At 59.7% G+C, this 521,441-nt stretch overlaps 170 protein-coding genes, 2 non-coding genes and 1 pseudogene across 173 annotated transcripts; 88 read left to right on the top strand and 85 right to left on the bottom strand.

The window, feature by feature from the left end:
• Positions 1-467: 467 nt before the first annotated feature.
• On the top strand, positions 468-1,683 carry BXZ73DRAFT_45114 (uncharacterized protein; the record flags this gene model as incomplete). The annotated part of the gene is made up of 4 exons (XM_048019450.1): positions 468-640; positions 694-1,041; positions 1,112-1,301; positions 1,369-1,683. The coding sequence occupies 4 exons, from the start codon at positions 468-470 to the stop codon at positions 1,681-1,683; spliced, it is 1,026 nt and encodes a 341-aa protein (XP_047879184.1).
• Positions 1,684-1,961: 278 nt separating this feature from the next.
• On the top strand, positions 1,962-2,392 carry BXZ73DRAFT_45024 (B18 subunit of NADH:ubiquinone oxidoreductase; the record flags this gene model as incomplete). Its single annotated transcript, XM_048019435.1, has 4 exons — positions 1,962-2,041; positions 2,129-2,212; positions 2,272-2,286; positions 2,338-2,392. 4 exons carry the CDS (start codon positions 1,962-1,964, stop codon positions 2,390-2,392), a joined length of 234 nt encoding a protein of 77 aa, XP_047879183.1.
• A 232-nt stretch (positions 2,393-2,624) lies between these two features.
• On the bottom strand, positions 2,625-3,692 carry BXZ73DRAFT_89341 (SCO1 protein; the record flags this gene model as incomplete). The annotated part of the gene is made up of 4 exons (XM_048025239.1): positions 2,625-2,980; positions 3,053-3,247; positions 3,313-3,409; positions 3,468-3,692. 4 exons carry the CDS (start codon positions 3,690-3,692, stop codon positions 2,625-2,627), a joined length of 873 nt encoding a protein of 290 aa, XP_047879182.1.
• A 545-nt stretch (positions 3,693-4,237) lies between these two features.
• On the bottom strand, positions 4,238-6,221 carry BXZ73DRAFT_45047 (CGI-121-domain-containing protein; the record flags this gene model as incomplete). Its single annotated transcript, XM_048019442.1, has 5 exons — positions 4,238-4,360; positions 4,417-4,593; positions 4,648-4,676; positions 5,868-5,979; positions 6,039-6,221. 5 exons carry the CDS (start codon positions 6,219-6,221, stop codon positions 4,238-4,240), a joined length of 624 nt encoding a protein of 207 aa, XP_047879181.1.
• A 233-nt stretch (positions 6,222-6,454) lies between these two features.
• On the top strand, positions 6,455-8,708 carry BXZ73DRAFT_45038 (thioredoxin-domain-containing protein; the record flags this gene model as incomplete). Its single annotated transcript, XM_048019440.1, has 9 exons — positions 6,455-6,600; positions 6,657-6,793; positions 6,855-7,188; positions 7,247-7,483; positions 7,536-7,635; positions 7,686-7,895; positions 7,969-8,265; positions 8,336-8,476; positions 8,535-8,708. The coding sequence occupies 9 exons, from the start codon at positions 6,455-6,457 to the stop codon at positions 8,706-8,708; spliced, it is 1,776 nt and encodes a 591-aa protein (XP_047879180.1).
• Positions 8,709-9,045: 337 nt separating this feature from the next.
• Positions 9,046-12,883, bottom strand: BXZ73DRAFT_45087 (uncharacterized protein; the record flags this gene model as incomplete). The annotated part of the gene is made up of 4 exons (XM_048019448.1): positions 9,046-9,231; positions 9,290-9,808; positions 9,859-12,540; positions 12,659-12,883. The coding sequence occupies 4 exons, from the start codon at positions 12,881-12,883 to the stop codon at positions 9,046-9,048; spliced, it is 3,612 nt and encodes a 1,203-aa protein (XP_047879179.1).
• Positions 12,884-13,411: 528 nt separating this feature from the next.
• On the bottom strand, positions 13,412-14,448 carry BXZ73DRAFT_100298 (uncharacterized protein; the record flags this gene model as incomplete). Its single annotated transcript, XM_048014542.1, has 7 exons — positions 13,412-13,438; positions 13,506-13,649; positions 13,698-13,853; positions 13,947-14,004; positions 14,063-14,180; positions 14,237-14,311; positions 14,370-14,448. 7 exons carry the CDS (start codon positions 14,446-14,448, stop codon positions 13,412-13,414), a joined length of 657 nt encoding a protein of 218 aa, XP_047879178.1.
• A 563-nt stretch (positions 14,449-15,011) lies between these two features.
• BXZ73DRAFT_76671 (uncharacterized protein) lies at positions 15,012-15,912 on the bottom strand (the record flags this gene model as incomplete). Its single annotated transcript, XM_048022493.1, has 3 exons — positions 15,012-15,109; positions 15,326-15,612; positions 15,662-15,912. The coding sequence occupies 3 exons, from the start codon at positions 15,910-15,912 to the stop codon at positions 15,012-15,014; spliced, it is 636 nt and encodes a 211-aa protein (XP_047879177.1).
• A 1,192-nt stretch (positions 15,913-17,104) lies between these two features.
• Positions 17,105-19,714, top strand: BXZ73DRAFT_100296 (DNase I-like protein; the record flags this gene model as incomplete). The annotated part of the gene is made up of 4 exons (XM_048014541.1): positions 17,105-18,359; positions 18,420-18,907; positions 18,956-19,171; positions 19,232-19,714. 4 exons carry the CDS (start codon positions 17,105-17,107, stop codon positions 19,712-19,714), a joined length of 2,442 nt encoding a protein of 813 aa, XP_047879176.1.
• An 850-nt stretch (positions 19,715-20,564) lies between these two features.
• Positions 20,565-23,258, top strand: BXZ73DRAFT_44946 (HD-domain/PDEase-like protein; the record flags this gene model as incomplete). The annotated part of the gene is made up of 11 exons (XM_048019420.1): positions 20,565-20,709; positions 20,779-20,815; positions 20,890-20,984; positions 21,162-21,330; positions 21,388-21,534; positions 21,595-21,660; positions 21,709-21,771; positions 21,824-22,145; positions 22,206-22,524; positions 22,578-22,668; positions 22,724-23,258. The coding sequence occupies 11 exons, from the start codon at positions 20,565-20,567 to the stop codon at positions 23,256-23,258; spliced, it is 1,989 nt and encodes a 662-aa protein (XP_047879175.1).
• Positions 23,259-24,165: 907 nt separating this feature from the next.
• BXZ73DRAFT_76669 (uncharacterized protein) lies at positions 24,166-25,352 on the top strand (the record flags this gene model as incomplete). Its single annotated transcript, XM_048022492.1, has 7 exons — positions 24,166-24,337; positions 24,389-24,459; positions 24,520-24,641; positions 24,703-24,790; positions 24,856-25,011; positions 25,067-25,210; positions 25,272-25,352. The coding sequence occupies 7 exons, from the start codon at positions 24,166-24,168 to the stop codon at positions 25,350-25,352; spliced, it is 834 nt and encodes a 277-aa protein (XP_047879174.1).
• A 570-nt stretch (positions 25,353-25,922) lies between these two features.
• BXZ73DRAFT_76668 (uncharacterized protein) lies at positions 25,923-28,639 on the bottom strand (the record flags this gene model as incomplete). Its single annotated transcript, XM_048022491.1, has 5 exons — positions 25,923-26,525; positions 27,309-27,749; positions 27,788-27,813; positions 27,931-28,027; positions 28,151-28,639. The coding sequence occupies 5 exons, from the start codon at positions 28,637-28,639 to the stop codon at positions 25,923-25,925; spliced, it is 1,656 nt and encodes a 551-aa protein (XP_047879173.1).
• Positions 28,640-31,808: 3,169 nt separating this feature from the next.
• Positions 31,809-32,192, top strand: BXZ73DRAFT_100292 (uncharacterized protein; the record flags this gene model as incomplete). Its single annotated transcript, XM_048014540.1, has 3 exons — positions 31,809-31,895; positions 31,949-32,092; positions 32,154-32,192. The coding sequence occupies 3 exons, from the start codon at positions 31,809-31,811 to the stop codon at positions 32,190-32,192; spliced, it is 270 nt and encodes an 89-aa protein (XP_047879172.1).
• Positions 32,193-32,463: 271 nt separating this feature from the next.
• BXZ73DRAFT_100291 (uncharacterized protein) lies at positions 32,464-34,989 on the bottom strand (the record flags this gene model as incomplete). Its single annotated transcript, XM_048014539.1, has 2 exons — positions 32,464-33,376; positions 34,643-34,989. The coding sequence occupies 2 exons, from the start codon at positions 34,987-34,989 to the stop codon at positions 32,464-32,466; spliced, it is 1,260 nt and encodes a 419-aa protein (XP_047879171.1).
• A 2,285-nt stretch (positions 34,990-37,274) lies between these two features.
• Positions 37,275-39,009, top strand: BXZ73DRAFT_100290 (uncharacterized protein; the record flags this gene model as incomplete). Its single annotated transcript, XM_048014538.1, has 16 exons — positions 37,275-37,336; positions 37,396-37,474; positions 37,525-37,538; positions 37,593-37,691; positions 37,750-37,759; positions 37,814-37,857; positions 37,909-37,934; positions 37,984-38,018; positions 38,069-38,121; positions 38,174-38,222; positions 38,277-38,377; positions 38,433-38,495; positions 38,550-38,577; positions 38,629-38,686; positions 38,740-38,940; positions 38,996-39,009. The coding sequence occupies 16 exons, from the start codon at positions 37,275-37,277 to the stop codon at positions 39,007-39,009; spliced, it is 936 nt and encodes a 311-aa protein (XP_047879170.1).
• Positions 39,010-39,655: 646 nt separating this feature from the next.
• Positions 39,656-41,824, top strand: BXZ73DRAFT_100289 (uncharacterized protein; the record flags this gene model as incomplete). The annotated part of the gene is made up of 21 exons (XM_048014537.1): positions 39,656-39,795; positions 39,866-39,944; positions 40,007-40,020; positions 40,070-40,111; positions 40,167-40,223; positions 40,278-40,287; positions 40,335-40,352; positions 40,409-40,434; positions 40,491-40,516; positions 40,570-40,604; positions 40,655-40,679; positions 40,735-40,746; positions 40,806-40,821; positions 40,877-40,916; positions 40,970-41,079; positions 41,133-41,182; positions 41,234-41,246; positions 41,304-41,331; positions 41,390-41,447; positions 41,507-41,531; positions 41,611-41,824. The coding sequence occupies 21 exons, from the start codon at positions 39,656-39,658 to the stop codon at positions 41,822-41,824; spliced, it is 1,038 nt and encodes a 345-aa protein (XP_047879169.1).
• A 2,957-nt stretch (positions 41,825-44,781) lies between these two features.
• BXZ73DRAFT_100288 (uncharacterized protein) lies at positions 44,782-45,625 on the top strand (the record flags this gene model as incomplete). The annotated part of the gene is made up of 4 exons (XM_048014536.1): positions 44,782-44,841; positions 44,897-45,146; positions 45,202-45,274; positions 45,340-45,625. 4 exons carry the CDS (start codon positions 44,782-44,784, stop codon positions 45,623-45,625), a joined length of 669 nt encoding a protein of 222 aa, XP_047879168.1.
• Positions 45,626-47,155: 1,530 nt separating this feature from the next.
• Positions 47,156-49,451, bottom strand: BXZ73DRAFT_45109 (cytochrome P450; the record flags this gene model as incomplete). Its single annotated transcript, XM_048019449.1, has 11 exons — positions 47,156-47,311; positions 47,366-47,698; positions 47,779-47,967; positions 48,029-48,039; positions 48,098-48,130; positions 48,190-48,252; positions 48,315-48,622; positions 48,678-48,757; positions 48,818-48,899; positions 48,971-49,014; positions 49,083-49,451. 11 exons carry the CDS (start codon positions 49,449-49,451, stop codon positions 47,156-47,158), a joined length of 1,668 nt encoding a protein of 555 aa, XP_047879167.1.
• Positions 49,452-50,120: 669 nt separating this feature from the next.
• BXZ73DRAFT_100286 (uncharacterized protein) lies at positions 50,121-50,890 on the bottom strand (the record flags this gene model as incomplete). Its single annotated transcript, XM_048014535.1, has 2 exons — positions 50,121-50,591; positions 50,651-50,890. 2 exons carry the CDS (start codon positions 50,888-50,890, stop codon positions 50,121-50,123), a joined length of 711 nt encoding a protein of 236 aa, XP_047879166.1.
• A 562-nt stretch (positions 50,891-51,452) lies between these two features.
• Positions 51,453-53,919, top strand: BXZ73DRAFT_45032 (uncharacterized protein; the record flags this gene model as incomplete). The annotated part of the gene is made up of 2 exons (XM_048019437.1): positions 51,453-51,743; positions 52,309-53,919. 2 exons carry the CDS (start codon positions 51,453-51,455, stop codon positions 53,917-53,919), a joined length of 1,902 nt encoding a protein of 633 aa, XP_047879165.1.
• A 535-nt stretch (positions 53,920-54,454) lies between these two features.
• On the top strand, positions 54,455-55,159 carry BXZ73DRAFT_100283 (uncharacterized protein; the record flags this gene model as incomplete). The annotated part of the gene is made up of 1 exon (XM_048014534.1): positions 54,455-55,159. One exon carries the CDS (start codon positions 54,455-54,457, stop codon positions 55,157-55,159), a length of 705 nt encoding a protein of 234 aa, XP_047879164.1.
• Positions 55,160-55,692: 533 nt separating this feature from the next.
• Positions 55,693-57,825, top strand: BXZ73DRAFT_76661 (uncharacterized protein; the record flags this gene model as incomplete). Its single annotated transcript, XM_048022490.1, has 3 exons — positions 55,693-56,873; positions 57,344-57,416; positions 57,466-57,825. The coding sequence occupies 3 exons, from the start codon at positions 55,693-55,695 to the stop codon at positions 57,823-57,825; spliced, it is 1,614 nt and encodes a 537-aa protein (XP_047879163.1).
• Positions 57,826-59,284: 1,459 nt separating this feature from the next.
• On the bottom strand, positions 59,285-60,181 carry BXZ73DRAFT_76660 (uncharacterized protein; the record flags this gene model as incomplete). Its single annotated transcript, XM_048022489.1, has 2 exons — positions 59,285-59,627; positions 59,826-60,181. 2 exons carry the CDS (start codon positions 60,179-60,181, stop codon positions 59,285-59,287), a joined length of 699 nt encoding a protein of 232 aa, XP_047879162.1.
• A 3,659-nt stretch (positions 60,182-63,840) lies between these two features.
• Positions 63,841-65,249, bottom strand: BXZ73DRAFT_45004 (Clavaminate synthase-like protein; the record flags this gene model as incomplete). Its single annotated transcript, XM_048019433.1, has 7 exons — positions 63,841-63,909; positions 63,964-64,177; positions 64,233-64,321; positions 64,379-64,450; positions 64,504-64,864; positions 64,923-65,045; positions 65,104-65,249. 7 exons carry the CDS (start codon positions 65,247-65,249, stop codon positions 63,841-63,843), a joined length of 1,074 nt encoding a protein of 357 aa, XP_047879161.1.
• Positions 65,250-65,665: 416 nt separating this feature from the next.
• BXZ73DRAFT_100280 (uncharacterized protein) lies at positions 65,666-70,237 on the top strand (the record flags this gene model as incomplete). The annotated part of the gene is made up of 7 exons (XM_048014533.1): positions 65,666-65,710; positions 66,607-66,700; positions 66,862-66,935; positions 66,984-67,097; positions 67,148-67,172; positions 67,609-68,065; positions 69,571-70,237. The coding sequence occupies 7 exons, from the start codon at positions 65,666-65,668 to the stop codon at positions 70,235-70,237; spliced, it is 1,476 nt and encodes a 491-aa protein (XP_047879160.1).
• A 631-nt stretch (positions 70,238-70,868) lies between these two features.
• BXZ73DRAFT_100279 (ribosomal protein S5 domain 2-like protein) lies at positions 70,869-71,393 on the bottom strand (the record flags this gene model as incomplete). The annotated part of the gene is made up of 1 exon (XM_048014532.1): positions 70,869-71,393. The coding sequence occupies one exon, from the start codon at positions 71,391-71,393 to the stop codon at positions 70,869-70,871; it is 525 nt and encodes a 174-aa protein (XP_047879159.1).
• Positions 71,394-71,752: 359 nt separating this feature from the next.
• Positions 71,753-72,980, top strand: BXZ73DRAFT_100278 (uncharacterized protein; the record flags this gene model as incomplete). Its single annotated transcript, XM_048014531.1, has 3 exons — positions 71,753-71,822; positions 71,876-72,055; positions 72,130-72,980. The coding sequence occupies 3 exons, from the start codon at positions 71,753-71,755 to the stop codon at positions 72,978-72,980; spliced, it is 1,101 nt and encodes a 366-aa protein (XP_047879158.1).
• A 377-nt stretch (positions 72,981-73,357) lies between these two features.
• On the top strand, positions 73,358-80,212 carry BXZ73DRAFT_89332 (ribosome 60S biogenesis N-terminal-domain-containing protein; the record flags this gene model as incomplete). The annotated part of the gene is made up of 15 exons (XM_048025238.1): positions 73,358-73,490; positions 73,540-73,688; positions 73,743-74,009; positions 74,062-74,134; positions 74,183-75,505; positions 75,555-76,256; positions 76,319-76,541; positions 76,594-76,916; positions 76,965-77,092; positions 77,141-78,077; positions 78,129-78,265; positions 78,322-78,954; positions 79,007-79,426; positions 79,482-79,719; positions 79,779-80,212. 15 exons carry the CDS (start codon positions 73,358-73,360, stop codon positions 80,210-80,212), a joined length of 6,120 nt encoding a protein of 2,039 aa, XP_047879157.1.
• A 472-nt stretch (positions 80,213-80,684) lies between these two features.
• Positions 80,685-82,508, bottom strand: BXZ73DRAFT_44959 (uncharacterized protein; the record flags this gene model as incomplete). The annotated part of the gene is made up of 2 exons (XM_048019423.1): positions 80,685-80,974; positions 81,083-82,508. The coding sequence occupies 2 exons, from the start codon at positions 82,506-82,508 to the stop codon at positions 80,685-80,687; spliced, it is 1,716 nt and encodes a 571-aa protein (XP_047879156.1).
• Positions 82,509-83,133: 625 nt separating this feature from the next.
• On the bottom strand, positions 83,134-84,354 carry BXZ73DRAFT_44901 (uncharacterized protein; the record flags this gene model as incomplete). Its single annotated transcript, XM_048019413.1, has 4 exons — positions 83,134-83,715; positions 83,790-84,041; positions 84,103-84,263; positions 84,318-84,354. The coding sequence occupies 4 exons, from the start codon at positions 84,352-84,354 to the stop codon at positions 83,134-83,136; spliced, it is 1,032 nt and encodes a 343-aa protein (XP_047879155.1).
• Positions 84,355-84,585: 231 nt separating this feature from the next.
• On the bottom strand, positions 84,586-85,181 carry BXZ73DRAFT_44877 (uncharacterized protein; the record flags this gene model as incomplete). Its single annotated transcript, XM_048019409.1, has 2 exons — positions 84,586-85,094; positions 85,151-85,181. The coding sequence occupies 2 exons, from the start codon at positions 85,179-85,181 to the stop codon at positions 84,586-84,588; spliced, it is 540 nt and encodes a 179-aa protein (XP_047879154.1).
• A 356-nt stretch (positions 85,182-85,537) lies between these two features.
• Positions 85,538-86,456, top strand: BXZ73DRAFT_89330 (SNO glutamine amidotransferase; the record flags this gene model as incomplete). The annotated part of the gene is made up of 4 exons (XM_048025237.1): positions 85,538-85,583; positions 85,641-85,772; positions 85,837-86,120; positions 86,181-86,456. 4 exons carry the CDS (start codon positions 85,538-85,540, stop codon positions 86,454-86,456), a joined length of 738 nt encoding a protein of 245 aa, XP_047879153.1.
• Positions 86,457-86,610: 154 nt separating this feature from the next.
• On the bottom strand, positions 86,611-89,244 carry BXZ73DRAFT_89329 (glycosyl hydrolase family 85-domain-containing protein; the record flags this gene model as incomplete). The annotated part of the gene is made up of 7 exons (XM_048025236.1): positions 86,611-88,146; positions 88,195-88,300; positions 88,355-88,651; positions 88,705-88,788; positions 88,848-88,921; positions 88,974-88,991; positions 89,065-89,244. The coding sequence occupies 7 exons, from the start codon at positions 89,242-89,244 to the stop codon at positions 86,611-86,613; spliced, it is 2,295 nt and encodes a 764-aa protein (XP_047879152.1).
• Positions 89,245-89,522: 278 nt separating this feature from the next.
• On the bottom strand, positions 89,523-92,777 carry BXZ73DRAFT_44991 (Suf-domain-containing protein; the record flags this gene model as incomplete). Its single annotated transcript, XM_048019429.1, has 12 exons — positions 89,523-89,593; positions 89,651-89,758; positions 89,814-90,311; positions 90,367-90,519; positions 90,579-90,719; positions 90,775-91,187; positions 91,236-91,325; positions 91,382-91,698; positions 91,760-91,900; positions 92,228-92,360; positions 92,412-92,551; positions 92,604-92,777. The coding sequence occupies 12 exons, from the start codon at positions 92,775-92,777 to the stop codon at positions 89,523-89,525; spliced, it is 2,379 nt and encodes a 792-aa protein (XP_047879151.1).
• Positions 92,778-93,220: 443 nt separating this feature from the next.
• Positions 93,221-93,818, top strand: BXZ73DRAFT_44898 (uncharacterized protein; the record flags this gene model as incomplete). Its single annotated transcript, XM_048019411.1, has 3 exons — positions 93,221-93,346; positions 93,401-93,625; positions 93,675-93,818. The coding sequence occupies 3 exons, from the start codon at positions 93,221-93,223 to the stop codon at positions 93,816-93,818; spliced, it is 495 nt and encodes a 164-aa protein (XP_047879150.1).
• Positions 93,819-93,880: 62 nt separating this feature from the next.
• Positions 93,881-98,412, top strand: BXZ73DRAFT_76654 (uncharacterized protein; the record flags this gene model as incomplete). Its single annotated transcript, XM_048022488.1, has 14 exons — positions 93,881-93,980; positions 94,096-94,273; positions 94,328-94,436; positions 94,491-94,715; positions 94,764-94,880; positions 94,930-94,951; positions 94,999-95,823; positions 95,874-96,853; positions 96,902-97,030; positions 97,111-97,341; positions 97,396-97,771; positions 97,825-97,979; positions 98,042-98,157; positions 98,217-98,412. 14 exons carry the CDS (start codon positions 93,881-93,883, stop codon positions 98,410-98,412), a joined length of 3,759 nt encoding a protein of 1,252 aa, XP_047879149.1.
• A 224-nt stretch (positions 98,413-98,636) lies between these two features.
• BXZ73DRAFT_45066 (uncharacterized protein) lies at positions 98,637-100,387 on the bottom strand (the record flags this gene model as incomplete). The annotated part of the gene is made up of 5 exons (XM_048019444.1): positions 98,637-98,992; positions 99,105-99,297; positions 99,433-99,805; positions 99,869-100,039; positions 100,098-100,387. 5 exons carry the CDS (start codon positions 100,385-100,387, stop codon positions 98,637-98,639), a joined length of 1,383 nt encoding a protein of 460 aa, XP_047879148.1.
• Positions 100,388-100,906: 519 nt separating this feature from the next.
• Positions 100,907-101,963, bottom strand: BXZ73DRAFT_100271 (uncharacterized protein; the record flags this gene model as incomplete). Its single annotated transcript, XM_048014530.1, has 2 exons — positions 100,907-101,690; positions 101,746-101,963. The coding sequence occupies 2 exons, from the start codon at positions 101,961-101,963 to the stop codon at positions 100,907-100,909; spliced, it is 1,002 nt and encodes a 333-aa protein (XP_047879147.1).
• Positions 101,964-102,735: 772 nt separating this feature from the next.
• BXZ73DRAFT_100270 (uncharacterized protein) lies at positions 102,736-103,543 on the bottom strand (the record flags this gene model as incomplete). Its single annotated transcript, XM_048014529.1, has 4 exons — positions 102,736-102,874; positions 102,932-103,078; positions 103,137-103,343; positions 103,431-103,543. The coding sequence occupies 4 exons, from the start codon at positions 103,541-103,543 to the stop codon at positions 102,736-102,738; spliced, it is 606 nt and encodes a 201-aa protein (XP_047879146.1).
• A 994-nt stretch (positions 103,544-104,537) lies between these two features.
• BXZ73DRAFT_100269 (uncharacterized protein) lies at positions 104,538-107,346 on the bottom strand (the record flags this gene model as incomplete). The annotated part of the gene is made up of 6 exons (XM_048014528.1): positions 104,538-106,290; positions 106,346-106,528; positions 106,605-106,742; positions 106,814-106,948; positions 107,019-107,135; positions 107,204-107,346. 6 exons carry the CDS (start codon positions 107,344-107,346, stop codon positions 104,538-104,540), a joined length of 2,469 nt encoding a protein of 822 aa, XP_047879145.1.
• A 1,765-nt stretch (positions 107,347-109,111) lies between these two features.
• Positions 109,112-110,909, bottom strand: BXZ73DRAFT_100268 (uncharacterized protein; the record flags this gene model as incomplete). Its single annotated transcript, XM_048014527.1, has 5 exons — positions 109,112-110,174; positions 110,234-110,308; positions 110,370-110,609; positions 110,670-110,813; positions 110,878-110,909. 5 exons carry the CDS (start codon positions 110,907-110,909, stop codon positions 109,112-109,114), a joined length of 1,554 nt encoding a protein of 517 aa, XP_047879144.1.
• Positions 110,910-111,808: 899 nt separating this feature from the next.
• Positions 111,809-114,344, bottom strand: BXZ73DRAFT_44981 (alpha/beta-hydrolase; the record flags this gene model as incomplete). Its single annotated transcript, XM_048019427.1, has 14 exons — positions 111,809-111,859; positions 111,930-111,951; positions 112,034-112,163; positions 112,235-112,526; positions 112,579-112,789; positions 112,843-112,924; positions 112,980-113,051; positions 113,105-113,126; positions 113,183-113,284; positions 113,346-113,474; positions 113,689-113,743; positions 113,826-113,884; positions 113,968-114,071; positions 114,134-114,344. 14 exons carry the CDS (start codon positions 114,342-114,344, stop codon positions 111,809-111,811), a joined length of 1,542 nt encoding a protein of 513 aa, XP_047879143.1.
• Positions 114,345-115,306: 962 nt separating this feature from the next.
• On the top strand, positions 115,307-115,962 carry BXZ73DRAFT_100266 (uncharacterized protein; the record flags this gene model as incomplete). The annotated part of the gene is made up of 2 exons (XM_048014526.1): positions 115,307-115,875; positions 115,941-115,962. 2 exons carry the CDS (start codon positions 115,307-115,309, stop codon positions 115,960-115,962), a joined length of 591 nt encoding a protein of 196 aa, XP_047879142.1.
• Positions 115,963-116,861: 899 nt separating this feature from the next.
• On the top strand, positions 116,862-117,885 carry BXZ73DRAFT_100265 (uncharacterized protein; the record flags this gene model as incomplete). Its single annotated transcript, XM_048014525.1, has 3 exons — positions 116,862-116,924; positions 116,997-117,049; positions 117,111-117,885. The coding sequence occupies 3 exons, from the start codon at positions 116,862-116,864 to the stop codon at positions 117,883-117,885; spliced, it is 891 nt and encodes a 296-aa protein (XP_047879141.1).
• Positions 117,886-118,682: 797 nt separating this feature from the next.
• BXZ73DRAFT_45131 (cytochrome P450) lies at positions 118,683-120,588 on the top strand (the record flags this gene model as incomplete). Its single annotated transcript, XM_048019453.1, has 8 exons — positions 118,683-118,877; positions 118,923-119,047; positions 119,107-119,224; positions 119,447-119,695; positions 119,762-119,789; positions 119,854-120,097; positions 120,157-120,330; positions 120,384-120,588. 8 exons carry the CDS (start codon positions 118,683-118,685, stop codon positions 120,586-120,588), a joined length of 1,338 nt encoding a protein of 445 aa, XP_047879140.1.
• A 79-nt stretch (positions 120,589-120,667) lies between these two features.
• On the bottom strand, positions 120,668-120,756 carry BXZ73DRAFT_t83. The gene has a single exon. It is a non-coding gene; the product is annotated as a tRNA-Arg (tRNA).
• A 498-nt stretch (positions 120,757-121,254) lies between these two features.
• BXZ73DRAFT_89325 (C-type lectin protein) lies at positions 121,255-122,795 on the bottom strand (the record flags this gene model as incomplete). The annotated part of the gene is made up of 2 exons (XM_048025235.1): positions 121,255-122,124; positions 122,181-122,795. 2 exons carry the CDS (start codon positions 122,793-122,795, stop codon positions 121,255-121,257), a joined length of 1,485 nt encoding a protein of 494 aa, XP_047879139.1.
• A 1,778-nt stretch (positions 122,796-124,573) lies between these two features.
• Positions 124,574-127,276, bottom strand: BXZ73DRAFT_89322 (MFS general substrate transporter; the record flags this gene model as incomplete). The annotated part of the gene is made up of 8 exons (XM_048025234.1): positions 124,574-125,004; positions 125,101-125,310; positions 125,379-125,519; positions 125,572-125,592; positions 125,655-126,291; positions 126,350-126,618; positions 126,669-126,743; positions 127,165-127,276. The coding sequence occupies 8 exons, from the start codon at positions 127,274-127,276 to the stop codon at positions 124,574-124,576; spliced, it is 1,896 nt and encodes a 631-aa protein (XP_047879138.1).
• Positions 127,277-128,003: 727 nt separating this feature from the next.
• Positions 128,004-128,561, bottom strand: BXZ73DRAFT_100261 (uncharacterized protein; the record flags this gene model as incomplete). The annotated part of the gene is made up of 3 exons (XM_048014524.1): positions 128,004-128,123; positions 128,178-128,449; positions 128,501-128,561. 3 exons carry the CDS (start codon positions 128,559-128,561, stop codon positions 128,004-128,006), a joined length of 453 nt encoding a protein of 150 aa, XP_047879137.1.
• A 6,370-nt stretch (positions 128,562-134,931) lies between these two features.
• BXZ73DRAFT_76645 (acyl-CoA N-acyltransferase) lies at positions 134,932-135,537 on the top strand (the record flags this gene model as incomplete). Its single annotated transcript, XM_048022487.1, has 1 exon — positions 134,932-135,537. The coding sequence occupies one exon, from the start codon at positions 134,932-134,934 to the stop codon at positions 135,535-135,537; it is 606 nt and encodes a 201-aa protein (XP_047879136.1).
• A 733-nt stretch (positions 135,538-136,270) lies between these two features.
• Positions 136,271-139,076, bottom strand: BXZ73DRAFT_44998 (transcriptional repressor TCF25-domain-containing protein; the record flags this gene model as incomplete). Its single annotated transcript, XM_048019430.1, has 8 exons — positions 136,271-136,390; positions 136,440-137,351; positions 137,401-137,689; positions 137,740-137,893; positions 137,949-138,038; positions 138,094-138,681; positions 138,775-138,883; positions 138,939-139,076. The coding sequence occupies 8 exons, from the start codon at positions 139,074-139,076 to the stop codon at positions 136,271-136,273; spliced, it is 2,400 nt and encodes a 799-aa protein (XP_047879135.1).
• Positions 139,077-140,801: 1,725 nt separating this feature from the next.
• BXZ73DRAFT_89320 (phosphoribosylaminoimidazole carboxylase) lies at positions 140,802-142,778 on the bottom strand (the record flags this gene model as incomplete). The annotated part of the gene is made up of 5 exons (XM_048025233.1): positions 140,802-141,008; positions 141,064-141,432; positions 141,457-141,821; positions 141,874-142,644; positions 142,754-142,778. The coding sequence occupies 5 exons, from the start codon at positions 142,776-142,778 to the stop codon at positions 140,802-140,804; spliced, it is 1,737 nt and encodes a 578-aa protein (XP_047879134.1).
• A 174-nt stretch (positions 142,779-142,952) lies between these two features.
• BXZ73DRAFT_76643 (uncharacterized protein) lies at positions 142,953-143,638 on the top strand (the record flags this gene model as incomplete). The annotated part of the gene is made up of 2 exons (XM_048022486.1): positions 142,953-143,447; positions 143,504-143,638. 2 exons carry the CDS (start codon positions 142,953-142,955, stop codon positions 143,636-143,638), a joined length of 630 nt encoding a protein of 209 aa, XP_047879133.1.
• Positions 143,639-144,305: 667 nt separating this feature from the next.
• BXZ73DRAFT_45140 (peptidase S28) lies at positions 144,306-146,272 on the top strand (the record flags this gene model as incomplete). Its single annotated transcript, XM_048019457.1, has 9 exons — positions 144,306-144,492; positions 144,551-144,595; positions 144,651-144,945; positions 145,002-145,058; positions 145,109-145,293; positions 145,349-145,520; positions 145,645-145,731; positions 145,791-146,014; positions 146,070-146,272. 9 exons carry the CDS (start codon positions 144,306-144,308, stop codon positions 146,270-146,272), a joined length of 1,455 nt encoding a protein of 484 aa, XP_047879132.1.
• A 564-nt stretch (positions 146,273-146,836) lies between these two features.
• BXZ73DRAFT_44903 (HET-domain-containing protein) lies at positions 146,837-148,741 on the top strand (the record flags this gene model as incomplete). Its single annotated transcript, XM_048019415.1, has 1 exon — positions 146,837-148,741. The coding sequence occupies one exon, from the start codon at positions 146,837-146,839 to the stop codon at positions 148,739-148,741; it is 1,905 nt and encodes a 634-aa protein (XP_047879131.1).
• Positions 148,742-149,331: 590 nt separating this feature from the next.
• On the top strand, positions 149,332-151,446 carry BXZ73DRAFT_45117 (peptidase S28; the record flags this gene model as incomplete). The annotated part of the gene is made up of 7 exons (XM_048019452.1): positions 149,332-149,945; positions 150,005-150,061; positions 150,121-150,305; positions 150,371-150,561; positions 150,676-150,764; positions 150,825-150,912; positions 150,970-151,446. The coding sequence occupies 7 exons, from the start codon at positions 149,332-149,334 to the stop codon at positions 151,444-151,446; spliced, it is 1,701 nt and encodes a 566-aa protein (XP_047879130.1).
• Positions 151,447-152,832: 1,386 nt separating this feature from the next.
• Positions 152,833-154,844, bottom strand: BXZ73DRAFT_45070 (peptidase S28; the record flags this gene model as incomplete). The annotated part of the gene is made up of 7 exons (XM_048019445.1): positions 152,833-153,195; positions 153,228-153,345; positions 153,403-153,513; positions 153,631-153,799; positions 153,854-154,038; positions 154,099-154,155; positions 154,219-154,844. The coding sequence occupies 7 exons, from the start codon at positions 154,842-154,844 to the stop codon at positions 152,833-152,835; spliced, it is 1,629 nt and encodes a 542-aa protein (XP_047879129.1).
• A 2,148-nt stretch (positions 154,845-156,992) lies between these two features.
• BXZ73DRAFT_76639 (alcohol oxidase) lies at positions 156,993-159,624 on the bottom strand (the record flags this gene model as incomplete). Its single annotated transcript, XM_048022485.1, has 13 exons — positions 156,993-157,075; positions 157,130-157,208; positions 157,268-157,632; positions 157,699-157,828; positions 157,888-158,231; positions 158,290-158,619; positions 158,672-158,764; positions 158,821-159,015; positions 159,071-159,216; positions 159,266-159,304; positions 159,354-159,390; positions 159,447-159,523; positions 159,587-159,624. The coding sequence occupies 13 exons, from the start codon at positions 159,622-159,624 to the stop codon at positions 156,993-156,995; spliced, it is 1,956 nt and encodes a 651-aa protein (XP_047879128.1).
• A 2,202-nt stretch (positions 159,625-161,826) lies between these two features.
• BXZ73DRAFT_44875 (RdRP-domain-containing protein) lies at positions 161,827-164,577 on the top strand (the record flags this gene model as incomplete). Its single annotated transcript, XM_048019408.1, has 10 exons — positions 161,827-162,050; positions 162,112-162,307; positions 162,360-162,498; positions 162,638-163,027; positions 163,078-163,335; positions 163,383-163,780; positions 163,834-164,126; positions 164,155-164,288; positions 164,341-164,389; positions 164,448-164,577. 10 exons carry the CDS (start codon positions 161,827-161,829, stop codon positions 164,575-164,577), a joined length of 2,211 nt encoding a protein of 736 aa, XP_047879127.1.
• A 161-nt stretch (positions 164,578-164,738) lies between these two features.
• BXZ73DRAFT_45000 (uncharacterized protein) lies at positions 164,739-165,728 on the top strand (the record flags this gene model as incomplete). The annotated part of the gene is made up of 1 exon (XM_048019431.1): positions 164,739-165,728. The coding sequence occupies one exon, from the start codon at positions 164,739-164,741 to the stop codon at positions 165,726-165,728; it is 990 nt and encodes a 329-aa protein (XP_047879126.1).
• A 1,981-nt stretch (positions 165,729-167,709) lies between these two features.
• On the top strand, positions 167,710-168,659 carry BXZ73DRAFT_44908 (uncharacterized protein; the record flags this gene model as incomplete). Its single annotated transcript, XM_048019416.1, has 3 exons — positions 167,710-168,216; positions 168,285-168,467; positions 168,525-168,659. 3 exons carry the CDS (start codon positions 167,710-167,712, stop codon positions 168,657-168,659), a joined length of 825 nt encoding a protein of 274 aa, XP_047879125.1.
• A 107-nt stretch (positions 168,660-168,766) lies between these two features.
• BXZ73DRAFT_100250 (replication factor RFC1 C terminal domain-containing protein) lies at positions 168,767-171,541 on the bottom strand (the record flags this gene model as incomplete). Its single annotated transcript, XM_048014523.1, has 7 exons — positions 168,767-169,180; positions 169,253-169,340; positions 170,450-170,506; positions 170,563-170,932; positions 170,988-171,072; positions 171,125-171,266; positions 171,327-171,541. The coding sequence occupies 7 exons, from the start codon at positions 171,539-171,541 to the stop codon at positions 168,767-168,769; spliced, it is 1,371 nt and encodes a 456-aa protein (XP_047879124.1).
• Positions 171,542-171,962: 421 nt separating this feature from the next.
• On the top strand, positions 171,963-173,290 carry BXZ73DRAFT_45139 (kinase-like protein; the record flags this gene model as incomplete). Its single annotated transcript, XM_048019456.1, has 5 exons — positions 171,963-172,217; positions 172,264-172,539; positions 172,589-172,626; positions 172,680-172,992; positions 173,045-173,290. The coding sequence occupies 5 exons, from the start codon at positions 171,963-171,965 to the stop codon at positions 173,288-173,290; spliced, it is 1,128 nt and encodes a 375-aa protein (XP_047879123.1).
• A 2,658-nt stretch (positions 173,291-175,948) lies between these two features.
• Positions 175,949-176,767, top strand: BXZ73DRAFT_44954 (uncharacterized protein; the record flags this gene model as incomplete). Its single annotated transcript, XM_048019422.1, has 3 exons — positions 175,949-176,314; positions 176,388-176,570; positions 176,633-176,767. Coding segments are annotated over 3 exons (684 nt in total), but the record flags the coding sequence as incomplete, so codon positions are not given.
• Positions 176,768-176,874: 107 nt separating this feature from the next.
• BXZ73DRAFT_100247 (DNA replication factor C large subunit) lies at positions 176,875-180,550 on the bottom strand (the record flags this gene model as incomplete). The annotated part of the gene is made up of 12 exons (XM_048014522.1): positions 176,875-177,288; positions 177,364-177,526; positions 177,592-177,711; positions 177,766-178,457; positions 178,507-178,864; positions 178,927-179,373; positions 179,426-180,015; positions 180,070-180,139; positions 180,205-180,228; positions 180,281-180,299; positions 180,357-180,393; positions 180,446-180,550. The coding sequence occupies 12 exons, from the start codon at positions 180,548-180,550 to the stop codon at positions 176,875-176,877; spliced, it is 3,039 nt and encodes a 1,012-aa protein (XP_047879121.1).
• Positions 180,551-180,837: 287 nt separating this feature from the next.
• BXZ73DRAFT_89313 (uncharacterized protein) lies at positions 180,838-183,444 on the top strand (the record flags this gene model as incomplete). Its single annotated transcript, XM_048025232.1, has 5 exons — positions 180,838-180,857; positions 180,920-181,327; positions 181,574-181,830; positions 181,882-182,893; positions 182,946-183,444. 5 exons carry the CDS (start codon positions 180,838-180,840, stop codon positions 183,442-183,444), a joined length of 2,196 nt encoding a protein of 731 aa, XP_047879120.1.
• Positions 183,445-184,326: 882 nt separating this feature from the next.
• Positions 184,327-186,869, bottom strand: BXZ73DRAFT_100245 (uncharacterized protein; the record flags this gene model as incomplete). The annotated part of the gene is made up of 22 exons (XM_048014521.1): positions 184,327-184,371; positions 184,426-184,488; positions 184,543-184,605; positions 184,659-184,721; positions 184,772-184,834; positions 184,887-184,949; positions 185,003-185,065; positions 185,118-185,180; positions 185,234-185,296; positions 185,351-185,413; positions 185,472-185,534; positions 185,589-185,651; positions 185,708-185,767; positions 185,823-185,882; positions 185,939-185,998; positions 186,054-186,113; positions 186,176-186,235; positions 186,292-186,351; positions 186,404-186,463; positions 186,524-186,583; positions 186,643-186,744; positions 186,801-186,869. 22 exons carry the CDS (start codon positions 186,867-186,869, stop codon positions 184,327-184,329), a joined length of 1,389 nt encoding a protein of 462 aa, XP_047879119.1.
• Positions 186,870-189,212: 2,343 nt separating this feature from the next.
• Positions 189,213-190,692, bottom strand: BXZ73DRAFT_89312 (uncharacterized protein; the record flags this gene model as incomplete). Its single annotated transcript, XM_048025231.1, has 4 exons — positions 189,213-189,803; positions 189,857-190,025; positions 190,077-190,486; positions 190,534-190,692. 4 exons carry the CDS (start codon positions 190,690-190,692, stop codon positions 189,213-189,215), a joined length of 1,329 nt encoding a protein of 442 aa, XP_047879118.1.
• Positions 190,693-192,285: 1,593 nt separating this feature from the next.
• On the top strand, positions 192,286-192,687 carry BXZ73DRAFT_14376 (uncharacterized protein; the record flags this gene model as incomplete). Its single annotated transcript, XM_048017495.1, has 3 exons — positions 192,286-192,412; positions 192,466-192,599; positions 192,658-192,687. Coding segments are annotated over 3 exons (291 nt in total), but the record flags the coding sequence as incomplete, so codon positions are not given.
• Positions 192,688-193,886: 1,199 nt separating this feature from the next.
• On the top strand, positions 193,887-195,970 carry BXZ73DRAFT_45031 (uncharacterized protein; the record flags this gene model as incomplete). Its single annotated transcript, XM_048019436.1, has 5 exons — positions 193,887-194,079; positions 194,371-194,803; positions 194,855-195,470; positions 195,530-195,645; positions 195,703-195,970. 5 exons carry the CDS (start codon positions 193,887-193,889, stop codon positions 195,968-195,970), a joined length of 1,626 nt encoding a protein of 541 aa, XP_047879116.1.
• A 3,809-nt stretch (positions 195,971-199,779) lies between these two features.
• Positions 199,780-202,863, bottom strand: BXZ73DRAFT_45033 (uncharacterized protein; the record flags this gene model as incomplete). Its single annotated transcript, XM_048019438.1, has 2 exons — positions 199,780-200,325; positions 200,380-202,863. The coding sequence occupies 2 exons, from the start codon at positions 202,861-202,863 to the stop codon at positions 199,780-199,782; spliced, it is 3,030 nt and encodes a 1,009-aa protein (XP_047879115.1).
• Positions 202,864-205,813: 2,950 nt separating this feature from the next.
• Positions 205,814-207,588, bottom strand: BXZ73DRAFT_45002 (glycoside hydrolase family 79 protein; the record flags this gene model as incomplete). Its single annotated transcript, XM_048019432.1, has 4 exons — positions 205,814-206,296; positions 206,362-206,512; positions 206,575-206,727; positions 206,804-207,588. The coding sequence occupies 4 exons, from the start codon at positions 207,586-207,588 to the stop codon at positions 205,814-205,816; spliced, it is 1,572 nt and encodes a 523-aa protein (XP_047879114.1).
• Positions 207,589-208,767: 1,179 nt separating this feature from the next.
• On the top strand, positions 208,768-209,071 carry BXZ73DRAFT_100239 (uncharacterized protein; the record flags this gene model as incomplete). Its single annotated transcript, XM_048014520.1, has 3 exons — positions 208,768-208,790; positions 208,851-208,957; positions 209,016-209,071. The coding sequence occupies 3 exons, from the start codon at positions 208,768-208,770 to the stop codon at positions 209,069-209,071; spliced, it is 186 nt and encodes a 61-aa protein (XP_047879113.1).
• Positions 209,072-209,993: 922 nt separating this feature from the next.
• On the bottom strand, positions 209,994-211,496 carry BXZ73DRAFT_100238 (uncharacterized protein; the record flags this gene model as incomplete). Its single annotated transcript, XM_048014519.1, has 4 exons — positions 209,994-210,653; positions 210,710-211,167; positions 211,226-211,409; positions 211,464-211,496. The coding sequence occupies 4 exons, from the start codon at positions 211,494-211,496 to the stop codon at positions 209,994-209,996; spliced, it is 1,335 nt and encodes a 444-aa protein (XP_047879112.1).
• Positions 211,497-212,667: 1,171 nt separating this feature from the next.
• On the top strand, positions 212,668-214,031 carry BXZ73DRAFT_76625 (Metalloprotease; the record flags this gene model as incomplete). The annotated part of the gene is made up of 6 exons (XM_048022484.1): positions 212,668-212,764; positions 212,818-213,072; positions 213,132-213,460; positions 213,513-213,652; positions 213,724-213,934; positions 213,993-214,031. 6 exons carry the CDS (start codon positions 212,668-212,670, stop codon positions 214,029-214,031), a joined length of 1,071 nt encoding a protein of 356 aa, XP_047879111.1.
• Positions 214,032-214,877: 846 nt separating this feature from the next.
• On the top strand, positions 214,878-216,224 carry BXZ73DRAFT_76624 (Metalloprotease; the record flags this gene model as incomplete). Its single annotated transcript, XM_048022483.1, has 6 exons — positions 214,878-214,977; positions 215,038-215,292; positions 215,343-215,674; positions 215,737-215,876; positions 215,932-216,133; positions 216,186-216,224. The coding sequence occupies 6 exons, from the start codon at positions 214,878-214,880 to the stop codon at positions 216,222-216,224; spliced, it is 1,068 nt and encodes a 355-aa protein (XP_047879110.1).
• Positions 216,225-216,835: 611 nt separating this feature from the next.
• On the bottom strand, positions 216,836-217,159 carry BXZ73DRAFT_45037 (uncharacterized protein; the record flags this gene model as incomplete). Its single annotated transcript, XM_048019439.1, has 1 exon — positions 216,836-217,159. A coding segment is annotated over one exon (324 nt), but the record flags the coding sequence as incomplete, so codon positions are not given.
• A 1,449-nt stretch (positions 217,160-218,608) lies between these two features.
• BXZ73DRAFT_45135 (immunomodulatory protein FIP-Fve) lies at positions 218,609-218,941 on the top strand (the record flags this gene model as incomplete). Its single annotated transcript, XM_048019455.1, has 1 exon — positions 218,609-218,941. The coding sequence occupies one exon, from the start codon at positions 218,609-218,611 to the stop codon at positions 218,939-218,941; it is 333 nt and encodes a 110-aa protein (XP_047879108.1).
• A 1,496-nt stretch (positions 218,942-220,437) lies between these two features.
• BXZ73DRAFT_76621 (uncharacterized protein) lies at positions 220,438-221,570 on the bottom strand (the record flags this gene model as incomplete). The annotated part of the gene is made up of 4 exons (XM_048022482.1): positions 220,438-220,490; positions 220,546-220,915; positions 220,977-221,335; positions 221,405-221,570. 4 exons carry the CDS (start codon positions 221,568-221,570, stop codon positions 220,438-220,440), a joined length of 948 nt encoding a protein of 315 aa, XP_047879107.1.
• Positions 221,571-222,162: 592 nt separating this feature from the next.
• On the top strand, positions 222,163-223,401 carry BXZ73DRAFT_76620 (Methylthioadenosine phosphorylase; the record flags this gene model as incomplete). Its single annotated transcript, XM_048022481.1, has 4 exons — positions 222,163-222,187; positions 222,320-222,387; positions 222,501-223,060; positions 223,119-223,401. 4 exons carry the CDS (start codon positions 222,163-222,165, stop codon positions 223,399-223,401), a joined length of 936 nt encoding a protein of 311 aa, XP_047879106.1.
• A 620-nt stretch (positions 223,402-224,021) lies between these two features.
• BXZ73DRAFT_9588 (uncharacterized protein) lies at positions 224,022-224,665 on the top strand (the record flags this gene model as incomplete). The annotated part of the gene is made up of 2 exons (XM_048026929.1): positions 224,022-224,333; positions 224,393-224,665. Coding segments are annotated over 2 exons (585 nt in total), but the record flags the coding sequence as incomplete, so codon positions are not given.
• Positions 224,666-225,207: 542 nt separating this feature from the next.
• Positions 225,208-226,533, bottom strand: BXZ73DRAFT_76619 (uncharacterized protein; the record flags this gene model as incomplete). Its single annotated transcript, XM_048022480.1, has 1 exon — positions 225,208-226,533. The coding sequence occupies one exon, from the start codon at positions 226,531-226,533 to the stop codon at positions 225,208-225,210; it is 1,326 nt and encodes a 441-aa protein (XP_047879104.1).
• Positions 226,534-227,218: 685 nt separating this feature from the next.
• BXZ73DRAFT_44900 (glycoside hydrolase superfamily) lies at positions 227,219-228,730 on the bottom strand (the record flags this gene model as incomplete). Its single annotated transcript, XM_048019412.1, has 6 exons — positions 227,219-227,311; positions 227,380-227,486; positions 227,542-227,997; positions 228,064-228,466; positions 228,589-228,593; positions 228,652-228,730. 6 exons carry the CDS (start codon positions 228,728-228,730, stop codon positions 227,219-227,221), a joined length of 1,143 nt encoding a protein of 380 aa, XP_047879103.1.
• A 700-nt stretch (positions 228,731-229,430) lies between these two features.
• Positions 229,431-231,454, bottom strand: BXZ73DRAFT_89304 (IMP dehydrogenase; the record flags this gene model as incomplete). The annotated part of the gene is made up of 5 exons (XM_048025230.1): positions 229,431-229,455; positions 229,537-229,889; positions 229,949-230,751; positions 230,924-231,110; positions 231,173-231,454. The coding sequence occupies 5 exons, from the start codon at positions 231,452-231,454 to the stop codon at positions 229,431-229,433; spliced, it is 1,650 nt and encodes a 549-aa protein (XP_047879102.1).
• A 2,531-nt stretch (positions 231,455-233,985) lies between these two features.
• Positions 233,986-236,001, top strand: BXZ73DRAFT_100228 (uncharacterized protein; the record flags this gene model as incomplete). The annotated part of the gene is made up of 4 exons (XM_048014518.1): positions 233,986-234,940; positions 234,995-235,050; positions 235,107-235,856; positions 235,921-236,001. 4 exons carry the CDS (start codon positions 233,986-233,988, stop codon positions 235,999-236,001), a joined length of 1,842 nt encoding a protein of 613 aa, XP_047879101.1.
• Positions 236,002-236,375: 374 nt separating this feature from the next.
• On the top strand, positions 236,376-236,728 carry BXZ73DRAFT_8004 (uncharacterized protein; the record flags this gene model as incomplete). Its single annotated transcript, XM_048023206.1, has 2 exons — positions 236,376-236,500; positions 236,554-236,728. Coding segments are annotated over 2 exons (300 nt in total), but the record flags the coding sequence as incomplete, so codon positions are not given.
• Positions 236,729-238,215: 1,487 nt separating this feature from the next.
• Positions 238,216-242,013, top strand: BXZ73DRAFT_76616 (uncharacterized protein; the record flags this gene model as incomplete). The annotated part of the gene is made up of 37 exons (XM_048022479.1): positions 238,216-238,251; positions 238,298-238,325; positions 238,374-238,404; positions 238,460-238,490; positions 238,541-238,559; positions 238,706-238,736; positions 238,801-238,808; positions 238,854-238,878; positions 238,926-238,980; positions 239,038-239,066; positions 239,118-239,132; positions 239,288-239,315; positions 239,367-239,381; positions 239,428-239,459; positions 239,518-239,553; positions 239,608-239,620; positions 239,675-239,680; positions 239,751-239,786; positions 239,923-239,937; positions 240,013-240,021; positions 240,085-240,115; positions 240,175-240,187; positions 240,253-240,264; positions 240,290-240,313; positions 240,349-240,372; positions 240,424-240,436; positions 240,523-240,526; positions 240,600-240,616; positions 240,671-240,707; positions 240,764-240,775; positions 240,831-240,890; positions 240,912-240,933; positions 241,001-241,038; positions 241,106-241,115; positions 241,140-241,196; positions 241,676-241,747; positions 241,803-242,013. The coding sequence occupies 37 exons, from the start codon at positions 238,216-238,218 to the stop codon at positions 242,011-242,013; spliced, it is 1,155 nt and encodes a 384-aa protein (XP_047879099.1).
• A 1,421-nt stretch (positions 242,014-243,434) lies between these two features.
• Positions 243,435-244,237, top strand: BXZ73DRAFT_89303 (uncharacterized protein; the record flags this gene model as incomplete). Its single annotated transcript, XM_048025229.1, has 3 exons — positions 243,435-243,690; positions 243,743-243,939; positions 243,995-244,237. The coding sequence occupies 3 exons, from the start codon at positions 243,435-243,437 to the stop codon at positions 244,235-244,237; spliced, it is 696 nt and encodes a 231-aa protein (XP_047879098.1).
• Positions 244,238-246,308: 2,071 nt separating this feature from the next.
• Positions 246,309-249,201, top strand: BXZ73DRAFT_76614 (OPT oligopeptide transporter; the record flags this gene model as incomplete). The annotated part of the gene is made up of 11 exons (XM_048022478.1): positions 246,309-246,515; positions 246,572-246,657; positions 246,709-246,860; positions 246,918-247,001; positions 247,071-247,205; positions 247,281-247,397; positions 247,460-247,743; positions 247,799-247,879; positions 247,940-248,525; positions 248,590-248,980; positions 249,039-249,201. 11 exons carry the CDS (start codon positions 246,309-246,311, stop codon positions 249,199-249,201), a joined length of 2,286 nt encoding a protein of 761 aa, XP_047879097.1.
• A 965-nt stretch (positions 249,202-250,166) lies between these two features.
• BXZ73DRAFT_76613 (uncharacterized protein) lies at positions 250,167-250,658 on the bottom strand (the record flags this gene model as incomplete). The annotated part of the gene is made up of 3 exons (XM_048022477.1): positions 250,167-250,424; positions 250,501-250,577; positions 250,640-250,658. The coding sequence occupies 3 exons, from the start codon at positions 250,656-250,658 to the stop codon at positions 250,167-250,169; spliced, it is 354 nt and encodes a 117-aa protein (XP_047879096.1).
• A 1,430-nt stretch (positions 250,659-252,088) lies between these two features.
• On the bottom strand, positions 252,089-252,598 carry BXZ73DRAFT_100223 (uncharacterized protein; the record flags this gene model as incomplete). Its single annotated transcript, XM_048014517.1, has 2 exons — positions 252,089-252,454; positions 252,527-252,598. The coding sequence occupies 2 exons, from the start codon at positions 252,596-252,598 to the stop codon at positions 252,089-252,091; spliced, it is 438 nt and encodes a 145-aa protein (XP_047879095.1).
• Positions 252,599-253,844: 1,246 nt separating this feature from the next.
• Positions 253,845-254,627, top strand: BXZ73DRAFT_100222 (uncharacterized protein; the record flags this gene model as incomplete). The annotated part of the gene is made up of 3 exons (XM_048014516.1): positions 253,845-254,252; positions 254,309-254,429; positions 254,485-254,627. The coding sequence occupies 3 exons, from the start codon at positions 253,845-253,847 to the stop codon at positions 254,625-254,627; spliced, it is 672 nt and encodes a 223-aa protein (XP_047879094.1).
• Positions 254,628-255,222: 595 nt separating this feature from the next.
• Positions 255,223-256,193, top strand: BXZ73DRAFT_100221 (uncharacterized protein; the record flags this gene model as incomplete). Its single annotated transcript, XM_048014515.1, has 3 exons — positions 255,223-255,711; positions 255,774-255,836; positions 255,894-256,193. The coding sequence occupies 3 exons, from the start codon at positions 255,223-255,225 to the stop codon at positions 256,191-256,193; spliced, it is 852 nt and encodes a 283-aa protein (XP_047879093.1).
• A 1,453-nt stretch (positions 256,194-257,646) lies between these two features.
• BXZ73DRAFT_45142 (heterokaryon incompatibility protein-domain-containing protein) lies at positions 257,647-259,125 on the bottom strand (the record flags this gene model as incomplete). The annotated part of the gene is made up of 2 exons (XM_048019458.1): positions 257,647-258,528; positions 258,985-259,125. 2 exons carry the CDS (start codon positions 259,123-259,125, stop codon positions 257,647-257,649), a joined length of 1,023 nt encoding a protein of 340 aa, XP_047879092.1.
• A 2,617-nt stretch (positions 259,126-261,742) lies between these two features.
• Positions 261,743-263,473, top strand: BXZ73DRAFT_100219 (uncharacterized protein; the record flags this gene model as incomplete). Its single annotated transcript, XM_048014514.1, has 4 exons — positions 261,743-261,751; positions 261,808-262,071; positions 262,163-263,020; positions 263,081-263,473. 4 exons carry the CDS (start codon positions 261,743-261,745, stop codon positions 263,471-263,473), a joined length of 1,524 nt encoding a protein of 507 aa, XP_047879091.1.
• A 530-nt stretch (positions 263,474-264,003) lies between these two features.
• On the bottom strand, positions 264,004-264,336 carry BXZ73DRAFT_44902 (immunomodulatory protein FIP-Fve; the record flags this gene model as incomplete). Its single annotated transcript, XM_048019414.1, has 1 exon — positions 264,004-264,336. One exon carries the CDS (start codon positions 264,334-264,336, stop codon positions 264,004-264,006), a length of 333 nt encoding a protein of 110 aa, XP_047879090.1.
• A 1,214-nt stretch (positions 264,337-265,550) lies between these two features.
• On the top strand, positions 265,551-266,094 carry BXZ73DRAFT_76609 (uncharacterized protein; the record flags this gene model as incomplete). Its single annotated transcript, XM_048022475.1, has 2 exons — positions 265,551-265,566; positions 265,631-266,094. The coding sequence occupies 2 exons, from the start codon at positions 265,551-265,553 to the stop codon at positions 266,092-266,094; spliced, it is 480 nt and encodes a 159-aa protein (XP_047879089.1).
• A 1,236-nt stretch (positions 266,095-267,330) lies between these two features.
• BXZ73DRAFT_100216 (uncharacterized protein) lies at positions 267,331-268,914 on the bottom strand (the record flags this gene model as incomplete). Its single annotated transcript, XM_048014513.1, has 5 exons — positions 267,331-267,797; positions 267,829-267,878; positions 268,525-268,688; positions 268,767-268,850; positions 268,906-268,914. 5 exons carry the CDS (start codon positions 268,912-268,914, stop codon positions 267,331-267,333), a joined length of 774 nt encoding a protein of 257 aa, XP_047879088.1.
• A 1,425-nt stretch (positions 268,915-270,339) lies between these two features.
• BXZ73DRAFT_45116 (HET-domain-containing protein) lies at positions 270,340-271,903 on the top strand (the record flags this gene model as incomplete). The annotated part of the gene is made up of 2 exons (XM_048019451.1): positions 270,340-270,474; positions 271,064-271,903. The coding sequence occupies 2 exons, from the start codon at positions 270,340-270,342 to the stop codon at positions 271,901-271,903; spliced, it is 975 nt and encodes a 324-aa protein (XP_047879087.1).
• A 3,889-nt stretch (positions 271,904-275,792) lies between these two features.
• On the bottom strand, positions 275,793-276,962 carry BXZ73DRAFT_100214 (uncharacterized protein; the record flags this gene model as incomplete). The annotated part of the gene is made up of 5 exons (XM_048014512.1): positions 275,793-275,804; positions 275,868-275,993; positions 276,050-276,310; positions 276,364-276,786; positions 276,861-276,962. The coding sequence occupies 5 exons, from the start codon at positions 276,960-276,962 to the stop codon at positions 275,793-275,795; spliced, it is 924 nt and encodes a 307-aa protein (XP_047879086.1).
• Positions 276,963-277,124: 162 nt separating this feature from the next.
• On the bottom strand, positions 277,125-279,369 carry BXZ73DRAFT_100213 (uncharacterized protein; the record flags this gene model as incomplete). Its single annotated transcript, XM_048014511.1, has 5 exons — positions 277,125-277,145; positions 277,209-278,030; positions 278,902-279,052; positions 279,224-279,254; positions 279,318-279,369. The coding sequence occupies 5 exons, from the start codon at positions 279,367-279,369 to the stop codon at positions 277,125-277,127; spliced, it is 1,077 nt and encodes a 358-aa protein (XP_047879085.1).
• An 864-nt stretch (positions 279,370-280,233) lies between these two features.
• On the top strand, positions 280,234-280,518 carry BXZ73DRAFT_100212 (uncharacterized protein; the record flags this gene model as incomplete). Its single annotated transcript, XM_048014510.1, has 2 exons — positions 280,234-280,239; positions 280,309-280,518. 2 exons carry the CDS (start codon positions 280,234-280,236, stop codon positions 280,516-280,518), a joined length of 216 nt encoding a protein of 71 aa, XP_047879084.1.
• A 699-nt stretch (positions 280,519-281,217) lies between these two features.
• Positions 281,218-283,696, bottom strand: BXZ73DRAFT_100211 (uncharacterized protein; the record flags this gene model as incomplete). The annotated part of the gene is made up of 4 exons (XM_048014509.1): positions 281,218-281,318; positions 281,390-281,747; positions 283,343-283,617; positions 283,678-283,696. 4 exons carry the CDS (start codon positions 283,694-283,696, stop codon positions 281,218-281,220), a joined length of 753 nt encoding a protein of 250 aa, XP_047879083.1.
• A 246-nt stretch (positions 283,697-283,942) lies between these two features.
• Positions 283,943-284,248, bottom strand: BXZ73DRAFT_8925 (uncharacterized protein; the record flags this gene model as incomplete). The annotated part of the gene is made up of 1 exon (XM_048025210.1): positions 283,943-284,248. A coding segment is annotated over one exon (306 nt), but the record flags the coding sequence as incomplete, so codon positions are not given.
• Positions 284,249-285,643: 1,395 nt separating this feature from the next.
• Positions 285,644-285,976, top strand: BXZ73DRAFT_44923 (immunomodulatory protein; the record flags this gene model as incomplete). The annotated part of the gene is made up of 1 exon (XM_048019418.1): positions 285,644-285,976. One exon carries the CDS (start codon positions 285,644-285,646, stop codon positions 285,974-285,976), a length of 333 nt encoding a protein of 110 aa, XP_047879081.1.
• Positions 285,977-286,455: 479 nt separating this feature from the next.
• BXZ73DRAFT_100208 (uncharacterized protein) lies at positions 286,456-289,114 on the bottom strand (the record flags this gene model as incomplete). Its single annotated transcript, XM_048014508.1, has 7 exons — positions 286,456-286,833; positions 286,894-288,105; positions 288,162-288,209; positions 288,562-288,594; positions 288,646-288,780; positions 288,851-288,872; positions 288,930-289,114. The coding sequence occupies 7 exons, from the start codon at positions 289,112-289,114 to the stop codon at positions 286,456-286,458; spliced, it is 2,013 nt and encodes a 670-aa protein (XP_047879080.1).
• A 1,567-nt stretch (positions 289,115-290,681) lies between these two features.
• Positions 290,682-292,038, top strand: BXZ73DRAFT_9349 (heterokaryon incompatibility protein-domain-containing protein; the record flags this gene model as incomplete). Its single annotated transcript, XM_048026673.1, has 2 exons — positions 290,682-290,801; positions 291,403-292,038. Coding segments are annotated over 2 exons (756 nt in total), but the record flags the coding sequence as incomplete, so codon positions are not given.
• A 2,739-nt stretch (positions 292,039-294,777) lies between these two features.
• Positions 294,778-295,324, top strand: BXZ73DRAFT_76600 (uncharacterized protein; the record flags this gene model as incomplete). Its single annotated transcript, XM_048022474.1, has 2 exons — positions 294,778-294,896; positions 294,949-295,324. 2 exons carry the CDS (start codon positions 294,778-294,780, stop codon positions 295,322-295,324), a joined length of 495 nt encoding a protein of 164 aa, XP_047879078.1.
• A 366-nt stretch (positions 295,325-295,690) lies between these two features.
• On the bottom strand, positions 295,691-297,399 carry BXZ73DRAFT_100206 (uncharacterized protein; the record flags this gene model as incomplete). The annotated part of the gene is made up of 3 exons (XM_048014507.1): positions 295,691-296,041; positions 296,098-297,327; positions 297,391-297,399. 3 exons carry the CDS (start codon positions 297,397-297,399, stop codon positions 295,691-295,693), a joined length of 1,590 nt encoding a protein of 529 aa, XP_047879077.1.
• Positions 297,400-297,821: 422 nt separating this feature from the next.
• On the bottom strand, positions 297,822-302,630 carry BXZ73DRAFT_100205 (uncharacterized protein; the record flags this gene model as incomplete). The annotated part of the gene is made up of 6 exons (XM_048014506.1): positions 297,822-298,154; positions 298,214-299,359; positions 300,735-301,358; positions 301,414-301,564; positions 301,615-301,767; positions 301,819-302,630. 6 exons carry the CDS (start codon positions 302,628-302,630, stop codon positions 297,822-297,824), a joined length of 3,219 nt encoding a protein of 1,072 aa, XP_047879076.1.
• A 934-nt stretch (positions 302,631-303,564) lies between these two features.
• On the bottom strand, positions 303,565-305,314 carry BXZ73DRAFT_44980 (glycoside hydrolase family 79 protein; the record flags this gene model as incomplete). The annotated part of the gene is made up of 4 exons (XM_048019426.1): positions 303,565-304,080; positions 304,134-304,284; positions 304,346-304,498; positions 304,551-305,314. 4 exons carry the CDS (start codon positions 305,312-305,314, stop codon positions 303,565-303,567), a joined length of 1,584 nt encoding a protein of 527 aa, XP_047879075.1.
• Positions 305,315-305,740: 426 nt separating this feature from the next.
• On the top strand, positions 305,741-305,825 carry BXZ73DRAFT_t84. Its single transcript has one exon. It is a non-coding gene; the product is annotated as a tRNA-Tyr (tRNA).
• Positions 305,826-307,105: 1,280 nt separating this feature from the next.
• On the top strand, positions 307,106-308,375 carry BXZ73DRAFT_44934 (endo-1,4-beta-xylanase; the record flags this gene model as incomplete). Its single annotated transcript, XM_048019419.1, has 5 exons — positions 307,106-307,360; positions 307,438-307,534; positions 307,590-307,857; positions 307,924-308,029; positions 308,097-308,375. The coding sequence occupies 5 exons, from the start codon at positions 307,106-307,108 to the stop codon at positions 308,373-308,375; spliced, it is 1,005 nt and encodes a 334-aa protein (XP_047879074.1).
• A 1,922-nt stretch (positions 308,376-310,297) lies between these two features.
• Positions 310,298-311,384, bottom strand: BXZ73DRAFT_14300 (heterokaryon incompatibility protein-domain-containing protein; the record flags this gene model as incomplete). Its single annotated transcript, XM_048017494.1, has 2 exons — positions 310,298-310,924; positions 311,250-311,384. Coding segments are annotated over 2 exons (762 nt in total), but the record flags the coding sequence as incomplete, so codon positions are not given.
• Positions 311,385-326,021: 14,637 nt separating this feature from the next.
• BXZ73DRAFT_100199 (uncharacterized protein) lies at positions 326,022-327,846 on the top strand (the record flags this gene model as incomplete). The annotated part of the gene is made up of 4 exons (XM_048014505.1): positions 326,022-326,051; positions 326,108-326,170; positions 326,227-327,438; positions 327,496-327,846. 4 exons carry the CDS (start codon positions 326,022-326,024, stop codon positions 327,844-327,846), a joined length of 1,656 nt encoding a protein of 551 aa, XP_047879072.1.
• A 591-nt stretch (positions 327,847-328,437) lies between these two features.
• On the bottom strand, positions 328,438-329,298 carry BXZ73DRAFT_100198 (histone-fold-containing protein; the record flags this gene model as incomplete). Its single annotated transcript, XM_048014504.1, has 6 exons — positions 328,438-328,491; positions 328,545-328,640; positions 328,698-328,915; positions 328,970-328,999; positions 329,048-329,063; positions 329,122-329,298. The coding sequence occupies 6 exons, from the start codon at positions 329,296-329,298 to the stop codon at positions 328,438-328,440; spliced, it is 591 nt and encodes a 196-aa protein (XP_047879071.1).
• A 255-nt stretch (positions 329,299-329,553) lies between these two features.
• BXZ73DRAFT_89297 (RuvB-like helicase 1) lies at positions 329,554-331,348 on the top strand (the record flags this gene model as incomplete). Its single annotated transcript, XM_048025228.1, has 7 exons — positions 329,554-329,748; positions 329,829-330,048; positions 330,114-330,355; positions 330,408-330,713; positions 330,764-330,924; positions 330,974-331,114; positions 331,174-331,348. The coding sequence occupies 7 exons, from the start codon at positions 329,554-329,556 to the stop codon at positions 331,346-331,348; spliced, it is 1,440 nt and encodes a 479-aa protein (XP_047879070.1).
• A 1,946-nt stretch (positions 331,349-333,294) lies between these two features.
• On the top strand, positions 333,295-334,063 carry BXZ73DRAFT_89296 (uncharacterized protein; the record flags this gene model as incomplete). Its single annotated transcript, XM_048025227.1, has 4 exons — positions 333,295-333,617; positions 333,669-333,750; positions 333,813-333,933; positions 334,011-334,063. 4 exons carry the CDS (start codon positions 333,295-333,297, stop codon positions 334,061-334,063), a joined length of 579 nt encoding a protein of 192 aa, XP_047879069.1.
• A 730-nt stretch (positions 334,064-334,793) lies between these two features.
• BXZ73DRAFT_89295 (alcohol acetyltransferase-domain-containing protein) lies at positions 334,794-336,233 on the top strand (the record flags this gene model as incomplete). Its single annotated transcript, XM_048025226.1, has 2 exons — positions 334,794-334,815; positions 334,873-336,233. 2 exons carry the CDS (start codon positions 334,794-334,796, stop codon positions 336,231-336,233), a joined length of 1,383 nt encoding a protein of 460 aa, XP_047879068.1.
• A 1,697-nt stretch (positions 336,234-337,930) lies between these two features.
• BXZ73DRAFT_100194 (glycoside hydrolase family 61 protein) lies at positions 337,931-339,087 on the top strand (the record flags this gene model as incomplete). Its single annotated transcript, XM_048014503.1, has 8 exons — positions 337,931-338,062; positions 338,119-338,161; positions 338,227-338,300; positions 338,361-338,443; positions 338,508-338,695; positions 338,753-338,887; positions 338,955-339,005; positions 339,065-339,087. 8 exons carry the CDS (start codon positions 337,931-337,933, stop codon positions 339,085-339,087), a joined length of 729 nt encoding a protein of 242 aa, XP_047879067.1.
• A 759-nt stretch (positions 339,088-339,846) lies between these two features.
• BXZ73DRAFT_100193 (uncharacterized protein) lies at positions 339,847-340,229 on the bottom strand (the record flags this gene model as incomplete). The annotated part of the gene is made up of 3 exons (XM_048014502.1): positions 339,847-339,935; positions 340,002-340,110; positions 340,173-340,229. 3 exons carry the CDS (start codon positions 340,227-340,229, stop codon positions 339,847-339,849), a joined length of 255 nt encoding a protein of 84 aa, XP_047879066.1.
• Positions 340,230-343,186: 2,957 nt separating this feature from the next.
• BXZ73DRAFT_44983 (laccase) lies at positions 343,187-344,933 on the top strand (the record flags this gene model as incomplete). The annotated part of the gene is made up of 4 exons (XM_048019428.1): positions 343,187-343,375; positions 343,440-343,508; positions 343,565-343,863; positions 343,922-344,933. 4 exons carry the CDS (start codon positions 343,187-343,189, stop codon positions 344,931-344,933), a joined length of 1,569 nt encoding a protein of 522 aa, XP_047879065.1.
• A 1,450-nt stretch (positions 344,934-346,383) lies between these two features.
• Positions 346,384-347,999, bottom strand: BXZ73DRAFT_100191 (uncharacterized protein; the record flags this gene model as incomplete). Its single annotated transcript, XM_048014501.1, has 3 exons — positions 346,384-346,417; positions 347,628-347,725; positions 347,802-347,999. 3 exons carry the CDS (start codon positions 347,997-347,999, stop codon positions 346,384-346,386), a joined length of 330 nt encoding a protein of 109 aa, XP_047879064.1.
• Positions 348,000-349,207: 1,208 nt separating this feature from the next.
• BXZ73DRAFT_100190 (laccase) lies at positions 349,208-350,951 on the top strand (the record flags this gene model as incomplete). Its single annotated transcript, XM_048014500.1, has 4 exons — positions 349,208-349,396; positions 349,458-349,526; positions 349,583-349,881; positions 349,940-350,951. 4 exons carry the CDS (start codon positions 349,208-349,210, stop codon positions 350,949-350,951), a joined length of 1,569 nt encoding a protein of 522 aa, XP_047879063.1.
• A 1,503-nt stretch (positions 350,952-352,454) lies between these two features.
• BXZ73DRAFT_45012 (uncharacterized protein) lies at positions 352,455-354,129 on the top strand (the record flags this gene model as incomplete). The annotated part of the gene is made up of 2 exons (XM_048019434.1): positions 352,455-353,759; positions 353,824-354,129. The coding sequence occupies 2 exons, from the start codon at positions 352,455-352,457 to the stop codon at positions 354,127-354,129; spliced, it is 1,611 nt and encodes a 536-aa protein (XP_047879062.1).
• Positions 354,130-354,587: 458 nt separating this feature from the next.
• BXZ73DRAFT_100188 (Clavaminate synthase-like protein) lies at positions 354,588-355,680 on the bottom strand (the record flags this gene model as incomplete). Its single annotated transcript, XM_048014499.1, has 6 exons — positions 354,588-354,656; positions 354,711-354,903; positions 354,968-355,071; positions 355,114-355,185; positions 355,239-355,551; positions 355,610-355,680. 6 exons carry the CDS (start codon positions 355,678-355,680, stop codon positions 354,588-354,590), a joined length of 822 nt encoding a protein of 273 aa, XP_047879061.1.
• A 1,667-nt stretch (positions 355,681-357,347) lies between these two features.
• Positions 357,348-357,894, top strand: BXZ73DRAFT_100187 (uncharacterized protein; the record flags this gene model as incomplete). The annotated part of the gene is made up of 2 exons (XM_048014498.1): positions 357,348-357,486; positions 357,593-357,894. 2 exons carry the CDS (start codon positions 357,348-357,350, stop codon positions 357,892-357,894), a joined length of 441 nt encoding a protein of 146 aa, XP_047879060.1.
• A 1,243-nt stretch (positions 357,895-359,137) lies between these two features.
• On the bottom strand, positions 359,138-360,278 carry BXZ73DRAFT_29621 (heterokaryon incompatibility protein-domain-containing protein; the record flags this gene model as incomplete). The annotated part of the gene is made up of 2 exons (XM_048017782.1): positions 359,138-359,770; positions 360,159-360,278. Coding segments are annotated over 2 exons (753 nt in total), but the record flags the coding sequence as incomplete, so codon positions are not given.
• Positions 360,279-362,265: 1,987 nt separating this feature from the next.
• BXZ73DRAFT_100185 (uncharacterized protein) lies at positions 362,266-363,756 on the top strand (the record flags this gene model as incomplete). Its single annotated transcript, XM_048014497.1, has 5 exons — positions 362,266-362,373; positions 362,436-362,517; positions 362,912-362,952; positions 363,435-363,479; positions 363,535-363,756. 5 exons carry the CDS (start codon positions 362,266-362,268, stop codon positions 363,754-363,756), a joined length of 498 nt encoding a protein of 165 aa, XP_047879058.1.
• Positions 363,757-363,844: 88 nt separating this feature from the next.
• On the top strand, positions 363,845-365,453 carry BXZ73DRAFT_100184 (uncharacterized protein; the record flags this gene model as incomplete). The annotated part of the gene is made up of 7 exons (XM_048014496.1): positions 363,845-363,970; positions 364,045-364,152; positions 364,219-364,589; positions 364,668-364,795; positions 364,854-364,933; positions 364,998-365,299; positions 365,354-365,453. 7 exons carry the CDS (start codon positions 363,845-363,847, stop codon positions 365,451-365,453), a joined length of 1,215 nt encoding a protein of 404 aa, XP_047879057.1.
• A 295-nt stretch (positions 365,454-365,748) lies between these two features.
• Positions 365,749-367,103, bottom strand: BXZ73DRAFT_100183 (Clavaminate synthase-like protein; the record flags this gene model as incomplete). The annotated part of the gene is made up of 7 exons (XM_048014495.1): positions 365,749-365,810; positions 365,872-366,062; positions 366,132-366,220; positions 366,282-366,353; positions 366,407-366,443; positions 366,474-366,899; positions 366,958-367,103. 7 exons carry the CDS (start codon positions 367,101-367,103, stop codon positions 365,749-365,751), a joined length of 1,023 nt encoding a protein of 340 aa, XP_047879056.1.
• A 2,115-nt stretch (positions 367,104-369,218) lies between these two features.
• Positions 369,219-370,984, top strand: BXZ73DRAFT_76582 (uncharacterized protein; the record flags this gene model as incomplete). Its single annotated transcript, XM_048022473.1, has 5 exons — positions 369,219-369,235; positions 369,370-369,467; positions 369,648-369,813; positions 370,250-370,367; positions 370,604-370,984. 5 exons carry the CDS (start codon positions 369,219-369,221, stop codon positions 370,982-370,984), a joined length of 780 nt encoding a protein of 259 aa, XP_047879055.1.
• A 1,724-nt stretch (positions 370,985-372,708) lies between these two features.
• On the bottom strand, positions 372,709-373,676 carry BXZ73DRAFT_89292 (heterokaryon incompatibility protein-domain-containing protein; the record flags this gene model as incomplete). The annotated part of the gene is made up of 2 exons (XM_048025225.1): positions 372,709-372,746; positions 372,767-373,676. 2 exons carry the CDS (start codon positions 373,674-373,676, stop codon positions 372,709-372,711), a joined length of 948 nt encoding a protein of 315 aa, XP_047879054.1.
• A 3,922-nt stretch (positions 373,677-377,598) lies between these two features.
• On the top strand, positions 377,599-381,534 carry BXZ73DRAFT_76580 (uncharacterized protein; the record flags this gene model as incomplete). The annotated part of the gene is made up of 14 exons (XM_048022472.1): positions 377,599-377,745; positions 378,080-379,048; positions 379,234-379,463; positions 379,564-379,893; positions 380,176-380,202; positions 380,466-380,489; positions 380,564-380,585; positions 380,637-380,717; positions 380,778-380,864; positions 380,921-381,034; positions 381,056-381,098; positions 381,208-381,265; positions 381,309-381,406; positions 381,512-381,534. The coding sequence occupies 14 exons, from the start codon at positions 377,599-377,601 to the stop codon at positions 381,532-381,534; spliced, it is 2,253 nt and encodes a 750-aa protein (XP_047879053.1).
• Positions 381,535-386,122: 4,588 nt separating this feature from the next.
• BXZ73DRAFT_100179 (uncharacterized protein) lies at positions 386,123-387,667 on the top strand (the record flags this gene model as incomplete). Its single annotated transcript, XM_048014494.1, has 5 exons — positions 386,123-386,529; positions 386,971-387,166; positions 387,231-387,281; positions 387,335-387,540; positions 387,595-387,667. The coding sequence occupies 5 exons, from the start codon at positions 386,123-386,125 to the stop codon at positions 387,665-387,667; spliced, it is 933 nt and encodes a 310-aa protein (XP_047879052.1).
• Positions 387,668-388,195: 528 nt separating this feature from the next.
• Positions 388,196-389,127, bottom strand: BXZ73DRAFT_100178 (uncharacterized protein; the record flags this gene model as incomplete). The annotated part of the gene is made up of 5 exons (XM_048014493.1): positions 388,196-388,352; positions 388,403-388,491; positions 388,549-388,620; positions 388,674-388,941; positions 389,018-389,127. 5 exons carry the CDS (start codon positions 389,125-389,127, stop codon positions 388,196-388,198), a joined length of 696 nt encoding a protein of 231 aa, XP_047879051.1.
• Positions 389,128-391,552: 2,425 nt separating this feature from the next.
• BXZ73DRAFT_100177 (uncharacterized protein) lies at positions 391,553-392,201 on the top strand (the record flags this gene model as incomplete). Its single annotated transcript, XM_048014492.1, has 3 exons — positions 391,553-391,569; positions 391,857-392,067; positions 392,121-392,201. The coding sequence occupies 3 exons, from the start codon at positions 391,553-391,555 to the stop codon at positions 392,199-392,201; spliced, it is 309 nt and encodes a 102-aa protein (XP_047879050.1).
• A 2,427-nt stretch (positions 392,202-394,628) lies between these two features.
• On the bottom strand, positions 394,629-395,955 carry BXZ73DRAFT_36734 (heterokaryon incompatibility protein-domain-containing protein; the record flags this gene model as incomplete). Its single annotated transcript, XM_048017891.1, has 2 exons — positions 394,629-395,264; positions 395,836-395,955. Coding segments are annotated over 2 exons (756 nt in total), but the record flags the coding sequence as incomplete, so codon positions are not given.
• Positions 395,956-398,377: 2,422 nt separating this feature from the next.
• Positions 398,378-399,725, top strand: BXZ73DRAFT_100175 (uncharacterized protein; the record flags this gene model as incomplete). The annotated part of the gene is made up of 4 exons (XM_048014491.1): positions 398,378-398,695; positions 399,023-399,379; positions 399,430-399,551; positions 399,644-399,725. The coding sequence occupies 4 exons, from the start codon at positions 398,378-398,380 to the stop codon at positions 399,723-399,725; spliced, it is 879 nt and encodes a 292-aa protein (XP_047879048.1).
• A 354-nt stretch (positions 399,726-400,079) lies between these two features.
• BXZ73DRAFT_89290 (Clavaminate synthase-like protein) lies at positions 400,080-401,490 on the bottom strand (the record flags this gene model as incomplete). Its single annotated transcript, XM_048025224.1, has 8 exons — positions 400,080-400,148; positions 400,203-400,271; positions 400,347-400,416; positions 400,474-400,691; positions 400,745-401,098; positions 401,160-401,286; positions 401,345-401,370; positions 401,431-401,490. The coding sequence occupies 8 exons, from the start codon at positions 401,488-401,490 to the stop codon at positions 400,080-400,082; spliced, it is 993 nt and encodes a 330-aa protein (XP_047879047.1).
• A 2,100-nt stretch (positions 401,491-403,590) lies between these two features.
• On the top strand, positions 403,591-404,397 carry BXZ73DRAFT_35679 (uncharacterized protein; the record flags this gene model as incomplete). Its single annotated transcript, XM_048017869.1, has 1 exon — positions 403,591-404,397. A coding segment is annotated over one exon (807 nt), but the record flags the coding sequence as incomplete, so codon positions are not given.
• A 1,469-nt stretch (positions 404,398-405,866) lies between these two features.
• Positions 405,867-407,072, bottom strand: BXZ73DRAFT_76573 (uncharacterized protein; the record flags this gene model as incomplete). Its single annotated transcript, XM_048022471.1, has 5 exons — positions 405,867-406,257; positions 406,448-406,591; positions 406,645-406,787; positions 406,850-406,935; positions 406,991-407,072. 5 exons carry the CDS (start codon positions 407,070-407,072, stop codon positions 405,867-405,869), a joined length of 846 nt encoding a protein of 281 aa, XP_047879045.1.
• An 886-nt stretch (positions 407,073-407,958) lies between these two features.
• On the top strand, positions 407,959-409,966 carry BXZ73DRAFT_100170 (uncharacterized protein; the record flags this gene model as incomplete). The annotated part of the gene is made up of 7 exons (XM_048014490.1): positions 407,959-408,098; positions 408,559-408,840; positions 408,881-409,037; positions 409,101-409,220; positions 409,281-409,412; positions 409,526-409,827; positions 409,882-409,966. 7 exons carry the CDS (start codon positions 407,959-407,961, stop codon positions 409,964-409,966), a joined length of 1,218 nt encoding a protein of 405 aa, XP_047879044.1.
• Positions 409,967-410,263: 297 nt separating this feature from the next.
• BXZ73DRAFT_76571 (Clavaminate synthase-like protein) lies at positions 410,264-411,604 on the bottom strand (the record flags this gene model as incomplete). The annotated part of the gene is given in 7 exon segments (XM_048022470.1): positions 410,264-410,332; positions 410,387-410,600; positions 410,666-410,826; positions 410,908-410,965; positions 410,985-411,227; positions 411,286-411,430; positions 411,451-411,604. 7 exon segments carry the CDS (start codon positions 411,602-411,604, stop codon positions 410,264-410,266), a joined length of 1,044 nt encoding a protein of 347 aa, XP_047879043.1.
• Positions 411,605-416,736: 5,132 nt separating this feature from the next.
• BXZ73DRAFT_28912 (heterokaryon incompatibility protein-domain-containing protein) lies at positions 416,737-417,949 on the bottom strand (the record flags this gene model as incomplete). Its single annotated transcript, XM_048017768.1, has 2 exons — positions 416,737-417,369; positions 417,830-417,949. Coding segments are annotated over 2 exons (753 nt in total), but the record flags the coding sequence as incomplete, so codon positions are not given.
• Positions 417,950-424,387: 6,438 nt separating this feature from the next.
• Positions 424,388-427,808, top strand: BXZ73DRAFT_100166 (uncharacterized protein; the record flags this gene model as incomplete). The annotated part of the gene is made up of 6 exons (XM_048014489.1): positions 424,388-424,507; positions 425,205-425,333; positions 425,815-425,936; positions 425,993-426,381; positions 426,434-426,617; positions 427,739-427,808. The coding sequence occupies 6 exons, from the start codon at positions 424,388-424,390 to the stop codon at positions 427,806-427,808; spliced, it is 1,014 nt and encodes a 337-aa protein (XP_047879041.1).
• A 446-nt stretch (positions 427,809-428,254) lies between these two features.
• Positions 428,255-428,475, bottom strand: BXZ73DRAFT_100165 (uncharacterized protein; the record flags this gene model as incomplete). Its single annotated transcript, XM_048014488.1, has 2 exons — positions 428,255-428,293; positions 428,356-428,475. 2 exons carry the CDS (start codon positions 428,473-428,475, stop codon positions 428,255-428,257), a joined length of 159 nt encoding a protein of 52 aa, XP_047879040.1.
• A 1,196-nt stretch (positions 428,476-429,671) lies between these two features.
• On the top strand, positions 429,672-431,266 carry BXZ73DRAFT_76568 (uncharacterized protein; the record flags this gene model as incomplete). The annotated part of the gene is made up of 7 exons (XM_048022469.1): positions 429,672-429,717; positions 429,842-429,956; positions 430,021-430,336; positions 430,435-430,502; positions 430,630-430,812; positions 431,101-431,139; positions 431,194-431,266. The coding sequence occupies 7 exons, from the start codon at positions 429,672-429,674 to the stop codon at positions 431,264-431,266; spliced, it is 840 nt and encodes a 279-aa protein (XP_047879039.1).
• Positions 431,267-432,786: 1,520 nt separating this feature from the next.
• On the bottom strand, positions 432,787-434,431 carry BXZ73DRAFT_44964 (heterokaryon incompatibility protein-domain-containing protein; the record flags this gene model as incomplete). The annotated part of the gene is made up of 2 exons (XM_048019424.1): positions 432,787-433,911; positions 434,312-434,431. The coding sequence occupies 2 exons, from the start codon at positions 434,429-434,431 to the stop codon at positions 432,787-432,789; spliced, it is 1,245 nt and encodes a 414-aa protein (XP_047879038.1).
• Positions 434,432-437,465: 3,034 nt separating this feature from the next.
• On the top strand, positions 437,466-438,023 carry BXZ73DRAFT_100162 (uncharacterized protein; the record flags this gene model as incomplete). Its single annotated transcript, XM_048014487.1, has 3 exons — positions 437,466-437,507; positions 437,702-437,746; positions 437,802-438,023. 3 exons carry the CDS (start codon positions 437,466-437,468, stop codon positions 438,021-438,023), a joined length of 309 nt encoding a protein of 102 aa, XP_047879037.1.
• A 569-nt stretch (positions 438,024-438,592) lies between these two features.
• BXZ73DRAFT_100161 (uncharacterized protein) lies at positions 438,593-439,743 on the top strand (the record flags this gene model as incomplete). Its single annotated transcript, XM_048014486.1, has 4 exons — positions 438,593-438,934; positions 439,146-439,223; positions 439,288-439,589; positions 439,644-439,743. 4 exons carry the CDS (start codon positions 438,593-438,595, stop codon positions 439,741-439,743), a joined length of 822 nt encoding a protein of 273 aa, XP_047879036.1.
• A 336-nt stretch (positions 439,744-440,079) lies between these two features.
• Positions 440,080-441,457, bottom strand: BXZ73DRAFT_100160 (Clavaminate synthase-like protein; the record flags this gene model as incomplete). The annotated part of the gene is made up of 7 exons (XM_048014485.1): positions 440,080-440,148; positions 440,203-440,395; positions 440,463-440,551; positions 440,609-440,680; positions 440,733-441,072; positions 441,131-441,253; positions 441,312-441,457. The coding sequence occupies 7 exons, from the start codon at positions 441,455-441,457 to the stop codon at positions 440,080-440,082; spliced, it is 1,032 nt and encodes a 343-aa protein (XP_047879035.1).
• Positions 441,458-442,590: 1,133 nt separating this feature from the next.
• On the top strand, positions 442,591-442,950 carry BXZ73DRAFT_44947 (uncharacterized protein; the record flags this gene model as incomplete). The annotated part of the gene is made up of 1 exon (XM_048019421.1): positions 442,591-442,950. A coding segment is annotated over one exon (360 nt), but the record flags the coding sequence as incomplete, so codon positions are not given.
• Positions 442,951-444,244: 1,294 nt separating this feature from the next.
• BXZ73DRAFT_45046 (uncharacterized protein) lies at positions 444,245-445,278 on the top strand (the record flags this gene model as incomplete). The annotated part of the gene is made up of 3 exons (XM_048019441.1): positions 444,245-444,463; positions 444,522-444,747; positions 444,791-445,278. The coding sequence occupies 3 exons, from the start codon at positions 444,245-444,247 to the stop codon at positions 445,276-445,278; spliced, it is 933 nt and encodes a 310-aa protein (XP_047879033.1).
• Positions 445,279-447,906: 2,628 nt separating this feature from the next.
• On the top strand, positions 447,907-448,968 carry BXZ73DRAFT_44897 (Clavaminate synthase-like protein; the record flags this gene model as incomplete). The annotated part of the gene is made up of 5 exons (XM_048019410.1): positions 447,907-448,026; positions 448,088-448,417; positions 448,471-448,542; positions 448,594-448,682; positions 448,737-448,968. Coding segments are annotated over 5 exons (843 nt in total), but the record flags the coding sequence as incomplete, so codon positions are not given.
• A 2,144-nt stretch (positions 448,969-451,112) lies between these two features.
• BXZ73DRAFT_76563 (uncharacterized protein) lies at positions 451,113-452,718 on the bottom strand (the record flags this gene model as incomplete). Its single annotated transcript, XM_048022468.1, is given in 6 exon segments — positions 451,113-451,417; positions 451,572-451,971; positions 452,023-452,298; positions 452,318-452,394; positions 452,508-452,587; positions 452,639-452,718. 6 exon segments carry the CDS (start codon positions 452,716-452,718, stop codon positions 451,113-451,115), a joined length of 1,218 nt encoding a protein of 405 aa, XP_047879031.1.
• Positions 452,719-453,517: 799 nt separating this feature from the next.
• Positions 453,518-454,335, bottom strand: BXZ73DRAFT_100157 (uncharacterized protein; the record flags this gene model as incomplete). Its single annotated transcript, XM_048014484.1, has 3 exons — positions 453,518-453,570; positions 453,625-453,646; positions 454,216-454,335. 3 exons carry the CDS (start codon positions 454,333-454,335, stop codon positions 453,518-453,520), a joined length of 195 nt encoding a protein of 64 aa, XP_047879030.1.
• A 234-nt stretch (positions 454,336-454,569) lies between these two features.
• BXZ73DRAFT_100156 (uncharacterized protein) lies at positions 454,570-455,645 on the bottom strand (the record flags this gene model as incomplete). Its single annotated transcript, XM_048014483.1, has 2 exons — positions 454,570-454,749; positions 455,529-455,645. The coding sequence occupies 2 exons, from the start codon at positions 455,643-455,645 to the stop codon at positions 454,570-454,572; spliced, it is 297 nt and encodes a 98-aa protein (XP_047879029.1).
• A 2,455-nt stretch (positions 455,646-458,100) lies between these two features.
• Positions 458,101-459,061, top strand: BXZ73DRAFT_89288 (HET-domain-containing protein; the record flags this gene model as incomplete). The annotated part of the gene is made up of 3 exons (XM_048025223.1): positions 458,101-458,220; positions 458,302-458,939; positions 458,974-459,061. The coding sequence occupies 3 exons, from the start codon at positions 458,101-458,103 to the stop codon at positions 459,059-459,061; spliced, it is 846 nt and encodes a 281-aa protein (XP_047879028.1).
• A 2,228-nt stretch (positions 459,062-461,289) lies between these two features.
• BXZ73DRAFT_76561 (uncharacterized protein) lies at positions 461,290-462,186 on the bottom strand (the record flags this gene model as incomplete). Its single annotated transcript, XM_048022467.1, has 6 exons — positions 461,290-461,410; positions 461,459-461,521; positions 461,726-461,888; positions 461,941-462,035; positions 462,060-462,113; positions 462,170-462,186. The coding sequence occupies 6 exons, from the start codon at positions 462,184-462,186 to the stop codon at positions 461,290-461,292; spliced, it is 513 nt and encodes a 170-aa protein (XP_047879027.1).
• Positions 462,187-463,473: 1,287 nt separating this feature from the next.
• On the bottom strand, positions 463,474-463,543 carry BXZ73DRAFT_t82 (annotated as a pseudogene). Its single transcript has one exon. The product of its transcript is annotated as a tRNA-OTHER (tRNA).
• A 3,519-nt stretch (positions 463,544-467,062) lies between these two features.
• On the bottom strand, positions 467,063-468,096 carry BXZ73DRAFT_45074 (ribonuclease H-like domain-containing protein; the record flags this gene model as incomplete). Its single annotated transcript, XM_048019446.1, has 3 exons — positions 467,063-467,475; positions 467,594-467,819; positions 467,878-468,096. 3 exons carry the CDS (start codon positions 468,094-468,096, stop codon positions 467,063-467,065), a joined length of 858 nt encoding a protein of 285 aa, XP_047879026.1.
• Positions 468,097-469,390: 1,294 nt separating this feature from the next.
• On the bottom strand, positions 469,391-469,750 carry BXZ73DRAFT_44918 (uncharacterized protein; the record flags this gene model as incomplete). Its single annotated transcript, XM_048019417.1, has 1 exon — positions 469,391-469,750. A coding segment is annotated over one exon (360 nt), but the record flags the coding sequence as incomplete, so codon positions are not given.
• Positions 469,751-471,412: 1,662 nt separating this feature from the next.
• Positions 471,413-473,571, top strand: BXZ73DRAFT_76559 (uncharacterized protein; the record flags this gene model as incomplete). The annotated part of the gene is made up of 5 exons (XM_048022466.1): positions 471,413-472,298; positions 472,333-472,391; positions 472,837-472,911; positions 473,226-473,338; positions 473,391-473,571. The coding sequence occupies 5 exons, from the start codon at positions 471,413-471,415 to the stop codon at positions 473,569-473,571; spliced, it is 1,314 nt and encodes a 437-aa protein (XP_047879024.1).
• A 2,448-nt stretch (positions 473,572-476,019) lies between these two features.
• On the bottom strand, positions 476,020-477,655 carry BXZ73DRAFT_45056 (heterokaryon incompatibility protein-domain-containing protein; the record flags this gene model as incomplete). Its single annotated transcript, XM_048019443.1, has 3 exons — positions 476,020-476,991; positions 477,280-477,313; positions 477,555-477,655. 3 exons carry the CDS (start codon positions 477,653-477,655, stop codon positions 476,020-476,022), a joined length of 1,107 nt encoding a protein of 368 aa, XP_047879023.1.
• Positions 477,656-481,866: 4,211 nt separating this feature from the next.
• On the top strand, positions 481,867-483,728 carry BXZ73DRAFT_76557 (uncharacterized protein; the record flags this gene model as incomplete). The annotated part of the gene is made up of 4 exons (XM_048022465.1): positions 481,867-482,013; positions 482,348-482,973; positions 483,120-483,279; positions 483,465-483,728. The coding sequence occupies 4 exons, from the start codon at positions 481,867-481,869 to the stop codon at positions 483,726-483,728; spliced, it is 1,197 nt and encodes a 398-aa protein (XP_047879022.1).
• Positions 483,729-490,007: 6,279 nt separating this feature from the next.
• Positions 490,008-491,253, top strand: BXZ73DRAFT_100148 (uncharacterized protein; the record flags this gene model as incomplete). Its single annotated transcript, XM_048014482.1, has 3 exons — positions 490,008-490,151; positions 490,203-490,508; positions 490,555-491,253. The coding sequence occupies 3 exons, from the start codon at positions 490,008-490,010 to the stop codon at positions 491,251-491,253; spliced, it is 1,149 nt and encodes a 382-aa protein (XP_047879021.1).
• Positions 491,254-491,515: 262 nt separating this feature from the next.
• On the bottom strand, positions 491,516-492,906 carry BXZ73DRAFT_76554 (uncharacterized protein; the record flags this gene model as incomplete). The annotated part of the gene is made up of 7 exons (XM_048022464.1): positions 491,516-491,558; positions 491,880-492,085; positions 492,138-492,231; positions 492,285-492,373; positions 492,446-492,547; positions 492,600-492,659; positions 492,721-492,906. 7 exons carry the CDS (start codon positions 492,904-492,906, stop codon positions 491,516-491,518), a joined length of 780 nt encoding a protein of 259 aa, XP_047879020.1.
• A 5,557-nt stretch (positions 492,907-498,463) lies between these two features.
• BXZ73DRAFT_76553 (uncharacterized protein) lies at positions 498,464-500,239 on the bottom strand (the record flags this gene model as incomplete). The annotated part of the gene is made up of 8 exons (XM_048022463.1): positions 498,464-498,696; positions 498,761-498,886; positions 498,943-499,105; positions 499,180-499,422; positions 499,656-499,694; positions 499,850-499,928; positions 499,970-500,149; positions 500,184-500,239. The coding sequence occupies 8 exons, from the start codon at positions 500,237-500,239 to the stop codon at positions 498,464-498,466; spliced, it is 1,119 nt and encodes a 372-aa protein (XP_047879019.1).
• A 1,223-nt stretch (positions 500,240-501,462) lies between these two features.
• BXZ73DRAFT_76552 (uncharacterized protein) lies at positions 501,463-504,348 on the bottom strand (the record flags this gene model as incomplete). Its single annotated transcript, XM_048022462.1, has 10 exons — positions 501,463-501,477; positions 501,519-501,554; positions 501,602-501,919; positions 501,975-502,319; positions 502,365-502,424; positions 502,891-503,121; positions 503,169-503,510; positions 503,559-503,654; positions 503,702-503,989; positions 504,040-504,348. The coding sequence occupies 10 exons, from the start codon at positions 504,346-504,348 to the stop codon at positions 501,463-501,465; spliced, it is 2,040 nt and encodes a 679-aa protein (XP_047879018.1).
• Positions 504,349-507,844: 3,496 nt separating this feature from the next.
• BXZ73DRAFT_89287 (uncharacterized protein) lies at positions 507,845-512,612 on the bottom strand (the record flags this gene model as incomplete). Its single annotated transcript, XM_048025222.1, has 5 exons — positions 507,845-508,603; positions 508,664-508,974; positions 510,849-510,898; positions 511,822-512,399; positions 512,430-512,612. 5 exons carry the CDS (start codon positions 512,610-512,612, stop codon positions 507,845-507,847), a joined length of 1,881 nt encoding a protein of 626 aa, XP_047879017.1.
• Positions 512,613-514,303: 1,691 nt separating this feature from the next.
• On the top strand, positions 514,304-518,312 carry BXZ73DRAFT_76549 (uncharacterized protein; the record flags this gene model as incomplete). The annotated part of the gene is made up of 12 exons (XM_048022461.1): positions 514,304-514,741; positions 514,793-515,422; positions 515,480-515,661; positions 515,709-515,874; positions 515,933-516,066; positions 516,152-516,573; positions 516,594-516,821; positions 516,874-516,994; positions 517,045-517,862; positions 517,914-518,085; positions 518,150-518,216; positions 518,259-518,312. 12 exons carry the CDS (start codon positions 514,304-514,306, stop codon positions 518,310-518,312), a joined length of 3,432 nt encoding a protein of 1,143 aa, XP_047879016.1.
• A 1,498-nt stretch (positions 518,313-519,810) lies between these two features.
• On the top strand, positions 519,811-521,159 carry BXZ73DRAFT_76548 (uncharacterized protein; the record flags this gene model as incomplete). The annotated part of the gene is made up of 6 exons (XM_048022460.1): positions 519,811-520,056; positions 520,109-520,231; positions 520,283-520,362; positions 520,416-520,509; positions 520,592-520,752; positions 520,823-521,159. 6 exons carry the CDS (start codon positions 519,811-519,813, stop codon positions 521,157-521,159), a joined length of 1,041 nt encoding a protein of 346 aa, XP_047879015.1.
• Between the last annotated feature and the right edge of the window lie 282 nt (positions 521,160-521,441).

Here is a 521,441-nt window from a genome sequence, read left to right as displayed (position 1 = left end):
ACTCATTCTCGGAGCAATGCCCGATCCCTCTGTGCCAATGTCATCCTGCTTTCGCTGTCATGCGCTCTGCCGTCGTTCCTCTATCAAATGTGCATTACCTTATTATGCCGGGCCGCTCTGTATCTTACATGTATCATTGCTTACTGTAGGCTGTTCCATCCTGTGCCCAAGTGAATGCCGCTGAATGCCATACGCTATAAATTCTTCCACACGGTAAGCAGCGCTGCGGTTCTCTTACTGTCACACATATCGAAGGCGTCCCCCCTACCATCGCTGCCCAGACTGAGCGCAGATTCAGTGCAGATCCGGCCAGTCAGGTTTTAACCACTACACCATCCAGGCCAAGCCCAAAGCATGTGACTGCGCGGGAGGCGCCCGAGCGAGACGCGTCTGCGGCGCTTGCGCTGACGCGTCGCGCACCGCGCTCTCCGCCTCCTCCTCCGTCCGACCTCCCGCCTCCGCCCGCCATGCCTCTCGAAGCCACCGTCATCGTTGTCGACAACTCCGAATACATGCGCAATGGCGACTACCACCCAGATCGCTATCACGCACAAGCCGATGCCGTTACCACCCTCTTCCAGACCAAGGTCGACTCCAATCCCGAGAACACTGTCGGCTTCATGACCATGGCTGGTAAAGGGTGTGCCATCATACGTTCTTGCAAATATGTGTGCCGCTCATCTCTCTGCGCAGACCAGAAGTTCTCCAAACAAATACGAAAGAGTTGGGCTCCATCCTCGCCGCCATCCACACAGCCGAGTCCAAGCTCGGCGGCCTCTCCAACGTCCCGAATGCCATCGAGAAGGCGCTCCTCGCCCTCAAGCACCGCTCGAACAAGAACCTCCGCCAGCGGATAGTCGTCTTCCTCGGCTCCCCGCTCGAGGGCCAGGCCGCGGACGAGAAGTTCATGGTCCGGCTCGCGAAGCGCCTCAAGAAGAACAACGTCGCGGTCGACATCATCGCCTTTGGCGACGGCATCGAGGAGGGTGAGGCGACCATCATGAAGACGTTCGTCGACAGCGTCACCAGCGGCGACAACTGGTGAGTCCCCCGCGACCTGCGCACGCATGCGTCCTCTGCCCCCATTCAACTGACGGGGCGTGTGCGCCAGCCATTACCTCTCCGTGCCCCCCGGCGCGCACCTCCTCTCCGACATGGTCCTCACCTCGCCCGTCCTCGCCTCCGACCGCGGCGTCGTCGAAGAGAACATGGGCGTTGGCGCCCCCGGCCCAGCAGCCGGCGGGAGCGGCGGCGGGTTCGAGTTCGGCGTCGACCCCAGCCTCGACCCGGAACTCGCGATGGTCAGTCTTCACCCCGTACCCCGAAAGCCCACCCCGCATCTGAAACTCACGGCTTCTCGTCGCGCAGGCCCTGCGCATGTCGATGGAAGAGGAGCAAGCCCGCCAAGCCGCAGTCGCGCAAACGTCCTCTGCGTCTGCTCCTGCCCCTCCGGCCGCACCTGTGGCGTCAACACCAACGCCCGCAGTGCGCGCCGCACCTGTGCCAGCAGCGGCTGCGCCGGCGGCGGACGACGATGAAGAGGACGAGGACGCGATGCTTGCGCGCGCGCTCGCGATGTCCCAGGGCGGGGACGTGGAGATGGCGGAGGGAGACGAGGAGAACGAGGAAGACGAGATCCAGAAGGCGATCCAGCAAAGTTTGCAGGACCAGCAACGGAAATGAGCGGAATGGCGAGGTGGACGAGACCAAGTGTGGCGTGTGGTAGGAGGTCGGACTGGCGGACTGTAGTGTGACGCTGTGTTTCCATCATCTCTCATCCTCAATATAATGTACATCATGGCATCCGAAGCACAAGGTGCCGCCTCTCCTCCATGCGAGAATAACATGAAGCTTTTTGTGAATCATTATGGGGGATCCCAACCTTAACCCCGGAAACAACAGAGCGCCCAGCTGGAAAGGCGGCAGCGAGGCCGGTGAAGACGACCACCACGCCCACCACCATGACTTCCCCGACGACGGCCTCGCAGGCAGAGCTCAAGGCCGCCAAGGTCCCCCTTGGATGGAGGGATCAGTGCTCCGCGTATGTCACTCTTGAGCTGTGTCTCACCTTGTCCGCTCACCCTGGTTCACCCGAACGCTCCCCTCAACGACCACCTCTCCATGACAGACTCCTCATCCCCCTCAACGTCTGCCGGAAGGAAAAGTACTACCTCCCATGGGAGTGCGAGAACGAGAGGCACGTGTACGAGAAGTGAGTAACCCTCCAGCCCTCGCGTGTGCGTGTGCGCTGAGACGTGTCTCTCTGCGAAGGTGCCAATACGATGAGTGAGTCTTCCTTCTGTCGCGCGAGGCGAGGCGTTTGCTGACCGTTCGAAGCTACATGCGCCGTATGAAGGAGCTTTCGAAACGCAAGCTCGAGGCGGAGGAGTGATGCATGTACTAGACATTCCGCCGGTTACGTGGTTGCTTTCCTTGCGCTTTCAGACCCCCACCCCCAGTGCCGTCCTCCGACCGATGAACACATCTCCAGCGCGTGCGGCAAACGGCTACAGGAACAGCATGGTAGCGTGCCTCGTAGAGCGGAGTGTCCATTACAGCAGGGAGCCTTACTCCCCGGATGAGTCGTACAATAAATGCGCAAGTGCTCTAAAACCGCCCCCCATCTACGCCTTCTTCCCCGTCTCGGCCTCCCACCGCGCAATCTCCTTCTTCACGCGTTCGACGACCTCCGCCTCCGTCGTTGCCTTCCCAAACGCGTCGACGAACTTGCCATCGGGGCCCATGAAGTAGAAGAAGATGGAGTGGTCGACGAGGTAGTCGTCCGTCGCCTTCGCGTCCGGGGGCGTCGAGAAGTAGACCCGGTACGCCTTGCACGTCGCCTTGAGCGTCTGGTAGTCGCCCGTGAGGCCGACGAGCCGCGGGTGGAACTCGGCGACGTAGCGCGCGACCTGCGGCACGCTGTCGCGCGCGGGGTCGACGGAGATGAAGATGGGCTGGGTGATCGGGCCGTACTCTGCGTCTGTGGGGCGTGATGGGGAGAGGAATGTATGAGGACGTGCACAAGAGAGAAAAGGACGGGAAGCGGACGCACCAAGCTTGGTGACCGCTGCGCTCATCTTGTCGAGCTCCTCGGGGCAGATGTCGGGACAGTTCGTGAAGCCAAAGTAGATGAGGCTCCATTTGCCCAAGAGATCCTTCTCGGTGAACGTCTCGCCCTTGTGCGTGGTCAGCGTGAAGGGACCGCCGACGTTCGGTCTACCGACCGCCTGGTCTTCGCGCTCCTTTCCTACAGCGACACCAGAGGAGTTGACGTGGGCCTGGAAGGACGCGAAACGGGCGGAAGAGACGTACTGCGTTGCTCCTGCAGCAGCTCCTTTTCGTATTGGAAGTAGAAGTAGAGCCCGACGCCGGTGGCGACAAACAGCGCTGCGGTGAGCGGAGTGAAGACCTGCAGTCCGAACATCAGTAAGCCCATAAGGGCACAATTCGGGTATGAAGCGACATACCCCGAGAGCGGCCTTGTCCCGGCCCCCCAGCGAGGTCTGGTGGGTGGGATTCGGACTTTGCTTCGGGTCTTGAGAGTAGTGACGTCGCGAAAGCGTTCGGGAGGCTACCGCTCGCGAATATGCGCTAGCGCACGGTCTTAAGAGTGCATGGCTAGTGGAAAGCGTGCGCCGGGAGGAGGAGGCGACAGCCCTGGAGAACGCGGGCGAGAGTGAGGAAGCAGACATTGGACACCTAACCCTATCCCGCTTCGCATATGTCCGGTGCACCGTAAAGAAGGCTCGACGGCGCTCGAGGCTTGGCCTGGCAGGTGCGCCGGAAGTGCCTCTGAGTTCGCTCGTTCGCCAGCCCTCTGTTCAACCATTCGCGATCTCCGACTACCTCATCACTTTCACGGCCAGTGCGGCCAATATTCGCAGCACCTCATCAGACCCAAATCCGTCACAAGTAGTTTCCGCTGCATCTGTTGGATTTCATGATCATAACCACCGAGGGTGGGCAGTGATAGATGAGTCTCAGAGGATTTAGTCAAAGAGGGAGGAAGGATGGGAATGACTGAGTCCAAGGAGTTCACTGTTAGACATGCACGTACGCGGCGATGGTGGGTCGCGACGAAGAGCGCAAGAAACTGGTGCACATAGAGTGTTGTTGATTAGATTAGATGAGATTCCTCCATATGTCAGCGACTGGCAACTGTGATGCTTGATGTGGCACAGGGTACAGTACAACATCTTCTCTGGCGTCTTACAACGTCTGTCATATACCGCATCCTTCATTGTGCCGCAACACTCTTCATCGCAACAGAACTTGTCACGATCTCGGAGATGACTTCACGCTCTTGAGGCGAGTTTTGTGGCACGTATTTGAACGCCTGTTCTCCGTTGAGCTTGTAGTACTGTAAAGCACCCCGGTCAGTGTGCATGTACTATGCATAAAGACTGCATCACCAACCTTCTTGATACTCGACCAGTCGGTGATGTCTGCAAGTTTGTCTAGAAGCACAAGATCGCCTTCCACAACGGCACCCATGAGGCCTTGCACATCCGCGGGCTCCGGAGAGCATATCCGGACGACAATGAGGGAAGAGGTGGCATCGGTGATACCGTAACGTCGGATGGCGTCGGATATCTGGATGCTGGGGGTAAGTGTAAGATGCAGTTACGGCATCCTGTGGTCCGTTACGTTGTTCGTCGGGTTCAGAGCCCATAGGACTAGTGCTCACCCGTGGCGTTGCCACGGCGCGTGCGGGCCTTTGGCCCTCTTATATAACGTGATATCGGCCAGGTATTTCAGAATTTTATACCCTGTCGGGATAGTGGGGTGTTATGTGACCCGGGCGTAACCCGAGCCAGCGCCAAACCGCTGTTTCTGGGGGTGCGCCAGTATTGGATCCTTGCGCAATTTTTCCCTACTCGTCCGCTCTTCGTGAAATTTGGTACATAGGAGGGCATGTGGATTCGGCACCCATGTGCAGAGTAGGAAGGCAAACGGGGGAGAGGGGGGAGATATATTTGCGGAACGGCGGTACCCCCGCCGCTTCTGGGGGAGGCATAGTATGTAGTCAGTTCCGCAGGGCATGTGCCCACCCCATTCAGTTACACTCTAATGCATGCCCACGCGCCGTGTGGTAGGAGTGCAATGTAGCGCCGGCTGGTGCGCGCCCCCGTGCGAGAAGGGAAGCGTCGCGGGGGGTCGGCCTCGTATAGCTGGTCCAATATCGATTATAAGCCAGTTTCGCGCACTGGCAGGAGCGCGAGCGGGTGACAGTGATTAGCGCCCTCGTGCACCACCGCGCGACGTGCAGCGCGAGTCCGAACACACCGCCGCGAGCACCGCACGCGTGTGGTGACATCTCTGTATGCACCGCAGAACACCCGTGTGCATTTTGCGTGCGCGCGAGGACTCATGTCCAAACAGGACCTTGCACCGGGTGCAGTGGCCATTCCACGATACGATGCCGTGCTATTGCCGTACCTCGCGAGGCTCGCGCGCGGGGAGTCTGCAGTGCACGCAGAGATATCGTCACGCGCGCGCGGTGCTCGTGGCGGTGCGCTCGGACTCACACTGTACTTTGCACGGTGATGCGCGAGGGCGCTACGCACTGTGGCCCACTCCGAAATTGAACACGGCCCCACTTGCGCTCGTGCACGAAAATCGAGCCAGCTGTAAAAAAAAAATGGTATCATCGCCTCGCGCATCGACCTCGTAAACTCGGCCGAAAGACAGTCCCGACCTGGGGCGGCCTCGCAAGCTCGGCCACACAAAGGCGCCAGCCTCGCAGGCTCGGCCGGCCGGCGCACGTGGAAGCCACATGGCAAAACCTCGGTTAGAGTCGCTTATTTCGGCAACTTCGCTAAATTCGCGTATCGCTGCAAGCGACGTACGCGGCTTACTAACACCACCGCTCCCTTCTTTATAGATCTCCGAGTGCACAGTCTTGGTTCGCAGTGATCCTTGGGTGTGGGCAAGGACTGCCTGGTAGATCGCCGTCTGGAGGTGCAATAGACTGCAGATCTGCGAATGACAGGTTTTTTGTCAGAGACGCAGGACGGGAGTGTGTTATTCGCACTGACGAGACGAGGATCTACGAATGCGAAACTGACAGCCTCGCGCTCGGCGTCGCCTTCGGGGCCATCCATCTGGCTGGCGCGGACGATGCGTGAGCGCAGCGCGGCCGAATTCCGAACATTGGTAAAGAGCGCGACGTGGGCCGCGGCGCAGTGTGTCGGAAAGTGGGGAGAGATGAAGGATTGCATCGTTGGAGAGTGCGAGCAGACCTGGCGTCGAAGGAGCTTGGCGGCCGAGGCGTTGCTGGGCGGGCCGCCGCGGACATCTCTGACCGCCACCGCCTCAGCAAGGCTTCAGCTTCATCAGCCCGACCACCACCACCCGCCCTCCGCTTTCTCTTCTTTCTGCGTTCATTTGGATTTCTCTCTCTGGCTCTCGCAGCCTATTTAATATTGGTTGCACGTCCGCCTCGTCTCCCACCATGCTCGCCTTCGCCAGGCTCCCCTTCTCTTTCCTCGTCTCCTCTCTCGTCCTCGCCTGCACCGCGCTTCCCGTCCAGTCTTCCGAGCATGACCTCCTCGTGCTCACTCCCGAAAACTTCGAGTCCACCGTAGCCGAGGGTGTCTGGTACGTCCGCTTCTCTCTCGTTGTAGCACCGACGCAAACCCCTCACGATCCTTCAGGTTCATCGAGCACTTCTCCCCCTACTGCCACCATTGCCGCGACTTCATGCCTCTATGGACGCAGATAGCCCGGGAGTTTGAAGCCAAGCCCGACCCCGGCATCCGCCTCGCCCAGGTCAACTGCGCCGTAAACGGCGGTGCGTCTCTATCCCCACTCCCTCCCCTGCCGCTCATCACGCTGACCGGACTGCCCTGCAGACCTCTGCGCACAACACAAGGTGGACGGCTACCCTCAGATGAACCTCTACCGCAACGGCGAGTTCGTCGAGACCTTCCGCAAGTCCCGCAACCACGACATCCTTACCAACTACCTCACCTCCCATGCCGAGCCCCGCAACCCACACGCCGCCGAGACTGCTCAGCCGAGCAGCACCACTGTGGAGGCGGCGGAGCCCGAGAACGACGAGCTGGTCCAGGAGTTCGCCTCGCACAAGGACGCGAACCCGGGGGGCATCGTACTCTCGCTGGACGAGAGCAACTACCAGAACACGATCGACGAGGGCCACGTCTTTGTCAAGTTCTTCGCCCCTTGGTACGTCCATACGCATACGCCCCGCTTGTGGTACTGGGTCTGAAGACGCTGAATGCAGGTGCGGCCACTGTAAGAAGCTTGCCCCCATCTGGAACCAGCTCGGTGCCGCGATGCAGCACAGACTCACCATCGCTGAGGTCAACTGCGAAGCGCATAGCGCGATTTGCAAGAAGGCGAGCGTCACCGGCTACCCCATGCTCATCTACTTTGGCGGCAAGGGCTCTGGAAACACTGAATACACTGGTGGCCGCAAGTTCGACCAGCTGAAGGCATTCTCAGACAAGGTTTCTGGCCCGTAAGTCGTCCCTCGCTCCACCACGGATGCCGATTCCTCACTGTCGCCGCAGTGGTGCACAAGAACTCAAGTTCGCAGATCTGGAGAAGACCGTTGCGGACAGCCCTGTGTTCTACCTTTTCCTCCACACCTCGGCGCAGAAAACCATCTTCGTGCGCGTCTCCTTCGCCTCCTCCCGGCTACGTGCTCACCCTTCTTGCAGTCGCAAGTCATGGACGCCTCCAACGTCCTCTTCGGCTCCCCCGCGTTCTACACCTCTACCTCGAGCGCCTTCTACGACCACTTCAACATCCCCAAGGGCACCGCCGCCATCCTCGCGCTCAAGGACCACGACTCCGCCGTCCCCGCCGCGGTCCACACCATCCCAGCCCTCATCACCACCACATCCGAGCGCCAAGAGCTCGTCGACTGGGTCCGTTCCCTTCCCCGCTCCCGTTCCTGCCCTCGTCATCGCACCCCCATCTGACCAGCGTCCGCGCCCGCAGCTCGTCCGCAACCGCCTCCCGACCGCGCTCGAGCTCGAGCAGGACAACTTCCAGGACATCATGAACGCCCAGCACAAGCCGCTCGTCGTCATCGCCCCCGCCGCCAAGGACTCCAAGGCCGCGACGGCGAAAGCCGTCACCGACCTCGCCCGCCAGTGGCGCGACGCGAAGGAGACCGCCCCCGTCGTCTTCGCCTGGATGGACGCCGACCGCTGGGGCGCGTGGCTCAAGAGCATGTACGGCCTCCGCGCCGGCGCCGGCGCCGGCGCGCCCGCCGTCGTCGTCGCGAACCACGCGGTGAGTGCCCGCTTGCCCACTTCACGGCGCAGTGCGGCGAGGGAGAGTTGCTGAACGCGCGCGACGGCAGCGCCTCGTCTACTGGGACACGGACCCCTTCGGCGAGAAGCTGCAGCTCTCGCAGTCGAGCCTCTTCCCGACGATCAACAGCGCCGCGCACGGCACGCTCGCCTACAAGCACTCCGAGAACGTCGTCGAGCGCCTCGCGAGGGTGAGTCCGCTCTCCGTCTCCTCGCCACACAGCGACCTGGGTCTGACTTCCGCCGCAGTTCCTCAACGGCAAGCTCATCAGCCTCGAGACCTACGTGAGCACCAACCCATGGCACACCGCCTTCTTTGCCGTCGCCGTCCTCGTCGCGCTCGGTCTCGGGGTCCGTCGGCTTCTGGCAGACGATGATGCGAGGGAGGGGGGATACTATCGCAAGGGCGACCGCCTCGACTAGGACGGCCGCGGGGGGTAGCAGTACGTACATTTTAGTTACGGGAACGTCAGATGCATGCGTTGCAGGCGTTCGTGGGCAGGTCGTAAGCATCGGGACGGCGGGAATACTCTATGTCTATCGTGTGAGGGGGATTAGGTATGCAAAACGGGGATGGATACAGTATGCCGGTGAGGAGCACGGGCGGGCGGTGGGTCAGTTGGAGCGTGGATCCTCAGTGCGCTATAATACAGTGCGGGGTAAGGTGCGAGCGAGCAGAGCGTGCAGGGTCCGTCATCAAAGCAAGCAAGAGCGGGTGCGGGGGCCGGCCGGCACGTCCTAAAACCAAGATACCGAGCGATCAAGCCATCGACCCCTCGGCGGACGCACCCCAAGGCGCGACCAGGTCGTCGAGCATGATCCCGCTGATGCGTTGGTAGACCGCGGGCGGGAACATGCGCGCCTGGAGGCGCTGGAGGAGCGCGACGGCGCGGTCGCGTTCGCCGTTGCCGAGCTCGGCGCGGACGATCGCTTCCCATGTCGAAGGCTGTTGAAAGAGTGAGCGATTTGTAACAAGAAATGAGCCACTGAACGATAGCACGTACCTCACGGTACACGGGCGCGTTGGCGGGGACGGCGGTGGCAGATGGCTGCTTGTTCTGGTGCGGGACGTGGTTGTGCGGCGCGGCGACACCCTCCTGCGGGTCCTGGAGGCTCTCGAAGACGGCGCGGGACTGCTCGATGTCGCCCGTAGCGGCGTAGCCCTTGATGAGCAGGTTCGCGATGTACGCCGTCATGTGCACACCAGAGTCGCGGAGGCGCTCGAGGTACTTGGGCGCGAGGTCCATCTGGCGGAGAGTGACGAGCGCGTTGATCAGCGACTCGTACACAACGGCATCGGGGAGCGCGGTCCTGGACGCGGCCGTGGACGGGTGGGCAGCGATGGCCTCAAAGGTGGCGAGCGCCTTGTCGAGGTCCTTCTGCACGCAGCCGTACGCGTTGATGAGCGCGGCCCAGTGGGTGCCCTGTACGGCGACGGCGGGGTCGGCCGTGAGGTCGGCGAACACCTTCTCCATGGCGGGGAGGTCGATGGGCTCGATGCAGCCGTAGGCGTCCATGAGAAGCTGTAGGGACGTTAGAGAATGCTAGGCACCCATTTTACGGAGAACCATACCTTGTAGGTGTGCGCAGTGGGCTGGACGCCGACCGAAAGCATCTGGTTGTGGTAGTCAAGAACCCGCGCACGGTCCGGCTTGGTGTGCGTGTAGAGCTGCATCATGGTGTTGTACGGCGGCACGCGAGGCTTAAACGAGGGTTCGGCGACCATCTCCTGGAAGAGAAGCTCCGCAGACGCAGCGTCGCCGACACGGCAGCACGCCGCGATGACGGCACCGTAAGTGACCGACGACGGTTGAATACCGCGCGCGCGCATCTCCTGGAACAGTTGGATCGCGGCGTCGGCCTTGCGCGCCTTTGCGAGCTTCGAGATGACCGTGTTGTACATGAAGATGTTGGGCGTAACACTGAGGGCTTGTGACTCCTGGAAGAGGGCCATAGCGTTCGAGGTGTCGTCCGTAGTGTCCTTCACGTTCAGGATCAACGCGCCATAAGCGTCTGCGGAGGGAACACCGCCCTGCTGGAGGATGCGAGTGCGGTGCACGTGCGCGCCGTCGATGTCGCCCGCGTGTGCGAGGCCAACGACCATGTGGTCCTCGAGGAGGAACCAGCCGGTCGTCTGCCACGACTTCTGCGACTCCATCGAGGCAAGCACGGCCTGCGAGACGTCGTACACCTCAGCCATGCGGTCGAGCTCGCCGAGACGACCCAGGGCACTGATAAGGCGAGCCAGGACGATGGGACGGGGGTAGATGCCTTTCTGCGCGCCGGAGCGGAGACGGTCGCATGCCTTGAGAACCAATCCTTTGTTTGCCGTGGGGAAGAACTCGCCAACAGCCTCGGTCTGCTTTGCGTCGATACGGCCGGGAGTAAACGTGGACTGGAGGAGCGGGGTAACGTCGTCGGGAGTCTGCACCTCGAAGGAGCCGGATGAGATGGACGGGGAGGCGGACCGGGCGTTCTGGAGCTCAGCGAAGCGCGTCGCATATGGCTCACCAAGCTGCGCGAGGAGCTGTGCCGAGTTGAGGTCGTCGGAGGACAGCGTACGGGCAAGGAGGTTCTGCGCGTGGTCGGAGAAAGCGGTGATGTCCACAGAATGCTGCAGGAGGTCGTCCACCAGAGTGTTAACACTCGCGGCCGGATCCGCCTCGCTCGCAATCACGATGTCCAAGAGCGCCTCCCAGTCCTTCGCGGAGAGCGCAAGGTCGGGGCTTGCACGCTGGAGCGCATAGGCGTTCAGGCAAGATTCCGAAAGCGACTGGGGAACGAGAGAGCCGGCGTCGGTAAGGACGGCAGAGAGCTGAAGGAGGTGCGAAAGCGGGATGCTTGCTCCTGAGCGCTCCAGGATCTCCGTAGTGAGGTCGTTCGCGAAACGACGAGTGCCCTCGACACGACGTTGGGACTGTGTCGAATCGAAGATGCGCTTCGTTTGGCCGTTGTGGATGGTCTCCTGCTGGCGCGCGATGATGCGGGATGCAAGCGCAAGCGCCTCGTCGCGATGCCCGCGGGTCCAGTACTGCATGACGAGCCTCTGGCAGAGCGCGCGAGAGGTGTCCCGGTAGAAGGTGAAGTGGCCGGTTTCGGTCTCCCATGGAAGCACGTGCTCGGTGAGGAAGTCGAGAAGCTCATGCGCCTTCGCCTGCTCGAGGTCTCCGCGGATGTCCATGAACTTGAGGTTCGCGGCGAGGACCGAGTCGCGATGGTCACTCCAGATCGGGACATTGTCCTGGGCGGCAAGGTCGAGCCAGCGGACGAAGATGCGATTCGCCTCGGCGACCATACCTTCATCAGCGAGGGCGTCGAACATTGTTGTCCATGTCTTCGAGTCCGGCCGGTGGGGTACGCGAGTCGTCTCGTGGAGATCACCCGAGGGCATCTCCTGCTGGATCATGCGCTCGAACCAGGAGAGGGCTGTGTTCACGTCGCCGGCCTGGCAGAAGCCGCTGACGGTACGCGCAAAGGTGGAGGCTGAGGGAAGAGGCACCTCAGAGGCACCAAATACATCTCCCGCCAACGAGTCCATCATCTGCTCCATGAGACCAAGGGCCTCGGACGGCTGTCCACACCGGATGTACGCAGCCAGCATCTCATTCCAGATTGCTGTTTGGGACGCGCGCTGAGCAGCATCGCTCAGTTCCGCGTCGGACTCCGCGGCATCCAAAGACCAGAGGAGAGCGTCGGTCTTGGTTGTGGCCTTGAACGTCTTCTCCGCACCGCGAAGGTCCTTGCCGGCAGCGTAGGTCTCGATGAGCGAAACGTACGTTTGGGCATTCGGGAGGATGTCAGGGCAGTTCTCGAGGTGGGAGAATACAGTATTGGCGGCCTCGACATTGGCGTGGATGGCGCACGAGCGAAGAAGCTTGTTGTAGACCACGAGGGGGAACTTGGCGCTGGGGTTTACGGCAACTGAGTTGAAGAGGGCAAGGGCGGATTGGAAATTTGAGTCGCCGCGGAGACCGGCAATACGGAGTTCCTCGTCTTCTGCGTTGTCAGCGAGAGCGGCGCGACGACGGCGACGAAGACGGGCCTCTGCGCGACGAACGGCCTCGTAGTTCTCGAAGTCGCGGTCGGTGAGGGTGTTGATGAGGGTCGCGTATGTGCCGAAGCCGTTCGCGGCGAGCTGGGCAGCGTCGGAAGAATCGGAGGAAAAGGCAACAGAACGCTGCTGGGAGGAAGGGACGCGGAAGGCGGAGAGTTTGTCGACGCGTTCCCGGACCTGTGTGGAGGAAACGGGGGACGCCTAGGAGAGGTGTCAGACAGGGTCGCGTTTAGACGGTGGAATGAGCAGCAATGCGAGCGAAACGGCCGTTACATGAGGAGGATGGGAGCATGTAGACGATATGGATGATAGGACTTACGGACTGGGTGGAAGGAAGACGCGGCCCAGCATGGAACTTGGAAGGACCTGGGCCGTGCTGACCAGAACCGCTGGAGACAGAAGAGCCCCAGCCAGTCACGGCGGAAGAAGGGCCGGTGGACTGAACCTGGAGCGCATTGCGGAGGGCGTGGCCAGTCTGGTTCTGGACGGCGAGGACGGCCCTGTGGGTGTGGTGGAAGAGCGAGTTGGCGACCTTGGGGAGCATGGCAGGCGAGGGGGCATGCAAGCCAGCTGCTGCCTACTACACTCGAAGAAGTCTCCTTGGAACCGGAGACGAGGATGGGGGTTGGGGTGGGCGGAGGAGAGTTGCGCAGGCGACGGTTGGCGCGTGCGGGGCAGATTTACGGCTCGATCGCCTGCCTGCGCGTCCCCTCGGCTGCGTCCCGTCCCGCTTCCGATCCCTTCCGACCCCGCCCCCGCCCCCACGATCTGAGCTTTGTCTCGGCCCCGCGTTGGTGCCACTCCCAGCCTTTCTCGTGCTCCCAGTATTGCGCCCACCGCTTGTATAGCTACACACAGCTGCAGCAGGCATTCTTTCACTTCGGTGCTAGACATTTCCAACATTCCAGCTGCCAACTGACTCATCCTTCAGCTCCTAAGTTCGGATCGGCCCATCGGACTCGATACACCCGTCCTTGTCCGACAGCGACTCACTCCACTCTCAAAGGCTGTGTCATTGCTGTTACCAGCACCAAGTACTAACCACCCTCGCTCGTTGATCGCCCCCTCTCGGTTATGCCTTGGGCGGCTCGCGGATCATCTGCCTCCATCGGTGAGTATCATGATGTGGGACGACATTCGCGAATCGCCAAACAAAGACCACTCACGATCCGCACGGGAATCGGGCCTCCGTCCCATTCCGGGTTTTCCTGCCCGATCCAGCCCTCCGCGGCGAGTTTGTAGCCAAACAGAGCATAGAACCCCATTGCGTCCGTCGTCGCCAGCCAGATCGCCAGGCCGTTCTCATCGGCCTGGATTCTCGTCAGTACGTCGATCGCCGGAATATGCTCTCGCCTCACAATCTCGTGCAGAGCATGCATGAGCGCACTGGCATATCCCCTCCCTTGCTTCTCCGGGGCGGTGGCCAGCCCTGTCAGCTCGATCATCTCTTCCGCACGCTCCCCGACAGCCTCTTGGCGCAGCTTCACGACCATGCCGCCGAAATCCCGTACCCTCTGCAAGAATTTTCGCGCGTCAGAGCACGGTGTGCATCCACCGATGCCCGCGAAGCCACACCTCCAGTCGCTTCTTCGGCTGCGCATACCGACACAACATCGAGACTTGGGGGGACCGCCATCCCCTGGCTGGCTTTCGCCGGGGAGAGTGCTGTCGCAAGTGGACTGATCAGCGTTGGTATCATAGTGATGGGCATTCTGTTGCTCACTACTGCAAGGCCGACGCTCCGTGGTCAACCGTCAAGCACCGCTCGGCTTGGGCGCATTGGTAGAACGTGTAGGCGAGAACGGCCCTCTCTCGTGCCGGCCCAAGCCATTTGTAGTCGACTGCCTGGAGCAAGAAGGGTTCATGTGAGATGGAGTGGGCAACTTCGCCGGAGCACTCATCTGGAAGTACTTCCCTTCGGGGTTGGTCTTGATCGCGTTCCAAGCGTCCTTTGCGGTACCCCAAGCCTCCGCTTTAGCCACACAGTTTGGACTTAGCATGAAGGGAAGCAGAACTTAGGGAAAACTCACAAGAGCGCAACAGCTTCACCTCGACCACGGCTTGTTTCTCGAGCTTGTCGAGCAGGGGCCACTTCTCGTCCAGAGCCATGGTGCTGCAAAGATGGAGAAAGTCAAAGAGCAAGGAGGGAGACGTTGATCGAGCCCGGCCACTGGGGTGGTGAGACCGTAAATCCATCTGATGTCGGTCTTGTAAGTATGTATATATACTGCTGTGCTTCCATCATATGCACCAAGTTCGCACGCACGTATTTACCCTTCTTCATTGGATTCGTCAAACCACCTACCCTTAAATACCATTCCAGCCTGAGCCTCTCGCATGGGTTCAAACCGTGGTCCCCTTGAAGTTGGTTCCCGTTAATCAAGGTCATTTCGCCCAGCGTGGCAGTCACAGCGTCTGATGGGATCCCGCGCACTGTGATTAGGCATGGTGTGACGTCCTCTAGAGTACTTGTACAAGGCCTCTCATGCAATCAAGACCATTCACACCATGTGCATGATTGACGGTACTCGATGATGCTTGAGTTGACATGCCGCCGGTTCGTCCGCATATTTCCAGCTTCTGAACGCTCAAGCGCTCAAGTCTTCAGGCTTGGGTCCTCTTCAACGGTCGCGTTTTGGTCTTGTATTGTTCGTGCTCTGCAGGTATCATGTCTAGTATGTCCCAGACAATTTGACTAAAGTGGAAGTGGCCCCAACTTCCAAGTAGTGCGAGTGCGGAGGGTGCCAGGTGACGCCCGCGGCCGAAACAACTAGTGGAAATTGTACGGTTTGCCATAGAGTCACAGAGTGACGAGCAAAGTGACAGTGACGCAGCGGCTGGACTGGGCCGCTGGGGTTGCACAACGCTCATCTACGCTCGACGCTCGTCCCCTCTCTCTCCCCTCCCTTCTTCTCTCGCCCACCTCTGCGCTCCCACTCACTTCTTCAGGGTTGATCTGGTGCATCAGAATCTGAAGGCCACCCACCCAGCCTTTCTCGGTTCTTCGCCATGTCTTCCGGAGACCCCGTGGATGGAATCGAGACCGCCGCGCCTCCAGCCGTAAGCAGCCTTCGTTCCCGGTTCGAAAGGCTCGCCGCGGACTCGTCCTCACCCTCTTCCTCCACTCTCAAACCCTCCCCGGGCGGACCACATCGCGCCGCCAGTCCCATCCCGCCCAGCCCCCGCCTCTCACCCTCCCCCGCACCAGAACACTCCCGTCTCGCCTCCGACTCGTCCCAGTTCTCCCTCCACTCCTCTTCATCCGCATCGGACCTCCGAGCCGCTGCGAAACGTCCACCCCCACCCCCGCCCTTCCGCTCACCTTCCCCTGCGAATGTCCGGAGGAGTCCAGCTCTCCGCCCCGTCCCCGATCCGTCCCCGGCTGAGAGCGACCACGAGCTTCTGGCAGAACCAACCCTCGTCCCTCCCAAGGTCCTCGCGACAAGAAGACCTCCGCCACCTCCCCCTGCTGGCGGATTGGGACTGGAGCCCCCGACCCCGCGCGCGTCCGGCGGTGTGTCCGGCCTGATCAAGCAGTTCGGGTGAGTGCGACCTGTCCTTCGTCTTCTGCATTCTCGGTGTCTCGCCACGATGCGCGCGGAGTGCTCTCTCGCCGCTGGTGCTCTACGCCTGCACACTTTGTTGGCTCCTGCGTAACGGAGGATTGTGTGGGCTATTTATATCGTGTCTTGGCGGGGTGGAAGGTACGCGCATAGGCGCTCGTCTTCTGGCTTCTTTTCCTGTGCACGTCTCGAGAGGAGACGAGGAGACACGCATATATCTAGGCCAGATGGAATATTGGTGCACGATGGTGTCAGGCATGCGCTCTTGGACAATTATGAGCTCAGGCCTGTGCTGCGCTCATCTGTTCCTGACTGTTACAACTGGCATGGGGTACTTTCACCCAGTAAAAGGCAAAGTGCCAGGTTTATGCCCTTCGCTTTTTCCTCCAGAGACGGGTGGGAGATGGGCGATAGGAAAGCTTGCCTATCCCGTGGCGTGAATGGCACGGTTTGGGGGCGGATAGGCCGGGCCGGCGCGAGACCTGTCTTGAGACAAGTTCACTTCAGAGTGCGATGGTCGGCCTTTTCCTGTCGCGCGTGCTTACGCTCCGCCACTGCCCACGCACCTGCTTCTCTGTTCCACGGCTTGAGCGATTGTTAATAGAACGTGATTTTCCAGGAACGCTCAAACTCTTCCTGTGGTTTCTTCTCCCAAGCATCCCCCACCCCCGCCATCCCCCAGACCCCCGTCCCATGGCGTCCATTCAACCCTCCAGCCCCCTGAACCTCCGTACGCCCGTCGACCACGCCAGTCTTTCCCGCCGGAAAGCGCGCCATCCAGCTATGACCCTTTCGACGAGGCACATTCGGACACCGAGACGTCGCACTCCACAGTTCCTCCCCCGCTCCCTCGTCGCACGGGCTCGGTCCTCCACACGCCAGATTCGTCTTCGGAAAGCGCTTCATCTTCGCGTGGCTCCAGCTCTAGTCGTACCTCTAGCGAACAAGAGGTCGGGGGCAAGTCCGCTCTGACATCAGTGCAGCCTCCTCCTCCATCCCCTCGCCCAGGTCTGGTTCCTCCTCCTCCCCGGCCACCTCCTCGTCGAACCACTGTGCATACCACCCATCTTGCTTCGCCAATCGTCTCCAATGGAGCTGTGCTGGCTCCCCCTCCCCTGCCCGCGCGTAAAGGAGGCAGCTCGCCAACGGACGAATGCCCGATAGCTCCACCGCTGCCGCAACGCCACCAGAGCATCTCCGAAATGGAAACTGAACCGCAGAGCCCGGCGCTTCTTGAGCGCAAGCAATTCGGAAACCACCTGCCTCCGCCTACTCGCACCATCGCTCCCGGGGACAAGCTCCCACCTCCACGTCGCGTCTCTTCTGGGTCCGATTCGTCAGACGAATCAGACGAAGAGGAAGATTTGAAGCTGAAGATCGACCTTTTACCAGACGCCAGCAGAGCTTCCCGGAGGTTGCCGCTCATCGACTGCCACAACTACTCGGAGTTCAACATCCACGTTCCAGCGTACTCGGCTGCATGTGCGGTCTCTGCGCATATGGTGGCAGTCGTCACTGGTCACCAGCTCCGCGTGTACGACCTGTCGTTGTCCGAATCGCCCGTGATGAACCTGGACTCTAAACGAGGTGATTTCGGCCCGAAGTTCAAGGACCTCAAGCTCACCTGTGTCGAGTTCCGGCCCACTGTGGACGATGCCGATCACGGCGCGCTTCTCTGGGTTGGCACCAAGGAGGGACACCTGCTCGAGGTCAACCTCCGCCCGGGCACTGTGACGGCGATCCGGCCTGTCATCCACGCGCACTCGGTCGTCCACATGTTCCGTTACGGCCAGTCGATGATCTCTATGGACGACACGGGCAAGACGCTGGTGTTCACCGCTCCTCCGGGCGCCGACCTGGACCTTGCAACGCAAGTGCCCCGTGTCACCCGCGTCTCAGAAAAGCAAGACTTTGCGCGCATGCTCGGCGGGCGGCTGTGGACGTCCTCACGCGACTCATCGAAGGACCTCTCGGCGGGCTCGCGCGGGCCGTACATCCGCGTGTACGACGTGTTCACGCCGGGCAGCGTCGGACGCTCGCTGCTGCCAACACAGCACCTCGGCGCGGTCTCGGCGGGGACGATGCTCGCGTCGGACCTGGGGCGCGTCTACCTCGGCCACGAAGGTGGGCACATCTCCGTGTGGGAGACCGGCGACGGGGACACACCGCCCCAGTGCGTCGAGGTCGTCAAGATCTCGTCGTCGGATGTCCTCAGCCTCGAGGGCGTCAACGACCGGCTCTGGGCGGGAACGCGGAAGGGCACGATCTCAGCGTACGACATCACGTCAAAGCCGTGGACCGTCACGAACTGCTGGATGGCACACCAAAACCTTCCTGTGCTTAGACTCATGGTGGACACTTGGAGCATGGAGAAGCTTGATCGACTTGTCGTCTACAGCGTCGGCCGGGACGAGCGGTTGCGGTTCTGGGACGGATTGCTAGGCATCGACTGGATCGGTAGGCGTTGTCACTCGCTCTCTCCTTTGCAGCCGAGCTGACCATTGGCGACGATCATAGAGCAAGAGCTACTCAAGCGCGAAACCGAGTTCTGCACATACCGTAACGTGACGGCGCTTATCGTTTCGTGGAACCTCGACTCGGCCAAGCCTGACGCACTCAACGGCGCCGCGGAGAACATCAACTTCCTCCAGGACGTGCTTCGCTCGATGGACCGTCCGGATATAATCGTGTTCGGCTTCCAGGAGATGATCGACCTCGAGTCGCGCAAGATGGCTGCAAAGACGGTGCTGCTCGGGGGCAAGAACAAGAGCTCAGACGGGTCGCTTAGCCAGAAGGTGACGACGGCATACAAGAAGTGGTACGATCGCTTGACCCATACAGTCCGGCTCGCGATGCCCGTGGACGAGCCGTACACGGTCATCCACACCGAGAGTCTCGTCGGCCTGTTCTCGTGCGTGTTCGTGAAGAACACGGAGCGGATCAAACTTGACCACGCCTCGCTCACCACCGTCAAGCGTGGTATGGGCGGGCGATACGGGAACAAGGTGCGTCGCTGAGTTTGTCACCGAGGTTGACTCTAATGTGTTCAGTAGGGTGCGATCATCTCGCGGTTCGTCATCGACGACACCTCAGCTTGCTTCATCAACTGCCATCTTGCCGCGGGTCAACGGCATGTCCGTCAGCGGAACGCTGATGCGGCGGCGATCGTGGAGGATGACTCGCTCCCGGCCGAGGGGGTGGGTGAGGGCGCTGCTGGGTACATCAACGGAGGCGACGGCTCCATGGTCCTTGACCACGAGATTGTTTTCGTGAGTAGACGCATTCAGGCTGTCACCCCGAAGGCCTCGATCTGACGTTGTCAACTTTAGTTGCAAGGGGACATGAACTACCGCATCGATCAACGACGCGAAGCCGTCATCGCCTCGATCAGGGCCGGAGAGCTCCCCTCGCTCGTGGTGCACGACCAGCTTCGGAAAGAGATGAAGTTCAACCGAAGCTTCAGGCTCCGCGAGTTCCTCGAGGGTCCGCTCGACTTCATCCCGACATACAAGTACGACCGGCGCTCGGACGAATTCGACAGCTCGGAGAAGGCGCGCGCGCCGGCGTGGTGCGACCGCGTGCTCTGGCGGTCGCAGGTGCCCGCGCGGGTCGAACAGGTGCACTACCGTCGCTGGGAGGCGAACGTGAGCGACCACCGCCCGATCTCGGCGGGCTTCCGGATCAGCGTGAAGAGCATCCACCGGGACTCGCGCGAGCGGGTCAAGGTGGAGGTCAAGGCGCGCTGGCAGGCAGTCGAGCAGAGCTTGCTGGGCGCGGCGAGACAGTACTATATCGACCAGCAGCTTATCTGAGGAGGGGACCGAGGGGGGACATACCCCTGTTATGTTTCGGAAGCGCGCTGGTCCACGCCTGCATTCACTTTCTGCCGTCCACGGACTTATTCACTCGCACTACATTACCCATCATGCCCACATGCACACCCAACTGCGCTCGCCCATACGCACATAGCTAGCCCACGGACACTCTACTCGGCATGTAATCCGCCACCGACCGGACGCGCTCGGTTTGTATCGTTCTATACCATGTAGCGTACACGACACCCACGACCGTAATTCTCCACCCGCGCGCAGGCGTCGGAGTGGCACTTTGCACACATCTTCCTTCTAGACTTGCGCGACTTCAATTATGGTACACAGCCAGGACCGCTTCGTACTCCGCGGCGGCCATGTGTCGTGCAGACGCCTCTCGCTTCCGCCGCCGAGGGCGCGTGTTGTGCATCTTGCATTCGTTGTGCACGCACCACCACCCATGCAGCCCGGACGATGGCCGGACTCGCCCCGTCGCCTCGCACGTCTGCCACCAAGTATGCAATCCGCCCGTGGAGGCAGTCCCGGTACACGGCCCGGCGACCCGCCCTGCCACCTCCTGCCACCCGCTTCGACGTACGCACACTGTGACCCTCCTTCTCTTTCCACGACATCCGTATAAGACTCCTCTACCCCCCTGGCTACTTGCCTCGCGGCTTGCCCGTGTCCATCGCCCACCCTTGCCTCGCCTTTACCTCAGATCCCCCAGGCCCCAGACCCCCTGAAAATCCCCTCGCTCGAGAAGGACCCCAACGCCACCGGGAACCCTGTCGACGCCCACAGGAGAAGCTCCTCGACGCGCCTTCCACGCGCACACACTCACAGAACACCCACAATGGCACTCTCTCCGCCCGCGACGACCCCGGAGGCGCCCCCGCGCCGGAACCTACTCTCGCTCGACGAGGACGCGGCGCTCGCCGACGCCGAGGTCGACGGCCTCACGACCCTGCGGCGGTTCAAGGACTCGATCCACGACCTCAGTGCGTCTCTCCTTCCCGCCCGCGTTTCCGTTCCCGTTCGCGCGTCTGACCTGGTGCATCTGCATGCAGTGCCCTTTGGGCCGGCTGTATGCGCGGTCATCGACACGTACGTCGCGTCCATTCGTTTCTTTTCTTGCGTGCGGGACGGAAGGGACCCGGTTGACGCGTCGGGGCGCGTAGCCCGCAATTCCAGAGGCTGAGGCACATCAAGCAGCTGGGGACTTCGTACTACGTCTGGCCGGGCGCGTCGCACAACCGATTCGAACACTGTCTTGGTGAGCCTCCCTCCTCTTTTCACGCGGAAGGCATTCGGGAGGGGAGGGCGCGGTGAGATTGCCGTGCGGACGCGTCGTGGGCGTGTGCGACCGTCGACACTCGACGGACGCGTGCGGATGACGATTGCTGAGCCCACGTGCCCCGGTACTTAGCGTTATGCTGACCCGCATCCGCAGGCGTCGCATATCTGTCCCAGATCTTCGCCGAGCACCTCAAGGCGCGACAACCGTCCCTTGGTATCACCACCCGCGACGTGCAGTGCGTGACGATTGCGGGGCTGTGTCATGACCTCGGACATGGACCGTGGAGCCATGTGTGGGACAGCATGTTCATCCCAGCTATCCTGTGAGCCGCCCTCAGGTTTCTCCTCTCCAATTGCTGACGGGTACCTCTTCGCTGAAGTCCGGACAAGAAGTGGTGCCACGAAGATGCGTCGAACATGATGTTTGACGACCTCATCAAATTCCTCGCGGAAAAGGGGCTTGACTTCGACCCCGACGATGCGCGGTTCGTCAAAGCGCTCATCATGGGTGACAGGAGCTTGTGCAGGTATGTTTCCGAAATTCGAGGCGCCGGTGTACTCCGCTGATGCGCACCGTTGTGACTTAGCGAGAACGAAAAGCCGTTCATCTTCCAGATCGTCGCGAACAAGACGAATGGGATTGATGTGGACAAGTGAGAGATGCTCCCGCTGTGTCCTTGACTCGCGCTGATGGGCTGCAGATTCGACTATATCGGTCGCGACTCTCATGCCATTGACCAAACGAGTAACCTGGCTCTGAAAAGGTGCGTGCGATAGTTCTCAGGGCGGCAGAATCTAAATCTCGACGGGCCTCAGACTTATGTACTCCGCGCGCGTTATTGACAACGAGCTGTGTTACGATATCAAGGACGCGCATCAGATCTTCGAGCTCTGCCACACCCGGATGTCCCTTCACAAGCGCATCTACACACACAAGACGGGTAAGTGGGACTTCGCTGATAAAGAACGCGACACTCACGTTCTGAAATCCCTAGCCAAAGCCATCGAGTTCATGATAGTCGATGCTCTAAAGCTCGCCGAGCCCGTCATGAACATCGCGCGTCGCCTCGAGGACCCCAAGAAGTATTTGCATCTTACCGACGAGATCATGGGCACTATTGAGAGCTCGGACGACCCTGTTAGTGGAGTCCCTTTGTTCGCGCCCCTCGACAACTTTCTGATACGTTTCGTTACCCAGCGGCTTACCGAGGCACAAGCCATCCTGCAACGGATCTGTGTCCGAGACTTGTACAGGCCCGCGGATTCCAAAGTGTTTCGCTGGGACCAGAAGCAAAAGCTGAAGGCGACATTCACACCCCACTCGGTTGTCCAGAGTGTCAAGGATCTGTACGAGAATCGTGCGTTCGACGCCTCAGCATTAGACGGAGTGAGGCCAGAAGACGTTGCTGAGCTCTCGCAAGACCACGTCATCGTCGACTTCACGGCAAGGCATCACGGCATGCAGGATGAGAACCCGTTGGACTACATCAAGTTCTATTCGAAGCGAAACCCGAACGGTGAGCAGTCACTGCTGCAGTTCTAACGGGCCGCTCGCTGACATCTCTCGCAGTGGGCATGCACGCAGAGATGGACGACATCTCCGTGACGCTCCCCTTGATGTTCGGCGAGGTCCTCGTCAGGGTGTACACGAGGGATTCGAGGTGCGTCCGTCCTCCCCTGCGCTCCTCTCATCCCAGGGCTCACTTCGTTCCTCAGGTTCCTCGGGCTCGTCCAGCTCGGGTTCCGGCAAGTGCTGAAGGATTTCACCCGACACGAAGAGGCGGCATCTCTGCGGCACTCCACCAACTTGGAGATAGAGGTTGACCTCGACCTCGACGAGCGCCCGGCCAGCCGCACGATGGCGACGCCCCCCGCCGAGCCCCAGCCCTCACCGTCCCGTCAGCCGGCCCGCACGCTCACACGACGCGGCAGCCGCGTGCTCGCACGGCACCCGAGCGGCGTGGTGGTCGAGACGCACCCGATGAAGGAGAACCCGTTCATGACTCTCCCGGCGAGCTACCCGAACCAGAGCCCGAAGAAGGGGAAGAAGCGCGAGCGCGAGCGGACCGCAGCCGTAGACAGCAGTGGGGAGAGGGCCGATGCTGCAGCGGTGGCGGCGCCGGCAGCAGAGGGAGGGGGCGGCGACACGGACTCGGAGAGCTTGGACCTCAATTTGATGGACGTCCCGGCGATGGCGGGGGTGGGGGCCGCTCCAGAGTCGCCGCCGCCGAAGAAGAAGAGCAAATCATGAGCGCGGCGCCCGGAGGTGAGACTATCATCGATTGCGGGCGGAGATGTCGACTCATCCGGCGGCAAGACCGTTTGCGCAGCGGAACTGCGAAGACGGAGCGGCCTTCAGAAATGGAAGATTGCTAGACCATCAACCGCGATGTTACATCCTGCGCACTTGGTACCAACACATCCAGCCACCGACTTCCATCACTCGATCGCTGGCACTTGTTATCGTACTTCGTGCCCGCTCATTCAATATAGTGTGTATGTATCTGTTTTTCGGAGTATGATCACTGCGCACTGTGCACTCTTTGTCTCCATCAGGCGAGCATCAAGAGCTGGATCATCCTCCTCGCTCCCGCCGACGCTGCGGACCCGGGCCACTCAAACCCGCAGCGGGCGCGTCAGTTAATAGACGCCCGTATCACGCAGCTGGTATCGGGATATCGCTCACCACGAGTGGTGCGCAGCACCCTTTCTCGAAACGGGTCGGATATGCACGCGGAGGACCGTCGTTCTTCCTCGGATGCTTAGCAGAGCGGTCGTGCAGGGAACGGCCGCCGACTCCATCTGGCCGGGGACCATTGGCGAAAACGAGAGCCCGTCGCGCGCCCAGCAGTTGGCTGCGGACGTCCAGCGGTCGACGGAACTCGGAACTGGGGCACATGGACAGCGTCTCCCGACAGCGGTGGTATAAACGCTGCGGGACACTATCACTGCGGTGCAAAGTCGTCTGCGTGCCCCCGCGTCGCGTCTGCGCTGCCGGTCCACCTCCCTCCTGCGCCTTGACTCGTCGTTCCTCGTGCTGCGTAGCAGCCACAACCTGTCGGTATAATAGCGCCGCGAGCCAGACCCACCGCCGTTCTCTGTTCTCCTTTCCGCGCTCTCCGGTCTTCTCCTTTCGATCCCATCGACACTCGCCCGACATGGCGATTGGCATCCGTCCCGCCTCTTTCGCGTCCGAGACTACCCCGCTTGCTCCCGATCGGCGTGCATCGTACGCGACAACCTCATCCTCGACGACCTCGATATCCACCGCCTCGACCTCCACCGCCGGGTCCTGCCGACGCGGGTTCCGCATCAAACCTCTAAAGTACTGTACGTACCGCCCGCGCCTGTCTCGTACCGTCGCCGATCTCCCGCGCGCAGGCCACGCACGACGCGCAGCGAAAGCCGCCTACTCCGCCCTCCGCCACGACACCGCGTCGCACTACTTCAAGGTGCGCACCGCCCGCTCTCTGCGCGCACGCCACGCTGACGCGCGCGCGGTGTGGACGCAGGCGGCCGACGATCCCTTGGTATACGAGCTGCGAGAGATCTCCGGGCTAACGCTCAACTTCGCCGACGCGGTCTACCGGCGGAAGGCGCTTACCATCGGGCGCGGGGACGCGGTCATCATCTAGTGCGTGCGACGCCGGGCCACGTACACTCGAGGCTGACCGACCCGTGAATGGCGATCGCAGTGGTGTTCCCGGGACGAGCAACTCGGGACCGCTCCTCCCCAAGTTTTCGCCGCTGCTGAGGATGACGTTCTCGGACGAGCTCGCGGAGGTGCGTCCCCCCGTCGATGTCGGTTTCCTAATATCTCGCGCTCACCGGCACCCGCGACCGTACAGCGGAAACGCGAGTTTTTCGACATGCTCCGCCCAATGCTCGAGTCCGCGCTCGGCCCGCGCGTGCACCAGATGCTCGAGATCCAGTCGCTCTCGACCGCGCCCTCGAAGCAGGGGCGCGGGTACGGCACCGCGCTCGTGCAGGTCGTCAACGACCTCGTGAGTTCCGCGTCTCCCGTCCCGTTCCCGCGCACGAGGCTGACCTTGCCCGCAGGCGGACTCCCTCGGGCGCGCGGTTTACGTGGTCACGACGGACGCGTACCGCTTCTACGAGAAGTGCGGCTACACGCTCGTCGGCGAGGTCTTCATCGGGGACGGGAACCCCGCGTGGCACGGGCCTCCCGCGCCGATCAGGCTGGTGCGTGTCCCCGTGCGCGCGTTTCACGCCGAGAGGGAATTGACTTCGTTCCTCGTCGCAGATGCTCCGAGAACCGAAGGCGGTCGCTCCGCGCGCCGCGCCGGAGTCCGGGTCGCGAAAACCCTGCGGGACACGCCGATAACCTCAGTCGCGCCGCCTCCTTCACTATCTTTCCTCCCTCGGACGTTCTCGGGAAAATGTACCATCTGTACCTATATTGCATACATAGGCGTCTTCCTTCGATTCCACGGCATACCGCGCATTCGCATTTTAGAATAATCACATCTGTTTCCACGCCTTCAACACAAAGCGCGCTTCCACTGTCAGCCATGTTTCAGTGTCCATGTTCAACGTGTTTGCAGGGGTTGCGGTATATCAAGGGGAAACAACGAACACGTTTGGTGCACCTTTTGTCAACCAGAGTCGTAGTGTCTTCCACCGTCATCGCTCGCCGTTATGAGGCTGTCGGTGCCGCTCGACCGCCAAGGCCCGACTACTTCTTTTCAGTCTGCCGCGCGGAGGGCACGGACGACGCACCCCATCATGAACTGGCTGTTGATGGGGAAGGAACGTCTGCGCGCCATACTAAGACGTCACGGCGCTTTCCCCTGATCGTTTCTCCCGTTATGTAGTCTACGTAGCTGCACACATCCGATGCATGCGAGAGGAGCCCAACGCTCGAGAACCAAGTGCTTTGGCACAAGTTATTACATCACAGAAAATGGGTCGGACAGAGGTCCCCTACATTCCGGAAAAACACCTCTCCTTTTTCGGTCGCGAATCCAGCCACACGACCATCCTGGGACAGCGCACACTCCCACACAGCCGGTCCGTCCTCGCAGCTGAGCACCTGGTGCAGCGTCCCGTCCTCGACCTTCCAGAGCCACCACTCCGGCTCAGGCAGCGCAATCCACCGCTGCAACCGCACGTTCTGTATCATCGCCACCCGTCCGTCGCCGGAGAGCTCCGCGCTCTCGGGGACGCCTCTGAAGAGGGTGTCGTAGCGACCGCTGTCGATGCCGGCGATTGTCGCGCCGGTGAGGGTGTCTAAGACGAGGCAAAACACACTGCCAACGACCAGCACGCGCGCCCCGCCGGAGGAGAAGGACGCGCCGCGGATGGGTGGGAGCTTACCCGCCGGGAGCCCCGCAGGTCGGATGGTGGTAACCACGTCGGGAAAGCCGACCGCGGCGGTGAGCAGAGTGCCGTCTCTGCATATTGCGACGACGTGCGGAGGGTGGTCTTCGCGTTCTGGACTTGAGTGCTGGCGGAGAGCGGTCGCGTAGACCCCCGAGTAGGTCCTGGGGACGAGCAGCTGCTAATCGCCGGGAGCATCCGTTGCGACAGCCTTTCGGCAGGGTGCGGATGCATCCGGTGATCCGTGATTCGCGCCCGTGGAGACGCGCCTCGGTGGGCGGCAAGGACGCGTGGCGCGCATCGTCGCGTGGCTGTAATGCACGCCACGCGGCGTCCCTCCCCTTCGCCGTCCGTCCTCTCCTCCTCCTCCTCCTCCTCCTCCTCCTCCTCCTCCTCCCCGCTCTGCCCAGGCAGACAATAGCGACCATACGGTCGACTGTTGTCTGCTATTGGACTCCGGTGTCACCAGGTGACACCGACCTTCTCTCCTCCTAACTCCCTCGACCTCGATCCCGCCCTATACCCACCTTTCCGACTGCATTCACAACAAACCCACCGCATGAGGACGTTCTCAGTATGGAGACTGGAATAGGGGGCCGCAGCGATTTGGTGAGTCCTCCGCTCCATCCTGCACTCCCGATGCCCACCCATGTCCATACCCCCTGCCTACGACAGCCCGAAGACGTCCCCCCTGACGTCCTCCTCCACGCCGCTCTCCTCCGCGCGCTCTCCTCCGCCTGCGTCGCCCGCCCGCGCCATCCGCCTCTGTGTCGCCCTCCTCCTCCTCCTCCTCGCCCTGCGCCGCCCACCCACGCAGCTCGCCCACGCCGCGCTCCTCCTCCTCGCCCTTCTCCACCCGTGCCTGCCGCCTCCTTCGCGCCGTGCTCCTCTACCTGTGTCACCCACCTCCTCCACATCACCGCGTCACCGCGCTCCTCTGTGCCGCGCTCCTCCGCATCACCTTCCTCCGCCTCCGCGCTGCCTTCTCTGCCTCGCCCTCCTGCACCCTCGTCCCTCCTCCACACAGCCCTCCTCCGCCCGCGCGCTGCCCTCTTCCGCCCGCGCGCTGCCCTCTTCCGCCCGCGCGCTGCCCTCCACCTGCGTCGCTCGTCACGCGCCTCCGCCTCCGGACGTCGCCCTCCTCTTCCTCGCCCTGCGCAGCCCGCCCACGCAGCTCGCCCACGCCGCCCTGCTCCGCCCGCGCCTGCCGCCTCCTTCGCGCAACCTGCCCGCCCCGCCTCCTCCACACCGCTCTCCACGTCGCCTGCGTCCGCCCGCGTCGCCCTCCTCCCCCTCCTCGTCCACTTCCCCGCGCATCGCCCGCGTCTACCCGCGTCACCCTCCTCGACGTGTCGCCCTCCACATCGCCCTCCTCCGCCTCGGCCTCCGCGTTGTCGCAGGGCTATAGCACTACTTGCTAGCCCTACTATAGTAGCTTACTATCACATATATTTTAATCGCAAATTCTATACAAAAAGTGCGGTCTGAAACAAAGGGGGAGGTGAGCTCACTGTCGGAGACAGTGAGCTCGAGTGGGAGCACCAGAGGCGCCGGTGATCAGACATGTCGGGGCAGCGTCGCACCCGTGGCGGCGCGTGAGCGCGCCTGGGGAAGCGGCAGCGGCGTAGATTGCAACCGGGCCGGCGGGAGTGACGGATGCATCCACACCTTGCCGAGAGGCTATGGTAATGGATGCACCAGTCCAATAGCTACTGTAGTGGGGACTGCGTTGTCGTAGTATCGGAGAAAGTGGAGTTCGCATGAAGCAGTGGCGAGTGCCCAGACGCAAATAGAGCTGCGCACGGTGGCGGAAGAGGGGGGGTCTGGGGCCAGCGCGACGTCGGAGAGGAGATATCGTTCGTCCTCCGACAGCGCCAAAGTGCTCTCAGGCCGACCCACGTCGAAAGGTGGCATGTGGATGGGCGGAAGAGAGAGGGTGAGGAGGTGCGTGAATGTCAGAGCGTCGTAGATGTGAAAATTCGCTTTGGAATCTTGAACGAATATCTGGCTGCCGTCCCTAGACCACACGAGTCTCGTGACCATGCCATGGAGGGGCTGAAGGTCGATGCGCCCGACAGGTTGAGGGTGTTCTGTAGGACTTGTCCAGGGAGTTTCGACCGGAAGTGGGAAGACGGTTATGTCGTGGCGCGATGCGAGGGCCCACTGCTTCTCAGTCGGACAGAACGCGAAAGAAGATGGTAAATTTGGGTGGGAGGACGAATCTGCGAGGCGGTACCATTGGGAAGGGTGGGATGTCCCGGTCTGACTGTCCCACACGATGCATTCCGACATGCCTGGCGCAGAAAACCGGAAGGGATCCCACAGGGTGCTTGCTGCCCATCTCCCACTAGGAGAACACACGAATCGATCCGGCCGTCCAGCATGCCCGTACTCCGAGACGTGCTTCTCCCCGGCTAGTTTGAGCGACACAGACAGGAATCAGTTCGCATGCGCATTTCCTCAGGGGCACCTCTTTCTAACAACGGCGAGAACAGTCGTTCTAGCAAGGTTGTCCTGCAAGGCATCTGGTTCCGTTTTGGTCCCGCCATGACGCATGTGAGACCTTTCGATTGGAGGCTGGGGTGTTGCGATATAACTTGAGCTAACTGCTGTACGATGGCCATCTGTTCTTGCGTCAAACGAGCGCTGTCCCAGTATACTTCAAAACCGCGGAATATCAATGACAAGGAAAGAAGTGAATTCGGAAGGTTGAGACAGGCTTTGTAAAGATGGAAGTCGGGCTCTGGAGTGGCACTTTGCAGAATAGATATATTCTTCACTTCTGTGAAAAGGGGAAATTCGAAACCTGAGTAAACGTTAGCCGAGTACAATTCGAATGAGCGGAAAGGACCTGCCAGACTCCGCGAGGGTGTCGCTGTCCAGTGTTATATCCAACAGTGACTCCTTGTTGAAATTTAACAGCGCGGTACTCTCCAGACGAGATCCAGGAAACTCAAAACCTCAGAATCAATCACGAGGTTTGGTTCGGGCTGGAAAGCGCGCACCTTTTCCAGATGTAGCGTTTGTATGTTCCGTTGCCGCGTGTAGCGCGTGAGGAGGGATATATTTGAGATCCGTTCCCGAAGAGACAGGCCTTCCACCCGGACGTCCTGAAGTACAGAAAAGGCATTGATAAAACGATGGAGCTGCAAAGCAGTCTGGAAGGCAAAATCCCGCAGGACGAGTTTCCTCACAACACTGTATTGTCCCAAGCAGGCTAGAATCACCGGGGACGTCGGAAAAAGCATGGGGGCGAAAGGAAGGAACCGTCCGTGGAACTCCCATGCGGTAATGTGGCCCAAGTGGGGAAGGAGGACTACGATGGCGGCGATCGGGAGAGGTGTTGGCGTGGAGCCTGGTGTAGCCTGCAGCCGGACGATCTGGACCGTCGAGCGCAGAGAGGTGTCGCGTGCGAGAGTGTTGCAGATCGCGGGTAGCTGGTCGCCTCTAGAAATGATGAGCCTGTGCCAGAGGCGGTAGCGGCTTCGGGGAAGCCATGACTTGCACACCCGGATGCAGCGCGCGAGTGTGGTGTGATCACTGTGAGCGCCGAGGATGTCAATGATTTCCTCAACAACGTCTATGGGGAAGTGGGGAGAGCTCATGGGGAGATGTGACTGGGCCTGGAGAGCGCGATGGTCGACAGCCGTCCGCGAAAGCAAAAGTATGGAGGCAAGAAGAAGGCGACCCTAATGCGACTTCACTTGCGGGCGTTGCACGATAAGGTTAGGCGATGCGAACAGAGTTCAATCAAACGATATTGCTAGCCAAAACGTATTGCACATGGGTTGCAGTTGACTGGGCAAATTGTCACCATGAGAAGCTTGGTCAGGTCGCAGACTCAAGAGATGGAACAGTGTGACATACCCAGCTACTACACCCCTGGGCCGACTGGAGCATACTAAGTTCGACCTCCACTTATTCCCACCTCTCGTTAGTTCCTATTTTTGGGCTGCACGGGGACATGGAAGAGATGGTCGTGCGTGAGGGTGTGGCTGCGATGGAGGCAAGAGAGAGGCGCACCTCAAAACTTCAAGGGCTCACTGCACCAGCCGAGCACGTGCCACTGGTGCTCGCGCGCTAATAACCGGCGCCTGGCAAGCGTCCGACACATCTTGTCGAGGATGTTTGCTTGACCATGTAAGTATTTACACCTCCTTCCCCCCGCAGTACTCCGCAGGAAAGTAGCGTTTGATGCAGTACAGCTAGTACCACAGGACCGCCTGGAGGAGTGGAGAGCTTTTGATCCAGTACTCGATCGGTCTGAGTTCCGCTCGAACCGGCCCATCGCTCCAAAGGCGGGCCAAGAGCAACAGCTGCAATCAGGCCTCGCGGAGTGCCTGTTGATGGTTTCTAGAGAGCTGCTCAAGAGTCAATTGTCAGCCGCGAAGTGACCTAGCACTCGGCTCGTGTTTGTCAAGACTCGGTCCTGGGTTAGGGTCATTACTACATGCACTCCGAGTCTCCGGCATACGCTACGCTAGTCTTACTACCACCATCATCGCTACCCCTCGTGGTGTATCCCCGCTATAGACGTGGATCCAACGCAGTTGCGACGGCCTCAAGACTCACCCGAGGAACACCACCCCCGGATCCTTACAGTGTTCGCCTTCGAAACGTGGCCGTCGCCCATACGCTGACGCGGTGCTGCGCCCGGGTCTGCGCCTGCAGCCCCACAAGTGCCCACTGTGAGTCCGAATCAAGCTGCATCGTGTCTTAAGCGGCTTAAATACCTTTTGAATTTCCACAGGCCCATCACCAATGCTTCTCGCCGAGCACCCAGGAGTTCTAGGTCTTACTGAACCATGAACGAACCTAACTTAGCACCGGTCGCCCTTAGTAGGCCAACCATCTGCATCGGTGTTGGGCGTCATGCCCTTTGGATACTGCAAATCATGGGCCTGGATATCACACACTTTCGTTCACCGATTGAACCACCACCTCTGGCGCGCCGTAGAAGGAACCTGGCGCGCGTTCTCGACCAACACCGAGTAGCGCTACTTCGACGTATTTCTTCTCTCGCCCTCTCCATGATTGACTCGCACTCATTGCCAGTCTTTCCTGCAGGGCACAGACCATATCCCATGGTTCAGCGCGTTGCACGGCAAGCTTGTCTTCGTCCTGCTCTTCATTCCCTTCGTCACCGCGCCCAGCGTGCGCCGACGATTGGCAGTGAGAGCTCGTTGATGCGTTCGACTGGAAGTTCTCGAAACCTTTCTCTCCTGCTCATAATCCACCAATCGGATAGCCCGCGTCCCAACGAGCCGCCCTCGCTGGCGTAGCCCGACCCACTCGTGCGTAAACTCATGCCGATAGCTGCTGCTAAGGTGGGCTCGACCATCACCCCTGGCGTGCGCCCCGAACACGACTGACGCTCTGCCTCTCGTCCGCGACAGCGCCGGCCAGAGTTCGAAGAAGCGATGCAGAAGCTGGAAGAGGAGGCGTTCGCGGCGCGTGGGGGATGTTCGTCCTCACCGGCCTCGTCACCGCGCCCGAGGCGCAGGGACTGGGCCACACCGGCGCGCTCCTCGAGGTGCTTCTCGCGACGGTGCGTCCACGATCTGGAGCGCGGGTCTCGGAGAAGACTGATCGCGCGCGCAGGCGGACGCGGAGGGGCGCGCGGTGCGCACCTCGACGACGGACGCGGCCGGGTCCTACGCGCGGCACGGGTTCGAGCTGCTTGGCGAGGCGTGGGTCGCGACGAACGATCCGGACTATAACAGACCCCCGGCGCCCGTTCGCGCGGTGCGTGCTCCTACTTCTGGTGTATGTGGGGGTGAACTGACAAAGGCGTGCGGGACGGCAGATATCAGGGAGCCTCAGCCACCTCAAAGTAGGCTTGTAGACAAGCCATAAGGTTGCAATGTAAAGCAAATATGCCTCGTACAGTATCTGACCGGAGTGCCAATGACGTTATGGACGAGATGGTATGGCGCCAACTACTAGTTTCACACTCGATGAATAGCGTGCACCTTGTCTTTCCTCGGAGTGTGACAAAATCACGTCCTCGATATGCCCCATCGGAAAGTGGCATAGTCGAGAGGGGCCTGAGGCTCGATCGCACGCAGCAGGTTTCAAGCCTCTTGAGAACCAACGTGCTTTGCCAGTACAAGTTGTCACATCACAGAAACTGAGTCGGACAGATCTAGGTCCCCTACATTCCGGAAAAATACCTCTCCTTCTTCAGTCGCGAATCCAGCCACACAACCGTCCCGGGACAGCGCACACTTCCACACAGCCGGTCCGTCCTCGCAGCTGAGCACCTGGTGTAGCGTCCCGTCCTCGACCTTCCGGAGCCACCACTCCGGCTGCAGCCCAAACCACCGCTGCGACCGCTCGTTCTGTATCATCGCCACCCGTCCGTCGCCGGAGAGCTTCGCGCTCGTGGGGATGCCTCTGAAGAGGGTGTCGTAGCGGCCACTGTCGATGCCGGCGATCGTCGCGCCGGTGAGTGTGTCTAAGACGAGGCAGAACACGCCGCCCACGACCAGCACGCGCGTCCCCTCGGAGGAGAAGGACGCGCCGTGGATGGGTCGGAGGTCACCTGGAGGTCGGATGGTGGTAACCGCATCGGGTAAGCCGACCGCGGCGGTGAGCAGAGTGCCGTTTTCGCATATCGCGACGACGTGGGGACGGTCCGGGTCTTCGCATTGTGGACTTGAGTGCTGGCGGAGAGTGGTCGCGTAGATCTTCGAGTCGATCCCTGGGACTGCGTTGTCGTAGTATCGGAGGAAGTGGAGTTCGCAAGAACCGGTGGCGAGTGTCCAAACGCAGATCGAACTGTGTTTGATGGAGGAGGAGGTGAAGGGGGCCAGCGCGACATCAGAGAGGAGATATTGTTCGTCCTCCGACAGCGCCAAAGTGCTCGCACGCCGAACCTGCACGCCGAAGGTTTCCGTGTAGATGGGTGGAGGAGAGAGGGTACGGAGGTGCGTGAATGTCAGAGCGTCGTAGATGTGGACTTTCGCCGTTGAATCTTGAACAAATATCTGGCTGCCGTCCCGAGACCACACGAGTCTTGTAACCAGGCTATCGAGAGGCTGAAGGTCGATGCACCCGACAGGTTGAGGGTGTTCTGTGAAACTTGTCGGGGATGTTTCAACCGGAAGTGGGAAGACGGTTACGTCGTGGCGCGATGCGAGGGCCCAGTGCTTCTCAGTCGGACAGAACGCGAAAGAAGATGGTAAACTTGGGTAGAAGGGTAAATCTGCAAGGCGGCACCATTGGGAGGGGTGGGATGTTCCGGTCCGACTGTCCCACATGATGCATTCCGACATGCTCGGTGCACACCCCTCGGGGTCACGACTCCACACGGTGCTTGCTGCCCATCTTCCACTAGGAGAAAACACGAATTGATCCGGTGGTCGGCCATGCCCGTACTCTGAGATGTTCTTCTCGCAGGCTACTTTGAGGTCGGACACAGATAGATTAGTCCGCGTGCACATTTTTTCAGAGGAAGAATACGTACTCGAGTAGTCTGGGGGAGCGATATGCAGCAAACCTCTTTCTAACAACGGCGAGAACAGGCGTTCTAGCAAGGCTGTCCAGCGAGGCACCTGGTTCCGTTTTGGCCTTTCTATGACGCATGTAAGGCCGTTCGATCGGAGGCCGGTGTGTTGCAATGTCACCTGAGTCAACTGCCGAACGATGGCCATTTGTTCTTGCGCCAAACGAGCGCTGTCCCAGTACACCCCGACACATCGGAATATCAGGGAAAAAGAAATTAAAGAATTCGGAAGTTCGAGACAGGTTTTGTAAAGTTCGAAGTCGGGAACTAAAGTTGGGCCTTGCCGAATCGATAGATGCTTCAATTGTGCGAAAAGGGGTATTTCGAAACCTGAGCAAACGTTAGCCGAGTACAACTCGAATAAGCGGAAAGGACCTACCAGGCTCCGCGAGGGTGTCGCTGTCCAGTGTTATATCCAACAGTGACCCCTTGTTGAAATTTAATAGCGTGGTACTCTCCAGCCGAGGTTGAACCTCAAAACCTCGGGATCAATCACGAGCTCGGGGTCAGGCTAGGAAGCGCGCACCTCATCCAGATGTAACGTTTGTATGCCCTGTCGATGCGTGTGGGGTGTGAGGAGGGATATATTTGAAATTTGAGTCCGACAAAACAAACGCTCCATCCGGACATCCTGAAGCGCAGGAAAGGCATTGATAAGACGATGGAGCTGCAGAGCAGTCTTGAAAGAGCAGTCCCGCAGGACGAGCCTCCTCACAGCACGGTATTGTCGCAGACAAGCTAGAATCACCGGGGGCATCAGGAAAAAAAAGGGAGAGGAAGACGCGAACCACCCGTAGAACTCCCATGCGATAATGTGACCTAGATAGGGAAGAAGGACTGTGATGGCGGCGATCGGGGGAGTTCCTGGCGCGTCGACATCCGAGCCCGGTGCAACCTCCAGCCGGACGATCTGAACCGTCGAGCGCAGAAAGGTGTCGTGTTTGAGGGTGTTGCAGATCGCGGGCAGCTGGTCGCCCCTAGAAATGATGAGCCTGTGCCAGAGGCGGTAGCGGCTTCGGGGAAGCCATGACTTGCACACCCAGATGCAGCGTGCGAGTGCGGTGTGATCACTGTGAGCGGCGAGGACGTCAATGATGTCTTCCACAACGTCTATGGGGAAGTGGAGCGAGCTCATGGGGAGATATGACTGGGTTTGGAAAGCGTGATGGTCTACACCCGTCCGCAGAGATGAGAGTATGGAGGTGGCAAGGAGAAGGCGAACCTGATTGAAATAGCTCCGACTTCGCTTGTGAACGTTGTGGCATGATAAGGTTGGGTGATGCGAACAGAGCTCAACTTTCAAACTATATTCATAGCCCAAGAACTGCCGCGGTGGAAAGCCTCTGCAGTTGACTGGGCAAATGGCCACAGTTGAATGTATGGTCAGGTCGTAGACTGTCTATAGAGATGGAACAGCGTCACATACTAAGGCACACCCCTCTTCGAGCATAAATCTGATGTTGGTGTTTTGGCTGGACTGGCCTTGTTACGAGAGGCTCGCCGCCGTCGCGACCTGTTTCCGCCTGGCACCCGCCACCAGTATTACCCTCATACACCGTTCCCGCATGCACGTATTCGCTACGGGATTACCTACCGGTTCCTCCCCGTCGCCCCTTCTACCCGTCTCTCCGCTACCGCGAGCCTCTACGAGGTCAAGCGCGTTCTTCAATCCGACTCGCCCGACCCCCGCGCTCCGGTGCTCCGCAGCCGCAGTACTGACCCCCACTTATTCCTGACATCTGTCGTTGAAGCTGTCATTCTGAGTCTTTGAAATGCTTACTTATGGGGGATAGGCAAGGGACTCGCCTGTGATAGATCGGATGAAAGATGTCGCGTGCGAGGCGTTTGCACGACACTGAGGTAGCATACACGTGATTGCGTCTGAGTCACAAGACCCCCAGCGGCCCGTTCTCAATGCTCATCATCTCTCTCCCCCGCATCCACTCAATCCCGTATTCATCCTCTACAAAATGTACTTCTGTGTCACAGTCGCAAACACACGCAAGTACACTCCTCCGACTTGCCGCAAAGCTTGTTCATGTGTTACAACTTCCAACTGCTGTCGGTATTAAAGTATCCTGCGGGCGAGGATATATGCGCATGGGTATGGTATACAGTCGTCGTGAGTTCCTTGCCATGGTCTCCCCTTCCGCGATCTCATTCGTCCGCAGCAGCAATGAGGGAAGCTCCGCACGTGCAGGGACAGCACAAGTAGCCGGCCGCAATTCCCAACTTTTTGTTGATTTTGCTCGCGCCGGCGATTGCGCCTGCAGAACGGCACAAGACATTTGGTACGAAGTTCTCGTGAGTTTCTTTACAACTTGCCTGCGACGACAGTGAGGTATCCCTTTCCAATGCTGTTTAAGACGCTGTGAGATTCCCTGTCAGTCACTGGAGGATTCTCTTTGATGCCCGGAATCGCTCACCTCATTATTATCTCCGTCAGATCAGAAGCGTAGTATATGGATGTCGAAGAGAATTGACAGCGTGCAGCGGAGAGAGAACGGTTGCGAAGAACGCCATCCAAGACACCTTATGACTTAGGCAGGTTCACAGCCTCCATCATCGACCGACTAATATCTGCATCACCGCCGAAGCGTCACTCTACACGAGAGACCGCTCGAGCCCGCGGCTATGAATAGCACAGACTGTTGGTGGACCTGACGATGTTGAAGGAGTCACTCGTCCCAACAAATGATTCGTGACGGGGAAAGGCCCTCACTGGAGTAAAGAGGACGCCGGAAAATGATGCTCCTTGTCTTCCCCGCATGATGATGTACGTTTTCGACGGCACAGGCATTTATCGCTTGCTTCGCTAATCTAGCCAACAGTGGCGGATCCGCATCGTCGGACTATGGTATCATCGCGTTTCTGGAGCGTTGTGAATGCATGTCGTCCACTTCCTCTATTCCACGTCAAGCTCGGTGCATTGAGGCGGAGATACCGAGCCTCGGTAGCCTACCACTACCACCCTGCCAACTCTTGATGTCCGCGTGCAGCCTGCCACATGGTCTCAAGGTCATAGGCCCGGACGCAACTTGCTCAAAAGGTATCTGCTGTCCCTTTCTTGTCCGAAGAGACTCCCCACATAGTGCTGATCAGACAGAAGGTTGAGGCGCGACTGCATCACAACGTCTGCTCGGTTTGCGGCACGTCGCATTTCCCCAATCGTACCAAATCTCCACCCGCTCGAGGGCTGACCGGTTGCCCGCCCCACATCCTTCCACGCGGTACAGAGATCTTTACTTGGTATATTCGACTACGTAGCTCTGGCAGTACGTGCTCTACGACTGACAGTGACGTCGCTCCGGCAGTCGGATGATTGGGAGACCGTATTAGAACCCGGCACGCAGAGCGTTCGGCCCTCAGAGCCCCGCGATACTTATCCCGCACCGCCCGCAGCGACACCACCTCTCGAGTATGTCCAACCCCGCAGAAGGATTCTTTGGCGGGCTTCTTCTCCAGGTCTTCATAGCCTGCATGTACGTCTCATCACCCTCCATCTTCGCCCTCGCAGAAGTTGATTCCCTTCAATACACAGGCTGTACGGCGTCACAACTTTACAGACATTCATCTACTTCCAGCGCTACCCCGCAGATGCGGCGTTTGTCAAGACTATTGTCAGTCAAGTTCTCGAGTCCCCTGTCACCTCTACTCACGATATTCACAGGTTGCGATTGTCTGGTACGTAATCGAGCAGCAAGCTGGTGTTCGAGTTTGACCTCATAGCGCTATCAGGGTGGTAGAGACCATCCACACGGCCTTCTGCATGCGATTCTCTTTCGCATACCTGATCGATAACTTTGGAAATGTCGAGTACTTCCTGCACCTCAATTGGTGCGTGTCACGCCCGACTTCCGATATACTGTCCACTGACATGTGCATGGTTGTCTAGGGGAGTCGGAGTGCGCAGAGTTACCGTCGGTGACTTGGAGGTCGTCTAACGATTTGCTGCTCAGATATCAGTGATAGCGGAAGTCATCGTCTCGACCGTCGTGCAAATGTGCGTTCTGACGTTTGTCGCTCCATCATCCCGCACTCATCACGCCGACAGCTTCTACGTGCGTCGCGTGTGGATCAGTGAGCAGTCTGCCCTTCCTATATAAAAACTTCTGATGAAGCTTCACAGTCAGCGAACACAGGAAGTTCCTCACTGGAGTGATCGTATGTCATGAGCGATTGATAGTCGTCATGCCTGCTGATGAACTCCTTAGGCGCTATTCACACTACTCAGACTCGTTTTTGGTGCCGGATCTGCATACTTGTGGTACGCACCCGGATCCGAAACAAAGCTACAGAGCTGACATTACAGCGCTCAGTTACAGATACCCCGAGTGGATCCCTTTCAGGAATCAGCCCGTGTCGTTAGTGAGTAAACCAACCCAGTCTGTACTTCTCGTATCCAACTCTTCATCTTTCCAGATCACGGTCACCGGCGGTCTTGGCTGCGCCGCCGCCGCGGACCTCCTTGTTGCGCTGACTTTGTCATACTATCTCCTGCGCGGACGCACAAACTGGGACACGTACGCCCATCCTGCTTTTTTTTTCCCGTCGGGTCTGATCCGGTCCCTTTCCCAGCGCAGAGAGAAGCAAGATCAGAATGATAGTTCTATACGTTGTGAACACGGGAGCGATTACAGGGTGCGTTGTCGCCTAGGATGTGCCCTTCCAGCCGTTGACTCGCCCGCCGATCAGCGCGGCATCGGTGCTGGCGGTCGTTCTAGTGAATAACCTTGCATACGCCTCCTACGCATGTCGTTGACACGCGACCTAGTTCTCCACACAGACCGCCAACCTCGTCTTCCTGGGAATCGTCGAGATCCAGGGGAAGCGTGAGTCGCCTTTCGATTCCCCACCTACTGGGATGCTGATCGTGTTGCCGCAGTCTACGCAAACTCCTTCCTTGGGAGGTATGCTAGTCTCCTTGCCTCGTGTCTAACTTCTCGTCTGAAGAACCGGGCGTTGTGGTACAGCCTCAATGCGCGTGAGCACATCCGGGAGAGTCAGCCACCCTCGCGGCGTCTTGTGGACGAATCGTTCGGCAACATCAGGCTCAGGTCTCTTCCATCTTCCCCGTCCACGGTCGGTATTCATCGTGCACGCATACCTGTGGACTCTTGCTCATTATTTTTAATCCGCAGCCGAATGGGGATGATATTCTCCGCACGTCCTCTTCTCGGTGCCGAGAGATGTACAATCGACATGAGGTGACTTCCATCGCCGTCTGGATGTTCCAATGTCCCCGGCTGATAGAACGACCAGATACTTGTGACCAAAGGTCACTCGTTTGCGTAAAGTCATAGCCCAACTGCCCACCATTGAACACTCAATCCGAAGGCTTGTGTACGATATTCCTGTGTACGATTTTGGATCGGACGTATTTTACCGAGGCTTGTTTTTGCGCGGGACTCGATCACGTGTTCATTCGCACATAGCGTCGACGTCATCGCGCACGATGACCTCGCCCGTACGTCTCCTTTTCCGGTCGTGTCCAGCTTTGCCAGCAATCGATACCTGGGCGAGGCTGAACGCGCTGCGTCATCGGTTCTCCAGCAGTTCACCGTCTGCCTCTGGTCACCCGACCCGCATGGCTGTGAGAGTTCTTCCCGAGCACGCTGGCATCCTCTCTCTCACCCCTCTGTCTTCCTCCTCTTCTCTCACCTTCCTCCCACATCTCTCTGGCCCCGAGGGTGTCCGCGCGTGTACCGCTGATCCCGCCTAGATTGACCAAGCGCATATAGTCCTCCTCCACGCCCGCCCACGCCTCGGTCTCCTTTGCGCACCCCCCCTCCACTCCCGTCATGTCCGGCCTCGGGAACGTGACGACGACCTCCAGCGGTCTCGCGAGCATTCCGCCTGAGCTCGTGCCCCTGCTCGCGGCGTGGATGCCGTTCGACAAGACTCTAGGAGCGTACCTCCTTGGCGCATTCGCGGGCCTTATGTGCGTCTTTTCACTTCTTCCGCTGCACTGGCTGATGAGCGCAAGGACCGGCTGACGACGTCCGCGACAGGTTGTACGGCCTGGGCGTGCACCAACTATACCGGTACTACACCCTCTTTCCGACCGACGATCTTTACATCCGCGTCATGGTCAGTACCGTTCACTGCGCCTCCGCCGCCAAGTTGACCAATGACCGACGCCGGCGTCCCAGGTTGCAGTCGTCATGTGAGCCATTGACCACCTCCGGAGACGCGGCAGCTCAACCCAGGTTCAGGCTGCTAGAAACCGCGCATGCTGTCCTTACGATGCATACATGGTGAGCGCCGCGTCTTTCTCTCTGCAAGCGTTTGACGGTGAAATGGCGGGCACAGTTATTTCTATCTAGTCACCAACTACTTCAACTTTCTTGCATTGCTCGAAGGCGTTTGGTGCGTTTTTTCTTGTCTCTGCATCCTCTTGCGGTTCTGAAAGGTCTGGTCCAGGTCATTATACGTGAGTGAATGTTCCGCTCACGCGCAGTCCGCTGAATTTTCTATCAGGCGTTGCCCGTCCTCCTGGTGAGTGTCCTGTCCGAGCCATTCCACAGGGACCACGCTGATCAGCGACGGCGAAGAGCGGTATCATGATAACTTCTCAGGTGTACGTTATCCTGCATTTCGACTGATCGGAAGAAGGTTGATGATTGTCGGATTCAGGTTCTTCGCCAGACGCGTGTTCCTCAGTACGCCATTTGTCCTCGACGCATTTCGCTTCCTTTCGGCTCACGTCGCGCAGTTGGGACTCGATACCGCATCATCGTCGGGATTGCTGTGAGCACCTCGCGCGGCCCGGTTGTCGATTTCGCTCATCGACCCCGTAGATGCTCTGCTTTGTTGGAGAGATATGTGAGTTCTGCTCTCAGCGATACGATTATACCGATGAGCTCACGGATCAATATAGGCTTCACAATCGGTGTGCCGTATATCAACCATTACTGTTATCGCCTTCTAATGTCATTGTATGCACTAAAGCAACTACTGTCCTGACGTACGGCGACCATTCTCATACTCGTCCACCATTTCCTGACTTCATGTATTCGCAGATTCCGCTCGCCACTCCTTGGAACGGCGCCGTCCACGGTCGTACGTACCTTCTCTCGCGGTCATTAGAGCAAATATAACTCTTTCCCCATCAGTGGCTCGTGCCATCGACCTTCGCCGCCGCATTCCTTGCGGATACCCTCTTTACTGTAACACTCATTGTAGTCTTACGTCGAAGCCGTTCGGGTCATACCGGGTTGAAGCGGTAGGCCTGCCAACAGAACTGTCGTACTTGATCGACTCTCATGGGAATCGCAGGCCCAATGAGACGCTCTTCGACAAGTTTATGTTGTACGCTGTCAGCACTGGTACGTTTCGACGGTCTCCCCAGATGTTCTTCCGCTCACCACGTGAGACAGGTCTCCTACACTGGTATATTCGTCCCTGCATCTCGTTTTCGGGATATCCGCCGATTATCTTCTCTCCCAGTATCTTCAACTTCATCTCTCTCATCCTGGTGCGTACCTCGTCTCGTTCAGCTGCGCAAGCGCTCATGTCCGACGCCATGCGGTCAGACGACGACGACGTTCCACACCTTCATCTACATCTTCTTCAGCATCATCTCCGCGCGCCGTGAGAGCTTCCTGTTTCTCTCGCGTCCTTCTTCCTCGCTCATCTCCTCATTCATATAGTATACGCGAACTCCCTGCTGGCAGTGTAAGCGTCTCCACGCCCCCACACCTCCCCCGCGTCCGTTTCCGCGCGCTAACCCCGCATCACCCCCCGTGTGGCACAGGCTGAACTCGCGCGCGCCCATCGCCGGCCGCGGCCTCGAGGTCTTCGACGCCGGCACCTACGACCTGCACCTGCTCGCGCGCGTGCAGCAGCGAGCGGCGAAGGTGACGTGGAACGTGCCTCAGGCGCCCGAGCGCGCGCAGGCGTCGATCGCGATCAAGGTGACGACGGAGAGCGAGGGCTGGGACAGCAAGGCGTCGGGGCTGTCGGTGTGAGGCTCTCTTGCGCCAGACGTTGGGATTGGGTGTGCGAGCAGGTGCGCTTCTATTGGCTCGCCCGGGCGCTGGTTGTGTGTTTTAATGTGGGGTTTGTGGCTCTGAACCGTCTATGTAGTCTACCGAGATACCCCACTCCTTGCGCTTCCTCTTCGAGTTCCATGGGGTGCTTGTGATGGATCAAGAACTTGCGTATCTACCCGGAGGACGGCAGGCCAACAAGCACGGAGAGATACAAGCGTTGAGCAAACACAGCCTCGCGCGATGCTTTGACGGTGGAGAAGCAGAAGCTCCCGAGGGACATTTGCACCAGGTGCGCACTCGCTACCGACACGCCGCACCCGCGCGTTGGCGACAGACAGCGAGATGAACGGACATCTTCATGTCACGCCGCGTCGGGCCCGTCGCGTCTTCGACCGCTGACAAGCCCCACGCGCCCATTTTGTGCAACCTCACGCGCGCGGGGCAGAGTCACGTCTGCGCACACACAATAGCCCGTGTGCAGACCGACCGTCACGGCGGTACGTATTTCCGGGCTTGTCTACGCGCCAGACAACCCCCTCACCGTCGATCGCGAGCGCTTATACATACATAGCGCACGAACGCGGTCTCCTCGTCCGTCGCGACTCGCCACATCGAGCGGGGCCCGCACGGGCGCGCCGCCGTCGCCGAGGACCGAGGCACCGCGCGCGCAAGACGTGCGGAAACGAGCCTAAAGGAGCTTTGACGGGGGAGCCTCGGCGACGGCGAGCGCGAGAGTCGCGAGCTCTCGATCGCGACCCGGCGGGCGGGGGACAGATTGGACGGGGGCGCGTGCGCCTTTGAGTCCGCACGGAGGTCGCGAGTTTTGGAGGAGGAAAGTTGTGGCCCGAGAGGTAGAGAATGTCGGAGGCCGTATGGAGGACCGTCGAGAGGAAGAGACGGGAGGGTCCGCGGACTCCTGGACGGGTAGAAGAGCGGAGATGATGCATGATGGTGTGTGCGGACGCGTGATGGGGCACGAGTCGCCGGTGAACCAGGTAGGGCGCCGCGGCGAGGAGGCAATGAGGTGGAAGCAGTGGTCGCCATCGCTGTCACGTCCGAGGCTGAAGGCAAGTTGACGTCGTCGAACGTTGAATATTGAATATTGAGTTTCGAACCCACCCACCTGCGCGTCGCGGCGCGCGCGAATTGTGCGGCACAGCCGTCCAATGACATCTCATTCCAGATTCTGTCCATCTCTGTCGGCTGTGGCGGCGAAGATGGCTGATTGCGGCGGCTGCAAGCTGATCATGCGACGATTGCGCACTGGCGATATCGGAGCCCCGCTTCTACTTTTCCATCGGTCGAACCACATCATCGCTAGCGAATCACGTGCGAGACGCGCAAACGCAGATACAACGCCCCGGCCGCGCATGTCGCCTGCGCGAAGATGGCGTACGGACGGCAGTACGTATACCTGTACAGAGCTTCTTCGCGATCCAGGCACTTCGGCTTCCTCGGACGGCGGGGGCACTAACGCGAACGTTAACTCGCCGCCCACAGGGGGGCGCGCGCGCGCACCCTTGAGCCTCAAAGCTTCACCGCCCGGACGAGCACGCGCAATTGCTCGGGACGCGAGTGTGGGTGTCGTGCGCGGGTCGGGGAGCGCCGGGCGTGATAGCACCGGGGTGGCGAGAGCGAGAGCGAGGGGGGAATCATCGCCGGGCTGGACGCGCTCGGGCTGGGCGCACGCACACCGACGTATCGAGATCCAGCCTTCCGTGGCGGGGTCCGGGGAGCGTCGAGAGAAAAGCGTTCGCTGCGCAGCCGCGCCGAGAGCACGGACGCAGGGAAGGAGGGGCGTCGAGGACGCGCGCACGGCCGAGCCAAGGCAGGGCGCGGTGTCGCAGTGGGCAGTTTGCGCGTCCCCTCGACGTGCGCCCCCGCGCGCGCAGCCTGGTGCCCCGACGCGTCTCGTCCAATGCGCCCCGCTGGGTTGGGGCGGATGTTCTCAGGAGGGCGGACGTCGTTCTCGCGCCGCGCGCGAGCTTTGTCACCGCGCCGCACGGACTCACACACGGGACGGTGGGGCGCTGGACGAAGACGGGGGGGGCAAGGGGAGGGCGTCACCCGCGACACGCGTCCGAGCGCTGCTGTCGAGCAGGACCCGATTTGCGGGAGAGAGAGCTGTCGAGGACTCAGGCCAGGCACGTCGAATCTCTTTATTCTGTCACAGCGAACTGGACACCCGGCCGAGATGACCGCGAACAGCGCCTTGAACGCGCACCGAACACGCATCCGGGCCCCGTTCAAGACAAGCCCGTCCCCGACGGACTGCTGACTGGGGAGGGTGTCGCGCGTATGTTTGAACACAGGCGCGCCGACCCGGAACACAAGACGCCCGTGATCGAAAATGGAGACACGGCCACGTGTCTGTTCGAACCCGCACTCAACGTTCAAACGTTCAACATTCGCGACGTCCCCGGACGTTCCAGATGGGATCCAACAAGCCCGTCCATCTCCGCGGTGTCCTCAACCGCGGACAAGGTGCGGACGCTGCTGCTGCCTTGCACCTCCCACTCACCAACCGGCATGCACACCTCCAGCGTTCGCAGTTCTCCGTTCCGTCCACAACTTGATCGCAGCCCCGGGTTACCTCACAGGCTTCACCGCCCGCATGCCCTGCGGCCGTGCACGACGGCGACGCCCAATTCCGAATTGACGGCGCACCTCGTGGGAGGATGCGGCAGGGCTTGTCTGCGCCCTTACGCCTCCGCCACGCCCGATTGGCCAGCCCAACTCCCTCACTCGTCTCCACCCCCACCCGCCTTCTCTCGCATCCCAGACAGACAGTGACAGTGACGAGGGCCGCGCGACGGTATAAGAACGCTCGGCCGCTCATTCTCGTCCTCACCTCCCTCCGTCCTTCGACCCCGGTCTTCCTCCTTCCTACCTCCCTTTTTAGCCTCTTCCTTCGCCCTTTCGCCTCTTCCAAGATGCTCGCTGCTGCCTTTGCCGCCTTCGCGCTCGCCGCCTCCGCCATGGCTGACCAGACCGTACGTGCCTTCCCCAGCCGTCCTCCGTCCCTCCCTCACCTGCTCTTCCCCCCAGATCCTCGTCGGTCAGACCGGCGGCAAGATGGCCCTCGCCTTCTCGCCCAACAACATCAACGCGACCAAGGGCGAGGTCATCACCTTCCTCTTCAACGGCATGCCCGGCAACCACACCGTCGCCCAGTCCTCCTTCGCCACCCCCTGCGAGCCCCTCGCGAGCGGCTTCGACTCCGGCTACGTCCTCGTCAAGAACGGCACCTCCGGGCCCTTCCCCACCTTCAACCTGACCATCACCGACGAGACCACCCGTGCGTCCCTCTCTCTCACTTCGCGCTTCCCTGCTCACCCACCGTCCCCGCACAGCGATCTGGTTCTACTGCGCGCAGGTCCTCGGCCCCAACGGCCCCCTCGCCCACTGCCCCGCCGGCATGGTCGGGTACGCGCCCTCTCCCCCCTCTCCCCTCTGTCTCCCCTCCGCTCACGCCCTCCCCCCTCCTTCAGCGCGATCAACGCCCCCGGGACGGGCGACCACGTCTTCGCCTCCTTCTCCGCCGCGGCGACGCAGACCCCGACCACGCAGCCCACGCCCGCGCTCCTCGGCATCGGCGCGTCCGCGTCCGCGTCCGTCTCGCCCACCGCCGCCACGAACGTCGCCTCGAACGCGACCTCGACCGGCTCCTCCTCGACCGGCTCCGCGACGAGCAGCGGAAAGTCGAGCGCCGGCACCGTCGTCGTCAACGGCGCGCTCGCGCTCGTCGCCGCCGCCTTCGGCGTCGTCCTCGCCTGAGCGCGGTGGATGTAGGGGCCCGCTGTGCTTCGCAAGGTCGCGCGAAGCGGAAAAGGGGCGGGTTCTCGGTGGCTTGGATGCGGACTCGGACGGATACCATACGGCTCTCGCACTTAGACGCATTGTGGGTCGCTCTCTAGGCCAGAGGGAAGGGGTAACGATACTGTTGAGACTCTTAATACGACGCGCTCGCGCACGCACTCTTACGCACGTAGTGACACGGAGGCTCCGTCGCCGAATGGACGTGCGGTCGCCCACAGAACCCCCGTGCGTGCGTCAGTAGTGAGGCATTTGCGCGCCCGCGAAAACGCCGCGCGACGTGCGTGTGCATTGTGTGGATTCCGGCGAGCGCGCGCTGATCCACCTTCGTGCCTACGCCCACGCCCACGCCGAGCGGGCGGAACCTCCTCGTCTTCCCTGGATGAGCTCGGGCCCTCCGGCTGATGGTTGCGCAGAGCCCAGCCCCGGCGCGGAGCGCTCTGTTCGAGTCTGTTCGCCGACTCGCCGACTCGGGGCGTTTGGTACGCATGACATCGTCCTTGCACAGTGCGCACTACTGCAAACTGCTGTGTAACCAAAACGTATGCAGACGGCAACGAGCCCCCTCGCGTCCTCCACGACGAAAGCGTGGACTGGGCGGAGGGACGACCACCACGCGGCTTGCGAAGCTTGTGGGAAGCAGCTGTCGACGGGAGGCGTCGCGGCTGGCAGATGGACGCGTCGGACTGCCGGCATCCCAATTCTCAGCGCTCAAGCGCTCGCTCATCATGCACATGACAGCCTCGGGCTTCTCGATGAAACTCGGGACGCAGCTTGCGATGTTTCTAGGTACGCAAATAGGTAGGCCAGGCAATTAATTAACGGCAGACCGCGGCCTGCCCGGATCACAATGCATTGGAGGCCGAGCGACAGATCCCGAAGCCCGAAGGCTGCAAAAACAGCGCACGGCCGCGCCTCGCGCGAGCCTTCTAGCGTTCGATCCGTCCGTCCACGCCCCACGCCCCGCCTTGCAACGTCCAAACGACATTCTAACCTCGTTCAGAACTTACGAAGCCGCGACCACGCCCGTCCCCCGCGCGCAGCCAAGAACCCGAAGACGCAAAAATAGCGACGCCCGCGCGCCCGGCCGTCTACCTCCACCTCCACGTTCCCGCCGCGGACGGCACCTCGCGCCTGTCGCCTGTCGGATGCACCCCAGCCTAGCGTGAGACTCGGAGGGCGTCGTGGGCCCCGGGCGCAGCAGGCCGCTCACACCGCTATGACGCGCGGACGCATGAGCTCGTCAGGATTGGAGCTGCGCGCGCGCGCGTGCTGACCGTGCGCGCGCGTCGTTTCCCGCGTCGAGTGGGGCTGCTCCCACGGCGCGGGACACGCCCGAGGGAGGCGGCGTCCGCAGCGCAGCGGACGGGGCGCGGGGACGGCTCGTGTGTGGAGTGTTGGGGCGACTCGAGTTTGTGAAAGACATGATGGAAAAAGGGACTATGACACGATGCCTCCAGAGCGTCCGCGCGTTCGACCTCTCGCGACCCCTCACGCGTCCACGCGCCGCACGCGCATCGGCACGCACGCGCCCACCTCGCCCTTCACCTGCGGCCGGGGCAGCACCCCGCGACAGTGCGCGATCTCCGTCTCCGGCCCGTCCCGGAGCTCGAACGTGTAGTTCTTGATGAGCACGCCCAACACCGCCTGGCCCCCGCGTCAGCCTTCCTGGCCTGCAGCCCCCACGTCCCCAGCACGCACCTTGAACTCGGCGAGCGCGAACCCGCGCCCGAGGCACATCCGCTGCCCGTCGACGAACGTGAGCAGGTGCCGGTGGCCCTGGATCTCCTGCGCGCGCCGCGGCAGCCCCGCGTGCTCCTGCTCCTTTTCCCCGCCCTTCGCGCCGTCGCCGGGGAGGAGCCAGCGCTCGGGCTTGAACTCGCGCGCGTCCGGGCCCCAGAGCGCGAGCGCGGTGTTCATGTACCCGATCGGGATCCCGACCTCCTGCCCGGCGCAGATCGCGATCGCGTCGACGAGCTCGCCGTGCTTCGTCCGGATCGGCTGCGAGAGCGGGATCACGTCGTCCTTCGCTGCCTGCGTGGGCCGTGAGCACGCGCGAGAGTGTTTGTGTGCGTGAGTGTGTGAGTGAAAGAGAGGGCGGAGACGGGACGCACCACCCGGTTCGTGACGGCGAGCGGCGCGTGCAGCCGCAGGATCTCGTGCACGACGGCGTCGAGGTAGTGCAGCCCCGCGCCGTTCATGAGCTGGTCCCAGCTCGGGTCCGAGTTCGGGAACTGCGCGCGGAGCTCGTCCCGCAGGCGCGCCTGCATCTCCGGCTTGCGGCAGAGCTCGATCAACGCCCACTGCGTTGTGCGTCAGCGTACGTGTGAGGGATGGAGACGCGGGCTGGACGCGGGTACGGACCGTGAGGCTGACTGTGGAGCGAGCGAGCTCAATCAGCGAGAGCGCAGATTCCCAAAAGGGAGGACGCACTGGAGGTGGTTTCGTAGCCGGCTAGGATGAGCACTTTCATCTGCAGGAGTACCGTCGTCAGCGCAGCGGCCGGGTTCTACAAGCCCGCAAACGTGCCTGCGCCATGATCTCTTCCTGCGACATGGGCAGGCTAGCCTCCTGGTCCTCCGCCTTGACTGCAAGCACGCGCAGAAGCCGTCAACGCCACTTCCACCGCAAGGGACACGCCGCGACGCACTGAGCAGCCCGATGATGCTCTTCTCCTCCTTGCCCGTCTCCCCGAGCCCGCGGAGCTCCCTGCGCGTGTTCTCGAGCAGGACGACCGCGATCTGCTCCATGCTCCGGTTCATCTTCCGCTGCAGGCGCCGCATCTCCGTCGGCAGCTTCCACAGCACCGGGAACACGTTCCCGAAGAAGATCACGAGCGCGGAGAGCACCGACGGCTTCACGCGGCCCATCGCGTCGAACACCTCCGCGATGTCCGACCGCTGCCCGTCGAGCGAGCGGAAGTCGTGCGAGAACCCGGCGATCCCGATCGAGTCCAGCCTGGGCGGGGTGAGAGCCGTGCGCTACGACGGAGAGCGGAGCGAAGGGGACGCACGAGACGTGGTTCATCCAGGCCTCGACGTCGATCACGGCCGCGTCCGCCCCGGCGAGCTGGTTGTCCCAGGCGGTCTTGAGCTGCGGGGGGTGATCAGCGGCAGGACGCGCGCGGCGTGGCGCGGCGGACGGCACCCCCACCTTGTACACCGAGTCGTAGAAGATGGCGGTCATGCGCTTGATGGCGACGTTGCTGAACGCAGGCGAGATCGCCTTGCGCTGCCTGCGACAGCCGACCGCGACGGGCTCAGCGACATCCCTTCAGTCGCCCAGCGCCGGATCTCGCGCACTCACCGCTTGTGCGACTCGCCCTCCGCCCAGAGCAGCCCCCGCCCGAACTGCGACCCGCCCGCCCGCCGTCAATCCCCCCACCCGCAGAGCACACGCACAGACGCAAAGCGCTCACCAAGCCCTCGATCGCGACGCGCGCGAGCTTCGTCTGCACGTACGTCCACGTCTCCGCCGCGTAAAAGTGCGCGACCGCCTTCGGGTCCGTGAGCACGACGCGCGTCGCGCCGAGCGGCGCCGGCGCGACGAACACCGCGCCGTACTCTTCGACCCACCCCTCGTAGATCGCGGGCGCGTCCGGGTTGTTGAGCACCTGCTTCGTGACGCCGAAGAGCCAGCTCGGGCGCAGCGGGCCCGCGAGCGGTGTCGCGCGCGCGCGCCGCCGCGCCGCGCCGTACCACGTCGTCGCCGCGTACGCGGCGCCGCCGAGGAGCGCGAGCTGCCAGAGCGGGGGCAGGGCGGGGAGCAGGTCCTGCGAGAGCGTCATGTCGTGCGGGAGTGGGGGGGAAGGGTGTGGGGGCGGCGCGTGGGCCGCGCCCGCTCTTTTTGTCGTGCGGCTGCTGTCCGCGGGGAGCTCGGAGTGGAACTGAGTGGATGCCCAGGCCTAACCGACATCTCCGTGCGACATGTCGCCCTGAGGGCGCGCGGTGGGATCTGCGAACATGGTGACGAAGGGGACATGTGAGCCTGGGAGTGCCCGGGCGCCGCGCCCGGGTTGTGGGAACTGTGTGTTGCGGCGATGTTTCCGCGGCGTTGAATCTGGCTAAGAGAGAGAGAGAGAGTCATGAACCGCCTACGTGCTATGCATCTCGCGGTGAACGACACTAAGCCGTTCAGGGCGTTGGCCAAGTGGGGGGAGCGACGAGATCGATCGGCCCCGGCCTCATCATTACGATGACCAGCCACGGTCCGAACGGCCCGCTCCAACCATACTTCCTCGCCCTGAACCAGTCCGAGTTTTCACACTAGACGCAGCGAAGCATTCGGCTCTCGGCCACCGCGACATGCGCGCCATCCTAGAGCGTTCCCATCCTATCGGGTGGAGAAGACAGGGGGGCAGGAACGAGGATGTACTGCTTCCGAGACATACGCATGCGAAATCGCGTGTGCAAGGTACATCGAAGGCATACAGAGCAAGAAAGCAAGGACGAAAGCATCACAGAACCCATGGGTCAAACAGCATCGGAACAGGTGCCGCCGGCGGCCAGACACAGCGAGACTGGGTCGTGTCTACGTCCGAGAAGTCGAGCAGGGCATCGTGCAGGTCGCGATTGAGCTCCGTCCACGTATCGACCGCCGGCAGCGTAAAGGAGGGATAGGTCGCGAGCGCGGGTGTGGGCTTGTGGGAAGCGTTCTGCCGCATCTCCTCCAACATCCTGTTCGCCTGCGCGAGACCAGCGTTCGCGCCGGGCCTTTTGACCGCGGGCGGGGGGTGACAGAGCGACAGGGAGGACGCTTGTGCGTTCAGACGACTAGCGGAGGATTGCAGGACGGCTGGGACGGTGGGCCGGAGGGAGGCCGGCTGGGGCTTCTTGTTCGGTACGCGGAACCGGTCCTTCATCGGGAGCTTGACTTGGTACGGGGAGGTCGTGCGCTTGCGCAGGATGAGCTTGCGCGACGTCTGAGGCTAACAGCGGACCGCGAGCGTGAGCGCAAAGCGCGCCGAGCCAAGACGTGTGGACGCACCTCTTCCCGAGACGGATCTGAGTCTGCTCTCGCAGAGCTGGGATGACACGGCGCAGGATCGAGCCCCACCAGGGGTCTGGCATAACTGACGCGTGGCAGGAGGATCGTGATCGCGGTGTGGCCAGGTTCGAGGACGGTTTGGGTGCAGAGGTCGACGCCGGGATCGTTTGGGGATGGGGCTGAGAGAACAGAAAGCTGGGATAGATAGCAGTGCGACGAAGCAAAAGAGAGCAGCAGCATAGCAAACACAGCAAGGACAGAGGTGCGGAAAGAGAGAAGTGGGAGCCAGTCCAGCGCTGCGACCTGTCAGGCGGAGGACGAGGCTGACGCTACGATCGAGAGGCTGAGTCGAACATACGCCAGACGTCATCCAAATTCACGAAACTTCCGCATCGCATGGTAGAGCAAGAGCCGCATTCGAGCAGCGTTCACGAAAAGCTGGAGAGGTGGTGGAAAGCAGGAAGGCGCGCACCCCGGGCGCTTTGTCAACGGCGGAGCTCATCTGCGCCGGGCGCGGTTTTTGTATCGACCATTCGTCGACCATCGACGGTTTCCTCCCTCGACACTTGTACCCACCGGCCCCCTTCTTCCCGCCCAACGTGTCCTGAACACAGATTCCGTTGCGAAGGGGGTCGGAAACATCCCCGACTTCGGCAAGGAGCCAGGAGACTGAACAAATCCATCGTCGTAAGTTTTCCTTGTCTTCCTCCCCATGCTGTCCCTCGCTTATCATCGACCTTGTAGGCTGCCCGGGAGCGCGTTGCTACTGTTCGCGTCCCGGAGACACGAAAAGGCCACCCCGATGCCTGCCTCGTCAAGCCACCCTCGCGCCATCGACAGATTCTGCCTCCCCCCAGGATCCCCCGCCGCATCTCCGTCGTCCATCTCCTTCTCGCCCTCGACCACGCTCAATTCGCCGCTCGGCCTCGACCCGACCCCATTGCGCAAGACGTCCTTCGCCGAAGGCTCCTATGATGGGCACAGCCCAGCGTCGGACAACGGCGCCCTCGTTCACGCCAGTCCGCGACAGGAGAGGCACAGGAAGAATGAGGACAAGTGGAAGAGGACGGTCACGATCGTGTTTTGGCATACAGTGAGTAGTTTTATCCTCGCTCGCGCTCGACGTCGGTTCGGTCTCTGCAAAAGGAATAGTTCAGGGGTTTCGCCGGGTCTGATGACCGCACCGGCATTCCTACTCCATCATCTCGCGAGGCCGTCCCCTACGGCATCGTCGGGGGCTACAGTGTCGAGGACGCCGTTATACTTCTGTCCGCGACTTAGCAGTCAGAAGCATTCGTTCCGCACATGATTGGAGAATTTCCTTCCATTCAGCTGTCGCGCCAGTCTGTCGGACGCACCAGCTGAGCTTGCAATATGCAAAAGTTCCAGTCATCGTGATAGGCCCGTTCTCGCGAAACCACACAGCAGCTGCTTCAGGCGGAGCCCGTGCCCGAACAGCCTTCAGTTGCGCCCCAGTGCACGCTGTATGCGTTGGAGCGACGGGAGCTCACTTCTATGCGGTGCTTGAAGTCCCTGCTGTGTGGTTTCTCGCAGGCACATATGCCATCCCTACCATTGCCATGATCGTTGTTCATTTTTGCGAAGCCTAGCGCATGATGTTTGAGACCGCGATGCTCACCATGTCTTCAACAACCCAGCCCAATGCAAATCCATGGATCTTCCGCACTCAAGTTGAAACATTTCCTCTACTATCCCTGGCCGACGTCGACCCCTTTCTTTCCACGTTTGAGATGACCGCTACCGATTACATCGACGCTTACAATTCAGCGGCGCAGACTTGGGAGATCGAGCAAGTGAGTGCCGTACGCACCGTCCAGAGTGAAGAGAGGAGGTTGTATCGTGTCCGGCGGAACATGCGCACCGGACTAGAAGACTCGGAATGCCCTACACTGGACAAAGAACTGGCGTCGCAAGAAGAGTTCAAGGATCAGGTCGCGCAACTGGCGATGCACCGTCCGAACATGCCTAAGAACCCGAAGAAGAGGTCGCTGGATTCGAGTGGAGGCCAACAGTCTCCCAAAGTCCGAAGACCTTCATCTTCCGTAGGCTTTGACTCTTCATTTGATCCCACTTCGCCCAAGTCATCGCAGTCGGGAGATGCCAACGACACCCCGTTATTCGTCGAGCTGGTTGACAATGTCAACGCGGTCTTCGGCTCCCCATGCGAATCTACGCCCGTGGCTTCGTCTCCTGGATTTCTTCACGCATCTCTTCTCGACAACCAGGATATCCCTCAGGCTCCATCGGAAGCACAATATACCCCCAGGACCCCCATCAACATGAATCCGTCTCATCATGGCTCTTTTCTCCTCCAGCCCCCTAGTATATCGGTCAGCGCACCGCCGCCACCGCCCGCGACATCTTCCGAACTCTCTCGCGCTTTTGCAGTCCCAGAATCCCCGGTCCCCGCCCAACAGAACCATCAGCTCACGAACAGTCCCTCACGTTTGAATTACCCACCCTTACTGCAACACTCGCCCCTCCCTGCGCACTCGCCCCTTCGGTCACCCCTGGAACCCCATCCCTCGACCTCTCAATGCCCCACACCCTTCACCCAGCCTCTCGAGATCCTACCACCTCCCACCGCCCCCGACTCGCCCTTATCCCCGCCATTCGCCGCCGACTCTCCCGACGAATCCTTGCAGAAGGGCAGCGTCGGCCCCAGCGCGTCATCGTCCACGCAGCCCTCGCGAGGCAAGCCGTGGCCGTACGGCAAGTCCCTGCACGAGGTCGACGCCGGCTTCGCGCAGATGCGGCAGCTCATGCAGCGCGAGCCCGGCCTGAAGCAGCCGCACGCCTTCTCCCGCGTCTTCGGCGTCGAGTACAAGAAGTCGACGGTGCACAACCACCACCGCGCCTGGCGCGAGCACCAGGCGCTCGTCATGGACTGGCGGCAGCGCTACCCCGGCCCGGAGCACCTGCCGTCGTGGTCCGACTTCATGCGCGCCGTCGCCGCGGTCGAGAAGGACCGCCGCGACTCGGGCTCGCAGGCCAAGGCGGCGGCGGCGGCGGGCCCGGACGGGTACGCGCAGGTGCGCGCGTTCGGGTCCCCGCAGGGCGGGGTGATGATGGCCGTCCAGCCCCCAGGGCTCGTGCGCCCGACGCCGCTGGGCGTCGTGCAGACGATGGTGCCCCCGCCGCCCGTGAGGCTACCTCAGCCCGGGCTGGCGCATATGAGGCGGCCGGACGACCCGCAGAACCCTTACCTCGGTGCGTCTGTTCCGCGCGGTGGCTGGTTTGGACGCTGACGGCGAGCGCAGAGATCGGATGAACGCTCGCCCGGGCGTGCGTCTCCTCCGACGCCGGAACGAACGTCGCGCACGGACTCGCGGTGCGGCTCATGGACGTCGGTTTGTAATGCCCCCCCCGTGTATCGTATCCCCCCTGTACTCCTCTCGCTTTGCTTGTGCTATGCTCTGCTTTCCCGGATGTGCTCCACTCTACGACCTTACATTACCCGCGCCTAGTTTTGTGTCTCCCTAGTCCCACATGTGCTGCAATGTTATACGACGTTATTCTTGCTCATATGCCGCAAGCCAGATCTCGGGCGATGCGAACGCAGTGAGCGAACACTGCTTAGGGGGGAGAAGTACTTGCTCACACGCGGTCGAGCACATGCCACGGGCGACCACCACTCTGTTCCGTTCGCATCACTCAGCGCTCAGTCTTATCGTGCAACACGGTACCCGGCCTTTCAATCCTCGCCTTCTCCCTGCCTTCATACTCCCACCCCCGCGGACGGCCGTCGACCATCGCGCTCTCCAAGCTCAGTCAAATCTCCCCATGAGCTCGCCCCACTTCCCCATAGACGTTATTGAGAAAATCATCGACGTCCTCGCCGCTCGCAGCGATCACACCGCACTCAGGCGCTGCATCCGGGTGTGCAAGTCATGGCATCCCCGAAGCCGCTACCACCTCTGGCACAGGCTCATCATCTCTAGACCCGACCAACTACCCGTGATCTGCAACACCTTCGCACTCGACACCTCTCTGAGCTCGGTAGTCCAGATCGTCCGGCTGCACGGCGCACCGGGCACGGACGTCGACGAGCCAGGAGGTTTCCCGATCGCCGCCATCGTAGTCCTTCTTCCCCACCTAGGTCACATAACCACATGGGAGTTCCATGGGCGGTCTGGCATCATTCCTAGATCCCCCGTTTATTTCACGACGTTCCCGTCGATTCTAGCTTGTTTGCCACAATATCGCGCCGTGAGGAAGCTCGTCCTGCGGGATTGCTATTTCCTGGGTGCTCTGCAGCTCCATCGTCTTGTCAATACCTTTCCTGCGCTTCAGGATGTCCGGATGGAGCGCGTGAATTGTCAGGAACCAACCTCAAGTATATCCCTCCCTACGCCCCACACGCATCGACAGGACATACGAAGGCTAGATTTGAAAGAGGTGCGCTTTTTCCAGCCTGAATCCGACCTCGTCATTAATCCCGAGGTCTTGAGTCCCCTGGAGCTCACCTGGAGAGTACCGCGCTGTTAAGTTTCAATAAGGAGTCACTGGTGGATATAACACTGGACAGCAACACCCTCGCGGATTCTGGCAAGTCCGTTCCGCTCATTCGAATTGTACTCGGCTAACGTTTACTCAGGTCTCGAATTTCCCCTTTTCAAAAACTTGAAGCATCTGTCTATTTGGCAAAAAACCGCTCTGGAGCCCGACTTCGAACTCTACAGAGCCTGTCTCAAACTTCCGAAGCCACTACTTTCTTTGTCATTGATATTCCGAAGTGTTGGAGTGTACGGCCGGGACAACACTCAATTGACGCAAGCACAGATGTCCATCGTACAGCAGTTAACTCAAGTGATATCGCAACACCCCGGCCTCCGATCGAAAGGCCTCACGTGCGTCATAGAGAGGCCGAAACGGAACCAGATGCCTCGCTGGACAACATTGCTAGAACGACTATTTTCGCCGTTGTCAGAAAGAGGTCTGTTGTGTATCGCCCCTCCAGACTACTCCAGTGCGTATTTATCCCCAGAGAGAACGCGCACACAGACTGATTCCTGTCTTCCATGTCGCTGAAACTCGGCTGTGAGGAGTGCATTTCAGAGTACGGGCATGATGGACGGCCGTATCAATTCGTGTTCTCTCCTAGCGGAAGATGGGCCGCAAGCACCGCGTGGAATCGCACCGGGAATCCAGGGATGTCGGAATGCATCATGTGGGACAGTAAGACCGGAACATCCCACCCTTCCCAATGGTACCACCTCGCAGATGCGCCCTCCTACCCAACTTTGCCAACTTCTTTCGCGTTCTGTTCGACTGAGAAGCAGTGGGCCCTCGCATCGCGCCACGACATATCCGTCTTCCCTCTTGAAACTCCCCCGACAAGTTCTACAGATCACTCTCAACCCGTCGGGCGCATCGACCTTCAGCCTCTCGATGGCCTGGTTGCGAGACTCTTGTGGTCTCGGGACGGCAGCCGGATATTCGCTCAGGATTCCAAAGCGAATGTCCACATCTACGATGCTCTGACATTCACCCACCTCCGTACCCTCTCTCCTCCGCCCGTCTACACGCAAGCTCTCGGCGTGGTTCAGCGTGTGAGCACTTTGGCGCTGTCGGAGGACGAACAGTATCTCCTCTCCGACGTCGCGCTGCCCAAAAACCTCTCCTCCACCATCATACGCAGTTCTATCTGCGTCTGGGCACTCGCCACCGGTTCTTGCGAACTCCACTTCCTCCACCACCACGACAACGCAACCACAGGGACCTACTCCGGGATCTACGCGACCGCTCTCCGCCAGCACTCAAGTCCAGGACGCGAAGACCACCGTCTACACGTCGTCGCGATATGCAACAACGGCACTGTGCTCACCGCGGCGGTCGGCTTGCCCGACGCGGTTACGGCCTTCCGACCTGCGGGGCTCCCGGCCAGTGTCCGAAACATCCCCGACCGCGCGTGTTTTTCCTCCGACGGGACGCGCGTGCTGGTCGCCGAATCCACGTGCTGCCTCGTCCTGGACACACTCACCGGCGCGACGATCGCCGGCATCGACAGCGGTCGCTTCGACGCCCTCTTCAGAGGCGTCCCAGATGGCGCGGAGCTCTCGGGCGACGGACGGGTGGCGATGATACGGGGCAAGCGGCCGCAGTGGTGGTTTGGGCTGCAGCCGGAGTGGTGGCTCTGGAGGGTCGAGGACGGGACGCTGCACCAGGTGCTCAACTTCAAGGACGGACCGGCTGCGGAGAAGTGTGCGCTATCCCAGGATGGTCGTGTGGCTGGATTCGCGACTGAAGGAGGATATGTGTTTTTCCGGAATGTAGGGGACCTCTGTCCGACCCGGATTCTGTGATGTGACCATAGCTTGTACCAAAGCACATTGGTCCTAACTTCTCAAGAGGCTCGAAGCCTGCTACGTGCGATCGAGCCTCGGGCCTCAGGCCCCTTTCGACCATGCCATTTTCTGGGCATATTGAGGACGTCATTCGGGCACACTCCGAGGAAAGACAAGGCGCACCCTATTCGTCGAGACGCGAATCGAGTCGGCGCCATACCATCTCGTCCATAACGTCACCGGCACTTCGGCCAGATATTGCAGGAAACATACTTAGTCGCTTCGCATTGCAACCCTACTTATGACTTGCCCACAAGCCTAAGTACTTCGAGGTGACTGCGGCTCCCTGATTGATCATCTGCCGTCCCGCGCACTCCGAACACAGGTTTGCGGGCCAGTTCGCCTCCCCGGACATACACCAAAAGTGTGAGCACGCATCGCACGAATGGGAGCCGGAGGTCCGTCGTAGTCCGGAATGTCCGTCCCGATCCACGCCTCCCGAAGCAGCTCGAGCCCGTGCGGCGCGTAGGACCCGGCCGCGTCCGTCGTCGAGGTGCGCACCACGCGCCCTCCGCGTCCGTCTGCACGCGCGTTATCAACCTTTTCCGGGTCCCGTTCTCCGGATCGTGGACGCACCATCGCAAGCAGCACATCGAGGAGCGCGCCGGTGTGGCCCAGTCCCTGCACCTCGGGCGCGGTGACGAGGTCGATGAGGACGAACATGTGCTCGTCCTCGCGCGCCAAGAACGCCTTCCCTTCCAGCTTCTGTATCGCTTCTTCGCACTCTGGCCCGTGCTGTCGCGGATGAGAGGTAGAGCGTCAGGCGTTTTCGGGGCGCGCGAGGGGTGGTGGTCGAGCCCACCTTAGCACAGTCGGCATGATCTTCCGCACGAGCGTGCCTATTCGGGCTGCACCTGCCAGTGCGGCTCGTCAGGGTGACGCCCGCGGTCCGATTGGTGGATGGTAAGCACGAATGGAGGGTCTCGAGGAGGCAGCCAAACCTGCACTAGCGCATCAACGAGCTCCTGTTGTCGATCGTCAGCGCACGCTGGGCACCTACAAGGGGAACGAAAAGAAGGACTAAGGCGAGCTCGTCGCGCAACGCGCTGAACCATGGGCTATAGCCAGGAAAGGCAAGACTGGCAATGAGTGCGAGTCGACCGCGGAGAGGACCGCAGAGAGGACCTCAGAGAGGACGAGAGAATAGATACGTCGAAGTAGCGCTGTCTGAGTCGGTGTTGGTCAAGAACGCGCGCCAGGTTCCATCGACAGCGCGCCAGAGGTCGACTGAAGGGCGGTCCGATCAGAGAATGAAAGTTTGTGATATCCAGGCGCGGCACTTATGGTTTCCCAAGGGCTTGATTTCCAACTTCCCCGTTGGTTGGCCTGAGAGCGACTGCCTTTCGTCCATTGTGAGGTTGGACCCAGAGCTCTCGGGTACTCAGCGAGAAGCAATGGCGATGGACCTGTGGAAATTAGAAAGGTATTTACATAAGCCGCTGAACGCACAACGCAGCTTGATTTGGACCCACAGTGGGCATTTGTGGGGCTGCAGGTGCAGACACGGGAGCAGCACCTCAGTGTATGAGAATTTTATGAGAGACGGCCGCGTGTGGAAGATGAACATTCGAAGCTTGAAGTTGGGGAGTGGATGGGCCGCCGGCTCGAACGGAACTCGCACCAGATCGGAAACTCTCCACTCTTCCAGGCACTCCCGTGGTACTAGCTGGATTTTATCAAGCCCTACTTTCCTGTAGATTACTGCGAGGAGGAGGAGGTGTACCTACTTATACGGTCGAGCAAACATCGAGAGCAACTTCGAAAAGACGTGTCGGGCGCTTCAAGGGATGTGCGTCGTCGGTTATTAGCGCGCGAGCAGCCGTGGCACGTGCTCGGCTCGACGAGCACAGGTGATTTCCCTGGTGCATCCGTTGCGATAGCCTATCGGCAGCTACGGATGCATCTGGACGGATCTGGCGATCCGTGATGCGCGCCCGTGGAGACGCGCCTCGGTGGGCGGCAAGGACGCGTGGCTGTGATGCACGCCACGCGTCCCTCCTGCCGTCCTTGCTCTCCTCCCCGCCTCCTCTTCCTCCTCCTGCTCCGCCTCCACCGTCCAGGCAGACGATAGCGACTATACAGTCGTCCTTCGTCTGCTATTGGACTCCGGTGTCACCTGGTGACACCATTCAACTCCCCTCATCCTCCTCCCTCGACCTCAACCTCAACCTCCATGCCGTCCTTCGCCCACTTTGCCGGCCGCGTCCACACAGGTCCACACCGCACGAGGACGTCCATCCGGACGTTCTCAGCATGGAGATTAGAATTAGGGGGCCGCGGCGATGTACCGCGGCCCTTGTTTTGGTGAGTCCCCCGCTCCACCCTCCTGCATTCCCAACGCCCACCTCTCCTCTCCGGCTTCGTACATCCGGCCTGCCGCCGGCCTTGACCTCGATCTCCGCATCCGCCTGGCCACCTCGCCGCTGCCCTCCTCCCCGTTGCCCACCTCCGCGCTGTTCTCTGCCCGCCTTCGCGCCGCCCGTCTGCACACCTCAGGTGCCCGCGCCCGCACACCCTCCTCCGCCTCCCTCACCCGCGGCCCACCTCCTCCACGCGCGTCGGCCACCTCCGCGTCATCACCCACCTCCATGTCGCCCGCGTCCGCGTACCTGCCGCCCGCATCCGCGCGCGTCGCTAGGCTCCCCCCCGCCTCTGCGTCCGCCCTCCTCCGTGTCCTCCTCCTCCGCGTTGCCCACCTCCTCCGGCCCGTCCGCCCCCACGTCGTCCACCCCGGCGCGCGCTGCCCACCTCATCGCCCGCCTCTGCCTGCCTCACTCGCCTCCTCGCACTCTTCCGCCCACTCTGACCTCCTCTGCCTCCGCCTCCTCCCGCGAGCCCTCCGCGTCACCCTCCTCCCGCGAGCCCTCCGCGTCACCCTCCTCCGCCCACCTCCTCCGCCCACGCGGCCCTCCTCAGTGTCGTCCCAGCCCACGTCATGTCCTCCACTGACGTCACCTCCCCCGCCCACGTCGTCCTTCCGCTCGCATCGCCCGCCCTCGCTGCTCTGCGCTTCCTCCCCCTTCGCATTGCCCGCGTTGCCCACCACCTGCTCCGCCTCGTCTTGGCCCTTCACCTCCCCCCGCGAGCCCTCCGCGTCGCCCTCCTCCGCCTCGCTTGCCTTTGCGTCGCCCGCCTCCGCGTCTCCCGCGTTCACGTCGCCCATGTCGCCCTCCTCCTCCTCTGCGTTGTCCCCGCCTCTACGTCTGCCTCCGCGTTGTCGCGGGGCGTGGTATTACTTACTAGTGCACCTATGTAGTAGTTTACTAATAAATATATTTTTATCACTAATCATATAAAAGATGTGGTGTGAAACAAATAGGGAGGCGAGCTCACTGTCGGAGACAGCGAGCTCAGGTGGCAGCGCCTGAGGCGCCGGTGTCCGGACATCTCGGGACAGTGTCGCACCCGGGGGTGCGCGAGCGCGCTTGGGGAAGGCGGTGTCGAGCGCGACTGGGCCGGCCGGCACCAGATGCATCCGCACCTGCTGATAGGCTGTCACAACAGATGCACCTGGCGAATCATCACTGTAGGCTCGACCAGCGACTCCGACGAGCAGTGAGCCTTTTCGGAAGCTCAAAGTTTGTATTTAGCTTGATCATGAGGTTGAGGTGCGCCTCTCTCATCCCTCCATCGGTGCTACAACCTCACGCACGACCACCTATTACCTGTCCCATGAAGCACAAAGAAAAGGAACCGCGGCATCAACGGAGGGGCCTACTAGCTGGGTATGTGATACTTTTCCGGCATCTATGAGTCTAGGACCTAACCAAGCTCTCATGGTAGCAATTCGCCAAGTCGGCCGCAGAAGCTTCCCACCGCAGTCCTTCATGTACGACACGATTTGGATAGCATCATCGTTTGATTGAACTCTGTTCGTATCACTCAACCTTATCGTACAACGCCCGCAAGTCAAGCCGCATTAGGTTCGCCTTCTCCTTCCCTCCATTTTAGCCTCTGCGGACGGCTGTCGACCATCGCGCTCTCCAAGGACAGTGATATGCCCCCATGAGCTCGCTACAACTCCCCATAGACGTTGTTGAGGAAATCATTGACGTCCTCGGCTCTCGCAGTGATCACACCACACTCGCGCGGTGCATCCGGGTGTGCAAGTCATGGTTTCCCCGAAGCCGCTACCGCCTCTGGCATAGGCTCATCATTTCTAGAAGCGATCAGCTACCCATGATCTGCAACACTCTCGCACGCGACACCTCTCTGCGTTCGACGGTCCAGATCGTCCGGCTGCAGGGTACACCAGGCTCGAATGTCGACTCCGTGCCAACACCTCTCCCGATCGCCGCCATCGTAGTCCTTCTTCCCCACCTCGGTCACATTACCACATGGGAGTTCGACGGACGATTCCTTCCTTTCTCCTCCATTCTTTTTCCGACGTCGCCGATTATTCTAGCTTGTTTGCGACAATATCGTGCTGTGAGGAAGCTCGTCCTGCAGGACTGCTCTTTCAAGACTGCTCTGCACCTCTATCGACTTGTCAATGCCTGTCCTGCCCTTCAGGATCTCCGGATGGAGCGTCTGTCTTGTCGGGATCAAATCTCACATATATCCCTCCTCACGCCCCATATGCACCGACTGGGCATTCAAACGCTACATCTGGATGAGGTGCGCGCTTTCTAGTCTGAACCCTAGCTCGTGATTGATCCCGAGGTCTTGAGACTCATGAAGCTCGGCTGGAGAGTACTACGCTGTTAAATTTCAGCAAGGAGTCATTGTTGGAAATAACACTGAGCAGCGACACCCTCGTGGGCTCTGGCAAGTCCTTTCTGCTTAATTGAGGCATACCCGGCTAACGTTTACTCTGCATTAGGTTTCACTGTTTCTCATTTCATAAACTTGAAGTGTTTATCTATTCTGCAAAAAGCCACTCTAGAGCCCGACTTTGAACTCTACAAGGCCTGCCTAAGCCTTCCAAATTCACTACTTTCTTTGTCATTGATATTCCGAAGTGTTGCGGTGTACCGTGACAATGCTCGTTTGACGCAAAAACGGACGGCCATCATACAGCAGTTGACTCAAGTGATATCGCAACACCCCGGCCTCCGATCGGAAGGCCTCAAGTGTATCATAGAGAAGCCAAAACGGCACCTTATGCCTGACTGGACAGCCTTGCTAGAACGACTGTTCTCACCATTGTACAAAAGAGGTCTCTTGCATGTCGCTCCCCCAGACTACTCGAGTGAGTATCTTCCTCTGAGAAAATGCCACACAAACTGATTCCCGTCTTCCTCTGTGTCGCTCAAACTAGGGGAGAAGCCCGTTTCAGAGTCTGGGTATGCTCAATCGCAGGATCAATTCGTGTTTTCTCCTAGTGGAAGATGGGCAGCAAGCACTGTGTGGGGTCGCGCTGGGGGTCTGAGCATATCGGAATGCATCGTGACGGACAGTCAGACCGGAATATCCCACCCCTCCCAATGGTACCACCTCACAGATCCGTCCTCCTACCCATCTTCTTTCGCGTTCTGTCCGACTGAGAGGCAGTGGGCCCTCGCATCGCGCCAGCACATAACCATTTTCCCTCTTCCGGTTGAAACCACCTCGACAAGTCCTACAGAACACCCTCCTGTCGGGCGCATCGACCTCCAGCCTCTCGATGGCGGGGTCACGAGACTCGTGTGGTCTAGGGACGGCAGCCAGATATTCGCTCAGGATTCCAAAGCGAAGGTCCACATCTACGACGCTCTGACATTCACGCACCTCCGTACACTCTCTCCGCTGCTCATCCACACGCGAAATTCCGTCGTGGTTCAGCATGCGAACACTTTGGCACTGTCGGAGGACGAACAGTATCTCCTCTCCGACGCCACGCTAGCCCCAGCCCTCTCACGCAGGTCCACCTGCGTCTGGGCACTCTCCGACGGTTCTTGCGAAATCCACTTCCTCCGATACAACCAGAAAAACCGAAGGGGCGACTTGGCGATCTACGCGACCGCTCTCCGCCGGCACACAAGTCCAGAGCGCGAAGGCCACCCTCCACGCGTCGTCGCGATATGCAGAAACGGCACTCTGCTCACCGCCGCGGTCGGCTTGCCCGACGCGGTTACCACCATCCGACCTGCGTGGCTCCAGGGGCGTGGCCGCCGATTCATCCATCGCGCGTCCTTCTCCTCCGATGGGACGCGTGTGCTAGTCATCGGTGACAGCCCCACCTCGTTCTGCCTTGCCCTAGACACACTCACCGGCGCGACGATCGCCGGCTTCGACGGCGGCCGCTACCAAGCCGTCTTCAATGGCGTGCCCAAGAGCGCGGAGCTTTCGGCCGACGGACACATGGCGATGATAGAGAACGAGGGGTCGCGGGCGCAGCCGGAGTGGTGGCTCTGGAGGGTCGAGGACGGTCGGACGCCGCACCTGGTGCTCAGGAGCGACTCGGACGTACCGATTGTGCGCAAGTGCGCGCTGTCCCGGGATGGTCGAGTGGCTGGATTTGCGACTGCAGGAGACGTATTTTTCCGGAATGTAGGCGACCTAGGTCTGTCCGACCCAGTCTCTGTGAGGTGATACTGGTAAAGCAAATTGGTTCTCAAGGGGCTTCACCCTGCTGTGTGTGATCGACCCTTGGGCCGTCCTCACGTGCATCGGATGTGAGTTGTACTGGTCGTCGTTCATGCCGAGTGTGCTCGGCAGGTATGCAACGACGTTGTAGATGAGGCCTAGGCTGTAAATGTCCAGAAACGGGTTGTAGATTATCGGCAGGATGTTATTCATGCATGAATCCCCGTCCGCAGACGGCGCAATCGGGGTGTTCGCAACGCATGTGTTCATTGAGAGCTACGACTGTACATACTAGATACACGGTATTCGAGCTGTTCAGATCTTCCCCTGGTTCGGGATTGCCGTGTCTTCGGTACCACGCCTATCCGTCCAGCTCTCCGGGCCCTACCAACTTCATCAGCCCTTCGCAACAGCGCACACCAGCGGCACAGGGCGCACCTTGTAGTTCGTCACCCGCTGCGACTTGACCCTCCTCACCAGCCACTCCATCGCCGTCACGCCAGGGGCGTACTTCCCCGGGGGCGCGTTGGCGACCGCTGCAGCGATGCGCTCGCTCTGCGCAGACAGCGCGCGCAGCTCGACGGCGTCGTTCGGGCGGGTGAAGAACACGACGGAGTGGCGTTCGTACTCGGCTTGCTCCCGCGGAGGCGGGCTGGGAAGGGGGTGAGCCGCGGAGTATTAGATGAAAACGCCGTGGACAAACTCACACGACGCGATGGATGTTGGAGCGCAGGATGCCGCCAGAGAAAATGTTGAGGGCGTCGCCGATGTTGCAGATCGCGTGTCCGGGCAGGGGCTGGGCGACGGAGGACTGCGTGAGCGCGAGCGCAAGGAATCTAGAGGGACCATTGACCTTGACGTAGAACCACTGATCAGACCCGGGCGGGAGCACCTGCAAGCCGCCGAGGCGGTTGTGCAGGAACGACTGGGGAGAGCGATGTCGATACAACGCGAGGGGGCATACGACAAACCACTCACCAACGACCCAAAGTCAGTGTGCGCCGTCAGGAACGTCTTTTCCTCTGATCCAGGATACGGCGGCGCTCTGATGAACCGCGCCGTGCATCCGCTGAACTCCTCGACCTTGTGGAGAGATGCGAGTGTGCCCGCAGGGAGCCCGAGCTTGTCGTTGAGGACGCCGATGAGGTGGTTGTTGATCGCGAGCGACTTCTTCACGAACGGCATGATGGTGGACTCCATCCGCGTGTTGACGGCGGAGGGGTACGTGCGGCGCGCGACGGCCGGCCAGGCAAGCGCGTCGTCCTTGGAGATGTTGACAAACTCGGTCACGTCGCGCGTGCCTTTGTCGTCGGTGAACTGCACACCGGCGGCCTTGTAGCTGTGCCGGTTCGGAGGTCGGCGGGGAGTGAGAATGCACGAGATTCGAGAGAACATACCCGAACGAAACGCCGTGGTCTCCCTGCTCAAAGAGGAGCTTCTCCTCGAGGGTAAGAGCGATTGTCTCCTCGCCCATCGTAAACATCGCTTCCGCTTCCTCATATACGCCGTGGTTCATGAGGCTTGCAACGGATGGCCGGTTAGTCGTAATGTTCACTCAAGCACAGTGCAGTTACTCACTACCAAAACCCCATCTCCGTCGCAGCCCTCCAGAGCCTCTCAATCTCATCTGCATCTCCGGCTTTAATAAGCTCATAGTCGACCACCAAGAGAGGACAGGTGGGGACGTCCTGAGGGAAAGGCGGGTAAGTTGTAAGACCAGGCATTGCGATTGAGACTCAGGGGGGTGGATGGCAGCGTACCTATGCCCCTTGAGTTCATGAGAAAGATGCGCTAAACTTGCAGCATGATCTCATGACTACAGAGAGAATGAAATAGGGACAAGGTTGAAGTGGCGAAGCAAAGGGAAGGCGCGTCTCGGTGAGAGTTCCAAAGGGCAAAACAGATGTGGGTGGTGAGAGGTTCAGTGCTGTGGAGGACGTCCGTGCGCGAGTCTCGGCGGGCAGACTCGACTCTCGAGAACGCAGCGCCAACGCGTATGAGAGCTAATGTAAGCGATCGGGTCTGTCGCCCACTGCCACTGGTGCAAGCCACTGGCATCTTTCAACTTGTTCATCATGTCAAGGTGCGCTTCCATGTCGACAGCAAACATGCATATACTAACATTCGTGCCGGTATTCTCATGACCAGCTTTCCGGACTTGTTGACGCCCCCCCTCCTCGCTCAGGTACGCCGCGTAAGTATTTCCAGAGACAAGCGCGGCCGCCCTCAGCGTCCCAACGGTGCCTCAGATGGGGCGGCCGCATACAGCGCGACACCTCCAACGCAGGTCATGACGAGACAACGATTCGAAATTGGCCGCACGCCTACTTCTAGCAGCCCAACGCAGGCCGCAGAACCACGCGAGTGGAAAAAAGTTGGCGCGCCGCACAAGCCACAACCCCCGACAGGCTGGCCGAACGGGCTGCTTGACTCGCAGGTGCACTGGACGAACCTCCCGGCCGTCCGGGGCGGCTGCCCTCTGAGCCCGTCACTCCGCGAAAACGTTCCACTGGGACCAGTCTGTGTGGGATTACGGCCGCAAATCCGCAATGCGACCCAGCTCCCACCTGTTGCCGTGACCTGTCGCGCCCCAACTGCTGGACTTCCTCTCCGCCACTCCCCGGCTCTCCTTCCTCCGGCTCCATCCACTTGATCTCTAACACACGGGAAAAGACGTTCCCCTCGACGCCCCTCCCAACCGTCATTGTCACGCACCGCCCCCAATGGCGCGCCGTGCTCGCCCTCTTCGACGCCCTCCGCCGCCCGCGCAACGTATATCGTATTCCACGAAGGCCAACTCGGTTTGGCGCCTGAATCGGATGCGAGGCTCTCATGCACGGTCACCATCTTCCGATCCCTCTCTCGCATACACCCTGGACGCCATTCTCTCTCCGATCTGTGCGCATCCCAAGCTGCACGAAACCTCGCGGGCGTCACGATCTTCTCGACGTCAACACAGCGACCTTCCTTAGCCTCGACACCCTCCTTGGCGCACTCCGACATGCTAGACCCCTTGCACAGCGCGTTATACATGCACATGTCCCGCGAAGGCTTCTTCACTCACCTTCCCCCCGCGCCCAGTTCGATGCGGCTGAGCTGGCCGCGAACAACCCAACGGAAAACCAGCTCTTCGCCGCGATCGAGCATTACTTCGCGGACAAGACCTTCGACGAGGGTGCGTTGCGCCGCTTGCTCCGGTTCTTCCACGAGGGCATGGCGGCCTCACTCTAGAAGTCGACCACCACCGCGCCTGGCAGCTTGCTCTGCAGTAGCGGCAACGCTCCGCCGGCGCGGAGCACCCACCGTCGTGGTCGGACTTCACGCGCGCCGTGACAGTGGTTGAGAAGGACCGCCGCGGCGGTTCGAACTCGCAGGCCAAGGCGGCGGCGAACCTGGACGGGTATGCGCAGGTGCGTGCGTTCGGGTCCCTGCAGGGCGGGGTGATGACGGCTGTCCAGCCGGGCCCGGAGCTGGTGCGCCTGGCACTGCTGAGCGTGGGGCTGACGATGGTGCCCCTGCCGCCTGGGCTGGCGAATTTGAGCGGCCGGACGACCAGCAGAACCCTTACCTCGGTGAGTCTGCTCCGCACCGTACTTGGTTTCGACGCTGACCGTGAGCGCAGAGATCGGATGAGAGCTCGCTCGGGCGTGCGTCTCCTACGACACCGGAAGGTCACGCATGGACTCGCGGCGTGGCCCATGGACATCCCATGTATCGTAGTCCCCCTGTACTCCTCACGCTTTGCTTGTGCTATACTCTGCTTTCCCGGATGTGCTCCACTCTACGACCTTACATTACTCGCGTCTAGTTTTGTGTCTCGCTAGTGCAATGTTATACGACGTTACTCTGGCTCATACCGCAAGCCAGATCCCGGGCGATGCGAACGCAGCGAGCAAACACCGCTTAGGGGAGCGAATGGGGGATCCGGATCCAGGAATGCCCACACGCGGTCGAGCACCGGGTGTGTTCACTGTTGACGTCACTGTCACTGAGCTTATCGAGCTCATCAGGTGCACGTGCCACGGGTGACCAGCACAGGAGTCAGCGCCCAGCCTCAGTATCGTGCAACGCCCGGCTTCTCAGATCTCAACGTTCTCAACCCTCGCCTTCCCCTTGCCTCCATACTCTCACCTCTGCGGATGGCTATCAAACATCGCGCTCTCCAAGCTCAGTGGAATCCCCCCATAAGCTCACTCCACTTCCCCATCGACGTTGTTGAAAACTTCATCGACGTCCTCGGCGATCGCGGTGATCACACCGCGCTCGCGCAGTGCATCCGGGTGTGCAAGTCATGGTTTCCCCGAAGCCGCTACCGCCTCTGGCACAGGCTCGTCATTTCTAGGGGCGACCAACTACCCGCGATCTGCAGCGCCTTCGCACGCGACACCTCTCTGCGCTCGTTAGTTCAGATCGTCCGGCTGCATGGTACACCGGGCTCAGATGTCGACAAGCCAGGACCTCTCCCGATCGCCGCCATCGTAGTCCTTCTTCCTCACCTGGGTCACATTACCGCATGGGAGTTCTACGGGCGGATCTCTCCGTATACTTGTCATTTCATTTCAACCCCACCAGTGATTTTAGCTTGTTTACGACAATATCATGCCGTAAGGAAGCTCGTCGTGCAGGACTGTTTATTCATGAATGCTCTGCACCTCTATCGTCTTGTGAATGCCTTTCCTGCGCTTCAGGACGTCCAGATGGGTCGTCTGACTTCTCCGCAACGAAGCTCAAACATATCCCTCCTCACCCCTCACACGCATCCACGGGGCATGCAAATGCTACATCTCGATAAGGTGCGTGCTTTCTAGCGTGAACCCGACCTCACAATGGATCCCAAAGTTTTAAGATCGAAGCTTCGCTGGAGAGTACCCCGCTGTTAACTTTCAACAAGGAGTCACTTTCCGATATAACACTGGACCGCGACATCCTCGTGGGGTCTGGCACGTCGTTTCTGCTTACTCGAGTTGTACTCGGCTAACTTTTACTCTGCCCTAGGTTTCGAAATTCCTCTTTTCACAAACTTGAGGCATCTATCTATTCTGCAAAGCTCCAATTCAGAGCCCGACTTCGCACTTTACAAAGCCTGTCTCAAACTTCCGAGTTCACTCCTCTCTTTGTCGTTGATATTCCGCGGTTTTGAAGCGTACTGGGACAGCGCTCATCTCACGCAAGAACAGATGGCCATCATACAGCAGTTGACTCAAATGATATTGCAACACCCCGGCCTCCGATCGAAAGGCCTCGCGTGCGTCATAGAGAGGCCAAAACGGAACCAGATGCCTCGATGGACAACCTTGCTAGAAGGACTGTTCTCGCCGTTGTTGGAAAGAGGTCTGTTGCATATCGTTCCCCCAGACTTCTCGAGTGCGTACTCTTCCTCTGGGAACATGCGCACGCGGACTAATCCACCTCTGTGTCGCTCAAACTAGCTTGCGAGAAGCGCATATCAGAGCACGGTCATGCTCGATACCCGAATCAATTTGTGTTTTCTCCTAGTGGAAGATGGGCAGCAAGCACCCTGTGGGATCCCGCCCTGGTGGATGCGCCAAGCATGTCGGAATGCATCATATGGGACAGTAAGACCGGAACATCCCACCCTTCCCAATGGTACCGCCTCGTGGCAGATCCCTACCCAGGTCTATCATCTTCTTTCGCGTTCTGTCCGACTGAGAAGCAGTGGGCCCTCGCATCACGCGACGAGATAACCGTATTCCCTCTTCCGGTTGAAACGTCCCCGACAAGTCCTACAGAACACCCTTAACCCGTTGGGCGCATCGACGTTCAGTCTCTCGACGGCCCGGTTACGAGACTCTTGTGGTCTCAGGATGGCAGCCGGATATTCGCTCAGGATACCAAAGCGAATGTCCACATCTACGACGCTCTGACATTCACTCACCTACGTACCCTCTCTCCTCCGCCCATCTATGCGCCAAGTTTCGGCTTGTTTCGGCGTGCGAGCACTTTGGCGTTGTCGGAGGACGAACAATATCTCTTCTCTGACGTCACGCTGACCCGAGACCCCACCTGCCGCGCCATTCTAAGCAGTTCTATCTGCGTTTGGACACTCGCCACCAGTTCTTGCGAACTCCACTTCCTCCGCCACCACGACAACACAATCACAAGGTTCGAGTCGAAGATCTACGCGACCGCTCTCCGCCAACACTCAAGTCCGGAACGCGAAGACCACCGTCCGCGCGTTGTCGCGATATGCAGGCACGGCACTCTGCTCACCGCGGCGGTCGGCTTGCCCGACGCGGTTACCACCATCCCACCTCCGGGTGACTTCCCAACCATCCATCGCGCGTCCTTCTCCTCCGATGGGACACGTTTGCTAGTCACCGGTGATAGCCCCACCCCGTTCCGCCTCGTCCTTGACACACTCACCGGCGCGACGATCGCCGGCTTCGACGGCGGCCGCTACCATGCCCTCTTCAGAGGCGTCCCCACAGCCGCGGAGCTCTCGGGCGACGGACAGGTGGCGGTGATAGAGAGCGAGGGGTCGGGGCGGGGGCCGTCGGAGTGGTGGCTCTGGAGGCTGGAGGACGGGACGCCACACCGGGTGCTCAACCGCGAGGACAGACAAGTTGTGCGGAAGTGCGCGCTGTCTCGGGACGGTCGAGTGGCTGGATTCGCGACTAAGGAAGGAGCGGCGTTTTTCCGGAATGTAGACGACCTAGATCTGGGATCCGACCCAGTTTCTGTGATATGGTAGCTTGTATATACTGGGAAAACAAATTGGTTCTCAAGGGGCTTGAAGCCTGCGTGCGATCGAGCCTCAGGCCTCTCTCACATACATCAGATGTGCAGCCATGTCGATTGCATAACGGCAGAAACAAGCAAATACAATGCATATCCGATATCGTGTTCCAGTGGCGAAGCTTTGAGATCCGGGCGCGGGTTTGGCTGTGAAGAACCGTCTACGACGAATCCCGTCGCATGCCGGGCGATTGCCCGCCTGTCTACTATATTCCAGCCAGTCTCTTACCTGCTCGTACATGAGGAGCTGGACGTTGTTGGAGTATCCTAGCCAGGACACAGCAAGCATCGAGCCAGCTATGGTGTCCCTCTCTTTGAAGGCTTTCCGTCGGTCGAGGAACTGAGCGGCGCTGAAGAGGTTCCGATACCGGGCTTATCCTCGCAGTGACCAACGTGAAATGTCAAGGAGGATCTCCGGAGCTCGCACCCCGGGGGATGGAGAAGACCTGTCCCAAATTACTGGGGTGCTGGGCGCGGAGCGGGGGGCGGTGGCTACTGTGTCTGCAGCACTGGCATAAGTACGCGAGCCCGTACTGCGCGAGGATAAACAGGGAGGTAATACGACACTCACCAGCCGCACTGCACGGCTACTTCCGCCGCTTGCCCTTCGGTGCTTGGTCGCCATCTTCTCCGCTCGGGCGGGACAGGAAGCCCCCACGGTCGAGAGCCTCCTTCGCCACCGAAGAGATGCACTTCCACCGGTCGGACCCAAGCTTCACTCCGCCATACCACCGGAAGACGACGAGAACGACGTCTTCACAGTGACCGAGCTCGAGCAGCCGCTCCAGACGCTCGCCCGCGCCCGCCTCGCCACCGTTGGAAGAGCCGACGAGAGGAGTGGGGGTCGAGCGGTCTGGACGCACCCTCCAGGCGTACATGGCGTGTGAAGCACGTCGCGTCCTGGGCTCCGCTGCGTGGAGGTCCTCAAGCAGCTTTGGGACGCATTCGGACTTCATGTGGGGGCTGAGGTTCGGATGGTCTGCGTCGCGTTTGTCCCACTTGATTGCGTACGCCTGGAAGATCGACTTGTGGAGGGTGAGAGTGTCGGAGGCGGCAGGAGCATGTCCGACAGCAGCGGAGGAGAGAAAACGAAGGGGGCTAAGAGTGAACATCGTCTTCGCTCGCCATGGCGGGCGAAGCATTAATCGGGGGGCGAGAGAAGAATGTGAGGTGTGGAAGTGAAAGGCAGTCGAGTAGGCGTCGGTCCCGCCCGCCTCGCCCTTCGAATGTGACGAGGACGCGGCTGTGACAGGAAGTCATCACACCGCGTTCGTGACATCGAGCTAAGCGCGTCATCATAGGCGCCCTCCGCAGAGTCCGCAGGGTCGGAGCGTCATGCACCCCAATCCAAACCTGCCTTCCTACCACCACCTTCTGCGAGTATATATTGCTCTCGACACCCCGTCTTGTTCTCTTCATCCCCCCTTGGTTTCCCCCCATCGCTGCGCTTCCCCATTCCCTTGCTCTCGAAATGCCCCGTCTTCAAGCCTCCCGACGCGCCTCACTCCTCGCTACCGAACAGCGACACGCGTTCATACATGGTAGGTTGCGTCTTTGGCTCTGCCTGCTCGTCACCGCTCACCCGACCCACCAGCCTTTCACCCCAGACTTGCCAGTCTCGTCGTCGACCGCTTCCTCTGTGACTCGGCAGACGCGCCAGGTCTCGGTGCCGTCGCCCGTCGAGTCCAGTCTGATCTGCGCGGACGCACCGGCCGATACTTCCCCATTCACCAAGTACTATCCACCATCCATGACGTTGGAACTCGCAAGAAAGGTGAGTTTTTCACTCAACTCCATGCGTTTTGAGTCGCGGACAGTCCATTGCTTCACGCTCATCGCCGGCCCCAGGTGTTGTAACTACTCCGACCGTGGCAACCCAGCCTCCTGCGCTCTCCGCCCTCCGCATCGTGATCACGCCCACGACGCCTATGCCCGCCGTTCCTCTGACAGCAAGCCCTCCATCCATGTCCCGTCGCCGTCTCCAGCGCAACATTCCCGCTCTGCAATGCCAACTCCCGGTTCCCCTTCCCGTCTTCTCTCCGTCCCTCTTTCCGGATCACACGACCCCCACGACCGCGACGCCTACTATGTCATTTGCTTCATACGCCTTCGCTCAATACGCTTCCACCATCAGTTGCTCATCCCCTATCACACCCGTCGAGCAGATCCTCCCCACTCCCCGATCCCCTCCAAAGATGCCGCGTGTGGCCCCCGCTCCCCCACGCATGTGGTCACGACTCAACGCTCAAGCCCGTCAGATGGATTCCTCCCCCCTCGGCTTACCCAAGCTGCCCTACTCCCCGGATATGCTTGGTTCAAGCTCCGGCAAGCCCCTGCTCGGCCGGCTCCACATTCCGGAGAGCGACCCCGACCCGTTTGGGTTCCTCATATCTCCCTCCATCCAGCCGCACGTTCCCTTCAACCTGATGAGGGCTCAAAGCCCTGTGGAGGCGATGTTGTCGCCCTCGATTGGACGGACTGGATCATCCAGCGCCCTCTCTCGCGCCGCCATGATGCGCTTCGTTCGCCCGAGCCTTCCACGCAGCTTCTCCATGACCACGAAGCTGGCCCCGGGCCAGGCAACGTCTCCCCTCTCGCCCTTCGGCAGCCACGCGTTGGGCTCCCCTCTGTCCATGGATCAACCTCTCGCGTCGCCGTTCGCCGCACGTCCCAAGCCGGTCGAGGGAAGCTACTTTTGAGCTACATGACCCTATTTATCCGCTATCCGCCGTCATCCGCTCTCGCTGTAGGCTCTCGCCTTCTCTGTTGCATACAAGATATTTCCAGCTGTCGTCGCATGTCTCCGCCCCGCTGTTCTACACATGTTGTAAACTCTCGTATCGCTAGCTCTCGCCATCCGTCGCTGTGGCATATCGTGTAGTGTAGACCTACCTGTAAACGCTTTCGAGCCAGGTTATTCCGAATATTAGTACTTCACCTCCATGTCAGGCTGAGGCTCATTGCTCGTCCGGCAAGTCCGGGCCGGCTCGCCAAAACTTCAGTCACTAGTGTCCACTCCGGCTGCAGCCACCGCTGCGGGGAAGATGGCGCTCTCCTCTGCCTGCTCTTCTCCTTCATGCCTGTTCGCGAACAGCACCCTCCTAAAAAGCGCAAGGTCGAGCAATCCTCCAAGCAGTCACACCGATATGCGTCCGCCTCGGAGGTCAGACGCGTCTTCAAAGCCCAGAGCGAGAGCGGGCTCATAGAAGGTGTGTCGAGTCGCGCTGCTAACGGTTTGGTGCTCATGGACTGTTGCAGGCCTCACTGCTCTGCGAAATCAACTCACTATCCGACCGGACGAGTCAATCGTCGCCGTCAACGACGAACGCCTAGTCCTTGCGAAGGAGTGGCTGGAAGAGGACCCGGGGGCGCAGGAGTTATTTGCGATATGGGAGAGCACTACTTCGGTGCGTCCTCCCGCCTTTCTTTTCGGGAATCTGCGCTTACGCGATCTACTGCAGAGACAAACTTCACTACTCGCAGTCGTTGTCGGGCTGCTCTCTGCCGTGGTCACCCTCCTGTCGACCCACTACTCCTACCATTCATACGCGCAACCTATCCTCCGGTCCCTTCTCTCGCAGCAATGGACGCAGCAGCTGAACATGTATGTCTCCGGGCAACACACCGAGCTCGTGTTGGTATCGCTCAAGCTTTACAACGCGTTGTCGAACTTCGCGGGAGGACGCGAACGGAAGGCGGTTTTAGATGCGTTTCCTTGGGAGATGAAGGTGAGCATATACGTCACTCTTTTGTAGTTCATGCTTGACTGGCTTTGTATAGTCCCTCCCAAAACTCCTCCATATGCGGCGCCGAACGAAGGAAGGACATGATGCGGATACGCTTGCACGACCTGGTACGTCATTTTACTGCTCCTTCATGCGTTTTACCGACATCTGCCAAGACATCAGGACTTTGTACATCCTCCTCGTTCTGTCGTTCATCGACACCACTACACCTTCATCTGTCAAGGCTGTCTTTCTTGAACAACACCGCGATGCATTCACGTCAATGTTCAAGAATGTCTGGCAAGACTCATACGCCGTGGTCAGACGCGTCCTGGAGATCTGCTGGTCGGGGCTTTGGTCGGACCACAAGCTCAAGCGGACGCTGAAGATCCAAGTGTTCAGCGAGGCCACGCTCTCCCAGCTCACCAAAATATACGACCGTAACGTGCCGGAGAATTCAGATGCCGAGTCTATCCCCGCCGATGTCGTACACCACTTCCTTCTCGCCCTCTGCAGCCGACCAGGTGTTGGACTCTGTTTCCAAGATCGCGGGTGGTACTCCCGGGAGACCGAGCCTGAAGTTAACGCTGCTGAGGGTTCGCAAGACGGCCCGTTGAAGGGCAGCAAGATCTACAACAAAATCCTCGCGAACGTCCTGAAAACCCTCAGAGTGAACGAAGACCCGCGGCAGCAGGAACTCGCGCTCAAGATCCTCGCGGCGTGCCCGGAACTCGTCGCAGGCTACTGGCCGAGCGCGGGGCTCGCGCTCGAGCCGCGCCTGTCGTCCAAATGGCTCGCCAACATCGCGCTCTTCGGCGCCGTCGTCTCCCTCCCCGTGCCCACCGCCTCGTTCTTCCTCGCGGAAAGCGGGAGCAGCAGCACGTCGCTGTACCAGCCGACCCCACCAGCGCTCGGGGCGATCGTCGACAACATTCTCCCCACGGCGAACATTAAGACGCACTTGTCGCGCGGGCTGCAGGCGGCGTCGCCCCTGGTGCAGCACGCGAGCGCGCTCGCGCTCGCGAAGTGCTTGCTCAAGTACGAGCGGGTCGTCCAGGCGTTCCAGGAGGTCGAGCGCGCGCTCGAGGAAGACGAGGAAGACGGACTTTGGGCGCGGCGGAGGCGGGAGGTCGAGCGCGAGGTCAGGAAGAGGGTTCCGGATTTCCAGGTCATCGTCGGCTTCTCTCAACGTCAAAACGATCACCAGCCCGCGACGGACAAGGAGGGTCTGGAGCAGCACAAAGCGACTCTCCCTAACCCGACGAGGACTGCTCTGCTCTCGGAGAGTGCGTACAGACTACTCTGGCTGTATCATCGGCTGCTCCCTTCGGTAGTGGCGGAGGCGCGGTTCGATGCAGGAAAGTTGCTTCAGGCCATCGAGGAGATGCTGTCGCAAAGCGCGGTTACAAGCGGGACTGGGGGCTTGGACACCCTTCGGCAACTACATGTGCTTCGACTCCTCAAGGAGAGTGAGCATTTCACCTGGTCTGGGAAATCTGGTGCGTGTCCCACCTACGCCGTCTGTCTCTTTCACTCATACGTTCGCAGGCTCAAAACACAGCAACTTCCACATCCTCCTCAAAGCCTACATAATCACCCCCACTCCCGCCGTCCGCGCGGTCATCGTTGCCCTCCTACGCCACATCCTCGCTCCTGGCGTCCTCTTCCAACACGACCCCGACGAGATCGCACTGTGGCTCGAGTGTCTCCCCCGCACTCGGCGTGCCCCCGGCGCACAATCCCCTGACGGCGTTCCCCTCACGGACGAAGGGGATGCCGTGATCGCGTTCCTGGACGACTGCGTGCAGCGCTGCGTCAAGACGCCGTACAAGTACGTCGAGGACCTCCAGCAGGCCGCAGGCGCGGGCTCCATCGGGCTCCGCCCGGACGCGGCGCCGAGCCCCCTGCTCGCGACGGTCGTTGAGCAGCTCGGCGCGAAGCTCGGGGTGCAGCGGCTCGCCCCGGCGGACGCGCTCGCGCTGTTTGCGTTCGCCAGGAAGCTCCTCGTCGCGCTCGCGAGCAAGTGCGCGGATCTGGGGGTGGTGAGGGCGTATGCGAGCCGGATGGCTGGGCTCGTCGAGGGGAAGGGGGTGTTTGCGGAGCACCCGAGCATCCAGAAGGCGGTTGAGCGTGAGGCGGAGTTGGCTGGGGCGTGGCCGGAACGGATTTGTTGCGCGGAGGAGTCTGAGGCGGCACCCGTCAGCCCGGCGGTGCAGGAGTTCTTGGTGAGGGTCGCGGAGTTGCCGCAACGTGAGTGGTGGTCCCCTGCTCTCCATCCTCTCTACCTTCATGTTGAATGCGTGGCTTTCCAGTCGATTCTGAGGACGGACGGAAGATCGCTGCATATGAGCTTGTGGACTGGCTGCGGCTCGTCAACCCGAAGTTGCATCCTTCTGAGCTCGCCCGGCTCGCCCTCGCGGTCGAAAAACTCCATCCTCCCGCATTGCAAGAGCTGTTCCAGTATGTCGACCCTCGGCAAGTGTCTATATGGGATGCGGCGGCCAACGTGGACGACTTCACGCGCATTGTTCGATGGTACGTCTACTTGCTGCTGTCATCAACTGCGTCGAGCTCACTTGGGCGTCAGTATCAACTTCAACGTACAAAGCGCCCACTGTACGGGCTCCCTCGCGGGGGACGACTCCGTCAGGGTATCGCTGACAGAAAGCATCTTTGGCGGGCGGCCTGACGACGTCAGCATAGCGCGCGCCACGCGTCTCGTATTGCACAAGCTGGCATATTGCGCAACTTCTGGCTCCTCGCGAAATTGGCTCCGTGTATTGGCCGACATCATGAAAGCTCTTATCGGCGCGCGTATTGCCGACGCTTGCCAAGCCATCGTATCCTGCTTGGAGTCAGAAGTCTTGAAGGGATTATGTTCGCGACCTCAAGACGCGGTCGTCAGAAAAGGTGAGCTTGTTTTGGTCGTCGGGTGAGGTCGATATTAACCTGTCCTAGGTCTCGATTATGTTCTAGAGGCATGTTTCAAGCCCGAGCATGAAGATGTCTCTCGACTCTTCTCCGAGGTCACTGGCCAATGGGTGCTTCTTGTTCGCAGTGGTATCGAGAATCTCTCTGAAGATGAGGTTTGTCCTTCAACTTGCGCCGAGAGCTTTGACTGACTCCTCGTGTAGCGAGAAACGGCACTGCTTTGGTTCAAATACCTCGGAGCGAAGGAAGCTTCAGCGTTGTTGGACTGTTTTGCAGATCGCGCTCAACACTCAAGCGCCTCGACCACTCTCGATTTCACAAGCGAGGTACTCCATGTTACCGCCGACAGCCTCTTACGGGAAGCGGATGTGATCACTGGCGCACTCCCTACTTTCTGTCGCCTGCAAGGCTTCCTGCCACAGTCAGAGGAACTGTGGACGCTAGTGGCCGCGGGATGTTCCAGCTCTCTCCCCCTCGCCTACGACGGGCACCTCCCTACTCCCTTCTCCGATGATCCCATCTCGTCGGTTGTACCAGGCGCCAGCAAGAGATGGTCCCTCCGCTTGCAGCCCATCCCTTCCCTCGACATCTCTGGCATCTTAGGAAGCGATCGCTTATCCGGGGTGGGCGTTGACATTGTCACCAACCTGCTCTATCGTCAAGCTGCCGCCCGCTCCGCCGTCTCCACATGGCTCGCCTCTCCAGCATCTTCATCCTGCAGCACTACCCACCTTGTGAGGATCATACATGCGTACTATGACTGCGCACACGAGAGGGCGGACGACGCTCTTCCATCCTCCCACTTATCTCGCGTCGTCAAGGTCGTTTCCGAAGCCCGACATCCACACGCCGTCCGTTCGATGGCTGCGGAATGCATCGCAGCGGCGGTTGTGATGTCTCCGTCGACTCGGGCCAAGTACCTCAAACTTCTCGGGAAGGAGCTGGCAACAGTGGACCCAGAGAAGCTTACGCAGTACAGCCTGTCGGTCGCTCAGAGATTGATGGAACAGCTCGGTACGGAGTGTGCTGGTCTCGCGGAGCAGATGATCGACCTCGGACTCAAATGGGCGGTTCGGACTTTGGGAGACAAAGAGTCTGCCTGCACAAACGGGTCGTCGTCCTCGATGCTATCGCTCTTGGGTACGTCGTGATCTTCTTATGGATCTATGAAATGACTGACTGGTGTTGCAGGCTCGCTGATTCAGACCAAAGTCGCTGTGAAGGACCATTTGGCAGAACCGGTGATCGCTGCCGTCATCCAAGATCGCTTCTCTCACCTAGAGGGACTTCGATTTTCTCGGCTTCTGGTTTTGTCCACTCATTTCAAGGCATGTCGTCATTCTCAGAAATAACCAGTCGACTTACAGGCTGACAATCTTCACAGCCAGCTACGGCGAACAAGTTCCTCCAGACGGTCATCCAGCACTCCAAGTTCTACGAAAACTGTGCAGCAACGACTCGTTCGGCCGTGCCTTCACCCCGCGACGACGTCATTCGCTTGCTTCATACACTTTTCCATCTGCATCCGTCAAATGCCTGCCAAACAAGTCATATTGAGCCCCTCAAGAGGGTGTATGGCGGTACACTTGGGGCGACAGATCTGCGCATCCTGTCCATTTTCCAACTCTTCGAAACCACTCGGAAGACGTCAACGGCCTCCTTGTTCGCAAAATGGTCTCCATCCGTGGACGGATCCTCGGAGAACGCTTTTGAGGCCATCCAAAACCTCGATCCCAGCCGGGTGCTGAAGACGTGTCTAGAGTTCCCAGACGCGCGGAAGATGACTGGAGACGATGAAGCCCCATTACCAATGAACGAAGCGTTGTATGACCCCGTCTTTGTTTTGTTGCTCTTCGCGCAGATGCTTTCGGATAGCGCCCCGTCATCCGCACTGCAATGGGTCCAGTTCTTCCGCACCAACGTCGCCAGTCTGTTGATGCGGGCCCTCTCCGCGAAGGACACCTTGATGCGGGACGTAGCATGGGCCCAAGTGGCTGCCCTCTATCGAGCACTTGAGGTACGTATCGAGTCCAAGTCACGTTGCTTTTTCGTCACTAAGACAATTCCAGAACGCGGACATGCAAGAGAAGCCACACGTTCTGCACATCCTCAATCTACTTAAGGATCTCACCTCATCGACCCCCTCGGCGGACGAAGCCCCCCGACTGCCCGCATACACCACCCTTCTCCTCGCCCATGCGTTCCGCGCACTCTTCTACCCCTCTAATTTCATCTACCCCCTCACCGCGCGTTTCCTCTTGCAGCGCCCAACCCTCGATCCGACCGACGTTCCGATGTTGTACGGCATGCTCTACAGCGCCTCTGACGACTGGAAGAAGGAGCGGGCGTGGATCGTGCGCTTCCTTAGCGATGGCATCGTCGGCACAGACGAGTGGCGGATTCTCAAGCGGAGACATACGTGGGACCTACTTGCGAGCTTGTTCCAGAGCGAGGAACGCGATCGGACGTTGAGGCGCGGAGTGCTCGAGGTGCGGACATTTTCATACTGCCTTTCGTCGCTCATCGTCCGACGCCCGCTCGTAGGTTCTCGCCAACGTGACGTCCCATGCGCGAGCGGCCGCGTCACTCGTCCTGCGGCATGCGCTGCTGGCTTGGATCGAAATGCAGTTGCAGACGCTGCGGAGCGAAGAGGCGATCGCGTGGGCGAGGATCCTCGAGAACGTCCTGGCTGTCGTGGACGCTGTGAAGATGGAGGCGGCGACCAGTGGCGAGTGGCGTGTCACTACTGGTCGCTGCCTCGAGATTATCCTCAACCATCAAGGTATTTGATCCAGTGTTGCTTGTGCTAGTATGCGCGATGCTGACCTCTCTACCCTCCAGGGTGTACACGAACGGTCTTTGTTGCAGCGGTTCCTGTGCTGCTGAGGCTCTCGCTCCTCCCCGGCCCTGCACTCTCTCGTCTGCCCTCCCTGCTGCGCGCGTCCGTGCGCCGGCTCTCGGAGATGGAAACCGACGTCTCAGTTCCGCCACCCGGACACATCTCGTCGAAATTCGACCCGACACCCGCGTCGACGTCCGTGCGCGTCCACCGCTCTCACCGCCTTTTCGAAGCCGACGACGCGCCGACGATCCAAGTCTGGGGCGAGTGCACGGAGGCGCTCTGGCGCGCGTCGATGGCCTGCGCGTCGAAGACGGGGGAGTGGGACGCGCTGTCGTCCCGGTTGTTGGTGTGGCGGGCGGTGGCAGGGCCGGGAGGGAGCGCGACGGGGGAGTGGGCGAGGCGAGAGGTGGTGGGGAGTCTGCATCTGGGTTGAGGGTGTCATATCGGGCATGTGTCAGGATCAATGCTCCCGTCATGTCGAAGATCTGTACTTCTCCTTGGGATGCTTGCCACTATCTCAGCACATCGTCTATAGATGGACTTCTTGAAGCTACACTGCACTGCACACATTTCATTGACCTCGCTGTAGAGTGGGAGCATCCAGGAGTATACACTGTGACACCACCGCGATAGGAGCTGGCTACTACGCGTCTCAAGGTTTTGACCGTGTCATTAAGCCATACCGTCAAGGTCGCCGTGCAGTAGTACTATGTACAGTCGACGAGGGCCGGAAAATGAACGAGTGCATTGAGTAGGTCCCTTATAGGGTCGAGTAAGCTATATGCGCAGGGGTCAGAGTGGTGTTACATGTTCTAACAGAAAGCAATATGGAAAACTATAGAGTAAGACAAGCAAACACGATGCCCACCGTCCGGGGCCCCACCACCCTACTGCCGTCCACTCCGCTATTCCACCAATACCGGTCCCTGCGAGGGGGGGTACATCCGCCCCTCGGCGACCTTGATCGCATGCGCGACGAGCCGGTCGTAGTCGCCTTCCATCTCCCGCAGCCTCCACGGCTCAAAGTCCGCCAGCGTCGCGCGCATCAGGATGCGCTCGAGGCCCTCGCGCGAGAATCCTTGGTCGGCGGGCACCGAGGTGCCGTCCACGCACTCGAGCGGGCTCGGCAGCCCGTACGGGTGGAACTCCTTCTCGTCGACGATCTCGTGGTAGTACGGATGGACCTGGAGCGACTCTGCCACCGGACGGAGCCGCGGGGTTTCGCCCTCGCCCTCGCCCTCGCCCTCAACCTCGAGCTCGGGCCCCGGTCCACTGCCGCCTCTGACACCGTATTCGCGTGCACGCTCGGCGCGGAGCTCGGCCTTGGCCTGCGCACGTTCGTGCGCGAGCGCGTCCGCGAACTCGGGTGCGTCGACGAACGCGAGCGACGGCGTCTTCTCGGTGCCCATCTTGAGGATGCGGTAGACGAGGGCCATGTCCTCGTCCATGTGCCGCCGGATCGCGCGCGGCGCCGCCTCCGCGAGGCCCAGGAAGCGGCACGCCCAGAAGTTCTGCGGCCGCGGCGAGAACACGGCGGCGAGGTACTGGCGCCGGATCCGGTGGAGGAGCGAGCCGACGACGAGCTGGTAGAGGTGCAGGTTCGGGAGCGGGCCCAGGCGCGCGTCCGCGGCGGGGACGAGGTCGAGCGTGCGCAGGGCGACGAGCATCCCGGCGTAGTCGTGCTGGTTGACGAGCGTGTGGAGCATGGCCGTGATCGTCTTCGCGCTGAACACGGGCGCGGGGCGCGGGCCGACTGGAGGGAGGGACTTGTACAGGCCCTGCTGGTCGGCGTGGCAGACCAGCATGTCCTGGAACACGGTCTCCACGGAGGGCATGTTGGGCGGGGGCCGGAAGTCGCGCTTGTTGCGTCGCTTGATGCCATGATAGCTGAGGTGCAGGTTGAGCGTCGCCCAGATGGTGCTGAAGATGTAGCCGTGGGGGACCATCGCCGGCGAACGCATGGAGAGAAGCCGTTCGTAGATATCGAACATGGCCTCGAACCGGTGGTTGAGGCGTTCGTGCTTCAGCAGCACGCTGAAGAAGTCCATGTCTGGCTGGAAGCTGGGGTCGTCTGCTTGGATGTTTTCGATGACCTTTTTGTAGGCCGAGTATTCCGGTTTCGCGTGCGCGAGGTCATTGAGTAGCGTCGTGTAGGGACCGATGAGGTGTGGAAGGTGGACTTGGGATGGCTCCGGCCGCTTGCGCTGCTCCGTCGCCCACCGGGATGCGCCATCCGTGTCTTTGCCGCGGACGTGGACCCGGACGAGGTAGCTGATCGTGTGCACCGAGAACTTGAGGCCCGGTCGCGTGTCGAGGTAGGCGTGCGCAACCCGGTTGATGAGGTAGAGCGAGGCCGCCATACCTTCATGAAAGAACTGGAGCAGGCGGCGCAACGCACCCTCGTCGAAGGTCTTGTCCGCGAGGTAATGCTCGATCGCGGCGAAGAGCTGGTTGTCCGTTGGGTTGTGGGCGGCCAGTTCAGCCGCATCGAACTGGGCGCGAAGGGAAGGGGATGGAATGAAGCCCTCGCGGGTCATGCGTAGCTGCAGCACAGAGGCCTTGGCGAACTCGCCGCGGCGGAGGAAGAAGGAGAGCGAGTATTCGCACAGGTCGAAGCGCGTCGCGTTGTCCATCGCCGCTGCCCCGTCTCTGCCGTCCAGGGCATCCGTCAAGGATGCAACCGCCGCGGCCGCACCCTCCTCTTCGAACTTGCGCTTGAGCCCGAGCATGACGGGGGACGGCTCGCGGATGCGACGAGCATCTTTGGGCAGAATTTGCGTGTGAGGAGAGAGTGCGGTGTTCTTGTACCGCGCTATCACGCGCTGTGCGAGGGGTCTAGCATGTCGGAGTGCTCCAGGGAGGGTGTGGAGGCCGAGGAAGGTCGCTATGTTGACGTCGAGGAGCCTGCGAGACTTCGTGCAGCTTGGAAGACGCACAGGTAGGAGAGAGAATAGCGTCCAGGGTGTGTGCGAGAGAGAGACAGAGAGAGGGATCGGAAGATGGTGACTGTGCAGGAGAGACTTGCATCCTATTTAGGCGCCGAACTGAGTTGGGTTTACTGTGCACCCAGCCTTCAGATCTTAAGACTGCTTGCCACTTATAAGCTGACATCTCATTGTCGCTCGGCGCCGAGCCACTGAATTGCCTCTTCGCGGACATAAGTAGACTTGGCTTCAAACGAGTAGTTTTGAGAATTAGTATGTGAGCGGACGCGCATTGCTGTAAGAGGTGGAGATACACAACGAAACCAACGCCAAAACGATCAACTAACGTACAGTACAAATATCACTAGTACTGGAACATCTGTCCGCGATGTCCACACCATACCACTCTAACCACTCTACAGAGCACCACTCACCGCGCGTACGGGTGGTAGCCGTGCCCGCTGCGGTTCCCCGTCCTCTGCGGGCCCACACCTCCACTAGGGCCCGTCGGCGGCGCGGCGTTGCGCGGGCCTTTGGGCACGTTCGGGCCCAGCGACCCCGGGCCCTGCATCCCTGCATGGCCGCCCATCCCACCGTGATGACCTCCACGGCCCATGCCCATGCCCATGCCACCGCGCATGCCCATCCCGCCGCCCATTCCTCCACCCATCCCGCCCATGCCTCCCATGCCCCCGCCCATGCCGCTCATCATCCCCGGGGCCATCCCGCCCATCATCGGGTTCATCCCACCGATCTGCGAGATCATGCGCGTGTACAGCTGCGCGAGCGCCTGGGGGTCGAACGGCGCCCTGCCGTTCCCGTTCGCGCCCCCGGCCGCGCCGCCCCCAGCGCCGTTGGCGTTCCCGCCCGCGAAGTTTTGTGCGCCGTACGCGCCGTTGCCGTTGGAGAAGTTGTTGCGCCCGCCCGCGCCGGCGTTGTTGGTGGCGGCGGCGGCGGCGCCCGTGCCGCCGTTCTCGTTGAAGGCCTCGCGCTGGGAGCGCGGCTGCGCGAGCTTCACGTCGATCTGCAGAGCGTGGAGGGTGGAGGGTGAGTGGTGAGCATGAGAGAGGGGCGGGTCAGACTTACCAGCTTGCCGTCAATCTGGAGGTTGCCGAAGCCGAGCATGGGCTCGACGTTGACGTTCTCGAACGAGACGAAGCCAAAGCCTTTGCTCCGGCCCGTCTCGCGGTCGAGCATGACGGTCGCGTCGACGACCTTGCCAAATTGGGAGAAGAACTCGCGCATGGACTCGGAGGTGACGCTGCCAGGCAAGCCACCGATGAAGAGCTTGGTCGCGCGCTGGTGCTCTTGCCGTGGGATCGCACGCTTGGGGTCAATCTGCGTACATGATAGCACCAGTCAGATGCGGTCAGGGACGCGCACATCACCAGAGACGTACAACTTTGCCATCTAGGAAATGTTCCCGCACCATCACGGCGTTCACCGACGCCGGATCTTCGAACGTGAGGAACGCAAAGCATCTTGAACGGCCAGCAGCATCCCGCATGATGGTGCACGCCTCGACCTTGCCGAACTGCGTGAAGTACTTCTTCAGAGACTCTGGGACGACAGTTCAGTACTACCATACAACACAGAAACATAGTCGTAATGTACCATCTGTTGTGTCCCAGTTCAAGCCACCGATGAACATTTTCCTGCACGGGGGTCACCGCCGTCGCCGATTGGAAGCACGCGAGACGAGACGCGACGAGGCGAATACAAGGGTGGTGTACATGGAAAGAAAGCGCTGGTATTAGCATCCTGTTACCTAGAACAAAGAGCGGTCATAACAAGGAGGAGAGAATGGACGACTCTACTGCTGTGTGCGACAGTGCTAGCCTAGACCTAGAAGAGTCGACGTGCTAGGGCATGCTAGTGCTAGCTAGATGGAGGCGACGTTGACTACTGCGGGCGTATTGACGACACCTCTCAACCACCGCATCCGCGTCGACACCCAACCCGTCGCGCCGAAAGGATTGCGACTGCGCGTGTCAGCAAGGAGAGAGAACAAAGCGACTAACCCTTCTTCCTTCATCTCCGACGGCCGAACAGGCCGGTCTGCCCCTGGGGCTCCCTGGTAGGTATCATGTCGGGGAGGGGCGGGTTCGCGGAAATCTGGTTGACGTTCTTGATATGTCGGAATTTGTTGGGTGGAGAGTGAGGTGTATGAGGGGATGGCACTTGTGCCTGAGGGGGCGGTCGAGGTAGGAGAAAGGGGATTTGAGTCGAATGTTGGTATTGACTTCGGAGGACTTGACATGCTTGACGGAATGGGCTCTGACTTCACGGGCGGTGGAGGGTCTGTCGATTCGTATTGCTCTACCTTTACAGGAGCGATTTCTGTAGAATCAGTCGGGACAACAAACTCGTTTTCATCGTTGCCGTAAAGGTCTGCAAAGATGATCAAGATGAGTGGATGGGCAGTTGCAGAGAGCAAAGGCACGCACCGCCGTACAAATCAGCGTCGAGGTCGGACATAGTGGACAGAGGGAAAGGAGACGGCAGCAGAGGTGGTGGTAGAGACGAGAGAAGTCAACCCGCGGAGCCGTGCAATGACTCCACATTAGAAATTGCTTTCGGAGTTTAAAATCGGGGCTGCTGCTTTATGCCTTGTATGACGTGGCAAAATCAAGATTTGATGGCCACCTTCTCCTGTTCAAACTCCGCTCCCCACCACAGTGTCCAACCACTCTCACCCAACCCACGAGGTAAAGTTCTGTTTCAGCTCTAGAGACTTCCTAACCGTGCTCCTGCATACAGGTCTCTGGGGAGGACCGTTTGGTTTGCGCCGTGCGGACGAGCGATCGAGTAATCTAGAGCAGGTCACGGGAGCGATGCAGCCTTCGCCCCCTCGCGATCATGTCACCGTCGGCATCCTTGGTGGGCTTGTTCTTGGCCTTGCCGTTGCTCAGAGCTAACCCCGCCCCTCGACCACAGCTCTGCAAGGCGCTTTCGCTGAGCATCAGGTGATGCTGCAAAAGCTGTCGCTGAAGCGGCGCGTCGTCGTCGTCCTCGTGCGTCAACAAGAGGATCTCGACAAGTGTGACTGCCTCATCATTCCCGGCGGAGGTAGATCTTATGTTTTTCGACTTCATCGTTACTTTCGGCTCACCGCTACTCTTTGTCCTCCCAGAATCGACCACTATCGCGCTCCTCGCACGTCTCGCCGGGCTCCTTGAGCCGATGCGCGAGTTCCTCAAGACCAAGCCCGTGTGGGGAACCTGCGCCGGCGCAATACTCCTTGCACGCTGGGTCGAGGGCGCAAAGAAGGGCGGCCAGGAGCTCCTCGGAGGTATCTCCATTACCATCGAGCGCAATGGCTTCGGCTCTCAAGTCGAATCCTTCGAGGCCCCGCTCGAGGTCGAGGGCCTCCGCGAATCCAATTGTGCCTTCCACGGCATCTTCATCCGGGCCCCGGTGCGTGCCTACCGCTTGCAGTATGCCCATATGTCTGGAACTGACCGGGTACGTATATAGGTGGTGATCGGTCTGAGCCCCTCCCCGACGGACCCACCCATTCAGATTCTGTCGCGCATCTCGGCCTCCCTCCTCCCAGCCTCGCAGACCGTTGTTCCCATAGACGAGGACGATACAGACCCCCGTGATCCACGAACGATTGTCGCGCTGCGCCAGGGCCTCCACCTCCTCACGACGTTCCATCCGGAGCTGACCAAGGACCACCGGTTCCACGAATACTTTGTGCAAGAATGCGTCCTTCCCACGCTCTCTATCAGCTCGCCCCCGCCAGAGTAGCCGGTCCATTCATGTGTCTGAAACGACAATGTAGACATTTGTTTGTAGCATCACTTCTGCCACCGTTCTGTATCACCTAATGTTGATCATACACAAACAATCTAGAACCATGTTCGTCGTGTAGGAGACCTTGAACCAATCCTACCGCCTGCCCTCAGTACAGCTTCGAATAGTCAGGAGTTGTCACAAAAACGCAGTCCTCCCAATCCAGCACCCTCCCTTTGTCCGTCACCCCCTGCACATAGTACCGCACCGCGTCCGCCTCGCGTAGGGCCTCCGGCAGGCATTGCGAGTCGGCATAGAACCACCCACCACGCCCGTCGAGCCCCGTCGTCCCAATGAACACTGCGTCCTCCGGCTGTGCTGCCACTCCCGCGCCGACGCCGTCCATCCCGAGCACGTATATGTTGCAGTACAAAAGGCCCGGGATCGCGTGGTCGAGAATCCACGACGGCTCTGGGTCCTCGGGTGAGCCCATCGTGAGCGCGGGCACGGGTCCCAGCGACACACCCGCGCCCCACCTGACAGTCCCATAGACGGAGCTCGGGTTTTGGAAAATGACGAAATGCTTCTCGGGGACGAAGTCCGCCCACAGGAGCTTCGGGCTGAGCGCCGTCAGCGTGGGCGAGACCGGGTTGGCGTACACGCTGATCGCGCCGACGAGCAGGGAGAACTCGACCGGCTCCGTGGGGTCCTCGCAGGCAAAGCCGACGACGAGCCCCACGGCGACGGGGACGTCGAGCGGGTGCTCCGACGTCACGACGAAGTCGACTACCAGCTCGTCCCACCCGTGGGGCAGCACCTCCGGCGCGGCGACGGGCGTCACGTCGAACGTCGCCTCGACCCCGTCCGCGAGAGGCTTGACCATCGCGCCCACGTCCGCGTCGACCGGGCCCTCGTGCACCTTGTAGACGGCGGACATACGGTACGACCTGCCCGGGGTGATCGCGAGCGACTGCACGGGCAGCCACACGCACCGGAAGAACGCGTCCTCCGCGTCCGAGCCCGGCGCCGCGATCGTCACCAGCAGCGAGCTCCCGCCCATCCACGCGTCGTCCATCGACAGCTCCGCGCGCGCCTCCGGGAGCGCGTCCGTCCGCCCCTCGTCGTCCCACGCGAGCCGCGGGCGCGGGAACGCGAGGTCGCCCACCGTCGTCGTCTTGTCCACGTCCGTCCAGCCCGTCTCGGAGCGGAACACGCGCGCGCCGCGCACGAACCAGCCCCAGCCGACCCCGGGCGAGAAGGACGTGAAGAAGGGCAGCGCGGCCGGGTTCGGCGGCGGTCGGCGCGGGAAGAAGTCCGCGATCGGTTGGAACGCGCCGTGCTTGCACGGCAGCTCGCCCTCGCGCGGCGGCGGCGGCTCGGGCACGGGCACGTCTTCGTCTGCCGTGGGCGGCCCGATCCAGAGCTTGCTCTCGTAGTCCCACCACTGCTTCCACGTCCATCCTGGCTTGTCTTGCTCGCTCTCCCACGTCCAGGCTTGTCCGAAGAGTGCGACGCTGAGCCCCATGGAAGCAGGGTCGATGTGGGTGATGGCTTTGTAGATGCCGAACCCGCCGCCGCCGTGTGAGCCGCGGCCCCAAACGTCGACGCCAATAAAGAGGTTCTGGAGCTCTTTGGGCTGGCGGTAGTGAGTCTGGTCAAGGCTGAGGAGGTACTGCGCAGTTCTCTTGGGGTGACCGGATGGCCACTGGAGGAAACATCAGTCTATATCAAGAAGACAACCGATAGTACGCACTGTGTAGTTCGAGAAGAAGCCCGTCGATGGGAGAAAGAAAGGGAGGTTTGTGCTGTTCAACCGATCTTGCCATCGGAGCTGGCCATCGACAATCACGCTGTCGTACCTAAACGAGGAGAATGAGATATGTCAGGCGCTACTGGAAGGTTTGAAGACCAACCAGATTACTTCGGCGTGTGGGCCGACCTTCATCTTCATCTCCTTCTCGAGCATCGCGATCCACATAGTTAGAGCACGAGTTTGCTCGACGCCTCCTTTCAGTGGAGCCTCGAAGTTGAGAAGGTACCCGTCGAAGCCACGGCGGAACGCCAACTCGGCTAGCGTGCGTGCATAGTGAGGCGACACCGGGAGTGCTGTGAATTGGGTCGGCTTCGCAGGCCCGGTTTCAGTAAAGGTGGGCAGGGGGCCGACCAAAAGCCGCAGGCAGTCGGCTTCGGATTTCGCATGCTCAAAGATCCTGGAATGATAACGATGAGCGACGAGGACCAAAGAGGGCGACGGGATGCCTACAGCGTCCCAAGCATCTTCACTCCCTGGCGATGAGCGGCGGTGGACCACCCAGAGGGTGGTATAGTGACTCTATGGTGGGAGAAGCTGAAAATGGAGGAGGGTTTAGTTGACTGTAGGTAAGCATAGACGAGGGATGGGCTGACTAGACGAAAGATTCACAGTAAGGCCAGTAGTTGAACGTATATGCTGGAGCTGTTGGCGACTCAGTGTATCCTCCCTGAAGATCACAGGTCATCATGCTGACGATTGTTGGCAAGGCAAAAACTTACCTTGTAATCATGGCAAACCTGTGAACGAGATCGACAGACTCTCGGTTAGTCATTCGAATACGAAAAGTGATCAAGGCGAAAAAAACCTCACAAGTAATTTGCCTGTTGTGGATGCCCGAGGAAAGCCATCGACATCAGTACGCGGTGTGTAAGGAAGGACACCCTCCAATTTCGAGACCAGCGGCGCCCGTTGATCGAGCTCTGTCAATGAGTCAAAGAAGGGATCCTGGTCAGAGACCGATGGCGAGTGATTTGTTCCTTCGATTGGCATAGTTAAGCGGTATATAGATGGATCGCACGAGCAGGGTAGTACAAGGGGGAAAAGACAGAGCGGGACAAGGTGGTGGTCCTAGAACAACACGAACGCCGGATCCGACAGTGGTGAATCGCAACTTCTCTCTCCCACCGTGCACGTTCTCCGCTGCTGCCACATTGGCGAAACAGGCGCCGGCGCTCGACGGTCTTTGACGCACGTATAGTAGAAAACAGACAACATAGCGAATGCATACGAAAGGGATGTCTACACTACGAGGTACGAAGTACGAGAGACTACCAGCGCCCACGACGCCCGCCACCTGGACCCTGATAGGGGCCGTAGTCCGGAGGGGGCCGTCCACCGCCTTCAACGACAGATCCAATCAGCCACGCCGATGATGGTACGATTCAAGGACGCTTACCAGCAGCGCGCTGAGCAGGGGGAGGAGAACGAGCTCGAGCGGATGTGCTTGATGGAATGACGGCATTGCGGAAGACAGACATTAGATCGTCGGTGCGGAAAATGGGACCTGCCAGCGTATGGTCAACATATGTTGCCACGGAGCCCGATTCGGGAGCACATACCATCGAACGAGCCTGAAACCGGGAGCGTGCCGATAAACCAGTTCAGTATGGTCGGGAGCTGCACTCCCTTGTCTTCTTCGCGCTCTTCCTTGACATGCCGTCTGGGGATATCACGTTCGCGTTCGCGTTCCCATGACGAATGACGGGGACGACCACCGCCTCCACCACTACCACTACCACCAGTCTCCCAGCGCTCGGATTCACGACGACGTGCTGGCGGGCTGTTCTGACGCACACGCTTCGAGGGATGGTCGCGGGTCTCTTCACGCCTTCTGTGCTCAGGGGACGATGCGCGCTTGGAAGTAGAGCTCTGGTTGGGTGTTGTCGTGCTCTTGGATGCTTCGGACATGATTGACTGTGCCGTGTCGTTGCGAGTGAGAGGGCCGCTACCGTTGCTGCGCCCGCCTCCTTTGTTGGGCACAAATCCGATATCACGCACTGCAATCGAGTCGATGTTGAGGTACTTGTGTCGCTCAGCGAAACGCTTGATCGGTGGGTCTGCAGGAGGTACTGGTTAGCGAGCTCGCCTACGTCTGAGAGGAGACTGGCAAACCATTGGTGTAGATCTCCGACATGCGCTTCTCGAGCTTGTGCGCTGTCGCAAGGTCGCCATACTGGTACTCGTAACGAGTCCACCGATCCCACAAGGGTTTGGCTTTTTCGGGCGTGAAAGTACCGATCACACGTTCAAACAATGCCCTTGCGTCTGGGCAGTGTTCGAAGTCCATGTCAGAACGAAGCCACATGGGGCGGATAGGGACTTACTGTTCTCGTCGTTGATGGAGATGAGGAATCCGAGGTAGCGCAGGACATACTCGGGCTCGTCGCCGAACAGTTCCATACCTTTCTCAAAGATACGGCTGGCGACTGTGAGGTCCTTATTTCCGCAATGATACTCCATCAATGCTAGACATAGGAAATTCTTTAGGAGAAGCGTCAATTGAGACAATTAAGGACACACCTTCAGCCTCGTGAACCTCCCACGGCGTCCAGCGGTCTCTGCGCGCTTTGCCGAATACGTTCCGCGCAGACTTGAGGCCCTCCGCACGCCGGGCAAAGCGGATGTACATTATCCACGCGATGCCGTAGTCAGTGCGTTTGTCAGTAAGCTCCTTGTTCTTCGGAGGCTTGTCGTCGGACGAAGAAGTACTGAACGACGCCGATGGGGGCGCATCAAATGGCAGGCCACTGCTTTGGCCTTGGCTGGGCTGCAAGCCTTGAGCGCCGTCGGTGCTGTTGGCGTTACCGAGCCTCGTCTCAAGTGCCTCTAGGTCCTTGCGGAGGACTTCGAGGAACTTCTCGAAGGTAGCGTGTACCTCAGTGAAATTGTTCTGGAGTTCAAGCGCCTCCGCGTAGGCAAAGTTGAGGACGAAGCTATACGGAAGTGAGCACGCTGCGCACGGTCCCATCACGGCTGCTCACCTCGCAGGGTTCGCGTCGATGCCCGCTTTGAGCAAAGCAAGAGCCTCGTCAGTCTTACCAATACTGTTTGTCCACGCGTATGCCATAAACCTACGGTCGGGCGGGCCATTAGTACCACATGGGTACGAGTCTGCTGTTTTACGCACCAGATCTCCGAGTAATACCTCATCCGTACGGTCGCCTTCTTGTACACGGCTTGAACACGCGTGAGCAGAATGCTTCGGTTGGCTTCCTCGATCTCAAGGGGGTTGTTCTCTTCCCATTTGAGATACTGGCGCCATCGTGCAATAACGGCCTTGTCGCCTTGGTTAAATGTGGGGGGACGGGGGAGCCAGATGTTTGAGCGACCATCCTTCTTGGCGAGCTGGGCAGGAATGAGGACGGAAAGGTTCTCCTGTAGCTGGTTGAGGACAGTGCGGGCTTGCATGTGGTTCTCTTGAAGGTCGGAGATAAACTTCTTCGCCTGGGCGGGAGAAGGGGATGTTGGAGAAGGAGGTGGGCGTATAGAGATAGGAAAGACGCACAGTGATCTTGTTCAAGCCATTCTCAAAATCCTGATAGTCCTCCCAGAGACGCTTCACGTTCTCCATGGGTATCTGCACGGCTTGTTGGTATGCTCGTCGAACAGCATCCATCTTCTGCTGTTCCTCCCAAGTGGTACTAGCCTATCACACGATCGCGTCAGTAGTGCACTCGTAATCACGCGGTCGCAACAAGCAGCACTCATCACACGGGACTGAACAGGCACGCGGAGGGTGAGGGAAGGAAAGGTATATTATATGGTACAACGGTAGCGACAACAAGGAAGAAGGTTGCTGTCCGGAATTCGCGGAAAGGATCGGCCACCAAACGAAGGACTCGAGGTCATTCGTCTGCGGCCGATACCCAGCCTCGACTTCGACGTTGGACATGCCCACAGCGACAAAACCGCGGGCTAGGGAAGAAGGGGGAGACGGGAAACGCAAAATAATGTCGGGTGAAGAACAACTCACCTCTCCAGCTTTGAGAAAGTTGATGTAATCTTGCCAAATTTCGTAACTGTCCTTGTCCTGGCTAGCGAAGGAGAGAGCGAAGTCGTAGCATTTCCGGATAACTTCTCGCGCATTGGAACCGGTAGTTATGCGGCTGGAGCAACCTATGTTGAGCAGATGGGCCGCGAACGATTGGCGAACATACCGAATGTACGTGAGGTAGAATTTCAGAAGCTCCACGGAAGGGGTTGTCCGCAAGAGGAACTTTTTGAAAAGAGCTTCAGCGTAGCCGAACTGCGAAGAGTCGTCGAGGAAGTGTTGAAGATACGCGATCTGTATGGAGGGCTGCACACGACTAGTCAGACAACTTCACCAAGAGTGGACGTGAAACCCTAACAGTATTAGGATAAGTTTCGAGCATGCCCTCGTAGGTCTCCTTGATCTTCTCAATGTCGCCAGATTCTTCAGCGAGATCAACTAGTTTCAACCATCCATCGGCGTCGACAGGCTTTTCACGCAGTTGTGCACGAAGCTGGTCCCACTCTGACTGAGGGGGTGGAGTGGGCTCCATTTTTGCTTCAGCATGGTCGGGCTGCATGGGCGCATCTTGAGCTGTTTCTTGCGTGACTTGACCGGTACTGGGCTGAGGAGTAGTAGCCGCTAGAGGTGAGCCTTGAAGTTGCCGAAGTGCGTTGAGAATGTCCAGGGATATCTGCGGCTGTCCGTTCTCTTGGGCGGAGCCGTTGGGGGGATCTTGAGACATTGGTCGAGCTTCGACCGGGTCTGGCTCAGACATGGACAAGGGGGACGAGGGTAAGGGTTAGGGATACGAGGAGAGCGTTGTCGAAGCGTGACCCTCGCCACTCGCAAGTTGTGTCTGTTTGTTCGTATTTTTGTAGGCGTCTGTTCGCCACAGACGCGTCGCGGGCCGTGCTGCCAGTGCCTCTCTTCGCCGTGACCGCGTCGCAGACTTCATCTTATCTTCGGACTCACTCTCCGGACATCGCTTTTGCTATGGACTCGGTCGACGACGCTCTGCACCACCTCAAGTCCTCTGTTGCGCAGAGCCAGCTCGAGGGGAGGGACAAGAAGCGTCTCGCAGATACCGCCGCTCAAATATCCACCCATCTCGTCCTACTGGTAGGTCTACTCTGAGATTCAATAACCACCACCCCTGTCTCATGTTTTGTTCAGAAGCTTTCCCCGATATCTGAGCAAATAGCAGAAAATCTGAGAAGCTTCCTTCGCGAATCCCTCCGTGTACTCTACGCTATCCTACCTACTCCCTCTTTGCGTTTGGCAGCCACCATATTCGAAGCTGTATATCATGAGCGTATCTTTTCGGCAATTACAAGCGGCCAACATGAACAAAAGAATAGATGGATGTCAGTGCTGTATGCGCTACTGTCTGGGGTTCTGGTATGTGTTCTATAAACGGTGTCGCTCGAGATTCTCATCCCCTTTCAAGGATTATCTGGATGAACACGCTTCTGCTGATGCCAAAGAAGCCATTGGGCAGACGCTGTTCCCCGTTCTCAGCGATATATGCGTCTCCTTATCAGCGCCCAGAACAGGGGTGGATCTCAGATACACCGTAAGACCCCATATCTAAGACGAAGGTGGAACACTAGCTGACTATATGCGCTACATTATAGGCATATAACATCTTATGCGATGCATCAGCCTCATATCCGGCGAACCAACGCCGACTGCGAGATACATCAGTACTTGGAGGACCGCGTTTGGGATCCTGCATATGGGGGACACGAGGCACGTAGTTCTTTGCAATCTTTGGAAACCCCGGCGTGACGTCTACCTAGACTACCTTCCTCTCGAATGCCTTTTGAACATCGTGGCTCGAGCTTTGCCCTCCACGAATGATTGCGCAGCCGGTCGTGCTCAAAGATCTTCGTTCATCAGCTCTGTATTCAAGTCTACATCCCCTTTGGACTATAAGGGTGCCGCTGAGCAAATATGCAATATCCTTGACAACGTTTCTACGAGCAAATGGGATGAAACTTCCGTACAGATTATCGACGTCCTCGCAGCTCAAAGCGATTTGTGTTTGTAAGCACATCTTCAGCATTGTGAACGATGTGCACTGAATCTGTGTTGTTGCAGCCCTCAGCCATTTTCAGTCGAAGAGACTCTAGTCTGCGGGGAAAAGTATACCACTGATCGGATTTACATGGACGAGAAGACCTTTCTGGTGAATGTGTTGCTTCCTGGAGTGAGTCGTCGTGTTCGTCAATGTTTGTGCGATCCTCATAACCCCTGCAAATAGGAAGATCAGTTCGACACGCTGGAGATCGGATATGATACCGTCGTCACGATTGATATTGGCAAAGTAGCAAGTGATGCTACCCGTGTATCGGTTGTTCTCAATGCGCCGCCACGGTTAGGAAAAGATCATCTGAAAATGACGCCTGCTACAGAGCATAAGGTGCTGTTCACCTTTCCAGCCCAGGAAGAGTCACGTTTCCGACAAACCATACGCTGCAGAACGCTGGTTTGTGATCTGATATACACGCTTGACGTTTCTAACATGATTTATTAGGAAAGTCTTGTACACATCCGGTCCCCTCGCCCTCAAAAACAGTCCCTAGCGACGCACGCTGCTTATCTTGAGGTCAATGGCGAAGGGAAGCTTGTGCAAAGGCTCAGCCAAACAGAAGTGAGACTCCTACTCCAGAGTAAGACCTATCTGCTAACTAGATGATCAGAGAATCGAGGACGTGCAGAAGTGTAAGTTTTCACACTGCTCTGGCGAACTACGACTCATGATGGCACAGTTTACGCAACCGACGTTCTCAGCGACGATATTCAATCGGCAAACGGCTTTGAACACACCACTGAAATACCCAAGCCCTTCGACCAGTCATCCTCGCCCATCGAAGACTTCGGCGATGATGAAGTCTCTCGCTCTATGGTTCAAGATCCGCACGATAAGGACGATATCGACATCGACGAGCCTCAACGCAACAACACTATGGACTCGGATTTGACTGATCTCTCTGAGCTGTCTAGTTCTCCTTCAGCAAGACCTCGGCCTTCACAACATCGAACCGCTTCACTGGTGCGCATACGCGGAAGATTGCCTATGGTTCCAAGCTTCACGACAAATGCTTCTGCTCGCCTAGCTCGCGGTGGCCTGGGAGCTGTAATCTTGGACTCTGACGACGATTCTCCACCAAAGCGAACCGGACGCACAGCGAAAATAGCCCTATCCACTCGATCTACTTTCGATGAACCTGAACCTGAAGGACCTGAACGCAACCCTCCCTCCATCGTTCCGGTTTCTCTAGTCTTGCAACCATTCCTCAACGAACTCGTCACTGCCAGTCCTCCAAACCGACAAAAACCCACCATCAAGAATGCACCGCTTCCTTCTTCTCGCAGGGAGATCCCTGCTCCAGATTTCAACGCCGCGGTCTCGTCTCCACCCGCTGCGCCTAATTCAACTCTCAAAAGATCTCTCTCTACACGCTCTGCCCTCCCGGACATCGAATGTCACGCTATTTCTGATCCGTTGTATAACCCCTCCGCCCCCATTGCTCTCGTCAGGCCTTCCATCTCCATAGCTGCTCTGCGGGCGAACCAAGTATTTGACGACTTAGGTCAGTACACAACGATTTGAAGATTTGGTCAGGGCTCATTCTTCCTCCAGCTCCTCCGTCCAGCTCTCCCAGTCCGGCGGTGCGAAGACCCGTCAAACAGGGACTTCGCAAGACTGGAGAAGCGTTAACTGTCATCCCAAAGCCCCTGAAGAGAGCAAGGTCATCCGAAACACAAGTTCCAGACGATATGATGCCACCACCTCAGCGAACAAAGCGAGCTCGAAGCTCCTCTATAAACGACTTACAAGCTCCCGCTGTGCTCGACGACGACAACACTATACTGCTGCTTGCTGCTTCGGACGCTGACAAACTGCTGAAACCCACTGTGCGCGCCGGGAAGAGATACCGTGCGAAGGGCAAAACGTCTTCCCCACACCCTGATGGCTCTGAGCTGGGACCGAAGTCTGATCTCTGGATCGACTATGACGAGCTTCCTGTCGCTTCTGTTGCTGCTCCAACCAAAGCTCCGACACAAGGCTCCCCTACTGCGTTAACGAAGAAGTACACAACTCGAGCCGGTGCGAAGAAAACCGTGAAGAAAGAAGGCCAGATGACGAAGGCGATGAAGGAAACGAAAACAACAGATGAGCACAAAGACGCGACACGGGACGACGATCCGCAAGGTACAAAACCTGCGATCACCGATGCGACGCAGAAATCGAGATCGAAGGTGGAAGCCGAAGCCGACAAGTGTGGAATTGTAGACGCGCCGGTGGATACGAACGCGGCGCCCAAGGCTCCCAAGAAAAGACCTCCAGTGCCAGCAAGAGGCTTCCGCGTTCCGCCTCGACCGCGCAAGACGCACAAAGGTCCACCCGACGAGCCCGCGGCGGATCCGGACCCCAAGAAGAGCGATAAGGAGACTAACTCGCCACCCGATGCAGATACAAAGAAACCGGCTGGATCGACGGCTAAACCAAGCGAAGTGGACGTCTCCGGTCCAACGCTGTGGGAATCCGATGACAGGGAACATGGTCACTTCAGGCTGGAGCTAAGCTCCGATCTGCTTGCGGAAAACACAGACATAACTGTTAGTAGGTTGTTGTTTCCCGCGTCCTATGCTTATGCCTTCGCACAGTTCGTGAACGAAGACAGCGCTCAGGCTGACCCCGATGAGTTCAATGAACCTCAACCGTCTATCGAAGAAGTTGGAGATTCTTCCGACGCCCCGCCGGTTGCCAAGAATGACGCTTGCCTTCCTCCTCCGGTACAATCTATCTTCGCGTTCAAGGGAGACGACTGATGTGTTTTCAGGTAATTGAACGGGATGCTCATTCATCGATGAAGTCAAAGTCTGGAAGTAAAACTCCATGGGACGCAGCAGCTGACCTCGGTCTCTCCTCACTGTCCGATCAGCACGGCGGGGAACCGCCAACTCTCACACAGCTAGAGACCGTTCCAAACGTCAAAGTCCCGCGGACTTCGCCTCCTGCTGGCGACACCGCCCTTTTCAGCGAGCAGCTAGACCGCTCCAATGATCCCCACACGACTTCGGACTTTCGCATACTAACTCCTCCGGTGAGTGGAGTTCTTACACGGTGCATATCGTCTCCTGACGTCAAGGCTACACAGACTCGCCAAGCTCCGCCCCCTCTACCAAAGCCCAAGAAGGCCATCATCATCGATCTTACTCTAGACCCGTCAAGTCCAGAGTCCATGAACCATAAATATACTATCCCTTCAAAGGAGAGGCTTTCTCCACTGCCACCCCCGCCTCCGCCGAAGGCCTCTCAGTCTCCGGTAGAACCCACCGTCAACGAAGTCCGCGCTGCTGACGGGAATCTGCAAGTAAACGTAGCCATCCCCCATAAGGAGCGGCCACCTCCCCGCGACACGCGCGGACCTCAGCGCCTGGTCAGATTCGCCTCAAAAGTGGACGAGAGACGTCCGGCGTCCCCACTGCGCATCGAGCCTATGCCAGGGAAACGGATCTCGCATGCATCGTCAAGTAAGCCTTCGAGTGCCTCATTTACCACTTCCAGCCACTGACCTCTGCGGCAGGCTCAACACCGTCAAAGATCCCCACGAGCATTCGCCGCAAGGCGACAGGCTTCACCCGCACAGATGACGAAGACTTCGAGGAGCCCGTCGCAGCCGAGACGCGTAGGAAAGACCCCATGGAGGAAATCATCGCCGTCCTCAAGAAGATCAACGAGGTGCGTGCGCCCTTGCCCGACCGCGTCGTATGCGCCCGCCTGACGCCCAGCCTCTGCCACAGGCCGTCATCGAGACCCTCGGTGGCAAGTTCGAAAGCGTGCGCGACGACGCCCAGGCCGGACGCATGGAGCTCCTCCAGGACGCCGCGGCCGACCTGGACGAGCTCCGGGAGGAGAGGTGCGCGCTTCTCCCTGTTTCTCCCTCACCGCTGGTGGCTGACGCGCGCGCGCGCGCAGCATCGAGCACTTCAACCGGCTCGTCGACCTCGAGGTGGAGTACGCGACGTACGGGCGGAGCATCATCCACGGGACGGAAGACCTCGCCCACCTCAGCCACGGGATATGCGGGGAGCTGCAGGCGGCGATTGAGAAGCACGACAGGGGGATGCTCTCCGGGAAGATGCCGCCGACGCTGGTGGACCTCGATTTGTGATTTGTGAACTGAGGATGTTCTCCCGCACTCGAAATTAACCTGCTGAACTGACGCTGAAGACTTCGATGCTGAATGTAATATATGTTGTTCTCGGACTGACGGTGCTAGATGATGAATATGAAGTGCACTCAAGGGTGGATTGCGAACAGTGTGGGGGGTGGCCTATGCTCTTGAATGCGCAGTGTTCGTCGTGGAGAGACCGAGCACCGCTCACCGACAGTGCCTCACCAGTCCGCAAACCCGACGATCTTGCCTTCCCATGCCCACCAGATCTCCTCGCCGTCCTCGTCCTCGTCTCCCACCTCTCGCTCCCCCTCCCGGACCCGCCCCTCCTCCGCTCTCCGCCTCGCAGCGAACGCGGACCCGCCCTGACACCCTATCCACGCGCCCTCCGTGCGCACGCCGCGGCCCGCCTTCGGCTTGCCCTTGCTCTTGCCGGCCGCGGACGGCACGGCGTGGACGTCTTCGAGGAATGCGGCGAGCGCGCCGTCGAGCGCGCGCGCGAGGTTCTGGCGCGCGCTCCACGCGGGGTGCGCGAAGCGGCGCGGGGCGCGGAGGAAGACGTGCGTTTGCGTCGGGGCTGGGGGGACGTGAGGGTCAGGACGGCGGACGGAGCGAGGGGACACACAGACACGCAGAGCGGGGGGACAGGGGGCGGGGACAGGGGAAGAAGAAGAGGAAGAGGAACGCACCGAGCTCGCTGGACATGTCCCCCTCGCCGTCGACCCACGCGTTCATGAGCGTGCGCGAGAGGAGCCGCTCGGCCGTGCGCAGCGCGCGCTGCTCCTCCGCGTACGAGAGCGCCGCCGTTGCAGGGGACGCCGGTGCGGACGGAGAGCGTGGCGGCGGAGAGGGGTCGTGCGAGGGGGGGCTCGGCAGCGCTTGCTGTATGCGGGACGCGGAGGTGGACGCGGTGGGGAGGGTGGTGGGCGGGATGATGGTGAACGAACTGGTGGCGTAGGGCGTCGTGGTGGTGGGCGGCGAGGGGAGGACCTCGGGGGACGGGGCTTGCGACCGGACGAGCGGGGAGGCGGGCGACGGGCTGCGTGAGGGAGGTGGGCCCGAGCCAGCGTCGGAGGACTCGATGTCGCTGGTCTCGTCGGTCGCTTCGTCGTCGTCGTCCTCTCCTTGCTCATCGTCGTCGTCTTCATCCGAGTCGTCTTCCGAGGCGTCTTCGTCTTCTGAGTCGTCCATGTCGCTCTCCTCCTCGCTCTCACCACCCTCTTCCCCGTCAGCCTCCTCCCGCGCGCCCCACACCCGCACCTGAATCCCGTCGATCGTCAGCACGATCCTCGCCCGCGCCGCATTCGCGCTAGGCCCCAGCACGAACACGAGATGCGCGTGCGTGAGCCCGCCTTCGTCCGCGCCCTGCGCCCCTGCCCCTGTCGCGACGCTCGCCTCCGGCCGCGCATTCTCGCTCTCGCTCTCGCCCTCGTTCCGCCCCGCGCCGACGGACGCCGCCCTGCCCTTCGCGAGCCGGCACCGGGCGTACGCCGTGGAGAGGGCGACGAAGGTGGTCTGGAGGTGGGACGCGAGGGTGTCGAGGCTCGCGACGAGCTCGTCGCGCTGCCTGGCGACCTTCGGGTTGGACCTCCCCACGGGCATGCGCGAGAGCTGCGCGACCGGGCTGCGGGCACGGGCGTCAAAACCCTCGCGCGCGCAGTACAGAGAGGCCACGGACTCACAAAGGCACCTGGTTCTTGAGGAAGAGCGTGTGCCCGAGGAGAGAGAGGGAGAGCGCGGCAGCCATGGTGGGCGGCACGGTCGGGGTGTCGAGGACCACCGTCGGCACTTTCAGGTCTCGAAAGAAGGCATCTTGGGGCTGTACGGCGCAGTTTGCAGAGGGGAGTTCGAGGGGCGGCTCCAGGTTCATGCCGCGACCCTGAGTGGACGATGCACCTGAGGTAGATGCGGAGGCCGCAGGCGGGTGGACAGAATAAAGGGGTGGGGGAGCAGTGGCGGGTGTGAGAATCATGGGTGTATGCGTGTTGATGTGTGTGCTTGCTTTTCGGCGTAAAGCTGGGGGCAACCGTGGAGCGGAGAAGGCGGATGAAGGAGAGGAGCAGATGAACGCAGTCCAACTGCAGGTGGCAGGCCTGGGCGCTCGTGTGTGGCGCGTCGCGCGCGCCAGTCACGTGATGGCGAGATTCTGAATCTTGGATATGCTTTTTCTTGGTCGTCCTTTTTTAACGAAGAGCCGTATGTTAGCGTGATCTACATGAATTACCACAAGGATTTAGGTTGTAGAGCGGAAGAAAAAGAGCGTCGTTGGAACAGATGCCCTGGAGGGCGGGAAATAGTACTATGGTCGGATGCTTGACTCGGATTGCACAGCTTCCTCCACTAGCTCACGACAACGCCGACATCAGATATTCGGAAAACACGGCTTGGCATATCTCTTGTATTATATTACACTGGAATTGAGATAACCTGTAAAGCTAGGAGCTCTTGGTTCCAGAAAGTCTACTAGTCAAACTTATATAAAATTTCACCTTCACGGCACCTCCACAAGCTCTCTAAACCGTCGAATGATCTCCGACGTCTTCAGATCGGTTTGACAGGGGGGCGAAATGTGAGCGCGGCCCGGCCAACGGTCCCAATCCCAATCCTTTGCCTCCTTCACCGCCCACTTGTTCCCATTGCGCCGCACGTACCCCACCACAGGCAGCTTCCACGGTTTCTTCGGCGGCCCCACCATAAGCCGATCCGGCCCGTCGTTCTTGTACCCAACGACGTGCGCGAAGAGGTGCAGGGCGTCTTCCATCACCAGCTTGTCCTCCTCCTCCAGCCTCCGCTCCCGCCCGCCCGCGTCCGGGCGGAGGCGGTAGACCGGGTACGTCCCCACGAGGATGTGCCGGAGCTCCGGGGACCAGATGACGACCGGGAAGCAGCTGAGGAGCGCGTGCGGGCGCATGTCCTGCGCGCGGCCCCAGACCTCCCCGTGGAGGCGCAGGCCGGCGTTTTGCGGGAGGACGACCTTGCTCCACGCGTGGGTGCGCACCGCGAAGCGCGCCGTCGGCGGGCGCGCGGGCCCTGGGGCCGGGGCCGGGGCGATCTCGAGGCAGAAGTAGTGGAAGGGGGTGAGGAGGCGGGCGACGGGCTCGCCCGTCTGCGCGCGCGTCGCGTGGACGACGGCGTCGCAGGCGAGCGTGATCGCGTACCGGAAGTGCTCCGCCCAGTCGCGCATCGCGGCCGCGGTCTGCACGGGGCAGCGGAAGCCGGCGGCGGCGTTGTCCGAGCAGAGCCCGCGGTGCTGCAGCCCCGCCACGCACACGGCTCTGCGCGAGGTGAGCCCGGGTGCTTGGTAGCGGCTGGGAGTGCGGGAAGACTGACTTGTGGGCGGCCCAGTCCGTCTTCTGGCATTCGTGGCTGCAGTACTTGGTGACGATGCGCCCGCCGCATTTCATGAGTGCGCTGACACCGGGCATGCACCCGCAGCGCATGCACCGGTCTCGGGGGGCAACGAAGCCTTTGACGGGCACGACGTCCCTGTTGTCGCTCGTGATTATCGCGGAGAGAAAAGGCTGTCCGCCGAGCGCCCAGGGGTCCATTGTGTTCGCCATATTGTCGCTGGAGCAGGGCGAGCGATGCCCACCGGGGCAGGAAGGAGGACGCTGTGCGAGACCGATGCCATCGAGCGATCCGATCCATCGTCTGCCCTTCGCACGGCCCATATCAGGCCAGTGCGAGGACAGCAACGAGCTGCGACCACGTACTGTCTTGGCGGACGGCGCTGGAGAGGAGGAGAGCGGCGACGTGGTGCTGCACGCCGGTCGTGGATCACTCGCCGCGGGCGCGGGGTACCCGAAGAAGTTCGGGAAGTCGCTGAAGTCCGGAAAGCTCGCAGAGGAACAGTGACGACGGCGGATTCTGGGCGACGGTGGACCTGTGAGGGGAGCTGGGGCTTGAGAGAGGTACACACGAGTGGGGACGTACTTGTGCATGTGGGGCCGGTTCTCCTTCTGGTGGAACCCCATTCCACTCCGCCTCGAGGAGTGCATAGGATGGGCGGTTGAGTCTGTTGCAGGAAAGGTTGTGCTGTGCAGCTCCCCTTTCGACACCTCATCAGCACGCATACAGATGTATCATAGTATGGGTCTATTGACGTGCGGGCAAACAATCCCTAAACGATACGATCTTACATGGAGTACAGGCGGCGCTCCGCATGAATAAGTGGCGCCGAGGACGCCCTGGAATTTCCGTTGTACGTGAAGGCGCCAAACATACTACCACGCAGACCCACATGACCCACAATCGAGGAAGTTTCCTGCGCGTGGCCCGGGGAAGAAACGGGCATAGCACTCAACGACAAAGCCCCAACACTCACTGGTTCCCGATCTGCCTGTCCGGCAAGGAGAGCATCCCCTTCGTACGGCGCCCGCGCCGCGCCGCGCACGCCACGCTCGAAGCAGGGGGGCTAGATTTCGCACTGGGGGTCGGAGAACTCGGCGCTTGCGCTTCGCTGCGGAAAAACTGAGTAATCGTGCTGTGGACGAAAGGGAGGGACGGCGTTACTCACCAAATGCTGGGGTGTTCGTCCCTTCGCTCGTCTACGGACGGGGACCGTGCTGTGTCGGGACCAGAGCGCACATCGGGTCCTCGGCCATCGAATACAAAGCCGACACGAGCCGCAACCACGGCCGGAGCCCCAGTGGGCGGCGCGCCGCTGCGAACATGTCAGACGGTCAAAATAACATATCTAAAGAGCGCAAGACCGCACGCACCGTTGGACGGACTCGTCCGTCGCAGCAGCAGCAACAGAGCGCACATGGTCAGGCTTCTCCGCCCACGCACCGGGGCCCGCGGCCCGGCTCCGGCTCCGGCTCCAGCTGGTCCGGCTCCTCGCGAGCGCGGCGGGTTTCGACTTCTTGGCCACCCCCGCGGGGAACTGGCTGCAGGTCGCGGACCGTTGCAGGGCGCGTCGAGGGTTCCTGCGAAGAGAGCGCGGGAGAGGTAGACGTCAGTGAGGCGCGCGGGCACTTCGGGTGGCGGTGGTGGTTGGTGGTCAGTGGACGTACTTTGACGACGGCGTCCCCAATGCCAATGAGGCCGCCTGCCCAGTCTTGCTCGCGAGCGATGGCCCGCGGTCCCCGTCGTCCTCGATTTCGACGGGCTGCGAATGCCAGGGCATGATAGTGAAGATGCGGATGTGGAAGTGGGTGGAAGAGGGTGGAAGAGGGAAGGATCGAAGCAGAGGAGAGCGCCGGCCGACCGTTCACCCAGGTCGCATATATACCGCCGCCCACCCACGACCAGCTCGGCGCCTTGCGTCCGCGCCGCTTGAACGGGCGTACTAGGGCTTCAAGCGTCGAGCTTCAGGGGCATTGGGGCCGGGGCCTGTTTGTTCTCGTCGAGGTCGACAATGGGTGTGGCGGGGCAATCGGTTGCCGAGCCCGAGCCGAGCGCAGCCGAGGTGTGGTGGGCACACCTTTTCCGAGCAACGGCCCAGTGGAGGCCGCAAAAGGGCTTGACGGGTTGCATCGTTGTTCTCCGCGTTGGAACGTTCGAGGTGCGGATCCTGGGGCTTGAAGAACCAACATAAAAGAGTCCCGCTCTTGGTCACCAAGCGCCCTCGCGCCCGTTCGAGAAGACAACGAGGGGCTCAAAGGAAGGAAGCAACGGACCTGTGGTACGAGCGCAAGCCCGAAGCCAACGCATACAGCCAGCCGCGGCGTTTCCGGTGGCGGAGTTCTGGACTCTGGAGGTATGGGTCGAGGAAGGAAAAGGTCAAGTAAGGGAGTCGAACCAGCGGAACGGTGTCGGAACGGCGCGGTTGACGTTTTTCCCGCGGCCGCCCGCCTGGACCGGTCTGGGTTCGCGGCGCGCGCCCCCAGACCAGATATGGGATCGCGCAGAGTTCGAACCCCGCGAGGTCCAGAAAACCACACGGGAGGTTATTTCCTGGCCGCCCCCAGTGCCGAGTGCCCCGGTCGGGGTGTTCGCAGAGATAGATAGATAAGGGGAGAGCATGTAGACAAGCGATATGTACAGCATGTGCACGAAAGCGTAGCGGACAGCAGTAGTATGCCCAGCGCGCGGAACCAAATTGTGCGTTGTAGCCTTCGTCGAGGGGTCCGTTTCGCCCCGTCCGTTCCAACCCACCGTCCTCCGTCGCCCGTCTCCGCCTACTCGTCCTCGGACTCGTACAGCTGGTCGTCCTCGAGCTCGTCCACCTCCTCCTCGAGCGCGTCCTCGTCCTCGTCCTCCATCTCCATCTCCATCTCCTCGCCCCCCTCGCCGTCCTCCGCCATCGGGTCGTCGTCCGCGAGCTCGTCCTCCTCCATCTCCGCCTCCGCCGGCTGCGGCCCCAGCTCGAGCGACACCACCATCTCGCCCATCGCGATCCCCATGTCCGGCACGAGCCGCGGCCGCGCCGCCTTCGCGACCGCCGCGGCCGCCGCCTCCGCCTCCTCGCGCTCGCGCTCCGGGCACCCGCGCTTGTGCGTCGCCTTCCGCCGGTTGTCCGCCCGCTTGCGCACCCCGCACTGCTGGCAGACGAGCTTCAGGCCGAGGTGCACCGTCTCCACGTGCCGCTTCAGCATCTTGTACTCCGGGCTGTCCGGGTCCGCCGGCTTGCACCCCACCCACGCGCACATCCCCGCGCTCTTGAGGTCGAACCGGCGCTTGAGGTGGTCGTACACCTCCCCGGTCGGCACCTCGTCCGGGATCGTGTGCTCGCCCCACATCCGCGGCCGCTCCTCCTCCCAGATCGGGATCCACCCCTGCGGCGGCCACTCCTCCCGCTTCTTCCGGTTGTACCGCTTCGCGCGCATCACCTTCCGCACGCCCTTGCCCCGCCCCAGCCCTGGCCCCAGTCCCAGCCCCGCCCCGCCCGGCACGCCGCCCTCGCCCCCCGCAGGCCCCGGCCCCGGCGCGTCGCCCGCCCCGCCAGGTGCCCCGGGCGCGGCGAGCCGCCCCGGGAAGCCGCGCGCGTACGGGTTCCCGACGGGCTCCATGTCCTCCACGCGCATCGCGGACGACGACGCCTGCGCGTTGCGGTTCGCGGGCCCTCGCGAGTACAGCAGCTGCCGGAGCGCCGCCGGCTGCCGCATCGTCGCCGGCAGGCGCGCGCCCACCGGCAGCGGCCCCGCGCCGCCGCCGTCCACCGTGCTCGTCACCCGCAGCGGCGGGACGGTGATCGTGCCCGGGCGCGGGACGGTGATCGCGCGCGAGGGCGGGAGGAGCGCGCCCATCGGGAGCGCGCCTGGGGGTGGTGGTTGCTGTTGTTGCTGTTGTTGTTGGCGCTGCAGGGGCTGGGTGGTCAACGGGCCGCGCCCGGGGAGGAGCGGGGGCGGGGCCATGGCCCGGTTGGCGGACGGGCTGGGGCCGGGATGCAGCAGCTGGTTCCCGCCAGCGTACCCGGCGGAGAGGTAGAGGGGCTTCATCGGGTAGTCGCTGGGCTCGTAGTTTGGGCCGTAGACGGAGGTCGGTATGTCGGGGTAGGACGCCGTGGGAGCGGGGGTAGCGCGGGGCACCGAAGCCGACGCCGACGCAGGCGCCGCGCGTGAACCGTTGGCGGGCGAAGAGTCGGGTCCAGAAGGCCCAGCCCCAGCGGATTGAGAGGAGTTGGGGAGGATGACGCCGGTCAAAGGCCGCACGGTGTGCGCCGTGGCCGTGGTCGCGGCGACGGTGAGCGGGGGTGGCGGGGGCGGGTACGCGCGCAGCATCGTTTCTGCGATCTTCTCCGCGAGAGCTTTGCGTATCTTGGCCTCTTCGAGGTACGCCTTGTTGTGTTGGTTGACGATCTCGGCGAGCTGCGCGGGGGTGAGGCCGGCGATGCGAGCGCACACTGCACAGGGCGGCCATGTGTGGCACGAGATGTGCTTCACCGCCTCCGTCAGTGCACGGGCTGCAGAGTTCTTCTCCTCGGTGCTCGTGCTGCTCCAGGCAGGAAAGTCAGACGAAGAACAGTCACAGATGTCAGCGCACAGACCTCTGATGGTCCACATCCATGTCGTTAGAACGCTGCTGGCGGCGGCCTGCTGGCGAGGACTTGGGTGTTCGAGTGGCGCTGCTCGCCGCTTTCGCGCTCCCGGTGGTGGATGTCGGTTTCGAAAGGGGCTGTCGAGCTCCGGTGTCGCCCCGCGCAGAGCCAGTGCTCTCCTTTTGTACCGCGCTGGAGGTGTGGTGCGGCCCGAGGAGTGGCGGAGGCAGGTCAGAACCGCCACGTCAGGTACATGCGAACCACACACCTCACGACAGTGTCTGTGTCCATGGCCGTCTCCTCTTGCGAGTGGCTCTCGAGGTCGGTTCGTGGTCCGTTGGAGGGACTGGACGGGGGCGTGCTCGCGGGGGGCGTGTCCAGACCGATGGGGGTGCGTGTGGACCGCCTGCTGATGGCGTGATGATAGACTCGTGGTCAGCGCCACGCGAGACCGACACGCTGCCGCGCCGCACGCACTTCAAGTCAACGTCCATCGGATCGTCCTGGCGAACCGAGCTCGGGGTCGACGAGGATCCTTTGCGCAGTGGGGAGATTTTCGTAGCGCCCAACGCACTTGCCGCGGGCTGCTTTGTCCCGGTGCTTTGACCGCGTCTGGACAGAAAAGAGAGAGCGCGACGTGTGAGTCACGGCCGCGTGCGTGCGGTCGTCGGGGCGTGTGTACCTCGCATTCAAAGGCTGGTCGTCGTCAGACATGTCGGAGTTGGAATCGTCGACGTTGATCGGCCGACGAGCGTCGCCCGCCAGCACGGTGCTGCGGCGGGGGCGTTCTGCTCGTGCTCTGTCGACGGAATGAAAGGTGTGGTGAGCAACGATCGATCCCGGAGCGTCATGTACCGGAGAACTGACCCCTTGGACGTGTCGTGCATGGGGTCGTCGTCGTCCGAATCCGACGAGTGGGGACCGGCGTGGGAAGCAGCCGAGGCGCATGAGGCATTCGGCGCCTGGTGGGCCTTCCGTTGAGCCGCTGTGATGGTCTGTTTAATGGGCATGGCGTCTGTGGTCGAGGTTAGGCTGGTGCGAAAAGCGAGCCGCCCTGGTGGTTAAAGCGACGTTCGGGACGGCGCGATACGAAGATGGACGCCCGTGCTGGCAGAAGATGAGGTGAGTGGCGAGTGGGGTGGCGTGAGGAAGCGAGGCAGAGGCGGAACGCGCGGTCCACGTTGCCAGCTCAAGGGACAAAGAGAACGCACCGCGATGGGCGTCTGCGGTGGTTATCGATTTGTCACCTAGTGACGGGCGCGTGGACGGCGCCTGTCGTGGCTGGGGCGGAACTGCTGGGCCCAGGCGAGACCGGCGGGGGTGCTGGAGGGGACGGGGCGGGGCGGGGGACGGGCGGGGAGGATGGTGTTGGTTTGTCGAGAAGAACAATGTGGGCACGCTGGGCCTCAAATACGTTGCCGGATTAGGTAAGAGTGGTAACGCCCTGCCCGGCGCAACGAGGCGTCGGCGATAAAACCGCCCGCGGCATCAAGAGATAACCCGTCATGTGCCCGGGGGTTAACCGCGATCTACTCTTCCTCCCCCTTCGGCGCCCCCCGCCCCCCACGCCCACCCGCGCTGCCACCGCGCCGACGACGGCGGGGCCTGCGCCCGCCCGTCGCCATCGCCGTCGCCATCGCCCCCGTCGCCGGCGCCCGCCGCGGCGAGCATGCCTTCCCATCCCCTCCCACGGACCGACGTCTTTGGCCACGTCCCGCCCTGCCGACGCTAGCCGACGCGCTACGTCAGGCGCCGCCCCTCGACACATCCCACGGCCCCCGCGCGCACGGGCCCAGCCCATCAATCCCACGCGCGGCCGACCCGGCTGCGTTCGCGCGGAAGCGCATTCCGCGCGGGCCCAGCACGTGCGCGTGGGCTGGCCACTTCAGTTAACCATCGTCGGTCACCGGGTCGCATCGCCGCGCCGCTCACCGCGCCTGTACGTGCGCTGGCACCGCAGACTACCGCTACGGGCGACGGGTGGTTCCGTCCTCCGCATCGAGCGAGTTCGGCGCTGCTCCCGCGACGCTGGGGGCGAGGGTGGGCCGGAGGACCCATGTTTTGTCTATGATTGGATCGAAGTGCAGGCGGCCGCGGTTCGCCGCCATACCGCATGTCGCGGAGAGTGGTTCATCAAACCTTACCATATCTTCGCTGCCGTCTACAACGTACGCCTGACGTGGTCCCTCCAGAGGGCGCGCCTGGCCTCGGCCTCTCGCGTCTGCCGACCGTCGACGGCGTTGCCACCTATGACACGACTGTGGCTAGTGCTCGCACATTTGCCTGCGCCGCCCGGAGCTCGCCGATGCGGACATTGGACACGACGCAGAGGGCAGCAGGATGGCCGTAGGGGAGGCGTTCTCCCACCGTCGGCCACTTGCACGCATCCGCACCCACGGATGATCCGAGCGGACGCTGGGGCGCGGGAGGACGCGGAAGTGGTCAACTGGGGGAGGTTACTCGACACGGCCCCCGGCCACTCCCAGGGCCCAGGCCGCGCACGTCCCCCGGCAGGAGCCGGGCGGAGGCACCGTTTCCTCGGCCCCGATCTGCCCCGATAGGCACTCTCGACAAACTCCGACAGGTGCCTTCGGCCTCGTGCCCGGGGTTCGCTCGTGCCACAGACGGTGAAGCAGCTCGTGGAATTATAGAGACAGGATATGTACAGTAAAAACAGAGGTAACGGCGTAAAGGAACGTAGGCTAAGCAAACCTCACAGATCAGAGTAAGTACACCATAATACAAGCAAGTCCATCTTCCCCAAGCGCAGCCCACTTACTGCTGCTGCTGCTGCTGCTGCTGCTGCTGCTGCTGCGCCGCGCCCGCCTCCGCCTCAGCCACCCGCCGCGCAAGCATCTCCTCCAGCTCGCCCGAGTTCCTCATCGTCACCCACAGCGGGTGCCGCTTGTGCCCGCCCCGCCTCCTCTGCCCCGCCGCCGCCCCAGCCCCCTCAACAGGCTGGCGACACACCGCCCCGTGCCGCGCCCGGAAGTTGTCCTCCCGCGCCGCGAACCCGCACTCGAGGCAGAGGATCTTCGCCCCCACGTGCTCCGGGCTCTGCAGGTGGTGCTTGAGCGTGCCCGCGCTCCGCACCGGCGTCCGGCAGTCGTCGAACGCGCACCGCGCCCGCCGTCCCCCTCCCGCGAGCGCGTAGGGCAGGTCCGCGGGGTGCACGCCCGCCGGCAGCGGCCGCCCGTCCCACAGGTGCGGCGGGCCGTGCGGGTCGAGCCGGTGCACCCACACCTGCGTCGCCGCGAGCGGCGCGCGCGCCGTCCACCCCGCCCGCCCGTCGTACTCGTCGAGGAACGCCTCCGCGGGCGCGCGCCGCGGCCCGCGGCGGTCCCGCGGGTGGTGCGGCGAGCGCGGGTCGAGCGGCGGGAGGGGCGCCGCGGCGTGGGCCCGCCGGGAGGTGGAGGAGGTGGTTTTGCCGGGGCCCCGCAGGCTGTGCTTCGCGTGCACGCCGAGGGCGGCCTTGGAGGTGCGGCGGGGCGAGTGCATGGGAGAGGGGGTGTACGAAGGGCCTGGGGTGGAGAAGGCGGGGGAGTCGGCCTCGGGCGAGCAGGAGGAGGACAGCTCCGAGAGGTCCGAGAGGTCCGAGAGCGGGGAGCAGTCGCGCTCGGCCACCGGGGGGAAGTGGAGGTCGAGCTCGGACCACTTGGGCACGGGCGCGAGGGCGTCGACGGTGGCGAAGGAGCCACCGAACATGCCGAGCTGCTGCTCCCCAGGGTAGTTGTCGATGTGCGCGGCGACGTTCGGGAACCGCGTGTCCCAGTACGCCGGCGGCGGGGGCGAGAAGGTGTTCCCCCGGATGGTCTCGGCCGGACTCATCGTCAGCAGGCTGTCCGAGCACGCCCGTCAGCGGCTGGAGAATCCCCGGACGGACGAAGAAGCACTCACCTCTCCGAGAGCCCGAAGTCTATGCCGTCCCAACCACCCCCGAGAGGTGCGTGCGGCAGCGGCGCCGGCTCCGGCCTGCAAGAATGGAGAGGTGGTCAGCCGTTGTGCTGGGAGAGACAAGAGGAGTGAGACATACTCGACGCCGTACGGAGCACGGGCCTCGCGCCACCCGCCCGTGGGGACCGCTTGTCCGGCGGCGGGGTTCCAGAGCGGGTTATTGACCGGGGTCCCGGGGAAGGAGGCCCACGCCTCCGAGAGGGGGCCCCACTGGGGCTGGGGCGCGAGCGTGCGGATGTACTGAGCGGGGGGTTGAAAAGCGGGCAGGGCGCCCATGGTGGCGCAGTGCGTAGGGTGCATGCCACTGAGGTATTCTGGCCTGTATCTTCGGTTTCGTTGTTGGCTGAACGAGACGCATGATAAAAGAGAATGTACGTACGGGAAGTTAGAGTGTGACTCAGGTATCTGTCCCTGCGTGAGGTACGTCTCGTCGGCCTCGTTAGGTCGTTCCGGCGACCAATTTACTACATCGGCGAAGACTTCGTTTGGTTGATTGTTCTCATGCTTTTCGGAAGGATAGAAGCTGCGCAAGAGACGGTCAGAAGATGAGCAAAACGCGAAGAGCAAACTGGTTAAAACCGACTCACCCAGGGAACCCGTCAAAGTTAAACGTAGCCATGTCTCGATGTGTGGTGTTGTGGTGTAGTAAGTTGTGTGGGTGATTAGGTTGTACGAGGCAATCGAGAGACGCAGGGGGGTATGCGATTAGCGGGTATTCGAGCGAGGAGCGGAGGAAGGGGAGAGCGCGAGCCGCCGACCAGGTAATCGAGGAGCGAGGATCGACGCCCCTCCTCCCCCCCACACCCCGCTTTATTTATCCCCCGCACCCCGCCCGCGGCGGGCAACGACACTCGTCTTGCGTTGCAGACCCAAGCAGCCGCCACAACTGCGACCAAGCGTCACCGCCCGTCAGACGTCCCGCCGGGAGCTACCAGCTGCCGCACTGGGTAGCTGGTGGGAGCGCTAGCCTTATGTTTTATTTTGCGCCCACGGACGCCACCGCGCGTCGCTTGGTCTTTCTGTGGCCGCGAGGACGACACTCCATTCAGGATGGAGGACAGCTGGGGCTTTTGCAACTCTTGACGTGCGTCTCGCCCCGCCTCGTCCCGACCCCCTCCTCCCCACGCGTAGGCCCGCCCTTCCTCCCTCCTGCGCACGTCCCCCGGCCTGCGCTCCTGTCGCGCGCCCACTCGCTCACGACGCCTGGGGTGCGCCGCCGCCCGCCGCGATGTCTCGGAAAGACAGCACGTCGGGCGACAGCGTTGTGTGGTACGCTTTTCTTAGGCGCCGATCGGACTCAGCTTCGGACTTTGTCCCAACTCTACCTGACGGCCCGGCGAGACAATAGCGCGATGCCGGGGCGTCGGCGACGGAACGGCGTGGACTCTACGGACACGGGACCACAAAACTTCGGGCACCGGGCGGCGAGCGGCACACGGCAAGGTCCGGAGACAGGGGCGGGGCATCGATTGTGTGTCTCGTACAAAGCGTCCCGACGCGCGGTCGCGACGGCCCCGTTTACGGGGTCTCCCTGAAGCCCATGAGGAAGGACATGATCTGGAATGCGGCCTGCGGGGGAGCGAACACGGCCGGCGTCAGCGACCTCGCTCGGTACGATGGGCGCGCGGACGTCACTCACCCGGGGGGAGAACTGCGGGACCCTGCGGAGCGCGCGCCGTACCACAGACGTCCACCACAGTGAGCGGGGGAGCGAGAAGGGGAGGACAGGTGGGGGCGACGCACATGTGTCCGCTCAGCGCGACCTCGAACAGCGTCAGCCCGCGCTCGGTGTGCGTCCGGCCGAGCGCGCCCATCCCGTCGACGACGAAGCTGTCGTTCTGGATCGGGGTCTGGAAGCCTTGCATCCCGTTCCCTGCGGTCGCGGTCGCGGTGTCGGCGTCAGCCTCCGGCCACCCCGCACGAGGCGATTGGAGGGGCACTCACAGGTCATGTTCTGGATGACGATCTCCGTGCCCTCGGCGATGAGGATGAAGTCCGCGAGCCCGTGGACGATGACCGCCCGCTTGCTCTTCTCGATCGCGTTCGGGAGCACGGTGAACGCGGGCGGGAGAGACGCGTCTCCGTGCGGGAAGACGCGGACGTTGGAGCACTCGCCCCAAGTGACGTTCACGGGTGCGTGGATCGCCTCCTTGACCTCTTTGCGGTTGAAGTAGATGGGGGACTGGCTTTGCATGAACGACCCAGGGAAGCCCAAGACATCCCACAAGATCGGCCACTACGAGGATGGAAGGTGAGATGGGTAGGTGTGGGGGAGGAAAAGGGCGCACGGTGTCGAAGATGCGGTAGATGTTGAACGCGGGGTTGATATCAACCGCGGCGTCGAAGATCATGTCCCAGACATCGCAGCCCCGGTCGTTTTCGGTGCTCTTCCCGGGTAGGGGGAGCAGACCCTTCGGTGGGTACGTGACATGCTCAGCCATGTAGTTGGCGTAATTGCATTTTTCTGCGACAGCGTCGAGCTCGGCCATGAAGGATTGGCTACGATGAATAGTAGTGAGTGGCGTGCAATGGATAACAGAAACTCAACATACTTGAAGGCGAAGACATTCTCATACTTGTGGACGAAGTTGACAGCTGGGATCTGCTCTTGAACGACGTCCCACCCCAGCACAGCTACAACGTGTCCATGTGAGTTGAGGAGACGAATACCAGGATATTTGACACGTACGATCAGCGATGAAGAACCCATTGAGCGAAAGGTTGAGTGCGCCGGGGTTCTCGTAGATGAAGTTGGCCAAGTCTGAGAGACGTCTGAGTAACTCATCCCGACGAGTATTCGAGATGTGGACTCACAGGGCACATACATCCCCGCATACTGCGCCGAATTACATCAATGTGAATCGAAGAACATCATCACGCGAAGATACTCACACTCTCGCCAGATACGTAGAAATTCTTGCCCTGAATCTCGGAGAACACGTCCAAAAATTGCTGCAAGAAGCCTACAATTTGTGCTGCGATGTCATTTTCGTTCTGTTCGCACCAAGGGCACGTCAGCATACAGTTTATGGAAGACGCCGTAAATACCACATACTGTTGCGTTGGGTTTGCCCTGCGAGAATCCGGTTCCGACGGGCTGCTCGAGGTAGATCATGCTCGACAAGTTCGTCCAGCTGAATTCGTTCTGCGTCGGGCGCGCCTGCCCATACGACCATTGGAAAGGCTATGCAAGAACCCGAATGAAGTCAGCGAGGTGCTTCTATGACATGCTGGTTACGAGACCACAGCGAGGCGAGGCGCATGATGCCGAATAATACAATACACCGCATCCCGCAGACACTGTTTGTGCGCATGACCCCCAACATTGCCCCATGGAACGACGATTGAAACTTGGGGAGCGCGAGAGCGCGGAAGACGCGTCATGAGATAACACTCACCCCGTTCTCCTGCAGGAGGCCCTCGAGGGAAGAGCAGCCGGGCCCACCGTTCGTCCTGCAAGTTCACACATCACGTCAGCATCTGCGCTCACACCCCACTTGCACCCCACGCGGTGCGATAGGCGACTGTGACTCACCAGAAGATGAGGTCGTCGAGGCTCCCCTCCGGGCCGGGGGGGAAGAACCAGAAGAAGAGCTGGAGAACGCGCGGGCACCGTGGGCGGTGAGCTTCCACACTCAGCACGGCCCGCATGGAGCGCGGAATGGGGGCGGGCGCACCTTGCGGGTCTCGTTGGGATCGGCACTGATAGGGAGCAGGCCGGACCAGCTGGGCCCGATGTCCCAGTCGACGTCCGGGATGGTCGTTCCGTCGACGTAGAACTCTGCCCGGGAACGCGCTCAGAGGGAAGGTGGAGGGGACGCGCGAGGGCACAAGGGGACTCACCGGAGGCGCGGGGGTTCGAGAACGTGATGTTCTTCACTCCGCTGCTCTTTGAGCCCTTCGAGGCGGACATGCTCGCGCGGATGCGGGACGCTGCGGCGGCCTGTTTCGCCTGGATCTCCGCGTGGGTGAGCATGCGCGCGGAGGCGTAGTCACCGAACGCGGTGACCGCGGCGAGAAGGGGGAGGAACGCGCGCGCGATGGGGCCGAGCATCTTGGTGGCCGAGGGCTTGACGTCGACGCGCGGGGAGCCTGAGTCGGCGGTCGCGGGGAGGACGGCGGGGAGGTACATGTTCCTTTATATCCCAAGTAGCAGAGCCGGCGCACCCGAGTTCCACGCGCTTCATGATCAGTGAATTGACGGGGGAGCATGCGCGATACGTTATGGGCGGAGTTGCCATGTGATGCACTGGGGATGCCGGGAGAGCGAGGCGGTCCGTATGGTGCAGGATATGCGCGTTATCGCGCTATTTCCGTGCGTTTTGTGGAAAACGCCTACAGCCTGTGAACGTCTCCGACTGCCTAATGGAAGCGCGCAGCAGCTCCGCATCGCTGACAGAGGCCAGGGGATGCGTTTAGTGCCAAAGCTCATGGTGGGGATGGGGAAGGAGGGATGTCGATGAGCACTGGCAACAGTGGAGAAACGCTCACACGGCGCCTAGGAGCCTCACGTGACCTGGACGTCCTGTTGGCAACAGGGCGCCCACCCTGCCACCAAGTGCCTGCTTTCATCCATCTGATTCCAGACATGAACAAAGCGGTCCTCTCCGACGATGGCCTCCCAGTCAGGCGAACCTGCGCAATGTGCGGAAAGACGCCGAGAAACTTGCGTACGCTAAAAACATGCGCCGGGTGTCTCTCCACCAAGTATTGCACTCGCGAATGCCAGAAGGCAGACTGGCCACATCACAGGTACCGCTTCGAGTTGTTGCGTTGTGAACGACGTCTAACAGCCCTTTCAGATCCCTCTGCCGTCCATCTCTGAACCGGCCCGACCCCCACCGTTCCGGCTTTTTGGAGCTCGGTTACCCGGCCTGCATAAGCTGCTTAGACGCCATCGGCGACTGGACAATCATCCACTGGTACGCACTACAGCTGCTCGTCACCGTTACCTGCCACCTCGAGCGGCGCCCGGACGAGACAATCGACGATTTCGTCGCGTGCGAAGGTCGAACCATGATCGTCGACCTCCTCTCGGCCACCGGCGACAGCAGTCCGCAGAACACAAGCCCCGCATGTCGGTTCCGCCCTCTGACCTGTAGCATCGTTACCGAGGCCATCGTCCAGCAGAGGTGCCCCGGCACCGCCTTTTGGGCACATCAGCTCAACCACCGTCGCTCGCTCGAAGCACGGGACCGCGGCCAGCCCCGGGCAGCCAACTCGGCCGGACGCTACGTGGCCGCGTTCGTCCTGCTGAACTCGGATCTCTCCATAGAACGCTCGTACGACATCTCCCGCCTCCGTCACCCCGCCTCCAACTCGGGGCCGCTGAGGGACGAAGACAGGACCATATTGGAGGACGCGAGTATGGCGCTCATGCAATTCGTCCGCGCGCTCGTCGTCCGCGCTCCCGAGCAGGGGGGCACCCTGCCCTTTGAGATTGGATCGGTTGGCCACAACAACAAGAAGTGGGTGTACTCCAAACTCCCGGAAGAACAGAGCGTACCAATCTTGTCTCGAACGTCGGTCGCTCTCAAGTCCCAGTTGTCTGTGACACAGGTGTTCTGGCGTTTGAGGGACTTGATGTACATGCCCTAGTGGACGAGAAGGTGGGCATTTCTGATTGCTATGTGGGCATTGGCACTGAAAGATTACGCTTCAACAGTGTCTGAGTCCGATGAGCAACTCTGGGTCTCTTGTTACGCACCAAGAAAGTACTGTGTGGTGCATCCTCTACTCTCTTTGGAGCATAGCTTCGGTACTGTTTAAGCCCGGAGCTTTCTACGCACGACAATACGCGCAGTCCATGCTATGCGTACATAATGAATTGGTAGAACAGATATGTATTGACGACGACGACGAGTACACGGGGGGACACAGATACATACATCTTCAAGCGTCGAGACTACGTACCAGTGCACCAACACACGAATATGTATGCTCTTCTTAGTGCTCAAACGGCCACGGGTGTCGACACGAAGTCCGAACGTTCAAGCGTGGAGAGAGCAGTCGATCTTCCACGTCACCAGTAAAGGAGACGAAGGCATTGAACGCCATGTCCCTAGGCATGAGCGAGTGGGGGGTATGAGGTCGAAAAGGAAACGATGCACGCGAAGATGAGGAGCAGTGTGTTTATTGTGGACAAGGAAAGGGAAAACTGAGGCCTGAGGACGAAGTGGGAAGTTGGGTGGAAAGCAGAGCACGCCGGCTTTTTTCTTGGCCACATGCTCAAGCCTGCCCTGAAGTCACCACGTGCGAGACGCGCCCACCTGAGAGCGCTTGAGCGCCTGCCTCCCAGCCTCTACATTGACCTCCAAAACCATACCTGTTTCATACCTCGTCATGTCAGCAGACACCATCCAGAGCATACACCACATCTCGGACGACGGCCTATCAGTCAGAAACTACTCATCGTGCGGCATCACCCCGGCGAACCCGCGGACGTTGGGGAAAAGTAAGTAGCGGACGTCTTGCTGTGAGATACCGTACTGAAGTGGGCTTTATGTAAGTTTGAACCGAGAAGCCGCCTCACGCCCCCTGTTGCGGTGCCCTCTCCTACGCTCTTCCCGTCATGAGCCTCCCCCCTAACATCGGTTCTAGGGAGTACTACTCGAGCGAAAACCTGACGATCAACGTGCGCAGGTGCTCAACATGCGGATCTCAACCCGCACGGTGGCGCATGTTGAAGACCTGCAGCGGATGTCAGGCTGCCAAGTACTGCTCCCGCGAGTGCCAGAAGATAGCCTGGCCCAATCACAGGTATGTGCACCTCTTGCTAACCGTGTATGTTATAACCATCGAACCTAACTCGCCACTTCAGGCTCGAATGCCGCCCGTCCCCAACCTGCCCCGACCCGCACCCAATCTATCAGAACCTGGGCTACCCAGCCCGCAAGACCGTCGTCGACGCCATCCGCGACTGGTCCACCCTCCACGAGTACGCGATCACCGTCATCGTCAGCATCTTCGTCCACCTCCTCGCCGCCGAGCTCGGGCGCACCGTCCACGACCTCGTCCACTCCGACGTCGCCATGGTCATCACCCTGAACCCCATCGGCCGCGAGCCCCTGCGCGAGTCCCCCGCGGACCGCTTCACCTGGCAGTCCTCCCTCCTCAAGGCGAAGCCCGACGCGCTCCACGACGAGTTCGGCTTCACGCGCGCCGCGTGGGACGCCGCGGAGGCGCGCCGCGACCGGTGGGCCGCGCACCGCCCCGCGGACGCGGCGAACGTCGTCGGGCTCTTCCTCACCACGACGTCCGTCGCCGGCTCGCGCGTGTCCGTCGCGCGCGAGTACCCCGTGTTCCGCGTGCGGAAGCCGCTCGGCGCGCGCGACGCGGACGTGCTGCACGACGTGCGCGAGGTGCTGAGCGGGCTCGCGTCCACGCGGCTGGTCGCGCGGCTGCCGAAGCAGTCGCGCTCGGTGTTTCCCGACGTCGGGCACGTGGTGAAGGAGGGGAGGGAGTGGGTGTTTGCCGTGGAACCCCGGTGGAACTGGTCGAACTCGGTGCCGCACTACGTCGTGCGCTCCTTCAAGTCGAGGCTCTCTGTGCCGGTTCTGTTCATGCGTTTTCGAGACATCTTTGACATGCCATGACGGGCGGGTGTCTTGTCTTGCACTCGACGTGTTGGACATTTGTTGGATATACCTTGGATACTTGCCGTTCAACTTCGAAATATGTTATCGGGTGTGTAGGCCACGTTCGACGACGACGAGCGTTATTTGGGATACATGCGCCAGCTCTGTTTCGTAACACAACGAATTTGAGGTGCGATCGATGCGTTCTTCAGCAGAAATTATTGTCGAGCACACAAGGCACGGCCGGATGACGGCAACTTCCTGTTTGGTCCTGCCAAAGTGAGACTGGACGGGCGCTACTTTCATGAACTCTACTCAATCGACAATGCTGTGATCGCGTGCGCAGGGCCCCCATTCCCAGGGGTCAACCGGTCACTTCACCACCGACCCAAAGCCTCAGCAGACACCCCCGTCTTCATCTCCAAGATGAGTTCCATCGCAGGATGGCCCTTGGATGTCGACCGGCTCCTAGCAGGGGACACGAGTCGTTACACACTGACATACGCGGTGGCCTCAGCTCTCGTAGGGGCTTCCTTGTACTATGTCACCCAAAGAAACGGGAGTGGAAAGGTGCCTCCGAGAGGTCCAGAGTCATTTGCAGAGGTCGTAGCCCAGGTCGGCCCGAAAGCCCCCCAATGGGTCATGTTCGACGCCTTGAAGGAGAAGTACGGTAAGTGAGCCTGTTGGTAACAAGAGGCGTCCACGAAGTACATGCGATCTCAACTTCACCTACATCTTAGGTGACGTCTTCTCCTTCATGAGAGGATCGACCCGGGTCGTAGGTGCGCTCTTTTATCCCACTTCACAGCAGGGGGATGGCGCTGATCCATGAAAAAGTGCTCAACAACCTCGACGACGCCACGTCCCTCTTGCAACGACGGGGCGCAAAGTACTCCTCGCGGCCGCGCCTCGTGATGGCCCAGGACATCCTGTCTCGGGGCATGCGCGGACTCACGATGCCCTATGGGGAACAGTGGCAAACTTGGCGCAAGGCAGGACTTCCTTGCGCTGTCTTTCCGTGTCCAGCCAACTGATGATACTCCGCTTCTGCTTAGATCCAATCCGCCGGCCTCAGCGGACGCGCAGCCTCGGGATACCGCGAGCATCAAACGCTGGAAGCCACCGTTCTCCTGCAGAAGATCCTGCGGGAGCCTGGGGACTACGCCTACCACCTGTCGCTGTACGTGGCGATCGACTCGCTCAAGGACTCGATACAACGACTTACCAGCCGAGTCTCAGCTTTGCCACGAACGTGGTCATGTCCATCTCGTACGGCTTTCGGGTCAGCGACCTTGAAGACGCTTGGGTCAAGTCGCATCTGCTGTGTATCAAGGGTATTTGTTTGGCCCTCGCGTGCGTATCTTGGCTTTGACTAACTTTGCCCACAGACTTCCAGAAGGCCAGGTATGATGTTCGCTCGTCGAGTGACCGCGAACTGATGATCGGCCCATCCACAGCGTTTCGAACAGCATCGTCGAGAAGGTGCGCGGCCCCGCGTAATGACTACGAAAGTATTCTGACGGGCGCACCCAGTATCCGGCACTCCTCTACCTTCCGGTACGCATTATGATTGCACCAGATGAGTCCTGGCTCACCGATGACACCACAGCGCTTCTTGCAGTGGTTCAGAGGCGACGCAGACGCAGCCTACGAGAGAGCGGCAACGCTGTACATGAAGCTTCTCATGGACGTCAAGGACAAGATGGAGAAGGGCGTCGCCAAGGACTGTCTCGCGGCCTACTGCCTCACCGAGCAGCAGTCCATCGGCTGGACGCACCTCCAGCTCGCCTTCGCCGTCAGCGCACCGTTCGGCGCCGGGATCGACACCGTACGTCCCCGCCCCCGCTCGTGCTCCCTCCAAAGTCTGAGTCCTGACCAAGCGCCGTCGACACAGACAGCCGGATCCCTCGAGGCCGGAATATGTGCGCCCCCCCTCCCCCATCCGCGCGCCCGAACGCGCACCACGCTCACCCCCCGCGCCCACAGGCGCGATCCTCCGCAACCCCGCCGCGACGCGCACGGCCCAGGCCGAGCTCGACCACGTCGTCGGCCGCGCGCGCCTCCCGACGTTCGCCGACGAGCCGCGGCTCCCGTACGTCGCCGCCTGGCTCCGCGAGCTCACGCGCTGGTTCTCCGTCGCCCCGCTCGGCGTCCCGCACGCGGTCACCGCGGACGACGACCACGGGGGCGCGCACGTCCCCAAGGGCTCGACGGTCGTCGCCAACTTGTAGTGAGCGCGCTCTTTCGTTCTCCGAGTGCCTCCCGAGAATCGCGCTCACTCGAGCGCAGCTCCATCCTCCGGGACCCGCGCAAGTTCCCAGAGCCGGAGACGTTCAGGCCGGAGCGCTTCTTGTCCGACGACGGGACCGCCGCAAAGGAGTTCACTCCCCCGTTCGGGTTCGGAAGGCGCCAATGCGTGGGCATGCCGCTCGCGCAGCAGTCCCTCTTCATCGTGCTCTCGAGGTGAGTGGGCGTACACGCACTCGGAGCATGGAGCCGACACCACCGATGCGCAGGTTCTTGTGGGCTTTCGACTTCATCCCTGCTGAAGATGAGACTGGAAAACCTTTGCTTCCGGATATGAACGGCGAACAGACGCTAGGTCTGACGCGCAAACCGGTCCAAGCCAAGTTCACAGTGCGTGTCCGGTTCCCCGAAGCAGCAGAGATCCTGGAGAAAGAGGTGGCTGCTGCCGAAGACTTGTTGCAAGGGTGGATGTAGCAGCGAGAACAACGCTTGTGTATTAGTACTTTCCCTCACGTACAAAATTCCATCCTGCCCGGGAACAAAACGCGACTATTACCCCCGGCGGGATTCGAACCCGCAACCTCCGGATTACGTAACGAACGTCGTAGAAGTCCGACGTCATAACCATTAGACAACGGGGGCTCTTAAGGCACATCGATTTTGACGTCTCTGTTTGTTTAAGCGACCACTTGGCTTGGTAGTTTCACTTGACTGCAGTGACACTCCCCAGGCTAGTACTCCGAGTCCAGGTTCGTCAAACTTTGCCGTCCCATATGCTCCCATATACACCCATATACATATACTCCTCGCGTCCGGTTACGCCGCCAGCGGTACCTTCAGGGTAACCTCGCCCCGCTTCATCCTCGCCTGGCAGTACATCCGAGCACTCCTCAAAGATGCACGCGCGCGTCGATGCTCCATGTCGGGTACACCACGTCGCGCCATGCAACCCAATACAGGCGATGCGAACGCGGACATCCGCCGGGACGACTCGGTCACTCGGATGTAGACGAGGGGTACCTGGAGTGTAAACCTTCTCATGCTCAGGAAAAGAGGAACAGAAATGATTAATAAATTCCAGCCGATGTCAACGTAGCGATAATTTACAAGTGCTACCAATCGTACACCCCCGCACCGCCCTCACAAGTCGTACGCGACCCGCGCCGCGACCCACGGGTACGGGTAGTTGTGCTGGTAGAAGTTCCGCACCGTGCGCCGGTCCCCGAGCCGTGGCACGGTCGCGTACGACGCCCCGAGCACCGTCATGTGCGCCCCGTCGAAGAAGTCGCTCGAGTACCCGGGGAAGATCGTCGTGCCCGCGAAGCCCTCGTGCGCCGCGAGCGGCGTCGCCGTCCACTCCCACACCCCGCCGTTCGACCCGCGCCCGTCCGCGCCCGCGGTCGCGGGGAGCGGGTGCCAGTGCCGGAAGCCCGTGTTCGCGCCCTCCGCGTACGACACCTGGTACGCGTCCAGGAAGAGCCGCAGCTCCGCCTCGCGCGGGATGCGCCCGCCCTTGTGCGCCGCGAACGCCGCGAGGTCGTCGTACGCGGTCAGGCATGGCCAATGCCGCGCGTAGCGCATCGGCACCGGCCCGTACAGCGTGCGCACGCGCGGGTCCGCCTCCCCCGCCCCGCACCCGTCCGTCGTCCAGCTCGCGGGCATGTCGACCTTGCCCGCGCCCGCGCCGCGCCAGAACGCGAGGAACTCCCCGTTCGTGACCGGCCGCCACTCCACGCGGAACTTGGGCACGTCGACCGCGCGCGCGGGCGACTCGTTGTCCCACCCGAACTCGTGCGCGGAGACGTCGCCCGCGAGCGCGGGGAGCTCGTCGTCCGGCTCCTGGTCGTCGTGCCCGAGCGTGATCGTCGCGGGCCCGAGCTCCACCGTCGCCGTGCGCGGCGCTGGGGTCGCGTCCCACTGCGCCGCGAGGGTCTCCCAGGGCGGGGGCGCGAAGCCGGGGGGCGGGAGCATGCCGGTGCCGGCGCGCTGGATGAGCATGTACAACAGCGTCTGGGGGGCGCCGTCAGCCACCGTGTGCAGCGAAGGACGGCGAGACGGAGACTCACCTCGATGTGGAAGCCGTCGTGCTCGAGGACCATCATGAGCGTGCGCGCGGCGCGGCGGGTGAGCGGCCGCTCGCCGCGCTCCATCTCGCCGATGAGCCGCTTGATCACGTTCTCGCGCACGTCGTCCCGGTACGCGAGCACGTCCTCGATCACCGGCCAGTCCTCGTCCCGCTCGGGCACCTCCGAGTGCGAGTGGCACTGGTCCGGGTCGTCCACGCTCGGGTCGATCCCGCGCTCGAAGATGGTGAGGTACGGGCGCGGGCCGACCGGCTTCGCCTGCAGGCAGCGCGAGAGGAGGATGTTCGCGAACGTGGGCAGGTGGCCGATGTAGAAGAGCGGCTTGTGCCGCAGGTCGATCGGCTTCGAGTGCAGGAGGTCTTTGGGGATCATGCCGAGGGTGACGAGGTCCCAGGTGGCCCAGCTGCGCTCGAACTCGGGCACGGACGGGATGCTGTACGGGTTCGCGGTCGGGTTGAGCGTCGTGGGCTCGGTGGCGGAGAGGAGGGGGTAGGTGAAGGGCGGGCGTTCGAGGACGTGGAGGGCGACGGTCGAGTCGGTGAAGGAGACGACGGCGCGGAGGTTGGACTCGGCGAAGAGGTTCAGCGAGTCCGCCATCGAAGGCTGGCGGAGGGCACGTGAGCGGGGACGATGAGGTCTCTGACGACAGTGCTTACGATAGAGGAGCTGCATTCAAGCGCACCCAAGACGACTGCAGACTTGCAGACGGTGGAGATGGCATTGTTGGTCTTGTGGTAGGTGCTGCCAGCGTGAACGGTTTCCCAGCGGGCGTCGTCGAGGAGGGTGGTGTCATCGAGGGCTTCAGCTGCTTGGGCGAGGAGGGTCTTGAAGGAGCCTTGGCCTTGGATGAAGAGGACACGGTCGCTGGTACCCTGCTTGACCGGGATGGTCTTCAAGACCTCCGCGTCGCAAACGAGGTAGTACGCGCCCGAGTGACCCGATGGGGGAGTGGACGGAGCAGTGGAGGGAGTAGAGAAGGAAGAGCTGGAGGACGAAGGGGAGTCGGAGCGGGTGGCCATGGTGGTGTTCAAATCGAGTGGGTTTGAGAGAGCAGGCTCCAGCAGTGTCGAGCAATGAGGGGAAAATTGAAGCTTTTATACGCGATGTAGCTAGAGACATGCAGGAACCCGGACACCGTGTCTACGAAACGTGCGCGACCCCACAGCGAAATGCAGGCGACAGCATAGGCACGCAAGCGAAGACACCTGCCGCTCACGACAAATGGTTGGCCACATGTTCTTCGGTCGCCAGCCCCGTGTCGCCAACCCAGACCACGCGTTGACACATGAGAGCCCGATACTCACGTTATCAGCCCGACTGGGCACCCTTCCGCGCCCTCGTTGCTGCGCCCGACGCTTCGTCGGATCCTCCGTTCAGGCGCGTGCGACGGAAGTGCGCACTTGAGACCGAGCTGATCGAATGGCAGGCCACGGATAACGTTCCCGGCCTATCGTCGCATCCGCCCAATCGGCCACGAGGGAGGGCACGAACGCCCAGCAGGGTGATAGCGACAAGGACCACCGCCGTCCGCTCATCCTCCTCGAATATATGCGCCTTGGGGTATTGAGATCTTGAGAGCTGGTCTTGGTGCCAGGGTCCAGTCAACATGCAACAGACCTTGAGCCGCGCTTGAGGCCTTGAGGACAAAATATTGGGGAGGGCTGGGCACTGGAGCCTATGCGAGATCGTACGATGTGCCGACGCCTTCATTCTTGTGATCGGCGACTTGGACGTGATTACCGCCGCACCGGGCGCGCACGAGGCAGCGCTGAGCGAGGACCCCAGAGAGCGCTACGAACGCGGAAAGGGGCCGTGCTCGCCGGGGATGGGCGCGGGAGCGTCGAGGGCAGAGGAGGGGGAGAGTCGTCGAGCAATGGGGTGCCAGCAATTGGGAGATCTAGAAGACGCGGACACCGCCGATTTGTATTTCAGGCCGTCGAGGGCGTCGAGAGTCGGCAGCAAGAGTGAGGAAAGCAAAAGAAACGGGGGAAGGGGCGGCGAAGAGGGCCAGGAGGAGAGCAGAGAGTGGGATGGTGGAAGAGCGAAAGCAAGAGAGCTGACGGCGTCGAGCGAGAGGGTGACCAGGCCGTATTCCATATTCTCGAGGATGGCGCAGGGATGGCGTGCTCAAGGTGCGATTCGGTCACGTGCGCGACGCGTCGGTAGCTGACAAAGTCCTTGCTGATCGTCCACACGTGAGTACTATATACGAGAAATGCTGTAGCATTCTCCCAGTCTCCTTCGTCACAACCGAAAATCACTTCGTGCCAAAGCAACCACTCTCGTACCCAACAGCCAATCCATTGGAGCACGACAGAAACTATAAACCACTGAACGCAACCCTTCCATCTTTTCCTCCCCACGTCCCAGCCCACCTAATCCTCCTCGCCGTCCCACACCACGACCGTCGGTCCCGCGCCAACCCCGCGCCACTGCGCCTGCAGCCGCTGCCGCCGCAAGTCCCGCCAGCTCGCGTACACGCCCAGCGCGAGCGCGACGCAGCACGCGCCGACCGTCATCCGCAGGCTGTCGACGTAGCACGCGCGCCCGTCGACGCAATGGTGCGCCGCGGGTGCGCCGCCCGCTCGCGCGCCCAGCTCCGCCGCCGCCGCCGCCGTAGAGGTCCCCGCCACCGCCGAGAGGTGCGAGGTGATCGCAGAGAGCGCGGAGGTGACGGACGTCGCGTTCGGCGCGGGGCCGGGGCCGTCCGCGTGCGCGTCGAGGTTGCGGCCGAAGGCGATCGAGAAGACGTTGCCGCCGATCATGGGCGAGAGGGAGACGAAGCCCCAGTTCTCGGAGAAGTGCGCTGCGCGGGCGTGTGAGCGTGGGCGGGCGCACCGGGAGGGAAGGAGGGCGAGGAGGGAGGGAGGGAGGGGAGGAGGAAACGGGCCGCGCGACGCACCGAGGCCGAACCACTCGATGACGAGGGTCGGGAAGAGGCCGAAGAGGCCGCCGTAGGAGAGCCCGAGGAGGAGGCTCGCCTTCCAGAGGTCCGCGACGTTGTCGATCGCGAGACAGGCCGCCTGGGAGACGATGAACATCGTCGCGACGACGACGATGCAGAACGTGCGCGGGAGGCGCAGGCGCGCCTTCACCGCGTCCGCGATGATGCCTGCACGGCGCGGCGCGGGGCGTTCAGAACCAGGTGCCGCGGACGGAGACGGGGACGGCGCTGCGTACCGATGAGGATGCGGCCGAGGCAGTTCGTGACGCTGACGGCGGAGACTTGCGCGGCCTGCCACTGCGACGCCTCGACCTCGTCGTAGTCCGGGTTGTTGTTCGCGAACAGGGCTTGCGAGATCGCGCCGACGTTGTTGATGTCTGCGCCCCTCGCGTCAGCCACGGAACAGAACAGAAAAGCGAGAACACGTACACATGATACCTGTCCCACTGACTGCAACCGCACACGCCGGGTCGTCTCGTCATCCCACTCAAGCAGGCAAAGGACACACTCACGCAGGGAACAGATCGCGAACAGCAGCCAAAAGTCGACCGTCATGAACAGCCGCTTCCCGTACACGTTCGGCATCCCGTCCACCGTCTTGTCCGTGCCCGGTCGCGCGCTCCGCCGGCTCGACGACCGCCGGTGCCGTGGCTGGCTCGCGGACCGCGTCGGGCTCAGCATGAGCGCGTCCGCCGTCGCGGGCACGACGTACTCCGACGCGCCCGGGCGGTGCGCCGGCGCGGGCAAGTCGTCCTCGTCGCCGCCCCCGAGCAGCCCGCTCTCCTCGTCCACGATGCCGTCGTCCTCGTCGTCCTCGCCCTCTTCGCGCGCGAGAAGGTGCGTCTGGCTGCTGTTCGCGGAGTCGAACGCGGTCGGGGTGCCCGCGACGAGCCCCTCGACGACGCCGTAGTCGGTCGTGTCCGCGAGCGTGCCGTGCTCGAGGGACGCGCGCGGGGGCCCGTCGTGCACGTGCGGCGGGGGGATGGGTCGCACGAAGAAGAAGCCGAGGATCATCGGGAGCGCGGTGCCGACGGCGAGCACGAGGAGGAACTCGGAGGTGTTGCCCGGGAAGAGCGTGTGCGCGATCGTGGAGAACAGGAACGCGGAGAGGCCGAAGCCGGAGATGACGATCCCGTTGGCGGTCGCGCGCTGCGCGCGGGAGGGGTGCGTCAGTCGGGGCCGTGGGCGGAGGGAAGGGCTCACGCACTGCGCTGTCGGGCCAGCTTTTTGCGGTGGCGTTCATCGAGCTGACGAGACCACCGTTGCCCCCCACCCCAGTACAGAAGGCGAAGGCGATAAGCGCGGCCAGAGAAAGGCTAGAGAGGGTCGTCGCGCCCTCAGGCAGGCCGGAGTCGTAGAAATGACGGATGCCAAGGTATCCCGTGAGGAGCGCGCAGAAGGCGAGGACCATCATAATGCGAGGACCCTTGCGGTCGACAATGCCTCCTAGTAATGGCGCGCTTCCATACACGCCAACTGTGAAAGACATCAGTGGCTGCTCTGTCCGAACGACGAATGTTGCGCACTATTGCCTGCGAGGCCAACGAGGTTGATCTGTGTGTGCGTGAGCTCTAGACGAGCGCCCAGCTGGGGCCCGTAAGCTGCATGAGCGCAAGGTCAGCATCCTAACCACATCGAAGGAGTCCCAAAATGAAAACAGGGCTTCGCGAACAGAGACTCTGCAGCGAGATCAGCACTGCCCGAGGCAGCATAGCGCCGAACTCGAGACGAACATAGCCTCATGTTCAGCACAGGCTGTACTGTGCAGCCGTAGCCGAAGGAAGCCTGCGGCTCCGAGTGTACTCCCTCCTCGGGGAGCAGAGGAGCATACATAAAGTCCCCGAGGCCATTGGCGGGCCCAGCCGCTCACAGGCGGCCATCGGGGCCAGAGCGGTGCGCCCGTCGTCCTATCGACGACGGACAGCACATTCAGCGGCACGACTGCGCACCAACTTACCTGAGAAGACCTGCGAAGACGACCGGTCAGCCTCCGATCGTCGTGGGCACGGGCGCTCGACAGACATACATAGTTGGTCCCGGACGCGAGCGCGACGAGGATGCATGTCGCGAAGCTCGTGACTCGCGCCGTGCTCAGGAGAGGAGGCGGATGCGTCGCGTGGCCGCCGTGGAGCATGCCGTCTACTTTGGAGTGCGGTGTATGCGCGTGTACTGGTATATTGCGTCGGGGTCTAGGATGAGGGGGAGTGGAGTGGGCCGGGAGAGTATCAGTTAGGCGGGCGTAGAGTAGAAAGGAGCGGGGCGGCGCGAGGGTGGGGAGCAAGGCCTGTGGCACGAGCGCGTGGCAGCGTAGACGCCTCTGATAACGCCCCGGTCCGGGAGTGCCGCCCGGCGTGCCTTCCCCGCACTCCCCGTCGGGTCGGCTCACCGCGTAATGATAGCGCTTCAATACTTCGCACCAACGCGCACACCGGATATAGAGTCAACGATATCGATACACCATGGGCGAACACATACAGCATATGCAGATCACAAGCATCTTGCGGGTGCTCGAAAAGGTAAGGTCTAAAGCTACATGAACGCAGGGTCCGGGGCCTGGATAGGTGGGTGGGGTAGGAGGGTGAGGAGCTATGGAAACAGTAAAGCTAGCAATGTAGAGAGGCAAGGGGGCGGTAAGGCCGGTACGTAAGGCCGGGGCGCAAGTATGGTAATAATGTCAGCGGCGAGGCGCGAACCATAGGCCGACGGACGAGGCCCATCGACTATTACTACATACAGTGACCGATGAAGAAGGAGCTGCAAACGAGTGGCGTCGAGTCGGGCATGCCGGCAGGGCGGCTAGCGCACTGCGGCCGCGCTCGAGGTGTAGAGGCGAGAGACGGGAGACGGGGTCGACGGAACATCTAAGCGGAAAGCAGGATGCCAGCGACGACGGAGCCGACGAGGACCGTCGCGCTGCTCAGGGAAACGCGGCTGGAGCCGTTGGTCTGCGCGGGCGCGGAGGCATCGGCGGACCCGCTCGACTGCGTAAGAAGGTTAGCGCTGTACCCCAAAACAACCAGTACAAAGCAGCTTACAGAAGCATCGGGAGACGCAGACTCGCTGTCGGGGGTCTCCGCGTCGGTCGGCTCGGTAGACGCGAGGTTGGCAGCCTTGGACGCCGCGTCGGTCGTTGTTTCGTTCTCGTCCGTGGTGGATGGGGAGGACGAGTCTGCAACGGGCACGTCGGCGTCGGGAGTGGTCGGGTGGGACGGCTTGACGTTGGTGCTCGCATCAGCGATGCCGTCCGGGTTGCCCACGGGGATGACGTCCAGCATGTACCGGTTTAGAGGTAGCACAATCGCGCTTACTGTTGGCGGAGTTAGCAAACATGCAGCGGATGTTAAAGTAAGAGACGTACCTCGCATGATGGATGCGAGAGTGATGAGCGCGAAGATGAAGGCGGTACGGAAGGCAAACATGGTGTAGAGGTCGATAGGGTGCGAGTCGAAAGAGTGTGGCAGAAGGGGCGGTGGTGGGTGGAATAGATACGAATAGTTAGGGGAAGGGCGACGGGGGACGGACGACGCAGGTCTAAATACCAAGCGGTAGAGAGGCCAAGTGCGCGCGCGGGAAAGTCCGTTGTTGAGGAGAGCGAAAGCGAGCTCCAAACTCCAAAGCCGCAGCAAAGCAGGCGTGTCGAGAGGGAACAGACGACGAGAGCACTGGTTGCGGGTGGCAACGCCTGCGCTGCACCCTTATAGCGGAATACGCGCGCGCCGGGGTATGCTTCTCGCCTGTGCCCCGAAGGGAATTCGCCTTGTTCTGCAAAGTCGCCGGGGGGGCTGGCACTAAGGCTCGGCCATATCTGGCCACTGGATCAGGCCCGGGGTGCGTCTAAATGGGGTCGGACGTCAACATGTGCGCCGAGCGAAGGGCGAGATGCATTGTCTTTGTATCCGCGCTCACCCAACACGGTCGGCAGAAAGAAATGGGGAAGAGCAGGCGAGATTTGACATTTTCCCACGGAGACTTCTTTCCGCACTGGGAGTGGCGTTGTGGCCCGATTCGGTCTTGCCCTTGTCGGCCCTGGTCCCATCCTCGACGCGCAATTCACAGATTCACTTGCTCTGTGGGCGGCGCCAGGGCCTCAAGACCTCATGCTTGAGGACGAGGGACTAATCCAGGGCAGCTTCGCCAAGCGCCGTGAAACCTCTTCTGGGCACGGTCTTGGTGACAGCGCCTTGGAGCTTTGAATGTTCGCTCGACCATGGAGGTTTCTACGGGAAGGAATGGTCAGAAAAGCAAAGCTATGATGTGTAGAAGTTCGCGCAGGTTCGGGGAAGGGAAAACGAAGCTTGATTAGCGCTGTATGCGCGCGCGCTGTAAATAGTACATGACAAGAACAAAGACCTAAGAGTATCGTAAGGCGTGATAGACTGAACTAAGAGATAAGGAACTACAAAGGTATCATCCGAACGCATAGCGTAATCTAATCTAATCGTAGCCGGCGCTTCCGCGCGTATCTTCAACACTCCCCCTCAACTCGGCGTCTGAGAGGATCCCGAGTTGCCGCCGCAGCATGTGGAAGCGGTCGCGTGGAAGCGGCTTCGTGAACATGTCCGCGACATTGTCCTCCGTAGGTACGTGCTTCAGTTTGATAGTACCGGCTTCTACGCATTCGCGAATAAAGTGATGCCGGATGTCGATATGCTTGGTACGCGCGTGATGCACGTTGTTCTTGGAGAGCGCGATGGCTGAGAGATTGTCCGCATTGAGGTCCGTCGCGTCCTCCTGCTTCAGATACAGCGCCGCGAGAAGTGCGCGCATCCAGATCGTGTGTCGCGCGCAGTACGACACCGCCATGTACTCCGCCTCCGTCGACGATAGCGCTACTACCGCTTGCTTCTTCGAGCTCCACGCGACAAGTCCACCGGCGATCAGAAACGCGTATCCGGAGATTGATCGCCGGTCCACCGGATTAGCGCCCCAGTCCGCGTCGGTGTACCCTTCGAGGCGCAAGTGCTGGTACGCCACTTTCGTTACCAGCTCCCCCTGCGCGTGGTAAGTGATACCGTAGTCGAGTGTCCCCTTGATGTAGCGGAAGACGTGCTTGAGGGCCGTCCAATGCACTGGGCCGGGGCGCGAGCAGAATTGGGACAGCGCCTGTACGGCGTACGCGAGATCCGGTCGCGTGCCGAGTGCCGCGTACATCAAGGTACCGATCGCTGATTGGTACTCATGGACTTGTGCGGGGGTCACCTCCTCATCCTCGCTCGTCTTCAGGAGCTTGACGTTCGGGTCCATCGGCGTCTTCACCGGTGTACACTCTGACATGTGGTGTGCTTCAAGCGCGCGACGTAGGTAGTTCGTCTGTCGCAGCGTGAGGTCGTCAGGTGATCCGATAGGGCGCGAGATTTCAAGTCCAAGGAGTAGACGCGGCTCGCCTAGATCCGTGATCTCGTAGTGGACGCCTATCCACAACGCGGGGGCTGGTCAGACCGCTCCCGATCACTGGACGCCTATCCACAACGCGGGGGCTGGTCAGACCGCTCCCGATCACTGTCGCTTAGCTTCGGCTATCTTCGGAGTCTTAAAAATGAGTCTGGAGAGGGGGTCCGACCCCCTCTCCAGCCATAGCCGAGCTCGGTTAAACAGTCGGAGTTCAGATCCCATCTCGTCCAGAGTGATCGAGCGGAAATCCGAGCGACCTGGCATTACGGATAGGCGTCCAGTGACGCTCGAGACCTTCTTTGATCGCGTCCATCTCCGCCTCGTTCGGAGCCACAGCCACCATGTCGTCCACGTGCAGTCCGATGCCGTGCTCGCCGCCGGGCCGGACATAGACGCACTGATCCGGTTCAGTGCGAATAAACTTCATGTCCTGTACGAGTGCCCCGTCGATGTGTATGTTCCAGACATTGGCGGCTTGCTTGAGTCCGTAGAGGAGCTTCTTCAAGCTGAGCACGTTCGTGGTCCCGTCCTCAAAGTCCGGGGGCTGGCACATGTAGATCTCCTCCTGGAGGTCGGCATTGAGGTAAGCGCCGACGACGTCGAATTGCCGAATGATGAGTCGCTTGTGCACTGCGATCGCGATCAAGGCCCGAAGTGCATCCATTCGCACGACTGGCGCGTATGTGTCGAAGAAGTCCAGCCCGAAGATTTGGCTGTACCCGAGCGCGACCAGCCGTGCCTTGAATCGAAGGATGATGCCCTCCGCGTTGACCTTCAGGCGATAGACCCAGCGGCATCCTATTGTCCTCCGCCCTTCCGGTAGCTGCACCATCTCGAAGACCCCAAGTCTGATGAGTTGCGCGAGCTCGCTCTCCATCGCGCGCCTCCATTCTGGCCACTCCGGTTGTGCGCGCGCCTCCTTCAAGTTGCGCGGCTCGATGACGTTCCCCGCTCCCCCTTCAACGCCGAAGAGTGAGAGTAAGCACGTGATGAGTGCTTCGTCGGTGATGGGGACGCGTTCGCCGTTGTGCGCAAGTGCCTTGTAGTCTAGGCGTGGCTTGCCTGCCAATCGCGACGCGCGACGCGGGACCTCCGGTACGGGCGCGGGCGCGAGCGTGGGCGCGAGCGCAGGTGCGTGCGCAGGCGCGGTCGCGGGTTCAGGCGCGGGCGCGATCGCGAGTTCGGGTGCGGGTGTCCAGTCCGCGTCTCCTCGGGGTTCTCCCCCTTCTTCTTCGTCCTGACGCTCGCCAGACTCCACATCCTCCCCCTCGAGCGGCTGGGCGAAGTACTCCATGTACTCCCATACGTCCTCGTCCTCGTCCGTGGGCGGAGTGGGCTTCCGTACGCGAAAGACCAAGTTGCGTGACTTTCCGATCCGCCGCGCGTGCCTGTCCCAGTATAGCCAGGCTTTGCTCCCCGGAGCCATCCCGACGAAGCGCATCGGTTCCGATTTCGGATCAAGCTTTGATCGCTTCGTTGCTGACGTGAGAACCCAGCACTCAGCACCCCAGGCGTGGAGTTCGGAGACGTCGGGCTTCCGCTTGTGCCACACTTGGTAGGGTGTTTTGTCCTTGAGTGCGCGAGTCGGGAGGATGTTCTTCAGGAAGATGGCATGTGCGAAGGCTTGTGGCCATAGGAACTTGGGTAGATCGGCAGCGATGCGCATGGCGCGCGACCGCTCCAAGGTGGTCCGGAAGACGCGCTCGGCAATCCCGTTCTGGCCAGAAGACTCGGGTGCGGTAGTCTCGATCGTGATGCCGTGTTCCTTGAGGTAAGCGCCGAACTCTCCCCCGAGGAACTCCTTCGCGTTGTCGAAGCGGACGCGTTTGATGGTGACGCCGTGGAGAGTTTGCAGGCGCATGCGGTATTCGTGGAAATGTGATTTGATTTCAGACTTCTCCTTCCCGAAAGCCGCTTCCGACATACGCGAGTGCACGTCGGTGAACACCCATGCGTAGCGCTCGTGTCCTATCCCCTCCGTCCGGGCCGGTCCCCACGTGTCCAGCACGATCAACTCCCCGATCACTCCCACCTCCGTCTCCGACGCCGCCGGATATGGTGCCACCGTCTGCTTCCCCTGTACGCACGCTTCGCACTGCTCCTGCGCGGGCGTCCCCTTGTCCACCACCAGTCCGTCCACCAGTTCCTTCCGCATCATCGTGTCCACGACCTTCAAGCCCGGGTGCCCTAGTATGGCGTGCCATTCGTCGTAAGTTCGTTTGCGGATAGGTCTGGAAACAGCGCCCGGGTACGATACCTCCGGAATCTCCGGTGCTCCGTCCATTTCGTAAAGGTAGCCGCCCCCGCGGCGTCCAGAGGCGTAAGCGCGCCCCTTCCGGTTGAGGAATTTGATCTCCCCGCCGGCTAGTTGAACCGTGTGTCCGGCCGCTTCGACGCGACCGATCGAGATGAGATTGTGCGGAATGCCGGGTGCGTGGATGACGTCAAGCAGGTCGACAGTGGTAGTCTTCCCGTCGTGCTTGTAAGTGAAACGTATGGTTCCGCGACCGAGGATGGGGGTGGTTCCGGCGCCTTGGAGGTACTTGCCAGTGACGGGTGAGTAGGTGGTGAAGAGGCGCCGTTCGCGCGCGACGTGCGATGTGGTGCCGGTGTCCGCGATCCATGCGCCGGCGCTCATAGCGGTAAGCGCGACCTCGTTGATCGTGGCGCCCGTCTCGATGAGAGCGTAGGCGTATCCTTCATCGTCCGAACTCTCCTCCGCCTTCCCTTTCTTCTCCTTCGCCGTCAACGCCTTCTCATCCTTTCCCGTCTCCCTTTCTTTCCCTTTGCCACCGCCCCACGGACGATGGTTCGGGCAATCCCTCTGCACCCCGACCTTCCCACACTTCCAGCAGTGCGGCGGCCCGCCGCTCCGCTTCCCGCCGGTCCCACCTTGCTTCGCCAGGAACGCGGCCTCGGTTGCGTGAGTGCGCGCTCCGTGATCGCGTATTGATCCGATGATGGTGTCCGGGTCTTGGAGCGCGCTCTCTTGAATCGAGCTCGTGAAGCCGCGCCAAGACTCCGGGAGTGCGCAGAGAAGCAGAAGTGAGAACTCATCGTTTGAGATCGTCCGGTTCATGTCCGCTAACTCCGACCGCCACACACCCATCCTCTGCACCCACTCGTCCACGTCCTCCCCATCAGAGTATTGTGAGTTCATCATCTTCCTCTTGATCTCGATGATGCGTCCCACGCCGCGTACTTGATAGTTCTTCTCCAATTTCATCCAGGCGTCGTGGCTCGTATCCGCGTCCGATACAAGCGCCGCGGCCGCCGTCCCGAGCTTGAGTTGCATACCGACAAGCGCCGCGAGGTCTTTGTCTTCCCAGGCTTCGACGTCGGCTCTGTTGCTCCTGTCGTCGGCTAGCTTCGGGCGCGTCTCGTGACCGAGGACGATGTCCGAGATCTTCGCGAGTTTGAGAAGCCCTGAGAATTGCCGACGCCACCGGGGATAGTCGCTCGATCCCGAGAGTGGCTCAATCTTCGCCCGGAGCAACGAGTTGATCTTGTCGGTGTTGGAAGTCATAGTGAGTGGAGATGTCAAGCTAAGGTGTGTACAAGAGGCTGAGTGGATACTGCTTTAGAACGAAGCAGGGCTCATAACCTGTAGAAGTTCGCGCAGGTTCGGGGAAGGGAAAACGAAGCTTGATTAGCGCTGTATGCGCGCGCGCTGTAAATAGTACATGACAAGAACAAAGACCTAAGAGTATCGTAAGGCGTGATAGACTGAACTAAGAGATAAGGAACTACAAAGGTATCATCCGAACGCATAGCGTAATCTAATCTAATCGTAGCCGGCGCTTCCGCGCGTATCTTCAACATGATGAGTACAAGGTCTCCTCCACACGCTTTGGTAAGTGAGGCAGGCAAGACGTACTCAGATGACGCCCAAAGGACCCTTCAATTCATGTCAGAATCTGGCAGGATCCAATCCGGTGCACAAGGTGCGTGCACCTCGACCTCACAGGCTTGATTGGTTTGGCTAGGAGGAGGAGGAGGAGGAGGCGGGTGGTCCAGGTAAGTACTGACCTGGGAGTGCTAGTACACATACATCCGAGGCGCCCAGCTTCCAAAAGCACGCCTGCGTTGCAGATTGTGAGTAAAGATTCCTGCGTCCATTCAAATCTGCTCGACGTACCTTCCCTAACAACGCGTGAGTAACAGCAGCAAGCAGGGACGGCGCGAGGGGAGGACACAAATGCCAGCCGGATTCGGCCTGGTCTCAAAGCTTGAGGGCCCTTTGACACGACGTCGCAGCACCGAGTCACAATGACTAGAGAGCCACCACTCCGTCTTAACGACGCACAGTCGAGTCAAGACGGAAGGAAATATATTGACTGATTCTCGAGCAACATATGTGTCGAACGGCCTCGAACTCACTTTCGCGAAACCCGCGTCATGCACTCCCGCGGCACCCACACCGCACCTTTCGTGATCTCTCCCATACCGAACGACCCATCCCCCGCCGACATCGCCGGCTACCGCGACCTGCGGCTCGCCGCGCTCAAGAGCGACCCGGCCTGCTTCGGATCGACGTACTCGCGCGAGGCCGCGTTCGACGACGCAACATGGCGCGCCCGCATCACCGGGTCCGGCCGGAGGACGGTCGTCGCACACGAGCCGCGCTCCGCTGAGGACAGCCAAGACGAGGGTGCAGGGAGGTTGGTGGGCAGCGCAACGGTCATCGCGGCGAGGGCCGTCCCGGGGGTTCCGCTGCCCGCGGGAGCGGAGAGGACCACGGCCTACTTCGTCTTCGGGATGTGGGTCCGGCCGGAGTGGAGGCAGCACGGCGTGGGACGGATGTTGTTGACGCACGCCCTCGACTGGGTTGCGCAGGATGCGGGGTCGGGAGAAGGGCCAGGGCGAGGGTGCGCGGTGGTGTGGCTGGAAGTTGCGGCGGGAAACGGTGAGGCGAAGAGGCTGTATGAGAGGGCACAGTTCGAATACGCGGGAGTGGGGGAGCATGGTGGGGTGTGGATGTCGAGACTCGAGAATGCTTCATGACTTGTAGAGGAAAGAGCCAACTAACACTGGTGCGAACAAGTCCGAGAGTCGAGCACGTGACGTTTGGCGGCGACGCTGTAAGCACCACCTCCTCCTCTTGTCCCCTGTGCATATGTGACACATAGGGATAGAATGAAAATAATAATAATAATCCTCCTCTTGTCCCTGTTTCGCGCTTCATTGTCAGCGTTCACCGACCATCTTCGTCCCAACCTCCCCGGCCCCATTCCGAGAGGACACCTCCCCGATCCCCCGGTCTCCCTCATACCGCCTTTGCCAAGCTCGCCTCGATACCACACGGCCGACAGCTCCAAGGAGTGGAGTTCGGCACCGTCCACTTCCTATGTCCTACCAAGGCGATCAACGACTGCAGCGACGAAGATATCAGTGCGTGCGATGGCGCGTTGTACCTCAAACACACCAAACTTTAGCCCGAGGGCTCATCATCAAATTCATGGATGGCAACCAATGTGACGTCTTTAAAGACTCGTTCGATGTTCGTACTCCCTCAAGGCCTCACCCGTTGGGCCATCTCAGTCAAATTCTCGCCCCTATGTTCACCCACGGCTTCCGCACGGCCGTGTCCTCCCTTGTCGGCAAGAATGCCTTCTGTACTGATGGATCGACGCGCGAGTAGCTTTCGACAGCGGGAATGTAGTGTACGTTGAATAGTGCAAGTTATCGCTACAAGATATCGGCTGGAATACATGCATTCTTGTCTGCACGAGTGTGACTAGTCAACGCCTCCAGTGTCTCGCAGCTGCTCCTCTTCGTCGGATGAGTCCTCACGAGTGGCCTGTCCTCCACCCCAGAATCGATTGAAGACGTTGCGCAGAAGCCGCACTGACAAGGCCTGGACGATGATGAGCGCGAATATGGGAACCAACGAAAAAGAGACGCACCGCCACTTCTTCTTCCTCTTCCTCTTCCTCCTCCTCTTCGTCATCTTCCTCAGCCACCGCCTCCGCCGGCCGCCGGAGCTGCACCCCACCCTCCTCCGCAGCCTCCTCCACGTCCCCCGGGTCCACGAAGTCCACCATGAACTCGCCTCCGGGCATCCCGCCCGGCATCTCCCCGCCCTCCTGCAGCGGCTGGTTCTCGATCTCGACGAACAGGTCCTCGAGCGCCTCCTCCGGCATCTGCCCCGCCCACTGCGCGAACTGGACGACCCCGCCCGGGAAGCGCTGCTGCACGGTCGGGTGCGCGTCCCAGAAGCCGAGCAGCTGCGCGCGGAACGCGCCGTCGGGCACGAGCCGCTCGAGCATCCGCGCCTCCTGCCGGCGCGAGCGCGGGCGCGCCGCGAGCAGCTCCTCGACCCCGCGGAAGAAGTTCCCGTCGTACTCCGTCGTCCGCGTCGGCGGCGGGAGCGGGTCGCACGCGAGCGCGCGGCCGTCGAGCACCGCGCGCGGGAGGAAGGTGAACAGCGACCGGCTCGAGGCTTCCGTGACGAGCACGTGGCGGTAGACCGCGGCGGAGAGCGCGGGCGCGTCGAACCGCGCGGAGAAGGCCTTCGGGGGCGCGGGCGAGCTTGACGGGAGGGCGGTGTAGGTCACGGCGACGGTCTTGGAGAACCAGCTGGCGCGATCGGAGGACTTCCAGAGTGCACCGGCGCGGTTAGCGTAGAGGCGGGAGAGCAGGTGCAAGATGGCTAAGCTGTCCGACAACAGGGAACTTCTGTCAACCTGTATCCTGAAGGATGGGTGCTGCCGGATGTTGCCTCCTAGTGTGATGTCGGCTTTGTCGGCGAGAAGGGGGACAACGGAAGGAAAGGTGTGGATGGCCTCCTTTAACGCCTCCGTGCTGCGTTCGTGGTCCTACATGGTGTCTCAGACACACCAATATTTCCAGCAAAATACGACGTACCATGTCGCCTTCTCGAATGAACAAGGCAAGCGCACGCGAATACGCAATACCCGGAAGAAGGTTTGGTAACATCCGCCTGACATACGGTGACTTACCATCCTTGGCCTCCTTCTTGATCTCCGATTCGAAGACGTCCCATAGGTCAATGAGCCACTGGCCCATATTCGTCTTGATCGCGAGATAGTCCAAATGTAGAAGCGCGCCGTGAGGATCGGTCCATGGGTCAAGGGCGTAGAGGAGGCGAGCAAATTCGAAAGATGTGCGGACGCAGCCACGACGCTGCAAATCGCTGTGCACATAGTCTGCTTCATTTCGCAACCATAAAACAGATGAACGCACCTGATCTGTCGATGTAGCGCAAGGAAGAAGGGGCGGTTCTCGATGCGGTCGAAGTCGAGCCGATTCGAGCCGCTCGTGAAGTTGAATGCTCCGACGAAGGCACGTTCGTAGGTGAACAGCGCCCGATCGACGTAATCTGCCGCTGTACTGTGCTCTACCAATGCACACTCAGGAAGAGTTCGCTAAGAACGGTCGCGCGAATGACAAACCTTCTCGGTGGTGGTAAACCTCAGACAGCTGAAGAAGCGTGTCTGCATGGTAGGGGAGCAATCGGAGGATGTGATAAAATCCATCGGGATCTGCCAAGCAAAATGAACACCTCGGTATATGCGCAGGGAGACCTCATAAACGCACCTCCTGACATGACTGTGCGCATGAAGTCGAACGTAACCGCACGGTACTTCTTGCTGTACTCCACGGTCCACACCTTTTCCCCATGCACCGGCTGCCTGAGATGCCGCTTCAGGCTCCCTTCCATGTCATCCTCCGTAAGGACTTGTACCGACAGGCCCTCCCTGAACTGCGCGGGCCACCAGTCCGGTTGAGGTCTTGTAAGGTTCGATCGTTTCGCGGCGCTCTGCCGGGCGGGTGTATGTGGGTTCGACGAGGACACCTTCGCTGCGGAGATGACCTTGGACCCAAAGAACTTGCGGAGCTCCGCTTCGCTATCGAGATGTTGCACCGATACGGCGAGGAGCGCTGCGAGATCGCGCGCGCTCACCGGGGAGGACGCAGGCCCAGCGGCGGAGGATACCAGCTGCTGCTTCAAGTCGGGGTACTTGACGGAGAGCTCGGCGAGTGCCTTGTCGACATCGTCCATCTCGTCTTCCTTCGCCTTGTCCTTCGCCTTCTGCTTCTTGAGGGCTTTGCGCTCTTTCTTAGAGGGGCCTGCCGGCGATGAGGGGGCTTCATGGGCGGGTTGAAGGAGGACAGCGACAGGAGCTGGGGATGGGGGAGCGGGGGAAGGTGCGGCGGGGGTTGAAGGTGCGCCCTTCTTCTTCTTCTTTTTCTATGTGTGTTCCTCGGAATTAGGACGCGCAGGAGCAAATGGAAAGAGCTCACGAGCCTTCTTGGACTTGGATGAACGGGTCTGTGTCTCCTCTTCGCTCTCATCATTGTCGTCGTCATTTTGTCCCGACATGAGCTGGGACAGATGTTATAAACAACTTCCACGTACAGAGCCAGGTCTGGATACTCACTGCGGCGAATCCTCCTAGTTGGGGTTTCGACGATGGCGCGACCGGGCTCTCTTCCTCAGACCCATCTTCAACAGCATCCTGGAGATCCAACAGTTCTTCTTGTTCCCGTAGTTGTCTTTTGTTGAGCCGAGGTGGCATGTTGGTATCAGGTGGGAGGAGGGAAGGAAGATGAATGGTGATGAGGTCATCGTCCCAGCATTGACTCAAGACATTAAACGCCGGCTTCGGATCCGGAACAATCAACAGCGTCCATTTAAATATCTTCCAGAGGACGCTTGGCTCTAAACAGTGCTTACTCTCAAGGCCAGCGAAAGTTAGTGAGATTGGGATTAGTTCTCGTATCAAAAGTACTTGCACGCCTCGAGAGAGATGGCAGATAATGGCGACATGTCCTCTTCGTCCCCTGCAGCCTCACAGGAACTGATATACATCCGCAGACCATCCTCTGGTTCTGGCCGTGTCTCTATGTACATGTGAGACAAATACACCCCGAGGCGCTGTCTTCATAATAAGACTGTCCCCAAACAACCGCAGAGAAAGTGTCGTCCCCGCCTTTCGTCAAGGTAACGCGAGGATCTCTCTTAGACGCATGAACACCGCTGGCACAGAAAGCCTCGACCGAAAGGCGCGTACAACAAAGCCCGGTACTGAGCTCGCCCAGCTCCAGTTGCTATCCTCGGCAAACACCCACTTCTTCCCTACCGTCTTCATCTTCCCAACAGTGGCGAGCGGCGGTCCCTCGTGCTTTGCGATATACCTGGACGACGTGAACCCTTTTAACACCTCGCGCACGTCGTACAGCACGTCCCGGTCTCTCTGCCTGAGTCGTGGGCGTCGAAGGCGGAAGATGGGGGTCTGGTGAGCGACGGAGAAGCTGGTGCCGGCCACGGTGAACGAGCTCAGGAAGTGCCCGATGGCGTTGGGCGCAGTGGGAAGGTATCGCGCGTTCGTCTCGTCCCGGCGCGCCACGGCTTTGTCCCATTGTTCGAGGGTAAAGCCCTCGCGGAGGGCGTCGTGCTTTTCGTGCAGCACAAAACCGTGCAGCACAAAGCGGTCCGCAGGAGATACGAGTGGCAGGGGCTCGCCCTCAACTGGGCGGATGGTGAAGATCATGGCGTTGTCGGACGCTAAGACAAGGTCATCGATCGTCTCTCCGGGCTCGCGTTCCAGGAGGTGGACGGTGATGTTGATGATGATCGTGAGGGAGTACTCCTGAATCTTGGCCCATTCGCTGATGGCGTCGGTGAGAGCTTTGCGTGCGGGATAGCCAAACCTAATGTAGGCTGCGTTTGGATCAGGACAGCTTGCGGACGGTCGGCATTCGAGCCTGAGACGGCAAGTCAGAGACGGAGAGAATGTGATTGGTGAGAGAAACGGACCTGTGTACTGGCCAGGCTTCCTTTTGACAATCGCGGGAGCAGTACTTGACCGACCGACATCCACTGCATTTTTTCAGCGTCATCCGATCTGCTGGCCTTAACCCACATGTGGAGCATTTGTTGGAACCGACGAAAAGGTTACTGAGGCTCATGAGGGGAGATGGCCGGAGTCGGAAGTTCAATACCGTGAACGAGGGCTGGGACGGACGTCAACATATGAAGCGCGTGTTGACCGCGAGGTCGACATCAGGTCACGGGTGCGTGAGGTCGCTTTGTTCAGGGCCGGCACGAGCGCAGGAGGACTTCAGTACTTCAGTCCTCGCGGAAGCGCAGAGAAGGTTAGCGCTCCGTACGATGAACAAAAGGCCTGATAATGAAGATCAGGCAATGCACTTTCGTTTTCTGATCTAAGCAAACTCATACATGACGTTGACATCTTCAAGGCTCTCACAAACCACCGCGTTCTTCACGAGTGTACTCGTCTTCAGTGTGCCTTTCTTGCCTTCTCATATTCCTCCCAGCCCATCTCTGCAATCTTGTCTACCTTCCCTAGCACCTCGCTCTCCATTGATTTCATATACCCTTCCATCGCGGCGATGAACTCAGCTTGACCGGCTGAGAGGATGCGGACTGCGAGCAGCCCTGCGTTCATCCCATTGTTGATCGCAACAGTTGCGACCGGGATGCCTCGCTAGAACATATCCGCTATCAGTGAGGAGTCGCAAACGAAGTGACTGCAAACTTACCGGCATCTGGACGATACTGTGAAGAGAGTCTACGCCATCCAGCGTGCTCCCCTTCACCGGCACGCCAATAACAGGCAACCCTGTCATCGCTGCGACCATGCCAGGTAGATGCGCCGCTCCTCCTGCCCCAGCAATGATTACACGCAACCCCCGCGCAGACGCGGAGCGAGCGTATTCGACGAGCCGGTCGGGCGTGCGATGGGCGGAGACGATCGTGAGTTCATGGGGGATCCCAAAGCGGACGAGCATGTCGGCCGCGGGAAGCATCACAGGCAGGTCCGAGTCCGAGCCCATGATGACCCCAACCAGCGGGCGCTTGTGCGAAAACCCGCGTTGTGGGGAGACAGGGGCGAACGTGCTGAGCTCGAGCTGCATACTGTCATCGTCTAGGACGGAAGAGCGAGGGAGGTGCTCCAGAAGCGGGCGTAGGCGGATCGCAAGCTCTGCGTCGGAAGGCGCGACGATGGTGATGTGCCCCATCTTGCGCCCGGCGCGGCACTCTGCCTTGCCGTAGAGATGGACGCGCGCCCCCGGGACGGTGAGCGCGAGTTGCGCGAAGGAAGTAACGTCGGGGAGGGAAGAGGATGCGCCTAGGATGTTGAGCATGCATGCAGAAGGGACTTTGAGGGCGGTGGATCCAAGAGGGAGGTTGAGGATCGCGCGGAGGTGGTTCTCGTACTGCGATGTCTCGCATGCTTCAATGGTGTAGTGGCCCGAGTTGTGTGGCCGTGGTGCGATCTCGTTAAGGTACACGGTCTCTATGGGTAGTTGCAGCGCATGTATCAAGCAACTGAGAAACGAGAGACGCACCATCTGCCATGAGAAACATCTCCACACCGAAGACGCCTGCACCCTGCAATGTCTTGACCGCGATCTCCGCTACGGTCCGTGCTCTGGCCGCGATAGAAGGGTCGTTGCTGCGCAGGGGGGCGAAGACGAGGTGACAGATGTTGTTTTGGTGTACCGTTTCAACGGCCGGGTACGACGCGACCTGCCCATCGCGCGAACGCACGACCATGACCGCGATTTCCTTCACGAAGGGTACCCACTTCTCCGCATACAACGACCGTCCTCCGAGCGCGGCGATGGCCTCTTCGGCGTGAGCGACGTCGCGGAGCACGTAGTTGCCGCGACCATCGTAAGCGAGTGTGCGGCTCTTGAGCATGAGGGGCAGGCCAAGCTTTTCCGCGGCGGCACGGATAGAGGCAACATTCGCGTCGACGGGCATGAAGTCGGAAATGGCGCACCCAGCGGCTTGCAAATGCACCTTTTGCGCGTACTTGTCCTGGATCACGCGAATCGTAGACGGGCTGGGGTGAACGCCGAGCGGGACTTTGCTCTCCACTTCTTCCAGGACGTCAACTCCCACATGCTCTATCTCCACAGTGAGGACGTCGACCTTTGCTGCAAGTTCGCGGATCTTGACAGGGTCGGTGAATGCGCCATCGATGTGCGCGAGCGCGGGAGTACGGGGCGCGAGGACCTGCTTGGCGGGACCGTGGTCACCAACATCGAGAACGACAACGTCGATGTTGAGGAGCGACGCGGCGGCACCGAGCATACGGCCTAGCTGGCCGCCGCCTGAGAGGTGGGTTTTGTGTGAACGAGCATGTTGGGGGCGAAGAAAAGAGCTTTGCAGGCATTGGGTGAGCAAACAGACGGCTTAATGCGACGAGCCACTTACTTCTACCTAGTATCCCAACGACCTTGTCCATGCTGGTGACGAGCTCGCTGAGTCGCGTTGAAGGTGGGGAAGAGTGGTGGTAAGACGCAAGCTTGTTCAAGATTTCGGCGCCTTCACCATTTTCCACTAGGCTTTTACGGGCCGACGTCCGCTCGAGCCTCCTCCTGGAAGCTCCTCTGGCTTGACTCTCCCTCCTTCATCCGTCATGGCCCCACCTCCCGCCCAGACCCCCGCCGCCCGCAAGCGAACGCGCAAGAGGAAACGCCGTGCTGCCTCTTCCTCCTCATCAGACTCTTCCTCAGACTCGTCATCCGACTCTGATGCTCCCCGGCAAGCGGTCGTCCGCGTCTCCATAAAGGGGGCAAAGAAGGCGCAGCCTACTCCCGAGACAAAGGCGGAATCCTCTTCCTCATCGTCTTCCGAGGACAGTGGGGACAGCAGCAGCGAAGCTGAAGATGAGCGGATGGGTGATGAGAGGGACCCTACGCCACCCACAGATGCTCGAAAACCTGTTCCGAAAGTTACAAGGCGTCCCGCATCACCTACCCCTCCACCGACAGCCATCCCGACGTTTATGTCGGAGAAAACCTCGGCAGAAATGCAAAAGGCGGACGAGCAAATGCTGAAGGAGAAGTTCAGGCGGTTTTGGATGGTGTCGGTAGCCGATGCATTCAAGGACGACCTGGAGGAGATCCGCAAGGTGCGTTTCATCTTAGCTCTGACTCCCTGGTGCATATGAATATCGTATATGCGCAGGAACCGAACATGACCTCGTCTCGTTTGGCGATGCTTATCGACTCGCTTGCGGCTGGCGGAGACGCACTTACGTCGAGAGTTGGGCCAGATGACGCTGTGAATGAGATGGAGATCGTGCTTGAACACAATACATGATTTCTTGTTGCCAGACCGATCCCTGCGAGACCGTCATAAGGAGTTTGCCATCGCGCCGGTGTGATATGCAGCTAAGTGATCTAGTAGGCACTTGACTCACGGAAGGTCTCATGCAGCAGTGCCAGCAGCCAAGAAATTCTGGTGGACACCGCTTCTGTGCCACTGCCAAGGATCGCCCTCTACCCCGATCCCGGTCATCACGGTCTCATGCGGCCACGCCCATAATCAATCGCCTCCACTGCCGCCGCCGATGCTTTCAGAGCATCTGCCACCGCAATTTCTCGACAGGCACCCTCCAAACGCCGCCCACTAGCCCCTAGAATAACACGGCGGCGCCCATCACTTTGCTGCTAGTTTCGTGAACTGGGGCGCACGCTCTCATTGTCACCTTCGACGTGCCTCCCGGTGGGCCATGCAGAACGGGCGGCGCGCGCTGCTAAGAATTTCATCATCCTGCACCGGGCTGTCAAGCCGCGGCGAAGCGACTGCCGCGAGGCGCATTTTGCAGTGCGTGACGACCCCAAGTATAAGACGGAAGGTTGGCATTTAGAAACGTCACCTTCCTCCCTCCCCCTTTGCCCCTGGTTTCTTCGCAATGCCGTCGGCGATGTTCTTTTTGTCGACTCTGCTTTGGGTTTCCTTAGCCCTGTCCTCTCTCCAGCCTAGTATGCCGCTTGACCCATTATATAACCCTGATGGTGATCAGACGACCACGCTCAGCCATTTCACCACTCAGCAGAACGTCCAAGACCACGAGACCACCTATTATTTCGATCAACTCATAGATCACTTTCATCCCGAGAAGGGGACGTTCAAGCAGCGCTATTGGCACTCCGATGAGTATTACAAGTCGGGTGAGTGCTGTTTCATCTCGTTTTGCCTCAGTTGTTCATTGGCAGATATCTCGATTAGGCGGCCCCGTCGTCCTCTTCACCCCAGGAGAACAGAAAGCTGATGGTGGGAGGGATTCTTCCACACACTCTCTTATATTGACTGATGAAGGTCGAGAAAGGTTTCACCTCCCGCTTGGACAAGAGCACCATGAGCGGCGCGTTCGCACACGCTCTGAATGGCTCTGGCGTTGTCATCGAGCACCGATTTTTCGGCGAATCCAACCCGTATCCCGACCTCTCATCCGAAAGCCTGTTGGTGCACACTGTCGAACAAGCGATCGAAGACATGGTTTACTTCGCAAGGAACGTCAAACTTCCTCAACCCGGTGGAGACAAACTTGCGCCCGGGAACACTGCCTGGATCATGGTGGGATGCAGTTACCCCGGTGCACTCACCAGTTTCTTGGTAGATCGGTACGATAACTGTCCGCCTTCCATCCCGTTGGAATCGCATTAACTAAATATCGCAGTCATCCCGATGTCTTCTGGGCAGGCTATGCTGCCTCTGCAGTTGTTCAGTCTATCGCGTATGCTCTGACTTTCTGTCTCAAGATTCGTTGCTGATGATGTCAACTAGCAATTTCTGGGGCTACTCGGACGCCATTCGCCAGAACACCCCTGCCAACTGTTCAGCTGACATCGCTGCGGCGATTAACTACGTGGATTCTGTTCTCGAGAATAACGACACGGCCGAAGTTCACGCTGTCAAGGCCAACTTCGGACTACAGGAAGTCGTACACGTGGACGACTTCGTGGCTGCACGTGCGTTGGCTTTTATTGATAGATTGGAGCTAGTCGTCTGATCGCATTCGGTCAGTTAAAAGTCCTTTGAACTACTACCAGTCAAATCACACGCTCTACGAGCAGTTCTGCGATGCGCTCGAGGTTGACGATGACGGTAGTGTTGCTCCCGCAAGTGGTTTCGGCCAAGAACACGCATTCAAGGCCATGGGCAAGTACTGGAAAGAAACTTACTATCCTCGCTGTATGTTTTCCCGTGACTGTTCCAATATCCACTAACTGTTCATTGTAGACTATGGCTCCAGAAACGCCGAGTATGTTTTACCCTTGGAATCGTGTCCCTGCTTTGGCTCCAACGTAGCTGCTTTTCAGGTCTAGCCTCGGTACCCACAATGCATCTTCAACTCGATGGAACAACACGGCGGCACCTAATTCCGGCCGGTCGTGGAAGTGGTTGCAGTGCGTCCACCTCCACCCGATCATATTCCACTTCGCGTCGCTTATCGTTGTCCCTCTAGATGCCGAAACTTTGGCTTCTTCCCCGTCGGGGCACCCGAAGGCTACCCATCGTTCGTCTCCCGCTTCCTCAAGCTCGACCACTCCGAGAGGAGCTGCGAGTACGACTTCCCGGGCGCCCTTCACGGCACGCTCCGCTCCCCCGTCCTCAACGCGCTCAAGGTGAACTCCGACCACAACGGCTGGAACACCACTCGCCCGCATCTCATTTTCGCGAACGGCTGGCGTGAGCGTTGCTCTCCTACGAATTTCATCCGTCCCGCTGACACTGAGCTTTGCAGGTGATCCTTGGCGCCAGGCGACCGTCGCCGCCGACGGTGTCCAGGCGTCCCACAGCGACAAGCAGCTTCGCCTCATCGCTGACGGCGCGCATTGCAGCGATTCCTTCATCACGCATAGCAACAAGCAGATCGAGGCGCTCCAGCAGACGGCCATTCAGCGCATGGTGGACTGGTTCGTGGAGGACTTCGGATGGGTCCACTAACATCAGCGTTATGATGGACATTGGTAGACTATACGCTCTTGTGGCCCTGGTATACTATCGGTCTATTCTACGGCACTCAATATTCTAGGTGAACTTCGTTGTGAAAGCCTCATGGTGCGCCCCATAGCTAGCTCAGCCGCTAAATCAACATAGCTAGTAGATGGACCTTCGCAACTCAAATAAGTTAACACCTTTTACCACGTCCGCCTCAAGTTGATCTTCCTAGCTGACGACCCGAGCGATGGGTATTAGATATTATGTAGCCCACATTGGACACCGCCTCTAATATCCTCAACTACCTTCGGCCGATCCCCGATGAAGGTCTTCGACTACTCTACATGTTGTTCTGTGTGCGATTTAGTGTAGTAGTTTCGCAATGTGATAGAATCTTTTCCTAACAGCCTCCTATAGCTTGATGAAATGCAGCACTCTACGCGAAGGGGCTCGAGCGCGCGCTTGCACCTTCATGCATCTCAACTCTCTCTCTCTTTCTTCCTCTCCCCATTGGCCCCCTTCGGCTGATCTTGGAAGAGCGACCAATGCCATTGCCCTCCTCTCCATAACATGTGGCTTCTGAACACCAACCGCGCCGAGCTCCACTTCTTCTCCGACCCTTCCTCCGTCCTGGGAGGATACGCGACTCTATCGCATACATGGAGCCGGTCCGAAGCGCGGCCAGAGCAAACCTTCCAAGACCTTCAAGCCATATTCCAACGATGCGCCACTGAGGGCAAGAATCCACGCGATCATGTATCCGACAAGATTCGAAACTGCTGTCTCGTTGCGGAGCGCGACGGATACGAATGGGTGTGGGTGGATACTTGCTGCATCGACAAGACGAGCAGTGCGGAGCTCTCGGAGGCGATCAACTCCATGTTCAACTGGTACGTCCTCTCCGAGGTGTGCTACGCGTACTTGGAGGATGTCGGTGCCGATGAAGACCATGGAGCCGTGGGCTCGGAGTTCAGGACATCTCGATGGCATACACGAGGGTGGACGCTGCAAGAACTCCTCGCGCCCACCTTCATGGTGTTCATGTCGCGAGATTGGACGCCCATCGGGACGAAGCACCAACTCTCCATCCTCCTCTCCGAAGTAACAGGGATCGACAGGGCGCATCTTAAGCGCGAGAAGGCCTTCTTGGATGCGTCTGTCGCGGAGAGAATGTCTTGGGCCGCAAGCCGTACGACAACGCGCGTAGAAGACGAAGCCTACTGCCTCCTCGGTCTCTTCGACGTCAAGATGCCCCCGTTGTACGGAGAAGGTCGCCAAGCGTTCTATCGGCTTCAGCTAGAGCTTTCACGACACTCCATAGACACCTCCCTCTTCGCCTGGGGCATCGTGCACGACGGCACTCTGCTTCACGATCCAACGGCACAGCCCGACTACGAAGACATCCATTTCTACCAGAGGCCAGAACTCTCCCCGTACTCGTGTTTCCTCTTTGCGTCGTCTCCTCGTGACTTTCTTGGAGAAACTCGCTATTACACCCCGGTACACAACCCCACGGCTGTTCTTCGTAGACCATCCCTTGTGCATTCCACAGACGAAGGCCCGTTCGGCAAGTTCGAGCTTCCGAGATTCGAGATCACCAGTCGAGGAATGAAGTGCCGCCTGCCTGTAGCCGAAGTAGACGGTATGGCCATCGCGGTCCTTCTCGTGGAGACTCGGCAGCAGCACCACATCGGCCTCTTCCTCAACCCATCTCACGACAACGAGCGATTCGATCTCGAGGAGCCGATGTACTATGCCACCAACGCCATCGTCAACGCGCAAAGTGGGGCGTGCATACAGTACCGCATCGCCCATCTCGGCGACGACCTGTACAACCTCCACTTCCTCGGCCACCGCGTCCACGCCCGCTGGCGCGACATCTTCATCCACGCCGTCCCCAGTGGCAAGTTCCGCACCGACCCCGCCAACCTCGTCCTCTACGCCCTCGCCGATCGCGCTGCGGACCCACCACCATTCCGCATCCCCCGTTGGCTCTTCGGCGCGCTGGCCGCGCTCAAACTCCTCCCTGCGGGCGGCCGTGTCATTTCCCTCGACCCTTCCTCCTCGTTCGAAATGTATCTGGAGTTCGCAAGCACCGCGTCGGGCGAGATGGTCCGCGTCCGACTCGGCCTATGCAACGCCTCCTCCTTGGACGAGCCCCGCCACTGGGCGTTCGCAGAGCCCGTGCACAGCGCGATGTGGCTACAGCCCTGGGCGAAGGGCGCACACGTGTGCGCGCAAGACCACGTCGACGCCTGGCCTCGCGCCGGCCGTGCGTTCGGCAACGCAGAGCGCACGGTGCGGCTCGCGTTCGTGCGGTGCGCGCACGACCCGGGACGCACGCGCGTCATGCGCCTCGAGCTGGGCGGGTCCGTTTACGACGCGATGCAGCGCGAGGCGAATCTTTTCCTCTCGGATCACAGGGCATCAAGGCTGGCGCGCGAAACGGTGGCTCCGCGGAGTCTCTCGGGCTGACAGGTCAAGTTCCGCATTGCAGAACACAAGCCTCGACGTCCACACTGTACAAGAGAAAGGCATGGCGGGGAGGAGGGCGCGATGGCGGTCGGGAACGGGACCGGATATCACCGAGGCTGGGTTGCGCAGGAGCGGGGGAACGCCACGGAGCGGTGGCAGCGGCGGCAAGCCGCAGAGCGTGGCGGTCTTGGCAGGGGCGCGTGGCGAAAGTGGAGGGCGAGCAGTCAGGTGAGCGGGGGCTTGGTAGGACTTGGGCGGGCGTGTGTCGCCGGTTGAACAAGTCGACGAGGATATGTGCCAAGTCTTACTAACATGGCGACGCCTTCTGGGGTGTTACAGCCGGCATAGGTTTACTATCCCCCGTTGTCAAAGAAGGACTGTGTTGATCGACGCGTGCCAATCACGCCTGGGGCAGTGTTCGGGGGGCAGTGTTAGACTCAGACCGCATATCAGAACCTGCATAATGCATGCGGCTGCTGGACGGCTTATAGGCAAGCTCGATCGGCCGTCGTGCACTTTCATCCCTACCCGTTCTCTCCTTGACTCGTTCTCCTTCCCCGGGTAGACTGTTGGTTCGCTCAGCTATCCTCATGCTTTTCTCAGCCTCGCTGGCTTTTTCCCTTCTCGCCTCCACTGTTCATGCTCTTTCTCCTCCCCATCATGCTCTGAATCGTCCTCGGAAGTATGGTATCAAGAAGCTCGACAAGACATACGAGAACACCACACTCTTTCATGTCCACTCACAGGAGCAGATCTCCGGCTATGACGATGCGTTCTACTTCGACCAACTCGTCGATCACAACGATCCGTCAAAGGGGACGTTCAAGCAGCGCTTCTACCACAGCTACGAGTACTACGAACCCGGCGGACCTGTCGTCCTCATGACGCCCGGGGAATCCGACGCCTCGGGGTTCACCAACTACTTGACCAACGAGACCATTCCCGGGAAGCTTGCGGAGATGCTCGACGGATCCGTGATTGTCTTGGAGCATCGGTTCTTCGGCATCTCTCAGCCCACGGGTGACCTCTCCGTAGAGTCCCTGCACCTGCATACGATTCAGCAGGCGATCGACGACATCGAATACTTCGCCAAGAACGTCGTGCTTCCGCAGCCCTATAACGACACTCTTGGTCCGTCTCAGACCCCGTGGATCATGGTGGGAGGTAGCTACCCTGGGGCGCTGACGAGTTATGTGATGCAAAAGTGCGTGTTTCTGAACCCCCCATGTTCTGTGCGACGCTGATGGTAATGGCATCTTTCAGCAAACCGGATCTCTTCTTCGCCGGATGGTCCTCGTCAGGGGTCGTACAAGCTCTCGCGTATGTCCTTTCTCGTTGCGCATTCTCCGATCAAGCCTGTCTCACCTTTGATCATGCAGCAACTTCTGGGGTTACTACGAGCCCGAACGTCAGTACATGCCGAAGAACTGCTCTGCGGACATGACCGCAGTGATCGACTACGTCGACTCGGTGTTCGAGAACGGTACGAGCGAGGAGATCTGGGCGATGAAGCAGAACTTCGGTCTCGGCGACCTCACGTACAATGACGACTTCGCTTCCAATCGTCAGTGACGCCCTCCCCGAGACTTCTTTCGCTCGTCTTCTCACGCACTTGTATCTCGGTCACAGTGGCGTCCATTCCTTCACTGTGGCAGTCGAACATCGAGCTGGTGTATGCGTTCTGCGACTACCTCGAGACTTCTCCCACCAACGAGACGGCGCCAGAGGCTGGCTTTGGTCTCGAGACCGCCTTCCAAAAGTGGGGTGAAATCTGGAACGTGACTCTCCCTGAGAGTATGTGCCACGATTATATCCTGGGTGTGGATCGTCCACTGACGGTTTGACTCAGAGTGCGGCAATGTCACGAACGCAACGTCAGCATCATAAGTCCCGCTTCCGTTATAGAACAGACTCTGACACATTTACGCAGCGAGTGCGGCTTGGACGGGATTCACCGTCCTGACTACACCTACTGGGCCAACACCACCGCACCCAACGACGACACCTCCTGGATCTGGATGACGTAAGCGATCTGCTTTTCCATGGGTCGTCCCTGCTGTACTCAATCTTTTGGTTCCGCCAGCTGCAACGAGTTCGGTTTCTCGATGACCGGGGCTCCGCGTGACCACCCATCCCTGATCTCGCGCCAGCTCACGGTCGCCGCTGACGAGGTGAGCCACATATACCCATCGAGATGGAAGCGCAGACCCTCACGACGCCCCTCACAGCTCAAGTGTAGCTACCGGTTCCCGGGGGCCTTCTCCGGCACGAACTCCTCCATGCTCCTCAACGCGCTCTCCGTCAACTCGCGCTACTGGGGCTGGAACGTGACCACCCCGCGCCTCGTGTTCGTCAACGGCGAGCAGGACCCGTGGCGGGAGGCGACGGTCGGCGCGGACGGCGCGAACCCGTCCTTCGATTCCGCGCTGCAGCCGCACCTGATGCACGACATGTTCCACTGCTCGGACCTCGTCATCGACCCCTCCAACACCGAGAAGATGGTCGAGGTCCAGACTGAGGCGCTGAATGCGATCGTGGGGTGGGTGCAGGAGTTGAAGTCTAGCAACTCGTCGTCTTCGTCGTCCTCATCGTCATCGTCATCGTCTTCCTCCTCTTCTTCTTCGACGTCGTCCTCATCGTGGTCGTGGTCCTCTTCGTCGTCGTCGTCGTCGTCGTCGTCGTCGTCGTCGTCGTCGTCGTCGTGAGGGGCGAGCTTGCAGTGGGTGTCTCCATCGGACTCGAATAAGAGCTAGTAGATTAAATGCGCTTATAAATTGTACCTTCTGCGCGACCTTTATTGCTATTGCTTTGTTGCATCTTCCTTGTGCGATTCGTGACCTCGAGATCGCCGGTTCTGATCGGGCACCCTGTGAGAATAGGGGAGGTCCACATTGTGTTCGAGATCGGAGGAGCCCTCTGGAGGTCGGGCGGCGGTGAAAGCGCTTTCAGTCTCACTTCAGAGTCGCAAACGCCTAATCATGGATGTCACATTTTGTCAAACCCGTGGGCGAGAGACAGTGCGTGTGGGGTCTTCTCCACGCGAGGGCGGCGATGGAGGCGCGGCGTCCTCCTTTCTTTCTCGGGGATCGCGCACTTTGAAGTTTGACCTCCTGGATGGAAATTCAAACAGCAGTGATCCGGTGCTGAGTGCTGTCGGAGCACCGCGCCGCGGCTGTGCACGTTTTGAGCGCCGACTCCGCCTCCGCCTCCCTAAGTCCCCCTGCTCATCCTACTACTAGGTTCATCCAGTCAGCGCACACGTCGCGTCTCGCAGGTCGTCATTCGCCGCGCGCAAGACATCCGTATTACCGTGGTCCCTGATAGTATGTCATCGCTGTTGGAATCTGCCCGCATACTTAGCAAGCTCGGTCGTACAGTACCAGCGCTTAGTCATCACGTAGATAGCCGCCGTCCCTCGTCCCTCGTCCCGCACTCGCTTCACGCGTTTGCCCTTCCCCACCACCTCGTTCTCCCCCGCGTCCGTCTGTACTCGCCTCCCGGTGCCCATAGGGACCAATCGCGTCGTATTTATTGCCTTTACCCTCGTCCGACCTCGTCCGAGCCGCCGACTTCTAACAATCACCCCCTGGGCAACTGCGTTTGACGGCGTCGACCTCGCCTCCTTTTCCAGCCTCCGCCGAGCCAGGCAGCGCCAGCACGGCATCTGAAAGCTAGCGAGCGTCCTGATATGCTCCTGAGTCGTTCGCTCGCTCGCAGTGCCCCCGACGAGCGATCACACCGCCTTAACAGCTTCCGTTGGCATGGTGACTGCCACCCGCATCTCCTCGCGCACCGAGCGCTGTCCTTTGGGCAGGTGCATACTGAGAACTCGGTCAAAAACGTGCGGAGGCTCTTGTATCACAGTCCGAGCTCCGCGGCGATCGTCGGAGAGATGCTTATATGCGTGTCACTGTTGCAACAGGTTGAATCGGACGTGTTTGCGCTGAGATATACAGAACTCACTCAGCTATGGTCCACAGACATCAAAGAAAGCGAAAAAGCAGTTCAAATTACCCGTAGGCGTACAATATGCAATATCATTAACGTTAATCAAGTCCGTGCTGCCGCCCCAAAGGTCTCCCTTAACCCCCTCACGCCGACGACGACGACGACGCATTGCTCGGCCTCCAGTCCTGCATCCACCCCACGATCACTTCGAGCGCCTCCTTCTGCACCTCGCGCATCTTGTCGGTGTTGCCCGCGCTGAAGATCAGGTCCGAGCAGTGGAACATGTCGTGCATCAGGTGCGGCTGCAGCGCGGAATCAAAGGACGGGTTCGCGCCGTCCGCGCCGACCGTCGCCTCCCGCCACGGGTCCTGCTCGCCGTTGACGAACACGAGGCGCGGCGTGGTCACGTTCCAGCCCCAGTAGCGGGAGTTGACGGAGAGCGCGTTGAGGACGAGCGAGGCGTTCGTGCCGGAGAAGGTGTCCGGGAAGCGGTAGCTGCAGAGGATCTGCGGGGTGGGGGCGGTCAGCGGGGCAGGACGAGGCGGGGAAGCGAGGGGAGAGAACGTGCCTCGCTGGACGTGGGTGTGAACTGGCGGGAGATGAGGGAAGGGTGGTCCGCGGGGGCGCCGGTCATGGAGAAGCCGAACTCGTTGCAGCTGCGAGACACGGGAGTTCAGAGGGCTGAAAGGGAGAAGAACACGGAGCCGACGCACGTCATCCAGGTCCACGACCGGTCGTCGTCGGGCGCGGTGTCGACAGCCCAGTTGAAGACCGTAGCGTCGTGGATGTACGCGAGACCGCACGCACTGTAAATGCAAGGTGAGCTCGATGCGCCAAGAAGCGTAGAAGTCCCGTGCACGCACGTCGCGTTGTCGTAGCCGTTGCAGACTACACGTGAAGAGGTCAGCAGAACCGCCCACAAGCGATGGGACTTCTATCACGTACTACTGGGGAAGAGGGTCTCGTTCCAATACGTGCCCCACGCCTTGAACGCGTGGTCGAGACCCCAGCCGGTGGCGGGAGCCTTCTTGCCGTTGGATGTCTCGATGTAATCACAGAAGTCGTACACGGCAGAGATGTCCCCCTGCCAGGAACCAGGAGTGTTCGAGACTGACGAAGTCGATCAGCGGCCGTCTTTACTCGCGCAAGGAAGTCTGCACTCACGAGCCTCGGCAAAGTCATCGCCGTAGACGAGGTCCCCGAGACCGAAATTCTGCTTCATCGCCCAGATCTCCTCGTCCGTGCCGGTCTCGAACACGGAGTCGACGTAGTCGATCACTGCGGTCATGTCTGCAGAGCAGTTCTTCGGCATATACTGGCGCTCGGGCTCGTAGTAGCCCCAGAAGTCACTGCGACACGTAAGTTCAGATCAGCGCGCCCAGCAATCGCAGTCGAGACCGGCGACGCACCCAATCGCCTGCACGACGCCGGAGGACGCCCACCCGGCGTACAACAGGTCGGGCTTGCTGCGTCGCCAGAATGTCAGCGTGGGTCTGATGAGCCGGTGGCGCGAGTGCGGCGGTGCTCACTTCTGCATCACGTAGCTCGTGAGCGCGCCGGGGTAGCTGCCGCCGACCATGATCCAGGCGGTCTTGTCGGGCCCGAGCGTAGCGTTTTCCGGCTGGGGCAGGACGACGGTGCGGGCGAAGTAGTCGATGTCGTCGATCGCCTGCTGGATCGTGTGCAGGCGGAGGGAGTCGGTGGAGAGGTCGCCGGTGGGCTGCGACTTGCCGAAGAAACGGTGCTCGAGCATGACGACGGTGCCGTTGAGGAGCTCGGCGAGCTTGCCGGGGACGGTGCTGTTGGTGAGGTAGCCGGTGAAGCCGGAGGCATCGGTCTCGCCGGGCGTCATGAGGACGACCGGTCCACCGGGGTCGTAGTACTCGTAGTTGTGGTAGTAGCGCTGCTTGAACGTCCCCTTTGACGGATTGTTGTGGTCGATGAGCTGGTCGAAGTAAAAGGCGTCGTTGTAGGTCGAGATCTGCTGGAGAGAGTGCACGTGAAAGACGGTGGCGTTGTCGGAGGGGTTATCGAGCGTCTGGATACCGTGCCTGCCCTTGCCGGGGCGGAGGAGGCCGTGGGTGGAGGGTGGGCCCGAGCGGAGTGCAGCCGCAGAGGAGAGAAGAGAGAGCGAAAGTATAGTCGTCGACAGCATCGTCGCCGGCAAGAAAACAAACGGAAAGAAACTATAGAAAAGGTCGGCGCGGTAAGGAAGGACGCCGATCAAGAAAGGGAACGGGAGAGGAAGATGGTCGAGAGCAGACGGGTGGCAGATCTTTATAGATATGAAGCGCGTGCGGTGCGCTGCCGCGGGGGGCGATGCCCGACCTCGCCGCTAGGCGCGGGCGCATGCCAACGGAAGCTGTCAAGGCAGTGTGGCCGGGTGAGATCGCTCGTCGGGGGCACCGCGAGCGAGCGAACGACTCAGGAGGACGCTCGCTATGCCCTGCTGGCGCTGCCTGGCTCGGCGGAGGCTGGAAAGAGGGGCGACGTTGACGGCGTCAAACGCAGTTGCCCAGGGGGCGGTGACATACTATCAGGAGCCACGGTAATACGGATGTCTTGCGCTCAGCGAACGACGAGCTGCGAGACGCGACGTGTGCGCTGACTGGATGAACCTAGTAGGATGAGCAGGGGGAGCCTGGAGGACAGCCGGAAGGGAGGCGGAGTCGTGCTCAAAGCGTGCACAGCCGCGCGGTGCTCCGACAGCACTCAGCACCGGATCACCGCCGTTTGAATTTCCATTTAGGAGGTCAAACTTCAAAGTGCAGGATCCCCGAGAAAAAAAGGAGGACACCGCGCCTTCATCGCCGCCCTCGCGTGGGGAAGACCCCTCACACACTGTCTCTCGCTGCAGTTCGAAACACGGATGTGTGGGCGCCTAAATACATGCACATTCGTTTCGCGTGTCCACAGCGCTTTCGACCTTTTAGGCATGTTCTGCGCTAATCCACGGCATAGCCAAGTGCTCTGTGTCTCAGTCAACGGTGCGCACGGCTCGTTTGAAAACCTCCAGTTCGAATATTCCGGGACGGTCACACCGGGCCGGCCCCCGGTTCGAATAGATCGAAATGGTGCAGTACCCTTTGGTGGCACCATTCTGTGAACCACCCCCGATTCGCTTCAAAGTTGGGATATACGTATATATTCTCGTTCTAGTTCCATCCATGTAATTTATGCCATGTATCTTCATGTTTCCCATGCGCAACGAAGGCTTTGATCTCGCTCGACGGCACGCAGAATGATTGAGCGCTTGTTTACTCGCGTCGGGCGTCTCCTCTCAAATCCGTCGAGCGCCTGATCCTTCCGGAACGATGCTGGTCTATCATCACGGTAGTGATGGCCTTTTAGTCACCTGAAATGAGTCTTTTGATGGCCACATAATGACCTTCTGGTGGCCCAAATTATGACCTTTTGGTGGCATCTCGCCTAACGCTCTCGCGATCACCTTTCCATCCCCGTGGGACAGCCCGCCCATGCCTCAAACGCGCGTATAACCATCCGGTAGTTGTGCGCATAGACCAGCGCGGACGCATACATTGCTGGGTCCGGGCGCGGGAAAAGATAGAAATGCACGGACAACGATAGTCACGCGCGCACAAGGATTGCGCTGTCAGGACTGCGTTCGATCTCGCGCGTGGCGCGCGGGTTTGTTTGCGCGGGTCTCAGGTGAGCGCTCCAAATAGTCGCCACCGACCTGGCCAATTCGCGGTTACCATAAGGGTGTTGGTGTTGACCCTAAGGTCATAGTGAGCGCCACGGCGGTAGGGTCACCCGCGTCACCAAAAGGCCAAATGCCTGCCACATTAAGGGTACTTACCAAGGCGAAAAGTTCGCGAGGGCTCAGAGTGCAGCACTCGCCACCCCCCTGAGAAAAACCTCCGCGAGCATGCGGGCACCAACGTTGCACGCGATCGTGTCTTGATGGCACATGCGAGACTGTCCAAGTCGTCGCGCCGACGACGACGCTCTGGGTGTCGCTGAAGCTGCGTCATGAGGGGCACGCCCTTCACGAATCAAGCACGAAGACGTCAATTCAGGACGAAAATCGACGCCTTAGACGAGAACGAAGATGGGGCAGAAGTACTCGGCTCACGCCGTTGACTCCCTCGAGAAGATGGCCATAAAACCCACAGGGCGCCCATTCTTATCTATTCGTACATACAAGCATACAGCGTGGTGATACAACGATGTTACTACAACAACACTCGGGGACGAAACGCAGGATGGTGTGAGACTTGGTTCAAGTGTACGCGGCACATACTTAATCGGCAGCAACACAGGGAGATGACGACGACGACGTTCACCGGACGAGCTGGGTGGCGGGCTTGCCAGCGGGGACGGGCGCGTGGGGGACCGGAGCGTGGGGGAAGCGGAGCTTAAGGCCTGAAGACACAACACGTCAGCAAAGAGCACGACCCGCCCCGAAGAAGCACTGACCGAGATCCTCAGCGACCAGGGTGGCTCCCTTCTCGCCGACCAGGAGCGCGGACGAGTACGTGTTCGTGCCGAGGTTGTCCTGCCCAGCGCGCATAAGCCTCCCCGTCCTTGCGCGCAAGCACCAGACGCGCCACTCACCGGGCAGATGCTGAGGTCGACGCACTTGAGGTTCTTGGTGCCGTACACGTTCAGGCGCTCGTCGACGACGCCGCCCTGCTCGCGCGGCTTCATCGCGCACGTCCCGAGCGAGTGCCAGGTGGTCTCGACGTGGTCCGCGACCCAGTCGTCGATCGCGTCGTCGTCCTCCTTCGTGTACTTGACGTCCTCGTGCACCTTGCTCGCGTCGTACGGCTCGCTCGGGCTGTGCCAGGTGCCCATGTGGATCCCGACGGTGAACGCGTTCGGGAGGAGCTCCTTCGCGGTCCGGATGTCGATGTCGCGCGCCGCCGCGGGCGAGTTCGGGTGGAAGCGCGGGTGGTGCGAGGTGAGCTCGCCGCGGTACGCTGCGGGGGAGCGGCGCCGTCAGCGGGCCCGGGTGGCGGTGAAGAGGGACGTGGGGAGGGCCTCACCGTCCATGCGGCGCGCGATCTCGCGCGTCCTCTTGTAGCTCCACCGGATCGGGGCGAAGTCGGCCTTGTTGTTCATGAAGCCGCTGTCGAAGAACGGCTCGACGTACGGGTTCGCGGACTTGACGTGGATCTGCGCGCGCACGCGTCAGCCTCTCCTCCCGCTCCAAGGCATCAGAGCACACGACGCACCTTGCCGCGCGACGCGGGGTACTCGAGGTACTGGAACATGGTGATGTACTTGCCGGGCGGGAGGAGCGAGTGGTCCGCGTACGCGCCGGAGACGATCGAGCCGAACATGACCGGCTTGTCCGGCTTGTCCTTGAAGTAGCGGTCCCAGAGCTCGTTGAACTCGGGGCCCATCTCCTTGAGCTCCTCCTCGGTCGGGCGGATCTTGAAGCCGGCGTCGATCGCGTTCGACGAGAGGCGCGCCTTCTCCGGGCTCGTCTCCCACTCGGCGAAGAGCTCCTTCTGCACCTCCTTGTCCCCGCGCAGGAAGTCGTCGAGGGTGACGGTCTCGTTGGAGACGCGGAAGACTGGAGCGTGCGCGTCAGCAACGGCGGTGGCGGCGGGCAGGACGCGGCGAAGACTGACTGGAGAGCGTGGTGTAGTGGTCCTGGTACTCCTCACCGACGCCCGGGAGGTCGCTGACGACCTTGATGCCGAGCTTGTTGAGCATCTCCGCGTTGCCGACGCCAGAGCGCTCGAGGATCTGGGGGGTGCCGAGGGTGCCCGAGGAGATGACGACCATCTTGCGCGCCTTCACGATCGTCTCCTTCACCTCCGCGTTGTTCGCGCGGTTGCGGGAGGGGACGTAGGCGACGCCGACCGCGGTGTTGTTGCCGTCGAAGAGGACGCGAGAGACGCGCGCGTTGCAGCGGAGGTACAGGTTGCTCTGCACGTCCATCACGCTGTGCACGTACGCTGCGCGGTGTTTGTCAGCATCTACTTCAACTCAGAGCAGAGGTCGGCGTACCGGTCGCCGCGTCGCTGCGACGGCCGGTGTGGCGGTTGATGTACTTCGCCCAGATCTCAGCACCGTGAGAGGTCTCGAGGTCCTGGATGTCGTCTGGAAGGAGCTTTTAGTACCTTTATTACCCGTGAATCAAATGTTCGAACACGCACCGCTGAAGGGGATGCCGATCGCATGCGAGGCGCGCAGGAAGTCCTGGGCCACTGGGGTGATCTGGCCGCCGTTGCTGATGGCGATGGGACCATCGTAGCCGTGCGTGTCGTTGTTCGTCGGCTTCTGGTAGTTCTCGAGGCGCTTCATGAGCGGCAGGAGGTCCTTGGCGGTCCAGCCCGGCATCTTGAAGTCATCTGAAGCACTTGATCAGTAAGCTCAATGATCTGACGCACAGGGGCTAAAACGCACCCCAGTCGGACGCGGAGGCGCGGGTGTACATCTGGAAGTTGATGCTGGAACCACCGCCAAGGATGTTGGCGCAGGGGACGATAGACTGACGGCCACGGAGGTGAGACGACTTCATGGTGTCCGTGTAGAAGGTCGCCTTCTCGTTGCTGAGGGACATGTAAGCGCATGCACACGTGAAGGAGATGGAAGACTTACATGCCGTCCTTCTGCATGTTCCGGACATAGATACCAGGACTGAGATGATGTCAACAAGGCGACGCGCTATGGGCCACGAGCGACATACCGGTAGACCCAAGGGTCATCGCGGTTGTTCGCGCCGCCTGTGCTCGCATTCGTCAACCGTCAACGTCTCGAGCTAGAATGACTCGGCACATACCCTCAATAAGCATGACCTTGAGAGTGGGGTCGGCATAGGCTAGACGTCCGGCGGTAACGCTACCGGCGGGACCACCACTGTATGCATACGTCAGTCAGCAGGGCAATCCCGAAGAACAGAAGAGGAGCACATCGGCGCACCCGCAGACGATGACATCGACTTCCTCTGGGTGACCCATATTGAATCAGAGACGAGGGGTGAGCAGGTGAGCAGATGTAAGAATAGGGATGGGAGCCTCGAGCGAGGTGAGGGTTCCAAGGTTCTCTCGGGGCCTTATATCCCGCCACGCACGTTATCGCGTTGGGCCATAGGGGTCGCACCCAGGTCACTCGCGAAGTCATGGGCTCTCCCATCATTCTCTCAGCAGAAGCGTCAGCTGGTAAGATGCGCTCAAGATGGTTTAGTCCCCACTGGGAGTGGGCCCGCAGTGGGTCACGCAAATAGCCCGCCCCTGTGAACGGGGGCCGGCGGTGGGCAGCCGTAAGCAGCGGAAGCTGAGGGCGTGCACCACCGGCATAGGATCCGCAATTAAATGTGAAGATAGAAGGGCGGCCTTCTGGGCGTTCCCTGGGCGGATTGTGGATTGGTTTATGGAACTGTCAATCGCTATGAGTGAGGTTGGCGAACTTACACCGCAGGGTTTACCGGGTTCTTCGGGTGACTTCGGAGCCTTCCAGGGCAAATGACTGTATGTGGTATGGTGTATATCGGAGGGATTAGGCAAGTTCTGCATCGCATAGGTAACGCGCGCACCAGGAATCCGAGGAGTTCCGTGCTGAATCCTGGGCAACCGGGCGGGAACGCGAGCTCAAGCAGCTAGTCGCCGATCATGAGGTCGAGGCAGGTGACCCACCAAAGAGACTTGTAGGGCTTCCCTATTGAGTTGGGACTTGATTGGGATGCAGAAAGAGTGAGAAAGGAACACTACGGCCGTGAAATAACGCCCCGATCGGTTACCCCGCATTCAGAAGCTTCCCGAGGGAAAATGCGGGGCACTAAACCCACCATGGATGCTGAGCGTCTTCGGCAGACTGGAACCTATGACGCACCATCGGACCCGGTCGCAGCCGAACGTGCAGGTTGAGGGCTGCACATGGTGACGGTATGTCCTTGGCGACCGTGCTCATTGGTGGGGTGGTGCGACTTGCGGAGGTTGGAAGACCGGGATAGCCCGATCGGCGCAGAGAATGGGCAGTCCGAAGTCGTCTCCAGCCTCTCTATGAGCTCAATGCTACCCAGGCTGCTATTCCCAGAAGCCACCAATACAAGTACCGCGAAGAGACGCATTTGCTGACTGAAGAACAGCGAAGAGCATCCGCAGCGCTATCCATGTGAACCGCAACATAAGTCGAGTGTGGAGCTTGGGGGGTGCCTGGGGAGCGGGGACGCACCTGTACGTACGTTCGCTATTGGCGAACCTCTCTCGTGAGAGCTCGGGAGAATGGACGGTGTGAGAGGCGCTCAAGATCGTGAGCAAGCTCTTGTTGCACACCAGCTGACCTGGGCGCGTTCTCGGCGCCCGCGACGTCGCGCGCGGCACGCGGGCTGGGAGAGATGATGGCGGCGCGCGCAGCGCACGGCCTTGACCATTCAGCTGGCCCGTTGGTAGTCCATGGTGGGACACCTGCGTCCACTCGTGACGGCCTGCGATCTTCTGTGCGCCGACGGACCTTTGTAGTCTGAGACCAGGAGCCAGCACATGGGAAGCAGGTATTGAGAATGCCGAGAGTAGGCGTGTCATATGGCGTCGGAGCTTACAGTGAGGGTCCACTGCCATCACACTGAAGAGTTGCGATGACGCGACGAGCACCCTCACTGGTTGTTCGCTGGGATCATATGTTCATGTTCGCGGGTGAAAACGGGTAGAGGAAGAAGCGATGGCATGTTGTGATCAAAATATGGACTGTCCGGGATATCGATCAGTATGTCGTGGCGAAACCAGAGGGAAACATGTGCCCGAAAAGCGACCTCACATTGTAATGGTCGATTTCAGCACGATTCAAGGCGTATTTCAGATGCTCTGGAGGCGTGTACGATATCAAACTAAGCCGAGTCACCGGCGGAAGCGCTGTGCGCGCACACCACCAATGTTTCTGCGAGTCGCTCAGGGAGGCGCAGAGGCAACGGTGCGAAGTCACGGAAGAACAACACGAACCTGGGGGTGAAGGAGAGAAAATGAATGGTCTCCCACGGATACAATCTCCTTGATGGGCTCCGTCAAAGGCGTCAACATTGGCGTTACGTAATGGGTTTCCTGGGAGCCAATCCGAAGCCCTCGGTTAACAATTCGGGCGGAAGTTGAATTTGGCCACTTCTGCCGCAGCACAGAGGGCGCGTCGTTTGGGCTTGTCCTCTCCCACTCCCTCGCCTTTATACCCACATGCTTGTGAAAGACCATAGCTTTATCTATACAGGACGGACCTCAGACGGACAAACTATACACCATGTCGAAAAGCAGAGGCATCCTGCGTCACGCGCGACGCGTCTGGTAGATGACTCCGAGCGTTTCTTCTTACTCTCCGTGTCCAAACGTGCAGAAGACGGGCCTCTGCGTCCAGAACTACGGCGCATGGTCCATGAGGGAATTGAAGTCAGTGGGATCTCGTACGTGCACTAAACACCTGTCCTCCGCATCGTGCACTATCTTAACCCCACCACCCGGCAGGTACCGCTTTCTCGGTTTCACGGACTCACAAGTGAAGACCGGGAGGCTCATGTTCTTCCACGAGGACGAAGAATGGACCGTGGATCGCCTGTTATCTGCTTTCGGAGATCTGCCTGGCGTGTACCTGAAGTCCGGATACGGCAAATATTCCGCGCGCCTTGGCCTGTCCTTCTCATCCACGGTGCAGTCACTTGATGTGCTTCTTTCATTAACTTTGGAGCGGACAGCATCTCATGCCACGACTTTAGGTTCCCCATAATTTCGCGCTCGAGATCCCTGATCTCGTGGCTGCAGACGGCTCTCTCCACAGCGATGGGTGCGGTATGATCCGGGACAGTTTTGCGGCGCAGGTGTGCGCGCACCACGGGCTACCGCCTGACGCAACGGGTAAGAAATCAGTTATCCTCAATCCGAAAGATGACTCCTGGAGAACCCACGCGGCAGAGGTTATTTTGCCGAATGTCTGCTCCTCCTTTTAGCTCCGACCTACCACGCGCTCCAGACGCTCATGCGCTTCATTTCACAGTATTCCAAATCCGTCGAGGGGGGATCAAAGGACTTCTGGTCCGCTATCCCGACAGCAAATTCGACAACTTCACCGGCCGCTCGCGACCTCGCACCCGTGCCAGCGCCAGCACCCAGCCTGTCATCGCTTACCGCCCGTCGATGTACAAGTACGCCGGAGGTCCCACGTGCCTTGAGCTGAACCAGTACAACGCTGCTCCCGGCGCGGCGCGGCTCAACGTACAGTTCATGGTGCTCCTGCTTACCCTCAGAGTGCCTGTTCCAGTATTCGAACGCCTTGTACAAGACCAGCTCGATCTCATTGGGTGCATCCTGACGAACCGAGAGAAAGCGCTCGACTACATCCGCGGGGAGCTCGACTCGGGGATCGAAGACGGCTTCATGCAGGGCTGTGAGTGGTTCTGCACTGCCTCAGTCCACCCTTGAGCTCAATGCATGCAGTGTACGCGATGCTCCTCGCCCGACAGGAGCTGACGGAGCCTCAATTGCAGTCACGCCTGCGGACTTACCAGAGAACGCAGTACAATAATCTCCGGGAAAAGCTGAGCATCCGCATCCCGGAGTCGTGTTATGTGTTTGGAGTCGTCGATGAGGATGGCGTTCTCGGCCCAGACGAGGTCTACATTAACCTTCCGTCTCGGAACGGAGTGCTCGTTCGTGAGGTGGTCGTCGGGCGGAGCCCGGCACATCACCCTGGCGGTGAGTCCTTCGTATCGGCCGTGGACTTCGGAAGCCAACATATCGAGTTGCAGATATTCGGAAGTTCCGCGCGGTGGATCGCCCCTCTCTCAGGCATCACCGCAACTGCATCGTGTTTTCGTCGACCGCCCCGCACTCCGTTCCCGATTCGATGTCCTCTGGCGACCTCGACGGAGATCTTTACTTCGTGACGTGGAACCAGTCTCTTATCCCCCCAGATCAGGCCGCACCCTTCGAGCGCACGAGCACCACAGCCACAGCTCCTACATCACGACGCCAAATCTCGAACATGGCGCAAGACGCGGTGGACACGTTCATGCAGCTGAAGTTCAATACACTTCTGGGCTCGATCTCGAAAACGTGGTCGGACAACGTCGATAAGACACCGGATCTTGCAAAGAGCGCATACGCACTAGGCCTGGTGCCGCTGATCGAGTCTGCGTTGGTGGGTCTCCCGTGTATACCGACGTCATCGTAACTGACTAGGCGGTCATACAGGACATCATGAAGTCCGGAGAGGATTACAAGCAGCTCAAGCGTCGCTTCAAAGGGCTAGGACAGCCTCCTCGGCCCCCCGCAGGTTTCGTCGGCCCCATCCGATCCCTGCGCGACATGATTCCTCTGGGCGAGCAAAACGATCACCAAGTCATCGACGCCTCCAAATGCGATCCGGCGCTCATCGTGCGCAGCGAGGACACGACTCTCTGGTTACGCCACAACACGGAGGCGGTCCGGGTCATGATAGCCTTCAACCAGGAGCTGTCGCGCGCGATCGCCTCACAGGAATGTCAGTTGTCATTAACCCATCCTATGTGGCAGAGCTATGCTGAGACAAGTGTCAGCTGCCACGGACTACGAGTCATCGTCGTCTCGGCATGACCACTTCAATAATTCCAGTCCGTCTAAGCCCCCAGATGTCGTGACGCGAAAGTTCAAAGACAAGTACTTCGGAGGTTGGGATGTCTTCTTCCATCGCTCCAGTCTTCGTTACTAACTTGCCGGCAGGTGGATCCCGGAAAGAGCAGAGCGAGCAACGGATGCGTGCATCAGCCTGGTGAGTGAATGATCTCATTGGTTCGAGTTTGAGTAGGCTAGTACAACCGGTGCTTCAGGTACCATTACGGCTACACTCAAGGCAAACCCGCTTTCGCGTGGCTTGGTGAACGCTACCTAAACGAGATCAAAGCCTGTTTGTATGACTCGGCTCGCAAGATTCGTCCTTGCTCACTGGAGTACTCTTAGGGCACTCCAACGGTAACCGGCCGCCTATGTTCGTGGGTGCCTCCACCGCGCCTTCAACAATGTCCTCGTCTGTGCCACTCTCACGCTCGGATTCGCAAGCCACCCTCGTCGACGAGACCCTTTCCGATGACGAGGCGACTGAGATCGACTCCGACGGCGCCATGGATGTCGACCGCGTGCCACCCGACGACGCGTGCTGTGCCGGTACGCGCAACCTGGCAAGCTGCTCGAGCGCGCGGGCCCGACGCTGCGCAGAGCCCGATCCACCCCGGCGCCGCCGGTGCCAGGAACCCCCACGGGTGTCCGTGGAGAGCAACCCGAAGCCAAGGGCGCCGACGCAGTACTCGGAGCCGTGCACCGGGAACGCGCAGCACGAGTGGACCATCCAGGCGAACGCGTACGCTCGGACGTACTTCTGCCTCACGTGCAAGGTTGAGGTCAAGGAGAAGAAGGACAATGGCTACTGGACACCGGTGCGCGTCACGCTGAGGGAGCGTCGCGCGAACTCGGCGCGCCCCGAACCATCGCCTCCGCACTACCCCTCCATGCTTGTGGACACGACTGCTCAAGAGCGCACTTCCGATGCCGGTTCGGTCGTCGCCTACGAGCATGACACCGACATCGACACCGACACTTCCGATTTCGAGTCCGCCATCGGGTCCCCACAGCGTACCCCTCGCTCCACCCACTCCTCTCTCGTCCCCGCCGCCTCGCACACTGGCCCCGCCTCCAACACGCGCCGCTCGTCCGCACGCACGTCCGGCGCCTCCGACGCACCCAGCTCCCTGCTCGGCCTGACTGGCCTCCGCCGCGTCTCCGACGGCCACGACGGCTCGAGCCCCGTCGCCCACGCGCAGCCCCGCCGAGTCTCTAGCGCGACCACCGCGACGCGACGCGTGTCGGGGGCCACCAGCTCCGCGCGCTCGTCCCACGTCCCCGCCGTCGCCGCGGGCCCGCCGCTCGTGTCGCGGTTCCCGAAGCCGGACCACCCGGTGGCGACGCCCGAGACGCGGTGCCGGGCGAGCGCGCGGCACGCGTGGAAGAACAAGTGGGCGAACGGGTCGGCGCGGCACTACGTGTGCACGGCGTGCCGCGACGTGGTCAAGGAGAAGAAGAAGGGGTGCCCGGAGGTGTGGGTGCCTTACTCGTGAGCTCGCGGTCCGACTCCTGCTGTTCATCTCGAGGGGATCTATGTGTATCTTATAGGTAATTGCTTCATGTCTCGCGAGGGCTATAGTCTTTCGATTTCACCGTGTACTATGTTCTGGATATGCTGTCTCGTGCCGGATTTCTACGCTATGTACGCCATCGGCGGCCGGTCCCTCTCTCCCATCCCAGCTTGCGATACCTAGACCTTGCGATACCTACCTCTGCTCTGTATTCTATGGGACTGGCCGCCGAGTACTGTACCGTCATAGGGCAACGTAGCTCCCCGATCTGCTCAAAGCTCCGAGAATGTCCACGGCTGTGGACCTTCTTCAAACTCCCCATCTTCTGAAACTTTTCCGCTTTCAAGAACAGGGGCAATGTCCGAGTTGGTGGGTGCAGCGGAAGCTGCTTGTTGGACCTTCGAGAAGGATTGAACCGGTGGCACGACAAGGATGGGATCGGCGACTCGAGACGACGTACTCACCTCCGCCAGCTTCGCAGCCCCCCTTCTTGCGGTTTGCCTCAATCGCCGAGCCTTATTTTTTGCGTGTGACTCCCTCCGCTTCTCATCGCGCTCCTGCCTCGACAGTCCTTTCTGTGGCACGATCGAAGATGAATCGATGAACACGCTCCCGACGGTGGCAAAAGCACCCCGAACTTGCACAGGCCTCGGACAGAAACGACGGGTCCACGTATTCTGGCAGCGCGAGCTGCTTTCAAACATCACAGCAGCCTCCGCCCACTTGTCCGACCGTCGCGCGCGCGGAAAGGTGCCAGTGGAGTGATTCAAGCCTGAGACTTACCTTCATCTTGGATTCAGATCCCATGCCCCCCCCCGCCGTCGCTGCCACAGCCCTTCTGAGGCGTTGTATTTCAAAGATACCGGAGCTGAGAAACAGGTAGGAAGCTATAGGGGGGTTCTTTCCGAACGTGTGGGCGCTTCTTCCACCGTCGACTTTCCCCGCGCGCGCGCACTCCCAGGTCCGAGCTCTCCATGTACACGGACCTGTAGTGAATCGTCGGTATCGGCCTGCCATCATGTTCACTATTCTTCTCCCTCTGTGGCCTAAGCATGTCGCGCAGAGCCCTCCAAGTCGTCAGCGCTGGTACTCAAGCATGCATGTGGTTCGGGGAAGAAATCGCCGCCGATAATCAGCTGTTGTCCAAGCGCCGGACACACGCGTCGATGTCAGGGGCAGCGGTGCCTCGGACTTGTCCTTCTCCGCCCACATTCCAAGCCCCCTTTCCGCCTTTTCTTCCCCTCCACGCAACGACACAAGGCAGCCAAGAGGCGGTAAAACGCTCAAGGTCACTCATCGCGAACGGCTTTCTTGACGCTCTTCGCTCCTCGCTCCCGAGCCATGCCCACGAAATCTGCGACGACGGCGAATAGGTTGACCGCACGGGATAGCCTGAGTGGCCCCTTAAAGGCCCCGGTGAAGAGGCAATATGACGAGGTCATCGAGCTCACAGACTCCGACTCGGACGCCTCGGACAAAACACACAAGCCGAGGACCAAACGTGTCAAGCGAGAAGCCAAGCGGTCCGGCCCTCCGACACGCCCATCCAAGCCTCGCGCTGCGAAGCGCAAGGACACCACTACCGGCAACATACCCCTGAACTCGCGGAAGGGCCCCAACATACGCACGAAGAACAAGGGCCTCTCCGCTGGCGATGTCAAGCCGCTGGCCGCACAGAAGCACGAGGACGACGCTGGCTCGGACATCCCTCTGAGCACGCTGCGAGCCAAAGACGACACATTCCACCCAAGGTCGCGCGTGAAGCACGAAGACGCCGATGGGGATGTCAAGCCCCGGGTACTGCGCTCCAACGTCAAGCCCCCGGTACAGAACATCGTCGTTGACCACTCATGTGGCCCGGATACACTGATCAACGAAAACGAAGAAAATGCGAAGCCGATCATCAAGCGCGACCCCGACAGCCTGACACGACTTGAGGCCGAGGCAGTGGCTCGCCTCGCAAATGTTTGTGCACGCATCTTGTTTCCCTCGAGAATCCCACACTGACCTCAATCGTGTGCAGCCTCCCCGGGACATCAAAGTCAAACGAAAAGACCTCCTCAATGAGGAAGACATCCTCGACGACCTCGCCCCCGACGCGATCGAGCCCTTCCCCATCGACGTCCCCGAGGAGATCCGCGAGGTTACCGTCACCCGTGCCCAGCTTTCGACGCGCTTTGGGGGCAGCCCTCAAGACCCCCATCCCGTGCCCAGAGCCGAGCTTCTCGCCGAACACGGCCGCGACAACTTCATGTGCCTCAACTTGATGTACAACCCCCACGCTCCGACCAGCCCTGGCTTCCCCGGACTCTCCTTCCACCCGCTGGCGTTCCTCGATGACGCGCCGCCCCTTCGGAGACAGGCGCTGTTCATCCGCCTCAATGCGAACAAATGGCGCTACATGGGTGACTACGTGGAAGAGCCCTCCAGCGTGCTTTCGGTCGAGCGATGGCGTCGGCTGACACCGAGGGTGAGCCAATTGATACTTTTACCTGTCATGGTCCTAGAGGCGGCTGCTCACGCGGCACATCCCACTAGGTTCGCAAGAAGTGGAACAAGGGGATCGCGACCAAGAAATGGGGGTCGTTGTATCGTGCTCGCGTCAGCCTGCGAAGGTCTCTTGGGAGAGAGCCGACTCGCGCCGAGATTCAAAATGCGAAGGGGCCGTTCAGAGATGTCACGCAAGATCATCTCGCCGCTGCGTTCGATAGCGGCTTAGAGGTGATTGGCGCATGCTCATGCATACGCGATGTCGCTAACGGGTTATACTCTCGGCAGCGCATGCGAGCGTGGACAATGAAATGCGTCGGCTACGACGAGGAGCTGCAGCGCATCTGCGTTGAGATCTCGCGCATCCCACCTGAACCTGCGCAGCGGAGTCGTCGTCGGCCGAAACGAAAGGCGAAGGCATAGATTATGAATTCTAGATGCGTTAGCCAACTATACGAATGTACATAACACACAAAACAAGCGATAGCGAGATGTCCTATGATGACGAGCGAACTCAACCAGCGCAGCGCTCACTTCTTCGCAACTTTCCCCTCCCCCTTCGCCACCACCGCCACCGCCTTGCCCTTGCCCTTCCCCTTCGCCGCCTTAATGAGCTTATCGTTCTCTAGACCCTCGTCCGCCTCCTCCTTCTCCTCATCCGCCGACACCTCGTCCTCCACGTCGAACGCCTCCTCCAGGTCCGGCGCCGCGCCCGCCGCGGCGAGCCTCTTGGGCGGCTTCCCGAGCGCCTCCGCCTTGTGGAACGCGAGCGGGTGGTCGCGCGCGTTGTACTTGCGCGTGAACGCGGACTTGGTCGCCGTCGAGATCTGCTTGAGCACCGCCGCCTCGGCCTGCGCGCCGACGCCGAGCTTGACGAGCGTGTCCCAGTCGTCGTGCGAGATGAAGTACTCGTCCATGAACGCGATCGTGTCGTCCACCGCGCTCTGGCAGGGAGCGGAGGGGCGGAGGCGGGTCAGCTCGAACTCCGTGGGGGAGGGATAGGAGGGGGGACGTACCGCGCCTTTCTCCATCAGCGGCTGCACGAGGTGCGGGAACAGCGCGGGGATGTAGCTCTGGCGGATCTCGGACTTGTCCCCGGAGACCCTCAGTCACTGTCAGTCGGTGCAGTGGCTGTGAAGAGGCCGGTAGCTCAAGGGAGCATCGACGATCCCTCAGACTCCAGCTCTCGTCCGACGGATCCGTCAAGCACCCTTGACCCCCGTCTCCCGCTGATGCCGCTGCGCATGCGGAAGCTGTCCCCGCTCTGTGCGGCGGACGGCGGGAATTGCACACATTCCCACGACCTCCCAGGGCTCGAGGCCCGGTCCACCGCCGGGAATGAAGCCTTTTCAGTGTGCGCCCATGCACCGCCCCGCTTCCTTCGAGGGCTTTTGGCGCGGGCGTTTCAGGAACGTGCCCGCTGACGGTCTCTCATGCGAGCCTGCACGGTGCGCGAGGCCTCGCCCGCAGCTCAACGGGGCTGCCCTAGTAACGAGGACGGGGCACGGCGGGGGACCGCGAGGCTCTCAGATGATGTATGTGCCGTCTGGCCGGAGCGGGCCTGTCTCGGCTAGTGGTTTGTGGGTGCTCGTGAGATGTTTTGCGCCGCGCGACTCCCTCGCGGCACGTCGGGCGGCACTGCCAACTGGTCGGGGCCCAGGTGCGGTCGCACGAAGGAGCCCGCACTGGACGCCAGAGGCTGGCCGTCCTCTGCGCATCTTTCGCCGCCAGAGCGTTCGCGTGCAGCATCGCCGAACCCAGTTACACGTTGCGCAAGATACTACGGTCTACTATACAGGATCATTGACGGATGCAGAGCAAAGGACAGCGGAAGCGACAACAAGTATAAATACTACAACACTTGCGGACAAGGGAAGACGGAACAAGCGGGACGGAGCAGCGCAATGCGGGGAGACGGGTTGCCGGTGAAGATAAGGAGATGACGAGACCGGGTTGAGTGGGAGGTCATGCGGAGATGGTTCAAGGCGTGCTCATGCGGCCAAGAACGGCCAGCGCGGATAGGGTATCTTCGGGGACGATCGACGCGACCACGGCGGCGCGGAGTCTAGGGGTGAAGAGCGCGATGCGGAGAAGTTGGACCGGTGGGGACATACAGGTACAAGACCGGCCTTGAGTGACGATAGGACGCGATGATAGGCTATTGCCAGGGAATCACGACTCCGTGCATGACGGCGGCGAAGGCGGTTGTGTACGGGAAGAAGGTGCTCGAGAGGGCGACGAAGGGGATATGGGGGGTGGCGTCGGGGAGGCTGGGAGAGATAAGGGTGGCGGAGGAACACCGGGAGGGGCTTTGATGTCTACGTACGGGGACGATCGCGAAGGCGGCGACATAGCACTGCCCTTCTGCTTCTCAGCCACATCATCAAGGGTTTCAACGAGTGTGGTGTTGGTGAATCGTCGAGCATTGTATCTCTTCTCGACCCCGCCGGATGGGCTGAATGCGGGCTTGCTCGTGCGTGGCGTGCCGAGCCGGGCGCGTACTGTGAACCAGTAGCGCTTGAGATTCACCTTCATAAAGGTGAATTTGCGGGGGCGAGATACTGCTGAGCTCTCCACGGCGAACGATGAGGCGAGTGTGCCGCATTCCAGCTTTTCGAGGACGGCATCATTGGTTGCTAAGACAGAACTCTTCCCAGCGTCGACGTCGAGGACTTTGAGATCCCCATTCGCTAACCCTGAGGGTAAAGAGTCAGCCTAATAATTGCGCAAAAACCGCAATAGTGCACTGACAGTTTGGAAAAACATGGGACCGTTCTGGGTCGGCTGCCCCGCCGAGGCGCTGGCGGAGCGCCTTGCGAGTTGCAGATGCACGAAGCTGGATACTTGGAGTGAGACGTCGTCACCCTTCAGGATGCACCAATGCGTACCGCGATGTCGGCTCGAATCGCATCCAACTGGGCACACTTTTGTCGCATGATGGAAAAGGTGGCCATCCAGAAGAGCACGTAGCTCCACCACCAACGGCGGACAGCCGATTCGCCTCGCAGCTCCAATATCGCATTCTCGATGCTATACAGCACGCGGGCTGAGTAACTGCAGACGGCGCCGCTCATTCGGAGAGGTACTCACGCGGCTATTTCCGAAGAGAATTCGGCGACTCGGTCATAGTCCAGAAGTCCATCGGCGAAGAGCTTCTTGAGGTAGTCTCTTGTTCCGTCGCAATACGCTTCTGCTTGGCTGATCAAGGCGGTGGATGGGGTGCACCACACGTAGATGGTGAATGCAGTGACGAGGAGACCGATGATGCCGGTGACGATTCCAAGCACGGTCGGAAAGTCGGCCATGGTATTGGTAGAACTGACCGAAAGAGGAGGGAAGGGTCACAGCGAGGGGGTGTGAATTGCACTTGTTACTCCGTCTCCTGGTGGTGAGCTGGAGGTCGAGAGGAAGGATGAAGCGCGAGTGGCGGAGGGCAGTGGCGAGGTGTGTGCTCGTGGAGGGGCATCACACATATTTAATGCGGGCTGCATAGCAGCCGAAGGACGACAAGTGCCCGCCGGCCTGGTGGGTCGTGCGTCGTGGATCAGAAGGGCGTGCGCGGGGCAGGCGCACTGACCGGTACTGACCGGCCGCGTGTATTGAAGTTGGGAGGGAGCGCCAAATACAAGCGCCGAAGCACGGGACCGATGTCCGAATCCGGCTCGCCCTCGAGGTTGTCGCGACGGCGAACGGAAGCGCGCACCAGGCGACCCTCGATCCGCCCCGATGTCCTCCGCCGCCCCTCAGAGACTGCCCTTCTGGGCGCTTCTGTTGGATCAGAGCGCGGCCGAGAGTCAAGCCCGTCTCATCCAGGCCGGCACCTACAGTCTCAGAGAGCGCGAGAAGCCATGGGTCGCCCGGCAACCCGCCTTGTACGAACGTGGATACTCGCTCAGGCCGCGTTATGTCCCCGGATGGACGCCGTCCTGGGAAGGTACGAACCGCCATGCATTGTACTGCGAGGACTCAATATCACCTCTCGTGCGTTTCAAATATGCTCTCCTGCGCTCCGCTCCTGATACGATAGGATGGTCAGACTAGTAACGTCATGGACGCTACCCGACGCAAAGACGGCAAGCTCGTGGTCATCAAGACAACCCGCCTTCAGTGGGAGCTTGATATCGCTCGATATGTCACCTCATTACAAGATCCGCAGAACCATTGTGTCCCCGTGATAGACGTATTTCGGGACTCTTTGGTTCCTGGCACCGTCTTGATGGTGATGCCCTATCTTCGGCCCTTCAACAACCCGCCTATGGAGAAGTTGGGGGAGCTCTTCGCCTTCATTGACCAAACATTAGAGGTACGAATACCCTTTCGGTCTAGGAATCGCCCTAACTCCTTCTCAACAGGGTCTATCCTTTCTCCACAGACACCGTATAGCGCACCGGTAAGCTCTAGCTCAACAATACATTCTGCAGACGCTTAGCCCCAACATACCAGCGACATATGCCCCTTGAATGTGATGATGGACGCCCATCCGCTCTATCCTGGTGGCCACCATCCCGTCCGACTGGGGTCTTCCCCCGACGCCCTGTATGAAGTGAAGGCCCTCTCGCGCACAACTCATCCCGTACAGTACTACTACATCGACTTCGACTGCGCAAGCTTCTTCAAGGAGGAAGAATCCCCTATGGTACTTGGCGACGTTGGCCAATACAACAAAGTTCCCGAACTTTCCGAGACAGTGCCATACAACGCGTTCAAAGTCGACATCTTCTCTCTGGGTAATCTGTACTTCGAAGAGTTCACGGAGGTACGTCTGCAAGCGTCGATTTCGTCATTATCCGGAGTATGGACGTTTTCAGGTCTATCAACATCTGGGGTTTCTCGATCCAATAGTCAGCAACATGCGACAGCAGGACCCAACGGCACGCCCTCAAATTGACGACGTCATCGACCAGTGGAAGACGCTTCGTGCCGCAGGTGAAACCAAATCGTCGCGGAACTTGATTCGCAAGAACGAAACTTCCGTGTCAAGGATAGTGGACGGTATGAGCAACGCCGTCATGACAGGTCTGTTGCACGTCGTGGACCGCTTTGTATATTCGTAAGGGTCAGATTTCACCACTTGCCGTTCTCACGCAGATCAACGGCTAACGAGTTCCCTCAGGCGTTTTGCGTTGCGGTCTCGCTATGTCCCAGTGCTTTCTTAGACGCTATCACAACAGCTTTCGACACTCGGTGCAGGCACCCGTCACCTCGCATTGTATTTCTATCGAAACGCATCTTCATTCGAACCACATTTCCGATCTCCGGTGGCGGGTTGCAACTTGGACTGTGGCCCTCGTCGCCGTCGACGCAGCAAGCACCCTGACCGCGGATTCCGGATCCACCCGTCCGGTGTCCATTTCCGGAGCGACCGAGCCGCCAACTCCCATGCAAACCGGCTGCCGGACGCACTGCGTCAGCACGGCGGTTCCTGCGCCCGAGGCGCGAGGACGACTGCCCCTCGCACGCCGACCACGCCTGCGCCCGTTGGTGCTCTTCTCGAGGCTCCGATCTCCCCGATGGCTGTACCTTCTACCACGGATTGGGCGAGCTTGTTTGCACGCGAACACCACAAGTCTTCGCTGAGGCGGATGCTGTCGATACCATGCGGACGTCGTCCAGATGCCCGGGGAGGCTGGAGGGCAGAATCACGATGCGTTGCTGTGGAAGCGATCAGGTGTGAAGACGCGAGGCTGGAAGCACTGGAGGGTCGTACGCGTGCTCGACGATGGGGACTCCCAGAGCACGCGCGCTGGCCACGAGAAGTCAGAAGTCGTCAAGCAGGTACACAGACGACGGTGACGGTCTTGGTTCGAATGATGGAGCAGCAGAGAGCAGCGACCGGAGTGAGCGCGGAAACGTCGTCGAACGCGCGAGGCACGCGTGGCGACTCGGAGGCTTCTGTGTAAAACACGCCCCGCGTACGTATGAGCCAGGCGGGCGTGAAGACGGAGCCCCGCGCACTGGCCGATGAGGACCTTCAACATCTCACCTTGCGCTGTATATCGTCGCTTCCGGCTTCCCGGTCCTTCCGATCGCCCCCGCTTTTTCGACGAGAAGTCCACGCGCAGCCCATCCCATATCCGCACCTTCTCCGACCTCGCGGCCAAACTGTGAGAAGTCGGATAGCAAGCTCCCCCGCCACCCCAGCGCGCCCACATCAACACGCTGCCATGTGGAAGAGGTCCGAGCCACAGAGATCCGGCATCAGCCTCCGACGCTGCTGCTAAACGTTTAGCCTCTGGAACGCGAGAACCTCCTGAAGGAAGACATCCTGGGCTGCATTCCGCACTTGTGGGTACGTACGCGCGGAGGGGAGGTTATTGCGAGCGCAGCGAGCAATTCAGTGCTTAGGGCGTGAACAGGGGAGCCAAACAAGGACAAATGTAACTTTCGGCGCTTAGACTCCAACAGGATGGTGGCTCCTCTAATCCCCTTCTCCGCCGCACACACATGTACGTATTGCATTTATAACAATCAAAACATGTTTCTAGGATGTGATTCGGCACTCTGGTCGAGTTTGGTGTGGATCAGGTCTGGCGTAGCTGAGATATTCAGCGAACGACTTTCCGGGTGGTCTAGTCATCACATGACAGATACGACGAGACACGTTCCTTGAGGCTTGAGATCTTGAGAGTTCGCGCGGGGCACCATCTCGCATCTTCGTCTCTACCGTCTGCAGGTACGAGTGCTGCAGTCCAGAATGGCGCACATTGCTAGCACTGCGTAGCGAGCGATGTCGTGTCCCACGAAGGCTAGTAGCCTTGGCGTGGCGTTGCCGTAAGTTCGATTTGGAAGCGCCGGCCACGCGCGTCGACGTCACGGATCGGTTTCCCGTGCAGCTTTCAGACTTGTTCTCCACCCACATTCTCACCTGTGATGGCGAACAGATTGACCGGCGCCCACGGAAGCCTCAGCGACCCAGTCGAGATCAGCGACTCCGACGACTCGGATCTCACGGCCACGGTACGCCTCAACCGGCGCGCGAAAACAGCAGCCCGTCGGCGGGCTTCGGCGAAGAGGGAGTACGATGATGTCATCGAACTCACGGACTCGGAGTCGGACGACGCGGACTCGAGGCACAAGCCGGCGAGCCTTGGCCGCAAACGCATCAAGCGAGAACTTGTCAAGCGGCGGTCCAGCTCTTCTCACTCTGCAAAGCGCGAGGACGCCACATTTTACTTGCACACGAAAAACGAGAACTCCGCCAGTGACGATGTCAAGCCACCACCTGCGTGGAAGCGTGAGGACGCTGCTGGCGACGTCAAGCCGCCGGCCGCACAGAAGCGCGAGGACTCCACCACTGGCAACATCCCTCTGAGCACTGCGCTGCAGGCTGGAGACGAGGCGTTCTTCTCAGGGTTGCACATGAAGCGTGAAGAGGCCGGTGGTGACGTCAAGCCCACGCACTCCGACGCCAGGTCACCGGAGGTACAGAACATCGTCGACGACCACTCATACCCTGATTCACTGAACGACGAAACCGAGGTCGACACCAAGCCAGTCATCAAACTCAAGCGCGACCCCGACAGCCTGACACGGCTGGAGGCCGAGGCGGTGGCCCGTCTCGCGAATGTTCGTGCACACGTCTCGTTTCCCTCGAGGATGTCAAAGTTCAAACTGACCCCGCTCTTGTGCAGCCTCCCCGGGACATCAAGGTCAAAAGAGAAGAGCTCTTCGACGAGGACGCCATCCTCGACGTCCTCGACCCCGACGCGATCGAGCCCCTCCCCGTCGACGTCCCCGACGAGATCCGCGACGTCACCGTCACCCGCTACCAGCTCTCGGCGCGCTTCGGGGGCAACCCTCAGGACACGTATCCCGTCCCCCGCGCCGCGCTCCTCGCCCAGCACGGCCGCAGCAACTTCGCGTGCCTCAGCCTGATGTACAACCCCCACGCTCCGACCCGCCCTGGGTTCCCCGGCCTCTCCTTCGGCACGGTGGCGTACTCCGATGACGCGCCGTCTCTTCGGAGACAGGCGCTGTTCGTTCGCCTCAACGCGAACAAGTGGCAGTACATGGGCGACTACGTGGATACGTCGTCCAGCGTGCTCTCAGTGGACAAGTGGCGGCAGTTGAAACAGGGGGTGAGCCAATCGCTTCACTTGTCGGACCGTGGTTTTGGAGGCCGCTCAGGCTCACGTGCTCATGTACCGCTAGGTTCGCAACAGGTGGAGCTCTGGGATCGCGAAGCAGAACTGGGGGTCGTTCATTCGTGCTCGCATCAGCCTGCGGGGCTCTCTTGGGAGAGAGCCGACCCGCGCCGAGATGGACAATGCGAAGGGGCTCTTCAGGGATGTCACGCAAGATCAAGTGGCCGCCGCATTCGATGATGGCCTAGAGGTGATCACTGATCAGTGTGTTTGTGCATGCGGGACGCTGCTGACATGGAATGCTCTCTGCAGCGCATCCGGGCGTGGACAATGAAGTGCGTTGGCTACGACGAGGAGCTGCAACGAATCTGCGTTGAGATCTCGCGCGTCCAACCTGAACCTGCGCAGCGGAGCCGTCGTCGGCCTAAACGAAAGGCGAAGGCATAGAGTACGAATTCTAGATGCGCTAGCCAACTATACGAATGTACATAACACACAAAACAAGCGATAGCGAGATGTCCTATGATGACGAGCGAACTCAACCAGCGCAGCCCTCACTTCTTCGTGACTTTCCCCTTCCCCTTCGCCACCACTGCCACCGCCTTGCCCTTCCCCTTCCCCTTCGACGCCTTGATGAGCTTATCGTTATCTAGGCCGTCGTCCGCCTCCTCCTTCTCCTCATCTGCCGGCACTTCGTCCTCCACGTCGAACGCCTCCTCCAGGTCCGGCGCCGCGCCCGCCGCGGCGAGCCTCTTGGGCGGCTTGCCGAGCGCCTCCGCCTTGTGGAACGCGAGCGGGTGGTCGCGCGCGTTGTAATTGCGCGTGAACGCGGACTTGGTCGCCGTCGAGATCTGCTTGAGCACCGCCGCCTCGGCCTGCGCGCCGACGCCGAGCTTGACGAGCGTGTCCCAGTCGTCGTGCGAGATGAAGTACCCGTCCATGAACTCGATCGTGTCGTCCACCGCGCTCTAGCAGGGGGCAGAGGGGCAGCAGCAGGTCAGCTCGAACTCGGTAGGGGGAGGGACACGCGAGGGGGGACGTACCGCGCCTTTCTCCATCAGCGGCTGCACGAGGTGCGGGAAGAGCGCGGGGATGTAGCTCTGGCGGATCTCGGACTTGTCCCCGGAGACCCTCAGGCGCATGCGCGCCTGGATGTCGGTGAGCTGCCGCTGGAGCGAGTTCTGCTTCGAGTTCTGGCCGAGCCATCTGACCGGCGAGCGCGCGAGTGAGTTCCGCGCCACATGAACGGTCGCGACGGAGGTTGTACGTACTGCGGGAAGGACATGGCGTTGGGGCCGCCGTACCCGGCGCCCATGCCGTATAGGAAGGAGGCCGGTCGGACAGTCGAGCATACGGCGTGGAGAGGCATCAGCGACCAGTACTGGTTCGGCCTGCGGAGTTTTCAGCACGAGAAGGCGGGCGCCGCGCAGCGGGATGGGACGCACCCGTGAATCAGACTGTCCACGATGTCGGAGTCCGAGAGCGAGCGCGCCGCCTTGTCCATGAGCTCGAGGTGCTTGAGCGTCTTCTCGGGCCCTTCCACGTTCCGGACACGGTGCGGCTGGGTCTTGAGGTAGTTCTCCTGCATGAACAGCGGGACGAACGACGGGTCGTGGAAGTACAGCTCCATCTTGTCCCCGAGCGTCTCCCGCGCCGTGGGCGAGAACATCTGCGGGCCGAGCATCTTGTTGATCACCCCGAACGGCGTCATGACCGCGTACTTCTCGTTCATCTTCACCATCGCCTTGCCCTCGTCGAAGTCCATGCTCGCGCTCGACAGCCGCCAGGTCGCGAGCATGTTGAGCACCTGCCGGATGTCCGACTGTGCGCCCTGCACGAGCTGGTCGATGACGTTCGCGGGGATCTTCATCTTCTCCTTGAACGCGATGCTCAGGATGCGGGAGCGGATCGCGGCGGCCTCGGGCCGTTTGAAGGTGAGGTTGAACGTCGACGCGGTGAGCGGCTTCAGCTTCTGCGCGCCGCGGTCGTTCGCGATGCAGATGATCGGGACCTTGCTCTTCTTGATCAGGGCGACGAGGGCGACGACGCCGCCACGGTCTCCGGCCGACATTCCGTCGACCTCGTCCATGATCAGACACGATTTTTCCGTGATCGCGACGCCGGCGGCGTTTGTCTTCTGTATGGGAGTGAGGGCAAGTCAAATGCAGGCAGACAGGGATGCTTACCGTGCCGCCTCCCATCCACCCATCCAGCGAGGTGTTCATGATGTTGGTGCTGTTCTCTACGAGCTTCTTGCTTCGCGCGTCGCTAGCGTTGAGCTCGATAGGGGTGTAGCCAGCCAGCTTCGCGCACAAGTGCGCACTCGTCGTCTTCCCGATCCCTGGAGGACCGGTGATCATGACTGCGCGGAAGATACCCATGGCGTCTTTGCCCGGTTTCTTGAAGTCCGACTTCATGCTCGCCGCGAAGGCGTTCAACCAACCTTGAAGCTTCTCAATCTGCCCTTTGTTGCCGCAGATCTCCTTAAGAGACTGTGGCGCATAGCGGTCTGTCCAGAGCTGGCTGCCGAGGTCTGGCTTGGATCTGTATTTCGGCGCACACATTCATTTCCATGTGTGCAATATAAGACAATGGAAGAGACGCACACTGCAGACCCAGACGCTGCCGCCTTTGCAGCCCTCTTTTCGCGCATATCCATCTCCTTCGCACTCTGTCGGATCGCTTCGTCCTCCTTCTGCATCTTCTTCCGCGTCTTGTCATCCAGCATGCTCTCGTCCGTCTTCCGCGTCGCGATGAGATTTAGGAAGCCGTCCTCGTCGAGAGTCTTGAGCTTGTTCTTCTCAATCGCCTTGAGCTTACTGGGCCCGGCATCGGATCCGACGACGACGTAGGATGTCTTGGTTGACGGCTGCCCGACAACACGGCCCCCATAGCGCTTCGCGAGTTCTATAGCCTCGTCGCGAGAAAGACTGCTCAGTTCGCCTGTGAAGACGAACGATAGTCCGGCTAGACAATTCGGGTCTTCGGGGATGGGGATCTCCTTTGAGCCGGGGTCGGAGGGACCGGCACGTCCCGCCTTCATCGCTATCCAACTGGAGGGCAAGTTGACTCCTGTGCGCGCTGGAAAACGGCGGAGGGACTCACTTTGGCTTCTTTGCCGGCTTCTCCTCGCTCTTGCCCTCCGACTTTGCGGCCGACTTGTCCTCCGTCTTCGCAGACGAGTTCTCTGCGGGTTTGGCTGGCTTCTTCTCTTCCGTCTTCTTTTTGGCAGGCGCGGACTTCGTAGGAGTGGCTTTTGCAGCAGTAGACTTAGCCGGAACAGCCTTCGCCGGGGGTTTCTTCGCGGGGGGCTTGGTCTTGCTTTTGCTCTTCTTCGAGCCCTCTTCTTCGTCGTCCATCTCGAAGTCATCGTCCTGATCGTCGTCATCGTCCACGTGGTCGTCCGAGACGATGAAATCATCGTCTTGTGCCTTCTTCTTGCGTGCGGTGGCTGCGGCGACTGCCTTGCGAGGACTCAGCGGGCGGCGGGCGGCGGGCTGCTGTTTGGGCTCGGACGTGCTTGGGCGGGGCTTCGGGGGCGGGACTGCAGACACGACCTGCTTCTTCTTTGGGGGCGTACCAGTCTCTTCGTCCTCGTCACTGCTCTCAACGACTCTGGCTTTCCGCTTCGGGGCAGTGCGTTTCGGAACGTCGCTATCGCTGTCCACCTCCATCGCCCGTTCGCTCCGGGTCTTCTGGAGTAAGAGATTAGCTTGGAGGATCTGTATTGGGTGTTCCGGATGACTCACAGAGGGACCGGGTTTTGCAGGGGTAGGCTTCGCAGGAGCGGGTTTGGAAGGGGTTGCCTTAGTTGGCTTCCTACGGACACATCCATAACGGTATCAGGAAACATGGCTCCAGAACCTCGTGGACTTTCGACATACGCTACACCGGGCTTTTTCTTCGAGCTGATTATCATTTTAAGCGTGAGGGAGGGCAACGAACGCAGTGCGCACCCACCTCTCGCCCTCATCTTCGCCTTGTTTCCGGAACAGTCAAATAGCGCTCTCATGGTCGCTGACGCGCAATGACTCACTGATATCGATGGCCAAGGTTTTCAGCTTTCCAGCGGCCTGTGCTAGCGTCAGTACATATTTCCGACGTGTGAGGCAGGAAACTACTCACTGGGCCCCTAGATGGCTGCGGTGTACTTGAGCCTGAGCCCTTGGCAAAGAACCCGCGGATATCGCTCCCATGAGACTTGACAGGAACTTTTGCCTTGCTGGACATCGTAGAACGCTGTAAGCAGAGCGACAGAGACGAGTATCAATGACGAGGGGAAGGTGGCTGGTGGTCGCGCGTGCGGCGTCGCGTCAAGCACTAGTGCGACGCGTCTACCACAGCGCGTCAACGCGTGACGTCACAGCGCGTCACCGACCGCGCCAAAGCCGGCGACGAGCGCGTGACCTTCGTCACACTGCCCCTTGCCTCCGTTCCCCACTCTCCTCGTCTTCCGTTTCGCCGTACCATTCCTCCTCGTCCCTCCGTTTACCTCAAAGCATATTGTGCGCTGGAGCATGGCTCTTCCTAGTGCGAAGTACGAGTCTTTGCCGCATATACTCGCCCCACTGCTCTGATCGAATGGCTCTCTTGTATCAGATTTGCGGCAGTCTTCGACGCCCTCCCTCGCGATGTACAGGATACCATTGTACAGAAGCAATTGATCCCTCTTTTGGACTCAACGAGCCAGAGCAAAAAGAGGAAGATTCTCAAAAGCGCCTCCAGGATGAAGCGACGGCACGCGAACATTCCTGTTCTCGACATTAAGGCCAAGAAGCGAGAAGTCAACTCCCTCCTCGACGAGCTCCATCGCGACTCCAAGCGGTCTTTCATCAAGGAGCGCTCACATCGCGCAGAGCTCCTCGAGGAGACGGTTGAGAGCGTGACATCCTGGCTCAACGACATCTGGAGGGTCGTTTACGAGCATAACGTCGACTTTATGCTCGCGCATCGATGTCTGCTGTTCACCGTGAACACCCTCTATCAAGTGGGACACGGGCGTGCGAGGTGAGTCTCACGGCTATTCTAGGTCTTTGGTTTGCGGGACTCGTACACCATCGGTTTTTCACGAGTATTTCCTTCCTCTTCCCTTGTGATTCATGAGGCAATGCTGGTTCGTTCCGGTCGAGGACGTGAATACACTGGGATATTCCCTTGCGTATTCCCGTACATGCATCGTATTGTTTCGTCTCCTCAACCACTCACTCTTAATTTCCTATCCCTTTCCGTCTCAGGAGACTGACACACGCTCAGCTGTCGTTGCGCCTTTTCCAGCATGTATGTTCCGATCGCGCTCAAGACCCGAACATCCAAGGTCATCAAATCTTGGAATGTCAACGGGGCGCATAACATCGACGAAGTACTTCACTTCATATGGCGCGACCTCTTCCTCAGTCTCCTGGCCACGGGAAACCAACGCTTCATCAGCAAGATCCCGGAGATGCTTGATGAGATTGAGGATGTTTTGGGATGGACGGCTTTGGAGCGGCTGTTGTATGGTGGTCGGAAATGTGCGTACTCATATTATGTGCACCATTCCGGGTTGCTCACGGCGTGTGCAGGTCCCCACGATGTCGATGATCCGGATGAGATTTTTGAAGACTCGTACTCCGACGAGGACGATGAGGACGCCTACACGGACGAAGACAGCGACCTGGACGATCCGGTCAATGGGCTGGACAACTGGTTGCCGTATCCAATCCAGCCTAAGTCATCACCCTCTCATGCGAAGCATTGGTCCCCCCGCATCAGCATGAAGATGCCTCAGTTTCGACAACATGTTCATGCTGCTATGATGACTGTGTTCAAGGTCAACCCCTCCCTCCGCCTGTACTCTTCGCTCGTTGCAAGCTCCAATGACCCCGACACCACTTCCTCCGAGCTCATGCGTTGGCTCGCCGACTATGCTACATCTTGCCCAGAAGCCTTCGCCGCCGCGATTGACATCCACTCGTTGGAAGGCAACCGTGCCCAACTCATCTCACTACTGAATACCCATTCCCACCTCCTACGCCCCCGCGACGCTGTGGCCTTTCAAGGTGCCATCCTTTCCCTCGCCAATGATCCTGTGCATCAACCCCGCGCGCTGGAGATGGTAGAGAAGGAGATGCTAGACACTGCGCGGGCCGTACGGGCTGCGCTGTCGGGCCCTTTCGCCCTTGTCGACATGCAGGAGAACCGCGTCGAACTCGAGGCGATCCTCAAGCTCCGGTCTTCCGCACCTGGCCGCCAAGATCGCATCGAGCATTGGGTTGACAACATCTCGACTCCGGGCGCCCAGCACGCCAACCCTCTTGCGCTCGCGGCTATGGTCATGGGCATGTTCGTCCCGGCCCTCGATGGTACAGATGATGGGGACATGCTAGGGTATCTAGACATCGACCCGAACGACCCCGACACCGAAGATCTCCGCGACGAGTTCCGTCCTCGACTGAAGCAGCGCTTCGAAGGCTGGGCAGACACTGCAGTACAACTTCCGGGCGGTCCGCAAGTCGCGCTGAAGGTGTACAAGGAGCTCGTCAAGACCATGCCGTGGCTACGCGCCGCGGACGTCGTCGAGGAGATGGCGGGCCGGTGCGTCGTGTGATGCAGCGACGTCGTTATGTCTCTGACGCTCCTTTTCCAGTCTCGCGGACAAGCCCAGCAAGCAGTACCTCGTCGACGCCATGGACGCCCTCTGCGCCTTCGCCAAGGTCCAGCGCCGCAAGCTCTCCGCGTCCCGGGCAGAGAAGAAGCGCGCCGCGCCCGCGACTTCCGCGACCGCCTCCACCTCCACCACCCCCGGCACCGCGACGCCGCTCACCATGCCCACCGCCGCGGTCTTCGACCCCCTCCTCAACCCCGCCGGCGGACCCTTCCCCGTCACCGTGGAGGACGACCGCGCGGAAACCCCGCCGCCGCCTCTCGAGCCCGTCACCCCGACGCAGGGGACCGCGCCGCTGCCGCAGGCGTTCGCGCCGCCGCCGCCGCCGGCCCCCGCGCATGCACATGCACATGCACCCCAGCCCATCGCCGCGGTGCCTGCAGGGCTCTTCGGGTTCTACGCGGGGCTGTTCAACGGCCCGCCGCCGCCTCAGGATGGGTTCTTCGGCTGGCAGCCCGATGGGATGGACGACGTAGACTGACGTCCGGAGGGAGACGCGCTGGAGAGACACGTTGAAGGGTGCGGCGACGTCGCTTGAGCATGGAGCACTAGGAGGTTGGAGGTTCGTGGAGGGCTCCGGCATAGACTTGACTTGTTCGCGCGGATCAATGCGTAATGATGTATTTTGTACGTGCTCGTCCTTCTTGGTAGCCCGTATATGCCCCGCTTGTCGGCTTTATCTGCTATGATGATGACGGGCTTCGTGGAAGACCGATCTCTGTACTGTGCGTCATCGGCTGTTTGGTGGTGGAGAGTACTAAGTCTCTTCATGTCTCGTAGAGACTACCTGCACTAGATGGCAACGCCACTTATAATGAGCCTGATCGATTGTCGACTGTCTTCATCCCATCCGGAAGCCAATGAGGCCCAAAGGCTGAAAGCCAAATTGTCCTCGATAGGGCTGCAAGTAAAAGCGCGAGGAAGAATTGCATCCAACCAATCACATGCCATTGTCACTTCGTATCGCTTTCTGGGACTACAAGTACACGAGTGCATCACCATGCCTAACCGAGAACCGTAATCGGAGAACTCGGCGCGACCGGTGCTAGCGTACAACAACACAGGACAGTTCAGAGCGATAGGAGCCGAGACCAAGGGAAGCCATTTACAGCTATGAAGTACAGATTCCCCTACCGAGCCCCGACGTGCCGCCCCGATTGATTTGCCCGTTTATGAGGCAGGTAGCGACGCACCAAAAGGACGGAGGGGGGAAGGGAGAGACGAGCGCACGAGAGTACGTGAGGAGAGCGTTCGAGGCCGTGGATACGTTAACCGGGACCGAGGTCGTAGAAGATGCCGTTTTTTCGTCGCCGTGCGCTGGGGCAGGAGCCGCAAGCTGTGCCGAGTGTCGTTCTCGCCGCGCTCACTTGCGGTCGCGCGAGTTCGAGCCGTGTCGGCGAGCCTCGAGCTGGAAAACGGGAAGTCAGGAGAAATGGGCTGTGGAGGGTACTGGTGCGCTTACTCCGCGGCGGGAGCGACTGTCACCGCGGCCCCGGGAGCCGGAACCATGACGGCGTGCCTCAAGCTGTGGGAACCCGGTGGTTAGATGAGGGTGGCCAAGGGCCCATACACAACTCACATCACGACGAGACCGGCTGTCGCCACGACCGCGGGAGCCAGAACCGTGGCGGCGAGCCTCGAGCTATGGGGAGATCAGGTCACAACTATGCCGAGTCAAGTGCTGGGTTTACTCACAGTGCGACGGCTGCGGCTGTCACCGCGGCCGCGTGAGCCAGAACCGTGACGGCGAGCCTCGAGCTGTGAAATAGGTCAGCAAAATTCGGCCTTAAACAAGATATACCACCCACATCGCGACGGGAGTGACTGTTGCCACGGCCGCGGGAACCAGAACCGTGACGGCGGGCCTCGAGCTGTGGCGAGAGTAAACGAGGACTGTTCGATATCAGGCTCGGGGTTGCTTACATCACGGCGAGAGTGGCTGTTGCCGCGGCCACGGGAACCAGAGCCGTGGCGGCGGGCCTCAAGCTATAGGGGAAGTTAACAAAATCACTCGACTTCAAACCAGAAAGATTACTCACATCACGACGAGAGTGGCTGTTTCCGCGGTTGCGGGAACCAGAACCGTGACGGCGGGCCTCAAGCTATGGAGAGAGTAAGCAAGGACTGTTCAATGCCCGGCTAGAGATTGCCTACATCACGGCGAGAGTGGCTGTTGCCGCGGCCACGAGAACCAGAGCCGTGACGGCGGGCCTCGAGCTATAGGGGAAGTTAACAAGACCACTCGACTTCAAACTAGAAAGATTACTCACATCACGACGAGAGTGGCTGTTTCCGCGGTTGCGGGAACCAGAGCCGTGGCGGCGGGCCTCAAGCTAGAGATACGATGCCCTCAGTTTGTGTTCAAAAGTAATGGAGGGCAAACTTACGTCGCGACGACTGTGGCTGTTGCCGCGGCCACGGGAGCCCGAGCCGTGGCGACGAGCCTCAAGCTAGTACACAGAAGAGCGTGAGCGACGGCCTGGCATCTGCGACATATCAACTACTCACGTCACGGCGGGTGTGGCTGTTTCCGCGGTTGCGAGACCCTGAGCCGTGGCGGCGAGCCTCGAGCTATAGGGGAAGTTAGCAAAGACCACTCGGCTTCAAACTAAAGAGATTACCCACATCGCGACGAGAGTGGCTGTTTCCGCGGTTGCGAGAACCCGAGCCGTGGCGGCGAGCCTCAAGCTGTAAGACGAACTTGATTAGCTTTCATGCGCCCACAAGCGGGTCCGGAAGCTTACCTCGCGGCGACTGTGGCTATCACCGCGGTTTCGCGAGTCGCCGTGGCGGCGGGCACCGAGCTGCGTAACGAACTTGATTAGCCTTTGCGCATGCGCCCATAGCCCGGAATCTTACCTCGCGGCGGCTGTGACTGTTACCACGGTTCTGCGAGTCGCCGTGGCGGCGGGCACCAAGCTGCGTAACGAACTTGATCAGCTTTTATGATCCGATAAGTGAGCTCGGAAGCTCACCTCGCGGCGGCTGTGGCTGTCACCGCGGTTTTGCGAGTCGCCGTGGCGGCGGGCACCGAGCTGTGCAACGAACTTAGTTCTCACTGTGCGCCTACAAGCGAGCCCGGATACTTACCTCGCGGCGGCTGTGGCTGTTACTGCGGTTCTGCGAGTCGCCGTGACGGCGGGCACCGAGCTGCGCGCATCGAACTCAATGAGCTTTTGCGCATGCACCCAAAAGTGAACCCGCAAGCTCACCTCGCGTCGGCTGTGGCTGTCACCACGGTTCTGCGAGTCGCCGTGACGGCGAGCCTCGAGCTGTGCAACGAACTTGGTCACCCTTCATGAGCCCACAAGTGAGCAGAGAAGCTTACCCCGCGGCGGGCGTGACTGTCGCCGCGGTTCTGCGAGTCGCCGTGACGGCGAGCCTCGAGCTGTGCGACGAACTTAGCTCTCATGCGCCCACAAGCGAGCTCTCGTGCTTACCTCGCGACGGCCGTGGCTGTCACCACGGTTCTGCGAGTCGCCGTGGCGGCGGGCCTCGAGCTGTGAGCATCGAACTCGATTAGCCTTTGCGTATGCGCCCAGCGCCAGGAATCTTAGTACCTCGCGGCGGCCGTGGCTATCGCCGCGGTTCTGCGAGTCGCCGTGGCGGCGGGCACCGAGCTGCGATGGCGTTCATAAGTACACTCTTCTTAGGCTGGGTAGAGAAGAATATTGCACACCTTGACAATCTCCGTGGACCGTCCGCGGAACGGGACGTCGACCACGTCGATCTTGCCAGCCAAGTCCGAGATGGGAGCAAGGCCGGTGACACTAGCCGGGACCTGCAGATGCTCGGTAAGCATGACGCCGCCGCAACCCATGGCGCAAGGGAGCTCACCGGGATGGCAGAAGCCGAGGAGATGACCGCGGCGACGACGAAGAGGAGGAAGTTCTTCTTGAACTGCATGTTTGCTTAAGGAGTAGAGCTTGTGAAGGTGAAGAAGAGCGTAGAAGTCGCTGGTTGGAGCGTGGACGGCTTGGAAGGCGGCAGTGGTAGAGAGGACTCGAGCTGGAGCTGAGAGGCTGAAGGACCACCGAGCCCCGCCCCCTGCCCTTTATACCTCTCGTCCCAGAGGAGGCGCGATGTTGATTCAATCGGCATCCGCGCAGCGCCTGCGCCAACGCGGTATGCGTACAGGGGTAGCAGCCCCTCATCTGCTTGGCACTGAGAACCGCGACGCAGACAGGCGCGACGGAGACGAGCTCACAGCAACCTCCCGCTCCATCCTGCGCTCTTGGCGGGCCTGTGGGAAGCCCTCGGTCAGCCACTAATTTTAGTGCGTCCGAAAAGTCTCGTCACTTACTCGCCTCTCTACTCAACGCTCCATGCTCCCCGCGCGTTCTCTCAAGGAGCCGTAGGAAACGCATGCGGTCAGCGACGTAGTGCCGTGCCATTCACTCCTAAGGTCTTGCGCGAACCGTCGCGGCGGACGCCCCAGCCGAATGGGCGGGAGGTGTCGGTGAGAGCCATCCGTCTGCGCGGTGCTTGAAACTGTCTGGAAGAGACCCGAGCGTAGGCGACAAATGCACCCGGCATGGGAGCTGGGCGTAGATGCGGCCCACGAAAGGCAACGCACGCTCTGCTGAGCATCGGGATCAGTGTCGCAAACGGACGGATGGAAGGACACGCACGAGCACGCAACCGCTTGGCCGCCCAAAGGCTGCAGAAGATTCCCGCTGCGGGTCCTCGGTGGGATTTCGCGCCTGTGGGAACGGCGGGGCTGCAGGTCGGGGGCTTCCCACGGCGGGAGTGTGGCGCGTTTGTGAAGCTGTTCGAGCGCATTCGGGGGCGTGCTCCGAAAGACGCGAACGGCTCCGCGCCTGTTTCCGTTGCACGAGATCCTGGACCGGGAGGACGTTGCACCGCGCTGCGCGGAGAGAACAGGGATCGTGGTTAACAGACAAACACTCTAAAACTTTGCGCTAGCACCTCACCGGTAAGCTTTGACACCGCCACCACACGCGCGCGGCAAGGTTCGCTCGAGGACGCTAGGCACTCGCTGACCCCGCGCACAGAGGCCACTTGGATCGGACCTGCGTCCGCGTTCCAGAAACAGGACCCGTACCTGCTGGGCATGCCGACGATCCGCGGGACAGCACGCCCCAAGCCCCGCCCGCTGCGCACTCCCAGGCCCGTCACCTCTGCTTGGCCGCCCACCCTGCGGTGGGGTCGTGTGAGCAGCGCGCATGCGGGAGGGGATGCGGAGGCCAAGCCCAGCGACGAACCCCAAGCCAGAAGGTCGGAGACTGGAGCGAGAGGGTCCGCATCCGAGCCTCCCCGCGACCGAAGGGCACCCAACAGCCCCCGCCCGCGCACTTGGCACGGACCGTGGTCCGTGGACGCGGCCGACGACGAGGACGGGCGGCGTAGAGTTTGACAGGTGTGGGTCCGCCACGCTTGTTGGGTGATGCTCGGCCTGCTTGGCTGTACATTAGCGGTGTGGGACTCGTCGTGTGCGCGTGCTTGGTGGGAAATCTCGGCTTGATCGAGGGTGTCTCGTGCTGGCGTGTTGAACACTTTGCGCGTGCAATACGGGGCATACGGCCAGGCGTGTGCTGCGGAGCGACGTAAGCCATCGGCCTAGTGCCTTGCAGGGAACAAGGAAGAAGATAAAGAGTCCCGTGACATGTCGTCATCGATCGTCCGATGCTCTGGTATGGTTAATGCGAAGTTTGCCCGCAGACTATAAGCCCGCACGACAACTGGAATTTTTGAAAGAATGAGCTCAAGTCGACTGCCTTGCACTAGTGGCGCCACTCACCTTCAGCTCCAATCAAACAGCAACTCTTACGGGCATCGCGTTCCCAACGAAAGCCTAACGGACACGGAGAGCCGAGCGGCGAGCGGTTGACGAGCGGATATAACTTGAAATGCAGCCGCGCTGACCAACTCGCTGTTGTTTTTGCTGCGCCAAGCCCAGTGGAGGCCACCCGGGACCCGACGCGCACGGCTGAGTGGGCGTATGCGCATGCTCACAACAATCTGCGCACAGAGTCCGTGTGCGAGGTGCTAGTATTTGCATCGTGCCAAGTGATCGATAACATAACGACATGGGCCCGAAGCCCGCGAACCGTGCTTGAGTGTGAGCGTCCGCGTCCGCCGTGAACCGCAGAAAAAACCCTCGGGAGCTTTGCCCGAGCGCAACGACCCAGTCCGCCTCCGCCTATGTGTAACCAGCGAGCGCGTCAGCACCAGGGCCCACACACGCTGCGCGCGCAGCAGGAGCAAAGGCACGCACCCCCACAGGCGTCACAGCTTCGGCGATACTCGCGGCAACTGCCCACCCGCCAGCCTGTCCCCCGCCAAGTAGACCGCCTCGCCCTTCTCGAGGTCAACGTTCTCGAGGATGACGCCGCCCGTCGCGGGCGACCCCTGCTTGCTCCCAGCCTCGCCGCCGAGGCCTGACAGCCCGAGCCCGAGCCCGATGCTCCCCACCGCGTTGCGGGGCTCGGGCGCCGCGACGACCTTGCCGTGCATCCGGTCGCGGTCCTCGTTGCGTACCCGCCCGCGCCCGCGCTCGTCGTCGCGGTCCCCGCGCCCGAAGCGGCTTCGGCGGTCGCGCCTGACAGAGGTGTGCGTGTACCTGCTGAAAGAGCGGAGGATCATCCAGAAGTTGAACAGGCCGAGGAGGAAGACGGCGGAGATCGCGACGCGCGGGCCGAGCGCCTGCTCGGGGGTGAGTGGCGGGTACCCGTTGGTCTGGTTCGTGGAGCCGGTGCGCCAGATGAAGGAGAGGATGGCGATGCAGAATGCGATCATTGACCAGGCGAGCCAGACGACGGGAGTCGCGAGGAGGACCCAGATGTTCCAGAACACCGCTGCTCGTGTGCGTTGGGCTTCCTAAAGACAACGGTCAGAAGAGTAATTGTCAAGAATGGGGACATCTGACATACCTCGGCCCATCGTGAAGCTTTATCCATAGACCGCATGGTATTGAACTGAACGATGTAGACGCATCCGTAACATAGACTCCAGATTGCGAATACAAGGGACATAAGGGAAGCCCATCGAGTGAGAGGGTCGTTCGCGGCGTCCTGTATCTGGAAGATAGTGAGTATAGTTCTACAGTAAAGATCAGTCCCTATGCAGGCATCTGAAAGACAAATAACTTACGCGAGCAGCAATGCAGAAACCAGGTTCAAGGTCTTCCACTCTCTCAACAAGCTATCAATGAACTGCTCCCAGGATATCTTGAAACGCGCCAGCGCAGGTGAAACAACCGGAGGCTCCCATTCTTCAGGGAATGGTATCCCCCGCGAGAGCGCTCGATGAACCCCTTGTGGAGGCGTTGCATATCCACTGGCGAGCGCCGCATCCACGGTTGAGGCCATCGCGACGTCGCCGCACGCGTCGACCAGCCGCTGCACTTCATGTCGGCTGACTTCCGCATCCTCAAAGATCCGGGCCACACGTTGCCAGTAGAGAGCGGGGAGATGAAGAAGCGAATAGAGATATAATCGCCTCGGGAGGATATACGTGCAGAAGAGGATGGTATGGTTGACGTAGAGATGCCATTGAGGACTCTTCTTCGCGGTGGTCACTGGGGCTTCTTCGTCGTCCTTGTGCTTACGAGGCCCGCACAAACAAGGGATGGAGAATGGCAGCGGGTTGCAAACCAGGTTGGCCTTCGTCTCGTCGGAGCGTCGGTTAGACGGGGAGTGTTCGCGGCGACCGATGCCAAACCAGCGGATGTGCGAATTGAAGGGATCGGCAAGAACGAAAGGCTCATCTCGGGTATGCGTGCGGTTCAAGTTCCATCCTTGCAAGATACGAAGAGGCGATGCAGCACGAGACTGAGCAGGGGAGCGAGACGGTGGAGTCGGAAAGGCCTCTTTGTTATGGAAAGGAGAGAGATTGTGACTTGGCGGGCGACCACCGATGCTATTCCCTCTTCCTCTGCCCTGGTTCAACGGAGGGGAAGACTGCCTGGAAGCTTGTCCCCGCGTAGAGTTGTCTCGCGATCGAAGGGATGGTGAGCCGACGGCAGAATCACTGTAGTTGGCACGACCCCCAAGAGGCACTGGACAGTCCGATCAGTGCATCGCGGTCTATACGCGATGACGAAGGGGAGAAGACCTATAACTCACGTTGCCTCGACGCAGCAGTAGGTAACGACCGCTCGCTCTCGTTCTTCAACCTCGGCGTCTCCCTCCCCATAACCGATGAATCCGACTCGCTTTGCCGTATGGGTCCAGGAAGGGGTTGCAATCGCAAACTGTTCGAGGCCGAGTCAAGAGATGTGAGGGAGCCAGTCGGGTCCATACTGCGACGGATAGTTCGATTGGTGGGAGTGCGCATGCGCTCATACATCGGCTGAGACGACTGCGAGGGGAGCTCGGTGAGCTTGTCCGAGCTCGTGAGGTTAGATGTGGTCGACTGAGACTCTGTCTTTAAGTCAGTGCCGCCAGAAAGCGCATATAGCCAGCATATACCGACCTCTCAGTTTCTGTTCTTCAGGCGTCGAAGGAAAAGGGACCGAGTTTGAACGTTCCGGAGTCGCAGGTCGCTCAGAGAGGGCCTTCGCCGCATCGCTTTCATCAGGAGAGGTGGGCAGCATCATGTTCTCCTCGGTAGGCGGCATTCGTCCTGCTCGTCAACGCCGGCTTGAAACCAGGGAGCTTGACCGAAACTCGCGCAACCAAGGGGTATCGAGAGCCAGGAAGCCTCCGGAGGCCGTCGTCGTGGTAGGCGTGAAAGTCGTGAACGTCGTGTGAGAAGGTGAACAAAGAGACGGGTACTCGGGGGAAGTGACATGGTGATCCCTGGCCGAACAGGCCCTTCTGAGAGTCGGCGGGATACCCACGCATACCCGATTTGGAACCGCGACGCGTTCGTGGCGCTTGAGCTTGACGCCTGTCGCGTGACGTCATCACTCACTGATCACGATCTTGCTCAGTCCTATGTAGCGGAAAAGTCAAAGTTTTCTGTGAGACAGATTCTCTGTGGTACCAAAATTAGCGCGCAGATGTATGGTGTAAAAGAGTGATTTTTGCGGGGCTTCGCGAGTCCCCGAAGTTTTTGGCGCCTGTATTTCAACCGATCTTATCTTATCTTCTGGCGGCTGCAGCTCAGCAATTCTCATAACGGGCGCTCACTGCTCCCGAACTTCATCTTAACCCGTTTGTTGTCTGGGACGCTCGCTCCAGCCGCCCACCCTAATACGTCCAAGAGAGACCATTATTTCACACGGAATGGAGAATGGAGACGCGAAGCAGCCTGCAACCGAGCTGCTCGAGGTCGAAGACGAAGAACAACGCCACGAACGCATCCGTAAGATGCCAGTCTTGACTACCACTGAGCCGCCTCTCACCTTCGTTCGCCTTTAGAGGAACTGTTCTCGCGACTTAACTCCGCGCCTGTTTTAACCAGTCCTTCCGCTGCCCCCGCGTCGCGCACACCGTTCGACTTTGGAGACCGGACGACGTTCGTGCCCGCACCTCCTTCCGAACGTACGTCTCTCTTTTTCGGCAATACCCCTTCTCACATGGATGTCACATCGCAGTGCTCGCCCGCGTACAGGCATTCCTACCGGAGCTAGCCGCCGCAAACGTAGACCTGCTCCGCCGTGCCCGCGAGGACCCCGGGAGCGTGGACATTGAGAGCCTCGAGCCGTCCCAGCACGGATACATCGAAATGGTGCGCTGCGCTCCATTCGGCCCCATGGTCTCTCTGATCGCATTTCGTCCGCCCACAGAACCTCGGCCTCGGCGTATTCGAGCAGCGCGGGACGCGGGACGCGCCCCCCGGTGTGCCTGTCGCGGACGTCGACCTCGACGCCGCAGTGGCCAACGCCGACGCCGACGCCGACTCCTCCGACTCAGACGGAGACGGAGGCGACGACTCAAGCGACGCCTCCTCGGATATCTCTAGTGACTCCGCCGACTCCTCCAACAGCGACGCGTTCAGCTCAACGTCATCTCCACGAGCCGTTCGTCCTCTCCCCCGCCGCGCGCGGGGACCGGGGATCGTGGAGCTGCCCGACGCCGTCTCCTAGTGCCGGAGGCACGGTTCCAGTGGGCACTGTGTTCGGACCAGGAGAACGCCTCGCCTTCTTCTGTCATCCAGTGCAACAGCAATGCAGAACGAGTGATCGCACTTAACGATTGTATACACGGGGCCGTATGGACGCATGGAGAATAGCTGTGACCCGAAGATAAATGCCGTATCGCTCTTATTGGGCACGTATCCCGGGGCCACGCCAGACCTCAACAGTGCGTGAGTTCACACGCCGTCCACCGAAGAGCGACCGGGATAAGTTCGCAGACTGTTCGGCCCTTCTTCTGAAGGCCGCACCCGTGCGCAACCGGCCACCAGAAAATCACGGAGAAATAGAGAGGGTTTCTAGCAGAAACCCCTGCCGTCCGGGGTGCGTATGATCGAGCGGACACGGTTTGAAAGAGCGCTACGTCGTTTTCGTTGGATTGAGGCTCGACTACTCTGCGTTCACGCGCAGGCATGCAAAAAATGCGGATGACCGGGCACATTGGACTGATCCGCGCGCGGAAAAACGGAACACAACCCAGGGAACGGCGATTCACTTACCATCAAGCCCCATGTGTACGGGGGATGGCACGAGCCCAGCTCTACTCCTCGCCAGTTCCCTCCTTAGTATGGCAGAACTTGAAGATGTGTCGTTAATCGTGTGGTTTGATTCTGCGTTCAGTATATCAGTGTAGTGACAGCGATATCCTGTTAGAGTTCCAGATGAGAGACAAGGAGAGGCAGCGTTTGGGTCCCAGGACGGGCCGGGCAAGGGCCGATGGCGCCGCGCACGTGACGTGCTAACGTGTCCAGGAGCCATAATTGGCAGGCCACAACTCGAACTCGAACGTCTTCCTCCTTCTGCAGGCCTTTGCTGGACCTGTCCCTCCCTCTCCTCGCTGCCTGCATCCATTCACTCAGCCTTGCGTGCGCCGCACCGCCATGCTCTTACGACTGTCTGCTCTACTACCTATCCTCTTCCTTGGGCTAGCTTGCTCGGCCAACGCCCAGCACCAGCAAATAGCCGGCAGCTCTCTCTACCCAGAAGAGCTCATTCCCCTCATCACCCGTGCTGACGCCCTCCTCACTGCGGGTCAGTTCAATGACGCCGCGCAGGCGTATTCGGAAGCCATCGGTAAGTGCCACCGTTTCTATCTTCCATAGGTGGTTTGGAACGGTTCGAGTCCAGCCGTTGTGCGAGCAATTGGAGAGGACGTCAGCCCCTGTCGATTCACCCCTCCCTGAACGTGCGTTTGCCTGCACACTCTGTCGTGGTGCGCAGGTGGTTGAAATTGCCCCGCCCCGTTGAGCGCCTCTTGCCGGCTGCGCTTTCATGTTGTTGCCACGAGCAGTGGCAACCTCTTTCTACGGCTTTCGGAGGGGGCGGCGCTCCAGCTCCTGAACCAGCTCGCTGACTGCTCGACAGAGGGCGCCCATGAATACCTACTCTATTACAAGCGCGCCACCGCCTACTACTCCTCTGGCCGCTATGCCTCAGCACTCGCGGACTTCGACCAAGTCCTCACCCTCACCAACGGCTCCTTTGACAAGGCGAACCTCATGAAGGCGCGCATATACGCCAAGGAAGGCCGCTGGTCGGATGCCCGCGACTCGCTCCGCAAGTACACCACCAAGGTCAAGGGCGACGCCGCGTCGCAGGAGGTCATGATGGCGATCACCGACGGCGAAACCGCGAGCAAGAAGGTCTCGCAGGCCATCCGCGCGAAGCTCTGGCAGGCGTGCGTCGAAGCCGCGACCTCGGCGCTCGCGACCGCGTCCCACTCGGCGAAGCTTCGGTTGCAGAGGGCGGACTGTTCTATCGCGGCGGGCGACATGGAAGGCGCGGTGGCAGACCTCTCGTGAGCACGGTTGGATTTCTTCTTTCGTGTGTGGGGCTGACTGTCCTGGAGACGACTCGCCCAACTCACGACCCCGACGACATCCCTCTGGCTGAAGACCGCACGCATCGGCTACTTCCTCTTCCCCTACAACGCTCCCGACGACCCTTCCTCTCCCGCGCTCCCCACTATCAAGCAGTGCCTCCACTACGACCCCGACTCGCCCAAATGCTTGAAGATGCACCGCCTCTTCAAATCGTTCGACAAGTCCTTCAAAGCCCTCGACAAGGCACTCAAGTCCGAGGACTGGCGCGCGGTCATGAAGCTCCTCCTCGGCGCGGACCTCTCCGGCACCGACGGCTTCGCGGCGCAGTACGACGCCGCGCTCGACGAGCACGTCACCCGCGACGCGCTCGAGCTGCACCCGCAGCTGCACCTCCCCGACGGCAAGCGCACGTCGCCCCGGCGCGCGGTCCTCCTCAGGGCGCTCTGCCGCGCGTACGTGAAGACGAACCAGGCGAAGAAGGGCGAGCAGTGGTGCGGGGCGCTGCTGCAGATGGAGGGCAGGGAGAACGACGCGGACGGCGTGATCGGCTACGCGGAGGCACTGTTCAAGAAGGAGGAGTGGGAGGAGGCGGTGCGGGTCCTCGAGCGCGCGTTCGAGGCGAGCGGACGGCAGGACCGGGAGGTGCGTGGCCGTCTGTCGGGCAGGTCGTTCGTGCGTTTACGTCGCGCGCGCGCGTGCAGATCCACCAGCGGTACGTCAAGGCGCAGAAGCTCCTCAAGCAGTCGCGCCAGAAGGACTACTACAAGGTCCTCGGTGTCGCCCGCGACGCGGACCAGAAGACGATCAAGAAGGCATAGTACGTGCTCTCCCCGTCCTCACCCCTCTCGCGTTTGCTCCAACTCCGCCTTTCCAGCCGGAAAGCGGTGCTCACCGCGCACCCCGACAAGGGCGGCTCCGAGCAGAAGATGGCGACGGTCAACGAGGCGTACGAGGTCCTCTCCGACCCCGAGCTCCGCCAGCGGTTCGACAACGGCGACGACCCGAACGACCCGCAGGCGCAGCAAGGCGGCGGGCCCTTCCACCAGGGCGGCGGCTTCAATGCGGGCCCGTTCGCGCAGTTCTTCCAGCAGGGTGGTTTCGCCGGCCAGGGCGGCTTCCAGTTCCAGAGCGGGTTCCACTGAGCGTCGGCCGCCGTCGCTGTGCGTCGGTTGTGTGTTTCTTGTGTATAGTCCTTATTGCTTTTTACCGTAGATACTGCCCTGCTCTCCGGACCGTCTCGTTCTCTCCATCATCGCTCCACCGCCGCATATGTCACCCCCCACTACTACCCGCCCCCAACGCCTCGGCCACTCCACTCCCCTCATCGCGTGCGCCTCGTAGAAACGGGCCCGAGGAGGAAGGTTTCGTGAGCCGTCTCGTTCGGTCTTCCCTCCCAGCATGTCTCATCGTCTCACCATCGCGTGCTGTCCCTGTACCACATCGCTGTATGCTATCGCCTCGCCTTCATGTTCTCGCCCAGACTCGTTGGCTGGACTCTAGACGCCGCTCTAGATGTACTACCCCTACGGGCTGTTGAACAACGACGTCCTCTCACTGACCGACGCGTGGACGGTTACAACTTTGCTCCGCTAAGGGGCCGGGGCAATAGACCGCGGGGCGTGCCAAATATTAGGCCTGCGTGCACGGTTGGCGCGGAGCAATGCCGCGACAAGGCGCCCGCCCTGGCCTGAATCGCGCGCGCACAACCCGGCGTACCCACTACCACATCTACGTCCGATCGGTCTGCAATCCGCCCTCGAAACCCACCCTGCCGCTCGTCGATGGCCTCAGAACGTCTCCCCATAGAAGTCGCCGAGCAAGTGATCGACGCACTCGGCGTCCAAATCGATCAAGTCGCTACGCTCGCTTCCTGCGCCCGAGTCCATACGAGATGGTTAACCAGAAGTCGCATCCACCTCTGGAAAAAGGTCATCGTATCTAGCTTGGAGGCACTCCATTCGATTCACGAAGCGTTTCAACGCTCCCCGGACTTGCGTTTGTTGGTCCACACCGTTAGGCTCAGCTTGTGGAAGAAGCAGCGAGCCCCCTGGGTTGCACCTATCGTTCTCCTTCCGTATCTCGCACATATCGACACATGGGAAATTTCATCCTGTAAAAATGGATTTCCTTCCGCTGTCTTGGCTTGCTTTGGGCGATACACCGCAGTCAAGACCTTGGTCATCGACGATTCTGGATTTCCCACACCGCTCCATATGTACCGACTAGTTCATGCGTTCCCCGCCCTCCAGTCGCTTGAAATATCCCGAACCAGCTACGGAGCTCCCTCCACCGAACAAGCACTCGCCTCAATAAAAATGCGCGGGAGGCTAGCGCATTTCAAGGTGAGACGAGACGCCGAGTTGATCGCACGAAGACAATGGAAAAGACTGAATTTTATGAGCTCCGCAGTTTTACGACGATTTCCCGTACCAACAAGTTCTACCACTACCCAGACAGCTTGTCAATATCCTTTCCGGAAGTAGGTCAACGTTGACGCACCTTGACCTCAGCCTGAAATGGCTCACGGTAGAAGGTACATGCACGTGTTCACCACACAATGGGGCTTCTGACTCACCCTCTTCGGCACTTGCAGGCTTACCACTTGCGAGCTGTACCAGCATTGAACATCTCTCTGTGCAATTGACTGGCACACCCTACGATGCGCGGCTCTTCTCCGCACCCTCGTCTCTCCAGAAGCTGAACACGCTAATGAGCCTTGGTCTCCCGCAATCGCTACGGTCCCTGGACATCACTCTAGACGGATCTCTGGCCTATTACATTGTGTCGGAGCCCAGCAGCGACCAACAAATGGCCCTCCACAACTTCACACGGCTTGTGACGGATCATATCTTTCTTGGAACAAACGGAGTCAAAATTATAGTCAGAGACTCGACGCGGAATCTCGTGGATGGCACGTGGAGGGAATCGTTGGAGCGTGCGCTTGCGTCACTTCACAAGCTGATGCTTCTGCAGGTTGAGTTCGTGTATTCTGGTGCGTATCCTTCTTCCTTCTCAATCGTCCAACCTCTGCTAAATCCTGAATTCACAGAGCGGTTCTCACCCGAACTGTACGGACATCCCACTGAGGTGGACTATCTGACCATCTCTCGGGACGGGAGGTGGGCGGTCAGCATGGCACACTCAGCGGCGATACCCAGACAACACTCAGTGATGATCTGGGATGTTCGCGCGGCCGGAGGGCGGCTCGCTTTACAGCACTGGTATCACGATCAACGGCTGCACTGGAACGTCGATACGCTAGCCTTCTCTCCGTCAAACACTCGCCTCTTTGGTTGTTTCCATAATCAAATCGTCTCCTTCTATCTCCCTCCCATCAAAAAGGAGCCTGGAGATGGCTCTGACAGCAAGCCTCAGGAAACAGGAATAATCAAGGCACCCGAAATCGGAGATATCGTCGCTTCAAGCTGGTCCCCGGATAGCGTCCAAATCCTGGCCCTGATGTCCTCGATGGACCTTCACATTTGGGATGCGGAAGGCTTGACTCTCCTTCGCCTGCTTGAATTCCCTTCTTTACCAGGCCCAATTACCAGAGCTCGAATGTCGGTGAACCCCCCTTACGCTCTGATCGAGCAAAGCGAACCCTCCTTCCCCTTTGGCCCCCGTCATTACTTCTACTATGTCGTCGATCTGGTCTGAGCAACTTCCACGATGCCGTGTTTCAGGCCGCCGTGCTGCGATGCGGCCCCGAGCGCGGCGACTGCACTGTGCTCGCACTGACGGGCGACGGTGCCCTCGTGGTGGACCGCGGCGAAGAATCGGACGCGCTCAGCTCTTCTACACCGTCCGCGCCTCCGGCGCTATCACCACTGGGCCACGGACTCACTCCCCAAGCTTTATCCGCCAACGGAACTCGTGCGTTGTGTTTCGTCGACGCGGCGGGGCCTTCCGATTCTCCGACCGCTGCCGGGCCGCAATTCTGCGTCGTGGACACCACCACCGGAGAGATACTGTCGGGGCCATTCGGAGGCGAGCGGCCTTCGGTAATCATTGGTGAAGACGTCGAAACGGATGTTGAGCGGTTTTGGGGGCCACATGGTCAACGGTGCCACGGAGGGTGGTTTTGGAGTACGCTGCACGGCAGACTCTACCGAACTCCTGCCCTCGACGACGAACAGGACGTTGGTCGAGTCGCGGTCACACAAGACGGGTCGGTGGTCGTATGGTCGGATCTGCGCGGGGGCGTGCACTTCCATCGCAACGTGGTAGGCGACGTTTGATAGCTACAAAAGACGTATCTTTAAGTTACTGATGTACGCCGATGTGGAAACACCGCGGCATTGCATACTTTGTCTGACCGTACGTAGTACTGTAAAACACCACATCATGTATATATACACCATCGACTTGCACGGCCCTCACCAGCTATCTTGCGAATACAAACTGCTCCTACGAACCCGCGTTCTTCAGACAGACGCCCCCCTCCCTCGCCCTGTGAAGCCCCGTACCCGTACTGGTGAGCTGCTTGTAGAGCGCAGCGCTCGAGGAGGCCCGCAGTGAAGGGCCCAACCTGCTCAGGCTGCAGGTGCGGGTCTACGCTGAGGAACACCGTCGTACCCGTCGAGTCCGCGCGGGAGCCCGCGCCCGAGGTTCAGGTGGCCGCAGCGGCGCTGGGCGACGACGAGCCCGTGGCGGATGAGGAAGACAGCGGTGAACACAGCGAGGATCGCGAGAGCTCCGAGAGCGATTCGAGACCATAAACGAGTCGATTAAACTAACACTCCGTCCCGTATCCTACTATGTATAACGGTGACTAAACGTCGATGCCGATGACCGGTACACGTACTGTACAGTACACCGACGCCCCCCACAGTCGAGGACGCCGTCGTCCGAAGCCGCGCCGTCGGTAGCGTACACGCGCGTACAAGGCGTTCCCCATCCTTCCTAGTAATCCAACACCGCACTTATAACCTGGGCGCACCCGCCCGAACCGTCACTGCGCCCCCACCCCAGCCCCCACCCCGTTCACGTTCCCATTCACGTTCGTCGCGAGGTGCCCGTTCACCTGCGCCCCGTTCACGCCCGCCTGCAGCCCGCTGATCGTCGCCGGGCCCAGCGCCTGGCGGAGCAGCAGCTCGACCTGCTCCCGGTCCGTGTTCAGCCGGCGCATCTCCTCGCGCCAGCGCGCCTCGCGCTGGTCGTAGATCGACGAGAGCGCGCCGAGGCTCCCGAGCGCGGTCTCGAGCGCGCGGCGCAGGTCGAGCTCGCCGGGGGAGCCGCCCCCGGGGGAGCCGTCCGCGGAGGACGCGGAGCGGGTCGAGAGCCGCTCGGCGAGCGACATCCGCTGCGCCTTGCGCGCGGCGCGGCGCTGGGCGGCGAGGTGCGCGAACGCGCGGCGGGCGCTGGTGAGCGCGGGGGAGCCTGCGAGGGAGGCGTCGCGCCGGACCGAGCGCGAGGTGAGCGCGTGGAGCTTGGTGGAGTGCGAGGGGGAGGCGAGGAGGACGAGCGTCGCGTCCGTCTCGCGGTCTAGGGCTTGGAACTGAACGCGTCGTCAGCGCGCCGTCAAGAAAGGGGAACACCGAGAGAGACTCACCGCCTGTACGAGCGCGTCCCAGCGGGTGTCGAACCGCCGCCGGCGCTTCTGCGGGTTGCTCACATAGGTCGGGTGGAACTCGAGGTCGAGCAGGTCGTCCTCCTCTCCGTCCTCCTCCCCTTCCTCGACCCACTCGCCCTCGTCGTCCGCCGCGCCCACCGGCGTTGCCTCCTCCCACTCGTCCGTCACGCTCCCCGCCTTGCTCGGCGCGAACACCGGCGCGAACCGCTCCTCGCCCGCGGTCTCCTCCCCGGACGACGGCTCCGGGCTCGTCTCCCGCGGCTGCGTGCTGTCCACGCGCGGCGGCGGCTTCACGCGGCGGGCGCCCCCACGCGGCACCGTGCTCTGCGAGAGGTGCGACTTCTCCGGCCGGAACCGGCGCGTGCCGCGCATCGGCGGCGGCGCGACGGGCTCGTGCGACGGGCTCGACGCCATGCTCCGGTCGTCGCGGCCCATCATCGCCTGGTGCGAGAGCCCGAGCCCGAGCCCGCCGCCGGCGGGCACGAACGCCCACGGGTTGTAGCCGGGGCCGGGGAAGGGCGTCGACGAGGGCGAGAACGCGGACTCGGACGTCGGCGGCGCGAGGCCGTTGTTGAGCGCGTAGATCTGGAGCTGGAGCGCGAGCTGCTCCCGGATCACGTCCGGGTTGTGCGCGTCATAATTTGTCGACGGCGCGGGGAGCGGCCCGGACATCGTCGACCGCCGGATGTGCGTGAACGGGTACGGGTACGGGGAGCCGATCTGCCGCGGCTCGAAGTCGGACGGCATCGCGGAGATGAGCGGGGACGGCGACGGGCCTGTCTGCGGGGTCGGCGGGATCGGCGCGCCCGGGCGCGCGCTCGAGGAGCGGAGGAAGGTCTGGAGGTACGACGACGTCGGGTCGTCGAGCAGGCTCTGCATGTCGTCCGACTGGGATTGCGCGCTCGACGCCGCCCAGTTGTACCCCATCCGCTGGTCGAGGATCCGCCCCATACCGTGCGTCCACTCCCTGGGATCGTAGTGCGGCGGGTGCTGGTGCTCGGAGGAAGCGGCCTCGGACGCCGGCGGCGCGGTCGATGCCTGGCTCGGAGACTCTGCCACGCGCGCCGGGACGTCCGTCGAGGGGCCGTTGCGCAGGCTGTTGACCGTCTCGCGCTCGAACATCGCCGGGTCGAAGGTGCGCATCCCGAGCTGGTCCGCGATCCCGCTGCGATGCTTCGGTCGGATCGTCTTCTGGTCGTACTGATTAATATAGGGGCCGTCGCGCGCACGCTCGGGCAGGGTCGTCGAAGGCGAGCGGGGGGTGTACCCGGCTTCAGAGTCTTCGCTCTTGTTTTGCTTGATGTGGTCGTCGTCTTCGTTGTTCAGAGTCCCTTCGTCGTCATCGTCGTCGTGTTCATGCCGTGAGTCGTAACGGATCGGGTGGCCCTCGGGGTACAGGTCGGAGGAGGGGGTCGGCGAGCCGTGCGTACGCGGGGAGTACTCCGTCTCGTCGTGATCCTCATCGTGCCCGTTGTCCTCTTCCTGCAGCGGAAGCGAGCGATCCGGCGGACGCCCGCCCATGACCTGCAGCGGGGGAGTGTGTGTCGACGACGCCAGCTTGGAGGCCGCGGGGGGAGTGAGACGGCTCGGGGCCGCGTCAGCTGTAGTCGGTTTCCGCTGCAGCGCCGGGCCTGCTTGAGGGCCGAGAGGGGGAGAGGGATAGCCTTCAGGAACGTACTGCTTGTAACCCGCAGACCGCTCTCCCGGGGACGCCATCGGCGCCTGGTACTGCGGCGACCCGCGGTACTCGGGCGTCCGCACATGCCCCTCGCCCCCCAGCTGCTGCGACCCGCCCGTGCTCGAGCGCTCGCGCGTCTGCGGGCTCTCGCGTGCCGGCTGCATCTCGCGCGGGTCGACCCGCTTCGCCGTGCCCTGCGCGCCCTCGCCGTCCTTGGAGCTCGTGCGCATGCGGTCCCCGGCCGGGTCTTGCCCAGGACGCTTCATCGTCGGCACCGAGCCACTCGAGGCCGCGCCGCCCGCGTAGGCGACGCCCGCGGCGCCGGCCTGCGAGCTGCGCTCGAACTCGGCCATGAGGCCCTCGGTGACCGCCCACTTGTCCTCGGCGGTCGCGAACTGGGCGATGAACGCCGGCGGGGCGCCGCGGGGCATGGGGCGGGGGTGGTGCGGGTTCGGGATCCCGGCGGAGGCGTGCTGGGGGACGGCGGGGGTGCTGTGCGAGTGCATGAGCGGGGGCGGGGACGAGCCCTGGAGGTCGGCGACACGCTCGTTCGGGAGCTTGGCCGCGGTGGGCGATATCCGGGACGTGGGCGGGGGCGAGCGGCGGGACTGGTGGGAGGAGTTGGAGGCGGTCGGGCTCGGTTGGGAGGGCTGGGGGTACATCATCTGGCCGCCCGAGTTGGCGAGAATCTGGTTCAAGGAGGGGACGTTGGGGAGGGAGTGGGCTTTGTGTGTTCGCTGCTGCTTCTCACGAAAGGAGGGCGAAGGGGTCTGCTCGCGGGGCATCATGTTCTGCATCGGACCTGCGAGGCGGAGGGGACGACGATAAGCTGGGTGGGAACGGAAGAAGCGTCGGACAAGAAGACGGACGGCTCAAATACTGGCAAACGGTTGATAGACTAAGCTGCGAAGACGTAACGTGCACACAATTGGTGGTTGTCAGACCGGAGATGTGCTACAGACGCGCCCCGGCCACAATCGATGAGACAATATCCACCAGCGACCATCACATTCTGGCGGGGAGGAGGGGAAGCGACGCCACGGAAGAACAAAGAGGGTCGGACGAAAAACAAGAAGACGTACCAGCTTGACCAAGTGGAGAGGGTGCGAGGGTGCGAACACGATGGGGCGAGATGCTGGGCATGATCTAGGACGGGCTCTGCGGGCGACCGGGCGAGGGAAGGGAGCAAGTGGCGCGTGAGGCGGGCAGAGTGTGCAGGGGATAAGAGAGCGCACCTTCATAGCCGGCCCTCGCAGTACTCGCGGCTCCAACGTGGCGGACGAGAGTGCTGGGACAAGGTCGACGCCCGTCCAGCGACGGGCAGAGAAAGGCAGGCGTGGACGCCTCGAGGCTGATAACCGCCCGCAGAAGGCCCCGGTCCGGTGCCCCCATCCAGCCCGCAGGGGGCCCATGGCCCGCGCCCGCCGCCTCGCGGCCTCTCGCGCCCATGTCCGCCCCCTCCCCCACGGCCGTCTGCGTGCTCGAGAAGCTCCAGGTCGTCGCGCGTCGGCCGTGCGCGCCCCCCGCGTGCCTGGTCCGCCCCGCGGCGCTTCCCCGGGCAGTGTCGCGCTCCCATGCTCCATTCATGTCTGCGCGCCCCTCTGGCACGTTGCGCCTCGGTGGTGCGCCCGCGCGGCGCACCATGCTCGCGAGCAGACAGCTACAGCTCGGGAATGAAATCAGCGGTGGCGTGCATGACGATGGAGGCCCACCGTGCGCCGCGCGTCCCCGCCGCGGTCGTCTATGCGGCCGTTCGCGAACCCGCGCGCGCAAAGACGCGTGGAGGCCACGTTGTGGCCGCACCAGCCCGTCCGGGCAGAAATCCGTGCCGTGTTCTATGAATTCATAAGACGTCAGCTTGCATCGCGGCGACCGTTTTTGGGAAAGGTGGCGGCCGAGCTGCCAATGCGCGTGAGCGCTGTTTGGTGGCCATGCGCCCGCTTGCCACAAGCCACAGGCCGCAAGCCACGAGGCTGTATGCGCAGCCCGACTTTATGTATCCTTCCCCTGGTCTAGGTCGCCGATCAGAGGTGTGTATATGCGCACCGAAGCGGTCTATTGCACAGCGCAGCTGTGCGGGTTGTGCGGGGTAACCGGCCCCCGAACCCGGGAATCGTCTGGACACACATGCTGCGTCGAAGGCTCGCTCTGCCGCTCTTTTACGCGCACTGGCTGCGAGTGCCGGCACCGCAACGACCTCCGGCAATTTGTGATACACGCGGAGGAGCCGTGCGCACTCACCTTCAAGTCCTCGTTGCAAGGGTGTTCATTGTTCGTGTAATCGGCGGGCCTACGAGTCCTGCATCGTGCACGTCGATAGTTGCTCCTATCCAGACGAAGCTAGCCGAGCGACATCGCTGCGAACACTCACCAGTCCAGCAGTCGCATCGACCCCTGTCGAGCTTTCCTTCGTGCTTGCTTTGATGCCCAGGTTCGATGGCAGACAGACTTTAAGGATGCACTGTACAGTTAGATGGGGGGTGCGGAAGAAAGCCGTTGTGGTGGTCAGCTTTCACAACGAATCATCTCAAAGTTCAGCCACAATCGCGTCAGCCACGTGACCAGATTGGCCATCGCGGCCGCAACGGCTTCAAACGGCGTCGACCTTATATACATATACAAGCGTCGCCCCGCTTCGCGCGGCACCCTTTCCATCATGCTCCAATCAACGAGTGCACACAGACGAGCTGCATGCACGTATACACGTCGCGGGTGCAACACGGTGAATGTGTCGAAAGGTAGGGTGGAATATGCGCCGGTCCCGCTCGCGTACGTTCGAGCTCGCGCTCACGCACCTCGTGGTCCGCACGCCACGTCTCCTCTACAGGAGTGAACCGCGGGTCCTCCGAACCGCCACCGCCAGACCCGCGCACACGTCCATGACCGGTCGTGGTGGAGGCACGGCGACGCGCATCGGGGCCATGCGTTGAATACGAGCGTGACGATGCGCATCTCCGCGCCGCCCGTTTCCGTCATCACCTCTTTCCCGCACATCCCTTTTGTAATCCAATCTGCCCCCACCCTCTTTCTTCGTCCATCCGAGCCACAGATCCCCCCGAACCCGACCTTGACACATCATGATTATGCTGTGCACCTATGATTATGTATATAAACCCGCGCAGGTGTGGGTTTAGACCTCAGGAAACGAAGACCAGACCTTATCCCCGTCACCTTCCTCTTTCCACCCTCCGTGTCGCGTCACCGATCCGTCTGGTTCGCGAGCGCGACAACGAGCCAGCGTGCGCGAGGGCTATGAACGCGAGCAGACCGTGCACGACCTTGAACCCACCTCATTCAAATTGCCTGTAGTGCCTTTGTTTGGCATGTATTCCCACTTTTCCTTCGCCAATCGCGAAGCCCCTCGTGCGATTGGCGCTTTGCTTGCACACGGAAAAGCAGATGATGCATTCTGTCATTATACCTGCACACACTGACGTCATGTTGCGATGCGTTTCTGTCCCGAATCTATGTAGACTCTGCAGTCAGTCCCACAACACCCAGGAGTCGCCCGCGCTGAAGCTGCGGCGCCGCGGCACCTCACTCGACCTCAACATCCAGCGCTTCGGTACCTACAACGCGATTGGAGGGCCATTAGAAGTGCGAGGAAAGCAAAAACAATACCGATCACCAATCCACCACATCTCCGTAATACGTTGTTCATCATCATCACCATCATCGTCATACCCTCGTGGAAAACACCACAGACAGCGCGACTGACCCCGTCGCAGCCCGCGCTCAGAAAGTGATCAAGACCGCCTCCGTCGAGCGCAAATCCAGCCCCTCGCTCAGCACCACGTCCTCCGTCACCACCTCCCCCGCCGGCGTCACGTCCGCCGTCTCGAAGCTCTGCCCCGCCCACGTCAGGTTTGCGGTGTCGTCCGCGTGCTGGATGACGAGCCGCCGCGCGCTCGCGCGCCCCGCCGTCTCCCCCCCAAACGCCAAGTCGACGTGCACGCTCGGCCGCGCCCCAACGCTGCTCCCGAGCCACGCGCCGAGGTTCACAAACACGGCGCGCCTGAGCGCCCCGGCCTCGAACGCGGCGTACCCGGTCACGTTCGCGTTGCCCACGGCGAGCTCGACGATCTGCGCCGCGCCCGTCGTGCCGACGAGGGTGTTGATCACGAGCCCGGCGTAGAACGCGGGCTGGACGTGCGGCGGCGTCGGCGGGTCGATCGGGGAGCCGTCGACAATGGACCGGTTCAGGGCGATCGGCTGGATCTGACGACGGGGCAGGCCGGTGGTGAGTGCGCGAAGGAGGGCCCCGCACGAGGGGAGGTACGCACCCAGTTGTACTTGTACCCGATGCCTTCGTGGAAGAACGCCTCGCTGATGCCGAGCGTCGCGGCTTGCAGGGTGTAGTCGATCGCCCAGAGGGTGATCCCAGCCGTGTTGCTCACGCCCGGCGCGCCGTGGCACGCGATGCTGTTCGTCTCGCTGTGTGCGCGGGGCGGACTCGTCAGCGCGCTCCGACCGGGAATGATGTCATCCGCGCTCACCCGAGGATGTATGGCATGCCCTGCGCGTGCGTCGCCGCGATGTCGGCGGTGAAGATAGACAGGTTGCTGCGGATGGTCGCCTTGTTCATGAACGACACCAGCGGAAAGTCGCCCCCGTTGCAGAACGCGGCCGAGTAGTGGTGCTGCGAGATCCTGTGGCGCATGCGCGCGGAGACCGCGCGGGGGCGTGAGTAACGCCCGCGCTAGCGATATGAGTGGGGATACGCACACCGAGATTGCCTTCCCGGGCGCGCTGTCCAGTATCCCGAGGTTGAAGATCTGGCGCGGCGTGAATCCCTGGTTTGCGAACGCGGCGCCCTGCACGGACACGGGCCCGCTGCTCCCACTGATCCCCGCCGCGCTGACCGCAGCGCTCGCGATGTTGATCCAGTCGGGCACGTAGTCGTTCACCGAGTAGTTCTTCGCGCGCAGGCCGTTGTTGCTGTACAGGTCCGCCTCGTTCCCGATCTCGATGCGGTCGAGGACGACGCCGGCGGCGAGGACCGCGGCGGACTTGAACGCCTGCACGATCGACCGCGCCATGTTCCCCGCGTTCGTCGCGTTGTCGAGCCCGAAGTTGACGCCCCAGACCATGTGTGTGCCGAAAGGCAGGAAGCGCGAGAGCTGGTAGTACGCGTCGCCCACGGTGATCGTGCTCGCTTCGGGGAAGGGTGTGATCGAGTTCGGGGGCGGAAACGCGTCCTGCTCGATCGTCACTGTCGGCGACCACGTCGTGTGGTCCTCCGAGTTTGCTCCGACGCGGATCTTGGGGGGTGTGCCGGTGAGCGAGGCGAGGGTGGTGAGTGCGGCGTGCGTGAACTCATTGCGCGAGTCCGTCCCCGTCCAGTCCGGCCACCGATCCTGTTCGATGGAGAACGAGACGAGCGTCGAAGAGAGCTTCTGCGCATTGGAGGGGGGAGAGAGCGGCACAGTGACGTTGACCGCGGCCGCTGAAGTGATGAGAAGGGGCAGCACGAAGGCAGATGCCAGGAGGAGTGTAGAGCAGCCGGTCATAGTGAGGGGGAGGCTAGGTCAGGAGGACCAGAGGTTGAACGAGACGTGGAACGGCATTTATACGTCTCTGCACGGATAGGGGAGGTGAAGGATGATACAAGCCGAGCACCGGTGCCTCCATCGAGATGGGAAGCGACGACTGAGGTGCTCATGGCAGCCGACTCCAGCGTGTACGTCGGAAGCAATTCGTTCGTGTGATTAACGCGTCTGGCAATGGAAGAGGCTAAGTTAGCTCATGGACGCGGTTTCCGGAACGACACCGCAAATAGAGCTCACCATACATGTTTGCTCGTCGGTGACAAGAAGCGAAGCGCATGTAAGGACCCGTTCGCCGTGAATAGTGAACGATCGAGATGTGTTGTCAAAAAACGTCAATGCATGTTCTCTTGGACGGGTGCGAAAAGGATGGTTGTGAACCGGCTCGCGTTAGACTCTGGGGAGCTCCAAGGGACCATACGTCCGTGACAGGGATACGAAGCACTTTCCACTTCGGTCGCAATCCGCCCACAGGCCACGGAGTGAGCGCCCTGAGCATGCTGTCAGTCCTTCCCACTCGTTCAGACGGCTCACCTTCACCTGACCGCTCTCCTCTGGGCTGCATTCTCGGCAGATCAGGTGTGGTGCCGTCCCTGGCCGCTTTTGCGCCCCTGGAAGTTCCCAAGTCCGCGCGACGCAGCACCCATTCCTCGCTGGCAGACACGGGGCCTGCCAAATGAACATCGGGACGCGCTTCTGCCCGCCGCACCATGTGGGGTGGGCGACTGATTTGGACCACCCAATCCTCGTCGCACAGGAGAAGAAAAGAGTTGCTTGGGTCTACGTTCCTGCGCCCGCGGATCATAGAAGCAGCAAAAGCTGCCATAAAATTCACAATAATAGCTCGAGCGAGACCCTTGCAAAGAGGTCTAGGGATCGTGTGTGAGCGCTGTGTTCCGAATCACAAGTGAAAGGCGTGACCTCAGACCTCAACCTCAGATAAAGCGCATACAGTGGACATCCGGGGGGTAGGAACGTGGATTCATGGTTGGGCATGGAGGTGGTAGCTGGCAACTAGACGCGCGCGCGGGGCGCCCAACGGCCAACGTTGTCACCACCCAGCTGTGACCAGCGTGACACACGCTCCGCTGTCGCGCCGCCGTCGTGCTAGTGGTGGCTGCGAACTCTGCTCACAAAACCGCCATGGCTCCCAAGTCGAAAGCAAGGTGAGTGAGCCACGTAGTGCAGTATGCTAACCAGACTCACCGACGCGCTACTCTTCCTAGGACCCTCATCGTGCGGATGATCTCCACCGCGCAGACGGGCTTCTTCTACACGGCGCAGAGGCTGAGGTTGGGTCCCCGGTTGGCAGCGGTGAAGTACGATCCACGAGGTGCGCAAACCCCGCAGTGCATACGCGTACAAGGGACTCATAGCTTCTGCGTTCATAGTGCAGCAGCGGGTGCTGTTTGTGGAGAGCAGGAAGACGGCGAAGAAGAGCAAGTAGTCGTGACCTGCCTCATGCACGTTCGACGTGGACCGCGTCGACGAATCAGCGCCTTGCATCCTGAATGCCACCACTTAGACCCTCATCCGCCCCCCACGCTTCGCATGGTCGTTCGAGGACGCCGGCCTGACACGCCCCAAGCCTCCAAACACATACCGCCCAACTCACCTCTGCATGCGTGGCATTGGGGGTCGCATACATTAGTGCATATATTTTGAAGGTCCGTCATGCCCAGACATATGACGAATATAATTGCAAACCATCCCTCCACCATGTATGCGATCTTCTGTGTGCTGGGTGAGTGAAGTTGGGGAACTTCGGTACATGGCTCTACTGCCTTCCTGTTCCCTGTGTTCACTGTCATTGCCGAATTTCTGTGTAAAATCCGGTCCACCACCATGAATGTGACCAAGCGCAATACTGGACAGAACCGGTTCACCCTTGGTAGACTTCATCGCGGCGAGAGGACGTCGAATTCAACGATGGAAGGTGAATACATGATGCGCTCGTCAGCAGAAGTCCGCACATCCATCTCGCCAGGGGTATAGCACTCATCTTTTGCAAAAAGAAACTATGGAGACACGACTATCGAGAGGGCAAGATACGTATATAATATTTGGAGAGCCTGGTACGGATGTACAGTATAGATATGTGCGTATGCATGATCTACTACACAGCGGGCGCGATTGCAATGTTACGGGACGTTGAGCAGACGAGATTATGATGTATGATGAGATGCACAACAAGCACAGGAGACAGCAGCCCACTCAGGGCACGGGTTCAGCGGGAGAAGGGGGACGATGCGGGGGATCTTGCGGTGGATGAATGGGGATGATACAAGTGTTGCGGCCCGCGCGGAACAAAAGCTCGCGACGCTCACCAGTTCGTGCGCTTGCTCTTTCGCTCTCTCTCTCCCTCCCGCCTAGTCCGCCTCGACGAGCTCAAGGTAGCTCTCCGGCACGAGAGCGTGCCCGCCGCCGTCCTTCTCGACCACCGCCCAGCCCACGCCGCCGCCCCGGCCGACGACGTGCACGATCTGCTCCTCCTCGAGCGCCATCTCCGCCGTGCCCTCGGGGTCGAACGCGTACAGCGCGCGGTAGAGCCCCGGCACGAGCGGCTCGTCGTCCCCCGTCTGCGCGTCGTCGTACTCGTCCTCGTCGTCATCCTCGTCGTCCTCCGCGGCCTCGCCGGCCCCGCCGAAATTGCGCAGCAGCTCCGCGCGCGACGGGCCCTCGCCCGGCAGGCGCTGGCCCCCCATCTGGGCGGTGTTGAGCGTGTTCCACGGGAACTGGCCCCAGCCGCTGACGTCCCCGTCCCCATCGTCGTCCGCCTGCGAAGTCCCAGCGGAGGATGTGGACGCATCTGAGAGCGTGGACCACCGTCGGCGGGGGCGATTCGGCCGTGGGACGTCTGGGCCCTTGCCTAGGTGGCGCTCGTCGGTCGGGGGGAAGCCGTAGTCGCGGATCTTGAAGAGCAGCGTCTTGGGGCGGGGGGAGTGGAAGGGGTGAGAGTGACACTGGACGAACTTGACGCCTCCGGCTCGTGGAGGGGTGGGGAGAGGAGGGAGGACGCCTTTGATTGTCTGCGTGAGCGGCGAGACGAGCGTCGGGAGAGCGCAGCCGATGCTCGACGAGATACGGCGGGGCTAGGGGGTGCAGGGCGGGAGGAAGTGAGCGAGTCGCGGTTGCTCGCCGCGGCCGTGAGAGCGGCGGCGGCGGCAGAGAGGGAAACGGAGGTCTCGGAGTTGGGTGGAGGGTCGGGAACGGTGATCTGCGCGGTCGGGGTCTTCACCTGGAAGACAGAGCCCGGGGTGGGCGTTGTCGGGGAGGCAGCAGTGGTGATGACGGAGAGAGAGGGGTTCGCGGGGGTGGAAGGGGTGGGCGTCGTGGCGCCATCGGCGACCGGCATCGCGGGTTCTTTGAGGGAGTCGCGGGGGGCGGGGTCGTCGCGCTCGCGGGCGGGGTTGGGGCTTCGCGAGGACGAGGGGCGGAGGGCGAACTCGTGTGCGCCGAGGCGCGGTGGAGGGTAGAACGGCGAGCCTGGCGAAGGGAAAGGAGAGGTAGACGCTCTTTCGACCGGAAGCGTGAGGCGTAAATCTGAGCGGGACAATAAAATAAGCTCGGTCGCGCAGTGAACGGGTGGGCGCGTACACACCTGAACTCTCCTGCGTCACAACAGAGGCCATCGGGTCGGCAGGCGGCGCTGTCGGCAGCGGGTAGTCGGCGGGCGGCGAGGACAGGGGCTCGACGATGCGGTTGGCGATGAGGAGGGATTTCGCCGGATACCAGGCCGAGGCGGAAAAGAGATAAGTCCAGTTCAGACTCCGAAGGGACGTTCGCTATGGCAATATCAACTCAGAATCAGCATTTCGTGATCCGGGGCTGATAAGTACCTTGTCGGCCGAATATGACCAGAAACTGCCCATTCCCTGTGGCGAAAAGGACAAGCGCAGAGCGGCGGGCGACGGAGGCGAGAGCAAGAAAGCGTGCCTGCGCCGACCACTCCGTCCTCACCTTGACCCTCTCCCGTAGCGACGGCGACCCCGCGGGGGGCGGGCGAGGCCTCGTCGCAGGCACGGGGCTGCCGCGAGGCGTCCGGCTCCAGCAACTCCTTGCCACGCTGGCAGTCGCTTGTGCTTCGACCGATCCGATTCAATCAAGATTCAATGTTCCAGAGTCCAGACGGTGAACGGAATATCTGCATCCCCACCATCCTACCATGGTCGTAGTGGAAGTTTAGAGGCCCTGTATGTACCCTTTAGGCTGGGCGCTGATGAACATTAACACAGTCGTTGTTTTCTCCAGTTACTCCTATGGCAGGCTATATGCAGCACCCAAGGGGCCGTTTTCCGCACGCAGGGCTCCTTTCCTTCAGCTCGCGCAAATGAGCGGACCGTCTGCCGGCGATACAGGGAGCTAGAAGGCTCTAGAGGCTTGACTAAAACACGTGTTCCACTTGCAGATACCGAATCTACAGGGATCAGGATCCAGCAATGCCCCAGCCTCTCTACGGCCCCATCGTCCATGCGGTTCCGCACATGTGAGGTGGTCCTCAGATGGCGAAGTCCTGAATGCCCAGCCTTTCGATAGACCGATGTTCATCCCCCGACGATACCTCCCAATCAGCCTATGACGCGAACAAACGCCGTTGCTCAGCCTCACGAGTCACTAGGTCATTTATCCGTCTCGACCGTCACCGCAGAGGAAAGAAAACCGGTAGAGTGTCTTCATGATAAGATACAGGCACTGACGATAACCAAGAAGGGTAGCGGTGAGGTGTATGCATGTGCACTCAGCGAAGAAGTTTGTATGAGCATCCATCATAGACTCCCGCCGAAGCTCAGCCAAGCTGTGCCAAGCATAAATTCCCCGAATCTCCTCTAAGTTGGCCGGGGGGGACAGTCAGGGTGAGCTATCTAGACTCTTGCGCTCGAACGCACTCAGGTCATACTTCCGATACAGCGCACCCACCGCATGCTCTCTTGCGCTTGGCATGTGTTCTCAATGTACTCCAGGGCGGTATAAATGCTGCTGCGCCACGACCCAAATCCCTCGGACTCTCGTCCAGCAGCATTCGCTCAGACCAGTTCACAGGCCATGTTCTCCCTCGCCCTTTTCACCCTCGCGTTGTCCGCCGCGCTCTCGTTAGCTGGTCCCGCCAAGCGTGCCCCGGCTCTCGAGGTCTCGCTCTCCGGTACGCCCCTCGTCCAACGTGACGACTCTCATACTGACATTACTCTTCAACAGCGCCTGCGAACGTGGCGTCGATAGACGAAATCAAAATCACCGCGGCGGTCACCAACACAGGCTCGGAGGACGTCAAGGTGCTCAAGTACGGCACCGTTCTTGACGGTGCGCTCGCGACGCGCTCCTTCAAGGTCTCGAAGGGCGGCGTCGAGGCCGACTTTATTGGCATCAAGCTCCAGATCGACATGTCCCTCGCCGGCGACTCTGCGTTCGTCGTCATTCCGGCCGGCGAGACCATCCTCGTTGAGCACGATGGTCTGTACATTCACCCCTGCCGTGCTAACGCCATGGCTTACGCGTGATTCGTTCTACAGTCGCGCCCCTCTTCGACTTTGAGGCGCTCGGCGCGGGATCGTTCGAGTTCGAGCCCCTCACGACCTTCCAGGTCGTCGATGAGGATGCGCGCCCGAACGCGTACAAGGTCTCGGTCAAGACCCTGAAGGTCAACGTCAAGTCGGACGTGCAGAAGCGCGAGCTCCGGGCGATCGACAAGCGTGCGGTCGTCAGCTGCTCCTCGTCGTCCATGGCGAGCTTCATCTCTGCGAGCTACACGGAGGGCAAGTCCCTGGCCTCGATCGCGTCGAGCTACATCGCGAGCAACGGCGCGAACTCGCTCTTCCGCTCGTACTTTGGCTCCAGCTCTGTGAGCAGCGTGTTCCTTCCGAAGACGGGCCGGCACTGACACCGGTGCACAGACGTCCTCCGTGCGCAGCGTGCTGAACGCGGTCGCGAACGAGAACTCGAGCAGCCGCACCCTGAACTGCAGCGACCCGTACGGAGTCTGCGGGTCCGGGGTCATCGCTTACACCCTCATTTCCGGTTCGCGCCCCATCTAGTGCGTTTCCCCGCTCGCTCGCTCGCTGGTCCATGCTCTCTCTACAGTGCTGAAATCACGTTGCGCCACAGCTACTGCAGCATCTTCTACAACGAAGTCGCCACCTCGCGCCTGTGCAGCGGCACGACCGTCGCCTCCCGCAACGTCCGCGGCGGCACCACCCTGCACGAGCTCACGCACGCGGCGTCGAACACGGGCGACGTTGGGTACGGGTGCGCGTACGACATGTCCCTCGCGGCGTCGTCGCCCAGCTCCGCGCTCTCCAACGCGGATAACTACAACGTGCGTGTCGCGCCGTGCTGTGGATCTGAGGCGATCGAGGTTGACGCGCCGTGGACAGTGCTTCGCCACCCAGGTCTACCAGAACACGCAGTGCTGAACGTTAACGCGCGGAACACGCGCACGTTCTGCAGGGAAAGGGTTCATCCCGGTTTCTGGAAGGTCGTCTTTCGAGCCTCGTTATAAACCTCAGGCGTCTTGTAAGTTATTCAGGAGCAACAGCTGTTAACATCCCGAACTTCAATGGAATATGAGAACGGCGTGTACGTGGCAGGTGAACGGGTCACGCGCAGAAAGGGGTAGGTACAGTGCACGTTCTAGGCATCACGATGGCCGCAGATCCGCACCGTCTTTGTCGAGATTGCAGGTAAGGTCGATATAATCTCAGTCTCGATTTGGTGCTTATGAATAAGTATTGCAGATATCAGATATTGTGTGACACGATCTGCTAGTCCGAGTCATGCGACCCCTTTTCTCCGTATCGTGCAAAGGAGCGAACAGGCTCCACTGCACTTTTACCCCTGAGTAACCCAGCTCATCCACCTCGCTGTTTCACTTGCATAATGGGGTTGATGAAACAGGCGACAGCATGCCGCAAACACGTCCAATGGTTCGTATGCTTGACTCCATATCGTGGCCGTCATTCTCTATATGCACGACGTCCGAAGATTTCCCCCCGACACCTCCTCTCAGTTGGTGCGCCAACAACAGTCCTCTGGTGAGCCATACTATTTATTGCTTTCCCCTGATTGTCTCTGGCCAACCAGACAGAACGCCCTCCCAGCCCAAGCACTGACAAGCCGCCGCATCGCATTCGTACGCTCTTGGGTCACCATTCCGATACAGTGCTCCGTCTCGCAATCTGGCGCAGTATAATTAATACCCCCGAGTGCCGACGCGAACTTCGAAGACGCCAGTAGTCTCCACTTCGACCACTCTGCCAGCCATGTTCTTTCTTGCCTTCGTCACCCTCGCGTTCTCCGCAGCGCTATCGTTGGCCGGCCCTGCAACCAAGCGCGCCTCGGCCCTGGAGGTTTCGCTCACCGGTGCGTCCCTAACCCGCTCCGACACCCGAGGACGCTAAAATGCATGCTGCTTGGATACAGCTCCGACCGAAGTTTTGTCGATCGGCGACATCAAGATCAGCGTCGCGGTCACTAACACCGACTCGGAAGACGTCAAGGTGCTCAAGTATGGCTCCGTTCTCGACGGCGCGCTCCCGACGCGCTCTTTCAAGGTCTCCAAGGATGGCGTGGAGGCAGTCTTCACTGGGGTCAAGCTCCAGGTCGATATGACTTTCGCTGACGACTCTGCGTTCATCGTCATTCCTGCCGGCAAGAGCGTCGTCGTCAATCACGACGGTGTGCCTTTTCCCCACTCTTGTCCCTTCTACGACTGATGTGCATCGCAGTCGCCTCTCTCTTCGACTTCGAGTCGCTCGGCGCGGGGTCGTTTGAGTTCGAACCGCTCAACACCTTCCAGGTCGTCAAAGACAACGCTCACCCGAGCGCGTACACGGTTTCGACGAAGCCCTTTACGGTCAACGTCAAGTCCGACGTGCAGAAGCACGCACTCCAGACCTTTGAGAAGCGCGCAGTCATGAACTGCTCGTCAACCACTACCGAGGCGGACTTCATCGCCGCGAGCTACACGGAGAGCAAGTCGCTCGCCGCGCTCGCCGCGAGCTACGTCCAGAGCCACGGCGAGGACGCGCTCTTCGCCTCGTACTTCGGCACCGGCACCGTGAGTCCCGTCCCGCGTCCCGCCGCACGCGCTCAGCTCTGAAACTTCGAGGCTCGGCGCAGACGTCCGCCGTGCTCAATGTTCTCGGAAAAGTCGCCGGCGAGAACTCGAGCAGCCGCACCCTGAGCTGCCACGACCCGTACGGGGTCTGCCAGCCCGGCGTCATCGCCTACACCGCCATCGTTGGCGACAACGACATATAGTGCGTACCGGGGGACTGTCACACCGTGTCGGCGCTGACCCCGCTCCGCCCCCAGCTACTGCAGCATTTTCTACAACGAGGTCCAGATCGCCCGGCTCTGCAGCGACACGTCCGTCGAGGCCCGCAACGTCCGTGGCGGTACTACCCTCCACGAGCTGACACACGCGACGGCGGGCACGGTCGACGTCGGGTATGGGTGCTCGTTCGACATGGGGCTTTCGGCGAACCCCGCGGTGACCAATGCAGACAGTTACAATGTGCGTGTGTGGCTCTGTTGTGAATCTGTGGAGGCTGACAGGTTGGGAACAGTGCTTCGCGACCCAGATTTACAAGAACACGCAGTGCTAAGCGCGGCCAGTATCTAGAACTATGTGGGTGTCTCTGAACAACGGCATGAAGAAAACTGTCTCGGACGTCTGCCTATGAATGAGTCGCCCGCGAAACTTGAGATCGAGCAGAGTGTTTTGATGGGGTTGAGGGAGTCGGAGTTCGAGGCACACGAGAAAGGAGGAGAAAAATAGAGCGGGGCTCTGGCGGCTATCATCTGTTGCCTCTGGCGCCCACGGGAGCATCAATGTGAACGCGCCGTGAGGGCCCAGAGGGCGCGTGTGTCTCCTGGTTGAAGGCGCACGACGGCGTGCAGAGCTCAGCACTCAGCGCGTCCGCGCGGTGGACTGGCCGCTGTCGAGACCATGCGTGCTTTCCGGCCATCTCCGAACTATTCAAACTCCGGACTGGGGGTGATTCATCCTCGAGTCTCGAGGCCCGTCTCGACTCGGACTGCAGCCCAACCGGGCTGGTCAAGAACGTTGCAGCATAGAAGGTCTTCCGTTTCTCTTGCACTCCTTGGAAGTGATCCTCGCTTCGTGACGCGAACATAGTCAAACGCAACTGACATTCGACTCGACGATGTGAGCACTTGTTACACCCCTATTTCTGGTACCAACACCCCATCTCATCTACGGAGGCGGAACCGGCCACTGCGCCAACAGGTACAGGTTCTTCGTCGTCGGACCCTCCACGTACACCGAGATCGTCGACTTGGACGAAATTCCCTTGTGGCTGAACATCCCAAAGTCCACCTTCTCCCCGGTGCTTCCCATCCCGACCCCCAGGTTCGTGCCGAGGTCCGTGCCGTCGACGACGACGCGGTACTTGGTCAGGCCTTGCTCCAGGACGCCGTTGAAGTCAACGGCGTCCATGTAGCCGGGGTTCGAGTTGAGGACCCACACGGGCTGGTAGTCCCACGTCACGGCGCGCTGCTTGGGGACGAGGGCGAAGATGTCGGGCAGGACGGCGTCCCAGTTGGGAGCGGCGGCGCTTTTGGCAACAGCCGCGCCTTTGGCAGCAGCGGCGCCGTTGGCAGCAGCGGCGCCGTTGGCAGTAGCGGCGTCGTTGGCAGTAGCGGCGCCGTTGGCAGTAGCTGTAGACGGAGGGAGCGTCGTCAGCGATGCCGGTATGGCGAGATGGAAGCAGCGCAATCGAGCCGACCTTGATCGTCAGGCATAATTGCAAGCTGCGCGGAAAAAGATGAGTATGGTGGAATGCGAGTTCGTGTGTGAAGGATGCTTACTTTGTGAAGCTCTGAAGGTAGCGTACGGTGGTGTGCGCTGAGGGGCTCCCTTGATCGCACCACACCTTTTATACGGCCCGGGTGCCTGCAAGTGGGCACCGAATTCTCAGCGAGTTAACCAGCGAGCACACACACGTGTGCACAGCAAAGCCGGCACATTCACACACCGACAAGCGTACGTCGAGCTCGTCTCACGCGCGCTTCTCATCATCCGTCGTTGCTGACGGCTCGTTTGGCAGCAGACCCTTGCAACGCGACGGTGAATGCTCGGACATTGAAGAGCATGATTCAGTGTTCTCATCGGCGCTGGGTGAAGTTGCTCAAATTTATCCAAACCCCGGTCATCCTTCTCAGCAAGAGTCTGGTATGGCGGTGAGGAGTTGCATACTGCGTGTGGTGGGTGGACACATGCTCACCCTCAGACTCTCGCGCCGTTGCATCAACAGCGGTTCTTTGGTGCAAATTCCGTCGTCATGCCGTGCCAAGATCCACATCCTAATGGCTATCACTCATAGCGCAGACGACACTGTTCTACCGTGTCGACGAGGAAGGGCGAATTTCTGCAGTTCTTCACGCAATCACAAGCATCCTAATCACTGCGCGACATGTGCTGAGAAGCAGGCGCCGGCCTCTGAGCAGAGTTTCCCATCATCCATGTTCTACCGATGTGAACACAAGGTCCATGTTTTGTTTCCGACCATTCTTGCTTTCATTCCAACCCGTATACAGCTCCCGACGACAGATGAAGGAACGCTCGTGCGATGCTCAGTCGAACCGCACCACCGGGCGTGTAGGAATGCCGGAGAGTCGCAACGCAGGTGTGCATCCAGACTGATCAGGCCTCTGAGGCTGCCGCAGACATAGGGAGCGTGGGAGGCGCGGGCCCGAGGCTATAAAACCTCGCGCCTTCGCCGAACGGTCCTTCAGCGAACAACCCAGTACGCCCCCTGCAAAGCATCGCAAAGTGAGTCTCACTCGTTCGCATGATACCAAGATGCTGATCGTCGCCCGTAGTTCTCGAAACCATGTCCTCCACTGCCCTAGGTCATACCCACCGTCTATCCTCGGTCCTCTCTCCACGCGCTGACTCCCACTGTCTCCCGCAGCCCCCTCCAAGGTCTCGGTCACCGCCTCGGACATTTCCCGCTGGGACTCGGTCATGCCCGACATCTTCGCCCTCGTCCCCAAGCAGCTCGCCGTCCAGTGGAACTACACTCCGGTCTGGATCCTGAACTCGAACCCGGGCTACATGGACGCGGTCGACTTCGACTTGGTGCTCCAGCAGCACATGCACCAGTACCGTCTCGTCGTCGACGGCAAGAACTTGGGCACGAACTTCGGGGTCGGGATGGGCTCGACCGGGGAGAGCGTCGTGTTCAGCGCGTTCAGCGGCAAAGGGATCTCGGTGACGTCGACGATCATGGTGTACGTGGTGAGCCCGGTGTCGAAGAACGAGTATCTGGTTGCAAAGTGGCCTGTTACTGCGGCCTGAGGGGTGGATGAGGGGTGGGAGAAGGAGGAAGGGATTGGAGTGTAATACGTGCCACGTTCAATGGTGTCGAATGCCACTTGTCTTCGGCGACCTGCGCGCGTGCGAGAGATCAAGATCCCCTAGGATTAGTGCCCACAGACCTGAAGGTCAGGCAGTATACGAAACTCGCGCACCACATGATCACGATCACGATGCACCGAGATCGTCGGCACCATCGTCGGTGCGGTCCTTCACCGCGCGCCCGCTCTCTTTTCCTTTCGCCTCCCAAGCTTTCGCTGACCCGCCTCAATTTGGAACGCTTTGGTGAGACATGTGCCAGACGAGCTTGCACAGCTACATCGTCGCCGCGGTGCTCGACGGCGGCACTCGTTCATGCTTGACTGCACCGTCGAATTCGGCGTGAGCGGTACCCAGCACCTCTTCCCGCAGTGGCGGGGAATCGACTTCACCCTCTCTACGGACTGCTGCGCACTACCCAACCAGTCCTTGTTGCGGCGGTGGCTTTGCTGGAATCTGGGATTGCGAAGCTCGTGGATTCGACCGGCATGGCGACCTGGGACGCATGGTGGTTGTAATGTTGGGATTAGGACCTCTGTACATCGATATACACGAGAAGAGACGAACAACGACGCAGTGGAGGTTCACGTGTCACCACGAGTGACGGAACTGGATATATGCGTTAGGTTCATGGTGCCGGGGTCCAGCGCGTTGCCGGACGGCCATTCGACGGTGTGGCCCACCGCAGTTCTAGTCGTCGATGACCCCGCTGCTGCCACAGACGCGACGCGTCAGCGCACCAAGCAAACACTCACGACGGGCAATGCAGAAATCCGGCCGGGCGAAAAGGCTGATGATATTCGGACAAAAGTACGTCTTTCATCCGAATGGGTGTCTACAGTTCCGACCTGATGGCTGTTTACCTGCCGTCCTCGTTTCGTCCACATTTCGTCCTGCACAAAAGTTTTCATGTCAGCTTTGTGTTAGTGTGGACAATATGCGGACGATATTCATGCCATCTCAGGAAATTTGCCGACGATGCTTCCTGTTGCGCGGGGGGAATAAAGAAGAATGGATTCCTTTCGTCCTCATTTCTTCCTCATTTAGTCCAAGGCGGCTACATGAACTGTTGCCCAGGAAATGTCGGAAGTTTAACAATCATCCTAAAATCGTCCTATTGGAAATGTGGACGTCTAGTCGGACGAAAGGCGTACTACTATCGTCAGCCTTTCCGTCCGGCTAGAGGCCTGCATTGCCCGTCGTGACCGCGGTACTAGCCGGAACATCCTTTAATGACCATGGTCGTCTGTCTTGAAACAGCTGCAGCCCGGAGTAGCCCGCGTCGCTAGCACTGCGTAGCGAGCTATGTTATGCCCCATGAAGGCTAGTGTGCTTGCTCAAAGAACGAGACTGTGCACCTGCACATATGATTGTTCTCAGCGGCGTGCGGAAAACCAGAACTCCACACGTAAAACCCGGATACAGCATGCCCACAGTCCTCAAAGATCGTCCAACCACCTCGCGACCACCTCCCCCGCCTCCGCGCTGTCCTCTACAACCGCATACATGAGCCTCGTTTAACGTCGGGATCGAACGGACGCGCTCACCGTGCCGTATGGACCACGAGTGCGGCATGTCCACCACGTGGACGTTCTGCCGCGGCCAGCTGATCCTGCCCAGGATGACCCCGCGCGTCGCGGCCGGCACCCAGTCGTCGTCTACGGCGAAGAAGAGGCGGATGCTCGCGCGGTTCGCGGCGAAGAGCGCGTCGGGGAACTCGCGGATGAGCTGCATCTCCCCGCGCGCGGTCGAGAGGCAGGCGAGGATCGTGCGGGGGGAGCCGACGAGACGGCGGAGGACGGAGACTTGGTGGGCGGGCCAGGAGGGGTGGAGGAGGCGGAGGAGCGCGGTGGGGAGGAGCGCGCCGAGCGCGCCGAGGTAGGAGACGACTTCGCGCGGGAAGGAGTAGAAGAGCCACTGCACGCACACGCACACTTAGGCTGGGGCTGAGAGAGGGGGGGGAAAGAGAGGGGCGTACGCGGAGACGGCGCCCGTTCGGGGTGTCGAGGATGTGGTGCAGCGTGGGGGTCATCATCACCAGGCGGTCGAGCCCGTCCGGGCGCTGCTTGAGCATCTCGGCCGCGATCCAGGAGCCCATGCTGTGGCTCACGCTCACGACCTTCGCGTTTGGGAACTCGGCGTGGATAGCGTCGAGGGCCTCGACGGCGCTGTCTACTTGCAGGCTGAAGTGTGTTGTGGTCCCCACTGGCGGCGTAAAGCGGAGTCCGGGGGTGTGTCCGAGATGGGCATGAGCGAGGATGGCGAGTGTGGAAGATTCCGCGCGCGCGCGGACCTCGGAAAGGAAGTCGAGGTAGAACTCGATGAGGCCAGGGTTCCCTGCGCGGGTGAGTAGGGGTGAGTACTTGAGTGTTGGAGGGTAGATATCTCCAAGACGTATGTACCGACCTGGGGTAAAGAATAAGACGATCTCAGGGTCCTCCTTGGAACGGGTGGGCCACCACAGAGCGTGCGCGTCGCCATTGAGGTTGGGATGGGGGAAACAAGCGTTGAAACACGGGTGGGACTTGTTCAGCCCTGGAGGGAGTGGACGCAGGAACGAAGGCACCTCCATGTCAGAGACGCCGAGGGGACACTGACCAATGAGGCAAGGCCAGCATCGCGGTCACGTTATCGCGGTCCCGACTGCAAGCCACGGTTACTAGTAGTAGTGCTTGTTAAGTTGTTTCTGTCTCTCTCGTCTAGTATCATTCTCAACTTTCGAGTACCCTTCCTCTGGCCGGAACAATTATGAGAAAGTTGTACACCTCCTTAGATGCGCCAGAAGATCGCCGCCGACACCTCACTCGATGGATTTTACGGGTACGACAATGACAAGTTCCATTGTTCCAGCACCGACTTGGACAGACAAGCATGTACGCTGTACAGCACGCCATATAAGGTCTTGAAAATCAGTCGCCGAATATTTCGGTTGCGCTAACCACATCCCATACCCGCACAATGACGCAATATTGCGTGTTCTCAGTCGGCGACGAACGTTCGCGTGAGCTTTTGCCGCCCTTGTCCAAATCTGGGTGCCTTTTTGGGCGTCTCCGCGACGGAAAATCGCAGTTATCAGTCGACGATCGCGGCCCAGCTTCTCCAACGCCCTTGCGACCGCTCGCCCAGCACGAATCTCACGCGCGCAGATAAAACCGCCAGTAAACATGGACACCCAAGGATCTGAAGATGGTATGTTCATATCTTGTCGTTGAGGAACATAAAGGAGGCGACCGTGACATCGCTGCATTCCACGATCTGCTGAACAACACGAGGCTCTCTTACGTGTCTTCTGTCGCCTGTTGCTCATCTAAAACTCGACAGTTCTCGTCGGTGTTATTGGCGGCAGTGGTCTCTACGAGCTCGACAACCTCACCTTCCTGTGCGTACAGGTTCACAAATACAGACCAAGTTGCTTACGGTTCTTACAGGAAGCACGTCAACCCCGAGACGGTACAGCTTGCATCGTCTTCCCTAGACTCACCTCTCACCCATCTCTCTCCAGCCGTGGGGATTCCCCTCGTCTCCCGTCGCGATCTGCTCTCTCCCGTCGGGCACCAAGGTCGCCTTCCTCGCCCGCCACGGCGTAGGCCACACCATTAACCCCTCAGCTGTCCCCGCGCGCGCGAACATCGCCGCGCTCAAATCGCTCGGTGTCCGCGCCGTGCTCGCCTTCTCCGCCGTCGGCTCCCTCCGCGAGGAGCTCGCCCCGGGCGACTTCGTGCTCCCCACGCAGATCATCGACCGCACCAAGGGCGTCCGCCCCGCGAGCTTCTTCGACGGCACGCGCGTCGTCGCCCACGCCGCCTTCGGCGACCCGTTCTCCAACAAGCTCGTCGCGTGGCTCGAGGGCCGCGTGCGCGCCGTGCTCGCCGCGCACGCCGACGCGGAGCACACCGCGCGCGGCGTGACGCCCGCCGTGCACGCGGGCAAGTGCGTCGTGTGCATGGAGGGCCCGCAGTTCTCGACGCGCGCGGAGAGCCGGATGTACCGCGCCTGGGGCGGGGACATCATCAACATGAGCGTCCTGCCCGAGGCGAAGCTCGCGCGCGAGGCCGAGCTCGGGTGCGTGCCCCCTCCCTCTCATTCTCTCGAGACGAAAAGGATAGCTCACGCCGGGCAGGTACGCGCTCATCGCGACGGTCACCGACTACGACTCGTGGCGGGAGGGTGAGACGCCGGTGACGGCGGCGGAGGTGTTCAAGACCCTGCACGCGAACTCGCGCCTCTCGAAGCTCGTCGCCGCTACGGTGCTCGACGAGATGCACGCCGCCGCGGCCGAGGGCGACGTACTCACCGAGGAGATTGGGTCGATGAAGTTCTCGATCATGCCGCGCCCGGAGAAGGCGAAGGAGGAGGACCTCGCCAAGCTCCGGTACATCCTTCCGGCCTACTTTAGCGAGTAGATGCTGGGTTGTTAGACAGATGAAGGATGCTTGTATGTATGATGGACGCTCAACCGTCACACCTGAGGGTAGAAGTAGAATTTTGTACTGCTTTATACAGTCACATGTAGATGTCCGAGATGGTTGTCTTCGTGCCGTTGTCCAGGACAAACTCCAAAACAAAAGCCACCCACATAGCTGAAGACCAAGTGCAAACTGTCCACACTCAGCGCTCAGCACAGTGGGTGCTCTTGTAAATTTAGGTCGCGAAGCACCAAATACGTCGAGTGAGGGGTCGGTAACGATCCCAAACCAAATTTGAGCGCATCTTAAGGAAGTTTACGAATTCCCCATGGCTATTCCAGCCAAAGGAAGAGTAGTTGCGAAAGAGAGAGAAACAAGGAAGAGCTTGCGGTCCTCGGCGCGGACGCTGTCGGTAACGTGACCGCGACAGTGTTCCCCTCGGCGTCTCTGACATGGTACCTTCGTTTCTGCGTCCACTCCGGCTCCGGGGCTGAACAAGTCCTACCCATGTTTCAACGCTTGCTTCCCCCACCCCAACCTCAATGGCGACGCGCACGCTCTGTGGTGGCCCATTCGCTCCAAGGAGCCCCTGACATCGTCGTATTCTTTACCCCAGGTTGCAAGTATATACGTCTTGGAGACATCTACCCTCCAACACGGAATCTTCCACACTTGCCATCCTCACCCACCCCCGCCTCGGACACACCCCAGGACACCGTTTCACCCCGCAAGTAGACAGCGCCGTCGAGGCCCTCGACGCTATCCACGCCGAGTTCCCAAACGCGAAGGTCGTGAGCGTGAGCCACAGCATGGGCTCCTGGATCGCGGCCGAGGTGCTCAAGCAGCGGCCGGACGGGCTCGACCGACTGGTAATGATGACCCCCACACTGCACCACATCCTCGACACCCCGAACGGGCGCCATCTTCGCGTACGTCTCCCTTCTCCCTGTCTCCCAGCTCCCCCCTCAGCGTGTATGCGTGTGCGTAGTGGCTCTTCTACTCCTTCCCGCGCGAAGTCGTCTCCTACCTCGGCGCGCTCGGCGCGCTTCTCCCCACCGCGCTGCTCCGCCTGCTCCACCCCTCCTGGCCCGCCCACCAAGTCTCCGTCCTCCGTCGACTGGTTGGTTCGCCCCGCACGATCCTCGCCTGCCTCTCGACCGCGCGCGGGGAGATGCAGCTCATCTGCGAGTTCCCCGACTCGCTCTTCGCTGAGAACCGCGCGCGCATCCGCCTCTTCTTCGCCGTCGACGATGACTGGGTGCCGGCCGCGACGCGCGGGGTCGTCCTTGGCAGGGTCAGCTGGCCGCGGCAGAACGTCCACGTGGTGGACATGTCGCACTCGTGGTGCATACAACACGGTGAGCTCCCGTTTGATCGCGACGTTTGAACGAGGCTGATGTATGCGGTTGTAGAGGACAGCGCGGAGGCGGGGGAGGCGATCGCGAGGTGGTTGGACGATCTCTAAGGACTGTGAGCATGTTGTATCTGGGTTTTTCGTCTGGAATTCTGGTTTTCTGCCCGTCGCTGAGCGTAATCATATGCGCAAGTGCGAAGTTCCGTTCTCTGCGCAAGCACACTAGTCTTGTGTGGATCCAGCTTGACATGGACTTTGAAAAGATTTTCCAGCCAGGCATGTTGTACGAGCACTGAAACTGCACCGTCGTCATTGCAAACATCTACTAGCAAACAAGCACCATGAACCCAACGCATATATCCAGTTCCGTCACTCGTGGCGACACGCGAACCTCCACTGCGCCCTCATGCCCATGCCCAAGCTCATGTCCATGCCCTCCCAGCACGCGCTCACGGCCTCCACACCGGCCGCCGCTCCCTCTCTCCACCCTCCCTCTCCCTCTCGCGCTCGCGCTCGCGCTCCTCGCTCATCGGCGTCATCCAGTACGCCCAGAACCGCAGCTCGTCCCCGATCCCGACCCCCGTGCCCTCGAGCGACGACCGCTTCCCGCCGCGCTCGCCCGCCTCGCGCACCGTCGCGAACCGCCCGTACGTCGCCGGCCCCGGTAGGGACGCGCGCTGGCGGCGGGCCGGCGCCCCGGGAGTCGCGCGCGCGTTGTATGACACCGGCGTCGTCGCGTTCACCAGCGGGCACGGCTGCTGCTGCTGCTGCTGGTGTTGTTGCTGCTGGTGCGACTGCGGCGGCGACATGCTCACGCGGCGCCCGGTGACAGGCGAAGCCGCCGTGGCGCTGTACGACGGCGGGGGCGAGCGGGGGATGACGAGTGCGGAGGGTGTAGGGCCCTCCGGGTGCGCTGCTGCCTGCGCGAGCCCGGCGGCGGTGCGGCGGGCACGGCGGGCGCGCGCGGCCTCGGAGGGCGAGACATCGCGCGGGAGGAGCCCGAGTCCGAATGGAGTGCCGTCTTCGTGCTCGAGGAGGCCCTCGAAGCCGAGCCCAACGGGGCGGGATGGGAGCGGGAGGCGGCCCCAGGCGGGGACGGGCGCGTCGTGCGAGGGCGAGGGCGAAGGCGCGAAGGGAAGACGGGGCTTCGGCGGGGGCGTGCGGGTGCCGGAGGAGCGCGAGAGCGGGAAGTTGAGGAAGGGGGTGGTGGACGAGCGCGCGGAGATGCCGGGCGGAGAGGGGCTGAGCATGGACGGCGGGGACGGCGAGCGCGCGTGGCGGTGGGGGGAGAGCGGGGCGGGCGGGAAGAGGGCGAGGGTGTACTCGCCGAGGTCGCCCTCGCGCTCGGGCGCGGCGCCGGCGGGGGTGCCGGTGTACGATTCCTGGGTGGCCTTGAGCGCGTCGTAGATGTCGGACTCGCTCGGGGTCGAGGGCGAGACGCACGTCGCGGAGGCGGACGTCGTCGCTGAGGAGGCGTACGAGAGGCGGGTGGGTGAGAGCGCGTCCGCGCGGACGGCGTCTTTGAGGGCGTCGAGGACGTCGTCGAGGTACGCACGGGAGAGCATGGAGGGCAGGGCGGCGGGGGACGAGCCCACGCGGGAACCAGACACGGAGTGCTTGCTGGGGCCGGGCATCTTGAGGAGCATGTACTCGTCGAGCGAGCCGCTGACGGGGTCGACAAGCTTGAGGGTGGACTTGCCGGGCGGGACGCAGGCGAAGACGAGGCGGGACAGTGTGCGCAGGACGTCCTCGTAGAGCTCGGGCGAAGAAGGCATGTGGGGCAGTGGTGGTCGAGGTGAAAGGTGAGTGAGCATTGAGAGCGGAGGGCGAGGGCGATATATACTCTGGGCGCGAAGGCTGACGGGGGCTGGCGTTGGCTTCTTATTCGGATCCCCCACGCCCAGCGGAGCAGAAATCGGGACTACCGTACAACATATGTCCCGTAGTCTTCCGCATATAATCACTCATTCGAAGAGCAAAAAGGTCGCGTTGTACACCCCGTTGTCGTCGAACGGCAGAGGGATGATAGTGCCCCTGTACCACCATACGCCGGTCGAAATCAACCGTCAGCCCGCCGCGTGCAAACAGTAAACAACAAACTTGCCACCATTCCGAGTAGCATTTGACCACAGAGGAAGATACATATCCGAATCTTGCGGTCCGACGAATCGACGAGGATCTCTTCAGTAGATCAGCGCTCTATCGGTAGGTGGTTGGATTTGGCGACCTATCTTCACGTTCAGGCGCTTACGTTGCTACGCCTCCTAGCTGAGTCCCACTAGATCCACATGCTTCATTTGTTTTTCCTGGCACGCAATGAAACACGGCCGTCGGCTGAAGATGGCTGACACGAGAAGAAATCGAGATGCTTTGCATTTTCGCCAGACTCCGCCGATGTGCACCGTACAACAGACGTTCTCAAACCCTGCTACTTTATAAGTATTCCCACACACACTGCACTCATCCGAGGGTCGAAATGATCGCGTTGTAGGCCGCCTTCGGCTGGAAGTTGTCGTCGAACAGCAGCGGGTTCTGGCCCGTGCGCCACGAGTCCTGCGCGCCGCACCAGCCCACGTCAGCCACCGATCAACCGAGCGACACACGAGAGAGAGACCACGCACCGAGTCGCGCACGCCCCAGACGGTGATCGACACGCACTTGGGCTCCGCCAGGCAGGCCTTGACGACGTTGACGTAGTCAGTCGAGGGCGCCGAGGCGATGTCGAGCTCTGCGGGACCGCACAGTCAGCCCAGATCCAGGGAGAAAGCAGACGGCGGACGCACCGGTGATCGCGACCTCCTTGATCTTCGTCGCGGTCGCGAGGTACTTCACGACCGCCGCGGCGCCGCTCGAGCCGCCGGCGCTGAGGTGCATCTGGGTGCCGATGCCGTCGATGAGCTGCGTGTTGGCGTTCATCGAGTTCACGAGCTTGACGAGCCCCTGCGACTTCGCGTTGACCGAGTCCAGGTTGTAGTCGTTGATGTACAGCACCGCGTTCGGGTCCGCGGAGCGCGCCGCGGCGAACGCGATGTTCACGAACGAGGACCCGAGCACCTTCGCGAACACCTGGCTCGTGTCCACGCTGCCGTCCTCGCTGAACATCTCGTTCACGACGTCCCACGAGCGGACCTTGCCCTTGTACCGCCCCGCGACGTTCGCGATGTGGTTCTGGATCACGGACGTCAGCGTCGTCTTGTCCGTGATCGACGACACCCAGGTCGGCAGCTGGTTGTGCCACACTGCGTGCGGGAGCGGGGGTCAGCCTTTGCGCATCCGCCTCGGTCCAGAGCGCGCGGAAGACGCACCGAGCGTGTGCGCGCGGATCGCCATCCCGTGCGTCGTCGCGTAGTTCACGAGCGCGTCCGCGCCCGAGAACGTGAACGAGTTCCGGCTCGGCTCCGTCGCGTCCCACTTCATCGAGTTCTCCGGCGTGAGCCCGCCGAACTCGCGGATCGTGACCGTCGAGTCCTGCGAGTTGCTGAACGTGCCCGAGTCCGAGCACGTCCCGAAGAACACCTTCCCGTGCGCCTTGAAGTGCTTGTCGAGCCCGGTCGCCGCCGGCGAGCTCGCCGAGGTCGTCGTCGAGCCCCCGGAGGTCGTCGTCTTCGTCGTCGTCGCGGTGCCCGGCTGGCACTGCGAGTAGTAGTCGTTCACGTACACGCACGACGTGCCGGAGTCGCAGGAGGTGGAGCCGCCGTAGCCGATGCCCTGTGGGAGACGCGCGTTAGCGAGAGATGTTGGGAAGCACCGGGGGCGCGGCCCCAGTGCGGGCGGGCGCGAGTGCGGGGCGGGGGGGCGTGGGTGGCGCTGCAAGATCGAAGGGGACTTACACCGCCTGAAATAAAGAAGACGGTTAGCACCACGCCCGTAGAACAACTCGGAAGCGGACGTACACTGGCCCCAGACGGCGACGCCCTGCGCGGGGACGGCGAGGAGGGTGGCGAGCGCGACGATGGATGCGAGAGACTTCATGTTGTCCTGAGGAGGAGAGGGCACTAGTGTCGCACTGGAGACGAGAAGAGGCTGAGGGCTGGCCGTCGAGCCGCCCCGACGTTTTATACCGTCGGGGCCGGGCGTGCCTTCGTCGCATCCTCGGGGCCGCCTCGCGCGCAGACGGAGGCAAAACCTTGACGCAGACCCCCGGCACGCGCGCAGACGACCCACTGACGACGGGCCTCGATTCAACGCGAAATGTGCGGGGAAATGCGGGGTAAAACCGCACGGGGTGGCCATACGCGTCGTCGAATGGACGACGCACGCGCGATGGGAGTGAGGGACGGGCCACGGCGAATCCTGGTCCCTGGTGCCATGGCGCACATCATGGCGCGCATCACGGCGGGCAATAGACACCGGGGAGGAGGGGTGGGGCACGGGACGCGGGCGGCGGGACCGTTGCACCGGCGGCCCGAGGGGCAGAGCCTGTTCACGTGCCGCGAGGCATCTACGTTGCATCAACCGCGCTCGGGGAAAACATGCGACGCAAGAATACCCACTTCTGAATTCAGTCCGGCTCTAAGAGCCTACTTTCCTTCCCCTACAGGATAAACCCTGTTCACTCGGAGCCTGGGGGCAATAGCGATGAATATGCTAGTGGAGGTCGATGCTACAGAGGCCGAAGGATACAACACAGGGAGGAGAAGACATGCTACAACATTTCGACGTGGTCGGTCGATCACGCGAAGAGCCGCTTGGTATACCTGCGGAAAAACACGGCGCCAAGCAAGTCAGCAGAAGTCTTGGCATCGAAGAACAACACAGCAGAGCCGAGGCACACTCACGAGTTCAGCCCGTGCACCCCACCCTCGATCTGGGCGCTTGTCGTACGCAACTCAAAGCGAACCGTGCCCGCCTTCACGCCTTCGCGGAGCTCGGGCACGGAGCGCACACCCATGTCCTGGAACGAGTGCTGCAGGCCGACGTAGAGGTATGGGAGGAAGGCGTGGACGGAGCCCTTGTCCTGCACGTCACCCGACACACCTTGCGCAACCTTGACCGCCGAGGACTCGGAGAAATATCGCGACGTCGCCGCGTTCTCAAGCGTCGTTGACTTTGCGGGGGGCTTCGACGACCCGGGTCCGTTGCCACCACGCTCTACAGACGGAGCCGCAGGCTTGCCCTGTTCCATAGCCTCCTGTTGGTCGAATAGCCGTTGAGCGCAAGGGATGCGAACAGATGGTGGTGAACACGAACCAGAGATCCCATGCCGCGGTACGTCTTGACACGCTTGCCGTCGTGCCAGAAGTATTCACCAGGCGCTTCGGTCGTTCCGGCCAACAGACCGCCCATCATGACCGCACCCGCACCGAGACAGAGGGCCTTCACGACGTGACCAACGTTGGAGACACCACCGTCCGCGATTACCGGGACACCGAACTTGTTCGCGAACTCGGCGACGGCGTAGACGGCAGTGGCCTGAGGTCGGCCGACGGCCATGACTTCCTGGGTGATGCAGATGGAGCCAGAGCCCATGCCTACGCGCAGGCCGTCGGCGCCAGCAGCGATCAGGTTCGCGGCTTGTTCGCGGGTGACGACGTTGCCGGCGATGACCTCGAGCTTGGGGAAAGTTTGCTTGATCCAGCGGATCATCTCGAGCTGGAAGACGGAGTTGCCCTGAGAAGAGTCGAGGACCACGATGTCCAAGCCGGCTTCGACCAGTAGCTCGAGGCGCTCGCGGTCCGCGGGCCGAGTGCCAATGGCGGCGGCGGCGTACAGCTGCTTGCTCTCAGGCAGCTTGGAGGCGAGAGGGTATGTCTTGTTCTTCAGGAGATCGGAGCGCGCAAGGAGAGAAGTGAGGCAGCCGTTCGAGTCAATGATTGGAAGCTTGCCCTTCTTAGAGTCGCGCAAAATGTCGTTGGCCTCTTGAAGAGTGATACCTTCCTTGGCCGTGACAAGATCAGTGGTCATCACCTCCGCGAGCCGCGTGGAGTGAGAGCGGAACTGGATGTCCCGGTTCGTGACGATGCCGACGAGCTTCCCGCCAAGCTTGCCAGTGTCTGCGGATGAATGTGGAGTCAGCGACCTCGAGGTAAAAGCAAAAGCGACGAGGGTATGTTCAGGTGAAAAGCACTAGTAGTCCTCAAATCACGCGTGTAGGCGTTAATTCGGAAGAACGAAGGTTATGGAAAGGTTGTCTCATCCCGTAAATGCACAAGAACGATGACATACCTGTGATGGGGATACCCGCGAAGCCCAAGCGGCCCTTTACGTCCAGAACATCCTCCACGAGATGGTCGGGGGTGAGAACGACGGGGTCGGTGATGAAACCATTTTCGTGTCTCTTGACGGCACGGACCATCGCCGCTTGAGCAGCGGCCGGTTGGTTGTGGTGAATAACGCCGAGGCCGCCCAAGAGCTGCAGGGAGGAAGAAAGTCGGACCTGGGGTCGGAGGGACGTTAGGGAGCGAGACAGCTTACCGCCATGGCGATAGCCATCTCGCTCTCCGTGACGGTGTCCATAGGGCTGCTCAAGAAGGGCGTCTTGAGCACAACGTTGCGCGTGATACGGCTTTCGGTGACGACGTCGGCCGCGGAGAAGTCGATGTGGCCTGGGAGGAGGAGAAAATCGTTGTAGGTGAGGCCGCCATGGACGCGCGAGTCCATAAGATCCTGGACCGAAAGGCCATCAGACCTCTCGTATGTCTTCAGGTGCTCCACGGCCAAGGAGGGGTCGAGCGGGGCAGTTCCGTTGGGGGCCATGGTGGTGGTGTGGGCAAGAGAATGCCAGTCAAGTTTTTGAGCGGGCGTGCACGCTTGTGCAGCGTGCTTTTTCTGGCGGAGCTTACAAAGCCACACTCAGCAACCCTAAGAAACCCCGTCCTGGGGTTAGGAGGAAGCCCACAGCCGGCCTTCAAAGCTTCAAATCGCAGCAATATATCCTGCTGGCAGAGGGCTGCACACACTGAGACAAACTGACTTATATAGACGTGGGTGCATATAAGAGGATGTGTGCGACCTCTAAGTTCTTACAGTCGCACAGTAGGACTCCCAAGTGATCCACATTGAGTCGTGCAGATTTTCTACCCAGGACTTGCCCTCGTACATTCCGCATAATAATAGGCCTCAAAGATCCCTGCCATCTACGTCAGTATGCGTGGACAGGGAGGCATGAGGGATGTGCGCATCAGGAAAAGAGGCTTTCAACACGTTCAGCGCGCGGCAGAAACACGGATCCCTTTACCTCAAGTTCGCATCATGGAAGACAAGCAAACGCATGCCCTGAGCCCGCCGTCGTTTGTGCTTGAATTGAAGCGGACAAGCGGGTGGTGCTCGAGCCTGCACCCAACCACGATGCCCGGGAAGCGATCGTGAATGCTGGTGACCTGGAGAGCGAGAAAGTGTACTGCAGGTACCAGTCGATCGCGGGCTGCAGCTCAAGGCCGACCACTGTAGAACGGCGAAACAGATGCTTCAGTATACATAAAGTACACTACGCACGATGAAGCCCGAGGGAGTGCATACCAACTATTGGGACAACTCGACGATTCGACGAGTCATGGTCTCCTTGTAGGCAGCCCGCAGGCCGGCACGTGTGCACAAGGGGACACGATGGGCTTGCAGGGCTTGAATTAGGGTGCGCACGCGTCGTCCGTGAGGCACATGCCGAGACACGATGGGAGCGTCATGGTGGCGTGTGCGTTGAAGAGTTCTGTGAACCGCATCAGCCCGCAAGAGGCGATATTGAGTCCCACAGCCGAACCGAAGCCCACCGTCCGTCAGCGCGTCAGCGGTCAAACTAGCCTCTGCCCATGTAGCAACGAGACTTGCGCTGAAACGAGAGATTTACGAAATAGAGAGCGGCGAGGGCAACTGAGTGGTAGAAACACAGATCGCCATCTGTCAGACAATGCATCGGCTGGGAGAGTAAGACAGCGGGAGAAGGGATGAAACTAAGGGACATCACTAGGGCCTGAGGCCCGCGTATAATCTAGATGCTTCCGGAGTTCGGCGGAGTTTGAAGCGCGGGCCGGACTTGCATTTGGCGTGCAGCGATTATATCATTATGGCTCGCGCGTTTCTTGTCTCTCGACGCGCTCCCCTCTTCTCATCTTCCCCCACTTCCTGCGCCAGCCGCGACCCAGTACCCACTACGCGCAGGAGGCGTCCTACCATGTCGACCGTGTACCCAAAAACCTGCTATATCCAACAGCAAGGCGCTACAGCCGCCGGGTCCGGTGCGGTAAACGCCAACCTTGGGGGACAAAGGATGCCGGTGAGCACCGACAGTCGTGCTCCGTGAAAGACATCGTTAACCAAAGGTCATTTGTCTTGGATGCTCATATATGCACACAGCAGCACTCGCCAGTGCCCCGAATCTCCGCCGCTCATCCGTCCGTTCCCGTCCAGCCGTCATATTCGGTATGTGTCTTCAATCTTGTCGACTTATTCCGCGCGCTTCTTCCATGAAACTGCACCCGCAAAGTACCACGAATTTGCTTCGATTTTTATCGGCTTGCGCGTGGTGCTCTCCCTCCATCTCCTCTTCGCCCTTCGGACCCTCCGCAAAGGACCGTTTCTAGAGATACACAAGTCTTCAGGAGAAGCGTACAGAGCGTACTCCCTTCTTTCCAGTGCACTTTGCGCACAGAGACCACCTACATGGTTGTCGGACGTGCGCGTGCCAGGGGCGATTCGGCAAACGAGACTCCACAAGCATGAACCGAGGGAGCAACTCACTCGGATGTTGATGCACCCTCCTGAGGCGCCGAACGCGATCCAGGTCGAGCCGCAGACATACAGCTTCGCGAGCTCAAGGAGGGCCGTCGTATTTGCTACGGCATTTCTGGGATGCCAAAGCCATTATAGCAGCGTGTTCAGGTTGAGGATGGGGGCGAGGCGGAAGCCGTGCTGACAGGTGTTGAGCACGAGTCGGAGGTACTTTCTGAGCTCCTCGCGGGGAGGGACTGATGCGGGCGCGATTGAGATCGCTTCCCTTTTCCTCTAGAGACGATTCTCTTACATTGTGTACGCTCCACTGACCCGTGATTCGCTTGCACATTACGCACGGAACCAGCCGAGTGGTCCAGTTCCTTCGCCTCAGGCCGTTCACCAAGCTTCGCGTCCACAGTACCCACCTCCAGGCACTCAGCCGACATTCCATTCTCTCTCGGTGAGTTATGGCCAATTTCACCCGTGTACGCATGCCTTGAGCGGACTTGTGCTAATGCTTTGTTCGACAGAATGCTGCACCCACGCACGTGAACGCCGATTCACGAGCACCTCACTTCCCCATGCCCTCGAATCCGCCTCAAGCATACGCCGCACCAGCTTCGACATCTCAGCTCAGGCCACCCGCTCTCCCTCCGCCGTCTGGCTCGTCCCACTCACACGTCCCGGTTTCGCAACAACTTTTCATTCAACCTATGCCGCAACCTGGCTCCTCTGGTCCCAGCCACCATGCCGACCGACGCGGATCCCACTCCTCTCTCCAAAATCCTCCCGTCATACCCCAAGCGCCCGCCAGTCGTCCGCAACCGGAAGCACCCGTCACGAACGCCGCCCCCACCCAGCTGCCGACCCCTCCCACGACCGCGCACCCCTCGCGCCAGAAAGCGCCGGCCCCCACAACGATCACAGACGCAGCGCACCACCAGGTGCACGCGTACTTGGACCCGATGCACCTCGCGATCTCGGAGGCGATCGGCAAGGCGCACACGGGGCTCCGGAAGGAGCTCGAGCGGATGCACCGCCTGCTCGTGCAACAGGAGAACGGGCAGCAGAGGCTCGCCGCGCAACTCGCACAGCAGGAGAACGGGCAGCGGACGCTCGCCGCGCAGCTCGCGCAGGCGGAGGCGGAGTGTGCGCGCCTCCGCGGCGAGCGCGACGCGGCGGTGCGGCACGGGAACGCGGTGCTGCAGGACAGTGCGAGCGCGCAGGAGGAGGCGCGCAGAGTGAACGAGAACATGCCGAAGCTGTTCGTCGAGTACGTCGAGCTCAAGAGCGACCACAACGCCCTGGGAGAGGAGGTCGTGCGGCTACGCGCGGACAACGGGCAGCTGAGGGCGAGGTTAGCTGCCGCGGAGGCGCGCATTGATGCGTCTCATCGGACGGTCCCCGGAAAGGAGAGGCAGGGGCATATGAAGGTCAAACTGGGTGAACCAGAGACAAACGTTGCGCCGTCTATGGGAACAGAGGCCATGCGACCACCCATATCTCCAACGGCGCTTGATGCTCAGTTTGCAGTCGGTATGTACCCATCTTGAATGCGTTTTTGGTCGCATTCTGATTCCGTGATTCTAGCCATGGCTGAAGCGCACGAGCTGAAGAAGAGGCGGCGCACTATCTCGTCGCAGGGGGTACGTATGAGGCCGAGTGTCACGCGCCCATGCTGATCCAGGAACCCTCTCCACAGCGTCCTTCGTACGCCCCTCCGAGCCCCGAGTCACCAGGCGCGCGAATATTGAACGAGAAAGACGTCACCCCGCTCTCCCTGGACGACTCCTCAATGGAGGTCCTTCCTTCCGCCACTGAAGTCCCGGCCGCCGAGAAGAAGCCCGAGGTTCTCTTGATGTCAGAGAGTATCCTCAGTTATCTCCTGGCCGGTATCAACGCTGCGCGTGGCGGCCAGTCCTCGGACTCCGCGTCTTCCCGGCCTGTGGCACAGCCAACCAGCGACCCGCCTCTGGAAGAGCTCGCCACTGCGATGGACATAGACGTCGGATCCGACAAGAAGCGCACTCCAGAGCCGTACGCCCTCAAGGAAGAGGAGAGCCCTTGCAAGAAACGCAAGACTGAAGACGTACAGCTTCGGCCTACGACCCTCAGCCCTCTGCTCTTGGACACGCGAGGCCTTCGCTCGAGGGAAGCCACGGCCGATCTACCTTCAGCGAGCGCGCCTACGATCACCGACCTCAGCATCCTTCACGAGTCACCGAAAGCGGCGCCTCTATGCCTCGAGCCAAGCGATGCACCACGAGACCCCTGTGCCGAGAAGGGGAAGGCGCGCGAAATCCCTCCCAAAGCCTCTCCAGTCCCTCCGAGCGCCGTCGAAGCTTCTTCAATGCTCGCGTCTAGGTCGCCCTCAAGCTCTCGTCGTACCCTCGACGAGATCAGCCCTTCCGCTTTCGTCCCACCTTCCGCTGCCATCCATTCTCCCACTGCCGTTTGTCATCCTGTCTCTCCATCCAGTGCGGACTCTTCTCGTAGACCTCGCGATCCACGATTAGGACCGCAGGCTCGCCGAGCTTCTGAACAACCCTTCGTCGGTCGCAGCCCTTTTGCACCGCCTGCCCCTCGCAAGTCTTTAAATATCCCTGCGAAGCCTGCCTCATTGACAATGCCTCCACCGAACCGACCTCGCGCATCCACCACGCGCGAGCCCTCTTCCTTGCGTGCGAAACCGCCCCCGACTCCGTCTGAGCCCGCACCACCTCCGATCATCGCTGCACAGAAGTCCTTCCCTGTTCTCTCGAAGGCGGCGCAGTCCATCATCCAGTCGATGTCAACATCCAGTGCTTCGTCGACCAGCAAACCAGTGGAACCTCCGTCGAAGCCTGGCCCACCTTCCTCTCCCTCGTCAACATTACCGTCTCCCCTCACCAATACCCGTCCTCGGCCATCACCAGGTGCTCGCCCGCTCCGCATCCAAACCGACGTCTCCGGGCCAGGCTCCGCCGTCCCCTCGCCATCGATCGCGGCCACGCCATCGTCTTCCAAAGCGCCGAAGCGCCAATTCAAAGTCTCGGTGCAGCACATCCCGCTGATGTACGAGATCCGCGACGGCAAGATGACCTGCCGGATGTGCCTGTACGTACCCCCTCGTCGTGTCCCGATCTCTCCCGCTCACGCCGGTCCCACAGCGAGCGCGTCAGAAAGCTGGGGGCGAGCTCGTGTCCGCCGCCGGTCGTTCTTCCGGAGTCGGCGCCGTGGGACGAGATCGCGGGCCACTGTGCGGACGCACACCCGGTCGGGTACGACCAGCTCGCGGAGATGACGGCCACCGAGATCGAGCAGAAGAAGCAGACGTTCAAGCTGCAGGAGACGGTCGCGCGCTTGAAGGGCAAGCACAAGTCGTGTTGAGCGCCCCCCTTCGCGTTCTCCTTCGTGTCGTTTTTTTCTTTTCGAATTTTGGTATCGTTATTGGCGTTCGTTCGATGTTAGTGTACATAGCGCCCCGTGCGCATATTGGTCTCTGGTCTCTCGCTCCGTCTCCCACGTCGCCGTTTTTCTGCACGTTTAGCTTGTCTTCGCGCGATCCGTCTCACGCGCATTTGCCGCGTCTCTACCGCGCATCTGTTTCTCAGCTCCAGTGGTTGTCCTTGCCTCGCACGTATCCCTTTATGCATATCGCTATGTAAGCCTTGCAGCCTCTCGCACGCATGAATAGTACATAACCCGCACAGCGCTAAGAGGATCAAGCCGCAGCTTACGAGCGCGACCGCAAAGTGTCAGTCTATGCCGCAACGGCAGGAAATACGGGTCCGGAAGTAGTCGTGAGTTGGCACGGAGCCGCCCTCCGTTCTTCTCGTACCGCTCGGAGAGAGGCAGCCCGTATGCAGTCCGCTCGATGGAATGACGTCATTCCCTTGCTAGGTGTTAGTGCCCAATCGGGCGATTCGCCGATCACGCTGCGGCCGGATCCGCATTAGGCGCTCGACGCCCTTTACCTTTCCACCACTTTCGGCCGCTTTCGCACTGGCGGAACCAAACGAACATGCCGACGCACGGCTGACCGATCGGTCTTCTGGAATCACCCGCGACGACTCGCCCCGCATTCTCGATGGAATCCACCTTGGAGGCTGACCAGGTCTCGAGAGCGAATCAGCGGGCGACGGGCGGCGGGGCGCGCTCCGTCCAACCCAAACTCGACACGGAAGATAGAGAGAGCGCATGCTCTGCACATGCACCGTGCGTGCGCTTCCCACGACGCGGGATTTCCGCCAGGTGCTCCTGTGCAGCTCGGGCGGCGGGAGCTTGGATTGCCGGGCTTCTCGAGGGCGTATAAAGGCAGGTCGGGATGCGCCGTTGTCAGAACAGAACAGCGGGCTCTCCTCCGTTGGATCTTCCACTGGCCACTCCTTCGCTTACGCTTCGCGGCGCTCGCCTCCAGCTCGTCAGCCACGCGGTACGCCTCCCCGATTACGCACGCGCTGTTTGGTTCACGTCGAGAGTCGGTTTGCAGATGGCCCGGTCGTCGTGTCAGCCTCTCGGTACGTCTGCGCACTCATGTCTCTGCGCGCACGACTGTCGCGCCTGTATCTGCTCCCGCGCTCTTCCGGTGTCGATCGCTTTCGTTCAGTGTCAACGTTACATTGGATGGATAGGAAGTTGAGTCCGTGGGCGTACTGCTTGCTGACTTGCTGACCCACAGATTTCCGTATGGCGTTGGAAAAGAGGGCTGCGTGATCTTGCCAGGCTGGGACATGTAGCGCCGCCATGTTCACCTCTTGTCTGCAGTGCGTGCGTGTGTTGACGGCGACGGTCTCGAGGTATGTCGTATTCATCTTCGATATCTGGGCGCCATGTTGACTGCGGTACTATTCTTCGCAGCGCACAAGGTAGGTCGTTTCTTCCCGTTCGTCCGCTGACTTTCTCGCTGACAAGGATGAGTGTGGGCGTACGGCTGACGACGGTACGTTGCGTGCTTGTTCTCGGGATCTCCGTTTGACTTTGCTGGTAGATCCGAAGGGCTTTTCCCGGGATAGAAACAGGTACGTTGCTTTCACCCTCGTCGCTTTGGGACGTCGCGCTGATCGTCGGGCTTAGAGGGAGTACGGCGGGTGGGGATCTACTGAAGGTACGTCGTCGTGTTTTTGCTTCCGTCATCTCGCTGACATCTTCGAACAGGTTGCATTGTGTCGGAAAGGTGAGTCGTTTCATTGAATACAGGCGTTTGCTGACCCGCAGATTCACCGGATATCTCGTGACCGTGTCGATTTTCTGGATGGGAAAGGTACGAAGTCATTTCTGCTGGCATCGTACGAACCCGCCATGCTTACCTCTCATCTGTAGCACGTGTGAGTGGTCGTGATGATGGTCTGAGGTATGTCTTCTGCATGCATATAACGCCTGAGCATCATACTGACTACGACATTTTTTCCGTGCAGCGCAAAAGGTAAGTCTCTCCTTCCTGTCTGCGTTTGTATTGCTGATATTACAGTGGACTCGGATGATGAATATATGCCGTGCGCCCGTGGTCGTAAACGATACGTTGTCTGCTTACTGTTTTTAGAGCTTTTCCTAACCTCTCCGGAAGATCCGATGGGATGCGGGAGACGGGAGACAAGGTATGTTCGTTCTGCCATGGCCATCTTGGTGCGTCGCGCTGACCCTCGGAATGCCAGGCTCGGTCTCGGATTGTCGTGAGAAGAAGGTACGTCATCGTTCGTCCTGTTTCCAGTATTATGCTAACTGTGTCGACTAGGATGCAACCAGGAAGGTAAGTCGTTTCATTTTATGTAAGCGTGTATGTGTACTGACGCGTTGGTTGATGGGATATCGTGCGGCGGTCGCGCTCTTCTTAAGGAGAAAGGTAGACAGTCATGTCGGCCCGGGTCGCACAGCATCATCGCGCTCACTGCCTCTCATTAGCAGAACCATAGTGGGCGGGAGTCCGTTGAAGGTACGTTTCCTTTCCTCGCCTTGACGTCATCATGCTGACTGCAATACACAGAATGCTGTCGAGAAGGTAAGTCGTTTCATTATCTATCGTTCGCTGACCCAGTGGTTTACAGGACATTGCACGGCGCCCTGTCGAAGTGGAAAGGTACGTGATCACGTCGGTTTGAGTCGACTGAACCGTCAAGCTCACTTCTCATTTGCAGGACGGGTATGTGTTCGTACGTGGTGAAAGTTTTGAGGTATGTCGTCTTCGTTGAGGCGCTGAGCACCATACTGACTTCGCCCCGTTCCAGGCGGCGCACGAAGGTAGGTGGTTTTGTACCGTTCTGCGTTGATGTCTGCTGACTTGTCTGTTAACAGGAACTGGTACGATGATTGAATGCGGCAAGTACCTATGCATCTTAACCTCGTCGACATATCTTCACGCCGTTGACAGATCGAGGTTGGTGTGGTTAACGGGACGCGGAAGCAGGTATGTGATGTCCATTCCAGTCATGCGTATACATCGCGCTGATCATCAGGATGTGCTAGAGAGCGTGTATGCGCGCTGGAAATTAAGTACGTCGCATCCAATTCGCTTCCGTTATCACGCTGACTTCGATTCACAGGATCTTGTTGGGAAGGTAAGTCGTTTCATTGATCAGTGTGCTTGACGCTGACTGACTGTTGGCTGCGTTACGGACGCGTCGGTCTTCCAGGCGAGCCAGGTGCGTTATAGTGCCACTCTGGGTCACACTGCATCATGCGTCATGCTCATCGATCATCTGCAGGTGGGGCACCCGCTCGTGGCGACGATCAGAGGTACATCGTGCACATTCACAGACATGCCGCACCTCATACTAACTACGATGTGTTTACAGGCAGCGCACACAGGTAAGTCGTTTCTTCCGTACCTCGTTGACGTCTGCTGACCTGATAGATTTAAGACGGGGTACTAGCGGTCGGGAAAGGTACGCTCCTTGCTTCTTTTCATAGGCATGTGCCTTTTGTTTTCGTCGTGTAAGTACGCTGAGCTGATCGTCCGAATGATTCAGATTCGCGCTAGGCGGGAGGCGAAGGTACGTTGCCTTCACGCTTCTTTACGTCATCATGCTGACTGCATTTGGCAGGTCGGTGTCGAAGGTAGGTCGTTTCGTCGGCCGTGAGGGTGGACAGTGGCTGATTGGTTTGTTTGCATCATACATCATCCCTTCGACCTCCTGACGTAGAAAGGTACGTGGTCACCGGTCACCTCTGTTTGGTATGCTTGACGCTCACTCTGGCTTTGACCTTGCGCCGAGAATAGCGACGAACGCGAACAAGGTATCTCAGGTCTCCTTTCACATACGTTCTGACATGTACTCACCGGCGTCGCAGGTCACGTTCGGCTCGCGCATCCGCATGCGAATCAGAGGTATTCGAATCGTTCTCTCACTCTTGTCGCTATTTCTGACCCTTCTCTTTGACTAGGTAATCGTCAAGGTAAGTCGTTTTTGTGCATCTTTTTTTGACCGTATGCTTTATTTCCATCTTACAGGGAGAGAGGCGCACGCGTTTCCTTTGGTGGGGTCGGGGGGTGATCGACTTCCGTCGGCGTGTGCGTTGGCGATTCTGCCAGTGAGTCGTTTTCTGGCTCAAAGGTAAGTAATACCCTTGCCCCAGAAGGTGCGTGTTTGGTTTGAGTAGAACTCACAGTCCAATTACCAGCGAGCGCAAGGCAGGTGTTTTCATTGGTGCCTTCGTAGGTGAGTCGTTTCTTTTGTGAAGGGTAGGTATGTTTATTTGGACGTGCGCTGACGGCTTATTCCATAGCGAGCGTACGGTAAGTATTTCTTTTTGTGCCAAGGGAATTCTTCAGTTACGTCGTGTCCTTCAAATCGTGCTGTGTTCAGGCAAGCGTAAGGTATGTAGTTTCTTTGTTCCAGTAGATAGCTTCTGGGTATCGGGGGATGTGGATGGGCGAATCGCTGGGATCCCGGCGGCGCGCTCACCCCGTCCCAGTCCCCTTCCCAGCACCCATACAGTGCATGTGGCCCATGCGTGATGTATCGTAGCGCACTTCGCATGATCGAACTGGTATCAAGCGCGCGCTGTGTTGTTTCTGGGCGATGACGTCACGCGGCGGGCCGCGAGCCCGTCGCGCTTCCCAATCGAGCATTTTGCCTGCCAGTGCCAAGACGTCCAATGGCCAGTCGCCGCCATGTCCCACCTCACCTTTTGGTCCATGGCCGCGCCTTGTACTCGTCGTGCCCCGTCATCACAACGCTGCTCTCCGACGTATCCGGCCAGAAGGTTCAAAGTTGACGTTGAGCATTCCGACTTCCGCGACCCCTCCCCCACCCTCGCTTTTGATGCTACTGCCGCTTGACGTTGAACGTTTAGTCTTCTGTTGCAGAATGTAGACGGACAAGTCCTCTCCAATACGCCTGGCGGGTACGGCGTACAGCTGCGTCGGTACTGTCTCTATGCTCACATAAGTATGTGGCATCGGCTAAAACTTGAAATACAGCGTCGTTGCTACGCCCATCGCCTTGCCGTCAAGCTCGGAGCGCGCTCCTGTCAGGTTCGGAGAAGCGGGGCTCTTGGCTGGAATAGAGGTCATGGGCTACGACCATCATGTGAGCACTGTTTCGGTTCGCCCTCCTGTTCGTGAAGATCCAAGAAGCGTAGCGCGATCCCCGGGCACGATTCTTCTCAAAGACCCGTGGGCAGGCATCTGACCTGCTTTTTCCCATTCTCTGCGGGTCGCATGTATGCGCTTGAATCCTCACATTGTACACGCTGTTCATCACTCGACCCGTCACTCTCGCGAGCTTCGCCCGGAGTGTCTGAATGAAGATAGAGCCTCACCCAAGCGCGTTCGCCCGCGTCGTTGTGCTGTTCTATCACTCACGATGCCCCCTCTCTGGCTGAAAGTGCCGTACCCAGGTCTGTGATCAAGGGTAGAGAACGAGTCAGCGGCATCGATCGTCGCGTATATATGTCACTTGACCATGCTTCGTGCGTGTTGACATGGATTTTTTTTGCAGTTGCAGCGACATCGATCGCATGTTGATCGCATGCCGGTTCATACCGAGCTCGACGAACAGGCTGACGATTTTCGCTATCTCGTTTGACGATCATTCGCCCTACCTTCAAAGCTTAATCCTCCAGATGCGCTAACGGTAGTCTGCGTTTCTCTTCAAAGTTGGGTCGTATGCTGAAACTTAGTTGATCGACGGTGATCGTAGCCGGCGCCGCAACCGCGTCACCCGATGCCTTCTTCAAAGCACTCGGACAGACCTCGAGTCACGCGGGCGATTCAGGCGGAGGCAAGGTAGCCAGCCCTTGTCCGTCCTGTGACCACGTTCTGGTGACACACCGTGTTGGGTGTCATGGTCCATTTCTCCATTGACGTTTGCGTGAGTGTCTGTGAGAGGACTTGTACCACATGGTCACTGACACCCTCAACCGGACTTGTACATCTCAGTTGACTCTCGGATGCAGGGTATGAAGCACTTGGCGGTATTAGGTCCGCTGTCGAACATTTACGCAATCCTCTCGCGGAGAATCCAATGCAGGCCGCGCGCCGCACGACGGCTCCAAGGACAACCCTAGCGGTATCGCCGGCGAATCCGCATCCTCTGCAAGGTGGTTGGGCAGTTGCGGAAAACGCTGGAGCGTGCCATCTTTCGTCATATCGCCTACTCTACGCGGTCGGCAGCTCGAGCGCTCCGCTGGCTTTTCCCGACAGTGGGGAGCGCGCGCAGCCCGCATGCGGCTAGAAGCAGTCGGCTGGCCTAAATTGTCGACTTCAGTGGAGCGCAAGCGATCGGCTCAGCCCGTTCAAACACGCTCTCCAATGGTGGCGTCCATCCTTCGCCCGGCAAGCCACCTACGCGCTCGGTTGCGCCTTCTTTCGCCCCACTTTGCTTCACCGTGTGCATCGCGAAGTCCGCGCGCACGTCTTCTTGCACATCCGGCGCGGCCCGTCAACTCGTCGCGGACTCGAGGCCCGACCCCAGCCTCCCTCCTCTGCGTATAAAGCCCGGCCCTCTCGACCGTCAACAGCATCGACTGTCACCGGTCTCAGTTCAGTCTTCCCTCCCTCACGCCTACTCCCCCACGCTCTTTAGCAACCCACACTCTTTCATCTGACGAGATGTTCTCCTTCTCCGCCCTCGCTGTCTTCTCCACCATCGCCTTCGGCGCGCTCTCCTCCGCGCTTCCCGTCGACCTCCCGGCTGCTCTTCCGGTCAACGCGCTTGGCGCGCTCCCCATTCCCGCCCTCGGCCGCCGTATCGACGTCCCTGTCGTCGGTGACCTGGGCCTCCCCATCCGCCGCCATGACGTCGCTGGTGTCGCTGTGGTCCTCACCCAGGCGACGGCTAAGCTCGGTCCCGCCACGGATCTCCTCAGTGCGTCTTCAGCGTGACGTACATGCTTTTGTCGCTGACTGATCCCTCGCAGAGTTCGTGACTGCGGAGAACTGCACGGTGCAGGCCCTCACTGCCCCCGTCCACGACATCCAGACCATCCTCCTCGGCACCGTCGCCGAGCTCAAGGAACTCGTCGGCCAGCCGGTTGACATCATCCTCGCGTCTGTGGAGGGCACGGCTCAGATCACTGTCGAAGAGCTCGCGCACATCATCTGCGGCCTGCTGACGGTAAGCGTCCCTGCCTCTTCGTTGTCCCAACCGCGATCTGATTCATGCAACGCAGATCGTCTTCACTGGTGTCCGCGCCGTCCTGATTGTCGCCGGCGCCGCGATCGACGCCACGGTCTTCAACCTGCTCGTGCTCGTCGGCGGTGTCGTCGGCGAACTCCTCGCGGTGCTCCTGCCCCTTGTCGGTAGCATCGTCGGCGAGCTCCTCTACATCCTCGTCCCCCTCCTCAAGACGCTGGTCCCCATCATCCTGCACCTCAACCTCGCGCAGGTCATCTCCCTCCTCCACCTCCAGTGAGCGGCCGGGGTGTGGTGCATGTTGGGCAAAATCCTTGCTACCGTAGCTGTCTGGCCTGTGCGGTGGACTTGGTCGTAACGTAGTCGTTGGGTGCGGCGCGGATATACCCGTGTTCCTAATACCCTCTAATGGAAGCTTTCTCGGAAATTCTCCCTGTGTGATTGAGGTGCCTCGTCGTAAGCATGAAGTGGTATTTGACTTGCTCTGGTCAAGTGGCGGGGTGAGTTACTTAGTAATAGGCAGTTTATTACCGTGGGTAATTAGCATGTACTGTGCGGTGCGCCGCGGCAGTCCGCGGGTTCATGACGCGTGCGCGCCTCTGCCTTCAATGAGCGCCAAGGGAGGGCTGCAGCTCGCCGGACTTCGGGATCTATGGCCTTGTTCCATTACCCCCCATTCAGTGCTCGCCTCTTGCTGCTACACGACCTTAGCTTCGGTCCTTGTCCCTTCAAGCTGGTTATATGCGGCCGGGAAACCCTCCCAGCGCATTGTACGTGGAGGACACGTTGCAATCGATATCGCGCGTCAAGAGGGCGGCATGCTGAAGGGCCAGGCATAACATAAGGCGTAGGACGAGGTGTGTAGGCTGTTCTGCATCGTAGCGTTCTCTCCCCCGTTCGACGTTCGAAGTGGATGCTCCCGGTGGGACGGCTGCTTCTTCCAAGCCTGTCTGCGGCTGGGCATCCGGCTGTGTCCAGTGTACGTGCGCGGTCCTGATGACCATACCGCAGCTGGGGCCAGCTGCTGCCAGCGTTCCGGTGCCCGGGTCTCTGAGCATATGATGAGCGACCGTTCATTGTGCCGTACGTTGTGCATACGTCCTTCCCACCGCGATCTGTCTGCCCTTGCATTGTTCCCTCTCGCCCGGGGCTGCGATAGGACACCGGGTGTGGGTCTGTGCCGTGATTGCGCTAACGTGCGAGTGTTGTCCCAGACAGGACCGACAGGCAGCTGGGACGGCCGGGATGCAAATTCCACGGCAGCAATGCGCCACTGCAGTGCCGCAGCAAGGAGTACTTACCCTGTCAGCCCTCCCGCGCACAACGGATATCTGGTTCTCGATTCAGAGCAAGGTGCGAACACGTACGTCGACGCCTTTTGTCAACACTGCACGGAAGGTAGCCCTCCACGCCATCGAGGATGTTCACGGGATACGCCGCGCGCGGGGCTGCACAGGAATCGGATGACCCTCCGAGGTGAGTGCCTCCGTCTTTCAACTCCTTCCGCTTCGGCATGGTAGGACTCCACGGTGATTATCACGTCTCACCCAAACGGCGCCTCTTTTCATCTCAGGTCTGTCGAGTGTGGTCTCGGGGGAATTGGACCTCTTTTCCAGGAATGCCCATTCATGTCACACGCAAGGCACGGAAACAAAAATAGCATCGACCTTCCCTCGCCGCGACAAGCATCGCAGGTCTGAAGTTGCTGCGTAGAGCGAACGACCTACCTTGATCCGTAGATTCCACGCTCGCGCAGCCCGTACTCTCCTTATCCTCCGCTGCGGGGGTGCTTCTCACGGCGTGTTTTGGGCCCTCATGCGTGCGCGCTTCTTGTCTCACAGTCTCGTTCTCCGATTGCTCACGTCGTGCTTCTTCAACAGGTTGAACGACTCTTCTATTCGCTATGGCTGCCACGTCACGTACGACGACTTCCGCACCGAATCCACACCGAATCGACTAGCAAACCGTCCCCGCGTCAGGCGCACAACCCTGTATCTCTTCATCCTGCGAGATACGTCTGCGGTGGTCGACAGCGTGTGTGCACGCGCGGGAGACAGCGGAGCAGGGGTGGAGGCGACAATTGACTTTGTGCGCGCGTGCAGGTGCTAAGATTGCTATCACGCGACTCACGGGTTTTCGACAGCTAGTACGCTCATCAAGACAGACGATAACGTACCGGAGGCGCCACAGCACAAGTCCCATGTGCCTGCTCTCCACCTCCGGAAGTGGAGGTGCCTCAATTCCGGCCTGGGGAGCGACCGTATAACTTCCCTGCCCCGTCCCCGTCCCACGCCAGGGTCTCGAACCTTGCCCCCGTCCCGCCACGCTCCCCGCCCGTCGACCACCTCACCATGGCCGAACCTGAGGTCCTCTCCCCGACGCTCGAGGAGAAGCGGTCCGTCTCGGAGAGCTCTGTCGAGAAGCGCGAGGCTGAAGCGGAGCTCACCGACGATGCGCGTATGGCGAAAGAGGTTGAGGAGTTCGAGGAGCGGCTCCAGAACGACGAGGCGGCGAACGAGGAGTACCTCGTCCAGGAGGCCTATGAGGTCGCGATCAAAGTGCGTGTCTCTCGCTGTCTTCTGGTGATTGCTTTTGACTCCTTGCGTCGCGACAGGTATTGTCTACCCGCGACGACCCGGAGCTCAACGCGCTCACATTCCGGACGTTCTTCCTCGGCCTAGGTTTCTCCGCCTTTGGAGCGTACGTTTCCTAGGCTTCTGTCTCGTTGTGCTTCTGCCGACCTCCGCACAGTGTCCTCGCGCAGATATACTACTTCAAGCCGCAGACGCTCTCCGTGTCAACGCTCTTCCTCCTCGTCCTCTCCTACTGGTTTGGCACGGGCATGCACGCTCTCCTCCCGTCCAACGGCATCTGGCGCTGGATCAACCCTGGCCCTTTCAACAGTACGTATTCCATATGCGTTCTATCCGCCCAGAGCGCCACCGCTGACCGCAGTGTAGTCAAGGAGCATGTGGCCATCATCATCATGTCGTCAAGTGCCTCTGTGTCCGCCACCGCGATTCAGGTCATCTCGGTCCAAGACTGTGAGCGCCCCGCCATCGAACTTTCTTTTGCTGTGCCTGCTAACTAGTTACCGCTTTGGGGACATATAGTGTACTACAACAACACGCTCAACCCGGGGCTCGCGATCTTCACGCTCATCGGCTCGCAGCTCCTGGGCTACGGGTACGCCGGGCTCCTGCAGGAGCTGCTCGTCCGTCCGACGAAGTGCTTCTGGCCTAGCACGAGTACGTCACCTCTCGAGCACTACGGACGTAGAGCGGCGCGGCGTATGTGCTGATGACGTTACCAACGCCTCGCAGTCTCGACGGCGAACCTCTTCCAAGCGCTGCACTTCGACAACCAGATGACGTCAAAGCGCGTCCGGCTGTTCTGGACCATCTTCACCGTCATGTTCTTCTGGGAAATCATTCCTCAGTGTACGTCCTCGCGTCCTACCCCTGAGCATCTGTAGCCGCTTACGCCCGATATTCGACGACAGGGATCTTCCCCGTGCTCACCGGCCTCTCGATCTTCTGCCTCGCGAACAACACCAGCCCGGTCTTCCGCAACATCTTTGGAGGCGCGAGCAACAACGAGGGCATGGGCCTCCTCGCATGGTGCTTCGACTGGAACCTGATCGGCAGCGGGTGCCTGTTCAACCCGCTCTGGCTGCAGATCAACCAGGACATCGGCATCTTCTTTACCTACATCCTCATGGCCGGCGTGTACTACGGCAACCTCTGGCGCGCGAAGGACTTCCCGTTCATGTCGCAGGCCATCTTCGTGCGTCTTCATCTCGATTTGTTAGGTGACAGCATGCTGACGTTCTCTTTGATAGGCCGCAGACGGCTCTCAGTACAACCAGACTGCCCTTCTCACCAATGGCAAGTTTGACCCGGTGAAGTACGAGCAGCTCGGCGTAAGTCGTCATTTTATTTCCTCAAGGGTATACGCGAGGCTCATAGACTTTCCCTCTTAGCCCGCGTTCTTTTCCGCGACGAATGCCCTCGGTCTGATGACCGCCAACCTGTCTCTCGGCGCAACGTTCACGCACGTCTTCTTCTGGCACTGGCAAGACCTTCTGCCGTTCCTCAAATCCTTCAACCCGTGGAGCAAGACCGAGTTCATCGTGCACGACGCCCACTTCGAGAAGATGAAGGTCTACAAACAGCTCCCGCGTTGGTGGTACTTCATCCTCCTCGCCGCCGCGTACGCGATCGCGCAGGCGACCAACTACGGCGCGCACTCGGGCCTCCCGTGGTGGGCGCTCACCATCATCCTCCTCATCTCTCTCACGCTCTCGATGCTCTTCGCGACCCTCGCGGCGACGATCGGCTTCTTCCAGTTCAACACGAGCGCGAACGGCTTTTACCAGATGATCACCTCCTACCTCGTCCCCGGGGACCCGATCGCGAACCTGTACGGCGCGCTATACGGGCAGCACCCGCAGGACCAGTGCATCCTCATGCTTGGCGATCTGAAGCTCGGCCAGTACACGAAGCTCGCGCCCCGCATCACGTTCGCGATGCAGATCATGGGCACCATCGTCGGTGCGGTCCTCAACTGTGCGTCCGCTCTCTTTCCCTTTCCCCTCCCGTGCTTTCGCTGACCGGGCTCTTTCGAACGCAGACATCATGATGCTCACGATCATCAACGCCAACCGCGCCGCGCTCCTCTCCATCTCCGGCACGCGCCTCTGGTCCGGGCAGAACGCCCAAGGGTTCAACACGAACGGGATTTCCTGGGGCGGCCTCGGCCCGGAGATGTTCGGGATCCACGGGGTGTACCACATGGTGCCGCTCTGCCTCGCGATCGGCGTCTTCTGCCCGCTGCCGCTCATTGCGGCGTGGTACATCTGGCCGAAGGCCGGGTTCGAGAACTTCTCGACCCCGATCATCCTCCAGTACTCCACCTTCCTCTCCGTCGGGATCAACACGAGCGTGAACCCGATGATGGCGATCGGCATCTTCTCGCAGTGGTGGGTGCGCACGCGCTACCCGCGCTGGTTCACGAAGTACAAGTGCGTCGCCCGCTTCGCTTTCTTCCTTGACGCGGGGCTGACGAACGCGCGCGCGCAGCTACATCGTCGCCGCGGCGCTCGACGGCGGCACGCAGGTGATCTCGTTCATGCTCAACTTCGCCGTCTTCGGCGCGAGCGGCACCCCGCACCTCTTCCCGCAGTGGTGGGGCAACGACTTCAACCTCTCCGCCGACCGCTGCGTGCTCCCGGACCAGTCCTAGTCCGGCCTCATCTTTGCGGGGGCTGGGTCTGGGGTTCGCGGTCGCGGGGCCGTGGATCGTGGTTGTGCTGGGACGATGGGTGTATAATACATACGGTTATTGTAGACTCGGGGCTGTTGTAAACTTGTACGATTTTCACGAAGGGCGATGGATGACGCTTACGACTCAGCACCGTGAACCGCATCGTCATGGCGTGCTAGCTGTTGGTTTTCCGCTAGAGCTTCGGAGTGGTACGCTGACGTTATCGCGGCCGCGGCGCAGGCGGGGTGGGCGCACAGTCGCTCTCAGGCCGCAGTCGCCGTGAGACTGGTGTTTACGACACGCTGTGGAAGGCAGGTGGGGTCATAGACATGAGTCGTCCGACGCTTGCGGACATCGATCTTGATAGATGTCACCAATCACGATCCCGAACGCAAGTCGCATTAACGACGGGCTTGCAACGGCCCAGCTTCGGAGGGAGTCGAAAACGGATCCAAAAAGCCTTCGAAAGGAGTCATTTTTGGCAGGCATTTTTCCAGGGGAGAAAAAGGGTGGGAAAGGCGAACTTTTATGCCAAGCTTGTGTGTGTCGTAGAGTATTCTGAAAGGTGACGTGTTGAGCGATTTCTTTCGGCCTGGCAGAATACTATGCTCAGAACATAGACAGTACAATTCATCGTAAAGGCAATAGAACGTGTGTAGTATGTGAGTAACAAACAAGCAAGTACGAGTGATAAGTAACGCGTGTTATCGAAATGGGTACCAAAGGACACTCTATCGATCCTTTCCGGCACCCCGTAAAGCACTCGGAGAAATTGCCCATTTTAGTGCATTTTTTACACGCGCACAAAAGACGGCAGAAAAGGCACCTTTAGGCTTTGACAGGCTTTTTCTACGCGTTTTCGGGCTCCGAAGCTAGGCAGTTACCTGCCGTGATTCGAGACCATTGAACGCGGTACGCATTACACTCCAACCTCCCGCCGCCGTTCACTCCTCCGCCTCCGCCTCCAGCTCCTGACCCGCCCTTCGAGCGGGAGTGGTCGGCCACTTCGCCACCAAATAATCCTTCTTCGACACTGGGCTCACCACGTACACCATGATCGTCGACGAGACCGAGACGCCTTCGGGGGTGAACGCTTCGAACGAGACGCGCTCCCCGCCCGGGCCGATCGGGGACCCGAATTGCGTGCCGAGGGTGGTACCATCGACGACGAGACGGTACTGGTGCAGGTGCTGCTGGAGCCGCTTCCATGTAGTTCCGGTCCGTGTTCAGCTGCCAGGACGGGAAGTAGTTCCACTGGATCGCGGGCTGCCTGGGGACGAGCGCGAAGATTTCGGGCATGAGCGCGTCCCAGCGCGACTTCTCCGCGTCGGTGATCGCCGAGTCGTTGGAGGGGACTGCGGGAGAGTGTGTGCGTCAGCGAGTGGAGAGAGTAGAGCGGATACACAGTGGGTATGACCTGGGGCGGTGGCGGACATGGTTTCGAGAGCTACGGGCGGCGATCAACATCTTGGTAGCATGGGAAGTTGGAACGAACGAGACTCACGTTGCGAGGCTCTGGAAAGGGCGTACTGGGTTGTGCGCTGAAGGACCGTTCGACGGAGGCGCGAGGTTTTATAGCCTGGAGCCCGGCCACACCTCTCGCGCCTCCCAATGTCCGCGGCAGCCTCAGAGGCCTGATCAGCGACTCCCTGGCATTCCTACACGCCCGGTGGTGCGGTTCGCTGTGGCTTCTCTGAGCATCGCACGAGTGCTCCTTCATTTGTCGTCGGCAGCTGTATCTGGGTTCGAATGAAAGCAAGAATCGTCCGAGACAAAACACGGACCTAGTGTTGACATCGGCACAACTCGGGTGGAAACTCTGTTCAGAAGCCGGTGCATGCTTCTCAGAAAGAATGCCCCACACGTTGAGCTGTCGGCACGGTAAGACGGCGGCGTCAGCTAATAATCAAACACCAGCATCAGGCATGAAAACGTGGGTCTCGGCGTCGAAGGAGTTATGACGACGGATATTGCACTAAGGACCCGGCGCTGCTGATGCGATGGCGTGAGACTCGAGAGTGGGTGCGTGGTCGCTTGGATCACGCTGAGGCAACGCACTCCAATTCGGAGTTGTAATTCTTCGGAGATGGCCGGAAAGCATTGTGGGCGGTCAGGTCAACGGATCAAGCGCTCGGGTGTTAAACGTTAAGTTCCAGCCTCGTCGCTGGGCGTGACGGCTCTGCGAGATCGGTGGGCGTACGCCGGACAGCGGGGGTTGGGCCTGGGCCCGGCAGAGCCGGGCGCGGACGCGGAGCGGAGCAAGCCGCCGGGTGGGCGGGATCGCTCGCGCCGCAATTTGGTGATGTCCGGCGAGAGCCCATGGCACGTGCGAAATATTTCAATAGGCAGCTAATACGAAAAAATATGCGAGCGAAAGGGAGTGGTGGGTGGGTGCGAGAAGACGATGGATGGTACGGCGGGGAACCGGATGTAGGGGGAGAGAGAGAAGGCGCGCGGACAGACGGGCAGACGGCACGGGAAATTTGCTTGAGGACTAGGCGCCCAGAGCTCGGCCGGACGCTGGGGACCGGCCGAGCAGGCTCGGCCGGCACCTGCATAGATCTTGCACTCCCTCCGACCTCCGCAGTCTCTCGATTGAGATGTAGAAGTGGAAGACTGGGCGTTCCCATACTCCGCCGGGGGCGCAAGTCTTTCCGCGTCCCAGAGAGGCACGCTTGCGCCCCTCGCCCTCGTCGACCTCTCGTTGTGGCTCCAGTCCAGCACCGTGCGCACCCCACCCGGCGCGTCGCCCTCGACTCCCGCCGACTTCGCCGTCATCGCCGGGGGGATTGGGAACATGCGGGTTGTCGCGCGCAGGCTGGTGGTGCCCCGCGCGGACCACACCACGCGGACCATGCCGCGGGGCTCACAAGGGCGGGGCGAAGTTCAGACGGGAGGCGACGGTGGTGGTGGGCCCGGTGCGCGGCGTGAGCGTGCTGGCGAGCGAGGCAGCCGTCGTTGAGCTCGTCGCGGCGGACGCGGGTGGGGGCGACGTCTGCCGAGGGGGCTTGAGCGAGACGGCTGGCGCGGATGGAGCCACGGCGACGGCGGACTCGACAGAGTCGACGATGGGGGCGAGCGTGGGATGGGCGAAGGCGACGTCGAATGCGAGCGCGAGTGGGAGGCGAAATGCTGCCCAGGTGGGAGCTGGAGTTGCAGTCGGCGTACTGGGGCTTGTCGTTGGGCTAGCGGCGTTGGGGGCGTGGCTGCACGCGCGTCGCGCGAAGGAGAGCTGCAAAGACCGACGCGGTTTTCCTCCTCTGGAGATGGACTGGATCGTGATCTACTATTATCTCGTCAACACCTCTCGCTCGTCGTGCCTCCAGAGACGCATGATGACCAGCCTCTTAGCTGTGTTCAACTTCGAGTCCTCCATGGGATTTGTATCAGAGTTGGGACATGTTGCTTACATCAAAGCAAGGTACTTAGTTCTCCTACGAAGCTGATGTATCCGCATTCCGGACGGTTGAGCAATGAGCTTGATTTAAGCAGCAGGGTGAACACATCCCTGGATGATGATCAAATGATGATCCAAAACTGTCAGGACTCGGTCCTGGGTTAGGGTCACTACTATAGACGAGTCTCCGGCATACTATGCTACGCTAGTCTTGCTACCACCATCGTCGCTACCCCTCGTGTTGTATCCCCGCTATAGACGTGGTTCTAACGCATTTGCGACGGCCTCAAGACTCACCCGAGGGACACCACCCCCGGATCCTGACAAAAACCTTCCCAAGTTGGACAACAGCGCTCCCAAGCTCAAGCGCCACAGCTGAGCGACTCGCACTCCCTGTCCTCCACTGCAACCATGCTCCACGCATGCACGACCCGGTTCTGTGAATCTGCACGCCTCAAGACCGCCTGAAATTGCATACGAACATAGCCTGCCCAGCCGCCGTTCTCGCCACGGCAGCTTGAAGACCATCGACTCCTTGAGTTTTGGCACTGCAGCGCGAAGACCTTCACACGAACGCACAGAATGGGACCTTAGCCCCAGCCCGCGCCACGCACTCAGCAAATAGTTATCAAAGCGAGGTTCTCAGGAAGATGGCTGGGGCGGAAAGGCTGTTGTTCGGCGTCGTTGAAGAGGCGGGCCTTCTCTTGTGAGCATTTCTAGTTCTATCGCGTGTTGCACTTTGCCACCCCTCCTTGCTCTCTGCGACAATGCACAGTTGCCCACGCCATTGTTTTTTTTGTTCCCCGCATTTTGGCCTTTGGTCATTTTGCTCGTTCCGCGGGCTCGGAAGGTGCAGACAGAGCTTTGCAAGCCTGGTACACGCTCACATACGTTGTTGCGCTTCTTGTGATTGAGATGGAACGAGGCTGCTATCGCTGTTGACACGGCATGTGTTCTTACTTGGCTTGTCTCTAGGTCTGCTCCATGGGACGAAAACACGGGCCGTACCGTCAACAAAGATCGTCGGCTCAATGCACCAGCAGACATGAAGCCCGGTGCATACAACCCGCTCGACTGACCCGACCGCCTCACCATCGCTCCCCCCTCGCCAACTGCAGCCCCACCTTCGGGTCGCACACCAAACAAGCTACCGAGAAAAATTCTGCTTTGTAAGTGGCAAAAGTCCAGTTGCTCTCACCCGCGGCGTGGACTCAAAACGTTGCAGATGGCTCGCGAGATCCAGAAGCTCCCATTCAACCTTCTGGTGAAATTGATGGCTTTCTCGGATGACAACACGGTTTCCTGCCTCATGAAGACCAGCAAATACCTCCACCACCATGGCGCTCGGTTCCTCCTGGATTACGGCCTCATCACTCTCAGCACGAACGAGGATCTTCGTTCACTCATAACCTTCCTCTGCGTCCACGGCGGATATCGCCTCAGCTACCTCGAAGGGCTAGACCTCGACATACCATCGTTGAAGCCGGACTCTGCCAAGCTGCTCAAGAGGTTATTGGGCGAGTCCACAGCCCAGATCCGCCTCACGACGTTGCATATTCTCGATGTCGAGAGTTTGCTAGCCACTCGTCCGAGCCTCGCCCATCGGTTCGCCGCCTTGTCGACCATCACATCCGTTTCGGAGAAGTTGGTCGTCTGGGCTCGCAGATATTACACAAGTTCCGGTCACAGCTCGTGATGGTCGACATCGCCTGTGAACCTGCTCAAGACTGTGTCGACGACGGCGCAGAAGAGGACTCCAAGAACCCAATCCTTTTGTTGAAGAACTCGCCGTCGACGCCTTACTTCCCTGGTTGCGCACAATGTGTTTGTACTCGTCGACGACTCGACGCGGCCCTTCCATGAAGTCTATCCGCACGTCACCCGGCTCGTCCCCGCGGACATCGACACCTCACAGATCCTCCCCCTCGTCCGCGCGTTCCCGAACCTCACCCACCTCGACTTCAACATCCGGGCAGACGTGATGCGCGACCTGCACGACGACCCCTAGCGCTCGTTCACCAGCATTGCATCTTCAACACGAGCGATCAAGCCGCCCACGGCTCGTGGAACTCGCTCGCGCACCGCGGCGCGCCCCTCATCGATCTGTACACCCTCGCGCCACGCTGTCCGACCCGCGCTTTGCACGTCAACGGCTCCGCAGTGCACGCGGAGCTTCTGTCCGCGATCCTGGCACTCGCGCGGCCGGTGCAGCTGGTGCTGGAGGAGGTCGACGGGACAATGCTCGCGCAGGCGCTCCCGTGCTTGGCACCCGGCCGCGTCGAGAAGATCGAGTGTCTAGAGGCGGTCATCGTGGTGCACGGGTCATCGGCTCTCGGACGCAGAGTCGACGCGTCTGCGATGGTGGTGCGCCCCTGCCTCCCCCGCTCGCCCTGCGTCCCTTTCTTACCCTTTCCGTCCCCGATGCAAGAGACGTTCGTCAAACACCCTTCGGTTTGGACCTCGATCACCGCGTTGGTGCTTACCATTGTCTGGGTGTCCTTGCCCGGGCCGCTCCCCGCGGTCGACGCCGGCCTCTCCGCGGCGGAAGCGTACCTTGGCGCGCGGGACCTCAACGCGCTGGCGTGTTCCGATATCTGCACCGGATGCGCGGCACGCTCTGGACGCTGCACCTCAACGGGGCGCGGAACGGGATGTTCGCCGGGGCGCGCGACGTCGAGGACCTGCAGTTCCCCATGCTCCAGTGGCTCCGGCTCGTGTTCGCGGCGAACCGGGAGCACTACAGCTTCGCGCGCGAGCTCCCGAACGCGATCGCGCTCTTCCCGAACCTGTTCACCTTCGCGATGCACGGCTCGGACGACTACCAGCGGGTCGACACCCACTACGAATCCGACGAGGACGAGGACGACGAGGCGCGCGACGACACTGTCCCGGACGACTTCGTCGACGCCAACGGCGCGCGGCAGGGCGAGCACGGGTCGTGGAGGGGTCTGAAGCTGCTGGACGCGCCGCTCTGGTCTGTGTACAGGCTCGCGCTCCGCTGCCGCGTGGACACGCTGTGGACGGGCGCGGTGTCGTTCGACGGCGCGCTCGGCCCGCGCGTGCTCGCGCTCCGCGTTCAGGGTTTGGACGTCGTCGACGACTCTTCGTGCGCGCGTTCGAGCCCGAGCGCGTGCTGCGGCTGGAGGAGCTCTAGTTGGGCCTCGTCGGGGAGGACATTGAGGACGCAGTGCCGCAGCGCGCGGTGATCTCGTGGCTGGTGGGTGTCCCCCGCTCTGTCACGTGGGACAATGCTGATCCGCGCTGGATTGCGCAGAACTCGCTCGAGATGATCACAGACCGGCTCTCGGTGCTGAAGGAGCCCAGTTTGTGGCTCAACGTGACGTGCAAATCACTGCCCGAGCGGAATCAGACGCGCGTGGACCTCCTCCCAGGCAAGGTGAAGGTTCCGCCAAACTCTTATGTGGACGCGGTGGTGACGCGGTTGTACGGATTCTGGGTCGCGCGGTGGGCGCGACGATGTCTGTGCAAGTGTCCGTCCGGTGGACTGAATAACACGACAACTACGCGGTACGGATGGATCACATGTTCGACGGAAAGAAGGATCGAGGCGTGATTACTGTTGGGGTGCGAACGGTATGAAGATTTGTGAGAAGCGCTGATTTCGAGGTTGCTGTACTGTTGCTGTGTAACATGCGAAGTTTGGTGTTCATGGAAGTAGTCGTCTTATAATCACAGTCACATGGGCCCTTCACATGCAGTTCTGCAGATCTCCGAGAGTCTCAGTCACACGTCATGCGCTGATGTATGAGGTGCGTTCTCTTGCGTTCCCGCCATCACTGTGCCAATTGCATTGAACAGGATGCTGTCGAGAAAGCAGGTCGTTCTTTGTCTGTCGATGCGAGCGTTCGTTCACTCGTCAGTCCACAGGATAGCTTGAAGCTTCCATGCGCTTCATATTGGTCTAAATACTGGATTGTGGAGTGGCAGTAGGTCCGTATTGGAGTCCCGACTCTCCGCGCAGAGTGTGACGTGCGTGTGGCAGCATCGTCATGACGGTGCCATGCGCTACTGTAGTCATAGATGGTACTGTTAGGTGGCTCTACAAAACCCGAACGAATACTGCGCAGTAACTTGTATATTCATGCTCTATGCCTCATCGATATCCCACTACCACACCTCAGGAAGCCATACATCAATACATTTCTTCGTCTATCAGACAAGCCTCCCCATTTTCACTTGCAGCGTTTCTTTACCCAACGGACTGGGAGAGAACGATAAGACAAATTCCCCAAACCACCCTTTCACTCTACGCCGCACCGGCCACGGTCCGCACATGTCGATATGGTCCGTCTCGCACGAATGTACGGCTGCTGCTGCTGCTTTGGCACTGGCGGAGGGCATATAGGAGAGACCTCGAAGGACGCAGAAGTGTTTTCGGCCTGAAATGCCTGGATCCGGCGTCGTCGTTGCAGTCTGGGATGAGCGTACGTGGTTGTCGATGGGGGACTCGATGTCAGAGCATATCCCAAGAATGATAACAAGCGCCGGATGGCTCTGCCCACGGAAACGGCCGTCAAATTGAAGGAGGACGTCTCCAGTGGAAGAAGGCGAAGGCAGAGTGCTCTCGTCGCTGTTGAAGACCAGGATATCTCCGAGCCGGAGACGGAGGAAGTCACGAAAGATAATGTGAAAGGGGGAGCTGGTAGTGGTGGATTCGGAGAAGCGCCTCAGCAACTCCATTTCCAGTGCGACTTTGCCCGTGGAGAGTTCACCAGTGTACGGTGGGAGGGCTACAACGCGGAGGTCGGCCATATTCCAGCCGTGTGAGGTGATTGCCGTGCGTGGCTCCTTCATATACACGACAGGTCTCTCTACGGGCTGGTATAGTGGAGCAGCGCGGCCAGCGTTGAGCTCGTCGTCAACCCTTTCAAGTATGAGGAAAATGGGCTCGGGATTTCTGCAGAATAAGTCGACGAGGAGGAATGTATTTGTATCATCTAGAGATAGAACGGCCGCGTGGAGTTCGATCCCATCTGGGGACATGGAGTACACCGGAGCACGGAGTTTTACGGTCGCACTTGCAATCGAACCGTGCTAAAATGGTCGTCAATGTAGTACAGCATAGAGAACCATCCATACCAGCGTACCTCATTTCCCCCTCTCTGAGCGCGTGCGCCCGGGTCGTAGTGCACAGGACGAAAGCCAAACGAATGAAAAGTCGACGGAGGCTGAAGGGGGAGAAGATGACGATGGGTTCGGTTCCGGGGAATATGCTGTCGGAGGGCCGATTGGAGGTCTCTCAAGTTGTTCGCATACCGCCGTTCTCCCAAGAGAAATATGGAAGGATCCCGCGAAGTCTTCAAGATCTCCATAAGGAGCCGGCAGAATGCCAGCTGGCCTTCACCGTACAGTGTCGGCATGTTGACCCCGAAAAGCCCGAAGAGACTGTAGGCAGTGTCTTCGGGCCTCGTGGTCCTCCGATGTGCCGCCCAGGAAATGCGCGTCGCAATAGTAGCATTGGTAAACGAAATCTCAAAGCGAAGGATTGCCGCGGAAATTCCAGTTGATTTTTCCAGGTGCTCGGCGAGCTCGTACTTGGTTCCAAGACAGATCCACTCCTTGGAATAGAACATGACGAAGCGGGACGCGATGAGCTCTTGGAGAGTCCAACCACGGCGGTGCCAACGGCTTCTTCGGAAGTCTTCCCACATTTTGACTGAATCGGTGTCGACGTCGCTGAGGTAGACATAACAGATGGCGGAGAGGGCGTAGTAACGGAACATGGAATTGATGCCTTCTGAGAGCTCGGCACTGCTCTCTTTGTTAATACAACACGTGTCGACCCAGGCATACTTGTACCCGTGATCTTCGGCGAACTCAAGGAATGATCGAATTTTGGGAGTGAGATGATCGCGTGGGTTGAACCATGGTGGAGATGACGGGTGTGGCTCAGCCAATCCTTGGACGGGTGTTGAAGTAGCTGAAATCGGTATCGCAGGAGAACGTGGATCTGGGTCTCGTATGTCAGCGCCGAGGAGGAAAGATGAGCTTTCATAACACTGACCGGGCTCGCGTTCAGTACCGGATGCTACTGGCCTGTCTCGGCTACTCCAGTCGGCGGGATCGGGGACGACGGAATCGGAGGTCTCGGTACGGCGGATGGGTCGTAGGTATAGTGCTAGCCACTTGAGCGTTTTCATGATTTGGGATACTAATTTATGGAGAGCATTTTTCAGGTACATGCGACCCGCAGATTCTTTTGGGGCTGCCTCGGGAATGAGAGGACGGCGCTCGTCGCGGAGAACCGCCGCTTCTTCAGAGACTATCTGGGAGACGAGAGATCGGAGTTCAGCTCGGAGTAAGGGACGCTGGTCTTTCGGGGAGAAGATGCTGTTGGACTCTACGTTCAGTTTTTGAACCTTTTGAAACGTCTCTTCTTCTTCGCTCTCGAGCCAGGTGTGCGACAGAATGACATAGCCTCCGGGAACGTCTTCGGGCTGGGGAAAGAAGACGAGGTTCGCGCGCGCGGTTTCCAGGAGCCACATCGATTCTTTCGCGAATATTAGCACGCGCATTTCACGCAAGAGTAAGCACTCATACCGGGTGCGAGCTGATGTGCACGATTTGCGGAAGGTGTACAGAAACTTCGGAAACATGATCAGATGCGATACAGAGCATCGGAAGAGCGTACGTACAACGAGCACGACGGTCGATCTGGGTTTTTGCGGTATTTGATATCACATCGGAGGGCGTCGATGGCTGGAAGGATTGTACGCAAAACGGACGGGATGAGGGGTGAGATGGGTTGGGGGCGAGACGGAAGAGGCCAAGTTGAAGCGGGGGTGACCCCGGTCTCATACGCCCACAATGCAAAGTCCCACCATGCGGGAAAAGCACGCGGTAGCGTCGGAGCGCCTCGGATACCTTTCTTGAGATACGGGGCTGGCTTCGCGCTCCCAGGGCTAGATCATCTTCCCGGCCACGAACGATATCGTGCACGCTCGTCATTGGGCGGAGCCGGGAGCTGTGTCGAGAAGTATCATGATGCTACACACATTTGAGAAATGTACGTACAGCGATAGTACTCCACTGGATGGTCTCCAATGCTTGGATCACCGGAGTAGACATTATACGCGAGTGTCTCAGACCCGCTCGTTGATGAAAGTATAGGTGTGGAATTGGGCACCACACGCTAGTAGCTGGGTGCAAAGCGGGTATCAGAGAGCAGCTCCGACAGTCACCCGCTTTACCGTCTTCAGGAAGAACAAGCGCGATACTCTAGCCCTCCGGCCGCACAACCTCGGGCGTGACTCGGAAAGAGAGCGATTATGAGAGCTTCCATAAGCGATATGCTCCGCATGTCTTGGGGATGGCGGGAGGAAAGAGTAGCAATCGAATTCGACGCAAACTCTGGCTCGAAACGCGCGCTCAGGCACCAGCGCCGACCAGACCACGGTCCGCATTCTCCGGGGACTAGACGCGCGTCGCCATGGGCGGCTCTTCGGCGGGGCTCAGCTTCACGGCCTGTTTTCTCCATCCATCCACGAGCTTCTGCAGGTCTTGTCGTCCGTGCAACACCGCTTCCATGCGCCGAGATCATCCACTCAGACGGGTCTCAGTGTTGGTCCACTTTATGGCATAGGATATACTTATCATGTGTCGGTTGGCCAAGGTTGTGACTTCGTCTTTCCATTTGAAGAATACTTCTGCCCTTCATTTCAGGTATTCGACGAGGAAGACAAGTACAGGTACACCCTAGGATGGTGGAGGCTTTTTGCGGTACGTTTGACTCGTATCCATGCTCCATACTTGTTTTATTATGGTTTTTGTTCCCCTGATCAGTGCAGAGGGGAGCGAAAACCATTCCCTTGGTGGATGCAGATGGGATCGTGGTCAAGGAGGGACTTGGCCCCACAGCAGTGGTGATGGGTCACTGGTATTCATGAGGCGCGAGACGGTGTCATTGTGTCGTCTGCATCTCTGAGGGCGTCTCGCAAGGGTGGGGTTGTCATGGCTGGGGTCTCAGGTGCTCCATGACTCCCAGAAGAAGCTGGTGGCTGGCGAAGACCGACTTTAGATAATTTGGACACCAAACATCGTCATCGACCAAGAGCCGCTCAGCACGGGGAAGGAGCCCGCCAGCTGTCGCGCGCCGCTCATGGACTTGTACGTCTTGGGGCCCCATTTCTCCCTGCGCACGCTTCACATCTGAGCCTCATGGTCTTATTCAATCAGCTGCGGACGATGCTCGCGCCCACGAAGCGGGTCCTCGAGGGGAACTTGCTTATCAACGAGCTCGCACGAATCGCGCGGCATCGTCGCGCGTGCAGCGGATCGGGTGCTTCGAGACGGTCGTCATTGTCGGGGGTTTGATGCTGCCTCAAGGCTTGACGGTTAATGCTCCGGCGATGGTGGTGAGCGTTCTCCACCCCATGTATGCGCTCTACGCCGACCGTCGGGGTTCCGTGCAGGATGGCCTCGTCAAGCGTCTCTCCCGCCCGTCGTCCCTACGGGTCAACGCCCTCATCTTCCTGTTTTTGACTCCCCCCCCCATTCTCTACCTCCCAACGTGACGACCGCGGACCTGCTGAACGCCGAGTATGGCTTCGGACCCTCAGCCTAGACGAACGAGCCCACCGCTTTCAAGCAGTAACTTCGTCGCCAAGCACGGCGTCGATCGTGATCAAGGGGTTATGCGCACGCGATTCTGCGGCTGCGCTTGTAGGGCCGTCGTGCACGGAGTTCAAGATTTATGTAGAAGGCGTCAGTGACGCAGAGCACTGGCTCGAATGTGAGTCTCACCGCGTGGACGAGGTACGATGGCTAATCAAAGGCCCTGGATGCATAGCAACTATGGCATGAACCAGTTTGTGCATCATTGCATCAGGCGTCAGTGCTACCCTGTTATGCCACCCAAATACAAGGGGCGGATCGTCATCGTACGCGGCTGCTAGGAGGAGTTGCCTGATATGGACAACATCGTCTCCTGTACAGTGCACACTGGCTGCCGACAGTCATCGCCTCGTGCAGAGCACCCTTATCTAATCCGTCCATGGGCCTCTTTGTTTCTGCAGTGGAGGCGCACGATGCTGAGGTGTACAAAAAGCACGATGATCTCCGGAACGCCCAAGTTTCGCATTCAGCCCCACCTCTTCTCTAGTCATGAACGTCGTGAGTCGCTCGAGACGCTTTCTTGGTGAAAAGTTGACGCGCTGACATCACGCAAGGCTCCAACAGGACCGCCAGTCCTACCCCCCGAGATGCTCTACCAGATCGCCGAACTGTGCGACTCCGACTCCGACGTGCTCAATCTCATGAACACGTGTCGCGATCTGAACGCAATCGCCTCTCGCTTCCTCTGCAAAGGCCGCGAAGCACACGTCTGTTCCTACCTCGACCTCCGTCTCCTCATCGCCTTCCTCGGTGCAAAGGACCAAGAACGCTGGCGGCGCCTCGCTTATCTGGACAGCGACATCCGCACCGAGGACAGTGTCGATATCCACGAACAAGCACAATCGTTGCTCGACCTTTTCGCGCGCGCTCCACTCCGCCCCCGCACTTTATCGGCTGACCTTCCACGAGGTGGAGCTCTACCTCTTGCTACAGCCCGACCTGGCGACTATGATGGCCGGGTTCACATCCGTCAAGATCCTCACGCTTATGGACGTTGGATTCGAAACGCTGTGGCTTCTCGAGGAGGCGTCTTGGGACGTGAACATCGCCTTCATCGGGCTCCTCCCCCGGTCCCTATCTCCTCAATTACCCATGAAGATCTTCCGCTCCCTGGGCAACATGAGAGGCACGCTACGCGAATTGGGCCTCGTCGGCTCGCGGAACGGGATGTTCGCGGCCGCAGGCGACATTCGGTTCGAGGCGCTCGAGCATCTCCATCTCTTCTTCGCGAACCCTCAGGAGCACTACACTTTTGCGCGGCAACTCCCGAACGTCGTCCGCATGTTCCCAAACCTCGTGGCCCTCGAGATGTACGGCTCCGACAGCACCCACCGGCTCTATCACCTGTACCCGGATCTGGACGAAGACAGCGAGCCCGAGGTTGAAGCCCTGGACGTACGCAAGCTCGCCCACGACAACGCGTCGTGGCAGCGCACCCACGGCTCCTGGAACGAGCTCATCCATCTCGTCGGCTCCCTCGCCTCCGTCTACGGCCTCGCGCCCCAGCGCCCCGTGTACGAGCTCCGGACCGCATTCACCCGCCACGGCGACCCGCTCGCGGAGACCGCGATGCTGGTGGATGCGCTCGACGCGCTCAGCCCGCGCATGCTCGACCTGCGTGTGCACACGTTCGCGACGGTCGAGCACCCCGGCTTCGCGAGCGTGTTTGCGCGCGAGCGCCTGCCGCAGCTGCGGCACCTCAAGCTCCACGTCTCCGAGGACGTGCTCGCGGGGGGTGATCCGCAGCGCGCGCTTGTCTCGGTTCTGGTACGTTCGCTTCCCGGTCCTGCGATGCGTCCCTGGCTGACTGTCTTTGGGGCTGCTCAGCACGCGCTGGAGAGCGCCACGAAGGAGCTCACGATGCTGAGTAGCATGTACGTCTATTTCCGGATGGCGATGAACCCTGCTGCCACGCCGGATCAGGCCCGTGACGAAGGCGAGGAGAACGTGGACCCGAGCGAGTCGACAGCATACGTGCAAGCGGTCACGGCGCGGATGCAAGAGTTCTTGCTCGGCGCGGCGGGTCCGACGATGGGCATGAAGGTCACCGTTTCGCGTGGGTCCGGCGATTGCGATGAAGACGATGAGGTGTCGCACACGTTCTGTGGCTTGAAGGTGAATAGTGTTATGTATTTCGACGCCGGCATGGATAAGCCGTGTGAATGCGGAGGCGATGGGGACGATGGGGACGGGGAGGACAACGACGATGGGCAGGACTAATGGTCTCGTCTCGATTTCTTTGCCTGCGACGCGTTTTGTGCTCGACCGCGTCGTTCGTCTATATCGTACAACAATCCTAATGCCAATATGACAACCACCGTGTGTTCTAGCATGCCCCTCCAGTTCACGGGCCTGGCAATCCCGGATTCCAGCCAAGCCACCGCCGCAACCAGGACTGGTCGGGTAGTGCGCAGCGGTCGGCGTAGTTGAGCATGAACGAGTGCCCCCTTCGAGAGCCCCGGTGACGTTGTAGCTGTGCGCGCTTGTCAGCCCCGTGTGTCACCAAATGGGCAGTGAAGGCTTAGGAGGTGAAGGGGCACAGTTGAGGACCGCACCGACGATGGTGCCGGTGATACGGGGCGCGAGCTTCGTATACTACCCAAGCTTCAGGTCGCCGGGCATGAGGATGCACTGGTCCTGCGGGATCTTGATCTCTCGCACGCGCGCAGGTCGCCGAAGACAAGTGGCATTCGACACTATTGAACGTGGCACGTATTACACTCCAATCCCTTCCGCTCCTCATCCACCCCTCAGGCCGCAGTAACAGGCCACTTCGCAACCAAATACTCGTTCTTCGACACCGGGCTCACCACGTACACCATGATCGTCGACGTCACCGAGATCCCTTTGCCGCTGAACGCGCTGAACACGACGCTCTCCCCGGTCGAGCCCATCCCGACCCCGAAGTTCGTGCCCAAGTTCTTGCCGTCGACGACGAGACGGTACTGGTGCATGTGCTGCTGGAGCACCAAGTCGAAGTCGACCGCGTCCATGTAGCCCGGGTTCGAGTTCAGGATCCAGACCGGAGTGTAGTTCCACTGGACGGCGAGCTGCTTGGGGACGAGGGCGAAGATGTCGGGCATGACCGAGTCCCAGCGGGACATGTCCGAGGCGGTGACCGAGACCTTGGAGGGGGCTGCGAGAGAGAGTGGGAGTCAGCGCGTGGAGAGAGGACCGAGGATAGACGGCGGGTATGACCTAGGAAGCCGGACATGGTTTCGATAGCTACGGGCGACGATCAGCATCTGTGAAACATGGGAAGGAATGAGACTCACTTTGTGATGCTCCGGAGAGGGCGTACTGGGTTGTTCGCTGAAGGACTGCTCGGCGAAGGCGCGAGGTTTTATACCCTCGGGCCCGCACCTCCCGCGTCTGCGGCAGCCTCAAAGGCGTGACCACACACGTGCGTTTCGACTCGCCGGCATTCCTACACACCCGGTGGAGTGGTTTCTTTGAACATCGCACGAGCGTTCCTTCATCTGTCGTCGGTAGCTGTATACGGGATGGAATGAAAGCAAGAATGGTCGGAAACAAAACACGGACCCGGTGTTCACATCGGCAGAACTTGGATGATGGGAAACTTTGTTCAGAGGCCGGCGCATTCTTCTCGGAAAGAATCTACACGTGTCGACGGTCGTGCGGTGATTAGGATGCTTGTGGTTGCGTAGAGAAGCGAAAAAAAACTCGCCGTTCCTCGTTAACACGGCAGCAGGATGCTGTCCTCGGCTGGGTCTCGGTGTCGAAGGATTCACGACAACGGACTTTGCACCAAAGACCCGCTACTGATGCAACGGCGTGAGATTCGGTGCGTCGTAGAAGTGCGCACGTGTCCACCGACCGCATGACGCCAGCTCCTCGCCGTCATGCCAGACTCTTGCTGAGAAAGATGTCCGGGGTTCGGATAAATTTGAGCAGCTTCAATCGACGCCGACGAGAATACTGCATCATGCTCTTCAATATCCGAGCATTCACCGTCGCGTTGCAATGGTCTGCTGCCAAACGAGCCGTCAACGACGACGGATGATGAGAAGCGCGCGTGAGACGAGCTCGACGTACGCTTGTCGGTGTGTGAGTGTACCGGCTTTGCTGTGCACACGTGTGCGTGCTCGCTGGTTAACCCGCTGAGAAATCGGTGCCCACTTGGAGCCATCTGGGCGGTATATAAGGTGTGGTGCGGTCAAGGGAGCCCCTCAGCGCACACCACCGTACGCTACCTTCAGAGCTTCACAAAGTAAGCGTCCTTTACACACGGAATTGCATGCCACCGTACTCACCTTTGTCCGCGCAGCTTGCAATTATGCCCGACGATCAAGGTCGGCTCCGTTTCGCTTCCGTCTCGTTGCACGTCCTTGCTGACGACGTTCCCTCCGTCCACAGCTGCTGCCAACGGTGCCGCTGCCGCCAACGGTGCCGCTGCCGCCAACGGTGCCGCTGCCGCCAACGGTGCCTCTGCTGCCAATGGTGCTGCCGCTGCCAACGTCGCCGCCGCTTCCAACTGGGACGCTGTCCTGTCCGACATCTTCGCCCTCATCCCCAAGCAGCGCGCCGTGACGTGGGACTACCAGCCCGTGTGGGTCCTCAACTCGAACCCCGGCTACATGGACGCCGTTGACTTCAACGTCGTCCTGGGGCAAGGCCTGACCAAGTACCGCGTCGTCGTCGACGGCACGGACCTCGGCAGGAACCCAGGGGTCGGGATGGGGATCACCGGGGAGAAGGTGGACTTTGGGATGTTCAGCCACAAGGGGATTTCGTCCACGTCGACGATCTCGGTGTACGCGGAGGACCCGACGACGAAGAACTTGTACCTGTTGGCACAGTGGCCGGTTACGCCTCCGTAGATGAGATGTGGTGTTGGTGCAAGGAGTAGGCCCGCTGTAACAAGTACTCACGTCGTCGAGTCGAATGGCAGTTGCATTTGACTATTTTCGCGTGTCGGACGGTCGCGGGGCGAGGATTTCGTGGCGTTCTTGACCCTCAGAGGCCGCAAGAGTTTTCTCGGTTGTAGTCCGGAGTCGAGACGGGCCTCGAGAGCCGAGCCTGTTGGCGACGCGCTCCGACGGTTCGGAGTTCCAATATTTCGGTGACGGCCGGAAAGTGTGGTGCGTGTGGCTGGACGGATCGAGTCCTTCTTGCACTCCGCTGAGTCCCTGCAACAGCCGCAATGATCTCTCGACAGAGAGGCGGAAAGCCGAGCGATCCCATCCTCGGTGGCGCGGAAGCCTTTGTGCGAGACGCTGGGCCCGTGGTGCTCCGCCTGGAGCCCACGCTCGTCTCGAAGTGCTCGCTCGAGTAGGAGTGACCCGTGGCCGCCGGACTGGCCGCCGGGCACGTCCACGCAGATCGCCTTCACCTTCAACGCGTTGGCCCAGCCCCGCCGAAGAGCGGCCCTGACGACGCGCGTCTATTCCCCGGAGAATGCGGACCGTGGTCTGGTCGGCGCTGGTGCCTGAGGCGTGAGCGCGCGTTTCGATGGCTACTCTTTCTTCGCGCCATCTCCAAGACATGCGGAGCATATTGTTTATGGAAGCTCTCCTAATCGCTCTCTTTCCGAGTCTCGCCCGATGGTTGTGGGCTTTTACGATGATTCCCGAACCCTTTGTTCGTATTCCTGGGCATGCGTTGGTGCAACCGCGGTGCATCAGGAAAAAAGCAGGTTGCTCCAGAGCACTATGTGGGCTATGTAGCATCCGAAGTGCCATAGGAAACCCCCCCGTTTTGGGGTCTCCCATAGTCGCGCGCGGCGTCTACAAAGCGCTCCATAGTACCGCATAGCAGCATGCACCGTCTATGATGTTCGTCCAAAGCTTGTTCAAAGCAGCCCATTGCACTCAGCAAAGCGCACGAATGATTGATATAGCGGTCAAAAAACTGTATTAAGCCTTACAATAGAGTACATGCGACTACTAACATATAACGACAACGATGGGGAAAGCCGAACCCACCCGTATGGACGCTCTCTGCTCGTCCACCGCCTGGCTGACGTACCTCTGCTCCGCACCAGGCTCGAAGTCGCGGCTGCTCACGACCCGGCCAAATTGCCGGTTCTTGAAGAGCGCCTTCTTCGACTGGACGACTCACACCAAGTCGCCGTTCGCCATGACGAAGACGCGGTCAAGCGCGGGGCGCGGGGCGACGGGCCCGTCCGCGCGCGCGCTCCATGATACATGTGACCGACGGGTAGCAGCGATCGACGTAGATGGCCATGCCCTCCTCTGTCGCCGTGCCGGGCTAGGGCTCGCTGGAGGGCGCGATGAACTCGGCGAGGCGGGGAGACTGTTGAAGGCGAGGAAGGTGGGCGCCCAACGGGCGAGGTGCGCGCAATGGCCCTCGTGGCCGCCCCGGTTGACGTGGAGGGCGAGGAGTTCAGGGAGCTCCGTGTACCGGAGCTTGTTGTCTGTGAACGGGACCGCTGAAAGCGGGGACTCGTCGGCGGGCGCGGAGGAGAAGACGGCGTGGTTATCGTCGAAGGCGAGCTCGACGTGCACAGACCAGCCCAAGTGGGTGAGGATGGGGGAGGAGAGGAGGTCAGAGAGGAGCTGAGCTGGGGGACGCACAAACGGAGACGTACTCACGGTCGAAGATGTTGCCACACTGGTCATCCGCGCCCTTCATGTAATCCACCCTGCCGTCCGTGACGTCGTAAGGTGGCGTGGCCAAGTGCTCTCCGCAGCAGCCTCGCGGCCGCAGACAGGGAAGATAGGCTCTTTAACCTGGGCGGCCGTCAAGTACCTCGACCACACGACTACAGAGGACACATACCTGCAGCCCTTCGTCACACAGACCCCCGCGCACCTGATCGCGGAGCAGGAGCCGGGGAGTTGGCGACATAAACCCACGGGAGCTCGTGTCGGACCAATCTGTAGAGGTCCGTAAGCAGCATGAAAAGTGCGAAACCTAGGCATACCCTCGTAGCTGTTGGCAGAGGAGGGTTTTTCTTGAGTTGATTCACCTGGAAGACCTGAGTAAACAGGAGAATGAGGAGATGGGAGATGTGGGGGGAAGAGAAGACGGTGAAAGCATGCGCTGGCGCTGGCCGCGGCAGAAGCGCGCATTTGCGCACGGGCCAGGCGTGTGAATCTACAGGCGCCAGTGTCCATTCAGGCCGGGTGATGCTCTCGTCGCCCTCGACTCCAAGGCCTCCACGGCGACGGCGGTGACTGCATTCTTCGCGGCGTCCTCTATGGTGAGCTCCGCGAGCGCCTCAGCGAGACAGCGCGAGCACTCGTATTTGAACCTCCAGCCGTGGGCGAGCTCGATGCGACGCGCACGCGCGCGCGACGCCCGCGGACTCTTGATTTGACCGAGCGCCGGAGGTCGTCAACCCAATCGTGAGCTTGTCGCTGGCCTTGGTCGGGCATGTGGCGACGAGCTTGAGGTCCGTCGAGCCGGGGGCGAAGATCTGGCAGCCGAACGGGTTGCCGGAATGTGTGAGCTGTATTGATGGATTGTAGAAAGAGAGACATGACACAAGAAGAGGGAAAAAGGGCGCATGTAAGACGAGACAAGGTACAGACCGGCACCGAGCTGGCGCGAGGTGGTCCCTGTGCAGCGCGCAGGCGCGCTCTTGGTCCTCAGGGCACTCGGTTGGAGCAGGCTACGAGACAGGACAGTCAGTACACCCACACAAATTAATATGATAGCATTGGTACGAGGGCCATGTCGTGCAACACACCTTGTCCTCCCTGCTGCCATCAGGGTTGTGAAGCTACTGATGCACTTACCGGACGTCTTGCATTCAAAGCTCCAAGGAAGTCTCCGATGGTACGTTCGACATCTTCTCATCGCTTCTGTTAGTGACACCGAAATCTCCTTGAAATATCACTGGACTTCGGAGTGCGCAGTGATCTCCAACTGCCAGAAACGAGTGTCATTCACTCCCAGCTGTCAGTGATATGCTAAGAGGTCTGTTGTGCACGTTATTAATATGTTTACATCTGGTTTGTGTTGGCTGTCATTAGACTCTGCTACGGTATGCTTTGACAGTACTATGGAGTGCTATGGAGTGCGCACCAACGACTTTGGCGCCTACCGAGCCTACATAGTCTGTAGGCTGTGCTTCGTAGCAAATCTTTTTTCCTGATGTGGTCATGTGAGTCCGCAGCTAGTTGCGACCCTCCTTCCTGCACTCAACACGCTTCGATGTGTACTCCTAGATATTGATGACGGCCTCTACACCACTCTTATATAGTATAAATCTGGCCACTCACGCGGAAGTGCTCGTGTGACTGACTGAAGGTTTGTAGATCGTCGGCGCATGGACTAGTATGTGCCGTCACCGGCAACACGGCGAATCACTGCTGCGGACATCCCCGAATCCTCGTTGAAACGGTATGCCCTGCGCGTGCTTGGGATCAGCTGACCCATTTATCTCAAGGCTGCCCATCTCCGCTCAAAACAATGGGCGTCCAGCGAGGCCATGCGGCCGGAGAGGTCTAGAGCATCGCGCTTGTTAAGATGGCGTTGAGCTGCTCTCTGATACCCGCTTCGCGCCCAGCTACAAGAGTATAGTTCCAATTTTTACGCATACGTTATCATCAACGAGCGGGGCTGAGACACTCGCGATTGCCCTACTCTGGTGATCCAAGTCCGCCATCGGAGTCGAACATCTGGGGAGCTATCTCTGTATGGACGTTCCTCAATATCGAACACGCACAATAATTAGCATGTGACACGTTTTTCATGGCAGGGAAGGTCATCTCGCCCTCCTGGGGAGAAGTATCCGAGGCACTTCGACTCAATCGCGTGCTTTTCCCGCATGGTGGAACACGCGGTCGGCGTACTCCGGAGTCGCCCTCGCTGCAACTTGACCCCTTCCGTCTTGCCCTCGACCCATCTCACGTCTCCTCCCGTCCATTGCATCTCCTCCCGGCCATCGACGCCCTCTGTTCTATCAGGTACCGCAACACCCATCGACTGTCTTGGATACTCTCATTGTACGTCCGCTCTTCCGATGCTTTGTATCGTATTTGCTTATTCTCCCGAAGTGTCTGTACTCCTTCTGTGAGTCGTACACGTCAACTCGCACCTGGTATTGATGCTTACCCTTGCGTGAAATACCTGTGCTAATATTCGTGAAGGAAGCGATGTGGCTCCTGGGCACCGCGCGCGCGAACCTCGTCTTCTTTCCCCAACCTGAAGACGTTCCTGGCGGCTATGCCATCCTCTCGCACACCTGGGGAGAGGAGGAAGACACGTTTCAAAAGGTTAAAAACCTGAACGTAGAATCCAACAGCATCTTCTCCCCGAAAGACCAGCATCCCTTGCTCCCAGCTGAGCTCCGATCCCTCGTCTCCCAGGTAGTCTCTGAAGAAGCGGCGGTTCTCCGTGACGAGATCCGATCTCTCAACTCCCAGGCAGTCTTTGAAGAAGCGGCAGTTCTCCGGAATGAGCTCCGCTCTCTCATTTCCGAGGCAGTCCCAAAGGAATCTACGGCTCGCGTACATTTGAAAAATGCTCTCCATAAAATAAAATCCCGAATCTTGAAAACGCTCAAGCTACCACTATTCCTACTACGCACTCCCCGCCGTACCGAGACCTCCCCCGTTGCTCGCGACCGCGTCGACGGGAACAGCCGAGACAGGCTAGTAGCATCCGGTACTGAATGCGAGCCCGGTCAGTGTTATGAAGGCTCGTTTTCCCTCCTCGACGCTGACATACCAGACCCAAGACCTCTCGATAGATTCATTTCCACATACCTCCGCGACACCGGTTTCCCTGGCTACTCCTACAACCGTCCAAAGACTTCAAGCTGATCCACACCGCTCGTCACCACCGTGGTTCAACCCACGTGATCGCCTAACTCCAAAGATTCGGTCATTCCTTGAGTTCGCCGAAAATCACGGGTACAAGTACGCATGGATCGACACTTGCTGTATCAACAAGGAGAGCAGTGCCGAGCTCTCAGAAGGCATCAATTCCATGTTCCGTTACTACGCCCTCTCCGCCATCTGCTACGTCTACCTCAGCGATGTCAAATCCTCAGACACTCATCCATTCGACATGTGGATCGCCTTCCGACGAAGTCGCTGGCACACCCGGGGGTGGACTCTCCAAGAGCTTATCGCGTCCCGCTTTGTCATGTTCTACTCCAACGAGTGGATCTGTCTGGGGACCAAGTACGAGCTCGCCGAGCGCCTAGAAGAAGCAACTGGAATCTCCGCGGCAGTCCTCCGCTTCGAGAGTTCGTTTACCGACGCTACAATTGCGACGCGCATATCCTGGGCGGCGCATCGGAAGACCACGAGGCCCGAAGACGCTGCCTATAGCCTCTTCGGGCTTTTCGGGGTTAACATGCCGACGCTCTACGGCGAAGGCCGGAACGCATTCTGCCGGCTCCTCATGGAGATCTCGAAGACCTCGCGCGATCCTTCGATTCTTCTCTTGGGAACACGGTGGTATGCGAACAACTTGGGAGAAATCCAATCGGCCCTCCGACAGAATATTCCCCGGAACCGAACCTGTCGTCATCTTCTCCCCCTTCAGCCTTTTCCGAATTCTCGTTCTTTTGGCTTTAGTCCTGTGCTATACGACCCAGGCACATGCTCCCAGAGAGAACGAGTTGAGGTACGCTGGTATGGATGCCTTTCTACGCTGTACTACATTGACGACCATTGTAGTACGACTCGAATGCAAACGCGGCGACCGTAGAACTCCGTGCTCCCGTGCTCTCCATGTCGCCAGATGGGATCGAGCTCCACGCGGCCGTTCTACCTCTGAATGGTGCAAGTGAATTCATCCTCGTCGACTTATTCTGTAGAAATCCCGATCCCCTCTTCCTCATGCTTGAAAGGGTTGAAGACGAGCCCAACGCTGGCCGCACTGCCCCACTATACCAGCCCGTAGAGAAACCCGTTGTGCGGTTGGATAAACCAAGCACGGCAATCGCCTCACATGGCTGGACGATGACGGACCTGCGCGTTGTAGCCCTCCCGCTGTACACCGGTGACCTCTTCGAGAGCGAAACTGCCGGGATGGAGCTGCTGAGACGCTTCTGCGAATCCACCACTACCAGCTCCCCCTTCCACCTTGTCTTTCGCGACTTCCGAGCCGCCTCAGTACAGGTTATGCATAAATCCCTGTTAGAGCGCCCCGGGTTTATGCATACCGTACCTTATGCATACACAGATATATGCATAAACATTGAAGTATGCATACAGCTGTAAGAGCGTCAATATCCGTAAACAAAAGGACAGCCACGTGAATCGAACCCACAGCCTCTTGACATTGTACACATACGACACAACAGACCACTACGCCAATGTTCCATGCTGTTTGTGCGTTGCTTACAGTAGATATACTCTCTTCAATACTGACATAAACACAAGGCTTTTGTTGAACTCGTCGTTCATCACAGTCCAGTCATACTTCTCAACACTGCTTGCATACTCACCCTCTCCTCGGGATGCCTACCTATGTCTAAGATTGTGTTTATACATACATCCGGTTTATGCATACACCCCATTTATGCATACAACGTGTTCATGCATACGGCTGGTTTATGCATACGGCCGGTTTATGCATACAGCCCGATTATGCATACAGCCCGATTATGCATACGGCTGGCTTATGCATACAGCCGGTTTATGCATGCGGTGTGATTATGCATACGGCGCATTTATGCATACAGCGCATTTATGCATACGTCCCGTTTATGCATAAACACTTCATATGGGTAAACACAGCGTGTATTGGTGGGGCAAGATGACAGTGATGTACCGTCAACTCCAGGTCCGAGTCCATGGAGGTGAAGGCGAGATAGTGGGCTGGTGTAAGCGTAGAAATGAGGAATCTGGGGTGAAGCAAGATTTGCGGGGAAAGCGAACGTGAAGAGAGTTGGATCGCGGGAACGCGAGGTACTTGAGGAGGTCAGAATAGACGAGACCGAGGAGGATGATGAGTGCGAGTGCGAGATCGAGGGCGAAGGGGAACGCGCGGTGCGTCTAGATCGATGTGTCGCATAGGGCTGCCGTATTGATCCTAGGTGAACACGGGCGGATCGTGATGGGCGTGTGCGAGGTGGGACGGACAATGTGCGTGGAAAACGTGCGTGAGGACGACATGGATGGGAGCCAGGCGGAGGCGCGTAGCCACTAGTGTGGTCAGGTGGTCGAGGGACGATGAGTGGACGTGAGTCGTAGAGAATGGAGCAACGTGACGCTGCGAGGACGCAGGAGCTGAGAGAGAGCCCTGGTGTCAATTCCTGGTGTGTGCGTCTACCGGTCATGGGTGTGATGACGAGGCCGGACACGGTGAGTACGCACCTCACACTCACCGCGCAGGCCGGGACGGCCGAGTGAGGCGGAAGGGTGTGCGCTGGCCAGGGACCATGCGCGGAGGTGTTCCTCGAGCACAGCCACCCCCCGCAGTGCCTGGATGACGTGCGGGTCGATCACATCCCGCTTTTCTCGGAGCACACACCAGGAATCGACGCCAGGGCTCTCTCTCAGCTCCTGCCACGTCCTCGTAGCGTCACGTTGCTCCATTCTCTACGACTCACGTCCACTCATCGTCCCTCGACCACCTGACCACGCTAGTGGCTACGCGCCTCCGCCTGGCTCCCATCCATGTCGTCCTCGCACACGTTTTCCGCGCACATTGTCCGTCCCACCTCGCACACGCCCATCGCAATCTGCCTGCGTTCACCTAGGATCGATACAGCAGCCCTATGCGATGCATCGATCTAGACGCACCGGTCATTCCCCTTCGCCCTTGGTGTCACCTTCGCCCTTGGTGTCGCACTCGCGCTCGTCATCCTCCTCGGTCTCATCCATTCTGACCTCCTCGCGCACCTCGTGTTCCCGCGATCCAACTCTCTTCGCGTTCGCTTTCCCCACAATGCGTCATATCCCGGATTCCCCATTTCTATGCTTACACCAGCCCTCTATGTCCATTGTCGCCTTCACCGCCGTGGACTCGGCCCTGAGGCTGATGACTGTCGTCTTGCCCCACTGGTATACACTGTGTTTACCCATATGAACTGTTTATGCATACGCACCGTTTATGCATAAATGGGGCGTATGCATAAATGCGCCGTATGCATAATCACGCTGCATGCATAATCGGGCTGTATGCATAAACCGGCTGTATGCATAAACCGGCCGTATGCATGAACACGTTGTATGCATAAACAAATTGTATGCATAAACGCGCTGTATGCATAAACTTACTTGTGTCATCGGCATAGTCACTTACGCCTCTACAGGAAGCAAATGATATATTATGTGCTGCACAGGTGAGCTGATATCCGTTGGACATGGGCGGGAGATCATAGTGGGCATCTTGCATTACCCACTTTTGAGAGAGGATGGTCAGCTGGGGAGGACGGGAGTACATTAAGTCGACGTATTGAGAAATATAACAGTACATATAAAGAAACATATGAGCCGTTTTAATGGACTCATGGCGCAGTGGTAGAATTGCCTCCCACCTCCCCCTTTTGGGTTGGGTTGGGTGTTCGATTCCCCATTGCGTTGTTTTGTTTACGGACATTGACGCCTCTACAGTTGTATGCATTCACTAATGTTTATGCATATATTCGCGTATGCATAATTCACAATATGCATAAGCCCGGGGCGCTCTAACAGGGATTTATGCATATCATGTACTGCTATGTATGCGACTTCCTCCAGCTCCGAAACGATATCCTGGTCTTCAACAGCGACGCAAGCACTCTTCCGTCGCCTTCCTCCACTGCAGACGTCGTCCTTCATTTTCACAGCGGCTTCCGTCGCCGGAACTTTCCAGCGCTTGTTATCATTCTTGGGATATGCTCTGACACCGAGTCCCCCGGCGACAACGTACGCTTATCCAAGACTGCAAAGGGGACTCAAGATCCAGGCATGCCAGACCGAAAACATTTCTGCATCCTTCGATGTCGGTCCTACATGTCCTCCGTCGGTGTCATAGCAGCCGCCCACCCCACCACCTCCGCCGCCGCCGCTGCCGCCAACGTCGCCGCCGCCGCCGCCGCCGCTGCCGCCGCCACCGCCGCTGCACATTCGTGCCCGACGGACCATATCGACATGCGCGGACCATGGCCGGTGCGGCGCCGAGTGAAGGGTTGGTTTGGTGAATTTGTGGTATTGTTCTCTCCTAGTCCGTTGGGCAGAGAAACGCTGCAAGTGAACATGGGGAGGCTCATCTGATAGACGGAGAAATCTATTGGTGTATAGCTTCAGGTGTGGTGGGATGAGGCGTAGAGCGTGACGTATTGAATATACAAGTTACTGCGCATCATTCGTTCATGTTTTAAAGAGTTCTATTTATCACTATTGTCGTGCACAGCACCGCCGTGACGATGCTGCTACACGCACACTCCGCGCGGAGACGGACCTACTGCTCCATAGTCCATGTAATTGATAGCGTTCAGACCGATATGAAGCGTATGCAAGCTTCAAGCCATCCTGTGAACCGACGAGTGAACGAACACTCGCACCGACAGACAAAGAACGACCTAGTTTCTCGACAGCGTCCTGCTCGATGCACTCGGCGTGATGGCGGGAATGCAAGAGACGGCCACACACCTTAAAAGGTCCCGTTAACCGCGAGGCTGCAGACACGAGAATTGAGCATCAGTGTCGTGCAATCTGGGCTGATCAACGTGACTACACACCTTCCTCTTTGGGAGGAGGTCCTCGCGCGTCTCATTCCGCTCGGGCAGTGATTTGGACGTCACGTTGAGCCACATGATGAGCTCCTTGAGCACCGACAGCCGGCCCGTGATCTTCTCGACCGAGTTCTACGCAAGTCAGCGGGGATCAGCACTCAACACGCGACCGAGTCGGGGGCGCATACCAGCAAGATCACGGCGCGCTGCGGCACCGTGTCCTCAACGTTCTCCCCAACGAAGCGCAACTCGAGCTTCTGGACCCGCGGCACGCGCTCGGGTTCGAACGCGCGCACGAACCCCGGGTCGCCAACGACGTCGAAGCCCTGCACGCGAAGTGCGAGTACGTGCGGACTGAGCGCGCCGAACAGCACCGCGTCCGTCCGCAGCGTGTCCAAGCGGCAGCGGAGCCCGAGCCCGTACACGGACCACAGCGGCCCGTCAAGCAGCTTCAGATCCCCCCCGACCCGTGCGCGTCCTGTCACGCGCCGTTGACGTCGACGAAGTCGTCCAGGACCGTGTCGTCGCGCGCCTTGTGATCCTCGTCGTCGTCGGATTCGTAGTGGATGTAGAGCTCCAGTCTGCAAACGGTTAGCTCCCGTAGCGCGGGCGCGGACCCATCCAACAGATCGAGTAGAGCTTGCAGCTGTTCCTTGGGCTCAAAACGCTCTCCCCTCCAGATCCGGATATATAACCGATTGAGGTATCGCCAGCGGTCTTGGCCCTTTGCGCGGAGAAAGGCGGCGAGGCGACGGAGATCGCGCATTACACGGACCCGGGCCTCGCGAGCTCTCTGGAGAAACCTGACGCCATGTTCATTTAGATAGCGGCAGGTGTTCATCAAAGCGTGGATGGTAGAGTCCGAGTCGCACTGGGAGGCGATGTGGTAGAGGACGTCCCACGGGAGGGATGGTCGCCGCAGTGCCTAGAAGCAGAGGCAGGTTAGAGCGCGGTCAGAGAAGCATCCACGTGAGATAACTCACGACGTCCATAGTAGACTAGCGCGCTGGCCTGGAAGCGACGCGCCAACGCTTCGAGGTCCAGTGCGCCGAGGTACGCTTCCGCCGCGGAGAGGTCGACGTCGACCGCCGGGAGCGGCATGCGCGAGGACACGAAGGCAATGGTGAGCGCCAAGATGGTGATCGAGGTCCAAAGGGAGGAGGAGGAGGAGGAGGCGGGTGATTATGTCACTTGTGACCGCCTCCTAACCAGTATAGTTTTCCGGTCACGCGCAGACGACTACACTAGTACAGGAAGCTAAAGCTACAGATGACCCAGGGACTCCTGCATCGGGGATGGAAAGGGTAAGAAAGGGGCGCCGGGCGAGCGGGGGAGGCGGGGGCGCACCACCATCGCAGACGCGTCGACTCTGCGTCCGAGAGCTGATGACCCGTGCACCACGATGACCGCCTCTAGACACTCGATCTTCTCGACGCGGCAGGGTGCCAACCACGGGAGCGCCTGCGCGAGCATTGTCCCGTCGACCTCCTCCAGCACCAGCTGCACCGGCCGCGTGAGCGCCAGGACCGCGGACAGAAGCTCCGCGTGCACTGCGGGTCCGTTGACGTGCAAGGCGCGAATCGGACAGCGTGGCGCGAGGGTATACAGGTCGATGAGGGGCGCGCCACAGTGCACGAGCGAGTTCCACGAGCCGTGGGCGTCTTGATCGCTCGTGTTGAAGATGCAATGCTGAGTGAACGAGCGCTCGGGGTCGTCGTACAGGTCGCGCATCACGTCTGCCCAGATGTTGAAGTCCAGGTGGGCGAGAGTCGGGAACGTGCGGACGAGGGGGAGGATCTGTGAGGTATCGATGTCCGCGAGGACGAGCCGGGTGACGTGCGGATAGACTTGATCATGGAAGGGCCGCGTCGAGTCGTCGACGAGTACGAACGCGTTGTGCGCAACGAGAGAAGTGAGCGTTGACTGCGAGTTCTTCAACACAAGGATTGGGTTCCTGGAGTCTTCTTCTGCGCTGTCGTTGGCACAGTCTTGAACAGACTTCCAGGCAATGTCAACCGTCACGAGCTGCGACCGGAACATGTGTAGCATCTGCGAGCCCAGGCGGCCAACTTCTCCGAGACGGATGTGCTGGATGGTCGACAAGGCGGCGAACCGATGGGCGAGGCTCGGACGACTGGCCAGCAAACTCTCGACATCGAGAATATGCCACTTGAGGGCCCTAGAGTAAGCCGGGTAAGTCGGCTGACCGGATCCCAAAATACCCCGAAGGTACCGTCCGGCCGGGCCCGATCAGGTCCGGCCAGGTACCCCGGCGGAGTCGCCCGATCAGGTCGCCTCGGGTAGTCCGGAGGAGCCGTCCGATCAGACCGGGGTGCGGGTGGGGAATAAGAAGAGGAGGGCTTCAGCAACGCCCTGTACGTAGCATAGAATTATAATATACGATGCCTTGAATGCGTAGAAGAAATGGTGCGTGTGTGCATTGAGCCTATGGGAATTTCCGGACATTTGTCTTGAGATCAGGTAGTGCAGGGGACTCGGGCAGCCGGATCCGGCAGGTGAGAATAACGGCCCATGCTGCGGTGCGCAGGGCTCATACATGGCATCCACAAACCAAGAAAGATACCCCTTGCATGTCTCGGAGGCATGCGGCGGTGTTGGGGCGATCGAAAAGAGCTCGTGCAGGGGGCTAGGTAAGTAGCGCGAGGGACTCAGCCAGCCGGATCCAACTCAGAACGTCCCTGGGCACTGCCCGATCCGTGGGGCCCCGCTTTTCTCGTGTGTTGTGGGGGCTGGCAAGGTGCACTATTCCGCACCCACTCCATATGTGTACGTCGTGTTGTGGCTCTTCAAAAGAGCTCGTGCAGTGGTCAGGTCGCTTAGGGGACTCAGGCAATGTAACATCTGGCTCAGAATGGAGTCCCCTGCTCCATGCCCCAGTTTTCACGTGCATTAGATCAGTTCACCCGGCGCTCCAACTCAGCTGTAGGGGGAAGTGTGGCTCTTCGAGGATGCACCCACAGCGGGCTGAGAGCGAGATCGCGGACATCGCTCTCGCTGTCGGCATCGCTGTCGCTCTCACGGGCGCTTGATCGCTGTCGCTGTCGGGGTCGCTGTCGCTATCGGCATCGGCATCGCTGTCGGCCTCGGCATCGCTGTCGGGGTCGCTGTCGCTGTCGCAATCGCGGTCGCAGTCGGCATCGCTCTCACAGGCGTCTATCCAGAGTTCAGGCCTGTACCACTGAAGTGAGTATCCACCCTCCAAAGTGTTGAATGGATTAGCTGTATTCTGCATCAGATACCACCATGTATGTGCTGTTGTTATGCAAATTTATAAGGTAGTTGCTGCAAGATTGAGGGGATGATGTCATATGACATTTTAGAATGAGATATCACATACTGACATGAGATGTGAGTCTATCGCATGCTGGACACCTACATATATTCATGGAAGATTGTTTGATCACAACGCAACAAACAGCAGAAAGAAATACGCACTTTTGGCGATGGTATTGTGTATGTTTGGAAAGTGGAAGTTCTCAGAAGACATGACATGCATAACTTCTTGTGGAGACAAAAAACTGGAAATCTGTCAGTTTCATCATAAGACGATACTAGTATAGTGCTTATATCGGAATTTTCATGCATATCGGTGACGAAATGCATAAGGGTGGTCGTTTGTCATTATTTCATGACATACGATATACCGACATAGCATGAGCTCCAATCGTCATAATAACACATGGAACAGGATCGGATGAGCAGAAGCTCAACGATGCAAAAAGAATCTCAAAAAACGGTCAAGAACCGGTGGAGATGTGCACTGGGAGCCCGAAGTGTGGTTTCAGCAGAAGGCGAGTTCAGAGTGCATTCAACACAGAGCACACTTCGGGCTCCCAGTGCACATCTCCACCGGTTCTTGACCGTTTTTTAGATTCTTTTTGCATCGTCGAGCTGCTGCACATCCGATCCTGTTCCATATGCTACCATGTCCATTGAAGTCCACGATATGTCGGTATATTGTATGTCATGAAATAATGACAAATGACGCCCCATGTGCATTTCGTCACCGATAGGCATGAAAATCCCGATATAAGCACTAAATAAGTATTGGTTTACGACGAAGCAAACAGATCGCCAATATCACATCTGCATGAGAAGTTATGCATATCATGTCTTCTGAGAACTTCCAATTTTGAAACATACACAGTACCATCACCAAAAGTCCGTATTTATTTGTGCTGTTTTCTGCGTTGCAATCATAAGATCCTCCTTGAATATATCTAGGTGTCCAGCATGTGATGCACTCACATCTCATGTCAGTATGTGGTATCTCATTCGAAAATGTCATGTGACATCATCCCCTCAATCTTGCAGTAAATACCTTCCAAATTTGCATAACAACAGCCCATACATGCAGGTATCCGATGCAGATGACGCTGAAGTAATTCAATGCTTTGGAGGGTAGATACTCACTCCGGTGGTACAGGCTGAAATGCGGATAGACGCCTGTGAGAGCGGTGCCGACAGCGACCACGACCGCAAAGCCGACAGCGACCGCGACCGCAAAGCCGACAGCGACCGCGACCGCAAAGCCGACAGCGACCGCGATGCCGACAGCGACAGCGACGCCAACGCCGACCACGACAGCGACAGCGACCGCGACGCCGACAGCGACCGCGACAGCGACGCCGATTAAGCGCCCGCGACAGCGACAGCGATGCCGACCACGACAGCGACACCTGCTGCGCTCTCGCTCTCAGCTTGGTACGCACTCGCTGCTGAACGCATGAGGCATAAGAAACCTTGAAAATAGACACAACATAGACTCTCGAATGTGGATGCTGTTTGTGAGGAAAACGGAGCGCAGCGGGATGGACCTGGCTGCCCCGGTTCCGCGCACCACCTGGCTCCGCACACCACCTGGCTCCGCGCGAGCTGTTTTGAAGAGCAACAATGCCGCCGCATGCATTTAAACTGGGCGCGCTTCAACACACTTGGTGAGCCTGTACAATACGCAAGGAAAGTGAGGCCCTGCAGGTCAGCCAGTGCCCAGGGAGATCTGGGCCGGATCCGGCTGCCCGAGTCCCCCGTGCGACCCAAAAGCCTCCGCGCGAGCTCTTTTCAAGCGCCAAAATGCCGCCACGTCCCTCCGAAACGAGCATGGAGTGGTTTCCTCAGTTTGTGGATGCCATGCGTGAGCACCGCGCGGCGCCATGGGTGATCCAGTGCGTGGCCGTCAATCCCACTCGGATCCGGCTACCTGAGTCCCCCGCACTACCTGATTGCAACACAAACACTCACAAATCTATCTGAGCTCCATTTACCCACCCGCCTTTTCTTCCATGCATTCAAGGCATCAGATGTCATATTTCTATGCTACTCACAGGACGTTGGCTCAAGCCTCCCTCATGTTATTCCCCGCCCGCACCCCGGTCTGATCGGACGACTCCTCCAGACTACCCGAGGCGACCTGATCGGGCGACTCCGCTGAGGTACCTGGCCGGACCTGATCGGGCCCGGCCGGACGGTACCTTCGGGGTATTTTGGGATCCGGTCAGCCGACTTACCCGGCTGAAGTAGGGACATGCACTGAATATGCAGCGTCTTGAGGCGGATCTGGGCTGTGAACTCGCCCAATAACCTCTCGAGCAGCTTGGCGTAGTCCGACTTCAACGATGGCACGTCGAATTCCAGCCCTTCGAGGTAGCGAAGACGATATCCGCCTTGAACGCAAAGGAAGTTTATGATTGAACGAAGATCCTCATCCGTGCTGAGAGTGATGAGGCCGTAGTCCAAGAGGAACCGAGCGCCATGGTGGTGGAGGTATTTGCTGGTCTTCATGAGGCAGGAAACTGTGTCGTCATCCGAGAAAGCCATCACTTTCACCAGAAGGCTGAACGGGAGCTTCTGGATCTCGTGAGCCATCTGTAACGTTTTGAGTTCATACGGGGAGAGCAACTGGAGTTTTGCAACTTACAAAGCAAAATGTTCTCGGTAGCTTGTTTGGTGTGCGACTCGAAGGTAGGGCTGCAGTTGGCGAGGGGGGAGCGATGGTGAGGCGGTCGGATCAGTCGAGCGGGTTGTATGAACCGGGCTTCACGCGTGCTGGTGCATCGAGTCGATGGTCTTTGTTGACGGTACAGCCCGCGTTTTCGTCCCATGGAGCAGACCTAGAGACAAACCAAGTAAGAACACATGCCTTCTCAACAGCAATAGCAATCTCGATCCAGCTCAGTCACAGGAAGCGCAAAAACGCATGTGAGCGTGTACCAGGGCTGTGAAGCTCACTGTCTAGTCCTTCCGAGCCCACGAACGAGCAAGATGACCACAGGCCAAAATGCGAAGAACAAAACAAACAAAGACGTGCTCAATTGCCGCATGCCATCGTTTTTGATGTGGTGGCAGCAAGGAAAGGGGAACCAGCGGTGCATTGTCGCACAGGGCAAGGAGGGATGACGAAGTACGCAATAGAACCAGGAATGCTCACAAGCAAAGGCCCACCTCTTCAACGGCGCCAAACAACAGCCCTTCCGCTCCAGCTGTCTACACCAGAACCCCGCCCCGAGAAACATACGCCGAGTGAGTGGCGCGGGCTGAGATCCCATGCTTTGCGTTCGTCTGAAGGTCTTCGCGCCGCAGTGCCAAGACTCAAGGAGTCGATGGTCTTCAACTTGCCGTGGCGAGAACGGCTATTGGAAACGCCAAGCAACCTCGAGGCCTGCAGAGTCACAGAAACGGGTGTGTGTGTGCGTGGAGCATGGTTGCAGTGGAGGACAGAGAGTGCGAGAGTGCGAGTCGCTCAGCTGTGGCGCTTGAGCCTAGGGGCGCTGTTGGGAACATTTGTGTTCACCCTTTGTGTTCACCCACCGAATTGTCCTGTTGCTCAAACCTGGAAACCAAGCTCAACCGTCCGCAAAGCGGATGCATCAAAGTTCGTGTAGGAGATATATTATTTTAAATGTGAGTAACATGTTCCAACTCTGATACACATCCAATGAAGGAAACACAGCTAAGGTGGCCATCATGGGTCTCTCGAGGCGCGACAAGCAAGAGGCGTTGACGAGATACTTAACGGTAGACCACGACCCAGCCCATCGCTAGAGGATGAACATCGCGTCAGTTCGGACACTCGGACAGCACACTGGACACTCACCAGGTACACTACTTGCCACCTCCACTTGCGTTTCGTGGATGCTCTCCCCCGCGCGCGCAACCACACCCCCAACTCCGCTAGCACGAAAAAAAACCCATGCCGAACCAGACTCCAGCTCCCATTTCGGCCGCATTTCGACTCCCACTCACGCTCGCATTCGCATTGGTACTCGCACTCGCCTCCGCTCCGCCCACGCTCGCCTCCATAGTCGAGTCCACCGTCGCCGTGGCTGCAGCCGTCGCGCTCGATCTCCCCTCCGCAGACGTCGCGCTCGCGCCCCCACACGCGTCCGCCGCGACGACCTCGACGACGACCGTCTCGCTCGCCCGCACGCTCCGCCCCGCGCCGGGTCCACCGCCCCAGTCACCTCCTGTCCCGCCGGCAGCGCGTCCGCGGTCTCGAAGTTCCAGCCCACATCCGCGTGCGGTACTACCGGCCTACGGGCGGAGAGCGTCCTGTTCCTGAGCCCCCTGGCGGCGGCGGCGGCGGCGAAGTCGACGATGACGCGCCGGACGGTGGGGCGCACGCCGGTGGCCAATTGGAGCTGGCACGGTGAGAGGTCGACGAAGACGAGGGGCGCGAGCGTGCCTGTCTCGAGCGCGGAAAGGATGCCGCGCCCAGAATATTGGCACTGTCGAGAGACTGCGGAGGTCGCAGGGAGCGGAGTGCAAGAAACACTTGCATGAGGATCCGTTGACTCACCCAGACGCTTTCCGGCCATATCCGAAGTATTGAAACTGCGAACTCGTGCGTGATTCTTAGTACTCGAAACCCGTCTCGACTACAACCCAAGTGAGCTCTTACGATCTCTGAGGGTCAAGAACGCCACGAAATCCTCGCCCCGCGACCGTCCGACACGCGAAAATAGTCAAATGCAACTGCCATTCGACTCGACGACGTGAGTACTTGTTACAGCGGGCCTACTCCTTGCACCAACACCACATCTCATCTACGGAGGCGTAACCGGCCACTGTGCCAACAGGTACAAGTTCTTCGTCGTCGGGTCCTCCGCGTACACCGAGATCGTCGACGTGGACGAAATCCCCTTGTGGCTGAACATCCCAAAGTCCACCTTCTCCCCGGTGCTACCCATCCCGACTCCCGGGTTCGTGCCGAGGTCCGTGCCATCGACGACGACGCGGTACTTGGTCAGGCCTTGCTCCAGGACGCCGTTGAAGTCAACGGCGTCCATGTAGCCGGGGTTCGAGTTGAGGACCCACACGGGCTGGTAGTCCCAGGTCACGGCGCGCTGCTTGGGGACGAGGGCGAAGATGTCAGGCAGGACGGCGTCCCAGTTGGGAGCGGCGGCGACTTTGGCGGCAGCTGCGCCGTTTGCAGCAGTGGCACCGTTGGAAGCAGCGGCACCGTTGGCAGCAGAGGCACCGTTGGCAGCAGCTGTACACGGAGGGGACATCGTCAGCAAGGACGTACAACGAGACGGAAGCGAAACGGAGCCGACCTTGATCGTCGGTCATGATTGCAAGCTGCGCGGACAAAGGTGAGTACGGTGGCATGCGATTCCGTGCGTAAAGGACGCTTACTTTGTGAAGCTCTGGAGGTAGCGTACGGTGGTGTGCGCTGAGGGGCTCCCTTGACCGCACCACACCTTATATACCGCCCAGATGGCTCCAGGTGGGCACCGAGTTCTCAGCATGTTAACCAGCGAGCACGCACACGTGTGCACAGCAAAGCCGGCACACTCACACACCGACAAGCGTACGTCGAGCTCGTCTCACGCGCGCTTCTCATCATCCGTCGTCGTTGACGGCTCGTTTGGCAGCAGACCATTGCAACGCGACGGTGAATGCTCGGATATTGAAGAGCATGATTCAGTATTCTCATCGGCGTCGAGTGAAGCTGCTCAAATTTATCCAAACCCCGGTCATCTTTCTCAGCAAGAGTCTGGCATGACGGTGAGGAGTTGGCGTCATGCATTCAGTGGACACATGCTCACTTTTACTACGCACCAAATCTCACGCCGGTGCATCAGTAGCGAGTCTCTGGTGCAAAATCCGTTGTCGTGAATCCTTCGACACCGAGACCCAGCGGAGGACAGCATCCTACTGCCGTGTTGACGAGGAACGACGCGTTTCTGCAGTTCTTCACGCAATCACAAGTATCCCAATCACGCTGATTCTCTCTGAGAAGCGTATGCCGGCCTCTGCACAGAGTTTCCCATCATCCGAGTTATACCGATGTGAACACTAGGTCCGTGTTTTGTTTCCGACCATTCTTGCTTTCATTCCAACCTGTATACAGGTGCCGACGACAGATGAAGGAACGCTCGTGCGATTCTCAGAGAAACCACTGTCAACTGCACCACCGGGCGTGTAGGAATGTCGGAGAACGCACGTGCAAGGCTACCGCGCACATCGTGAGGCGCGGGAGGCGCGGGCCCGAGGGTATAAAACCTCGCGCCTTCGCCGAGCAGTCCTTCAGCGAATAACCCAGTACGCCCTCTCCAAAGCATCGCAAAGTGAGTCTCATTCGTTCCCATGTTTCCCAGATGCTGATCGTCGCCCGTAGTTCTCGAAACCATGTCCGGCACCCCAGGTCATACCCGCCGTCTATCCTCGGTCCTCTCTCCACGCGCTGACTCCCACTGTCTCCCGCAGCCCCCTCCAAGGTCTCGGTCACCGCCTCGGACATGTCCCGCTGGGACTCGTTCATGCCCGACATCTTCGCCCTCGTCCCCAAGCAGCTCGCCGTCCAGTGGAACTACACCCCGATCTGGATCCTGAACTCGAACCCGGGGTACATGGACGCGGTCGACTTCGACTTGGTGCTCCAGCAGCACATGCACCAGTACCGCCTCGTCGTCGACGGCAAGAACTTGGGCACGAACTTCGGGGTCGGGATGGGCTCGACCGGGGAGAGCGTCGCGTTCAGCGCGTTCAGCGGCAAAGGGATCTCGGTGTCGTCGACGATCATGGTGTACGTGGTGAGCCCGGTGTCGAAGAACGAGTATTTGGTTGCGAAGTGGCCTGTTACTGCGGCCTGAGGGGTGGATGAGGAGCGGAAGGGATTGGAGTGTAATACGTGCCACGTTCAATGCTGTCGAATGCGACTTGTCTTCGGCGAACTGCGCGTGTGCGAGAGATCAATATATCGCAGGATCAGTTTATCCTCATGCTCGCAGACCAGAGTCTCATGCACCGCTGATCACGATCACGATGCACTGAGATCGTTGGCGACATCGTCGGTGCGCCCCTTCATTGCGCGCCCGCTCTCTTTCCATTTCACCTCCCACAGTGGTGGGGCAACGACTTTAACCTCTTCACCGACCGCTGGCCAGTACCCAGTAGATCTAGTCGCGGCGGTGGCTGGGCTGGGATCCGGGATTGATAGGCCCGCGGAGTGGAGGGGCATGCGTGGACGCATAGTGGTTTTCATATTGGGATTATGACTGTTTTACGATACAGACGAACGACGCGGTCGAGCACGAAGCGCGCCCCAGGCAAAGAAATCGAGACGAGACCTTCAGTCCTCCCCACCGTCGTTGTCCTTCCCATCGTCACCGTCGCTGTCGCCGTCGTCGCTATCATATGGCTTCTCCATCACGGCGTCGACACACATAACGCCATCCACCTTCATGCCACAAAACGTGTGAGATACCTCATCTTCTTCATAACAATCCCCGTCCTCACGCGAAACGGTGACCTTCATGAACAGTGTCGGACCCGCAGCGCCGACCAAGAGCCCTTGCATCCGCGCCGTCACCGCCTGCACGTATGCCATCGACTCGCTCGGGTCCACGTTCTCCTCGCCTTCGCCCCGAGCCTGTTCCGGCGCCATCTGGAAAAAGAGGTGCACGCTACTCAGCGTCGTGAGCTCCTTTGTGGCGCCTTCCAACGCGTGCTAAGTATCCCCAAAGACGGTCAGCTGGGGACATATCGTAGGACCGGGGAGCGGGCGCACCAGAACCGAGACGAGCGCGCGCTGCGGATCACCCCCCACGAGCACGTCCTCGGAGACGTGGAGCTTGAGGTGCCGCAGCTGCGGCAGGCGCTCGCGCGCAAACAGGCTCGCGAAGCCGGGGTGCTCGACCGTCGCGAATGTGTGCACGCGCAGGTCGAGCACGCGCGGGCCGAGCGCATCGAGCGCATCCACCAGCATCGCGGTCTCCGCGAGCGGGTCGCCATGGGGAGCGAACGTGGTCCGAAGCTCGTGTACGGGGCGCTGAAGCGCCAGGCCGTAGACGGAGGCGAGAGATCCGACGAGGTGAATGAGCTCGTTCCAGGAGCCGTGGGTGCGCTGCCACGCCGCGTTGTCGTGGGTGAGCTTGCGTACGTCCAGGGCTTCAGCCTCGGGCTCGCTGTCTTCGTCCAGATCCGGGTACAGGTGATAGAGCCGGTGGGTGCTGTCGGAGCCGTACATCTCGAGGGCCACGAGGTTTGGAAACATGCGGACGACGTTCGGGAGCTGCTGCGCGAAGGTGTAGTACTCCCGAGGGTTCGCGAAGAAGAGACGGAGATGCTCGGGCGCCTCGAACCGAATGTCGCCTGCGGCCGCGAACATCCCGTTCCGCGAGCCGACGAGGTCCAATTCGCGCAGCGTGCCTCTCATGTTGCTCAGGGAGCGGAAGATCGTCATGGGTACTTGAGGGGATAGGTACTGGGGGAGGATCCTGATGAAGGCGATGTTCACGTCCCAAGACGCTTCCTCGAGAAGCCACAGTGTTTCAGGGCCGATGTGCATAAGCGTCAAGATCTTGATGGAGGTGAAACCAGCCATAATGGTTGCCAGGCCGGGCTGGAGCGAGAGGTAGATCTCCACCTCATTTACGGTCAGCCGACGAAGTGCGGGGGCGGAGTGGAGCGCGCAAAAAAGGTCGTGCAACGATTGTGCATACTCGTGTATATCGACACTGTCCTTGGTGCGGATGTCGATGACCAGATAAGCGAGACGTCGCCAGCGTGCTTGGCCCTTTGCACCGAGGAAGGCGATGAGGAGACGGAGGTCGAGGTAGGAATGGACGTGTGCTTCGCGGCCTTTGCAGAGGAAGCGAGAGGCATTTGCGTTCAGATCGCGACACGTGTTCATGAGATTGAGGACGTCGGAGTCGGAGTCGCACAGTTCGGCGATCTGGTAGAGCATCTCGGGGGGGAGGACCGGCGGTTCTGCTGGAGCCTTGCATAACATCAGCGCGTCAGACCTTCAATGAGAAAGTGTCTCGAGCGACTCACGACGTTCATGTTGGCGTGATTGGAGAAGAGATGTGGCTGAATGCGCGACTGGGCGTTCCGAACATCAGAGGGCCTTTTGTACACGGCATCGGGCACTCCTGCTGGGTCACTACGCAAATACAAAGATTTCCATGGAGGGGGTAGACAAGGGAATGCACCACGCATACAACGATGTGCTCTGCACGAGGCGGTGGTGTTCACTGTGCAGGAGACGCCGTTGTCCATATCGGGCAACTCATAGCAACCGCGTGCGATGACGATCCGCACCTTATATTTGGGTGGCACCGCAGGATAGTATCGACGCCCGATACAATGATGCACAAAATGGTTCATGGCATAGTCGCTATGCATCCAGAGCCTTTGATTAACCATTGTACATCGTCCACGCGGTGAGACTCACATTTGAGCTAGTGCTCTGCATCGCTGACGCCTTCTACATAAAGCCTGAACTCCGTGCACGACGGCACTACAAGCGCAGATGTACAATTAAGCCCTTGATCACGATCGACGCCGTGCCTAGTGACGGAGTCACTGCTTGCGCTGGTTCGTCGAGGTTGGGGGCGCTAAAGCCATACGCGGCGTTTGGCAGCAGGTCCACGTCCGTCACGTTGAGGAATACCTAGCGCTCGAGGGAGCGTGGCGGGAGGCCAAAGCACGGGAAGGTGAGGGCGAGGTTCCCTAGGGATTACAGGCGGGAGAGACGAGGCCATCCTGTACGGAACCCTAACAGTCAATATAGAGCGTATACACGGGGCGAAGAATGCTCACCAAATCGCCAGCGCGTTCAACGTTAAATCCTGGGACAGCATCAAGCCCCCGACAATGACAACCGCCTCGAGGCACCCGATCCGCTGGACGCGCCGGACGACCCGTGCGAGCCCGTTGACAAGCAAGCTTCCCTCGACCTCTTTCTGGACCGGCTTCGTGAGCGCGAGCATCGTCCGGGAATGCATGAAGACAACCGTTAGGCCCCCGACGTAAAACGTGCACACAGAAAAATGGGGCTAGACGTACAAGTCCATGAGCAATGCCAAGCGACTCTTAGCCGATGACGGTCGTCGGTGTCCGAGCCCGAATCCGAGGCATCCGATTGACCGTGTCACGCACTCGATCTCCGCCAGTCACCAGCTTCGACTGGAAGTTGCGGAGCATCTAGGAACCCAGCCATCCAACCTCGCTCTAGATGGAAAGACGCCATCCGACACCACCGTCTCGCGCCTCATGAAGACGACTGAACATCTCCACTGCCATGGGGACAAGTTCCTCCTCGACCACAACCTCATCTGCATCGACCAAGGGAATGATATCCGCTCCCCGTCGCGCTGAGCAGGGGAGCAACGGCCATGAGGGAACGATGAAGTAGGGAGATGAGTTAAACGTACTGCGAACTACCTCCCAGTCGAATACTTGAAATGGCCGAGATGGAATGACGCGACTTCGAAAAGTGCCTCGAAGGTCTACTGGGAGGGCTGATAACGGGCAGAAGTTCGTCGAGCTGAAAAACGCTGTTTCAGATGGAAAGACATACACAGGCTGAATGACACATCCCTAGCATATCCCATGCCATGCACTACCACCGAGACCCGTCTCTCAGCTAGTGGAAGCGATGTTGCACAAACGACAGGACTTGTAGAAGCACCTGCAACGTCACCGTCACCTTGAGCGCATGCAGTCTCGTAGCACAGTCGACGAGAGGTACGTACGCAGCGGGCGTGATCTGAGAAGGTGAAAGGGGACGGAGAGGCTCAGCGGCTGATCTCAGACCGACTCGCCGAGCCCTGCCGAATCGCCGATGACGACGCGCGTCTATTCCCCGAAGAATGTGGACCGTGGTTTTATTGGCGCTGGTGCCCGCGTTTCAAGCCAACTCGCCCGGTCGATTGCCACTCTTTCCCCCAAGACACGCGGTGCATATTGTATGTAGAAGCTCTCCCATTCGCATGCGTTCCGAGTCTCAAGCCGCACTCCGACCGGGTGCGTGTTTCTCGTACACCCTCCACTGATATCGAAGAATGACATAGCGAGTCTCAGCTTCGCGACCCAATGGTGAACACGCACGATATCATCTGACACGTTCGCGGCAGGGAAGGTCATCTCGCACTGGGAGCGCGATGCCGGCCCAAACTCTGTTGGCATTCATTTCTGATCGGAGGCGCTCGGACACCACCGCATGCGTGTTCCGCATGGTGGATCGTGCGGTCGCTGTATACATCAGACCGAGGTCGCGCTCGCAGAAACTTGGCCCCTTCCGTCTCGCCCCCAACCCATCTCACGTCTCCTCCCACTCATCTCTCGTTTCCTCCCAGCCATCGACACCCTCTGTGCTATCAGGTACCGCAACACCCATCGACTGTCTTGGATACTCTCATCGTACGTCCGCTCTTCCGATGCTTTTTATCGCATTTGCTTATTCTACCGAAGTGTCTGTACTCCTTCTGCGAGTCTTACACGTCAACTCGCACCTGGTATTGATGCTTCCCCTTGCATGAAATACCTGTGCTAATATTTGGGAAGGAAGCGATGTGGCTTCTGGGCACCGCGCGCGCGAACCTCGTCTTCTTTCCCCAACCTGAAAACGTTCCTGGAGGCTATGCCATCCTCTCGCACACCTGGGGAGAGGAGGAAGACACGTTTCAAAACGTTCAAAAGCTGAACGCAGAATCCAACAGCACCTTCTCTCCGGAAGACCAACATCCCTTGCCTCGAGCAGAGCCCCGATCTCTCATCTCCCGGGCCGTATCTACAGAAGCCGCGGCTCTCCGCGACGAGCTCCGACCTCTCAACTCTCATGCAATTCCTGATGAAGTGGCATTTGTCCACGATGAACTCCAATCTCTCGTCGCCCAGGCAATCTCTGAAGAAGCGGCAGTTCCCCCCAACGAGTTTCGCTCTCTCATCTCCGAGGCAGTCCCCAAAGAATCTGCAGCTCGAAAAAACTTAAAGAATGCTTTCCGTAAAGTAAAATACCAAATCATGCACACGGTCAAGTCGCTACGACATCTACGTCCTCCCCGCCGTAACGAGACTTCTCAACGGGTCCGCGATCGCTTTCAAGACGGGGATCACCAAGACGAGAGAGCATCCGCCGGTACCGAATGCGAGCCTGGTCAGTTTACTGAAAGCCTATGTTTCCTCCTCTACGCTGACATATGAGAACCAACGCCTCTCGGCAGATTCGAATCCGCCTGCTTCCACGATGCCGTTGTCCCCTGCTCCCATACCTGTCCAAGGAATTTCTGAGCCACGCCAGCCGTCGCCACCATGGTTCAACCCACGCGATCGCCTAACTCTAAAAATTCGATCATTCCTTGAGCGCGCCGAGAAGCACGGGCATGAGTACGCTTGGGTCGACACGTGCTGTATCAACAAGGAGAGCAGTGCCGAGCTCTCGGAAGGCATCAATTCCATGTTCCGCTACTACGCCCTCTCCACCATCTGCTACGTCTACCTCAGCGACGTCGAATACTCCGATACCGATTCACACAACATGTGGGACGCCTTTCGAAGAAGCCGTTGGCACACGCGGGGCTGGACTCTCCAAGAGCTCATCGCGTCCCGTGTCCTTGTGTTCTACTCCAAGGAGTGGAAATGTCTGGGCACCAAGTACGGGCTCGCCAAGCGCCTCGAAGAAGCCACTGGGGTCTCGGCGGAAGTCCTCCGCTTCAAGAATTCGTTTACCGACGCTAGTATCGCGACACGTATATCCTGGGCGGCGCATCGGGAGACCACGAGGACAGAAGACGGTGCCTACAGCCTCTTCGGGCTTTTCGGGGTCAACATGCCGACGCTCTATGGCGAAGGCCGGAGCGCATTCTGCCGGCTCTTCACGGAGATCCTGAAGACTTCGCGGCCCGATCCTTCGATTTTTCTCTTGGGAAAACGACGGGAATCGGACGACTTGGAAACGCTCCGATCGATCCTCCCGAAAAAGTCCCCGCGAAGCCCAACCCAGCGTCGTCATCTTCTCCCCCTCCGGCCTTGGTCTTGCACTCATGAACTCAGAATCCTACCCTACCGCTTTGATCCTGCTGTTATATACGACCCAGGCGCACGCTCTCAGAGAGGACAAGATGAGGTGCGCTTGTACGAATTCCATTCTACGCTGTACCAGTATATTGACGACCATTTTAGCAGGGCTCGATTGCAAACGCGGCCGCAGAACTCCGTGCTCCCGCGTTCTCCATGTCGCCAGATGGGATCGAGCTCCACGCGGCTGTTCTACCTCTGGATGATACAAGTGAATTCATCCTCGTTGACTTGTTCTGCCGAAATCCCACCCCCCTCTTCCTCTCGCTTGAAAGGGTCGACGATGAGCCCAACGCTGGCGCTGCTCCACTATACCAGCCCCGGGAGACGCCCGTTGTGTGTCTGAAAGAATCAAGCACGGCGATCGCCTCACGTGGCTGGGCGATGACCAAATTGCGCGTTGTAGCCCTCCCGCCGTACACCGGAGACCTCTACGAGCTCGTTAAAATCCAACGGATAGAGTTGCTGAGGCGCTTCTGCGAATCCACCACTATCGGCTCCCCCTTTCACCTTGTCTTTGACGACTTCTTCCGGCTTAAAGACACCTACATGATGCTCCTCGACGGCGACGCAAGTACCGTGCCGTCGCCTTCTTCTGCAGGAGACATCTCTCTTTATTTTCGCTGTGGCTTGCTACCAGAACCCCACAACGCTACAACACTCGTCGTCGTTCTTGGGACGTGCTCCAATGGCCTTTCCCCCATCGACAACCACCTATGCTCATCCAGGTCAACCTCTCCATCATCCCAGACCGCAACGAAGACGTCAGGTCCGGGCGTACCATGCCGAAAACACTTCTGCAGCCTTCGTTGGTTCGTCGGTGAAGAAGCCCCCACCCCTGCGGCAGCACATTCATGCGAGACGGATCACATCGACATGCGCGGACCATGGCCAGTGCAGCACCGTTCGGAGTGCCGGTTTGGGGAAATCGTGTTATCGTTCTCTCCTAGTCCGTTGGGTATAGAAACGCTAGGAGTGAGAGTCCAGATGGTCCCCTCGGCGCCGGACCCCTGGCACGGGCGTTGGACGGGCTGCTTGCTATGGAGTCGACCACAATATAATCCAGAGGACATGCATGAGCAAGTCTTATCCATACTGGCAGCCAATTGGGCCCGGGGTTTGAACGACGACCGAGGCCAAACCAGCCCCAACGCGGAGCCCGATCCTGGTGCTGAAGAACGTGCCGCCAAGGCTGCAATGCTCAGTGCCGTCTTTGAGGTCTTCAAACGCAATGAAAGCGCCCAAGCGCCGCCGCCCGACTCCCGGGGTTTGGACGACGACCGAGGCCAAACCAGCCTTAACGCGGAACCCGATCCTGGTGCTGAAGAACCCGACGCGGCCGCTGTACTGATCAGCGCCATCCTTCGAGACGCCTTCGACCGCGGCCGCGCTGTTACGGTCGCGGGGCGCGGGAGCGCATCGGAGGTCGGGTGAGTCGGAGATGAGCAGGAATACGGAGTCGGATTAAAGGACGCCCTTAACCTCGGGGAGGCTCGCGATAGCGGGGAATGCGGGTAGGAGAGGTGACGGGGAGGAGCCAGGAGGCAATCGCGTAGCGAGGCTGAGAAGCGGGCGCGAGGGTATATGCACTGTAAGGAAATTAGTGGCGGGAGATCGTATGCTTGAGTGTCCGTAGCGGGTGCGCGCCGAAGCCCGTAACCAGTCATGCGGAGCAGGCCATACTAACACACACTGCCGCCCGACTCTGGTCCATCTCACTCTCGCATCTAGTCTATTCCGCCGCGCGCACAAATTGCGATCCGCCCAAAGCGCCTCGGGATTGACACGCCAGCACCCCAGTCCAGACGCGACGCACACGGACCCACCGCAGCGCTCTCCGCGCCTGCTCGTGGCCTTCGCCGCGCGTACTCGATCTCCACCACCCGCGGTGCGGTACCCTTTCCTCTCGCGATTGCACCCTAGTTCTCTTCTCGTACGTCTTGTTCATCTTCCGTCCCATCCCCTTTCTACTTCCTGCCCCCGCCCCTACTTCCCACGTCCCCCATATCGGCTCCGCCTGTCTCGGTCAGTTTCTACTTATTACGTACCCTCTCGAGCTCTCTCCGCCTCGTTCCACCTCATATTCTGCTCCGGATCTGTATAAAATCGTCTGTTGGTTTCAGTATGTCTTCGTTTCGTCTATACGTACACGCGCTGCATGTATTTAGGCTCGCACTTTACTTTGTGTTAGCCTTACAGTTCAGTTCCCCGCTCTCTCTGCGCGTGTAGTGTGCTCCCTCCGTCTCGACTTCGCCTTCGCCTTCATCAGCACCCGTGCGCGCGACCTCGTCCATTCCCCGCGTCTATCCCCTTCTCGTCCTCCTCGCGCCCGATTCGTCCTCCTTCAATTCGCGCTCGCCCTTCCCGCGGTGCGTCGTATCTGCTTCATTACTTCTCTATTCGACTTCCCATGTCTCACGCTTACTCGCACTCATCCCTGTTGAATCTTACCGGAGTTGACTGTACATCACCGAACATTACCTGATCGCTCAACTACAGTATCACAGAGAGCTGAACGTGGTGATCGCCCTTAAGTGCTGGCGCCGTACTGTCCCGTCAGCGTGCTGTACGTCCGATCAAGGGCCCGACGATGTACGTGGAACTGCTGTACCCGGTGCTCGTGCTGACGGAGCCGAAGCACCTGGTGCTGGGGGTGCTCGAGGGGAACATGATCGTCGACGAGCTCTGGCGGTCATGCGTCATCCAGCGGTACTTATACTCGAACAAGTGCTTCGAGGCGGTCATCGTCGCGCGTTTGGAGGTCTCATGATACCACCCGGCCTCAATGTGGACGTTGTACGTTCCTCTCCGTCCTCTCCGACATATCCGTCTCGCAAGAGCGACTGATCAAGCACCTTCCGCGCCTCACCCCGATGTCTGCCCGAGCGCCCACGTTCATCTGCTTCGATCCGCCCGTGGCCGGCCACCCGAGGTCCACGCTCGTCGACGCAGCGGCGTACTTTGCTTCGCTGGACCTCGACGGGCTCGCGCGCCGCTTCCAAGTCGCGGCCCCCGTATTGCGCATGGTATCGCTCAAGCTCAAGGGGCTATGTGGGAGTAGGAATGGACGCGGGTCCGCGCCCGCACACCTTGGACCGCCTTGCACCGAGGAGTTGAGCTGGCGCAGGAGTGAATGACGAGTGCGATCTGCCAGAGTTTTCACTAGTCGTAGGTCTAATAAGTTGGTAGTGATGCAATGAAGTTGTTATTGAGTGGTAATATGCCCGCCGCTCGGGCCTCAGGCGTTGCAGAACATGTACCCAGTGTGCTAGCGCTTGACGCGTGACGTCATCTCCGAAAAACTCGGAATCATTTGCATAAGAGAGGGTGTGTGTATGTGCGGTTCGCTTCTCTCCTACAGGGAGATACTCCAGACGCGCGCAGGACCGATGCTGTGACTACCTCAGCAGCCCTCTGTGTTGCATATGCACACACGCCAAAAAAGGATGGAAACCAAGCTTCGCGTGGTACACATAGCAATACAACCTCGAAATCAGCGCTCTTCACAAATCTTCATACCCGGAGCCTGCGGTCCACTTCCGCACCCAAACAGTGACCACGTCTCGATCCTTCTTTCCGTCGAACATGTGGTCCATCCACACCGCGTAGCCATCGTGGTCTTCAGTCCACCTGACGGAGACTTGCACAGACAGCTTCGCGCCCGCCACGCGACCCAAGAATCCGGACAGCCACGTCGCCACCACGTCCACGTATGAGTTTTCCACCTTCACCTTGCCTGGGAGGAGGTCCTCGCGCGTCTCATTCTGCTCGGGCAGTGATTTGCACGTCACGTTGAGCCACACGCTGAGCTCCTTCAGCTCCGAGAGCCGTTCCGTGATCTTCTCGAGCGAGTTCTACGCATGTCCGCGTGGATCAGCATTCAACACATGACGGAGCTGGAGACGCTCACCAGCAACGAGATCACCGCGCGCTGCGGCACAGCGTCCTCGATGTCCTCCTCGACAAAGCGCAGATCGAGCTTCTCCAGCCGCGGCACGCGCTCGGGCTCGAACGCGCGCACGAACCCCGGGTCATCGACGACGTCGAAGCCCTGCACGCGGAGCGCGAGCACGCGCGGGCTGAGCGCCTCGAGCACCGGCGCGAGCTTCGTCCGCACCTGCGGCCCGTCGAACAGCACCGCGCCCGTCCGCAGCGTGTCCACGCGGGAGCGGAGCGCGAGCCCGTACACGGACCACAGCGGCGCGTCGAGCAGCTTCAGGTCGCCCCACGACCCGTGCTCGTCCTGCCACGCGCCGTTGGCGTCGACGAAGTCATCCGGGACCGTGTCGTCGCGCGCCTCGTCGTCCTCGTCCTCGTCGGATTCGTAGTGGATGTCTACCCACTGGTAGTCGTCCGAGTCGTGCATCGCGAGCGAGAGCAGGTTCGGAAAGAGCGCGATCGCGTTCGGGAGCTCGCGCGCGAAGCTGTAGTGCTCCCGGTTCGTCGCGAACACGAGCCGGAGCCACTGGAGCATGGGGAACTGCAGGTTCTCCACGTCGCGCGCCCCGGCGAACATCCCGTTCCGCGCCCCGTTGAGGTGCAACGTCCAGAGCGTGCCGCGTATCCGGTGCAGATATCGGAACAGCAGCCGGTGCAGTGCCGACAGAGGGTTTCCGGAGTGGAGGAAGTAGGGGCTGAGGTCCAAGAAGGCGTGGTTGACCGCCCACGGGACCTGGGCGAGGAATCGTAGAGTGTTGGGGCCGATGCTGATGAGCTTGATCGTTCTGACTGACGGTAAGGAGGAGAGGGCGACCGCGATCGCGGGGTTGAGCGGAAGGTAGAGCTCCAGTCTGTAAAAGGTGAGCTCCCGTAGCGCGGGCGCGGGACCGAGAGCGTCCAACAGATCGAGCAGAGCTTGCACTTGCTCCTTGGGCTCAAAACCCTCTCCCCTCCAGAGCCGGATATGCAACCGATTGAGGTATCGCCAGCGGGTTTGGCCCTGTGCGCGGAGGAAGGCGGCGAGGCGATGGAGATCGCGCATTACACGGACCCGGGCCTCGCGAGCTCTCTGGAGGAACCTGACGGCATGCTCGTTCAGATAGCGGCAGGTGTTCATCAAAGCGTGGATGATAGAGTCCGAGTCGCATTGGGAGGCGATGTGGTAGAGGACGTCCCACGGGAGGGATGGTCGCCGCAGTGCCTAGAAACAAAAGTGCGTTAGAGCGCGGTTAGTATAGAGAAGCATGCACGGGAGATAACTCACGACGTCCATGGCAGACCAGCAACGAAGCAGCTGAAAGCGTGCTCTGAGTAAGAGACGACCTTGAAAAGCACAGTGACGATGAAAGTACGTTTTGTACACCGACAGAGTCCTGGAGACGACTCGCCAGAGGCGAAGCCAACCACCTCGACAAAGAGAGTCATAGGCCGATTAGACATTCAGCCGCAGCCGACAGACAATGAGGACCACGAACAAACAAGTACAGGCATGCATGACGGCCAGGACGAAGATGGACGCTTGCCACATACCCACGCTTTTGTCCAGATCAATCACGTCCTTTTTACGGCGAGCCATTGTACACCTGGTCCGGCTGACCTCTGGCATTGTTGAGTAGCGATGGGGCGATATCTTCTATGCACTGTACAGACTCGTTGAGATAGCCCGGTTACTTACTGGCTACAAAGCTCGCACACCTAAGCCTCTCCTGAGTCCCCGTCGCCGCCATCCACATCCTCTGCCATCGACTGCATAAGGTCGAAGTCCGCGCAAGGTGGCCCACCGAGAGAAGCGCGCGCGGACTTGCGCTCGCGCAGCCCCTCGAGCTTGAGTAGGACTGTGCGGAGGGACGGCGCGCTGGCCTGGAAGCGACGACCCAGCGTGTCGGGGTCCAGCGCGCCGAGGTATGCCTCCGCCGCGGAGAGGTCGGCGTCGACCGCCGGGAGCGGCGCGGGCAAGGACACGCAGACAATGGTGAGCGCCAACGCGGTGATCGAGGTCCACACCGAAAGGTGTTTGACGAAGGTCTCCTGCACCAGGGACGGAAAGGTGAGAAAGGAGCGCGGGGCGAGCGGAGATGGGAGCGCACCACCATCACAGACGCGTCGACTCTGCGTCCGAGAGCTGACGACCCGTGCACCACGATGACCGCCTCTAGACACTCGATCTTCTCGACGCAGCCGGGAGCCAACCACGGGAGCGCCTGCGCGAGCATTGTCCCATCGACCTCCTCCAGCACCAGCTGCACCGGCCGCGTGAGCGCTAGGACCGCGGACAGAAGCTCCGCGTGCACTGCGGGTCCGTTGACGTGCAAGGCGCGAGTCGGACAGCGTGGCGCGAGGGTATACAGGTCGATGAGGGGCGCGCCACAGTGCACGAGCGAGTTCCACGAGCCGTGGGCGTCTTGATCGCTCGTGTTAAAGATGCAATGCTGAGTGAACGAGCGCTCAGGGTCGTCGTACAGGTCGCGCATCACGTCTGCCCGGATGTTGAAGTCGAGGTGGGTGAGGTTCGGGAACGCGCGGACGAGGGGGAGGATCTGCGAGGTATCGATGTCCGCGAGGACAAGCCGGGTGACGTGCGGATAGACTTCATCATGGAAGGGCCGCGTCGAGTCGTCGACAAGTACGAACGCGTTGTGTGCAACGAGAGAAGTGAGCGTTGACTGCGAGTTCTTCAGCACAAGGATTGGGTTCCTGGAGTCTTCTTCTGCGCTGTCATTGGCACAGTCTTGAACAGACTTCCAGGCAATGTCAACCGTCACGAGCTGCGACCGGAACTTGTGTAGCATCTGCGAGCCCAGACGGCCAACTTCTCCGAAACGGATGTGCTTGATGGTCGACAACGCAGCGAACCGATGGGCGAGGCTCGGACGAGTGGCCAGCAAACTCTCGACATCAAGAATATGCAGCGTCTTGAGGCGGGTCTGGGATGTGAACTCGCCCAATAACCTCTCGAGCAGCTTGGCAGAGTCTGGCTTCAACGATGGTATGTCGAGGTCTAGCCCTTCGAGGTAGCTGAGGCGATATCCGCCGTGGACGCAGAGGAAGGTCATGAGTGAACGAAGATCCTCGTCCATGCTGAGAGAGATGAGGCTGTAGTCCAGGAGGAACCGAGCGCCACAGTGGTGGAGACGTTTGCTGGTCTTCATGAGACAGGAAACTGTTTTGTCATCTGCGAAAGCCATCACTTTCACCAGAAGGTTGAACGGGAGCCTCTGGATCTCGCGAGCCATCTGTGACGTTTTTAGTCCACACGGGGAGAGCAACTGGAGTTTTGCAACTTACAAAGCGAGGTTGTTCTCGGCAGCTTATTAGATTTTTGGCTCGAAGGTGACACTGCTGTTGTCGAGGGGAGAGCGGTGGTGAGGCGGTCGGGTCAGTCGAGCGGGTTGTATGCACCGGGATTCACGTGTGCTGGTGCATCGATGGATGGTCTTTGTTGGGTTTCCGTCCCATGGAGCAGACCTAGGAACAAAGCAAGGAAGAACACATGCCGCGTCAACAGCGATAGGATTTTCGATGAATCTCAGTAACAGGAAGCGCAACATCACGTGTCCCAGGACTGTGAAGCTCGCTGTCTACTCCTTGAACCTTCCGAGCCCACGGAACGAGCAAGATGACCACAGGCAAAAATGCGAAGCAATGACGTGCTCAATTGCCGCATGCTATCGTTTTTGATGTGGCAGCAGAACGGAAAGAGAAACCAGCAGTGCATTGTCGCACAGGGCAAGGAGGGATGGCGAAGTACGCAATAGAACCAGGAATGCTCACAAAGGCCCACCTCTTCAACGGCGCCGAAGAACAGCCTTTCCGCTCCAGTCACCTCCCTAAGCGTCTCGCCTTGGGAAAAGGCTGGGTGCGTGGCGCGGACTAGCGCAGCGGTCCCATCCCTTGCGTTCGTCTTTTGCGTTCGTCTGAAGGTCTTCGCGCCGCAGTGCCAGGAGGGTGTCGATGCTACCGTGGCAATTGAGCACCCTAGTGTTCTCATGCTAGTTCAAGCGGCCTTGATGTCTACAGAGTCATAGAGCTGGGGGAGCGTGTGGTTGCAGTGGAGGACGGGAGTGCGAGTCGCTCAGCTCTGGCGCTTGCGCTTGGGGTCGCGCGCTACGGTCGTCCAACACGGGAAAGTTTTAGATCCGGGAATATGTTCGCCCACCGAACCGTCCCGCTACTCAAATCAAGCTCAAATCATCCGGACTGTGGATACATCAAAGTTCGTAAGGTGATTATACGACATTGAATGTAAGTAACATGTTCAAACTTTGATACACATCCGAAGACTTCACATGGAGGACTCGAATTTAAACACAGTTAATTGTGTAAGGTTGATGCGTCTCTCGAGGCACGACGAGCAAGAGGCGTTGACGAAATAATAGTAGACCACGATCCAGCCCGTCGCTGTGGGAGGGACATCGCGTCAGGTTGTGCAAGTACTCGGACAGCACGCTGGACACTCACCGGGTACATCGCTCTCCACCTCCCCTCGCGCTTTGTGGATGCTCTCCTTCGCGCGTGCAGCCATGCCCCCACCGCCGCAAGCACGACGACAACCCCCACGCCGACTCCAACTCCCGCTCCCACTTTGGCCGCATTTCGACTCCCACTCACGCTCGCACTCGCCTCCGCTCCGCCCACACTCGCCCCCATGGTCGAGTCCACCGTCGCCGTCGCTTCATCCGGGCCAGCCGTCGCGCTCGAGCTCACCGCAGACGTCGCGCTCGCGCCCCCACCCGCGTTCGCCGCGACGAGCTCGACGACGACCGCCTCACTCGCCCGCACGCTCACGCCCCGCGCCGGGTCCACCACCTCCGTCGTCTCCTGTCCCACCGGCAGCGCATCCGCGGTCTCGAAGCTCCGCCCCGCCCACGTGAGCCCCGCGGTGTCGTCCGCGTGCGGGGCCACCAGCCTGCGCGCGACGAGCGTCCGGTTCCCGAGCCCCCCGGCGGCGAAGTCGAGCGCGACGCGTCGGGTGGGACGCGCGCCGGTGCTCGACTTGAGCCACGGCGAGAGGTCGACGATGGCGAGGCGCGCGAGCTTTCCGTTCTCGAACGCGGCGTAGGCGGAAAGAGCGTCGTCGGCGACGGGGAGCTCGGACACCCGCGCGACGCCGGTGCGGCCGATGAGGGTGTTGACGACGAGGCCGGCGTAGTAGGCGGGGAGTATGTGCGGGGGCTGGGGGGTGGAGAGCGGTTTTCCGGTGGTGGTGGACCGGTTCAGCGCGATGGGCTGAAACTGCGAGCGAGCGTGATGAACAGCAGAGGACGACGCGAGAAGACGGAGAGCGTACGAAGTTGTACTTGTATCCGACGCCGTGGTGGAAATACGTCTCCTTGATGCCGAGAGTTGCAGCCTGGAGCATGTAGTCGATGGCCCAGAGCGCGGCGCCCGCGGTGTTACTCACGCCAGGAGCGCCGTGGCAAGCGACGCTATTCGTCTCTCTAAAACAAGAGTTAGTGCATGGGTAAGCTCCGCAGACTGCTGGACCCACCCAAGAATGTAATCCAGCCCTTGCGCGCGTGTTGCCGCAATGTCTGCGCTGAATGTCGACAAGTTGGACCGAATGGACACCTTGCTCATGAAGCTCTCCAACGAGAAGCTACCTCCACTGCAAAAGAACGCAGAGTAGTGGTGCTGCGATATTCTACACTTTGCATAAGTAACGGAATTTTGCCAATTGGAGCGATCCACGTACGTCGAGATCGCCTTCCCCGGACTGCTCCTCAAGATCCCCAAATCGAATATCGTTTTCGGAGAAAACGAGCCCTGCCCCGCAAACGCCGCGCCTTGGAACGTCACTGGGCCGCCCCTGCTTCCAAGCCCGACGGCCTGCGCCACCGCTCCCGCGCTCGCCTCCCAGTCGCGCATGTAGTCGTCCACGCCCCACCCCGATGCCCTCAGCCTGTTCGTCGTGTACAGGTCTGGCTCGTTCCCGACCTCCAGCCTGTCCAGCACAATCCCCGCCGCGCGCACATCCGGGTCTTCGAACGCCGCCACGATCGCCTTCGCCATGCTCACCGCGTTCCCCGGGTCGTTCGCCCCGAGATTCACGCCCCAGACCATGTGAGTGCCCGGCGGGAGGAAGCGCGCGAGGGCGTAGTACGCGGCCCCGACCGTCACCCGCGACGCCTCTGGGAAGGGCGTGACCGCGTCGGGGGCGGGGAAGGACGCGGAGACGAGCACCTCGGACGCGGCGAACGTCGTGCGGTCCTCCGAGTCCGCGCCGACGCGCACGGTCGGCGCGCGCCCGGTGAGCGCGGCGTAGTTGGCGAGCGCGTTGGAGGTGAAGGCGTTCCGCGCGGTCGTGCCCGTCCAGCCTGGCCACCGGTCTTGCTCGATCGAGAAGGAGACGAGCGTGGGCGCGAGTGCGGAGGCGGAGGCGGGCGCGGCGAGCGGGACGGAGACGGTGAGCGCCACGGCAGATGCGCACACAGCGAGTACGGTTGACGCCACGAGGAGGCGCTTGGGAGTCGTCCGACGCGAGCGGGAGTGGGAGAGCGGCACCATGGCTCGAGTGGAACGCGGGCAGCGGGAGAGGTTGCTCGCGCTGCTCGCGCCCGAGATTTTTATACTCCCCATGGTAGACTGGAGATGGCGAGGCGGGCTCGACGCCACTCTTCCTCGATTTCCATCCGTTGACGAAGCGCGACCGCACCCTTTGGGGTGTGGGAAGGGCGAGTGTCCCCAGCGTCACTCACACGACGCGTTGATATCATCGATGCGACGAGAGGTTCCCGAGCCTCGCTCTCTCAGCGATCGCGCACCCTTTGGTACACGCAGCCCTGCACGAGTGCCATGAGGGTGCGGATCCTAGGTGCGAACGAGGTCATGAGTACTCTCGCTTTCAGGACGCCAAGCACTGAAGGCAGTGTCGATGGGTATGGCTCTCACCAAGAGCAAATCGAAAGGTGAAAAGGTCTTCGACATGCACCCCCAGTTCTCGGTGACTATAGCGTTGGCGACATCCGTCGGCACTGTGAAGTACATCATCAGAATCGGACCTATTCTCAAAGAAACCTACGTTCTTTCTCATCGCGATAGGTCGATAGCAGCTGCGATGGAGGTACAGATGGACAGATGGCCCAGTTCGGGGCTGGAATGATGTGCATCAAGCACCATCGCCCCCGTCGCCCCGCACAAGGACTTCCGCGCCACCGAGTATGGGAACGCCCAGCTTTCCACATCTCTGTCCACAGACTGCGGAGGTCCCAGGGAGCGGAGTGCAAGAAGCACTCGCCTGATCCGTTGACACCACCGCGCGCGAACAGCGTTGCCAGGAAAGGCAATCCCGTAAGATCGTGGGTTCGGACGGAGGTCCGTCGAGCAGCGCGTACGTAGGCGTACAAGCAACCTCTGGTGCATTCGTGATAGCATCGTACAGCTCATGGACGACGAAAGTACGCACAAAGTCCACTCTCCCTTTCCGCATCCTGCCCTCTGATCAGAACACCAGCAAGACTGCCTCGGTCGAGCGCAGATCCAGCCCCTGGCTCAGCACGATCCTCTCCTCGTCCTTCGAGCCCGTCGGCGACACGTCGCTGCTCCGCTCGAAGCTCCGCCCCGCCCACGTCAGGTTCGCGACGTCGTCCGCATGCTCGACGACCAGCCGCCTCGCGCGCGCCTCCCGCCCCCCGCTCCAAAATGCGTCCTCCGCCGCGCCCGTGCCCCGCGCGAAACCCAGGTCGATGTGGACGCTCGGGCGCTCTCCGGCCGTGGACGCGAGCCAGGCGTGGAGGTTGACGAACACGGCGCGGACGACGCGCCCGCGCTCGTACGCGGCGTAGCCCGAGACGTTGTCGTCGCCGACGTCGAGCTCCACGATGCGCGAGTGGCCAATGCGGCCAACGAGGGTGTTGAGCACTAGACCTCCGTAGAACAGAGGCTGGACGTGTGGCGGCTGCGGTGGATCGAGCGGGGAGCCGTCGATGGTCGACCTGTTGAGCGCGATGGGCTGGATCTGAATCTGGGGATGAGCGGAGAGCTGACGGAGCCGGGGCGAGAGGGGCTCACAAAATTGTACTTGAAGCCGATGCCCTCGTGGAAGAAGAGCTCAGCGATGCCGAGAGTGGCGGCTTGGAGAGTGTAGTCGATCGTCCAGAGCGCCGCACCGGCTGTATTACTGACGCCGGGAGCCCCGTGGCACGCAATACTGTTGGTTTCTCTGCAGTGGACATGTTCAGGACTCGCGGTAGACATGGCGGTGGCGAGTATAATCCACTTACCCGAGGATGTACGGGAAGCCTTGCTCTGTCGCGGCCGCGATATCGGGGATAAAGTGTGTCAAGTTTCCGCGCACATACGTCTTGTTCATGAACGACGTGAGTGGAAAGTCGCCTCCGTTGCAGAACGCGGCCGAGTACTGGTGCTGCGAGATGCTGTCCCATGCGCGTGAGGCGACTATATGCGCGCGAAAACGTCCATACGCACATGGAGATCGCTTTCCCGGGAGTGCTGTCCAAGATACCGAGCGCAAATATCTCGCGCGGTGTGAACCCCTGACCGGCGAACGCAGCACCTTGCAAAGACACGGCCCCACGCGTGTCCTGGATGCCCGCTGCCTCGGCAACCGGGCCTGCGATGGAGATCCAGTCTTGGACGTACTCCTCGACGGTCCAATTCTTCGGCCGCAGGCCGTTGTTCTTGTACAGATCTGCCTCATTCCCGATCTCGATATAGTCAAGGACTACACCCGAAGCTTTGACAACAGCGCTCTTGAACGCTTTGACGATAGACGCGGCCATGTTCGCGGCGTTGGTAGCGTTGTCGGCGCCGAGGTTGACGCCCCAGGTCATATGCGTGCCGCGGGGTAGCCAGCGGGAGAGGGTGTAGTACTTGTCGCCTACCGTGATCTTCGTCGCCTCGGGGTAGGGGGTGATCGTGTCCGCGGGAGGGAACTCATCTTCGTTCACAGTCACCGTCGGCGACCAGAAGGTGTGGTCTTCTGAGTTTGCGCCAACGCGAATCTTCGTGGGCACGCCGGTGAGGGACGCGAGGCGGACGAGGGCGTGGTGTGTGAAGTCGTTGCGGGAGTCGATGCCGACCCAGTCGGGCCATCGATCTTGCTCAAGTGAGAAGGAGACTAGGGTGGGCGACAAAGGTTGTGAGTTTTCTGGCGGAGAGAGCGGTATGGAGACGTTCACGGCGGCGACACCAACGCTCGCAAGCCCCGAGAGGACTAGTAGGGATAACATCGGGGGAAGGGCGCGAGTCGAGAACTGCAACTGCATGCTCACCTTTTGAATGCTCCCCGCGGTACCGTTCAATGCCGTGATGAGCGTCGAGCGCATGGTCATGAGCCCACCGTGCTACGTCACGAGCGGCGAAGAGAAGCCATCCATGAATGTAGACAACGGGTGTTCCTTCCGAGCACTCAAGATTTTGCAAAGTGAGCTCGAGGGCCGTTATGCATTCCAAGACAGCGACAAGTTGGTGAAAGATATGGGTGAGATCAGGAAAGACAGAGCCGCGTGGACTTTCTGAGCTGGGTGCAGATGGTGGCAGCTGGTCAGTTGACCAGCGCAAGTCCAAGGAGAATTACGAGTGCGAAGCACGAGGCGAGTTTCGCACCGGACTAAAAGACTACTGGATCTATATATATCTAACACTCGGCTATTAATCCCCTGATAGCTCAGTTGGAAGAGCGTGAGACTGTAATGGAAACTTGTCATCTCAAGGTCACTAGTTCGATCCTGGTTCAGGGGATATCAGTTTTTCCTCTGGCGAGGAAGGTGAATGCACGCGCTATGCATTTCACTGGGAGCCAGGCGGTTACGAGGCTTGCCTATGCTCTCCATAGCCTGCCCTGGTTGGAACGCAGTGTACGCCGGTGCAGCGGAATGCACCCGGCGCTCGCTAATTCCTGGGCCTGTGTACATGTTGGGCATGGGGCCTGGGGAAGGGACGCACGCCGGGCAACCGTTTGGAACCAATCTCGATTACCTCAATGCTCGCTCGGGTTCCGGGGTATCTCCATGTAGGGGAGGCGCCGAACCGCACATTCTCTCTCCCTCTCACGTTCTGGTAGTAAGTACTTTGCTTGGCCTGGTTGCTACGCAGCTACCGAAATTGCTCGCGCGCAACCCGCTCGGTGGCCCGATCTAGCGTCATAGAATGCCGGGATTCACGCAAGGTATTTGTGCCTGACTGATGCGGTAGACGAATTGGCTTACGGGCAAGATCTTAATTTTCAAGTATGCAGTCGCGGGCTGGTGGGTTCATGTGGAAGATGACTCGAGTCTCGGGTGCCACTACGGCTCCCGCCGGGCCGACATTAGCTTGGCGGAGAACAGGCGCGCGACGCCGGGACACGGCCAGCATGACGACGTGCAACCGCCAGCCGTTCTGTCAGAACACTCCGAACACACTCCTCCACGTGCGCAGGGTCCACCACTCCGACTGGTACCTCGGTAACATTAAGTCCTCGATAGAATAAATAGACCCACACTAGACTACATCTACGAGCCCGGATCACTACGCTGAGTAGACATCATCCCGGCTTTCTTCAACTTGACCTCTGAAATTCGGACAATGTACAGGTTCTATATACCTCCACCAGCCAACATAAAAACATGCGACCTTCGCACTCTCCGTGTCGCGCCCGAGCCTGATGGTGATCTTCGCTATTCCGGCGGGGTAACCACGCCCGCCTCCTGCCGGACGGCCCGCCTCGACTCTCCACCAGGTGTCCAGACTCCTCCGTCAATTACGACCGGTATCCATGTTCTTCCCACTTCACAAACCGCGTCTCCTGCCAAGTCGCAACTGGTCTCACAAATCGGCTGGTGTGGCGTGTTGCACGGCACGCTTATGTCGCTATTCTCCGTGAGCATAAGAGCCCGCGCGGAGGAGCACGCCGCTCCTCACACCCCCTCCCGGCGAGGTTGCAGCTCGAACACCTTCTTTCGACCCAGTCCAGCGCCAGAGGACCCTTCCCGCCCACCTTCCTTACCCGCTCTCCCTCCTCTGCCCACCCCTCATTAACCATGAAGTCCTTCTTCACCGCCTTCGTCGCGATCGCCACGATCGTCGCGCTCCCGCTCGACGCGCGCCCCGTCGCCGAGACGTCCGCGCTCTCCGTCCGCGCGGCGACCGGGCTCGACAAGCTCTTCAAGGCCAAGGGCCGCGCGTTCGTCGGCACGGCGTCCGACCAGGGCCGGTTCTCGAACGCGCAGAACTCGGCGGTGACGCTGCGCGAGTTCGGGAGCGTCACGCCCGAGAACTCGATGAAGTGGGACGCGGTGAGTCCGTGCGATGGTTCTGTCGGTCGGGGCGCGATGAGCTGAACATGGACCGGTGCGTGGGCGGGATGGGACAGACGGAGCCGAACCCCGGCCAGTTCACTCTTTCGGGCGCGGACGCGCTCGTCAACTACGCGACCACGAATGGCATCCTCGTCCGCGCGCACACGCTCGGTACGTCTCTCGTTCTGTCCCTGACGCCCTCCGCCCGCCGCTGACGCGCACGCAGTGTGGCACTCGCAGCTGCCGACCTGGGTGTCGTCGATCACGGACAAGACCGTGCTCACGTCCGCGATCCAGAACCACATCGCGACGGTCGCCGGCCGGTACGCGGGCAAGGTGCGTTCGTGGGACGTCGTGAACGAGATGTTCAACGAGGACGGCTCCGTGCGCTCGTCCGTATTCTCGAACCTGCTCGGCACGTCCTTCGTCGACCTCTCGTTCGCGGCCGCGCGCAAGGCGGACCCCGAGGCGCTGCTCTACATCAACGACTTCAAGTGAGTTCCCGGCCCGTGCCACGACTTGTTGTTGAGGAGGGAGAGGCTGATGTGCGTCACTCCCAGCCTGGACAGCGCGAACGCGAAGGCTAAGGGGCTCGTCAACCTCGTCAACACGGTCAACGCCAACGGCGTGGTCATCGACGGCATCGGCACCCAGACTCACCTCGGCGTACGTCCTCTTCTTCGTTCCTCCGTCGTAAGCACCGCGTACTCACAGACCCATCCTCCCTACGTAGGCCGGCGGTGCGGGCGGCGTCGCGGCCGCGATCAAGCTCCTCGCGTCGGCGAAGAACGTGAAGGAGGTCGCGATCACCGAGCTCGACATCGGGCAGGCGGGCGCGGCGGACTACACCGCGGTCGTCAACGCGTGCCTCGCGGAGACCAAATGCCAGTCGATCACGCTCTGGGGCGTGCGCGACCCCGACTCGTGGCGCGCGTCGGAGACCCCGCTCCTGTTCGACGCCAACTTTGCGGACAAGGCGGCGTACACCGCCGTCGCGAAGGTCCTCGCTTGAGCGAGATCGCGGGGCTCGGGGGAACGAGGGCTGGACTTTCCAGGTCGCTCGTTTGACTCAACATCGATATCCATTTTTGTTTCGCTTTTTGCGCCGCTCCGCCGCGAGACGAGCGGGGACGGCGAGTTGTTCTTGAACAAATGGAGGGTTTTAGTGTCGCATTTTAAACCTTTGTGTCTACTAGTGCGGCTGCACTCACGCGTTAATGATCATGAGGGGGTCAATCGCCAGATGTCCCTCTCGAGGTTTCATCTTCACATTACATAATGCTGCAACCCGACTTCACGAGAATGTCCCACCAGCCAATTTTGAACCATACCAGGTGAGCCGACGGCCAGAGTGCAACCAATCCAAGCGCGCTCGTGCGCGCTCCGCGGGCCCGCGCGGCGCCCGCACATGTCGTCATTGCCTTGCTAGGCGTTAGTGCCCAATCGAGCAACCGATCCCCCGCCGTCGCCTGAGGCGCTCGTCACCCTCCGGCTTTCCACCACTTTAGTCCGCGCGGAACCAACCAAAACGCTCAACGGAAGGCCGAAAGACCTGACGACTCTTGACAGCGAATCAGCGGGCGCACTCCGTCGACCCAGCCTCGACGGGACAGACGTGCGTACTGCTGGCGACGTGGGAGCAGTGGCGGGGCACTTCTGCCCCTGGCGTCGGCCACTCGACATCCCGAGAGGCAGCACTGCTACATGAAGTCGCGACGTGCGTGTAACGGCATTTTAGCGACCATTGCATGCGCGACAATAGTGATAGATGGAGCTGTCGGTAAATTTCTGTAGGCTGTCTAAAACATGAATGATGTACGATGGTATTTTAATAAGTCGCGCTCTACATCTCGTCCCCACCACACCGGAAGCTATACACCAATCAACGCACATGGACTCTCACTAGCAGCGTCTCTCCGCCCAACGGACCCCAAACGGACCTCGTATCCGGCGCTGCACTGGCCATGGTCCTTGTATGTCGATGTGGTCCGTCTTGCACCAGTGCGCAGCCGTAGATTCAGACAAACTAAGGACGCAGAAGCGTTGTCGGCGTGGTACGCCTGGACCTGGCGTCATTGTCGCAGTATGGAATGATACAGAGGCTGGCCTAGACGAGTGCAGGTGGTTGTCGACGGGGGACTCGGCGTAAGTGCATGTCCCAAGAACGACAACGAGGCTCGGCCCAAGGTTCGGGCCAACTATGATGTGGTTCAAAAAAAGATAGACGTCTCCGGTGGAAGAAGGAGCAGGGAGGGTGCTTGTGTCGCCGTTGAAGTAGATGTACTTGTCTCGGAGCCGGAGGAAGTCGCGAAAGACGAGGTGAAAGGGGGAGCTGGTAGTGGTAGATTCGCAGAAGCGCCTCAGCGACTCCATCCCTGCGGTTTCGCTCTCGAAGAGGTCGCCGGTGTACGGCGGGAGGGCTACAACGCGCAGATTCGTCATCGTCCAGCCATGTGAGGTGATTGCCGTGGTTGGTTTATCCAACCGCACAACGGGTCTCTCCGCAGGCTGGTATAGTGGAGCAGCGCCAGCATTGAGCTCGTCGTCAACCCTTTCAAGCAAGAGAAAGACGGGTTGGGGATCCCTGCAGAATAAGTCGACGAAGAGGAATCTATTTGTATCATCTAGAGGTATAACGGCCGCGTGGAGCTCGATCCCACATGGAGAATATGGGAGCACGGAGTTCTGCGGTCGTGGCTTGCTAAAATATTCGTCAATGCAATGCAGCGTGGAAAGTAACCCATACCAGTGTACCTCATTCTTCCATCTCTGAGAGCGTGCTCCCGGGTCGTAGAACACAGCGTTGGGCCTGGATATCGTGCGAACAGCCGGCGAAGGCTGAAGGGGGAGAAGATGACGATGGATTTGGCTTTTGGGCTGTCCCTGGACGTGCGATTTGAGGTCTTCCAACCCGCCCTTATGGTACCATCGACTTCCCAAGAGAAAAATCGAAGGATCCCCCGAATTCTTCGAGATCTCCATGAGGAGCCGGCAGAATGCGTATCGCCCTTCGCCGTAGAGTGTCGGCATGTTGACCCCGAAAAGCCCGAAGAGGCTGTAAGCAGCGTCTTCCGGCCGCGTGGTTTCCCGATCCGCCGCCCAGGATATGCGCGTCGCGATACTAACGTCGGTAAACGGGATCTCGAAGCGGAGAACTGCCTCTGATATTCCAGTTGTTTTTTGTATGTGCTCGGCGAGCTCGTACTTGGTGCCCAGACAGGTCCACTCCTTGGAATAGAACACGAGGACGCGGGACGCGATGAGCTCTTGCAGAGTCCAGCCCCGCCTGTGCCAGCGGCTTAGTCGGAATTCGTTCCATGTTTTGTACCGGGATGAGTATTCGACGTCGCTGAGGTAGACGTAGCAGATACTGGAGAGGGCATAGTAGCGGAACATGGAATTGATGCCTTCGGAGAGCTCGGCACTGCTCTCCTTGTTGATACAGCAAGTGTCGACCCAAGCGTACTTGTACCCATGCTTCTCAGAGAGCTCAAGGAATGATCTAATTTTTGGAGTAAGGCGATCGCGTGGGTTGAACCATGGTGGAGACGACCGATGTGGCTCGGGGTCTTGGGTCCCGTATGTCAGCGCCGAGGAGGAACCGCGACCTTCGATTGCACTTACCAGGCTCACATTCAGTACTGGATGATGGCCTGTCTCGGTGATTCCATTCGGTGGGATCACGGACGACGGCGGCGGAGGAATTGGTACGGCGAGGGTTCAACTGGAGTATCTGCATGATCTGGGATTCCACTCGATGGAGCACATCTTCCAAGTCTCTGCGAGCCGCAGATTCCCTTAAGACTGCTTCAGAAATGAGATATCGGACCTCGGCTCGAGGCAAGGGGTGTTGGTCTTCCGGGGAGAAGGTGCTGTTGGATCCTACGTTCAGCTTTTGAACCTTTTGAAACGTATCCTCCTCTTCTCCCCAGGTGTGTGACAGTATAGCATAGCCTTCATCAACGCGTCCAGGTTGGGGAAAGAAAACGAGGTTCGCGCGCGCGGTGCCCAGGAGCCACATCGCCTCCCTCCCGAATATTAGCACAGGCATTTCACGCACCAATAAGCATCAGTACCAAGTGCGAGTTGACGTGTACGGTTCGCGGGAGGAGTCCAGGCACTTCGGGAGCATGAGCAAATGCGATACAAAGCATCGGAAGAGCGGACGCACGATGAGAGTATCCAAGACAGTCGATGGGTTTTGCTGTACCTGATGGCACAGAGGGCGTCGATGACTGGGAGGTAACGAGAGATGGACGGGAAGAGACGTGAGGGCGAGACGGAAGGGGCCAAGTTGCGTCGAGGGCGATCCTGGTCTGATACAGCGACCGCACGCTCCATATGTGGAACACGCACGCGACCGCGTCGGAGCGCCTCCGATTCTTTTCTTGAGAAATAAATGCCAACAGAGTTTGGGCCGGCATCGCGCTCCCAGGGCGAGATGGCCTTCCCTGCCGCGAACGTGCCACTGGACGATAGCATCTGTGTTCGCGAAGCTGAGAGCTATGTGATTCGCCGAGAGGTGATCCCATACTACATTGAGGGAATGTAAGAATAGCGGTAGCGCCCCACTGGATGTTCGACGATGCTTGGATCACCGAAGCAGGCAGTAAGCGCGAGTGTCTCAGCCCCGAGGACAGATGCCATATTGCCTGAAGCTTGCACCGACTATCCACAGACCCTCAGTGATGAATTCAACTCAGCGAGTACGTCCGCGTGAAGAGTCAGAACTATAATGCTTGAGAGCGGCGGAGGAGCCGACGTCAATATCCCACTGGGTGGCGCCAGAATACCCTGCCACTGGCGTTCATATCAATGACAACATACACCGCTACTGGCGTTCGGATAAGCTCATATGAGTGGGCGCTCTATACCTGCTACTACCGTCTATATGTACCACATAGCCACACATATGAGTGCCCTCACACCCTGCCACCTATACATATTATAAAAGTGGCTGCTTATATGAGTGCATTAGTGTCTTTCCCTCATATGAACTTTGTAGCGCCTTGCCACTCATATGAGCTCGTCCCCTCATATGAGCTCGGCGCTCGCCCCCCTCATATGAGCTCGCCCCCTCATATGAGCTCGCCCCCTCATATGAGCTCGCTCCCTCATATGAGCTCGCTCTCCTCATATGAGCTCATCGGCGTCTCACCCCTCATATGAGCTTATTAATATCCCACCCTTAATATGAATGCACCAGCATTACACAGCTCCCATTAGCACATCTGGGAACTGGCATACTCTATTGCATGCCTGTGTTTCTTTGCATGTATAGGTGCACCCATGCCAGAGCAATTCTTCAGCTTATCATATCACTGAGACACAGGAACTGTACTCTGAAAGGACAGGAAACTGCACCAGCTGTGCAACCGAAACAGACAGAATGGGTGCCCATTAGTTCCATTTTTATTCACACAATGCGCAAAGAGAGAGCAAGAAACCCATGATAGAAAGTGCAAGGCTCAAGCCAATCTCCGAAATCGGCAATTGACTCCCCCCGGGGGTCACCTCCGGGCCGGTAATTGACTCCCCCTGGGGGTCGATCTCCGAGTTTTTGATCACCTGTGTATCTCCGAGTTTTTGACCACCTGTGTACCTCCAACTTTTTGATTGCCTGTGTATATTGTCAGCCTTCATTACCAGACTGCCTGTATCTATTACCGAGTTTTTGGACATCTGTGTGTATTACTGCTTTCATTGCCGAGTTTTTGATTGCTGGTGCCTGTTACCGGTCCTCATTACCAACTTTTTGACTGCCTCAATCCATCACTGAGTCTTTGTTCGCCTCCAGCCTTTGACACCGAGTTTTTTATCACTGATATTGGTAATATTAGATGAGTTAGTATGCCTGTACTAAACACCCTCTCCCTAGGAAGTCACCCTTCACAGCTGCATGTGTTGATGGAAATTGACCAAGCTGTTTGCTGGATCAGGTAGTAGCATGCAAGAGCTGTGGGTGTGCAAATCTGGAGGGCAGTAGCTGCAAAAGTGAGGGAGTAATGGGGTATGATATTCTAAAATGACATACCAAACACAGACATGGGATGAGAGTGTATCACATCCCAGACACCTAGATATATTCACAGAGGATGATTTAAATGCAATGCAGAAGAGAGCGCACAGAAATCAGGATTTCTGATGAAGATACAAGATATGTGTGGAAAGTGGAAGTTCTGAGAAAACACAACATGCATAAGTTCATGTGCAGACATTATATCAACAGGCTATTTGCTGCATCACAATTGAGTACTATTGGGGTGCTCAGATCGGAATTTGCAAGCTTATCGGTGATGAGATGCATATGGGGCACCATATGTCATTATTTCATGACATACAGTATCCTGACACAGCATATGCTCCGATTAGAATGCAAAAACATGGAATAGAACGGGGTAGAACATAGCTATCCAACGCAGAAAAGACCTTGAAAAACGGTTGAGAATCAGTGGAGATGTGCAAGGTGAGCCAGAAGTGTGGTTTATGCTGAATGTACTCTGACCTCGCTTTTCACTACAACCACACTTCTGGCTCACCTTGCACATCTCCACTGATTCTCAACCGTTTTTCAAGGTCTTTTCTGCGTTGGATAGCTATGTTCTACCCCGTTCTATTCCATGTTTTTGCATTCTAATCGGAGCATATGCTGTGTCAGGATACTGTATGTCATGAAATAATGACATATGGTGCCCCATATGCATCTCATCACCGATAAGCTTGCAAATTCCGATCTGAGCACCCCAATAGTACTCAATTGTGATGCAGCAAATAGCCTGTTGATATAATGTCTGCACATGAACTTATGCATGTTGTGTTTTCTCAGAACTTCCACTTTCCACACATATCTTGTATCTTCATCAGAAATCCTGATTTCTGTGCGCTCTCTTCTGCATTGCATTTAAATCATCCTCTGTGAATATATCTAGGTGTCTGGGATGTGATACACTCTCATCCCATGTCTGTGTTTGGTATGTCATTTTAGAATATCATACCCCATTACTCCCTCACTTTTGCAGCTACTGCCCTCCAGATTTGCACACCCACAGCTCTTGCATGCTACTACCTGATCCAGCAAACAGCTTGGTCAATTTCCATCAACACATGCAGCTGTGAAGGGTGACTTCCTAGGGAGAGGGTGTTTAGTACAGGCATACTAACTCATCTAATATTACCAATATCAGTGATAAAAAACTCGGTGTCAAAGGCTGGAGGCGAACAAAGACTCAGTGATGGATTGAGGCAGTCAAAAAGTTGGTAATGAGGACCGGTAACAGGCACCAGCAATCAAAAACTCGGCAATGAAAGCAGTAATACACACAGATGTCCAAAAACTCGGTAATAGATACAGGCAGTCTGGTAATGAAGGCTGACAATATACACAGGCAATCAAAAAGTTGGAGGTACACAGGTGGTCAAAAACTCGGAGATACACAGGTGATCAAAAACTCGGAGATCGACCCCCAGGGGGAGTCAATTACCGGCCCGGAGGTGACCCCCGGGGGGAGTCAATTGCCGATTTCGGAGATTGGCTTGAGCCTTGCACTTTCTATCATGGGTTTCTTGCTCTCTCTTTGCGCATTGTGTGAATAAAAATGGAACTAATGGGCACCCATTCTGTCTGTTTCGGTTGCACAGCTGGTGCAGTTTCCTGTCCTTTCAGAGTACAGTTCCTGTGTCTCAGTGATATGATAAGCTGAAGAATTGCTCTGGCATGGGTGCACCTATACATGCAAAGAAACACAGGCATGCAATAGAGTATGCCAGTTCCCAGATGTGCTAATGGGAGCTGTGTAATGCTGGTGCATTCATATTAAGGGTGGGATATTAATAAGCTCATATGAGGGGTGAGACGCCGATGAGCTCATATGAGGAGAGCGAGCTCATATGAGGGAGCGAGCTCATATGAGGGGGCGAGCTCATATGAGGGGGCGAGCTCATATGAGGGGACGAGCTCATATGAGTGGCAAGGCGCTACAAAGTTCATATGAGGGAAAGACACTAATGCACTCATATAAGCAGCCACTTTTATAATATGTATAGGTGGCAGGGTGTGAGGGCACTCATATGTGTGGCTATGTGGTACATATAGACGGTAGTAGCAGGTATAGAGCGCCCACTCATATGAGCTTATCCGAACGCCAGTAGCGGTGTATGTTGTCATTGATATGAACGCCAGTGGCAGGGTATTCTGTCGGCATGCGCTGAATATCCAGGAGTGCGCGCTGAGTGCATGCAGGAAATGAGAGAGGGGCTAGCTGCGGAATCTCATTACTAATACCGAGTGCGCTCGACCATGGCAATGCATGTGAATAATTGTGTGTTGATTATCTTATCTCCTACGATACAGCTCGAGGACGGACGTCCGATACTGTCTTACCTATTTTAGTTTAGTTGGTACTGTACAGTTCTTCGGCGCTCTCCGAGGAGCCCCGGCATAGCGCTCGCTCGGCCGCTCGCTCATACCTCAGTCGTTACTGTCCCCGACTGAGCTCGCACTCACTGTGTGTCGTTAGGTTATGAGCCCTGTCCGCGTCTAGACAGAGCGAGCTCACCTACACGGCGGACTATATCCGTGATCAACCACACATCACGAAGAGGAGCTGGACAGCTCCTGTGAATGCCCAAATCCGACCCGGATCCAGACCCCACATCTACTCCTCCGAGTCCCGGTCCGATGGCAGGTTCTTCTGGCGCCGGATCCTCGGATGCGTGGGTCATCCCTTCAATGTCCGGTTCTCTTCCCACGACGCATCCGCTCACCGGAGAAGAGACCTACACGCCGTGGTCGAAGAGGATGACGGCCGCATTCCGACACGCTGGAGTTTGGGAGGTCATTAACGGCAGCACCCCGAGACCGACTAGCGACGCTGCACTAGCCGCTGAATGGGACCGGAAGAACAACGCTGCATCAAGCTGGATCCTACAGACGGTCGACGCAGGCATCGTCGTCACGATCGATCTCGATAAGACAGCGCACCAACAGTGGACAGCGCTCAAGAACGAATACTCTCGCACCACCATCCACTCCGCTGTCGGCTACTTCTCCATCCTCAACTCCCACCTTTCCTCTGTCAACGCCCTTGAAGACCACATCCGTGCCTATCAAGACGCCGTCTTCCACATCCGTGCGGCAGGTTTCGACTTCGCTGATGACCTTGCTGCGGGCCTCTTCCTGGCTACTCTCCGCGATCAACCGGGCGAAGGCACGCAATGGAAGTCTTGGGCGGCCACCATCCCGTTCGACTCGACCACCAAGACGACCCTCGAGCACATCACCATCGGTGCCCGCAACCAACGGCGCCTCGCTCTCGGTATTGCGACAACCACAACGTCGCAGGACTCTGTTATGGTCACCAACATGGAGGACGCCTATGCCGCCATCGACCGTTTCAAGCGCGCAGGCAACAAGTGGTGTTCCTACTGTCGCCGCAAGAACCACAATTACGAGGACATCAGTACTTCTTGCGAATGTCTAAAGTGTCTAAAACATCTAAAATTTAGACGAAATTTAGTTAGACGTTTTAGACATTATAGACGTGTTAGACATGTTAGACGCATAGACAGTGCTACAGGCCTGCAAGGTTCCACAAAGCCCCTCATTGCAGGTGAGAGCTTAATACCACTAAGGGGACTATTTTATTGATAAACCACAACAATATAGACACTCGAGGACATAATATATTGGCATCTAGCTACACTCAGCACAGGAGCATCTATGGCTACATCCTTGACACTCGTCCTCCATAAAGAGCTCTCACAGGAAGTGGGCACCGACACAGGCCGTGCAGACGACGTGGGAGATGCAAGCAACATGCTGATGTGGAGGCGAGACGGGCAAGACAGATGGTGCAGACACGACACGAGAGTGAAGCGGGCAATGCAGGGGAGGGCGGGGTGGACGATACGGACGTTGACGCAGGGGATATGCAGTGGCAATGTGGGCGACGCGGACGTTGACGTCGCACCTGCCTCGCCCTCGCCCACCTTGCCCGCGCCCGCATCACCTGGATATGGGCGTGGGCGATGCAGGCAAGGTGAGGTGGGCGAGGGCGGTGACACGGGTGGGTCGGACAGACGACGTGGGTGAGGACGACGTGGGTGCGGACGACGTGGACGGACGACGTGGACACCGGCAGGCGAAGTGGGCAACATGGATGGGTGATACGGGCGACGTGGATGTGGATGAGGCCGGCGACGCGGTGACATGGGCGAGGCTGGTGACACGGTGACACGGGCGAGGTCAGCAACGCGGGCATTGGCGCGGGAACGACGCAGATGCGGGACGACGCAGATGCGAGCGATATGCGCGGACGATGTGGGCGACACGGTCATGAAGGCTCACTGACGCCGTTTGCACGACCATGGGCATCTGGGGTGGGTTGCGGGACAGCGGCGCGGTGGGAGGCGGCACCCGGTGATACCGGGGCCTTGCCTTACGCGTATGCCGCTTCTTTTCCAAAGCCAGCGAGGGAATAGACGAATTCATGTCAGCGAATGCTAGATCCCGAGGCCGACGACCAAAGCTTACATGGGGCACTGCGGGTGCGCGCTGGTCGTCCACAAGCGGGCGAAAGAAATGACGTGGACTGGGCGACAGGTTGGTGACGTGGGCGGGGAAAGTGGGCGATGTTGACGCGGGCGCGAGACAGGAGAGGCGGGCGAGGTAGGCGACGCGGACGAGGCGGGCGGCACGGACACATGCGACGCGAGGGCGAGGTCGGTGAGAGGGGCGAAGTGGAGCCCTATTAAGGAGCCAGGGTCATTCCGGACAACGATCCTGCCCCAGCCACGACCATGCGTGAGGGGAAGCAGTGGGTGGGCGTCGTGGCAATGGCCGCGCAACACAGTCGCCCCGGTGGGATGAGCATCCCGTGAACGTCCGTTGGGACGTACCCGTCTTGGGGACGGGTCGGTGATGCGGCCGGAGTCTGGGAGGGGGTGTGCGAGGCGGGGAGCGCAGGAGGGCATGACAGGAGACTCACCAAGACCTGTGGGGCCACATCAGCCCGTCGAGGAAGCGGCAGGCGAGGAGCGCGTTCGCATGCTCGTCAAGGATGTTGCGCCAGGAGGGAAAGACGGAGAGGATGGGGAGCATGGGAAGGACGAGAGGGTCGGGACGGGGTGCCCACTGCCAGCAGACACTGGCGACCAGACGAAGAGAAAGACGCGCTGGCAGGTGCTGGCGCCCAGCCCCAGACACGTGGGAATCGACACGCTTTGCGTGGACTCCAGCGCTTGGCACTGCCAGCACTCTGTCGTCGTCGTCGTCGTCGTCCTCTGGCCTCCCCTCGCCGGTCTCGCCCTCCCCCGTTCTGCTCTCGCCCTCCCTGCCACCTTGCCCGTGTCAACCCGCGTCATCCACATCGCCACGTCGCTCACTTCACCCGTCTCGCCCACCTGCCCCGTCTCAACCCCCTCATCCGTCTGACCTGTGTCGCCCACCTCGCTCGCGTCACCCCGGATCTCGCCCAGCTTCCAACGTCTTACACACGCTCGTTTCACCGGCCTCGCCCACCTCGCCCACCTCTCTCTCGCCCGTCTTGCCCTCGCCCATGTCAATAATGTCGCGCCCGCGCCATCCACGTCGCTACGTTGTCCACTTCACCCGCCTCGCTCTCATGTCCCACGTCGCCCGCCTCGCTCACCGTCTCTCCTGTGGCCAAGGACGGTCGCCGCTTCCCCCATCTCGTGCGCGTCTCGTGAACGTAGGTGTGGCCCTGACCTGCCCCACCAATATAACAACAGTAAGTGCCCCGTCCATCCATCTGCTCTGCCGCGCACTCCTGACGCCTCCTCCCACGCACGCGCAACACTGACGTTCCATATCGCCACCTTGCCCACGCCCTGCGTGTCACCTGCCTCCCTCGCATTGCCCCCACGTCACACTCTTGTCCTCATCACCTCGTCCGTGGCGCTCACCTTGCCCACGACACCCACCTTGTCTGTCTCGCCCCCGCGTCACCTACCGTCCATGTCTGCATCTCCCGCATTGCTCGCCCATGTCACCGCACCGCGGGCCAGCATTCGCGTCATCCCCGCGCCAACATCCGTGTCGCCCGCACCCACATCGTCCGCACCACCCCACCCACCCGTGTCTCCCACTGCGCCCTCGTCAGCCACCTCGGCCATGTCCACGTCGTCTACGTCCGCATCGCCTACCCATGTCACCTACATCACCGGCCCGAGTACGTGTCGTCCCCGCGCCAATGTCCACATCGCCCGCACCCGCGTCGCCCACGCCCACGTCGCCCGCACCCACGTCGTCCGCGTCGCCCGCACCCACATTGTCTGCGTCGCCCGCACTCGCGTCGCTCACACTCAGGTCATCCACACCCACGTTGTCCGTCCCACCCAACCATGTCGCCCACTTCGCCCACGTCCACGTCATTTCCCCTGCCTGCTCACCTGCGTTGTCACCTAGCCAGTGTCACTACCTCACCCACGTGTGCCTAGCTTACGTCTGCGTCGCCCATCCATATTGCCCACACCACCCGCCTGTGCCCAGTTTATCCCCGCGCCAATGTTCATGTAGTCCGTCCCACCCACTTGTGGCACTCACCTTGCCCTCAATGACTGTGCCCACGTTGCTACCGTCCTGCCCCTGCGTCGCTCACATTGCCAGAGTTACCACCCCGCTTATATACTTTGCTCATTTTCCCGCCCCTTGTGTTGTACCCTTGTTAGCAATCAATATATATTGTTTCAAGCCTTCCTCTTCGGTGTGAGTGTACAGATCTCAAAAATCGCCTATGTCTAGTATGTATGCAGGAGATGTCTAAAACTGTCTAAACGTCTAAAATGCTCTAAAAATGACATCTAAGTGATCTAAGTGTCTAAGATGTCTAAAATGTCTAACACTCTAAAGTTAGACACTTTAGACGCTTTAGACGTTCGCAAGAAGTACTGATGCCGAGTGCCGCACTCGCAAGCGGGCCGAGGCGTCAGGTGGAGGCGGGAATAAGGGGAAGGAGAAGGCGAATGTGACGCAGGAGAAGAGCAACACGGGCTCGGAGGGCGAGCACTCAAACTTTGTACGCAGCGAATCCGTCCTATTCACTTCCGAGTTCTCCTGCTACCCTCTCGCGTGCGCATCACCATCCACTTCCCATCAAGATTTGTCGTCCCTTGCGCTCCCATCTCATTCCCCACACCCACCTATCATCATCGACTCTGGGACATCGTCGCATGTGCATTCTCAACGAGTGGATTTCGCCGATCTTAGTGCTTCATCCTCTACTATCCATGGTTTCGGAAACGGCACGACCGCTGTTGAAGGGCGTGGAGAAGCGCAGCTCGTTGCAGCCCTGCCGGATGGATCGCGCACACGCCTCCGGCTTCACGACACTTGCTATGTTCCCGAGTCACGTCCCAGCCTGATTTCTGTGCCACGACTCGATGAAGCGGGGTGCTACACGCTTTTTGGCATGGGCCGCTGCGTCTCGTTCAAGATTAGCGATGGCGGTGACCTCCTCCGACGTGCGCTTTCCCGTTCTGACACGGTTCTGACTGGAAGCAGAGGCGAGAACCGCCTCTATCACCTCGACTCTCCCAAAGACATAACATCTTATCACACAACGGACGAAATGGCCTCACGCGCACTGCTCCTCGCTCACGGTCGCCTCGGGCACCTCAATTTCCACACAATTCGCGCCATGGCGCGGTCTGGACGACTCCCTGGGATGAAGCTCACGCCTACACAGCTGCGCATCCCAAACCCACCCTGTCCCTCATGCGTAAAGGGCAAGATGACACGCGCGTCGTTCCCACCATCTACTGGCTCTTCTGGTGCGCGTCCCGAGCGATGCCTGCAGCTCGTCTCAATGGACCTATGGGGACCGGCTCCCGTTCAAACTCGATCAGGGCACAGGTACCTCATCACGTTCACGGACCACTGGTCGCGCTGGGTGTGGGTAGGCTTCCTGCGCCGCAAATCCGAAGCGTTTGACACGTTCACGGAGTGGCTGAAGCGCGCGGAGCGCGAGACGGGGCAGAAACTCGACACGATCCGGGCGGACAACGGCGGGGAGTTCGTCAACCACAGCTTCTCGGAGCTGTGCACTTCCTCCGGCATCCGGCTTGAGACGTCCTCGCCACGCACTCCGGAGCAGAACGGTGTGGCCGAACGCCAGAACCGAAGCATCTTCGACCGCGCTCGGACAATCCTCATCGATGCCGGACTCCCTCTCTCTCTATGGGGCGAAGCGGTCAACTATATCGTCTACACGAAGAATCGCAACCCTACCTCCGCACTGCCTGGTCGCAAAACACCGTTCACTGCACGTTTCGGTCATCCCCCGGACTACGCCTTCCTTCACCGTTTCGGATGTCGAGCCTACGTCTACGTGGGCGACACCCCGTCGCACAACAAGCTTGAAGCGCGCGCGGTTGAGGGCGTATTTCTTGGATACGCACCAACGCAGAAGGCTTACCAGGTGCTTGAACCCTCCTCCTGGCAGCTTCACTCGTCCATCCACGTCGATTTTCATGACGACATCAACGGGTGGCCACGACGTGGTAACAGTGCGCAGGCTGAGGGGGAGCCACTCTACAACTCGCTCTTCTACCCTACCGAGGAAGACGACGAGCTTCCGAACAACAACCCGCACACTGCAACCACACCTGCCGATGCTCGACCAGCGCAACAAGAACATGTACCACTACCACCGCATCGCGAGGAGCCAGACGTACCTCAGCCTCCTACAGACGTCGGAGCACGTCCACGAACACGTCGCACTCGACGCGAGAAGCATGGAACCGAGCCTTCACGACGATCGACACGCATCATGGAGCTGAAAGCTACGAAGAACCAGGCCGCACGCATCGAGGAAGTCCCGGACGAAGGAGACGATCTGCAAACTCGTTCAGGCGACGACAACGACGCTGAGCCACACTCACCTAGTAACGAGTCCGAGGAAGAGGTCGACGCAACGCTCTTCCTTGATGCTCTCCTAGACCACTGTTACGTCTCGACCGGAGAAGAGCCAAAGTCCTACCATTCTGCGGTTGACTCACCAGACGCCGAAGAGTGGATCGCCGCTATGATGAAGGAGCTTGAATCGATCTCGACTCTCGGTACCTTCGAACTCGTCAACCTCCCTCGCGGCCGATCAGCGATCGGCACCAAGTGGGTATACGCCTTGAAGCGCGACACTGCTGGCCGAATCATCCGCTACAAGGCTAGACTTGTTGCGCAAGGGTTCTCGCAGAAGCCGGGTGTCGACTTCTTCGACACTCATGCTCCGGTCGTCAAGCCCGAGGCGATGCGAACACTCATGGCTATAGCTGCCATGCTAGGTATGGCCATCCACGTCGTCGATGTCGACAGCGCCTTCTTGAACAGCGACATCCCTGAAGATCAGGAGGCATTCGTGAAGCAGCCACCAGGTTTCGCGCAACCCGGACTCGAGCACTTGGTCTGGCGCATCAAGAAAGCGCTCTACGGTCTCCGACAATCTGGGCATCTCTGGTACCGCAAACTCCGCGAGATCCTACTCGAACTTGGCTTCACAGTCTCACTCGCCGACCCATGCATCTTCTTCCGACGACGCGGAGACAAGTTCGAAGCCATCACATCCCATGTCGATGATCTCGCCCTCTTCTGCGCGAACGACGTCGACGCCGAATCTCTCAAGGCCGAGATCGCGAAGCATGTGCCGATAAAGGACAACGGAGAGGTATCTCTCCTGCTTGGTGTTCAGGTCACACGCGACCGCGAAGCTCGCACCATCTCCTTCTCGCACGCGCACAAGATCAACGCTGCACTTGAAGAGTTCGGATTCGCTGAAGTCCTGCCGGTCACATCCCCGATGGATCTCAGCACGAAGCTCGAACCACAGATCGGTCCTTTGGACGAAGACGAAGCCGCTTTCATGCGCCGTGTGAAGTTCCCGGCAGCGGTCGGTACACTCATGCACATTGCGGTTCACACTCGACCGGACATCTCGAAGGCAGTACAGAACGTCGCTCAGTACATGTCGAACCCAAACAAGACTCACTGGCGTGCCGTCAAGCGGATATTTCAGTACCTCAAGGGCACCCGGGACTACACTCTCACCGTTGGTGGCGAGGGCTCGATCTTCCCTGTCGCGTGGTGCGATGCATCACACGCCGACCAACCAGCTGTGAAGTCCACGTCCGGGTACGCCATCTTTATCGGACAGGGATGCATCGCGTGGTCCGCGAAGAAGCAGACGACAGTCGCATGCTCCACAACGGAGGCGGAGTTCTACTCGGCTGAGAATTGCGGGCGCGAGATCGTATGGATGCGTCAGCTGCTCCAGGAGCTTGGTTTCCTTCCCATGAACAACTCTCCCTCCACACTCTTCCACATGGACAGCACCACCGCGATTCGAATGCTCAAGAACACCGACGAGGTCAGCAACCGAACCAAACATGTCAATATTGCATACTACTGGATTCGCGAGGCGGCTCGTAAGGGCTACTTCGCATTTGAGCATGTCGCAGGTGCCAAGAACGTTGCGGACATCCTCACCAAAGGGCTCTCCACCGATGTCCACCGTCGTCACACCGCCTCCCTCGGCCTTGCTCCATCGTCATCCATCTCTTCTCGCTGAGGGGGAGTGTTGATTATCTTATCTCCTACGATACAGCTCGAGGACGGACGTCCGATACTGTCTTACCTATTTTAGTTTAGTTGGTACTGTACAGTTCTTCGGCGCTCTCCGAGGAGCCCCGGCATAGCGCTCGCTCGGCCGCTCGCTCATACCTCAGTCGTTACTGTCCCCGACTGAGCTCGCACTCACTGTGTGTCGTTATTGTGCAAGCCCAAAATTTCCACTGTCGTAAATCGACCCCTAAACGGTGAGAAACACGCACCCGTTCGTGGTGCAGCTCGAAAATTGTCATTGAAGTTGACAGAGGTGCAAGAGAGTCGAAAGAGCGCGAGAATCTCGGACCCGGCCCCGGAGAATGCGGACCGTGGACTGGTTGGCGCTGGTGCCCCTTTTCGAGCAGTGAGCGCTGAGCTCGGTCTGAGGCTGTCTCTTCCTCGCGTCCGTCCACGAGCAACTCGGCCTCGTTCCCGCCATGTTCTCTTCTCATACCACCCAAGTCGCGTACGTACCTCTCGTCAACTGTGGTACGAGGTATGCGCTCAAGGCGACATCGTAGGTGCTTCGGCAGGCCTCGTCTATGCGACATCACTTCCACGAGATGAGAATCAGGCCTCGGTGGTAGTGCACGAGGGAATTTGCGGCATGGGATATACTTGTGATGTGTTGTTGAGCCAAGGTATGTCTTTCAATTTGAAACAGAGTTTTGCAGCTTGCCGAACTTAGGCTGCCAGGCCTTGCCACAAACGTTATCAGCCCTCCTGGTCAGCCACCGAAACACTTGTAAGTTGTGTCCTTCCATTTTGGCTATTTCAAGTATCCGAAGAAGAGTACACACGAATCCAGGCACATCCGAGGATGGGTGGAGGCAGTTCGCAGTACGTTCGACTCGTCTCCCTACTCCATCGTTTCCTTATGGTCTGTTCAGCGCAGTGAAGGGCGAAAACCACCCCCTTGGTCGATGCAAATGAGGTCGTGGCCTGGGAGAGACTTGGCCCCATGATAGTGGATATGTTAACTGATGCGGAGACGGTGGTGTCGTCTGCATCCCCGAGGACGTCCCACTTGGGCGAGGTTGGATGGCTGGGGTCCCAGATGCTCCGTGACTCCCGGTCGAAGGGTGACTAGCGAAGATCGAGGAGTAATCGGATTCCTGAGATCCGGGCTCGGACGCCAACGACCGTCATCGACCAAGACCCGTTTGGTATGTGGAAGGAGCTCACCAGCTGTCGCGCGCCGCTCATGAATTCGTAAGTCTTTGGGCCCCATTTCTCTGGTTCACATCGGGGACCTAATGGTGTTCTCAGAGCAACGGGTCGTGCGGTACCTGTCTGACAGATCGAGTACTTCGAGGCGGACATCATCTGCGGAGGCTTGATACTGTCCCAGATTTTGACGGTTGACGTGCTGGAGATGATGGTGAGATTTCTTTACTCTGTGTATGCGCTCTATGTTGACTATCAGGGTTTCGTACAGGCTCGTCTCTCCCTCCTGTTCCCCTTACTATTCATCGCCCTCGCCTTCCTATGCTTCAGCCTCCTCCCCTCTCTCAAACGCCAGGCGTCTCCCAGCGCGACGGACGTGGACCTTTTGAACGCCGCGTATAGCTTCAGCATCCGTAACCTCGACGAACCCACGCACCGCTTTCAAACAGCGGGCCCGTTGCTAGGCACGGTGTAGTCCATGATCACGATCAAGGGGTTGTCCGGAAGCGAGGCTACAGCTGCGCTTGTAGGGCGTCGTGCGCGGAGTCCAGTTCGGTGATGCCGAGTACTAGCTCCAATGTGAGTTACACCGCTTGGTTCGCGTTTGCCGGTGGGCAGTTGTGGATGATGTACAATGACTGATCAAGGCCCTAGATCCGTGACGATCATGGCATGCACTACTTTGTGTAACGATCATTGCATCAGGTGCCAATGTCACCCTGTTGTGCCACCCAAATACAAGGAGTGGATCGTCATCGTACCGGGGAGTTGCCTGATATGGACAAGAGTGCCTCCTACGTTGACACTGGTTGGCAACAGCCATCGCCTCGTGCAAAGCACCTCGTTGTATACGTGGTGCCCCCCTTGTCTTATTCGTCCATGGACCTCTTTGTCTCTGCGTACTGCACCGTGGAAGCGCCCGATGCTGAGACGTTCAAAAGGCACGCCCATCTTCGGAACCATAGTGTCTTCTGCTCAAGCCCCACCTTCAGTCACATCACTTCTCTGATAACGTCGACATGAACGTCGTGAGTCGCTCGAGACGCGTTATTAGCTAGTTTCTAATTCACTGATTTCGTGCAAGGTTCTACAACCGCTCCTCCCTGTGGACGTCCTCATTGAGGTCGCTGGACAGTGCGACTCGGACTATGATATAGTCCAACTCATGAATACGTGTCGGATTGTGAACGAACGCGCGTCACTCTTTCTCCACAAGGGTCGCCAAGCGCACGTCCGCTCCATCGACGATCTCCGTCTCCTCACCGCCTTCCTCGGCGCACAGGACCAAGAACGCTGGCGACGTCTCTCTCAGCTGAGTGTCGAAATCTGCACCGAGGACAGCATCGACCGCCGCGAACAAGTACAAGCACTGCTCGGCCTCTTTCGCGCGCTCCAATCTGCCCCCGCTCTGCGAGTTCTCGAATTCGATGAGGTGGAGCTCTACCTTGCGCTCGACCCCGCCCTGGCAACCGCCCTGACACATATCACGTCGATAACGACCCTCAAGCTCACCGGGATCGGCCCCGACACGCTGCGGTTCCTCGAGGGGGTGTCTTGGGGCGTGCACACCGCCCAGCTCGACCTCAGCCCCGATTTTCTCGCGGCGAAGGACCCCCATGCGCCCCTACCCAAGATGATGTTCCACTTCCTGCGCAACATGAGCGGTACGCTCCGCGAACTTGACCTCGGAGGTTCCCGAAACGGCATGTTCTCGGCCGCGAGCGACTTGCGGTTCTCGGCGCTCCAGTCGCTCAACCTCTCCTTCGCGGTCAACGAGGAGTTCAACAATTTCTTCCTGGAGGCGAAGAACGTCATGTCCATGTTCCCGAAGCTCTCCTCCCTCGAGATGCACGCCTACCACACCATGCGACCCTACCTCGATCCAGAGGAAGTCAACGATCTTCCCGACAACCAGGACCCCGAGGAAGTCATCACCGCCACTGCAGCGTGGCAGAACGACGAGCGCGGCTGGAAAAACATGGCCCTCCTCGACGCCCCGCTTGTCACCATCTTCGGTCTAGGCCTGCAGCGCCCCGTGGACGAGATTCGGACCGCGTTTGAACCCCCGGATGTGGGGCTGGAGATGCTCCCGCTGGTGCTCGAGTTGCTCAACCCACGTTCGCTCGCCTTGCACATCTACTCGTTCGATACGCTCCTCTCCCTCGCCTTTCCCTTTGCTTTCCACCCCGGTCAATTCACTCCTGGGTACGTGTCGCGGCTCACGAAGCTCGACTTGACGGTACTCGAGGACACGCTCAAGAGGGACCCGCCGCAGTACGAACTGATGTCGTTGTTGGTGCGTCTGCTTTCCCTCGCCAAGCACGGATGCCCGTCCTGATCCTCTGGTCGCTAGGACACACTGGGGTGGATCGTGAACAACGTCCGGCTCGAAGAGATGCGCCTCATGGTCCGGAGGGCGTCGAAGCCCACCCGGCTTCAGGTCTGGACTCGGCCTCGCATGCGTCCGAGCAAGTCGCCCGGCTACGCGGAGGTGGTCACGACGCGGATGCACCAGCTCCTGCGCGCCGCGCCGAGTCCGACGCTGGAGGTGATGCTCGCCGTCAGGTGTGGGGAAGAGGGGGACGAAGACGACGAGTTGGGGCACACGTTCTATGGTTTCAAGCCGCTGACCGGTGCCGTGACCGTCGGGGTGCAGAGGTGGAATGACGTCAGCGACGAGCAGCTCATTGCGCAGGGCCTATAGCATACTGTCCTACACTATGTAAACGTGGCTCAGCAAGCGTATCTTACCCAACGAGTTTTGGATGCGGGCGCGGTGGTGGCGTGGGGCGTGCGCCGGACGATGCGCTGGTGGAGGAACTCTACGTTGCAGGCAAGAGGCGGGGGAGGGTAAGTACCGTCCAGCGAAGTTCCGGCAGTCCTTCAGTCTGTTGATTCTGCCGCTGCGATGTCGAGGTGCTTGGGCTCGGGGCAGCTGTTCAGGAAGCGCACCAAAGGGCGTGTTACCACCATGCACCGGCGGTCTCGTGGCGCGGATCTTGACAACCAGATGGCTAAGGTTTGGTGCCATGCTGGTAAGGGCGGGTACGTCGAGAGCCGCCAACCTCTCGTACGTCAAGAGTTTGTACAGGTGGAGGATCTGAGAGTGCCGAAAAAGGCCTTTCTTGCTTTTTAGGCCACTGGAGCCTAAGCGGCTGCGCGACGCACGTCTATCGTTACCACCGAGGACATCAATGCATGGCATATCGAGGCACCGATAGATAGAATCACGTAGCAGAGTACACGAGGTAGCAGATACACAAGCTTGCAGCACGACGAATGAACTGACGGGGGTCTATGACAGCGGCCGTGGCTCCATTGGGGCTTGAGAATCGAGCAGTGACCGTAGCTGATACTGGGGCTGAGCGAAACTGGACCAGGAACGATGCGATGGGCACGCACCTGGGAATCCAAATCCACTGCTCCGGGCACCTCCTCCGCATTGCCGACCCCATCGTCCAACGACCCGTCTTGTACATCCGCAGCACCCTGCCCACCCTATGGACGCCATGAGCCGAAGACTATGATAATGCCATAAAGCAGAGAAACACATACGTTCAGCGGCGACGAGACCTTCTTCGGTGGGCGATTGGCAGCGCTGACGCCTTGTGCCGCGGCACCTCCCGGTGGGTCTTCTCGAGGGACAATGTCGATGAGGAAGTCGAACTGGTCGGACTTGCTGAGAGCTTTTGCGATGTCCGCGCGAGAGAGGGTTCGACGCTTGTTCGAGTCGGCGATGATGAACGCGCGCGCAGTAATCTCAGAAATAAAGACTGGATGGTCTGGTGTTAGGAGCGGCGCGTCGCGGACGGGATGTCAAGACGTACTCTCGCAGGCTTTGCAGAACAGGATGGGAGCTGCGACGCGTTAAGATCGGCTTGGACCACGGACTGCTGGGCACGTACCGTCTGCGGCAATCATCTAAAGGCTCGAAAATATCAACAAAGCGCATACAGCAGCCTAGGAAAGGGCAGCATACCTTGACTTCCGGATCGCTCTTCATGACTTTCTTGATGCGTGCGAGGGGCAGGGGAGGATGGCGGTAGTCGGGGGTTTCTTGTTCAGCGGCATCGATCTGACGCTGCCAGAAAGACGGAAGAAAGTCGTTGAGGGGCTCTCCGGCTTGCACGAAGGGTTTCGAGGAGGAGGGGGGCATGATGTCACAAGCAGACTCGAGCTCGTCGCGCTCTCCAGTCTCCAGCCGAGTGGGCAACTTTGAGTCGGAGATCAATTATAGGCGCGATCAAAGCCACTTCTTTGAGCGGAGCCTAATTATTTACCCAGGCGTTTGCGCTGGCTTCGAAATTCAAACTGTACGGCGCGAGGGCCGCGCGCGCCCCCTCTTCCCCCGTCCTCGTCCTCGTCGACGCCGTCGTCCCTTCGCGTTCTCGGCACCAACATGTCCAGTGTTATGCGCCCCTCCACCGCCGGCGCGTCGTCCTCGGCGCCCGTTGCCCACAACGCCGTTCCGCCTCCACCCACAGTCTCCGCCGGCCGCTCCTCGCGCATTGCCCCCCACTCCCACATAAAAGGCCTCGGGCTCAACTCGGAAGGCTTCGCTGCATCAGACAGCGCGGGTTTCGTCGGCCAGAACCCCGCGCGAGAGGTGAGCTGCATCCTTTGCGCGATCGAGCCGCACGATGAACGAAGAACTCAGAGCGATCCTGACGGCGCGTTCGACTACAGGCATGTGGGGTCGTGGTGGACCTCATCAAGTCGCGCAAGTTCTCTGGCCGGGCATTGCTGCTGGTGGGCCCTCCAGGGACCGGGAAGACCGCGCTCGCGCTCGCGATATCCCAGGAATTGGGCTCGAAGGTCCCGTTCTGCCCGATGGTCGGCTCGGAGGTGTACTCGACGGAAGTGAAAAAGACGGAGATTTTGGCTGAGGCGTTCCGCCGGGCAATCGGTACGTGGTTATACGCGCTCGAGGTTGACTGTGTGCGCTCAAGGCATGCGTCGATGCACATGCAGGTCTACGGATAAAGGAGACGAAGGAGGTTTACGAAGGAGAGGTCACGGAGCTGACGCCAACGGAGTCCGAGAACCCTTTGAGTGGGTACGGGAAGACCGTTTCGCACGTCGTCGTCGGGCTCAAAACGGTGCGGGGGACGAAGCAACTGCGCTTGGACCCCACGATCTATGAAGCCATTTTGAAGGAGAAGATTCAGATTGGGGACGTGATCTATGTCGAAGCAAATACTGGTGCGGTGAAGGTGCGTCTTTTCAGCGACTTTCTCGTGCATCCGTTTGCCGACAAAGGTTCAGCGCGTTGGCCGATCCGACGCGTATGCGTCGTCTTACGACTTGGAATCCGAAACCTACGTCCCCCTACCCAAAGGCGACGTGCACAAAAAGAAGGAGCTTGTACAAGACGTGACGCTGGGAGATCTGGATGCTGCGAACGCTCGACCACAAGGAGGGCAAGACATCATGAGCGTGATGGGCAATCTCGTGAAAAGCGGTCGGACAGAAATCACGGAGAAGCTGCGGCGAGAGGTGAACCGAGTGGTGAAGGGATACGTTGACCAGGGTGTAGCGGAGGTCGTCCCTGGTGTAGTGTTCATCGACGAGGCGAGTCTTTCGTTTGTCTGGTTGGCGCAAATATTCACCCGCTTGTCCAGGTCCACATGCTAGACATAGAGTGCTTCACATATCTTAATGCTCTACTAGAATCACCCATGGCTCCCACCGTGGTGCTTGCCACGAACCGTGGCCACACTCTTGTGCGTGGCACGACAGACATCTATTCAGCGCACGGCATACCAGTGGACCTGCTTGACCGGTACGTATGCCCGATCATATGACCGTCACCTGTGCTCACGCCAATGCAGCTGTTTGATCGTGAAAACGATGCCGTACAACCAAGACGCCATTGCGAAGGTGCTTCAACTGCGTGCCAACATCGAAGGCTTGAAGCTTGGAGAGGGCGTTCTAGACCGGCTTGCCGCCAAGGGTTCTGACAGCTCGTTGCGGTGCGTTGCACCCCAGTCTGGTGACCTGTGTAACACCGCACTCACAATGCAATCGCTAGGTACGCATTGCAACTCTTGTCACCTGCAGCGATCTTGGCCAAACTGGCCGGACGAGCCGAGGTCCAACTCGAAGATATCAACGAGATGGGCGAGCTTTTCCTGGATGCAAGGTCAAGCGCGAACATCATCAGACGGCACGAGGAGGGTACGAGCGAGAAGCAGGGCGAGGCGTAGCTAGACGTTTGCGTTCGGAAGGACGGTGCGGGAGTTGTATTGCGCGGTGATCGAGCTTCGTCCGTCGCGGCGGCTCTCATTCACTGACGTATTCCTGGTCAGATGACAGACGCTTCGGGCGGTGATGTAAAGTGCGCGTGTCTTCAATTGCTCGGGCAATGGCACCTTCTTGTATCAGCGAACAATGCGGACCCAAGCCACGTCTGATCCGAGTGTTCCTCGCAAGCTCGCGCCGAAGTGCCGTTCGACGCGCAACCTCAACGCAATGAACGCCCCCGTCTTACTCGCGATGAATGGTTTTGTTCGTCACACGAGCAGTCTATGACGACATCCTGTTGCTCACGACACTCCCAACAGATGATGTGTCATATGCTGCAAGTATTTATGCGCCGCAAGCTCTATGCTTGACGAACAAATCAGGTCAGGTGCAAAGACAAATCCGCCCATCTCACGACATAACTGATGCCTTCTGTCCAAGTCAATCACCAAGCGAGGTCAGGTGCGTGCCGGAGCGACGACTCTCAAACCCTCTTTGCTGTTCCGTCGGAGCGGACATGTTTTCCCGCACCCCACATGATACGTGCATGGGAGTGCAATGTCCCCCCAGTCTTCCGGGTTGCATGCACGGACACCGTGAGTGTGAGCACGAGCTGCTTCACCCTCGATCAGGGTGCTGATGATGCGACCACTTATTCTCGGGCTGGGAGCCGAGATTAGCAGAAGCTCGTCATTTCGCTGCACGGAAGCGTACGTCCGGCACGGATTGCCAGGCTAGCGTAGCATTTGGACACTCTGGTACTCCTGGGGCCTGGCTGAGAAGTGAAGCACGGTACGTCGTCCCTGAACTCCGTGGCTCTCACCCTCTTGGGCCATTGTTGACGGCGTCTGGCGGGCTCGGCGCGACTGGCGAGCCCGCCCGGCCTCGGTGGTCCACATACGCCGTCGACACCCGTGCAGTGGTGCACTTCGAGCTCTTGCGTTGTCTTCCGGATGGACGTTGGCTCTCCCGTGGGGCGCACGAGCACTTGGGGATGGCATGGGGACGATCGATGGTGGCGGACCAGCGGGAGCTGAGAGGCGGGCTTCGTCGGCTTCCCACTGCCCACGCAGATTGGGGCTAATACGAGCAGTCAACTAGTCATGTTTAGCTCGTGCGGTGCGGCGTGCTTCGCGAACCATTCCTTTCTTCGCAAGGCGTGCACCGTGGCGCGCCGCACCGCTCCAGCCTCGATCGCGACTCCGGCACTTGCACCCGCGACGTCTGGCAGCAATTCCACCTCGGCGTCGTGGCGCGGCCGGGGGGTGTGGTCAGCCAAGGCGTGCGGTGACACGCTCTGGGCTCGTCGCAGCGCGCCGCGCGCGCCGCCGGAAGTTTCGGCCACCAGCGCGGCCGGGGGTCCCTTTCTCGTCGAGCCTGGGACCCGCGGGCGTGGCAACAGTGCCTGTTCTGCACTAGCGTGCCGTGCGGCGCTTCTTTCGCATCCATTCAGTGCACCTCCCCGGCCGTGGTGGGAACGGCGCGCTCGCCCCCACCCCGAACCTGGGGCGTCGGGGCAGACGGGGCTGGGCTGAGACGGCGTGTCGAAACCCGTGGCTGCGGGGTGCGGGATGTGAGGGTGTGGGGCGCGGGGCTCGGGGAGGCGCTCACGCTCGCGCTCGTGCACGCAATTGTGCAGAGACGCGGAGGTGCGGATGCGAAGCGCAGTGGGACCTCGCCAGTCACCCGGGCGGAGGCACCTTCCCGGCCACGTTCTCGTCCTCGGATCCGCTGGCGCCTGACTGCCCCTTCACCTGCGGCGCTCTGCGGGCACAGGACGCACCAGGTATATAATTGTGCTCCCTCCAGCTGACTGCCCACTGATATCCCCCTTCGCCCTCACTCCCTAGGACACTCGGGTCTGTCCGTGCCCTCCTCTACGCCCCACCGGCCTCACGTTTTTGCCCTGATGCTGAACCGCAACCTCCCGTTCCACCTCGAAGACCGCACTGGTGATTTCATGGGGTCCGACTTCGACGAAATCTACGACCGGCTCTTCCTCACTGTGTCTCGCCCAACACCCTCGCATCCTGACGCGGAGACAACGCTGCTCGTCTACGACACCGGGCGGCGATCGAGTAGTCGACGACAAGCACATGCGCCGCGCGACGTACAACCCACGGTCGTGCTTGAGTTTGGGGTCGGAGGCGCGCTTGGAACGATCACGTTCGTGCGCTCCGGGTCGGGCGTGCCCATGAGCCACTTCCTGAGGAGGACATCCATGTTCTCGGGGTGAGAAGTGTGCTTTCCTGCTATCCCACGGCGTGCTGATCGCAATGCTAGGTCACTATCGCGCAAGTTCACGGCCTCGAACGGGGAGGAGTACCGCTGGATACATCGCGCAGTCAAGGATCAGGAGTGGGCGGTGCGCAGCACGCTGGCATCCACACCCCGAACCCAGTCACTGACCCCCACCCCCGCGCACAGTGCGTCGACTCGCACGACTACGTCGTCGCGCACTACAACCTCCGCCCGCCAGAAAAGCCCGCGTACAACACCTCGGGCAACCTGCTCACCATCTACGAGCCGTTCACGCACCTCGCCGTCGGTGCGTCTCCGCCCCCTTCATCTTTCCCCATCCGTCCCACGCTGACGCCGTCCGCGTCCGTCGGGATTGCGCTCTAGAGATCCTGGCGACCCTGACAATCATGCGCTACCTAGCCGCGCACAAGTACTAGCCGCGCGCGCCCGACCATACCCAATCTCGCTCGTTCGCGCTGCGACGCGTCCCTGGCGCGTCCCGCCCCGCGCCCGCGCTCCGACCGCACGGAGGTGCGCGCTGTCTTGTGCGCGGTCCGGCGCAGAGTTGGAGGGTGAGGAAAGTATATTAGTTCACGCTTGGCAGTAGTGGCTGGCGCTCTGCGCGCGGCTCGTAAGTAGCATATCATTATCGTATCCTCGGACATCGCTGTACCATCTGTAACACCATCACTGTACTGTACAGTAGCACGTATATTCAGTTTCTGCACGTCTCAAGCCTCGGTATTCAAAGCGAGTGTCTCCTGGTGCGTCCTTTCTTTCCTACGCGATCGTACTTAGGGCGTGGTAGCCGGTCGCGCACGGGACGGGTTCGGGTTGGTTTTGTGAGTGGCCTGGGTTTACACATCCGTTACTGATGGTGACTTTCCATGCCCCCACCCCCAGCTGTGCAAAGCGGCCTATGTATGCCCGTCTGGTCACTACACGTTGCTTACGTCGAGCAGGCCATAGCAGGCCGTGTTACCACTGCGGCTTTCGGTAATATTCCGGCCCGGTCCATCAGCCATCAAGGGATAAGGCTGCGCAAACGCTGCGGTTGACAAGACTGATCAGCACGGCGTCCACCTCTGGTTCGCTTGCCAGTGACATTGCGAAGTATTTAACGGGGCCTCAAGGGGGTCGCCCCCAAGGTCGACCTCTATTCTCGTCATGTCAACTCTTCGCGAAGCAGGTCAGCACTACTTCCCCAAATTTGCCGCGCGAGGCGACTCACATGATGACACCATAGGTTTTTTGGAGCAGTACTACAACGTACGCTCTCGCACCGAACTGAACTCCTATGTCTTCTCCGTTGTACGATATGAACACCCTTCGGGATCACCCTTGACGAAGGACGTCCTCTACCATGCTCTCTCTACTGTCATCCTTTCCATCCCGGAGCTCTCCGCTCAGCTCCCCGCACCGCCAGCACCACCGATGTGGACGCGAATGTCGAGCATCGACTTGGACGCCGTCGTCACCTTCATCCCAGACGCAGCCACAGACGCCACCCTACAGCACGAGCTCGAAGCCCGCATCTCGATGCCCATCCTCATTCGTGACGACGTCCCTCGCTGGCGCCTCTTCGTCTACGCAGACGGCACCATCGCATTCGCCTACGACCATGTCATTGCCGACGGCCAGTCCGGACCCGCGTTCCACCGCGCACTCCTCTCTGCACTTTCCTCGACCCCGACACCCGCCACACCAGCGAACATCGTCAAAATCCCCGACGCGGCCATGCCCGCGCTCACGCCCGCACTCGAGGTTGCCATGGACGCGTCCGTCCCGCTCCTCACCCTCCTCCACACCATCTTCTTCATCATCTTCCCCTTCCTCGACTTCAAGAAGCGCTCCGCGTGGACGGGCAACCCTATCCCTCCCGCGCGCGAGCTCGCGTGCCGCGTGCGCATCCTGCGCGTCTCCCCCGCGGACGTCGCCGCGCTCCTCGCCCTCGCACGCGCGCACGGCACGACCCTCACCGGCGCGCTCCACGCGCTCGCCATCCTCGTCCTCTCGCGCCTCGTGCACGCCTCCGGCGCCGGCGCGCGCGCCACGTCGCTCCCGACGTGCGTCGCCGTCTCCCTCCGCGCGCACACGCGCGCGCCGAGCGCCGCGCTCTGCAACCACATCTCCCCGCACCTCGAGCGCACCCCGCTCGCGCCCGCCGCGCTCGCCGCCGCGCCGGTCTCCGCGCGCACGTTCCCGTGGGCCGAGGCCGCGCGGCTCACGCGGGGCCTGCGCGGCGGCGGCGCCGGCGTCGTCGCGGGCGTCGGGCTGCTCAAGTACGTGCACCCGAAGTACGAGGGGCTGCTCACCGGGAGCCTCGGCAAGCCGCGCGGGGAGGCGCTCGAGCTCTCGAACCTCGGCGCGTTCCCGAAGGGCTCCACTGGCACCGAGGACGGCGGGTGGCGGATCCGCGACCTGCTGTTCGTGCAGGCGAACGCGACGCTGGGCGCGGCGGTCAAGGTGAACGTCGCGAGCTCGCCCGACGGCGCGATGGGCGTCACGGTGACCTGGGGCAAGGGCGCGATTGAAGACGAGTTTGGGGAGGAGTTCGCTAGTGGGTTCTCTGCCGGGCTCGAGGCGTTGCTAGGAGCTGAAAAGTAGACTGGGGAGCCCCCCTAGATTAATTGGTATTGTCTATCTCCGTTTCGTTGTGAATGTCGTAGTTCTCTGTTAGAACTGAGGCTGTCCATCCTCCGCCTGTTTTTTGTTCCGAAGATTGCTTGTCCTCCGAGGGGAGGAAATTGGAAGGAAACCTTGCCCATGACTGCCGCATGCACATCCCCGCAGGAATATGCCCATGCCGGATGTGTTATGTTTTGACGTCATCATCTCAGAGCGCCTGTCGGGCCGCTGTGCCGCGAAAACTCGAGCTCACGCGGCTGCAGATTTCCTCTCGAGCCTATCTTCCAATCCACCATGTTGATGTCCTTAGCCCCTACCTCCTCATCCTATCTCTTTCTTACGCATGACTTTATCGTCACCGAAGAGACTTCGTGAAGGATCTGGTATACCGTCATCGCAACTTGTTCGATGCTACCTTATCACGGTGTTGAACCGCTGTTCCGTCCTATTCTACCGCGTCGAGACCAAACCCCAAGTTCACACCAGAGGAGGCTGGATACGGAAGAGATGTTACGCAATCATCGTGATGCTCGAAGTGCAGCCGTCTTGCGGTGAGTTTCAAGCGATTTAGTCGGCCCACTGTCGGCGATGTTTCTGCAGAAGCTCGCATCTGACGGGAACATGCATACAGCACGCATACAGCATTGTGGTCCATGCACTATTTCCAAGAGCTCTCTGTTGCATTTGTATTTCTGATTCACGGTGACTGTAGTCGGAGACCAGAATCATGGACGAGGGGCTCGGAACTTGACTATTCAAACCGAGTCGTGCATATAAGACGGTGGCGTACTTGGTGAGTCCGGCTCGATATCACATCCAGCTTCCCCCCTATCTGTACCATTTTGTCGCAACGGGCTGCGGTCGCGGCAGATAACATATCATGCGGGCCGTTCATCCCGTCCCTTCCCACTCCGTCTATCGTTCTGCTCCCAGGTGTTCCCGATGTTCATACCACATGCCACGGCCTCCCCGGAAGCATATAGCTTGTGCTTGTGATGAGCAGGGTTACAGCATGGCCATCTCGAAGGTGATACCTCATCACGATCTGCGTACGCCGTTCCGTCTGACTCTCTCATAGGGTGCCAGCCAGTCAGCACACATGCCGGAGATCTCTGGAACGTATCTTCGCTCGGCATCAACTTCTCCGCATATATTCTTCCGCGCATCCGAGATTGTTCTGAGAATGACCCGTGATGTGAGACATGGGATTCGGGACCTCCTCATTGCACCAAGTTGTCCGTGAGTTCAGATCTCGTTTGGTCAGTTTTTGCGAGCCTACGACCCTGGAGCTGGATATGGTTACCTTTGGAGGCGTGTGTTCTGACAATATTGACAGTAGGAAATTCTACAAGGCTCTCGGGCCCTGGTTCATCAGCCGCAACCTCCCTTGGTCAGATTCCAAGACTCTAATTCCCCGCATGACGTCACGCTCTTCCCGTGTCTTCCACGCGCTCTCCGTCGATCCGCGACGGCAAAATCCTGGCAAAATGGCTCCGCGCCCAGAGCACGCTCTTCCGGACTGACCATCCCACCTGATCGTCGAGGCCGAATTGCCTCATCGTCAACGCGTTCACCGGATATTCTGTGAGGTATGGTAGGAGCGGAGTATATAGCCATGGGACGGGGTTGAGAGCAACCTCAACTACACCTCGCCTACTGCACCTCCAACGACGACGATGAAGTCTGCCCTCGCGACTGCGGCTCTCCTCGCCGGATCTGCCTCCGCACACACGATCTTCCAAAAGCTCTATGTCAACGGCGTGGACCAGGGCGAGCTTGTGGGCATCCGCGCGCCCGACTACGATGGCGTACGTCACTTCATTTTCCTCGACCCTGCGGAGAAGACTCACCAGAGCTTTTGCAGCCTATCATGGATGTGACCTCTAACGACGTCATCTGCAACGGAGGTCAGTTTTCGGACGCCCTTTTGCGATACTTGCCTCCTTAACATACATCACCGCGTCTGCCTTAGGCATCAACCCGTACCATACACCTATCTCCACCGCCGTCATCGACGTTCCGGCCGGCGCAACCCTTACCGCAGAGGTAGCTGCAATCCGGTCGGCGCCTGGATCCGGAGCTTATTCTAACTGCTACCATCCTTAGTGGCATCACACTCTCAACCAAGCCGCGGGCGACCCCTCGGACCCCATCGACGCCAGCCACAAGGGTCCGCTCATCTCCTACCTGTATGTCTCCCTTATGCCTCCTGCAATGACCCCCGGTCTCGTCTCACGACACTCACACTTCCAGCGCCAAGATCCCCGATGCAACGCAGTCGAGCGTGACCGGACTGAAGTGGTTCAAGATCGCGGAAGAAGGGCTCGAGCCCGACGGGACGTGGGCGACGGACAAGATGATCGCCAACGCGGGCAAGGTCACGTTCACCGTCCCCAAGTGCATCGAGGACGGCCAGTACCTCCTCCGTCACGAGATCATCGGTGCGCCGACCGCTTCGTGCGTCGTTCCCGCCTTCTGACCCGCGCGGCGCCCTGCAGCGCTCCACGCCGCGTCGAGCTACCCCGGCGCGCAGTTGTACATGGAGTGCGCGCAGCTGAACATCAAGGGCGGGTCTGGGGCCAAGACGCCCTCGACGGTGTCCTTCCCCGGCGCGTACGCCGGCTCCGACCCCGGTGCGTCTTCTGCTCGTGGATACGTGGAGCGTCGAGCTCATTCGGTGCTTCCCCCGCGCGTGTGCAGGTATCACCATCAACATCTACTACCCGACCGTCAAGAACTACACCATCCCCGGTGCGTTTCGTGCTGGAGGATTGCGTCGACGCGTGCTGACTTCTGCGATGCGACGGCAGGGCCTGCGCTGTTCACCTGCTGAGCGTGCGCGGATGAGCGCGAGCGTTTATGTAAAGTGGGCAATATGCGCATCACACTGTCTACATATGTGGCAAGTGGGAAGCACCTGGACCCTGCGCCCTGTTGCACCAACGCCTGCGTCCGTCCTGCATCCGGCGCGTGCATCGCGTGTGCGATGACACGCCCGTTTCGCGTCCTCTGGCCGATGGTCGCGCGAGGCAATTCGGCGGAGCGCGATGTCGGGAGTCATGCACACACGCGGAGCTCGGCGCGCGCTCTGTAACGTGTGCACAACACTTGTCGACTGCAGGCGCGCGGTGAGCCGAGCGTCCGCGAAGCCGCGTCCGGCCGGTATCTGTGCGCAAGGGCGAAGGTGCGCACGCGACGCGCATGGAAGCCTCCCGGGGCATCGTGTCGTCCTCGCCGAGAGCACAGACGCACGGGTGTCGATGGGAAAGATGCACCGAGCGTGTATTACCGCCGCACGCGAGACGTGCGGACGAGGGTGTAAAGATACTAAGTATGAGGGGACGGGGCGAAGTGCAAGTGTTCAGATGCTCCTCGGCAGGGCCGGGAGGCCGCGCGGGCAGCGGGGCGCGGAGCCAGGTAGTAAGGAGTGTACGTATGTAGACTGGGGAGGTCGTGGTCGTGGGGGGCGCCGGCTGCAGCCTGCGCGAACGGAACACAGGACGGCGTCCGTCAGCGCGCCGCGACGAGGGATGCGCAGGGACGCTGGCGGTGGCGTTCGAGCGCACCGTGCTCGACCCTGCGCGCGGCCCGTTCAGCGCGCCCCAGTGGGGACCGCGAGGGTGACCGTGCGGGTCGCCGTCCAGACGGTGGTAGTCTCGATGGTGGTGACGAAGGGGTCGACTGCGGGGCGCGCGCGCGAAGTGAGCCAGGGGGAGTGCACGGCGAGCGGAAGGACGGCGCACGTACCCTGCATCAAGCTCACGAGGACCTGGGAGGCGGTGAAGGTCTGGGTGGTGACCGCAGACGAGAACGAGACGGTCGCGGTGGAGGGGTCGAACGTCTCAGCGGCCTGGGGCTGCGGTGTGGAGTCAGTTCATGATCGTAGTAGGGATAAAGGACGCGCGAAGCGGGACGTACTGCGGCGGTGGCGGCAGCGACGAGGGCAGCGAGGGAGATGAGGGTCTTGAACTGCATCGTGCGGAAAGAAGGGAAGTCGGGTCGGTCGGAGGAAGGCGGGGGTGAGCAAGGGTGAGGCTGCGGCGGGAACTTGGAGAAGAGTGGAGGCAGAGGCAGGCGGGGCGAACTTTCTGCGGCGGCCTCGGGTCAAGCAGGCACTTATAGAAGCCAGGGCACGATACCGCGACGCTGGTCGCGCGACGGCCGCGCGATCTCATCAGAGCCCCCGGCGAAAGACGCGGGCGTCTGCACTTGCGGTGGCCCGCAGCATGGATGAGCGATATATGCGATCGCGAACGACGGTGCGTTCTGCATGCCCAGCACGCGCGTGTGCTCGAGCCGGGTATGTCTAGGCGCCCCAGCCGTCCACATGCGGTCCAAGCTATGTGCGCGTCGCGAAGAGGCGCGTAGGCCCCAGCAAGGAGCGTTGCAAGGCGGTCGCGATGGGCGAAGACGGAGAACGATGAGCAGGAAGGGAAAGCTTGGCGCGCGGCTTCAGCTCCTGGCCCGATTGACAGAGGGGATCGGCTCCCGGGCATAGCCGCCTGCGCATCACGATCGCGCAGCTTCTGGTTCCGCAATCTCAGATTCGGCCTCCTGTCGCGCAGCAGCTGCGGAGGCAAATCCGGCACAAAACGCTCATTTCCCTCAGTAGCACCGATGGTGGATTTATCACCTATACATTCCTCGCAAGGGAGCGTTGCACAGATCCGGAAGCATCCGCACTGACTGATGTATGTAAATAGGTGCTCTAGTTCAATCCGAGAGTCCCAACACTCCAATCGCATTGCGACTGTGCGAGTGAGCTTGGGAGTGCGAGCCGAAGGCGAAACGGATGTCCCCAAGCGCAGAACGGGTCAGAAACGGATCCAGGCCGCTGTTCGGAGAACTCTGACCGACTACGGAGCCGAGGGGCCGCGAGGGCCGCAGAACGAATATCAAGCGGCGGTGAGCGCCGTTTTTTCCCGCAGGAAACCATGAAAGTGATGAACGTCGAGCAGCGGGCGGAAAGGATGAACTAGTGTTCGGCACTTGTCGACGATGCCGACGGAAAAAATAGCACACGGACCAGCAGGCAACTGTGTGGAGAGATGTTGATTGGTGCATACGCGAAATGCACGCTCGTACGTTAGAACGTTGTGGCTTCGCCATTCTATATACACAACACCGCCTGTGTTTAGTCTTCGCGCTTGCAGTAGGCTATTATTACCGCGCCGAGCTGAAGTGGAGTGCATAAAGTTGGGAAAAGCTGTTGTGTGCGCGCAATAGTATCAGTAAGTAGGTCGACCTCGACACGGGGGCATCTGCGAAGTGCTCGGACGGATACCCGATGTTTTCGCCCGCCTGTCACGGCACCCGGGACAACTACAAGTCCCCAATGGTGCAACCGGCCCTTATATACATGCCCGCAGGCTGAGAAAACTCGCCCACCAAGCGTCATCCATGCAGAAATGCCGCACCTGTACCCCGTACGCGGGATATAAATGATCAGCTTTTTATATATAAAAAAGACAACTGCAAGTCCAGCGTCACCATCAGCGTCCTACATAGCCGTCCCCAGCACACCGCGGTGCACTTGAGGTTGAACCGTAGCTTGAGAACGTACCGTGTAGAATGTGATGTTGACTCGCGACGCAAGGTCCTTGCTCCGCAGCACCCGGGCCCCGGGGACGCCGGCCGAGCATCGGCGAAGGCCTGATGCGGGGCATCTCCAGAGACGTCGGAAGGCGGAGAAACCGAAACGCGGGGGCTTCAAGCGTTGGGTCAGGTCCGTGGGGACCTGCGAGATCGCCGGCGGTTTGCGCACTCCGCGACGCCTTGAGGGAAATTAGGGAAGCCGACTGAAGTTGAGGCACGTCGCCCAGGGGAGAACCGACGCCGTACGGTGAGGGCATACAGCCCAGAGATCCTCTGTTTGTCACGATGTTTTAGGAATGCGCGGTGGAGACGTACATCATCGCCCCGTCTCTGGACAAGCAGATAGTCTGCGTCAGATCTGCGAGACGATACAGTGGCTGCGCTGGGAGGACTTACTGTTTGGAAGGCCTGCCAAGCCTCCCCAGCTGGGAGACAAGGTCATGCGCAGCTCGAGCCGAAGCGAGCGGCGTTTCACCAGGAGTCGGGCACATGTACATGCGTAGTTCGCCTGAGAGCTATGAACGCTTAGCGGGGCATGGTGCTAAGGAAGTGGAGACCGTAAGCACGGCAGAAAGAGCAATCCAAGGTCAGCGAGGCGTCCAATGTCGCCGATGGCTACGAGTTCACGCTTGCGCTGCCAAATATGTGCGTTGTTGTTACTGTGAGCTATGCAGACGAGTGAGTGACATTGACGAAGGTGGGAGGTGGAGACGGCAGCGGGCGCTTGCTCACAGGCAGCCGAGACGGCGTCGCTGAGTCAGCATCGACGCCGCCGACTATGGATGGTCCATCAGACGCGCGCAGCTTGCTTTCGACCACTTGATCCCGAGTCGGTCTCCATGTCTACTTCAATGTACCGCCTTTCTGGTATTTCCCCCGCTGCAAACACGAAAAGACAAACTCACTGGTCAGAAAACCCCACAGCTCATGCAGAATGCGAGTGAAATGTCAACTGTGCTTGAACTTGGCTGCCACGGAATATCGCACTCCGAGCTGACTCGTCACCTTCTCCCTTGGCTAGAACGGCCTGGGCCAAATTTCCCGGGCGTGTTTGTCGTCGCCCGTCGCAAAGAGGCACCGGGCAGAGTGGCTAGGGTTCGCCGCGTTCCTGGTTGGACGCTATGCGACGGACGCGCGACTTTTGCGATCGGGATCATGCCCCGCGTGTGGAGGATGCACTCCAACGAGTCTCTGATGCCCTCCCCGCCTGCAGATGCGGCGGAGAGAGGCGGGGCGAATATAAGCAGCGGGAGCTCCTCCGAACGGTCCTCACCAACTACCGCTTCTTCTGCTCTCCTCGTCTCCACCGAAACCCTCCTTATTTCCTCTAATCCGGCATGGCTTCTCTCTCCGCCACCTTTGCGCCCCTCATCGCGCTTTTCTCTCTCGGTCGCCTCGCCGCCGCCGCCGTCGGTCCCATCGCAGACCTGACAATCAGCAACGCCAACATTACTCCCGATGGCCACACTCGTGCGGCTGTCGTTGTCAATGGTCAGGTACCAGGCCCGCTCGTTGTCGGCAACATGGTACGGCTCAGTCAGAATTTATTGTACTTTCTTGTGCGGATCACTCATCGCCATTTGGTTCTAGGGTGACAACTTCCAACTCAACGTCATAGACAACCTCACCAACGACACGATGCTCACGGCAACGACCATTGTGCGTGCTCGTTCTGCGAAGTGTTTGTGGCGGTATGCTCACGATCTGCTTTCCAGCACTGGCACGGCTTCTTCCAGAAGGGCACGAACTGGGCTGACGGCCCGGCTTTCGTCAACCAATGCCCCATCTCAGCCGGCCATTCTTTCCTCTACGATTTCACGTCCACCGACCAGGCTGGCACCTTCTGGTACCACAGTCACTTGTCGACCCAGTACTGTGACGGTCTTCGTGGCCCGTTCGTTGTGTACAACCCGAATGATCCGCACGCCTCCCTCTACGATGTTGATGACGAGTCCACGGTCATCACACTCACGGACTGGTACCACACTGCCGCGGCGCTCGGTTCCCGCTTCCCGTACGTCATCAGTACTTCCCACTTTCGCGATGCCGCTCACACGTTTCTTCTCTCTCAGCTTCGGTGGGGACTCGACCCTCATCAACGGCCTCGGACGCACGACGACCACCGAGGGGGCCAACGCTGAGCTGACCGTGATCACCGTCACCAAGGGCAAGCGCTACCGTTTCCGTCTCGTCAGCATTTCGTGCGACCCAAACCACACGTTCTCGATCGACGGCCACAACATGACGATTATCGAGGTCGACGCGGTCGACCACACCCCGCTGACCGTCGAGCAGCTCCAGATCTTCGCCGGCCAGCGTTACTCGTTCGTGCTCACTGCGGACCAGGACGTCGACAACTACTGGATTCGCGCGCTCCCCAACATCGGCACGACCTCGTTCACCGGCGGTATCAACTCGGCGATCCTGCGCTACGACGGCGCGGCGGAGATCGAGCCCACTACGTCGCAAACGACCGACCCCATCGTTCTCAACGAGGCCTCCCTTGTTCCTCTCTCTGACCAGGCGGCCCCAGGAACGCCGGAGGTCGGCGGCGTCGACATGGCAATCAACCTCGACTTCAGCTTCAACGGCACTGCCTTCTTCGTCAACGGCGAGACCTACACCTCTCCCACCGTCCCCGTCCTCCTGCAGATCATGAGCGGCGCGTCCTCCGCGACCGACCTCCTCCCCGGCGGCTCCATCATATCTCTCCCGAGCAACTCCACCATTGAGCTCTCGTTCCCCATGGTCGCCGCCGCCCCCGGCCAGCCCCACCCCTTCCATCTGCACGGGCACACCTTCCACGTCGTCCGCTCCGCCGGCGCGACCGACTACAACTTCGTCAACCCGCCCCAGCGCGACGTCGTCTCCACCGGCACCACCGGCGACAACGTCACGATCCGCTTCGACACGAACAACCCCGGGCCGTGGTTCCTCCACTGCCACATCGACTTCCACCTCGAGGCCGGCCTCGCGGTCGTCATGGCCGAGGACGTCCCCGGCGTCAGCTCGTTCGTCACGCCCTCGGCTGCCTGGGAGGACCTCTGCCCGACGTACAACGCCCAGTACGTCGCCAGCGCGTGAGCGCGGTCCCCTGCCCCGAAGGCGTTCGAGCGTCCAGCACGGACTGCTCGACTGCCCGCCGCGCGCGCGCTGGAGTAGACATGGTGCTCCGTCGTGGCGGCCTCAGCTCGCACGTTCGCCTTTCCCCTCGCGCACTCGCCGCTTAAAGTTGGCCTGCCCCACGCGTGCAAGCGCTGCGTCGGTATGTGGGCGCCTCGTTCTGCGCTCTGCGCTCTCCCCTCCCCTCCTCCCTTCCCTCGCTTCGGACTGGCACGTGCAGGACTAGAACCCCCGGACCACATATCGCTTTCGCGCACACTCCCTTCTACATATCGCTCCCTACGTAGTACTGCTGCTATACCATACACTTACATCTGTACGCTAGTCACCACAACCCAGCTGCTCTGCGTTGTTAGTCCTCTTCTGCCTCTCACCAACTGCATGTGGAGCATTGAATTGAAACCGATCATTTTCATGTTCTATCTTTGTCCGCGTGTGTGTACGCACGCGCGAGTGCGCTGGACTCTGTGCAACGTTGCGCAATTGAAGGTGCTTCGCTTCGCCTGCGACATGCATGAACTCAGAGACTAGTATTGCGCGCAAAACAGCTACAGTCAAACCCCTCATAGCGCATACCTATCATAGTGCATACCCCCACATAGTGCATACCTTTGGCCTCTTCCCGAGTTGGTATAGGGGCATAACGCATACCCCCCCGCATACCGCATACTGCATACCTCGGCCGGGGGGTCCATAACGCATACCTGCCATATATAATCAGCATTAGCGCCTCGCATGTATGCCTTGCATGCCGCCCAAATGTGGGATAACCTTCCCATGTGCCCTTCTAGCAGCCTGGAATAGCCACACGAACCATCGGGACTGACCGGGGCTCAAGCACGACTTGATCACACCCCCGGCCACCTTTGCCTGCCTCCGCAATGTATCCCTCTCGCCTTCCTCTAATCTGGTCTTAAGTGCTGTCCTCGAGAAGCAGGTGAAAGAGCGCCGAACGGCCCTTCAAGCTTCTCTTCAAGGTGGGAAAAACATCTCGCAGTCACTGATTACTTTACTCGTATTTAGTCTATGTAGGGGGGGCGAGGTCAGATAACAAACGGGAGGAATGTGCGCGCGAGGAATGCGCGTGTGAGGATCAATGCGCGCGCCAGCCGCCAAAAAGGCGCGCTGCAGAAGGGCGTCAATGGGTCTCCCACGATGAGCGCTTCTCTCATACTGCATACCCCCACATAACGCATACCTCGGGGGCCTTCCCGAGGGGTATGCACTATGAGGGGTTTGACTGTAGTAAGTACTGCCTGCGACAGCCGATCCAGATTGCGCCTGCGATCGACACCGGCGACTCGATCAACAGCACGTCCACGTCGAAATCAGCGGTCAACCAGTCACCTCCGCATTCACCGCGTCCGCCATCGGGCATGCGTGCATCGGAGAGCGCGCCACGCGATTCCCGCTAAGCTTGCCCCTCCCTGGCGTTGAGCTGGAGGCTGGTCAGCATGATGACGTCAGCAGCCGCAGAGCATTTTTTCGTGCTTGTCCCTGTTCTTCTAATAAGCGCTGACTTCCTGCATCCCGCGTTGACCGGCTTCTTCATCTTTATCCCATCACGCCAACGAGAGAACACCCGTGATCGTGACAGAGGCTCTTATTGAGCAACTATCCGTACCTTGACACACTATAACGTCGTGGCAGTCAAGAGACGAGGTGCATTGTGCTCAAGAAGGGTCGATGAGGAAGGCGAAGTTGCGTCAAGACAAAGCAACAACATCGATAGGCCAGCGCTCGGATTTACCTAGTAAGTATACTCCTGCTTACTCTGTGAGATGCCCACGGCAGCCCACCCCTCGTTCCCAGCGCTTTGCAACCGCGAGTACAGATCTACCCCTTCTTTGACGAATGGCCTACGACGAAATCTCCATTTTTGGTATGGAAAAAGCTCGTCGAGTTTCTCCTCTACGTGCTCATCCAACAGCGGCGCCTCGCCGATGGTCATCAGGGTAGGCTGGCCTTAATTTCTATGTCCGCTTCCGGACTGAATGCTTAACTGCAGGTGTGGATTCACTGGATCACGCCGCGAACCGTGTCCGCCCGAACTATGGACGATCGTCTTCCGAGATGTTCACGGCACTCACACTCGTTCATCGGCCGAGCCGCTTCTCTACGACGTCATCGCGCTCACTGGCGACTTGTCCTTACGCTGAGCGCAGTCGGAGCAGCACACCCTCATGCGGGCACGTGGGCGTCGATGGGGGAGCCGATGCACCGCGTGTGTATTACCGCCGCACCAGGCGCGTGCGGATGTGGCGGGACGAAGACGTGGGAGTCTGGAGATGGGCTTGGGGCCGAGACGGACGGGGTCCACGAGAGGCCGCACGGGCGGCGGGGCGAGCATATATGGGGCGTGAGTATGTGGACTGGACTGGCCGCGGATCGTCGTCGTCGTCGTGGGGGGCGCCGTCTGAAGCCTGCGCGAACGGGGCACAGGACCGTGTCGGTCGGCGCGCCGCGACAGGGGATAGGCGGGCAGGCTGGCAGTGGATCGTGCTCGACCCTGCACACAACCCCATTTGGCGGGCGTCGGTGGGGGTCCGCGACGGTGATTGTGCGCGTCGCCGTCCAGACGGCGGTGGTCTCGATTGTGGTGACGAAGGGCCCGACTGCGAGGCGCGCGGGAATTCGTGAGCTGGGGGAGCGCACCGGGAGCGAAGGCCCTCCATCATGCTCACGAGGACTTGGGAGGCGGTGGTGGTGACCACGGACGAGAACGAGACGGTCAGGATCGAGGGATCGAACGCCTCGGAGGCTTAGGGCTGCGGCATTGGACGTCGGCACGTGAGCGGAGGACTAAAGGGGATGAGAAGCGGGACGTACCTCGGCGGCGGCTGCGGCGGCTGCGACGAGGGCAGCGATGGGGTTGAGGGCCTTGAACTGCATCGTGCGGAAAGCAGAGAGGCCGGGTCGGGGGGAGCCCTCAGGAGCCTGGCGGGGGGTGAGCACGGGTGGAGTGGCGGCGGGAACTTGAAGAGGGGGCGGGAGAATTGAAGGCGGAGGCAGGCGGCGGGCGGGCATAATTATAGAGGCCACACTCGCCAGGGCAGGAAGCTGCGACGCTGGTTGCGCGACGGCCCCGCCATCCCATCAGCCTAGAGGCGCCTGCACGGACTTGTGAAACGACCGTGTATTCTGCATGCCCAGCACGCCCTTATGCCCAGGCTGAGGATGGGGCCATGGCACTTCGGCGGTTCATATGCGGTCTAACCTATGTGAGCATCGTGAGGCTACAGGAGAGAGGTGTAGGGTCGAGCACGAAGCGTTGCAGAGACCGTTGAGGGGTGAAAAAGCAGGCGGCTTCCTCCGGCCCGATCGACGGAGGAGCCGCTGACGCTCCCCAATCTCAGATTCGGCCTCCGATCGAGCAGTGTGGATTCGGGGATTGCCCCCGTCACTCCTGCAACCGTGTTCTCATGCACATAATGTTACTGGTATCCGTGGTTCCGCGTGATACGAGCTCTTGAGTATGCTGAAAAAGACATGTTTCCGTGAGCCCTGCAGACGAGTTTCGCCGATACATTGAAGAAGGCAGCGACGGCAGCGGGCGCTCGCCCAGGCCGCCGCTGAGTCAGCCTTGACGCCGCAGGCCCCATCAGACACACGCGCAGCTTGCTTTCAACCACTTCGTCCTACGCAGTTTGCCTCCGTCTTCCTTGTCGATGATCTTGAGTCTGTCTCCGTTTCTACCCCCACGTGCCGGCTTTCTGATATTGCTCCCGCAGCAAACATGAGAAGACAAACCCAGTCGTAGCACAATGAAAAACATCTAGAGCTTGTCCGAAAACCCCACCGCCAATGTAGGATGTGAGTGAAACGACATCTGTGCTAGTAAAATGCATCGCGGATAATGGAGAAATCTGACTCTATGGAAATTTTAACTTTCAGCTGACTCGTGGCCTTCGCTTGAACTGGCCTGGGCTCAATGCCCGGGTGCATTCTGTTGTCGCCTGCTAAAAAGACACTGGGCAGAGTGGCTAGGGGTCGCTGCATTACTAGTTGGATGCGATGCGACGGATGCGCGATTTTTGCGATCGGGATCATGACCCGCACTTGGGCGGAACAGGATGATACAGTCCTGGAGTGTCTGATATCCGCTCCGCCAGGAGATGTGGCGGAGTGGGGTGAGGCGAGGCGAATATAAGCACACTTCCATTGTACGTACTTCCTTATTTCCACCACCAGTCGGAAGCCTCCCTTCGTACCCATATTTCCCTGATCCGCGCGAAATGCCTTCTCTCTCTCCTACTTCTGGGCCGCTCATCGCGCTCCTCGGTTTCGGACACTTCGCTGCCGCCGCCATCGGTCCCATCGCAGACCTGACCATCAGCAACGCTGACATCACTCCCGATGGCCACACTCGTGCGGCGGTCGTTGTCAATGGTCAGATGCCCGGCCCGCTAGTTACTGGTAACATGGTATGGCTTAGTCCTGCAAACTACTCCCTTGTGCGGCTCACTAACCGCCATTTGGTTCTAGGGTGACAACTTCCAACTCAACGTCATCAACAACCTCACCAACGACACGATGCTCACGGCAACGACCATTGTGCGTGCTCGTTCTGCGAAGCGTTCGCGGTGATGTGTTCACGATTTGCTTTCCAGCATTGGCACGGCTTCTTCCAGAAAGGCACGAACTGGGCTGACGGCCCGGCTTTCGTCAACCAGTGTCCCATCTCAGCCGGCCATTCTTTCCTCTACGACTTCACGTCCACTGACCAGGCCGGCACCTTCTGGTACCACAGTCACTTGTCGACCCAGTACTGTGACGGTCTCTCCGGCCCGTTTGTTGTGTACAATCAGAATGACCCGCACGCCTCCCTCTACGACGTTGATGACGGGTCTACGGTCATCACGCTCACGGACTGGTACCACACTGCCGCGGCGCTCGGTTCCCGATTCCCGTACGTCATCAGTAATGCTCATTTTCGCGATTTCGCTCACACATTTCTTCTCTCTTAGCGTGGGCGCGAACTCCACCCTCATCAATGGCCTCGGGCGCACGGCGACTATAGAGGGGGCCACCGCAGAGCTGGCCGTGATCACCGTTACGAAGGGCAAGCGTTATCGCTTCCGCCTCGTCAGCCTTTCATGCGACCCCAACTACACGTTCTCGATCGACGGCCATAACATGACAATCATCGAGGTTGATGCGGTTGATCACGTTCCGCTGACCGTCGAGCAGCTCCAGATCTTCGCCGGCCAGCGTTACTCGTTCGTGCTCACTGCGGACCAGGACGTCGACAACTACTGGATTCGCGCGCTCCCCAACATCGGCACGACCTCGTTCACCGGCGGTATCAACTCGGCGATCCTGCGCTACGACGGCGCGGCGGAGATTGAGCCCACTACCTCGCAAATGACTGACCCCACCGTTCTCAGCGAGGCCTCCCTTGTTCCTCTCTCTAATCAGGCGGCTCCAGGAAAGCCGGAGGTTGGCGGCGTCGACATGGCAATCAACTTCAACTTCAGCTTCAATGGGACCGCGTTCTTCATCAACGGCGAGGCTTACAACTCGCCCACCGTCCCCGTCCTTCTGCAGCTCATGAGCGGCGCGTCTTCTGTCACCGACATCCTTCCTACCGGCTCCATCATATCTCTCCCGAGCAACTCCACCATCGAGCTCTCGTTCCCCATGGTCGCCGCCGCCCCCGGCCAGCCCCACCCCTTCCACCTGCACGGGCACACCTTCCACGTCGTTCGCTCCGCCGGCTCGACCGACTACAACTTCGCGAACCCGCCGCAGCGCGACGTCGTCTCGACAGGCGTCACGGGGGACAACGTCACCATTCGCTTCGACACGAACAACCCCGGGCCGTGGTTCCTCCACTGCCACATCGACTTCCACCTCGAGGCCGGCTTCGCGGTCGTCATGGCCGAGGACGTCCCGGACGTCAGCTCGTTCGTCACGCCCCCGACCGCCTGGGAGGACCTCTGCCCGATGTACAACACTCAATACGTTTCTAGTACGTAACCGCGGTCGCTCGCCCCGACGGCGTTCGAGATTTCGGCACGGATTGTTAGACAGCCCGCCACGCGCGCCGGAGTAGACAAGGCGCACTCGTGTGCAACAGCCGCGCTGGTATGTGGGGTGTCTCATTCTGCGCGCGCACGCTTTTCGCTCTCCCATCTCCCTTCCCCTTCCCCTTCCTCTCACTTCAGATTGGCACGTGTAATTTCCGGATCACACATCGCTTTCGCGCACGTATCGCTCTCAACGTAGTACTTATGATATCATCATATATTCACCTCATTACCGTGACCCAGCCGCCCTGCGTTCTTAAAAATTTCCCTTCGTCAAATGTATGCGCTGATATTAATTAATTGCACACTGCGTCTTTGTCCCTGTGCGCGCGCGGGGTTGAGCGTTGAAGTCTGACGGCGAATCACGCGCAATCTTCCGTGACTGCCAGTGCCAGGTTCAAACGTTCAAGTTTCAAAGGAGTCTGACTCTGAACGGCAGCGGCGCCTAGCAAGCCGCGAATGATGCCGCTGAGTCAGCAAGTGCACTCTTGACCCGGAGGCGGGTGCAGTCAGCCGTGCATCATAATACTGCTCTGAGTTCTTGGACTCGAAGGGTTTAAGTATTCATGCTTCAACTCGTCTTCAAACCGGAATTTCCTGCTCCTTGTTCATTGAAGCCACAACGTTTCTGCACGACCCCACGGATTCGGATCCAGAAGCACACAGCTAGGCGGCATGAAAACCGCGGCGTTCACCCAGCAGTCACCGACACCTTCCTGACTCGCACATCTTCTCTCCAAGTACCCACTCTTACACCTCCAAGGACCGTTTTCATCCCATTTGGAAACGGAGATGGCGGGGGAAGCATGACAGGGTTCCATCGTGTTCTACTGGTATGTCAATTGGCATTTTTATGCTCCGCGCGCATCCCGGTGCCAGGCTACCACAGCTTCAAGCGGCCATCCCTCCCCTCCCTTTTTGTCTTCGCCGATCTTCTCTGACATCGGAGATGCGGTAGACGGGCACGCATACACGAAGCTGCCGAGAAGCCTCAAGGCCTCAAGACCTCATCGCTCATCACCCTGCGCACAACAATGATGGGTCTATTGTTTGACGGCGTCCTGATTCTCATCGTCCATGCGAGGCTGTAGAGGTAAGTTTCCCGATGTTCAGACTGTGTACGTAAGTTTCTCACTGTTGCTCTCCACACCTCGTCGGATTGTGTCGCCCTGGATACATTCCAAGTCAGACAATAATCGACTCATCTTGCCCCGAGTTTATGAGCTGCTACACGCCACCACGAAGTTGCGAAAAGCCTTCCTGCCCCCCCTACGTTTGCGCCAGCACTTCAGGTTATCATTATCACTTGCCATTCAGTGTCGTTGAACGGTACGTCCAAGTTCATGGTCAACGGGGTACTGGAGTGCATCGCTGACATTTCCCATGCAGATACCTGTAAGCCGTCCTTAATGGCCTCTCCTTTAGAATAACCCCATGACACCGAATATCCCAGATGTCCCGCGAACAGCCTACGCTCATCCCCGATGTTCTCCTCACCATCATGTCGTTCTCTGACGACGTTACCATCTCGCGTCTCATGCGGACGACCCGATATCTCAACACGGAGGGCGCACGGTACTTGCTCGGCGGCGATGACGACACCCTCGAGATATACGAGGACGACGCCCTCTGCTCGTTGATAAGCTTCCTCAGCGCCAACGACGGATACCGACTGCGCCATCTCCGCGGCCTCTCCTTGCTGATGGTCCACCCGCACCGTCCTACCGCAGTACTACTCGGCGACTTCCTGGACACCTTCTCCGAGAAGATTCGCATCACGACGTTATGCGTCCTCCATCTCGAATCTCTCCTCGAATGCTCCGCGCGTCTCAGATACTCCCTATCGCGGTTGTCGACCCTCAAGTGCGTCGATTTCGGCGAAGTCGGTCGGCGGGGCTCGCAGATGCTGAGCATGTCTCGCTCACAGCTCGTGACTGCGACGATCGATTGGACTCGTAACTCGAGACACCCCCGACAACGCTCCTCGGCGCAGACCGTCGCCACTGAGGACGTTCCCGCGCCCCTTTCTACTTCCGTCCACACTTCCACACTGGTTCATGAAGGCGATGAGGACGATCAACGAGAGGATGTCCCCGACTCGGATTCAGACTCGGACACGAGTTTGGAAGATGATGCCAGCTACGAGGACGAAGACTCCAAGAACCCTGTCCTAGTTCTCAGCAATTCCCAATGGACGCTGAAATCCCTTTCCGCGGACAACGCTTTCATCCTTGTCGATGGCGCGCAACATCACGAAGAGGTGTACCCCCACGTCACAGACCTCTACCTGAAGAACGTCGAAGCCATCGAGACCGTCGCTTTGGTGGGCGCGTTCCCTCATCTCCAGAACTTGGAGTACTCTTTCAAGCGTCGCACCGTGGAAGACCTCGCAGACACCGACCGGTTCGAGAGCTGCCGCATGTTGAACATCATCGAGCAGGCGCGCTCGGGCTCGTGGAAGTCACTACAGTCGTGCCGCGCCCTCCTCAGCGATCTCTTCCTCCTTGCGCCCTCCTGCCCCATCCGCACGCTCTACATCAAGGGGCCGACGTTCATCGTCAAAGCCATGCGCTCCGTTCTCGGCCGCACCAAACCCGTGCACCTCTCCCTCGAAAGCTTCGACGCCGGCGTCCTGGCGCGGGGCATCGTCCGCGTCATGGGCCGCCCCTACACCCTGCAGATCGAATGCCTAGAAGCGACGCTCATCGCCGGCTTCCACGCGGCCTCTCCCGCGGACGTCGACGCCCCCGCGATCGTCGTGCGTCCCTCGAACCCGCTTCCGCCCGCGCCCCTTCACCGCTGACGCGCGTGTCGCTCCGCAGGACGGCCTCGTCGCCGCCGTCGGGAGCCTCCCCGCGCTCCGGGTGCTCGTGGTCAGCGTCTTGTGCTACCTCGCCGCGGACCCCCCGTGCGCGGCCGAGGCGTTCATGCGCGGGCTCGACCTGGACGCGCTCGCGCGCCGGCTGTGCGCCGCGTGCCCCACCCTGCGGACCGTCGTCGTTCTGCTCAGCGGGGTGCGCGGGCGCGCGAACGAGCGTGTGCGGCGTGGACCGCAGTGCACGGAGTTCGAGCTGTATGCGGACAGGATGGGAAATCCCGGGCACCGGGGTACGGAGGGGGTGGGGTGAGTGGATCGATCGTTGTACGCGGATGTTGGGCTGATTTCGTGCGTTTGCAGGGAGGGGCTTTCTGCAGAACCACGCGATACGGAACGTGAGGCTGGGGAGGTTGTCAGCGAGGGTGCTGTGCAGGACGAGTTGCGGTCCTCACGAGGGTAGGGACGGTGATGTTCGTCGACCCTCCGTATCGTGCTACGCGTGTTACGTTTTGCTTAACGTTTTGCTATACCACCATGCGCGAAATAAATATCGGGTTTGTCGTTCATGCCGAGCATGCTCGTCGGGTACACCAAGACGTTGCAGATGGGGCCTAGACTTCGAGTGTCCAGAAACAGTCGGCTACATGTTATTTTTACATGTTAACGTATGGATCCCCGTCCGCAGACGACGCAGTCGGGGTGTTCGAAACGCGTGTGTTCATTAAGAGCTATGACTGTACATAGTACATACACGTTATTCGAAGCTATTCAGATCTTCCCCTGGCTCGGAATCGCCGTGTCCTCAGTACCCCGCCTATCCGTCCAGCTCTCTGGACCCTACCGGCCTCATCAGCCCTTGGCAACAGCGCACATCGGCGGAACAGGACACACCTTGCAGTTTGTCACCCGCTGCGATTTGACCCTCCTCGCCAGCCATTCCATCGCCGTCACGCCAGGGGCGTACTTCCCCGGGGGCGCGTAGGCGACCGCCGCAGCGATGCGCTCGCTCTGCCCGGACAGAACCCGCAGCTCGACGACGTCGTTCGGGGGTGAAGAAGACGACAGAGTGCCGTTCGTACTGGGCCTGCTCCCGCGGAGGCGGGCTAGGAAGGGAATGAGACGCAGAGTAACGTCGTGGACAGACTCACACGAGGCGATGGATGTTGGAGCGCAAGATACCGCCGGGGAAGATGTTGAGGGCGTCGCCGATGTTGCAGATCGCGTGTCCGGGCAGAGGCTGAGCGACGGACGACTGCGTGAGCATGAGTACGGCAGATCGAAAAGGATCACTGACTTTGATGTAGAACCACTGGTCAAACCCGGGCGGGAGCACCTGCAAGTCGCCGAGGCGATTGTGGAGGAACGACTGGGGAGGGTGATGTCGGTACAACGCGAGGGGCCACAAGGCAAACCACTCACCACGGACTCAAAGTTCGGCCCAGGACACGGCGGCGCTCTGATGAACCGCGCCGCGCATCCGCTGGACCCCTCGACCTTGTGGAGAGACGCGAGGGTGCCCACAGGGAGCCCAAGCTTATCGTCGGGGTGGTGGTTGATCACGAGCGACGACTTCACGAACGGCGTGATGGTGGCCATGATGGGCTCCATCCGCGCGTTGACGGTGGAGGCGTACGTGCGGCGCGCAACGGCCGGCCAGGCGAGCGTATCGTCCTTGGAGATGATGTCGTGCGTGCCATTGTCGTCGATGAACTGCACGCCGACGGCCTTGTAGCTGTGCCGATGCGGAGATTGGTGGAGGGTGCAGATGCAAAAGATTCGAGAGAGCGTACCCGAAAGAAACGTCTCGATCTCCCTGCTCAAAGAGGAGCTTCTCCTCGAGGGCGATCGTCTCCTCGACCATCGCAAACATCCCTTATATACGCCGTGGTTTGTGAGGTCTGCAACGGATCGCCGGTCAGTCGTAGTGTTCACTGAATCCCGGCGCAGTAACTCACTACGAAAATCCCACGCCCCTCCTTGCATGTGTTGGCGCAGTGGGAGTAGCGTCTGGGAGTGTTGGGAGTGGGAGCGCTCCAGGGACATGGCGCATTGAGGGCGAGTCGGGACCGCGCGTATTGAGGGACTGTCAAGGCGGCCGTTCGTTGGGGACTGTGGATCGTGGATCGTGCGTGCGTGCAGCTCGTGAGGTTGCACCACCGGCCGCAACGCACAGACGTAGGGGGATGTCGCTTGGGTAGTCTGGCGGACACCTTTGGCCGCAAGGCCCCCCTGCCCGAGCGTGTACGTACATGCGACGCAGCTCACGAGCTGCACGCGCGCTCTGCGCAACGACGATGATATACAGAGTGCACTCACAAGCTTAGCGCACATGCTCGACTCACGTTCCCGCTCGCGTTCTGGCCGTACCACCCGTGCACGATCGCGGGGCAGTGAAGGGCGCATCAACGATGGGGGTGTGCTGGGGCGCGGACATGTTGAGGGCGTGTCGGGAGCGCGTCGAGTTGTCGACTCCAACCATCGAGGAGCGTGAGGATGAAGCAGAGTACACTCTGTGATGGCCACACCCGAAGGTGGTACGTGACAAGGGAGTTCAGGGACGAGGAGAGAGAGAGAGATACGGAGAGGTGGGCTGACCGCGGTTGCTGGGGCGCTAACGGACGCTTTAGTCAGCACACTGCGAGCTCTTGCACTCGAAGGATTCGAGCCGCGATCTTTAACTCGTCCTCGAACTAGACTTCCTTGCCTCCTTGGTCTTTGTCAACCCAATGTTTCTTCGCGACACCACGAATTCGGACCTAGAAGTACACGATTGTGCGGCATGAAGACTGAGGCGTTCACCAAGCGTTCGCCTTCCTCGCACTCGCGAGCACCACTCTTCCACGTACAAGGACCGTGTTCATCCCACTTCAACACGGCGATGGCGAGGAAAACATGATGTGGTTGCGGCGTGTTGTAATGGTATGTCAATTAGCGTTGCATGCTCCGCGCGCATCGCAGTGCCAGGCTACTACAAGTCCAAGCGGCTATCCCTTCCCTCCCTTTTTGCCTTCGCCGATCTTCTCTGACATCGGCGACGCGGTAGATGGCCACACATACACGAAGCTGCGGAGATGCCCCATCGCTCATCAGGCCTATTGTTTGACGGCGTTCTGAATCTCAACGAGGCTGTAGAGGTGGGTTCCCCGATGTTTAGATTGGTAGTCAATCACCTCACTGTTGCTTTCCCCAGCTCATCGGATTGTGTTACCCCGGATGCATTCCAAGTCAGACACTGAACTCGTCTTGCTCCGAGTTTATGAACTCCCACTACACACTACCGCGAAGCTGCAAAAATCCCTCCCTACGTTAACGCCAACACTTTAAATCATCATTATTACTTGCGGATCAGTGTCGTTGGAAGGTAGGTCCAAGAATATTCATGGTCAACGGAGTGCATCGCTGACAATTCCCGTGAAGATACCTGTAAGTTTTGCTTAATGGATTCTCCTTTGGAATCACTTGGCGACGCCGAATATCCAGACGTCCTGCGAACGGCCTACCCTCGTACCCGATGTCCTCTTGAACATCATGTCGTCCTCTGACGACGTTACCATCTCTCATCTCATGCAGACGAACCGGTGTCTCGACACAAAGGGCGCACGATACCTACTCGGCGACGATGACTACACCCTCGAGATATACGAGAACGACGCCCTCATTGGCTTCGGTACAGTCTCTTCCCCTAGATACTCCCTCGCGCCACGCGCGCTGTATGTATTTAGGCTATGAGTCAACTTCCCCCCTATTCTCGCATGTGCGATGTGCTCATCCAGCTTCGCCTCGCTACACCTCGACCTCGCCCACGTCCACGCCCACGACCTCGCCCACGCCCACTGTCGCCCTCGCATCCTTCATCTTCTCGCCAGCCCGTGTGCGCGACCTCATATTCCCCGCGTCTATTCCTCCGTCCTCATCCACTTCGCGCGCCACGCGTTCGGCCTCTACGCAGGGCGTCGTATCTTGCTTCTTTTTCACCTCACTCGATATCCCGAACCTCGCGGTTACGCGAGATCGCTCCCTCACCCTCACCCCTGCCATCGAGACTCGCCAGAGTTGGCACCACATCAGCGTGTAACAGCATCGTTACGACCGTTCCATGCGCGGTGCTAGCGATAGATGGAACTGTTGGTTGGCTTTGGAAAATGTGCGGTGATGTTTACAATAGGCGGCGCTCCACGTCTCGTACCACCATGCCTAAAGCTGTACACAAATCAATTTCTTCGTCTACCTTCCATACTTCGGGACAATGCGGAATTTCACTTGCACCGTTTCTCTACCCAACGGACTAGGAGAGAACGACAACACGACTTCCCAAGACCAATACTTCTTTCTGCGCTCCACTGGCCATGATCCGTCCATGTCGATATGATCCGTTTCGCACGAATGCGCAGCTGGGGCTTCTTCATTGCTGTCGGACCAATGAAGGATGCAGAAGTGTTGTCGGTGTGGTACGCCTGGACCTGGCGTCTTCGTGGCGATCCGGGATGACAGAGAGGCTGGCCCGGACGAGCGTAGGTGGTTGTCGATGGCGGACTCGGTACGAGAGCATGTACCAAGAACAACAACGAGCGCTGCACGGCGCCAATGATACCTGAAATGGAGGGAGATATCTCCGGCGGAAGAAGGAGAGTGCAGGGTGCTTGCGACGTGGTCGAAGAATACGTAATCTTCTTGGAGCTGGAGGAAGTTGTGAAAGACAAGGTGAAAGGGGGAGCCGGTAGTGGTGGATTCGCAGAAGCGCCTCAGCGACTCCATCCCTAAGGTTTCGCGCTCGGAGAGGTCACCAGTGTACGGCGGGAGCGCTACAACGCGCAGGTCGGCCATCGTCCAGCTATGTGAGGCAATCGCGGTGCTTGATTGATTCATTGACACAACAGCCGGTCTCTCTGTGGGCTGGTAGAGCGGAGCAGAACCAGCGTTGAGGTCGTCATCCACCCTTTCAAGCACGAGGAAGACGGGGTCGGGATCCCTGCAGAACATGTCGACAAGGAAGAATCTATGTGTATCATCCAGAGGCAGAACGGCTGCATGGAGCTCGATCCCACTTGGCGACATAGAGAACGTGGGAGCACGGATTTCTTCGGTCGCGCTTGCAATCGAGCCGTGCTAAAATGGTCGTCAATGTAGCCCAGCGTAGAATAGTATCCATACTCGCGTACCTCATTTTGTCCCCTCTGAGAGCGTGCTCTTGGGTCGTAGGACACAGAACGCAGGTCGGGTGAAGGCTGAAGGGGGAGAATATGACGACGGGTTTGGCCCCGGGGAATGTCCTGGAGGCCCGATTGGAGGTCTTGCAAGCCGTATGCATCCCGTCGTTCTCCCAAGAGAAAAATCGAAGGATCCCGCGACGTCTTCGAGATCTCCATGAGGAGCCGGCAGAATGCGTGCCGCCCTTCGCCGTAAAGCGTCGGCATGTTGACCCCGAAAAGCCCGAAGAGGCTGTAGGCACCGTCTTCCGGCCGTGTGGTGTACCGATGCGCTGCCCAGGATATGCGCGTCGCGATGCTCGCGTCGGTAAACGGGCTCTCGAAGCGGAGGACTGTCGCGGAGATCCCGGTTGCTTTTTCTAGGCGATCGGCGAGCTCGTACTTGGTGCCCAGATAGATCCACTCCTTGGAATAGAACACGAGAACGCGGGACGCGATGAGCTCTTGGAGAGTCCAGCCCCGCGAGTGCCAGCGACTACATCGGAAGGCGTCCCACATCTTGTCTGGATCAGTGTCGGAGTATTTGACGTCGCTGAGGTAGACGTAGCAGATGGCGGAGACGGCGTAGTAGCGGAACATGGAATTGATGCCTTCCGAGAGCTCAGCACTGCTCTCCTTGTTGATACAGCACGTGTCGACCCAAGCGTACTCATGCCCGTGCCGTTCGGAGAGCTCAAGGAATGATCGAGTTTTTTGAGTGAGGCGATCGCGTGGGTTGAACCATGGTGGCGACGAGCGGGATGGCTCAGCAAGCCCTTGGACGGGTGCAGGAGTAGGGGAAAGCGGTATCGTGGGGGCACGTGGATCTGAATGTGTCGAGCGACCTTGGGTCTCGTACGTCAGCGCCGAGGAGTGAAAACGAGCTTTAATTGCACTGACCAGGCTCGCATTCGGTACTATCTCGGAGATTCTCTTCGGCGCGATCGCGGGTACGGCGAGGAGGGGGTAGCCTGGCATCGAGCTTCTGCATGATCCGGGATTCCACTTGATGGAGAGCATCTTCTAAGTCCCTGCGAGTCACCGCTTCTTCGGAGACTGCCTCAGAAATGAGAGATCGGAGCTCAGCTCGGGGCAGGGGACGTTGATCTTCCTGGGAGAAAGTGCCGCTGGATTCTTCGTTCAGCTTTTGAACCTTTTGAAACGTCTCTTCTTCTCCTCCCCAGGTGTGCGACAGGATAGCATAGCCTCCAGGAACGCCTTCAGGTTGGGGAAAGAAGACGAGGTTCGCGCGCGCGGTGCCCAGGAGCCACATCGCTTGTTTCACGAATATTAGCACAGGTATTTCATGCAAGGGCGAGCACGAATACCGGGTGCGAGTTGCTGTGGAAGATTCGTGGAAGGGGGACCACAGACACTGCGGGAGCATGGGCAAATGCGATACAGAGCACCGGAAGAGCGGACGTACAGTGAGAATCCAAGACGGTCGATTGGGTTATCTGTACTTGATATTGGCACAGAGGGGGTCGGTTGCTGGGAGGAAACGCAAGATGGACGAGAGGAGACGTGAGATGGGTCGAGTGGGAGACGGAAGAGGCCAAGGGCGACCCCGGTCCCATACGCCGACCGCACGTCCCACCGTGCGGAGCATGCACGCGATAGCGCCGGAGCGCCTCCAAGGCACCTCCTGAGAAATGAAGGCGAACAGAGTGTGTGCACTCCCAGGGCGAGATGACGTTCCCTGCCACGAACATGACAGGCTCTGATACCGTGCGTGTCCACCATTGGGCGAAGCTGAGAGATATGTCATTCGTCGCAAGGTACATGATGCGGTCCGATACGCAGATGTTCGCCGACGCTTGGATCGCCGGAGTAGCCAGACTCCAGTAACTGCGAGAGATCTCAGCCGCGCTCGTATGGCAATGTATGCGCGCGAATGGGCACCGGATGCCAGCTGCCAGGTGCGAAGCCGGGATTGGAGAGCAGCTCAACGCCGTCTCCAGGAAAGAGAGGCGCGATGCTCTAGATCTCCCGGCCGCACAACAGCTTGGTTTGAGCGGAGATAAACACCGCTGAGATAAATGGGTCAGCTGGTCCCAAGCATGCCCATGACGTACCGGATTCAGGCAGGACCACCGCAGCGCTTCGCCGTGTTGCCGGTGACGGCACATGCAATATGTATGTAGTCCACGCGCGGTTTGGACAAAATTGTCGCCCCGGAGCAGTTCTCGCAGACGATCTTCGGACCCTCAGGCGCAGGTCCGTGTGAATTACCAGATTTATGATACTGAAGAGCCTCGGAGCAGCCGGAATCAATACCCAGGAGTAGCACTTTGAGCGCAAGAAAGAGGAGAGGAGCTAGATGCGGACTCACATGATCACCGCGGTGCGCTCGATCACGCGCGCGATAACGTTCAGGAATAGGAGAAGGCTCAGGAATCATCATGCAAGACTCGAAACAGCGAGAAAAGAGCAACCGGTTGTGGTGCGGCTCTCGAGTCGGAAAGGGAACGTCCAGGAGAGCTTCCGTAGACAGTATGCTCCGCGTGGCTAGCCGGGGATGGCGGGGGAAAGAGATGTCATCGAAGAGAACGCAGTTGGCTCGAAACGCAGGCACCGGCGCCAACCAGACCACGGTCCGCATTCTGTCGGTATCGGCGGCCGGTTCTTCCTCGTTTGCTCCAGGCGTACATAAGCAGGCGTTAGTTGATGTCGCAGTGGTGGACTTCAAGCGCAAGCCCCAGTTACTCGTGCCGAAGGGGGTCGTGGCGTTATCCCCAGCGACACGACGTGGTGCTGCGGCGGGTTGTTGGAGTCATGTTCCGTCGGGGAGGCAGAGCGGACTACATGGAAGGCGTGACCGTGCAGGTGGAACGGGTGTGGCTGGGATATCGATGGGGAAGGAGACATGGTGGCGAGGACGCGCCGCAAGGATCCGAAGGGGACGGAAACGCGCGCGGGTGGGCACCAAGTGATACGAGTGCGCAGAGCGCATCGAGCGCACGACGTGCATCCCGTCTCAATCGTCCTCTGTCTTGAGATGCTGTTCACGGACATGTGCATAAGCGTCGCCGTGCGCATCGCATCTGCAAGCGTCGATGATGACGCGCCTATCCGTCGGTCCGGCGAGTGCCGGACGCCGGAACACCTGCAGGCTGGAGACACCAGTGCTACGTTCTCTCCTGCTCTTCGTCCACCCTGCTGCCTCCAAGCCTCGCACCCCTCCACTGGACGCGGGCGACACGCTCTTGTTTCATCTCCTTGGTCCTCTCCTGCCCAAGTTCCAACCATTTGAGATCAGCATGAGTCGCCTTCAAAGGGAGGCTTGCCGCGTCCACGGATACCAAACATGCGGTTTAGCCGTCTCGCAAGCTCTTGACAGTACGGGCTCCTGCATCACATCCGACTCGGTACGTACATGTCACCACCTTCATTCTGCGTCAGAGCCCCTCTGAATCCCGGTTCCGCTCAGGACTTCGGCCGCCATCCACTCTCCTCAACTATTCCGCGGGCTTGGGAGTTTGAGCGAGAATGTCCTGTGGACGAGGCCAAGAGTGAGTCTACAGCCGTGCTCTCCCCCCATACCGCGACCAATGTCGATTGCCTACCCTCGCAATCGCCGCGTCCTCTCAGACGTGCGCGCTCTCCCCCTCATAGATATCTTTCATAAGGTTACCATCGGCAGGCGATGGCAGTCGTCGAGTCACATTTTCAATGCTGCATGGAACTGTGCACGAAATTCAAGATGTTGTCAACTCTGATGAGCGTGACAGCAAGTGCTTTGCAACTTCTCGACCTGTGCAATGTCGGCGTGTACGTCGCTCGGGAAACCTTGATGGGTGCACCCCAGTGTTGACGGTGAGTTCCGGTCATTCTTCTGGTTACCGCGTACCGCAGTCGGCGCTCCCCTCCAATGTAGTAGTGCGGTTGCTGACGGGTCCTTTTCAGCGAACTTTTACTTCCTAAGCGACGGTCTCGCGCGCGGACGAGTATGTAGTTGCGTAGGCTGCCTACGAGCTGGCGTGCCGACACTCCCGTGGCCTCCTCAGTGAAGAGGGAAGGGCAGTCAGTGGTAGCAGAAGGGTTTGTCATTGAACTTCGCGCGATCGAGGTGTGTACTGTGGTACGATCACACGGAGTCACTCGTGCTGAGGATGATTCTATTCCAGCCCAGTGGGACAACAATGTGTTTCACGCGTCCGCACCTCTAGTTTCTTGCTTTCCCGGGTCTACCAATGGTCTATAACGGAGATGATACTGCTTGCAACCAAGCCGCGGTGCGTTGTTTCGCTTTTCCGAAGTTCGGTGCACTTGCTAATATATCCCAGGTAACAGTTTTCCACCATCTTGCCGACGGAGGACTTTATTCACAACACGAACATGGATGATGAAGATATCGCAATATTCTGTCGTGGCATATCGTCCCCAATATCTGCGCAATCGATACTCCTCACATCTGGGGCTGCTCCAGGATCTTCGTTGGGAGATCTTCATTGCCTTCCGCTACTCGGTCCCTGTCCGACCAGAGCAACACTGTCGAACATGCCTGTTCGACTGGACAGAACCCATAGGGCGAAGGATCGCTCGGCCAGTCTACTGCCAAGAGCCTCGCACGTGCACATGGCAAGACGATCGTCTTGAACAAGGACTGTGCCGGGGAAGAAGTCGAGGCTACTACTGGGAAAGACGACACCCCCGTGCACCGCCGCCACTCAGCCGGACTCAGCCGGAGCGGTGTGTTCATCGCCATCGGCGCCGTCCGCCGCAAGATGCAGAAGCGCAAGGAGGACTAGGTCGATAACTCGGCTCCATGGCCGCCCAGGTGTTTCCGACGAGTACCGCAGACGCACCAGCGTTCTCAGCGAGACTCCCACCGACGCGATGGAGGTCGATCCCCCGACGAAGGACGACGCACAGCCCACGGTTCCGGTCTGTTTCGGCCACTGCGAGGTCGATGGCCCTGTCACTGGCTTCACCCCGGACTCGATGGATGTCGACGCGCTCCCCGTCCGGCCGCTATCGCCTCCAAGCCCCTCACGCTGCCGCGCTCGTCCGACGCGGTTCCGCCCACGATACTGCAGGCTTCGTCCGAGCTCGTGGAGGAGGACCGTCGCGCGGCGGTGGGCGTGTCGCGGGTGCGCAGCCCCCCGCGCACGATTTACCGCATCCCGCCTGACAGGAGCTGGGTGGTGGCAACAGCGGCAGCTACGCGGGTCTGAGCAGTGGGATTAACACCTCCTCGTCCTGCGGCCAAGCTCGCCAGCGATGAGCGCGTCGGACGGCCTCCCGAGCTCCGTCATTGGAAGGACGGGCCCGAGGTTGTGCGTCAACGTCCTGGAATCGACGTCGACGAGCTCAAGTCCCTGTCCCTCGTCGACACCGCCGTCAGCGAGAAATGTGGTCACTACTGCCGCAGGACGAAGCACCCTTGTCCTCGGGCCCGTCGCACGCCGGCCAGCTGGCTGCAAGCGGTCTACCCCTGGCGCTCGGAGGTTCAATCGTCGAACGAGGCTCATTTTCCCTCGCCCCCTGCAGTGCTCGCCGCACGCGCTTCCTCCGCTACTCCTTCCGCTCCCGTCCTCCTCCGCCAAGGTCAACATTCCGCGGAAGGCGTTCAAGAACTCCGGTGGCCCCTCGTCTGACGGCACGACGCACGTGCACCAAATGTTCACCCTCCTGGCTCTCGTATTTTCTCTCCGAGTAGGCTGAGTCACAAGCCGCTGCGGTCGCGCCGCGCCCTCCTCAACGATCTGTTCCTGCTTGCGCCCTCCTGCCCCATCCGCACGCTCTGCATCAAGGGACCGGCTCTCATCGTCAAAGCCATTCGGGCCTGTGCACCTTTCCCTCGAAAGCTTCAACGTCGGTCGCGTCACGGACCGCCCCTCTGCAGATGAAGTACTTAAAAGCGACCCTCATCGCCAGCTAGTACACGCGAACTCTCCCGTGGACGTCCACGCCCCCGCGATCGTCGTACGTCCCTCGAATCCGCTTCCGTCTGCGCTCCTCCAACGCTGACGCCGGCGTTGCTCGGCAGGACGGCCTCTTCGCCGCTGTCGGAAGCCTCCCCGCGCTCTGGGTGCGCGTCGTCAGCGTCTTGTGCTACCTCGTCGCGGACCCCCCGTGCGCGGCCGAGGCGTTCATGCGCGGGCTCGACCTGGACGCGCTCGCGCGCCGGCTGTGCGCCGCGTGCCCCACCCTGAGGACCGTGGTCGTTCTGCTCAGCGGGGTGCGCGGGCGCGCGAACGAGCGGGTGCAGCTTGGACCGCAGTGCACGGAGTTCGAGCTGTATGCGGACAGGATGGGAAATCCCGGGCACCGGGGTACGGAGGCAGTGGGGTGAGTGGATCGATCGTTGTACGTGGATGTTGGGCTGATTTCGTGCGTTTGCAGGGACGAGATTTCTGCAGAACCATGCGACGTGGAGCGTGAGGCTGGGGAGGTTTCCAGCGAGGGTGCTGTGCAGGACGAGTTGCGGTCCTCACGAGGGTAGGGACGGTGATGTTCGTCGACCCTCCGTATTGTGCTACGCGTGTTACGTTTTGCTTAACGTTTTGCTATACCACCATGCGCGAAATAAATATCGGGTTTGTCGTTCATGCCGAGCATGCTCGTCGGGTACACCAAGACGTTGCAGATGGGGCCTAGACTTCGAGTGTCCAGAAACAGTCGGCTACATGTTAACGTATGGATCCCCGTCCGCAGACGACGCAGTCGGGGTGTTGGAAACGCGTGTGTTCATTAAGAGCTATGACTGTACATAGTACATACACGTTATTCGAAGCTGTTCAGATCTTCCCCTGGCTCGGAATCGCCGTGTCCTCAGTACCCTGCCTATCCGTCCAGCTATCTGGACCCTACCGGCTTCATCAGCCCTTCGCAACAGCGCACATCAGCGGGCCGGGACATACCTTGCAGTTTGTCACCCGCTGCCTTGACCCTCCTCACCAGCCACTCCATCGCCATCACGCTGGGGGTGTACTTCCCCAGCGGCGCATTGGCGACCGCCGCGGCGATGCGCTCGTTCTGCTCGGACAGCGTGCGTAGCTCGACGATGTCGTTCGGGGGTGAAGAAGACGACAGAGTGGCGTTCGTACTGGGCCTGCTTCCGCGGAGGCGGGCTGGGAGGGGAATGAGACGCGGAGCATTGGGGCGTCGTGGACAGACTCACACGACGCGATGGATGTTGAAGCGCAGGATGCCGCCGGAGAAGATGTTGAGGGCGTCGCCGATGTTGCAGGTTGCGTGTCCGGACAGGGGCTAAGCGATGGACGACTGCGTGAGCATGAGCGCGGCGGATCGAGAAGGGTCGCTGGCTGACCTTGATGTAGAACCACTGGTCAGACCCGGGCGGGAGCACCTGCAAGCCCCCGAGGCGATTGTGGAGGAACGACTGGGGAGGGCGATGTCGGTACAACGCGAGGGGCCACAAGGCAAACCACTCACCATGGACTCAAAGTTCGGCCCAGCACACGGCGGCGCTCTGATGAAACGTGCCGTGCGTCAGCTGAACTCCTCGGCCTTATGAGCGTGCCCGCAAGGCCTGAGCTTGTCGTTGAGGACGCCGATGAGGCGGTTGTCGATCGCGAGCGACAAGTTCTTCACGAATGGCGTGATGGTGGACTCCATCCACGCGTTGGCGGAGGAGGGGTACCTGCCGCGGGCAACGGCCAGCCAGGCGAGCGCGTCGTTCCTGGAGATGTTGACAAACTCGGTGACGTCGCGCGTGCCTTTGTTGTCGGTGAACAGCACGCCGGCGGCCTTGTAGCTGTGCCGATGCGGAGGTTGGTGGAGAGTGTAAATGCGAGAGATTCGAGAGAACGTACCCAAACGAAACGCCGTGGTCTCCCTGCCCAAGAAGCAGCTTCTTTCGAGGGTAAGAGCGGTCGCCTCCTCACCCATAGCAAACATCCCTTCCTCTTCCTCGTGGTTCGTGAGGCTTGGAACGGATCTCCGGTTAGTCGTAATGTTCACTGAAGCACTGCGCAGTCACCCACTGCCAAAACCCCATCTCCGTCGCAGCCTTCCAGAGCCTCTCGATCTCGTCCGCATCTCCAGCTTTGATAAGCTCATAGTCAATCACGAAGAGGGGGCTGGTGGAGACGTCCTGAGGGAAAGGCGGGTAAGGTGTGAGACCAGGCATCGCGACAAGGACTCAGGGAGCATGGATAGCTGCGTACCAATCCCCCTTCAGTTTACGGGAAGGCCTGTCTCGGCACTCCGTACCCCGCGAGAAAGGTGCCAAACTTGCAGCATGATCTCATGACTTCGGAGGGAGTCAAATGGGGAGAAGGGCAAGAGAAAAGCGCGTCTTAGTGAGAGTTCCGCAGGGCAGGATAGATGTGGATGGTGAGAGGAAGGAGGCAGTGGACGAACGAGTCCAGTGCCTGCCGGCGACTCGGAGACGAGAGAACGCGGCGCCAACGCGCGTGAGAGCTGACGTAAGCGAGGTCCGTCGCTGTGTGCAAGCCACATCTTTCACCTTGTTCAAACTTCATCAGCTTGCAAGGTGCACTTCTATGTCGTGGCGAACATGCGTACATATTCGTGCCGCCATTCTGGTGGCCGGCTTTCCGGACTTGTTTTAGATCGCTGACGTCCCCCCTCCTCGTTCAGGTACCCTGGGTGTTTACAGAGACAAGCGCAGCCGCCCTCACCCCAATGGCCATGCCTCAGATGGGGCCGCCGCATGAAGCGCGACACCTCCAACGTAAGCCATGACAGGACAACGACTTGAATTCGGCCGCACGCCGCCCAGCTCAGGCCGCAGGACCACACGAGTGGAAAGAAGTTGGCGCGCCGCACGAGCCACAACCCCCGACAGCAGCTGGCTGACCGAGCTGCTTCACTCGAGCACACAACTCGAACACGAAAGCGGTGGCGTCCGCTGAATTCCGACGCTGGTGGTAAGTACCCAAAACGTGTGCGAGCACGGCCGTAGCGCGGTGTGGACAAACCTTCCAGAGCTGCCGCCCTCTGAGCCCGTCAGTCCACGACGACGTCCCGCGCGGGCCAGTCTGTATGGGATTGCGGCCACGAGTACGGAACGCGACCTAGCTCCCACCGTTTGCTTTCCGTCGCGCGTCGGCTACTAGACTTCCTCTCCGCCACTCCACGGCTCTCCGTCTTCCACGACTCCAAACTCTTAATTGCTAACACATGGGAACAGACGTTCCCCTCGACGCCCATCCCGACCGTCCATCTTCCCGCCGAGCGTACCATCATCGTCACGCACTGCCCCCAATGGCGCGCCGTGCGTGCCCTCGTCGACGCCCTCCGCCTCCCAGCCGCCGGGCACATACAGCCGCTCCCCAAGCGCTCCAGCACCGTCTCAACACGCCTCCCGCGCCCACGAGCGTGAGCCTCGACGCTTTGCATGACGACCTCACTCTCGTCGTCACCTCCACCTTGACACGTCCGCCGCGACCGCACACCCGACACGCACGCCTTCCCCGTGCGCTGGCCCAAGCGCGGCCTCCCCTCCGCGCTCGCACTGCGCCTCTGCCTCTAGACCGACGCCGAGCCTGCGTTTGCCACACTCCTCGAGCACAGTGCTCGAAGCCCTCACCGTGCTCTCTTCGTGACGACTCCTAGCGGGTGCGGCCACCGTCGCATGCCTGCACGGGGCGCGAGCGGAGCCGGACACGGAGGAGGCTGTCTGCTCGGCCCTCGGTATGCTCACGCTCAAGCTGTAATCGCCGTCGATGCCGCGGGCGCGGGCGGACGTCGTCGTGCTCGATGGAGTCCCTCGCATCCTGCATGCCGGCTGTGGCACCCGACACCGTACAAGCTGCGTTATCGTATAATTCCTGGCTCTTCTTGACAGCGATCGACATCCACGATCCCTCGGGCGGCTCACTCCGACTCCACCTCATGTGAGTGCCATTTATTCAATTCTCTTAGGAATCCCCTGTCGAGGCCACCGGATCTCTCTCCACACCCGTCGCGCTATCTCAGTATGTTCTGCGCTCGTTTCCCTAATCAGTGCGAGGCCGGCTTGACACAGATTCGAGCTGGGAAACGGGGTGACGTCACTGCGGCGTCTGATCTGGACGCGTGCCCTTCTCATCTATACTCAAAGGTGGGTATATGCGGTTGAATAAGGATGCGGGAGGATTGATACGTGCTGACACCCAGTTTTCAGGCAGGGCGCGTCTTCAGACCAGCGTCCTCGCATCTGGAAGGAGTGGACGACCATGCTGCCCCAGCTTGGAGATTGCGCAGAGAGACGGCCCGCGGAACCGAGGGCGCTCTCCTCATGTTCTACAACCCGATGTACGTTTGACCCTTCCCTGAAAGCGGTCATCGTCGACTCATCCTCTCATCTGCAGAAATCCCACCCAGGCAAGCTTCAGTAGGCGGGATTCTTCCGCGGCGGTGGTCCTGTAACTGACACGCGATATGGATAGACCGGGACGGACAATGTGGTTGATGGTGGACATCGGGAGTTTGCCCGCGGACCGCCTCTCCGAGCTTGCGTTCTTCTTTGGAGGTGTTGGACTAGATGGTGCGTACTCCGACATACCCTCGTTTTGATACAGTGCACTGACCTATCTACAGACCGTCTCGTCTTCGGAGCAGTGTCCCGGCGACGACCAAAGAACAAGCCGGCCCCTTCGCCTTCCTCGACATCCACGACGCCACTGTTGCGCGGGACTGCTTCTCACCCAACTCAACGTCACCTCAGACCCGACCGAGCGCATCGAGATCCAAGCTACCCTGGTATGCACGTACTCCAGTGTGATCATGCCTAGGGAATGGCACGGGTCGGGTATGGGCAAATGGAGCATGCCCTTACCCGACCTGCGACGTACCCTGGCCCTCGTCCGCGGGCACGGGTTTGGACGAGCACGGTACCTTTCATCATTGCTGTTGCGTAGTAGACCTGAGCGTTTCATCAGCGCCGGGGAACAATGTCATGCAACAGGAAAGGAGAGACGTACGACGAGCTGGTGTGACGGTCGGCGGCCGGGACGTCACATAGCCTGCCCGCAGGAGAGTCGTAGGCGAGCAGGACGACCGCCGAGCCGTCCGCAGGGCGTGGTGTCGTAGCAGAGGGTGTGTGTTGGTTGCTCAAAAGGTACGTGGAATCCAAAATGCAGGTACATAGCGCGAGTCCGAAAGCGGTAGCCGAGATGATCGTAACGTGCATGACGTAACGTGGACCGTTACAACTGGGAGGTGTGAGCATTGGGTTCATGGCACACGCGTTGAGGTAAGATGGGATATCGCGCGTTCGCTCACCGCTAATCCCGTTGCATAGGCCCCAAGCGACTAGCTTGTGCGCAGAGAAGAGAGTGGATGGCGCATCGCGCGCTCGCGCCGGCAGCCGCGTGCTCTCGATCTCTTTGAAGCGAACGTGCCCGTGTTAATAGAAGATCAGGAAGCCGGGTATACTACTACAATGGTGAGAATACGCAGATTATAGCGACACAGATGGAGAACTGACAACAGTACTCGCACAGCGGGGTCATCCACTCTTGAGAACACGATTCTCAGTGCGCGCGGTCCTGAGTGCTGCACTGGAACTTGTCGGACTTGTCTCATACTGACCATCATACCTCCTTATAACGGGCCTATCAACTGATACCCTCGCGCTGTCGCCGTGCGGTGCAGGCGCACTGCAGTTCCGTCTATCGCTAGCATCACGCATGGAACGGTCGTGACGATGCTGTTGCACGCCGATGTGGTGCCAACTCTGGCGTAGAGTCGGTGGCAGGGGTGACGAGGGAGCGATCTCGCGTGACCGCGAGGCTCGGGAAATCGAGTGAGGTGAAAAAGAAGCAAGATACGACGCCCTGCGTGGAGGCCGAACGCGGGGCGCGCGAAGTGGACGAGGACGGGAGAATAGACGCGGGAAAGAAGAGGTCGCGCACACGGGCAGGCGAGATGATGAAGGATGCGCGCGAGGGCGAGAGTCAGGACGGGGTCGTGGGCGTGGGCGTGGGAGAGGTCAAGGTGTATCAAGAAGAAGTCGACGGGAAGCTGGATGAGCACACCGCACACGCGAGAATAGAAAGTTGACTCATAGCCTACATACATAGTATACAGCGCGCGCGGCGCGAGGGCGTATCTAGGAGAAGATACTGTACAAAAGCCAATTATAAATCCTTGGCGCGGGGGACACTGCGGAACAAGCTAGAGAGAGCGTGGAGATGGATGGAGGTGGACCAAGACAGAGAGAAATGAAAAGGGGACGAAGAAGGTGGATATTCCGGATCGTTTTATAGGCAATAAAGTGATAAGAGGACGTACGATGACGGCTACGGGGTGCCATTGCGAGAGGGAGAGGGCGCCGCGCCGCGGGTAGTGGTGATCGAGTACTTGTGCGCGGAGTAGACCGCGAGAGTGCACGGAGGACGCCGCGGTACAATCGCATGCGTCGCGTCTTGACAGCTCCATGAGCTATACGTACGCAATATCAATAATACATCTGTGTGCGGGTCCCGATATGTGCGTGAGGCAGAATAGACGAGATGCGCGAAGACGAGGACCGAATGCGGAGATGATCACGCGGGCGCTAGGCTGGTTGAAGATGTTGTGTTCGTGGCCATCAGTAATTTTTCACACGTCTGTGGGGCATTGTCCGTCTGTCACAGTGACGGACAGTGACCCACGGACGAGCAGACGACAAACGGACAGTAAAATCTGGCAGTAAGTTGGTTGGCTCTAGAAAATGTGCGGTGATATTTACAATAGGCCGCGCTCTACGTCTCGTGCCACCAGACCTGAAGCTGTACACAAACCAATTTCTTCGTCTACCATACGTTCTTGACAACGCGGAATTTCACTCGCAGCGTTTCTCTACCCAATGGACTAGGAAATAACGATAACACGACTTCCCAACGCCGAACCTGCGCTCGGCGCTCCACTGGCCATGGTCCGTCCATATCGATATGATCCGTTTCGCACGAATGCGCAGCCGCAGCGGCCGGGGCTTCTTCATCGCTGTCGAAATAACGAAGGATGCAGAAGCGTGGTCGGCGTGGGACGCCTGGACCTGGTGTCTCCGTGGCGATCCAGGATGACATAAAGGTTGTCCTGGATGTGCGTAGGTGGTTGTCGATGGCGGACTTGGTACGAGAGCATGTCCCAAGAACGACTACGAGCCTTCGAAGATAGTAGCTGTGAGTAAACCACATGGAGACGTCTTTGGTGGAAGAAGGCGACGGCAGGGTGCTTCTGTCACCGTCGAAGAAAAGTCTCATGTTCCGGAGCTGGAGGAAGTCGCGAAAGACAAGGTGAAAGGGGGAGCTGGTAGCGGTGGCTTCGCAGAAGCGCCTCAGCGAGTCCATCCCTGCGGTTTCGCCCTCGGAGAGGTCACCAGTGTACGGAGGGAGGGCTACAACACGGAGGTTGGTCATCTTCCAGCCATGTGAGTCGATCGCCGTGCTTGATTCTCGCAGCGACACAACGGGGCTCTCTGTGGGCTGGTATAGCGGAGCAGCGTGAGCATTGAGCTTGCAGTCGTCGACCCTTTCAAGCAAGAGGAAGACGTGGTCGGGATCTCTGCAGAACAAGTCGACGAGGATGACTCTCTCTGTATCATCCAGAGGCAGAACGGCCGCGTGGAGCTCGATCCCGGCTGGTGACACGGAAAACGTGGGAGGACGGAGTTCTGTGGTCGTCCTTGCAATCAAGCCGTGCTAAAATGGTCGTCAATGTAGCACAGCGTAGAATGGCATCCATACCAGCGTACCTCATCTTTTCCTCTCTGCGAGCGGGGACTGAGTTCGTATCTGATTACCCTAGGAATAAGGCGCAATAGATGAAAGGTCGGCGAAGGCTGAAGGGGGAGAATATGACGACGGGTTTGGCCTCGGGGATTGTCCTGGAGGCCCGATTGGAGGTGTCGCAAGCCGTATGCATCCCATCGTTCTCCCAAGAGAAAAATAGAAGGATCCCGCGACGTCTTCGAGATCTCCATGAGGAGCCGGCAGAATGCGTGCCGCCCTTCGCCGTAAAGCGTCGGCATGTTGACCCCGAAAAGCCCGAAGAGGCTGTAGGCAGCGTCTTCCGGCCGCGTGGTTTCCCGATGCGCCGCCCAGGATATTCGCGTCGCGATACTGACGTCGGTAAACGGGCTCTCGAAGCGGAGGACTACCGCAGAGATTCCAGTTGCCCATTCTAGGCGATCGGCGAGCTCGTGCTTGCTACCCAGACAGGTCCACTCTGTGGAATAGAACACGAGGACGCGGGACGCGATGAGCTCTTGGAGAGTCCAGCCCCGCCGGTGCCAGCGGCTGTTTAGGAAGGCGCGCCACATCTTGCCCGAATCAGTGTCGGAGTATTCGACGTCGCTGAGGTAGACGTAACAGATGGCGGAGAGGGCATAGTAGCGGAACATGGAATTGATGCCTTCCGAGAGCTCGGCACTGCTCTCCTTGTTGATACAGCACGTGTCGACCCAAGCGTACTCGTGCCCGTGCTTTTCGGCGAGCTCAAGGAACGATTGAACTTTGGGAGTGAGGCGATCGCGTGGGTTTTTGAGCGCCAAAAATCCCTTTGAGATCACTGGGGAGATGAGAGATCGCAGCTTGGACCGGAGCGAGGGAGCGTTGGATTCTTCGTTCAGCTTTTGAACCTTTTGAAACGTGTCTTCCTTTCCTTCGTACTCCCCGAGCCAGGTGTGGGACAGGATAACATAGCCTCCAGGAACGTCTTCAGGTTGGGGAAAGAAGACGAGGTTCGCGCGCGCGGTGCCCAGGAGCCACATCGCTTCTATCACGAATATTAGGACAGGTATGTCAGGCGAGAGTAAGCACGAATACCGAGTGAGAGGTGATGTGCACGATCTGCGGGAGGGGTACGGAAACTTGGGGAGCATGAGCAAATGCGATACAAAGCATCGGAAGAGGGGACGTACGATGAGAGTATCCAAGACGGTCGATGGGTTTTGCGGTACTTTGGTTCACAGAGGATGTCGATGGCTGGGAGGAGACACCAGTTGGACGGGAGGAGACGAGAGATGGGTCGAGGGCCGAGGGCGAGACAGAAGAGGCCAAGTTGCAGCAAAGGCGACCCCAGTCTCAGACGCCGACCGCACGTTCCACCATGTGGAACATGCACGCAATAGCGTCAGAGCGCCTCCGATGCTTCTCCTGAGAAATAAAAGCAAATAGGGTGTAGGCAGGCTTCGCGCTACCAGGGCGAGATGACGTTCCTTGCCACGAACATGTCAGGCTCTGATACCGTGCGTGTCCACCATTGGGCGAAGCTGAGAGGTATGTCATTCGTCGCAAGGTAAATGGTGTGGTCCGATACCCAGATGTTCGCCGACGCTTGGATCGCCGGAGTAGACTCCAGTAACCGCGAGTGTCTCAGTCACCGCCTCGTTATCAATGACAGTGTATGCGCGCGAATGGGCACTATATTCCCGCGGGGTGCGAAGCGGGGACTCGGAAAGCAGCTCGACGCCGTCTCCAGGAAGGACAAGCGCGATGTTCTAGATCTCCCAGCTGCAGAGCCCTGGTTTGAGCGGAGATGAACACCCCTGAGACAAATGAGTCAGCTGGTCCAAGCATGCACAGAACATATCGTTGCAACGAGGATTCGGGAAGGTCCGCGGCAGTGCTTCGCCGCGTTGCCGATGACCCCATGCCACGGTTCAGGAGGGTTGTGTACAGAAGCATTGCTGCGGAGATGTTTGCACCGATGATCTTCGCAACCTCAGTTGGTCACAAGAGCACGTCCGCGTGACATGATATTGAAGAGCAGCGGAGCAGCCGGCATCAATATCCCGGAGTAGCACCTTGAGCGCAGGAAGTAAGTGAGGAGCGAGCTGCAGACTCACATGATCACCGCGGTGCGCTCGACCACGCGGACGATAACGCATGTCCAGGAGGAAGTGCCGAACAGAGGGTTCCGGAATCAGACTCGAAACAGCGAGAAACGAGGATTCGGTCGTGGTGCGGCTCTAGACTCGGAGGGGGAACTTCGAGGGGAACTTCCACAGACGATATGCGCCGCGTGTTTTGCGGGGGACGCAATTGGCTGGAAACGCAGGCACCAGCGCCAACCAGCCCACGGTCCGCATTCTGTCGGTATCGGCGGCCGTCTCTTCCTCGTTTGCTGCAGGCGTTCATGAGCGATATATCGTCTTCTGTTCCCGCGGCGTTCGTTACTCATGCAGAAGGGGATCGTGGAGTTGTCCCCCGCGATGCCCGTGGACACGGTGCTGCGGCGGATTGACGGACTCATCTTCCGTCGAGGCGGCGGAGCGAAATACGTGGAAGGCGCGACCGTGCAGGTGGAACGGGCGCGGCTGACCAGGCGCGACGTAGCCAATAGGATGGAGAAGAAGACATAGCGAGGACGTTCGCGCCGCCCAGGATCCGGAGGGGGACGGAAATGCGCGGGAGTCGGCACCAAGCGATACGGGCTCGCGGAGCGCATCGGGCGCACAACGCGCACCCCCAGGCTCCTACCCAGCCGTCGGTTCGAGTTAAGTGGCCGCGGCGCTGAGCGCGTCCCCCGCCTGGCGGCGCGGCGAGCCCTACGGGCCTGCGAGAGCAATACTACTAGTCCATAGGATGCGGCTTACCGAAGAATAGAACGGAAATAGAACACCAGGCTGGGCGGGTCTACGCCACCAGGTCACGGGAACACACTCAGCACCGGGCACACTTAACTCTCACCGACGGCTGGCACCAAACATTAGTAAATAACGGGGCGTCGGCGCCGGAGCGCCCACGACTCCTCCATTTGGGAAGCGCGTGAAAATGCCTGGGAGCGTTGCAGATTTAATGGCTGGCGCTTCCGTGGTTCGCGTCCCGCACGACGCGTCCGTGCCGCGTCCCATACGTACGCTCTCCGTCTCTACCATGAACACGCCACCCCAGGTCTTGCGCGATCTGGAGTCTCTCTCGCCCTGAGAACGGATGGCATTTCTCTGCTGCAAACACCTCTCCAGACCAGCTGCCCGAGTTCCGGCTTGAAGATTATGCCCGCGATCTGGAGAAACGTGCACCACGGCTGTGGGAGCTTGTCCGAGAGTTACTCACAGGTGCGTCCTTTACCCGAACCTGCCTTAGTTCATTTCGGAATTCGGTCTCTCTTTCTGCCCGCTGCACGCCCTCCGACGCCCAAGATGGTACAGACGATGAGGTTGTCGGGGAAGACGAAGACAACGAGCCCCAAACAGGTGATGGGCATGCTCATCCGGTCAAGCACAGTGAGGTCGTACGCATAGTATGTAGCAGCTGGTTTAGGATGGTTGTTTCCAATCTTCAGCCGTCATCCCATATCACAGCGTGCGACGACCATTATTTTCATGCTCATTCAAGGCCAAGATCAATGAGCCAAGTCGTATCAAAGTGTCATGGGAATGTTCTTCCAGGCTGCCAACACACCGGAGAAGGTCATCAAGTCTGCAAAGACCTCTTGTGTCTTCTTGCAAAGCTCAGCGACACTTGGGAGGGGTTTCGGTGTAGACTTTGGAGCCTGAGCCGGTGGGGTGCGGACGGAGGCATGTCGACGGTGAGAGGGACTAGGCAAAGCTGTATGCATGCACTGGATGTATGCGCGTGCGAGTACTTCGCGATGAGGCCGACGCGATAGCTCACGTGAGCGCGCAATATCCGTCTCTAAAATGCAGTGGGCTGCAGACATAATTCGTGCTCGGGCAATTCCGTGAACACCATATTGAGGAGCTGCGAGCGCTTCATCACCGGAGCTCCGTTATTTACTGATGTTTGGTGCCAGCCGTCTTGGAGAGTTATGTGTCCCTGTGCCCGAGTGTGTTCCCGTGACTGTGTGGCGTAGGCTCGCCTGGCCCACGTGCGTCATGCACCTAGCGTAGGCTCAGTCTGTCTGCAAGCCGTAGCGCCGCCAGGCGCGGGACACACGAGGGCGCTGGGACACATAACTCGACAAGACGGCTGGGTAGGAGCCTGGCGCACCCCGTCTTCGTCCTCCGTCTCGAGACGCTGCCCACGGAGATGGGTGTCGCCGTGCGCACGGCAAGCAGAGGACAATCTGCAAGCGCCGATGACGACGCGCCTGTTTAGGCCCTGCGGACCGGCGAGAGCCGGACACCGGAACACCCGCAGGCCGGGAGGCGCAGACTGAGGTGCTACGCTCTCTCCTGCTCCTCGTCCGCACTTCTCCTCCTCTCCAGCTGTCTCAAGCCTTGCACCTCTTCCCTGGACGCGGACGACACACTCTTTTTTCCTCTCGTTGGTCCTCGCGTAGCCAAGTTCCAACCCTTTGAGACCAGCATGAGTCGTCCTTAAAGGGTGTGTTTTTTTCAGTTTGCGTATTGTTGTGTCCGCAGATACTGAACAGGCTGTCTAGCTATCTCACTGGCTCTTGATAGCAGATCTAGGCTCCTTCGCCACCTGTCGTCGAATCCAGATTAGTATGTATCTGCCATTATCTTCATTCTTTGTCAGAGCCCCTCTGAACTCCGGTTCCGCTCAGGACTGTTGACCACCTCGTCAGATCGGTGACCACCTACTCTCCACAACCATCCGACGGACTGGGTCGTTTGGGCGAGAGCGTCCGGTGGCTGAGGTCAAGAGTGAGTCCACAGCCGCACCCTCTCCCCATACCGCGACCAACGCCTACCCTGCCCTGTGGCTGATGTCGATTGCTTACCCTCGCAGTCGCCGTGTCCTCTCAGACGTGCGCGCTCTCGTATGGTTGCCATTGGCAGGCGATGCCAGTCGTACACTCGCATGTTCAATGCCTCATCGAAATACAAGACGTTGTCCATGAGTGTCAACCCGTTCAACGTGTACGTCGCTCGGGAATCCCTGGTGGGTGCGCTTAGGAAACAGCCGAAGGTGAGTTCAGACCATCCCTTTGGTTACCGCGTCCTGCAGCCGACGCTCCCCTGCGATGTCCATTTTGCCATGCAGTTGCTGACGGGGTTTTTAGCGAACTTTGGGTCTCGCGCTCGGACGAGAGTATTTCACTACGTAGGCTGCCTACAAGCCGGCGTGGCGGACACTCCCGTAGCCTCCTCGACGTCTCAACCCGAAGTCGGAAGGGCAGTCAATGGTAGCAGGGGGGCTTTCTGCACTTTGGCTCCGCGCGACTGCTGAGAGGTGTGTATCGTGCTACGATCACATGGAACGACTTGTGCTGATGATGGTTCCATTCAGTCCGCACCTATAGCTTCTCTCTTCCCCGGTCTCTGCGCAATCACAACTTCTTGCGTTTGCGGCTGCTCCGGGGTCTTTATCCTCGCCTGCCCGTGGGGAGATCTTCATTGTCTTCCACTGCTCGGTCTCTGTTCCAGAACAATCCCGTCGAACATTCCTGTTCGACTGGTCGGAACCAACGAAACGAAGGACCGCTCGGCCAGTCTACTACCAAGAGCCTCCCACGTGCACATGGCAAGACGATCGTCTCGAACAAGGACTATGCCGCGAAAGAACTCGACGCTTCTACTCGCGTCGCGATGCTTGCGAAGGACAACACCCCGTGCACGCCCACTGCTCAGCCGGAGTCCGGCGGAGCGGCGGGTTCACCACCATCGACGCGTCTGCTGCAAGATGCAGAAGCACAAGGAGGGCTAGGGTCATCTCGCACGCCGCGTCGGAGTTCCAGGCACACTCTAATGTGTCCAACGAGTACCGCAGAAGCTCCAGAGTCCTCAACAAGGCCCCACCCGACGCGATGGATGTCGATCCCCCATCTCCACACAACGGCCCGACGACGAAGGACAGCACACAGCTCACGGTTCCGGTCTCTGTCGGCCACTGCGAAGTTGATGTCCCTGTCGCCGGCTTCACCCCGAAGTTCATGGATATCGACGCCCGCTCCCGTCGCCTCCAATCCCCACACGCTACTGCACCCGTCCGACGCGGTTCCGCCCCCAATATCACAGGCTTCGCCCGAACTCGTGAAGGAGGTCCGTCGCGCGGCGATGGGCGTGTCGCCGACTGCCTCCCGCGCACCAGTTGCCGCATTCTGCCTGACAGGAGCCAGCGGCTGCACGTGTTCGAGTGGTGGCAACAGCGGCGGCTCCGCGGGTCCGAGCAGTGGGAACGCGCGAACCTCCCCGTCCTGCGGCCAAGCTCGCCAGCGATGAGCGCATTGGACGGCACTCCCGAGTTCCGTCATCGGAAGGACGGGGAGGTCGTGCGTCAACGTCCTGGTCGACGAGCTCAACCCCTTGTCCCTCTTCGACGCACCCCGCGCCGTCGGCGGGCTATACGGTTGCTAGCTCGTCTTCGCCGCCGCAGGCCGAAGGGTCTTTGTCCTCAGACCTGTCGCTCGCCGCCCAGCTGTAACGGGTCTAGAACTCATGGCGGTCGGAACTCCAGTCTCCGAACGAGTGGCACTCGCCCTCGCCCCCTGCAGTGCTCACCGCTGCCGCGGGCACTTCCTCCCCCGCTCCTGTCCTCCTCTGCCAACGCCAAAATCCGCGGATGGCATTCCAGACCTCGGATGGACGCCCCTCGTCTGACGGCACGATGCGGGTCGCGGAAGCGTCGCCGCCGCCCCACGACGCGCGCAAGCTGCACTCGGACTCGTCGCCATCGTTGCTGTTAACGTACGACCCCGACCCGACCCGACCCGGAGTGTGATCAAGGACGGATGAGCCCCCGCTAGATCCGGCGCTAGAATGTCATTGTTCACGCGCGATCGCCGAGGGCTCTTCGATGGTTCAAGTCGACGAGGAGAAGCGGCGCGGCGGGCGAAGCACCGCGCACACGCATCCGCGTCCACATCCTCAGCGGGACCGTCTCCTCCAGCCCCCTCGACACGGCCGCAGCCCACCGACCCTCGCCGCTCAACGCCAACCTGGGCACGCACAACCCGACGCGCTCTCTCCATCTCCCCGCGTCGCCCTTCGTGCCCCACGCATCGGGCTCCGACCACCCCATGAGCCCCGCGTGCGTGCTGTTGAAGACGCGGAGCGTCTCGGAGATGCAGTCCGGCGACCTCGCGTCCGACGCAGGCGCGAGTCGAGGACGGCAGAGGTGCGACAGAGGAGTAACTACATATCCAATGTAGTGCCATGCATGTCGTACAAATCGCAAGCGTCATGAGGTACCAAGTATATACATATATATGAGAGTCAGCGTAGCGGAGGCACTTGACGGACGGATCGCTCGCTAGTCGCGACGGTGCTCGTTGACGTCATCGCTCAGATGACATGACGGCGCCGATAGACGCCGATGCCGGTCGCGGCGCGCGCGTCGGGCACCCCGTCTCACTTGCACCCGTCGCCCGCCCGCAAGCCCTCCCGTACGACGCCGCAGACAGAAAGAAGAAGATGAAGTGTGCCGGTACGTCAGCTCATGCCCTCGCTCTTGGGCTCCTCCCCGCGCGTCCCTCACTCTTGCGCGCCCGTCCGTCGCTCCGGTGCGTCCATTTTGATGTACCCACGGCGATGACTTGGCCATGGTGCCATGGTGGAAGGCGTCGACGGCCGCAGGGTGTTTCTGGAGGGTAGACGGCGCTGGGGTCGTGTTCTGAAGGAATGGGCGCCGCTCATTCGTGCCAGAGGGACTCGAGGAGGCGTGACGACGGTCCTGACGACGTCCCACAGGCGCAAGACACGCTCTATGGTGCGGTGCGCGCAAGTTCGGGCTCAAGACGCGCTCGCGCGCAGACATGAAGATCTGGACGGAACGATGAATTCCGCAGGCCTAAAGCAGTGCGCTGCCAGGTGTGTGCGGCCGTTGAACGTTGAATATTCAGCCACCGTTGCTCACAACAGCATCCGCGACGCCCACCACATTCAAGACCCGTCTCCACCACCGTCATCGACGCTCGGGCCGGCGCACCGCTTACCGCAGAGGTAGGTGCAATCCGGTTCGTGCCTGGATCCGAAACTGATTCTAATCACTACTATCCTTAGTGGCATCACGCTCTGAACCAAGCCGCGGGCGACCCCGCGGACCCCATCGATTCTAGCCACAAGGGTCCGCTCACCTCCTACCTGTATGTCTTTGTTATGCCCCAATAGCTCCTGGCCCCGTCTCACAACATTCGCGCTCGTAGTGCCAAGATCCCGGAAGCAACCCAGTCGGACTCAAGTGGTTCAAGATCGCGGAAGAAGGGCTCGATCCCGACGGGACGTGGGCGACGGACGTGATGATCGCCAACGCGGGCAAGGTAACGCCAACCGTCCCCTAGTGCATCGAGGACGGCCAGTACCTCCGCCACAAGAGAGTCATCGGTACGTCAACCGCTTCGTGCGTCGTTCCCACATACGTGCTGACCCGCGCGGCGCCCTGAAGCGCTCCACGCCGCGTCGAGCTACCCCGTTGTACATGGAATGCGCGCAGCCGAACATCAAGGACGGTCTGGGGCCAAGACGCCCTCGACAGTCTCCTTCCCCGGCGCGTACGCCGACTCCAACCCCGGTGCGGCTTTTGTTCATGGATAGGTGCCAGAGCGTCGAGCTCATTCGGCATTTCCCCCGCGCGTTCGCAGGCATCACCATCAGCATCTACTACCCAACCGTTAAGAACTACACCATCCCCGGTGCGTTCGGTGTTCATTTTGTGCTCTTCCCCTCGGCACCCGGATCCGCGACGGGCCTCGGGGGATCATTTTGACGTATGCTGACCTTTTGCGATGCGACGACAGGACCTGCATTGTTCACCTGCTGAGCGCGCGTGGGATCGCAAAGCTCTCAGGCCCTTCGCAGAGGTCGACGGAGTACACTCGCCTCGATACACAGCGGCGATGCCTCACGAACTGCGCGTTGCTGCAAACTCCGGCCCCGTGAAGTTCTGTGGACACGAGGGCGGAAGCGTCCGCTGAACCCCGATGCTTTCCGTACGCAAGACGCGTGCGAGCATGCACGTCGCGCGGCGTGGGCGAATCTTCCGGAGCGGCCGCCCCCCGATCCCGTCACTACACGACGGCATTCCACGCGGACCAGTCTGTGTGGGATTGCGGCCACAAGTACACAACCCGATCTCGTCGCGCGTCAGCTGCAGTACTTCCTCTCCGTCACTCTCCGGCTCTCGATCCTCCACGTCTCGATCCTCTTAATCCCTAACACACGGGAAAAGAAATTCCCCTCGACGCCCCTCCCGACGTCCATCTTCTCGCCGTGCTCGCCGTCGTCGTCATGCACTGCCCCTAATGGCGCGTCGTGCTCACTCTCCTCGACGCCCTCCTCCTTCCGGCCGTCGCGCATGTCTCCGCCAGCACATCCAGCCGCCCTCCTAGTCCTCCACCACTGTCTCAACGCGCGCGCGGGCGCGAACCTCGACGCCTCGCATGACGACTTTACTCTCCTCGCCCCCTCCACCTTCGGCCGCGGCTGCCTGTGGTGGCACCTCCTTGCTCGCGCGCTGGCCCGAGCGCGGCCTCCCCTCCGTGCGCGCGCTGCGCTTCCGCCTCGAGACCGACGCCCCGCCCGCGCTTGCCACGCTCCTCGAGCACACAACCGCGCTCGAAGCCCTCACCTAGGGCACTCCCACCGCCGCACGCCCGCGCACGGCGCGAGCCGAGCCGGACGCGGGGAAGGCCGTCTGCCCGGCCCTCCGCATGCTCGCGCTCGAGCTGTACCCGCCGCCTAGGCTCGATCATCCAGCCCCTCTTCGTCTTGACCCGCCGCCGATGCCGCGGTCGCGCGCGGACATTGTCGCGCATGCCGACTGTGGCACCTTCCCTCACTGTACAAGCTGCCTTATCATATGGGACAACCGCGGCTGTTCTTGACAGCGATCGATATCACCCACGACCACCTTTGAATCCCCTGTCTAGGTCGCTGGATCAGGCGATCTCTCAACACCCGTCGCACGATTCCGGTATTTCTACGCTCGTTTCCCCATCCGTGCGAGGCCTCGAAGCGGGGTGCCGTCACTGCGGCGTCTCAACTGGACAAAACTCAAAGGTGGGTACTTGAGTACTTGAGGAGCTCCATGCGGACTCACATGATCACCGCAGTGCGCTCGACCACGCGCGCGATAACGCATGTCGAGGAAGACGTGCCGAACAGAGGGTTCCGGAATCATCGTGCAAGACTCGGAGGGGGCCCTTCTAGGGGAGCTTCCATAGACGATATGCACTGCGTGTTTGAGTAAGTATTCGATCGAAGTGGACTCAATTGGCTCGAAACGCAGGCACAGGCGCCAACCAGACCATCCGCATTCTGTCGGTATCGGCGGCGGTCTCTTCCTCGTTTGCTCCAGGCGTACATGTGTAATTCGTTTCCCTTTTCCGCAACGTTCGTTGATGTCGCAGTGGGGGACATTCGAGGTTGAGTTACTCATGCCGAAGGGGATCGTGGCGTTATCCCCAGCGATGCCGGTGAACACGACGTGGTGCTGCGGCGGGTTGATGAAGTCATGAGGCGGCGGAGCGGACTACGTGCGGGCGTGACCGTGCAGGTGGAACGGGTGTGGCTGGCCAGGCGCGGCGTAGCTAATGGGGATAAGGCCTTGAGGAAGGAGACATCGTGGCAAGGACGCGCCGCAAGGATCCGAAGGGGACGGAAACGCGCGGGGGGCACCAAGTGATACGAGCGCGCGGAGCGCATCGAGCGCACGATATGCACTCCGTCTCGATCGTCCCCTTTCTGGAGACGCCGTTCACGGACGAACGTCGCCGTGCGCATCGCGACTTGCAAGCAGAGGACAATCTGCAAGCGTTGACGACGACGCGCCTGTCCAGCGGTCCGGCGACTCCGATCGCGAGCGCCGGAACGCCCGCAGGCTGGAGACACTGGTGCCAGTACGCTCTCTCCTGCTCTTCGTCCACACTCTGCACCAGCTGCCTCCAAGCCCCGCACCTCTCCCTTACACGCAGACGACACGCTCTTGTTTCCTCTCGTCGGTCCTCTCCTGCCTAAGTCCCAACCATCTGAGATCATCATGAGTCGCCTTCAGAGGGTTCGTTCTTTCGGTCTGCGTATCGTTGCCGTGTCCACGGATACCGAACATGCGGTTTAGCCGTCTCGCTGGCTCTTGACAGTACGGGCCCCTGCACCATCAGTCACCAAATCCAACTCGGTACGTACCTGTCACCACCTTCACTCTGCGTCAGAGCCCCTCTGAGATCTGAACCCCGGTTCCGCTCAGGACTTCGGCCGCCATCCACTCTCCGCAACCATTCCGCGGGCTGGGGAGTTTGAGCGAGAGCTTCCTGTGGCCGGGGTCAGGGGTGAGTCCGCAGCCGTACTCTCCCGCCATACCGCGACCAATGTCGATTGATTACCCTCCCAATAGCCGCGTCCTCTCAGACGTGCCCGCTCTCGCTCAGCTTTCATAGTATGGGCGATTTCAGTACCCGAGTCGCACGTTCAATGCAGCATCGATATATGGGCGAAATACAAGACGTTGTCAACGCTGATGAGCGTCGACCTGTTCAACGTGTATGTCGCTCTGGAACCCTTCGCGGGTGCGCTCAGGAAGCAGTCCAGTGCTGAAGGTGAGTTCAGGCCGTATTTTTTGTTACCGCGTCCCGCAGTTGGCTTTCCTCTCCACTGTACATTTTGCCGTGCGGTTGCTGACGAGTCTTTTTAGCGAACTTCTACTCGCTGGGCGGCCTCGCGCTCGGACGACGGTGTCTCGTTGCACAGGCTGCCTACGAGCCGGCGTGGTGGACACTCCCGTAATCTCCTCGATGGCTCAACCCGTAGAGGGAAGGGCAGTGAACGGTAGTCGAAGGGCTTGCTGTGCTTCAGCCCCGCGCAACTACTGGAGGTGTGTGTTGTGCTGCGATCATATGGAACGACTTGTGCTGACGATGTTTCTATTTCGTCCGCAACTATAGTTTCTCGCTTCCCCGGGTCGACTATAGGCTAGTGGTATACAACGGAGACGATACTGCTTGCAACCAAGCCATGGTACGTTGCTTCGCTTTTTGATGCTCGATGCACTTTCTGACATATCGCACATAATAGATGCCCATCATCCTTAACCGCCGTCAACCGGCTCGAGCACGAATGATTGATATCACAGGATTCGGATATGGCATATCGTCCCCAGTCTCTTTGCAATCGAAACTTTTCGCATTTGCGATTACTCCGGGGCCTTTCTCCTCCCCTTCCCGTTCCCCGCTTTCCGATACTTGGTCCCTATCCCAGAGCAACGCCGTCGAACATGCCTGTTCGACTGGTCAGAACATTAGGCGAAGGAGTGCTGGGCCAATCTACTTCCAAGAGCCTCCCACGTGCACACGTCAAGACAATCGTCTCGAACGAAAGAAGCCTCGGCCTCTACTGGCGTCGCGATTCATGCGAAGGACAACACCCCTCCACCGCGCAGCCGGGGTCCGGCAGAGCAGCAGGTTCATCGGCTTGACGCCGTCAGGCACACTATATACAAAAAAAGGAGGGCTAGGTCGAAGGCCCTGTCATCTCGCAAGCTGCGTCGGAGTTCTAGGCACACTCCGGTGTGTCCAACGAGTACTGCAGAAGCACCAGCGAGGCCCCCACCGACGCGATCGATGTCGATCCCCTGACTCCATCGAACGGCCCAACGACGAAGGACGACGCACAGCCCACGGTTCCGGTCTCTCTCGACGACCGCGAAGTCGATGTCCCTGTCGTCGGCTCCACCCCGAACTCCATGGATGTCGACGCTCCCGTCCGGTCCCTGTCGCCTCCAAGCCGCACACGCCCCTGTACCCGTCCGACACGGTCCCGCCCCCCAACATGCAGGCTTCGCCCAAACTCGTGGAGGAAGACCGCTGCGCGGCGATGGGCGTGTTGCCGGCTGCCCCCCGCGCAGAATTCGAGCTTCCGCATTCTGCCTGACTGGAGACGGCGCGTGTTCGAGTGGTGGCAATAACGGCGGCAGCGCGGCTCCGAGCAGCGGGAACGTGCGAGACCCCTCGTCCTGCGACCACGCTCGCCAGCGATGAGCGCGTTGGACGCTGTCCGAGGTCCCTCATCGGAAGGACGGGGATGCTGTGCGTCAACATCCCGGAATCGGCGTCGACTGGCGCAAGTCCCTGTCCAGGCTCGTCGACTGCGCCTGCGCTGTCAGAGAACGATGCGCTTACGAGCTCGTCTTCGCCGTCGCCGGCCGAAGCGCCTTTGTCCTCGGACAAGTCGCTTGCCGCCCAGGTGCAACGGGTCCGTCCACGGCGCCGGGAGGTCCAATCGTCGAAAGAGGGACATTTGCCTTCGCCCTCTGCGGTGCTCGCCGCGCGCACTTCCTCCCGTCTTCCTCCGCCAACGCCAACATTCTGCGGGAGGCCTTCCAAATCTCCGGTGGCCGCCCCCCGTCTGACGGCACGATGGACGTCGCAGAGGTATCGCCCTACCCGCGCAGGCCGCACTCGGACTCGTCGCCGCTGTTGCTATTGACGTACGCCTCCGAGCCGACCCAGCGTGTGATCCAGGACATGCGCAAGCAGCGGATGAGCCTCTGCTGGAGCCTCTTTGCTCACCACGCGATCACCCAGGGCTCTTCGATGGTTCAAGTCGACGAGGAGAAGCGGCACGGCAGGCGAAGCAACGCGCGCGCGCATCCACATTCGCATCCTCATGGGACCGTCTCCTCCAGCCCCTCACGGCCGCAGCCCATGGCCCGCCCTCACCGCCCGGATTCAACCTGGGCACGCGCAACGCAACGCGCCCTCCACCGCCTCACATCGCCGTTTGCGCCCAACGCAGCGGATCCCGCGCACTCCGCGAACCCGGCGTGCGTGCTGTTGGTGGAGCGGAGCGTCTCGGAGACACTCTGGCGACCTCGCGTCTGGCGCAGGCGCAGTTCCTGGGCGGCAGAAGTGCGGGGCGAGTCCGACCGAGCCTCGAGCTCTCAAGGAGTGCCTCGACGGTACTTGTAGACTCGAAGGATTCGAGCCGCGAGCTTCAACTCGTCCTCAACTTAACTGGACTTTCTCGCCCCCTTCAAGTCCTTGGACCCACAACGTTTCTTTCCGGCACTGCGGATTCGGATCCAGAAGTACACGGCCGGGCGGCATGAAAGCCGCGGCGTTCAGCATGCGTTCACCTTAATCCTGGCCCTCGTACTTTCTCCCCAAGTAGGCTGAGTCACGAGCCGCTGCAATCATGCCGTGCCCTACTCAACGATCTGTTCTTGCTTGCGCCCTCCTACTCCATCCGCACGCTCTACATCAAGGGACCAACTTTCATCGTCAAAGCCATTCGGGCCTGTGCACCTCTCCCTCGAAAGCTTCGACGCTGGCGTCCTGGCGCGGGGCATCGTCCGCGTCATGGGCCGCGCCTGCACTCTGCAGATCGAGTGCCTAGAAGCGACCCTCATCGCCGACTACCACGCAGCCTCTCCCGCGGACGTCGACGCCCCTGCAATCGTCGTACGTCCCTCGAATTCGCTTCCGCCCGCGCTCCTTCAACGCTGACGCGGGTGTTGCTCCACAGGACGGCCTCGTCGCCGCCGTCGGGAGCCTCCCCGCGCTCCGGGTGTTCGCCGTCAGCGTCTTGTGCTACCTCGCGGCGTCGCGGTCCCCCCATGCGCGGCCGAGGCGTTCATGCGCGGGCTCGACCTGGACGCGCTCGCGCGCCGGCTGTGCGTCGCGTGCCCCACCCTGCGGATCGTGGTCGTTCTGCTCAGCGGGGTGCGCGGGCGCGCGTTGAACGAGCGGGTGCAGCTGAGGCCGCAGTGCACGGAGTCCGAGCCGTATGCGGATAGGAAGGACAAACCCGGACACCGGGGTACGGAGGCGGTGGGGTGAGTGGATCGATCGTTGCACGCGGATGTTGGGCTGATTTCGTGCGTTTGCAGGGACGAAATTTCTGCAGAACCATGCGACGTGGAGCGTGAGGCTGGGGAGGTTTCCAGCGAGGGTGCTATGTAGGACGAGTTGCGGTCCTCACGAGGGTGGGGACGGTGATGTTCGTCGACCCTCCGTATCGTGTCAATATTATACATACGTTGTTACCTTCGGCCCTACGCTCAGGAGGAAGCATTCAAGCTGTACCATGCGCGAAATAACAATCTGGGTTGTTGTTCATGCTGAGCATGCTCGTCGGGTACACCAAGATGTTGCAGATGGGGCATAGACTTCGAGTGTCCATAAACGGTTGGCTGCACGCGTCGTTTCTACATTTTCACGTATGGATACACATCCGCAGACGGCGCAATCGGGGTGTTCGCAACACATGTATTCATCGAGAGCTACGACTGTACATAGTACGTACACGTCGTTCGAAGCTAGTCAGATCTTCCCCTGGTCCGCCTCAGTACCCCGCCTATCCGTCCAACTCTCCGCACCCCACCGGCTTCATCAGCCCTTCGCAACAGCGCACATCGGCGGGGCGGGACGCACCTTGTAGTTCGTCACCCGCTGCGACTTGACCCTCCTCAATAGCCCACTCCATCGCCGTCACGCCGGGGTGTACTTCCCCGGTGGTGCGTTGGCGACTGCCGCAGAGATGCGCTCGCTCTCCGCGGACAGCGCCCGCAGCTCGACGGTGTCGTTCGGACGGGTGAAGAACACGACCGAGTGCCGTTCGTACTGGGCTTGCTCCCGCGGAGGCGGGCTGGGAAGGGAATGAGACGCGGAGCATCGGCACTTCGTGGACAAACTCACACGACGCGATGGATGTTGGAGCGCAGGATGCCGCCGGAGGAGATGTTGAAGGCATCGCCGATGTTGCAGATCGCGTCTCCGGGCAAGGGCTAAGCGATGGACGACTAAGTGAGCATGAGTGCGAGGAATCGAGAGGGATCACTTACCTTGATGTAAAACCACTGGTCGGACCCGGGCGGGAGCACCTGCAAGCCGCTGAGGCGGTTGTGCGGGAACGACTGGGGAGAGCGATGTCGGTACAAGGCGAGGAAACACAAGGCAAATCACTCACCAAGGACCCAAAGACCGTGAACCGCGCCGTACATCCGCTGAACCCCTCGACCTTGTGCAGAGACGCGAGCGTGCCCGCAGGGAGCCCGAGCTTGTCAGTGAGGACGCCGATGAGGTGGTTGCTGATTGCGAGCGAGTTCTTCACAAACGGCGTCACGATGGACTCCATCGGCGCGTTGACGGCGGAGGGATACATGCGGCGCGCGACGGCCGGCCAGGCGTGCGTGTCGTCCTTGGAGATGTTGACCAACTCAGGTACGTCGCGCGTGCTTTTGTCTGCCTTGTAGCCGCGCCGATGCGGAGGCCGGTGGAAAGTGCAAAAGCAAGCAATTGGAGAGAACGTACCCGAACGAAACACCCTGCTCAAAGAGGAGCTTCTCCTTGAGGGTAAGAGCGATCGTCTCTTCGCCCATCGCAAACATACCTTCCGCTTCCTCGTGTACGCTGTGGTTCATGAGGCTTGGGAAGGATCACCGGTTAGTCGTAACGTCGTTCACTCAAGCACTGCGCAGTCACTCACTACCAAACCCTATCTCCGTCGCAGCCCTCCAGAACTTCTCAACCTCATGCGCATCTCGAGCTCACAGTCGATCCGAACAGGACAGGTGGGGACGTCCTGAGGGAAAGCCGGTTAATTTTTCAGACCAGGCATAGCGACACCAACTCAGGGAGTATGGATCGCAGCGTACCTATGCCCCTTGAGTTCATGAGAAGGGTGTCGGCACTCCGTACTCCGCGAGAAATGTGCTAAACTTGCAGCACGATATCATGGCTCGGAGAGGGATGAAGTGGCGAAGCAAGAGCAAGGCATGTCTTGGTGAGAGTTTCGCAGGGCAGGATGGGTGTGGATGGGGAAAGGTAGGAGGAAGTGGACGTTCGAGTCTGCCCGCCGAGGCTCGAGAACGCGGCGCCAACGCGCGTGAGAGCTGATGTAAGCGAGGTCTGTTGCTCGGGTGCAAGCCACACTGTCTTTCAACTTGTTCATCAGCCAAGGTGCGCTTCTATGTCGATGGCGAACATGCGTATATGTTCGTGGCACCATCCTCGGACTTGTTTTAGCTGACATCCCCCTCCGCGTTCAGGTACTTCGTCGCCACACTTCTTGGAGCACAACGCAGGCTGCGGGACCGCACGAATGTGAAGAATTTGACGCGGCCGCATGAGCCACAACCTTCGACAGGTGGGCCGCACGAGCTCCTTGAAGAGCACACAACTTGACCATGTGGCATCGGAAGGCTCTCGCGTTCTCCGCAAAGGTCGACGAAGTACACCCACGGACAGCGGCAACGCCTCGCGAACTGCGTGTTGCTGAAAACTCGGCCCCGGCCCCACGTTCCGCGAACACGAGAGCGGTGGCTTCCGTTGAATCCCGATGCTGGCCGTACCCAAAACGTGTGCGAGCACGAGGTGTGGACGAACCTTTTGGAGCGGCCGCCCTCTTATCCTGCCACTTCCCTCGACGACGTTCCACGCGGGCCAGTCTGCGTGGGATTGCGGCCACAAGTACCCAGCGCGACCTAGCTCCCGCCTGCTGCTCGCCGTCGCGCCCCAACCGCCGGACTTCCTCTCCGCCACCCCGCGGCTCTCCGTCCTTCACGGCTTCATCCTCTTGATTCCCAACGCACGGGAAAAGACGTTCCCTTCGACGTCCCTCCCGACCGTGCATCTTCCCGCCGAGCACACCGTCATCGTCACGCGCTGCTCCCAATAGCGCGCCGTCTCTGCGACGCCCTCCGCCTCGACTCCCTGCGGGCACCTCTCCGCCGGGCGCATTCGGCTGCTCTCCTGGCCCTTCACCACCATCTCGACGCGTCTCCGGCGCCCACGCGCGTGAGCCTCGACGCCTCGCATGACGACCTCACTCACGTCGTCACCTCCATCTTCGGCCGCGGCCGCCTGTGGTGGCACCCCCGCACACCCGACGCGCACGCGTTCCCCGCGCGCTGGCCCGAGCGTGGCCTCTCCTCCGCCCCCTTGCTCCCCTCCGCGCGCGCTGCGCCTCCGCCCCGAGACCGACGCATTGCTCGCGCTTGCCACGCTCCTCAAGCATCTAACCGCCCTCGAATTCGCGCGAAGCCCCTACCGTGCGCCTCGGACTGTCTCCGCGACGACTCCTAGTGGGAGCCACCACCGCATTCTTGCACGCGGTACAAGCCGAGCCGGACGCGGGGGAGGCGGTCTGCTCGGCCCCACGCATGCTCGCGCTCGAGCTGTACCCGCCGCGATGCCGCGCGCGCGCGTGTCGTCGCACTCACTTCCCTCGCATCCTCCATGCCGACTGTGGCACCCGCTCTTCACAGCGTGCCATTTCGCTACTACACGTACTGGTCCTCTCCCCGAACCCCACGGCCTCTCTCGATATCAACCACGATCCCTCGTGCAGCTCACCCCGACTCCACCTCCAGCGGTCCACGGCCGTTGATATCTGAACGAACCAGGACGACTGCGTCACCCAGCGCGCCGTAGCGTTGGCGACGTTCTGACATCGGATCCCATGTGAGTGCCGTTTGTTCAATTCTCTTGAGAATCCCCTGTCTAGGTCGCCGGATCTCTCTCCACACCCGTCGCGCTATCCCGCTATTTTCTGCGCCCATTTCCCCAATCAGTGTGAGGTCACCTTGACACAGATTCGAGCTGGGAAGCGGGGTGACGTCACTGCGACGTCTGATCTGGACGCGTGCCCTTCTCATCTATACTCGAAGGTGAGTATATGCGCAGGTTGAATGAGGATGCGGGAGGATCAACACGTGCTGGGACCCAGTTTTCAGGCAGGGCGCGTCTTCAGACGAGCTTCCTCGCATCTGGAAGGGTGGACGAGCATGCTACGGCAGATTCGGGATTACGCGGAGAGACGGCCCGCGGAACCGAGGCGCTCTCCCCATGTTCTACAACCCGGTGTACGTTTGACCTTTCCTTGAAAGCGGTCATTGGAGACTGATGACTCTCTTCTGCAGAAATCCCAGTAGGTGGGATTCGTCTGCGGCGTTGATCCTGTAACGGACGCGCGCGATATTGATAGACCGGGACGGACGATGTGGTTGATCTATTCAACCTGTTGGACATCGGGAGTTCGCCGACGGACTGCCTCTCCGAGCTTGGGTTCCTCCTCGGAGGTGTTGGACTCAATGGTACGTACTCCGAGATACCCTCGTTTGATACAGTGCACTGACTCACCTATCTACAGACCGTCTCGTCTTCGGAGCAGCGTCCCGACGACGACCAAGGAACAAGCCGACCCCTTCGCCCTCCTCGACATCCATGACGCCACCGTTGGGCGGGACCTCTGCCTGGTTATGCCTCTCGCCCAACCCAACGCCGCCTCAGATCTGATGGAGCGCATCGGGATCCAGGCTACTCTGGTGTGCACGTACTCCGGTGTGAGCATTGGGTTCATGGTACACGCGCTGGAAATATCGCACGCTCACTCATCGCTAATCCCGTTGCATAGGCCCCAGTTCTTGCGCAGCGAAGCCAGTGGATGGCGCATGGCGCGCTCGCGCCGGCAGCCGCATGCTCTCGATCTCCTTGAAGCGGACGTGTCCATGTTGATACAAGATCAGGAGACCGGGCACACTAATATAACGGTGAGAATACGCGGATGACAGTGACACAGATGGAGAACTGACCACAGCACTCGCGCAGCGAGGTCATCTACTCTTGAGAACTCGATTTTCAGTGCGCGTGGTCCTGAATGCTGCTTGGTTGTAAGTGAGTGCACTGGAAATCATTGGACCCGTCTCGCACTGACCATCACACCTCCGTATAACGGGTCTCTCTACTGATACGCACGCGCTGTCGCCGTACAGTGCAGGAGCACGAACCCTACACCGTCGACCAGGCTAACGTACGCCCGCGCGATCATCTCCGCGTTCGGTCCTCGTCTTCGCGTACCTAGTCTATTCCGGCTCGCGCACCCTTCGCTATCCGCCCGCGGATACCATATGACTACCACATAGGCATATAGCATGGGCCCGTCAAGATGCGACGCATGCGATCGCACCACGGCGTCCTCCGTGCACTCTCGCGGTCTACACCGCGCGCACTCCACCACCGCCGCCCGCGGCGCAGCGTCCTCTCCTTGTCGCGATGGCACCCCGTAGCCGTCCTCGTACGTTATCTTATCACTTGATTTCTTACAAGACTCCCCCTTCTTCGTCCCCTTTTCATGTCTCTCTCTCTTTCTCCACCTCCGTCCATCTCCACGCTCTCTCTCGCTTCTTTCGGAGTGTATCCCCGTCACGGACTCATAATTGGCTTCGGTACAGTCTCTTCTCCTAGATACGCCCTTGCTCCGCGCGCGCTGTATGCATGTAGGCTATGAGTCAATTTTCCCTCAATTCTCGCGTGTGTGGTGTGCACATCCAGTTTCGCCTCGACTTCTTCTCGCTAAACCTCGACCTTGTACACGCACACGCACACGACCCCTTCCTGACTCTCGCCCTCGCGTCCTTCATCTTACCAGCCGGTGTGTCCGACCTCCTCTTCCTCACGTCTATTCCCCCGTCCTCGTCCACTCCGTGCGCCGTGCGTTCTGCCTCCACGCAGGGCATCGTATCTTGCCTTTTTTTCACCTCACTCAACGTCCCGAGCCTCGCGGATACGCGAGATCGCTCCCTCGCCCTCACCCCTGCCACCGAGTCTACGCCAGGGTTGGCGCCGCATCAGCGTGCAACAGCATCGTCACGACCGTTCTTAGCGCGGTGCCATCGATAGATGGAACTGTTGGTTGGCTTTGGAAAATGTACGGTGATATTTACAATAGGCCGCGCTCTACGTCTGACCTGAAGCTGTACACAAATCAATTTCTTCGTCTATCGTATAAACATCCTGTCTCGTTCAAACCGGAATTTCACTTGCAGCGTTTCTCTACCCAACGGACTAGGAAAGAACGATAACACGACTTCCTCTCTGAACCCAAGCATATTTGTCAACTGCGTTCGGCGCTCCACTGGCCATGGTCCGTCCATATCGAGGTGATCCGTTTCGCACGAATGTGCAGCCCCAGCGGCCGGGGCTTCTTCATCGCTGTCGGACCAACCAAGGACGCAGAAGCGTGGTCGGCGTGGTACGCCTGGACCTGGCGTCTCCGTGGCGATCCGGGATGACAGAGAGGTTGGCCTGGATGAGCGTGGGTCACGGTTGTCGATGGCGGACTCGGCTTGAGAGCATGTCCCAAGAACGACTACGAGCGTTGGACGATAGTAGCTGTGAGTGAAACGAAGGAAGACGTCTTCGGTGGAAGCAGGCGACGGCAGGGTGCTTGCGTCACCGTCAAAGACCATTTGACTTTTCCAGAGCTGTAGGAAGTCGCGAAAGACAAGGTGAAAGGGGGAGCTAGTAGTGGTGGCTTCGCAGAAGCGCCTCAGCGACTCCATCCTTGCGCTTTCGCGCTCGGAGAGGTCACCGGTGTACTGTGGGAGGGCTACAACGCGGAGGTCGGTCATCTTCCAGCCATGTGAGTCGATCGCCGTGCTTGATTCCCGCAGCAAAACAACGGGGCCCTCTGTGGGCTGGTATAGCGGAGCAGCGCCAGCATTGGGCTCGTCGTCCACCCTTTCAAGCAAGAGGAAGACGGGGTCGGGATCTCGGCAGAACAAGTCGACGAGGAGGAATCCCCCCGCATCATCCAGAGGTAGAACGGCCGCGTGGAGCTCGATCCCGCCTGGTGACACGGAGAATGTGGGAGCACGGAGTTCTGTGGTCGTGCTTGCAATCGAGCTGTGCTAAAATGGTCGTCAATGTAGCACAGCGTAGAATGGCATCCAAACCAGTGTACCTCATCTTGTCCTCTCTGCGAGCGGGCACTGGGTTCGTATCTGATTCCCCTAGTAATAGGGCCGGATAGGCGAAAGGTCGGCGAAGGCCGAAGGGGGAGAAGATGACGACGCGTTCGGCTTTGAGGTGTTCCCTGAAGGTCCGACTGGAGTTGTTCCAAATTGCCCGTATACCGTCGATCCCCCAGAAGAAATATCGAAGGATCCTGCGAAGTCTTCAAGATCTCCATAAGGAGCCGGCAGAATGCGTGCTGCCCTTCGCCGTAGAGCGTCGGCATATTGACCCCGAAAAGCCCGAAGAGGCTGTAGGCAGCGTCTTCCGGCCTCGTGGTTTTCCGATGCGCCGCCCAGGATATGCGCGTCGCGATGCTCGCGTCGCTAAACAGGCTATCGAAGCGGAGGACTGCCGCAGAGATCCCAGTTGCTTCTTTTAGGCGGTCGGCGAGCTCGTACTTGGTGCCCAGAGAGATCCACTCATTGGAATAGAACACGAGGACGCCGGACGCGATGAGCTCTTGGAGCGTCCAGCCCCGCGAGTGCCAGCGGCTTTTTAGGAAGCCGTTCCACATGCGACGTGAACGAGTGCCGGAGTAGTATTCGACGTCGCTGAGATAGACGTAGCAAATGGCAGAGAGGGCGTAGTAACGGAACATGGAATTGATGCCTTCCGAGAGCTCGGCACTACTCTCCTTGTTGATACAGCACGTGTCTACCCAAGCGTACTCGTGCCCGTGCTTTTCGGCGAGCTCAAGAAATGATCGAACTTTTGGAGTGAGGCGATCGCGTGGGTTGAACCATGGCGGTGACGAGCGGGATGGCTCAGAAAGTCCTTGAACGGGTGTAGGAGTAGGGGAAAACGGTATCGCGGGAGTACCTGAACCTGAATCTGTCGAGCGACCTTCGTATGTCAGCGCCGAGTATGGAAAACGAGTTTTCATCATTCCACGAACCTAGCTCGCATTCAGTACTGGATGGTCGTCTGTCTGGGCGATTCCCACCCGCGTCGTCCTGGACTAATCCAGGAGAAATTTCGGTACGGCGGGAAGGGCGTAGGTGTAGTAGCAATTTGAACTTTTGCACGATGTGTGATTTCACTTTATGGAAAGCATTCTTCAAGTTTTTGCAAGCCGCAGATTCTTTCGGGACCGTCTCAGAAACAAGAAAGCGCAGCTCATCGCGGAGAACGGCCGCTTCTTGAGAGACCTCCTGGGAGATGAGGGCTCGTAGAACGGCCGCTTCTTGAGAGATTTCCTGGGAGATGAGGGTTCGGAGAACGGCCGCTTCTTCAGAGACCGCCTGGGAAATGAGAGATCGGAGCTCAGTGGGGGGCAAGGGACGTTGATCTTCGGGGGAGAAGGTGCTATTGGATTCTGCATTCAGCTTTTGAACCTTTTGAAACGAGTCTTCCTCTCCTCCCCAGGTGTGCGACAGGATAGCATAGCCTCCAGGGACGTCTTCAGGTTGGGGAAAGAAGACGAGGTTCGCGCGCGCGGTGCCCAGGAGCCACATCGCTTCTTTCACGAATATGAGCACATGTATGTCTCGCGAGGGTAAGGATGAATACCGGGTGAGAGGTGATGTGCACGATTCGCGGGAGGAGTACAGACACTTGGGGAGCATGAGTGAATGCGATGCAGAGCATCGGAAGAGCGGACGTACAATGAGTATCCGGACGTACAATGAGTATCCAGTAAACGGGGTTTCCTGTACTTGATATCACGGAGGGAGTCGATGGCGGAGGGGATGTAAGATGGACGAGGGGAGATGTGAGATGGGTCGAGAGCGAGACGGTAGAGGGCAGGTCGCAGCGAGGGAGACTGCGGTCCCACACGCCCACAACGCGAAGTTCGAACATGCGGTGAAAGCAGCCGAGAGCGTCGGAGCGTCTCCTGAGATATGACGGCCAGCAGAGTCCGGGCCGGCTTCGCGCTCCCGGGGCGTGATGACCTGCCTTTCCTCACTGACATAGCGTAGATGATTTATATATATCTCTCTCTCTCGAATAATGTGTTAGATGTATCGATGTCGTGCGTGTAATCCGCTGGGCGAAGCTGAGAGTGTTCTATGTCATTCGTCGAGAGGTAGTACACGATGTGGTCCGATACTACCTCGGGGGAATGTACGCACGCCGATAAGTGGCGCCCCAGATGTTCGACGATGTTTGGATCACCGGAGTAGACAGTAAACGCGCGCGAGTGCCTCCACACCGCTCGTGGATGCACGCGAATGTGCACAACACGCCAGCTGAGCGAGAAGCGGGGGATTAGAGAGCCGTTCAACGCCGTCTCCCGGATGAGGAAGCGCGGCAGTGGCCGCACAACCTCGGAGGTAAATATGCACTCCTGAGATAGATGGCCAGCTGATCCCACATGACTTGGCACCGCGGTGCGCTCGACGACAACGCCTAATATCGAGGAATACGTACCGAACAGAGGGTGGTTCGGAACAGGCTTACACAATGTCGTGGTGCGGCTCAAGAATCGGAAAGGAAACGGCTGGGAGAAGGACTTACACACAGCATGTTCCGTGTGTTTTGGGGATGGCGAGAGCAGAGAGTCACCGGCTGCTGGTTCCAAGCTGGTTCACTCGTGGCGCCCACAGGCACCAGCGCCAACGATATCACGGTCCGCATTCTCCGATCGGGCTCAGCTCCGTCTGAGAAGAGCAGCTCGTCCTCTCTCCCCAGACCACTCCCATTGCGTACGCACCTTTCCTCAATTGTGCTACGACGCACTCGCTCAACGCGGCACCGCAGCTGCTTCTACAGGTCGTGTCGTCTGTGCAACATCGCTTCCGCAAGCCGAGAAACGGGCCCCGGTGCTAGTGCACGAGGGTTTTTGTCGCATGGGATATACTTGTGATGTGTCGTTCATCCAAGGTACGTCTCTCCGTTTGAAACAACTCTCTGCAGCTGGCCAAACTTCTGCTCTTCGCCACAGACGTCATCAGCCCTCCAGGTCGGCCTTCAAGACACGCTTTGAAGTTGGGTCCTTCCATCTTGGCTATTCCAACTGGGTGACGAGGATAGGCGAATCCGGATACACCTGAGGATGGGTGGAGGGGTGGAGGCCGTCTGCCGTACGTTTGAATCGTCCTCCTACTCCATACCTGTTGTCTTACGGCCATCGTTTCTCTGCTCAGGACCCAACGGACCCAAAGATCGCTCACTTAAAGGCGTGGGCGTAATCTATGCACGAGATGGGTGGAGGCGTTTCAGTCGCTATGGTCGATCACGAATAGCAGGATCACGGTGCTCGTGTGGTACGTCCTGCTCCTTGGATGTTTCGTCCGGTCTCGATCTCCCCATACTGCTCCGAGCACAGCCTGTTCTGATACCCTCGCATATAGTCGGAGGCAGCGTCCGATATATATGTGCCTCTTAAAACGCATCGTCCAACCCCCAGCTAGTGCTTCCGTGATCCAAGCCCTCTCACACGCCCCGTGGTATTTCTCCGTTCCTTTTACACCATCTGCGCTGGGCCTCATCTCTACGAGTCTTCGTTTGCAGTTCCATACCACTCCCAGGAACGACGACTCGTCCCCTTCCTCGCGGGCGCCATCGAACCCATACTGAAGCGGCGGAGATCCGGCCGACGAAGGTCCCAGGTGACGGATGAAGTTCTGGGCGGGACGACAATGCGCGGTGACGTACTCGAAACGCCGATCGTGCAGGAAGTTCCCGTCTCTGCGTTGCTTTTCTTAAATGCTGTCCTATTGTTACAACTGGTGAGCGACACACTAGACCATATTTTCGCGGCACCAACTCCCCTCTCATTACAGCCTGTTGCGCGCTCTCGAAAACCTGTCGACTCGACTCTCTACGGACGCACCCGAACTTCCTCCTTGGCTGAGCGTTACGCCCGAATCGATCTTCATGGTGTTGCGAACGCTCGAGCCCCGGCTGGAAACAAAGAAGTCGACCAAGCCCACAATGTCGGGCCACGCCCGCCAGAGTTTTCGCGCAAACCCACTCACACCGTTCAGCGGTATACCCGGGGTGGTCAAGAACTTGCGGTCGCGCGTGGACATCAGCGTTGCGCATGAATTGGAACGCATCAAGAACAGCTCCTTCCGGCTCACGGACAACGAGATCGCGCAGATGGATGCTGTCCCGCCCGACGTTCCGCGCTCGGCGAGTGCACGCAAGTGGGTGAACGACAACATCGAGAGGATCGTCGACATGATCCACAGACTCGGTCCGGCCATATTGGAACTCGTTGTCGCGACACAACCCTACGCGCCCACGGAGGTGTCTGTCAAAACGAGACGACACGCGCGGCGCCCTCCGACAAGCCTCCTCGCGCCCCACCATCCCGGCTTCCCCGTTCCGACGCACTTAGCGTGGTCCCTGTGCGAAGCGGCGCCCTCACAAATTGAAGTGTCATAGGATCGCGAAATCGGTCCATCCGCCGATAGAGCTGCACGATCGCCGTCCTGGTGTGGCACGCGCGTGACAGGAGATTGAGGAGAAAGGCGGGTCGGCGCGAACACTGAGGCGGAAGGTGATATTTGTCCGCTTCGCCCTGTCTATATTATATCTGACGCTTTTGACCCAGGTTGTTTCTCGCTTGGACAGAGATTGGCAGACACATTGCCTATATCGACGGGGCTCCACCAGGCCGACGTCCTCGGCGGAGGACTCCTCGGGCTCGAGGCCGCCACAGCCGGGCACCGCTCCCACTACTCGCTCTCCCGCCAGCTCGACACCCAGGGCGGCGACATCGTCCGCCGGCGGATCGAGGGAATGCGCGTGCGCTTTCTCGGCGGGACCTTCGCGGTCCGCGTCTACACCTCCCCTCGGAATCCGACTCGGTGGGCGCGCGTGATAGGCGTCGAGGTAGCGGACGGCACGACGGAGTCATGCGACCTCATCGTCTTCGTGATCGGGATCACACCCCGGGACGACGTCGCGCGGGCAGCGGGGCTCGCTGACGTAGGTGCCCCCGGATCGTCATACGTCCCTCGAATTAGTGGTTCCGCTAGCGCTTCCTCGGCCTTGACGCACGTGTTGCTCTGCAGGACGGCCTCATCGCCGCCGTCGGGAGCCTCCCCGCGCTCCGGGTGCTCGTCGTCGGCATCTTATGCTACCACGTCGCGGACCCCCCGTGCGCGGCTGAGGCGCCCTCGACCCGCACACGCTCGCCCGCCGGCTGTGCGGCGCGTGCCCCACCCTGCAGACGGCCGTCGTTCTGTTCAGTGGACCGAAGTGCATGGAGTTCGAGCCGTACGCGGACAGGATGGGCAATCCCAGGCACCAGGGTATGGAAGCGGTGGGGTGAGTGGATTGATTGTTGTACGCGGATGTTGGAGGGTAGGGATGGTGATGTTCGTCGACCCTCCGTATCGTGCTACGCGTGTTACGTTTTGCTTAACGTCTTGCTGTACCACCATGAGCGAAAGAAATATCAGGGTTGTCGTTCATGCCAAGCGTGCTCGTGAGTCGTCGGGTACACCAAGGCTCTGTAGATGAGGCCTGCACTTTGAGTGTCCAGAAACGGTCGGCTGCATGTGTTGTCTTTATATGTTCACGTATGAATCCCCGTCCCGAGATGGCGCAATCGGGGGTGTTCACAACGCCTGTTTTCATTAAGAGCTATGAATGTACATACTACATACACGTTATTCGAGACTGTTCAGATCTTCCCTTGGTTCGGAATTGCCGTGTCCTCGGTAACTCGCCTATCCGCCCAGCTCTCCGCACCCTACCGGCTTCATCAGCCCTTCGCAACAGCGCACATCGGCAGGACAAGACACACCTTGTAGTTCGTCACCCGCTGCCACTTGACCCTCCTCAGCAGCCGCTCCATCACCGTCACGCCAGGGGCCTACTTGCCCGGGGGCGCGTTGGCAACCGCCGTAGCGATCCGCTCGCTCTGCTCTCACAGCGCGCACAGCTCGACGGTGTCGTTCGGGCGGGTGAAGAACACGACGGAGTGGCGTTCGTACTGGGCCTGCTCCCGTGAAGGCGGGCTGGGAAGGGTGTGAGACGCGGGGTATCGGATAGGCACGTTGCGCGGACAAACTCACACGACACGATGGATGTTGGAGCGTAGGATGCCGCCAGAAAAGATGTTGGGGGCGTCGCCGACGTTGCAGATTGCGTGTCCGGGCAGGGGTTGAGCGACGAACGACTGCGTGAGCATGAGCGCGGCAGATCGAGAAGGATCGCTGACATTGACGGAGAACCATTGGTCTGACCCGGGCGGGAGCACCTGCAAGCCCCCGAGGCGGTTGTGCAGCAACGACTGGGGAGAGCGATGTCGGTACAATGCGAGGGGGCACAAGGCAAATCACTCACCAAGGACCCAAAGTCTGTGTGCGCCGTCAGGAACGTCTTCTCCTCCGGCCCAAGATACGGCGGCGCCCTGAGGAACCGCGCCATGCATCCGCTGAACTCCTCGGCCTTGTACAGAGACGCGAGCGTGCCCGCAGGGAGCCCGAGCTTGTCGTTGAGGACGACGATGAGGTGGTTGTTGATTGCGAGCGAGTTCTTCACGAACGGCGTGATGGTGGACTCCATCTGCGCGTTGACGGCGTAGGGGTACGTGCGGTGTGCAACGGCCGGCCAGGTGAGGGCGTCGTCCTTGGGGATGTCAACAAACTCGGGGACGTCGTGCGTGCCTTTGTCGTCGGTGAATTGCACGCCGGTATCCTGGTAGCCGTGCCGATGCGGAGGTCGGTGGGGAGCGCAAATGCACGATATTCGAGAGAACGCACCCGAACGAAACGCATTGGGCTCCCTGCTCGAAGAGGAGCCTATCCTCGAGGGTAAGAGAGATCGTCCCCTTGCCCATCGCAAACATCCCTTCCGCTTCCTCGCATACGCCGTGGTTCGTGAAGCTTGGAACGGATCGCTGGTGAGTCGTAATGTTCACTCAAGCACGGAGCCGTCACTCACTGCCAAAACCCCGTTTTCGTCGCAGCCTTTCAGGGCTTCTCAATCTCGTCCGCATCTCCAGCTTGGATAAGCTCGTAGTCGATCACCAAGAGAGGACAGGTAGGGATGTCCTGAGGGAAAGGCGGGCAGGGTGTAAGACCAGGCATCACAGCACTGACTCAGGGAGTGTAGATCGCAGCATACCTCTGGCCCTTGAGTTCATGAGAAGGGTGTCCGCACTGCGTACTCCACGAGAAATGTGCAGCACGATCTCATGACTTCGGAGAGAGTAAAATGGGGAGAAGGTCAAGAGCAAGGCGCGTCTTAGTGAGAGCTCCGCAGGGCAGGATAGATGTGGATGGTGAGTGGTTCAGTGCGTGTGGAGGAGGAAGTGGACAACCAAGTCTGCCCGCCGAGACTCGAGAAGGCGGCGCCAATGCACGCGAAAGCTGATGTAAGCGGGATCTGCCTGGTGCCATCGCTCGTGTGCCGCAAAGCCACAGCTTCTTCATCGCGACCATGTTGAGCTCGACCTGAACGCGTACTATGGCAGGCTCCAGGGGGAAATACTCAAACGTCCGGCGACGCCTCACTTTTCGCTTGGAGCGGAACCCCGCTCGATGTCTTCAAAAACCCCGTCACACCGTCAATTTGATATCCTCGGGACCTCTGGACGTCGAACCTGCGGCGATATTATCTCTCTTCTCCCAATCCGCCTATGCGTACTCAGTTCAAGGGAAGATGCAGCACGAAAAGCCGAAGTTTGGTCCAGAACGCAGCAACCGGATGATTAAGGTTCGTTCGTTGTTTCCTCCAAATGAACACAACTTGCTGAGAATTCTCGCAGGACCGTTCAAACGTTCAGGCCTTTCAGAGCGACCAGAAAGAAGATGAAGACGTCAGCTCAGTCTCCCGCATAAATTGCCATGCCCACAAGGATGCTCGTGACCGCACCAGTACTCTATCTGGATACGTCAAAGAACTTCCTCCCTTCTTGACCTCTTCTGCGCCGATACCGTGTGGATCGATGGCGAACGTTTGAACTTCGCCGTCGCCCCTGCTATCTCCTTATCCAGCGACATGACAACCGTTCCGTCCGCGGTCGCCCGCCCTACCACTGCGGGGTGACAGGCCAGATCGTGTCCACACTCGCATACGAAGATCCATACGACATCCCCATCCCCATCCACATCCGTGTTGTCGCCTTCTCCGTCGACCCTCCGCACGACTCCAGCTGGACCACGTCTGACATCCATCTCACCACTCGACCGCCGTACTCTGCGGACCCGCTTCTCCCTCGGGCGCAGCCTTCAGTGTCTCCGTCACTTCTGCGAAGCGGCGATGATGGGGGCGCCGTTCCAGCTTACGTTTCCCGACTTCTACGCCCTTGACCTGCGCTCCTTTCACCTTGACCGAAACGCGGCCATCGTCCCCGCCGTACCTTTGAGCCCTGACGACAAGCTCTTTATTTCAAGGGCACCTCCGTTGAAGTGGACCGCGCGTCGTGGACGGAGTCTGCACTCCCGCTTGCGCTCGGTCGGTGCACCCTTCCCCAGGACGAGACTCTTCCCGCACACCCTCGTCGCTATTGCTCTCCTTCTACCGTCGCCGATACCGCGCTTCCACCGGATGTGGGTCGAATCGGACCCGGCGCGCACTTTACCAGCATTCAGGTGTACAACCCGCTCGTGACCCTCGACTCATGCGCGTGCGACGTTCACGGGCGTGCACGACTGCGCGCGCGACCGTATCCAGACGTGGGTGCGGTGGTCGCGACAGACTCCGCCCTTCCCAGACCCCCGGTCGCCTGGAACTGCGTTGGAGCTGTCGTTCGCGACGAGTCCGCTAGGCAGCCGATGAAGATGGATCTACGAATCGTGACGCAACGGGAGACTACTTCTTGAAACCGAGCTCGCTGGACATCCCAGTTCCGTTGTCGCCGTTCGCGCTCCTAGAATTCTCTACCCAACCGCCAACCAACTTGACGAGCCTCACGCTCACCTCCACCCAGCACGTTTCCGTGGATTTTCGGACCTCACGATGACCGTAAAGCTATGACGTCATGTCCAATAGATTCGCCGGCGATACGGCGGATCGCCCATGCATCATGTCGAGGTGGGCGTCCATGTCAGGCGAGAGCGTATATATTGACACAAACATCTTCGCAGTCCTTTCCTCCATCTCGCTCATCCCCACGTCCTCGATCAGGTACTTCGTCACTGAAATTGTCCGAAAGTTCGTATCTTGACGCGTTCATATCGCAGACCATGTGGCTGCTCAGCACGGCTGGAGCGGAGCTCAAGTTCTTGCCTGGGCCCGAGGCCGTTCCCGGTGGCTACGCCATACTCTCCCACGTCTGGTTGCAATATTACCAAGAGGATACGGTTCAGAAGGTGCAGATCAACGCGGATCAATGCCCAGGAACTTCAGTAACTACTCGAACGTCCACTCACCAACACGCCCTATCATCTCCCCGCGATCTCATATTGCCCAAAATCCGCGGTTTCCTCACTCTTGCCGAACGCGACGGTTACGAGTGGGCGTGGGCGGACACGTGTTGCATCGACAAGACGAGCAGCGCCGAGCTCACCGAGGCCATCAACTCCATGTTCCGCTACTATGCGCTCTCCGGCGTCTGCTACGTCTACCTCAACGATGTCTCCGTTGAAGACGATCCAACTTCACGCGGTATTACGACGGCCTTCTCGCTTTCCAGATGGCACCGGCGCGGGTGGACGCCCCAAGAACTGCTCGCATCGCGCGTCGTCGTCTTCTTCTCCAAGGAGTGGACCCCGCTCGGGACGAAGTTTGAATTCGCAGACCTGCTACAGGACATCACGGGCATCCCTTCCGAGGTCGTTCGACTGGAGAAGGACTTCACCGACATGAGCGTGGCTGCGCGCATGTCATGGGCGTCGAAGCGGGAGACGACGAGGACCGAAGACGCGGCCTACTGTCTGTTTGGGCTCTTCGGCGTCAACCTTCCGACGCTGGACGGCGAAGGTCAGAACGCATTATACAGGCTGCGGGAGGAGATACTCAGAACATCCGGCGATGTTTCTCTTTTCGGTTGGAGCGGGAGTAGCCCAGCCGTATTCACAACCCTCCATAGGCTCACCGTGAGTCTCCGAGAATCTCTGTGGACGTTCGACATGGGCCAGTATCACTACCTTTTCGCTCATTCCGCCTATGCATACTCGGGGCAGGGGAACATGCGATACGAAGAACCAGCGACTCGGCCCTGAAGCTGGAAGAAAACATTCACGGTTCGTTGATATGCCGTCCCGTAGACGCGATCCGCTGACCCATCCCTATAGGCTCGCATCGCATCGCTCGGCCCACTGGCTGGGAAGATGAAGGCATGGACCTCTCATGCCTTGCGGCCTCCCACGTTCGCCAACACGCCATCCGGGATGCTCTTAACGGCGCCAGTGATCTATTTGGATGCAGCAAGGACCTTCCTTCTCCTCAATCTGTTCTGCACAGACATCGTGGTGGTCGGCGGGGAGTCTCGTCGCCAGCCTTGCTACCTTCTTCTCCAGCGGCACCAAGACCACTCCGTCCATGGGCATCCGCTTTATATCATCGGGGGCTATATCACATCTAGGAAACCCGGCGAGCGCAACATCCGCGCCGTCTCCTTTTCCGTCAGCCTTCCACCCGATTCCCACTGGACGATGTCGGAGATCCACGTCGCCACACGGCCCCCGTACTCCGCAGACCCACTCTCCGTTCCTCCCAGCCTGAAGCACCTCCGCCACTTCTGTGAAGCTACAACGATCGGGTCGCCGTTCCAGCTCTCCTTCCCCAACCTGGCCAGCCTGCCCGAGTTTTATCTATACGACAGCGAAAGCGTCATACCTCCCGTCCCCTGGAGCCCCGCCGACTCGCTCTCGCTGCGTTTCTTGATCGTCGAGTCCAGGAAAGTCGACGGGGCGGTGTCCAGGCACATAGCCCGCGTCGACCTCGTCCTCGGTCGTTGCACGCTGCCCGAGAGCCCGGATCGAGACGACATTCTTCTTGCCGGCCATCCACCTCGCTCTCTAGGTGCCCGTGGGCACGCCCCATCGTCTGGCACCCGCAGTCCTGCCCCACCCGCAGGATCGCGCGCTGGAGACCCGGGGGGCCGACCCGGCGCCCACTTCGCCCACGTGTACGTTCACGACGACTCGTTCAACGGGGTGTTGACGGACGTGCACGACTGCGCGAGGGACCACATCCGCGGGTGGACGCGGTGGACGCGGACGGTCTCACTGGGGCCCAGCCGAGGGGCGCTCGACGTGTCGTTCACGACGAGTTCGCTGAGCAGGACCGGGGAGACGTTGAAGATGGCGCTGCGGATCGTATCGGAACCTGGAGATAGCCTTCGCTGATATCGCAGGCTTAGTCAAATTACGCACTCTAGTTCTCCCAGATTGCTACACGCCCAGAGTAGCATATTATGGTGTAGCCAGTGAGCGCTGAATGCACATGTAATGATACACCTATCGATCCGAGTACCTTGTTACTTCGTGGACAGCACTCTGATCGTCTCCATCCCCAATCAGAACAACAAGACCGCCTCCGTCGAGCGCAAATCCAACCCCTTGTTCAGCACGACCTCCTTGTTTATCATCCGCCCCGTCGGCGACACGTCCCCGCTGTCTTCGTAGCTCTGCCCCGCCCACGTCAGGCCCTCGGTGTCGTCCACGTGCCCGATGACGAGCTGCTTCGCGCGCGCCTTCCCGCCCCCGTGCCAGAACGCGTTCCCCGCTGCGCCCACGCCGCGCGCGAAGCCGAGGTCGATGTGGACGCTCGGGCGCGCCCCGGTGGACGACGCGAGCCACGCATGCAGCTTGACGAACACGGCGCGGAAGAGGCGGCCGTGCTCGTATGCCACGTAGCACGCGACGTTGTTGTCGCCGACGTCGAGCTCGACGACGCGCGCGTTCCCGCTGCGGCCGACGAAGGCGTTGACCGCCATGCCCCATAATAGATCGGCTCGATGTGTGGCGGGAGCGGCGCGTCGAGCGCGGAGCCGTTGACGATGGACCGGTTGAGCGCGACCGGCTGAAGCTGGGGTGCGAGGTGAGCGGAGAGCCGGTCGGCGGTACGCTGGCAGAGAGGATGCGTACGAAGTTGTACTACTTGTAGCCGATGCCTTCGTGGTAGAAGACATCGGCGATGCTCAGCATGGCTGCTTGGAGAGTGTAGTCGGCCGCCCACAACGCGGCGCCGGCGGTGTTGCTGACCCCGGGCGCGCCATGGCATGCGACGCTGTTGGTCTCCCTGCGATGCAGCCGTTCAGCGCTCGTCGCGAGTGGCGAGTGCAATGGACTTACCCAAGAATGTACGGCAAACCGCGAGCGAGGGTTGCCTCGATGTCCGGTACAAAAAGCGACAGGTTCCCTCGAACATGGGCATTGCTCATGAACGACGTGGGCAGGAAGTCGCCGCCGTCACAGAACGCAGCCGAATACTGGTGCTGCGAGATGCTATTTCGCGCGCGTGAGCCGACTAGATGCGTGCAAAAACATCTGTACGCACATCGAAATTGCCCTCTCCGGATTGCTGTCCAGGATCCCGATCAATATCATAGATCGCGCGTAGTTTGAACTGCTGCTGCGCGAATGCTGCGCCCCGCAGCGACGTGCTTGTCCCGAATGCTCGCCGCGTCGGCTGGGGCACCTGCGATAGCAATCCAGTCCAGGACGACGCCCGACGCTTTCGCGACCGTGCTCTTGAACGCCCTGACGGTCGCCTTGACCATGTTCACCGCGTTCGTCGCGTTGTCCGCCCCGAGGTTGACGCCCCATGTTATGGGCGTCCCGCGGCGGGGTAGTCAGTGCGAGAGAATGTAGTACTTGTCGCCGACTGTGACCTTCGTCGCCTCGGGGCAGGGGATGATCGTGCTGGGGTGAGGGAACTCAGCCTCGGACACGGCCATCGTGGGCGACCAGAAGGTGTGGTCTTCGGAGTCGGCGCCGACGCGGATCTTCGGGGGTGCCTGTTTGGGCCCTGCGGACCGGCGAACTCCGGACGCCGGAACACCCGGACGCCGGAGGCACAGGTGCTTCGCTCTCTCGAGTCTCCTGCTCTTCGTCCACATTTCCTCAAGCCTCGCGCCTCTTCCCTGGACGCGGGCGACACGCTCTTGTTTCTTCTCAGCGGTCCTCCCGTGGTCAAGCGGTCAAGTGAGACCAGCATGAGTCGCCTTCAAAGGGTGCGTTCTTTTGGCAGTCTGCGTATCGTTGCGTCCACAGCTACTGAACAGGCGGTCTAGCCATCTCGCTGGCTCTGGACAGCATCGGCTCCTTCGCCACCTGTCATCGAATCTAGCTCGGTACGTATCTGCCAGTGTCTTCATTCTTTGCCAGGGTCCCTCTGACCTACGGTGCCGCTCAGGACTGTCGGCCGCCTCGTCGGTGAACACCCACTCTCCGCACTCATACGACGGGCTGGGAATTTCGAGCGAGAGCGTACGGTCGACGGTGGCGGAGGCCAAGGGTGAGTCCACAGCTGCGCCCTCTCCCCACACCGCGATCAACGCCTACCCTGCCCTGTGGTTGATGTCGATTGCTTACCGTCGCATTCGCCGCGTCCTCTCAGACGTGCGCCCTCTCCCTCATTCATAGTTTGGTCACCGTCGGCAGGCGATGTCAGTCGTCGAGGCGCATGTTCAATCATCGAAATACAAGACGTTGTTACCACCCAAGAGCGTCGACCTGTTCAACGTGTACGTCGCTTGGGAACCCCTCCCTCGACGGCTCAACCTGAAGAGGGAACGGCAGTCAAAGTTAGTAGAAGGGCTTGTCGTGCTTCAACTTCGCGCAACCGAGGTGTGTATTGTGTTACGATTACATGGATTCACTCGTGCTGACGTATTCCAGCCCGCTGGGACAACGATGTGTTTCACGCGTTCCCACCTATAGCTTCTTGCCTCCCCGGTTCGAGTGCTGGTCTATCACGGGGACAATACTGCTTGCAACCAGGCCGCGGTGCGTTGTTTCGCTTTTTTGATTTTCCATGCACTTTCTAATATATCGAAGATAACAGATGTCCAACTTTCTTGACAGCAGTGGACCGACGACTCGCACGGAGGACCCTATTGGCAGCTCGAGCACGGATCATCGATATCGCAGGATGCTCTCTCCGCAATCGTAACTTCTCGCGTTTGCGGCTGCTCCGGGGTCTTATCCTCGCCCGCTCTTGGGGAGATCTTCATTGCCTTCCGCTACTCGGCCTCTGTCCCACAGCAACACCGTCGAACATGCCTTTTCGGCCGGTCAAACCCACGAGAAAAGGAGCCTCCCACGTGCACATGGCAAGACGATCGTCTCGAACAAGGACTGTATCGCGGAAGAAGTCGAGGCTACTACTGGGGTTGCGATGCTTGCGAAGGACGACACCCCCGTGCACCACCACCACTCAACCGGACTCAGGCGGAGCGGCGTATTCATCGTCATCGACGCCGTCCACCACAAGATGCAGAAGCGCAAGGAGGGCCAGGTCGAGGACTCGGCTCCATGGCCGCTCAGGTGTGTCCGACGAGTACCGCAGACGCACCAGCGTTCTCAGCGAGGCCCCCACCGACGCGATGGAGGTCGATCCCCCGACGAAGGACGACGCACAGCCCACGGTTCCGGTCTGTTTCGGCCACTGTGAGGTCGATGGCCCTGTCGCCGGCTTCACCCCGGACGCAATGGATGTCGACGCCCACTCCCGTCCGGCCCCTGTCGCCTCCAAGTCCCTCACGCTGCCGCGCTTGTCCGACACGGTTCCACCCACGATACTGTAGGCTTCGTCCGAGCTCGTGGAGGAGGACCGTCGCGCGGCGGTGGGCGTGTCACCGGCAGCCCCCCGCGCACAAGTTGCCGCATTCTGCCTTGCAGTGTTCGAGTGGTGGCAACAGCAGCGGGTCCGTGGGTCCGAGCAATGGGATTAATGCACGAACCTCCTCGTCGTGCGCACGGTCAAGCTCGCCAGCTACGAGCGCGTCGGATGGCCTCCCGAGCTCCGTCATCCGAAGAACGGGGATCTTGTGCGTCAACGGCCTGGAATTGTCATCGACGAGCTCAGGTCCCCGTTCCTCGTCAACACCGCTCGCGCCGTCAGCGAGAAATGTGGTTATAACCGCCGCAGGACGAAGCACCCTTGTCCCCGGACCCCCTGGCGCTTGGAGGTCCAATCGTCGAACGAGGCACATTTTCTGTTGCTCCGCAGGACGGCCTCGTCGCCGCCGTCGGGAGCCTCCCCGCGCTCCGGGTGCTCGCCGTCAGCGTCTTGTGCCATCTCCTCGCGGACCCCCCATGCGCGGCCGAGGCGTTCATGCGCGCCCTCGACCTGGACGCGTTCGCGCACCGGCTGTGCGTCGTATGCCCCACCCTGCAGACGGTCTTCGTTCTGCTCAGCGGGGTACGCGGGCGCGCGAACGAGCGGGTGCAGCGCGGACCGAAGTGCACGGAGTTCGAGCTGTACGCGGACAGGATGGGAAGTCCCAGGCACCGGGCTACGGAGGCGGTGGGGTGAGTAGATCGATCGTTGTAAGCGGATGTTGGGCTGATTTCGCGCGTTTGCAGGGAGGGGCTTTCTGCAGAACCGCGTGGCACGGAGCATGAAGCTAGGGAGGTTGTCAGCGAGGGAGCTGTACAGGACGAGTCGTGAGGGTAGGGACGGTGATGTCCGTCGACCTTCCGTCTCGTGTCACGCATGTTGGTGACATGCATACGATGTTACGTGTGGGTCTACGTCTTGCTGTACTACCATGCGCAAAATAAATATCTGGGTTGTCGTTCATGCCGAGCGTGCTCGTTGGGTACGCCAACTGAGGCCCAGACTTCGACTGTCCAGAAACGGTCGGCTTGATCCCCGTCCGCAGACAGCGCAATCGGGGTGTTCGCAACGCATGTATTCATCGAGAGCTACGACTGTACATAGTACATAAACGTTATCCGAAGCTATTCAGATCTTTCCCTGGCTCGGAATCGCCGTGTCCTCGGTACCCCGCCTATCCGTCCAGCTATCCGGATCCTACCGGGTTCATCAGCCCTTCGCAACATCGCACGTCGGCGGGACAGGACATACCTTGTAGTTTGTCACCCGCTGCGACTTGACCCTCCTCACCAGCCACTCCATCGCCGTCACACCAGGGGCGTACTTCCCCGGGGGCGCGTAGGCGACCGCCGCAGCGATGCGCTCGCTCTGCCCGGACAGAACCCGCAGCTCGACGACGTCGTTCGGGCGGGTGAAGAACACGACCGAGTGCCGTTCGTACTGGGCTTGCTCCCGCGGAGGCGGGCTGGGAACTGCTGGGAAGGGGGTGAGCCGCGGAGTATCAAATGGGAATGTCGTGGACAAACTCACACGACGCGATGGATGTTGGAGCGCAGGATGCCGCCGGAGACGATGTTGAGCGCGTCGCCAATGTTGCAGGTCGCGTGTCCGGGCAGGGGCTGAGCGACGGACGACTGCGTGAGCATGAGCGCGGCAGATAGAGAAGGATCGCCGACCTTCACGTAGAACCACTGATCAGAGGTGGTTGTGCAGGAACGACTAAGGAGAGGGACGTTGGTACAACGCGAGGGGGCACACGGTGAATCACTCACCAAGGACCCAGAGTCCGTGTGCGCCGCCAGGAACGTCTTCTCCTCCAGTGGCGGCACCCTGATGAACCGCGCCGTACATCCGCTGAACTCCTCGACCTTGTGCAGAGACCCGAGGGAGCCCGAGCGTGTCGTTGAGGACGCCGATGAGGTGGTTGCTGATCGCGAGAGACTTCTTCACGAACGGCGCGATGGTGGACTCCATCCGCGCGTTGACGGCGGAGGAGTACGTGCGGCGCGCAACGGCTGGCCAGGCGAGCGCGTCGTCCTTGGATTTGTTGACAAACTCAGGAACGTCGCGCGTGCCTTTGTCGGCCTTGTAGCTGTGCCGATGCGGAGGTCGGTGGAGAGCGCAAATGCAAGAGATTCGAGAGAACGTACCCAAACGAAACTCCGTGGTCTCCCTGCTCAAAAAGGAGCTTCTCTTCGAGGGTAACGATCGCCTTCTCGCCCATAGCAAACATCCCTTCCGCTTCCTCGTGGTTCGTGAGGCATGGAACGGATTTCCGGTTAGTCGTAATGTTCACTGAAGCACTGCGCAGTCACCCACTGCCAAAACCCCATCTCCGTCGCAGCCCTCCAGTCTGAGCCTCTCAATCTCGCCCGCATCTCCAGCTTTGATAAGCTCATAGTCAATCACGAAGAGGGGGCTGGTGGAGACGTCCTGAGGGAAAGGCGGGTAAGGTGTGAGACCAGGCATCGCGACGTGGACTCAGGGAGCATGGATAGCTGCGTACCAATCCCCCTTCAGTTCACAGGAAGGCCCGTCTCGGCACTCCGTACCCCGCGAGAAATGTGCCAAACTTGCAGCATGATCTCATGACTTCGGAGAGAGTGAAATGGGGGGAGGGTCAAGAGCAAGGCGCGTCTTAGTGAGAGTTCCGCAGGGCAGGATAGATGTGGATGGTGAGAGGAAGGAGGCAGTGGACGAACTAGTCTGCAGGCAGACTCGGAGACGAGAGAACACGGCGCCAACGCGCGTGAGAGCTGACGTAAGCGAGATCCGTCGCTGTGTGCAAGCCACATCTCTCAACTTGTTCATGGGCCAAGGTGCGCTTCTATGTCGATGGCGAACATGCATAAATATTCGTGCCAACATTCTTGTGGCCTTTTTTCTGGACTTGTTTTAGATCGCTGACGTCCCCCCTCCTCGTTCAGGTACCCTGGGTGTTTACAGAGACAAGCGCAGCCGCCCTCACCCCAATGGCCATGCCTCAGATGGGGCCGCCGCATGAAGCGCGACACCTCCAACGTAAGCCATGACAGGACAATGACTTGAATTCGGCCGCACGCTGCCCAGCTCAGGCCGCAGGACCACACGAGCCGCACGAGCCACAACCCCCGACAGCAGCTGGCTGACCGAGCTGCTTCACTCGAGCACACACCTCGAACACGAAAGCGGTGGCGTCCGCTGAGTTCCGATGCTGGCGGTAAGTACCCAAAACGTGTGCGAGCACGGCCGTAGCGCGGTGCGGACAAACCTTCCGGAGCGGCCGCCCTCTGAGCCCGTCAGTCCACGACGACGTCCCGCGCGGGCCAGTCTGTATAGGATTGCGGCCACGAGTACAGAACGCGACCTAGATCCCATCTTTTACTTTCCGTCGCGCGTAGGCCTCTCCGTCCTCCACGGCTCCAAACTCTTAATCGCTAACACATGGGAACAGACGTTCCCCTCGACGTTCCTCCCGACCGTCCATCTTCCCGCCGAGCGCACCACCGTCGTCACGCACAGCCCCTAATGGATCGCCGTGCGCGCCCTCGTCGACGCCCTCCGCCTCCCAGCCGCCGGCCACATACAGCCGCTCCCAAGCCCTCCAGCACTGTCTCAACACGCCTCCCGCGCCCACGAGCGTGAGCCTCGACGCATTGCATGACGACCTCACTCTCGTCGTCACCTCCACCTTTACAAGTCCGCCGCGACCGCACACCCGACACGCACGCCTTCCCCGCGCGCTGGCTCGAGCGCGGCCTCCCTCCGCGCTCGCGCTGCGCCTCTGCCTCTAGACCAACGCCGAGCTCGCGTTCGCCACACCCCTAGAGCACAGCGCTCGAAGCTCTCACCGTGCTCTCTTCGTGATGACTGCGAGCGGGTGCGGCCACCGTTGCATGCCTGCGCGCGGCGCGAGCTGAGCCGGACGCGGAGGAGGCCGTCTGCCCGGCCCTCCGCATGCTCACGCTCGAGCTGTAATCGCCGTCGATGCCGCCGGCGCGCGCGGACGTCGTCGCGCTCGACGACTTCCCTCGCATTCTCCCGTGGCACCCGACGCCGTACAAGCTGCCCTATCGCATGCTTCCTGGCTCTTGACAGCGATCGATGTCATCCACGATCCCTCGGGCGGCTCACTCCGACTCCACCTCATGCCGTTTATTCAAATTCTCTTAGGAATCCCCCGTCTATGTCGCCGGATCTCTCTCCACACCCTTCGCGCTATCCAAGTATGTTCTGCGCTCGTTTCCCTAATCAGTGCTTGACACAGATTCGAGCTGGGAAACGGGGTGACGTCACTGCGGCGTCTGATCTGGACGCGTGCCCTTCTGATCTATACTCAATGGTGAGTATATGCGGTTGAATAAGGATGCGGGAGGATTGATACGTGCTGACACCCAGTCTTCAGGCAGGGCGCGTCTTCAGACGAGCGTCCTCGCATCTGGAAGGAGGTGGTCCTGTAACTGACACGCGATATTGATAGACTGGGACGGACAATTTGTTTGATGTTGGACATCGCGAGTTTGCCCGCGGACCGCCTCTCCGAGCTTGCGTTCTTCTTTGGAGGTGTTACAGATGGTACGTACTCCGACATACCCTCGTTTTGGTACAGTGCACTGACCTATCTACAGACCGTCTCCTCTTCGGAGCAGCGTCCCGGCAACGACCAAAGAACACGCCGGCCCCTTCGCCCTCCTCGACATCCGTGACGCCACCGTTGCGTAAGACCTCTGCCTGGTTGTGCTTCTCACCCAACCCAACGCCACCTCAGACTCGACAGAGCGCATCGAGATCAAAGCTACCCTGGTGCGCACCTACTCCGGTGTGATCATGCGGCCTAGGGAATGGCACGGGTCGGGCATGGGCAAATGGAGCATGCCCTTACCCGACCTGCGACGTACCCTGACCCTCGTCCGCGGGTACGGGTTTGGACGAGCACGGTACCTTTCATCATTGCTGGTGCGCAGTAGACGTGAGCGTTTCATCAGCACCAGGGGACAATGCCATGGAACAGACAAGGAGAGACGTACGACGAACTGGGAGGTGTGAGCATTGGGTTCATAGCACACGCGTTGGGGTAAGATGGGATATCGCGCGTGCGCTCACCGCTAATCCCGTTGCATAGGCCCCAAGCGACCAGCTTGTGCGCAGAGAAGACAGTGGATGGCGCATCGCGCGCTCGCGCCGGCAGCCGCGTGCTCTCGATCTCTTTGAAGCGGACGTGCCCGTGTTAATAGAAGATCAGGAGGCCGGGTATACTACTACAATGGTGAGAATACGCAGATTATAGCGATACAGATGGAGAACTGACAACAGCACTCGCACAGCGGGGTCATCCACTCTTGAGAATACGATTCTCAGTGCGCGCGTCCCTGAGTGCTGCTTGGGTTGTAAGTGAGTGCACTGGAAATCATTGGACTTGTTTTGTACTGACCATCACACCTCCGTCGTATAACTGGCATATCCACGCGCCGTCGCCGTACGGTGCAGACGCACGAACACAACACCTTCGACCAGACTAACGCCCGCGCGATCATCTCCGCGTTCGGTCCTCGTCTTCGCGCATCTCGTCTATTCCGCCTCGCGCACATATCGGGACCCGCAAGCAGATATCTTATGAATATTGCGTACGCATAGCTCATGGAGCTGTCAAGACGCGACGCATGTGAACGCACCGCAGGGTCCTCCGTGCACTCTCGCGGTCTACACCGCGCGCACTCGATCACCACTACCCGCGGCGCGGCGCCCTCTACCTCTCGAAATGGTACCACGTAGCCGTCATCGTACGTCCTTTTATCACTTTATTGCCTATAAAACGATCCGGAATATCCACCTTCTTCGTCCCCTTGTCATTTCTCTCTGTTTTGGTCCACCTCCGTCTATATCCACGCTCTCTCTCGCTTCTTCCGCAGTGTCTCCCGCGTCACGGATTTACAATTGGCTTCGGTACAGTATCTTCTCCTAGATACGCCCTCGCGCCGCGCGCACTGTATGTGTGTAGGCTATGAGTCAACTTTCTATTCCCGGGTGTGCGGTGTGCTCATCCAGCTTCGCCTCGACTTCTTCTCGCTACACCTTGACCTCGCCCACGCCCACGCCCACGACCCCATCCTGACTTTCGCCCTCGCGCGCATCCTTCATCATCTCGCCAGCCCGTGTGTGCGACCTCATCTTCCCCGCGTCTATTCTCCCGTCCACTTCGGGCGCCCCGCGTTCGGCCTCCACGCGGGGTGTCGTATCTTGCTTCTTTTTCACCTCACCCAATGTCCCGAGCCTCGCGGTTACGCCAGATCGCTCCCTCGCCCTCAACTCTGCCACCGAGTCTACGCCAGAGTTGGCGCCACATCAGCGTGCAACAGCATTGTCACGACCGTTCCATGCGCGGTGCTGTCGATAGATGGATCTGTTGGTTGGCTCTGGAAATGTGCGGTGATGTTTACAATCGGCCGTGCTCTGTCTCGTACCACCAGACCTGAAGCTGTACACAAATCAATTTCTTCATCTATAGTATATAAACCTCCTGACTCGTTCAAGCCGGAATTTCACTTGCAGCGTTTCTCTACCCAACGGACTAGAAGAGAACGATAACACGACTTCCCGTATATTCCCTAAAATATCTGTCACCTGCGCTCGGCGCTCCACTGACCATGGTCCGTCCATGTCGATATGATCCGTTTCGCACGAATGTGCAGCCGCAGCGGCCGTGGCTTCTTCATCGCTGTCGGACCAACGAAGGATGCAGAAATGTTGTCGGCGTGGTACGCCCGGACCTGGCGTCTCCGTGGCGATCCGGGACGATGTAGAGGTTGGCCTGGATGAGCGTAGGTGGTTGTCGATGGCGGACTCGGTACGAGAGCATGTCCCAATAACGACTACGAGCCTCGTTGGAGGATAGTAGGTGTGAGTAAAAAAAAGGGAGACGTCTTCGGTAGAAGAAGGCGACGGCAGGGTGCTTCTGCCACTGACGAAGTCCATGTTATCTTTCTGGAGCTGGAGGAGGTCGCAAAAGACAAGGTGAAAGGGGGAGCCGGTAGTGGTGGATTCGCAGAAGCGCCTCAGCGACTCCATCCCTGCGCTTTCGCCCTCGGAGAGGTCACCGGTGTACGGCAGGAGGGCTACAACGCGGAGATCGGTCATCTTCCAGCCATCTGATTCGATCGCCGTGCTTGATTCCCGCAGCGACACAACGGGTCTCTCTGTGGGCTGGTATAGCGGAGCAGCGTGAGCATTGAGCTTCGAGTCGTCCACCCTTTCAAGCAACAGGAAGACGGGGTTGGGATTTCGGCAGAACAAGTCGACGAGGAGGAATCCCCCCGCATCATCCAGAGGCAGAACGGCCGCGTGGAGCTCGATCCCGCCTGGTGACACGAAAAACGTGGGAGCACGGAGTTCTGTGGTCGTGCTTGCAATCGAGCTGTGCTAAAATGGTGGTCAATGTAGCACAGCGTAGAATGGCGTCCATACCAGCGTACCTCATCTTGTCCTCTCTGCGAGCGGGCGCTTGGTTCGTAGAACACAGGACAAATGGAAGGCTGACGGGGTAGAAGATGACGACGGGTTCCGATTTGGGGCATTCCCTGGACATGCGATTTGAGGTCTTGCAACACGTACACCCCCAATTGTCTTCCCAGAAGAAAAATCGAAGGATCCCGCGAAGTCTTCGAGATCTCCATGAGGAGCCGGCAGAATGCGTGCCGCCCTTCGCCGTAGAGCGTCGGCATGTTGACCCCGAAAAGCCCGAAGAGGCTGTAGGCACCGTCTTCCGGCCTCGTGGTTTCCCGATACGCCGCCCAGGATATGCGCATCGCGATGCTCGCGTCGGTAAACGGGCTCTCGAAGCGGAGGACTGCCGCGGAGATTCCAGTTGCTTCTTTTAGGCGGTCGGCGAGCTCGTACTTGGTGCCCATATAGATCCACTCCTTAGAATAGAACACGAGGACGCGGGACGCGATGAGCTCTTGGAGCGTCCAGCCCCGCCGGTGCCAGCGGCTTCCTTTGAAGGCGCCCCATATGTCATGTGAATAAGTGTCGGAGTGTTCGACGTCGCTGAGGTAGACGTAGCAGATGGCGGAGAGGGCGTAGTAGCGGAACATGGAATTGATGCCTTCCGAGAGCTCGGCACTGCTCTCCTTGTTGATACAGCACGTGTCTACCCAAGCGTACTCGTGCCCGTGCTGTTCGGCGAGCTCAAGGAATGATCGAGTTTTTGGAGTGAGGCGATCGCGTGGGTTGAACCATGGTGGCGACGACCGGCGTGGCTCAGCAAGTCCTTGGACGGGTGCGGGAGTAGGGCGAAACGGTATCTCGGGAACGCGTGGACCTGAACCCGTCGCGTGTGTCAGCGCCGACGAAGAAAGATGAGATTTCATTACACTGACCCGGCTCGAATTCAGTAGTCGTCTCTTCTCTCTCTCGGGGATTCCCTTCAGCGCGATCGCGGACGAGGGAGGAGGCGCTAGAAGGACGTAGACAGTATAACAGCAACGCGAGCGTCTGCATCATCTGGAACCCCACCCAATGGAAAGCACCCCACAAGTCTCTGCAAGCCGCAAATGCTTTTGGGACTGCCTCGGAAATGAGAGATCGGCGCTCGTCGCGCCGAGCCGCCACTTCCCCAGAGACCGCGTGGGAAATGAGAGATCGGAGCTCGGCTCGGGGCAAGGGACGTTGGTCGTCCGGGGAGGAGGTGCTGTTCGCTTCTTCGTTGAGCCTTTGAACCTTTTGAAAACTCTCCTCTTCTCCTTCCCAGGTGTGCGAGAGGATAGCATAGCCTCCAGGAACATCTTCAGGTTGGGGAAAGAAGACGAGGTTCGCGCGCGCGGTGCCCAGGAGCCACATTGCTTCTATCACGAATATTAGCACAGATATTTCACGCGAGGGTAGGCACGAATACCGGGTGAGAGGCGACGTGCACGATTCGCGGGAGGACTACAGACACTTGGGGAGCATGAGTAAATGCGATGCAGGGCATAGGAACAGCGTACGTACGATGAGAGTATCCACGACAGTTGATGGGTTTTCCGGTACTTGATGTCACAGAGGATGTCGATGGCTGGGAGGAGACACGAGATGGACGAGAGGAGACGTGAGATGGGTCGAGGGTCAAGGGCGAGACGGAAGAGGCCAAGTTGCAGCGAGGGCGACCCTGGCCTCATACGCCGACCGCACGTTCCACCATGCGGAACATGCATGCGATAGCGTTGGAGCGCCTTCGATGCTTCTGCTGAGAAATGAAGGCCAACGGAGTGTGGGCCGGCTTCGCGCTCCCAAGGCGAGATGACCTTCCCTGCCACGAACACGTCAGGCCCTGATATCGTTCGTGTTCACCATTGGGCAAAACTGAGAGGTATGTCATTTGTCGCAAGGTACATGATGTGGTCCGATACGTGCGCAGATGTTCGCAGACACTTGGATCGCCGGAGTAGCCTACTCCAGTAACCGCGAGTGTCTCAGCCGCGCTTGTTATAAATGGCAGGGCATGCGCGCGAATGGGCACCATATGCCAGCGGGATGCGAAGCGCCGGGGGATCGGAGAGCAGCTCAACGCCGGCTCCAGGAAGGACAAGCGCGATGCTCTAGATCTCCTGGCCGCACAACCTTGGTTTGAGCGGAGATGAGCATCCCTGAGATAAATGGGTCAGCTGGTCCCAGGAATGCGCACGACACACTGATGCAACGAGGATTCGAGCAGGACCGCCGCAGTACTTCGCCGCGTTGCCGATGCCCCACGCCACGGTCCAGGCGGGTTGTGTACAGAAGTATCGCTCGGAGATGTTTGCACCGACGATATTCGGACCCTCATTCAATCACAGGAGCACGTCCGCGTGAATGGCCAGATTTATGATACTGAAGAGCGGCGGAGCAGCCGGCATCAATATAGCGCAGGAAGAAAGCCAGGAGCTAGATGCGGACTCACATGATCACCGCGGTGCGCTCGACCACGGGTGCGATAACGCATGTCCAGGAAGACGTGCCAAACAGAGGGTCCCGGAAGCAGACTCGAAACAGTGAGAAACGAGCAATCGGTCGTTTGCGGCTCTAGACTCGGAGGGGGCACTTCTAGGGGAGCTTCCATGGACGATATGCGCCGCGTGTGTTGGGGGAAAGAGTATTCGTGGACCCGGTTCGCTCGAAACGCAGGAGCCTCGTCGGTATCGGCGGCCGTTTCTTCCTCGTGTGCTCCAGGCGACCATGAGAAAGTCGTCTTCCGCTCCCGCCACGTTCGTTGATGTCACAGTGGGGGAAATTCGAGCTCGAGTTACTTGTGCCAAGGGGATCGTGGCGTTATCCCCCGCGATGCCCGTGGACACGGTGCTGCGGCGGAGTGACGGATTCATCTTTTGTCGAGGCGGCGGAGCGAAATACGTGGAAGGCGGGACCGTGCTGGTGGAGCGGGCGAGGCTGACCGGGCGCGGCGTAGCCAATAGGATGGGGGAGAAGACATGGCGAGGACGTCGGACGTCCGCGCCGCCCAGGATCCGGAGGGGGACGGAAATGCGCGGGAGTCGGCACCAAGCGATACGAGCTCGCGGAGCGCATCGGGCGCACAACGCGTACCCCGTCTTCGTCCTCCGTCTCGAGACGCTGCCCAGGGACATGAGCGCTTGAGCGTCGCCGTGCGTATGGAAGCAGACACGCCGGGGTGACCATCTTTCTAGTGCCACATTACAGTCGAACCCCTCATAGTGCATACCTATCATAGTGCATAACCCCACATAGTGCATACCTTGGGCCTCTTCCCGAGTTGGTACAGGGGCATAACGCATACCCCCCCGCATACCGCATACTGCATACCTCGGCCGGGGGGTCCATAACGCATACCTGTGTACATAATCAGTATTAGCGCCCTACAACTATGCCTTGCATGCCACCCAAATGCGGGATAACTTTCCCATGCACCCTCGGGCCCCTCCATGCCCGACTGCCGACTGCCAGCAGCCTGGAATAGCCGCACAAACCGTTGGGATTGCCCGGGGCTCATGCGCGACTTGATCACATCCTCAGCCATCCCTGCCTGTCTCCAAAATGCCCTCCATAACTCTTGCCCTCCTCCAATCTGGCCTTGCTGTCATTGAGAAGCAGGTGAAAGAGCGCCGAACAGCCCTTCAAGCCTCTCTTCACGCTGGAAAATCCATCTCGGATGAGGACGAGCTCTGGCTGGACAATGATGCCAACCTGGTTGATGAGCAGCTTGTTATTGACTGCTTGATGAAGGCCTCCGACTTCAACTCCACCTTGAAGCAGCTATCTGAAGTTCAGCAGGCAGTTGTCCAGAAACTATGCAAGGCTGGTGAGCCTGTCTTGCCTGTTGCAGGAGAGAAACGAAAGCGTATGTGCTAGTTTATACTTAATTTCCGACTTTAACACAAATCCGATAGCTTCAGACGAGCCGAAGCTGGCAGTGGGTGCCAAGAAGTCTGTCAAAAAACCAAAGCCTGCTCCTGAGCTTCCCAAGGCGAATGCGACTCTTGCCCAGCGGATTGAGGTGCTAGATTGGTACCATGCAAATGGTAAAAATCAGACCAAAACTGCGGCTCACTTCCACAAGATTTATCCTGCCATTGGTTTCAAACAACCCCTTGTCAGTCGCTGGGTGAAGGAGGAAGCCAAGTGGCGCCACGACTGGGATGAGAGTGGCTCTATCCCTGGATCAGCTAATTTAAAGCGCACTTTCCTCCCGAAACATCCCGAAGTCCGTGATGCACTTGATCTCTGGCTTCTCAAGGCCCGTCAACAAGGTCTTGTCCTTACTGGTGAAGTTCTCCGTGCCAAGTGGACATCTTTCGCTAGCCTTGCTGGCATCCCTCCAGAGGAACACCTCAAACTTGGTAACAGCTGGCTTGATCGTATCAAGACGCGACACAGCCTTCACTCACTGAAACGCCATGGTGAAGCTGCTTCAATAAGTGAAGACACGGTTGTAGCTGAGCGCAAGCGGATTCAAGCCCTCATCCAGGCTCAGGGATTCCAACCTCAAGATATTTACAATATGGATGAGACTGGTTTGTTCTATGGGTAAGCACATGTTTTTCCTATTAGAAATCTTTCTGATTTTTGGTAGAATGCCACCTGATCGTGGTCTCGCAGATCGGGTCCTACATGGGGTCAAGGGTGTGAAGACTCGACTCACCTATGCGTTCACTGTCAACGCTGATGGCAGTGACAAACACCCACCCTTCATCATTGGGAAGTACAAGAAGATACGTGCCTTCCAAGGCAAGTCAGCTCAACAGCTCGGCTTCAACTATCACAACAATGGCAAGGCATGGATGACTGCGGTCATTTATAAAGACTGGATTACTCAGTGGGACACCAAGCTCCGCTCTCAAAACCGCCGGATTCTTCTCCTCCAAGACAACTTCTCTGGCCACATTGTCCCCGAATCCCTCACCCATATCACTGTGGTGAACTTTGCACCCAACCTCACCTCTCACGTTCAGCCAGATGACCAAGGGATCATCCGATGCTTCAAGGCTCACTACCGTGCCAAGTTTATTGAACGCTCCATCAACCGCTACGATCAGGGTATCACTCTTGATGAAATCTACAAGATCAACCAGCTTGAAGGCATGCGACTTGCAGATGCTGCCTGGGATGAGGTTTCACCTGAGACTATTCAGCACTGTTGGAAGAAGGCGGGGATTCTTCCTGAAACATTTGGCCCTCGCATCAGTATCTCCTCCCTCCTTAACCCAGTTGATATGGCAGAAAAGGAGGTTATTGAGGCCCTAAATGGCTTGGAGAAGACTGGAATGCTCAAGAAATCCAATTGCATGGATATCAACGCACTACTCAACCCATCTGAGGAGTCTGCTGTTCTTGCAGAGGCCGCAACGGACGAGGAGATTTGGGAGGCAGTCACCAGCGGAGACTCACCTGAGGAAGCCGAAGAACCGGAGCCGGAGCCAGAAGAAGCGCCACCGACTCGTCGCGAGGCACTTCAAGCCGCCGCAGTTCTCGCGCGGTATGCAGGACTCATGGAGGGCCCAATGGCCCGCAAGTTGGAGGTTTCTCTTGGTGCATTCAGCTGTGAAACCCGGAGGGCTGTGGAGGTGGATAAAGTTGATAGCCACATCACTGACTACTTTACTCGTACTTAGGCTATGTAGGGGGGCGAGGGCGAGGGGTGAGGGCAGATAACAATGGAGGAATGTGCGCGCGAGCCTCAATGCGCGCGCGAGAAATGCGCGAGCCTGAATGCGCGCGCGAGAAATGCGCGCTACGGAAGGGCGCCAATAGATCTCCCACGATAAGCGCTTCTCTCATACTGCATACCCCCACATAACGCATACCTCGGGGGCCTTCCCGAGGGGTATGCACTATGAGGGGTTTGACTGTACAGCCGTTATCAGAACGATAGGCCTGTTGATCAAAAAATCACACACAAGAGTTTCGAACTCAAACCGAACTCCGCCATTACCGACTTTACGCGGACATCGCTTCTCGCGCGAAGAGGTCGCTCCGACTCGCTACTCGCCGGTAAGCCTCGCAACTGTCAAAAAGTGTGACTCCGCTCGATTTACTCTGTGTGTAAACTTTTTCAAACCGGCCTATCGTTCTGATAACAGCTGTAAAGCCGAGAGAAAGACAAATAAGGTTTTCTCTCGCCCATAGAAACCCATAGAAATACTTTTTCTGGCTGCACGTAGATTTTTAACTTTATAAACAGCTCCTAGAAAAGCTCCCAGAAAAATGGTGGCCCCGGCGTGAGAGGACAATCTGCAAGCGCCGATGATGACGCGCCCTGCGGACCGAGCGCCGCCGGACGCCGGAACACCCGCAGGCCGGAGGCGCGGGTGCTATGCTCTCCCCTGCTCCTCGTCCACACTTCTCCAGCTACCTCGCGCCTCTTCTCTGGATGCGGGCGACACACTCTCGTTTCTTCTCGGTGGTCCTCGCGTGGTCAAGTTCCAACCCTCTGAGACCAGCATGAGTCGTCCATAAAGGGTGCGTTTTTTCAGTTTGCGTATCGCTGCGTCCACAGATACCGAACATGCGGTTTAGCCATCTCGCTGGCTCTTGAAGCTTGAAAGCGGAGGCCCACTCGCCACCTGTCATCGAATCTAGCTCGGTACGTATCTGCCATTGTCTTCATTCTTTGTCAGGGCCCCTCTGAACTCTGCTTCCGCTCAGGACTGTCGGCCGCCTCGTCGGTGAACACCCACTCTCCGCAATCATACGACGGGCTGGGAAGTCCGAGCGAGAGCGTACGGTCAGCACCAAGGGTGAGTCCACAGCTGTGCCCTCTCCCCACACCGCGATCAACGCCTACCTTGCCCTGTGGTTGATGTCGATTGCTTACCGTCGCAATCGCCGCGTCTTCTCAGACGTGTGCGCTCTCCCTCTTCCATATTTCGGTCACCATCGGCAGGCGATGCCAGTCGTACAGTCGCATGTTCAACGCCTCATCGAAATACACGACATTGTAGCGTGTACGTCGCTCGGGAACCCTTGGCGGCCGCATTCAGGAAGCGGTCCAGTGTTGAAGGTGAGTTCTGATCATCTTTTTGGTTACCGCGTCCCCTGGTCGGCGCTCCTCTCCAATATACATGTTGCCGTGCGGTTGCTGACGCGGTTTTGAGGAATTTTTAGTTTCGAAGAGGTCTCGCTCCCGGACAAGACTATGTCGCTGCGTAGGCTGCCTACGAGCCGGAGTGGCGGACACTCCCGTAGCCTCCTCGACGGCTCAACCCTAGGATGGAAGGGCAGTCAACGGTTGCAGAAGAGCTTGGTGCGTTTTGGCCTCGCGCGACTACTGAGAGGTGTGTATTGTGCTACGATCACATGGAACCACTTGTGCTGACAACGTTTCTATTCCGTCCACACCTATAGTTTCGCTCTTCCCCAGGTCTATAATGGAGACGATACTGCTTCCAACCGAGCCGTGGTACGTTGCTTCGATCTTTTGATGCTCGATCCACTTTCTAACATGTTTCAAATAACGGATGTCCATCATCCTTGACAGCCGTGGACTAACGACTCACGCGGAGGACTCTGTTAGCAGCTCGAGCATGGATGATCGATATCGTAAAAGGACAGTACCCCCGTGCACCTCCACTGCTCAGCCGGATCCCGGCGGACTGGCGGGTTCATTGCCATCGACGCCCTCCGCGGCAAGATCGCAAGCCGCGTCGGAGTTCCAGGCACCCTCCGGTGTGTCCAACGAGTATCGCAGTCGATTCCCCGCCTCCACGCAACGGCCCAACGACGAAGGACAACCCATAGGCCACGGTTCTGGACTCTATCGGCGACTGCGCCGGCTTCACCCCGGATTCCATGGATGTCGACGCCCGCTCCCATCCGGCCCCTGTCTCCTCTGAGCCCCACACGCTACTGCACCCGTCCGACGCGGTCCCGCCCCCGATATCGCAGGCTTCGCCCGAACTCGTGAAGGAGGTCCGTCGCGCGGCGATGGGCGTGTCGCCGACTGCCCCCCGCGCACCAGTTGCCGCATTCTGCCTGACAGGAGCCAGCGGCTGCACGTGTTCGAGTGGTGGCAACAGCGGCGGCTTCCAAGTGGGAATGCGCAAATCTCTCCGTCCTGTGGCCAAGCTCGCCTGTTGGACGGCCTCCCGAGCTCCGTCATCGGAAGGACGGGGAGGTTGTGCGTCAATGTCCTGGGATCGGTGTCGATGAGCACAGGTCTCTGGTCCTCAAACCTGTCGCTCGCCGCCCAGCCGTAACTGGTCTAGAACTTAGGGCGGTCGGAATTCCAGTCTTCGAATCGCCCTCGCCCCCTGCAGTGCTCGCCGCTGCCGCTGGCACTTCCTCCCCTCTTCCTCCGCCAACGCCAAGAACACGCGGAAGGAGCTCCAGGCCTCCGGTGGCCGCCCCTCGCCCGACGGCACGACACACATCGCGACCCGCACAAGTTGCACCCGGACTCGTCGCCGCCGTTGCTGTCAACGCACGGCTCTGAGCCGACCCGGCGTGTGATCAAGGACATGCGCACCCTCTGCTAGAGCCTGCCTTTGCTCACCACGCGGTCACTGAGGGGCTATTTGATGGTTGTCGACGTGGAGAAGCGGCAGGCGAAGTACCGCCCGCGCGCATTCGCATCAAAGTGCACCCTCAGCGGGCTCAGCTCCTCCAGCCCCTTCACATCCGCATCCCCCCGCCCTCGCCGCTCAATGTCAACCTGGGCACGTACAACCCGAAGCGCTCGCTCTATCGCCTCGCATCGCCCTTTGCGCCCCTTACAGCGGATTTTGCGGAGCCCCGCGTGCGTGGCTGTTGAAGTGGAGCGTCTCGGGGATGCAATCTGACGGCCTCACGTGCGACGCAGGCGCGAGTCCTGGACGGAAGGGTTACAGACAACGGAGGTCCAACGTAGTAGTGCCATGAAATGCTATGAGAGTCAGCGCGGCGGAGACACTCGACGGACGCACCGGAGCAAGGGACGCGCAACGCCGGTCGTTGACGTCATCGCTCGGATGACACGTACGACGGCCCGGATCGACGCCGTCCCCACCGCGAGTCGCTTGAAATATGGAAGGCGTTGACGGCCGCGGGATATTTGTGGAGGGTAGATGGCGCTGGGATCGTGGTATGGAGGAATGAGCACTCTAGTTGCGGACAGGAGCCTACCGCCCTTGTTCTGTGGACAAGTGATGCTGACCTATGCCATTTCAGGAGCTCTTATAATACGTCCCAGAAGGCCCGCCTCAATGAGGCACGGCGACAGTCCTGACGACGTCCCACAGACGCAAGACACACGCTCTGTGCCGCGGTGCGCGCAGGTTCAGGCTCAGGACGCGCTCGCGCGCAGACACGAAGATCCGGATGGAACGATGAATCCCGCAGGGCCAAACCAGTGCGCTGCCAGGTGTGTGCGGCTGCTAAAGCCTCGCCCACCGCTGCTCACAACATCCCTTCTCGGAGGTCGCCAGCCACTCCCGCATCCCCTCGCCGAGCTCGCGACGCGTGTCAACACCTGGCCGCGCGCGTGCTCGGCAACACCTTCATCCTCGGACGCACACGCCATTCAACGCCGATGAACGTCCGCCTTCCCCCCAACTTGGTCGCGTTCTTCGGCCCCTTCATGCGCCTCCAATGCGTCGGCCACCTCACCTACTGGCTCTCCGAATTTCACGCGCGCATCCTCAGCGGCTCCACGGCACGTTCGCGGTCTCGGATCGCAAGCCGCGGCGCATGCTCATGGACCCGGTGGCTCGTCAACCTCGATGTCGTGCTCGCGACCACGCTCACCGCCCTCACCGCCCTCCGCTTCTCCGCCCTCACCGCGGCTTCGCGCGCGCGCGGACATCGCCGTGCGGGAGGCGCCGCTCGAGCCAACGAGCGCAATGCACATGTTCATGACAGGGCACCCACTCGCGTGGTGGTCGCGTATACAGGCGCCGTTCCAGCCGTGCACGCTCCTCGTCCTGTGCCGCGTGGACACCGTCGCTCTCAGCTTGCTCGTCGAAGCCGACCTGGTCCGGCACGTGTTCAAGGACCGGCTGTGGGCGCCGGTGCGAGGGACGGCGTTCGTGCTCACCGAGCTCGAGTACGTCCACCGCAGCAAGTCCGTGCAGGTCCGGATGAGCAAAACACGGGTGGTACGGATGCGGGAGGAGAGGCGGCATGCACAGTGCTGTGCCGAGGCGAGAATCGGTCCCAAGGTGCGCCAGCCTTTTTGCGTTCAGAGGCGGTCGTTTGATTGACGTTACTGGAGCTTAGAGTTTGAGACGAACGAGCAAGGCTTTCTGCTCCGCCGGTCCATGGCGACTCGTTCTTCCAGATGCGGGTCGCAGATCTAGAGTGCAGCGCAGCGCTCGACGAAACAACCTGCGGCCCATCGGTTTGAACCTGCTCCGGACGGCGGGCGGGACGCGCTGCTGCTCGATCGCGCGCCGCTAGCTGTGAGGCCTGCCACAGAGCGCAAGACTAGCCCGACGGGGGCGACGCTTTCGAGCAAGCTTCAAGACCGTCAAGCCTGCGGGAAGGGATACTGGCGGGATGCGATCGTGATCGGGCTCGGGCGCAATCTCCGCCCGAGTTACTCGTGTCGAGGGGGAGCGAGCAGGGTGGATGGCGTGACCGTGCAGGTGGGACGTATGCCGGAGTCTGTTCAGTTTGCGCAGGGGCCTAGGGGACGTTGCAGGCGAGACTTCGCGTGTCTAGACACTCGTCATCTATCAATGCGTAGAGTGCGTTCGCAAATATTGAGGCGACTTTCCTCGTATCTGGAAAAGAACCTACAGGCCTGACGCTACCTGCACGGCGTAGTACGTGCTGCTTCGACGCTCGCGCCTTGGCGCTACTTGTTTTGTCCGTCCGTTGTGGCGCGAAATGATGGCCCTGGAAATGTCTCAGAATCGCCCAATCCGCAAGGTGTGATTGCATCAGATGAAACCGCCACCATCCGTGCAGCCTTATAAAAGCATGAGGACAGATAGTTGCTCCCCACTGTCTGCCCTCTCCTCTAACTCACGGTCTTCTCTACTGTCAAGCTCGTCTCATCGACATCATCAGATAACGCCATCATTCAAGCCATGATACTCTGAGGAAGTCCCCGAGCAAAGCGCGGGGAACCTCCATCTCTTCGTGGTATGTAATGTATTTCGACCTCCCTTTCAAAATGTTCCCGCATGACTACCGCTCACAAATACGCTTCGTTTGAGCTAGCTCCGGTGGCGCCCGTACGTGCGACCGCCGCGCGGACACCGAAAGCGGGTACCGGTCGAAGAATGGCTAGGAGGATGTGCGGTACGTGACGCTTCGCACGAGTCCTCTGCGCACGCTGCTACTGCTACCGCCGCAAAGGGCGCACAAGCCGCTTCGAACGCGTGCACCCTCCACTGCAGTTGGTACGGACGCGTCCGTAAATACCTCGGCCGCGGGGAGTGGCAAGTGCCCGCAACTGACGGGCGCTACCACCTCGAGGTGTGCGCGCGACGTTCAGACTGGATCCAATCTCGAAGCTCGGGGAACGGCGCGCTGGAGTGCGTACGCGCGCTCACGAGGCACAGGCCTTCAGTTCGATGCGTGATCGGGCGGCGGCGGCGCAATATGTCAACGTGCTTTCGTCGTGCCGATCGTCAAACGAAACGGCCAAGCTGAAGGCTGAAAGATGGTGACATGAGACGACGACAACTGAGTGCTACGCCATGATGCAGGATACCCAAGAGACCAATACTTAAGCTAGGTGAGGCTCGCGGCTAGCGTTTCAAACATCGCCGCCTGCGCACAATACCCGCATGTTCGTCAGCCGCACGCAAGTGTGCCATCATCAGTGTGCATACCTTCTGGTTGTTGACACGCATGGTCTCGCCTGGCGCGTTGAACCACGCATGAGATGTCTGTGCGGGGTCGAAGATTTCGCGCAGGTGAGGTGCAGCGTGGGCGACCGCAACGGCGAGCATGGCCAACTGGACGCTGACTCCGGGTCGATCAAGTGAAGTAGACGAGGGAGTATCGCTCGTACAGCGCCAGCCGTTCTCCAGGAGGAGGTCCGTTCAGAGTCGAGTCAGTGGAGACAGGGTGCGCGAGCGACGGGACACTTACACGACGTGGCGGAGGGTCTGAGAAGGCTACCGCTGATGATTGTCGGCGATGTCGCAGATCGCGTGGCCGGGAATAGGCTGTATCGCTGCGGGAGGGCGGTCGGCTCCATGCCAGCGCGACCACATCCGCGTTCCAGCATCCCCCCAAGACGGTTATGCAAGAACGACGGGCTGCCAAAGTCGGTATGAGCGGTGAGCGGTGAGCGCCGCCTTGGCTCTGTCGATGCCCGGGCTGTTCAGACCAGCACCTCGCTCACGCTCCACTCCTCCTTCCGATGCTTGCTCGCAAGCGTCCCACGCAGCCGACCTCTCCTCGTTAAGAATTGCGATCATCGTCTTGTTTACCTCAATCACGCACCGGATGAGTGGGATGCGCGCGTTCACCGGCGCGGGGTAGGTGCGGTGCGCGACCTGGGCCAGGCGAGCGCGTCGTCCGCGGCGACGTTGAGGAACTAGGTAGGTGTCGCGCGCGCCGGGGGCGTCGGTGAGCGTCGCGCCGGATGCTTTGTACCCGAACGAGAATCCGGAGTTGCCACGCCATCTTGTCTGAGAGGGAGAGCGCGAATGTTGCGGCGCCGGTGTCGAACGGTCGTTCTGGGGCTGTGTGCGCACGAGACGGGGAGATGAACGATGACTACTGGAGGAAGAGAACCGATGTATGTACCAGGTTACACCGTCGTGGCCAGCGTACCGGATGACCGCTGTGGGAGTCTTCGGACTAGCTGCGACCATTTGGAAGCGTATATGGGAATGCCTTGAAGTTGGCGGGAGTCGAACTGCGGGCCTCAGGAGCTTAGTCAGCATACTTGGACTCGAAGTGTTCGAGCCCTCAAGGCCTCAGCACTCCGCGAGCCTCAACTCGTCCTCAGACCGGACTTTTTTGCCTCCTTAGTCCTTGACAACTTTTCTTCTTGACACTACGGATTTGGATCTAGAAGTACACGATTGAGCGGCATGAAAACCGCGGCGTTCACCAAGCGTCACTCCGGCATCTTTCCTCCGAGTACCCACCCTTACACGTCCAAGGACTGTCGATCCTAAGCGAAACCACGGAGATGGCGGAGAAAGCACGATGGCAAAGGATTGCGGCGTGTTATGATGGTATGTCAATTAGCGTTACATCCTCCGCGCACATCCCAGTGCCAGGCTACTGCAACTTCAAGTGGCCATCCCTTCCCTCCCTGTTTGTCTTCATAGATCTTCTCTGACATCGGTGATGTGGTAGATGAACACGCACACACGAAACTGCGGAGAAGCCCCATGTACGTCCTTCACCTCGAATCCCTCCTCGAATGCTCCGCGCGTCTTCGACACTCCCTATCATGGTTGTCAACCCTTGAGTGAGTCGATTTCGGCGAAGTCGGTCGGCGAGGCTCGCAAATGCTGAGCACGTCTTGCTCACAGCTTGTCGCAGCTCGAGACACGACAACGCTCCTCGATGCAGACCGCCGCCAGAACGTCCCCGCGCCCCGTTCTACTTCCGTCCACTTCCACAATCGTTCATGAAGGCGATGAGGTGGACCATGAACTAGACGATGTCCCCGACTTGAATCCGGACTCGGACGCCCACTCGGAAGACGACGTCAAGAGCGACACAAGCCACGACGAAGAAGACTCCAAGAACCCTGTCCGACTTCTCAGCAGCTCCCAGTCGACGCTGGGATACCTTTCCACGGACAATGCTTTTGTCCTTGTCGATGGCGCGCAACATCACGAAGAGGTTTACCCCTCTACCTCACGAACGTCTAAGCCGCTGAGACCGTCGCTTTAGTCGGTGCGTTCCTCCGACATCTCCCGAACCTGGAGTACTCTTTCAAGCGTCGCATCGTAGAAGATCTCGCAGACACCGACCGGTTCGAGAGCTGCCGCAAGTTGAACATCATCGAGTAGGCGCGCTCGGGCTCGTGGAAGTCATTGCAGTCGTGCCGCGCCCTCCTCAGCGCCCTCTTCCTACTTGCGCCCTCCTGCCCCATCCGCACGCTCTACATCAAGGGCCCGACTTTCATCGTCAAGGCCATGTACTCCGTTATCTGCTGCACCAAACCCGTGCACCTCACCCTTGAAAGCAGCAGCCAACTTCGACGCTGGCGTCCTGGCGCGGGGTACCGTCCGCGTCACGGACCGCGCCCACACCCCGCAGATTGAGTGCCTAGAAGCAACCCTCATCGCCGGCTACCACGCGGACTCTCCGACGTCGTACGTCCCTTGAATCCGCTTCCGCCCGCGTTTCTTCGACGCTGATGTGCTGCTCCGCGGACCGCAGGACGGCCTCTTTGATAGTAGAAGGGCTGCCTAGGGGAGACTAGGACGGCCTCGTCGCCGCAATCGGGAGCCTCCCCGCGCTCCGGGTGCTCGTCGTCGGCGTCTTGTGCTACCTCGTCGCGGACCCCCATGCGCGGCCGAGGCGTTCATGCGCGGGCTCGACCTGGACACGCTCGCGCGCCGGCTGTGCGTCGCGTGCCCCACGCTGCGGACCGCGGACAGGATGGGATATCCCGGGCACCGGGGTACGGAGGCGGTGGGGTGAGTAGATCGATCGTTGTACGCGGATGTTGGGCTGATTTCGTACGTTTGCAGGGAGGGGCATTCTGCAGAACCACGCGACGTGGAGCGTGAGGCTGGGGAGGTTTCCAGTGATGGTGCTATGTAGGACGAGTTGCGGTCCTCACGAGGGTAGGGCCGGTGATGTTCGTCGACCCTCCGTATCGAGTTAGTATTATACATACAATGTCACATTTGGCTCCTCGCCCCGGAGGAAGCATCGAGTCAGCTGTACCATGCTCGAAATAAATACACGGGTTGTCGTTCATGCCGAGCATGCTCGTCGGGTACACCAAGAGGTTGCAGATGGGGCCTAGACTTGGAGTGTCCATCTCCACGCGTCGTTTCTACACGTTCACGTATAGATACCCGTCCGCAGACGGCGCAATTGGGGTGTTCGCAACGCATGTATTCATCGAGAGCTACGACTGTACATAGTACATATACGTTATTCGAAGCTATTCGGATCTTCCCCTGGCTCGGAATTGGCACCACGCGCCGAACACAACACCTTCGACCAGACTAACGCCCGCGCGATCATCTACGTGTTCGGTCCCGATCTTCGCGCATCTCGTCTATTGCCTCGCGCACCCTCCGCTATCCGCCCTTCTGAACCTCGCTCTCGCATCCTTCGTCTTTCCGCCAGCCCATGTGCGCGACCTCTTCAACTTCCCCGCGTCTATTCTCCCATCCTCGTCCACTTCGCGCACCGCACGTTCAGCCTCCACGCGGGGCGTCGTATCTTGCCTTTTTTTTTTCACTTCACTCGATATCTCGAGCCTCACGGTTACTCGCTCCCTCGCCTCACCCCTGCCACCGACTCTACAACATAGTTGGCGCCGCATCAGCATGCAACAGCATCGTCACGAACGTTCCATGCGCGGTGCTAGCGATAGATGGAATTGTTGGTTGGCTTTGGAAACTGTGCGGTGATGCTACAATAGGCCGCGCTCAACGTCTTGTACCACCATACCTGAAGCTGTACACAAATCGATTTCTTTGTCTATAATACCTCCTCGAAAAAGCGGAGTTTCACTTGCAGCGTTTCTCTACCCAACGGACTAGGAAAGAACGATAACGCAACTTCCCAAGACCCCAACTGCGCTCGGCGCTCCACTGGCCATGGTCCGTCCATGTCGATATGATCCGTTTCGCACGAATGTACAGCCGCAGCAGCCGTGGCTCCTTCACCGCCGTAGTACCAACGAAAGATGCAGAAGTGTTGTCGGTGTGGTACGCCCGGACTTGGCGTCTCCGTGGCGATCCGGGATGACAGAGAGGTTGGCCTGGATGAGCGTGGGTCACGGTTGTCGATGGCGGACTCGGTACGAGAGCATGTCCCAAGAACGACTACGAGCCTTCGAAGATCGCCGCGAGAAAAACAAATGGAGACGTCTTCAGTGGAAGAAGGTGACGGCAGGGTGCTTCTGTCACCGTCGAAGAAAAGTCTAATGTTCCGGAGCTGGAGGAGGTCGCGAAAGACAAGGTGAAAGGGGGTGCCGGTAGTGGTGGATTCGCAGAAGCGCCTCAGCGACTCCATCCCTGCGCTTTCGCCCTCGGAGAGGCCACCGGTGTACGGAGGGAGGGCTACAACGCGCAGGTCGGTCATCTTCCAGCCATCTGATTCGATCACCGTGCGTGATTCCCGCAGCGACACAACGGGTTCCTCTGCGGGCTGGTAGAGCGGAGCAGCGCCAGCGTTGAGCTCGTCGTCCACCCTTTCAAGCAAGAGGAAGACGGGGTCTGGATCTCTGCAGAATAAGTCGACGAGGAGGAATCTCTCTGTATCATCCAGAGGCAGAACGGCCGCGTGGAGCTCGATCCCGCCTGGTGACACGGAAAACGTGGGAGCACGGAGTTCTGTGGTCGTGCTTGCAATCGAGCCCTGCTAAAATGGTCGTCAATGTAGCACAGCGTAGAATGGCATCCATACCAGCGCACCTCATCTTGTCCTCTCTGCGAGCGGGGACTGGGTTCGTATCCGATTAACCTAGGAATAGGGTCGAATAGGCTAAAGGTCGGCGAAGGCTGAATGGGGAGAAGATGACGACGGATTTCGCTTCGAGGCTCTTCCTGGAGGGCTGATTTGAGGTCTTCCAAGTCGTCCGTATACCATCTTTCTCCTAAGAGAAAAATAGAAGGATCCCGCGAGGTCTTCGAGATCTCCATGAGGAGCCTGCAGAATGCGAGCCGCCCTTCGCCGTAGAGCGTCGGCATGTTGACCCCGAAAAGCCCGAAGAGGCTGTAGGCAGCGTCTTCCGGCCTCGTGGTGTACCGATGCGCCGCCCAGGATATGCGCGTCGCGATGCTCGCGTCGCTAAACGGGCTCTCGAAGCGGAGGACTGCCGTGGAGATTTCGGTTGCTTGTTTTAGGCGATCGGCGAGCTCGTACTTGGTGCCCAGATAGATCCACTCCTTGGAATAGAACACGAGGACGCGGGACGCGATGAGCTCTTGGAGAGTCCAGCCCCGCCAGTGCCAGCGACTACATCGGAAGGAGTGCCACATCTTGTCTGAATCAGTGTCAGAGTATTCGACGTCGCTGAGGTAGACGTAGCAGATGGCGGAGACGGCGTAGTAGCGGAACATGGAATTGATGCCTTCCGAGAGCTCGGCACTGCTCTCCTTGTTGATACAGCATGTGTCGACCCAAGCGTACTCATGCCCGTGCCGTTCGGCGAGCTCAAGGAATGATCGAGTTTTTTGAGTGAGGCGATCGCGTGGGTTGAACCATGGTGGCGACGAGCGGGATGGCTCAGCAAGTCCTTGGACGGGTGTAGGAGTAGGGGAAAGCGGTATCGTGGGGGCACGTGGATCTGAATGTGTCGAGCGACCTTGGGTCTCGTACGTCAGCGCCGAGGAGTGAAAATGAGCTTTAATTTCACTGACCAGGCTCGCATTCGGTGCCGGATGCTCGCCTGTCTCGGAGATTCTCTTCGGCGCGATCGCGGGTACGGCGAGGAGGGGGTAGCCTGGCATCGAGCTTCTGCATGATCCGGGATTCCACTCGATGGAGAGCATCTTCTAAGTCCCTGCGAGTCACCGCTTCTTCAGAGACTGCCTCAGAAATGAGAGATCGGAGCTCAGCTCGGGGCAGGGGACGTTGATCTTCCTGGGAGAAGGTGCTGTTAGATTCTTCGTTCAGCTTTTGAACCTTTTGAAACGTCTCTTCTTCTTCTCCCCAGGTGTGCGACAGGATAGCATAGCCTCCAGGAACGCCTTCAGGTTGGGGAAAGAAGACGAGGTTCGCGCGCGCGGTGCCCAGGAGCCACATCGCTTGTTTCACGAATATTAGCACAGGTATTTCATGCAGGGGTGAGCACGAATACCGGGTGCGAGTTGCTGTGGACGATTCGTGGAAGGGGGACCACAGACACTGTGGGAGCATGGGCAAATGCGATACAGAGCACCGGAAGAGCGAACGTACAGTGAGAATCCAAGACGGTCGATGGGGTTATCTGTACTTGATATTGGCACAGAGGGGGTTGGTTGCTGGGAGGAAACGCAAGATGGACGAGAGGAGACGTGAGATGGGTCGAGTGCGAGACGGAAGATGGGTCGAGTGCGACCCCGGTCCCATACGCCGACCGCACGTCCCACCGTGCGGAACATGCATGAGATAGCGTCGGAGCGCCTCTAAGGCTTATTCTGAGAAATGAAGGCGAACAGAGTGTGGGAGGCTGGCTTTGCGCTCCCAGGGCGAGATGACGTTCCCTGCCACGAACATGTCAGGCTCCGATACCGTGCGTGTCCACCATTGGGCGAAGCTGAGAGATATGTCATTCGTCGCAAGGTACATGATGTGGTCCGATACCCAGATGTTCGCCGACACTTGGATCGCCGGAGTAGCCTACTCCAGTAGCTGCGAGTGTCTCAGCCGCGCTCGTTATAATTGGGAGGGTATGCGTGTGAATGGGCACTATATTCGAGCTGCCAGGTGCGTAACTTACCGGGGTCGGAGAGCAGCGCTCTCGACGTCGTCTCCAGGAAGGAAAAGCGGATGCTCTAGATCTCCCGGCCGCACAACAGCTTGGTTTGAGCGGAGATAAACACCCCTGAGATAAATAGGTCAGCTGGTCCCAAGCATGCGCATGACGTACCGGATTCAGGCAGGACCACCGCAGCGCTTCGCCGTGTTGCCGGTGACGGCACAGGCAATATGTATGTAGTCCACGCGCGGTTTGGACAGAATTGTCGCCCCGGAGCAGTTCTCGCAGACGATCTTCGGACCCTCAGGCGCAGGTCCGTGTGAATTACCAGATTTATGATACTGAAGAGCCTCGGAGCAGCCGGAACCAATATCTAGGAGTAACGCTTTGAGCGCAAGAAAGAGGAGGGGAGCTAGCTGCAGACTCACATGGTCACTGCGGTGCGCTCGACGCGCGCGATAACGTCCAGGAATAGGAGAAGACTCCCTGGGAATCATCGTGCAAGACTCGAAACAGCAAGGAACGAGCAACCGGTTGTGGTGCGGCTCTAGAGTCGGAAAGGGAACGTCCAGGAGAGCTTCCGTAGACAGTATGCTCCGCGTGGCTTGCCAGGGATGGCGGGGTAAAGAGATGCCTCGAAGTGGACGCAGTTGGCTCGAAACGCAGGCACCGGCGCCAACCGGACCATAGTCCGCATTCTGTCGATATCGGCGGCCAGTTCTTCCTCGTTTGCTCCAGGCGTACATGAGCCGGCGTTCGTTGGTGTCGCAGTGGGGGGACTTCAAGCTCAAGCCCGAGTTACTCGTGTCGAAGGGGGTCGTGGCGTTATTCCCCGCGGTGCCCGTGCGGCGGATTGACGGACTCATCTTCCGTCGAGGAGGCAGAGCGAAATACGTGGAAGGCGTGACCGTGCAGGTGGAACGGGTGTGGCTGGCCAGGCGTGGCGTAACCAGTGGGGATGGGGGAGGAGACATGGTGGCGAGGACGCGCCGCAAGGATCCGAAGGGGACGGAAACGCGCGGGGGGCACCAAGTGATACGAGCGCGCGGAGCGCATCGAGCGCACGACGTGCATCCCGGGCCGTCTCGATCGTCCTCTGTCTCGATTTCTATGCTGTTCACGGACACGAGCGTCGCCGCGCGCATCGCGACTTGCCGCCTTAGTTTCAAACTTGCAAGCAGAGGACAATCTGCAAGCGTCGATGACGACGCGCCTATCCAGCGGTCCGGCGAGCGCCGGACGCCGGAATACCCACAGGCCGGAAACACTGGTGCTACGCTCTCTCCTGCTCTTCGTCCACACGCCGCTCTGCGCCAGCTGCCTCCAAGCCTCGTACCTCTCCCCTGCACGCGGACGACACGCTTTTGTTTCCTCTTCTTGGTTCTCTCCTGCCCAAGTTCCAACCATTTGAGATCGGCATGAGTCGTCTTCAAAGGGTGCGTTCTTTCCGTCTGCGTATCGTTGCCGCGTCCACGGATACCGAACATGCGGTTTAGCCGTCTCGCTGGCTCTTGACAGTACGGGCTCCTGCGCCACCCGTCATCAAATCCAACTCGGTACGTACCTGCCACCCCTTCATTCTGCGTCAAAGCCCCTCTGAATCCCGGTTCCGCTCAGGACTTCGGCCGCCATCCACTCTCCTCAACTATTCCGCGGGCTAGGGAGTTTGAGCGAGAATGTCCTGTGGACGAGGCCAAGAGTGAGTCTACAGCCGTACTCTCCCCTCATACAGCGACCAATGTCGATTGTTTACCCTCGCAATCGCCGCGTCCTCTCAGACGTGCGCGCTCTCCTCCTTATAGATATCTTTCATGAGTTTACCATCGGCAGGCGATGGCAGTCGTTGAGTTGCATGTTCAATGCTGCATGGAAGTGTGCGCGAACTTCAAGATGTTGTCAACCCTGATGAGCGTGCCAGCAAGTACTTTGCAACCGCTCGACCTGTTCAATGTGTACGTCGCTCGGGAAACCTCGACAGGTGCACCCTAGTGTTGACGGTGAGTTCAGGCCATTCTTCTGGTTACCGTATACCGCAGTCGGCGCTCCCCTCCAACGTAGTAGTGCGGTCGCTGACGGGTCCTTTTCAGCGAACTTTTACTTCCTAGGCGGCGGTCTCGCGCGCGGACGATCGGAGTATGTAGTTGCGTAGGCTGCCTACGAGCTGGCGTGCCGGCACTCCCGTGGCCTCCTCGGTGAAGAGGGAAGGGCAGTCAGTGGTAGCAGAAGGGTTTGTCATTGAACTTCGCGCGATCGAGGTGTGTACTGTGGTACGATCACACGGAGTCACTCGTGCTGAGGATGATTCTATTCCAGCCCAGTGGGACAACAGTGTGTTTCACGCGTCCGCACCTCTAGTTTCTCGCTTTCCCGGGTCTACCAATGGTCTATAACGGAGATGATACTGCTTGCAACCAAGCCGCGGTGCGTTGTTTCGCTTTTCCGAAGTTCGGCGCACTTTCTAATATATCCCAGGTAACAGTTTTCCACCATCTTGCCGACGGAGGACTTTATTCACAACACGAACATGGATGATGAAGATATCGCAATATTTTGTCGTGGCATATCGTTCCCAATATCTGCGCAATCGATACTCCTCACATCTGGGGCTGCTCCAGGATCTTCGTTGGGAGATCTCCATTGCCTTCCGCTACTCGGTCCCTGTCCGACCAGAGCAACACTGTCGAACATGCCTGTTCGACTGGACAGAACCCATAGGGCGAAGGATCGCTCGGCCAGTCTACTGCCAAGAGCCTCGCACGTGCACATGGCAAGACGATCGTCTTGAACAAGGACTGTGCCGCGGAAGAAGTCGAGGCTACTACTGGCAAAGACGACACCCCCGTGCACCGCCGCCACTCAGCCGGACTCAGGCGGAGCGGTGTGTTCATCGCCATCGGCGCCGTCCGCCGCAAGATGCAGAAGCGCAAGGAGGACTAGGTCGATAACTCGGCTCCATGGCGGCCCAGGTGTTTCCGACGAGTACCGCAGACGCACCAGCGTTCTCAGCGAGACTCCCACCGACGCGATGGAGGTCGATCCCCCGACGAAGGACGACGCACAGCCCACGTTTCCGGTCTGTTTCGGCCACTGCGAGGTCGATGGCCCTGTCACTGGCTTCACCCCGGACTCGATGGATGTCGACGCGCTCCCCGTCCGGCCCCTGTCGCCTCCAAGTCCCTCACGCTGCCGCACTCGTCCGACGCGGTTCCGCCCACGATACTGCGGGCTTCGTCCGAGCTCGTGGAGGAGGACCGTCGCGCGGCGGTGGGCATGTCGCCGGCAGCCTCCCGCGCACAAGTTGCCGCATTCTGCCTTCCAGTGTCCGAGTGGTGGCAGCAGCAGCGGGTCCGTGGGTCCGAGCAGTGGGATTAACGCACGAACCTCCTCGTCCTGTGACCAAGCTCGCCGGCGATGGGCGCGTCGGACGGCCTCCCGAGCTCCGTCATCGGAAGGACGGGGAAGGTTGTGCGTCGACATTCTGGAATCGGCGTCGACGAGATCAAGTCATGTCCCTCGTCGACACCGCCCGCGCCGTCAGCGAGAAATGTGGTTACTACCGCCGCAGGACGAAGCACCCTTGTCCTCGGACCCGTCCCACGCCGGCCAGCTGGCTGCAAGCGGTCTACTCCTGGCGCTCGGAGGTCCAATCGTCGAAAGAAGGACATTTTCCCTCGCCCCCTGCAGTTCTCGCCGCGCGCCCTTCCTCCGCTCCTCCTCCTCCGCCACCGTCCTCCGCCAAGGTCAACATTCCGCGGAAGACGTTCAAGAACTCCGGTGGCCCCTCGTCTGACGGCACGACGCACGTGCACCAAACGCTCACCTTCCTAGCTCTCCTGCTTTCTCCCCGAGTAGGCTGAGTCACAAGCCGCTGCAGTCGCGCCGCGCCCTCCTCAACGATCTGTTCCTACTTGCGCCCTCCTGCCCCATCCGCACGCTGTACATCAAGGGACCGACTTTCATCGTCAAAGATCTTCGGGCCTGTGCACCTCTCCCTCGAAAGCTTCGACGTCGGCGTTATGGCGAGGGGCATCGTCCGCGTCACCCACCGCCCCTCTGCAGATCGAGTGCCTAGAAGCGACCGTCATCGCCAGCTACCACGCGGACTCTCACACGGACGTCGACGCCCCCGCGATCGTCGTACGTCCCTCGAATCCGCTTCCGTCTGCGCTCCTCCAACGCTGACGCCGGCGTTGCTCGGCAGGACGGCCTCGTCGCCGCCGTCGGGAGCCTCCCCGCGCTCCGGGTGCTCGCCGTCAGCGTCTTGTGCCATCTCCTCGCGGACCCCCCATGCGCGGCCGAGGCGTTCATGCGCGCCCTCGACCTGGACGCGCTCGCGCGCCGGCTGTGCGTCGCGTGCCCCACGCTGCGGATCGTGGTCGTTCTGCTCAGCGGGGTGCGCGGGCGCGCGAACGAGCGTGTGCAGCGTGGACCGTGGTGCGCGGAGTTTGATCTGTATGCGGACAGGATGGGAAATCCCGGGCACCGGGGTATGGAACCAGTGGGGTGAGTGGATCGCTCGTTGTACGCGGATGTTGGGCTGATTTCGTGTGTTTTCAGGGAGAAGGTTCCTGTGGAACCACGCGATACGGAACGTGAGGCTGGGGAGGTTGTCAGCGGGGGTGCTGTGCAGGACGAGTTGCGGTCCTCACGAGGGTAGGGACGGTGATGTTCATCGACCCTCCGTCTCGTGTCACACATGTTGGTGTTATGTATACGATGTTACGTTTGGCTCTACCTCTTGCTGTGCTACCATGCGCGAAATAAACATGCGGGTTATCGTTCATGCCGAGCGTGCTCATCGGGCACACCAACACCCCGCAGATGAGGCATAGACTTCGAGTGTCCAGAATCGGTCGGCCGCACGCGTTGTTTCTACATGTTCACGTATGGATCCCCGTCCGCAGACGGCGAGATTGGCCATGGGGTGTTCATAACGCCTGTATCCATTGCGAGCTACGACTGTACATACTACATACACGTTATTCGAGGCTTTTCAGATCTTCCCCTGGTTCGGAATTGCCGTGTCCTCGGTACCACGCCTCTCCATCCAGCTCTCCGCACCCTACCGGCTTCATCAGCTCTTCACAACATCGGACATCGGCAGGACAGAACACACCTTGCAGTTCGTCACCCGCTGCGACTTGACCCTCTTCACAAGCCGCTCCACCGCCGTCACGCCGAGGGCGTACTTCCCCGGGGGCGCGTTGGTGACCGCCGCAGCGATGCACTCGCTCTGCTCTGACAGCGCGCGCAGCTCGACGATGTCGTTCGAGGGTGAAGAACACGACAGAGTGGCGTTCGTACTGGGCCTGCTCCCGAGGAGGCGGGCTGGGAAGGGGGTGAGCTGCGAAGTACGAACGTTGCGGACAGACTCACACGACGTGGTGGATATTGGAGCGCAGGATGCCGCCAGAGAAGATCTTGAGGGCGTCGCCGATGTTGCAGATCGCGTGTCCGGGCAGAGGCTGAGCGACGGACGAGTGCGTGAGCATGAGCGCGGCGGACCGCAAAGGGTGGCTGACCTTGACGTAGAACCACTGGTCAGACCCGGGCGGGAGCACCTGCAGGCCACCGAGGCGGTTGTGCAGGAACGACTGGGAGAGCGATGTCGGTACAACGTGAGGGGGCACACAGTGAATCACTCACCAAAGACCCAAAGTTCGTGTGCGCCGTCAGGAATGTCATCTCCTCCGGCCCAGGATACGATGGCGCTCTGATGAACCGCGACGTGCATCCGCCGAACTCCTCGACCTTGTGGAGAGACGCGAGTGCGCCCGCAGGCAGCCCGAGCTTGTCGTTGAGGACGCCGATGAGGTGGTTGCTAATCGCGAGAGACTTCTTCACGAACGGCGCGATGGTGGACTCCATCGGCGCGTTGACGGCGGAGGAGTACGTGCGGCGCGCAACGGCTGGCCAGGCGAGCGCGTCGTCCTTGGAGTTGTTGACAAACTCAGGAACGTCGCGCGTGCCTTTGTCGGCCTTGTAGCTGTGCCGATGCGGAGGTCGGTGGAGAGCGCAAATGCAAGAGATTCGAGAGAGCGTACCCGAACAAAATGTCGTGGCCTCCCTGCTCAAAGAGGAGCCTATCCTCGAGGGTAAAAGCGATCGTCTCCTCGCCCATCCCAAACATCCCTTCTGCTCCCTCATATACGCCGTGGTTCGTGAGGCTTGCAACGGATCGCCTGTTAGTCGTAACGTTCACTCAAGCACGGCGCCATCACTTACTACCAAACCCCCGTTTCCATCGCAGCCTTCCAGAGCCTCTCAATCTCGTCCGCGTCTCCAGCTTTAATAAGTTTATAGTCGATCACCAAGAAAGGACAGGTAGGGACGTCCTGAGGGAAAGGCGGGCAGGGAGTGGGACCGGGCATCGCGATTGGGACTCAGGAGGTATGGATAGCAGCGTACCTGTTCTCCTTGAGTTCATGAGAAGGGTGTCGGCACAGCGTACTCCGCGAGAAATGTGCTAAACTTGCAGCATGATCTCATGACTACGGAGAGAATGAAGGACAAAGAAAGAGCGAGGCGCATCTTAGTGAGAGTTCCGCAGGGCAGGATAGATGTGGATGGTGAGAGGTAGGAGGAAGTGGATGTTCGAATCTGCCTGCCGAGTAGCGTTCGGGGTGTATGTAAATAATTGCATACAAAGTTTTAATAACCGTTTGTAAACACTGTATGCAAACGGGTGTGTAATGGCCCTCTGGGGAGGTCCGGTTTTGAGTTGTTTGCAAACAAATTGCCAAGCGCGCGCCTATGGGATCGCGTGAGAGAGAGAGAGAGAGAGAGCGTTGAGCGCGTCCTGTCAGCCCACCGATGCTTACTCTCAGATTTGCCTCAACTGCCGACTCTTTCTCTCCGAAGATGCAGTGTCTGCTCAAAACTGGCCGGCGCCGCCGCCTCACGCCACCTTCTCTCCGCTCTCGCCCAACCTCAAATCCCGCCGGCCTTAGAGTCTCCTCGTCAATGCCCAGCTTAACCAAAACCAGGCTAGCAGCTTAAATGTGAGTGTTCATATGTCCGAGTTCGTCTCCATCAATGCGATTGTTCCCTGTGCTCTCTTCGATATATTTTTCGTGCCATTCAAACAACACTTTCTCGGACCTCCTCTTGGATTCCGTCGCGCCCGCAGTTTTCTTGTCAGTTTAACTCATACTATTCCTCTTATACTGCCACCCCGTCGTCGGACCCATCCTCTTTTCACCTCCTCCGGGTCTTTCCATGGCACCCACTTCAGGTATATATACTGCGCCGAGATGTTCTGCGCAGAGCAGCTCACACTCACACCCCGTGTGTCTCTACGGCTTTGCGCTGCTCTGCTCCTCACCCCTACCCACTCGAGTTTGCGTCCCACACCATCTCGCGTGTCGTGTCTACGCACGTCCGTCTCCTCCCTTCCTCTCTTCCTGGTCTCTGCGCGAGCGCCTCGTATTTGCTTCCACCTATCTCAAACCTTCCACGCATCACGAGCTCCTCCCCACTGAGAACTGAGCGTCACACCACCGATATGGCCCCCCTCGTCACGAGTCTCCCCGATAGTATCCTTCAACGACTGAACGTCCTTCGTGTCTGTCTAGGCTCGCTTCCTGCCACGGTACCCCTCTCCGATGCCGTGACACCTCGGTACGACTTCCGCGACTGGCAGTGCAACACAACTCTGCTCGAAGATTTTGGCACCCACGCATGCGTACTCAATCATGACCTTGAGGTCGTGCTGGCTCCAAACGGCCGTCGGCCTGGTACTCGCCCCGTCGAGTTCAAGGAACGTGGCCCAGGACTTACGGCCGTCCCCGATGCCATCGCAGCTGCGCTGTTGAAGACGGGTTGTGCCTCTGATGCCGTTTTGGAGAAGTGGATCGATGATCTCACTGCATCTGCGCGATCTTATCAGGTGTGTAGCCCATTGCCAGACCGCCTACCTGCGTTGTTAATGATTAATGCTTCCGACAGACAGACTGCACGATTATTTCGGGGCAAGAAGCCGATGACAACGACGACGACGACGACGACAAAGACCATGGCGCCGTGGACGACACCGCAGAGACCGGCGATACATCGTCTGATGACGACGCTCGTGCGTCGAAGTACCTCAAAGTCGCCACAACCGGTGATTCATCTGTCGACACATCCGCGGCGCCAGCCCGGCGTATACGCAAACGCAAGAAGAGGGCTTCGGTCCTCACATCCACATGGGATGATTGGTCGAGTGCCTCCGAAGACGAGCTGGAAAAGACGGTGTCTGGTACGTATATTCGAGCGTTGTTTTGTAAACGCGTTGACTTACAATGCGGCAGGGAAAAGACGCGGGCGCAAGCAGAACATGCTCGTTCGAGAGCTAGCCCTTCCGTGTCGCAAGAAGGGCGACCTGACGGCGGAGAAACGCACAAGGTGTATCGGGATGAAGCCCACAGCCACGGGTCGTCCAGGTTGCGATACGACATTCGCTTGGGCCTCCGGCAAGTCCGGAAGGGCGAAGCCTCGAGTACTTGCTCACGCGGCGAGTTGCGACTACGTGCCCCCGGATCCTCGTCAGAAAGCACTGGTCGAGCTTGGCGTGGATGCTCCCTCGACTCGAGTAGAGTTGAACACCCAGGCCACTGCTGCTGCGTCGTCGTCGTTCAACGGCTCTACGAACATGGCGCAGAAGGTGTAAGTTGATCACGCTGCGAGTCTGTTCTTGTGCGATTAGCTTACTCCTGTACTGATAGACTTCTTCAAACCTCGATCGTTCCGCACGCGACCAAGGCGAAGACCAAGGCAATCAATGACACTCTACGCGTCGACATGCTGCAGCTGTGGACAGTTGCACTCTTGCCGTTCTCTGTCGCCGATTCGTGCGAGTTCAAGCAGCTCGTTGATCACTTGTGCTCTTCGGCGACACCTCCTTCTGCCACCACCTTGACCGATGCGTTAATTCCGACTGAGGCAGCCAAGGTTACACTCGACATCATCAAGATGCTCAAGGGAAAGGAAAACCTCACGCTCTCGTTCGACGGACAGACGACCCGAGGCCAGGAGTCTATCTACACGTTCACGGTGACCACCGACGAACGAGAAGCCTATCTGATTGACGGCAAGTCAACATCGGCAGAGTCTCACACTGCGGACCACATTGCTGCTCACGTGTTCGAGGTACAGTGATATTTCTGGTTTGTGCCATGATGGATGCTTGCCGTACTGATAATGTGTATGCTTCGCAGATCATTCAGCAGATTGGTGTCGAGAATTTCAGCTCCATCGTCTCTGATGACACCGGGAACACTCGAAAGACGCGGGGCACAGTCACTAAGAGACACGAATGGATGCTCAACTTTGCCGACACATGTCATCGTCTTCACAACACGGCTCAAGATATCGGCAAGCTGTCAGCATTTAAAAAGGTATGCATTGTGTCTCTCATCGTCTTACACTGCTGAATGAGACCAATATCCATGGTAGACGATCGCAACCTGCAAGCGGGTTGTGAAATACTTTGCGAAGTCGACAATCGCGAAGACGGCCTTGAAACGAGCGATGCTGCGGAAAAACATCAAACGTGGTCTGGTCGGCTTTAGCAAGACGCGCTTCGCTGGTGTTGTGCACTCTGCTGAATCGGTGAGACGCTGCTTGCCAGCCCTTCACGAGATCGTGGAGAAGGAGGCTTCCATGGTTGACATACCTGTACGTTGATTTCGATCCAACGCAAGTTTACTGCGGTACTCACAGAGACCCCCGCTGGGGCCCGCAGGACGTCCACGCGTCCTTTGTTCCTAACACACGGGCCTCCGGAACCTTCATTGCAGATCTTTCGATGCTCCTCAGCATCCTTGGGCCCATTGCAAAAGCAATCGAGTGCCTTGAGTCGGCGCACTCGACTCTCGCAGATGTTTTCATGTTCTGGCTGGCGGTTATGGCCTCATACGACACGTTCCTTGCGGACACGTCTCGCTCAGCCGATCTCTCCGACGAGACCAAGGACGAAATCCGACGCATACTCAACTATCGATGGAAGCAGATGATTGAACCCCCACTGAACACCTCCAAAGGCGACCACACTCAAGGGACCAGTGTCTATGTCGCTGCGTTTGTTCTGCATCCAGGTGATTTCATTTCGCCAACTACTGATTGTCCGGTGCATGCTCACACCGATCAAGAGTATCGGTCGAGTGGCATCCTGAAGCCTACAGTAGTGATTCGCCAGGTGCATCCATTGTGACAGCCTATCAGCAGGTGCGGATGCATCTGGTGCCAGCCGGCCCGGTTGCGCTCGACACCGCCTTCCCCAAGCGCGCCCTTGGGACAGCGTCGCACCCAGATGTCCGGACACCGGCGCCTCAGGCGCCGCCACCTGAGCTCACTGTCTCCGACAGTGAGCTCGCCTCCCTCTTTGCTTCACACCACATCTTGTATATGATTAGTGATAAAAATATATTTATTAGTAAACTACTACATAAGTGTGCTAGTAAGTAATACCATGCCCCTCGGGACAAGGCGGAGGACGTGGGCGACGTGAACGCGGGAGACGCGGAGGCGGGCGACGCGAAGGCAAGCGATGCGGAGGAGAGGGACGCGGAGGGCTGGGACGAGGCGGAGTAGGTGGTGGGCGACGCGGGCGGGGGTGTGCGGTGCGAAGGGGGAGGAGGCGCAGAGCAACAAGGGCGGGCGACGCGAGCGGAGGAGACGACGCCGGCGGGGGAGGCGACGCCGGCGGAGGAGGTGACGTCGGCGGAGGCAGAGGAGGGCAGCGCGGGCGGAAGTGGACGAGCCGGAGGAGGCGGGCAACGCGGAGGGGGAGGACGCGGAGGAGGAGGAGGAGGAGGAGCGCGGACGCGGGGGGCCGGGACGAGGCGAAGGAGGGGGAGCCTAGCGAGGCGCATAGATGCGGGTGGCGGGAGGCGGCGCGGACGCGGACGCGGGCGACATGGAGGTGCGGGAGGCTGAGGAGGGTGTGCGGGCGCAGGCGGGCAGCGCGAAGGTGGGCGGAGAGCAGCGCGGAGGAGGGCAACGGGGAGGAGGGCAGCGGCGAGGTGGGCGAGGTGGACACGGAGGTCAAGGCTGGCGGCAGGCCGGATGGGCGAAGCCGGAGAGGAGAGGTGGGCATTGGGAGTGCAGGAGGGCGGAGCGGGGGACTCACCAAAACAAGGGCCGCGGTACATCGCCGCGACCCCCTAATTCTAATCTCCATGCTGAGGACGTCCGGATGGACGTCCTCGTGCGGTGTGGACCTGTGTGGACGCGGCCGGCAAAGTGGGCGAAGGACGGCATGGAGGTTGAGGTTGAGGTCGAGGGAGGAGGAGGAGGGGAGCTGAACGGTGTCACCAGGTGACACCGGAGTCCAATAGCAGACGAAGGACGACTGTATAGTCGCTATCGTCTGCCTGGGCGGTGGAGGCGGAGCAGGAGGAGGAAGAGGAGGCGGGGAGGAGAGCAAGGACGGCGGGAGGGACGCGTGGCGTGCATCACAGCCACGCGGCAATGCGCGCCACGCGTCCTTGCCGCCCACCGAGGCGCGTCTCCACGGGCGCGCATCACGGATCGCCAGATCCGTCCAGATGCATCCGTAGCTGCCGATAGGCTATCGCAACGGATGCACCAGGGAAATCACCTGTGCTCCTGAAGCAGGCACACCTCAATCCTCTTCATCCACGCAAAATTCGCATCCAGAACGTCCAAGGAGCCCCGAAGATTGTCCCATCCGGCCCTCCCGTCGTCGAGCAGGTTGGTCAGCTCCTTGCCGACCAACTCAAGATTGAGTACACGGTGAAGAAGCGAAGAATCGACTCGCTCCTGCCGCGCGAAGCGCTAGATCGTCTCAGCGCGCAGTTTCAGCTCTACCTCGCCAGCAAATTCCCTTTCGACACCCCGCTCTCGCCTGGACAATCCCCACTGTCCTGGTGGAAGATGTTGCGTGCATCTGCATTATCATCCGTTCTTGCAGTATGTCACTTTCTCTGCCACCATGCTAGCGAGAGCTTGGTTATGAACACATTCTTGTTTTCGACACAGTTCATTGCGGTCAAACTATTTTCAGTGGTGCCCAACTCCATGGCCGACGAGCGCACCGGATCCGCCTTCACGAAGGTCAACAGTGCGCTGCGTAGTCGTCTGAGAGCTGATACCATCGTTCGCGTGGTGCAGCTTCGGCAGCACTTCATTCGGCAGCGCCCCAAGAGTGTATGTTCACACTCTGTCCCGTGTAGAGAGTGTGCATGCTAACATTAAGCCATGCTCTTCCCGTATTAGGTTTCCAAGAAGCCACATCGCCCTGTCGTTAAGTTCTACGCACTGCGCAAGTTGCTGAGGACTCCAACTGCTGCTGGAAGCAGCGCTGATCCGGTGAACGTCGATGCCGAGGACGATTGGGACAGTACCGACAGCAACAATGACTGCGACGACTCGGACGACGACGATTGGGAGAACAATGATAACGAGCTGGAGGTAGCTGACAGAGGGGAGGAAGATGACTACACTATCTCTAGCAGTGCGCGCGCATCTCAGCATGCCGATGTACTCGACGCTCGGGAGTGGGTTGAGGGTGGCAAGCTGGCAGGCAATGTGGTGTTGCTGGACTTTGTTGCGGATGCGCCGATTGCGGGCGGTCAGATCTCGCGCGAAGGCCCGGGGCTGCAGACGCCGTGTTCTGAGGTACTTCCTGGTGACATGGAGGCTGACGATGACGTGCCCATGGACTGGAGCCTTCGAATGGATGTAGCTATGTAGCAGAGCGATGAATCACTCAGTCTTGTTTGCAAACGTGTTAATTATACCTGTTTGCAAACGTGTTATTATTGGTATCGTTTGCAAACATGTTCAAAATTAGTGCCCATTTACACCCCGAACGCTAAACCACGGCGTACACGAGGAAGCGGAAGGTATGTTTGCGATGGGCGAAGAGACGATCGCTCTTACCCTCAAGGAGAAGCTCCTCTTTGAGCAGGGAGACCAAGGTGTTTCGTTCGGGTACGTTCTCTCCAACCGCTTGCTTTTGCACTTTCCACCGTCCTCCGCATCGGCGCGGTTATAAGGCAGACATAGGCACGCGCGACGTACCTGAGTTTGTCAACATCTTCAAGGACGACACGCACGCCTGGCCGGCGGTTGCACGTCGCACGTACCCCTCCGCCGTCAACGCGCCGATGGAGTCTATCGTCACGCCGTTTGTGAAGAACTCGCTCGCGATCAGCAACCACCTCATCGGTGTCCTCACCGACAAGCTCGGGCTCCCTGCGGGCACGCTTGCGTCTTTGCACAAGGTTGGGGGGTTCAGCGGATGTACGGCGCGGTTCATCAGAGCGCCGTCGTATCCTGGGCTGGAGAAGACATTCCTGACGGTACACACGGACTTTGGGTCCTTGGTGAGTGATTTGCCTTGTGTCCCCTCGCGTTGTACCGAAATCGCTCTCCCCAGTCGTTCTTGCACAACCGCCTCGGCGGCTTGCAGGTGCTCCCGCCCGGGCCTGACCAGTCGTTCTACGTCAAGGTCAATGTTCCCTGTCGCTTCACCACGATAGTCCGACTGTCCGTCGCCCAGCCCCTGCCCGGACACGCGATCCGCAACATCGGCGACGCCCTCAACATCTTCTCCGACGCCATTCTGCGCTCCAACATCCACCGCGTTGTGTAAGTCTGTCCACGACGTGCCATCTGATACCCCGCGGCTCACCCCCTTCCCAGCCCGCCTCCACGGGCCCAGGCCGAGTACAAGTGCCACACTGTCGTGTTCTTCACCCGCCCGAACGACGCCGTGGAGCTGCGCGCACTGTCCGCGGAGAGCGAGCGCATCGCTGCGGCGGTCGCCAATGCGCCCCCCAGGAAGTACGCCCCTGGGGTGACGGCGATGGAGTGGCTGGTGAGGAGGGTCAAGTCGCAGCGGGTGACAACTACCAGGTGTGTCCTGTTCCGCTGATGTGCGCTGTTGCCAAGGGCTGACCGTGGTTGCCCATCCTATCCGCATACAGCTCAAACTCAGTGGACTGTGGCCCCAGATGCACCCGCTCTTTCGGGCGCCCCCTGAGCAGAACTACGAACGTCTGCAGCCGCAAGATGATACACCCGACGAACAGCCGGCGGCCGAACGACCGAGTTCCTCGACGTCGCCGCGGAGGACGCGCTTGTGTCCCATGGTCGCGCGCCATATGCCTACCCGCCCCGGTGAATGCGCGCATGGGCGACGCGGTGGGCCCCTTCGTCCGGCGCGCGATCGAGGTGAACGGGACGATTCTCGCGATTCTCAACGAGAAGCTCAGGCTGCCGCGCAGTACGTCCGCATGCGTGCATCGGAAGGAGGTGTGGAGCGGGAGCGAGGTGCGGGTCACGCGGAGCCGGCCGCGCGAGCCGTTCGAGGGCACCGACGAAGCCAAGGCGACGCTCACCGCTCATACCTACTTTGACCACCTGTCGTTCTTTCGTGACTGTTTTGGGGGGCTGTCGGCACGCGGACGTGGCGGTATGGCAAGGCAAGTATCTCTCGCACGATCGCTCCGGTATGGAGCTGACAGCCGTCTCGCCGCGATACAGCCTGTTCCCAGCCACGCGATCGGAGATGCGCTGACAATCTTCAGTGGTGGCCTTCTCAGGACCTCCAACCTCCACCGCGTCGTGTAAGTGTCTCGTCACACGCGTACCCTGTCTCCGCTGACTCGGCTCTGAACAGACGTCCTGGAGAACAGCTGGCGCACTACGAGGGATACTCCCTCGTCTACTTCACTCCACCCCAGACGGCCCCGCCCGCAGATCAAAGCGCGATCATCGCCGATGCGGTCGCCCGCGCCGCGCCGCACCCGCACGAGATCTTCGACCTCACTCGAGTGGTTCACGCACCGGGTGAAGAGCACGCACGTCAACAACCAGAAGGTATGCGCACTAATGAGGACACACTTGCGTGCGGCTGACGAACATGCTAATGTGCGCAGGGAACGTACGGCGATGTTTGGAACGCTGCCCGCGAGCCTCACCTAGCTTAAGCATTGGTCTCTTTAGTATCCCGCGTCATGTTGTAGCACTCAGTCGTCGTCGTCTCATGTCACCACCTTTCAGCTTTCAGCTTGAGCTGTTGCGTTCGACGATCGGCATAACGAAAATTGAACACGGTGACACGCGCTGCCGCCACCCGATCGCGCATCGGAGTGAAGCTTTGAGCCCTCCGGCGCGCCGATTGGAGTCCGAACGTCTTGCGCACACGCAAAGGTGGTTGCGCCCGTCAGCGAGCACTTGCCACCACCTGCGGCTGAGGGACAAGCGGCCGCGCGCGATCTCGAACGCCTCTAATATCGTGTCTCGTTGTGGTCGTCGCCGTGCCAACCGCCGCGGAGGGCCCCTTTGCGGCGGTAGCAGTAGCAGTGCAGATGACCCGTGTGAAGCGTCACTTACCGCACATCTTTCTAGCCATTCTTCGACCTCTGAGTTGCCGGTGTCCGCGCGGCGGTCGCACACAGTGCAGACCGATCGAGCGCCGCCGGACCTAGCTCAAACGAAGCATCTTTATGAGTGGCAGCCATGCGGGAAAGTTTTTAGAATGCATCCCATACCACGACGAGATGAAGGGTCTTTGAGCAAAGCGCGGGGACTTCCTCAGGCCAGTGCGTGGCTGATGTCGATGAGACGAGCATGACAGTAGAGAATACCCTGAGTCAGAGGAGAGGGCGGACGGAGGGGAACAACCCCATCGGTCCTCATGCTTTTATAATGCTACACGGATGGTGGCGGTTTCATCTGATGCGATCACACCTTGCGGATTGGGCGATTCTGAGACATTTCCAGGGCCATCATTTCGCGCCACAATGGACGAACAAAACAATTGCAAGTAGCGCCAAGGCGCGAGCGTCGAAGCAGCACAGTCATTGAATGGCGCCAAGCTTGTGGGTTCTTTGTGGCCAGATACGAGGGAAGTCTCCTATATATTCGCGAACACATTCTACGCATTGACAGATGACTAGTGTCTAGACACGCGGAGTCTCGCCTGCAGCGTCCCCCGCGCCCCCGCGCAAACTGAACAGACTCCGGCATACGTTCCACCTGCACGGTTACGCTGTCCACCATGCCCGCTCCCCCTCAATATGAGTAACTCGAGTGCCAAGTATCCAAGACACCGGTGGCGGCAGAGGGAGAAGGCGGAGATTGCGCCCGCGCCCGCCGCTGCCCGATCACGATCGCATCCCCGCCGGTATCCCTTCCCGCAGGCTTGACGGTCTGGCGGAAAGCTTGAAGCTTGCTCGAAAGCTTCGCCCCCGTCGGACTAGGCTTGCGCGCTGCAGGCCTCACAGCTAGCGGCGCGCGATTGAGCAGCAGCGCGTCCTGCCTGCCGTCCTGAGCAGGTTCAACCCGATGGGCCGCAGGTTGTTTCGTCGAGCGCTGCACTGCGCTCTAGATCTGTGACCCGTATCCGGAAGAACGAGTCGCCTAGAGCCTCATGGACTAGCGGAGCAGAAAGCCTTGCTCGTTCGTCTCAAACCCTTGGTGCTAGTAACGTTGATCAAAACACCACCTCTGAACGCAAAAAGGCTGGCGCACCTTGGGACCGATTCTCGCCTCGGCACAGCACCGTGCACCACCTCTCCTCCCGCATCCGTACCACCCGCGTTTCGCTCATCCGGACCCGTACGGACTTGCTGCGGTGCACGTACTCGAGCTCGGTGAGCACGAACGCCGTCCCTGGCACCGGCGCCCACGGCCGGTCCTCGAACACGCGCCGGATCAGGTCGGCCTCGGCGAGCGAGCCGAGAGAGATGGCGTCCACGCGGCACAGGACGAGGAGCGTGCACAGCTGGAACGGCGCCTGTGGCGACCACCACGGGAGCGGGTGCCCTGTCATGAACATGTGCATTGCGCTCGTTGGCTCGAGCGGCGCCTCCCGCACGGCGATGTCCGCGCGCGCGCGAAACCGGCTGGGAGCGCGGTGAGCGTGGAGAAGCTGAGGGCGGTGAGCGTGGTCTCGAGCACGATATCAAGGTTGACGAGCCACCAGGTCCGTGAGCATGCGCCGCGGCTTGCGATCCGAGATCGGGAACGTGCCGTGGAGCCGCTGAGGATGCGCGCGTGAGATTCGGAGAGCCAGTAGGTGAGGTGGCCGACGGAGGCGCATGAAGAGGCCGAAGAACGCGACCACGTTGGGGGGAATGCAGACGTTCGTCGGAGAATGGCGAGTACGTCCAAGGATGAAGGCGTTGCCGAGCACGCGCGTGGCCGGGTGTTGACACCCGTCGCGAGCTCGGCGAGGGGATGCGGGAGTGGGGACTGGCTGGCGACCTAAGACAGACCCCGTCTATGATGGCGAAGGAGTCGATCCGATTGCGTCTCGTGTTGCGAAGTACCTCGTCAGGGAGCATGAGTGTACCTGTTGGGAATGTTCAGCATGACTAGTGCAACAGCAAGCGAGCGAGCAACATACGTACGAAAGGCCCCGTCGGATTCTTCCCCGACGGTGTTCAGCAAACAGTTTCACGGCACAGTTGTCTGATGGCCATCTTGGAGGCACGTCGCGGCGCAGAAGGTAGATGATGGTGGTCATGGGATCATGGGTGTAGTCCCTGTTCCACGTGCGTTAGATAAAGCCATAAAGGAGACAGACGTCGACTTACGGAACGTTACTCCTCCGCATCCGCGTGAAGTGGGAGGGGAACGCCTCTAACCGATTCGAATCGCCCATACGCATCTTCATCGGCTCTTCCAAAAGCTCGCTGTCGACGAATTAGATGGTCATCTTCGACTATATGGCCGTGATGGCCGCAGCGATGTCGTTGAGGCAAATTAGTGTGATCTGTGTCGCAAGACGCGGCTGGATGCGCCCGGCGGTGACGTGTCCGACGGCGGGCACAGCGCGCCAGTGGGGGCACTGCGTGATGATGACGGTGCGCGCGGCGAGAAGATGGACGGTCTGGAGGGGCGTCGACGGAAACGTCTGTTCCCGTACGTTGGGGATTAAGAGGTTGGAGACGTGGAGGACGGAGAGCCGGAGGTCGGCGGAGAGGGAACGTCCGGCGGATGGGGCGCAGCGGCAAACAAAAAATGGGATCCTGGGAGCTGGGTCACCGCGTTGCGTACTTGTGGGCGCAATCCCACAGACTGGCCCGCGTGGAACGGGGTCGAGGGAACGGGCTCAGAGGGCGGCCGCTCCGGAAGGTTCGTCCACACCGCGCTACGGCCGTGCTGGGACACGTTTTGGGCACGGCCAGCATCGGGATTCAGCGGACGCTTCCGCTCTCGTGTTCACCGAATACGGGGCCGGACGAGTCTTCAGTGACGCGCAGTTCGCGAGGCATCGCTGCTGTCCATCGAGGCGGGTGTGCTCCGTCGACCTTGGGCGCGAGGGATTTGCGATGGCACGTGGTCGGGTTGTGTGCTCAATTCAAGCAATTGGTGCGGCCAGCCTGTCGGGGGGTGTGGCCCATGCGGCCGCGTCAACTTCTTCTTTCCACTCGCGCGGTCCCGCGGCCTGCGCATGAAGTTGACGTCGTAGACTAAATGGCGGACCACGAGACGACGGTCTTGAATGTGGCGGGCGTCACGGACGCTGAGAAGTGACTTTGTGAGCAACGATGGGCGAGGCTTCAACGGCCGCACATACCTGGCAGCGCACTGGTTTGGTCCTGCGGAATTCATCGTTCCATTCGGATCTTCAGTTCTAGAACGCCTTCCGCGGATTGTTGGCGTTGGCGGAGAAGGACAGAAGCGGGGCAGGAAGGGCCCGCGGCAGCGGCGAGCACTGGAGGGGGGCGAGGGCGAGTGCCCCTCCTTCGACGAGTGGACTTCGGACCACCAGGAGTGGACCCGTTGCGGCTGGGCGGCGAGCGACAGGTCCGAGGACAAAGATGCTTCGGCCTGCGGCGGTGCCGAGGAGCTAGCAGCCGTATCGCTCGCTGACGGCACGGGCGGTGTCGACGAGGGACGGGAACCTGAGCTCGTCGACGTCGATTGCAGGACGTTGACGCACGACCTCCCCGTCCTTCCGATGACGGAGCTCGGGAGGCCGTCCGACGCGCTCATCGCTGGCGAGCTTGGCCGCCGGACGGGAGGTTCGCGTGTTCCCACTGCTCCGACCCACGGAGCCGCCGCTGTTGCCACCGGTCGAACACGTGCAGCTGGTCCTTGACGGGCAGAACGGGGCAACGTCTGCGCAGAGGGTAGCCGGCAACACGCCCATCGCCGCGTGACGGACCTCCTCCACGGGCTCGGGCGAAGCCTCCAGTGTCGGGGGCCGGACCGCGTCGGACGAGCGCGGCAGCGTGTGGGGCGTGGAGGCGACAGGGACCGGACGGGAGCGGGCGTCGACATCCATGAAGTTCGAGGTGAAGCCGGCGACAGGGACACCAACTTCGCAGTCGCCGACAGAGACCGGAACCGTGGGCTGTGTGTCGTCCCTTCATCACCGTTGGGAAGTTGGATGGAGCCGGGGGATCCGCGTCGCTGGGGGCGTCGCTGGGGGTGTCGCTGGGGACCCTGGTGCATCTGCGTTGCTCGTCGGACACACTTCAGTGATCGACACGGATTGCGAGATGACGGGGGCCTCGACCTAGGCCTCCTTGTGCTTCTGCATCTTGCCGCGGACGGCGTCGATGGCGATGAACACGCCCGTCCGCCGGACTCCGGATGAGCAGTGGAGGAGCACGGGGGTGGTGTCCTTCGCAAGTATCGCAACGCGAGTAGAAGCCTCGACTTCTTCCGCGGCACAGTCCTTGTTCGAGACGATCGTCTTGCCATGTGCACGTGGGAGGCTCCTTGTCTCGTGGGTTTGACCGGCCGAACAGGCAAGTTCGACGGTGTTGCTGTGGGACAGAGGCCGAGTAGCGGAAGGCAGTGAAGATCTCCCCAAGAGCGGGCGAGGATAAGACCCCGGAGCAGCCGCAAACGCGAGAAGTTACGATTGCGCAGAGAGGATCCTGCGATATCGATGATCCGTGCTCGAGCTGCCAATAGGGTCCTCCGTGCGAGTCGTTGGTCCACTGCTGTCAAGAATGTTGGACATCTGTTATCTTCGATATGTTAGAAAGTGCATGGAAAATCAAAAATGCGAAATAACGCACCGCGGCCTGGTTGCAAGCAGTATTGTCCCCGTGATAGACCAGCACTCGACCCGGGTAGGCGAGAAGTGGGGACGCGTGAAACACATCGTTGTCCCAGCGGGCTGGAATAGAATCATCGTCAGCACGAGTGAATCCATGTAATCGTAACACAATACACACCTCGGTTGCGCGAAGTTGAAGCGCGACAAGCCTTTCTACTAACTTTGACTGCCGTTCCCTCTTCAGGTTGAGCCGTCGAGGGAGCCACAGGAGTGTCGGCACGCCAGCTCGTCGGCAACCTACACAGTTATATGCTCTCGTCCGCGAGCGAGACCCCTTAGCAAGTACAAGTTCGCTGAGAAAGACCCATCAGCTACCTCACTACATCGGAGGGGAGCGCCAACTGTGGTACACGGTAACAAGAATGACCTGAACTCACCATTAACACTGGGTTGCTTCTCGAGCGCACCCGCCAGGGGTTCCCGAGGACGTACGAGTTGAACAGGTCGACGCTCATGAGTACTTGAGTGTTAACAACGTCTTGTATTTCGATGAGGCATTGAACATGCGCCTCGACGACTGACATCGCCTGCCGACGGTGAACAAACTATGAATGAGGGAGAACGCGCACGTCTGAGAGGACGCGGCGATTGCGATGGTAAGCAGTCGACACAACCACAGGGCAGGGTAGGCGTTGATCGCTGTGTGGGGAGAGGGCGCAGCTGTGGACTCACCCTTGGCCTCAGCCACCGCCGACCGTACGCTCTCGCTCGAAATTCCCAGCCCGTCGTATGAGTGCGGAGAGTGGGTGTTCACTGACGAGGCGGCCGACAGTCCTGAGCGGAACCGGAGGTCAGAAGGGCCCTGACAAAGAATGAAGACAATGGCAGATACGTACCGAGCTAGATTCGATGACAGGTGGCGAAGGAGCCTCTGCTGTCAGGAGCCAGCGAGAAGGCTAGACCGCCTGTTCAGTATCTGTGGACGCAACGATACGCAGACTGCCAAAAGAACGCGGCACCCTGTGAAGGCGGCTCATGCTGATCTCACAGGGTTGGAACTTGACCACGCGAGGACCACCGAGAAGAAACGAGAGCGCGTCGCCCGCGTCCAGGGAAGAGGCACGAGGGTGTGGACGAAGAGCAGGAGAGAGCGTAGCACCTGCGCCTCCAGCCTGCGGGTGTTCCGGCGTCCGGAGCTCGCCGGTCCGCAGGGCATAAACAGGCGGTCGTCATCGGCGCTTGCAGATTGTCCTCTCCTTGCCATGCTCACGGCGACGCTCATGCACATGTCCGTGGGCAGCGTCTCGAGACGGAGGACGAAGACGGGGTGCGTGTTGTGCGCCCGATGCGCTCCGCGAGCTCGTATCGCTTGGTGCCGACTCCCGCGCATTTCCGTCCCCTCTGGATCCTAGGCGGCGCGGACGACCTCGCCATGTCTTCTTCCCCATCCTATTGGCTACGCCACGCCCGGTCAGCCGCGCCCGTTCCACCTGCACGGTCCCGCCTTCCACGTATTTCGCTCCGCCGCCTCGACAAACGATGAGTCCGTCAATCCGCCGCAGCACCGTGTCCACGGGCATCGCGGGGGATAACGCCACGATCCCCTTCCGCATGAGTAACGAACGCCGCGGGAACAGAAGACGATATATCGCTCATGAACGCCTGCAGCAAACGAGGAAGAGACGGCCGCCGATACCGACAGAATACGGACCGTGGGCTGGTTGGCGCTGGTGCATGCGTTTCCAGCCAATTGCGTCCCCCGCAAAACACGCGGCGCATAGTATCGTCTACGGAAGCTCCCCTCGAAGTTCTCCATCCGGGTCTAGAGCCGCACCACGACCGAATCCTCGTTTCTCGCTGTTTTGAGTCTGATTCCGGAACCCTCTGTTCGGCACGTCCTCCTGGACATGCGTTATCGTCCGCGTGGTCGAGCGCACCGCGGTGATCATGTGAGTCTGCAGCTCGCTCCTCACTTCCTTCCTGCGCTCAAGGTGCTACTCCGGGATATTGATGCCGGCTGCTCCGCTGCTCTTCAGTATCATGGATCCTGCTATTCATGCGGACGTGCTCTTGTGACCGACTGAGGTTGCGAAGATCATCGGTGCAAACATCTCCGCAGCGATGCTTCTGTACACAACCCGCCTGGACCGTGGCATGGGGTCATCGGCAATGCGGCGAAGCACTGCCGCGAACCTGCCTGAATCCTCGTTGCAACAGTATGTTTTGTGCATGCCTGGACCAGCTGACTCATTTGTCTCAGGGGTGTTCATCTCCGCTCAAACCAGGGTTGTGCGGCTGGGAGATCTACAGTATCGCGCTTGTCCTTCCTGGAGACGGCGTCGAGCTGCTTTCCGATTCCCCGCTTCGCCCCCCACTGGCATATGGTGCCCATTCGCGCGCATACACTGTCATTTATAACGAGCGCGACTGAGACACTCGCGGTTACTGGAGTCTACTCCGGCGATACAAGCGTCGGCGAACATCTGGGTATCGGACTATATCATGTACCTCGCGACGAATGACATACCTCTCAGCCTCGCCCAAGGGTGAACACGCATGTTATCAGAACCTGACATTTTCGTGGCAGGGAAGGTCATCTCGCCCTAGGTAGCGCGAAGCCTGCCCACACTGTGTTCGCTTTCATTTCTCAGCAGAAGCATCGGAAGTGCTCCGAGGCTATCGCATGCATGTTCCGCATGGCGGAGCATGCGGTCGGTGTATGAGACCGGGGTCGCCCTTGCAGCAACTTGGCCTCTTGCGTCTCGCCCTCAGCCCTCGACCCATCTCACGTCTCCTCCCGTCCATCTTGTGTCTCCTCCCAGCCATCGACATCCTCTGTGAACCCAAGTACCGCAAAACCCATCGACCGTCTTGGATACTCTCATCGTACGTCCCCTCTTCCGATGCTTTGTATCGCATTTTCTCATGCTCCCCAAGTTTCTGTACCCCTCCCGCAAATCGTGCACATCACCTCTCACCCGGTATTCGTGCTTACTACCCTTGCGTGAAATACATGTGCTAACATTCACGAAGGAAGCAATGTGGCTCCTGGGCACCGCGCGCGCGAACCTCGTCTTCTTTCCCCAACCTGAAGACGTTCCTGGAGGCTATGTTATCCTGTCGCACACCTGGGGAGAAAAAGAAGACACGTTTCAAAGGGTTAAAAAGCTGAACGAAGAATCCAACGCTCCCTCGCTCCGGTCTAAGCTGCGATCTCTCATCTCCCCAGTGATCTCAAAGGGATTTTTGGCGCTCAAAAACCCGCGCGATCGCCTCACTCCCAAAGTCCAATCGTTCCTTGAGCTCTGCGAAAAGCACGGTTACGAGTATGCTTGGGTCGACACGTGCTGTATCAACAAGGAGAGCAGTGCTGAGCTCTCGGAAGGCATCAATTCCATGTTCCGCTACTACGCCCTCTCCACCATCTGCTACGTCTACCTCAGCGACGTTGGATACTCCTACGATGATTCATACAAGATGTGGCACTCCTTCCGAAGCAGCCGCTGGCACTCGCGGGGCTGGACTCTCCAAGAGCTCATCGCGTCCCGCGTCCTCGTGTTCTATTCCACAGAGTGGACCTGTCTGGGTAGCAAGCACGAGCTCGCCGATCGCCTAGAATGGGCAACTGGAATCTCTGCGGTAGTCCTCCGCTTCGAGAGCCCGTTTACCGACGCGAGCATCGCGACGCGCATATCCTGGGCGGCGCATCGGGAAACCACGAGGCCGGAAGACGCCGCCTACAGCCTCTTCGGGCTTTTCGGGGTCAACATGCCGACGCTCTACGGCGAAGGCCGGCTCGCATTCTCCCGGCTCCTCATGGAGATCTCGAAGACTTCGCGGGATCCTTCGATATTTCTCTTGGGAGCACGATGGCATGCGTACGACTTAGATAGCCTCAAATCGGACCTCCAGAGAACGCCCAACAGCCGAATACGTCGCCATCTTCTCCCCCTTCAGCCTTCGCCGACCTTTAGGCTATACGACCCTATTCCCAGGGTAATCAGATACGAAACCAGCGCCCGCTCGCAGAGAGGACAAGATGAGGTACGCTGGTGTGGATGCCATTCTACGCTGTACTATATTGACGACCATTTTAGCACAGCTCGATTGCAAGCACAACCACAGAACTCCGTGCTCCCACGTTTTCCGTGTCACCAGGCGGGATCGAGCTCCACGCGGCCGTTCTGCCTCTGGATGACGCGGGGGGATTCCTCCTCGTCGACTTGTTCTGCAGAGATCCCGACGGGCCCGTCTTCCTCTTGCTTGAAAGGGTGGACGACAAGCTCAACGCTCACGCTGCTCCACTATACCAGCCCACAGAGAACCCCGTTGTGTCGCTGCGGGAATCAAGTGCGGCGATCGACTCACATGGCTGGAAGATGACCGACCTCCGCGTTGTAGCCCTCCCGCCGTACACCGGTGACCTCTCCGAGGGCGAAAGCGCAGGGATGGAGTCGCTGAGGCGCTTCTGCGAATCCACCACTACCGGCTCCCCCTTTCACCTTGTCTTTCGTGACCTCCTCCAGCTCCGGAACATTAGACTTTTCTTCGACGGTGACAGAAGCACCCTGCCGTCGCCTTGTTCCTCCGAAGACGTCTCCCTTTGGTTTACTGGCAACTATCTTCGAAGGCTCGTAGTCGTTCTTGGGACATGCTCTCGTACCAAGTCCGCCGTCGACAACCGTGACCCACACTCATCCAGGCCAACCTCTCTGTCATCCCGGATCGCCACGGAGACGCCAGGTCCAGGCGTACCACGCCGACCACGCGTCTGCATCCTTCGTTGGTCCTACCGCGGTGAAAGAGCCCCGGCCGCTGCGGCTGCACATTCGTGCAAAACGGATCATATCGACATGGACGGACCATGGCCAGTGGAGCGCCGAGTCGAGTGGTTGTATTGGGAAGTCGTGTTATCGTTATTTCCTAGTCCGTTGGGTAGAGAAACGCTGCAAGTGAAATTCCGCTTTTTCAAGTTATGGTAGACGAAGAAATTAATTTGCGCACAGCTTCAGGTCTGGCAGTGGTATGAGATGTAGAGCGCGGCCGACTGTAAACATCACCGCACATTTTCTGGAGCCAACCAACATTTCCATCTATCGCTAGCATCGCGCATGGAAGGTCGTGACGATGCTGTTGCACGCTGATGTGGTGCCAACTTTGGCGTAGAGTCGGTGGCAGGGGTGACGAGGGATCGATCTCGCATATCCGCGAGGCTCGGAACGTTGGGTAAGGTGAAAAAGAAGCAAGATACGACGCCCCGCGTGGAGGCCGAACGTGGGGCGCGCGAACTGGACGGGATAATAGACGCGGGAAAGAAGAGGTCGCGCACACGGGCAGGCGAGATGATGAAGGATGCGCGCGAGGGCGAGAGTCAGGACGGGGTCGTGGGCGTGGGCGTGGGCGAGCCTGTCAAGGTGTAGCGAGAAGAAGTCGACGCGAAGCTGGCACACGCCAGAATAGAAAGTTGACTCATAGCCTACATACATACAGCGCGCGCGGCGCGAGGGCGTATCTAGGAGAAGATACTGTACCGAAGCGAATTATAAATCCGTGGCGCGGGGGACACTACGGAAGAAGCTAGAGAGAGCGTGGAGGTGGATGGAGGTGGACCAAGACAGAGAGAAATGAAAAGGGGACGAAGAAGGTGGATATTCCGGATCGTTGTATAGGCAATGAAGTGATAAGAGGACGTACGATGATGGCTCTAGTGTGCCATTGCAAGAGGGAGAGGGCGCCGCGCCGCGGGTGGTGGTGATCGAATGCGCACGGAGTAGACCACACGAGAGTGCACGGAGGACGCCATGCGTCGTGTCTTGACAGCTCCATGAGCTATGCGTACGAAATATTCATAAGATATCTGTGTGTGGGTCCCGATATGTGCGCGAGGCGGAATAGACGAGATGCGCGAAGACGAGGACCGAACGCGGAGATGATCGCGCGGGCGCTAGGCTGGTTGAAGATGTGATGTTCGTGCGCCTGCACCCTACGGCGACAGCGCGAGGGTATCAGTTGATGGGCCCGTTATAAGGAGGTGTGGTGGTCAGTATGAGACAAGTCCAACAAGTTCCAGTGCACCCACTTACAACCCAAGCAGCACTCAGGACCGCGCGCACTGAGAATCGTGTTCTAAAGAATGGATGACCCCGCTGTGCGAGTGCTGTTGTCAGTTCTCCATCTGTATCGCTATAATCTGCGTATTCTCACCATTGTAGTAGTATACCCGGCCTCCTAATCTTCTATTAACACGGGCACGTTCGCTTCAAAGAGATCGAGAGCACGCGGCTGCCGGCGCGAGCGCGCGATGCACCATCCACTGACTTCGCTGCGCACGAGCTGGTTCGCTTGGGGCCTATGCGACGGGATTAGCGATGAGCGAACGCGCGATATCCCATCTTACCTCAACGCGTGTGCTATGAACCCAATGCTCACACCTCCCAGCTCGTCGTACGTCTCTCCTTTCCTGTTGCATGACATTGTCCCCCGGTGCTGATGAAACGCTCACGTCTACTGCGCACCAGCAATGATGAAAGGTACCGTGCTCGTCCAAACCCGTACCCGCGGATGAGGGTCAGGGTACGTTGCGGGTCGGGTAAGGGCATGCTTCATTTGCCCATACCCGATCCGTGCCATTCCCTAGGCCGCATGATCACACCGGAGTACGCACACACCAGGGTAGCTTTGATCTCGATGCGCTCCGTCGGGTCTGAGGTGGTGTTGAGCTGGGGCGGAGGTCCCGCGCAACGGTGGCGTCATGGATGTCGAGGAGGGCGAAGGGGCTGGCTTGTTCTTTGGTCGTCGCCGGGACGCTGCTCCGAAGATGAGACGGTCTGCAGATAGGTCAGTGCATTGCATCAAACGAGGGTATGTCGGAGTACGTACCATCTGTAACACCTCCAAAGAAGAACGCAAGCTCGGAGAGGCGGTCCGCGGGCAAACTCGCGATGTCCAACATCAACCACATTGTCCGTCCCGGTCTATCAATATCGCGTGTCAGTTACAGGACCACCGCCGCGGACGAATCCTGCATACTGAAGCTTGCCTGGGTGGGATTTCTGCAAAAGAGAGGATGAGTCGCCGATGACCGCTTTCAGGGAAAGGTCAAACGTACATCGGGTTGTAGAACATGGGGAGAGCGCCCTCGGTTCCGCGGGCTGTCTCTCTGCGTAATCTCCAATGTGGGGCTGCATAGTCGTCCACTCCTTCCAGATGTGAGGACACTCGTCTGAAGACGCGCCCTGCCTGGAAACTGGGTGTCAGCACGTATCAATCCTCCCGCATCCTTATTCAACTGCATATATACTCACCTATGAGAAGGGCCTGCAACGCGTCCAGATCAGACGCCGCAGTTACGTCACCCCGTTTCCCAGCTCGAATCTGTGTCAAGCACTGCTAGGGAAACGAGCGCAGAACAGACCGGGATGGCGCGACGGGTGTGGAGAGAGATCCGGTGGCCTCGACAGGGGATTCCTAAGAGAATCGAATAAACGGCATGAGGTGGAGTCGGAGTGAGCCGGCCGAGGGATCGTGGATGACATCGATCGCTGTCAAGAGCCAGGAGGAGGAGGAGGAGGCGGGTGATTAAGCATACGATAGGACAGCCTGTACGGTGTCGAGTGCCACGGGAGAATGCGAGGGAAGCCGTCGAGCGCGACGACGTCCGCGCGCGCCGGCGGCATCGACGGCGATTACAGCTCGAGCGTGAGCATGCGGAGGGCCGGGCAGCCAGTTTCCTCCGCGTCCGGCTCAGCTCGCGCCGCGCGCAGGCATGCAACGGTGGCCGCACCCGCTCGCAGTAATCACGAAGAGAGCACGGTGAGAGCTTCGAGCGCTGTGCTCTAGGAGTGTGGCGAACGCGAGCTCGGCGTTGGTCTAGAGGCAGAGGCGCAGCGCGAGCGCGGAGGGGAGGCCGTGCTCGATCCAGCGCGCGGGGAAGGCGTGCGTGTCGGGTGTGCGGTCGCGGCGGACTTGTAAAGGTGGAGGTGACGACGAGAGTGAGGTCGTCATGCAATGCGTCGAGGCTCACGCTCGTGGGCGCGGGAGGCGTGTTGAGACGGTGCTGGAGCGCTTGGGGAGCGGCTGTATGTGGCCGGCGGCTGGGAGGCGGAGGGCGTCGACGAGGGCGCGCACGGCGCGCCATTGGGGGCAGCGTGTGACGATGATGGTGCGCTCGGCGGGAAAATGGACGGTCGGGAGGAACGTCGAGGGGAACGTCTGTTCCCATGTGTTAGCGATTAAGAGTTTGGAGTCGTGGAAGACGGAGAGCCGTGGAGTGGCGAGGGACCGCAGTACGTGAATAAGAATTGGTACCGTTCACTGAACGCACACCTATTTCCCCAGGGGAAATGCAGGGCGCTTAAAGGATAGCATGTGACCACACTTGGCGCCGGATAATAGCAGGCAACCAAAATACAAAGCCCCAAGCGGGAATCGAACACGCACACCTAGAAGCACCCAGGCGCTGTACCAACTCCGCCATCTTCGCATTATAGTGATCCACATTTTGTACTTTATATCCCGTTAGCTTGGCCCCTGGAAAATGGGCTTGAGGAAGGTCGCATTTCCCCTGGGAAGAATTCCCCCCTTCCCCGACGTCCCCGAAGGCTTCCTGGCCGTGGGCGCTCACACGCCACCCCGATATATCCGGACACTGCACTCCGCCGGCGCCTCCCACCTCCGCCACCCACGCTCATCGTTCCAGACAGCGAGCTCACTGTTCCTGCGCCCTGCCTCTCCCTCCCCTCCGTTTCCTTCCGTTCTTTTTGCGATATCCTCGCATTTAAAATGCGCGCTCAATGGTACACAATACAGTAGCTACAGCGGGCTGGATGTGCCTGCACTGAGCCCTTACACCTCTCACAATGCGTGCAACATAGAAACATATGCACGCATTCCATTGATAGAATAACTTCTGCATAAAATGGTCGTATGTGATAGCTGGTTTAATCTTGAGGTAGCAGGTGAATAACTGCAGAGGTGGCGGTATGATGTCACATGTTATTTCAGAATGACATACTGTACAGTGATGTGACATACACATGTATCGCTGTATTCACCATTGAGCGCGCATTTTAAATGCGAGGATATCACAAAAAGAACGGAAGGAAACGGAGGGGAGGGAGAGGCAGGGCGCAGGGACAGTGAGCTCGCTGTCTGGAACGATGAGCACGGGTGGCGGAGGCGGGAGGCGCCGGCGGGGCGGCGAGCGCGGGGCGACAAGCGCCCGCAAGAAATTGGCCAGAGATCAAGTTTATTGCCCTGGATGTAAGATAACAGGACATGAAATATATAATGTGGCACTTGGCATTGGGGTTGTGGCGTAGTTGGTAAAGCGTGCAGGTGTTCTATATGTGAGCATGTTCGACTCCGATCCAACGCATTTGTATTTTGGTTGGCAGCTGGTCTCGGGCGCCAGATGGAGTCATGTGCTCCCCTTTAAGCGCCCCTTATTTCCCCCAGGGAAATTGGCCTGCGTTGGGCGAACGGTACGAATATATATTCACGTACTTACATACATGGGAGTGGCGGAGAGGAAGTCTAGTAGCCGACGCGCGACGGAAAGCAAAAGGTGGGAGCTAGGTCGCGTTCCGTACTTGTGGCCGCAATCCCACACGGACTGGGCCGCGCGGGACGTCGTCGTGGACTGGGCGGCCGCTCCGGAAGGTTTGTCCGCACCGCGCTACGCCGTGCTCGTACACGTTTTGGGTACTTACCGCCAGCATCGGAATTCAGCGGACGCCACCGCTTTCATGTTCGAGCTGTGTGCTCGAGTGAAGCAGCTCGTTCGGCCAGCTGTCTGTCGGGGGTTGTGCGCGCTCGTGCGGCGCGCCAACGTCTTTCCATTCGCGCGGTCCTGCGGCCTGAGCTGGGCGGTGTGCGGCCGAATTCGGGTCGTTATCCTGTCATGGCTTACGTTGGAGGTGTCGCGCTTCATGCGGCGACCCCATCTGAGGCGCTATTGGGACGAGGCCGGCTGCGCTTGTCTCTGTAAACACCCGGCGTACCTGAACGAGGAGGGGGGACGTCAGCGATCTAAACCAAGTCCAGAAAGGCGACTATGGGGATGGTGGCACGAACATATACGCATGCTCGCCATCGACGTAGAAGCGCACCTTGGCTGATGAACAAGTCGAAAGATGTGGGTTGCCCATGTGGGCGACAGACCTCGCTTACATCACGCGCGTTGGCGCCGCGATCTCTCGTCTCGGCAGTAGCGTTCGGGGTGTAAATGGGCACTAATTTTGAACATGTTTGCAAACGATACCAATAATAACACGTTTGCAAACAGGTATAATTAACACGTTTGCAAACAAGACTGAGTGATTCATCGCTCTGCTACATAGCTACATCCATTCGAAGGCTCCAGTCCATGGGCACGTCATCGTCAGCCTCCATGTCACCAGGAAGTACCTCAGAACACGGCGTCTGCAGCCCCGGGCCTTCGCGCGAGATCTGACCGCCCGCAATCGGCGCATCCGCAACAAAGTCCAGCAACACCACATTGCCTGCCAGCTTGCCACCCTCAACCCACTCCCGAGCGTCGAGTACATCGGCATGCTGAGATGCGCGCGCACTGCTAGAGATAGTGTAGTCATCTTCCTCCCCTCGAGCACAGGTGATTTCCCTGGTGCATCCGTTGCGATAGCCTATCGGCAGCTACGGATGCATCTGGACGGATCTGGCGATCCGTGATGCGCGCCCGTGGAGACGCGCCTCGGTGGGCGGCAAGGACGCGTGGCGCGCATTGCCGCGTGGCTGTGATGCACGCCACGCGTCCCTCCCGCCGTCCTTGCTCTCCTCCCCGCCTCCTCTTCCTCCTCCTGCTCCGCCTCCACCGCCCAGGCAGACGATAGCGACTATACAGTCGTCCTTCGTCTGCTATTGGACTCCGGTGTCACCTGGTGACACCGTTCAGCTCCCCTCCTCCTCCTCCCTCGACCTCAACCTCAACCTCCATGCCGTCCTTCGCCCACTTTGCCGGCCGCGTCCACACAGGTCCACACCGCACGAGGACGTCCATCCGGACGTCCTCAGCATGGAGATTAGAATTAGGGGGTCGCGGCGATGTACCGCGGCCCTTGTTTTGGTGAGTCCCCCGCTCCGCCCTCCTGCACTCCCAATGCCCACCTCTCCTCTCCGGCTTCGCCCATCCGGCCTGCCGCCAGCCTTGACCTCCGTGTCCACCTCGCCCACCTCGCCGCTGCCCTCCTCCCCGTTGCCCTCCTCCGCGCTGCTCTCCGCCCACCTTCGCGCTGCCCGCCTGCGCCCGCACACCCTCCTCAGCCTCCCGCACCTCCATGTCGCCCGCGTCCGCGTCCGCGCCGCCTCCCGCCACCCGCATCTATGCGCCTCGCTAGGCTCCCCCTCCTTCGCCTCGTCCCGGCCCCCCGCGTCCGCGCTCCTCCTCCTCCTCCTCCTCCGCGTCCTCCCCCTCCGCGTTGCCCGCCTCCTCCGGCTCGTCCACTTCCGCCCGCGCTGCCCTCCTCTGCCTCCGCCGACGTCACCTCCTCCGCCGGCGTCGCCTCCCCCGCCGGCGTCGTCTCCTCCGCTCGCGTCGCCCGCCCTTGTTGCTCTGCGCCTCCTCCCCCTTCGCACCGCACACCCCCGCCCGCGTCGCCCACCACCTACTCCGCCTCGTCCCAGCCCTCCGCGTCCCTCTCCTCCGCATCGCTTGCCTTCGCGTCGCCCGCCTCCGCGTCTCCCGCGTTCACGTCGCCCACGTCCTCCGCCTTGTCCCGAGGGGCATGGTATTACTTACTAGCACACTTATGTAGTAGTTTACTAATAAATATATTTTTATCACTAATCATATACAAGATGTGGTGTGAAGCAAAGAGGGAGGCGAGCTCACTGTCGGAGACAGTGAGCTCAGGTGGCGGCGCCTGAGGCGCCGGTGTCCGGACATCTGGGTGCGACGCTGTCCCAAGGGCGCGCTTGGGGAAGGCGGTGTCGAGCGCAACCGGGCCGGCTGGCACCAGATGCATCCGCACCTGCTGATAGGCTGTCACAATGGATGCACCTGGCGAATCACTACTGTAGGCTTCAGGATGCCACTCGACCGATACTCTTGATCGGTGTGAGCATGCACCGGACAATCAGTAGTTGGCGAAATGAAATCACCTGGATGCAGAACAAACGCAGCGACATAGACACTGGTCCCTTGAGTGTGGTCGCCTTTGGAGGTGTTCAGTGGGGGTTCAATCATCTGCTTCCATCGATAGTTGAGTATGCGTCGGATTTCGTCCTTGGTCTCGTCGGAGAGATCGGCTGAGCGAGACGTGTCCGCAAGGAACGTGTCGTATGAGGCCATAACCGCCAGCCAGAACATGAAAACATCTGCGAGAGTCGAGTGCGCCGACTCAAGGCACTCGATTGCTTTTGCAATGGGCCCAAGGATGCTGAGGAGCATCGAAAGATCTGCAATGAAGGTTCCGGAGGCCCGTGTGTTAGGAACAAAGGACGCGTGGACGTCCTGCGGGCCCCAGCGGGGGTCTCTGTGAGTACCGCAGTAAACTTGCGTTGGATCGAAATCAACGTACAGGTATGTCAACCATGGAAGCCTCCTTCTCCACGATCTCGTGAAGGGCTGGCAAGCAGCGTCTCACCGATTCAGCAGAGTGCACAACACCAGCGAAGCGCGTCTTGCTAAAGCCGACCAGACCACGTTTGATGTTTTTCCGCAGCATCGCTCGTTTCAAGGCCGTCTTCGCGATTGTCGACTTCGCAAAGTATTTCACAACCCGCTTGCAGGTTGCGATCGTCTACCATGGATATTGGTCTCATTCAGCAGTGTAAGACGATGAGAGACACAATGCATACCTTTTTAAATGCTGACAGCTTGCCGATATCTTGAGCCGTGTTGTGAAGACGATGACATGTGTCGGCAAAGTTGAGCATCCATTCGTGTCTCTTAGTGACTGTGCCCCGCGTCTTTCGAGTGTTCCCGGTGTCATCAGAGACGATGGAGCTGAAATTCTCGACACCAATCTGCTGAATGATCTGCGAAGCATACACATTATCAGTACGGCAAGCATCCATCATGGCACAAACCAGAAATATCACTGTACCTCGAACACGTGAGCAGCAATGTGGTCCGCAGTGTGAGACTCTGCCGATGTTGACTTGCCGTCAATCAGATAGGCTTCTCGTTCGTCGGTGGTCACCGTGAACGTGTAGATAGACTCCTGGCCTCGGGTCGTCTGTCCGTCGAACGAGAGCGTGAGGTTTTCCTTTCCCTTGAGCATCTTGATGATGTCGAGTGTAACCTTGGCTGCCTCAGTCGGAATTAACGCATCGGTCAAGGTGGTGGCAGAAGGAGGTGTCGCCGAAGAGCACAAGTGATCAACGAGCTGCTTGAACTCGCACGAATCGGCGACAGAGAACGGCAAGAGTGCAACTGTCCACAGCTGCAGCATGTCGACGCGTAGAGTGTCATTGATTGCCTTGGTCTTCGCCTTGGTCGCGTGCGGAACGATCGAGGTTTGAAGAAGTCTATCAGTACAGGAGTAAGCTAATCGCACAAGAACAGACTCGCAGCGTGATCAACTTACACCTTCTGCGCCATGTTCGTAGAGCCGTTGAACGACGACGACGCAGCAGCAGTGGCCTGGGTGTTCAACTCTACTCGAGTCGAGGGAGCATCCACGCCAAGCTCGACCAGTGCTTTCTGACGAGGATCCGGGGGCACGTAGTCGCAACTCGCCGCGTGAGCAAGTACTCGAGGCTTCGCCCTTCCGGACTTGCCGGAGGCCCAAGCGAATGTCGTATCGCAACCTGGACGACCCGTGGCTGTGGGCTTCATCCCGATACACCTTGTGCGTTTCTCCGCCGTCAGGTCGCCCTTCTTGCGACACGGAAGGGCTAGCTCTCGAACGAGCATGTTCTGCTTGCGCCCGCGTCTTTTCCCTGCCGCATTGTAAGTCAACGCGTTTACAAAACAACGCTCGAATATACGTACCAGACACCGTCTTTTCCAGCTCGTCTTCGGAGGCACTCGACCAATCATCCCATGTGGATGTGAGGACCGAAGCCCTCTTCTTGCGTTTGCGTATACGCCGGGCTGGCGCCGCGGATGTGTCGACAGATGAATCACCGGTTGTGGCGACTTTGAGGTACTTCGACGCACGAGCGTCGTCATCAGACGATGTATCGCCGGTCTCTGCGGTGTCGTCCACGGCGCCATGGTCTTTGTCGTCGTCGTCGTCGTCGTTGTCATCGGCTTCTTGCCCCGAAATAATCGTGCAGTCTGTCTGTCGGAAGCATTAATCATTAACAACGCAGGTAGGCGGTCTGGCAATGGGCTACACACCTGATAAGATCGCGCAGATGCAGTGAGATCATCGATCCACTTCTCCAAAACGGCATCAGAGGCACAACCCGTCTTCAACAGCGCAGCTGCGATGGCATCGGGGACGGCCGTAAGTCCTGGGCCACGTTCCTTGAACTCGACGGGGCGAGTACCAGGCCGACGGCCGTTTGGAGCCAGCACGACCTCAAGGTCATGATTGAGTACGCATGCGTGGGTGCCAAAATCTTCGAGCAGAGTTGTGTTGCACTGCCAGTCGCGGAAGTCGTACCGAGGTGTCACGGCATCGGAGAGGGGTACCGTGGCAGGAAGCGAGCCTAGACAGACACGAAGGACGTTCAGTCGTTGAAGGATACTATCGGGGAGACTCGTGACGAGGGGGGCCATATCGGTGGTGTGACGCTCAGTTCTCAGTGGGGAGGAGCTCGTGATGCGTGGAAGGTTTGAGATAGGTGGAAGCAAATACGAGGCGCTCGCGCAGAGACCAGGAAGAGAGGAAGGGAGGAGACGGACGTGCGTAGACACGACACGCGAGATGGTGTGGGACGCAAACTCGAGTGGGTAGGGGTGAGGAGCAGAGCAGCGCAAAGCCGTAGAGACACACGGGGTGTGAGTGTGAGCTGCTCTGCGCAGAACATCTCGGCGCAGTATATATACCTGAAGTGGGTGCCATGGAAAGACCCGGAGGAGGTGAAAAGAGGATGGGTCCGACGACGGGGTGGCAGTATAAGAGGAATAGTATGAGTTAAACTGACAAGAAAACTGCGGGCGCGACGGAATCCAAGAGGAGGTCCGAGAAAGTGTTGTTTGAATGGCACGAAAAATATATCGAAGAGAGCACAGGGAACAATCGCATTGATGGAGACGAACTCGGACATATGAACACTCACATTTAAGCTGCTAGCCTGGTTTTGGTTAAGCTGGGCATTGACGAGGAGACTCTAAGGCCGGCGGGATTTGAGGTTGGGCGAGAGCGGAGAGAAGGTGGCGTGAGGCGGCGGCGCCGGCCAGTTTTGAGCAGACACTGCATCTTCGGAGAGAAAGAGTCGGCAGTTGAGGCAAATCTGAGAGTAAGCATCGGTGGGCTGACAGGACGCGCTCAACGCTCTCTCTCTCTCTCTCTCTCACGCGATCCCATAGGCGCGCGCTTGGCAATTTGTTTGCAAACAACTCAAAACCGGACCTCCCCAGAGGGCCATTACACACCCGTTTGCATACAGTGTTTACAAACGGTTATTAAAACTTTGTATGCAATTATTTACATACACCCCGAACGCTACCGTGGTTCATGAGGCTTGGGACGGATCACCGGTTAGTCGTAACGTTCACTGAAGCACTGCGCAGTCACTCACTACCAAACCCTATCTCCGTCGCAGCCCTCCAGAACTTCTCAACCTCATGCGCATCTCGAGCTCACAGTCGATCCGAACAGGACAGGTGGGAACGTCCTGAGGGAAAGCCGGTTAAGTTTTCAGACCAGGCATAGCGACACCAACTCAGGCAGTATGGATCGCAGCGTACCTATGCCCCTTGAGTTCATGAGAAGGGTGTCAGCACTCCGTACTCTGCGAGAAATGTGCTAAACTTGCAGCACGATATCATGGCTCGGAGAGGGATGAAGTGGCGAATCAAGAGCAAGGCGTGTCTTGGTGAGAGTTTCGCAGGGCAGGATGGGTGTGGATGGGGAAAGGTAGGAGGAAGTGGATGTTCGAGTCTGCCCGCCGAGGCTCGAGAACGCGGCGCCAACGCGCGTGAGAGCTGATGTAAGCGGGGTCTGTTGCTCGGGTGCAAGCCACATCTTTCAACTTGTTCATCAGCCAAGGTGCGCTTCTATGTCGATGGCGAACATGCGTATATGTTCGCGGTACCATCCTCGGACTTGTTTTAGCTGATATCCCCCTCCGCGTTCAGGTACTTCGTCGCCACACTTCTTGGAGCACAACGCAGGCTGCGGGACCGCGCGAATGTGAAGAATTTGACGCGGCCGCATGGGCCACAACCTTCGACAGGTTGGCCGCACGAGCTCCTTGATGAGCACACAACTTGACCATGTGGCATCGGAAGGCTCTCGCGTCCTCCGCAAAGGTCGACGAAGTACACCCGCGGACAGCGGCAACGCCTCGCGAACTGCGTGTTGCTGAAAACTCGGCCCCGGCCCCACGTTCCGCGAACACGAGAGCGGTGGCTTCCGTTGAATCCCGACGCCGGCCGTACCAAAATGTGTGCGAGCACGGTCATAGCGCGGTGCATTGTGGACGAACCTTCCGGAGCGGCCGACCTCTGATCCTGCTACTCCCCTCGACGACGTTCCACGCGGGCCAGTCTGCGTGGGATTGCGGCCACAAGTACCCAGCGCAACCTGGCTCCCGCCTGCTGCTCGCCGTCGCGCCCCAACCGCCGGACGTCCTCTCCGCCACCCCGCGGCTCTCCGTCCTTCACGGCTCCATCCTCTTGATTCCCAACGCACGGGAAAAGACGTTCCCCTCGACGTCCCTCCCGACCGTGCATCTTCCCGCCGAGCACACCGTCATCGTCACGCGCTGCTCCCAATCGCGCGCCGTCTCTTCGACGCCCTCCGCCTCGACTCCCTGCGGGGACCTCTCCGCCGGGCGCATTCAGTCGCTCTCCTGGCCCTTCAGCACCATCTCGACGCGTCTCCGGCGCCCACGCGCGCAAGCCTCGACGCCTCACATGACGACCCCACTCGAGTCGCCACCTCCACCTCCGGCCGCGGGCGCCTGTGATGGCACCCCCGCTGCGACCGCACACCCGACGCGCACGCATTCCCCGCGCGCTGGCCCGAGCGTGGCCTCTCCTGCACACCCTTGCTCCCCTCCGCGCGCGCTGCGCCTCCGCCCCGAGACCGACGCATTGCTCGCGCTTGCCACGCTCCTCAAGCATCTAACCGCCCTCGAATTCGCGCGAAGCCCCTACCGTGCGCCTCGGACTGTCTCCGCGACGACTCCTAGTGGGAGCCACCACCGCATTCTTGCACGCGGTACAAGCCGAGCCGGACGCGGGGGAGGCGGTCTGCTCGGCCCCACGCATGCTCGCGCTCGAGCTGTACCCGCCGCGATGCCGCGCGCGCGCGCGCGCGCGTCGTCGCACTCACTTCCCTCGCATCCTCCATGCCGACTGTGGCACCCGCTCTTCACAGCGTGCCATTTCGCTACTACACGTACTGGTCCTCTCCCCGAACCCCACGGCCTCTCTCGATATCAACCACGATCCCTCGTGCAGCTCACCCCGACTCCACCTCCAGCGGTCCACGGCCGTTGATATCCGAACGAACCAGGACCACTGCGTCACCCAGCGCGCAGTAGCGTTGGCGACGTTCTGACATCGGATCCCATGTGAGTGCCGTTTGTTCAATTCTCTTGATAATCCCCTGTCTGCCACCGGATCTCTCTCCACACCCGTCACGCTATCCCGGTATGTTCTGCGCTCGTTTCCCTAATCAGTGCTTGACACAGATTCGAGCTGGGAAACGGGGTGACGTCACTGCGGCGTCTGATCTCGACGCGTGCCCTTCTCATCTATACTCCAAGGTGAGTATATGCGGTTGAATGAGGATGCGGGAGGATCAACACGTGCTGACGCCCAGTTTTCAGGCAGGGCGCGTCTTCAGACGAGCTTCCTCGCATCTGGAAGGGTGGACGAGCATGCTACGGCAGATTCGGGATTACGCGGAGAGACGGCCCGCGGAACCGAGGCGCTCTCCCCATGTTCTACAACCCGATGCACGTTTGGCCTTTCTTTGAAAGCGGTCATTGGAGACTGATGACTCTCTTCTGCAGAAATCCCAGTAGGTGGGATTCGTCTCCGGCGTTGGTCCTGTAACTGACGCGCGCGATATTGATAGACCGGGACGGACGATGTGGTTGATCTATTCAACCTGTTGGACATCGGGAGTTCGCCGACGGACCGCCTCTCCGAGCTTGGGTTCCTCCTCGGAGGTGTTGGACTCAATGGTACGTACTCCGAGATACCCTCGTTTGATACAGTGCACTGACTCACCTATTTACAGACCGTCTCGTCTTCGGAGCAGCGTCCCGACGACGACCAAGGAACAAGCCGGCCCCTTCGCCCTCCTCGACATCCATAACGCCACCGTTGGGCGGGACCTCTGCCTGGTTATGCCTCTCGCCCAACTCAACGCCGCCTCAGATCTGACGGAGCCCATCGGGATCCAGGCTACTCTGGTGTGAACGTACTCCGGTGTGAGCATTGGGTTCATGGTACACGCGCTGGAAATATCGCACGCTCACTCACCGCTAATCCCGTTGCATAGGCCCCAGTTCTTGCGCAGCGAAGCCAGTGGATGGCGCATGGCGCGCTCGCGCCGGCAGCCGCATGCTCTCGATCTCCTTGAAGCGGACGTGTCCATGTTAATACAAGATCAGGAGACCGGGCACACTAATATAACGGTGAGAATACGCGGATGACAGTGACACAGATGGAGAACTGACCACAGCACTCGCGCAGCGAGGTCATCTACTCTTGAGAACTCGGTTTTCAGTGCGCGTGGTCCTGAATGCTGCTTGGTTGTAAGTGAGTGCACTGGAAATCATTGGACCCGTCTCGCACTGACCATCACACCTCCGTATAACGGGTCTCTCTACTGATACGCACGCGCTGTCGCCGTACAGTGCAGGAGCACGAACCCTACACCGTCGACCAGGCTAACGTACGCCCGCGCGATCATCTCCGCGTTCGGTCCTCGTCTTCGCGCACCTAGTCTATTCCTGCTCGCGCACCCTTCGCTATCCGCCCGCGGATACCATAGGACTACCGCGTAGGCATATAGCATGGCACCGGGGGCATTTCCCGATGAGACAAGCCGTTTCCTTGATGAGTCATATAGAATGCCTCGCGGATGTGCCATCTGGACTCATTTTGAATGTCTCTCCTCGTATCATGGGAAGCTCGAGCTCTGATTGGCTAGCAATCAACGATACAAGGATGTCCCTCAAGATGAGTTTGTGCGGTACATCAATGGGACAATCTATATGAACAAAGCATGAAGCCGCGTGTTTCATCCGGCAATGCCCCCGGTGTGGGCCCGTCAAGATGCGACACATGCGATCGCACCGTGGCGTCGTCCGTGCACTCTCGCGGTCTACACCGCGCGCACTCGACCACAACCACCACTCGCGGCGCGGTGCCCTCTCCCTCTCGCTATGACACTCGGTGGCCATCCTCGCACGTCCTCTTGTCACTCGATTGCCTATCAAACACTCCGGAATATCTACCTTCTTCCTTCCCTTTTCATTTCTGTCCATCTCCACGCTCTCTCTCGCTTTTTCCGCAGTGTCTCCCGCGTCACAGGTTCGGTACAGTCTCCTCTCCTAGATACGCCCTCGCGCCGCGCACGCTGTATGTATGTAGGCTATGAGTCAATTTTCCCCCAATTCTCGTGTGTGCGGTATGCTCATCCAGCTTCGCTTCGACTTCTTCTCGGTACACCTCGACCTTACCCACGTCCACGTCCACGACATCGTTCTGAACCTCGCTCTCGCATCCTTCGTCTTTCCGCCAGCCCGTGTGCGCGACCTCTCCAACTTCCCCGCGTCTATTCTCCCGTCCACTTCGCGCGCCGCACGTTCAGCCTCCACGCGGGGCGTCGTATCTCGCCTTTTTTTTTTCACTTCACTCGATATCTCGAGCCTCACGGTTACTCGCTCCCTCGCCTCACCCCTGCCACCGACTCTACACCATAGTTGGCGCCGCATCAGCATGCAACAGCATCGTCATGAACGTTCCATGCGCGGTGCTAGCGATAGATGGAATTGTTGGTTGGCTTTGGAAACTGTGGTGATGTTTACAATAGGCCGCGCTCGACGTCTCGTACCACCAGATCTGAAGTTGTACACAAATCAATTTCTTCATCTATCATACACAGCGGAGTTTCACTTGCAGCGTTTCTCTACCCATCGGACCAGGAAAGAACGATAACACGACTTCCCAACGCCGACGCTGCGATCGGCGCTCCACTGGCCATGGTCCGTCCATGTCGATATGATCCATCGCGCACGAATGCGCAGCCGCAGTGCCCGGGGCTTCTTCATCGCTGTCGGACCAACGAATGATGCAGAAATGTTGTCGGCGTGGTACGCCTGGACCTGGCGTCTCCGTGGCGATCTGGGATGACAGAGAGGTTGGCCTGGATGAGCGTAGGTGGTTGTCGATGGCGGACTCGGTACGAGAGCATGTCCCAAGAACGACTACGAGTGTTGGAAGATAGCGGCTAGTAAAACAAAGGGAGACGTCTTCGGTGGAAGGAGGCGACGGCAGGGTGCTTCTGTCACCGTCGAAGTTCATGCCAATGTTCGGGAGCCGGAGGAAGTCGCGAAAGACAAGGTGAAAGGGGGAGCCGGTAGTGGTGGATTCGCAGAAGCGCCTCAGCCACTCCATCCCTGCGCTTTCGCGCTCGGAGAGGTCACCGGTGTACGGTGGGAGGGCTACAACGCGCAAGTCGGTCATCGTCCAGCCATGTGAGTCGATCATCGTGCGTGATTCCCGCAGCGACACAACGGGGCTCTCTGTGGGCTGGTATAGCGGAGCAGCGTGAGCATTGAGCTTGTCGTCCACCCTTTCAAGCAAGAGGAAAACGGGGTCGGGATCCCTGCAGAACAAGTCGACGAGGAGGAATCTCTCTATATCATCCAGAGGCAGAACGGCTGCGTGGAGCTCGATCCCGCTTGGTGACACGGAAAACGTGGGAGCACGGAGTTCTGTGGTCGTGTTTGCAATCGAGCTGTGCTAAAATGGTCGTCAATGTAGCACAGCGTAGGATGGCATCCATACCAGCGTACCTCATCTTGTCCTCTCTGCGAGCGGGCGCTGATTTCGTATCTGATCATCCTATGAATAGCGCGGGATAGGCCCAAGGTCGGCGAAGGCTGAAGGGGAAGAAGATGACGACGGGTTTGGCCCCGGGGAATGTCCTGGAGGCCCGATTGGAGGTCTTGCAAGCCGTATGCCTCCCGTCGTTCTCCCAAGAGAAAAATAGAAGGATCCCGCAACGTCTTCGAGATCTCCATGAGCAGCCGGCAGAATGCGAGCCGCCCTTCGCCGTAGAGCGTCGGCAGGTTGACCCCGAAAAGCCCGAAAAGGCTGTAGGCGGCGTCTTCCGGCCTCGTGGTTTTCCGATGCGCCGCCCAGGATATGCGCGTCGCGATGCTCGTGTCGGTGAATGGGCTCTCGAAGCGGAGAACTGCCGCAGATATCCCGGTTGCTTCTTCTAGGCGATCAACGAGCTCGTGCTTGCTACCCAGACAGGTCCAATCCTTGGAATAGAACACGAGGACGCGGGACGCGATGAGCTCTTGGAGAGTCCAGCCCCGCTTGTGCCAGCGGCTTCTTCTGAAGGCGCGCCGCATGAAGACTGAATTAGTGTCGGAGAATTCGATGTCGCTGAGGTAGACGTAGCAGATGGTGGAGAGGGCGTAGTAGCGGAACATGGAATTGATGCCTTCGGAGAGCTCGGCACTGCTCTCCTTGTTGATACAGCACGTGTCGACCCAAGCGTACTCGTGCCCGTGCGTTTCGGCGAGCTCAAGGAACGATCGAACTTTTGAAGTGAGGCGATCGCGTGGGTTGAACCATGGTGACGACGAGCGGAATGGCTCAGCGAGTCCTTGGACAGGGGTAGGAATAGGGGAAATTTGTATCGCTGAAGCAGGTGCCAGATTCGAATCTTTCGAGAGTTCTTGGGTCTCGTATGTCAGTGTCGAGGAACGAAGACGAGCTTTAATTACACTGACCGGGCTCGCATTCAGTACCGGATGCTCGCCTATCTCGGCCATTCCCTTCAGCGCGATCGCGGACGACGGGCCGGGGGGACTCGACACGGTTGGAAAGGCGCAGATATAGTGGCAACTTGAGCGTTCGCATGATTTGGGATCTTAATTTACGGAGAGCATTTTCGACGTGTTTTTTTGGGACTGCCTCCGAAATGAGAGAGCGAAGCTTGTCGCGGAGAACGGCCGCTTCTGTAGAGATCTCCTGGGAGACGAGATTGCGGAGCTGGTCGTGGTGAACCGCCGCTTGTTCAGAGACCTCCTGGGAAATGAGAGATCGGAGCTCAGCTCGGGGCAAGGGACGTTGGTCTTCCGGATCCGGGGAGAAGATGTTCGATTTTCCATTGAGCTTTTGAACCTTTTGAAACGTGTCTTCCTTTTCTTCTTACTCATCGAGCCACGTGTGCGATAGGATAGCATAGCCTCCAGGAACGTCTTCAGGTTGGGGAAAGAAGACGATGTTCGCGCGCGCGGTGCCCAGGAGCCACATCGCTTCTTTCACGAATATTAGCACGGGCGTGTCATGCAAGGGCAAGCACTAATACCGGGTGAGAGTGGAGGTGCACAATTCGCGGGAGAAGTACAGACACTTGGGGAGCATGAGCGAATGCGATACAGAGCATCGGAAGAGCGGACGTACGATGAGAGTATCCACGACAGCCGAAGGGCTTTCCGGTACTTGATGTCACAGGGTATGTCGGTGGCTGGGAGGAGACTGGACGGGAGGAGACGAGAGATGGGTTGAGGGCTGAGGCCAAGACAGAAGAGGCCAAGTTGCGGCGAGGGCGACCCCAGTCTCAGACGCCGACCGCACGTTCCACCATGCGGAACATGCACGCGATAGCGTCGGAGCGCCTCCGATGCTTCTCCTGAGAAATGAAAGCGAACAGAGTGTGGGCAGGCTTCACGCTACCAGGGTGAGATGACGTTCCTTGCCACGAACATGTCAGGCTCTGATACCGTGCGTGTCCACCATTGGGCGAAGCTGAGAGGTATGTCATTCGTCGCAAGGTAAATGGTGTGGCCCGATACCCAGATGTTCGCCGACGCTTGGATCGCCGGAGTAGACTCCAGTATCCCGAGTGTCTCAGTCACCGCCTCGTTATCAATGACAGTGTATGCGCGCGAATGGGCACCATATGCCAGTGGGGTGCGAAGCGGGGAATCGGAAAGCAGCTCGACGCCGTCTCCAGGAAGGACAAGCGCGATGTTCTAGATCTCCCAGCTGCAGAGCCCTGGTTTGAGCGGAGATGAACACCCCTGAGACAAATGAGTCAGCTGGTCCAAGCATGCACAAAACATATCGTTGCAACGAGGATTCGGGCAGGTCCGCGGTGTCATGGGCCTGGCTACGCACAGCTCAGCGCTCGCGTCCGTTCCGTTCTCTCGTGTGACTGTTCATTGTATTACTCTACGTTCATTCTTTGTCTTCATTGTATCACCTTACATTCCGTGTTCTCGCCATGCCCATGACAGTGTTCATTACGATACACGCATTCTCCAGTCTCCGTACTCCTGTTTACAGCAGTACTTAGTCTCCGCGCACACACTGTATTCGAGCAGCGAACAACACAGTCTTTTCGGCCTTCGTCTTCTCGTCTCTTCGTGCGATCCTCACACGCGGCAGTGCTTCGCCGCGTTGCCGATGACCCCATGCCACGGTCCAGGAGGGTTGTGCACAGAAGCATCGCTGCGGAGATCTTTGCACCGACGATCTGTGCAACCTCAGTCGGTCACAAGAGCACGTCCGCCTGAATAGCAAGATCCATGACACTGAAGAGCAGCGGAGCAGCCCGCATCAATATCCAGGAGTAGCACCTTGAGCGCAGGAAAGAAGTGAGGAGCGAGCTGCAGACTCACATGATCACCGCGGTGCGCTCGATTGGCTCGATAAGCAGGCACCAGCGCCAACCAGACCATGGTCCGCATTCCGTCGGTATCGGCGACTGTCTCTTCCTCGTTTGCTCCAGGCGTTCATGAGCGATATATCGTCTTCTGTTCCCGCGGCGTTCGTTACTCATGCGGAAGGGGATCGTGGCGTTGTCCCCCGCGATGCCCGTGGACACGGTGCTGCGGCGGATTGACGGACTCATCTTCCGTCGACACGGCGGAGCGAAATACGTGGAAGGCGCGACCGTGCTGGTGGAGCGGGCGAGGCTGACCAGGCGCGACGTAGCCAATAGGATGGGGAAGAAGACATGGCGAGGATGTCCGCGCTGCCCAGGATCCGGAGGGGGACGGAAATGCGCGGGAGTCGGCACCAAGCGATACGAGCTCGCGGAGCGCATCGGGCGCGCAACGCGCACCCCGTCTTCGTCCTCCGTCTCGAGACGCTGCCCACGGACATGTGCATGAGCGTCGCCGTGAGCATGGCAAGGAGAGGACAATCTGCAAGCGCCGATGACAACGCGCCTGTTTAGGCCCTGCGGACCGGCGAGAGCCGGACACCGGAACACCCGCAGGCTGGGAGGCGCAGACTAGAGCTGTTTGGAAATGCACTATAGTGCACGAACCTGACGCCACTTCAGTGTCTCCACTGCTCCACGGCATGTCGGCCCGCTGGCCAAACACCCGCCAACAGTCGCATGGAGCAAGGACTCCAACGCGCCAACTCACGATTACTACGGTGCACTATCGTAACTTTCCAAACAGCTCTACTGAGATGCTACGCTCTCTCCTGCTCTTCGTCCGCACTTCTCCTCTCCAGCTGTCTCAAGCCTTGCACCTCTTCCCTGGACGCGGACGACACGCTCTTGTTTCCTCTCGTTGGTCCTCGCGTAGCCAAGTTCCAACCCTTTGAGACCAGCATGAGTCGTCCTTAAAGCTACAGTAGTGATTCGCCAGGTGCATCCATTGTGACAGCCTATCAGCAGGTGCAGATGCATCTGGTGCCGGCCGGCCCGGTTGCGCTCGACACCGCCTTCCCCAAGCGCGCTCGCGCACCCTTGGGACAGCGTCGCACCCAGATGTCCGGACACCGGCGCCTCAGGCGCCGCCACCCGAGCTCGCTGTCTCCAACAGTGAGCTCGCCTCCCTCTTTGCTTCACACCACATCTTGTATATGATTAGTGATAAAAATATATTTATTAGTAAACTACTACATAAGTGTGCTAGTAAGTAATACCATGCCCCTCGGGACAAGGCGGAGGACGTGGGCGACGTGAACGCGGGAGACGCGGAGGCGGGCGACGCGGGCGGGGGTGTGCGGTGCGAAGGGGGAGGAGGCGCAGAGCAACAAGGGCGGGCGACGCGAGCGGAGGAGACGACGCCGGCGGGGGAGGCGACGCCGGCGGAGGAGGTGACGTCGGCGGAGGCAGAGGAGGGCAGCGCGGGCGGAAGTGGACGAGCCGGAGGAGGCGGGCAACGCGGAGGAGGAGGACGCGGAGGAGGAGGAGGAGGAGCGCGGACGCGGGGGGCCGGGACGAGGCGAAGGAGGGGGAGCCTAGCGAGGCGCATAGATGCGGGTGGCGGGAGGCGGCGCGGACGCGGACACGGGCGACATGGAGGTGGGTGATGACGCGGAGGTGGGCGACGCGCGTTGAGGAGGAGGGCCGCGTGGAGGCGGGCGAGACGCGGAGGAGGGCGACATGGAGGTGCGGGAGGCGGAGGAGGGTGTGCGGGCGCAGGCGGGCAGCGCGAAGGTGGGCGGAGAGCAGCGCGGAGGTGGGCAACGGGGAGGAGGGCAGCGGCGAGGTGGGCGAGGTGGACACGGAGGTCAAGGCTGGCGGCAGGCCGGATGGGCGAAGCCGGAGAGGAGAGGTGGGCATTGGGAGTGCAGGAGGGCGGAGCGGGGGACTCACCAAAACAAGGGCCGCGGTACATCGCCGCGACCCCCTAATTCTAATCTCCATGCTGAGGACGTCCGGATGGACGTCCTCGTGCGGTGTGGACCTGTGTGGACGCGGCCGGCAAAGTGGGCGAAGGACGGCATGGAGGTTGAGGTTGAGGTCGAGGGAGGAGGATGAGGGGAGTTGAACGGTGTCACCAGGTGACACCGGAGTCCAATAGCAGACGAAGGACGACTGTATAGTCGCTATCGTCTGCCTGGACGGTGGAGGCGGAGCAGGAGGAGGAAGAGGAGGCGGGGAGGAGAGCAAGGACGGCGGGAGGGACGCGTGGCGTGCATCACAGCCACGCGGCAATGCGCGCCACGCGTCCTTGCCGCCCACCGAGGCGCGTCTCCACGGGCGCGCATCACGGATCGCCAGATCCGTCCAGATGCATCCGTAGCTGCCGATAGGCTATCGCAACGGATGCACCAGGGAAATCACCTGTGCTCCTTAAAGGGTGCGTTTTTTTTCAGTTTGCGTATCGTTGTGTCCACAGATACCGAACAGGCTGTCTAGCTATCTCCCCGGCTGTTGATGGCAGATCTAGGCTCCTTCGCCACCTGTCGTCGAATCCAGATTAGTATGTATCTGCCATTATCTTCATTCTTTGTCAGGGCCCCTCTGAACTCCGGTTCCGCTCAGGACTGTTGACCACCTCGTCAGATCGGTGACCACCTACTCTCCACAACCATCCGACGGACTGGGTCGTTTGGGCGAGAGCGTCCGGTGGCTGAGGTCAAGAGTGAGTCCACAGCCGCACCCTCTCCCCATACCGCGACCAACGCCTACCCTGCCCTGTGGCTGATGTCGATTGCTTACCCTCGCAATCGCCGTGTCCTTTTAGACGTGCACGGTCTCGCTCTTTCATGGTATGGTTGCCATCGGCAGGCGATGCCAGTCGTACAGTCGCATGTTCAATGCCTCATCGAAATACAAGACGTTGTCCATGAGTGTCAACCCGTTCAACGTGTACGTCGCTCGGGAATCCCTGGTGGGTGCGCTTAGGAAACAGCCGAAGGTGAGTTCAGACCATCCCTTTGGTTACCGCGTCCTGCAGCCGACGCTCCCCTGCGATGTCCATTTTGCCATGCAGTTGCTGACGGGGTTTTTAGCGAACTTTGGGTCTCGCGCTCGGACGAGAGTATTTCGCTACGTAGGCTGCCTACAAGCCGGCGTGGCGGACACTCCCGTAGCCTCCTCGACGTCTCAACCCGAAGTCGGAAGGGCAGTCAATGGTAGCAGGGGGGCTTTCTGCACTTTGGCTCCGCGCGACTGCTGAGAGGTGTGTATCGTGCTACGATCACATGGAACGACTTGTGCTGATGATGGTTCCATTCAGTCCGCACCTATAGCTTCTCTCTTCCCCGGTCTCTGCGCAATCACAACTTCTTGCGTTTGCGGCTGCTCCGGGGTCTTTATCCTCACCTGCCCGTGGGGGGATCTTCATTGTCTTCCACTACTCGATCTCTGCTCCAGAACAACCCCGTCGAACATTCCTGTTCGACTGGTCGGAACCCAAGAGACGAAGGACCGCTCGGCCAGTCTACTACCAAGAGCCTCCCACGTGCACATGGCAAGACAATCGTCTCGAGCAAGGACTATGCCGTGAAAGAACTCGACGCTTCTACTCGCGTCGCGATACTTGCGAAGGACAACACCCCGTGCACGCCCACTGCTCAGCCGGAGTCCGGCGGAGCGGCGGGTTCACCACCATCGACGCGTCCGCTGCAAGATGCAGAAGCACAAGGAGGGCTAGGGTCATCTCGCAAGCCGCGTCGGAGTTCCAGGCACACTCCAATGTGTCCAACGAGTACCGCAGAAGCTCCAGCGTCCTCGGCATGGCCCCACCCGACGCGATGGATGTCGATCCCCCGCATCCACACAACGGCCCGACGACGAAGGACAGCGCACAGCTCACGGTTCCGGTCTCTGTCGGCCACTGCGAAGTTGATGTCCCTGTCGCCGGCTTCACCTCGAAGTTCATGGATGTCGACGCCCGCTCCCGTCGCCTCCAATCCCCACACGCTACTGCACCTGTCCGACGCGGTCCCGCCCTCCGTCGCGCGGCGATGGGCGTGTCGCCGACTGCCCCCCGCGCATCAGTTGCCGCATTCTGCCTGACAGGAGCCAGCGGCTGCACGTGTTCGAGTGGTGGCAACAGCGGCGGCTCCGCGGGTCCGAGCAGTGGGAACGCGCGAACCTCCCCGTCCTGCGGCCAAGCTCGCCAGCGATGAGCGCATTGGACGGCACTCCCGAGTTCCGTCATCGGAAGGACGGGGAGGTCGTGCGTCAACGTCCTGGTCGACGAGCTCAACCCCTTGTCCCTCTTCGACGCACCCCGCGCCGTCGGCGGGCTATACGGTTGCTAGCTCGTCTTCGCCGCCGCAGGCCGAAGGGTCTTTGTCCTCAGACCTGTCGCTCGCCGCCCAGCTGTAACGGGTCTAGAACTCATGGCGGTCGGAACTCCAGTCTCCGAACGAGTGGCACTCGCCCTCGCCCCCTGCAGTGCTCACCGCTGCCGCGGGCACTTCCTCCCCCGCTCCTGTCCTCCTCTGCCAACGCCAAAATCCGCGGATGGCATTCCAGACCTCGGATGGACGCCCCTCGTCTGACGGCACGATGCGGGTCGCGGAAGCGTCGCCGCCGCCCCACGACGCGCGCAAGCTGCACTCGGACTCGTCGCCATCGTTGCTGTTAACGTACGACCCCGACCCGACCCGACCCGGAGTGTGATCAAGGACGGATGAGCCCCCGCTAGATCCGGCGCTAGAATGTCATTGTTCACGCACGATCGCCGAGGGCTCTTCGATGGTTCAAGTCGACGAGGAGAAGCGGCGCGGCGGGCGAAGCACCGCGCACACGCATCCGCGTCCACATCCGAGCCGCCTCAGTACAGGTTATGCATAAATCCCTGTGAGAGCGCCCCGGGTTTATGCATACCGTACCTTATGCATACACAGATATATGCATAAACATTGAAGTATGCATACAGCTGTAAGAGCGTCAATATCCGTAAACAAAAGGACAGCTGCGTGAATCGAACTCACAGCCTCTTGACATCATACACATACGACACAACAGACCACTACGCCAATGTTCCATGTTCTTTGCGCGTTGCTTACAGTATATATACTCTCTTCAATACTGACATAAACACAAGGCTTTTGTTGAACTCGTCGTTCCTCACATTCCAGTCATACTTCTCAACACTGCTTGCATACTCGCCCTCTCCTCGGGATGCCTACCTATGTCTAAGATTGTGTTTATACATACATCCGGTTTATGCATACACCCCGTTTATGCATACAACACGTTTATGCATACAGCGCATTTATGCATACGATTCGTTTATGCATACAACACGTTTATGCATACAACGCGTTCATGCATACAACGCGTTCATGCATACGGCCGGTTTATGCATACAGCCCGATTATGCATGCGGCGTGATTATGCATGCGGCGTGATTATGCATGCGGCGTGATTATGCATACGGCGCATTTATGCATACGCCCGTTTATGCATAAACGGTGCGTATGCATAAATGGTTCATATGGGTAAACACAGCGTATACCGGTGGGGCAAGACGACAGTCGTCAACCCCAGGGCCGAGTCCACGGCGGTGAAGGCGACAATGGACATAGAGGGCTGGTTTAAGCGTAGAAATGGGGAATCCGGGATATGACACATTGCGGGGAAAGCGAACGCGAAGAGAGTTGGATCGCGGGAACGCGAGGTGCGCGAGGAGGTCAGAATGGACGAGACCAAGGAGGATGACGAGCGCGAGTGCGACACCGAGGGCGAAGGCGTAAGGCTGTTTGCGGATCAATCCACGGATGATCCGGATCCGAACCCACGGATCAGGTGACTTCCGGGGGCTTGATCCAGATCCGCACGGCTCAGAGTCTCCGGAAGAGCCGGATCCGCGGGAACTGGAGCCGTGATCCGTGGGTGGAGCCTCAAAATGAGCCGCAGAGTGCGGCTCTGTGTGGATCAGCGGCTCATACAGATCAGTCCTAGGCAAAACCATGTACTTAGGTTAAGATTAAGGCTGTGAGGGTACATTATAACAACTTTTTCATATACAGGACCCCCGAAAACACCCCTCACAAGGCAGATGGGAACGTGTGGGCCGGACGAGCACAACCGCGGCGTGTGGAGGGCCAGACGCGCTGAGGCGCAATCCGAGAAGGCAAGCGCGGGGCTATATGGGGCACGCTGTGAGGCTCAACGCACAAAATACCGACATGATCGCAATCACGGCAGGTGGAGAGCTGCCAGATACGCGGCTGAGCGAAGAGGCAAGCACACGCGATCACACCCAGCGGTGAGATCACATAATCGCGGCAGGGAGAGGGCCAAGGATGCAATGACATTCGCCACATTGGTGGCACGTTAACAGGCTACAAGTACAGAAGCGACAGGGATCATCTAGTCAGAAACAACAATCGCCGCAGTGCCACTGTCCTCTGCAGCACGACGAGCAGTCGTGCCCTTCTTGTCCTTGAGGAAAGCAACCATTTCCTCCTCGGGAAGTAGACCCGGCACGCGCGCCCATGAGCCGAGGATCGTGTTCGCGCGCACAGAGTCATTCCCGAGGGAACGACGGAGGCGGGAGACAGTAAGACGGCCCCGGGAGAAGGCCCGCTCGGCATCTGTCGAGCTAGCTGGAACAGGTCTGCATCAGGTGTGAAAGGAGACGGCGATGCATGAAGACGACTTACCAGGGATGGACAAATAATCGAGGGCCATTCGGGCAAGGGCCGCGTTCTCCGAGCCACTTTGAGCGCGGCGTTCCAGTACGCAAGAGGATCGGTGATCGTGAGGACCGGGGGAGCATTCAAATACTCCTCGAGAGCATCAATGGCATTGTCAGCGCGAGCGCGTGAAGCGATCGCTGCAAAGAGCTGGGGAGTCAGAATGGTCAGCAGTGCATGGTGGGACAACAAGGTGTTGGCGTGGCTTACCGTTGCACTCGCGCTGCGGCGTGCGCTGCCAGGCACTGAAGGCCGCCTGGGGATGGAAGCATTGAGCATCGCGCGAGATGCGGAGGCCGCCGGCGGGGTTGGAGGAGGGGGAGGCCTGTAGTGCGCGGCGTAGTCGTCAGTGATGAGATCACGGGCCTCAGTGATCCAGTCTTCCGGCCAGTTGGCGTTCCGGAAGTACACTAGCTTGTATGCGGGGTGTAGGACTACAAAGTATGTGAAAAGGCGTCAGGCTGGCATGCTAGCGGTAGCGCGAAAAGGGCACTCACTCATGGCGATGCGGTAGAGTGGTGTCTCATCGGTCTTGCTATAGTACTTGTTTAGCATGTCACGCGCGAGGGCAGCACCCTTCTGGACGGCGGGATGAAGCTCCTCCTGGTCGACAAAGTTGTCCAGGTGCTTCGTAAGTACGTCCATGAACGGGATCACCTCGTGCAGCAGTGCGTGCGTGCTCGAGGAGATCTCGTTCGTGGCGAACAAGAAGGGCTGCGGTGATAGGAGCAATATATTTAGTGCGACATGTGCGACAGAACAGACAAACGAACACTTACATCCATCAGGTGATACAACTGCTCGAGGATAGACCACTCCGCTTCAGTGAGGATGAACCGGCGAAGACGGACGCTCTTGCCGCGGTTGAATTGATGCATATCGCAGAGCGAGGTGAGGACCGGCTTCATGTCAAGGGCCCGGCCGACAACTGCGACGAGGGTGTTCCAGCGGGTCTTGACAGAGCGCACGAGAACGCGCGCATGAAGCCCTGCCTCGTCCGCAAGGTGCTCGAGCTCTTCGCGCACGAGCGGAGTGTGCCACACCTTCTTCGAGAGCTTTGTGATCTAATGCGTAGTCAGCGGACACATATGGGGAGACAAAATTACGATCACGCACCTTGTCAAGTGCCGCGATCGCCTCCTTCAGCTCGTCAGAGGTGCACGGCGTCAACGCCGCGAAGTCGTCCTCCGACAAGAGTTCTTCAATGATATCATTGTCGGCAGCTTCGCGCGAGTCGTCTGCAATGTCATCGTCGTCATCGCGCTCCGATTCCGACAGCTCATCTTGGTCATCCTCGTCCTCGTCAACAGTGTTGCGGGCCTTGCGTGGGGTGCGTGTCTTGGTGAAGGGCTTGACCGCGGCCTGGAGAGGTGACCTTGAGTGGATACAAAGACTGGTAATAACATGTCACGAACGTACCTTGCTGACGAGGTTAAGTACGTGGCCAAAGCACCGAACGAAGCCGTTCCCAATGCGGAGATTGGGATGGGTCTCACGGAGGGTTCGCATGAGGGCAACATTGACCTCCGCATTGTCGCAGGTGACGCCGATAACCTTCAGGCGAGCGCACATGTAAGTCGGCGGTGTATACTACAGATTAGAGATAGACGAACCTTCTCAAGAATCCCGAAGTCCTTCAAGCACTCCTCCAGCATTTCTGCGAGGTACTTGGCCGTGTGCGCCTTCGTCAACCTGGTAGTAGATGAGACAGACAATCTATCGAACATAGAGACTACTTACTTAACGAAGTCGAGGATGATATGATTGATTTTGCCGTCATCGTGCCAGTGTGCGGTGATGCCGAGGTAGGATATGACGTTGGGCGCCGTCCAGCCGTCCATGCAGATATGGATACCACCCTTGAGATCCTGCCCAGGCCCAGGTGTGAGAGATGCGGGGAGATGGATGCGAGACGGATGACGCAAGAGAGGGGTGAGAGATGTAGCACAGAACTCACCTTGAGGTGCGTCTTCACCCTCTCCTTGGACTCGGAGTGAAGGTCGCGTACGTCTTGTGAGACGGTGGCCCGAGTCGGGATGGCGACCTTCTTGTACAGCATCCCAAGGATAGCGCGGAGGTTGGGGTCTTCGACGATGGTGAATGGGCGATGACTCCTCGCGCACCACATTGCCATCTGGTAGCGCAGACGATGTGGCGTGTACGTTACACCAGCGGCGAAATTCTCAATGAGCACCGTCTCAGGATTGACCTCTGGCTCGCAGTTCTTGACATGTCGGGACAGATTCCCGGTGCTCTCTTGATATTCGAGGCGGTCAACGCTCTTGGACGGGTTCCTGGGCGTGAAGATGTCAGACTCTATTACTACTGAGTATATGTTTGGGGGCAGCACTTACGTCTTGCAAACGAAGCGATGCACAATTGCACCGTTCGTCGCCGTCACGATCTTCGGCTTTGTGAAATGGTCATAGACCGAAGAACGCCACTTCTTGATGAGGAGGTCTGTGGACACTCGTAGTTAGAAGGAAATACAATGCAAAGCGCGGTAGAATAACATACCAAGTGTGGCCTCCGGTGTGTTGCCGGCATAGCGCTGCGCAAACTTCGCCTGACGAGAGTTCGCAGTGTGGATGCCGGCAAGGCGAGCTGCAGTCTGAGTACGCCCCTTGAGAGCGGCGACATCATCGAGGCCATCATCCTCGTCCTCGTCGTTGATCTCAGGGTCGGAGGTGTCGCCGGCATGGGACGACTGCCCATCCTCACCTGCAGTTGACGAGCGCGACGACCTGTCCAGGGACAAACATAAGGATCAGAGGGACGGTAGAGGAAATAAAGCACGCACATGTTGCCGTCGCCCTTGCGGCGCTTGGGCTTGTTGGGAGGGGACGTGGGTGCGGGAGTGCCGTCGGTCCGGGGAGGGTTGTCGTCGCGCGGGGGCTGGTCACTGCCTTGCGAGACCGTTTCGCGTCGACGCTTGGCGGCGGCGGTGGCGGCGGCGATGGGGGTGCGAGTCTTGTCAATGGGCATGGTGCGGGGAGATGCGAGTACCGCAAGAGAGAAGCAATGAGGCGACGATGATCAGGGGGAGGAAGACCGTCGGGGCGCACCTCTCGTTGCGAACAGCTCTATGTACTACCCTGCAAACTGGGCTCCGCGTCCGAGTCCCCACCACGAGACGCACAGACATCAGTGCATGGCGCATTGTCCGCTCATCCCCGGAGTCGATGTGGGTCATGGCCACAACGATAGGGCATGTGAACAGTCCAATCAACCTAGTGGAACACGAGTAGAGTCAGCTCGGGCCGCGTTTGACGAAGAAAAACACTGCCAATCTCACCTGAATGCCCATCGAGGGCAAATCTGTTGTGTGCTGAAGGCTGACGGAGGACGCGTCCGAGCCCTCAGCTGATCTGAGACCAGATATCGCCCTGAGGCAATGCCCTGGGACCTCTGGTAGCGTGTCGGCCGGGATGCGGAGTGCCGTCGGAGGGGCAATTAGACTGCATGTTGAGGGTAAACAGTTGAGGTCTGATCCTCAGAAATCTGTTAGGACACACGTGGGCGTCGTGGAGAGATTGTGCGCACCGTTGTGATGCGAAAAATCCGCGTGGAGGTCGAGCCGGGAGAAAGCTCAACTAAGAAGGAATAGATGTGTAACCACCTAGGTTGAACCTGCGTGCGAAGTTGCAGGATAGGAGCTAGTGGTCCGTGACGGCAATAGTGGGGGGCTGGGGCTTCGTGGGGGAGATCTTGAGGGACGGAGATGATACGGAGGAGGGACTAGAGGCGTGAGGTGCGTGTGGAGTCAAAGCGGCTTGCCGCCCGAGAAGGTGCGCTCGGCTACAATACACGCCTTGGATGCTGACGCGCACCCTTCCCCGTACCCTCTGCCCTGCTCCTCCATCCCGCATCTCCGAACCTTGCCTGCCCAACATGTTTAAACCTGGTGAGTTCCGTCAGAATTCGGCTGTGTATCCTGCTCACCATATACAGGCTAGCAGTGCACGATGCGATGCGACACATCACCACGCGCACAGATCGTTATCTACCCAGCGCCTAGGTCCCCACCACCCATATTCGACCACAAACTCGCGACCTCAAGCAGTCTCCCGTGGCGCGACCAAAACGACCACCTGACAGGGGCGGAAGGGAATGGGAGATGTCGAATCTGAGTAAGCGCGCGAGTGCCTTGGACATTGGTTGCATTGGCATCAGGGTGCATCGCACGGGTACGAGAAGGTAAGTATCCCTTGCTCTCCTCTCTGCTCCCGACTCAACCGCCTTCCCGACGAACACCATGTCCATCATCGAAAGCACGAACCCCGCCATCTACATCTTCGCCGAGACGCGCCACGACCGCGGCCTCGGACCACCATCTACGCGCCCTTTGAGCCATGAATGGCTCACCATTCTGGTCAATGGTGTCACTGACACAGTGATTGTGAGTGAATGTTTTCAATTGCATGAGCTGCGCTAACCCACTGCCATCTAGCTCATGCTTCCGTACACTCAAGCCGCACTGAACACGGTTGACCACCCTCGCGCCGACGCGTGGCTCTCCATAGTACGCGGACCGAAGCTTCGTCAATGCAGCCTCCGCGACGACCAGAACGGGCTGCTCCTGCAGCTTGTTCTCGCATACAGCGCGTTTGTGAAGAACTCCCCAGCCGTTCAAAACGTCGACTTCCACCTGTTCGTCGACACCCTATCCCTCTTCATAGGAGAACTCGATGCCCACGACTCTGCGGACCCGCTCTTGTTCGCGATGAGCGTATTCATGCTCGATATCATCCCTGAGGTCCGATACTAGCCCTCTTAGTATGTATTGATCTGACTAGCAACAGGTCATATATCCGGACCAAGATTTACTGGCTTGTGCACGCGCTGCACTCGCGGCCTTGGAAGATGACGCCAACGTCTCACCCGTCCTCGCGTCTGAGCCCGTCCTCACGTTCGAGCCCACCCTCGCGTTCGAACCCGCCCTTGCGTCCATGCCCACCCTCGCATCTGCGCCCACGCCCGCATCTGCCCTCGTGTCCGCGCCCACACCTTCATCCTCATCCACATCCACCCTCACGCCCGCACCCGCCCTCACCCTCGGCTCTGCACTCACGCTCGCGCTCGCGCCCGCGTCTAATCTGGCGCCCACGCCCACCCTCACGTCTGCACCCACCCTCGCGACCGTCCTTGCGCCTGCCCTTGCGCTCACCGCAACTCTCACACCCACGCCCGCTGCAACCCTCACGCCTGGCGCACCTGCCACAAACCTCACGCCTGTGCCCACACGCGTCCTCGTGACAGTGTCCACCATCGCGCCTGCGCCTGCCATCGCGCCCAACAGCGAGCACTCAGGCGTGCCCGCTTTAACCACTGCAGTTCGCACGCGTTTCAACGACGCGATGGAAGCTGCGTACATGGGGAGCGAGTGGGTTGCAGTGGCGAGGGAGGATGCGGGTGAGGACTCTGACGGGTCTCTGCCACCACTGCGCACCCCGTCCGACTCAGACGACGAGTCTGACAAGTACGAAGATGATGGCTGGTGAGGAGTGGTTTCATGTCACGCTGAAGTCGTAGATATAATGTATTGGATGTGAAACAGTCAATGAATACGTGTTTAGGTGCTTAATATTGAGTGGCGGATCTGCGGGTTGAGCCGTGATCCGGCCGTTTTTGGTCCCCCTCTGATCCGGAGCCGCGTCGAGCCGGAGCCGGAGCAAGCCGGAGCCGCACGGATCACGATCCGTGGATCACGGCTCCGGATAATCGCGGCTCTACCCGCGAAGTGATCCGGAGCTGCAAACAGCCTTACGAAGGCGACACCGAGGGCGAAAGGGAACGCGCGGTGCGTCTAGACCGATGCGTCGCGTAGGGCTGCCGTATCGATCCTAGGTGAACGCGGGCGGATCGCGATGGGCGTGTGCGAGGCGGGACGGACAACGTGCGCGGAAAACGTGCGCGAGGACGACATGGACGGGAGCCAGGCGGAGGCGCGTAGCCACTAGCGTGGTCGGGTGGTCGAGGGACGACAAGTGGATGTGAGTCGTAGAGAATGGAGCAATGCGACGCTGTGAGGACGCAGGAGCTGAGAGAGAGCTCTGGCGTCGATTCCTGGTGTGCGCGTCGACCGGTCATGGGTGTGATCACGAGGCCGGACACGGTGAGTACGCACCTCACGCTCGCCGCGCAGGCCGGGACGGCCGAGTGAGGCAGAAGGGCGCGTGCCGGCCAGGGACCATGCGCGGAGGTGTTCCTCGAGCACAGCCACCCCCGCAGTGCCTGGATGACGTGCGGGTCGATCACATCCCGCTTTTCTCGGAGACGCGTCTCCCGGCCCGCCCGCGCGTACTTGCAAGAGCACGAATAGTATGAAGCATTCTACGAAACAAAACATTACTACGCCCTCTACGGCCCTCTACAAAGGGCGCACCCAGTTGCGAGCGCAGATTCGGTTCCACTTCTGGAGGTTGAACCCGCCTTGGACGTTGTCCAGGCCAAGCGCCTCGATGAGTTTGCGACCCAACCTATGGGGTACGGTAAGTAACAGGCGTGTAGATACAAGAGGAGAAGCACTCACGCGGCCACTACGTCCGATCGGAACTTCTTCCCATTACCCGGCTGTTTCTTGCCCGACTTTCCTTTCCCCCCCGCCACCCTGCCATGTTTCTGCAACGCTCCGTCAGCTTGCCCTCACGCGCGTAATAGAATGCGACTTACCGGGTGCCAGCCCCAACTCACGGTCGTCCGATGTAAGAACCTACAGCAGCCATGGGGGAACGTAAGGCTCCCGCCGTTGTTCTTCTTCACCTTGATGCGACCTCCAAGGCCGTTCTGGATGGCCTGAAGCGCACATGTTAGCGCATCGTCGTGGCAATGAAGCCGGAATACGTACCTCACATACTAGTGCGACCTCCATATACATGTACGGACCCCGCATAATCTGATGCAAGGTCTGCGTGCGATGGTCGGAATCGTCAGAAAACGTATGTAAGTGGAACGACAAGAACACTCACGTTGCGGTGCTCAATGCTCATAGGCGGCATAATGAGCGTGTCATCGAGAGAGAAGAACGAGTGAGCGGGGCTGGGAGAGTCGAGGTCGACGGTCCGGGGCGCGAGCGCGGGTGGAGGGTGACACGTGGGGTGAAGGCACCACGAGTGAGGGTGGTGCGGCGACGGTCGTGGTGGCGTGAGGAGCATGGACGGTCTTTTCAGGACCCAGCGCGAAGAAGAGTGACGAGCTACTCACTTTAGACTGCCACGCAGGTGAGGCGCGCGCGCGAGAGGTTGTCACCACCGGGGGTATGTTCGCGGAACAAGACGGAGAGTGAGATTTGTGGCGGGTCCGGCAGTCGCAAAGGGGGAGGGGGATGGTCTGTTGAGGACCCAACGCGAAGAGGAACGAGGAAAAGCTCACCTGGGCTATCGCAGGCGTCACACGTGCGCGTGTGGCAGAGCGTCGACACGCGTGGAGGACGGTAGGCGGTCGCGGCGGCGTGGAAGATGAAGGGCACGGGGGAAGGTCGGGGAGAAGATCCAGCGCGAAGACGAGTGACGACACTCACCTGGGCTAGCACGCGGGCGAGGCGAGCACGACAGTATGTCACGACCGGGGGAAGGTTCGCGGAACAAGACCGAGAGTGAGATTTGCGGCGGTTCCGGCGGTCGCAAATGGGGAGGGAGATGTTCAGTTGAGGACCCAACACGAAGAGTAACGAGGAAAAGCTCACCTGGGCTATCGCGGGAGTGACACGTGCGCGTGTGGCAGAGCGTCGACACGCGTGGACGACGGCAGGACGTGGGTGTTCGGCGGTCGCGGCGGTGTGGAGGATGAAGGGGACCGGGGAAGGTCGGGGAGATGATCCAGCGCGAAGACGAGTGACGACACTCACCTGGGCTAGCACGCGCGGGAGACGTGCGCGGGCGGCAGGGTGTCACCACCGGCGTCACCAACGCGGTAGTAATCTGGTTGTATAGAGGAGTGCTTTCGTTGGGGCAGAAAGAAGAGGTGAGAGAGGGAGCGGCGAGGAGAGGAGAGGAGGGCAGAGGAGAGGCGGCGAAGACAGACGAATGGTGAGACGCCCGTAGAGTGTCGCACGACGTAAGGCTGTTTGCAGCTCCGGCTCACTTCGCGGGTAAACCCGCAATGATCCGGAGCCGTGAGCCGGGGATCATGAGCCGAGCGGCTCCAGCTCTTTCCGGCTCCGGCTCCCGGCGGCTCCGGATCAAGGGGGCTGAAAATTGGCGGATCTGTGGCTCGATCCACGGATTATCCGCAGATTCTCAATACATATCCGTATTTATACTATGTAAAATGTGTCATTCGAATGCCATTAAAAGCAGCTTTCTAACGATATAATCTGTGTGTGATTTGGTGCAAAAGTGACTGAGATATCGATACAATACTATTTTCTTGCATTTCGAGAGGTTTTGACGCCTGCATCCGGCGTCTGCCCGCGGGAATCCGTCCCGATCGGGCAGTGTTTGGATTCAAACGTGCGTCTCACGCGTCACTTGCTCGCCGTCATCGATTCCTTCCTCTCTTCCTCCTCCCTAGTCTTTCCTCTTCCTCCGCTTGCCTTCCACCCTCCGTCCGCGCGGCTTCATCGCGTCAGCGTGCGCGGCCATCCTAAAGCCCCGGAGCTGTGCTATGGGGTCGCGGTGAGCTCCCGCGGCCCCGATCTCCTCTGGTGAGTTTTCCCGCGTCCTTGCCTGTTTCGCGCTCACCCTCTCGCCATCCCCCGGCTTGCCCTCCTCCTCGGCCTCCACCTCGTCCCGCGTTTCGCTCTCTACCTCGCGTCGTCCTCCGCCTCCCCTGCCCTCCGCCTCCTCCAGCGCGTCCCTGCCCTCCACCTCATCCCTCGGATGCGCCTCGCGTCGCCCACCACCACCTCCGCGTCGTCTTCAGCGCCACGCGTCTCGCGCATCTCCCGCCTCGCCCGCGTCACGCGTCTCGCCCGCGTCGCCCTCGCCCTCGCCCGCGTCGCCCTCGCCCTCGCCTGCGTCGCCCACGTCCCCCGCCTGCCCCGCGTCGCCGATCCTCCGCCCACACAGCGTCATCGCGCGCAGGCGCGCGGCGGGTCGCGGTGAGCTCCCGTGGTCCTCATCTCCCCTGGTGAGTCCTCCACTGTCCCACTGCTCCCCGCGTGGCCTCCCCCTCCCCCGCGCTGGCAACCCCTGCCGTCCCGCTCCCCGGACGATCTTCGCCCTCGCCCTCTCCGCCTCGCCTGCGCCCGCGTCGTCTGCACTGAGTCGCGCTCGCGCTCGCTGGTCCTGCCCTTGCCCACTTCGCCCACGTCGCCCACCTTCCCCCTCGTCGACCACGTCCCTCGCCCCACCTGTCTCGCCCGGGTTGCCCGTCTCACCACCACCCACCTCTCGCCCCCGCCCGTCCCGTCTCGCCCTCGCCCACAGCCCACGTCCAGCGTCGCCCAATTCGTCCACGCCCACCTCCGCGTCGCCCTCCGCCCGCATCACCCTCCTCCACCTCTGCCGCGTTCCTGCCCTCCGCGTCCCTCTCTCCGCGTTCCACCTTGCCCGTACCTGCAGCCATGTTCCCCACCTACGCGTCGCCCTCAGCGCCACGCGGCTCCCCCATCTCCCACCTCGACCTTGTCTCGCCTCTCACGCCCGCCCGTGTCACCCACTTCACCACCTCGCCCACATTTCCCGCGTCGTCCACCACGCCCTGGTCCGCGTCGCCCTGGTCCACATCGCCCGCCCCCACATCGTCACCCGCCTTGCGCCCTGGTCGCGCCCGAATCATCCGCCTTGCGCCCGCCTCGCGCCCATGTCATCCTCCACGCCTTCGTCTTGCGCTCACGTCGCTTGCCGCGCCCTCGTCCGTCGCGCCCGCGCCCGCCACCAAGCCCACGTCTCCCGCATCGCTCCGCGTCCCCCGCATCTCCCCCGCGTCTCCTGCGTCTTACCCACCTTGTCGCCTTCGTCCTCGTCTACGTCGCCCGCCCGTGCGTCACGCCCGCGTCTCCCGCCATGCCCTTGTCTTAGCCCCGTCTCGCCCACCGCGCCTGTGTCACCCCCTGCACCCTTGCCTTGCCCCCGCGTCTCCCCTGCGTCTCCCGCGTCTCCTTGCCGTCGCCCTCGTCCACGTCGTCCCCTCCCCCGCGTAGCCCTCATCCGGCGAACCCGTCCGCGCCACCTCCGCATCACCTGCGTCCCGTCCCCGCGTTGTCCTCGCCCTCGCGCCCACTTCACCCATCCCGCCTACCCTTCCCACATCGACAGTCGCCCCGCGGCATCTGCGTGTCCAGCGTTGCCCTCGTGTTCCTCGCATGTCCTGTGTCACTTTGTAGTATGTAGTGGTCCGTATCTTGTAGTATACAAATATAAATCTATGTGTACCACTTCTGCATGTACTAAGTTGAATGCACAATGAATATGAATGCATTCCTATGGCCTGAAAAGATGCAATTGAGTGAGAAGGATCCGCAAAAGCGGCTGAGCTGCACCGAGCCACAGAGCGCGGCTCATTTGGCGGCTCGATCCGCGGATTGCGGCTCCAGATCGCGCGGCTCCGGCTCTTCCAGCGGCTCTGATCCATGCGGATCTGGATCAAGCCCCCGGAAGTCACTTGATCCGTGGGTTCGGATCCGGATCATCCGTGGATCGATCCGCAAACAGCCTTAGCACGACGTAGCGAGACACTCACCGAGCACTCGGCAACGGACCACAATGTCGATCGTCGTGCTTTCTGGATGCGTTCGAGAGCGAGAGGCCGCCGACAGACGACAGTGGATGGAGGGCGAGGATGTGGCAAGCGCGGGAGCGTGGAGCGTGGAGCGGGGCGCTGAACTTTTGATTAGCTTCTCGTGTTTGTGATATCGCACGCGTGCTCACAAGGTGCGTTGCGTCTCGCGATGCGTAGCGTCTCTGGTCGTTCCTCACCTCGATCGCCTTTGGCCTCGTTCGCAAGGCCCGCTTGAGTGGTACTTCCTGGCGTTTTGGTTTTCCAAGCTCTTTAATTTCTGAGCATCCCCCTTCCTCACATGGGTCGACGACATCTAGCACGGACGACACTACTATGGCTAGACGACATCTCGCCAGGACGACGCTGCTCACTATTTGGACGGGCCTCGGTGTCTTCGGCAATGTCCGCAGGGCACCGCTTGACTCCTGGTCCGTGATCCGTCGCGGCGTTCAGTTACGGCCCGAGGGTTCGGCGTTTATTCCGGCAACTTACCGGTGTCTTGCTCCAGCGTTGACCCGGCCCGGGGTCCTATTCCCATAGTGTAGTCGGGCGGGAAGCGTAGATAGGCATCGGAGGAGAGGGGCGATAGCACAGTGCTCTAATTTGAAATGTGTCAGTAGAACTGGGGTATCCAGTGGAACACATACAAGTTTGCATACTCGCGAGACGCTTCACAGCTTCGTCCGTCGCAGTCTCTTGAACCAGCGGCCGAAGTTCTGATGATACTGTCACAGACTCAGTATGCACGCAAGATGTTGTAGGCCCCCTCTCTTCGGCAATGGTCAGATCTCTTACTCCATACGCATCCATCTGGACTTCAGGATTGACAGGGCACTAGCGCGATGTATCATACGCATAGTTGTGGGGCGCTCTAACAGCGATTTGTGCACAACCTGTACTGAGGCGGCTCCACCCTCCCTACTCGACATACTGCGCTTTATCCTCCACCCGCGCCGCAACACGCTCATCGCGTACAGGACTCACCCCGCCATGTCGTTCCAGTTCGCATACAGGGCACTCTTGGACGTTGTTCAAGTTCGATCCCTCCTGCACGGCAGGCGGATCTGCTGGCCCATCGTCGCCCCCTTGAACAGCGACGCAGTCTTGATCGCCCCCACGGTCTTCCGCGGCGAGGCCTACGTGCACGGGATCTCATATCAGTCACGGACGGGGCGGTGGATGCGTGAACCGCACCTTCATTCTCGATCCCAAAGAAACCCCAGCGCCCATACAGGGCGTCCCTCCCCCTTCCCCGGCCAGGGCGCACTTGAAAGTTCCCGTCGGTTGCTGCCGTCTCTGGTCACTTGTCTTTATGAACCCAATCGTAGACAAGCTCACTGAAGTATACTTCTTTCCACCAGCTTGTATCGATAGTCCTCTTCACCTGACGTCCAGAGTGATGTTCAGATACGCGCACGACGTGTTACGGGCCCGCGCCCTGGAAAGTGGGTACTTACATCCGACGCGACGCCTTCCGTGTTCATATCGATAGGCTACCGTTGGTTGCCGCTGCCGGTGAAGTGGGAGAAGGGAGGTGTTAGACAGAGCCATGCTTGCCCGTCGAGCCCCGAGTAACAGGCGCCCGCCCGAAAATTTTACCACTTTTTTACGCCCCTTCTCGTTTGCGCGGACTCCGACAAATGCATTGTTGAGGGACAGAGGGGAACCACGGTGCTCATGGAGGCCCAATGATATCCGATTGTCTAATACCGAACGCGTGCCCATCCCGGGTCGGGCGCCCGCTGTGGCAGACTTACGCTGAGCCTCGGTGGTGGCTCTTGATTACTCGATACCGACGTCAATTCACTAGTTGGACGCGCTCATGACGTCTTCTCACATGTGTGACATGGCAATTCGTGCTACCTCCCTCCGAGCTGGCCCTATCATCGGTTCGTACTTCCTTCCCTCCTTGTCGCACCCTTTTGAAACCCTGAGCCGGGTGATCGAACGCGCATATACACAGTCAGACGCGTAAGCGACCCCCGACTAGCTATCAGACATAACTCACCTGTGGCATTTGAGACTATCCACCGTCCCAACCGCCCTCTCCTAGTCATCGTACTCCATCTTGTCCTCTCCGTCCGTCTCGACGTGGGATTCCGAGCCGCCTTGACTGCGCTCGTGATATTCGCGGCGTCGTTTGATCGCTCGCGCTTCCACGTCGGCCCCGTATTTGACATCGCCGTCGTCGTCGTCGCGGCGCCGTTTCGAAAACGGAGTTCCGTCCTCAACCCAATTTGGCAGTCGCTTCTGAGCTTGATGGAGGGCAGCTTCATTTGGCTCTGCGACGTGGTAGGAACAGGGTATGTCAGTCGGCTGTACCATGGAGCATTGATTCATACTCACTTTGACCCTTCCTCTGAACGTCCAGTGCATAGCTTGTTGTAAAGCTCGCCCAGAATTCTTCGCTCGCTTCGCCGTTTGTTCGCCCTTTCCCGACACAGAGACCCCTGGTGCCCTTGGGACATGCGTCTGCGTTCACTCTGCCATTCAGTGATAAGTCACCTGGTCCCTCGAGAAAAGCTTACCTGACGTCCAGTCAGATGTCACATGGACGTCTCCGTAAACCATCTCGTTCCCATAAGCTTCAAGCATCTCGCGAATGTTGCTCCGGTCGTTGTTACGAGGCGAAATGAGGACCAGTCCACGTGTCGCGTCGCGTTCTAGCGGCCCATTGGTGCTCTCTCCATCCTATGCCATCAATTTTCGCGCAGAGGTCGCACCTCGTGAGCTTTTGTCGGGAGCGGTTCAGGGTGGATACGTACCTTAGGTTGTTCAATTTGGAAGGTCATTCTTTTGGCCACGTCCTGGAAGTGCGGATGGAAGATGGCGGAGTAGGTGAGGACACCGCGTCGGCCTTCGGGTAGAGCGAAAGCACGGGCGTTTACCTCTGCACGCAGACGCTCTGAGCCCGCAGGTCTCGTCTCACGGCGCGATTCCGGCGGTTTCGAGGCACTGATGGTTGAGCTGATGGTACCGACCTCCTCCTCCTCCTCGAAAGGAAGGCCCTGAGGTCACTATTTCGTAGGGCCTCTCTATATGGTCCCGTGTCGTCCCATCCTGAGATCTACCCATAACATTCCGCGATGTATAATCTAGCCATACACCCCCCGCCCGCCATTCCCTCATCCTTCCCTTCAGAATTCTCACGTGGCCATTGCGGCTCTCCTTGGTGTTTTCAAGTGCCCTACTGCGCAGATATGTCAAGGACGTCATCAAGGGAGCGCTTTGTGTCACTTACTTTGCACCCTTGCTTGCCCTTCCCGCCCTTCTTACCCTTCTGTCGGCGTGAGGTCAGAGAAGATACGCCGGCGAACAGTGCTCCCCTACCAAGGGTTTGGTAACAGGCGCAGGATGCTTCGCTTCTGCGCCCAAGCCCATCGTCTGTGCCCCCAGTCAACACCGGCGTATGACGAGGCATCATACTTCACTCACCTGCATGAAGGGGATGCCTTCAAACGTCTTCTTCGTGCGGTCTAAGCAGGCGCTTGCAATCATATTTGCACCTGTCGTCCTGAGATGAGCTGTGACGTCATAACTTCAAAGATAACTCACCGGTTGTAGAACACCGCACCCCCGTTCCTCCCCTCCTCCTTCTCGCGCTCGGAGATAAGTTCATACTTGCCGATCTCGTATTCTAACATCGTCACCATCCGGAACATCTCCTCGGGGCGCAAAAACATCTCCTCTTTGGTAGGGGTCGTACTCGCGCCCGCTCCTTGTGCGCGCGCATTCCTGTGCGGGTTGCGTCAGCCTGGGATTCCCTCACTGGGGGCGAAGGCGCCGGCGCCGGTTTCGGTGAAATGTTGCGCGCCGTGCCGCCATGGAGGCCCCGAAGGGAGCGCACCAGCAAAGCCCACGGCGCGCGCAGGGTTATCGAGGCCGGGGGGTCCCCGGAGGGGGCGCGCCTCCCTGTCTCCACATATGGTGACCGCGACGCGACGCGCACGAGGCCTCAGCAAGGGCCTCTGAGGGGGCGCGCAGGCGAGGTCTCAGTATTCGAAACGCGAAACGGGAAACGGCGAGCAGGGCTGAGCGCGGCGCGCGATGCTCACCTCAGTTACAGTCGCGTGCGTCCCCGCGGCCGCGCGCGGTTGCCCTGGCCCGGATGCGCCGTTCGTGCAAGACCCCGTCGGGTCGGTTGGCCTCTTCTACAGGGATATCAGCGAGTCAACACAGGACGTGGCGATATCAGTCTCACCAGCGCTGTGGCCTGTAGCCGTCGGTCCTAAGGAATGTAAGTTGTGTGCGTTGAGTCATACGGCCGGGCAGCGCGTGGTGGGTAGACTTACCTTCGAGGCCTGCCCGGATTTGTTTTGGGGCAGAAATGGAAGAATATACATGTCTCAAGGCCGGGCCGTGCGGTTGGAAAGGACGCAGGGGCGCACCAGATGGCGGAATGTTATATGAGGGAGACGAAGGGGCTGTTGGGCGGGTCTGTCAGCGCATAAGTGGGGTGGGAGCGTCATGTCTTGCTCACCGTATACCGTTGCCTCTCCTAGTATGGGGCGAGAAGCCCACGCTATGAGCGTCCGTTCTCAGTTCAGCCCTGATGACTCCCCTTGTATGCGGTGAGAAGGCCGAGCTATCAGCGTCCGCCTGTCCGTTCGGCCCTCGTAGAATGCTGCCGGGGCCGCCTGACACTGGAGGAGGAGCAGGCGGCGGTGGGCAGATCGCGTGAAAGGTCAGTATCGATCCGCGCGCGGTCTTGAGATGGTGAGCCCCTTGGCTGGCGCCGCCCTGCCTGGTACTCAAGGCGTGCCAATGAGTAGTTCTGTGCAGTGATCGCTCCTACGTCTGGAAACGAACGCAGGAAGGCCAGGAGCAGGAGAGAGAGTACTGGACATGGGATCAGCGGGTTGTGATGGTGTGAACATGGACGTTATCACCTGGTCAGGCGGGTTACATGACGGATCTGGGGAACACGCTGGGGACACGCAGTGATGTTCTATCAAGGCGTGCATTGAGGGTGCACTAAGCTACTTAAACTGATGCCCTAGTTATTGTCGCTGTTGTCGCCGGCTTCCAAAACCTGGCGTCTACGTTTGTTACCTTGCTGTTTGCTAACGTCAATGCAGGAACAACGATCAGGAGAGAGCGTTACCTTCTCCTTCTGGCCAGACACCTTTTCGATGCGGCCCTGTGTACGAGTGAGCGGGGCGCCGTCTGGAGGGTAGGTAAACGTACCTCTTCGAAAAGCTTGAGGTCGTGGCCACTCTCCTCCCAAAAGTGGATGATCTTTGACGCATGCAGCGGCCAATCGTTCATCCCATTGCGGAGGAGGATGGCGTTCTTCGCCGGGATGAGCTGGTCATTCTTTCTGGTATCCCACTTGGAACGATGGTGATTCCAGTACAGGATGTTACCGACGTTGAGCTCGAGCTTGACATCGTCGGCGTAGGGCCTCTTTATAAACTCGGCCTTGACCGCTCGGAGCAGATGGTCAAACGTTTTCCCTTCCATGCCTGGAAGGAAGAAGGTGAAGGGCAACTCAAGGTGGTACTCCTTCAGTGCCACACTTCAACATTGTGCGCATCGGGGAAAGACTGAGAGGACGCACCTTGAGCCACGCTACCACCATGAGGCCTTCAAGTCTCATCCCCAGTTCGACGTTGAGCACCAGCTGTAGCCCGCTCTTCCCCCTGAGCATGTGCTCATCCCACTTGATCAGCTCTGCCCCCAGTCCCTTGCACCTAAATCCGCCCTTCCGTCGGAGGAGAAGCGCGAGTGTGAAGTAGGCCGGCTGCCGGATGGGCTCGTCGAAGGGAAGGTCCTGCCACATCGCGCGAACGAGGAGCTCCAGGGGTTGGTTTGCGGCCTTCAGCTTCGCTAAAGCGGGGGTGCTTTGCCAGAATATTTCGGCCAAGGACGACACCTCGGCATAGAACTCGTGCAGCTCGCCGCTCTGTCTGAGTTTCAGCATTCGTCCACGACCAAGCATGATGCTTACCTTGTCCCAGTACTTCACAGCCATGGTCTTATCAGAGGGGATCGAGTTCTTCAGGGGCATCTGGTCGTCGATAATGCGGGGGCGTGTGGACAAGGGGGAAGGTGAATGAAAACGGGCGCACGGGAAGCTCTGGCGTCAATTCAGCGCCTGGGACGCCGTCCCTTCTGATGACCATAGTATAGGGGCAATCATCGTTGATGGCCCAGGTTCACTGACGCTTTCCATAGCTCGCCGATCCTCGTCTCTTACTCAGAAGAGCGCCCAACACAATCCATGACGACGCGATATCCTACGAGGGTACTACAGTACGACATGGCGAAGTAGATTATGTTCCAGGTACTCTATTCGTACTGCCCTAGACGGATTCAATATCTTCGATCAAGGTGAGGTTGTTCACCGGGGATACTAGGCCAGTGTCGTCGTCGTCGTCGTCGTCGTCGTCAGAAATCTCGATTATATCGAGTCGACGAGCCTTCACAGAGCACATTTCAGCTAGTGTGTACCAGGACTACGGCTGAGGACGTACCTTGTTATTCTTTTCGACTTGATGGATGGCCATGGAAAGACCCGCAAGGCGTCCCCCCATGAGGCGCACCAAATCGATCTTCGGGCCCCGCGCGCCGATACGAGGTAGGGCCGTCACCTTGTACCACTCAGTGTGGTCGATGTCCCAGACGTAGATCGACTTGCATCCAGGGGACACCTGGATCTGGGCGTATTCGGTGTCCTTGAACACAACATGGGGCATTTGATCGGGCTGGGGAAGGGTCAGCGTCTGCAGCGGTGCTGGGGGCTGGCACGCACCTGACTCCATACCAACGCGCAGCGTCCCTCTGGCGAGGCCAAGTCCGAAATGAGCTCCCGGTCGCCGGGTATCCCTTCATAGTCGTCCGCCCTTAGGAGCCACTGGCTGAAGTCCACGCATCGACGGGCGTTCGTGTGACGGATGAAGAGGAAGGGCGACGATCGTGCCGGTGGGAGGTGGATCCTGCCCACCGATAGACGCACCCATTCGTGAACCGTAGTGTCTAGTCGCCAGAGCTCACGCCAGTTGTGGCGATAAGGCGCCAAGCAGGCTAGGTCCCCGAGTACGACGTACTTGCCCGCCTTCACGTCAACCTTCGCCACAAGAGGCCCTTGGTTATCCTGTGCTAGAGTGAGCATGTGGCAGTGTGCATTGGTCGTGTATCTCACCTGCAACCAGATGACGCACTCCAAGGATTCCCAGAGCTTTGCGGGATGAGCCCTGTCCGTAGCGGTTTGCACCGCGAGACCGTTCACGTCGCCGTCCTGTCCCATTGTCAGTGACATCATCGGATGCGTGCGCATTCACTTACCTTCTTCCGACCCTGGGTGGGTATAAAAGCGCCACGCCGCTTCTTCTTTTCGCGGGCTGTGTCGACGATCCGGTGGGTTTTTTTCATGACATACTGGACGGAGGCCGCGATCAGCGCCATGGGGATGCTGGGTAAGATGCCCTCCAGCATCGCGATCTCCTGGGGGGAGGCGTCGTAGATAAGGCCGAGCTCCCTGAGGATCACCATGCGCGCCACCTCGATCCGACGCAGACGCCCCTCTGGGGGCCCCCACTGAGCAGGGTACCAAGGGCGACGGCAGTGGGGGCACTGGGGGCAGATTCAGCACCTGACGTGTCTTCCTTAGATGCGTAACTTACAATCACGTAGTACGTCGCCGCGTAGAAGACCTTGTACGATAGGTGGAGCTTCAGGTGGTGGAATATGGCGACACCGCAGAGGTCGCACGGCGTTCCGGGAGCCAAAACGAAGACCCAACTCTCGGCACCCTCCATGACCATGCTCTTCCAACGGGGTGGGTAACGTCCGCCGGGAAAGTCGTCGACGGCGCGTGCAGGCGTTCGGTGTCGGCGGACTTCACCCGGGGTGTCGTAGTTGCGTTGAAGGAGAGGCTGGATGGGAGGGCCGCCTCCGCCATGAGCAGCGGGGAGCCCAAAGGGAAAGGCCATCCTCGGGTGTGGTTGGTGGGGGGAAAGAAGCGTGAGACCGACCCCGACCGCAGTGCGACCTACTAGCGCGAGCGCGCGCGTTTGCCCGTGCGCGACGGTGTCCTGGTCTGCACGATCATCTGGTTGTACAGGATATCAGATACTGATATTGGAACGATGGACATCCAGCCACTGAGGTACCGCTACGTGCGAGGGGCCAGCGGCAGGGGTCGGCTGCTGTCCTGCGGCACGCGCGGTCTCTATATTTTCCGGCCCTCCATCGTCGCAGCTCCGACTGCCCCGCGTCTACTTGGTTGTGCCGGGTCGGTCGCAGCAGCTAGTGGGCGTGATTCGGTAATGTGTTGCAGTCTGCGAAAGAACACATACATGTCCAGGTGGATGCCTCTCGCGCTTTCCTTCGGCACCCTAGAAGAACGACGGGGTGACTCGTAGCCCGGGTGCCAACGTACGGTCGCCGTCTTCCCACTCGCCCGGTCTATCGTCCACTGAAGGAAGCTCTGGAACTCTCGAGGAGATAGCGTAGCCGCGACATTTACTGAATATGGTCAGATACTTTGGCCGACGACCTCAGACAGCATCCATCGCTCACCTAAGGACCCGTGAGCGTGCGTCGTACGCGTCACGTCTCCCTCCATCGTCTGCTCGCCGTGTGTTGCTTTCGGGAGATGTCCTTGGTATGATGCCGTCCAGGGCGATCGGACGGACTCGATATAGAGGCGGCCTTCCGAATCCCTCTCTCGACCGAGTTTATCCGCTCCGTGTTGCTCCGTCCATGCACCTGGACCTTCGTCGTCCCAATCTCTGTGTACATTCGAGTGTCTACGTACACTGCATTCTATACCAGCAAAGTCCTCTAAAGCGACTGGTAACTACGCGCTCTCGGCCCAGACCCAGTTCTCACTTCGCACGTGATTTCTTCGCCGCGGACGCACCGCTCGCAGAGGCCCTTTCAGCGCATTGTCAGCGATGTCCAATGTAGAGCTCATGGTATTCTTACCCGCGCGGACGCTTCTTGTCCTTGCTCTTGTCTGCTTCCTGAGCGAGCCCCTTGGCCAACTCCGTGAGAGGGATGGTGCCGCTGTACTATGCGAATCAGAGATTTGGTACCAAAGGACAGTCGAAGCACTTACGCGTCTCCTAGCACCTTCCGCGTAACCTTTGTAGCGCGTTTCGAACGACGGCCTCCCTGCTCGTGATCCGCGGCTGGGATGTCTTCAGCAGGCTGTTGAGCGACGCGCCCAACCCACGCGGGAGGCGCAACTGTCTCCGGGACATCGGGCGACGAGATGCGTACGTTGTCGGTCGTGGAGGACACCCTCTTGCCCTTACCGCCCTTTTTTTTACCAGAGACCTTGGCCGTCTGCGTCTTCTCCTTGTCGTCGTCCCCGGACGCACGCGCACCTGAGGTGCGCTCCGCGACCGCCCTACCCTTGCCCTTGCCAGTGATCTTCTTGGGCGCACCCTCATCGTTGTCGCCGGGCTTCAGGCGCGCCGCGACTTTGCCCTTCTTGGACGCCGTCTTATTCGGCGCCCCGTCGTTCTCGTTGCGGACCGCGTCATTGGTCCTCTTGTTCGTGCGGGTGTTCCTGACCGGCGCGGCCTTGCCTTTCCCCTTGCCCGATGTCTTCGTCGTGGCCCGCTGGAAGTCGTCATCGTCGCTCGAGTCATCGGTCGCGGGCTGTGCACTGTCGTCGGAGCGGTCGTCTGAGGCGTCGGCCTTGGGGCTGGGGAGCCCGTCGTCTTCGGAGTTGCCGCCGTCGTCTTCGGAGTTGCCGCCGTCGTCTTCGGAGTTGCCGCCGTCGTCTTCGGAGTTGCCGCCGTCGACTTCGGAGTTGCCGGCAGCGTCGGCGTTGGCATCCGTGTAGTCGTCGTCGTCGTCGACGTCGACGACGATGCCACCTGCAGCTTGGTTGGATGGACCGGCGACTTCGCCGACGAATTGGGAGAATGAGACGACACATTGGGTCGTGTTCAATAGACGACTCACCTGGGGCAACCCTTAACCTCTTGCGCACACTACGCTGGATGTTCTTGGCGGACTTGTTCAATTCCTCGTCGCCCAAGTCGAAATCTGCGGAGGGGTCAGTGGCTTGAAACCCGTTCGAGTCGGGGACGCACCCTTTTCGACCAGGTCGGCAAGGCTCTTCTCTTCGTCACTCTCCTGGGGGGCATCCACGGCATCCTTCTCCATCTCTGAGGGCGCTGAACGTCACTGAGACCGCACCTGCATCAACAGGACCGACCTCACCTTTCACGACCTTGCGGAAGAAGTTGTATTCATCCAGATGCAGCTGACTGAAGTCGTAATCAGCCTTTTCGAGCATGTAGGTGAGGAAATGACGGTTCTTGTGGTCGACACCGTGGTACTCCCTAAAGAAGCGCTCAGATGGCACGTCGACAGAAGGGCGCAGTGACTCACTCGACATGGCTTAAGACACCCGCCTCATTGTTGCCTGCAAGCATGATGTACACCGACCATCCGGTGGTGTTGCCGACCTCGTTGATGCACTCCTTCGCCCATTTTCGGATCGCGTCCGGGTCGCTGCCGTGTGTACAGTCAGAAAAAGAAACGATAAGGGTGGGTCTACGCACCGTAAACGAGCGTCGAGGGCGACTCCCTCTGCAGCGTCTTTACGCATCTGGGTCTCCTCCTCAGCCTTCTTGCACCACAACTCTCGTTGCTCGAACGGGAGCTCCTTGTTCCAATACTCGTTCGCGACCCTTCGGTCCTCGTTGTAGAGATTGATGTTGCACTCTTCGTTCGACTCCTTGCCTTTCTCGACCTTGGGGCACACAGCGTATCGCTCCTTGCTCTTGCGCCACAGGTCGAACCCGGATACGGAGCGAGGTCGGGGAGGCTTCACAAGCGGGACTTTCAGGTATTTGTTCCCGTTCTGGTTCCGCGCATTCGAGAGCCACCGGTAGTAGTTCTGGCCCGACACTGTCAGAACAGACGTACTTGAAACCAAGGCCACAATCACCAATCGTAACCTTTCGATCCATTTTTGTTCGAGGACGAGGGCCTCCGCATCGGTAGCGTCCTTGGGGGGCTTGGGCTTCCCCTCCTTGTAAAACCGGGTGGCTTGGACTCTCTCCCATACGTACTCGAGGCCCGCTGCGAGGGGGTCTTGTTCTCAAAGTCTTCCAGAACCTTCGAGGTGACTTCCGACAGTCGAACCTTGTCCTTGCTGGGACGGAGGTATATGCTGCAAAGGGTTTCGTCCTTCAGCAAGGACCGGCGCCATTTGTCTTCCCCGGGTTGGAGAATGATATCGGATGGCGGTGCCATGGGTGAGCTGGTGAAGTGGGCGGGAAAGCAGAGGGTGGAAAGCGAATGTGCGCGAGGAGTGAAAGAGAGACGGAGTCGTCAGAGGACTCGTAGACTTGCCTGAGAGTCGCCGCGGGCGTCTATCACCGCTCGACCGTCCCGTACCATTTGATGTATTCAACATACCTACGAGCCTACTATCTTACATAAACCGAACTCATTGAAAGTCTACAGCGCGTGGAGTGGCCTACGTACAGGAGGGATCGGGAGCCTTCCAAAACGACGCGTAAATTGGGAAACATAGAACGCGACAGCGTCCACCTGGAATGTCTCAAACATGTCCACCGTCCAGTCCTCCTGAAGGCGTCCAGACTTGAGGTGATCTGGACATCCCGGCCATGCTGACGCGACTGCCATGAACCGACGAAGGTAGGGCTCCGCAGAGCGCCAGTCCTCTTGCGGCACAGAGGGCCAGGCGAACACGTCATCGGACGGCAAGGGGATGACAGTAGCGATGCTCGACTCCTTTCCCCACACCCCAGAGACCAGCATCTCTCGCCCCCAACGCTGCATGACGCTCCAACCGCTCCTCGGCACGAGTACAGCGTCGAGTGCCATCAGCTCGCACCGAAAGTTGATCTCGTGGGCCTCCCACAGAAGCCGCGCGCGGACGGTCGGGTTTATGGCCGCGTCCTCGGCCGAAACGGACAGGCCTTCCAATCGTACGACTTGCGCGGCAGAATAGGACGGTAGGGCGGCCCCGTTTCCGAACAACCGAGATACGCTGTTCTTCTCGTCGACCTTGCGTTTGACACGCTTCTGCGCGGCCGCCGGGACCGACGGATCAGGGTGAAACGCGTAATCGCCCCAGAGCGCAGCACGCCATTCGGCGATTGTCAGCGGTCCGCCGGATAAGGACAGGTCCAGGAGACGCAGTCGGCAGAACGTGCGGATGCGCACTGCGTTGTGAAGGTACCGATGAACCTTCTCGTCCCTTCGCAGACTGGAGGCGTTGCAGTTCACTGGGATGGGAGTCTGGTCGCATACGGTGTCCAGCAAGAAGGGCGGCGGGTAGAAATAGACCACTGATGTGCGCGGCTGGGGCAGAGGCCCTTGGGAGAGGAGCGCCACGGACCAGGCTTCCGGTATGTCGACGAAGACGGACCGGTTGTGCACCCTGGCGGGATGGCGATGTTCTGGAGGGGCCGGGTTATTCGAACGCGCGTCCACCTCCGCGCTGGTTGACGGTGAGACAACCCGATCGTCGAACGCCACACTTGATGGCGCGCCACGCGCTGAGGCGGCATCACCGTTCGCACGCACCGCTGACGCCCGCGCGGTGGTCGCGGTGGTCGATGCTGATTAAGGCTGTTTGCAGCTCCGGCTCACTTCGCGGGTAAACCCGCGATGATCCGGAGCCGTGAGCCGGGGATCATGAGCCGAACGGCTCCGGCTCTTTCCGGCTCCGGCTCCCAGCGGCTCCGGATCAAGGGGGCTGAAAATTGGCGGATCTGTGGCTCGATCCACGGATTATCCGCAGATTCTCGAAGAATATGTATACATATACTAAGAAAGCTGTACCATTCAGAAGCCATTTGAAGCAGCTTTCCAACGATATAATATGTGGGTGATTTGGTGAAAAAGTGACCTAGATATCGACACAATACCACTTTCTTTCATTTGCAGCGCTTTTGGCGCCTGCATACGGCGTCTGTCCGCGGGAATCTGTCCCGATTGGGCAATGTTCGGAGTCGAACGCGGCGTCTCACGCGCCGCTTGCCCGTCCTCATTCCTCCTCCTCTCCAGTCTCTCCTTGCTTGTCCTGCACTTGCCTCCCACACTCTGTCCATGCTGCGTCGTCGCGCGCGCGGCCGTCCTCAAGCCCAGGACCTGTTTCGCGGGGTCGCGGTGAGCTCACGCGCCCCCGATCTCCTCTGATGAGTTCTTCCCACCCCCTCTGCTCCCTGCGCGTCCTTACTCGCGCTCACGCTCGCCCGCGCGAGTCGTCCACCACCTCACGCTCGGGCCTATCCGTCTCACCACATCGGCATCCCCTCGACATCTGCCTCCGCCTCATCGCCCTCCACCCACGCTGCCCTCTGCCTCTCGTCCCTGCCCTCTGCTTCATTTCCTGGATCTGCCTCCCGTCCGCCACGCGTCTCCCGCATCTTCCGGCACGCCCGCGTCGCCCTCACCCTCGCCCTCGTCCGCCCGCGTCGCCCACGTCGCCCTCCTGCCCCGCGTCGTCCGATCCTCCGTCCATCCGGCGCCATCGCGCTCGCCCGCGTCGCCGTTGCGGTGAGCTCCCGCGGCCTCCTCTGGTGAGTACTCAAATTCTTCCCGCCCCTCTGCTCCCGCGTCCCCTTCCCCCCCAGGTTACGGCCGCGCCCACAACGCCCTTGCCCGTCTCGCGCTCGCGCTCCTCCGCGTCGGGCTCGTCTGCGTTGCCCGCGTTGCCCTTGTCCACCTCGCCTTCTCCGCCTCGCCCTCGCCCATCTTGCCCCCACATCACCTGCCGCGCTCTCGCCTGTCTCACCCTCCTCCGCCGTCTGCCCTCCACGTCCTCCGCCCTGGCAGTGGCACCGTGCCGTTCTCAAACCCGAGAGCTATGTTGTGCCACGTGGGGTCGCGGTGAGCTCCCGCGGCCCCAGTTTCTTACAGTGGTGAGTGCTCCCCGCCCTCTCTGCTCCCCACGTCGCCTCCTCCCCTCATGTTCCAGCCGCGCCGGCAAAGCTCTTGCTCGCATCGCACTCGCTCGTCTCGTCCCCGTGTCGCCCACGTCGCCCACGTCAACCTGACCCTCTCGACCTCTCCGCCTCGCTACCTCGCCATCACCTGTCTCGCCCTACGTCGCCCCCGTTCGCGTTGCCCTTACGCGCACGCGCGGCTGTTCTCAAGCCCAGGATCCCCACCATGGGGTCGCGGTGAGCTCCCGCGGCCCCGATCTCCCTTGGTGAGTTATCCCCTTTGCTCTCTGCACACGTCCCTACCCACCTTACCTTTGTCCTCAGCCTCGTCCGCGTCACCCTCGTCCTCCACGTCGCCCTCGCCCTCCACCTCCTCCGCCTCATCCGGGCCCGCGTCTCCCACCTCCGCGTCCCTCGGCTCCGCCTCGCGTCGCCCTCATCTTCCTCGTCCTCCTCGTCCTCGCCCACCTTGCCCACCTCGCTCTTGCCCGCCTTCTCCTCCGCGTTTCGCTCGCATTCGCCTGTGCTGCCCCCGCGTCACCCACCTCGCACGCGTCGTCCCGGTCTCGCCCTCATCTGCATCACCCATGTCGTCCTGGTCTCTCCCTCACCCATCTCGCACTCAACCGCGTCGCCCGCGTCGCCCGCCTGCACCGCGTCGCCCGCATCACCCACCTCGTCCGTGCATGGTCCGCGTCTCGCCCTCGCTCCCCCGCCTGCGTCCCCTGCACCTAACTCGCCCGCCGACCTCCGCGTCCCCCGCATCCCCCGCGTCACCCCGCGCGTTGTCCCGTCTCGCCCACATCGTCCGTGTACCGCCCTCGCCCTCCCATGTCCTTCCTCTACGTTGTCCACCCCACCTCACCTGCGTCGCCACCTCATCCGCGTCGCCCACGTCTTGCCCGCGCCGCCCGCGTCCCCTCGCACCCGTCTCGCGCACATCACCCATACGTCTCGCCCGCGTCGCCCACCCTCGCCCGCATCCCCGTCGCCCTTGCCCGCCTCACCCATTGTCCTTGCGCGCGTGCCTCGCGTCCCCACTGCCCATGTCACGCTTGCCGGCGTCTGCCTCGCTTCTCGTCCGCCTCCCCTACCTCGCCTCTATCTCGCCTCAGTGCTGCCTATGTAATAGGCCTGCCTCACCCGCTTCTTTGGTGCTGTAGTGACATGTTTGTACTATGTAGAGTAGTAATCTGTCAATGAAATACCCCTTTGCTTGCTCTTCATAAACACGAATGGTCCGATATAATATACTTGAGTGAGAATGATCCGCAAGAAGCAGCCGAGCCGCACTGAGCCACAGAGTGCGGCTCAGTTGGCGGCTCGATCCGCGGATTACGGCTCCGGATCTCGCAGCTCCGGCTCTTCCAGCGGCTCTGATCCATGCGGATCTGGATCAAGCTCCCGGATGTCACATGATCCGTGGGTTCGGATCCGGATCATCCGTGGATCAAGCCGCAAACAGCCTTAAGGAGGGGCGTGGTGCCATCGTCCAAAGGGGCAAGGGAACCGGCGCACAGTTGTCCCGTGACTGCGAACACGAGATTGGACGTCAGGTTCGCGACCGCGCCTAGCTCCTCAGGGTGATGTCGCATTGGGGGTGAACTCTCCTTCCGAGACAGAGCGAACGGGGTCGTGGCCTCGACAACGGCCCAGACCTTGATCCTCGTCGTGAGCGGCTGAAGGAACCATGTGGGAAGGCCGACGCGATGCGCGAGCTGGGCGGTGGCGGCATCACGGGCTATCACGCCCAGAACCGGGAGCACTTGAAGGCTGAAGTCGTTCGGAGAGTCCATGCGCAACAGAACCGTCGTAAGGTACATGTGGAGACCCATGAGCTCGAGAGCGACGCGCTGGATATGCGCGCCCACGGCAACAGCGACGGGTGCATAGGAAGGGAGTCGGTTCATCCGTTCGACGCACTGGCGAATAACGACGCAGAGCTGGTCACCGTACGCTAGCCGGTGAGGCGGAACGCCGACGATGGACTGGTACCTGGTGAACGCAAAACAGGCGGCCTCGCGAAGTTGTTGTCGAAGTCCGTGCTCCAGAAGACCTAGGCCCGGGACGCCCACGCTGGGATCCTCTCGCCAATGCTGGGAAGGTGCGAGCGTAGTCCACAAGACGGGGGGGCTGTCTGGTGGCGGACGAAGAGGGCTGGGGATGCACGCGATGTGCCACATGTTTCGAATCATGGGCTGGGGCCACCTAGAGTACTCTAGTTCTCCCCAAAGGCCATCCGTGTAGGTTCGGATGATAGCGCGTTCAACCGGATGAGCGGGGATCCAGTCCTGGTTCGGTGACGTCATAACCAAAGAGGGAAGGGTGGCCATGGAGGACAATGTCGCCGGAGCGGCCGCCATCGCGTCGAAAGCCGAAAGTCTTCTCGGGCCTATTGAGTCGAGTTAGAAACCAGCTTTTACCAGTAACGGATGGCTTACACGGCCCGGGCTGGTTTCTCCGCAAATCCGACACAGATGGTCTGGGGCACGGGCCGGAAGGAAGGGGCGGGGGAGGACCACGCGGGGGAGGCATGTCGCTCGGACTAGTCCGGCTGTTTAGCATTGCGATCGGGCGTCCTCGAGAGGGAGACGAAGGGTGAAGTATCTACCGAGCAAGCGCCCAAAGGTATGACGACATGAGTTCCATCGAGTAAACACGAAGACAATCGCAAGGAGGAGCAGGTTCACCCGGGGAGAATGCTGTGTTACATTCTCCTCGAAAGTAAATCTGCACCTCCGCGCGGTGACGCACATTCAGACGAGGGTCTAACAGCAGCCACCGCCGCCAGCGAGCCCGGTGAGCTTGATGCTCGCAGACGCTCGCAGGCACGTGCGCGAAAGGGAAGGTAGCGTATACACACCTCAACAGATGAGCCAGGGGGCGGGCCGGAAGGAAGGGGCGGGGGAGACCCGGGCGGGGGACGCACTTCGCTCGAATGAGTCTGGCTGGTTGGCATTGTGATCGGGCGTCCTCGAGGGGGTGTTGAAGTATCTACCGAGTTAGGGCGCTAGTGCACGACGACATGAGTTCCGTCGAGTGAACACAAATACAATCACAAGGAGTAGCAGGGTCGCCCGGGGGGAATGCCGTGTGACATCCTCCTCGAACGTACATCTGCACCTCCGCGCGGTGGCGCACATTCAGACGAGGGTCTGACAGCAGCCACCGCCACCAGCGAGCCCGGTGAGCTTGATGCTCGCGGACGCTCGCAGGCATGTGCGCGAAATGAAAGGTAGCGTATACACACCTGAGTGTAGCGAGCTTGAGAGCGAGCACAGCGAGGGTGTGGAAAGAGTAGTGTAGAAAGACTAAGTGGACGAACGACGCAGACGCCCGGGCAATGTTCGTGGGGAACGCGTCACGCGTGGGCCCACGTGGCACCGCGGTGATGACGCGCCGCGCCGGCGTCAATACACCTCTTCGCGGAACCAAATCCCTCCTCGGCGACCATCGACGAGACCGAGGCGATCGGCCCGCCACAACCGCGTCCGGCGCCGGGTTCAATCCCGAGCGAGGCCGGTTTATCTTGATCTGTCCTGTAGTGCAGCTGTGATATGCAGCGGCCGCTCGGAATCATCCCCGATGGAGATGCACAGTGCGCATCACGGCGCGATCAGCACGATCCACGGTGAGCGTGCCTTGTGCGAAGGAGCGAACCCCTTTTTAACGCAAGTACGGATAGGGGGACTAGGATGCCTGAAAGACGGCGGGCCTTGAGAGGCGTCTGCGTTACTGTCGGACTAGCACACGTGTCGGCTAGTTAACTATGAATGATAACCCACTCTAGATGTTACACGTAGCCAGGAAGTGAGTATAAGAGATATCCTAGGCGGGGCTTTACCTTTTTAGGAGCCATGCTGCACGCGCGCGATATCGCCGTTCGGCGCTTATCTCTTTGCCTGACGGAAAGCCCGACTGTAGCGCCTCGCAAACCGACCACGCCCGCCCGACCGCCTTTGAAATCTCACGTCTCGCCTGAAAAATCCGTTCGCGCTCCATGTCCAAAAGATCTCACAAGCGTAAGGGCACCAGCTCGAACATCTACGACATCTTCAATACGACCAAACCCATCCCTGCCGCGTTCTCACCTGCGAAGCGCACAGTCGATCTTCCTGAGGGATCAACCTCCCCAAAACGCCGTTCAAATCCTGAAGCAGTCCTACTTGATAGCGTCCGCGTCGCTCCACCCCGAAATCAGGAAAGTGCCACCACCCATCAGCGCGCCCGTGAACCGGCGGCTTCCGCCGTGCCTTCCAGTGCACACAACCCCTCCCCTTCAAGACCTCCACCTCAGATAGAAGACGAAGACGAAGCGGAAGACGGACAACAGGATGACATGCACGACCGAGAAGATCCCCTGGACGGAGGTGCAGACGCTACTGATGGGGTGAAGAAACCGCGGAGACGGGCAGCCCCGGGAACAAACAACACCATCGTGAGTGCCCGTCCACGGTTTACATCTTCCCTTTCTCATTCGGTGAACCAGGCCCCAAGCAAGCTGGGGGAAGAATTCATGAAAAATTCTCCCGAGGCGTATGATTGTATGCTCGAGCGATACGCGCCTCCGTCCACCGACGATCTGTGTTTCGGATACTACACGATGTTCGGGCGGAAACGTACGCTTCCCGAGAAGCTTCGCCGTTATCGGTGCGAAGACTGCATTGATCACCCAGACTTCTGTGCCGGGTGCGCGAAGATCGTACATACCATGGTACCTTGGCATCACCTCTGGAAATGGAGCGACAATGACCAGACATGGATACCTACAACCTCAACCGACATCGGGGTGGTCATCCGCATCGGTCACAAGCCTTGGGAGCTCTGCGAAAAGCCTCAGGCGAAGAAGACCCCCCTGACGGTGGTGCACAAGCGAGGGATCATCGAAAAGGTCGACTTTCAGCACTGCGCCTGCTCAAGACAGACGAAGTCGCTAAAGTTCCTCCGCGTCGGCCTATTCCCTGGCTCCTGGTCCGCTGATGGTTCACCCAGAACCTTGTACACCGTCAGGGCCGTGGAGATGTTCGACACCCACCTGTTTCAGGCGCAATCGAGCGTTCACGAGATTTTTCTCATCCTGAGGCGTCTGAGCAATCGCGTTCTACCTTTTGAGGTTTCAGTGAGTGATATCTCTTGCTCATGCTGTACATTGGACTGACAGAGGGCGGGGCATTAGGACCGGGAGCGTGAGCTGTTCCGTGCGCTGCGCGAGTACGGCTTTCTGGAGGCCTGTATATATCATGGTTACCGGCCCGGGAGTGGGAGCGTCTTCAACGCGTTAGTAACTCTGTGCGCAGCGTGCCCGCACCCAGGCAAGAACATGCGTCTGGACTGGGAGCTGAGGGACAAACTATACGAGTAAGCCGCCCCCTGTGAGAATAGGGTTAGGGTTGACGTCGGCACAGGTACCTCGACGACTTGGTTCTGGAGACCGACGGACACCCCAAGCACTTCTCCAGACCAAAGCCTAGAGACGACAAGGAGCAGCCTTTCACGAAGGAGATATCATACCTCGGGAATGGCAACGACCTGCAGACGCACCTGGCGAAGGTGGGCAAGACGGAAAAAGAGGTACGTGCGCTCGTGTACACCAAGATATGATGTTTCTGAGCAAGGCGTTGGTCCAAAGCCTTCCAATTGCAACAACTTCAAGGCGACCGGGTATACGGGACATGTCGGGAACGTGACTGGGATCGTCGCTGTCTTCTGTAGACACGGAGCCATCATCGGAGGCAGCGTGATGAATTTGAATAAAGGGGAGAGGTGAGCGCTCAAGCATGGATATCCTCGAGTACCAGTGTCGTCTCAACGATGCGATAACGTCCAGCTTCTCAATCGTACACTTCAGCCTTGCCTCGGCTTTGCGTCCGTTTCGCGCGCTGAAGCGCGTCCGGCTTTACTATGATGTCGCATGCTCCTTAGCTATCAACCTTGACCGACGCCTCGATGATATGGAGGAGTACGCGAACGAGATACCTTCTATCACTCCCCTCGGGATCCCCACCGAAGCGCCTCCCAAGATGGTTCGCCCGCGAATTGATCCCACCCTCGGCCAATTCCACATCAACGCACACAAAGACGCCTGCCACACCGTCTTCAACCCCGCGATGAGGGAAGGTGCAGGCCACACAGGCGGCGAGGAAGGCGAACAAGACTGGGCTCTCCTGGCGCCGTTGTCGACCCGCACGAAGGAGATGAATCCTGCCTCACGGGAGGACACCCTGTCGCGTGCTGCGGACAACCTGAACATAAACAAGTCGATGATATTGAGTAAGTACACCTGCCTTCAGACGAGGCTTGGCTGACCCTGAACCCAGATAAATATTTGGGAACGATGTTGGAGAAGGCCGAGGAAACCCGGGCCGAGATGAAAGCGTTCATAGACTCCCTAGAAGCAAAGATAGACAAGAGGCATCTGACAGCGTGGCGAAAGGAGCTGAACGAATGGTACGACAAGGTGGTTGATGTGAAGAATCACGACGACCTCGAGAATCCGTTTGTGATGAACGTCGACCCGGGTGAGCGAGAATCACCCACAGCTACGCTATATGCTCATGCTATTCCAACCAGATCTATCCTTCCCAGAAGCGGCGTCCGATTTGAGGACGCCAGCGCCCACACCGCCCAAAAACACGAAAGTGACAAAGATCGTCGCGGCGATCGTGGCAGCTATCGACCTTCATGACGCCAGGTGAGAGTACTTCACCTCTAGATGACGACCGTCTGACCCAAGTATGGCAGAGGACTTACCATCGCGGAGCTCGCGGGTCTTGACCCAGCCAAGAGGACCCTTCGAAAACGAGCCATGCAGAAGGCGCAAACGGTTCTCGACAGCGCGCAAACCGTACTTTCCGACTACGAACGTGTGGTGGGAAGCCTGCTGCACGCGGCCATCCACGACCGCGCAACGTCGGTTGACTTCGGCGCTCCGGAGGGCTGGCCGTACGCGGAGCCCATCGAGGACCTGGAGTCAAGAGTGCACCACTGCGATGTCGTTGAGGCTCAGGCGGTCGAAGACATCTCCGACGTTACCGTTCGTCAATGGGCGGAACAAGTCGCAGTGATTCAAGTTCCGTTGCCGTCGCTCCTGCACCCCAGTCTGCAACAACACCCACATCTCCAGCCCATGGCGCTCATCGAACGGCAGCTTCGGGAGGCTCAAGCGGAGCAAGCACTCGACAACGTTCGCAAGAGCATCGTGCTTACCGCGTCTCTCAACGACCTCACCGACCCAGAGGCATCAAAGCCGCGCGAGCGCACCTTCCGGAACCGGCACGCCAAACCTCGGGAGCACCCAGCGCCACAAGAGATGCATCTAGCGGTCAAGACAGCTAGGGCAGAATACCATCGCCTCCGCAACATCCTCTGTCGCCTTGGGATGAAGCAAGACGATGATACGTTTCGGGTTTTACAAAGTCGCGATCTACGGCATTTCACCGTTCTCCACTGCCAACGCAACGCAGGCGACTCGCACCACCCACCAGGAGGCTGGCTGTGGAGGACTGTCTCGTGGGCGAAGAGTTTCGACCAGAAGGACCAGAAAGCTTTCGCGATGGCAAGTGAGTGGTTCTTCTCATCGCACGTAAAGAATGACACTGATCTCACGGCAGAGTTGAAAGTTCTCTGGTTCCGGGCGAGCACCGGTTGGGCTCGGTGGGATGAAGAAGCGAACATCCGCCTAGAGGAGATGTTCAGGACACGTGAGATGTGGGCCTACCGGAGGACATGGTGGTCCAAAAAAGGAGAAGAAGAGGAGCTATCAGGCAGCCTGGGCGCTGCGACGTACGCTAGATGGCAAGTTCATACGTTCGAGTCGCATTTGATTGACTGACACCTTGGTACGCAGGCGAAGGCTGGAATTCGACAAACTCTGGAACGATGCGGACGACAGGTTCCCGAAAACTATCAACCAGGTTCGTGGTATAAGGTTGTAGCGAACGCCCGAGCTGACGTAGACCCAGGGCCTAGGTATGCCGCGAACTCGAGCAAAGAACAAGGCCGCGAAGTAGCCACCCGTGCGTCGCTAGCCTATCCGTACCCATGTATATTCAGTGCTAGTGCTACCTACACGTACACGCCGTATGCACCTCTGACCCTGGCACGCTCGACTGCGGGACGCTCGACTGACATCAGAAAATGCGTGCGCCTTGAAAGGCCGGTAAGTTGCCGGATTAAACGCCGAGATCTCGGGCCGTACCTGAACGCCGCGACGGATCACGGAATCAAGAGAAACGCAGTGCTGTTCGGTCATCGCCGAAGACACCGAGGCCTGTCCAAGTAGTGAGTAGTGTTGTCCTTGCTGGAGGTCGTCAACTCATGTTCGCAGGGGTAATGAAAGACCTTGAATAACCAAAACGCCGGCAAGGACCACTTAAGCGGGCCGCGATCTCGGTGAGGAACGAACGGAAACAGACGCGACGCACTGGACGCGACGCACCGCGAGACTCGACGCACCTGAGAGCACGCGTGCAACGCACGCTATCATAAACGCGAGAAAGCTCAGTTGTCGAACGTCCAGCGCCCAGCACCACACTCCCGCGCTTGCCACATCGTCATCCTCCACCGACTGTCGTCTCTCGACGTCCCTCACTCCGTCGAACACATCCAGAAAACTCGGTGATCAAAGACAAATACGTCGTGCACCGTTGCCGGGTCCCCTGGGTAAGTGTCTCGCTGCGTTGTGCGTCACTGTACGAGGGTCTCACGACTTCGCCTCTCCTGCCCCTTCGTCTCTCCTTCCCCTTCGTCTCTCCTCTCTTCGCCCCTTCTGCTCCCCTCAGCCCTTCCTTCCTCCTCCTTCAACACCAACGCTGCTCCATTACCCCAGAACTCCACCACACCGGTTTCCCAGGTCGTGATGCCCTGCCCCCCGCCCGCGCCCCACCCGCGTGGCTGCTCAGGTGAGCCTTTCCTGCCTCCTCTTCGCGCTGGGTCCTCAACAGACCATCCCCCTCCCATTCATCCTCCACGCCTCGCGCGACTATCGCTACACTACCCCCGGTCGTGCCCCCGGTCGTGACGCCCTACCGCCCGCGCGCGTCTCACGCGTGTGCCAGCTCAGGTGAGCTTCTTGTGCCTCCTCTTCGCGCTGGGTCTTCAACCGACCTTCCCCCCTGCTTTCAACGCCGCCCTCCCCCACCAACGTCGGTGCACCACCCAGGCTCGTGACCGTCCGCCCTCGTGCCCCGTTCTCGCGCGCGTCCCATCCGCGTGGCAGCTCAGGTGAGCCTTTCCTGCCTCATCTTCGCGCTGGGTCTTCAACAGGCCTTCCCTCTCCCCCTTCGCGGCCGCCGCAACCGCCACACATCGCGCCCCGGTCCTGTTTCGCGAACGTGCACCCCGCTATCACGTCCTGCCGCGCGCGCGTCCCACCCGCGTGGCAACCCAGGTAAGTTTGTCGTCGCTCGTCTTTGCGCTAGGTCCTGAATAGACCTTCCCCCCTCTTCTCACTCTCGGCGACCACCACGACCATCGCTGCATCACCCGCGCTCGTGACGGCCTCGACCCATGTCTCACCCTCCACACGCGCTCGCACCCCGCACCGTCGACGTCGACTCTCCCAGCCCCGCTCACTCGTTCTTCTCTCTCGCCGACACGCTCATTATGCCGCCTATGGCAATGGAACACCGCCAGGTGAGCGTGTTCATATTCGTACTCAACTACGTGTCCAATAAGGTGGATCATCTGGCGCAGACCTTGCACCAGATTATGCGGGGTCCGTATATGGATATGGAGGTCGCACTAGTATGTGAGGTACGTATTCCGGCTTCATTGCCACGACGATGCGCTAACATGTGCGCTTCAGGCCATCCAGAACGGCCTTGGAGGTCGCATCAAGGTGAAGAAGAACAACGGCGGGAGCCTTACGTTCCCCCATGGCCGCTGTAGGTTCTTACATAGGACGACCGTGAGTTGGGGCTGGCACCCGGTAAGTCGCATTCTATTACGCGCGTGAGGGCAAGCTGACGGAGCGTTGCAGGATCATGGCGGCGGTGGCAAGGGAAAGGGCAAGAAAAGGTCCGCGAAGGGGAAGGATTTCCGATCAGACGTAGTGGCCGCGTGAGTGCTTCTCCTCTTGTATCTACACGCCTGTTACTTACCGTACCCCATAGGTTGGGTCGCAAACTCATCGAGGCGCTTGGCCTGGACAACGTCCAAGGCGGGTTCAACCTCCAGAAGTGGAACCGAATCTGCGCTCGCAACTGGGTGCGCCCTTTGTAGAGGGCCGTAGAGGGCGTAGTAATGTTTTGTTTCGTAGAATGCTTCATACTATTCGTGCTCTTGCAAGTACGCGCGGGCGGGCCGGGAGACGCGTCTCCGAGAAAAGCGGGATGTGATCGACCCGCACGTCATCCAGGCACTGTGGGGGTGGCTGTGCCCGAGGAATACCTCCGCGCAGTCCCCGGCCTTCCGCTCACTCGGCTATCCGGCCTGCGCGGCGAGCGTGAGGTACGTACTCACCAGTCCGGCCTCATCCTCACACCATGACCGTCGACGGTCCACCAGGCACCGACGCCAGGGCTCTCCCTCGACCCCTGCGTCCTTGCAACGTTGCTCCATTGTCTACGACTCACATCCACTCGTCGTCCCTCGACACGCTAGCGCGCCTCCGCCGACTCCTATGCATCGTGTCCTCGCGCGCGTCCTCCGGGCACGTTGTCCATCGCGCCTCGCGCGCCATCGCGCCTCGCACGCCCATCGCGCCTCGCACGCCCATCGCGATCCGCCCGCGTTCACCCCAGGATCGATACGGCAGCCTCCGCGTGGAGACGAAACGCATCTGGACGCGCCGCGCGTTCCCGTTCGCCCTCGATCTTGCCTTTTCTACGCTCGTCATCCTCCTCGGTCTCGTCTAATCCGTCCTCCTCACGCACCGCGCGTTCCCGCGATCCAACTCTCTTCGCGTTCGCTCTCCCCGCGACGCGTCGTATCTTGCTTCGCCTCTCTTCTACTCGATGTCCCCGGTCCCTTGCTTACGCCGGCTCGTTATCTCGGCTTAACTCGGCCCTGAAGTTGAAGGTGCATGAGTATCGTCTTGCCCCACCTGTATACGACACATTTATGCATATGAACCGTTTATGCATAAACGTTGGTATGCATAAACGCCGCGTATGCATGAACGGGGTGTATGCATAAAC

The sequence above is a fragment of the Epithele typhae genome, assembly GCF_022376455.1.
Source record: "Epithele typhae strain CBS 203.58 chromosome Unknown BXZ73scaffold_16, whole genome shotgun sequence".
Lineage (NCBI taxonomy): Eukaryota > Fungi > Basidiomycota > Agaricomycetes > Polyporales > Epitheliaceae > Epithele > Epithele typhae.
Note: the sequence above shows the minus strand (reverse complement) of the source record. Positions and strands in the feature narration are given on the sequence as shown.